General features: G+C 47.0%; 2 protein-coding genes across 2 annotated transcripts in view; both read right to left on the bottom strand.

Moving 5' to 3' along the window:
• KDSR (3-ketodihydrosphingosine reductase) overlaps nt 1-87539 on the bottom strand; it is a 281528-nt gene extending 193989 nt beyond the window's left edge. Inside the window, exons 1-3 of the mRNA XM_069219441.1 lie at nt 87283-87539; nt 62162-62251; nt 2636-2692 (exon numbers count right to left, since the gene is read on the bottom strand). Coding sequence (XP_069075542.1) covers nt 2636-2692; nt 62162-62251; nt 87283-87393 — 258 coding nt within the window. The 5' untranslated portion in view covers nt 87394-87539. The remainder of the gene's footprint in view (nt 1-2635; nt 2693-62161; nt 62252-87282) is intronic.
• Nucleotides 87540-287800: 200261 nt separating this feature from the next.
• On the bottom strand, nt 287801-530485 carry VPS4B (vacuolar protein sorting 4 homolog B). The gene is made up of 11 exons (XM_069219440.1): nt 530303-530485; nt 508600-508711; nt 500125-500281; nt 493862-493929; nt 460208-460327; nt 423825-423981; nt 410135-410283; nt 345474-345555; nt 330282-330501; nt 289799-289939; nt 287801-289454 (listed from the first exon to the last, which is right to left on the bottom strand). Exons 1-11 carry the CDS (start codon nt 530327-530329, stop codon nt 289353-289355), a joined length of 1335 nt encoding a protein of 444 aa, XP_069075541.1. The 5' UTR covers nt 530330-530485; the 3' UTR covers nt 287801-289352.
• Between the last annotated feature and the right edge of the window lie 46231 nt (nt 530486-576716).

Genomic DNA, 576716 nt, shown 5'->3' with positions numbered 1-576716 from the left:
GAGGACTTGTTTGTTTGGCCGGTTGTCTGAAGCTGGCCAAACACACATGGGCACTTAGGTTTCTCCAAACCAGCTGCATACACAGCCAGGCTGGAGAAACTGCACAAACCCCAGGCTTGTGTCCAAGGAGTAGTAAATGGCACTCAGACCAATCCTGACGCTGCTTACATGCTATGTATAGCATGGGCGCAGTGCCAGGATTGCTGTGGAGCCTGTGATGGTATCCCAGCAGTTTATGCTGGGACACCAGAAAAAGACTGAGGCGGCAGGTGGTTGTGGCAGCGATGGAAAGAAGTATTTTTTTTTTTTTATTCCTTCCCACCCATCTCCTCCCACCCCCTGGGATTTGCAGAAGCCGCTGCTGGAAGTAGTCTCCTTTTTCCGAGCAAAGGCACCAAGTATGAAGGAGCATATTATTTTGAGTCCCACATCGTCCTAAAAAAACTGTTGATCTCATTCACAATTCCCTGCACCGACCACGCAAGACTTTACTCTTTACGCCCTACTAAAGAAACCTACGGCTGACCCAAGCGACCTGAAGAACTTCCGCCCCATCTCGCTCCTCCCCTTCCCTGCCAAAGTCATAGAGAAGACCGTCAACAAGCAGCTTACCAACTTCCTTGATGACAACAACCTTCTCGACCCCTCACAATCCGGATTCCGAGCCAACCACAGCACTGAAACCACCCTCATCTCAGTCACAGACGACATCAGAACCCTGATGGACAACGGTGAAACAGTCGCCCTCATCCTCCTCGACCTCTCGGCTGCCTTCGACACCGTCTGTCACCGCACCCTAATAACCCGCCTCCGCTCCAGTGGGATCCAAGGCCAGGCCCTGGACTGGATCGCCTCCTTCCTCTCCAACCGCTCTTAAAGAGTCTACCTCCCACCTTTTCGCTCAGACCCCACCGAGATCATCTGCGGCGTCCCTCAAGGATCCTCGCTCAGCCCGACACTCTTCAATGTCTACATGAGCCCCCTCGCCGACATCGTACGCAAGCACAGCATCATCATCACCTCCTACGCCGACGACACTCAACTTATACTCTCCCTCACCAAGGACCCCGCCAGCGCAAAGACCAACCTGCAAGATGGTATGAAGGACGTCGCAGATTGGATGAGGCTCAGCCGCCTGAAACTGAACTCAGACAAAACGGAAGTCCTCATCCTCGGCAACACCCCGACCGCATGGGACGACTCCTGGTGGCCCACGGCCCTTGGCACCGCACCGACCCCCTCAGACCACGCTCGCAACCTCGGCTTAATCTTGGACCCTCTTCTCACCATTACCAAACAAGTCAACGCCGTGTCCTCCTCCTGCTTCCTCACCCTCCGCATGCTCCGTAAGATCTTCCGCTGGATCCCCGCCGACACCAGAAAGACCGTGACCCACGCCCTCGTCACTAGCCGCCTGGACTACGGCAACACCCTTTATGCTGGGACCACCGCAAAACTCCAGAAACGTCTGCAACGTATTCAAAACGCCTCCGCCTGCCTCATCCTCGACATACCCCGCAACAGCCACATCTCCGCCCACCTGAGACACCTGCATTGGCTCCCCGTCAGCAAAAGGATCACCTTCCGACTTCTCACCCACGCACACAAAGCCCTCCACAACAAGGGACCAGAATACCTCAACCGACGCCTCAGCTTCTACGCCCCTACCCATCTTCTCCGCTCCACCAGCCTCGCTCTCGCTGCCGTCCCTCGCATCCACCGCTCCACAGCGGGTGGGAGGTCCTTCTCCTACCTGGCGGCCAAGACTTGGAACACCCTCCCCACCTGCCTCAGGAACACCCAGGACCAATTCGTATTCCGGAGACTCCTCAAGACCTGGCTCTTCGAGCAGCAGTAACCCCTTCCCCCCTAGCGCCTTGAGACCCGCAAGGGTGAGTAGCGCGCTTTATAAATATTAATGATTTGATTTAAGAGAATCCACTGTCTCCAGCCCAGTCTGCCTAGCTTCTTTCCAGAGTCCACTCCATTTTAAATAGATCAGTGAACGCATCAGATGTTTATTCTGGGAGGCTGGAAGAGGCCAGGACCACTACCTCCCTTAATGAGCAGAAGCATTTAACCAGGAGGCAAGTTGCATAATATACTCTAAGAACTAGACGACCCGTTGAGACTAAGTCCTGTCTGTGCAGGGTTTGGAAAAACTGTGCCGCTCTGTCTTTTTTTTTTTTAACTAATGACCTCGACAATCAGGCGAGCCCACTCTAAGTGATCATTTTTTTGGTGATGCCATGGGGACCATTAAGGGTATCCAGTTTCTGAGTGAAAGTGGATTTCACTCTCGTTGCCAATGTTATGTGGTAACTGGAAGTGAAAGCTTGCAGGGAGCCTTCTTACGGTAAAGAGAAAGGGAACAAATTGTGCTGTATTCCGAAACATTTGCATCTTTGATTTTTTTTTTTCTTTTCAGTCTTAGGAGGCGGCGCATACGCTACACCACAAATATGGTACAGCTCTCCAGCTAGAGGACATGCATCCCTAAACTTTACAGTATCAGTAATTGTTTCAGAAGAACAACATTCTGGACAACGGCCACAAGATGGCAGCATTGGTAAAATGTGGGAGGATAACAGAAGAATTTAAGTGTGCCAACAATAAAATGCGGCGTTGTTCTTACCTGCTTGTCGTTAATGGCACATTTTTCTATTTCTTTCTTGGCCTGCAGCAGCTTATTCTGTGGTAACGGAGGCAGAATAGACAGGAAGCATTACTTTATAGGGTTTAATAAAACACTTCTCATCAGCAAGCCTTTTTATCTTACATGGAATCTGCACTTACAGTGGTAACCTCCCCTCCACTAGAGGGGAGTTCATCGCATAAAACAAACACATATCAAAGTCCAAAAAAACTGTATCAGAAACGAAGTTGCGCGATTGCCTTCACCACGCATTACTCAACTTTCAAGAGAAAGGCAACCAGGAGAAAGAGTTTTGTTTATGTGGCCAGTAAATTAACTGTCTACGTTCTGAGCATTTGGAATTATGTTGCACTGGAGGGCTAACTTACAAGTATGAGGACGGAAAAGTCCCTTGCATGGTGATGGGCGTGCACCCGTGCTCTGAGTGCCCCAATTGTAATTATGTCTGGATCCTCAATGCTGATTTTTGGTGTCATGGGCAAACACGGATCATGTGTGTGCACCATAATATAAACCCCATCTCAAGAATTGCTTTCTTTTCTCTTTCAGACCGGAGGGTTGCGCAGAAAGCCCTACCCTCATGGTGATGAAAGGTTACTGCCTTTGCCAGAGTGTGATCTGGTCAAGACCATCCTAGGTAGGAGGAGGCTGCTCTAGTGACCCAAGCGGGCCCAAGCTCCAACGGAGGACAGCCCCAGGTATGTTGCAACTTCCCCCTCAACTGTGAGAATCCCAAAAAACGTACTAGCATACGAGCAGTTGACCCACCCCTCGACCGCTACCTCCACAGGACTGCATGTGAAGATCTCGAGAACACCTGACCGCTGCTCATACCAAGTAGCATGTGCGCAACTTACCATTCACAGCCACTGCAGCTTCAGGACCCATGAAGGGGGCAGGTCACAGACTCTGGTCACTCAGATGGTGCAGGTAAGACTGTGGTACGGGTCAGACATCCCAGGGGACCTTTCCTGTCATAGCACAGGCACAGTAACGCTTTGACTATATTAAAGAGTCGGACTCCTGAGACTCGGACTACTAGTGGGGTTTAATCTGAATGATGCCTATAGTAAATGGGAAATAATCACTACCACTCAAGGGGGGGGTGAGATTTAGGGGATTCAGGGGCCCACCTATAAAACACTAGAGCCTGAATTCAGGGGACTGCCTGTGTCGTTTGTGAATGTCGTATTTTACTTTGTGCTCATATATAAACACTATTTTTTTCATAAGTGTTTATTTAACTGGACAGTCATTAAGTGCTGCTGCTAAACATGAGTTGTTATTCTTTTTCTGTCTAAAGTGCCCCATGCGCAGTGTCACTGGAACCAAGCTATCCCTGGCTGATGAGACCTAACTTGGGCAAAACAAGTCCTGAGTTGCTTGTGTATCGGTTCAGGGAGGACCTGGGACGGCAGTTCAGGCTAGGAGCTGGGCCAAGATTGGTTTGCATATGGCTGGATCCTAACTGAGGTGGCATTGTGTGCAAAATAACTTACCTAGGATGCGTCCCAATCATTTTACCAGAGCCCGACATTATTTAAGCATTCCATCCATCACTTTTTTGTGTATACAGTGTATGCGACAGTGATGCAGGAGGCTTTATTCAGGCTTGCATTTGGTGTTTATTTTTTATCAAGTTCTGGTTTGTGTGAATTCTGTAAGACCTGAAGTGCTCCTGAAGCAATAAACGTGTCAGAAGTCAGTGTGCTCTTCCCCTCTGACATTTGCCCTTCCTGATCACACAGACCCAAATAGTCAGTGTTTCACAAGACAGCTGAAATTTTAGGCAGTGACTCAAACGTCAAGCCACAGATATCACTATACATCTTATTTACAGAAGGTGAAATGAATAAAAAAAAATAGCTACTGCTTGCAAACGTTTCTAAGAGCTCTACAATGAATGTATACAAAAATGTTAAACATTGCTTTAAAAGTGAGGAGTTAACTGAAAATTATGTCAAGGCTTAGTCGTCATTTGTTAATGAAAACCCTCGGTAAAGAGCTGGGAAAGGTTTCTTCTCCTCTGAACACTGGCGTCTCAAATTCTCACACTTTTAAAAACTTATCTATGAAAGTAAGTACCAATTTATTAACAAGCCTCAAAAACTGAAGTTTCAATGTAAAAGGATACACAATTTAAATAAAATGTAATGAGTAATTGTGGCATATCTCATAAGAAGTCAGCAGTTTATCATCCAGAAACTAACGGTGCAGTTGAAAGATTTAACAAGTACATAAAGGAAAGCATTCAACTTGCAAAGGTGAATGCTCTGAATTGGCGTGCAGAACTTTTGAAAAGGATTACAGCCTATCGGTTCTCTCCACATTCAACTACTGGCAGATCACCTTTTGAACTGTTTAGGAAAAGGATACCTAATACCAAGCTGTCTCCTGGATGGATGGAGTGGATAAAAAATGGATATAATTTGGTCAACACGGAGTGGAGAGATAGAGAAGAAAGGCTCATGGAGAAAAGGAAGCAAGAATTTGATACAAGGAAGAGAGTATGTAAAAATAATATAGTTGTGGGTGATGTGGTGAAGGTGAAGGCACCAGTTGGATGTCTTGAGGGGTCAAAGTTCACTAGACCTCTTCATGTGATTAAACTTTTCAAGAATGCTGTAAAAATTTCAGATGGCAAGATATGGAACATGAACAGAGTGGTTCGGCTGAAAGGGGTGGTGGAAACGAGTGTTAGTACTGAAAGGTCCAGAGTATTCAGAGACAATGTTGGGTCAGGAACACAAAATAAGGGACGACATGGAACTGATTAATTTAATGTAATGAGGAGAAGTTGTAGGAGGAAAATAAGTCCTGGACATCTTAAAGACTATGTTCTCATCTGACAAAGGGGACGTTTATAGGGTTGTGTGTTAGCATGTTTTAAACTTATTTAAAGAATAGGTGGGTTTGATATGTTGTTTAATTTATAGGTTTGGTGTATACATAGTTTCTAGCTACTCATTTATTTGATGTCATGGTTATGTGGGAACATTATTTATGTATTAATTTGTTCATTGTATAAAAGGGAAATGTGTGATGTATTAGAACACGCGATCACCGCACGCGATCGCCGTCATTCGAGTGTGAATGACGGGGACGCGTGAAGACGGTTGAGGACGGTTTTGGAGATCGATGGCTGAGGGGATATAGAATAAACTTGGGACTGTGCCCATAAACCTGAATGTGGTAGTTTCTTACCTTTACATCTGGTGACGAGAGTTGGGAGTCGCCTCAACATCCAGGGATTTGTGAGTCTCCAGACCTTGGACGTTACTATAGACGTGCTGTCCTGGTGAGCGTATTTGCGCATTGGTAGAGAGGACGCAGCCGCTGCACAGTTCGTTTTGGGAGGATTTCAGGGACGGACCGCAGTGGAAGCATGCAGTTTCACAGAACCAGCGTATAAAGCAGCACAAATACAACGAGTGGTGAAGAGAGCTACGCACCGTGAACAACGTCTGTTTTGGGGGCGTGCCCATCAACACCGGTGTCCTTAAAGGGACGGTTATTTCATTGTCTTAAAGGGAAGTTGTTCTTTGCTACGATTGGTAAACAATAAAAGTGAACTGCATTGGAACGGCGACAGTCACACCCTAAACAAAAGAACAATTTTGTTTGCCTATCGTGTGGAACATACAGTGATAGGCACACCCAGACAAAACGGCGAAGCAAGAATTACTCATCTGTAAAAAAAAAAAGAAGATTTCAATGCTAGGACATGGAAGGTGTGGTGATTCACTGATTCAGTTACAAATTGGTTCAGTGGAGGTCTGACATTTAGTGTGTTGTTCTGTATGTTCGTCTAGTTTATCAGAATAATGCAGAACATAACACCACCACCATTTTTTTTAAGCAGTCCAGGTGATCCGATATATCCTTGGAACAAGTGGAAAAAGATATTTGCTCACTATGCTAGAGTGTGTGGACCGACATTGAGTGCAGAAAGAAAACATGCATTATTGTTGCACTGTCTAGGGGGAGAGGGACAGGAGGTTTTAGAAAATTTGCCTGATTTATGCACTGAAGAAAGTAGGAATTTGAATGAATATGAAGCATGTATTATGAAGTTAGACAAACATTACTTACCAAGGGTGAGCACAATAATGGAACAATATTATTTTGGAAAAAGGGAACAAGGTAAAGAAGAGTCAGTGGAAGATTTTGTATCTAGTTTGAGGAAGTTGGCGGTGTCTTGTAAATTTGGAGCACTGGTGGATGAGAGAATTAGAGATCAGTTCGTATTAAAGTGTTGTAGTGACAAAATTAGAGAAGAGCTATGGTTGAAGGATGAACCACCTTTGGAAGAAGTGATTATGGTGGCAAAAAGAGTAGAACACATGCTGAGGTGTGTTAAGGAATTAAGTGGAAACAAATTAATGAGTGGAGAATGTACAAAGGTGGAGGAGATAGTGTGTGAAGTGAAGAACAAAGGAAGTGGAGGTGAGAAGAAAAAGGAAGATATAGTGGAATTCAAAGTAGAATGCTATCGTTGTGGTAATAGTGGCCACAAAGCCAATGTGAGCAATTGCCCAGCATTGAATGCAGTATGTAATGGGTGAGGGAAGAGAGGTCACTTCTACAAATGTTGCCGTGGTAGAAAGAATAAATTTCATAATGACAATATGAGGAAAGAGATCAAGGAAGTATCTCAGGAGGTAGTGTTCCAAGTTGATGCTCAGGTTAAGTGTGGAGAGCATCCAAGTGAGGTGGTGAGAGTGGATGGTGTGGATCTACTAATGCGTTTTGATTCTTGTTCACAACTGACGATAATTTCAAAAACAAGTTTTGACAGGTTAATTCTGTAATCTAGAAAGTTAAAGAAGATGGATGTATCTCCTGGGGGATATGGTGGTCAGCCTATAAAAATGCTAGGGTACTTTGAAGGTCATATTGAGTTCAAAAGTAGACACCTGTTGGGGAAAGTTTGTGTGTCCAATCAAGGTGACAATCTCTTGAGTTGGGCGCATCAAAAGCTTTTAGGTGTCATTTTGAATCCAAACGCACAACCTCAAGTTCAAATTCAGAGTGTGGATGGTGTAGACAGTGAGTTTTTCAGACAATTTGGGATGTCTAAAAGGGTATAAACATAAAATTAGGTTAAAGGAAGGTGCTATTCCTATAGTAGCGAAAATGAGAAGAATACCGTTGGCTTTACAAGAACCGGTGAAAACTGAACTTAAAAGATAGAGTTGATGGGCATAATTGAGGAAGTAAAGGCAACCGAATGGTTGGCTCCCATAGTTGTGGCAAGGAAGGGGGATGGTGATATCACGCTTTGTGTGGACCTTAGGGCTCTAAATAGAGAGGTAGTGGTGGATAAATTTCCCCTTCCAAATATTGAAGAGATAGTATCTATGGTTGGCGGAGCAAAGTACTTTTCCACCTTAGATCTTAAATCAGCATATCATCAGGTAGAGTTGGAAGAGAATTCACAAGAATTGACTGCATTCATAACACCTTTTGGTGCGTTTAAATTCAAAAGAATGCCTTTTGGGCTTGTGTCTGCGGCTTCTGTGTTTCAACGCATTATGTATAAAATTTTGAAGGAGGTCAAAGGAGTGAAATGCTACCAAGATGATGTGTTAATTTATGCTGACACAGCGGTAGAACATTGGGAACGAGTGAGGTTGGTTTTCGGATGTCTAAGTAGTGCTGGTCTTACCTTGAAGAGAAAGAAATGTAATTTTGCTTTGACAGAAGTTGAGTACCTGGGACATTTGATTACAGGATATGGAGTAAAACCTAAACCAGATTTGGTTTTGACTATTAAGCGGTTAGTTTCTACTCGAACCAAGGAAGAAGTGAATTTGTTTTTAGGAACGGTAGAATACTATGGGAGGTACATTAGGAACTTGTCAGAAAAAACTGTTAACATGTGAGATTTACTGAAGAAAGGAAGAAAGTTCAAGTGGGATTCCTTGTGTGAAGATGAGTTCGAAAAAATTAAAGAAGAACTAGAATATGCTCCCTGCTTACAAGCTTTTAAACCGGGCAGGTCAACTGCCATTGTCACTGATGCAAGTGCAAAAGGTTTGGGTGCGGTTCTGATGCAAGAGGATGGAGGTATGAGAAGAATGATTGCTTGTGCGTCCAAATCTTTGAGCAGGACAGAGAAGAATTACTCTGTAATTGAAAAAGAGTCACTGGCCATATATTGGGCATTGAAAAATTTAGACATTTTGTGTGGGGCACTGAGTTTGTGGTCTTGTCTGATCACAAACCTTTAGTAGAAGTGTTTGGTAGTAAAGGTCTGAATTGCATTTCTTCAAGAATAAGAAGATGGATTATCGGGCTACAAGATTTTAAATTTAAAGTAGAGTATTTACCAGGTGCATTGAATGTTAGTGCGGATTGTCTTTCAAGATTAGTGGAAGAAAACAGGAAGGATGAAGAACAAAAAGATATAAAATTTTCAGGAGGAATTAGTGTGTGAAGTATGTTGTGATGTGTCTGAAGTTACATGTGGAATAATAACCGAACAAGAGTGGAAAGAGGCGTTGAAAGAAGATGTTGAGTTGAGTGGAGTGTGTGAGGTTTTAGAGACTGGTAAATTTGAGGTTCTAGGGAAAGTTTGGAGGTTGGTGAAAGATGAATTGGCGGTGGATAAAGGTATATTGTTGAGAGGAACAAGATTGATTCCACCAAAAGTACTAAGATTCAGGATAATGAATCAAGCCCATGAAGGTCATCTTGGGATTGTTAAAACAAAAGAACATTTACGAGCAAATTTTTGGTGGCCAGGTATGGATGTAGAAGTGGAGCGGGTGGTTAGAGAGTGTATACAATGTGCACGGAGTGACAAAATTTTAAAAACTCGTAATGCACCTATGCATTGTAGAAGTTTACCATGCAAACCCTGGGATGAGGTAGCAATAGATATTGTTGGTCCTTTACCGGGAGAAAATTCTATGCCATATCTAATTGTGTTATTAGATTTGTATTCCAGGTGGGTGGAAGTCAAAAATGTGCATGAAGTTTCATCTTCTAGTGTGATGATTTTCTTAGAAGACATTTTTAGGAAAGAGGGCTTTCCGAAGTCATTATTGTCAGATAATGGTCCACAATTTTGTTCGACAATTTTTGAAAATTTTATGAGTAATTGTGGCATATCTCATAAGAAGTTAGCAGTTTATCATCCAGAAACTAACGGTGCAGTTGAAAGATTTAACAAGTACATAAAGGAAAGCATTCAACTTGCAAAGGTGAATGCTCTGAATTGGCGTGCAGAACTTTTGAAAAGGATTACAGCCTATTGGTTCTCTCCACATTCAACTACTGGCAGATCACCTTTTGAACTGTTTAGGAAAAGGATACCCAATACCAAGTTGTCTCCTGGATGGATGGATTGGATAAAAAATGGATATAATTTGGTCAACACGGAGTGGAGAGATAGAGAAGAAAGGCTCATGGAGAAAAGGAAGCAAGAATTTGATACAAGGAAGAGAGTATGTAAAAATAATATAGTTGTGGGTGATGTGGTGAAGGTGAAGGCACCAGTTGGATGTCTTGAGGGGTCAAAGTTCACTAGACCTCTTCATGTGATTAAACTTTTCAAGAATGCTGTAAAAACTTCAGATGGCAAGATATGGAACATGAACAGAGTGGTTCGGCTGAAAGGGGTGGTGGAAACGAGTGTTAGTACTGAAAGGTGCAGAGGATTCAGAGACAATGTTGGGTCAGAAACACAAAATAAGGGACGACATGGAACTGATGAATTTAATGTAATGAGGAGAAGTTGTAGGAGGAAAATAAGTCCTGGACATCTTAAAGACTATGTTCTCATCTGACAAAGGGGACGTTTATAGGGTTGTGTGTTAGCATGTTTTAAACTTATTTAACGAATAGGTGGGTTTGATATGTTGTTTAATTTATAGGTTTGGTGTATACATAGTTTCTAGCTACTCATTTATTTGATGTCATGGTTATGTGGGAACACTATTTATGTATTAATTTGTTCATTGTATAAAAGGGAGATGTGTGATGTATTAGAACACGCAATCACCGCACGCGATCGCCGTCATTCGAGTGTGAATGACGGGGACGCGTGAAGACGGTTGAGGGCGGTTTTGGAGATCGATGGCTGAGGCGATATAGAATAAACTTGGGACTGTGCCCATAAACCTGAACGTGGTAGTTTCTTACCTTTACAATTAACAAGCCTCAAAAACTGAAGTTTCAATGTAAAAGGATACACAATTTAAATAAAATATCGCTGATCAACGAAGACTAACGGGACAAGACGGTGTTTCAAGGTACAATACAATGTACAAACAAGTGTGGTCACCTGGTTTCAGAAAGCCAGCACATGTGATCTCTGTTCTATATACAAATGGAAATATAATGTGTATAAAAAAACAAAAACTCCCACCAGAAAGCATAACTAATGGGAGTGGATGAGTTACTCATCCTGAGGTTGAAGAATATAACATTGCCAGATTGTGTATGGTGCTTAAACATCCAGCTGTGCTTTGAACTGAAACTTTCACTGTTCCAAAGAAATAAGTGCCTGAGCCAGAGGGTGCACAGTAAACTGACTCACACAGGACAACCAGACATCCCACCTTATGCTTTCCCATGTTATATGTGAATAGCTGCATTCTTGGGGTGCTGATGTCTATATAAGCCCAAAAGCACAGGTCTCTGAACACAAACTAAGTGTGGTCTCATCATTATACTACTTTTCTGCCTGCAATATAGGTACATAGAAATTTCACAAACAGCGGAAAAAGTGGCAATTCAGATGCTTCAGCAAATTTCCATCATCATCTAAACCACTGCCCCTACACAATCGTGCCAAAGTTATCTAGCACATTCTATTACAGATATTAGCGTGCCATTAAATAATTACCTATGTGATTAGACACAAGCCTCCAGGCATGGAGATTCTTATGGGAAGCAATAAAACATTACTCAAACACATCTAAAGACTGGTGAGCACAGTATCTTCTGCGCACACAAACTTGTGCATTCGCTTGACAGCCTTGCGATTCCTACAACTGGGGGTGGGGTTGTACATTTTGAATACTCTAGGTCTCGGTTACCGAGTTATTTACAAGAGCAAATGTACACAAGGTATCCTACTGAACACCACACGTTCACTGGTTAACTACACAGACTCGCGGCAAGAGAAAATGACGCACCCAATTCCAGAGTTCTTCCAAAATATTCTTGCTGCAACCCAAGTCTTGTTAGCGGAGGACAGGACTCAGAACTTTGGAGAGAGGCAGCACAGAGGCTGAAACTGCACAGCTGAAGATGCACGTGCATTCAAAACCTTTTCAATGCCGTTTGGCTAATGTGTGCCGGTCTAGAGCAGAGTTACTTGGGCTGTGGTCGCTCCAAATAACTTTTACCTAGAAAACTGCTACTTCTCAACATGTCGTAAACTAAAGAATCGATACAAACAGCAGTTGTTGGAACGACAGGACCTTAGTGTGACAATTTGCATATTTAGAAACCCATCAACTTATACATTCCACTTTGTGACCATGCACCCGCTCCAGCGATCTCTGTAACCGCCATGGCACTCTTGCGGTAAGTTTGCCTGATCTGGGACAGATGAAAGCCTGTGCAGTCTGCCCTGCAAGAACTGTTGTGCAAGGCATGGAAGACGAAAGCCACTATCTTCCGTCAGAGAGGGGAGGCTAGCTTTGCAACTGCCATGCTGGACCTGTTCTGCGAGGAAGAAAAGCTTGCACTGCTACTGCACAACCTGTCCCGTGTCCTGTGATGGCGGAAGCTTAAGCTGCCGCTGCCCTAGCTGCACCAGTCCTTCAAAGAGGGAAGCTTACACCGTTTCTGCCCAAGGTGTACCCACTCCAAGTTATCCCAGCTTATAAAAAAACTTAATTATATATTGAATGCACTTGCATAACAGGCCCTACGAACCAGGAACTGTTACGCAATATTTTGTGAGAGATACTTTTAGTACTAAGGAAGGTGCCCGATCCCGGGGGGGGGCAATACTGGAGCACCAAACATGCGGACAGAAGAGAAACAGGGTCCATTACTCTACTCTCATGTTTTTAATTTTGTGGTATGGAGAGGTCAGGAAAACACTGTGCTCATCGACATGCAATTTCAACATTTTAAAACATAGAAGACAAGTGACTGCATGTCAAGTACAACACTTTTGCCCAACTCCAGCATTTTAGCCAATAACACTTTGCATGCTGGTGTTTTCAGTCCATAATGAAAGTGTTGAAAGTAAAACTACAAGTCCCTCATTGCAACATGCTTTTGGATACACAGCCAGGAATGGCTGATGGCAACAAGTCTTAATGCTACTTGGCAGACTTTGTGAAATCTCAGTGGGTGGGAGGGCAGAGAGAGAGAGAGAGAATAGTTTAAAGGCAAATGCGAGCACTAACTTCTAATGGGCTAATGTAGGAAGTTGGCTCTGTATGTGCTATTTCAAAGTAAGGAATAGCATGCACAGAGTCCAAGGGTTCCCCTTAGAGGTAAAATAGTGGTAAAAAGAGATAATACTAATGCTCTATTTTGTGGTAGTGTGGTCGAGCAGTAGGCTTATCCAAGGAGTAGTGTTAAGCATTTGTTGTACATACACATAGACAATAAATGAGGTACACACACTCAGAGACAAATCCAGCCAATAGGTTTTGTTATAGAAAAATATCTTTTCTTAGTTTATTTTAAGAACCACAGGTTCAAATTTAACATGTAATATCTTGTTTGAAGGGTATTGCAAGTAAGTACATTAGGAACTTTGAATCATTTCAATTGCATGTATACTTTTCAAGTTATTCACAAATAGCTATTTTAAAAGTGGACACTTAGTGCAATTTTCACAGTTCCTGGGGGAGGTAAGTTTTTGTTAGTTTTACCAGGTAAGTAAGACACTTACAGGGTTCAGTTCTTGGTCCAAGGTAGCCCACCGTTGGGGGTTCAGAGCAACCCCACAGTTACCACACCAGCAGCTCAGGGCCGGTCAGGTGCAGAGTTCAAAGTGGTGCCTAAAACGCATAGGCTCCAATGGAGAGAAGGGGGTTCCCCGGTTCCAGTCTGCCAGCAGGTAAGTACCCGTGTCCTCGGGGGGCAGACCAGGGGGGTTTTGTAGGGCACCGGGGGGGACACAAGCCCACACAGAAATTTCACCCTCAGCGGCGCGGGGGCGGCCGGGTGCAGTGTTAGAACAAGCGTCGGGTTCGCAATGGAAGTCAATGAGAGATCAAGGGATCTCTTCAGCGCTGCAGGCAGGCAAGGGGGGGCTTCCTCGGGGAAACCTCCACTTGGGCAAGGGAGAGGGACTCCTGGGGGTCACTTCTGCAGTGAAAGTCCGGTCCTTCAGGTCCTGGGGGCTGCGGGTGCAGGGTCTTTTCCAGGCGTCGGGACTTAGGTTTCAGAGAGTCGCGTCAGGGGAAGCCTCGGGATTCCCTCTGCAGGCGGCGCTGTGGGGGCTCAGGGGGGACAGGTTTTGGTACTCACAGTCGTAGAGTAGTCCGGGGGTCCTCCCTGAGGTGTTGGTTCTCCACCAGCCGAGTCGGGGTCGCCGGGTGCAGTGTTGCAAGTCTCACGCTTCTTGCGGGGAGATTGCAGGGTTCTTTAAAGCTGCTCCTTTGGATAAAGTTGCAGTCTTTTTGGAGCAGGTCCGCTGTCCTCGGGAGTTTCTTGTCGTCGTCGAAGCAGGGCAGTCCTCAGAGGGTGCAGAGGTCGCTGGTCCCTTTGGAAGGCGTCGCTGGAGCAGAGTTCTTTGGAAGGCAGGAGACAGGCCGGTGAGTTTCTGGAGCCAAGGCAGTTGTTGTCTTCTGGTCTTCCTCTGCAGGGGTTTTCAGCTAGGCAGTCCTTCTTGTTGTTGCAGGAATCTAGTTTCTAGGTTCAGGGAGAGCCCTTAAATACTAAATTTAAGGGCGTGTTTAGGTCTGGGGGGTTAGTAGCCAATGGCTACTAGCCCTGAGGGTGAGTACACCCTCTTTGTGCCTCCTCCCAAGGGGAGGGGGTCACATCCCTATTCCTATTGGGGGAATCCTCCATCTGCAAGATGGAGGATTTCTAAAAGTCAGTCACCTCAGCTCAGGACACCTTAGGGGCTGTCCTGACTGGCCAGTGACTCCTCCTTGTTTTTCTCATTATTTCTCCTGGACTTGCCGCCAAAAGTGGGGGCTGGGTCCAGGGGGCGGGCATCTCCACTAGCTGGAGTGCCCTGGGGCATTGTAACACGAAGCTTGAGCCTTTGAAGCTCACTGCTAGGTGTTACAGTTCCTGCAGGGGGGAGGTGTGAAGCACCTCCACCCAGAGCAGGCTTTGTTTCTGTCCTCAGAGAGCACAAAGGCTCTCACCGCATGAGGTCAGAAACTCGTCTCAGCAGCAAGCTGGCACAGACCAGTCAGTCCTGCACTGAACAATTGGGTAAAATACAGGGTGCATCTCTAAGATGCACTCTGTGTGCATTTTTTAATAAATCCAACACTGGCATCAGTGTGGGTTTATTATTCTGAGAAGTTTGATACCAAACTTCCCAGTATTCAGTGTAGCCATTATGGAGCTGTGGAGTTCGTTTTTGACAGACTCCCAGCCCATATACTCTTATGGCTACCCTGCACTTACAATGTCTAAGGTTTTGCTTAGACACTGTAGGGGCATAGTGCTCATGCACATATGCCCTCACCTGTGGTATAGTGCACCCTGCCTTAGGGCTGTAAGGCCTGCTAGAGAGGTGACTTACCTATGCCACAGGCAGTGTGAGGTTGGCATGGCACCCTGAGGGGAGTGCCATGTCGACTTAGTCATTTTCTCCCCACCAGCACACACAAGCTGGCAAGCAGTGCGTCTGTGCTGAGTGAGGGGTCCCTAGGGTGGCATAAGACATGCTGCAGCCCTTAGAGACCTTCCCTGGCATCAGGGCCCTTGGTACCAGGGGTACCAGTTACAAGGGACTTACCTGGGTGCCAGGGTTGTGCCAATTGTGGAGACAATGGTACATTTTAGGTGAAAGAACACTGGTGCTGGGGCCTGGTTAGCAGGGTCCCAGCACACTTCTCAGTCAAGTCAGCATCAGTATCGGGCAAAAAGTGGGGGGTAACTGTAACAGGGAGCCATTTCTTTACACAAGCCCCCCCCAGCTCACAGGCCAGGAGACTCAGCCAAAGCTGGGAGAGTCTTCCTAGTCTGTCAGGCGAGGAAGAGTCGAGGAAATAGGCTGGTTTGTTGCAGGGCCTACTCTGCCTTACATCCTCCTGCTCAGGTCATTCCCCCTGGGGAACTGACCCACTTCCACAGTAATAGGACCTAGTCTGAATTGCCTCTTGTCTGTGTCTTTAATGTCTCCACCCATTCTCTCTATTTTGAGGTTAGAGGTATCCACCTCTGCTAATCTTATCTTAGCCAGGGTCACCCCTAGCTTACCCAAAGAGGTTACCCAGAGCTGGAGTAACCCCACCATGACCAACAGGGTCAGGGGGCCTAATTTGCTATTTGGCATGGGGTCAGACCACCATGCCAAGGATAGTGCAGCCATAAAGGCTAACACCCAGCAGAGGCCACTGACAGCTGTCAGTGCCCAGAACCACACCTTTAGCTCTTCACCTACAAGGGAAGGGGCTAAGTTACAGGCTTCTTTGGGTTCAGGGTGCCTGTCTGCTGTATTAGAGTGGGGGGTTACCACATCTTGTAGTAAACACCCTTCTTCCACTCTTTCTTCTGTTAGCTGAGGAGCCACACACTCAGGCTTAACAGTTGCCTGACTAGCCAGGACTTCTTGTGAGTAAGGTTGGACTGTACCAGTGCCACTTTTGGAGTTCTCCCCTACTGGAGCAGAATCTCCTTGGCTTGCTGGAACCTTGGCTAAAGGTTGCCCACCTTTCCTAGTCTGTTTTCTTTTCTTTTTCTTCTGGGGCCTACTTGCAGTTACTGCAGGGGCAGGACCTCCAGAATCCTTGGGAGAGGACTGGCACTGGACCAGTTCCTCTCTTGGGCTCTGACTAACCTCTGGGTAGTCATTTCCAAGGAGACAATCAAGGGGAGGTCTGTACTGACTACCACCCTTCTCCAGCTAAAAGTCCCACCCACTTCTATGGGCACAAAAGCCACAGGCCTATCAGTGACCCTGTCTGGGCTAACTCTTACTCTGGCCATCTCACCTGGGATGTACTGGTTTGAGAACACCAGCCTGTCATGCACAATAGTGTGACTGGCACAAGTGTCTCTCAGGGCAGTGGCTGGGATTCGATTCACCAGTAGGTGGTGGAAGTGTCTACTTCCCTCTGGAATCTCCAACTCACCTGTTGGGCCCATTTTCCAGTTGAAAGCTATGAAGACCTCCTCCTCTGAGGAGTCATCCCCAATGGCTACACTGGTTACCCCTGGGATTTTGCTAGGGGGTTTGTTTTTGGGACAAGAAGTGTCCTTGGTGTGGTGCCCTGTCTGTCTACAGTTATGGCACCATGCCTTAGTGGCATCCCAGTTCTTACCCTGGTACCCACCTTTGTTTTGGGTTGTGTCTTGGGACCCACCCACCTGTTCTGGTTTTTGGGGGCCTACAGAGGACTCTTTTTCTTTGTTTCTAGTGTCACCCACTTTCTCCTGGGGAGGTTTTGTAACCCCTTTCTTTTGGTCACCCCCAGTGGAAGTTTTGGTTACCCTAGTCTTGACCCAGTGGTCTGCCTTCTTTCCCAATTCTTGGGGAGAAATTGGACCTAGGTCTACCAGATACTGTTGCAACTTTTCATTGAAGAAGTTACTTAAAATGTGTTCTTTCATAAACAAATTATAAAGCCCAACATAGTCATGCACTTCATTTCCAGTTACCCAACCATCCAGTGTTTTCACTGAGTAGTCAACAAAATCAACCCAGGTCTGGCTCGAGGATTTTTGAGCCCCCCTGAATCTAATCCTATACTCCTCAGTGGAGAATCCAAAGCCCTCAATCAGGGTACCCTTCATGAGGTCATAAGATTCTGCATCTTTTTTAGAGAGTGTGAGGAGTCTATCCCTACACTTTCCTGTGAACATTTCCCAAAGGAGAGCACCCCAGTGAGATTTGTTCACTTTTCTGGTTTCACAAGCCCTCTCAAAAGCTGTGAACCATTTGGTGATGTCATCACCATCTTCAAATTTAGTTACAATCCCTTTGGGGATTTTCAACATGTCAGGAGAATCTCTGACCCTAGTTATGTTGCTGCCACCATTGATGGGTCCTAGGCCCATCTCTTTTCTTTCCCTTTCTATGGCTAGGATCTGTCTTTCCAAAGCCAATCTTTTGGCCATCCTGGCTAACTGGATGTCCTCTTCACTGGAGTTATCCTCAGTGATTTCAGAGGTGCTGGTCCCTCCTGTGAGGGAGCCAGCATCTCTGACTAGTATTTTTGGAGTCAGGGCTTGAGAGGCCCTGTCCTCCCTAGATAGGACTGGTAGGGGGGAATCTTCCTCCAATTCACTATCATCTTCCTCTGTGTTATCCACAGAGGGGTTGGCTCTATCATACTCTGCCAACAGCTCCTGGAGCTGTACTTTGGTAGGTCTGGAGCCCATTGTTATTTTTCTTATGGTACAGAGTGACCTTAGCTCTTTCATCTGTAGATGGAGGTAAGGTGTGGTGTCGAGTTCCACCACATTCATATCTGTACTAGACATTATACTTCTAAAAGTTGGAATGCTTTTTAAGAAACTAAAACTAGTTATAGAATCTAATTCAAACTTTTAACAAACTTTTAAACTCTAAAAGAAATGCTAACAGGGACTAACACAAGGCCCTAGCAGGACTTTCAAGAATTTAGAAAACTTTTCAAATTGCAAAAATCAATTTCTAATGACAATTTTGGAATTTGTCGTGTGATCAGGTATTGGCTGAGTAGTCCAGCAAATGCAAAGTCTTGTACCCCACCGCTGATCCACCAATGTAGGAAGTTGGCTCTGTATGTGCTATTTCAAAGTAAGGAATAGCATGCTCAGAGTCCAAGGGTTCCCCTTAGAGGTAAAATAGTGGTAAAAAGAGATAATACTAATGCTCTATTTTGTGGTAGTGTGGTCGAGCAGTAGGCTTATCCAAGGAGTAGTGTTAAGCATTTGTTGTACATACACATAGACAATAAATGAGGTACACACACTCAGAGACAAATCCAGCCAATAGGTTTTGTTATAGAAAAATATCTTTTCTTAGTTTATTTTAAGAATCACAGGTTCAAATTTAACATGTAATATCTTGTTTGAAAGGTATTGCAGGTAAGTACATTAGGAACTTTGAATCATTTCAATTGCATGTATACCTTTCAAGTTATTCACAAATAGCTATTTTAAAAGTGGACACAGTGCAATTTTCACAGTTCCTGGGGGAGGTAAGTTTTTGTTAGTTTTACCAGGTAAGTAAGACACTTACAGGGTTCAGTTCTTGGTCCAAGGTAGCCCACAGTTGGGGGTTCAGAGCAACCCCACAGTTACCACACCAGCAGCTCAGGGCCGGTCAAGTGCAGAGTTCAAAGTGGTGCCCAAAACGCATAGGCTCCAATGGAGAGAAGGGGGTGCCCCGGTTCCAGTCTGCCAGCAGGTAAGTACCCGCGTCCTCGGGGGGCAGACCAGGGGGGTTTTGTAGGGCACCGGGGGGGACACAAGCCCACACAGAAATTTCACCCTCAGCGGCGCGGGGGCGGCCGGGTGCAGTGTTAGAACAAGCGTCGGGTTCGCAATGGAAGTCAATGAGAGATCAAGGGATCTCTTCAGCGCTGCAGGCAGGCAAGGGGGGGCTTCCTCGGGGAAACCTCCACTTGGGCAAGGGAGAGGGACTCCTGGGGGTCACTTCTGCAGTGAAAGTCCGGTCCTTCAGGTCCTGGGGGCTGCGGGTGCAGGGTCTTTTCCAGGCGTCGGGACTTAGGTTTCAGAGAGTCGCGGTCAGGGGAAGCCTCGGGATTCCCTCTGCAGGCGGCGCTGTGGGGGCTCAGGGGGGACAGGTTTTGGTACTCACAGTCATAGAGTAGTCCGGGGGTCCTCCCTGAGGTGTTGGTTCTCCACCAGCCGAGTCGGGGTCGCCGGGTGCAGTGTTGCAAGTCTCACGCTTCTTGCGGGGAGATTGCAGGGTTCTTTAAAGCTGCTCCTTTGGATAAAGTTGCAGTCTTTTTGGAGCAGGTCCGCTGTCCTCGGGAGTTTCTTGTCGTCGTCGAAGCAGGGCAGTCCTCAGAGGGTGCAGAGGTCGCTGGTCCCTTTGGAAGGCGTCACTGGAGCAGAGTTCTTTGGAAGGCAGGAGACAGGCCGGTGAGTTTCTGGAGCCAAGGCAGTTGTTGTCTTCTGGTCTTCCTCTGCAGGGGTTTTCAGCTAGGCAGTCCTTTTTCTTGTTGTTGCAGGAATCTAGTTTCTAGGTTCAGGGAGAGCCCTTAAATACTAAATTTAAGGGCGTGTTTAGGTCTGGGGGGTTAGTAGCCAATGGCTACTAGCCCTGAGGGTGAGTACACCCTCTTTGTGCCTCCTCCCAAGGGGAGGGGGTCACATCCCTATTCCTATTGGGGGAATCCTCCATCTGCAAGATGGAGGATTTCTAAAAGTCAGAGTCACCTCAGCTCAGGACACCTTAGGGGCTGTCCTGACTGGCCAGTGACTCCTCCTTGTTTTTCTCATTATTTCTCCTGGACTTGCCGCCAAAAGTGGGGGCTGGGTCCAGGGGGCGGGCATCTCCACTAGCTAGAGTGCCCTGGGGCATTGTAACACGAAGCTTGAGCCTTTGAAGCTCACTGCTAGGTGTTACAGTTCCTGCAGGGGGAGGTGTGAAGCACCTCCACCCAGAGCAGGCTTTGTTTCTGTCCTCAGAGAGCACAAAGGCTCTCACCGCATGAGGTCAGAAACTCGTCTCAGCAGCAGGCTGGCACAGACCAGTCAGTCCTGCACTGAAAAATTGGGTAAAATACAGGGTGCATCTCTAAGATGCACTCTGTGTGCATTTTTTAATAAATCCAACACTGGCATCAGTGTGGGTGTATTATTCTGAGAAGTTTGATACCAAACTTCCCAGTATTCAGTGTAGCCATTATGGAGCTGTGGAGTTCGTTTTTGACAGACTCCCAGCCCATATACTCTTATGGCTACCCTGCACTTACAATGTCTAAGGTTTTGCTTAGACACTGTAGGGGCATAGTGCTCATGCACATATGCCCTCACCTGTGGTATAGTGCACCCTGCCTTAGGGCTGTAAGGCCTGCTAGAGGGGTGACTTACCTATGCCACAGGCAGTGTGAGGTTGGCATGGCACCCTGAGGGGAGTGCCATGTCGACTTAGTCATTTTCTCCCCACCAGCACACACAAGCTGGCAAGCAGTGTGTCTGTGCTGAGTGAGGGGTCCCTAGGGTGGCATAAGACATGCTGCAGCCCTTAGAGACCTTCCCTGGCATCAGGGCCCTTGGTACCAGGGCTACCAGTTACAAGGGACTTACCTGGGTGCCAGGGTTGTGCCAATTGTGGAGACAATGGTACATTTTAGGTGAAAGAACACTGGTGCTGGGGCCTGGTTAGCAGGGTCCCAGCACACTTCTCAGTCAAGTCAGCATCAGTATCAGGCAAAAAGTGGGGGGTAACTGCAACAGGGAGCCATTTCTTTACAGCTAACATCAATAATCACCTCCGTATGCTAGCACACACCCTATGGTCAGCCAAAGATCTGCAAGACTAAGCCCGAACTCTCCCTAAATGTGGAAAAAAAGCGTTCGACAGGATCGAGTGGTGGTACCTCTTCGAGACCCTATGACGCTTTAGTCTGGGAGACGACTTCATAGCCAAAGTCTGTTAGCTCTATGACTCAACTACAACCCAGGTAAACTACGGGGGATTCTTGTCAGACCCATTCCCTATAAAACGATGGACCCGACAAGGCTGCACATTGTCATCGCTGTTATTACTTTTGGCTACTAACCCACCCTCCCCCCTAATAACAACCCCTGCTCCCAAATCAGCCCCCTCACACAATCCCCCTGAAACCTCACAGTTGTCATAGATTACTCTACATAGTTTTTCCTTGGCAGTGATTGAGGCGCAAAAGGCTAGTCTCTGTTGGATGTTTTGATGTTGCTCAGATTGTTAGAAATGGAGTTGAGCCAGGGCGGACCCACCACTCTAGTCAGGTTAAGGGAGCTACACACCCAAGATTACTCCTGCTCATCCCCTTGGTAGCTTTGCCAGAGCAGTCAGGCTTATCCCAGAGGCAATGTGTAAAGTGTTTGCACAACACACACATTCCAGTAACACAATAAATACACCACAAAAGAGACTCCACATACTATTAGTACCTTTAAGGGAATTCCCAATGCTAGCCCATAAGATGAGTAGGCCTCACCGCAGTGAAAAACCAAAATAGACTGTTTGTCCCTACTAGGACATGTCATGCAATGAAGGCACATGTCCTACCTTTTACCTGCACAGCACCCTGCCCATAGGCCTACCTTAGGGGTGGTCTATGTGTAGAAAAAGGGGAGTTTAGCTGCACTGCAGGCCCGCTAGTAGTGTTTCATTTACAGGCCCTGGGTATATGGGCTACCAATGAACAAGGGGCTTATAGGTCATTTTTAAATATATTTTTATTGAACTTTAATTATACAACACAAAAGCTTCCACCACAGTATATGTCAGTAAGCAAATTTCCCTCAACCTCCATAATTTAACAAGGTGTGCCTCTACCAGTCTTTATTATTGTGTCTAGCTCTGTTCCTCAGGACTGAGGCACCGGCTAATCAATAGGCACGTTGTGAATGGGCCCTATATATCCTTCAATCTTGAGGCCATGGGAGCTCTTCCACATAGAGTTCCAATTGTTCTTGGCAACAGCAGATGTATTTTAACCAAGTTTCTGTCATTAGATCAGACCTGCTGCCTCAATGAATTGCCACTCTCCTCTTTGTCAACAGCAGGGCGATCGCTGCAAGTTTGGTTGTAAGGTTCTTACTATTCCCAGAAGACACATTTTAGGCATAAATTCTACCTCCTCCAATAACATGTCGGTAAGAATTTGTGTCGCTCATACCCAATAGTAATACATTTTCTTGCAGCCCCAGGCAGAAAATCTGCCCTCTCTGCCCCACACCGCAAACAACTGTCATCATTTCTCAATACATATTTGCATAGTTGCACAGGGGTATAAACTCGTTTGCTGTAAATATTTCAAGTGTATGATTCAAAGGTTACAATTAGATGCGAATATGCCAGTAACAGCACAACTGAAAACCCAGTTTCCTGTGCTCAGAGGGTCATTTAACACAGCTTTCCATTTTTGTGGCGCTGATGATTTGGACTCTGGAACATCTCGGAGCAAATATTATATAAAGCGTGTCACCAATTCCTTCGGGGAAGTATTTGTGAGTATGTATTGTAAAGCTTGAAGTGTGGGGGTGCTTCTGGGAAGGTCTGGTAGTAGTCCTTCATAGCCCATCGGAGCCGGCAATATATCAATATTAAAAGTGGTGAAAGCAGTTGATTTTGTGCAAAGTTCGCCATTTCTATAAAGTGTCCCCTGGAAGCACATCACCATTGAGTTTATACCCTGATATTTCAGTAGGTCAAGTGCCTGCTTTCGTGCGTTTTAGGAAGGTTTGGGTGGTATTGCAGCCGGAGCACAGGCGCATATAGCAGGAGTTTGCCCGCCCAAGCTCCGAGGGAGCAACAGGCTGCTGTTGTGCACTCAACCGTATTAATCTTGGTTGTGCGTTGCGGTTGTCTGCCAAGCGGAAATTGTGCCTCCAGTGATATAATGTGCCCAACATACCTTTCAACTGCTAGATTAGGCATATATGTCTGGGGGTATAGCCAGTAGTGAGCATATTACGCCTGGGCAATATGGGCAATTTCTGAAATGCCGGGCCTAAAAAAAAACCATATTGATAAAGCAAGGTGAGCGTTCCCCATCCTATCCTCAGCTGTTTCCCAGTCCAGACCAGTGTCAATATCTTTGAGCGCAAGGTTTTAAAGAATTTATGTGGCAACTGGATGGGTACACTGGAAAACAGGTCTAGGGAGCACTACCATTTTAAGAAGTGCCACCCTGTCGGCTAGGGATAATTGTAGCTGTCTCCATTTGGAGATCTGGTCGTCTAGTCGGGGTATGGCTGTGCCATAGTTATAGCATAGCACAAGCTTAGGGTCTCTATGCACCCAAATACCCAAGTACTTCAATGAATCATCGCTCCAAGGAGTAATCTAGATGATGTGGTATAGTGGTTCGAATCAGAGGCAATATAGTAGGTTGCCTCAACCCTGAATAATCGTGAATGACCTGTCCCAGGTATTTCTGGGGCTCATGGACTTACAGTACTATGTTGCCTGCATACAGCGATATGTCCAAGGGACGACTACTGAAGCGTAGCTGCTGCATGTCTTTACCTAACTATGCACACTAGCGGTTCCAAGGCCAATGCAAGTAATATGGGCGAGAGGGGGCAGCCCTGCCTAGGCCACTGGATATAGACAGTGGCTGGGTAGTAGGACCATTCATTCTCACCCGAGCGGTCGGACCAGCATATAGTAGTCAGATCCACTGTAAGAAGAGTGGCGGTACCCCCATGAAACCTAGCACTGAGAACATATGTCCATTCAAGGGAATCTGAGGCTTTAGCTGCATCTAACAGCATTGCCACTGCCTGCATGTCCGGATCTAGATGGAGGAGTGCAAAGATGGTGTGCAAGTTATGAAGCCGGATTGGTCCAGTAGGACCATAGCAGCGAGCAGAGGTGGCAGGCGAGTAGCAAGAATTCTAGCTAGTATCTTAGCATCAATACCTATTAATGACAATGGCCTGTATGATTCACATTAGGAGGTTTCTCTGGCTTAAGTAGGGTGATAATGAGATCCTCCCTAAGAGAGGGGGCAGTTGCCCCATTCTGTACGTTTCCCTTATAGACAGTGAGTAAATGTGGGGCTAGTATATCAGCAAATTCCTTGTGAAATTTGCTTGTAAAGCCACCTAGTCCTGGGGCCTTACCAGTTGGCAAGGTGCGAATGGCCTCCCTCACTTTCTCCACCGTCAGTGGCTGCACTAGATATTCCTGCTGCCCATCCAACAGACAAACCAGCGCAATATCCTCCAAATAGTCTGTTTCTGTGGTAGCACAACAGTTGCTGTATACACTGGAGTAGTAGCTCTTGAAGACATCTAAAACGGAGGGGGTATCATAGACTTTGGTATCATTCGGTGTGGTACCGCTGTGATGAATACCGGTGTGTCCTATGACCTCAGTGTAAGTGCCAAGTTCCTACCGGGTCACCCACCCTCTCCATATGTCCTCGCTACATGCCACTTTGAGAGGAGGCGCACCTCTCTCTCTGCCGCCTCTTCGTTTGTCGTGACATGCTCCCGTATCTCTGCAAGGATCTGTGGGTCTGGTGATTCCATGTATTGGTTCTCTAGTCCCTTACGTGTCTGTTCAATGTTCCGCTGCTGTGTATGGATATCTTGCTGGACAGAGGCAGCAAGATATCCTGCAGAGGCAGGCCTATACATATCCCCCCCCCAATATAAGCTTTAAAATCTTCCCATATTGTAAATACATTTTTTGACCGGTCCGACGTTATTCTTAAAACAGTCTTGTATCACTTCCCTCACCCCAGTCTTAAAAATTACATAATGGAGAGTGGAGGCGTGGAACTTCTACATGAAGGGGGATAGGCGTATGCGTGGACAGGGCCACCACTAATTTTACCGGGGGTGGTCGGACAGGGTTTTCAGTAAATGCTTCATTTCTGAGGTCCATGTGCTCATCTCTCTGGACACCAGCCAGTAGTCCAGCCGGGACAGTGTACAGAGGAGGTGAATGTGCCCTATCCAACAGCTGGATTTCTCAACTGCCTTAGATCCACCAGTCCGTGGGCATCCAATCTCTCTCGTATCACTTCAGCTGCCCGTTTACCCGGCCAGTCTCCAAGAGCTGATCTATCCAAACAGGGGTCTAGATAAGTTTTGAGATCACCCCCCAAAAAATAATAGCCGCTGGAGGTAGTTGCAGCAGCTGGCGCCATATCACTGTATAGAATTCTGGGTCATCTATATTTGGACCATATGTGGTGGTTATAGTAACCTGAGTACTGTGCAGCGCGCCCAACTCAGAGTGTGTTAGGGTGAATAAGACACACTTTTTTACCAAGATTAAAACCCCTCTAGAATATGAAGAGTATGAAGAGGCCACTTTAACACCAGCCCAGCGAGTGCTGATAGTCTAACCGGTGGTGCCAGCAAGATGGGCCTCCTGCATTACACCAATTTTTACATTGTATCTATCAGGGTAGGCCAACACTTGCCACATCTTGCGCAGATTGTTCAATCTTCGGACATTCCATGTTCACAATGTCACTGTCTGGGAGCCATGTCATCTTGTGTGCAGGAGCATCCGAGGTTACTCAACTCGTGGTGAGCAGTGGATGGAGGCATATTTTTGGTGCACAAACCTTCTGTGGTGATGTAAGACAAATGCCAACTTTTAATTCCCCTCCCACTTTAGCCGTTCCAACTTGCTAAAGCCATCCAGTAACACAAACTTTGCATTGCAACAGGTTGTACTCCGCCTGGTTAGGACAACAATGAATATCATCTTGTTGCTATAACAGTAAACTTGTCGGGGTGTACTCGCTATGGGGCTGCCCAGGACTCCTAACTGTACCCCGATACACTGGGATGACTGGAACCAGTGTATCTCGAGCTACCATGACATTAGTGCATTATGTTAAGTGCAAGATATTGTAAGCCAGGGTGCAGTTTGCTACGCCCCACGTGCATTTGGATCGATGGGTGTCAATATGTCCCATTTGCTAGTAAGGAACAGCTGTGAGTTCGGCATCATACCAGGTCCCCTCATCAGCGTCCATCTTTGTTGCAAGAACATCTGCGTCGGGGAGGTCCCTTGGCATCATTATGGTGCAGAGGAGATCCAGGGACCCAGATGCTGTGGGGATTAACTGACAGTCGGAGCAATATCAAGCCTCTGGGTCCTCTGGCTCTGAGGAGGTGCAGTCACTGATTCCGGTGACACTAATGTCTTTATATACGCCTGGGCTGCTTGTGGCGATGCCAGAATTTAGTTTTTACTGCGGTAGTCTATACTACCGTGGGCTGGATAGAGCATAGCACATGGTATGTCAAGATGCTGTAGCTTCTTTTTTGTCAGGGCAAATTCTTTTCTGGCTTGCTGTATTGCCACCATGAAATCATGAAAAAATGCAACTGCGCTTTCTTGGTATTGTATGGCACCCTTCTCTCTGGCCAGAATGAGTACGGCTTCTTGTTTACAGTAATTTAAGACACTAGCAATGATGCGACGAGGGGATGCTCCCAGTGACGAGTGGGTTGCCAGGGATCTGTGGGTTCTTTCAATTATCTGCCTGGTGGACAAGTTCTCTGCTCTGAAGAGGTCTTGAAACATATCTTCCACAAACTTCTCCATCAGGTCTGTGTTGGTGGACTCTGGCACACCAATTATACTCAAGTTGTTGTGGCATGAGCGTGTTTCCAGGTCTTCATTTTTGGCACTGATCACCTCCAGGAATTTTTAAATCTGGTGGCATTTACTGGACACCAACTATAAGCCATCCTCAGCGGACGATATCCGCTGCTCCACAGCTATTATTCGGGCTGATAGTTTGTACAGCATGGTCAAAGCATATGTTGAGAAGGTCAATCTTGGCATCAACTGAGCTTAGGCTTTGTTGAATGGCCACTAATGTAGTTTCGAGTGCAGTTCCAGGTTGAGACTGTTGGTCCATGTCTTCGAACGTCCAAGCGTCAGACAGGTTTTTGACAGCTTTGATTTAAAAGTGAGGCAGGATTGCCCTCTCTACACTTTCCCCATATCAAAACTGAAAGATAGATGCTCCAAGGGAGAAAGCGATCAAGAGATAACCTCACAGCACTACTTCTGTTGTTTGTGCCACAATAGTTCGTTATTGCTTGGGGTACAGTTGCTTTTGGGGCCCCATTGTGGGCAGCCGCAGATAATTCAGCACAAGACTATGACCATGTTTGTCCACCGCTGATATTACAAAAGCTACGAGGCTCGTACACCCAGTGGCTCACGCGCAAAGCATATCCTCGGTGCGCCATCCAGATTTCCCCATCCAGCAAGGTACAGTGTAAGGATAATTTCCAGGCCTCCAGCAAGACCAGCCAGCCAGCGGATGTCAGCAGCCCAAGCCCATAGAGTAGCACTTGCCCCAAGGTTACTGCATGCCACAGTTTGCTCATCTGTTCTGCTATAACTACCCCGGAGAGCCGTGTAATGTCCCTTTAATGGCGTGGGGGTGGACAGGGCTCAGAACCCCACCGTCTGTGGCAACCAGGACCGGCGACTCCTACCAGGCCCACACCTGTTGCATCCAGCAATCTGCCGGCTCCACCGCTTGACCCCTGCGGTCCATCAAGCACGCCCGAGTGGCACAGTCTCACTTTGCTGACCCTGCCCCATCATGCAGGTGCACCGCCAGCACAAGTAGCTAATCCATCCTCAGCCTTCACAATCTTCTTGCCAACCGACCCATACCTGGAGGCAATGCCATGTCCGTTTCTCACGTCCACGCGGCTTAGTCTCTGGGCTCACCATCTTAAGGCCTATGTTTTGAGCAGTCGTGGCAGCCGGGTTGCAATGTCTTTCCCCCAGAAAATAGTTACACTGCTGCAAATGTCTGGGACAAGGCAACTCAGTGTTTCTTCCTATACCACGTACAGCCCTTTGAGGTTGGTTGGCAGCTCCTTAGCAGGATATTTAATGAATGTCGAGTCCCGCCTACCACAGCAGCACTAATGTGTTGCCATCTTGCCTCGGGCTCTCTGGTGCCCACCCCCCCCCTTTTACAGGTAAATTAAATGTGGCAAACAGGTGTAAGCCAATCATACCAAGATTAAACGAGAGAGCACATGCACTTTAGCATTGATCAGCAGTGGTGAAGTGCCTAGAGACCTAACGCCAACAAAAAGAGGTACAGAAAAACAGGAGGAGGAAGGCAAAAGGTTTGGGGATAACCCTGCAAAAAGGGTCAGGTCCAACACAGATGATTCAGAATTACAGGAGGCAAAGCACTTTAAATCTATAGGAGAGGCACAGAAGACACTTTAAAGCCTGGTGTATGTCTAGACATATTCTGTCTTCTTCCTCAGGAAGGGATAAGATTCCCAAGTCAGATTCTTTTAAGCCTTGCAGTGTCTACATTATACAGCCAATGGGCAGTAAAGAAAGCCATTATGGGATCTTTAATTTCTGAATAGGACGGCCTTACAGCCGGTCTCCTAAAATGCTTATTGTTTTGCAAGAGGGCCTCTGTGTCAGTCTTCCTCCTGAAAGTCCAATTTCCCTTCCATCATGGAAAGAAATATTAATATTGCAAATAAAAATTGCAATGTGTTTGTATTTTTTTTACTTGAAAAACAGGGTGTGTAATTTTGGTCTTACCTTCATGGGTCACAGGGCAGCAAGTACTATGAGAGCCAGATCAGTAGGACTTAAATCAAAACTTTATTAAAATAGGTGAACTCTGCACCCAGTAGGGACAGAATCTTATACTGTAAGGACTGTGACAAGGAAGACCATGGCTGAGTAATGACGATTACTGGTAGGTAATTTGAGCATGTGCCAGAACTTTGTTAGCAGCAGCTGGATGTGTCTCTTAAGACAATAAAAAAGGAACAGCAATGTTCTGCACCCCTACTTCTGAACCCATCCCTGCTCTGTGTTAAGCACACCTGCAACACCACTGATGCACCCGACTTTGAAGAGGTGCAGCAAATGCTTCCTCATGAGCTACACCAATGTGTTATAGAGTAGAGTAGTGATCTGTGAGGATTTAATAATAAACAATTACTACAGGTAAACCAATAACCAGGATCTACACAATGCTAAGCATATGTACGAAATATTCTTCAGGAGCCCTATCAACTACACTGGCAGGTCAATAATTTTATAGAGAGTGTGAGAGAGTGAGTGAGAGTGAGAGTGAGTGAGAGTGAGAGTGAGAGTGAGAGAGTACACACACAAAAACAAAACCATTGGTGCCTGCTCATTTTAGATACATAGTACTTGGCCATGCACGTTGTGGTCAAGTTGGGTGCCAAGTAGTACCTCTTCATGCTTTAAAATGGCTACTAAGTACCTCTAAACTACTGCACCAGCAGTACAAACACCAATAACTTAGTTTTGTAACCTATGTTTTAAGGCATCAACAAAAAAGTGGCCAAAGGGCGATAAATTATGAGCAACACAACAGTGAGTAAAACAAAATCAGGAATGAGTGCACAGTTCCAAAGATAGAAAAAGCTATTTGACTAAAGTCATACAAGAGGGCTTTCGGATGTATATATACATTGCAGAATTAACTCATCTAGTCCTACATCAATCAAACTTGAACACGATATAGGAAGAACCAAAGTTGCAAATACTCGCAGGACTGCAAAACACAAGTGAGGAATGTAGTGGTGGAAAAATAAGCACAGTTAGATTATATCAGTGGTTGGGAATACCAAGAGGCACAAGATGTTGCCCAGATGGAGGTCGTTGGCTTCCAATGGCATTTCCACACACCCTCTATGTTCACATCCATAATGACACTCGCACTGTTGACAATATACATGCCCCTGGCCATGTGATCCGTTCTACCTATCCTTGCCTCTCAATGAAGCAACTTGTGCTGCAAGCAAGATTTTCTGTACAACAGCCATTTGTAATTGGGGACACGGACACTGTCATTGAAACTTTTCATAACAATTAACAATTACAACCTCAAAATATAAATGCCCATAATGAAAGTGAGTGGGCTGTCACACCATTAATGCACAGGAACCTTAAGCTGTGAAATCTACCTATGATCCCATGTGATCTAAATTTATTGTATATGCTCCAAGAACAAGCACTGACAAAGCCAGCAGAACTGGATTTAAAGTGACAATGCATGAAAACACAGGGATGCAGGACTGAGGATTCCATATAATAGCACATAAAAGAGACTTAATACCATTACCAAGGTCGGTTAGTAGTAGTGATGGTAGGAGGGCTGGCAGAGTGGCACGAGTGATGATTGTTTTAGTGCTATTGGTGCTTGTGGTAGTGCAATACTAGTGAGGATACTGGCAGCAGTTGTGATAATGGCATTGATACGGTGGTATGGTGCTGGCGGTTGTTGGGTTGTTGCCACTACTGATGGTATTGGCAATTGTGTCTGGCGATGGTAGTCTGAGGGGGTAATATTAGTGGTTGTGAGAAAGTAGCCTCTTTCTAGCCTTGTTACCCCCACTTTTGGCCTGTTTGTGAGTGTATGTCAGGGTGTTTTCACTGTCTCACTGGGATCCTGCTAGCCAGGGCCCAGTGCTCATAGTGAAAACCCTATGTTTTCAGTATGTTTGTTATGTGTCACTGGGACCCTGCTAGTCAGGACCCCAGTGCTCATAAGTTTGTGGACTATATGTATGTGTTACCTGTGTGGTGCCTAACTGTCTCACTGAGGCTCTGCTAACCAGAACCTCAGTGGTTATGCTCTCTCTGTACAAATTGTCACTAACAGGCTAGTGACCAATTTCACCAATTTACATTGGCATACTGGAACACCCTTATAATCCCCTAGTATATGGTACTGAGGTACCCAGGGTATTGGGGTTCCAGGAGATCCCTATGGGCTGCAGCATTTCTTTTGCCACCCATAGGGAGCTCTGACAATTCTTACACAGGCCTGCCACTGCAGCCCGAGTGAAATAATGCACACATTATTTCACAGCCATTTTCATTGCACTTAAGTAACTTATAAGTCACCTATATGTCTAACGTTTACCTAGTAAAGGCTGGGTGCGAAGTTACTTAGTGTGTGGGCACCCTGGCACTAGCCAACGTGCCCCCACATTGTTCAGGGCCAATTCCCCGGACTTTGTGAGTGCGGGGACACCATTACACGCGTGCACTACATATAGGTCACTACCTATGTGTAGCCTCACAATGGGTACTCCGAATATGGCCATGTAACATGTCTAAGATCATGGAATTGCCCCCTCTATGCCATCCTGGCATTGTTGGTATAATCCCATGATCCCACGGGTCTGTAGCACAGACCCAGGTACTGCCAAACTGCCTTTTCAGGGGTTTCACTGCAGCTGCTGCTGCTGCCAACCCCTCAGACAGGTTTCTGCCCTCCTGGGGTCCAGCCAGGCTTGGCCCAGGAAGGCAGAACAAAGGACTTCCTCAGAGAGAGGGTGTTACACCCTCTCCCTTTGGAAAATGGTGTGAAGGCAGGGGAGGAGTAGCCTCCCCCAGCCTCTGGAAATGCGTTCATGGGCACATATGGTGCCCATTTCTGCATAAGCCAGTCTACACCGGTTCAGGGACCCCTCTGCCCTGCTCTGGCACGAAACTGGACAAAGGAAAGGGGAGTGACCACTCCCCTGACCTGCACCTCCCCTGGGAGGTGCCCTGAGCTCCTCCAGTGTGCTCCAGATCTCTGCCATCTTGGAAACAGAGGTGCTTCTGGCACACTGGACTGCTCTGAGTGGCCAGGGCCAGAAGGTGACGTCAGAGACTCCTTCTGATAGGCTCCTTCAGGTGTTGCTAGCCTATCTTCTCTCCTAAGTAGCCAAACCCTCTTTTCTGGCTATTTAGGGTCTCTGCTTTGGGGATTTCCTTAGATAACGAATGCAAGAGCTCATCAGAGTTCCTCTGCATCTCTCTCTTCACCTTCTGCCAAGGAATCGACTGCTGACCGCGCTGGAAGCCTGCAAAACTGCAACAAAGTAGCGAAGACGACTACTGCAACTCTGTAACGCTGATCCTGCCACCTTCTCGACTGTTTTCCTGGTGGTGCATGTTGTGGGGGTAGTCTGCCTCCTCTCTGCACTAGAAGCTCCGAAGAAATCTCCCGTGGGTCGACGGAATCGTCCCCCTGCAACCGCAGGCACCAAAGAACTGCATCACCGGTACCCTGGGTCTCCTCTCAGCACGACGAGCGAGGTCCCTTGAATCCAGCAACTCTGTCCAAGTGACTCCCACAGTCCAGTGACTCTTCAGTCCAAGTTTGGTGGAGGTAAGTCCTTGCCTCCCCACGCCAGACTGCATTGCTGGGAACCGCAACTTTTGCAGCTACTCCGGCCTCTGTGCACTTCCGGTGGAAATCCTTTGTGCACAGCCAAGCCTGGGTCCACGGCACTCTAACCTGCATTGCACGACCTCCTAAGTTGTCCTCCGGCGACGTGGGACTCCTTTGTGCGACTTCGGGTGAGCACCGTTTCACTCCTCTTCGTAGTGCCTGTTTCGGCACTTCTGCGGGTGCTGCCTGCTTCTGAGAGGGCTCCTTGTCTTGCTGGGCGCCCCCTCTGTCCCCTGACGCAATTGGCGACATCCTGGTCCCTCCTGGGCCACAGAAGCATCCAAAAACGCTAACCGCACGACTTGCAGCTAGCAAGGCTTGTTTGCGGTCTTTCTTCAGGAAAACACTTGTGCACGACTCTCCACGGCGTGGGGCATCCATCCTCCAAAGGGGAAGTCTCTAGCCCTTGTCGTTCCTGCAGAATCTTCAGCTTCTACAGTCCAGTAGCAGCTTCTTTGGACCCACAGCTGGCATTTCCTGGGCATCTGCCCACCTCCGACTTGCTTGTGACTTTTGGACTTGGTCCCCTTGTTCCACAGGTACCCTCGTTTGGAAATCCATTGTTGTTGCATTGCTGATTTGTGTCTTTCCTGCAGAATTCCCCTATCACGACTTCTGTGCTCTTTGGGGAACTTTAGTGCACTTTGCACTCAATTTTCAGGGTCTTGGGGTAGGCTATTTTTCTAACCCTCACTGTTTTCTTACAGTCCCAGCGACCCTCTACAAGGTCACATAGGTTTGGGGTCCATTCGTGGTTCGCATTCCACTTTTGGAGTATATGGTTTGTGTTGCCCCTATCCCTATGTGTCCCCATTGCATCTTATTGTAACTATACATTGTTTGCACTGTTTTCTAATACTATACTGCATATTTTTGGTATTGTGTACATATATCTTGTGTATATTTGCTATCCTCATACTGAGGGTACTCACTGAGATACTTTTGGCATATTGTCATAAAAATAAAGTACCTATATTTTTAGTATATCTGTGTATTGTGTTTTCTTATGATATTGTGCATATGACACTAGTGGTACTGTAGGAGCTTCACTCGTCTCCTAGTTCAGCCTAAGCTGCTCTGCTAAGCTACCATTATCTATCAGCCTAAGCTGCTAGACACCCTATACACTAATAAGGGATAACTGGGCCTGGTGCAAGGTGTAAGTACCCCTTGGTACTCACTACAAGCCAGTCCAGCCTCCTACAGTGGTGCAATATTAGGTGGTATCGGTAGCGGTGGCGGCGGCATGTATTTATGTTTGTAGTATTGGTACAGGTGATAGTAGTGGTGGATGTACTAGTAGTAGTAGTGGTAGTGGTGTTTTAATTGAGTACCTAAATAAAGTGCACATCTTGCATACACACCTCCAAATTTCTATTTAACACATTCAATTGCAAATAAAAAAAGCTATTAGGAGACCATGTTGGGGGTAAAGCTCACACTCTAATAACGAAAAGTCTGTAGTCATTGTCTGTCCCTGGAAGGTACTTCACTACGAGATGTACCTGGTGATGAAATTCCCAATGCCAAATTTGCAGCGCTAGTGCCGAAGGTTGAGAAGAGTGTGTGCCGCCTTCGCATCTGCAGGTAAAATCTGGCGATCTAAACGTTCATCCGCACCAAGACTACTTTGTCCTCAATGTCTGAGGGCTAAGTTTATGGCTAAAGGTTCCAGATAGTTGGATTGTCAAGTTGTTTAGATGCCCCCCCCAAGCCCACTTAGCAAGTGATGCATCTGAGGTGACAGTCACTTGCGGAACTGGGTCTGCAAAGGACCTGGCCTGCAAAAGGCTTTTACTGTTCCACCACTAAAGAGAGCAATGGGTGCTGGCCCCTATCAGCACTACAACTTCCCACTGAACATTTGCTTGTGATCATTGTGCATACTATAGGCATTCTAACAGCGTACCCATTTGAAGCCTTGCAAGAGGGGCTATGGATGGCTACACACAAGGCCATCCTCTTCGGCGTAGAGCAAGCTTCCTTCACCAAAGATGTCTGGCATCTTGGACAGTGAGTGGTACATTTTGCTGTGGGCCCAGGACCTGTCTCTGCGGCCTAATGGTCTTCTTGCTCCTCAAGGCTGATCAGCAGTTGCAGCAAGCTTTGCCATACTCTGTAATTTTGTCCACCTCCCTAGACAGCGGTTTGGTCGGCCCACAGATAGAGTGGCACTGAGGATATTTCTAAAAGGGCGTTCGTTCTATCACCCTCTACGCCTATTCATTCTCTTGAGTCAATAAAAAAGGGCCTAGCCTTTGGAATGGTATCCGAAGCAGGTTCACAAAACACAAAAAAACACAAAAAAGAGGAAAAACAGAACAAATGCAAGAGCAGACCTTTCTTCATGATTGGAAGGAAGCAACAGGTGTTAAGACCACAATACGCTTCAAGACCAGGAGTAATGTCGACATGTCTGAACCCCAAAAACAATCTAACAATGAAGTCAGTGCCCATGTGGGTACACTACCAGAGGAGGAGTCCCCAATACTATGTGACTCCAAAAACTTCTTTGAAGAAAAATAATTTTCAACAGTCTGAGGGGAATCAAAACAGACAGCCAAAGGGGAAATACCCAATACAGAAAATACATGAAGATTATATCAATAACTTTCTTTAAACAAAAATACAGTGGTGCAACGAAACGTAAGGGGGGGACCTCTGCAAAGTACCTGTATGGGGCCCACTCACCCCTGGAACCAGTCAGGGGCCTGCTGCCCATGCACAGTGTACTGTGCCAAGGGGCCGCCTGGAGCTCGGGCCCACCCCCCCCAAACCGCAATGGCCTTTGTTATGCCACAGAGTCTGGGTCCAACACTAGCTGGCAGGAGTATGCACAGCATGTGTATCTAGAGAAATGCATTCCTCAAACAATGATTAGATAGATAGATGCTCCTAATTTGGTTAAAATTAATAACCATAAAAGATGCATACAAACAAAAACACAAAACATGCAAATCCATTCACATTATAATTAAGGCTCTCTGTTTTCAGTTTTTACTGATTTTTACAGATAAATACAGACAGAAAACTAAGTGTTTCATGTCTGTATTTATTTTTAAACCGTACAAAAAACAGAAAAATTTCTTTTGAGTGACTTTCCATACTGTTTTCAACAGTTCCAAGCCAAACGCTGGGCAGATAGATGGAATGGAGAGGTAAAAACAAGATGATATTTCCTTACAGTGCAACATATGTCAACATGCATTTGTAGTATAATGCTAACATTTACCTGCGGGTGGATTGTTATGTTAAATCTGGCTGCTTAATTTGCTAAAACACAACAGACATCAAAGTATAAGTGCACGTTTATTAGTTAAATAAATGCGGAAATATATCATTTTACATTTTCATTTATTCACAGAACACAAAATAAATATGGATAAATATGTATAAATACTGATAAGATGGTCAAAAATATATATGGATACAGACAAATATATGAGTGCGCTTTCACATGAGGACAACTTCGTTTTTGATAATTAACCGGCCTGTCCAGCCGGGAAGGCAGCACCACTGCACATCGAAGCAGGTCTGTGTGACTAAAAATGGATTGTCACGTAAGAGCAATCAGGTTGGGTTATTCACAGCAAATCTGACAATTTTACTTTGGATTCGCCTACAAAGGTTTTGCACTTTGGTTCATTATTTCGTTTGGCTCCAGCAACCCACTTGGGGCAAAATGAAAAAATTGCAGGACCACCACAACCAGCATGCACTGCTCACTTGAGAGGCCCACTGGGGAGGACTAGTATTTAAAGAGACTAATCAGGTGCCTGTAATTAGACAAGCTGAAGCCATGCCGGTCTTTTCAGTAAGAAAGAAATGCCTGGAACACCTCCAGCACTGGCTGCACCTACGAGGGTTAAACACTTATATATTTTTCTCTGCTGAAGAAAGGATTGACCTTGAAACACGTGTCCAGAGATGATTTTATAACTTAAGGCCTGGCATAATGAAACTGCTTAAAGAATTCACTGTGAGTTGCTGGCTTTTCTTTTTCTTCCCGTTTATATAACCTGTTGGGAGTGCGCTTTCACATGAGGACAACTTCGTTTTTGATATATATATATATATGGAAAATGTCACTTACCCAGTGTACATCTGTTCGTGGCATTAGTCGCTGCAGATTCACATGCTGTGCACATCCCGCCATCTGGTGTTGGGCTCGGAGTGTTACAAGTTGTTTTTCTTCGAAGAAGTCTTTTCGAGTCACGAGACCGAGGGACTCCTCCTATTTCGACTCCATTGTGCATGGGCGTCAACTCCATCTTAGATTGTTTTGCCCGCAGAGGGTGAGGTAGGAGTTGTGTATGCTAGTAATAGTGCCCATGCAATGGAGTGAATGCGTATGTACATAATAAAGTTTTAAGTAATATATTTACAAATGTACAAATGTTTAAGATCTACTTCTAAACGGCTACAGGCTCCCGGGGAGGCGGGTGGGCGCATGTGAATCTGCATCGACTAATGCCACGGACAGATGTACACTGGGTAAGTGACATTTTCCGTTCGATGGCATGTGTAGCTGTAGATACACATGCTGTACATAGACTAGTAAGCAGTTATCTCCCCAAAAGCGGTGGTTCAGCCTGTAGGAGTTGAAGTAGTTTTAAATAATGTTCTTAATACAGCTTGACCTACTGTTGCTTGTTGTGCAGTTAGCACATCTACACAGTAGTGCTTGGTAAATGTATGAGGCGTAGACCATGTTGCTGCTTTACATATTTCGTTCATTGGAATATTTCCTAGAAAGGCCAAGGTAGCACCTTTCTTTCTGGTTGAGTGTGCCTTTGGTGTAATAGGCAGTTCTCTTTTAGCTTTAAGATAGCAGGTTTGAATGCACTTAACTATCCATCTAGCAATGCCTTGTTTTGAAATTGGATTTCCTGTATGAGGTTTTTGAAAGGCGATAAATAGTTGTTTTGTCTTTCGAATTAGTTTTGTTCTGTCAATGTAGTACATTAGTGCTCTTTTGATGTCTAATGTATGTAGTGCTCTTTCAGCTACAAAATCTGGCTGTGGGAAGAACACTGGTAATTCTACCGTTTGATTTAAGTGGAACGGTGAGATTACTTTTGGTAAAAATTTAGGATTGGTCCGTAGAACAACTTTATTTTTGTGTATTTGAATAAATGGTTCTTGAATGGTAAATGCTTGAATTTCACTCACTCTTCTTAGTGATGGCAATTAAAAATGCAACTTTCCACGTTAAGTATTGCATTTCACAAGAGTGCATGGGCTCAAAAGGTGGACCCATGAGTCGTGTTAGGACAATGTTGAGGTTCCATGAAGGAACTGGTGGTGTTCTTGGTGGTATAATTCTCTTTAGGCCTTCCATAATCGCCTTTATGACTGGTATCCTAAACAATGAAATTGAGTGCGTAATTTGTAAGGTAAGCAGAAATTGCCGTAAGATGTATTTTAATAGAAGAGAAAGCTAGGTTAGATTTTTGCAAATGTAGTAAGTATCCTACTATTTCTTTTGCAGATGCCTGTAAAGGTTGAATTTGATTATTATGGCAGTAATAAACAAATCTTTTCCACTTATTTGCATAGCAGTGTCTAGTGGTAGGTTTTCTAGCTTGTTTTATGACCTCCATACATTCCTGTGTGAGGTCTAAGTGCCCGAATTCTAGGATTTCAGGAGCCAAATTGCTAGATTCAACAATGCTGGATTTGGATGTCTGACCTGTTGTTTTTGTTGTGTTAACAGATCTGGCCTGTTTGGCAGTTTGACATGAGGTACTACTGAAAGGTCTAGTAGTGTTGTGTACCAAGGTTGCCTTGCCCATGTTGGTGCTATTAGTAGGAGTTTGAGTTTGTTTTGACTCAACTTGTTTACTGGATATGGAAGAAGTGGGAGAGGGGGAAAAGCGTACGCAAATATCCCTGACCAGTTCATCCATAGTGCATTGCCCTGAGACTGATGTTGTGGGTTCCTGGATGCGAAGTTTTGGCATTTTGAGTTTTCTTTTGTTGCACATAGATCTATTTGTGGTATTCCCCACATTTGGAAGTAAGTGTTTAGTATTTGGGGGTGAATCTCCCATTTGTGGATCTGTTGGAGATCCCGAGAGAGATTGTCTGCTAACTGGTTCTGAATTCCTGGAATAAATTGTGCTATTAGGCGAATGTGGTTGTGAATCGCCCAATGCCATATTTTCTGTGTTAGGAGACACAACTGTGTTGAGTGTGTGCCTCCCTGTTTGTTTAAGTAATACATTGTTGTCATGTTGTCTGTTTTGACAAGAATGTGTTTGTGTCTTATTATGGGTTGAAATTCTTTGAGCGCTAGAAATACCGCTAACAGTTCTAGGTGATTTATGTGAAACTGTTTTTGCTGTATGTCCCATTGTCCTTGGATGCTGTGTTGATTGAGGTGTGCTCCCCACCCTATCATGGAAGCATCTGTTGTTATCACGTATTCTGGCACTGGGTCTTGGAAAGGGCGCCCTTGGTTTAAATTTATACTGTTCCACCATTGAAGCGAGATGTATGTTTGGCGGTCTATCAACACCAGATCTAGAAGCTGACCCTGTGCTTGTGACCATAGTGATGCTAGGCACTGTTGTAAGGGCCGCATGTGCAACCTTGCGTTTGGGACAATGGCTATGCATGAAGGCATCATGCCTAGTAGTTTCATCACCAGTTTGACTTGTATCTTTTGATTTGGATACATGGTCTGTATCACATTGTGAAATGTGTGAACTCTTTGTGGACTTGGAGTGGCAATCCCTTTTGATGTGTTGATTGTTGCTCCTAAGTATTGCTGTGTTTGACACAGCAGAAGGTGTGACTTTGTGTAATTGATTGAGAAACCTAGTTTGTGGAGGATTTCTATGACATATTTTGTATGTTGTGAACACCGTCTTAGCGTGTTGGTTTTGATTAACCAATCGTCTAGGTACGGGAACACATGTATTTGCTGCCTTCTGATATGTGCAGCTACTACTGCTAGGCATTTTGTAAAAACTCTTGGTGCAGTTGTTATTCCGAATGGCAACACTTTGAATTGGTAATGTATCCCTTGGAATACAAACCTTAGGTACTTTCCGTGTGAAGGATGTATTGGTATATGGAAATATGCATCCTTTAGGTCTAGTGTTGTCATGTAGTCTTGTTGTTTGAGCAGTGGGATTACGTCTTGTAATGTAACCATGTGAAAGTGATCTGATCTGATGTAGGTATTTAATGTTCTGAGATCTAGTATAGGTCTCAGACTCGTCTTTTTTGGGTATTAGAAAGTACAGGGAGTAAACTCCTGTATTTATTTGTTGTTTTGGTACTAACTCTATTGCTTCTTTTTGTAGCAATGCCTGAACTTCTAGTCCTAGAAGATCTATATGTTGTTTTGACATATTGTGTGTTTTCGGTGGAATGTTTGGAGGGAATTTGATAAATTCTATGCAATAACCATGCTGGATAATTGCTAAGACCCAAGTGTCTGTTGTTATTTTCTCCCAATGTTTGTAAAACTTGGTTAGTCTGCCCCCCCCACAGGTGTTATGTGTTGGGGATTTGTGACCTTGAAGTCACTGCTTGTTTGGAGGAGTTTTGGGACTTTGGAACTTTCCTCTGTTCCTTTAAAATTGTCCCCCTCTATATTGTCCCCGAAAACCTCCCTGCTGATACTGGCTCTGGTAAGTGGGCTTTGTTTGTGAGGTTGTGGCTTCTGTGGTTTGCCCTCGAAACCCCCCTCGAAACTGTGTCTTTCGAAATGTGCCTCTGCTCTGTGGGGAGTAGAGTGCACCCATGGCTTTGGCCGTGTCAGTGTCTTTTTTTTAAGTTTTTCGATCGCAGTGTCCACCTCCGGCCCAAACAACTGCTGTCCGTTGAATGGCATATTCAGCACAGCTTGCTGTATCTCTGGTTTAAATCCTGATGTACGCAGCCATGCATGTCTCCTTATTGTTATAGCTGTGTTGACAGTTCTAGCAGCTGTGTCTGCAGCATCCATTGCTGACCGTATCTGATTATTTGAGATACCCTGTCCTTCTTCTACTACTTGCTGCGCTCTTTTTTGGAACTCCTTGGGTAAATGTTCAATAAGGTGTTGCATCTCATCCCAAGGGGCCCCATCATATCTGGCTAGCAAAGCTTGCGAATTTGCAATACGCCACTGGTTTGCTGCCTGTGCCGCCACCCTTTTGCCTGCAGCATCAAATTTTCGACTTTCTTTATCTGGAGGTGGTGCATCTCCTGAAGTATGAGAGTTGGCTCTTTTGCGCGCTGCTGCCACTACAACAGAGTCTGGTGTTAGCTGTTGTGTAATGTACACTGGGTCTGTTGGTGGCGGTTTATATTTTTTATCTACTCTTGGAGTAATGGCTCTCCCTTTAACAGGCTCCTCAAACACTTGTTTGGAGTGTTTTAGCATTCCGGGTAGCATAGGAAGCCTCTGATATTGGCTGTGTGTGGACGACGGTGTATTAAAAAGAAAGTCGTCTTCAATGGGCTCTGAATGAAGGCTGACATTATGAAATGCAGCTGCTCTTGACACCACCTGTGCATAGCCTGTACTATCCTCTGGTGGCGATGGTTTAGCTGCATAGCATTCTGGACTATTATCTGACACTGGTGCGTCATAAAGGTGCCATGCGTCAGGGTCATCTTGACTCATTCCTGTATGAGTTGGGGATTGCATTATTGGTGGAGTGGCTACCGGTGATGGTTGCGGAGAGTGATGTGGGGATGGTGGCGGTGTTACTTGTTTAGCCACCTTTGCGTGTGGCTGTTTGTCTTTGTCTTGGAAGGCAAGCTTGCGTTTCATTTTGACTGGAGGAAGAGTGCTGATCTTCCCTGTATCTTTTTGAATAAAGAGCCGTCTTTGTGTGTGATCTGGCTCTATTGCCTGTAATTCCTGTCCAAATCTATGTGTATTTGTGTGGACAGTCCTTGTTCCTCAGTGTAGGAACTTGTTTTCGGTTCCGAGGCCGGATATTTTGGTACCGAAACCTTTTCGGCTGCTTTTTTCGGCTCCGACTAAACCTTTTTTACTTTCTGTGTCATGCTCTCTCGGTGCCGACCCGTTTCGGTGCCGCTGTCTCGGTGCCGACTCTTCTCTGAGCCACTATCTCGGGCCCGATATTGCTGTGTGCCGGTATCTGGACCGGAGTCGGATGACTTCGACACCAGCTCGCCCTTTTTCGGTGCCGATGAACAGTCACCTACTTTTCGGGTTAAGCCATGGCCTGTTGGCGGTGGCGTCCCCTGGGCTTTAGCGCTTTTCTCGTGAGTTCTTGTTTTCGACGTCTTACTCACGGTTTTCGGCGTTTCCTCGGGATCGATCTCCTCAGAGTCCGACTCCTGGGTGGAGAATGTTTCTTCCTCCTCCTCGAAACGCTCTTGTCCTGTCGGCGCCAACGCCATTTGCAGTCTTCTTGCTCTTCGGTCCCCGAGTGTCTTCCTGGACCGAAACGCTTGACAGGCCTCACAAGTATCCTCCTTGTGTTCTGGTGACAAACACAAGTTACAGACCAGATGTTGATCTGTATATGGATACTTGTTATGGCATTCTGGACAGAAGCGGAATGGGGTCCGTTCCATCAGCCTTGAAGAGACACGTGGCCGGGCCGACCAGGCCCCGACGGGGATGGAAGAAAACCCCGAAGGGCCACCGGGGCTCTTCTTAATTCGGTGTCGATCTGTTGTAACTAACCCAATACCGAACGCAAACAATACCGACGATTTTTCCGAGATTCTAACTAACTTTCCGACCCGAAACACGGAGCGAAAAAGAACACGTCCAAACCCGATGGCGGAAAAAAAACAATCTAAGATGGAGTCGACGCCCATGCGCAATGGAGTCGAAATGGGAGGAGTCCCTCGGTCTCGTGACTTGAAAAGACTTCTTCGAAAAAAAACAACTTGAACACTCCGAGCCCAACACCAGATGGCGGGATGTGCACAGCATGTGTATCTGCAGCTACACATGCCATCGAACATATATATATATACACACACACACACACACATACACCATAAAACCGGGAGCCCTAATTATAATTTAAGTACATGATACACAATACATAAGTCATAAATAGTGAAGCATGATCAATCGCCACATACACAGTTATAAAATGAAGCAAATGAGTAGAAAATGTCAAGGCAAACAGTAATATTCTAGACTTTAAGGCCAGGCCTCTTGGGTATTGACAATACTACTTAAGAAATGGCCCATGTTTACACAAGTATGAATCTCCCCAAACAAAAGGAAAAACAGCATTGCTGAAATTGAGCCACTCTTAAAATAGTTACTAGAAAAGCAAACAAGATAGTGTCATCAATACTTGCTAATAAGCAAAACAGAAAATATTGTAACATTTACACTATTTTAGGGTTTCTTAACATTGACATCTCCAACCTCTTCTTTGTTGTGGCTAACTATGCTGATCTTATCACCAAAAGGGCCTACTTTGAGGTGCCTAAATGGCATTTCTCACACCTACATATCTTCTCCTAGAATAACAGCAGCAGCATTCACTAAGGACGCTGCTGCTGTTACTGTCTCTCCACCACCAAGGCTGAGTTGTCCTCAGGTAGGGAGTTAAGTCTGCTGGAAGACTATGTACCTTATCTGTAACATTCAGCAAGGAAAGGTGCTTACACCCGTCTCTAATCTGCGCAATTTTCAGCCTGCTCTTCGTGGACTGAAGTTCCTCATGGTGTTACTCTGAAGATGATTGATTGTTGAGTAAACAATTAAGCTATTCTAGCCTTTAACCCCTTCCCCGCCACGGACGTAATGGTTACGTCCATGGCAGCGCCCGTGTGGCGCCATGGACGTAACCATTACGTCCGCAATGCTGCCCTCGGGAGAAGCGCTAGCGCTCCTCCCGAGGGCCGCCCCCCCCACCCCCCTAGGTCAGGGCTGACCGGGGAATCCCTTCCCCTTCAACCCCGACCCCCCCCCACCCCCCCTGTGACATCAGCGCGCGCTGACAATCACACAACCTCCCCCATCGCGCTGGAAGCAGAGCTTCCAGCGCGATCGAAAGAGAAATGCTCAGCATTTCTCTTTCGATCACGTGGGGGAGGCCCGGAGGGGCTTCAAAGGGAAGGAAATGTATTTCCTTCCCTTTGAAGTCTCTCCGAGGGTTTCAAAAGCCGGATTGCTTGCAATCCGGCTTTTGAAACCCCACTAGACACCAGGGATTTTTTTTTTTTTTAGATGAAATTGACAGAAGGGAGCGACCCCTTGGGCAAGGGTCGCTCCCAGGGGGTCATTTTTTTTTAAGGCCTTTTCTGCCCCCCCTGGGGGCAGATCGGCCTAATAATAGGCCGATCTGCCCCCAGGGGGGGCAGAAACCTCTAGACACCAGGGATACTTGTTTTTTTTTTTTTTTTTTTTATTTGTTTTCTTTTGTGTTTTAGGTGTGGGATGCGACCCCTTAGGCAAGGGTCGCTCCCATAGGGGGGAAATTATATTTAGGCCATTTCTGCCCCCTTTGGGGGCAGATTGGCTTATTTTTATGAGGCCAATCTGCCCCCAAGGGGGGCAGAAACCACTAGACACCAGGGAGTTTTTTTTGTTTGTTTGTTTTTCACGTAAGGGGAGCGACCCCTTAGGCAAGGGTCGTTCCCATGGGGGGCAAATTTATTTTAGGCCATTTCTGCCCCCCATGGGGGCAGATCAGCCTATTTTTATTAGGCCGATCTGCCCCCACGGGGGCAGAAACCACTAGGCACCAGGGATTTTTGTTGTTGTTGTGTTTTACAGATGGGGAGCGTCCCCTTAGGCAAGGGTCGCTCCCCTGGAGGGGCAAATTGTATTTAGGCCATTTCTGCCCGCTTTGGGGGCAGATCGGCCGATTTTAGGTCAATCTGCCCCCAAGGGGGGCAGAAACCACTAGGCACCAGGGATCTTTTTTTTGCGCCGTCACGCAAGGGGAGCGACCTTGTAGGCAAGGGTCGCTCCCCGGGGGGGGGGGTGAGGGGGGCAAATTTATTTTAGGCCATTTCTGCCCCCCAGGTATTAGTATTAGGCCGATCTGCCCACAGGGGGGGAAGAAACCTCTAGGCGCCTGGGCAAATAGTTTTCTTGTGTTTTTTTTTTGTTTGTTTGTTTTTTTAGAGATGGGGAGCGACGCATTAGGCAAGGGTCGCTCCCATGGGGGGCAAATTGTATTTCGACCATTTCTGCCCCCCTTGGAGGCAGATTGGCCGATTGTAGGTCAATCTGCTCCCAATGGGGGCAGAAACCACTAGGCACCAGGGGTCTTTTTTTTGCGCCGTCACGCAAGGGGAGCGACCTTGCAGGCAAGGGTCGCTCCCCGGGGGGGGGGGTGGGGGGGCAAATTTATTTTAGGCCATTTCTGCCCCCCTGGGGGCAGATCGGCCTATTGGTATTAGGCCGATCTGCCCCCGGGGGGGCAGAAACCTTTAGGCGCCAGGGCAAATTATTTTTTGTGTGGGTTTTGTTTTTGTTTGTTTGTTTTTTTAGAGATGGGGAGCGACGCATTAGGCAAGGGTCGCTCCCCTGGGGGCAAATTGTATTTAGACCATTTCTGCCCCCTTTGGGGGCAGATTGGCAGATTGTAGGTCAATCTGCCCCCAATGGGGGCAGAAACCACTAGGCACCAGGGATCTTTTTTTTGCGCCGTCACGCAAGGGGAGCGACCTTGCAGGCAAGGGTCGCTCCCCGGGGGGGTTGGGGAGGCAAATTTATTTTAGGCCATTTCTGCCCCCCCTGGGGGCAGATCGGCCTATTGGTATTAGGCCGATCTGCCCCCGGGGGGGCAGAAACCTCTAGGCGCCAGGGCAAATTGTTTTTTTTGTGTTTTTTTTTTGTTTGTTTGTTTGTTTTTGTAGAGATGGGGAGCGACCCATTAGGCAAGGGTCGCTCCCCTGGGGGGCAAATTGTATTTAGACCATTTTCTGCCCCCCTTGGGGGCAGATTGGCTGATTGTAGGTCAATCTGCCCCCAAGATGGGCAGAAACCACTAGGCACCGGGGATTTTTTTTTTGGCACCAATGTCACGCAAGGGGGGGGGGCGACCCCATAGGCAAGGGTCGCTCCCGGGGGGGCAGGGGGGTTGGGGGGTGGGGGACAAATTTATTTTAGGCCATTTCTGCCCCCCCTGGGCCCGGCTGAGCTAGAGGCCAAAATCCACAGGTAGGCACTGTTTTCTATGAAAAAATGTGATGTGTCCACGTTGTGTTTTGGGCCATTTCCTGTCGCGGGCGCTAGGCCTACCCACACCAGTGAGGTATCATTTTTATCGGGAGACTTGGGGGAACGCTAGGTGGAAGGAAATTTGTGGCTCCTCTCAGATTCCAGAACTTTCTGTCACTGAAATGTGAGGAAAACATGTTTTTTTAGCCAAAATTTGAGGTTTGCAAAGGATTCTGGGTAACAGAACCTGGTCAGAGCCCCACAATTCACCCCATCTTGGATTCCCCTGGGTTTCTAGTTTTCAAAAATGCGCTGGTTTGCTAGGTTTCCCCAGGTGCCGGCTGAGCTAGAGGCCAAAATCCACAGGTAGGCCCTGTTTTCTATGAAAAAATGTGATGTGTCCAGGTTGTGTTTTGGGCCATTTCCTGTCGCGGGCGCTAAGCCTACCCACACAAGTGAGGTATCATTTTTATCGGGAGACTTGGGGGAACGCTGGGTGGAAGGAAATTTGTGGCTCCTCTTAGATTCCAGAACTTTCTGTCACCGAAATGTGAGGAACATGTGTTTTATTAGCCAAATTTTGAGGTTTGCAAAGGATTCTGGGTAACAGAACCTGGTCCGAGCGCCGCAAGTCACCCCTCCTTGGATTCCCCTAGGTCTCTAGTTTTCAGAAATGCACAGGTTTGGTAGGTTTCCCTAGGTGCCGGCTGAGCTAGAGGCCAAAATCGACAGGTAGGCACTTCGCAAAAAACACCTCTGTTTTTTTCCAAAATTTAGGATGTGTCCACGTTGCGCTTTGGGGTGTTTCCTGTCGCCGGCGCTAGGCCTACCCACGCAAGTGAGGTATCATTTTTATCGGGAGACTTGGGGGAACGCTGGGTGGAAGGAAATTTGTAGCACCTCTCAGATTCCAGAACTTTCTGCCACAGAAATGTGAGGAACATGTGTTTTTTTAGCCAAATTTTGAGGTTTGCAAAGGATTCTGGGTAACAGAACCTGGTCCGAGCCCCGCAAGTCACCCCTCCTTGGATTCCCCCTAGGTCTCTAGTTTTCAGAAATGCACAGGTTTGGTAGGTTTCCCTAGGTGCCGGCTGAGCTAGAGGCCAAAATCTACAGGTAGGCACTTCGCAAAAAACACCTCTGTTTTTTTCCAAAATTTAGGATGTGTCCACGTTGCGCTTTGGGGTGTTTCCTGTCGCCGGCGCTAGGCCTACCCACGCAAGTGAGGTATCATTTTTATCGGGAGACTTGGGGGAACGCTGGGTGGAAGGAAATTTGTAGCTCCTCTCAGATTCCAGAACTTTCTGCCACAGAAATGTGAGGAACATGTGTTTTTTTAGCCAAATTTTGAGGTTTGCAAAGGATTCTGGGTAACAGAACCTGGTCCGAGCCCCGCAAGTCACCCCTATCTTGTGCCCTTTTTGGAAATACAAAGGTTTTCTTGATAGCAATTTTTTACTCTTTATATTTCAGCAAATGAATGGCTGTATACCCGTTATAGAATGAAAACGCACGTCAGGGTGCAGCTCATTTATTGGCTCTGGGTTCCTCGGGTTCTTGATGAACCTACAAGCCCTATATATCCCCGCAACCAGAGGAGTCCAGCAGACGTAACGGTATATTGCTTTCGATAATCTGACATTGCAGGGAAAAGTTACAGAGTAAAACGGAGAGAAACATTTATGTTTTTTTCACTAAAATTTCAATATTTTTCTTTTTCAGTTGTTATTTTCTGTAGGAAACCCTTGTAGGATCTACACAAATGACCCCTTGCTGAATTCAGAATTTTGTCTAGGATTCAGAAATGTTTAGGTTTCTGGGATCCAGCATTGGTTTCATGCCCATTTCTGTCACTGACTGGAAGGAGGCTGAAAGCACAAAAAATTGCAAAAATGGGGTATGTCCCAGAAAAATGCCAAAATTGTGTTGAAAAATTGGGTTTTCTGATTCAAGTCTGCCTGTTCCTGAAAGCTGGGAAGCTGCTGAGTTTAGCACCGCAAAACCCTTTGTTGATGCCATTTTCAGGGGAAAAACCACAAGCCTTCTTCTGCAGCCACTTTTTCCAATTTTTTTGAAAAAAACAAAATGTTCCCTGTATTTTGGCCAATTTCTTGGCCTCTTTCAGGGGAACCCACAAAGTCTGGGTACCTCCAGAATCCCTAGGATGTTGGAAAAAAAGGACGCAAATTTGGCTTGGTTAGCTTATGTGGACAAAAAGTTATGCGGGCCCAAGCGCGAACTGCCCCAAATAGGCAAAAAAAGGCCTGGCACAGGAGGGGGAAAAGGCCTGGCAGCGAAGTGGTTAACCTACTTGTATTCTGTGAAATGCTGTTTACTGTTGACAATATCTGAGAAAGCCAGATTTCAGATTCTATGATGTTGATATAGGGATATCAAGAAAATCAACATATCAAGCAATGACAATATATGCACTAAAATATTCAAGCAAGCTGAATTATCGCACTGCAATAAAATAAATAATTTAACTGTTGATAATAGTGAATTTGCATTTAAAATATACACTAAAACTAACATATATAATTCAAAGAGGAAAATACCCAACATAGAAAATACATTAAGATTATATCAATAACTCTTTAAAAAAAAAAATAAGAATATATATTTATTCATAAGAGGGGTGACTACAGCTGCAAATGTAGGGAACAGTGCAAAAGAAAACATATGCCTATCACCTTTCGGGGGTATGATATTACCCCAAATGGTATATAAAGCTAACTCCTTCTAAGAGTTTCAAACACTCCTTTGTTAAATGTTGGTCTAGAGGCTGGACTCGGATCTTTGCAATACATGTTTCAAGGTCCTTGTACACTAACAGTGCATTCTCTTAGTCAATGAAATCATACTCGCACCATATCTTCTCTTTTTCCTGTCAAACAAGATGGGTCATACCCATGGCTTTTTTAACCTGCTACTTAACCATTAACTAGCTCTACTACTACTTTTCTACAGAGAAATGATAAGGAGAATGGTTAGCATTAACATGGATTTTGGGAGAGGGGTCTAGCCGCCAAACATAGCAGACAGCATCTAGCCGAGCTCGAGCGGGTGGGTAGGGAAATCGATAAACATCCTGCCACCCCACAGTCAATCCCTCACCATTGGCACAGATTAGTGCCTACATAAGAGCAGGAGAGCAGCAGGGGCCATCTGCGGTCACAACACCACAGCATGAGCAGTTCAACACTCCGGGTGGGCCTGGTGTCGCAAACCTGTACACCAAACCCACACAGTCTGTACTCACCCCCCCCAGGCCCGCATGATTCAGTAGGCAAGACTGAGGCCCTCGCAGTGCCTGCGAAAGAACCCTGAACAAGCCCATTCGCTGCAGCTGAACAACTGACCGCATTGGCAGGGTGCCTTGGTACCTGCCACTATGTCGCAGGGGAGAAAGCAGGAGTTCTCCCGGGACTATTGGGCCTGAGTGGGCCTTTAGAGCTGAGGCCTGTGGCTGCGGTATTCTCACAATAGGAAGCAATCCCCCAGCCAAGGAGCCAATGATGACGAGGTGAGTGACTTTGGAAGCGAAAAGGGGCCCAGGTGGACTCAATCATGATGGGACCCCAGTCTTGATATCTTTGAGTTAAGGCCTGTTGGTTTCCTCAGTCCCAGTGCTTATGGCAGGCCTACCTGCCCCCACCCCTCAGCGAGGCTTGAGTTGCCTAAAACAGGTTCATGAGTTGGGGGAGGGAGGGTGGCAATGCAGTAAAAGGGGTGCCTTCCCCCGAATTCCCCTAGGCCTACGTGGGGTCCACTTGGCATAGGCGAGCCTTCGCATAGAAGGGGCAGGAGGAAGACAGTAAAGTCATCACAGCTGTCATGCCACCTTGGAGGTCCAGCCAAGGATATTGACCAGGAATTGGATGGCCTGGGCTAGAGGTACTTGAGGTGTCTCCTAACAATGGAACATGGGGATAGAGCAGCGTTGGCAAAGAGGTAAGTCAAAGGGTGCCTGCAGCTGCCTGTCCTGGACCTCGATAGTCCTGCAAGCACCTGTGAGGCCCCTGCTCTCGCCGATGTGTGGTAGAACCAGAACTTAAGACTACGTGGTCCACATAGGACTCTCTCCATCCTGCTTCTTGCCACCTGCTGCCTGGGAGCCCACACCTGGTAGGCAAGTGCCAGCTACACCTCTGCTGGCTAACATCCACCTCCCTACCATATTCCCCTGCCCAGGCGCTACTGCCCCCAACTCACGATGGGCTGCCAAAAGCAGGTGAGGGGACAATCCATACTGCCATCTACCACAACCATGTCCCTGGATAGGGCTGCATCAGGGCATATGCAGTTGGTCCAATTCCGGGAACCTTCTGACAAGCTGGACTCTTATCTTACACGCAAGAGGCATCTCGGTCCTCTGTAGAAATCAAGATAGCGGAACTCCGCACTGAACTTGGCCTGCTACATGACGACCAGCGGACACTAGCCTCCCCATAACAGATGCAGAGCGCTCCATAGGGCTCCAGATCATTTCTGCCCTGCTGCACAGTCTATTAACTGGTAATCACTTGTCCAGACTGCCAAATCCGTGGATTCCCTGCCCGTCACCTCCTCCTTTCATATTATGGTCACCTTTTCCCATCACCCCCAATTTACAGGCAGGTTGTCAAGAGACTGTCTGGGCAAATAGCCACCTCGACATACCTCTAGTTTATGGCACCCCATCTACAGACTAGGTTTTTAAGAATTTTCGATCGGGGTATGCACAACGTGCACCACCATTACTCCATCTACTCCTACATCAAGTGCCAAAATGCACATGTTAGCTCTCTTTAGGAGAGTAAACTAATCAGTGGTGAGCTTCAACGGCTCACCAAAGCAATAGAGGGACAATTCACACATAACATACTCTGCCTATGCATGTGGCGCGTTATTCTGGATTTGTGCAGGCACACCTTTCCAGTTGTCAACAAGGGCATATATGTCTTTACAGAAGGCCGCTTGGGGGGGCATTCAGGTGCTTTGGAGACGCAATTACTCCCCCCACCCCCCACCCTCCCCGTCCAGCAACAAATTCTGTCTCCCCCTGTTCAGGGTCTTAGCCCAGTGAGTGGACATCCCATGGGTGTTGAGTAGCTATTATAATAGTGTCCCCGATATTCACTTGGATAGATCTCACCCACTGCTCCCTCAGGAACTCAATCATCAACACTCACTGCAATTTGCCCAGTGGATCAAATAGTGGTCCTTTTTAGATGCCTGGAGAACACACAACCCACACATCAGGCACTATTCACGTTACTCAGCACCCCATGAAATAGATCTATCCACCTGGATGGTTTCCTCTGCTCCACTCCTATATTACCATAGCTGAAACATTCAGACTACCTTGGCAGTCTCATCTCAGACAATGCCACCTTCATATTAGACACGGACTGTAGCGCACCCCTCCCTCCAGTCCCTACATGGCATCTGCCTCAACAAGTCTTGGATGACCCAGTCTTCAGATGCACTCAACTTACCCATGCAAGTCATTATTTTACTGAATACCACTCCATGGCTAGCTTGCAGGCCACTGAGTGGGACTCCTTTAAGGTCGTCACCAGGGGCATGTGTATCCAGAACAGAATGGGCATCTGCAGAGAGGTGAACAGGGACCCAAGGGATACTAAGGAGTCTCTATCTAACTTCCATCAGAAGGCCCTCACGATGGCACGCTCCAGGCACTGGTGACAGCCAAGGTAGGCTACACTGCTCTCATATAGCGTCTCCGTTGCTAAAACTTTGCAGCATACATGGCCCAGATATACGCCACTGGGGACAAACATGGCAGTCTCCTGGCATGGCTTGTCCACCACGAGACCAACACACCCCTCTATTACTGAAACAGCCCTAGATATAGGCCCCATCTTTTGCGCTCATAGCAGACGATACAGCAGGATTTTAAGAACTACTACTTGGCACTGTATAGAGCACCGCCAGCCCCACCACCCTGTGTGGTTAGGCAGTTCATGGCCCCACGTCACTACCCACCATCAGCGCCATCAAGCGAGAAGAGCTCGACAACTTAATTACATTGGCAAAGGTAAAAAAAAAAAAAAAGGGTATTCATGACTAGGCTGACAAGTAAACGCCAGGACTGGATGACCTCCCTGTGGAATATTGTTGTTGTATAAATTCTTTTTTGGCTTAAAACCTTAAAAGTAAAAAAACAATAAATTATATAATAATTCATTAACATTTTCTATTACATGATAAATTCTCATACAATATTCATAGTTCGTTCCCGTTCATATTTACCATGCCCTCCTTACATAATTCAATAAATTATGCTAACCTAAAATGCTAACTTAATTTTCCTATTAAGTTCCCAAAGTGCAATATGCATGCTCACTTATCCCACTTATAATTCTAATGAACCATAGGTTCTTATAATTTCATAAAAGGCACATTTCTATGTAAAGTGCCACAGCATTTTACTCTGCACCTCACTATAACAAGGCAAATATCCTATGTTACAATAGATCAATATAATTTTAAAACAATCCATTTGTAGACTCTTCATTCAACTAAGAGAGAAAGTGCCATCTCTTATTCATCTTCACATCCATCGGCACCATCGCTGCCTCCCTGGTTGCGCTGCTCTTAGACTGCGATGCTCGAGGGGGAGAGAGGCTCGAGGGAGCAGGAGAGGGCTTCCCAGTATTGTGGACAAAGTTAAGTTCCACCCAGGGATGAAAGGCCTTTCTTTCTCGGCTTTATTCTGATTGATCAACATACCAGCATTATGTCTGTAATCTAATGTATTCTGCTCATTTATATCGGACTTCCTTGAATGTCTCAACGTGAATGTGATGCAGTAGCTGAATATGCATTTCATAGGCAGTCGATTAATGTAGTTTCGTATACTAAAGCTATATTTGGATTAATATATTGGTAAACTCTTTGCATACATATAGATAGATATTGTTATTGCTATTTTCATTCTACTGTGCTGGTGTGCCAATATATAAATATAATCATTCTATTAAAGCTAATCTGTGTACATTATTGGTGTGTGGTCCTTCATTGAGTGTCCTTATTGACTTATATTGATTAGATCAGGTGTCAATCACCAGGATAAGACAGCCCCCCACTGTAATTATCATGGGAGTTTACAAGGGACTCAAAGCGATTCCTCCGCTGTGAATCATTATACTCAGTAACTATAGTTACGCTTAATCTGCCCTTATTTCCATCCACACACATAATTTGGTTTTTATTACGTGCCAGGTTCACACTGCACTTGATTTGGGAGCAGGCCTGCATGACACCTAAGGGCTCTACTATTTCTTTCCTCTACTTCGGACTCACTTAATTTCACCAATCTTATACCATCCTTCATCAACTCCATCTCTGCTTGCAGTATCAATCGTCTAACACAATCAGAGTAGAAGAGTGCCTTAGTCACCGCCGCCCCGTCAGAGTTTAAAATAAATCCTATTTGCTTTATGTCCTCTGAAGCAATCTCACATAGGGTTGGACAAGGCCATAACTTCTAGAAGGTGCGCTCAATTCAAGGGCAGGGATGTGGAATTCCTATCGCCCGACGCCTGGGACATCTTGTTTGGGGTCAAGGGCAACAAGTTTTTATGTTTACTTTGTCCTTGGGACAAGTAGGCCCAACCCCCTGCAGCACAAACCCTTTGGCTGCCTGTTTACAGAGAGTTGAACTCTGCAGTTGAGGTAATGCGTTTCCTAAAGATAATGCTGTTCGAACTTGTATTTATGGTTCATTATTTGAAAGCCTTCATTATTAGGGTGCGTGCTGTAAATAAATGTTTTAAGGTCACACTTCACTACTGACGTTGGTTCCAGTACAAAACAAAAAAAACGTGTACACACATGTTTGAAAAGTTTAGGCTAAGAGGCTAAGTATAATGCTCCCAGAATGCTCTCTGATTATATGCAAATGAACTGTCATTTAGTAAAATGTGTTGATGCATGGTAGTATTTCCCAAAAATATTTCTAATGGAAAATCAGTGTAACCATTTTCAACACGATTATGGGAAGCATGAAAATAAACAAACACTGACAAAGCCAACTGATCTGACATATTTTTATAAGTCTTTTAGTTTCATCAATGCGTGTCTTGTTTTGACATGGCTTTTGTAACACTTTATTGTTGTGGGAGCTACCAGGCCCTCAACATTGTAACAAACATTGGCAAAACCCCCCCAAAAAGTTTTTGAACTCTTAAAGCACACGTTGCCACCAGCGGCATAACAAAGGCCCCGCAGCCGCCCTCCAGGGGGCCCCGTCAGCACAGCACCTGCCCTGAGTGAGTCTGGAGAGGGGGCTCCTCCATGTTCTTTTCAAAGGGGCACCCTCCAGTTTCGTTACGTCACTGATTGCCACTGTAGTTCCTGACACTGAACAAAACTACTTTGTGTGGCAATATGCTCCTTGTGGAAGAGCAGAATGCGATCACTCACAGTAAAGCCAGCCGAAAGAGAGAGAAATAGAAGTTTAATAAAAACAAAATGTCTTTGTTAACACCAGACCTAATTAGGGACCAAGACCCACATGTAGGTAGCTTTTTGTATGTCGCAAATAGCGACTTTCACTGTTTGCGACATGCAAAAAGCACATTGCGATGCACAAACCCAGTTTTGCGATTCAGTAACCTGGTTACCGAATCACAAAACGGGTTTGCGACTCGCAATTAGTAAGGGGTGTTCCCTTCCTAATTGCAACTCGCAGTGCAATGTAGGATTGTTTTGTGACCGCGAACGCGGGCGCAAACCAATCGCAGTTTGCACCCATTTCAAATGGGTGCTAACACTTTCGCAAAAGGGAAGGGATCCCCATGGGACCCCTTTCCCATTGTGAATGTCACTGTAAACATTTTTTCAGAGCAAGCAGTGGTCCTGTGGACCACTGCCTGCTCTGAAAAAATGAAACGAAAACGTTTCATTTTTCGTTTTTGTTATGCATTTCGTTTTCCTTTAAGGAAAACGGGCTGCATTACAAAAAAATAAAGCAGTCACAGACATGGTGGTCTGCTGTCTCCAGCAGGCCACCATTCGTGAGGGGGTCGCAAATTGCGACCCACCTCATGATTATTCATGATGTGGGCATTTGCGAAGCCCTTGCGAATCACAGATGGTGTCAAGGACACCATCCTACATTCGGATTTGCGACTCGCAATTTGCAGGTCACAAATCTGAACCTACCTACTTGTGGCCCCAAATTCTTAAAGAAAGTCACAAAAGTGCACCCATGGTATATGTCGTACCCCTATAAAATATTTGTGAACTGTATTTTAGCGTGGGTAAATACGATGTGTAGATTTGCTCATGTGAAAATCTATTGAGCATTTGCAAGTTCATTTTCCCTCCAGCCACTTTCTTCCCAACCCTGGAAGAAGTTCTAATTCTGCCATTGTCAGGAGTAAATGTCCAACCTTTCTTATTATGGGAAAATATTAGAGAGAAGCTGGTAAAAATCTTTAAAACATGCAGGTTAGTAGGTTTGCAGACTCAAAGGCATTCCAGCCCTGGAACTATTGCTTACTGCTTCCTCCAGCCCCAGTATGCAGATCTGCAGAAAGGTGGCAAAATAAGGAAATTGCTACAGTAGGGATTGAAACTCCAAGTATTCAAGCCCTACTATGGTAGTAGCCCTGGCATAATCAGAGAGGCTATTAATTGCTGCCATAATTTGTCGCCACACTACATGGCACCAAAGGGACAAGTAGATCTTTTTACAGGACAAGTAGATTTGAGAAGCAACCTGTCCCCTGGACAAGTAGATATTTTAATAAATTCCACACCCCTGAAGGGCTTTAACTTCCTCAGCCGTTTTCTCCCAATCTCCCTTCCCCAGGGCTCCAAATGTATCCACCTACACATACTTCCTCTAGGACTATCTGTCTTCCTCTCTTTCCTAGGGCCCTTCGGTGGAAAAAAAACCCTGGTCTTCGCCAGGCAAACTGAGTTATCTAACTCTCTGTTTCCCCCACTTCTTACTAATCTCTTAGCATTGTTCTCTTCCTCTAGTCCGCTATTTTACCTTCTTCCTTCCGTTACCACTCTTTGGATGCCCTTCTTTCTTTTTATTTGCTGACTATCTTTTCCATAAGGTTCACTGGGTACCTTTTGTAGCAAACGCCCCGATCTGGGGCTACTACTTCCCATATTTGTCCTTGGATTGTCCTAAATTTCTTGTCCTGAACTACCTTCCCCTCTCTCTCTACTGATGCTTTACTCCTAACGTTTCTTTGCTTACTACGTTGGGTCTATATCCCTTTCTCCCCCATTTTTGATTCTTTTTTATCACCAACATTGGTTGCATAGAAACATATACTGACGGTTGATTTGATGTCTGTATTATATCTCCTTCTCTATTTTGTTCTGGGGTACCCGTTTCTGTTTCTTTATCCCTTTTTTCCGGTACAGGTCGTATCAGTACTGGCATGCTGCTACTGATTTATTTCAACTCCTCCATTATCCCTTGTAATTTATTTTTATGTACTTTTTATGTACTTGCTGTCCGTACTTCTTAAATTGCCTGCAGAGTTTTTTGCATTAGGAACATAACATCTAGTAGTGATTCTGCAGGTACGACAGTGGTATCTAAAACAAATGCAGATTGTCTACCCAAGGGGGAAGACGGCAAGAGTGTATCCATTTTACTTTCTTCTCTGACACCTCCTCCCAATCCTCCTACGAGACCCTCCCTCTCCTCCTTTTCCTCAGAACCAGAACAAGACGGGAGTCTCTCTTCTAGTCTAATTCTATCCCTACTCGAGGTGGGAGGCATGAGGATGAAGATTGCCTTGGCTCCAAGGAAACCTTCCCCCTTCCCCAATCGCCTCCTCCAACCCCTCCCCTAGGAGCAAATCCTCTATCTGACACCTGTGACATGTAATAAATCTTTTTAAAATATCTCCCAACGAATTCTCTAATTGATGCTTCAAGTGGGGTTCCTGAGGGTTTTTCGCAGCGGTCTCCATGGTCTCTCTGGGTATCCTCTTGTTCCAACGACTGGAGTATATTCCATCCTCCTTCTTCTGGATTACTAAATGATACCCCTGTAGGCTGATGTACATCTATAGTCTCCTTTGCCTTCGAAAATGTCTTTGGTCCCTTTTTTACGCCATGTGATGGGGCTTTGTTGACCTGCATACTGTATACTATTTATTATATATCTCCCCCCTTACAGCAGTACTCCACGACAGTCCACGGTACTCCACACTCCAAACTCCACACTGTAGGGTTTTTTAGTTCATAAAAAAAAAAAAAAAAAAAACGGGGAGGACAAACCCCTGAGGGGAGCAAGCCGCACTGTTCTAGTACCAGCCGCCTCCGCACCACCACCAGGACCAGGAGCAACAGCTCTAAGCAGCTGGCTCTATTTTTACGCATCTCAGATTCCCAGGGCTCTCAGAGCTAAAGTATCCTGTGCTTAATTTATACTTTAAGCACACTTTAAGTATGATACCTATAATGGCATTTCCAGGATCCAGATAAAGCTCTCGGGGCTTGAGGTAAAGTGAGGTCAAGCAAGCCGCTCACCATAGTCAGACCTTCACCATGCTACCGCAACCCGCTCTACCTAAAGAAGTCACTAGAAAGGTCACAGAGTGGCACTAAGTACCTGGGCGGTAGATGCATGTTTTTCCTCCTTCTCTTTTTGACTTCGTGGCTACAGCTAGGTGATGTCAAGAAGCAACAATGTCTGGCAATATCCGGCAATGACAAAGGCCGGTAATGCAGGCAAGTGGGCGCAGGTGTGGATGCCATGGCTACTATGGCTGCTGTAATATGCCATAGTATGCCGTAATACGCAGCAGTACCTCAATCGCGGCATGTACAACTAGGCACTTACCACTGAAGTGCCTCGGCCTCCCTGCAGGAATCCCTTCTCATTTCCCTACTGAAGCCACACAGGGATCCAACCTTCCTGTCTTCTTATCTTACCATTGCTTTCCTGAGCATGGATTACAAAATTCTGGGAAAGATACTCGCTGACCATTTACTTCAATACTACCTAATATCATACATCCCAATAAAACGTATTTGTCTCGGACCACAGCACGCCAAATAACCGCAGGAGGCTGTTCCATGTGATGGATCAGGCTTCACTGTGATTTCCCCATATGGCATGCTTGATGCTCGATTTAGAGAAGGTGTTTGATATGTTATCCTGGGACTACCTCTTCCCGGTGCTGTGGGAGATTGGAATCAGTATGTGTTCCTAGTCAATACAAACGCTATTACATACCATGGCCTCCTTCCGTGTATGAATTGACCACTTCATCTCTGCTACATTCCTAGTGAGCCCCAGCGCCCGTCAGGGCTGCCCCTTACACCCTATACTCTTCGCCAGAGCCATGGAGCCTCTAGCTCTCAGCCTTATGTCGGAGGGTGTGTACTGGGGTATCGCTTTGGATGACACCATGCACGTGGTGTCATTACATGCTGATAATCTACTGCTCTATCTCTGGGTCGCCGCTGTAAGTACTGAGACGATATACACAGCCTTCCGGGATTTTGAGGCAACAGCAGGCCTGCAGGTAAAGAGGGCAAAATCAAATCCCTCCACTCCACCCTTGCCCATTACCCCTCCCCTCACCCCCAACCATCCCCCTCAGCCGTTCCACCCCCCTCCACATCCTCCCACCTGCGCTACACTTGGAATAAGCCTGTTGTCTCTGTAAATTACCCATTGTTGCGGTCTGGCACTCCATGCTTACCCACTTCTGGGAACTGACAAGTGAGGACATCCCTCCCTCATAAGCACCCTGATTCTATATTTTGCCCTACAGTAGGCTAGCAGCACCCATCCACACACCCAACATCTGCCATGAGTCAACCCCTCCCTGTTGTCCCACAAAAGATGGATCTGGATGACCGCATTGGCCCACGAGGTGTCCCGGTTCTAGTCAAGCTCTCACCTGCATATGGTCCCTCCCTAAGCTCATCCTTTCAGACCTGGTTCATACTACTGTTTAGTTGTCCCCCTCTCTCACCATTTTCCTCTAACCCTTTAGAGGTCTGCCCACTTTGCACATGAGCAGTAAGTACTCCCACACTCGGTGGCTCCACGCACCTGGCTATAATATATTGATATGTATCCTTAAATGATAAACCAGTTGCAATGTTCAGAATGGGACTAATGTCCCTACGAATAGCCCCTATTGTACGTTTAGTGTTTTGTTTTTTCTATTATGCCTTGGAATATTGATCAACTGTAACAAAAACCTCAAACAGATTGCAAAAAAACATAGATTCAGGGGGTTAACTTAGGTATCTCCTAGGATGACATGGAGTCACATTCCTTTTCACCTGGTGTCTAGTCAATAAGGCACTTCATCTATCAGGCACATCTTAGTGAAATGCAGGCAAAATTCCAATTTGAAGAAAAAAGACAAACACCAAGAACACTGCAAAGGAAGAAAAAGAATGTGTGAAAACTTCAGCACCCTCAACACTGTTGTTAATCTAAATCTTCTTTTTTGGGTCATGACTCACTGTGGTACCAGTACAGGGTGTATTAATTTGGAAGTAAATGTACAGTAACCAATTACTTTACTGTAGGATTATTCTCCCTGTGTCATATTCATTTCCTCACACTCACCCCCATATACTTGCTAAGCTCGATTGGAAGTGCCATTCCATTGTATTACAAGCCCCACTTAACTGGACTTTTCCTCAACAAACAAGCAACATCCCTTAACCATCATTAACAATATAAGCCACGCTAAAGGAATATATTCCTCCAACGGAAGACTTCTTTGTAGACAGGCCTTTCAACACCAACAATACGCTCCTGCAATTTCTGGACTATTACACAAACTTATTAATTTGCCTCTGGTCCATAATAATTCTCATTTCATGTGATGTTTATTGTTTACTCGCTATGACCAAGATTCTTATATAACGGATCCTACAACAAGTGTACCACAGTTTTGCTCCAAAATGGGGAAAAAAATGCAAATTACTTTACCAAACTATAAAATGTAGGTAAAGCATCTACATGAACAACCTTCTGCCTGAATTGCCATTCTGTTCAACATTCTACCAACAGAAGTCCTTGAAGTTTGCCTAAGCAGTGAAGGTATTGCCACCATACCTACGCTGGAGGGAGGAGACACTGAAGCGAGGATGATGAAGACAGGGCCTCCATCTGAAACTCCATTAGGACTTTTGCTATCAACGATCTGCCAGTTAACTTCATGAGCCCTTCCATTTGGATGATAGTAGGGGCACATGACAGTTAGGACTGCAGTTCTGGTTGTGTGAGTTGAGGAGGTTTCTAGATTAGTGCTTCCCAAACTATTTAGAACACAAGCCAATTTTTAGAATAATTACCTTTCACGACTCGCCTAGCTTTACAGGTATAATTGCTTGTGCCTCGTTTGAGATAAAGCCTAAATTCTGTTCCTTCGAGAGAGGATGCACGGATAATCCTAACCTTGACAAATGTGCAGCTTCTGTTTTCTGCTGATTAATAGTGTCAGCCTCAGTTTGGGACTGCAGTCTGTCCTGTCTGTCTTGACACTGGCACATGCCGCTCTTTAGGGCCAGAGTGAGATTGGGGCTTGGCTACACAGACAATTTATTGTAATTACTTGCAGGCCAGTAGTAGGGCTGGACAGAATCAGTCACATTTAAAGTATGTGCTGGATTTGTAACTCACTTGTCCACAGTCCTACTGAGGGGGGGGGGGGGGGGAGGGAGAAAGAGAGAAAGAGAGAAAGAGAGTTTCTCCATTCTATTTAAATGTTACAGCAGATTAACCACCAACATATTTCCTCATCTTCAGGGAGAACAATCTCTTGATAAGAATCATATTGTGGGAATGTTCTTGTCGAAAATGGACAGACATGAAGATGTGGAAATGTGTCAGTGGTTAATCTGCTGTAATAGGATAAAGCCTGGAGTTTCACCACCCACCATAAAATAAAAATATATATATATATATATATATAAATAAAAAATAAAAATCAGCTTGTGACCTTCAGTTTGGGAAAAACTGTTCTAGATCACTCCTGCACTTCTGTCTTTCCCAGATTGCTACTTCTGTTGGGATGAGAACAGCCAGGTTCAGAAACCTCACACCTTACTGTTCCTGTGTTGTGGGTATTACAGTTTAGTGACAGCCCTTGAGTTTCCTGCTACAAGCATTGCTATACATATGCTGGGCAATGAGCTAGGCATTTAAAGCTATTATGTCTGTTGGTTAATTAATGACTGCTGAGCTCAGGCACCCCACACTACCTCCCCGAGATGCCTGTGAATGCTCACCGTGCTACCTTGAGTGAATTAAAGGAAGGATTGTACTAGACCCAGATTACAGACCTGTAGTGTGACAGCCTTATGACACCAGATGAGGCCTAGATTCCCTAGTTTGCCCTGTGGTCACCTGAACGGTGTCTGACACAAATGATATTTTAAAATGTTATCCTCCTATGTAAAATAATTGCATAGACAAAACTGAGAATTGTTAATACCCACACTTAAAACTACTTAAACAAGCATTTGCAATGCAACAGGTCTCGCATCTGCTAGAGTTAGAGCTCTTAGCGCTGTAAACTCCTAGCTAGACTTTTCTTGCCACATAAATTGAAAGAAAAAGAAGGAGCACGATCGTGCTATGTAGAATCCAGCGTGATCGCTCTAAAACTGAAAACCAAAAAAAAACAACGTGATCGCGCTGCGTGGAAAATAGAGGGATAAAGTAGTGGAGAAACCAGAAAGAAAACATGGAGCCTCTTATGTTTTCAGTAGTTGGCTGGTGCGCTCGAGGAGGGCTAGACAGCGGAAAAGGCATGATGTATGCATGCCTTTCACTAATGATATCAAGCAGATTTTAAAAGGCAAGCCCACGATCCAATAAAAGTGACATGTGTGACATGAGCGTGGTTAAAAGCCCAAAGAGAGATTACAACAGGGACAGAGCACTTGTGCGCTTGACCCTAAAAATGAGTGTTTTTTGGGGGGGGGGGGGGGTGGGGGGAGTTAAATAATTTTGCAGCAAAACTTCTATTAGTTAGGTTATAGCCAGAATAAAATATACAATACTTAAAGTGGAGAGTATGAGGAATGAGAGACAAATTATAGACAAACTATTCAGTTTATGTGTAACAGTCCAGAACTCGCAAGTGAGTAATGTTGGTGTTCAACAGTCTGCCCAGGATGAAATGACCTTCCAACTGGAGGATAAATTCCTTTAAGGTGGCTTTGAGTGTTATGATGGTTATGAGAGAATTTTGGTTCATTGTTGAAAAGACCAGTAAAAAGTGGTTTGTATTACAATGGAAGCTATTTCCAATAACACTTGCACTTTCATGTGTCAAAAAACACAATTACCCAATGAAATAAGCCTAGGTGTAGCATTAACAAGTGTTTGTTTTTTACCTCGTCTCGAGCAACAAGAGTTATGAATGCACCTTGTTTATAGCATTCCATTGCTATACATTTCCCAATGCCACTGGAACCGCCAGTCACCTGCAGAAAACAAAATGTATTACTCAAACTGAAAGAAGAAAAATAAAAAACAAGCCTGAAAACTATTTTTTCTGGTCTAATAACATGTTAAATGCATCTCAAAACTCAAACAACAAGAACAATTGCAATGTACCTATTAAAACAGGGAAAGTGATTCAATAACACATGTTTGGAGTAAAGGTAAGGATAAGTCTATAGTACAATAATTCAAGTACATATTTTCTGGGCTGAACAGAAAAGATTTAAGAAAAGACAGTTCAGGGGTGTGGAATTTCTCCAGGCCAACACCCAGGAGAGATTGTTTGATGTCAAGGACAAACAGTTTTCATGTTTAATTTGTCCCTGGGACAAGTAGCCCCAACCCCTGCAGCACAAACACTTTGGCTGACAGTTTACAGTACCACATTATGGAGCGAGGAGAGAAACTGTGTGCAGCTGAGGTAATGTTTATAACCATATGTTAATGCTGTTTGAACTTGTACTTATGGTGCATTAATGCAAAACCTTTATTATTATTGTTAGTGCTCTAAGTAAACGTAAGCTTAGACTGCACTACTGACAGTGGTTCTAGTAAAAATAAAATGTGCACACATGTTTACAAGTTTAACAATATGAGGCTATGTATAATGCTTCCGGAATGCTCTCTCATTAGATATCTACAGAAGCTTGAAAACAAGAATAATGATTCTTTGCTTTCAAAAATAAAATGTTCAAGAAAAAAAAAAAGCAACTAGGAAAAAAAATGTTTTGCTAAATTAATTTGAAATTCTGGGTACCATTCTTTTGAAGCATAATTTAGTAAAACGTGTTGAGGCATGTTAGTATTTCCCCAAAAAAACAGTCATAATGTAAAAAAAGAAAAAAACAGTGTAAATAGTTTTAAGAAGATTATGGGAAACACGCAAATAAACAAGTATTGCCAAAGCCAATAGGTCCAACATTGGTGGCCAATCTCTTGGTTTTGTCAATGAATGTCTTGCTTGGATATGTCTTTTGTAAGACGTTATTGTTGTGGGAGATGCCGGGCCCTCACCATTATAATAAACATAGGCAAAAAGCAAACATTATGAGAATTTTAATAAAAACAAAAGGTCTTGGTTAACGCCAGACCTAATTGAGGGCACAGTTCTTAAAGAAAGTCACAAAAGTGAGGCTATGGTATATGTCTTTGCCATGGTGCAGATTTACGTATTTCATGTAGTCGCAAGAATTTACCGAAGTAGACCAGGAAATCATACTCCTTGAATATATTTATGAACTATATTTTAGAACAAGCAAATATGCATGTGTAGATTTGCTCATGCAAAATTCTGTTGAGTGTTTACAAATTCACTTTCTATAACAGCCACTTTTCCCCAGCACTGGAAGAAGTTTTACTTCTGTCCTTGTCAGGAATACAATTTCCAAACTTTAGTATTCAAGACCTACTTTAGTATTAGCACTAGCATAATCATAGAACCTACTATCAGAACTCATTGTAAAAGAGAGTGCTGCCAGAAGTTTTCGCTGCACCACATGGCGCCAAAAGGGACATTAAAAAAAAAAGAAAAATCTAAACAGGAGAAGTAGATTTATGAAGCAACCAGTCCCATGGACAAGTAGAAAGTTTATTACATTCCACACCCTTGAGAGTTTGAGGCCTTCCAACATTTCTGAATCTACAAAGAATGAATTGAGAATTTGGACATCCGTCTGTCAGTCTAAAGGGAATTGCCGAGTCTACAATCCTGAAGCATGTTGAGGATGATATCAAAGGATATAAAGCCCACATCCATATAGTGTGGCAGGCTCCAACGTGGGGCTCTTCTAACAACTGGAAAACCTCTGAAGAGGCACTACTCAATCACGGACTTCAATGTCAGTTTGGTCGCTAAAGGTTTCATTAATTGTTGGGGATGATACAGAGTCATTATTTTCCTCTTCCACCTCCTACACGGGCTGTAATACATTCGTAAAGGTCTTAATGAGGATGTTTGACTTAAGAATGCTCAGCAATGTTCCATAACTTTGCCATCTAACTTAAGAACCTGCTCTCCATCTGGAAAAACAGATTCTCTTCCACCATACACAGCAAAAAGGCATGGAAGGACACTTTGAAAGTAACCCATAAACAGAGGATCTTGACACCTTTTTGGACGGAGAATAAATATTTCTCTTGTTTACACAAAAGGGACTTGAATCATAAATACAGCACTGTAGAATGCACATGATTTAAATAACTGTCATTCAAACCTTAACCAGACTAGCTCCCTCCTAGCTTTAGAGAACCTGTGAAATTTCCTCAGGCCCACTATCAGCATAATTCCATCATCCAGGGCTTGTAAGGTCAGATGACCAATTCGGATGAACACCGAGAACAAGTCCTGAAAAACTGGCATGTTCCTTTATTCATTAAGAAATATTTGTCCGCTATCTTCCGTGCAGGCAAAACGTTTTCAGACTCTTAAATGGAGCTTCACCCTCATTGGTTAACGTCCAACAAAGAAATCTAATGCAACTGCAGTCACAACTGAAATGCCATAACCTTCCCAAAGACCTTGCTCTTGGTAGAACGTTATGCAATGGGCATGCAGTGCTAGGCTGTAATGGATCCAGGTAAGGTTTCATCTGAGGAGGGTTGTAAATGCATTTCTGAAAGCAAGTACTCCAGGTACAAGAGACTGGCATATATGCGGGACAAAAAACTATGGCCTATATGTATGAAGACATTTTTCAGTTCTTAATGGTGCGAATTGCTATTTTGGGTCACTAGGAAATGGAAAATGCCATTTTGGCATGTACAAAATTTTTATCTAGTAGAAATCACATTTTGAAAATCGTTAAATGGAAAGTCCCAAATAGGGATTTCCAAACAGCAGATTGCTAACACTAAGTACAAAGGATTTCCTAATTGAGAATGCGGTTTAGGAAATGCAAATAGCATATATCTGGAGCTGGTGGTAACCAGGTGCAATCTTAAATAAAAAAAAAATAAACAAAATTAAATCACCCAAAAGGCAACTGGCTCATACAGAACAGCAGCTCTGTGTATCTTGGCGAGGAGGAGGATTTTGGCTGGTGGGTTGAGAAGGAGGCCAGGATATTTAGGGTGAGGGTCATTAACAGAATGTGGAGGAGATATATGAGAAGCGCAGACTCAGTAGTGAGGTAATTTTGGAATTAATTGCTCAGTCACAACCTCAGCTACAGACCCAAACAGTCAGAAGCAATGGAATTCCGTCACATGTGCAGGTATAGTGTTGTCTACACCTTTTGGTTGGAGGCAGTCACCAGGGAGTCGTGGTAGGAGTGTTACAAAGTGTAATTCTAGGTCTTGTCACAGGCTTCTGGGGACCATGGCTAGCAAAGTAAACAAATGTTTACTAAATATGCCCTAATTTTTGCGACAGACCACAGTAATATTTTACCGGATAGCAGTTTCCCAATGTAATTGGCTTTGTTGAGAGCATACATAGTGCTATATGCCCCCATGTGAAAATTAATTCATATATAGAAATATGAAAAGCAGCTATTCGCACAATGTACAGATAGTGTGTGATGTCTCACAGATCACAACTGACCTTGTATGCAGATTTCCAGGCAGCACCCATCATTCCATGTTTCACCACAGTGGGATACATAACCAACTGTCTCAGGGTGAATTAGGCAATGGCTTATTACTTGGTAAGGGAATTGCTAGCTCAATGCATACATTGGCCAGAACTGTTTGTGTAATGTAACCTAATGGTTTATCCTTCTCATACTCTTTAAGGAGACAGTGCATATGCCTTGCGTCCTTGGATACTGACACCATACTTGACTTAAGAACCAGAAGTGAATGATTCAACAGGGCACATAGGACAAGACAGTCAAACACTGCAGTTATCGCTGCCTCCACAAAACTTTACAGAACTGAAACCACCTAATTTGGATGGGCAGAGTTAGAGGTCTATTTTCACTGTCCCCTCACTGCCAGCAAAACCCTAGCATGCAGGGGACAGTGACAACTGATAAATTCTACCCTCGCCATGGGAGAGAACTCTCATGGTGATTTTCAAACCGAAAATCCCAATTCTGGATTGTGTGTGTGAAAATAATAAAGAAAACAGATTTATGCCGGGCTCCGTCATGTTGATGGAGCCAAGCACCAAACTATAAGCAGCGTTGACAGAAACCGCTGCAATAGCAGTTCCGGAAAATGTTTATGAAATGACTGCCGGCTTGGCAGTAATTTCCAAATTTGATGGGTGGAATAGTCTCAACCTGGCTGACGTTAAGTCCTCCTCCAAGCCAACGGAGATTACTCCGTCCAACAACAATTAAATCGGGTCCTTGGACTAGTCATGCATTGCGGCTTGGTCAAGCACAACTATTCATCAACAAGCTTTGTATGCATGCTTGTGATGGATCGTAAGTACTAACGGGGATTAACCAATGAGAGGAAGTGGAATAGGTAGTGTCATAGTTGGTAACTTCCAGCCAACTACAGCTTGGAACTGGGGTGACTGGCAATGGCTCCAATGTGGCACGAGGCCAGCCTGGTAAGACATGCATGCCTCATGTTTTGCCCAGATTCCCCACATTATAGTGACACAGTTTGTCAGCCACTGCATAGCTACCAAGAAATCTTTTGCATGGTCTCGAAAATGCTTTGCCCATAACACAGGGGCACTATGATTTACTGCATCTAAAAAAACAATTTTTTTTTTTTTAAAAACTTACGCTGTCAAATACGATCACCTATTTTTGGCATTACACATGCTTAGCCACCTGTATCCGTAATGCCATGCGCCATAACAGTAGTCCAACCCGGGCTATGGAGAAGACCTTCATCATACTACCTAATGTAAACTATGAGCAATGCATGCAGTGCTCTTTCCAACGAAGTAGAGATAGAGCTGTGTTAGACAAAATGCTGTGACCCCAGGTATGAGGTCGTTGGATATATGTGCAGGAATACCATGTCACCAGCAAATACCATTTCCTGGCCGGTATCCTTTCACACAAATCAGTCTATTACAAATATTTTCCCCCAGAATGGGGATTATCATGTGGGCTCCAGTAGTACCAGATCCAAATACAGATGCGTTGTATCTATTTTGAGGACAAATCCACTTTGATTTGCCACATGGTAGTAAACTGAAGTGGGTGTAAGGCAGTGAAAGAAAAGCAGAGGAGGAATGCTGGCAAAAGGAAACATTCCGTGCTCCTCCGACATGGGAGGGTGCCAGGTGGGTGGCAGTGATAAAAGCATAGCTGCATTTGCAACCAAAACCTAAAGTAAAATGACTTTTCCATTAGGAAATCGCAATTTAGATATTTCCTAAACTGCAATTTCCTTATTGTGCTGCAAATCTGTAGAAAACCGCAATTAGAGGAATACTCTCCGATATACATTTCATGATGCGATTTCATAATCGAATGTCTACAAATTTGCTATTTGGAAATCGCTAAACCAAACTTTCAGACATATGGCCCAACGCACTAAGCTAATGTTGCTTAACAAATTTTACTCAAAATAACTGGGATTACACGGTTATGGAACAATGCATACATATGGGAGAAATGTTAAAGGAAGAAGTCCAGTTTGAGTAAATTAGCCTTTTTTTTTTTTTTTAAACACGAGCAGCATTTCAGATTTTTTACCTGACTGGACCAAACGAGGATTTTAAGAGTGTGAAACTGAAAATCCGAATGCCAGAGTTTTGAACTTCAGCAACAGCAAATCAACTCAAGATTACATTTTCAAACTGAATTTTTACCCGAAAGAACGGTTTGGTTAATTTTTTGATTAAGATGCATTTTGAACAATTATGTATAATTTTGCGGTAATTTCACATTATTATGCTACGGCCAATTATACTGGTTTCACACACCAAGGGCTACGCACTCACAGACATATTCATTGGGAATGTATGAATATGGGGGGAAAAAAAAACTAATTGTGTTTCTTTGTATCACAATGGCCAAAGGAGAAGTTGTCTCCCAGCACCCGCACCGGATAATGCACTTTACACAATACATGCTTATATAAATGTTACAAATCTGCACATTTCGGCTGCATGCATTCATAACAATAGCTGGAAAGGTCAGTATTAGTATGAGTGAAATGTACACCAAGGTCTGCTGCTTTCCAGGTACTAGTAGTTGTATAGACTTCGTTTAAATTCTTTCAGGGAGACAGTGAGGTGACATTTCCAGATAAAAGGGCTTTTCAAAGCAAACACTTACTTACGCTAAAGAGTTTCTAGTCAAAGAAAGGATCTGCTTCATGTTATGTGCTTCAGCAGCCTGGTATCTTTAATTTAGTTGTTACTAACCATTTGTGCGTCATGGCTTTTTGTAGCATTTTTAGCTCCTATCTTCAAAGCCCACCCAGACCAAACTTGACAAAGCCACAACTAGCCATGCTGCCATACGGGTGAAAACTAAAGACACTCATCCAAGCTCTCTATGTCAAACCCTCCACAAGTATCAAGATTACTGGGGAACTCTCAGGTCCCATCCCAATCACTAGAGACAGGCGCCAAGGCTGCCTGCCCCCTATCATCCCTAATGTTTGCACTCTCCATGGTGCCACTGGTTCAACACAACACACAACCCAGACATCAGGGGGATATTGGACCGGTCGCTTTAAGGTGGTCTTTCCCCAAACTTTTTGCCCGCTTTGCCTCACTTTTGCTGATCAGGTTTTGTTGGCTTTAGGACTCTAGCACTGGTAAGCAGTGGTAAAGTGCCCACAGTGCATGTGCTCACTCCCCTGACACGGTAAAATTGGTGTATCCACAAATGGCATATTTAATTTACTTATAAGTCCCTTGTCAATTGCACTATATGTGCCCAGGGCCTGTAAATGTTATGTTACTAGTGGGCCTGCAGCACAGATTGTGCCACTCACTTAAGTAGCCCTTTAAATACATCTCAGGCCTACCATTGCAGAACTGTGTGTGCAGTTTGACCGCCATGTCGACTTATTTCAAACCCTTTGCCAAGCTTTAAACTCCCCTTTTATTACATAAGCACCACCCCTACGGCAGGTAGCCATCAGAGGAGGGTGCTATGCAATTAAACACAGGGCGTATACTTTTAAGTCATACACATCAGGGTAGTGAAAAACTCCAAAGTTTGTTTTTCTCTATGAGACCTACCCCTTTCATAGATGAACAGTGAATTCCTTGCTACATTTTGTTAGAAATGGGATTCCTGGTTGGCTAGAGTAGGCACCTAAGCCAGGCAGAAACCACCAGTATAGTCAGGGTAAGGGAGCTACACAACCTGCTCACCCCCTTGGTAGCTTGGCCAGAGCAGTCAGGTTTATCTCAGAGGAAATGCATAAAGCATTTGCACAGCACACCCACACCAGTGACATAGTAAAAACACTACAAAAGAGACTTCATATCAGGTTATATAAAAATAAACTGTATTCCATATAAACCATGGACCAAAACGACATAAAATCACTAATTACTTTGCCAAACAGGCAACTGTTGAACCATAATAATGCTAATAAAAGAAGCAGTTCTACATTGCACAGGTCATCACCAGCGCTAGTGTTGAGCAGATATTGTTTGTTTGCCCTGACAAGGCAAAACATAAAACACCACATCACAATGAACACTGGGAGCATAAAAACGCAGTCGTACATAAATCAAGGAAACACTACTGTGCATGAACAATCAAATCAGATCTACTTAGGATATTAAAAAATGGGAGGGGGGGGGCGGGGTGCGCACAACACACCACTCCTGTCAGAAGGGAGACCTTGCCCAGCCCCCTGCAGGTAAATTAACCACGGGCATCTGCCGTGAACGCGGCAGTTGAGCCTTTGACGTCTGCCCTTATGTACAGGAGAATGCAGGGCGGGGAAGAGGGCGTCTCCTGAGACTATGCTCAGGCTGAGGGGCACATCTCGCTCACAGCCATAAGTACAGTGAAAGGACCACTTTCTAAAAGTGGCATTTCTACAACAGTAATTTAAAAAAATCCACCTACACCAACAAGTAGGATTTCTCACTACTATGCCTAACATAATAAACATGCCCCTGTTACTCTTCAGAGATCAGAAATTACCACTTAAGACACATATAAGGGAATTCCTAATGCAAACGAGAGGGGCAGCACTCACAGCAGTGAGAAACCACTATTAGGTTTTACCAGGACATGTCACACAATAAAGGCACATGTCCTACCTTTTACCTACACATAACCCTGTCCATAGGGCTACCTAGGGCATACCTTAGGGGTGACCTTTATGTAGAAAAAGTAGAGTTCCAGGCTTGGCAACTAATTTTAAATGCCAAGTCAATGTGGCAGTGAACTGCACACGCAGGTTTTACAGTGGAAGGCCCGAGACATATCTGAAAGGCAAGCTGTGCTGCAGGTCCGCTAGTAGCATTTAAAATTACAGGTCCTGGATATATGGGAATACCACTTTACAAGGGACTTAGAGGTAAATTAAATGTGCCAAACAGGTGTAAACCAATCATACCAAGTTTAAAGGAGAGAGCACATGTACTTCAGCAATGATCAGCAGTGGTAAAGTGCCCAAAGTACTAAAGCCAACAAAAGAGGGTCAGGAAAAGTGGAGAACGAAGGCAAAATGTTTGGGAAGGACCCTCCAAAAAGGGCCAGGTCCAACACATTTAATGAAGTGTACGTTCTGATTCAGAAGGAATAGATTGGTCATGTTTAGTACCTATGTAATTGTAATGATGAATCCTCCTTAATGGTAAAGTTGGATTTAATATTAAAATTTTGAAAATGCAGCTTTTGAAAAGTTGGCATTTTCCTGGTCTTAGCTCTGTGTGCCAGCAGCCTATCTCCAATACATGTCTGGGCTGAGGTGACAGCAGGCTTCCTGCATTCCCTCTAGACAGCCTCACACAAAGGAAGGGTAGGTGTGACTGAGTGGCAATCTGCATGTTGAAGGGTCATCCTGGGCAGGATGGGAGGGAGGAGCTGACCCCTACACTTGAATATGCAGCTTCCTGCTTCCACACAAAGAACTGCTTAACCCCCTGTAGTCAGTCTGGAACCAGGGCAGGAAGGGAGGACCTCTGTGCACTTTAAAGACTCTTCTTTGAAGTCACTGGACCTGTGCCACTACCAAATCAGTACACTTCACTTCTGGGCAAGTGGATACTCTGACAGGAAGGACTGCTGTGCTGCTACTCTGCTGGACCGCTGCTCTGGAAACCTGATGTGCTGACCTGCCTGCTTCCTGCTGCCTTCTCTGTCTGGGTGATAAGGACTGGACATACACAACTTAAACCTAGAGTGACTCCAAGACCTTGCCTGCTTGCCTCCTGTTCTGAGGTCTAAGGGGCATTAAAGACTTCCATTAACTCTACAATAACACCTGGATTCTGCCAACTGTGAATCTTCTCTGGCAATTGGTGCCAGTCGAGGCCTGGGCCCTTGGAATTGGGTTTGCCTTTGCTGAACCAGCAAAATCCACTCTTTGTACCAGTTGTAATCAGCTCATCTCCTTCAAAGCCATCGCATCGCTAATCAAAGACTTTGCATTGCCAAACGACTCACTGTTGATGCATCTCTACCTGTGTGGACCGGAACAGACTCATCACCTGCATCCAAAGGGATCATCATCAATGAGTCGCCTCCTCTGCTCCTCGCATCAGGTCCTCGATGACGCATTCTTCAACCAAAGGTACTTTTTCTGTGGAACAAGGTTGGTCCCTGTATCGAACCCGCACTCCATCGCGGTCAACTTGACTTTTCAGATCTGACCTGGTTTACTGCGACAAGTTAGTCCCGAATGGCATTTTAAGTTTCTAAGCACTATAGTTTCAGATATTCTTTAAAGATTAAATATCTTGACTTCAACTTACTGTCAGTTTGGTCTTGTTTTACTCATAAAAATAGAATCTATTTTTCTAACTTGGTATGGAGTCTTTGTCATGTTCACTGTTACTGTTTTAAGTACTTCACAAATACTTTACACATTGCCTCTTGAGTTAGGCCTGCCTACTCTGTGCCAATCTACCAGAGGGTGAGCACAGGTTAAATTATGGTGTTTAACTGACTTACCCTGACTAGGATTGGGGTCTTTACTTGGGACAGGGTGCATACTTCTGCCAACTGGTAACCCAATTTCTAACAGGGGACGTTTAGTAGTTTTAGTGAAACACAAAATTGTTATTATTTGAAGAATATATTTCAATGTTTCATTACAAACCCAGAATAACCTTTGCCTGCCCTGCCCTCTAGTAAGAATTCTCTAGGTTCTCAGCAGTCTTGGATTATATTATATATAAAAAAAAATGTGTGTATCTCAGAGAATGAGGGTGGCAACCCCCTGCAGAGGACCTAACAAAGGATACCAGTGGCTGACTTCGCCTGGATTGAGAACCCGGGGGAATTCATCCGACACCTAGGATCAGACATCTACAGTACCAATATTCTCCCAACTGCAGACCCTTTTTGAAAGACTTGGATCGCTGGGGAAAACTCAAAATGGCACATATGGGTCAAATTGTGAGCCTGAAAATGAACTCCCCTCCCCCTTGTTAGATGTGGCACAGACACCACCCTTACGATTCTCAGCTTTAATCCTATCTCAAATTCAAAACAAAATGGTAAGCTTTGTTTGGAAGGAGAAGTCGTCCAGATTTCCTAGAATCAACGCTAGCTCTGTCTATGACTGAAGGAGGCCTACTTTATATATGCTCTTGTGTCCATGTGGCCCAAATACATCCGGCATTAGATTTGAACTACAACGCAGATTCAGGTAGAGGAAAAATTGCATCTCGCCACCCAAACCATTTCCCTATCACTTATTCTTTGGCTCTTGTGGAAGCCCCATCTCAAACATATGCCCTTTCCTACTTTCCACAACTATTTTGCTAGACTATTGGTAACAGGTAATGTGTTACAAAGGCCCTATAGCATATCCTTCATATGACACCATTCATTTATAACCCCTAACTTCCCACCAGGACACATGGATCCCTCTTTTCGAACCAGGATAATTTCAAGCTCTGCCTAGACTTGGCAAACTCTTTGAAGATAGTGAAACGCTGACTCCAGAAGAAATTCGCCAGCGCTTCTACCTCATCGCTTCTGTCAACTTCAGAATCACTCAACTGAGGCACAGGGCCTCAAAAAGAGATATAAAAGTGAAACTCACTAGAGCACTTACCTCACTCAAATCTCTATTCATAAATCGGAATAGAGAAGAAAAAAAAACATTTCATGGCTCTGTAAAAGTCTAACAGTTCAAGACCCAAGACAAATATGTACTAGTATGAAGACATGAATTAAAGAAACAGATCCAAGAGGCCTCCTGATAGAGATTTGGCATTGAGCAATCAAAGCATCAGTCTGTGTGTTCAAAAATGAGAAAAAGCTAACAAAATAGAACCTTTCTTGTGCCTCCCACAGGAACGATTAAAAGCAATGTTTGGAATATAGGAGTGGAGTGGGGTGTCAAACGTGCACTTGAAAGACTGCAGGGTGAGAGGTGCACGTTATGTTTGGTGGGGTTTGTCAAATCATAACATTCCAAAGAGAGATCAGATCCCACATAAAAGTATGGAGTTAACTATGCCACTACAGCCCACGAGGTTTCTTCTAGGTGACAACGTTTCCAGTCCCACTTTACATCTAGGCAAACTTATCTCCAATTTCTCCTCCTCTTACTAATGGGGGGAGGGGAGCAGGATCTCATTTTCAAAATACATATTGTTTCTGCTATAGTCCATGACAGGGTGTATAGAGCTTATATAAAACATAGCTACCTTCACAACATACAATGAGTGATCACAGATACACAAAGACCGCACCTGCTTACTCAACAGCTATCCCGCTGCTGGGCCTGCCGACCTGTCTGGCAGAGATCTCTTCTAGCAATGTGGTCCAATGGAAGCCTGTTGGTTTGGCCTCATTGAAAGAGCTGTTCGAAGATGGCCTCATTTTGAACTTCACAACCTTGTCCGATCAATGCGGGTTACCCCCTGGTAAATCAATTACTTATGGGAGGATGTGGCTTGAGATTCAATAAACCTGGCAGCCTCAGGGACCCCCTACCCATCTCACACTATTGACACTCCACACAATAGGTTACAGGAAGAAGCGGATTGCTTTGCGGTGCAGAGGGTTTCAAGATCACACGGGTGCTTCCTTACAAACCCTTAAAAGTAGCTAGAAGGCAGAGCTCCAAACTGTTTTCAAACACAAGATGTGGCAGGCAATGTTGCAATATCCTTCTCACTCCCCACAATGCCAGAGTTAAATTTATACAACCTTGAGTCCTTCATGAGGCAAACTTTACACCTCTAAATCTTCCTGTGCTATTCCCTGGGGATGGTCCCAGTCTTCTCTAGATGCCATTCAGCACCAGCATACTTGACTATCATGCTCTAAGATTGTGCTAAGTTGCTGACTTTCTGGTCTACTCTCAACACTCCCAGAACTGACGGAGCGCTGATCCAAGATTCCCCTTCAGTTGTTCGGCTACTCCAACCTGAAGAAAGTAAACTCACTACCCGATTTCTGGATCTTGCTTTTCTCCTCATATGCCTAGCCATCACCCGAAGCAGGAAATCCTCATCAGCTCCTGTTCCCAATCACTGACCTAGAAGGCACCCTGGTACTGGCCCACAATGCTTTGGTTTCCAATGATGATCACCAATCTTGAACGAACACCCACAACTTATGTGGCATATCCAGTCCCTCCACCCATCCTCTTAGCTACTATACACACCCCCTCGTGGTGGACAGAAAAATGGATGTCTAGTGCTGTTGTAACACCCTACCCTGTGATATCCAGGGATGTGGAATTTCTATCGCCCGACGCACGGGACATCTTGTTTGGGGTCAAGGGCAACAAGTTTTTATGTTTACTTTGTCCTTGGGACAAGTAGGCCCAACCCTCTGCAGCACAAACCCTTTGGCTGCTTGTTTACAGAGAGTGGAACTCTCCGCAGTTGAGGTAATGTGTTTCCAAAAGATAATGCTGTTCGAAGCTGTACTTATGGTTCATTATTTGAAAGCCTTCATTAATAGGGTGAGTGCTTCAAATAAATGTTTTAAGGTCACACTTCACTACTGACGTTGGTTCCAGTACAAAAAATATAAAATGTGTATACACATGTTTGAAAAGTTTAGGCTATGAGGCTAAGTATAATGCTCCCAGAATGCTCTCTGATTAGATGCAAATGAAGTGTCATATAGTAAAATGTTTTGATGCATGCTAGTATTTCCCAAAAATATTTCTAATGGAAAATCAGTGTAACCATTTTCAACACGATTATGGGAAGCATGAAAATAAACAAACACTGACAAAGCCAACTGATCTGTCATAATTTTATAAGTCTTTTAGTTTTATCAATGCGTGTCTTGTTTTGACATGGCTTTTGTAACACTTTATTGCTGTGGGAGCTACCAGGCCCTCAACATTGTAACAAACACTGGCAAAAAAAAAAAACGTTTTTGAACTCTAAAAGCACACGTTGCCACCAGTGGCATAACAAAGGCCCTGCAGTCGCCCTCCAGGGGGCCCCTTCAGCACAGCACCTGCCCTGAGTGAGTCTGGAGAGGGGGCTCCTCCATGTTCTTTGCAAAGGGGCACCCTCCAGTTTCGTTACGTCACTGATTGCCACTGTAGTTCCTGACACTGAACAAAACTACTTTGTGTGCCAATATGCTCCTTGTGGAAGAGCAGAATGCGATCACTCACAGTAAAGCCAGCCGAAAGAGAGAGAAATAGAAGTTTAATAAAAACAAATGTCTTTGTTAACACCAGACCTAATTAGGGACCAAGACCCACATGTAGGTAGCTTTTTGCATGCCGCAAACAGCGACTTTCGCTGTTTGCGACGTGCAAAAAGCACATTGCGATGCACAAACCCAGTTTTGCGATTCGGTAACCTGGTTACCGAATCGCAAAACGGGTTTGCGACTCCCAATTAGGAAGGGGTGTTCCCTTCCTAATTGCGACTCGCAGTGCAATGTAGGATTGTTTTGCGAACGCAAACCAATCGCAGTTTGCACCCATTTCAAATGGGTGCTAACACTTTCGCAAAAGGGAAGGGGTCCCCATGGGACCCCTTCCCCATTGTGAATGTCACTGTAAAAAATTTTTCAGAGCAGGCAGTGGTCATGCGGACCACTGCCTGCTCTGAAAAAATGAAACGAAAACGTTTCATTTTTCGTTTTTGTAATGCATCTCATTTTCCTTTAAGGAAAACGGGCTGCATTACGAAAAAAAAAAAAAAAAAAACTGCTTTATTGAAAAGCAGTCACAGACATGGTGGTCTGCTGTCTCCAGCAGGCCACCATCCCTGTGAGGGCCGTAATTCGCAAGGGGGTCGCAAATTGCGACCACCCACCTCATGATTATTCATGAGGTGGACATTTGCGAAGCCCTTGCGAATCACAGATGGTGTCAGGGACACCATCCTACATTCAGATTTGCGACTCGCAATTTGCGGGTCGCTAATCTGAACCTACCTACATGTGGCCCCAAATTCTTAAAGAAAGTCACAAAAGTGCACCCATGGTATATGTCGTACCCCTATAAAATATTTGTGAACTGTATTTTAGCATGGGTAAATACGCATGTGTAGATTTGTTCATGTGAAAATCTATTGAGCATTTGCAAGTTCATTTTCCCTCCAGCCACTTTCTTCCCAACCCTGGAAGAAGTTCTAATTCTGCCATTGTCAGGAGTAAATGTCCAACCTTTCTTATTATGGGAAAATATTAAAGAGAGAAGCTGGTGAAAATCCTTAAAACATGCAGGTTAGTAGGTTTGCAGACTCAAAGGCATTCCAGCCCTGGAACTATTGCTTACTGCTTCCTCCAGCCCCTTTATGCAGATCTGCAGAAAGGTGGCAAAATAAGGTAATTGCTACAGTAGGGATTGAAACTGCAAGTATTCAATCCCTACTATGGTAGTAGCCCTGGCATAATCAGAGGGGCTATTATCAGAGCTCTTACATAATGAGATTGCTGCCATAATTTGGCGCCACACTACATGGCACAAAAGGGACAAGTAGATCTTTTTACAGGACAAGTAGATTTGAGAAGCAACCTGTCCCCTGGACAAGTAGATATTTTAATAAATGCCACACCCCTGGATATCTATCTTTGGCTACTTGCATTGGGACACCTTGCCCTGCCATGACCACACATCACTTCAGACCTCCCCTACACCCTTGCTGAGTTGTTATTATTTACTCATCTGTGAATGAGTTTGACTGCAATGCCATCTTTTCCTGTAATAACGCTGAAGTACTACTAAATGGACAGATAAGTGATACTCATGATGCAGTTTACTTTCTCTGTAAACACTAAAATCAATAAAAAAAGGTTTTGAAAAAAAATAAATAGGCAATCACAGGTCCTACGGAGCAATTAGGCAGTTGTGTCCAATGTTCTTAGGCATTGCCAAAGTTGTGACCTCTCCTTACTTCCAAGACAAGACTACAAGACTATGAACGGTTCTCATGAGATCATGTTACGGTGCAGTTGGTGCCCACACTCTCGAAAGCCACAAGCCAACAACATCAGTGTACAGAACGCCCGACATCAGTCTGTTGCAGCAGGGTCAAAGACTCTTTGAGGCCAACAATGACCCAGTCACTGTCCACGAGTGATAATGTTTATTTGTTTACATACTATGTTATCATTCCAGTATCCATGCAGTATGATATTCTAAAATGAAAATAAAGTTGTTTAAACAGAAACAATATTGGAGTATACAGACAATAGCAAAACAGCACTAAGAAAGGAAGCAATGTTGCACTGTTCAGCTGAAGCCGAAGATAGATTATATGTACATATAGGCTCAGTGAAGGGAGCCACGATGTAGTTATAAAGTTAGTTAGGTTAGAGTTTCAATATAGCCGATTTGAAGTAAAATTGGCAGTTTGCCGAATCTGCACGAAACCTCTCCCTCCCCTCCAGAAAAGTAATAAAAAGTGGAGTCATCCATTCCATCACTGATGCTTGTCCCTCTCAAATACTAGAATCCTGAAAGATAGGCTTCAAGATGCATGCCTACTCCTACCAAGCTGAGAAATTGTGGACTGCTTGTCTTGGTCAGTCAACATGTCCTATAGCGGCCTCCAGCCCTTGAAAGTGTCCTGTTGTGAGCTATTTGACACATAAAAAAAAAAAAATACAGTTATGGCAAAACAATTACAAAACTAAAAAGAAAAAAAAAAAAACAAGCATTTGCAATGCAACGGTCTCGCGTTTGCTCATGTTAGAGCGGATTGCGTTGTAAACTCCAAACCCAACTTTTCATCTATCGGCAAAAGTGCTTTTATGTATGTAACCGAAAAAGTTAAATTAACTGTGTAAAGAGCTCGACTTCTGCCAAGCGAAATCGCGCTAGGAAAATAGAGAAAAAGTAGTCCACGTTCCGACAGAAAACAGCGAGCCTCGCATGTTTTCTGTACTTGGTTGCTGCGCTGGAGGAGGGTTAGCCACCGGAAAAGGCATGACGTGTGCATGCCTTCCACTAATGAAAGCAAGCACATTTTACTAGGCAAGCCCCCGAACCAATCAAACACACTGACGTGACGTCGACAGGGCTCCTAGCCCTTTTCTAATAACTAAAGCGTCTAGCTGCGATACGCATGCGTGAGCGCATGCAACGCAGACTCGACCCTAAAAAGAAAAAAAGTTTGTCCACTTTGGCTCCTTCATGGAAAGTTTCACGCTGATCAATCAAGCGGGGGCCAAGAAAAGTTACACAAGACTGGACATTTAGTGCTAGATTACTACCCTGGCAGATGGGATACTCTGTCAGACATCCCTTCCGCCATATTAAAAGTTCCATTATATCCTATGGAACTTGTAAAGCGGTGAGCGGGATATCCGTCACGCTTATGATGGAGTATCCCATTCGCCAAGGTCATAATCAAGCCCTCAGTCCTGCGGTACAGTATAAAAATTCAAAACATACAGTGGCCCGAGTAGTCAAAGCAGCTTATATTCCCATTGGCCATTTCATTATTGTAGTACCGGGTCGCAGTCCTGCGGTACAGAAAATCTGATGGACTGGCTGAAACATATGAGAAAATGTTGTGGTCATCATTGCAGGCCTAGGGGACTGAGGGCCTGATTTAGAGTTTGGCAGAGGGGGGTTACTCCTTCACAAACATGACAGATATTCCATCCGCCGTATCACGATCCCATAACAGCCTATGGAGATCGGATAGCCATCAAGTCTGAGACAGAGTAACCCATCCGCCAAACTCTAAATCGGACCCTCATTCATGGAGTCCTGAAAAAGATTTGTAAAGGGCCCATCATTGGGTAGGGTGAGCACACCCTGAGGAGTGGTGGTGAAGGGGAGGCGTGAAAGAGCTGATAGGGACACCCAGTAATTAAAATGGAAGACAACCTGTTTTTGTTGCTGGTGCTAAAATGGTGTCATTGCAAATGCAGCATTGCCTGTTTAAGATCCCTTGAACTGAGTAAATGTTATAAATCACCACAACAGAGACTTTGGAGCTGCAGAAGTTAAAATCCTAGTATATGGCGACGCGCCTCCGATTCCTGGCTCCTCGCCCCACAAATCAGAACCTGCATTCCTGACCGAGAAACAGGCAATGGCGGATTTGTATTTTCTTACAATTACTTTTACAGGGATCGTATCCACTATCTTTTTCCCCACCTACGAAGGGGTGCTGGAGTTCTGGTGGGGAAACACTTAGGAAGGCATAAAAAAATTCAAAGGGGCCACTCCACTTTTGGTGGGAAGATACTTAGAGATACTGCAGCACCCGAGATTTTCCAGGGCTGTGAATAGATAGGAGTATCCACGATGGGGGAGGTAATGAATGAGACCCATACAGTCTCATTCGATCAGCTAAAGACCTTATTCCACCTACACAGTCAGTAAGTTTTACATTACCTCCAACTTAGCCATGCTCTACACTCAAATATCAAACAGATGACTGAGATCCACGATTTTAATCCCTACAAGCTTGACTAATAATGGCTGAGAGAGACTGCAAGCTAATATACTTGATTTTCCCAATAAACAAAAAAGAATTGCCGGCTTATCACATGCGAATCGACAATGTGCTATGATGGTCCCTAGAGTGATAGCCATCGCCATGCAATTTGGGCTAATAAAATTGCAGATACTACATACTGTCTACATTACCTAGTCCAAACTTTGGGCCTTTGGGAAGATTCCCACTCCTGACTGTCTTAGGTGTGGGAACAGAGAAATCGATTTATTTTCTATACTATGTGGACATAATCTGTACTTCGGAGCTTTTGGACAAGAGTGTTGACGATATTGGGAAAGGTGTCGGGAAGGTCCCCAAGTCCAGAGCCCAAACTTGTACTGCTTCATATTACTGAAAAATTTGACTGCAATCTATATAAAGGAGGCCAACCTTCATCTGGGGTTGCTGATAAAGAGTGAGATCATAAGCGAGGGGAAGTGTCACACTGAAGAAGGGGCCTACAGGATTAGATCACTGCATAGTTTTATAACCGCCTATTTATGAACCTAAAAGGCTACCTAAGCAAGCACGTTAAAGTCTGGACTGATTGGCAAGATTACAGGAATTACAATTGGAGAGGAGGAAATCTGGGAATTCAGGATGGTTTAATTGTTCCATTTCTGTCCCCATTTAGTTTTGGAGATGCAGACATCAATTTTGTTTTTTGTCACAGATGCAAAATGACATGTAACATAATTGAGAACCAGTGAGAGCTCTTGGATGCCTTAACTTTGCTCACACAATAATATTCCAATGGCTGGAAGTTACTTTTGTTTAGAAGTAATCGAAATGCGCATGCCTTAGCCTGTTACAACAGCACAGTGGGGCCCACTAATCCTCCTGTGTTTATTGTTTTGCCTTCATGATAAGATGTTCTTAGATGTACTCAAATATTGTCGTAACAAAAAGCCAGACCTACTAGATTTGGCAATGCTTGTTTTTTTTCTTCTATTATTTGAGGCAACCCTTCAGCTTAGTTACATTGTTGTTAATATTAATGGCGTGGAAAACCTGAGTATTTTCAACTTAGTGTACAATGGAGGTGTACTGTTTAGTTCACTGTATCAAAAGGAGACAAATCAAAACTACACTGCATGCATTACAAACACTTAAAAGTCTAGCTACACAAATCTCAGGCATACGGTCTAACAGCAATTAAAGGGGCAGAAGCTAAACTTGCTATCTTCGTGGTGATGTTGATTTAAGGCTGGAACATGGCTCCATGGCCTTTTTGTAATCTATGTAGCAGGGAAGGAACACGCGTTAGCAAGTACAGCTAGACCGCAAGAGCTGAAAAGCTGGAACGTCTAAGAGTCATGTGCTGTGAAACAGGGACTCCATCTGACCAAAATATGTGTAGCCTCATTTGAAGGCAAAGGTACTCAGAATAACCGAAATCCTTTGGTCTTAAAATTAAAACTGTGGAAACACTTCAATGATTATGCTCTTATAATTTGGCATAGTTCTGTATACAACCTTTGTGGTTTTATAAATGGGTGAATGTACAACGCTTCGACTTTCATCTGTGTACGATATCACAGGCCAAGGATCAGGAAAATCATGAAGCCAGGTTATATCTGTGCAACAAAGAAGTCCTCCAGGCTCCTGCTAGGATGGTGAGGAGGTAGGAGGGCACAAAGTGTGGCAGCACAAGATGCAGCCTAGGAGAACATGGGGAATTGGAGGTTGGAATATCATTAGGCATTAAAAGGTGCCATGCTGTTCTAGCCAAGATGGTGGTCATTATTATTCTACCTGGGATTGGGAATTCCGCTTTCAGACAGGCAACAGGAAGTGCAACTAAAAGATACTTCGGGGTAATTACTGGCAGAGACAATGCAAAAAAACACTGTGAACCTGCAGCCAGTGTCTGCAAAATTGCATGTTGGTGGGTTTCTCGCTTGCTATAGAGTTCTTGCCCCTGTACTTGTGCCTTATTTGTTTACTTGCACTCCCCGCATTTGCTTTTCTGCTGCTCCTGAATTAGACAGTCTGTGGTCGTCTTCCAAGCTGATTCCTTTATATTAGGAGTATTACAGAATCTGTTACAATCCATAATTACAGGCCATATGGAGGTATTTTATTGTGAAATAATTTGTCCTTAAAGTTTTGCTATAGTAAACATTCTTGGTGAAACTATCATATGCTGCTTTACGTTTCAAGATTGCATTTTTCTGAGGATGGTACAAAACATGAGGGGCATAATGGGACAGGGGTATCTACTGTTCAAGATGTCTTTACATGCAGTCTTCGGTAAAAAGTGGCCTGTGCACATTCTACTCTGTTCAAAGGAAATCGTTTTTGTGATATTCCGGCCGCTGGAAATTAGATCACATGGAGCTGCTTTTGCTTATTTGCACCAGTCGGGAATAGAAACCGTTATATATGCAGTTTTAAATTATATTTTAAGTGCCATGAATATAAGATCAAGATACTGAGATTTTTTCTTTATTTATATTTTATTTCTTTTTATGGTATTTTATTATTATTTTCTTGTATTTATGGACGTTTATGGCTCAAGTGACCCGAATAACGTATTGTGATGATGAAGTGGCCTGTTAAGAAATTGTAACTGTGCAGATCTTTAATAGCAAAACAACTGTCTTCCCACAATGTACCCTTTTGTTTTGTAATGTAACTTATGGTGAATATGTTATATGATAGTTAATAGTCTCACTCTTTCATGGTTAGGTCTTTTTAATTAACTGAAATAAATGTATATATTTTTATAATTAAGGTTCTCTTGGTTTTTTAAAAATATGCATTTGTCTTTGACACGGAAAAGGCTGCAACAAAAATAAGTTTTTACTATTTTGAGTAATGTGAATTATTGATTTATAATACTGAGTTTTTAAAAATAACTCCTGTGGGAGCGTCAATAGTATTAGCATATTTTTACATACCCTCGTGAGATGACAGAGTTCTCACTACACATGCAACAATCCCTTGTCACATCAAGCACACAAAAAAAAAAAGTCTAGTCATGAGGCTAAGTTCATCTCACCACAGACCACTAGAACCGTTCGTGTTTGCCTCTTTACAATGATATTTCTCCCTTATGTGGCAGTTTTATGCATCCCACAGTTAATCCGCCCCAAAACCTGACGTCAAAATGTTATCTCTTCAAAGTCCCTGAAGGAGTAATTGAAAATCTAATCAAGGGTCCACCGGCAAACCACATACTAAATATTCAAGTACATTTATCAATGTATTAACAGTAACTTGCACCTCCATCTGCTTATTTATGCTAAATGCCATCTCTGTGAAGGGCCCTACAATAAAACACTACCTGCTATGAAGCAGCTCTATGCAGGGCATGTAAATTAGGTCTCTAGGTATTAAATTTAAAGCATAACTGAACATTAGGTGTGTAAAAGTCCAATGAATTCCAAGTATCTTTATTAAGTATAAGCATCTCACATAAGAGCCGGCTACCCATCTTCAAAATGCTTCAAAGCCTCGCCAGATAGAAAGCGCTACTTGACTAAGCAAATAGGCCTTGCCTATGCAAGAGCATGGCTGCTGTTCGGCATGGTGTAAAGTTAGCGCAACGTAGAGGGGCATGGCGAAGAGTAGGTTGGCAGAAAGTGTTGTGTATTGGAATGGCATAGTGTGGAGTCGCACAGAGTGGCATACACTAGACTGGTGTAGAGTATAGTGGCAATGATGCAGAGGCATAGGATGCAGCTGCGTACAGCAGAGGGGCATAGGGTAATGCAGAGGGCAGCGGCGCAGAGTAGAGACAAATGGCATAGCGTCTAGAGTGCAGAGTAGAGTTGGGTGCCATAGAGTGCAGTGTGAAGTAGTGCACAGTAGAGTGCAATGGCAGAGTCAGAGGTGTGGTGTGGAATAGAGAGCAGTAGAAGAGCACAATGATGCAGAGTAGAGTGCTGAGGCATACGGTGCAGTGACAGAGTGCAGTTATGCAGAGTACAATGGCATAGAGTGGTTAAGTGTAGAGAGGCGTAGAGTGGAGTGGCACAGAGTGCAGTGTTACACAGTACATTAGAGTGGCATACAGTGGTAGAACGCAGGGGCATAGAGTTGAGTGTTAAAGAGTAAAGCGCACTGACAGAGTGAAAAGGCGTAGAGTGCAGTGTTGCAGATTGGCGTAGAGTTTAGTAGCATAGACTGGAGCTGTGCAGAGTAGACTGGTGTGGCCTGGAGTGTGGCCTGGAGTGTGGACTGGAGTGGTGTAGAGTGAAGCAGGGAAGAGTACAGTGGAGAAGAGTGCATTGCCAGAGAGTTGAATGGTACAGGGTAGAGTAGAAGGGTGTAACGTGAAATGGATTAGAGTGCAGTGGAGTGGAGCGAATGCAGAGAAGCTGTGATTTTTCCACTGCTATGCAGGCTGTGCATCGATTCCAGCAGGCTGGGTGTCGATTTTTCACAGCACAAGGAGTGCTTTGCAGAGATGAAATCTTTTTGGCCCTGAAACTTCAGAAAACAGGAGGCAAGCTCAATCCAAGCCCTTGGAGAGCACTTCTCAGCAGGGCCAGAGGGCAGCAAAGCAACAGCAAGGCAGCAGTCCTTTTCAGCAAAACAGTCAGGTGAATCCTTTGGGCAGCCAGGCAGCTTCTTTTGGCAGGTTGAAGGTTCTTCTTCAGAGTTTCTTCCCCAGTAGGTATCTTGTCCAGTAGTGTCTGAGTTAGTAAGGTCAGGGACCCAGTTTATATACCCAAATGTGCCCTTGAAGTGGGGAAGACTTCAAAGAGTGGCTTAGAGTTGCACAAAGTCCCCTTTCAGTACAATTCTGTCTGCCAGGGTCCCAGTAGGGGGTTGGCAGTCCATTGTGTGAGGGCAGGCCACTGTCGTTTCAAATGTAAGTGTCAGGCCCTCCACCCTTCTAGCCCAGGAAGACCCATTCAGTATGCAGATGTGTGCAGATGTGACTGTGCATCCTGCGTTTGTGATTGTCTGGGTGAAATGCACAAGGGACCTGTCAACCAGCCCAGCCAGACGTGGATTGGAGACAGGCTGTAAGAAACAGAGGGATTTGAGTGTAGAGAAATGCTCACTTTCTAGAATAGCCATATTAAATCAAACTTCACCAAAAAGCAGGATTTTTTATTACCATTCTGGCCATACTAAACATGACCTGGTTACCCCTTTCAGATCAGAATCTACCACTCAAACACTTTATGAGGATAGCCCTAATGTTATCCTATGAAAGGAGCAGGCCTCACAGTAGTAGAAAACGAATTTAGGAGTTTTACACTACCAGGACATATAAACTACACAGGTACATGTCCTGCCTTATACCTACATGGTACCCTGCCCTATGGGTTACCTAGGGTCTACCTTAGGGGTGACATATGTACAAAAAGGGGAGTTTAAGGCTTGGCAAGTACTTTTAAATGCCAAGTCAAAGTGGCACTGAAACAGCACACAGAGGCCTTGCAGTGGCAGGCCTGAGATATGGTTGAGGGCTACTTATGTGGGTGGTACAACCAGTGCTGCAGGCCCACTAGTAGTATTTAATTTACAGGCCCAGGGCACCTGTAGTGCACTTTGCTAGGGACTTACAAGTAAATTAAAAATGCCAACTGGGTATGAGCCTATGTCACAATGTTTTAAGGAGACAGCATATGCACTTTGGCACTGATTAGCAGTGGTAAAGGGCGCAAAGTCCTAAAGCCAGCAAAAATTAGGTCAGAAAAAGAGAAGGAGGAAGGCAAAAAGTTTAGGGGTGATCCTGCAGAAAGGCCATTTCTAACAGTTTCCAACACACTTCAGAAATAAAACAAGCATTTGCAAAGCAATGGGTCTCGCATTTGCTCAAGTTAGAGGTATTACCATTGTAAATGCCTAACAGAACTTTTCTTGCCACACAAAAAAAAAAAAAAACAGTTGACATAAGTCAGCCGATTCAAAGCACCGCTGAGATCGAGAAGAGAGAGACAAAAGGAAAAAGAAGTTTGATTGCAGTCAAGGTTATCGGCAAAAGGGCAATTATCCATGTAACAAGGTTGATGGCCAAGGCAGTAACAAAACTGCCCTATGGATGGACAAACGTAAAGCAGTTACCAACGAAAACAAAGGATTTCAGAAAGGCGAGCCTATGAATGAGTGATAGTGATGGGTGTGTATTGTTAAAATCCCAGATACATATCAACATGTTGGAAAAGCACTGCTTGCATGCTGCTATGCTCGACCTAAAAAACATGCGTTCATAATTCTGATGTATTCTGGCCTTCTTATGCAGTTCATTTAAATGTTGTTGTGTGCGAGAGAAAGACTTTCCTACCCCCTGTATCCAGTAAGATTGTCACATAAATCCTCTCCCACTAAAACCAGAGAAAGAAAAGTAAACAAGTGCCGTTGGAAAACAGCATCTGTCATTTGACCTCAGTCTCTGAATGCACAGCAAATGTGACGAGATAAGAACAAGATTTAAAGGCCTGTTAACAGAAAGCGAGTTTGTGGAAGGATATAGAAAACATGGTTTAGGCAAGGTGACAGACGAACTGAACCTGGAGAGCCTAAAGCAAATAAAGCCAGCAAATGGAAAGCCAGAAAGTGTGAGTTACAAACCACAAAGCCAATAGTGATCAACTAGCGGAATGCAGTCCTAGGCCAACCCTCTGAAAGTCCTCTTGATGTCCTTAGCAAATCAGACAACTGTGCTGTCTCGCAGGCTGCGATCTAAAATGCACAACCGTCATTATGTCACGGAATAAAGATTTTGAAAGGCGGGCACATTGCAGGTAAATAAATAAATAATTTATACTCGAGTGTTTCACAGGCTGACAGCGCTACAATATATTTCGAAAGTTTTTTGATCCACATTTTTTAGAACCGTACTGACTTTGAGTGGAGAGTTCGTTAAATCTGGTGTGAACACTCATCACAAAACGTGGTAAAAACAAGGCAATATCATGCGCAACACGGCATTAATGCTTTTCGGAGGAGTTCACGCCTCCACCACACACCCACTTCAGGGGTCCCAGTGACTTCAGAAACTGATGGGTAACAAGGGCAGTCCTAGGATCCCAATCCCTTAGGGTATAAAGAGAATCACCCCCACTCACTGCGAGGCTGCAGCGGACTCAAGACACTTACCACTACGTGCGCCCCGGCCAGCTTCAGCGGCTTGGGGCTGATGAGCGGGGACACCATGTAGAGCAGCAGCACGAAGGCCACGGTGAAGGCGGCGACCACCAGCAGCAGCATGGCGGGAGCAGGCACCTCCGGCGACGGGCAGGCAGACAGCGCGAGCGCCCGGGTGCTTACCTCCACCCCCTCGGCACAGACGCGCTCGGGCGAGTTCACCCGGTCTCCCGGGACGCCGCAGCCGCCGCACTCTTGTTTTTCCGGTGACTTTTGATGAGGTTTCCGCGTCGCTCTTCTGGCGGGAGGAGCCAAGGATCGGAGACCGCCCTCTACCTGTCAGAGGCAGAAACGCGGCCCCACACGCGCGAGCTGGACGGCGTAAGGCGAGAGGACCCTTACCCAGGGTTCTCGTATGTCTGGGCGATACATAGAAGAGACCGGGTGCTACATTCCTAAACGAAAACATATTTTACGACATATGTACTATTAAGAGTAAATAATTCGTGATGCACTTTCATAGTCAGTTTATCACAGTTACTAAGTTTTCATTGAGTTTATGTGTGATATTTCTATACTTTCTGTGAGATTGTGTGTGAAATTTCAATGACAGGTGCGACACTTTGAGCAGCGCTTTATCACGGGGAACGCAGACCAGTCCTCTCTTTATAAGTAAATGAATTTCACAAATGACTTCCTTTGGGCACTGTAATACTTCTCATCTGAAGTGCTTAGAAATAGCAGACTTCCACTTTGAAACCCTCTTTAAAAAAGATGAGTTATTTTAGTATGATTGTCATTTTTCACGTTAGATGGTAGTTCGGTCAGGCACCACATATGATAAAACACGTTATTCATTGATATATAGCGATGTATAAAAAGAGCATTGCGCTTTGAGCTTATGCTAACACTAGCTTGTGTTTACACTGACCTCCGTCTTGTCACTTGTTGATTCTGGTTCTAAATAAGACTCTACTAGTTTCATTTGTATAAGCAGAAAGTGTTCTCAGAGAAACTTTGCGTTACTGTGAATCAAGGACGGTTCTTGCTGTCACAGACTATTATAGTATTAACTCACCTGTGTAGCCATGTCTGTGAGAAAGGATGAATCTTAATGTTTCCTTACACTTGGGGAAATCTCTGAATGTATTCTATTGTAAAATGTTTTTTTCTGAAATGTTCCTCATTGGTTTAAGTCCAGAGAATTAAATAGTCCCACAGAATGTATGAACCCCTTTGTCTAAACTCCTATTTAAGAGTGTGGATTTGTTACCATAAAGATAGACCCCTATTGCCTATCCTAGAAAGCACATTTATGGTCAATTTCATTGACAGCTGTACAGAGTTCTTGTACTTATGATTTATATTCTTTGCTGCTTTTTTACTTATGGCACTCTATCAGTACTTACAATTTAATTCTTATGTAAAGCATGGAAAAGAGCCCTTTTGTCTATCATTCTTATGAGAATGCCCCAGCATCAATGCATGTGTTTAACAATCTACTAGTGAAGGTTGCAATCGGGCAGCACCAAGGTCTGTATCAGGACTACATCACTCCCAGTTCTTGATGTTGGCACATCCTATGGGAAAGTATTTGACATAGAGATTTGAGTGCTGACATTATTTTAATTTAACTTAATAACCACACGTTCGCCAGCGGTTGCTTGGCGCTATGGGGGGCATACTAAATTAAATTAAAAAGTACAAATAGAGTCAGAAATGTGCTTGTTTAAAAAGCCAAGTCTTTACCACTACCCTGAAGAAGACATAATTACCTTGAGACTGTGAACATAAAGGGAGAGAGTACCAAAGGGAGGGCGCAAGAAAAGAGAAGGTTCAGCATGCCTTTGACCACCGGCAACAGGAGAATTAAAAGGATAGCGTTAACTTACATGGAGGGCAGCGTAGTAGAAAAAGGAAATGGAAAACATAAGTTTACAAAAAGGCAATGACAAAAATAAAGCCACATTGAACCGAGTGCTCTACTTCGTGCGACAATTTAAGTCCAGAGGTTTCTTTGACATCCTCAATAGAGGGAACCTGCTGGAATGTTTTAAAGCAGTGGGTCCCAACCTTTTGACTTCTGTGGACCCCACCTTATCATTACTGGAACCTGGGGACCCCACTGAATCATAATTTAAATCCGGGGACCCCTCTCACTGAGTCATTACTGAAAGCTGGGGACCTAATCTGTTAATATTATTTAATTTTCTAAGCAGTCGTGGACCCCCTGAGGAGGCTTCGGGGATCCCCAGGGGTCCCCCGACCTCAGGTTGGGAACCATTGTTTTAAACCATTCCAGGATTAAGTCTTATATACTCAGATGATTTTGGCAAAGTTGGTGTCATACCTTCAACATCCAACAGAATTTACAAAACAGTTGTTACTTGGTGTAATCATGAGCACATTGACCTGATTTATTCAAATAAGGGCGACTTTGCAAATTGTGGTATGTTTGCTGAGAAGCCTCCAAATGTATTATACCCCATCCTTTTACCATCGAGTGACAAGTAGCAACTAAAATCTGGGTGTGGGCAGACCTCCCTTCTGAAATCAGTGTACTTTGCTTGTATACTCAATATATCCATATTAATGTGTTTATCGCCGCAAGACCATTCCATTTTCTATCCTTCCCCTGTTCATGTCCTGTCTTCCCCTCCTCATTCCTTTACTGCTGAGAGAGTGTAGATTTATATAACATATATTAGAGTAGTATATCTTTATTAATGTGTGATGATACTGCATAGAAAACTGTAATAATAGCAAACTCACTTAAACACGCATCTGATTTGTGACTACGGTAAATGGCCACCAATGTATTCACAAACTAATAATAATGTATAAAATGTTTATGTTAGATTCAATTAGACTTATATTAATGTTCGTATTAATGAAACTGTATTAAAATTCCTCATAGGCCTTAAGTTAACGTAAGCTACAGTGTAGTTGCTCAGCTCTCATATTAAATGCATTTTTTTCTGTTTTCCAGTGTGCTGACTCGCAAAGGGCCATGACCCTGCAAATGTTCTTTTTCTTCCAATTTGGAAGATGCATGTATCTTTGTAATTCCGTTCCCAACCGCATATTTGCCGCCTTAGTTTAAGTTTGTATACAAAATTGAAACAAGTGTAGATTAATGTTATGTACAAGGTCACTTAAACCGGTGAACGACGAAAACTGCTGACCAAAGAACGTGCCAAGAGATGCCAAAAGAGGAAGTAACCCCGGACTTGCCACCTCCGGAAACGTCAATTGTGAAGACCAATCAAAATGCCATGAATAATCGTGGGGTGACAATTGGGATTACCTAATGCTTAATTTGATAGGTTAAAGATATTGGGGTGTAGTAAATGACCAATAAAATTTTGGGGGACTGTACTATGAAAAAGGGATAAAAACCATGTCACAGAAGGGTCATTAGAATTAGGTAGGGAATGGTATTGATTTTATCCAGAAACTCTGTCACTCTGTTCGGCGACTTGAGAATTATTAAAAACCATCCTCATTCATAGACTGCCCAATTTTTGCACTTCTCCTCCTTATGAGGGAAGTGTCCCCTATGCCTTTAGTTAAGTCCTGTTTGATGGCGTTTGACCAATGTCTTGAAGACGAAGACTGATCCTGGGTGCTGACCTAATCTTTGGAGGGTAATTAGGACAATGCGATTTGTAATTTGTCTGTTTGCTTTTCCTTTATAGGTACCAACTGCTCATTTTGTTAGAGACCATAGTTAGATGTTTTTTCTCCAGATTGATGTTTTAATTTGTTTTGCATGAAGCCCAAGATGCTGATGCTAATCTGTGGTTAGGACAGAAGTTCACTTAGACTGACGCAAATTGACCAATGACTGACATTATGCTATGCTGATTTGACACGTAAATGACATTCTGCTGTAGTCTGATCTATGTTTACGCCGTGCTATGTTCTAATGTTTGTGATTCTCTCGTTAATGAAATCTTATCACAGTTTCCTTATTGTGACTATGCTATTATGTTTCCTGGTATTGAGATTGACTCTTTTGCTCGTAGATTGTAATCAATAGGGAATAAAATACATAAAATTCTAATATATGTGTGATTATTCATGACTGAAAGGTCATGGTTGCGTCACTAAATTCTGATTAATGACTTTGACCAAAGTGAAATGTATTGTGGTGATAAATATTGATGACATCATTGATATATTGATCAGCTGTCTCGTCCTACGGTGTCTCTCAACTGGGTCAAAAGATTCATTGGCCTAAAACGAGTCATAATGTGTAATAAATTAACATAAAAGGACGCTGTGACAGATCGAACAGTATAAAGGCAGCGGAGAGGCGTTAGTGTTGCTCAGGTAAGTGGTTTATTCAAATTAAATGGAAAAAATGTTTATAGTTTAGGTAGGGTAGGGTTCCCGAAATTATGGTCTTGTTCGTCTTCTTCCCTGACTGGTGGTTTCCTCTGTTTCTCTTGTTTTCTCTTTCAGGTGGTTGCTCGGCTGTTCTCTCGGATGGTTCCAGGGACGATACCGGAAACAGAAGGACAGAAAACGCTACGGTAAGTATGGTGGTCTATGACGTCTTTCTCTCTCTCTCTGCTATCACCGACTGGGGAAAAGGTAAGAAAAGGATGGGGTTTGTGCCAGTGAGGAGTTGGGGAATGACCTGACCCTAATCTAGGGTTGTGGGAAATAAAGTGTCTCACACGTGGTTGTCGCTGTGCCCCTTTTAAATTCCTCCCACGCCACCCCTCCTTTCCTCTATATCTCCTCCCCAGTCCCCTTTAGATTCGTGCCCCCTCTCTGAGTCCAAAAGGACCGTACCTTGTTTAGCCACGACCCTCCAGGGTCGTGGCTGGCGTTATGGCGGTCCTCCTGTCGATCTCTCCCTGCAGGGTTATCGGGTTCCGGTCCCTCGTTGCGCACAGGATCTCCTTGGCCTTCCGTTCTCGTCGGACCTTCTCTGTAGTTTGTCTCCTCCTTGGGTGTTTCCTCTCTTGTCTCCGCGCTCCTGGTCTCTCCTCTCTCCACCGGCTTCCCCTCCTGTTGCGGCGCGCCTCTCCTCTTCACTCTGCCGTACCGGAAAACCTCATTGGTTTCCCCGGCAACGCCATCTCGCCAGCCTCGCTCTGGTCGCGTTTCCCCAACAACGGGGAAACGCGGAAGTGATGTATCGGAGGGTTCCGATACGTCACACGTAGCACTCTGTGCCGGAGTGAACGGGAACACCCGGTCACACACCTCTCCCCATGAACGGTCCTGTTCGAGGACCGTGGTAGAGTCCGGGAACCGGGACAAATAATCAGCCGGGGCCTGCTGGGGTCCGGGTATGTGGCGGACCTGAAAGGAAAATGGTTGCAGTTCAAGGAACCATCTCAGAATCCGGGAATTTGTATCTTTATGAGCGGACAACCAAGTGAGGGGAGCATGATCCGTAAAAAGAATAAAAGGTCGACCTAAAAGGTAATACTGTAAAGTGTCCACGGCCCATTTTATGGCCAAACATTCCCTTTCGATGGTGGGATAGTGACGTTCCCGGGGAAACAGTTTCCTACTGACATATACTACCGGGTGATCCCTACCTTCCCCGTCGGGTTGGGCCAGAACCCCCCCAATCCTACGTCGGAGGCATCTGTATATAGATGGAAGGGTTTTGAGAACTCCGGGCACTGTAGTATGGGTTCTTTGGTCAGATAGGATTTCAGTTGCTCAAAGCTAGCCTTCTGGTGATCCGAAAAAGGTGCTAATCGGTTAGGGTGAGATTTAGACAAGAGATCCGTGAGGGGTGCGGCAAGGGTGGAATATTCAGGTATGAACCTTCAATAGTAGCCTATTAATCCCAGGAACGAGCGTAAATCTTTTTTTGTTTTAGGGTGAGGTGCGTTTAGAATGGCGTCTACTTTCTTAGTTTGTGGTTGTAGAGTCCCTTGACCAATTTTGTATCCTAGGTATGATATGTCGGGTTTTCCTATAACGCACTTTTTGGGGTTGGCAGTTAAACCCGCTTTTGCGAGAGTGTGGAATATCTGTTGTAAATGGATTAGATGATCATCCCAGGTTTCGCTAAAGATAACTACATCGTCTAGGTAGGCTGCTGCAAAAGTTTGAAATGGTTTTAAAAGCCTATCCATTAACCGTTGGAACGTAGCTGGTGCTCCATGAAGTCCAAATGGTAGCACGGTGAAATGATAAAGTCCCGACTGAGTGGCAAAAGCCGTTTTTTCTTTGTCCTCCGGGGCTAATGGAATCTGCCAATACCCTTTAGTCAAGTCTAATGTGGACATATATTTTGCCTTTCCAAGTTTTTCTAGGACGTCATCTACTCTAGGGATTGGATACGTGTCAAACATTGAACTTTCGTTAAGCTTCCGGAAGTCAATACAGAATCTAATAGTACCATCAGGTTTTGGCACCAGGACTACCGGGGAGCACCAGGGACTAGTCGAAGGTTCCACCACCCCTAGTTCTAGCATTTTCTGTATTTCGTCTTCCATAATCTGTTTCCTTGCCTCGGGGATACGATACGGACGTAATCTAACAATTTTACCTGGTGTAGTCCTTATTTTATGGTATATCAAGGTGGTTTTACCCGGCACTACTGAAAAGAAATTTCAGAAGTGCTCTAGTAAGCTATATCCCTGCCCTTTTTCTAGTGTCGTTAAGGCTTCATTGACTGCGGGTAGCCCTTCCCCATCGTTGTGTTCGGTGGGACAAAACTCAATCTGCAAGTTTTTACTAGGACATAGGAATCGACCCATTTCTCCGGAAGCGTCGGAGTTGTCTGGTTCTTCCCATTTTTTAAAGAGATTTATATGATAAATCTGGGTTTTCTTAGGATTGACCGAGATTTCAATCAGATAGGTGATAGGAGAAACGTCTCGCAGTACCCTATATGGACCCTGCCATCTTGCAATCAGTTTTTGCTCGGACGTGGGACGCATTATTAGTACCTGGTCTCCTGGTAGTAAAACCCTTAACTTACTCCCTCTGTCGTAATACTGTTTTTGGTTTTTTTGGGCTTGTTCCATATTTACTCTAACCGTTTCCCATAAACTTTGTAGTTGAGACCGTTAGTTGTGGGCATATTCTAATAATGGTCTTCCTCCTTCTTCCGCCTCCTCTTCCCATGTTTCAATGGCCATGTCTAAAAGGGAACGGGGCTGTCTGCCGAACACCAACTCAAAGGGGCTATGGCCGGTTGAGGCCTGTTCATGGGTTCGAATAGCGTATAATACTAATGGTAATTTCTGATCCCAGTCTCTCCCTGAGTCCTGCACTACTTTTCTCAATAGGGTTTTTATTGTTCGGTTGTACCGTTCCACCAATCCATCCGTCTGTGGATGGTACACCGAAGTTCTGATTTGGGAAATACCTAATGTCTTACACACCTGTTTCATGAGAGTAGACATGAAGGGGGTCCCCTGGTCAGTGAGTATTTCATGAGGAAACCCAACTCGAGAGAAAACATTTATCATTGCTTGGGCAACTGTTTTGGTAGTCATACTTTTCAGAGGAATAGCCTCGGGGTATCGGGTGGCATAATCAACCATAACTAGGATATATGTGTGACCTTTCATTGAGGGTACTACAGGTCCAATCAGATCCATCCCCATCCTACTAAAAGGGATGTTTATGATGGGTAGGGGCATTAGAGGGGCTTTCTTAGGTCTACCCGGTTCCGTAAGCTGGCACCTGGGACATTGAGAACAATATTTTCGTATGTGGGCGAAAACACCTGGCCAATAAAACCGCCTGAGGAGGTACTCTTCGTTTTTTTCCCTTCCATAATGACCCCCACCTGGTTGATTATGAGCCAGAGTTAGGACGTGATCTCTATAATGCTATGGTACCAATAATTGTTGTTTATGTTCCCCCGTACGAGTAGTGGTTATCCTGTATAAAAGGTTTTTCTTAATTAGGAAGTAAGGACCCACCTCCTCGGTTTCTTCTGATTTTGCGGACTTCCAAGCTTGTGCGAGAGAAGGATCTTCTCTCTGTTGAGGAAAACTGACAGGTGCCTCATGGGTTTCTGCTATAAGACCTTGGCCTTGTCCTGGCGCCTCTTGCTCCCGATAATACTCTTTTCCTGCCCGTTTTTCTCGACAACGTGATAATTTCCTACGGGTTATAGGGCATTCAATAGCACTGTCAGAAAAGGGGGCTTCCCTCCACCATTCCTGTGTCAGCTTGGGGTTTCTAACATGATCCAGGATCTCTTGAAAATGTTCATAATCTGTCCCGATGATACATTCCTCAATCAGTTCTGTCATTATCCCCATAGGCAGGACATCCCGGTAATTTCCCCACTCTACTGTTAGTCTCTGCAAAGGGTATTGTTCTTTGTCTCCGTGAATACAGCAAATATTCACCCACTGCTCTACTTCCTTGTCTGCTAGGTTTACTATGTCTTTCCTAACTACGGACTGGCTGCAACCTGAATCAATGAGAGCCCATACCGCCCGTCCATTGATGCTCAAGGTCTGTTTGAACTTCATGTTACCTCTTCCTGTACACAGAACCCTTCGCCGAGTTACTCCGATCTCCATCGGCTCACTGCTATCATGTTTCCTCTGACACATGCGGGCTATGTGTCCCCATTCTCCACAGTTATAACATTGGGGTCCTGGTACCGGTGGACTGTCGGTTAGTCTACGAGGAACTGGCTCGTCGGGAAGGATTCTGGGAGCGATTTTGGGGTTGGATACACCCGGTTTTATGCTAGGTCGGGGTGGTACACTCCTTACATCCACCGAGCGATGATAGGCACATGCTAAATCAATCGCCATATCGGTATTCACTTTTGGATGTTGGCGGATCCAGTTTTTGGTAGCAGTAGGTAAAGCATCTAAGTATTGTTCGAGGACGATCATTTGTATCACTTCCTCTCGGCTATTCCCGGAAGGGCCCAACCATTTCAAAGCCAAATCCTTTACACGATAATAAAAGGTTCGGGGGTCCTCATGCGGTCCCCATTTGATTTTCCGGAATTTGACCCTATAGTATTCGGTGTCATGTCCCGCCCGTTCTAAGATACTAGTCTTTATCTCTTGGTATGGGGTGGTTCCCCCCGGGTTGGCTGCTTGATAGGCTGCTTGTAATACCCCCGTAAGTAAGGGTGCAACATACTGACCCCATCTGTCCTCAGGCCATTGGGCTGACAAAGCCACTCTCTCAAAGTTAGTGAAAAAAGATTCTGGGTCTTCGCCTTCTTGATATTTCTGCAACACGGAACTTGGGACATTGGGGTGGACCTTATTGACGGCAATGGTCTCGGTTAATTTCTTCATGGCCGTCTCGTGGACCAGTTGATTGTTTGCGAGGATTGTCGCCTGGCTTTTTAAAGCCGACTGTAAGGCTTCCCTGTCCTCTTTTGCTTCTCGTTGATGTGCCTCCCACACCAACTGCAGATGTCGCTGGCCTTCTGCCAGTTGTTTTATCATGTCTTCCAACGAGGGGTTATCACTCATTATTTATACTGTTCGCTTGTCTGGGAGGATTCCCACAGAAATCCCACTTCTGACACCACTGTGACAGATCGAACAGTATAAAGGCAACGGAGAGGCGTTAGTGTTGCTCAGGTAAGTGGTTTATTCAAATTAAATGGATTTTTTTTTTATAGTTTAGGTAGGGTAGGGTTCCCGAAATTATGGTCTTGTTCGTCTTCTTCCCTGACTGGTGGTTTCCTCTGTTTCTCTTGTTTTCTCTTTCAGGTGGTTGCTCGGCTGTTCTCTCGGATGGTTCCAGGGGCGATACCGGAAACAGAAGGACAGAAAACGCTACGGTAAGTATGGTGGTCTATGACGTCTTTCTCTCTCTCTCTGCTATCACCGACTGGGGAAAAGGTAAGAAAAGGATGGGGTTTGTGCCAGTGAGGAGTTGGGGAATGACCTGACCCTAATCTAGGGTTGTGGGAAATAAAGTGTCTCACACGTGGTTGTCGCTGTGCCCCTTTTAAATTCCTCCCACGCCACCCCTCCTTTCCTCTATATCCCCTCCCCAGTCCCCTTTAGATTCGTGCCCCCTCTCTGAGTCCAAAAGGACCGTACCTTGTTTAGCCACGACCCTCCAGGGTCGTGGCTGGCGTTATGGCGGTCCTCCTGTCGATCTCTCCCTGCAGGGTTATCGGGTTCCGGTCCCTCGTTGCGCACAGGATCTCCTCGGCCTTCCGTTCTCGTCGGACCTTCTCTGTAGTTTGTCTCCTCCTTGGGTGTTTCCTCTCTTGTCTCCGCGCTCCTGGTCTCTCCTCTCTCCACCGGCTTCCCCTCCTGTTGCGGCGCGCCTCTCCTCTTCACTCTGCCGTACCGGAAAACCTCATTGGTTTCCCCGGCAACGGCATCTCGCCAGCCTCGCTCTGGTCGCGTTTCCCCGACAACGGGGAAACGCTGAAGTGACGTATCGGAGGGTTCCGATACGTCACCCGTAGCACTCTGTGCCGGAGTGAACGGGAACACCCGGTCACAGACGCGTTATCAGTTCTGGTAGCAGAGCAACGGTTTGGCCCTTTGGGGCCCTAGGACGGAGAATCATTGTTTAAGTTGTTTTTCTGTGACAGTGCAAATCGGAAGTATGATGGGTTTCTAAGTTCACCATGACTTTCCCGGGATCTCGGAGCCTGCCTAAGTGAGATGGGAATGTTCTCGGCATCATAATGTGTGTTGTAGGGTTATTGCGCTTGTTCAGCTTATGCCTTTTGCAGGTGAGTGTGAAATTTGTGCGTATCTAGGCCAGGTAAATGTTGTTTTAGTAGGAGTAGGCGTACTCCGCAGTATGAGAGTAGGGAAGTCGGCGTACTTCATATGAGTGTGGCGCTTGATGCTCAAAATTATCCACGTGGTTGGTTGTTTTATGTACGGACCTGTCGTGGTCTAAGACTCCGGAGTATATTGACAAGTGTAGGAGACACTTGGGTTTATGTTGTAATCTGTGCGGTTTAATAGGTCAATCAGGCGTGGTTGACAAGTCGAGATTGAGTCGAAATGTATGTGTGAAACCTTCGATGGAGATTTGGCAAGTTCTAAAGTGCTCTAGGACAAGCCATTGACAAGTCGAGAGTAGAATTTGTGGGTTGAATTCTGCTTGCGTATGCGGGGACGGAGAAAGAGAGAGTAGCGGCCAAGGCTTCAAGTGAAATCTCTGTAAAGTTCTGAAGCGAATGTGTTACCCTTCCTGTAGTAAACCGGCAGATTTGTGTTGTTGTTAAAGGTGCTTGAAGTAATTTTGCATTAGTTTGTGTGAATCCAGTGAGGGGCGGACGAGCCGCAAGACTTTGTCAGCTGCAGTGTGTGAGTGTGACGTCAGTAGTGCCGTGCTGAGATAGGTCAGTTGTCGAGAAGGGTCGCACACGGATTGGCTGCCGTCCGTGAGAGGCAATAGATTGAGAAAGGTGGGTGAAGAGTGTCTTGGGAACTAAGTCACTTTCTGATTAAATCCAAATAAAGGAAAAATCGCAAAATGAATTTTGTCAAAGCATTTAAGAGCGCTCTGAAAGGAGACGTATATATTGTAGCAACCGATGGGGAGCCTACACCACCCGAGGGTACTACAGCTTACCTGGTTATGGAGGAAAAGGGTGTCGCGCCTTGTTTATGGATGAAACAATGTCGCAAATTAACAGAAAAAGAGGGATGTCTAGCGTTCCCAGAACATGGGACATTCAATCCGAAGGTGCTAGAGAACTTAAGGTTTATGTTAAGTACACAAAAACCACCTCCGAGGCCAGCTCAATATGAGGCTTTAACGATTTGGGATTTAATGGCTCTTAAACATAGACAAGAAAGGTTTCAGAGAAGATTGAAAAGGGCAGAAAAATCCTATGCAGAAGCTAGGTGGGATAACGAGAACAAAATGTGGAGACGAGGGATCGTTGACGGGTTACAATTGTTCCCCGCCATAGCTCAAGGAGAAGGGTCACAGGGAAAGAAAGCCTCCTGTAAAACAGATAAAGATTCAAACAAATCTAAAGAGAATAAAAGACATTGGGAAGAGGAAGATGATTCAGATGATGAGAAATTCATGGACCGATTATTACATGATCGCCCGCCACCTTACGCGGTGAGTGACAATGTTCCAAGCACTAGCATGGATCCTGGGAACCAGACGCAGGAGAAGGGAGTTGCTGATACGGTACAGACTAGTGATACGGCTTTGATACAGAATGGTGTCAATGTACCCACTGCACCAGACATACCGATACAGTTGCAACCCCCACCGCAGATACAGAGAATCTACCCAGAATCTATCCAGTACTTGAGACTACGACAAATCTGATAGTGCCGCCAGACCCGGTATATACAAAATCAAAGTTAGTGCAAATTGAGTCAACTCCGAAATTGCTGTCCCAACCGCAACCACAACTGATACCAGGGTATAACCCAGTGGCTGGTCCTCCATTAGTGCCTGTCCCGGGTACTTTGGAACAGACCTATGGAGTTACTTCTCCACGGAGTTTGGGACCAGGTCAGACACCTGCTGCCATATCATTGCCAATTACTGTCGGTCCACCAGTGCCATTGTATGCTCAAGGCAAAACAGACGTATGTGACCACGGAGTAATGACCCATGATGGGATAAGAGGAGGGTCTATAGGAACCCCCCAGATAATGGCCCCGGGAGAACTCGCAGTTGGAAAGCCAAGGTCTTTAATAGACCTTAGTCCAGTGGGAGCACCCATGGAAGCAATGCGTCAAGCAGGGCTAGGGGTTTTAACTCCGCAAACGATGAGTACGAACGCTTCACAGTCACCAATGATACATGCAGAAAACATTTTGCTGCAAGGTTTTACAGTACAACAGCTAAATGAGTGGCTGGAAAAAACCTATGCTTCACAAAAGACTACAGTGACTACTATAGAACCGGAAAAGACAGGGCAAGATGACTACCTGAATTTTGTGAGACTGGGAGTGGAAGCTGCTGAATTAGTGGAAGGTACGATGGGAGTAAATAGATTGCAGTCATACACAGAAGCAGAATTGAGATACCTGTGCCCCAAAATTACTAAAGAAGTGGGCAAGGTGCACCAGAAATTAGCGAACCTGGCAGATAAATACAATATTGATATTGAAAACACTAAACATTGAAAAGAAGCTACAGATTAGACTTTGATTCAAAAGATTTTGAACACATGAGATCTGCGGAAATGAAGGCACATTTAAAAGAATTGTTGCAAAGTGCGCAAATCTGGGGTGCACTGGAAAAATGGGAAGGCAGATGGGCAAAGAAAAGGGATAAGGAAAAAGGTGACAGTCCAGGGTCAAATCAAGCCAAAGCCTCACCCAATGTGGAATCAGTAAAAATACTACGTATGAGAGAAACAGCTGGTGGTGTCTTAGTTCATGTACCATGGTCCAGGGGAGACTGGATCACTGCCTGGCAAACCAGGACTTTCTGGGAGGCACACCTACCCCCCACCAGGTCAGAGTTTAACCTCTGCACCTGACCATTCAACTCAGAGTCACCACCCTGAAGTTGAACAATTGCCTGGCACGCCAGGACTTCCTGGAGGGCACACTGACCCTCCACCAGGTCAGAGTTTAACCTCTGACTTTGGCCATCCAACTCAGAGTCACCACCCTGAAGTTGAACAATTACCTGGCACGCCAGGACTTCCTGGAGGGCACACTGACCCTCCACCAGGTCAGAGTTTAACCTCTGAACTTGGCCATCCAACTCAGAGTCACCACCCTGAAGTTGAACAATTGCCTGGCACGCCAGGACTTCCTGGAGGGCACACTGACCCTCCACCAGGTCAGAGTTTAACCTCTGAACCTGGTTCTCCAACCTAGGGTCACCACCCTTAGGTTGGGCAACTGCCTGGCACACCAGGACTTTCTGGGAGGCACACCTACCTCCCACCAGGTCAGAGGTGAACCTCTGAACCTGGTTCTCCAACCCAGGGTCACCACCCGGAGGTTGAACAATTGCCTGGCACGCCAGGACTTTCTGAGGGGCACACCTACCCCCCCACCAGGTCAGAGTTTAACCTCTGAACCTGGCCATCCAACCCAGAGTCAACACCCTGAGGTTGGACAATTGCCTGGCATATCAGGACTTCCTGGGAGGCACACCTACCTCCCACCAGGTCAGAGGTTAACCTCTGAACCTGGGTATCCAACCCAGAGTCACCACCCTGAGGTTGAACCATTGCCTGGCACAGCAGGACTTCTTGGGAGGCACACCTACCTCCCACCAGGTCAGAGTTTAACCTCTGAACCTGGGTATCCAACCCAGAGTCACCACCCTGAGGTTGAATCTTTGCCTGGCATGCCAGGACTTCCTGGGGGGCACTCTCACCCCCCACAAGGGACACACCGTCCCCAAGGGCCACACAAGAGTCTGGTTGGCGCAGGTTTCCCGACCTCTGCCCATCCGGCAGAGTCTGGGTTTCCCCCAAACCAGAAACAGTTTCACCTGGGTCATTCCTGGGGGGCTCTGCTCTCAGAGCTGACCCCTGACTCTCAAGGTCCTCCACTGGGGTCTGGAACCCCCTCTCAACCCTATGTCTGGACTTCTGCACCCCCTCACTAGGAGTGGTACTGCCAGACACCAGAACTGTTGGGATGCTGGCTACAGTCACCCCCCCAAGTTCTTCTGACACTGCGGGCTTCCCTCAAAAGGTGGCCCTACGGTACAGGCTAGGCTTCCCTCCTGGTGTTCCCTCATGGAACCCTCTAGGACCTGGGACCTACCTGGGACACTACAATCCTCTCCCACTTCACTTGGTTGGGAACCACCTAGACCACTCCCTTCAGGAGCACCCCCAAATGCCTCTTCAGACTCCCTGGTACTCACCCAGAAGTCTGCCTCCATTGTAAGCTCCCTGGGGTCAGAGAACTCACACTCCACCTGGTGTTGGCGTAGCTCTGGAAAATAAGGACCAGACATATGCTCTCCAGCAATTACATCACTCTGCCCTTCACATGTATTAACCACAGTACCCTTCACCCAACCATCCAGTAACTCAACCTTGAAAAAGCACTCTACATCACCCTTCTGAGACTGGTGAGACAGTATCTGACTGTCCCTGACACTCAACCCATACTCTTTTGGGATGTCTCTACACTCTATATCCAGGACGTCCACCAGGGGGGAACCCTTTTCTCTGTCACTCTCTGCTAGAGCCAGTAAAGTGTCCCTCCCCCCAGTAGGAATATGACTCCCTGTGCCAGTTCCCCACTCCTTCTCAGGGACCCTGTGCATAACGGGAACTACCTCATACCCTTGAACCACCTGGGGTGTGTCAACTCCCTTCTTCAAGTTGGGCACCACATCTCTGGGCTTGTGCCCTTCTTCAGCAATACTGGATGCAAGATTTTTGCTGCCACCATCTGAACTGGACTCAGCCCTTCCGGCCTCCAGTTTCAGCTCTTCACAGCTCAGCTCTTGAGCTGCAGTCCTTTCTTCTTCTAGGGCTAAGAGTCTTGCTGCCTCAGCCCTTTCAAGCTGCTCATCTAGCTCTTCCATACACCGCTCTAGAGCTAGGAGCCATTCATCTCTTACTGGTTCTCTTTCCTCATCTGAGTAGTCTTCCTCCTCATTTGAGCAGTCCCCCTCCTCATCTGAGGGGTACTTAGTCATTTGTTTTTTTTCTGCCTCTCTCTCTGCCCATCTTTCTTCCCCCCAGACTATGTAGACATGTAGCATTTCCATCTTAGTAGATTTCCTTGATGCAGGAAGGCCCCATTTTCTGCAAAGCCTCCTTAGGTCAGCCTTAGTGAGGTGGTCAGTAGGCACAAAGAGTGAGCAGGTAAGCAATCTCATTGCTGATGAAGTCTTACTGGCAAAAACCAAAATCCAAAGTCCAAAATATCAATAGTATATCCAGGAGGACATCAGAGAACCAAAGGCAAAAAAGATGAAAAATCAAGTTGACCTTCCACTGTGGGTAGGTAGTGAAATACTTAGCTACTGTATGTCACTGCACAAACACAAGTCCTATCCCACTGCTGCCACCAATGTTAGGAATGGGGTTTTTGGTTGGCAGTCAGGTTGCCCTCTGTCCAAGCAAGAACCCTCACTCTAGTCAGGGTAAGTCACACACAATCCAAAATCAGCCTGTGCCCACCCTCTGGTAGCTTGGCACGAGCAGTCAGGCTTAACTTAGAAGGCAATGTGTAAAGCATTTGTGCAATAAATCATACAGCACCATAGTATAACACCACAAAAATACACCACACAGTGTTTAGAAAAATATATAATATTTATCTGGGTATTTTCAGGTCAAAACGATCAAAGTTGCAATATGAATTTGTAAAGATATCACTGAAAAGTGATATAAAGTGTCTTAAGTCTTTAGAAAGCAAACAAAGTCTCTTTCAAACACAAGGTACCTGGTTTCTGGTGGAAAATCTCCTCAGAGGGCCACAGGAGAAGAGATACGTGGAAAACTGGTGTGTGCGTCGATTTCTCCTCAGCACACATGGACTTGCGTCGTTATTTTCCACGCGGGGAGTCGTGCGTCGTTTTCCGGCGCGCGGACAGTCTCTTTCTGTGGATCGCGGGGAGTACCAGATGTCCCGGGTCTGTGCGTGGATTTTCCTGCTTGTTTTCCGGCTGCGCGTCGTTCTGCAGGGCTGCGCGTCGAAGTTTCGATCTCACGGCAGGCGTCGTGTCGATTTCTCCTGGGGAGTCGGGCGGCTTTGTCCTTGCGAGGCCGTGCGTCAAAGTTTTGATCTCACGGCAGGCGTCGCGTCGATTTCTCCTTGGAAGTCAGGGCAGCGTTGTACTTGCGAGGCCGTGCGTCAAAGTTTTGATCTCACGGCAGGCGTCGCGTCTATTTCTCCTGGGAAGTCGGGCGGCGTTGTCCTTGCGAGGCTGTGCGTCAAAGTTTCGGTCGTCCCGAAGGCGTCGCGTCGATCAGCGTCGGTGTGTGGCGTTTTTCTTGCCGCGGAACAAGCTATGCGTCGAAAATTTCGGCGCACGGAGCGTCCAAGTGGAAGAGAGAAGTCTTTTTGGTCCTGAGACTTCCGGGAACAGGAGGCAAGCTCTATCCAAGCCCTTGGAGAGCACCTTTACAGCCAGACAAGAGTTCAGCAAGGCAGCAGGCCAACAGCAAGGCAGCAGTCCTTTGTAGAATAGCAGACAGGTGAGTCCTTTGAGCAGCCAGGCAGTTCTTCTTGGCAGGATGTAGTTTCTGGTTCAGGTTTCTTCTCCAGCAAGTGTCTGATGAGGTAGGGCAGAGGCCCTGTTTTATACTAAGTTGTGCCTTTGAAGTGGGGGTGACTTCAAAGAGTGTCTAAGAAATGCACCAAGCCCCCTTTCAGTTCAATCCTGTCTGCCAGAGTCCTAGTAGGGGGTGTGGTAGTCCTTTGTGTGAGGGCAGGCCCTCCACCCTCCCAGCCCAGGAAGACCCATTCAAAATGCAGATGTATGCAAGTGAGGCTGAGTACCCTGTGTTTGGGGTGTGTCTGAGTGAATGCACAAGGAGCTGTCAACTAAACCTAGCCAGACGTGGATTGAAGGGCACAACAAGATTTTAGTGCAAAGAAATGCTCACTTTCTAAAAGTGGCATTTCTAGAATAGTAATATTAAATCCGACTTCACCAGTCAGCAGGACTTTATATTACCATTCTGGCCATACTAAATATGACCTTCCTGCTCCTTTCAGATCAGCAGCTGCCACTTCAACAGTGTATGAGGGCAGCCCCAATGTTAGCCTATGAAGGGAGCAGGCCTCACAGTAGTGTAAAAACGAATTTAGAAGTTTTACACTACCAGGACATATAACTACACAGGTACATGTCCTGCCTTTTACCTACACAGCACCCTGCTCTAGGGGTTACCTAGGGCACACATTAGGGATGACTTATATGTAGAAAAAGGGGAGTTCTAGGCTTGGCAAGTACTTTTAAATGCCAAGTCGAAGTGGCAGTGAAACTGCACACACAGGCCTTGCAATGGCAGGCCTGAGACAGGGTTAAGGGGCTACTGAAGTGGGTGGCACAACCAGTGCTGCAGGCCCACTAGCAACATTTAATCTACAGGCCCTAGGCACATATAGTGCACTCTACTAGGGACTTATAAGTAAATTAAATAGCCAATCATGGATAAACCAATCAATAGTACCATTTACACAGAGAGCATATGCACTTTAGCACTGGTTAGCAGTGGTAAAGTGCCCAGAGGTCAAAAGCCAACAACAACAGGTCAGAAAAAATAGGAGGAAGGAGGCAAAAAGTTTGGGGATGACCCTGTCAAAAAGCCAGGTCCAACAGTGACTGATTGGCAGAAGATTGACCGGACCTCACAAGAGGTTAAGGAATCAATACATGCTTACTATGAGAGATTGTTAAAGGCATTCAAACACTACAGTGGTACTGAGACTATTGAGCCGAAGGACATGAATCATCTTGTGTTTAGATTCGTTGAAGGGCTAAGACCAGAGGTTAGCCAGATGATTAAGAATCATTTGATTTGTTGGCAAGCGAAACCGATTGATGAAGTATTACAGTATGCGAAATACTGTAGAGACGAAATTGAGCTAAAACAGAAAAAGCTGAAAGAGAAAGTGATGGTGAGGCAGATAAGGGCTGCACAGGCAGGAATACAGGGAAATGGAGTTCAACAGAGGATACAGCAGCAACTGCAAATGAATGGAGTGTTTCAGACACAACCGAGAGGTCGAGGCCGAGGGTTTGTGAATCGCGGTCCAGATTTGAATACTGTTGTGGTTCAAAATGACATACAAGGGACGAAAAAGATGTCACCATGTCACGCGTGCGGGGGCGTGAGGCACTGGAAACAAGAGTGTCCGAATGTGGTACAGGATGGTGTTGGTCAGCAAAGCACTAATGTCAGTACATTGCAAAATGTTAGAGGTCCAAAATTGAGACATCAATACCCGAATTTTCAAAATAACCTGGTACAGATGCAAGGGGTACAGCCCATGCAGCAGATGCAAATGCCGCGTTTTCAACCAGCACAAATGCAACCAGTACAACAGCAGGTTCCTATGGTACCTAGACAGCAAATACAATTACCAATGGCTCGAATGGGACAGCAACAGGTGATGCTTCCTCAACAGGTCACAGCTCAGGTAATTAGTCAAAATAATACGGTACAACAATTCCCATTGCGAGGTGAAAATGGCATGAATGAAGAGTGGTCAGATAATAGCTCAGATAGCGAAGAGTGCAGGCTTGCAGCATCTTTAGAGGTGGATCAGAGGGGTCCCTATGTGGAAGGAAAAGTGATGGGCTACAAAGTCTCGTTCCTGGTAGATACCGGAGCTACTCGCTCTACAGTCAGAAGTGGGGAGGTTCCAAAATTACCACTTTCAGGACGTACCATAAGGGTAGTCGGAGTAGCAAACCAATATCTGACAAACCTGATTACAGATCCAGTACAGGTTGAGATCGGCAACTTCCAGGGGCTACATAGGTTTGTAGTCTGCGATTCAAGTCCAGTATCCCTACTGGGAAGGGACTTACTGTGTAAGACAAAATGTTCGATTACCTGTTCCAACGATGGAATCGAAGTACAGACAAATAGTGACGATGAGGGAGATGAAAGTCATTTTTCAGAGGGGGAAACAGGAACGACTAATGAGGATTATCCTTTAATTACCCTGTTCCCAATGCTTACCATGATTGATCTACCTGTCGAATTACAGGGAACGGTAACAGAGAAAGTGTGGGACCTGACAGGAAAAGAAGTAGGACTGATAAAAGGCGTGGAACCAGTTAAGGTACAGGTAAAGCCAAATGCAGTGTTTCCCCAGGTTCCTCAATATCATATGGCACAAGATGTTCTCATTGAAGTCTCACAAATAATCGCAGATTTTTTTAGACAGGGAGTCCTGAAGGAAGTTTTGAGTAGTCTGTGCAATTCACCAATAATGGGACTGAAAAAGCCTTGTGGGAAAGTCCGAATTGTGCAGGATTTGAGAAAAATAAATGAGATTGTGGTCAAATGTTGCCCCATAGTGCCCAATCCAGTAGTAATCATGTTTCAGGTTCCATGTGATGCTGAGTGGTTCACCGTTATAGACCTGTCACAAGCTTTCTTTTCGGTACCTCTTCATGAGGACAGCCAATTTTTATTCAGCTTCAAATTCCTGGATAAGGTGTACAGTTGGTGCAGAATTCCTCCAGGGTTTTCTGAATCACCGTCTATCTTCAATCAGATATTGAAAAAGTACTTAGAATCCCTAGTGCTACCTTTCAATTCGACTCTAGTGCAGTACATTGATGACTTGCTGATCGCATCCAAAACAAGGGACAACTGTAAATACAATACCATTGCCTTACTGAATCATTTGGGGAAAAACGGACACAAGGTGTCACCCAAGAAGCTGCAATACTGTCAGAAACAGGTGAAATACCTAGGGCATCTGATTAAAAGAGGGTCCCGAAGAATATCGAAGGAAAGAATAACAGCCATTTTGCAAATGAACCCCCGACGACAAAAAGGGATGTCAGAATGTTCCTGGGAATGGTGGGCTACTGTCGCCAGTGGATACCCAACTTCTTGATTATCTCAAAACCTTTGATAAAACTGACAGGCAAGGAGATCAAGGATGAGCCATATACCATAGCTTTGTCAAAAGAAGAGTTTGAGTCATTTATGGAATTGAGAGAGTGCATGTGCAGGGCACCAGCGTTACGTATGCCTGATTACACGAAGCATTTTCTACTGTTTTGTCATGAACGTGATGCTTGTTCTTTGTCTGTCTTGACACAGGTCCATGGAGGTGCAAACCGCCCTGTAGCATATTTTTCAGCTACCTTGGACCCCGTCGCAGCAGCCTTACCGGGTTGTTTGCGCGCAGTTGCAGCAGTTGGTCAGAGCCTCACTCAGTGCGAAGGCATAGTCATGGGATATCCCCTAACAGTAATGGTTCCGCATTCAGTTGAAATTTTGTTGACTCAAACCAAAACTCAGCACATGACAAATGCTCGACTAACTAAGTATGAGACAATCATACTGGGGTCACCGAATGTTTCACTCAAACGATGTACTGTATTGAACCCGGCAACTTTACTTCCTGTTGAAAACACTGAAATGAACAATGAGGAAGAATTCGAACATGACTGTCTTGAGGTAACAGAATTATGTACCAAACCAAGACCAGATATTCAGGACACACAGTTAAAAGAAAATGATTGTATCATGTTTGTCGATGGGTCCTGTTTAAGAGATTCTGTTGGAACACTGAGAGCTGGTTATGCTGTATGTATCATAGCTGGTATGATTGAAGCTTCCTGGCTCGAGAGAGTGTTCTCTGCACAAGTGGCAGAATTGATTGCCCTTACTAAGGCATGCCACGCAGCTGTGAACTTGAAAGTCACTATCTATACTGACAGCAGGTATGGATTTGGAATTGTGCATGATTTTGGCCAACTATGGTCACAGAGAGGTTTCATGACCTCTTCTGGTTCTCCCGTGAAAAATGGTGAACAAATAAAGGATTTGTTACATGCAATTCAGTTACCTCTTGAAATTGCCGTGGTGAAATGCAATGCTCATGTTAAGTCACAAGACTTTGGGGGTCATTCTGACCTCGGCGGTAAAAGGCGCCTACCGCCGGTCAGAAATCCTCCATAATCCCGCCGCGGTCGCGGAAACCCGCCACGGTCATTCTGACCCGCAGAAGGCAAACCTCCGAAAATCCGACCGCCACAACAGACCGCCAGACCAGCGGTCGGCGGAAAGGTGGAGGTGACAAAACCTCCACCGTCACGCCAACAGAAATACGCCCATGCCATTACGACCCACGAATCCACGCGGCGGTCATTCAAACGCGGTATTCCATTGGCGGGACACACCGCCGCGGTCAGAATACACACAAACGAACAAAACTCAGCCACATTGGACGATTTGAATCCCACACACCTGATACACATACACACACCACTCCCACACACACAATACAATATAAAACACACACCCACATCACCCACAAACCCCTACGCTAAAAAATTCGTAAAGAAGGCAAGAGCGAGACACCAGCATCCAAAAAATAACAGCCACAGCCACTCAACACCATCACCCACACACTATCCACACACAAAACAACACACACCACCACACTCAGCTCACTTAAATACACATACTCCACCCCACACATCATACACACCACCCCATGGCACCCCAAAGACAACCCCGCTTCACAGACGAAGAACTCAGGGTTATGGTGGAGGAAATCGTTCGGGTAGAGCCCCAGCTGTTCGGCACACAGATACAATACACCAGCATTGCCCGGAGGACGGAGCTATGGCAGAGGATTGTCGACAGGGTGAACGCAGTGGGACAGCACCCCAGAAATCGGGAAGACATCAGGAAGCGATGGAACGACCTACGGGGGAAGGTGCGTTCCATGGTATCCAGGCACAACATCGCCGTGCAGAAGACTGGCGGAGGACCCCCACCTCAACCCCCACAATTCACATCATGGGAGGAGGAAGTCTTGAACATCCTGCATCCCGACGGCCTCGCAGGAGTCGGCGGAGGAATGGATACTGGTAAGTTGAAGCTTCAATACTGCTTCCCCCCCACCTGCATGCCAAATCAGACCCCAACCCTCACCCCCATCCTCGAACCCCACCCTCACCCCCACCCCCATCCTCACCCCCACCCTCACCCCCACCACCATCCTCACCCCCACCACCATCCTCACCCCCACCACCATCCTCACCCCCACCCCCAGCACACCTATTCCCCGCCAATGTCTCACCATCACAACCCACACACCCCAAAACCTAGGCCTGCATGCGTCCACTAAGCATGGACACCCATCACCAAAGCATGCCCAATGCATATACACATCCCCCCCACAAGCCACCCTCACCAAAGCCCCCACACACGAATGCCAGCACTTGGGGACACGAGAACCCACAGATACACCCATATGCCACTCATTGAAACTATAACCATACCTCTATACCCCTGCAGGACCCGACCGTCAACACACCGCGGCGGAGGGGCCAGAATTATCCACACCCCCCACCCAAGAGGCCGTCAGCGATGACAGCAGCTCTGTCGACCTGGACACCGATGACCAGCCCGGACCATCGGGGACCTCTGGACAGTCGGTTCCCCTCACACAGGCCCAGGCCACTACAGACCCTAACCCCTCTGGGAACACCAGCACAGCTCCCACCCAGCGGGCCCATGCCTCTGTCTCCAGGGCGCGTCAATCTGCGGTGTGTCTACCACTACAGGGCACCCAGGATAACCCACCACCCCAACAACAACAGGGACCTGGGGGCAGTGGTAGTGGGCACACCGGCCAGGGGGCAGAGGCCCAGGGAAACAGGGGAACTCGGAGGGCAGCTGTGCGACAGGGGGGGGAGGAGAGGCCCAGGGAACCCACTCTCCACGAGGTCCTCACCACCATCATGGGAGCATACAACCGCTCCCAGGAGACGATGGCGACGGTACTGGCCCGGTTCCAGGAGATCTAGGCACTGCAGGAGGAACACTATCGGGGGTACAGGGAGGACATCAGAGCCATCAACACCACCCTGGTTACCATGGTAGGGCTGCTGCAGGACCTCGTAAACACCAGGGCGGACACTGAACAACACCCAAGGGCCCCTGCCACTAGCCTGGACCAAGAACAGCCAACCACCTCCGCCGGCGCTAGTGGACAGGAGGCCCCCGCACAGCAGCAGCCCACCAGACCCCCACCTCCTGCAGGAGAAGAACCACCCCGAAAGAGGGCCCTGAGATCTCGCAAGAAGACAGAGTAGGATGTCAAGACCCCCGCCAGCAATGGATACCACCTGATGTCATCCCACTGTCCCACATTGTCACCCTGTCCATCCTTGAACTGCCCATGCTCCATCTCTCCACAGGCCTCTGGACAATGCACCTGTGTGACTGTTACTCTGGACTCTGCCATGGACATTCCTTCACCATAGCCCCCACCCACTTGAAACCACCCATCCCATTTTGAGCACTTCAATAAACACCTATTTTGCACCAAAATATCTGGAGTCTGGCTGTGATTTCAATAGATTGTAATTGACATGACAGTGCAAATATGTCCTTGTACATGGTGAAGTCAACAAACAGCTGCCACAAAGCTGTAGTCCATGGGGAAACGGAGCACAGGACTTGTAGTGGGGACCCCAGATCTGAAATAGGGAGGGAAAAGCCAAAACTCAGTCATCATACACTGGGGCAAATAGACAGGCAGCAGAGATGCTGGAGAGTAGTTAACATTTACTAAATTATCTTTGAAATGTTACCTGTGTCCTATTGGAAGTACTGTTCAATGATTCTGTCCCTGTTGTCTGTTTCAGCCCCGTCGTCTTCCTCCTCGTCACTCTCCTCAGGTTCCACCGCTGCCACAACACCACCGTCTCGACCATCCTCCTGCAGGAAAGGCACCTGGCGGCGCAAAGCCAGGTTGTGAAGCATGCAGCAGGCCACGATGATGTGACACACCTTCTTAGGTGAGTACATTAGGGATCCACCTGTCATATGCAGGCACCGAAACCTGGCCTTTAGGAGGCCAAAGGTGCGTTCGATCACCCTCCTAGTACGCCCATGGGCCTCATTGTACCGTTCCTCTGCCCTGGTCCGGGGATTCCTTACTGGGGTCAGTAGCCACGACAGGTTGGGGTACCCAGAGTCCCCCACTAGCCATACACGGTGTCTCTGTAGCTGTTCCATCACGTAAGGGATGCTGCTATTCCTTAGGATGTAGGCGTCATGCACTGACCCTGGGAATTTGGCATTTACATGCGAGATGTACTGGTCAGCCAAACACACCACCTGGATGTTCATTGAATGGTAATTTTTTCTGTTCCTGTACACCTGCTCCCTGTCTCTTGGGGGAACCAAAGCCACATGGGTCCCATCAATGGCACCAATTACGTTGGGAATATGTCCAAGGGTGTAGAAATCACCCTTCACTGTAGCCAATTCGCCCACCTCAGGGAAAATGATGTAGCTCCTCACGGATTTCATCAGGGCAGACAACACTCTGGATAACACCTTCGAAAACATGGGCTGAGACATCCCAGAAGCAATTCCCACGGTTGTCTGAAATGACCCACATGCCAAGAAATGGAGTACTGACATGACCTGCACCAGAGGGGGAATCCCTGTGGGTTGGCGGATGGGGGACATCAGGTCGGGCTCCAGCTGGGCACACAGTTCATGGATAGTGGCACGGTTAAGACGGTAGGTCAGGATAATGTGGCGTTCTTCCATTGTCGACAGGTCCACCAGCGGTCGGTACACGGGAGGATTCATCCGTCTCCTCGCCCAACCCAGCGGACGGTGCCTAGGAAGGACAACATGGAGCACACAGTCAAGCAACCCACAGGTACGTACTCACAGCTAGCACAGTATACGATTCTCTATGCAGTGAATGGCGTGTCTGAGTGGCTATGCAAGGCCTAGGCCTGTGTGACGCAGTTGAAATTGAGCCATGTGGGCCCTGGAAATGGCGGCTGCCTGACCTGTGAAGTGTGACAATGGGATGTGAGGTCAATGCGCTGGCGTGGCACACCGCGGCGGGCGGCGGGCGGCGGGCGAAGACCGCGGCGCAAAGCCGCATTGGTTAACATTGAAGCCTATGGGTTTCAGGAGCCAATGGCGAAGGGCGCCGGCGGTGGCGGGACGCACCGCCGCGGTACGCACCGCCGCGGACGTGACCGCCATTTTCTATCTACTTATCCACTTGCGACTTGAACTTTCACAGGAGAGGACCTATACTGCAAGTGTTGCTGTGACCTCGGTCTGGAAGGGACAATGGCTGCTGCACCTGGGGAAAGGGCCCCTGCCTTCACTGGAGAGGAGTTGGAGAAACTTGTGGATGGGGTCCTCCCCCAGTATGCGCTACTCTACGGTCCTCCAGACCAACAAGTGAGTTTAATTCAATCTGGATTTGGGGCCACTGGCTGGCTTGGGGGCCTGGCGGGGGGCCTGGCGGGGATGGGGGGCATGTTGGGCATGGCGGGGGGCATGGCGGGGGGCCTGGCAGGGATGGGGGGCATGTTGGGCCTGGCGGGGGGCCTGGCGGGGATGGGGGGCATGTTGGGCCTGGCGGGGGGCCTGGCGGGGATGAGGGGCATGTTGGGCCTGGCGGGGGGCATGGCGGGGGGCCTGGCGGGGATGGGGGGCATGTTGGGCCTGGCGGGGGGCCTGGCGGGGATGGGGGGCATGTTGGGCATGGCGGGGGGCATGGCGGGGGGCCTGGCGGGGATGGGGGGCATGTTGGGCATGGCGGGGGGCCTGGCGGGGATGGGGGGCATGTTGGGCATGGCGGGGGGCATGGCGGGGGGCCTGGCGGGGATGGGGGGCATGTTGGGCCTGGCGGGGGGCCTGGCGGGGATGGGGGGCATGTTGGGCCTGGCGGGGGGCATGGCGGGGGGCCTGGCGGGGATGGGGGGCATGTTGGGCCTGGCGGGGGGTCTGGCGGGGATGGGGGGCATGTTGGGTATGGCGGGGGGCATGGCAGGGGGCCTGGCGGGGATGGGGGGCGTTGGGCCACTGGAAAGGAAAATGCTGACAAACTTGAACGTGGTATTTCTCCCTCCCTGTACGTGTCACATAGGTCCGCGCCCATGATAAGATCGGGATTTGGCGTGCCATCGGCAAGGAAGTCCGGACCCTGGGGGTCCACCATCGACGGGGCACCCACTGCCGCAAGAGGTGGGAGGACATCCGCCGCGGGACCAAGAAGACCGCCGAGTCTCTGCTGGGGATGGCCTCCCAACGTAGGCGGGGTGCCTGCCGTCAACTGAGCCCCCTGATGTTCCGGATCCTGGCGGTGGCCTACCCTGAATTGGATGGGCGCGTGAGGGCAGCACAGCAGACACAAGGGGGTGAGTACAAGCATTATCTACTCTGTTGTCGCGCAGTGGAGGTGTCTGGTTGGGGGAGGAGGGCTGGGGGTCCCCCTAGGCCAGGGCGATATCTGTAGGCTGGGCACCCCCGTAAGCCCCTGTGTCCCCAGCCACCACCCTCAGTAGTTTGTCAGTACAGCCATCCCTGGGCCGTGTCATCCATGGGTGCAGTTGTCAACTCTAGGCGTGTAGGGCATGTTCCACGGAATGCGTAGCGGACCCCAAGTGCGCAACTTAGTGCAGGGGGCATCTGTGTCTGTCATGTCCGCTAACTGTACCGGAGATCCATGTACTCAATATCCCTTTATTTCTCTCTCCCCCCCCCTTTTTGTTTGTCTTTCTGTCCTTGTGTGCATCAGCATCATCAGGCGGAGGAGAAGTGGCATCGGGGCAGGAGGGAGCTGCATCTCACATGGCCCAGGAGGGCCATGCCACAGAGTCAGACTGGACCAGTGAGACGGAGGGCGAGGGGAGCTCCATGACGGGGACGACTGGAGCCTGCAGCGACACGGACACGTCCTCGGAAGGGGGCTCCCTTGCGGGGGTGGCACCATCCGTGCCCCCGCCATTACAGGTACAGCCGCCACCCAGCGCACCATCTCTGCCCTCCCAGCAGCCCCTCAGCGTTCGCCCCGTGCCCGCTCTGCCAGGAAGCCGGGCATCTCCTTCGCCCCAGGCACCTCAGGCCCTGCCCCTGTTACCCCCGCTGCCCTCAGTGAGGAGGTCATTGACCTCCTCCGAACGCTCATTGTTGGGCAGACTACCCTTTTGAATGCCATCCAGGGGGTGGAGAGGGAGGTTCATCGCAGCAATGTGTACCTGGAGGGCATTCATTCGGGTCAGGCTGCCCATCAGCGATCGTTCCAGGCTCTGGCCTCAGCACTGACGGCAGCCATTGTCCCTGTCTCCTGCCTGCCTCTACTAACTCCCTCCTCCCAGTCTCCTGTTCCTCTGCCTGTCCCACCCACACCATCAGACCAGCCTGCACACACCTCAACACCCAAGAGAAGCTCATCCAAACATAAGCACCACAGATCACGCAGACATTCACACACGCAACATTCCGATGCAGACATGCCAACAGTCACTACCACCTCTGTGACCCCCACCTCCTCGTCTCCCTCCTCCCTCCCTGTGACGTCTACACTCACACCTCCATTCACCTCACCATCAGCCAGTGTTTCCATCACCAGCACACCCTCCACTCCAGTCCGCACACGTGCAGTCACCACCCCCACTGCCATTTACATGTCCCCTGTGTCCTCTCCCACTGTGTCTGTCACCCCCTCTTCCACACCACACAAACGCAGCCACCCACCCACCCAACAGCCATCCACCTCACGACAGCCTATCCCTCCTGCACCTGCACCCAAAGACAGCAAATGTGACTCACCTACAACCACATCCTCTCCCTCCACTCCCATTCCCACTGTACCTACCACTCTCCATTGTCCCAAGAAGCTCTTCCTCGCCACTACTAACTTCTTTCCTGACCCTGAGCCCCCCCCTCCTTCTCGTCGGGGTAAGAAGAGCACCTCAGCCACCACCAGCCCTGCAGCCCCCTTGACAAGGGTGCAGGGGTATTGGAGCCCGCCAGCCCGCATGTCTGGATCTTCGCCCAGCAGCAAGGGGACAGCCAGCCCACCCCCTGGGAAGAGGAGCAGAAGGCGGAAGGGGCGCCGCAGGAGCCCGCCTTCTACATCCCCCCCGGACACCACCCAGAGACAGTCACCAGCCACAGCTCCAAAGGGAGGAAAGGGCCACAGGCCCACGACTAAGGAGGGCAAGGGCAGCAAGTCGGAGAGGTCAGGCAGCAGGCCTGCTGCCCAGGAGGAGCCCACAACCCCCATAGCCGCTGACCCGGGAGGAACCGGCACAGCTGCCCCGGGAGAGCCCACCACCCCCATAGCCGCTGCCCAGGGAGGACCCAGCCCAGCTGGCCAGGAGGGCCCCACCACCCACAGCCCAGGTGGGCAGTGAAGGAGCACCATCCCCGCTGCCCAGGAGGGCACCACCAGGCAATTAGCAGTTGGCCATAGACCGTCCGCCGTCTCAAGAACCGCTGAACTGGGCCCTTCAAGGCAAGGACCGCTGAACTGGGCCCCGCCGTCTCAGGAACCGCTGAACTGGGCCCTTCAGGGCAAGGACCGCTGAACTGGGCCCCGCCGTCTCAAGCACCGCTGAACTGGGCCCTTCAAGGCAAGGAGCGCTGAACTGGGCCCCGCCGTCTCAAGAACCGCTGAACTGGGCCCTTCAGGGCAAGGACCGCTGAACTGGGCCCCGCCGTCTCAAGCACCGCTGAACTGGGCCCTTCAAGGCAAGGAGCGCTGAACTGGGCCCCGCCGTCTCAAGAACCGCTGAACTGGGCCCTTCAGGGCAAGGACCGCTGAACTGGGCCCCGCCGTCTCAAGCACCGCTGAACTGGGCCCTTCAAGGCCAGGAGCGCTGAACTGGGCCCCGCCGTCTCAAGAACCGCTGAACTGGGCCCTTCAGGGCAAGGACCGCTGAACTGGGCCCCGCCGTCTCAAGCACCGCTGAACTGGGCCCCGCCGTCTCAAGAACCGCTCCGCTGGGCCCCGCCGTCTCAAGCACCGCTGAACTGGGCCCTTCAAGGCAAGGAGCGCTGAACTGGGCCCCGCCGTCTCAAGAACCGCTGAACTGGGCCCTTCAAGGCAAGGAGCGCTGAACTGGGCCCCGCCGTCTCAAGCACCGCTCCGCTGGGCCCCGCCGTCTCAAGAACCGCTCCGCTGGGCCCCGCCGTCTCAAGGAGCGCTGAACTGGGCCCCGCCGTCTCAAGCACCGCTCCGCTGGGCCCCGCCGTCTCAAGCACCGCTGAACTGGGCCCTTCAAGGCAAGGACCGCTGAACTGGGCCCCGCCGTCTCAAGAACCGCTCCGCTGGGCCTCGCCGTCTCACGCACCGCTCCGCTGGGCCCCGCCGTCTCAAGAACCGCTTAACTGGGCCCTTCAGGGCAAGGACCGCTGAACTGGGCCCCGCCGTCTCAGGAACCGCTGAACTGGGCCCTTCAAGGCAAGAACCGCTGGCCCTTTGGCAGACGTGGCAGGGCAGGATCTATCTCGGGCAGGGCTGCAGGATGTCCTCTGGCCAACTTGCCTCCTCCAGTGGCAGTGGGGTCTGTTATGGACTGTTTGGACTGTGGCTTTGCTCTCCCCAGGATGGCCCAGTGGGCAGGCCACCCACTGTATGGACTGTTTGGACTGTGGCTTTGCTCTCCCCAGGATGGGCCAGTGGGCAGGCCACCCACTGTATGGACTGTTTGGACTGTGGCTTTGCTCTCCCCAGGATGGCCCAGTGGGCAGGCCACCCACTGTATGGACTGTATGGACTGTGGCTTTGCTCTCCCCAGGATGGCCCAGTGGGCAGGCCACCCACTGTATGGACTGTTTGGACTGTGGCTTTGCTCTCCCCAGGATGGGCCAGTGGGCAGGCCACCCACTGTATGGACTGTTTGGACTGTGGCTTTGCTCTCCCCAGGATGGCCCAGTGGGCAGGCCACCCACTGTATGGACTGTATGGACTGTGGCTTTGCTCTCCCCAGGATGGCCCAGTGGGCAGGCCACCCACTGTATGGACTGTTTGGACTGTGGCTTTGCTCTCCCCAGGATGGGCCAGTGGTCATGGAGTCCCCTCGTGGATCTGGCGTCGTGTACTCAAGTGGCTGAGGTGCCCCCCCTTCCCTTCCCCCTGAGGTGCCTGTCCTATTTTCTTTCTGATGCCCCTGCAGTGTTCTCTCCGTGGAGTTCTTGTCGTGGGACTGGGCCTTGCCCCTTTGCACAGGACCCCTGTGATCCACGGACAGTGGTTGGACTACATTTAGTAGCTGTATATATTTTGTACATAGTTTATTTATTTATTGGGATTACTGGTGTCCATATTTCAATAAATCTGCCCGTTTATGATCTCTTCTTTTGGTCTTTGCATTATTTCGGAGGGGGGTGGTTTGTGGGTTGTGACAGTGATCTGTGGGAATGCATTGATGTGTGTGTTGTAGTGGGTGTGGGTGGGTGGGTGTGTGCCGGTAATCTTTTCCCTCCCCTGTGTCGTAGGTGCAGTACTCACCGATGTCTTCCGCGCCGCCGGGCGTGCTCCTTGTATATGAGCAGGAATAGGAGTGCGGGGATGACCTGCAACTCTGGTTCCATGCTGCCGGAATCTCGCGTGGAGTGCGTAGAGGTGAGCGTTTTCCCGTTCGTAGTCTGTTTCCGCCGTGTTCTTATCGGCGGTGCTCCCGCCCCGGAAAAGGTGGCAGATTGGTGGGTCGTAATAGGGTGGGCGGTACATTGTCTGCCGCCTGGCTGTTGGCGGGAACCGCCGCGCTGTTTGTTTGTACCGCTGTGGCGGGCGGAGTGTTAAGTTGGCGGGCTGTGTTGGCGGTTCCCGCCAGGGTCAGAATTGCATATTTTAGACCGCCGGCCTGTTGGCGGCTTGGCCGCCGCTTTATCACCGACCGCCAGGGTCAGAATGAGGGCCTTTGTGTCTATGGGAAACGGTTATGCAGATCAAGTCGCAAGGTTTTGTGCATTGAACTGTATATCGTTCAAGGAACAGTGGGAATTGTTACCGCAAACTGAAAATGACACATGTTTGAACCTTGCATTAAGGGTGGTTGATACTCTAGATGAGTTAAAAACATTACAAAGTCGTACAAGCAAGGAAGAAAAATGTTCCTGGCAGAGAATGCAATGTGTCCAGAGGGCTGATGATTTATGGGTCTCAGAGGAAGGGAAATTAGTCTTACCAAACAGCCTTCTATCTCAGTTTGCTCGGCTGTATCATGGACAGGCTCACCTTGGGAGAGATGCAATGATCAGGTCATTAAAAATTGACTGGTTCAACCCAAAATTCAGACATGCTGCTGAGGTTATCTGTCACAGGTCCATCATCTGCCAACAGATGAATGCTGGAAAGGGAACTGTGGTAACTTTGAGCCACATTGGAAGAGCTGGTGGTCCATTCAGCAAAATGCAAATGGACTTCATTGAAATGCCTGTGTGTGGAGGATTGAAGTACGCGTTGGTGATTGTGTGTGTTTTCAGTCACTGGATTGAAGCCTACCCCACACGTAGAAATGGCAGTCTCACAGTTGCAAAGCTGCTACTTAGAGAATTATTACCAAGGTTCGGGTTTCCGGTCTCTATAGAGTCAGATAGGGGCAGACACTTCAACAATGAGGTGATTAAACTCTTGTGTGCCGCTCTAGACATCGAACAAAAGCTGCATTGTAGCTACCGCCCTGAAGCATCAGGACTAGTAGAGCAAATGAATGGTACTCTGAAATCAAGAATGGCAAAAATGTGCGCAGCTACCAATATGAAATGGCCTGATGCATTGCCCTTAGTGCTGATGTCGATGAGAAACACCCCTGACAAGAAAACAGGACTGTCCCCCCATGAGATCCTCATGGGTAGAGCTATGAGGCTACCTGCAGTACCTGCAAATGCTCTAGTGAATAATGGCTGATGTGATTCACTCTTTCTCTCACCAGGTAGAAGCTAACACAATGCCACCGATTGGAGATCCAGGCCACACCCTACAAGCCGGTGACTGGGTGGTTGTCAAGAAGCACGTGAGAAAATCGTGTTTGGAGCCACGCTGGAAGGGGCCACATCAAGTAATCTTGACAACTACCACTGCTGTGAAGTGTGCAGGCATTCCAAATTGGATACATGCCAGTCACACAAAGAAGGTAACGTGCCCAACTGACGAGGAACTTGAATTTTCCGGCACAGCAGTTCCAGAAAGAGAAGTCTCAGGGCCAGAAAACAGTCAAGAAGGAACTGAGACTGCAAGAGGGCCCACTGAGAACAGCCTCATCCCTCAAACAGTGAATGAGTTTGAGAGAGGTGACAGAGTGCCTATCTCAGTAGAGGCAGCAGGAGAACTAAGTCAAGGAGAGGTTCTCCCAGAAGTAGACAGATACGGGTTAGAACTTGAACCCGGTACAGAGCCGGAAGAAGAAGAAGAAGAAGGAGAAATAATAGAAAGAGATCAGAGTGTGCCAGCATCCCCTAAGTCAGCCGCAGGTCCATCAAGTGAAAACACCATATCACAAGAGGAGGGTGCTGCCCAGCGTCCTGAAAAAGCACAACGGAAAAAGACGGATAAGGGTGATAACTGGCCAGAGAAAACAATCTTAAGGATAAGAAACATACCAAATGAAACAATAACAGAGGAAACTGATACATCTCGAGTGGAAGATCTAAGTGAAGGAGAACAGCAAGGTGAACGAAGGTTGAAAAGAAAAAGAATTGCAAACAGAAGATATACAGGTCCTGAATGGGCGTATGCTCCAACATCTGAATGGCAACAAGAATTCTTAGCATTCTGTTTTGATCGAGAAGTACCAGGCCAATACAACGATACCTGAACTGATTCAAAGGAAAACTTGGTTAAAAATCGAAATTGAAAACTGAGAAAAGAGACTTATAATTTACCGAATGTGACATTAAAACCGGATTTGACTTGAGAAACCTGATTACGACAAGCTGCTAACCTGATTTGACCAGAGGGATCCTGGTGCGAGTGAAAACGCTGTAAATACACGCAGCGAGCAAGAAAAAAAAAAAGAGAGTTCTGAGTCATCCTCTAGTTGATTGTTATTCTGCTATCTGATTCTATACAGACATGGCTTATAATAGAGGTAGTAACAAGGGTAGTAAGGTGTGTGGTTGGTTAAGCCTTAAAATAGGTATTGTGTGTGCAATAATAATTGTAGGAGTGATTGTGGGAATGCTGTGGTTAGAGAAAAAGACTATTAACGCTACTTCAAAACCTGAAACTACAACCCTAACACCGTGGGAAAGATTTGAGCAAGATGCAAGACACTTGCATGAGGGAACTAATTCAAAGGGGGAACTTTCTACTAATGTCTTCTGTCGCTTGCTAAATGAGTATGTGGAGACCATGGATGCGAAAGACTGTTATGTGTGCACTAAGATTCCCTCATCTGTGCAAGAAGGGGTTACCTATCATAGCCTTCCTTTAACATACTGGATTAGTTGTAGCCTGCTACTAACCAGATTCTATAATCAAGAGCATGTACAGTACTTTTAATCAAATCTGGATGTTGTGTTTTCTTTTGTGCCTGTGATTGAATTCCTGAATAAGCTAGCTAAGGAACATGATATAAAAATAGTTAGAGGATTCTTTGAGCCGACGCTTACATTTGGAACTGCTTATGCACATTGCAATAATCTGACTTGCTTACTATCACCTGTAGAGAAAAGCTTTTTAGATCACACCGATGATAGACGCAAAGCTTTGAAAGAAAGATTAGAAAAAGGGCTAGAGAAACGCATGTATGCAAATGATTATGCTTACACCTCAATCAAAACACAAGGCAAATTAGCTATAGATGCATTACATGTAGGCAGGCTTTGTATATATAGGCCAAAATCTGAGCAGGCCAATTTGTGGGAACGAGTGAATGTAGACATGTGTTTTTGTTTCAGAGTAAGTGGAAATTTATGCTGAATGGACAGGATCCTATTACATCTGTGGACTTAATGCTTATTACCGTCTCCCTAGGGCAGTGGTTCCCAATCTGTGCGCCGTGGCTCCCTGGTGCGCCGTCAAAACTAGCCAGGGGCGCTGCACACAGTTTGAGAACCACTCGGAGGTGCTTAGAATCGGTAGCTTTCATCATGGTATTGTAAATAGAACACCCCGCATTAATTACTGTGACCAGCGGAGGGCGCCAAAGTACCATTAATAATATCCCTATGACAAAAGAACAAAAATAGTTTCCAATAAATAATTTTCAGAAACCTGAACGAGAGAATAAAGAAGACAAACTGTAAATAGTGTAGGAACAGGTGAATAGAGACAGACATGAGACTCCAGAGCGCCCAGCCTCTGTGACAAATCTGAATGTGGGAACAATGAAACCAGAGTTCATTTCTCTGGCGCTGACAAAGCAAGACGGATACCAGAAAGACATAATGTATGAAGGTGTCTGAGAAAAAAAGAGAATATCCAAGAAAAACTGAAAAATAATAACTGACCTATTCTAGCACAGGAAGGAGATGTCAGAAGCAGCCGCCAGATGGGTTACATCCTTTCACCAGTTTTGTCAAAGGAGGAGATGTGGCCAACCAGTTAGAGCTGTTGACTTTAGAAATGGGGAACCAGGCTGGAGTCCTGGCGTCAGCTACCATCCTTTGATTCTGTGCAAATTACTTAATGTCATCAGTGCCTATTTAAAAATAAAGCCTGACCCTATGTAGTGTCATCTGGTGCTCTCCTAAAGCTCTCTAATGCCCTCATCAGTTTCATCCCAATTATTTTCCAGGCTAAAAATGGTAGTACTCCCGAGACTGGGATTACGTTCCCCCACCCGCCCAAAAAAAGTAACATAATGGAGAGCCGTGGCCAACACGGCCAATAGGTCAAAGGAGCCGAGGATCAAAAAAGTTTGGGAACCACTGCCCTAGGGGATAGTATGGGACATGTTATTTGGGGATAGTTTTCCCAAAGATTTACCAGATTGATGACTTAAAACAAATACCTAAAACGTCTGAATTACAACATGCTAGACAAATACGAGAATCAGTGGCGGCTGTCATTGGTGATATATTTGGGGCTATAATCCCTTCAGTGGGGGATATCTTGAATTCTATGAAGATCTAGAAGTTGTCTACTATTGTGGATAACATGCTGACAAATTTTACAGGGGCTATACTCCTGATGGATACTGAACTTGCTGCAGAAAGAGCTATGACTCTTCAAAATCGGCTTGCTTTAGACATTCTTTTAGCAAAGAGTGGAGGGGTCTGCAAGATGCTCAACGAGCGCCATTGCTGCTCGTTCATTCCGGACAATAGTAAAAAGATTAGAGTTATGCTTACTAACCTAACTAGAGATAGTGCAGATTTGAAGGATTTGAAGGAGCCCGAAGTTTGGGAGAAATTTGGAAATGGCATTGCCAGAGTAGGGAGCTGGTTTACCAACATTTGGAATGGGGTACTTGCTAAAATACTGATGGGTCTACTAATTGTTCTGGCCTGTCTATTAGGATTATGGGGGGCATGCAAAATTAATGATATAATTAAAAGAAATTGGACTAAAAGAACCAGAAGAAATGAAGAAAGTGAAAGAGAGAAAATGTTCAATGAAATCTGGTAAAGCTCACACAAGGGACAAGATGTTGAAATGCACATTATGCGCAAGGTGAAGAATTAAAGTGAGGGGTCAGGAGAAAAGTTTTGAGTGATGACGAGCGTCATCAAAGGATTGAGAGAGTGTAGATTTATATAACATATATTAGAGTAGTATATCTATATTAATGTGTAATGATACTGCGTAGAAAACTGTAATAATAGCAAACTCGCTTAAACACGCATCTGATATGTGACTACGGTAAATGGCCACCAATGTACACGCAAACTAATAATAATGAATAAAATGTTTATGTTAGTTTGAATTAAGCTTATATTAATGTTCGTATTAATGAAACTGTATTAAAATTCCTCATAGGCCTTAAGTTAACGTAAGCTACAGTTTAGTTGCTCAGCTCTCATATTAAATGCATTTTATTCTGTTTTCCAGTGTGCTGACTCGCAAAGGGCCATGACCCTGCAAATGTTCTTTTTCTTCCACTTTGGAAGATGCATGTATCTTTGTAATTCCGTTCCCATCCGCATATTTGCAGCCTTAGTTTAAGTTTGTATACAAAATTGAAACAAGTGTAGATTAATGTTATGTACAAGGTCACTTAAACCGGTGAACGACGAATACTGCTGACCAAAGAACGTGCCAAGAGATGCCAAAAGATGAAGTAACCCCGGACGTGCCACCTCCGGAGACGTCAATTGTGAAGACCAATCAAAATGCCATGAATAATCGTGGGGTGACAATTGGGATTACCTAATGCTTAATTTGATAGGTTAAAGATATTGGGGTATAGTAAATGACCAATAAGATTTTGGGGGACTGTACTATGAAAAAGGGATAAAAACCATGTCACAGAAGGGTCATTAGAATTAGGTAGGGAATGCTATTGATTTTATCCAGAAACTCTGTCACTCTGTTCGGCGACTTGAGAATTATTAAAACCATCCTCATTCATAGACTGCCCATTTTTTGCACTTCTCCTCCTTATGAGGGAAGTGTCCCCTATGCCTTTAGTTAAGTCCTGTTTGATGGCGTTTGATCAATGTCTTGAAGACGAAGACTGGTCCTGGGTGCTGACCTAATCTTTGGAGGGTAATTATGACAATGCGATTTGTAATTTGTCTGTTTGCTTTTCCTTTCTAGCTACCAACTGCTCATTTTGTTAGAGACCATAGTTAGATGTTTTTCTCCAAATTGATGTTTTAAATTGTTATGCATGAAGCCCAACATGCTGATGCTAATCTGTGGTTAGGACAGAAGTTCACTTAGACTGACGCAAATAGACCAATGACTGACATTATGCTATGCTGATTTGACACGTAAATGACATTCTGCTGTAGTCTGATCTATGTTTACGCCGTGCTATATTCTAATGTTTGTGATTCTCTCGTTAATGAAATCTTATCACAGTTTCCTTATTGTGACTATGCTATTATATTTCCTGGTATTGAGATTGACTCTTTTGCTCGTAGATTGTAATCAATAGGGAATAAAATACATAAAATTCTAATATAGGTGTGATTATTCATGACTGAAAGGTCATGGTTGCGTCACTAAATTGTGATTAATGACTTTGACCAAAGTGAAATGTATTGTGGTGATAAATATTGATGACATCATTGATATATTGATTGATATATTGATCAGCTGTCTCGTCCTACGGTGTCTCTCAACTGGGTCAAAAGATTCATTGGCCTAAAACGAGTCCTAATGTGTAATAAATTAACATAAAAGGACACGTTATCATTGCCATTTGGTAGGGCTTAAAATGTTGAAAAGGTTTTATGTGGGTTTCTGACCGTTAATTCCAGATAATGGTGTCAACCTCTGTGTGAAGGAATAAAGAAGTTCATCTTGTTCTTACCCTTAATTGTCTGCTCTCCGTGGCAACAAGGTGCGGGATGTCTCCTGTCTGCCACCAAGTGTTGAGGTTGGGCAGCAACAGCAGAGCTTGCGACAACGCACCTTCAGCTTTCAACGTCCTGTGAAGTACTTCACCCGGGGCATCACTGTCCTTCACCATGCCTTAGAGGTAGTCAGGCCCTCCGTTGTTACTCTGCCTTGTGTTCCCGCATCATTATTCTTTCCACCTCTGACATTTCTATCCACAAGGCTAACAACTCACCTGCCACGGTATTTCAAACCTCATTTCTGCAAGGGCTGCCATTTCAGAATTTATTAACTTCTGATTTTAATGTATTCCAGATGAGGAGAAACACTCCTTATCCTTTCACTTTCAGCTATTCACAGAAAAGGAAAACACCTTCCTTGCATTGCACAGTTGGTTTACCAAGTTAAAATGCCACTCACGTTTTTCCTTTGAAGCTTCTGGTTTTATGTGGAGGAACTGCCATTTCTTCATACCTGGTACATCGCCTCTTTTCAGATTGTTATATTGTATTATCTCACATCTGTTTGAACCACCCCTTTCACTCATCCCATGGGTCCTCTGATGAAAGATTATTTTATCGAGCACATGTTGAACCCATTTCCAAAGAAAAAATAATATTACTCACACACATACACACACAGAATTCATGCAGGTTGATCCTCCTAATTAGTTTTGCCAAAAAAAAAGCTTCTTATTTAGTGGAAAAACTGGAAGGAAGAATTCCTAATTTATTTGTCTGCAATAGATGCCAACAGAATTGCTGTGGATAGAAGAAAATGTTTTATTTTACAATGTCTTAGCTCAGAAGGGGAATAAATATTTAGATTTCTTTCCAAAATTGAATCTCCAACAGGAGAGGAAGACTATGATGAATTTGAGGAAGATACACAGAGATTGGAAGAACAGTTCAAACCTACTATCAGCAAAACAATTGAGAGGTTTCATTTCTACATCAGACTGCCAAAAGAGAATAAAAGCTTTGATGATTTCCTTACTGCACTTAGAACTTTCTCTTTGGTTTGATTTTGGGCCCACAATTGATGAGGTGATTCGTAACCAACACATAGTAAAAAAAAAAATAGCAAACATGTTAAAGAACACTTGTGGCTGATGAATTCTCCAACCTTGGGTGAAGTAATAAAGTCTGCTAAGGCCATAGAACAATCTATGTCATGGGTTAAAGAAGTCAATGAGGATAAAAAAACAAGATGCTTAGTGAAGTGTGGCTCACGAGCACAAGTCACACACAGGAGTTGTGGACAAACAAAGGAGAAGAGGAAGCAACTATGTTTGCTATAGATAGGGAAGTAAAACCCATGTAGCAAATTACAAAGGTTACCCATCTAGTAAGAAAGAGTGTAGTAGTTGCAAACATCAAGGACATTTCATTAAAATGTACAGAGCAATAAATAGAGTAGTAAAAACATACATGGCTCAAATAAAAAAAGACAACACTTATGATGAGTATTTCAATGAGAAAAGTGTGTCAGACAGTAACAATATGGTGCTCATGGTTGGTGAAGGATGTGTCAGGATACTTCAATTCGATTTCCTCAAAAGCAGAAGATAACTCCTCAGTCCCGACCCGAGCTACTCACAACGAATATTAATCCTTCGTGCTGAGTACCCCGGAGGGGGAAAGGGGAATGGGATGGTAGAGAGACTGCCACAGAGATGATGAACGCCAGTACTCAGTCTGCCTCTTCACATCTAAGATTGGATACAGCACCTGCAAGAGTCACAGTCGCAATTACTAGGGACATACAACATCAATTTTTCACTTTCTACTCTCAACACTTAATTCTCTTTAATTCTATTATTTCTTCACTCACCCTGAGTTCTCTGTAGCCTTGCTTCTCTCTATAAATGATAGCTCTTCTTAAAAAAATGCTTATTACTGATTCTAGAAGAACTTGTCAACCTTTGTTAGAGATTGGTTTTATGTTGCTATATATATATATATATATATATAGTTGGTGATAATGTGTTCTTCAAATCAGCTGATGTTATTTAATTTCTCCTGTCTTATTGTGACTTCTGTCAATACTTGTATTTGTAAATGCTTGTTTATTAAAGTTTGTTTCTCCTTTCTTACTTCGACATTTGTTAATAACTTGTATTTGTAAATGCTTGTTTATTACAGTTAGTTTCTCCTTCCTTACTTCGACATCTGTCGATAACTTGTAGTTGTAAATGCTTGTTTATTTAAGTTTGTTTCTCTTTTAAACTCTATTTTGGTTTATTACCATTGAATTTGTAAATGCTTATTTGTTAACAGTTCGTTTCTCCTTTAAACTTGGCCTTTGTTTATAACCTTGACATTTGTAGATACTTGATCTTTTAAAGTTCGTTTTTTCTTTTACTTTAATATCTTAAACAAGAACCTTGTAAACATAAGGTTAATTCATACATTAACTCTGTAGCCTTGCCGACTTCCACGGGAACGGTCTACTATCAAACTCTTCGAATAAACCTTGACAATATTTATCAGTTTTCTGTAATATAATCTTCAAATGTAATTTTACCTCACAGGAGTTTCTGTTCTGAAGCGCGCTCTCTCTCCACACAGCTGATTCCTGTCAGACCTCAGTTGAAGTGCAAGGCTTCCAGCTGGAGAGCTCGTAACCTAGCAACCAACCGATTGCAAGACTAGAACTGTAACTAACCTTCAGGACTCACAGCGGCCATCTTGGATCTTCTCTTCTTGATTCTTCCTTTGAAATAAGCGCAAGATTACTCTGCAAAGCTTCTTCCAGTTTGGGCTTTGCTGTCTCCACTGAGGATATCTCTTTGCTTTTCTCATGCACTTCTTTGATTTGACTTGGCAAGTTTGTGTGGTCATAACAGTACTCCCCCTCAAGGAACAGTTCTCCAATTTAGGTTTGCTTGGGTAGGTTCTATGAAAGTTTCTCACTAATCTTGAAGCATGTACATACTTGTGCGGCTCCCATGATCGTTCCTCTGGACCATAACCTTTCCAATCAATTAGATAATAAAGCTGGCCATTACGGATTTTGGAATCTAAGATTTGATTGACCTCATACTCTTCTGCAGAGCTAATCTGGATAGGAATTGGAGGGGAGTTTTGACGTAAATTTGGAGGACTGTTCTTTAACAAGGAGACATGGAAAACAGGATGTATCTTTAGATGAGCTGGCAACTGCAATTTAACTGCCACTGGATTGATCATCTTGTCAACTTTGAATGGGCCTATAAATCGTGGCTGAAATTTGCGATTTCCTTTGAGACGTAAATGACGAGTGGATAACCAAACTTTGTCTCCTTTCGAATAAATGGGGCTCTCTCTTCTTTTTCTATCAGCCTGAGTCTTATATGAGTCTTTTGCTTGAATGATGTTTTTTCTAGCCCTAACTAACGTGGTCTGCAAATCCCTCACCATCTCTTCTACTGCAGGCACTGAATCATCTTCTTTACCCAACATTACCTTAGGATGTCTACCATGGTTCAGATAAAAGGGGGTGAACCCAGTGGTGGAATGAACAGCATTATTGTAAGCAAATTCAGCTGCCCACATCAACTCGGGCCATTCCTTCTCTTTATCGAATAAATTGAGTCTTAAATACTGTTCTAACTCTTGATTCACTCTCTCTGTTTGCCCATCGGTTTCAGGATGGTAACTGGTAGAGTAACGAGAATCAATTCCTAATCTTTTACTAAAGGCCTTCCAAAAGCGAGAAACAAATTGGGACCCCCTGTCTGAAACTAGAATTTTTGGGATACCATGGGCGCGTACTATGTGTTGTGTAAACAACTGTGCAACCTGTGGGGCTCGAGGGATTTCTTTCAAAGGAATTAAATGTGCCATTTTAGTGAAAGTGTCTACAAAAACTAGGATAGTGTTAAAACCTTGGCTACTAGGGAGGTCCACTATAAGATCCATAGTAACAGTATGCCAGGCATGGGGTGCAGTGGGCAAAGGTCTTAACAGACCTTGTGAAACTGTTCTATTTGATTTCCCTCTTTGACATTTGTCACAAGTTGACACATATTGTCTTATCTGAGTTTTCATTTTTGGCCACCAAAATTCTCGTTGTATTAGATTTTGAGTCTTTTGAATTCCTTTGTGTCCAGCCAATTGATCGTCATGATAAGCCTGAAGAATTTTTTCTTGCAGCTCCACAGTCGGAACATACAGTGCACCTTTAAAGTATGGCAAACCTTTTTTGATTTCTCTTCCTTGGCCTTCTTTGGATCACTTCAGCATTCCTTCGAATGTTGAGTTTTCTTGAATTTCTTTGGTTAAATTTTCATACAATATGGCAGATATGAACTTCGCTTGTGGAATAATCAATTCTTTTTCTGGAGGCTCTTTAACTGCACCGGTATCAATTCGAGATAGAGCATCTGCCTTCCCATTTACTTTTCCTGGTCTGAAAGTGATAAAAAAATCAAAGTCTGCAAAATATAGGGACCAACGCAGTTGTCTAGCTGTTAGAGTTCGAGCTGATTTTAAAAACTGTAAATTTCGGTGGTCCGTGTAAACGGTCACTTTATGCTTAGCTCCCAAAATGTAATGCCTCCACTCACGAAAAGTTTCTTTGACTACCAATAGCTCCTTATCCGCAATTGAATAATTTATCTCTGGTGGTGTTAATTTTCGAGAGAAATAGGCCACTGGATGTAATTGACCTGTATCTTTATGACGCTGGGAGAGGATACCTCCTATGGCAACATCTGAAGCATCTGCCTCCACATAATATGGCTCATCTGGATTGGGGTGGAGCAAGATTGGAGCTGAGACGAAGGAATTCTTCAAAAAATTTAAAGCATTTTCAGCTTCTTTTGTCCACTCAAACTTCACTCCTTTCTTCAACAATCGAGTAATGGGTGTAACTGTTTGAGAAAAATTGGATATGAATCTTCGAAAAAAAATTAGCAAACCCCAAGAAACTCTGGATCTCTTTGACATTGCAAGGAGAAGGCCAATGTTGCACTGTCTTTATCTTGGCAGGATCCATACTAACTCCTTCTGGTGACAAAATGAATCCTAAGAACTCAACTCGTTCCACATGAAATGCACACTTCTCCAATTTTACATAGAGATGGTATTCTTGCAACCTTGTGAGGATTGATCGAACATGGGAAATGTGCTCCTGTAAATTGTCGGAAAAGATTAAAATGTCATCTATATAAACCACGGCAATCCGGTCGAGGAATTCTCGTAATATATCATTAACGAAATGCTGGAAGGCAGCGGGAGCATTGCATAACCCATAAGGTATCACTTGATATTCAAATAATCCGTATCGAGTCCGAAAAGCGGTTTTCCATTCATCCCCTGAAGCCGCTCGAATCAAATGATATGCTCCTCGCAGGTCCAATTTGGTGTAGATTCTAGCATTCTTTACTTGATCTAATAAAACTGACACTAAAGGCAGTGGGTATCGATTCTTGATGGTAACCTGATTGAGAGCTCGATAATCAATGGAAGTTCAAAGACTCCCATCCTTCTTTGGTATGAAAAATAGTGGGGATGACACTGGAGATTCAGAAGGACGAATAAAACCATTAGCAAGATATTGATCCAAATACTCCTTTAAATGTTGATTCTCTGCTTCGGTCAATGCGTATATTCTGCTACATGGCAATATCGCACCTGGCTCCAGTTCAATTTTGCAGTCGTAGGGTCGATGTGGTGGCAATTTCTCAGCCTCCTTTTCATCAAAAACGGCGACTAAATCCTCATATTCTTTTGGGATTTCTGCTGTCTTTAGTGCACAGATCACTGAAGAGTGTGATGATAAACAGGCCGCTTGGGACTTGGTGGACACTTCCACTCCATCATGAAAGCAATTCTCTTTGCAGTAAGAGGAATTCATCTTGATCGTTCTTTTGCTCCAATCAATTTGTGGATTATGTTCTGTAAGCCAGGGCAGATCCAAAATGAGTTGAAATTGTGGAGCATCTATCAAATTAAAGATTATCTGCTCCTGATGTCCACCAAAACCTTGCATCTGAATTGGTTCGGTCTCATGGGAAATGGGTCCTGAAGAAAGATTGGTTCCATCCACAGCTCTTACTACTTCCAAAGTAGATTTTTTAATAAATCGAATACCCATTTTACGAGCGTATTTGATATCACAGAAGTTGCCCGTAGCTCCAGAGTCTATCATAACTGAGATCCCTTGAATTTCCTTCTCAAGGGTCTTAACTGATACTGTTTGTACCAAATGTGGCGCTGCGGTTTGTAAGGTATTCGCCACTCGTTGATCTAAAGGAGTTGTCTTGGGTTCTGCTTTCATCAGGGCAACTCCCTCTACTGATGAAGCTGGCCTTTTCCCGACTGAAGAGCTTTGGGTTTCTTGGGACAGTTTTTAACAAAATGCCCAGATGCACCGCAATATAAGCATAGTTGATTCACTCTTCTTTTCTCTTCCTTAGATAAAGGACCTCGGATGGAACCAATTTGCATTGGTTCTTCTATCGTTATCCCTTCTCCGGCTCTCGTATGATCATTTCTTACACGATCAATTCTCAGGGGAAATGGTCGATACTCTCTTCTCTTTTCTGCTCACGGTTAACGGGTGGTCAATCTGTAACACAAGATCAATTAACTCCGAAATTTCGGTGGGTCTATTTGGAACTTGTGCTAAGGCATCTTTCAATTCATCTCTCAGTCCACAATAAAATATGGCGGCTCTTTTTGACTCCGGCCAGGCAGTCTCTACAATGAGTTTATTGAAATGAACCAGATAGGCTACTAGATCTGTATTACCTTGCCTGATTTCCAGTAGTTCATTGTCAGTGGCTTGAGCTGCAGTTCGCCGATCAAATATTCTTAAGAACTCTTCCTTGAAATTTTGGAAATTATATAAAACAGGATCATTTCTGGAAAATATTGGCATGGACCATGCAGCCGCATCTCCTGTCAAATAAGACAATATAAATGCCACTTTGGACTGGTCTTTGGAAAAAATGACTGGTCTACATAAGAAATGCAATGAGCATTGGGTCAGAAAAATCTGCGCCTTATTTGGATCCCCACCGAAGCGCTCGGGTTGAGCCAAAGGAATAATAGGGGAAACCGCATGAATTACTTGAGTGGATATACCTGCAGACTGTGAAGGGCTAGGGATTTGTGAAAACACAGATTCATTTGATTTAGCGGTGTTCCCTAACTCATTTATTCGCTGTTTTATTTGGACTGTTTCTTCTATGGTGTTATTTAATTGTTTCTGTAACCGTTCCAAAACGGTGGCTAATGCTTTTATATCAATTCCTTCTGCCATTCTGCTCAGGTGGAAATCTGTTTTTTCCCTAAAATTAGGGTGATGGCACTTCAATCTGTCAGGATACTTCAATTCGATTTCCTCAGAAGCAGAAGATAACTCCTCAGTCCCGACCCGAGCTACTCACAACGAATATTAATCCTTCGTGCTGAGTACCCCGGAGGGAGAAAGGGGAATGGGATGGTAGAGAGACTGCCACAGAGATGATGAACGCCAGTACTCAGTCTGCCTCTTCACATCTAAGATTGGATACAGCACCTGCAAGAGTCACAGTCGCAATTACTAGGGACATACAACATCAGTTTTTCACTTTCTACTCTCAACACTTAATTCTCTTTAATTCTATTATTTCTTCACTCACCCCGAGTTCTCTGTAGCCTTGCTTCTCTCTATAAATGATAGCTCTTCTTAAAAAAATGCTTATTACTGATTCTGGAAGAACTTCTCAACCTTTGTTAGAGATTGGTTTTATGTTGCTAAATATATATATATATATATAGTTGGTGATAATGCGTTCTTCAAATCAGCTGATGTTATTTAATTTCTCCTGTCTTATTGTGACTTCTGTCAATACTTGTATTTGTAAATGCTTGTTTATTAAAGTTTGTTTCTCCATTCTTACTTCGCCATTTGTTGATAACTTGTATTTGTAAATGCTTGTTTATTACAGTTAGTTTCTCCTTCCTTACTTCGACATCTGTCGATAACTTGTAGTTGTAAATGCTTGTTTATTTAAGTTCGTTTCTCTTTTAAACTCTATTTTGGTTTATTACCATTGAATTTGTAAATGCTTATTTGTTAACAGTTCGTTTCTCCTTTAAACTTGGCCTTTGTTTATAACCTTGACATTTGTAGATACTTGCTCTTTTAAAGTTCGTTTTTTCTTTTACTTTAATATCTTAAACAAGAACCTTGTAAACATAAGGTTAATTCATACATTAACTCTGTAGCCTTGCCGACTTCCACAGGAACGGTCTACTATCAAACTCTTCGAATAAACCTTGACAATATTTATCCGTTTTCTGTAATATAATCTTCAAATGTAATTTTACCTCACAGGAGTTTCTGTTCTGAAGCGCGCTCTCTCTCCACACAGCTGATTCCTGTCAGACCTCAGTTGAAGTGCAAGGCTTCCAGCTGGAGAGCTCGTAACCTAGCAACCAACCGATTGCAAGACTAGAACTGTAACTAACCTTCAGGACTCACAGCGGCCATCTTGGATCTTCTCTTCTTGATTCTTCCTTTGAAATAAGCGCAAGATTACTCTGCAAACCTTCTTCCAGTTTGGGCTTTGCTGTCTCCACTGAGGATATCTCTTTGCTTTTCTCATGCACTTCTTTGATTTGACTTGGCAAGTTTGTGTGGTCATGAGAGGATGCAAGTCTTCACCCAACAAACCAGCTAAATCACCTTTTTATATTGTGACAGTGATTGTTGTGAAAGTCATTTTTCTTGCAGATTCCAGTTCACCACTTATTTTTGAAACTCTGTTCTCCAGAAAGATTAAAGGACTTAAATAAACAGTTGTCAGAGCCATAGTATTTGATGGACATGTAATACACTTCTCTGATTGTTTCACAGCTACAGTGACCTTCAAATACTGGTCTGCCAAAATTAGGATCACTTGAAATAACGCTCAAGCCTTGTGCCTCAGATCTAGTAATGGCGGGTCCTGAAGTTAATCTGGATCAGAAGATCATGGATTTGTTCCCAGAAGTATTCAACAACGGAAGTAGTAAATTTAAGGGAATCTCCTATTGCATTATGTCAAAGAGATATGCAACACCAGTTAAATAGAAGTTAAGAAGCGTTCCTTTCAGTATCTGCAGAGAACTGAAGCAGCTTCTGGATAATCTTCAGAAGGAAGAGATCATCGAGGAAATGGAATCATCTGATTGGATTTCCCCAGTTGTCTTAAAAATGAAAAGCAGTGAACATTTGAGACAATGCATAGATCTCCACGCTCTGAAAACCAATATTACTATAGAAAATAACCCAATTCCTAGTATAAAATATCTCTACACCATGTTGGATTGTGCCACTGTTTTCTCCACATTAGGTCTCTGCAACACATATCATCAGGTGGAACTTGCTGAAGAATCTACACCACACAGGGCATTTATTACTCCTTTTGGGATATTTCAGTACAAGAGAATGCGGGTCAGTCTAGCCTCATCAGATTCCATTTTCCAGGGTGTGATGCATGACATCATTAAGAATAAGGAAGCCAATGTTTGTTGTTTCAAGATGATGTGTTGGACTTTATTTAGAGCATAAAGGACCACATCAAGATTTTAGTAAAGGTTTGCAGGAGATTGTCCAACATAGGTTAGGTACTGTTTCCACAGAAATGTAAGTTGATCAAGACACAGGTAGATTATTTTGGTCGCACCATCTTTGAAAAGGGAATTACTCCAAAGGAATTGTAATTTAATGCAATGAAAAAGGCACCCTCCCGTGGTTATAAAGAGAAATTGAAGTCTTTCAGTGGGCTGTGTAAGTACTATGGGACATTTGTTAAAAACATTACCACTCTTTTGGATCCACTCAGGAAGCTATTGCAAAAAGATATTGCATTCCCGTGGGAAAAATAACAAAAAAAAAGCATTTGAATGTATCAGTGATCAGATCATCAATGCACCATCTCTCCAACCATTTACACATGGTGTACATTGTATTATTACATTTGATGAAAGAGCTGTCCTGACTCAAAAGGTCAGTGGACTATTGTGTAAGCTCCAAAGACAATGAATGACACCGAAAAGCAGTATTCAGTCATTAAGTGTGAACTACTTCCATGTATGTGGGCAGTCAGCTATTTTAGACATTTTATTTGGGGACATGGATTTTCTGTTCATACTGACCACAAGCTTCTTATGCATATCCTCTCACCAGGAGAGGGAATGGACAGTACTGCCCACATTGCTAGTCTTTGCTCTAAACTCCAAGAGTATAATTCTGATATTATGCATGTTCCTGGTATTGCCAGTCAATTGTCTGTCCAGGCTGTTTAAGGTTGATGTGGAATTTAGGTGTTTTGATGATGACAATCTTGAAGTGGTCACTTGTGTGTGTGATGTGTGCGCTACTACAGGTTTGGGAGTAGATGAGGAAGTATGGTTCAGTTAGGACAAAAGGGATAAAGAGCTACCCAAAGTAAGGAAGTATGTATGTGTGTGATGGATGGGCAGATCTCAAAAGTTTGAACTGCTCACTGCACTCTTTGCTCAAGTAGCTCATGAACTTAGTGTTCAAGGTGAATTGGTTTTTCACAGTGGTAAGAGTGTTCTCCTTCGAGGTATAAGAGATACTATCATCAGTGAGAGTCATCAAGGACATATGGTAATGTCCTATCTAAAGAATTTGTTGAGAAGTTATTTCTGGTGGCCAAGTATGGATGCAGTAGCAGAACGCTTTGTGATAAATTGCACCATCTGTTTGTATGCTGACCAGTCAGACAAAAAAAGTGTGCCTCCAGTGCAGAATGGCCTTTTTTGTGTCTTGGAAGAAAGTTGGATTAGGCATCTCTAGTCTATTAAAAAATGTACCCTCTGATATGCGGTATGCTATTGTGTTGATAGATTACCATTCCAAATGGCCAAAGGTGATGTTTATCAGAGAAAGTTACCACAAACATAGTGTCAGACTTTGCTGTGGACATTTTCAGCTGTGAGGGTCACCTTGAGTGTCTTGGTACTGATAAGAGAGAACAATGTGCATTAGCAGAGATGGCAGAATTTCTCACCACACACCGGATTAAACACCTCAGCACTGCCCTTTATGATCCGCAATGTAGAGGGTTAGTAGAGAGATTTAAAAGCTTCCTTAAAGATAGTGTGCATTTTAGCTTCAGTTGAGAAAGTTCAATTTTCTGTGGCCTTCATGAAAAGACTATGGACATCTGTGTTGCTCTTGTTTAAACTAAGAGGAAACAGCCCCAAAGAATGCAGCACTCTTAATGTATTTATTAAGGCACTTCCAAGATATCAAATATTAGCACACAAATATATGAAAATAAGCATTTAACTTACATGAAGTAAAACATGCGTATACATAAGAAGAATCATAGCAGTTAAACAGTCACAGACAGAAATGTTCAATGCATCAACAGTGAATATATATATATATATATATAGATGATATATATACACACACATATGCTAAATAATTAAAAATTCAAATGCATCACCATGAGGGGTAAATCCGTCATCCTAGCCACTACCACGACCGGGGATCCCTCTGAGGGCCAAAGCAAGAGACCACACATGGGATTAAAATTCTCCCGGGCAGCGCGTTGGCTCTACAGGTGAGTTCCTGTCTTAGCATCAAGTCCCCTGTCCTTTATATCTTAAACAAGCTAGGAGAGCATTCTAGAACACCCTCCCCTCTGTTAGGAAATCAAGCGCTGGCTGTACTTGGTCTGTGTCAAAAACACGCAAAAGAACTGGCTGGGCCCCAATGTGCATTCCAAAGACAGAGCTGTACCTCTCTCTGATGAAAACATTGCATCCCCCATAATATGTTCCAACACTGTATGACCCTGTTCAGGTGAGAAAAGCAAAAACACGTTCTGTGTTGAAAAACCCAGCGCCGCCGCTGGGATGGCGACTGAAGCTGAGCACAAAATGGAGTCCATGGTCAAGATGGAGTCGGTGGTTAAATACACATAACATTACAACATATAGGAACTCCCCCAATTCAATCACTGGTAAATCTCCTTTCTTCCCATGGAGGGGCAGAGGATCCACATAATCTATACGTCCATGGTAGCTCAAGTCTAGAAACCCTAATTATAGTATTGTTAGCTCTAAAGGGGACCCCACTGAAGTGCAAGAAAGAGTTAGATGATACCTGGAAAGATCCAAGTCTTTAAAGAAGAAGGATGTGTAATATGCTTGTGTATTCTGTGAGAAAGTAGCCTCTTTCTAGCATGGTTACCCCCATTTTTGGCCTGTTTGTGAGTGTTTATCAGTGTGTTTTTACTGTCTCACTGGGATCCTGCTAGCCAGGACCTCAGTGCTCATAGTTTGTGGCCTATGTGTGTTGTCAGTATGCTTGACTGTGTCACTGAAGTTCTGCTAACCAGAACTACAGTGCTTATGCTCTCTCTACTTACCCAATTTGTCACTACAGTTTAGTGACTTCATATTCCACTTCTCCTTGGCACACTGAACCCCCCCCTTATAAGTCCCTAGTATATGGTACCTATGTACCCAGGGCATTGGGGTTTCAGGAGATCCTTATGAGCTGCAGCATTTCTTTTGCCACCCATAAGGAACTCATACAAACTTTTCTTCAGGACTGCCACTGCAGCCTGAGTGAAATAGTGCACGCACTATTTCACAGCCATTTTTCACTGCACTAAGTAACTTATAAGTCACCTATATGTCTAACCATCATTTACTGAGGTTGTAACTGTGTGTGAGGGCTCCCTTGCACTAGCAAAGGTGCCCCCCGTTGTCCAGGGCCAATTCCCAGACTTCCTGAGTGTGGGGACAACATTATAAGCACTACATATATGTCGAAATATATACATATAGATATAGCTTCACAATGGTAACTCCGAATATGGCCACGTGAGGGGTCTAAGATAATGGAATTGCCCCCACCAATCCAAACCTGTTATTGGGGGGCCAATACCATGCACCCTGGGGGCTCCACCATGGACCCCAAGTACTGCCAAACCAGCTCTCTGAGGTTTCCACTGCAGCCCCAGCTGCTGCCACCTCATAGACAGGTTTCTGCCTTCCTGAGGATTGAGCAGCTCAGTCACAGGAAGGCAGAACAAAGCATTTCCTTTAGTAGAGGGGTGTTACACCATCTCCCATTGGAAATAGGTGTTACAGGCATGGGAGCGATAGCTCCCAGGGCCTCTGGAAATGCTTTGGAGGGCACAAACGGTGCCCTCCTTGTTTAATCCAGTCTACACCAGTTCAGGGACCCCCCCCCCAGTCCCAGCTCTGGTACAAAACTGGACAAAGGAAAGGGGAGTGACCACTCCCCTGTCCATCACCAACCCAGGGTTGGTGCCCAGAGCTCCTCCGGAGTGTCCCTGGCGTTAGCCATCTTGGATTGCAAGGTGTTGGGACCCTCTGGAGACCTCTGAGTGGCCAGTGCCAACAGGTGACGTCAGAAACCCCTCCTGATAGGTGCATACCTGGGTTGGTAGCCAATCCCCCTCTCAGGGCTATTTAGGGTCTCTCCTCTGGGTGATTCCTCAGATTTGGTTTGCAAGATTCCTACAGGACTCTTCTGCATCCTCTCCTTCTGCTTCTGACCGTCGGATCAAGCACAGACTGCTCCAGGAACCGCTGTAACTGCAACAAAGTATCCAGGACGACTCCTGTGACCTGCAACTTCAGCTCCAGCCAGCTTTTGCAACAGTTTTCAAGGTGTGCACGCTCTGAGGTCTGCCTGTCTTCACCCTGCCCCAGAAGAACCAAAGGAATCTCCAGTAGAGTGACCCTTCTGTGATGACAACCGGTACTCTGGGACTCCTCGTGATGACGAGCGTGCTCCCTGGAACACAGGTGGTGGACCCAAGTGACTCAGTCTGTCCAAAGGTCCAGCTGAACAAATTTGGTGGAGGTAAGAGCTTGCCTCCCCTTGCTGCAACAGTACCCCTGTGCATTGTGTCTTCTGCAGCTCCTTGTGCTTCTGTGCACTTCTTCCAAGAATCCTTTGTGCACAGTGTAGCCCAGGTCACCAGCACTCCATCCTGTGATGCATAACTCCCTGAGCTGTTCTCTGGTGGAGTGGAACCTTCCAGTGTAGTGCTGCGATGACCGCACTTTGCATCTTCTTTGTCCCTGTATTCTGGGACTCCAGTGGGTGCTGCCTGGTCTTGTGAGGGCTCTCTGAAGTGCTGAGAGCCCCCTGTCTCCTCAGTCCAAGTTGAGACCCCCCGGTCCCTCCTGGGTCCAGGCAGCTCCTCTTTGACACAAACCGCATCGAACCAAGGCTTGTTGGCAGAATCCAGCGATGCAAACAGCATGCATTCAGCAACTCGACGTGGGACGTCTCGTGCACCAAGCAGGAACCCGCAGCCATCTTCTTTGGTGCTCTTCTGTACTTTTCTTCTGACCAGAGAAACCACTTTCGCATTTTCTTCTAGGTTGGCAGGGGCTCCTGTCCTTCCTGGACTCTTCGTCGACTTCTGGACTTGATCTCCTCTCTGCACAGGCCTTCAGGTCCAGGAATCCATCACTTGTGGCTTGCAGTCTTGCTTGGTTCTTGTAAAATCCTTCATCATGACTTGTAGTTTGTCCTGAGGAAACTTGCTGTACTTTACTCCTGCTTTCCTGGGCTCTGGGTTGGGGTACTTTACTTACCTTTGGTGTTTTCCTACACTCCCAGCACTCCTCTACACACTACACTTGCCTAGGGGTAAATTCGCGTTCCACTATTTTAGTATATGGTTTATGTTGCCTCTAGGCCCATTGCAATCTATTGTATTTTCTACTGGTTGCACTATTCTATGGCTGTTCACTTACCTGATTTTGGATACTATTGTATATATTGTGTATAATACTTACCTCCAGAAGGAGTATTGCCTCTAAGATATTTTTGGCCTTGTGTCACTAAAATAAAGTACTTTTATTTTTGGTAACACTGAGTATTGTCTTATATTGTGTATAAATACTGTGTAACTATGGTGGTATTGCAGGAGCTTTGCATGTCCCCTAGTTTAGCCTAAGCTGCTCTGCTACAGCTACCTCTAGTCAGCCTAAGCTGCTAGACCACTGTCTACATTTCACTAATAAGGGATAACTGGACCTGGTATAAGGTGTAAATACCTTAGGTACCCACTACAAACCAGGCCAGCCTCCTACATATTCCATATAACCATATGTATATGTGTTAATTGCTGCTGTACCTATTCTATTTCCTATTCATTCCCCTGTTCATTTCCCTTCTTCCCTTTCCCCCTCCTTTACTGCCACTTTTGAGGGAATAGAATGTTGAGAAGGTTTTATGAGAGTTTGTGACTGTTGGTTCCAGGTAACAGAGATGACCTCTGTGAGAAGAAATACAGAAGCTCATCTTGTTCTTACCTTCAATTGCCTGTTTCCATTCATTATGTCAATTAACAATAGGTGCAACAAATTACAGTGTGTCAGTGCTAAGTGACATACAAGTTCGCTGGAGTGCAGAATCACTGCAATCTTGCTAAATAACAGCTACATCCCGAGGAATCAAGGTAGGCAGCCAGATTGTGACTGTGACAGATAATTTCTTACCAATATTACCTTTTATCTTGTAAAATTGTATCTAGCAGGATGCAACCAAACTGGCACACCCAAGAAATAAAGACCCATTTAAAATCTTTAGCATTTGGCTCCTGGAATGTGGCTGGCCTGCTGCCAGGAAACTTGGGGGCATATTTATCAAGCTTTCACGCAGTGCAGCAAGCCACCTTGCTGTTCTGCGTGAAAGGACAGGAATATGGCCTATTTAGCATTACACAACGCTTTCCTACCCTTTTGTTGTGCTGACACCCTTTTGACTGCCGAGTGCCAGCGCAGGCACCCCTGGCCTTTGTTGCAAGGGTGCCTGTCTTGCAGGCAGAATTGTCTTTGTGCAGGAAATAAATACCTTCCTACACAAAAACAATCCTCCGAGGCTTTTCCCTCTTTCTATGTGTGCTGCAGAATGCAGCATACATAGAACAAGGAGAAATAAAGATATGTCTTCTTGTTACATATGTTAGCGCGTCTGACCTTATTTGGTTATTTATCATTAGTTTATAAGGGGATGTGTTAGAAGTTCGATGGACCTTTTGACTGCGCTTAGAGTAGTTCCCACCATAAACTCGGGTCAGGTACAAAGCAATAGCAATACCAATCAATAACATCATTAATCTTAGGAGTCCGAAATGTCCTGACACCTTGACCCCTGGGCCATGAATAACCACACCTTTATGTAAAAGTTAGAATGTTTATTTACCTATATTAACAATGCTAATATCACAAAACTTAGGTGGTCATTCCAACCTCGGCGGTAAAAGGCGCTTACCGCCGTTCAGAAGACCGCCATAACACCGCCGCGGCCGCGGTAAACCGCCACGGTCATTCTAACCCACAACAGGCAAACCGCCAAAATACAGACATCCACAAAAGTCCGCCACACCAAAGGCCAGCGAGAAACTGTCGATGACCAAACTTCCACCGTCACGCCAACAGAAATACGCCCACACTATCACAACACACAAATCCACGCGGCGGTCTTTCAACCGCGGTATTCCATTGGCGGTACACACCGCCGCGCTCGAAATACACACACTTGTACAAAACACTACCACATTGGACAATTCAAAATACACACACCTGATACACATACACACACCACTCCCACACACCCAATACAATATAAAATACACATCACCCACAAACCTCCACTCCTAGAGATTCGTGAACACGCACCGAGAAAAGACATCCGAGCACCCAGACGCCCAATTCACTGTCACCCAGCAATATTTGCACGCACTTCACACAACACAACAATACACATCACCACACTTAACACCACACAATCCACCCTACACATCACCCACACCACCCCATGGCACCGCAAAGACACCCCAGGTTCTCTGATGATGAACTCAGGGTCATAGTGGAGGAAATTGTACAAGTAGAGTCAGAGCTGTTCGGGACACAGGTGCAGCACACCACCATTGCCAGGAAGATGGAGCTATGGAGCAGAATAGTGGACAGGGTCAACGCTGTGGGACAGCACCCAAGAAATAGGGACGACATCAGGAAGAGGTGGAACGACCTACGGGGGAAGGTGAGTTCCATGGTATCCAGGCACAACATCGCGGTGCAGCGGACTGGCGGCGGACCCCCACCTCCTCCCCCAGAATTTACAACATGGGAGGAGCAGGTCTTGAACATCCTGCATCCTGAGGGCCTCGCAGGAGTAGCTGGAGGAATGGACTCTGGTAAGTCTCATCTTCACTACTTCATCCCCCCCACCCCACCTGCATGCCAACTCATACCCCCACCCTCACCCCCACCCCCATCACACCTACTCCTTGCAAATGTCTCACCATCACAACCCACCCATCCCAACACCTAGCCCTGCATGCGTTCACAAAGCATGGACACCCATCACCAAAGCATGCCCACTGCACATACACATACAATCCCCCCCCCCCCCCAAACCACCGTCACAACAGCCCCCACAAAGGAATGCCAGCACTGGGGTACACGGGCACCCACTCATTGCATGCTATGGCACACACAGATGCAATAACCATACTTTTATACCCCTGCAGGACCCGAACGCCAGGTCACCGCGCAGGAGGGTCCACAAATGTCCACTCCACCCCCAGAAGAGGCCCACAGTGAGGACAGCAGCTCTGTCTCCCTGAATCTAGATGACCAGCCCGGTCCATCGGGGACCTCAGGACAGTCGGTTCCCCTCAGACAGCCACAGGCCACAGCAGACCTTCCCCCCTCTGGGAACACCAGCACAGCACTCACACAGCGGGCCCATACCTCTGTCCCCAGGACACGTCAATCAGCGGTGTGTCCACCACTACAGGGAACCCAGGCTAACCCAACACCCCAACAACAAAAGGGACCTGGGGGCAGTGGTAGTGGGCACATGGTCCAGGGGACAGAGGTCCATGGAAACAGGGGAACTGGGAGGGCCTCTGTGCGACAGGGGGGGGACAGGCCCAGGGAACCCACTCTCCACGAGGCCTTCTCCTCCATCATGGGAGCATACCACCACTCCCAGGAGACGATGGCGACGGTCCTGGCCAGGTTTCAGGAGATCCAGCTTCTGCAGGAGCAACAGTATATGGGGTTCAGGGAGGAACTAAGAAACATCAGTTCCGCCATGGGTACCATCGTAGTGGCCCTGAATCAGGTAGTCACCACATTGCGGGACACTGTGGCACCTCAAAGGGCCCCTGACACTAGCATGGACCAAGAACTGCCTACCACCTCCGCCGGCGCTAGTGGACAGGAGGCCCCGACACAAGACCAACAGGCCACCAGAACCCCACCCCCTGCAGAAGGAGAACCACCCCGCAAGAGGGCCCTGTGATCCAGGAAGAAGACAGAGTAAGATGTCAAGACCCCTGCCAGCAAAGGATACCGCCCTGATTGTCATCCCACTGTCCTACATTGTCACCCTGTCCAACCTTAAACTGCCCCTGCTCCACTTTCCACAGGCATTTGGACAATGCACCTGTGATACTGATAGTCTGGACTCTGCCATGGACAATCCTCCACCATCACCCCTCACCGATTTGCAACCACCCATCCAATTTAGAGCACTTGAATAAACACACTTATTGCACAAAAGAATCTGGAGTCTGGCTGTGATTTAGAACAAATGTATTAGACATGACCGTGCCAAAATGTTCATACACATTGCGATGCCAACAAACCGCTGTCACACAGCTGTAGTCCATGGGGAAACAAAGCAGATGTCACGCAGTGGGGCCCACATCTCTGAAAACGGAAGGGAAAGTCACAACACAGTTACCATACACTGGGGGAAAAAGTCAGACAGTAGAGAGTTAGGAGTCTTTAAGTAAATGTAATATGCCGGTGTGTACTCTTACCTGTGTGTCATTGAAAATACTGCTGTATTACTGTGTTCCTGTTCTCTATGTCGTCCTCTTCGGCTTCCTCCTCTTCACTCTCCACAGGCTCCACAGCTGCTACAACACCACCATCTGGACCATCCTCCTGCAGAAAAGGCACCTGGCGTCGCAAAGCCAGGTTGTGAAGCATACAGCAGGCCACGATGATCTGGCACACCTTCTTTGGTGAGTACATTAGGGATCCACCTGTCATATGGAGGCACCTGAACCTGGCCTTCAGGAGGCCAAAGGTTCGCTCGATCACCCTCCTAGTCCGCCCATGGGCCTCATTGTACCGTTCCTCTGCCCTTGTCCTGGGATTCCTCACTGGGGTCAGTAGCCAGGACAGGTTGGGGTAACAAGAGTCCCCTAATAGCCACACCCGGTGCCTCTGGAGTTGACCCATCACATACGGGATGCTGCTATTCCGCAGGATGTAGCCGTCATGCACTGAGCCAGGGAACTTGGCATTAACATGGGAGATGTACTGGTCAGCCAAACACACCATCTGTACATTCATGGAATGATAACTCTTCCGGTTCCTGTACACCTGTTCACTCCTGCTGGGGGGGACCAAAGCAACATGTGTCCCATCAATGGCACCAATGATGTTGGGAATATGTCCAAGGGCATAGAAGTCTCCTTTCACTGTAACCAAATCCCCCACCTCAGGGAAAATGATGTAGCTCCGCATGTGTTTGAGCAGGGCAGACAACACTCTGGACAACACCTTGGAAAACATGGGCTGGGACATCCCTGATGATATGGCCACTGTTGTTTGAAAAGACCCACTTGCTAAGAAATGGAGTACTGACAGCACCTGCACTAGAGGGGGGATCCCTGTGGGTTGGCGGATGGGTGACATCAGGTCTGGCTCCAGCTGGGCACACAGTTCCTGTATAGTGGCTCGGTCAAGTCTGTATGTCAGTATGACATGTCGTTCCTCCATTGTCGACAGGTCCACCAGCGGTCTGTACACAGGAAGATTCCTCCATCTCCTCGCATGTCCCAGCGGACGGTGCCTATGAAGGACAACAGCGAGCACAGAGTCAATCAACCCACAGGTACGTAACCACAGCTTGCACATAACACGATTCCCAATGCATTGAAAGGTTTGTATGAGTGTTGATGCAAGGCCTAGGTATGTGTGACGCAGTAGAAATTAAGCCATGTGGGCCCTTGAAATGGCGGCTGCCTGACCTGTGAAGTGCGACAGTGGGATTTGAGGTCAATGCGCTGGCGTGGCACACCGTGGCGGTAGGCGGTCGAAGACCGCGGTGCAAAGCCGCATTGGTTAACATTGAACCCTATGGGTTTCAGGAGCCAATGACGATGTGCGCTGGCGGTCGCGGTACGCACCACCGCAGTACGCACCGCCGCGGGCGTGACCGCCATTTTCTATCTGCTTAATCACTCGATACCTGATCTTCCACAGGAGAGGACCTACATTGCAAGTGCTTCTGTGACCTCGGTCTGGAAGAGACAATGGCTCATGCGACTGGGGAAAGGGCCCCTGCCTTCACAGCGCAGGAGTTGGAGAAACTTGTGGATGGGGTCCTCCCCCAGTATGCGCTACTCTACGGTCCTCCAGACCAACAGGTAAGTACACAGGGACCATGCTTAGTGGGCAATGCCTGGGTTGAGTGGGGTGGATAAAAGATGGTGGGGAGGGGAGCCATTGAGGCATGCATCAAACGACAGATGAGAGCATGTGCCACATGGCAAGGGTGGGGATGGGGGGCCACTCACATCGAGCATGCAGAAGGTGATGACAATTTTTCTCTCCCTGTACATGTCACATAGGTCAGCGCCCACCAGAAAGTTGCAATTTGGCGTGCCATCGCCAAGGACGTCCGGACCCTGGGGGTCCACAACAGACGGGGCACCCACTGCTGGAAGAGGTGGGAGGACATCCGACGCTGGAGCAGGAAGACGGCGGAGGCTCAGCTGGGGATGGCCTCCCAACGTAGGAGGGGTGCCAGTCGTACTTTGACCTCCCTGATGTCCCGGATCCTGGCGGTGGCCTACCCCGATTTGGATGGGCGCGTGAGGACATCACAGCAGACACAAGGGGGTGAGTACAAACACATTCTGCTGACTTTGCGCGCAGTGGAGGTGTCTGGGTGGGGGAGGAGGGCTGTGGGTATCCCTAGGCCAGGGCGATTTCTGTAGGCTAGGCCCCTCCGTAAGGCATGGCCCTGTGCCCCCGCCCCCCACCTCTGTAGGGTGCCAAGTACAGGTATCCATGGCCCTGTGTCATCTATGTGTGCAGTTGTCGTCCATAGGCTTGTAGGCCATGTCCCACGGATTGCGTAGTGGATCCCAAGTGCGCGGCGTAGTGCAGGGGGCTTCTGTGTTTGTCCTCTCCGCCAACGGTGTCGCCAATGCATGCACTCAAAATGTCTTTATTTCTCCCCCCCCCTTTTTTGTGGTCTTCCTGTTCATGTGTGCATTAGCATCATCAGGCGGAGGAGAAGTGGCATCGGAGCACGAGGGAGCTGCATCCCACATGGCCCTGGAGGGCCATGCAACGGAGTCCGAATACACCAGTGGGACGGAGGGCGAGGGGAGCTCCACAGTGAGGACTCGTGCTGATGTCAGTGACAGCGACTCGTCCTCTGAAGGGAGCTCCCTTGTGGTGGCGGCAACATCCGTGCCCCCCGCAACAACAGGTACAGCCGCCACCCAGCGCACCAGCACCGCCCTCCCAGCAGCCCCTCAGCGTTTGCCCTGTGCCCGCTCACCCAGGAAGGTGGGCATCTCCTTCGCCCCAGGCACCTCAGGCCCGGCCCATGTCACCCCTGCTGCCCTCAGTGAGGAGGTCATTGACCTCCTGAGGACCATCATTGTTGAGCAGTCTACCCTTTTGAATGCCATCCAGGGTGTAGAAAGGGAGGTGCAACAGAGTAATGCATACCTGGAGGGCATTCATTCTGGTCAGGCTGCCCATCAGCGATCGTTCAACGCTCTGGCCTCAGCACTGACGGCAGCCATTGTCCCTGTCTCTAGCCTCCCCCCTCCAACTTCCTCCACCCAGACCCAATCCCCTGTACCTCTGCCTATCCCAGACACACCATCAGACCAGCCTGCACACACCTCAACACCCAAGGGAAGCTCATCCAGACATAAGCACCACACATCACACAAGCATTCACACAAGCAACATCCACATGCAGACATACCAACACCCACTGCCTCCACTGTGTCCCCCTCCTCCTCGTCTCCCTCCTCCCTCCCTGTGACGTCTCCACTCACATTTGCATGCACAACATCTTCAGCCACTACGACCATCACCAGCACACCCACCAGAACACTCCGCACACGTGCAGTCACCACCCCCATTACCATTTACACGTCCCCTGTGTCCTCTACCAGTGTGTCTGTCACCCCCTCTTCCAAACTACACAAACGCAGGCAGCCACCCACCCAACAGCCATCCACCTCACGACAGCCTCCAGCCCAAGCACCTGCACCCAAAGACACCAGACTTCACACTCCTACAACCACATCCTCTTCCTCCACTCCCATACCCACTACACCTACCCGTCCCTCTCTTTCGAAATTGCTTTTCTTTTCCAAAGTTGACCTCTTTCCAACAACTCCCCCACCCCGTCCATCTCATAAGACTCCAATCAGCACCTCAGCCACCACAAAACCGGGACCTGTAAAGACTGTTTGCCATGGACTGTGGAGTCCTCCACCCTCAAGGGCAGCCAGTTCAGCTAGGAGCCAAGGCACAGCCAGCCCACCCCCGGAAAAGCATCCGAAGATTGCCAGTGCCCGGCGCGAGAGACCAAAGACACCAGGGACCAAAATCACTACAATGACTCCGGCAGGACGTCGGATGCCACCTGGCACACCGCCAAAGGTGGGAAAGGGCCACAGGCGAACATGGAAGGGTGGGAAGGGCAGCACGCCCGACAAGTCCGGCAGCAGGTCAGCTGGCCAGGAGGGCCCCACCAACCCCATCCCAGGTGTGCAGGAGGACATCCACAGGCCCGGTACTGCAGCCTAGGAGGGCCCCGCAAGCCACGTCCCAGGTGGGCAGGAGGACACCCACAGGCCCGGTACTGCAGCCCAGGAGGGCCCCGCAAGCCACCAGACAGATGGGCAGGAAGGCCCCGCCAGCCACATGTCAGGTGGCGAGTGACATCCATGCCATGGCCGGACCCGCTGACCTGGACACTCATCTCAAGCACTGCTGAACAGGGCACTGCCGTTTCAAGCACCGCTGAACTGGGCCCTTCATCTCAAGCACCGCTGAACTGGGCCCTTCATCTCAAGCACCGCTGAGCAGGGCACCGCCGTCTCAAGCACCGCTGAACTGGGCCCTTCATCTCAAGCACCGCTAAACTGGGCCCTTCATCTCAAGCACCGCTGAACAGGGCACCGCCGTCTCGAGCACCGCTGAACAGGGCACCGCCGTCTCAAGCACCGCTGAACAGGGCACCGCCGTCTCGAGCACCGCTGAACTGGGCACCGCCGTCTCAAGCACCGCTGAACTGGGCACCGCCGTCTCAAGCACCACTGAACTGGGCCCTTCATCTCAAGCACCGCTGAACAGGGCACCGCCGTCTCAAGCACCGCTGAACTGGGCACCGCCGTCTCAAGCACCGCTGAACTGGGCCCTTCATCTCAAGCACCGCTGAACAGGGCACCGCCGTCTCAAGCACCGCTGAACTGGGCACCGCCGTCTCAATCACCGCTGAACTGGGCCCTTCATCTCAAGCACCGCTGAACAGGGCACCGCCATCTCAAGCACCGCTGAACTGGGCCCTTCATCTCAGGCACCGCTGAACTGGGCCCTTCATCTCAAGCACCGCTGAACTGTGCACCGCTGTCTCAAGCACCGCTGAACAGGGCACCGCCGTCTCAAGCACCGCTGAACAGGGCACCGCCGTCTCAAGCACCGCTGAACTGGGCACCGCCGTCTGAAGCACCGCTGAACAGGGCACCGCCGTTTCAAGCACCGCTGAACAGGGCACCGCCGTCTCAAGCACCGCTGAACTGGGCACCGCCGTCTCAAGCACCGCTGAACAGGGCACCGCCGTCTCAAGCACCGCTGAACTGGGCCCTTCATCTCAAGCACCGCTGAACTGTGCACCGCCGTCTCAAGCACCGCTGAACAGGGCACCGCCGTCTCAAGCACCGCTGAACTGTGCACCGCCTTCTCAAGCACCGCTGAACAGGGCACCGCCGTCTCAAGCACCGCTGAACTGTGCACCGCCGTCTCAAGCACCGCTGAACAGGGCACCGCCGTCTCAAGCACCGCTGAACAGGGCACCGCCGTCTCAAGCGCCGCTGAACTGGGCCCTTCATCTCAAGCACCGCTGAACTGGGCACCGCCGTCTCAAGCACCGCTGAACTGGGCACCGCCGTCTCAAGCACCGCTGAACAGGGCACCGCCGTCTCAAGCACCGCTGAACTGGGCCCTTCATCTCAAGCACCGCTGAACAGGGCACCGCCGTCTCAAGCACCGCTGAACTGGGCCCTTCATCTCAGGCACCGCTGAACTGGGCCCTTCATCTCAAGCACCGCTGAACTGTGCACCGCCGTCTCAAGCACCGCTGAACAGGGCACCGCCGTCTCAAGCACCGCTGAACAGGGCACTGCCGTCTCAAGCACCGCTGAACTGGGCACCGCCGTCTCAAGCACCGCTGAACTGGGCACCGCCGTCTCAAGCACCGCTGAACTGGGCACCGCCGTCTCAAGCACCGCTGAACTGGGCACCGCCGTCTTAAGCACGCTGAACTGGGCCCTTCGTCTCAAGCACCGCTGAACAGGGCACCGCCGTCTCAAGCACCGCTGAACTGGGCCCTTCATCTCAAGCACCGCTGAACAGGGCACCGCCGTCTCAAGCACCGCTGAACAGGGCACCGCCGTCTCAAGCACCGCTGAACAGGGCACCTCCGTCTCAAGCACCGCTGAACAGGGCACCGCCGTCTCAAGCACCGCTGAACTGTGCACCGCCGTCTCAAGCACCGCTGAACAGGGCACCGCCGTCTCAAGCACCGCTGAACTGGGCACCGCCGTCTCAAGCACCGCTGAACTGGGCCCTTCATCTCAAGCACCGCTGAACAGGGCACCGCCGTCTCAAGCACCGCTGAACAGGGCACCGCCGTCTCAAGAACCGCTGGCCCATTGGCAGATGGGGCAGGCCCTCATCTGTGTCGGGCAGAGCTGCACGAAGCACTCTGGGCACCAAGCCCCCTCCAGAACCAGTGGAGACTGTCATCCACTTGTGAGACTGTGGCTTTGCACTCCCCAGGATGGTAAAGTGGGCATACCACCCACTGCAGAGACTTGTGAGACTGTGGCTTTGCACTCCCCAGGATGGTCCAGTGGGCAAACCACCCACTGCAGAGACTTGTGAGACTCTGGCTTTGCACTCCCCAGGATGGTAAAGTGGGCAAACCACCCACTGCAGAGACTTGTGAGACTGTGGCTTTGCACTCCCCAGGATGGTCCAGTGGGCAAACCACCCACTGCAGAGACTTGTGAGACTGTGGCTTTGCACTCCCCAGGTTGGTAAAGTGGGCAAACCACCCACTGCAGTGACTTGTGAGACTGTGGCTTTGCACTCCCCAGGATGGTCCAGTGGGCAAACCACCCACTGCAGAGACTTGTGAGACTGTGGCTTTGCACTCCCCAGGATGGTAAAGTGGGCAAACCACCCACTGCAGAGACTTGTGAGACTGTGGCTTTGCACTCCCCAGGATGGTCCAGTGGGCAAACCACCCACTGCAGAGACTTGTGAGACTGTGGCTTTGCACTCCCCAGGATTGAACAGTGACCATGGAGGCCCCTCGTGGATCTGGCGTTGTGGACTCATCTGGCTGAGGTGCCCCCCCTTCCCTTCCCCCTGAGGTGCCTGTAGTTTTGCTATCTGATGCCCCTGCAATGTTCTCTCCGTTGGTGTCAGATATCCTGTGTGGGCTTTCCCCAAGTAATTTGGGCCCTGTGGTCCACGGACAATGCATGCAAAAATTATCAGACTTTTAATATTTTTGTATATAATAGTTTTAGATGTGTGATATATTTATAAGCCAGTGATACAATATATTCGACTGTTTATGATCATTTCCTTTTGTCTTTGCATTCTTCCGGGGGATTTGGGGGGTGTAACTGTGATGTATTGCTATGCATTGATGTGTGTGTTGTAGTGGGTGAGGGTGGGGGTGGGTGTGTCGCGTATGTGTGTCCCTGTAATTTTTTGCCTCCCCCCTCCCCTGTGTCGTAGGTGCAGTACTCACTGTTGTCTTCTGCGTCGGCGTTCGTGCTCCTGGTAGAGGAGCAGGAAGACAATAGCTGGGAGGATGTGGAGTTCGGGTTCCATGCTGTCCAGATTCCTCGTGGGGTGTATGGAGGTGAGCGTTTCCTGTTCGAAATGGCTGTTTCCGCCGTGTTTTTATCGGCGGGGCTACCGCCCCGGAAAAGGTGGCGGATTGGTGGGTTGTGATAGGGTGGGCGGTACATTGTCTCCCGCCTGTCTGTTGGCGGTGACCGCCGCGCTGTTTGTTTGTCCCGCCGTGGCGGTCGGAGTGTTGAAGTGGCGGTCTCTGTTGGCGGTTTCCGCCAGGGTCGGAATTCAATTTTTTTTACCGCCAGCCTGTTGGCGGGTTAGCCGCCGCTTTAACACCGACCGCCAGGGTTGGAATGACCCCCTTAGTCTCAAAATCAAATGATAAGCATACAGAAACAATACCGGTTGACTGATTCTTCTAAAGAATCTCAATTTAATCCAAGCTTGGATCACTACACATTCTAGATTTGCAGTAAAAAGTAATAGCAAGAATAACTGCGTAATAGAAATGACATACATTTAGATTTCATCAAAGAAAATACATCAACTGTTGTCAATATTTAACAGGAATCAATTAGTGAGTATCCTAACTAACCCCTTTCTGATTAGAATGGCATGTTTGGGCTTCATGCAAAAAAATTTAGTCAACACAAATTTGGAAAACATCTAACTAAGGCTCTTATCAAAATTAGAGGTTGGTACCTAAGGACAAAAGCAAATGGACACAGCAATCAGTATTCCTTGCCTCAGTATGGTTCAGCAAGCTGTAAATTTCTTCAATTGCTCATCTGTTCGGTCAGCAAAGCATCAGAATTCGGCAACAAAGTTCAAGATAGAAAAGTCTCTTCATGCAGTTCGGAAAAGATAGTGGCTAAAAGCGCATCTCCTCTTGGGATGGTTAGGAAGAAAATAGAGAATGGCCTCTCGCCTCTTGGTACAGTCTGGCTAAGTTAAGAGTCTCTTAAACTACTTTCTACATTGCTAGTGGTCAAAGAATCATACATTTATGTTTAGTCCAATGAAAGTAGAATCTCAAATCTAAGAATTTACGGAACCAGTGTTCACATGTCCATGATTGGCTCCTCTTCTATTCCCGTCGTTGGGCTCATCAGGTAACACATTTGTATCAGCTTATAATCCGGCCAGTGTATCCATTGTTAACTCCTGGGAACAATTCCTTTACACACACTAAGTTATGCAAAGTATCCTTAGCTGGTACAACATTTTCTAGCAAGCTGTTCTCATGGGAAAGAATTTCAGCTACTAGCATTTGGTTAATGCAATGGAATTGTTTTTTCTCTAAGCAGCCATTTTGTGATTCGTCTAAGCACTGCAACTTGACATGAGGCTGTGCAACTAGGCCCCAGACTTTGCTAAATTAAGGTCAATGATTAATAAAGCAAATACATAATACATAACCATTAATATGACATACTACCACATTAATCCAAACATAAGCTCAACAATTTACATTATTACGCTGTTAATAACTACACTTCGTGATTATTGATGGTCACTCAAGTAGGCACATTTTCAAATGTGTTTATTATTTTTCTATGTTCACTAATTTTCTATGCAGATTTAACATTCAGAATACATGAATATTCATTAGTAAAATTTCTGCGTTAACACACCATACCTGGGGACGCAGAGCATTTTGACACATTCGCAGGGCTTACAGTAATGGTAAATCTGGAAATGCAACAAAATCCATGGGTGGATGACTGGTAACACCCATGCTGTAACCCATGGAACGCCTCCCTGGGGCAGAGTAACGCAACAGTGATATGCACTGTGTTGCTTTACTCTAGATTTATCCTGCCACTGAAGACCACCCAAGGTGGCCCTACGTGACTTGATAAATCTGACTTAGTAGTTGCATCACCCTTGTGCCCCTTGTGGTGTGCAAGGGCCACACCTCTCAGTGGTAAATATGCCCTTTGGTCTACAGGCCCATTCTCAATCAATGGCTTTTAGTCAATTCCCCCATCTAGCTCAAGGAATAGAAAAAGCAGGATGCCAAACTGGTGACTTGGCCACCTTTATAGCAACATAGTTAGACTGTAAAGTAGCACTAATCTTAGTAGACCATCCACATTTACAAGCGACTCCTATTAGGTTTACAAAACAAGTTTCAGGGCATGCATCAGAGGTCACAACAAATATTTATGCCCAGACATAAAAAAAACAAGCACTATCAGAAATGAAAGACCACCTAGAAAAATTATATAAGACAAACATAGGAACAGAAATACCTGTAATTGGGGATTTTAACATGAATGTATTAGATGACAGTGCATGTAATAAAGAAATCGACACCAAAGTTTCAATCTACAGAATACCTGAGTGTATTTTCTTAAGCTAAAAACAAACAAAACAAAGAAGGAATTTTGTGACTTTTCTTCATAACATACATGTCAGAACCCCTTTTGGGGTGCCACAGGGCATACAAGGATTACTAGGCCAAACAGTGGTGGGGGAGGCCTTTAAGTCCTAATGTCCCAAGACCTGTCTTACTACTATTGATCCTGAGTAACTGCGCCAAGTACCCTGTCTGCACTTTATTTGAGGTGTAAACGTTAATACAGGATAGTGAACAGAATCCATAACTCAAAAAGCACACAGCAGTGCCAATAAGTCAATGTCCAGTTAAATGCTTACTTTTATAAGAGAAAGGAATTATATTATTTTTAATTCTATGAATACAAATCAATGTTATGACATATATAAAAAAATAACACATTTCCCTTTGAGGTCAGGGCGCTAGTGTTTCATTGACAAATCACTATCCCACCCGCTCTTTGTAATGTGGTACAGGTTATTCCCTATTCACTAGTGGATACATCCAAAGAATGCTCACTAGTATGTCTTAACTCAAGAGTCTACTCCAACTCTTCAGAAAATAGTCAAAAGTGTCTTGGTGCCCCAGCGCCCTAGCAGCAAATCCGCTGGAGACCGATAAGCCCATAACCAGTCTTACCCGCTCCAGCAGCAAGGAAGTGTGCAGCACCTCAGCAGGTACTCTATCCGTGGGCACTCGCAATGCTGTTTAAAGAGGCAGCTGCAGGTGGTAAGTTCAGCAGCATCCTGCACGTGGACTCTCCTCTAAGCTTATGCAGGCCGGCTCCAGCAGCGATCAGAGGTGTTCCAGTACTCCTCCTGCATGGTAAGTTCTACGCTTTCCTGCTTGGGAGGGAGTTGTTGGGTTCTGATGCTCCCAGTCAGGGTCTCAGTGATGTGGTGATGCACCCACAAGATCCTCCTCTCTTCACAGAGCAATTCAGGTACATTCCTTGATGCTTCCTTTTGACCCACAGGTCATGCGACTGCACAGTTCCCACAACAATCTGATATCGGCAGCCCCTCTTGGCATAAGGGGTTGATGAAATACTACCAACGAAGGCACCACCCCTCACTGCATGGTCCTTCCAGACAGGTATGTGTAGTGTTGCATTACCTGCCACAGTGGCCCCTCCTGGGGTACGGGTTTGCCGCTAGGCTCCACACAGGCTTCACTCCTCAGTATTTTTCAAGAGCTTCCACTATGGCCCCTCCTGACATATGGGGGGGTCGCCACAACCAGTCCTCTTCTGGCATACAAGGGGCAGCAGACTTGAATCTGCACACGGGCAACAACCCAATCGGTGCAGCAGCCGTCACCTCACACCTCGCACCAGGAGTCCACTCTGCTGGGCTCCCAACTGGACCTCGCTCCCTCCAGCGCTCTCCTCTTCATCACTGCACACACTAGTCTAGGCATGCAGGCAGGAGCTGGTGGTCCAGGCTCCAGAGCAAGTGGTCTTGGTCTCCCAGGGTGATCTCCCCTCACCTAGCAGAGAGATGAGCAGGTTTTGGCCCCTAGTCCTGGTCACAGGCAGAAGTCTTTCAGAGCTTCCCCTCCTCACACAGTCTGTCTGGCTGGTTGTTAGATGGCACATCTTTGGGATCTCCACCTTCTTTTCTTAAAGTCCTTTTCCTAGACACTGAATGTGATTTAGGGTCTGTGCCTTTCAAGTTTTATGTTGGGGTTCTGCTTCTGTTGAAGTACATACTTCCCCTTTCCCTCTTCCTCTTGAAAGGCCATCTGTGACAGCAGGAGAAACTCTGAAGCTGATAGTCCCACAACACAGGCCATGAGAGTGACTAGAGTTCACACCTGGATGTCATCCACAGTGCTATGTGCATCAACAGATTAATCAAGTACTCTTTATGATTCCCTTATCAACCCCATCACCTTTCCGAGATGTGTTCAGGCCCCTACCTTGTGCTCTCTCACTGAATAAAGGAGCACCCTTTAAGTGTGGAGGGGAGCCTTGTTCTCCCTCCTCCCTCCTCCAGTCTATCCCACCCAGCTCACAGGAATGCAATACTACAAAAATCTGTCTGATGGGATTCCTCTGCCTCCTCATGTATTTAGCAGGCAGGCCTGGGCATCTCAAAATGGAACTCAGTGTCCTCCAGATAATGTACCATTACTTGCACACTGAGCACACACATTTACTCCACACACTGCTCAGTAGTGTTGCCTTTCTGAATTGTGCCATAGTATACCACTTGCAAGCACACACACTTCTAGCTCACACATTCACTATACACAACACTTCACCCTTCATGTAATGTACTTCTTGCAGGTTCACTTACACCCAGTACATGCACTGCACAGCACTACAGCTCTCATGTAAGGTACTCCTTACAGGTATGCATGCACCCAATATGTGCACTCATCATGTACACCCTGACATCACTGCTCTATCCCTGTACTGTACCCTTCCCAGGCACACATACACATACATCCCGCACAGTCACCACTCCTGCGCAGAGCAGCACTTTACATGTAACTGATGTAGGCTAAGGGTGAGTTAAGTACACAGCAGAGGAACTTTAAAGAGGTGAGTGAGGTGCGTGGCTTCGGGCGTCAAGATGGCGGTCGCACTCTGATAGTGCTCCGGACCCCTCTGTCATCCACCATTAAAAAGCCCCGATATCCTGACCATGACACCCCATCTGCGGCAATCGTGCCCCCCCGTGGCATGGCCGGGGTGCGTGGTAACTGCAACAACTAAAGGACTTGGAAACCGCAGAAACACCGACCATGTGGTTAGGCTAACCGAGAAAGCCCTGGCGGAGCCGTAGAGTGAAACAGAGCACCTCGCCCATGCGAAGCCCGTCATGAGCAGAGCAGCAGAGGCAATGAAAGAACCTGGCGGGGCGATGGGCCGAAAAGTGAGCCCCCAGAAGGGGGTGGGGAAGAACCAACGAAGCTGAGGCCCGGGCCATGGGCCTCCCGGTCTGTGGTGAGCAAAGGTGCAGCTGCAGCCCAGGCAGAGCAGCAATAGTAATACGCCGGAGGACCGCAGAAACACCCGGCATGGCGGTTGAGATACTCGGGGGCCCAGACAAGGCCCAACAGTGTAGTGGGGCTCCTTGTGCATGTGATTCCGACCGTGCACTGGGCGACCCGAGCGATGGACAGACCTGGCAGGCTTGACAGGCCGGGCAGTGAGCCAGCCCAAGGTGAGCCCCTGCAGATACGACAACAGGCAAGACAGGGACCCAGGCCTTGGGCTCCTCCCGGCTCACAGTAAACGGAGGTGCAACTGGGGCCTGGGCGAAGCAGGGGGGTGGGTCAGGATCGCAGCGCACTCCGGAGGCTGACATCTTGACCAGAGTAGTGGTGCGGGCAGCCGTGGCCCTGACAAAGTTGAGCCCCCGGTGCCAGTGCAGGGGAGCCAGCTGAAGGCCGTGCCCAGCAGAGAACCAGACAGGGAAGACAGAGCCCCACCACGCAGAGAGACTGAAGGTTCTAGACACCACCCTTCAAGCGTTTCAGCCCTCACAACAAGCTGTTGAGACTAAAATTGGAGAAGTGTGCAAAGATGTGGGCCTGCTCCTGCAGGACCTAAGGACAGCAGTGGGACGCATAAAAGAAGCAGAGGATCACGTCTCAACAATTGGAGATGAGATAACTGACCTTAAGTCTAAGGTGGCCCAGCTGTTGATGCGTACTGGCGAACTCCACTACAGAGCAGAAGACGCAGAAAATAGCTCCTGCCCCAATAATTTGCGCTTTGTAGGATTCCCTGAAGATGTGAAGAAGAACCAGACTGCTGAGTTCCTGGAGCAGTGGCTCGAACATGGATGCCGGAGCAAGCGTGTAACCGGGCGTCCACGGCAGCTGGCCCCAGTACGGCTACAGAAACGGAATTCCCATACCCCCGGGGCACGAGCGGAAGCCTCGGAGGCGTGACGACAGCCGGAGGAGCAGTAATAACAGACGAAGGACAAGAGAAGAAAAACGCGGAGAAACCGGAAGAGAGGGTAGACGGAGAGCGAGCGACGAGAGAACAAACAGAGACGGAGTTTGAGCCGGGAACAAGAATAGACCTGCGAAGGACAGAGGAAGATCCCAGGGCGCCTCCCTACCCTGCCGAAACTAAATCGGGAGACTGAGAGAGAGCCGGCCGCGTCCCCGGAGGGGCGTGGCCCTTACAGGTACGTTCGTACCCGGCTTGGGGAGTTCTATCCCAGTGGTCACGGGGCATAGGGGCTGCAGGGAAGGGCAAAGGCAGGTCCTGCAAGGAAGGGGAGAACTTTTAAAGGAGGGACCCCTACGATAATCGCCCCCATAACCTCACGAACCACCAGAAAGGGGAAGAGAGAGAGAGAGGAAAGAAACACTCTCTCCAGGTAAGAGAGAACTATAGATACAACACGGGTAGGGTGATGCGCACCGAGTGATTGTGAAATACCTCACCCCAACCACCTATACCTACCCTCACTCCTACTAACCCGCTAAAAACCTACTTACCCTACACTTACCTATTTTCATTTGTCTTTACTTCTTGGGAGACCCCCTGCTACTTCCAGTCAAGAATCCCTTCCAATCAGGACGGAACACAGTGGGATTCCGAACTGAGCCTGAGAAAGAGAGAGGGATACTGGCGGACTGAATAGAAGGAAAAGGACAGGGACAAACGAAACCCGACCTTAAATAAATCATTCTTTCCCCACCAATTGCGTCAGTCGAATTATTCCAATATCTATCCTACGTGGAGGAAACGAACCCGCTACAGTGGTGTCAGAAGTGGGATATTGGAATAGTCGAAAAGATCGATAGAGACCATGGAGGGTACCCCTACAATAGCGGACATGATGCAACAATTAGCTGAGGGGCAACGACACCTGCAAATTGTGTGGGAGCAGCAACAGAAGGAAGCAAAAGTCGAACGAGGAGCCCTACAAACTGCCCTTAAAAGTCAGGCCACCATCATGGCCAACAATCAGTTGGTCCATGAAAATGCCTTGAAAAGTCTCACGGACACCATTGTGGCCACTCGCGTATACCCGATTGTACCCAGCTCAGTCTTACAGAGGTATCAGGAAGGCGAAGACCCGGATGCCTTCTTTACCAACTTTGAACGCGTTGCCACCTCCGCGACCTGGCCTCAGGAGCGATGGGGACAGTATATCGCCCCTTTACTCACGGGAACACTCCATGCCGCATATCAAGCAGTAAACCCATGGGGCACAACACCATATCAGGACATAAAAAAAAGTATCCTGGAGCGAGTGGGCTTTGATACTGAGCACTACCGGGTCAGGTTTAGGAAAGCCAAGTGGGCACACTCCGAGAACCCCACGGCATTATACTTTCGGATTAAAGATTTGGGTCTCAAATGGCTAGGACCTATTGGGAATAATAGAGAAGACATCATTGAGGTTGTTCTTTTAGAGCAATATCTAGACGCCCTTCCCACAAATACCCGAAATCAGATCAAACAACACCCGAACCCTGATACAAACGCTACCATTGAGCTGGCCTGTGCCTTCCACCGCTCCATCGAGTTCAAGACGTCCCTCCCCCGTACACCCCCTAATCTCATCCGACAGAACCCCGGACAAACCTCGTCTCTAGGACGAAGACCAGTAGAAGACCTAGGAAGAACTCGAACCATGGAGAGACCATACATACAACAACCTCAATGTTTTAGTTGTGGAGAGTGGGGACATATCGCCCGGGCTTGTCCTCTAAAGACGGAAAAAACGGAACCCATGGAGATAGGGGTTACCAGAGGAAGGGTCTTCTTCACAGGGGGGAAAGAAACCCAATACAAGAAAGAACTCTTAATCAATGGGAGGTTGACTATGGCCCTCATAGACTCGGGATGCAGTCAGTCCGTAATTAGAGCCGACTTAGTAAACAGTCATGCCTTCACTCAGGGACTCACTGTATCCATTTGTTGCATACATGGGGAAACAAGAGAATATCCCACTAATCTGGGCTAACCTTTCTTGGGAAGGAAAGGAGACCCCCATGCGGATGGGGGTGGTTGAACGCCTAGTTGAGGAGGCCATCATTGGAACGGATTTTAAGGACTTTTCGATACTTCTGGACAGTACTCGGAATAAAGAAGACATGAGTAACTGGTGGAAGAATGCTCCCTTCTTTAACCTACCAATTCAACCCCCTGTTGTACGATACAGACCCACGAAAAGAGAAAAGCGAGAAACCAGGAAATCCTATAACCAAGGGGTGTCGAACCATAATGGGGTAATTACACAGGTTCATGCCCTTACCGGTCTACCTCCTTTCCGTAGTTGTCAAAGGGACGATCCAAGTTTGACTAATGCATGGAAAAATGGCAGACCCCGAAGTCCTAACGATACCGGTCCTTCTTTTGTGATAGACAAAAATCTATTATATCGAATCGCTGGCCAAAAAGGGAAGGAAAAGAAACAGCTATTAGTACCCGAGCCTTATCGGATACCGGTACTACACCTGGCCCACGGTCAACCGGGGGGGGTCACTATGGGAGAGAAAAGACAGAAGAATACTTGTTAAGGAGGTTCTACTGGCCTGGGGTCTTCTCTCAGATTAGAAAATTCTGTCAACAATGACCTAAATGTCAATTGGTTGATCCTGGCCCAAAGAAAAGAGCTCAGTTACAGCCCCTTCCCATTATTGACGTACCCTTTTCCAGAATAGGAATGGACATTGTAGGTCCTCTTCTTCCTTCATCAAAAGGATACCGTTATATACTAGTATTGGTGGATTACGCCACAAGGTATCCCGAGGCCATTCCCCTCACCAGCATTAACACCAAAACTTTTGCTAATTCCATGATAGGATTTTTTTCCCGGGTAGGGTTTCCCCGAGAAATGCTAACCGACCAAGGGACCCAGTTCATGTCCAATTTAATGGCACAGGTTTGTCAATTGCTCGGGATTAAACAGTTGAGAACAGCGGTTTAACATCCGCAAACGGATGGTTTGGTCGAGAGATATAATCGCACTCTGAAATCTCTCCTAAAGAAATCCATTTCAGAATCAGGTAAAGATTGGGATAGGAAGCTCCCGTTAGTATTGTACGCCATTAGAACACATGAACAAGCATCGACGGGACACAGCCCGTTCGAATTAGTATTCGGGCGGCAACCAAGGACATTATTGGATATGGCCGCAGAACAGTGGGAAGAGGAAGAAGACGGGGAAAAAGCCCTTTTGGAATACACCCACGACTTAAAAGTCCAATTACAAACCATCTGGGAGAACGTTAGGGAACATATGGAAAGGGCTCAGGGTAAGCAAAAACGGTACTACGATAGGAACACACAATTGCGAACCTTTAAGGAAGGGGACAGAGTACTGGTACTGCTCCCCAGTTCGGATAACAAGCTGTTGGCAAAATGGCAAGGCCCCTATCAGGTGGTAGGAGTGGTAACTCCTGTTACCTACAATATCCAACTCTCGACCAATCCCAAAAGGTCACAGATTTTTCATATCTGCTAAAAAAATGGGAGGGACCTATAGTAGATCAAACCACGGGTTATTTAGTAAATACGGTTAAGGAACTAGAAATAGGATTGTGTCCCACTGACCGACCCTCTGAGTCTGAGGAACCCCATAGGAATAGCGAAATCACTTATCAACAGAACTCACAATTAACCCTACTCCTTAACGGTCATTCCCGCCTGTTTTCGCCGATCCCGGGGAAAACCACCCTAGTACAACACCAAATTATAACTAAACCAGGGAAGGTAGTTCGGTTGAGACCCTATCGTATTCCCGAAGCTAGAAAGATTTTGGTAGAGAAGGAAGTAGAATTTTTTTTAGATCTGGGCATTATCGAGCCTTCCCAAAGTCCCTGGTGTTCTCCAGTGGTGTTAGTACCGAAACCGGATGGGTCTATACGCTTTTGTATTGATTTTAGACGAGTCAATGCAGTATCACAGTTTGACACGTATCCCCTTCCAAGGGTAGATGAACTCCTAGAAAAATTAGGGAAGGCCAAATATATGTCTACCCTTGATCTGACTAAAGGTTACTGGCAGATTCCCTTAGCACCGGCCGATAAGGAAAAAACGGCCTTCTCTACCTCCTCCGGCCTCTATCATTTTAATGTTCTCCCTTTTGGGTTACATGGAGCGCCAGTCACCTTCCAGCGACTCATAGATACCATTTTAAGACCTCATACCGGATATGCAGCCGCCTATCTGGATGACATCGTCATTTATAGCGAAACATGGAGTGACCATTTGTTACATTTGGATAAAATATTTACAGCTCTACAAAAAGCGGGCCTAACCGCCAACCCATCCAAAAGCCGATTAGCATTCAATGAGATCTCCTATCTGGGATATCACATAGGGAGAGGGGTCCTCAAACCACAGATGAATAAAATAGAGGCCATTTTACGTATAGACACCCCCAGCACAAAAAAGGAGATCCGTTCGTTCCTAGGCCTCGTGGGGTACTATCGAAGATTTATACCACACTACTCCACTTTAGCAGCACCCCTGACTGACCTATTAAAAAAGGACAGCCGAAAAATATCCCACGCCTAAACCCCGTACAGTCCCGTAGTTATCATACCCTACAACGGTGTCTTACTACCCAACCTGTTTCAAAATGTCCCAAGTTTGATCTCCAGTTTCATCTACAAACCGATGCCTCGGATGTGGGACTGGGGGCTGTACTTTTCCAGAAAGATGAAGAAGGTATAAGTCATCCAGTAGTCTTTATTAGTAGAAAACTTTTTCCCCGAGAACAAAAGTATCCTATAATTGAACACGAGTGTCTCGCCATTAAGTGGGCGATTGAAAGCTTACAATACTACCTCTTAGGAAGATCTTTTATGTTGTATACGGACCACGCTCCTCTTACCTGCCTCTCGCGGTATAAAGATACCAACGTTCGAATCCTGAGATGGTTCATGGAGTTTCAACCTTTCTCCTTCCAGGTTTGTCATCTCCCGGGGGATCTCATGGGACAGGCTGATTATTTGTCCAGGTTCCCGGGTCCTCTGGGTCTCGAGCAGCCCCATTCAAGGGAGGGGATGTGTAACCGGGCGTCCACGGCAGCTGGCCCCAGTACGGCTACAGAAACGGAATGCCCATACCCCCGGGACACGAGCGGAAGCCTCGGAGGCGTGATGACAGCCAGAGGAGCAGTAATAACAGACGAAGGACAAGAGAAGAAAAACGCGGAGAAACCGGAAGACAGGGGAGACAGAGAGCGAGCGACGAGAGAGCAAACCGAGACGGAGTTTGAGCCGGGAACAAGAAGAGACCCGCGAAGGACGGAGGAAAATTCCAGGGCGCCTCCCTACCCTGCCGAAACTAAATCGGGAGACCGAGAGAGAGCCGGCCGCTTCCCCGGAGGGGCGTGGCCCTTACAGGTACATTCGTACCCGGCTTGGGGAGTTCTATCCCAGTGGTTACGGGGCATAGGGGCTGCAGGGAAGGGCAAAGGCAGGTCCTGCAAGGAAGGGGAGAACTTTTAAAGGAGGGACCTCTACGATAATCGCCCCCATAACCTCACGAACCACCAGAAAGGGGAAGAGAGAGAGAGAGGAAAGAAACACTCTCTCCAGGAAAGAGAGAACAATAGATGCAACACGGGCAGGGTGATGCGCACCGAGTGATTGTGAAATACCTCACCCCAACCACCTATACCTACCCTCACTCCTACTAACCCGCTAAAAACCTACTTACCCTACACTTACCTATTTTCATTTGTCTTTACTTTTTGGGAGACCCCCTGCTACTTCCAGTCAAGAATCCCTTCCAATCAGGACGGAACACAGTGGGATTCCGAACGGAGCCTGAGAAAGAGAGAGGGATACTGGCGGACTGAATAGCAGGAAAAGGACAGGGACAAACGAAACCCGACCTTAAATAAATCATTCTTTCCCCACCAATTGCGTCAGTCGAATTATTCCAATATCTATCCTACGTGGAGGAAACAAACCCGCTACATAGCGTCATCCCCATGGTTTGCAATAGAGGGGGCCCACAGATCGTTGGTGCCCAAGCCCCCATCAGGAGGGCAGAGGAGGCCAGGTTTCTGCACTTCAAAGACCAAAACGCCATCCTTAAGGAAGGGAGAGCTCAGAATGACCTCGGATGGGAAAACCACAAAATCCTAGTATTTCCAGACTACACACGAGAGGTGCAGACCAAACGCCGTTCATATGAAGCTGTCAAACAAAAACTTAGAGCGATGCGGCTGTCGTATATGCTGTTATTCCCTGCATGCCTCAAGGTCTTTCTAAATGGAAAATCCTTTTTCTTTGACACACCAAAAGCCGCCTGGGAGTGGCTCACTGAAGAACATTATGTTGTCAGACGGGGCCCGCTGATTATTCGAGGGGCTCCCCGACATCCAGAGATGATGAATCGATGGGTCTGAGGTGCAAGTGGGGGCGCACACGATCCCGCCGCTGGAAACAAAGTAAGGAGACCTGGGCATCTGAGACTGATTCAGTGGGACCCTTGGCTCTATGAGGGCCGGCTGCGACCACCCATTCGGAGGAGGGGCAAAATTTTAACGACCAAAGTAACTGACCGCCTTAGTAAATCTCCTTCCCTCATATGAAGTATAAAGTTAACACTGCTTCCCAGTGAGCCCTGGGGAAAAGAAAGAGAGACCTCATGATAAACAGTGGGACCGGGATAGGGGCTTTATTTCAGAAGTCCGACTATAGGGAGGGCTCCACCACTCCACACCAACTACAGACACTCTGGTTTGAGGGTTTCAGTTGTGTTTTTGGGTAACAGATGCTCCAAGGATGGAAGTATGGGGTGGGGGCAGCTGGGGGTTGGATGAAGTTTCAGTAGAAGTACTGCAGTCATGTTTCAGGCATGTTAACAATGTTTTCAATTTCAGATGGTCACGTCATTCCCTTAAATTTACTCTCTGTGCATGGCTCCCCCTAATGGGGCTTTTTACTTGTGAGCCCCCTGCAATGAGGACCTAAATGCACATACAGATCTAAATGCCTTTCAATGGTACTCTCACATGTACTTCAGCACCCCTTAGGGCAGTCATATCCTGGAACGTAAATGGACTCCTAGATAAAATCAAACGTTTTGCAGTTTTTGGCACTATCTGCAGCTTTGCCCCCTCTGTATTACTGCTCCAGGAAACACACCTGATGGGCTCTCGGTGCCCTATGTTATTGCTGGGTGGATACGACAAGGTCTACCATGCGAGCTTTACCAGAGGCTCTAGGGTAGTGGCAGTACTGCTACATCACTCAACACCCATGGTGACTTCTATGATTAAACTAGACCCACAAGGTTGATACGTTGTGGTGGCGGGAACGCTGAATGGCCAACCGATTAATCTTCTAAATGTGTATGACCCCCCCCCGGGTACACTGGAATGGTTCGTGGTGAACCTCCAGGAGATTCTAGCGCAACTTCCCTCAGGACTGACCATCTTAGGGGGCGACTTTAATGCTGTCATGTGCCTGGATGCTGACAGCACCGGTGCACCTGAACATCCGAGCGAAGCAGCACTGTCACTGGGCTGACGGTCTGGGCCTCTAATGCGTGGCAGATCTAGCACCCCAGAGTGAGGCAATACACGCACACATCAGCGGCACATCATACACACCTGAGAATAGACCTCCTTTTCATGCCAGCATCAGACATTAGCTGAGTTATAGGCACGCAGATACTCCCATATGGGATCTCCGATCACGCACCACTTCTGGTGCGGATGGACGATCCAGCTGGTTCCCAATGTCCCTTGTGGCAGTTAAATGCTTGGTACCTGCAGGATGACAAATATGTCTAAGCTTTGAAAAAAAGAGCTTGGCTACTACTTCCAGAATAATGTAGGCTCTGTGCTATCGGCAGGTACGGTATGGGACTCATGCAAGCCCGCCATCCAATGATTTGCTCAACACCTCTTCTGGGTGCGAGAGCGGGTGAAGAACCTACGGGTGACAAGCTTTGAGGCCCTGGCACTACACCCGGAGTGACACATTTTCCCCACTAACCATGCCACCACCACCAGACAACTGGGACTACTTAGGGAAGAAATCTAGCATTTCACCCTTGAATCAGCGAAACACATGTGGCATTCCTCTACTGCCCGAATTTATGGATGGGGGCATAAGAACAGGAAATTGCTTCACTGGCTGGCATCCCAACCTCTGGCTGGTAGAATTGTCCAAGAAATTATAGACAATTTGCGCAACTCCTGTACGACAGCCCAAGCGATCGCCCGGAGTTTCGCGACCTATTACACTGGGCTATAGGCAGAGCGTCCACAGCCCCAATCGGAGCGAGAAATGCTGCTACTGTGCGATATGTCCCTCCCTTGCCTTTCTGCCATGAAAAAAATGACCTAGATGAACCCATAACAATAGAGCAAATCAAGAAGGCCCTTTCAACGCTGGCCCCAAGTAAGACTAGGGTCAGATGGGTTGCCGGCAGAGCTTTACAGCAAGTGTGGAGACCTTTTAGACCCGCACCTTTTGAACCTGTATACTGAAGACCTCGACCAAGCCACAATTGTCGTAATTCCGAAGTCCCACCCACCCTCCACACAATGCTCTGCCTACCGTCCCATTTCCCTTTTAAACACTAAAATGAAAATCCTTTCTGCCAATCTTGATACCAGACTGAAAAGAGTACTTTCCACCCTGGTCCTCCCAGATCAGTGTTGGTTCATGCCAACCAGAAGCATTCAACACTGCCTTCGGCGTCTCCACACAGCGTGGGCTTGCCGTCACTATCTACCCCCACAGTTTGCACTACTACTTCTAGATTTCGAAAAAGCCATTGATACAGTCGAATGGTTGTATCTCTATCAAGTGCTTGCAAAAGCAGGGATTGGCCCTAGATACCAAAGGATGGTCCAGCTCCTCTGTTCCAACCCAACTGCCCAAGTACAGGTGAATGGAGTGATCTCAGAGCCTTTCCCCATTTGCCGAGGAACCTGCCAGGGATGCCCATTATCCCCACTCCTTTTCGCTCTAGCGATTTAACCGCTGGCGAAAATCATAGGGGAAGACCCTTTACTTAGCCGATGGGCTTTGCCCACAGGGCGAGGTGACCACATTGCCATGTATGCCGATGATGTACTTGTCTACCTAACAGACCCAGCCAATAGCGGGCGTCGGTGTCTGTAATTACTGACATTGTTCTCTGAAGCCTCTGGCCTAGTGCTGAACCCTGATAAATCTGTACTAGTCCTGTTACACCCCGGGAGGGATTGACATAATAGCTTCTGGTATCTGGGTATTACTGTTGCTTTAATGCCTGAGCTGGCATGGTCTCTTAACATCTCACCGCTCACCCAGAAGGTGAATGGGGTCCTTAGGAGGTGGCAAACCCTACCCCTAAATGTCCAGGGAAGAATTGCCCTATACAAGATGATGATACTGCCCGCTTCTTTTACCTTCTGCAGAATTTTCCCTATCAGCTCCCCAAGCGGCAGTTTAAGGAAATGGATTCCGTAGCATGGCAATTTATGTGGTATAACTCTCACCCACGACTTGCGCTGCACAAATGCCAGCCGGGAGTCCATGAAGGAGGGCTCGGAATATCTAACCTGTACCTTTACTATTTAGCTATGCAGCTGTTGGTAATTAATGACTGGTTGGGGGGGTGGGTGGTCAGAACCAACATACCAGCTCAAACTACTAACAATGGGCTTCCCGAAGCTCATTGGGTTACTATATGGAGCCCCCTGTCTAGAGAAATTCTTGAAGTGACATAGATGGTACTTGTGGGGTGGAGGGCGGTACAACGAGAAATAGGGTGGTGGACACGCCTTACCCAGCAAACTCCACTGTGGCATGGGACATGTCTTTGAGAGGTCTCTGCCCTGGAGGGGTTCAGCAACTGGGATACAATAGGTATCTCACTCTTGGGAGATGTCTGGGCAGGTACTAACATGCTCTCCTTTCAGGAAATACAACAACATTAATCACTCTCTAAGACCCAATTTCACAAATATCTACAGCTTCGACATGCATTGAACACCCATATCCAGGCTGACACTTTCCTCCCCAAGTTTAGCCCAGCAGAGGCAAAGGTTTTGATGGGTGGCTTGAGTAGTGGTGGGGTCTCCCAAATATATCAAACTTTGGTCAAAAACATGATGAAGCCGCTCATGAATCTCCGAGAGTGATGGGAGGGCTGGCTGGTGCAGATGGAGTAGGAGGACTGGCGGGACTCATTGATGGCCCCAAGGGGCCTGGCCATTGCCTCCTGCCTCCGCTTCGTACAGACATAATACCTGCATGCTGCATACCTCACCCTGATAAAATGCAGAGGGCAGGTCTTCAGCCACACTCTGCCTGCCCCCGTTGCTCACAGACTAATGCAGACTTTTATCACATGATGTAGACCTGTCCACAATAAGAGACCTACTGGCGGGCAGTGAATACCGAAATATCCGGAGTGTTGGGGACTGCGCTGGAGATAGCCCTGTTGCCAATCCTACTGGGTGTCCTGGGGGAAGTGGGGAACAGTAGGGCAGATCATATTTTCTGGGGATAGCATATCTAGTTGGAGATTGGAGGCAGTGCCCACAATTGTCCGGTGGAGGCAAGGGGTGGGCTGGCGTGCCAAGCAAGAAAAACTAGTCAATGAAATGAGGGGATGCCCAGCTAAATACCATAAAGTGTGGAGTAAATAAAGGTGGGTCCTGTGACATTCGTTGACAATGAATAACCTTAAGTATGGCATTGATTGCTCAGTGTCAAGGTCCATGGGGGATACAATGTGTTAAGATAATGTTTTATCAATACGCTGTCTGGGGTGAAGACAGTGAGAATATGCTAATGTGTAAACGTGACCTGTTATTAAGTAGTTCTAATAATAAATCAATAAAGATGTTTATAAAAAAAAAAGGGTGACTGAGCTGGTAGGCTGGTTAAAAATGACCTTTTCACTCCTATTGATCACTACATGGAATGCTGCCACCACCCCACTTGCGCTGCTTAGCTCCGGGTGAAGGCAGTAGCCTACCACCACTATTAAGGTATCACTTTGGGCACCCCTCCTGATCCAACAAGACCTCAGCCCACGAGATAGGCCTATGTCATGGTGCACATGCATGATCCTCGTTTGCCTATGACAAAAAAATCAACATTAGGGATCCAGATCACAGTACAGTTGGGTACTCAGGGCAGGGGTACATATCCATTATCATGCAGAGGAAATTCCTGTCCCAACAATAGATGTCAGGTGTGCAAATGGCTAAATGGTAGAGTTCCAAAATTCAAACCGCCCAACGCCATAACAATTACAGATCATAACACAAAAAGAATTGATCATAGTTTTGCAGGCCTGCAAGCTTTTGAGTATATAAAAGATGACAAAATTGTGAACATATTTGATATTCACCACATTGTACGGAGCATGGAAACAGCTTTTGACATAACTCTCCAAGACATTGATCTGAACCTAGAAGAATTGCAGTCTGCAGAAATAAAAAAGGCTAAAATGAGAAATTATCTGCCCCAAAAAAGGAAAAGAATGGGAAAATTTTACACAAATGAAGAACTGGCTAAACAGTATCACTTCAATGTTTTACAGGAATATGGTGAGGATACAAAAAAAAGAATGTACCAATCATGCAGCAAAATGGAGTAAGACAACAAGTATATTGGAACAGAACAGCTATAACTGGCTAAATCCCTCTGAGAATGGCAACCAAAAAACATGAAACGCTTGGTTCTCAGTCGAGCTGAAGAAAAAAGAAAAAGAAGAAAAAAACACAACACATTAAACATTCAAAATCAATTAATAAAAATAGGGTGTATGTGTATCTTTAAATAGATACCTCAAAGACACAAATCTACTGCAGGGTTTCAGAATGCAATATTCCCCCACTTTCAACAAAGCAGAGCCCTTCTCTTGGTGTGTGGAGTTCCCTAGCCTATCCTAGAGGTGTGACTACACAGGGGCTATGCACCCACTGAAAAAAACAGTTTGTCAGTAGCGTCTCCCTTTCTATTTGACATGCCAGCTTGTCTGTTAAAAGAAAAGAGCAGCCATTCTCATGTGTGACTACCATCTGCATTTCAAAGCCTTCCCCATTGAAACTCAACTTTTGGGCTCAACTAAACTTGTCATCTTGGCAGGAAGAGGTCACGCCTCTACCCTTGACAGATCCTTTGTGTTCCTTCCTGAGAGTTGTTCATACCTCCCTCCAGGAGGGCAGAAGACTGTCTTGAGGATAGCAGTCAAACAGCTTCTAGAAACTTCACGCACCAAAGTGGCAAAGTTTCTAAAGCTGCCATTTATGGAAAAGTTACATTACATTCAATTTGAGCAACAGGTTGGGTTTAATACAATGATTCTTTTGATACCTTGAAGTATAATATTTGGTAGATCTTGCAGAAGTTAGCACTGCTGAGTTGTCAGCATGTAACTCTGTTCTCACCAATGGGGCTACTAGGCGTTCCATGACAATGCAGCGTTTTACTGTCAGGAAAAGAAATGTGAACAACACACATGTCCCTATTTTTAATATAATGCACCGTGCCTTTAGGGATCAGTAGGCCTGCCTTAGGGGGTGACTTATATTCTAAAGGAATGTCTTGGTTTTGCCATTGGCTTTAATGGCAAAGTCAAGTTACCAGTGTAAAGCTGCTCTGCCAGCTGGCAATGAAGGGTTTTAATTATGCTTTACTTTGTTGCACTTATGACACAATAACTGTTGCAGTCCATGAGAGACACTTCACTTACAGGCCCTGGGTCCCCGTAGTACCATTTGCTAGGGACTTATAAGTAAGTTAGCTTATGCCAATTGTGGATGAGCCACATAGACATATATATTTTTAACGTTCAGAGCATTTCTTGGTCAAAAGTCAAGTTAACAGGTTTGAGTGCTAGCAAGAATGGGGAAGAGGTGAAGTCTGGGAACATGACGGCCGCGTAACTCCGCGGTCGTGAGCTTCCGGTTTCCGGCCTGGCGTGCGCGCGGAGAGAAACAGGAGAGCCGCGCTTGAGTGAGGGGATGCCTCTTCCTGCCTGATGAGCCTTCCTTACGGCCCTCGGTGCACGGCAGAGCGTGCAGCTGGGCGCAGCGCGGTGTCGAACGGGGGCCCGAGTTGCTGAGGGTCGGTGTTTCGCGTGTTTGGCCCTGGGCAGAGGCGGTCCAGGCTCTCCATCAGGGGAGACACGTTCTTGCACTGTGCCCCTTCCGGGGGCCATATGGTGCAGCGGCTTTTGGCGTCCTGAGGAGAGACGCAGAGAAGAGATCCTCAATTTACGCCAAGGCTGTCTCCCTTTCGCCCAGCACGGTAGGAGAAATCTTGTTTATGTCGCCAGTGCAGTTAAGGGCCCGGGGAGCTAGTAAAGGCCCTTCACTGGCACGGAAGCGGCAGCAGTTCTCTGGGGAGGGGGGTTCCATCGCAGCTGGTCAGGTGGGGTCTTGTAGTAATAAAGGACAAGGGAAGGGGGTTATAAAACCCAGGAAAGGGCTTTTTACTGTTTCTCAGCCTGGCGTTACACCATCAAGGAGCCATAGCAGTAAACAGGGTTGTTCCGGTCAGGTTCAGCTAGCGGATGCAGGTAGGTTGGTACCTCCTCTTATGCCCTTTTTGAGGAGAGCTACTTGCAGTCTTGGGATGCAGTCTTCTCCCCCCTCCCCGGCTTCCCCGGTTCTTCCCCCTGGGCAGGGTAAATCGGCCAGTGAGAAAGAGGCTACACATGCTCCACCTGCAGAGAATGGTGAATCACAGGACCCCCACTTAATGAAGAAAGCAGTTCTGGGTCTTTCCCACTCTCAAGACTCCACTGTGCAGTCTCTTGATATCATTAACAGAAGAGATTAGGGGTAAATTTGAGGTATCCGAGCACAATCAAGTTAAAATCAGAGAATCTTGTGCTGCACTAGAATCTAAACTCAATGCGCTGACGGAGAGGATGAGCAACTTGGAGCTGGTTGTTTCAGAGCAAGAGGCCCTAGTGCTCTCATTCTCGAGACATCTCCCTGCTGACATGCTAGGGCGCGGTGCTTCAGGAGAAGTTGGAATCTCTGTAGAATAACTTGCGGAGGAACAATGTCAGGTTACTGAATGTCCCCGAAGGGTTGGAAGGGGATAATATTAAGGCCTATGTAATGACGCTGTTCAAGAAATTCTTTTCCTCCATGGATCATGCAAAGTTGGAAGAAGATATTCAGAGAATCCATCTTAACCCCTTTAGAAGAAAGCCAGATAGGAAGACACCTCGGAGAATACTTCGCAATTTTGGTACTTATTCCATTAAAGAGAAAGTTTTGTCAGAAGCTCTCAAAGTGGGCACTTTTTTAATGGGCGACTGGTCTTTCAGGATACGCTCAGACCTTTCTAAAGCAACGCTCGACAGGCAGTGGGAGTTGGGGAAACACATTCAGGATCTCAGGTCTTTTGGAGCCACGGTTCAGATGAGGTTCCCTGCAATTTTGAAGATTATGTGGAATAATACTATGTTTAATATTAGAGATCCTGTAGAGGTTCAGGCCCTACTCGAAAAGATGAAGTACTCTCGTTGATGGTTTATTTCTTTTGTTTGTTTGGTAGCCGGCTGGATATAGAGCTCATTAGGGTGGTTATAGTCACCTAACTGGAAAGGAAGGGAGGGTTCCCAGGGGTGGTGGTGGGTTGGGGGTTTATTTGTTTTTTAGGTTGGTTGTTTTTTTTCACGGGGTATGTGTCATGGGTGGGCGAATGGGGGAATATGCATCTTTATGAAAATGTCCTCAATAGGCTGGTTCGTGCTATCAGGGGGGTCTTTTGTTATTTGTTATGCCTGTGGTACTTTTTCCATGGAGCTTTTGTTTTTTTTCAATGGCTTGTCGAATGCAGGTTTTGATGACATTTTTATCTTGGAATGTTACTGGTTTGCGGATTCCGGGGAGGAGGAGGAGGAGGAGAATTTTTGAGTTTTTAAAAGGGGTTGAGCTAGAATCAGATTGGAAACAGTATCTTAAACACCTGATCTGGGTGCACTTTTGTGCATGTACTAATCAATCTTGTGTGGTTAAGGGGGTGGCTATTCTTGTTAAGAAGTCAGTTTCTTTGAAAGTGGCGAAGGTTACAAGGAACCCTAAAGTCAGGTGGTTGATTGTGGAGGCTAGTTTACAAGTTGTTTGGCTCACCATTGTCGGGTATTATGGGCCTAATACAGATGACCCCTCCCCCTTTCAAGATCTTTATAGCCACTTACTGGCTGCCATGTATCCAATATTAGTTGGTGGGGATTTCAATATTTTATTGGACCTGACCTTAGATAAATCTACACTGAGACCTACAGTGAATTCACCTAAAACTCGGTCATGCATAAAACAAGGAATGCTAGATCTCGGTCTGATAGATATCTGGCGCCAGAAGGGTGAGGCAGGTCTTCAGTTCACCTTTAATAATAAAAAGTATGGCCATCATTCTAGGATTAATTTTTTCCTAATACAGCAACAGTTGAGGGATATGGTGAGAGCGGTGAGCCATGCTGCAGCACACCTCTCCGATCACTCAGCAGTGAGACTGCAGGTTTCCCTTGGTATTTCACCAGTTACTTCTAGGTGGACAGTTATTCAGGCCCTTTTTTTGGATGCGTTGCTTGTTGAGAGTTTGAGGAGGGATACAAGAGAGTTTTTTTTTATTTAACCACCGATCCACCACATTACAGATAATGTGGGATGCTTATAAAGTGTTCATGAGAGGCAGGCTGGTGGCTTTGGCCACCCATCTTTATAGGGAGGACAAGAATCGACTTAAGCAGCTTGAGTCTCAGGTTTCCACTTTGCAGGAGGCTACTTTAATGGCTGAAGAGAGACAGCTGGGCTCCTTGAACTTTCAGTTGGAATTGGCTAGATCGAAACTGGAGTTAAATCTTGAGAAGAAAATCAGACGGACATGGGATTGTAGCAGGTTTGCCCACTATGAATATGGGGAAGGTTGCAGGCAATTTTTAGCCTGGAGAGTTTAATCAGAGCGCTCCAAGAATTATATTTCTGCAATTCGATTAGAGACAACTGGTGCCCTATTTACTACCGAAGCTTAGTTAGAGGAAGCTTTTTTAGGCTTCGTTCACAATCTTAATACTGAAGACCTGCATTTTTCTGAATCATTGTCAAGTGCTTATTTGGATATTCTCCATCTCCCTCAGTTATCAGATGAGGACCAGAAACAACTGGTCAGGGAGATAGATTGTGAGGAGGTGGAGGCAGCAATTCGGAACTTAAAGAAGGGGAAGGCCCCTGGCCTAGATGGCCTGCCTAATGAACTATATTGTAATCTTCGCAAGGAGTTAGTGCCAATCCTGACAGATTTGTTTAATTTTCTTTTAAAGGAAGGGGATGCCATGCCAAGCTCTTGGGATGAGGCCATCATCAGTCCTCTTTTGAAACCTGGGAAAGATCCGGCCTCTTGTAGTTCATATAGGCCAATATCCTTGCTGAACTCGGATTATAAGGTATATACCCATATTTTGTCCAGAAGGCTTCAGGACGTGATTAGCAAGCTGATTCATGAGGATCAGAAAGGTTTCATCAGAGGTAGGCAACTGCACGAGTTGACTCATGATTTATTGGGCGCATTGGATTTGGCGGTGTCTGAAAAGGCCCTTCTGTCGGTTCTTACCTTTGATGCGGCCAAAGCTTTTGACCGTGTGAATTGGCACTTTTTGCAATCTGTTATGGAGGGTTTTAAGTTGGGCTCTAAATTTATTGGGGCAATCCAGGCTATATATAAAGACCCGTCTGCCTGCATTCTGATAAATGACAGGATTTCTTCTAGGTTTAGGATTGAGAGAGGGACCCGTCAAGGTTGCCCCTTGTCTCCTCTTCTTTTTTATCTATATATTGAGCCCTTGGCGCCAAAAATCAGGGCAGACAGTGAGATTCCCCCCTTTCAGTGCTTGGGTTGGGGAAAAAAAAGGTCGCCTTGTACGCTGATGACCTCATGATTTACACTGGTCATTTAACACATGTTTTTCCTAGAATTCTTCAACCCTTAAATGATTTTGGTGTAATGTCAGGCTATTCCGTTAATCCTGAGAAAACCGAAATTATGTGCTGGAACACCACCTATAATAGCCCTTTGGTTAAGAAGCAGATTAGGTATCTGGGGGTCCAAGTTATTCCAGACCTGAATGAATTAGCAAGGCTTAATTTTGAAAAGCGTTTTGCTGAAGACCTGGGCAGGGCTCCCTCTCTCTTTTATAGGAAGAGCCAATGTTTTAAAAATTATTATGCTTCCTAAATTCACTTTTCTTTAATGCTATCCCCCTGGAATTTAAAAAGAGATGGTTTAAAAAGATCCAAGCGGATTTGACCTCGTTTGTATGGCCCTCTAGAGGGGTCAGGATTGCTTGGCATAAATTGTGTAGACCCAAGGGAAAGGGGGGGATTGCTGCCCCAGACTTATACAAATACTACCTGGCTTTTCATTTGAAACATGTGCGGATTTTGCTTTGTGACAGTTCAGAATACACCTTTTTGTGGGGGGAAATGACTCAGGAGCTTCCGGCGGCCGGAAGTTTCTTTTTGTATAAGTTTGGTCATCCTAAATTTTTCAAAAAAATACGATTGAAGCTTCTCAAGGATGCAGCTAGAGTCTGGTGGCTGGCACGGCAAACACTAGGTATTCACTATTATAGTTTCAGGGCCCCGATTTGGGAGTCTCCTGGTACCCCCGAGCTTCTCAAGGATAAGTTGGCTCTTCCATTGAGGAGTGTGACTAGATGGGGACAAATTTTGGAGGAGTCTAAGTTGGTCTCTTGGTCTAGGCTTGGAGAACTTGTAGATTACAGGCTTTCCAGGTTTAAAAATGTGCAGTTACAGAGCTGGGGGCTTCCCTCCAAGAGAAGGGGGTGCCAGGAATTACTGGGAGGAGAGACTATTAACCGGTCTTGTTTCTAAAGAAATCACTGTTTGGTATCAGGCATTACTCAAAGCCTCAGATGTAGAGGACTTTCTCCCCGAGAAGAAATGGGGAAGTGCCCTGCCAGCCCTAGATATAGTACACATCTGGGAGTTTTCATGAGCAATGCTTTGGTCGGTAACTAAATCAGTTGCTTTGAAAAAGAATCATTTGTTCACAATCCACAGGGTCTATTGGTGTCCCCAGAAGTTATCCGCATTAGGGAAGACAGAAAGAAAGTGTCCACGTTGCGCTGAGCCTAATGCTAATGATGTACATATATTTTGGAGTTGCCCCAATCTCGGTTTTTTCTGGTCCTCGATTACTGGTTTCCTTAAAGAGGTCATAAGCACTGAGGTGGAAGTGACCCTTCCCTTAGTGGATTTTGTGGTCTCTCCGGGCTCTTTATGGGGCTTGAAGCTTTCTAGGCCACACAAGTGTTTGCTGTTTTTACTGATATTGCTGGCTAGGAGACAAATATGTTTGAAATGGATTAAGCCCACTCCTCCGAATTAATTTGACTGGCTTACATCTGTAAATTGTTTTGTTTAGAACAGATTGGCCCGTTGGGTAATAGAGATGAACTTTGGGCCATCTGGGACAACTTCCAGCAATATGGGCCCACTTCATTTAGAGTCCAATGATTATTATCACCTCTTTTTTGCCTCCCCCCTCCTTACCTCCAGGGGTCGGGTTGACATGCCTATGAGCAAAGGTTTTCCTCGGGAGAGGTGAATAGCTGTGTTCGTCTGGGTTTGATTCGTTTATATGGGATCACTTTTAATGGACGCAGGTTGATGACCCTTGTGCAATGAGGTGGGACTGCCTATGAGGACAAAACATTTTTTTTTTTTTTAAAAAAGCCAAGTTAACAGTGTAAAACTGCTGTGCCAGCAGGCAAAGGCGAGGTGGTAATCATGCGTTGCTTTGTCACACTGATGGTAGCACATTAACTACTGTAGTCCATGAGGGACCCTTTAACTGGTTACCCCTGGTATCTTATACTAGGGACTTATAAGTAAATTAGCTTATGCCAATTGCAGATGAGCCAATTAGACATATACCTTTTTAACGGTCAAAGCATTGGCACTGAGTTCTGCTTGGGAGGACTCAGTGTACTTTCACAGTTGAAAAACGAGCAACATCTGTCCAAAAACTTGGAGGTAAGCATGCAAAAGAGGCGTTTCCTTACAAGCTTGTATAAATATCTGAGCCTCTGCATTAACAACACTGGATCATTTACCAAACAAAAAGATGAACGGAACACTAAAGCGAGTAATCTTGCATACAAAATATTAAAAATCATATAAATCTCACTGGGCCATCACTGAAGCCTTTGCTTGATGTGATTAAAGCAAAATGTATGCCAGCTCTAAGATACTACTGCAAAACTGTCCCTGCTTCTTTTACTTGGATGTTAGAATAATGAGAGTGTAACCTTTTTAAATGTCTTCTCACTCATCACAAGCTTAAATCCATTTAGAATTTAATTTATTGAACTAGTCTTCTCATCAATCCAGCAGGATTTTAAAGTTTTCGGCACAATTGTAAATCAGTCCAAAAGAATACTCTCAGGGTGGCGATGTGGAGTGAAGTTCAGTCTTGCAATGAAATAAAGAAAACCTCCACAACAACATAAAGAAATCACTTTATCTTCTAAACATTTCAGGAATGTGGGGACTTAGCCTATCCAGTAGTCAATTATAGGCCATAGTAAAAAAAAAAAAAAAAAAATTCTATGTTCATTTGCTTCACAACAGTCTTAGTGTACTCTACGAAAGCACATTGCCAATTTATTGTCACTCTATACTCCAAATGAACTACAGACCTATCTGGGGGCCACAACACCGCTCATAACGAAAAAGGGAGTATCAAAGTTAATAATTGGTCTACTTGATGTGGAGGAGATTAGACAACAATGGATATATGTATGAAAATTGGCGATTATCTTAATGGTGGAAACAAATATTGGCTTATGTCATCTGCTGTTGCCACAACTTTTCTGCAGAACTGTGAAAATTTCTTGTACCATCCTTTAGACTTGTGAATTTAAGATCCTGATCATTGGCAATAAAGGAATGATTCAATCCAATAAATATGCATTCAGCAAGCAGCTTTTTAACATTATAACATCTGTGTTCTGGAGTTAAGTGCTAACCTGACATGCCACCAGTATGAAGCACAGACTTAAGAATACTAGTTTTGATATAGTATTTGTTTTATCTGGTCATGATAAATAACTGTCTTTTGACATGAGCTTTTATAAACTTTGAACTGGCCATCCAAAGGATAAAACTTGCCAGATAGCATTAGTCAAGCTGTTGATATAACCCAAGAGTGATCAAGGACACAAAACAATCAAATGAATTCTTGCGCTGGGATAAGAATTTAGGCCCACATTTATGGAGATTTGGTGTACAGCAGTGCAGTAAGTCACCTTGCTGCGCTGCCCTGCATCAAAGTGAAAGGGCGGGAATGCACTGTATTTATGGCATATGGCGCATCCCTGTCCTTATCCCCTGCGCTGGTGCCGTTTCCACAGCCTAGCGCCAATGCAGATACCCTTACACCATGGTGCAAGGGGGCCTGCGTTACATGCAGGAGTGTTTTTGCACAAAAAACAATCCTGGGAGAATGACTCCTCTTTCTGTATGTGCTGCTGAATGCAGCTCACATAGAAATAGGAAAAAGCAAGGAGAAAAGAAGATATTTCTCCTTGTTGCGCCTCCCTGCATAGACAGACTTTGACCATGGTGTTGAGGATGCTAACAGCATTGATGTCCTCATTGAGTTGGATCATCTCAGTTTCTAGGGCAAGGATATATTATATAGGTTAAGGGGTATACCCTTGAAATGTACCTCAGTAGAAGGGAAAGTTTAGTCATGACATGGATCAATTTAATGAACGCAAATCTATCTCAAACCATGAAAACATAATGGACTGTGCCAGTGGAACACAGTTCTTTTCTGAGTCTACGGCCACTGTGCAGATTGGGTTATCTGGCAACATTCACTTCAGAGATTTTATTGGTCTGGAGGCAGGTCTTGGAAAATGCATGTCTCATATATATAACTCTACTTTCACCACATTAACGAGCAGGGATTTAAATACTTGTGCGTTGAGGAAAGGACGTTTGTCTAGATATTGCAGTCTACATTTCGTGGGGTCTAGTGGAAGCTTTGATGAAGTTTGAGATTTATATATTTTTTAGTATGGGGATGATCAAGGTTTCTACAAAGAAACTCATTGGTGGCATTGGGTAGATGTTTTAAAGTATAGACACAGGAGTAATTGAGTGGTACTTATATGAAAGACCCAGTAGCATTAGACCGGGACTTCACTGGGGCCCAGTACTTTGACTCTCTGATAGACTTCAGCGTTTTAAAGATTTTCTTTTAATGGTCCTCACTACAGTGAACTTTAAGTAGATCCTGCTAGAATCTTTGTTCTGTAATTTCCAGAAGGATTTATTGCGATTGTGGGTCATAGATGTGTGTTTGCACCAGTGTAAGTCCTCATAGAATTTGACAAGGCTTCTTTATCTTTATATCATCTTTTGTCTTTGGTGGTTGAGATGTTGTTCTTCTCTTTTTTGGCTTTTATGTTGTTAGTACAGAGCTTTCCTGATTGACTGCTGCCTTCAAAGTATTTGGTTTTGATCTTTAGTAAGTGTGATGTACCTCTTCAATTTTGGCATGAATTTCAACATAGGCTTTCTTCAGTTTCTTGACCTTAGATAGAAGAGCGCTGGAGTTTTTGGCTGAAACAAAGAAGACGATTTCACCCTTACGCTTTGCTTTACAGCTGACCGAACCAAAATACATGCACTGAAAAGAGTCAAAAAGAATCTCTAAAATGTGCTTCTTAGTCTAAAGAAGACATTTGTTAAATTACTTTCCAAGGCTCGTGAAAGAAGGTCAGTACAACCAAAAGTGCACCTTTAAAATGTGCAACAATAAAGTGAGAACATGTACAAAGAATCTTCAATCTATAAATAGCAAATATATACATGCAAATATACAAATGCCTATTATTGACATATATATTCATACACAATGCAAAGCAAATAATTAATAAACATTCATCACCATGGGGCACAGTTGCTCCTTCATCTTTCTACTGCCAGCAAGTCGTTGACCCAGGTTCAACTGCAACGAGGAAGAGAGATCTACCCTCAAGGGAAATATCAGGCATTTGACGTCCCAACCCTGATTGAGGTCTCTGAATCCCCTTACTGTCGACCTGGGTCTCTTATATACCTTAACCAAACCAGGAAGTCGATTTCTAGAAAATGCCTCCCCTCCCGCTCCATGGAAAGTGTCCAAAAATGGTGGCTACTTCAGGTCAGTTTTGAAAGAAACACGTTGGAAATGGCCAAGTTCCCAAGGTGTCCCTCCCAAAACTAAACTGTTCCCTCCTGTACCATAAACATCATTCATAAAAAATAAAAGTGTGGAAAACCATTGACATAAACATATAAACGTTAGGGTACCCTTGTAGTTCCATGGTGAACCAGTGTTTCATTGGTGTAGGGGTGGCCCGGTCTATAGCAAGTGAGATCGAGTCTGGTGATGTATCAGAAATATTGATGTGTACCAGTATATACTACCAAATTCACTAGTTCCTTGTGGATAAAGACGTAATCAAGTCTGGTTTGGGACATGTTGGGGTGTAACGATAAATCACAATAGGTTCTCATTCCAGTGTCCTCAGCAGTACTGGCAGAAGCAGCTGCCTTCTACACCATGGACCCAGCAGAGCATGATGTGGTCAGTGGCCACTTTTGTCTCTGCTTACACTCACTATATCTGCAGCTCTGTCACAGAGACCGATGACCCCATTCTACTGTACTTTGCACCACTGTAGTCTTAACCACTGCAGTTTACGCCACTCCACTCTACACCACTCTACTATACACCACTCCACTCTTCACCACACTGTACCACTGCACTCCACTCTACACCATTGGATAACACTGCACACTAGGCCACTGCACTCTGCTCTGTACCACTTGACTCTACGCCAGTGCACTCTATGCCATCCAATTTACGCCGCTCTAATCTAATCTGTATCACTGCTTTCTAAGCCACAGCTCTCTATACCACTGCACTCTACCCTTCACCACTTTATTGTGCACCTTTCCAGCCTATGCCACTTCACTCTACCCTGAAACAATGTACTCTGTACCACCACGCTCTACTCTGTACCACTGCAATCTACGCTGCACCACTCCTCTGTGCACCACTCCTCTCTACCACTCTACTCTATGCCACTGCGCTCTACTCAAGCCACTGCACTCTATTACAATCTCCTCTACCCTACATTTCTCAAAAACAATGTACTCTCTGCCACTGCACTCTATGCCAATCTACTGTGTACCACTGTACGCCACTATACAACACTCAATGCCACTCCACTCTACACTATTGTACTCTGCACCACTGTACTCTATGCCACTGCTCTCTACGCCATTCTACTCTGCACCACTCTACTCCAGTGCACTTTATGCCACTTTACTATACAGCATTGCATGCTACAACAGTCGACTCTGCATTACTGCACTCTCTTTCACTGAAATCTACACCACTCTACGCCACTGCACTCTACTCTGCATCATTGTGTGCCAATGCACTCAACGCCACTACACTCTGCATGACTCCACTCTAGGCCACTACACTCTACCCTGCACCACTCCACTCTGTACCTCACTCTACGCCAATTTACTCTAGGGCACTCCAATCTACTCAGCACTACTGCGCTCTACGCCAGTTTACTGTAGGCCACTGCACTCTACATCACTTCACTCAACTATGAAGCAATCTACTCTATGTCACTGCACTCTACGCCACTCTATCCCACTCTGCACTGTTCCACTCTATGCCACTCCAGTGTACACCAATGTACTATTCACCACTGCACTCTACGTCACTTTATGCAAAACAATACACTCTACGCCCCTGCACTGTATGCCACTATACTCTACAACACTGTACCCTACATCACTGCACTCTGTGCCACTGCTGTCTACGCCACTTTACTCTGCACCACTCTGCTCTACACCACTCCTCTCTATGCCACTTTACTCTGCACCACTCTGCTCTGTAGCACTCTACACACTGCACTCTACATTAATGTACTCTACGCCACTGTACTTTACACTACTGCATCCTACAACACTCTACTCTGCAACACTGCACTCTCTGCCACTCTACTTCACACCACTCCACTCTATGCCACTATAATTTACCTTGCACCACTCTACTCTATGCCAATGCACTCTTACTTTAGTATGCACCATTGTACTCTTTGCCACTGCACTCTACACCACTTCAGTGTAGGTCACTCCACACAATTCTACTCTGCACGACTCCACTCTAAGCCAGTGCGTTCTATGCCACTACTCTGTGACTCCACCTCTCCACTCTACCCTGCATCACTCAACTCTACAGCACTGCACTCTACTATGGAATATACTTCGAAACAATCTACCCTACATTACTCCACTCCGTGCTGTGCCACTCTACTCAGCATGATTATACTCTACGCCACGGCACTCTACACCACTCTACTCTAAACCACTGCACTCTACACCACTTTACTTAAAACCAATGCACTCTAAACCACTGCTCTGCACCACTGCCCTCTACGTTACTACACTCTACTCCAACACTCTACGCCATTGCACGCTATGCCTCTCTACACCATTGTGCTCTACATCACTGCATTCTACTATGCCACTCTATTCTACTCTGCCCCACTGTACTGTACGCCACAGCTCTTTACAGCACACTACTCTGCAAAACTCTATGCCACTGCACTCTACACCACTGCAGACTAAGACACACTACTCTGCAAGACTGCACTCTCTGCCACTGGACTCTATGTTACTCTGCACCAATGCACCATATGCCAATGCACTCTACACAACTACACTAAAGAGCTAACCAGTATGAAGCACAGAATTAGGAATACTGGCTTTAATATAGTATTTGTTCTATCAGGTCATGATAAATAACTGTCTTTTCACAACTGCTTTTATAGACTTTGAACTGGTCAGCCGAAGAATAAAACTTGCCAGATAGCGTTAGTCATTCTATTGATGGAGCCCAAAAGTAATCATGGATGCAAAACAATCAAATTACCTCTTGCGCAGGGATCAGAATTCAGGCCCAGATTTATGGAGATTTGGCTGCCCTGCATCAAGGTGAAAGGGCAGGAATACACTGTATCTATGACATATGGTGCATCCCTGTCCTTTCCCCCTGTGCTGGGTCCTTTACCTCAGCATACCACCAATGCATACACCCTTCCACCATGGTGCAAGGGGGCCTGCGTTGCTTGCAGGATTGTTTTTGCGCAGGAAGGTATCCCTTCCTGCACAAAACAATCCTGAGAGGATTTATCCTCTCTATGCATGCTCCTGAATGCAGCACACATAGAAAGAAGACAAACAAGGAGAAATAAAGATATTTCTCCTAGTTTCACCTCCCCTGGGCGGCATTAGGTTTTGACGCATCCCCAGGTTTGCATGGCCTTGTAAATCTGGGGATGTGTCAAAATCCATGGGTGTTGCATGGGTAAGCCCATCACAATGCCCATTGACTGCCTCCCTAATGCAGAGTAATGCAGTGATTTGAGCTGCCTTGCCTTACTCCACATCAATGAGGCCATTCAAAGCCACGCAAAGTGGCTTTGCATGGACTCATAGGGAAGACTGAAAGTTTTGCTCTGCTACTGCGTCACAAAAAGTGATGCAACTGCGGCTCAAGGGGCTCATACATATGCTCCTCAGTCACTTTTTTTTGTTATGTATGGATTTTCTACAATGTGGTTTTGTAATGTTTTTTAAATAATTATACAGTAAATATATTTACTTATTTATTGTTAGACAAGAAAGGTTTCAGTCACCCATACTGAGTCTAGGAACAACCAACAAAAATGGAGGATGGAGAGCAAAGGAAAGCGCATGTTATTTATTTTTCTAGGAACTGGGGGGCCCTCACCTGAAATCTCTTTAAAGGTGAGTCAGAAAACTTTGAATTTGATTCTATGTTCCAAGAGCAGCGGAGGTCCCGAGACATAGAGATAGTGTGTGAATAGCTTGGCAGTCCATAAATCAGCCTTTTTTTTTGTCCTCATACACCTCTGGCATTTGAACAACTCCATAACGCCCTAGTAATGTTTACCCTACATGGAGATAACTGACACCAGGGAAAACAGAGCTCTCTCGTTGAGACTTCGACCGTAGTCATTGTCAATGGCACAAGAGTAACTGAGTTTGTCATCATAAGACACGGGTTATTAACACATATGCATAGTACATTATACTAAAGTGCCCTTCCACTCCCATAAACGTGATCATATCTTTATTTTCTTCTCCCTGTCCGATTTACTCGCTCCCATATCCAATTTTGAAGTTGCCGTCAAGGCATTAAGCCAGTCCATATACGAAGGGGGAGAGGCAGCCATCCATTTCCTACAAATCTCCCTCCTGGCCAAAAGTATTGCGCAGAAAATTATTGTATTAATTTCTCTGTTAGTTATTTCGTCCTCTTCCAATACCATAAAAATAACTAAAGATAGAGTTGGATAAATATTTTGCCGAATGATACCCGAAAGAGAAATACATACTTTTTGCCAGAAGCAGAGCACCCCTGGACAATCCAAAAACATATGGATATCCGAAGCACCTGACACGCCACACTTTGAACAAATCACTTCCTCTCCTCCCCTCATCTTGGAAGGCCTCTTAGGGGAGAAGAAAGCCATATGCAGCGTATAAAGATGATTCCTCCTCAATGAAACAGGTTTAACTATCTTAAACACCCTACGAATTGATAACTCCCACCATTTCTGCACTTGCCCTAAAGGGAACTCTTCACCCCCAAAGGGCAACCGGTAATCCAAAATCACCATCTAGGACATCCAACATTCCCCAATACCATTTGGAAACCTTTTGTAAATATGTATGAATTAAACTGTCCTCTAACTGATTCACAGACCCAAAAGTAATTGTAGAGTCACATGTCCAATTCTAAAATGAGCATACTTCAGTCTTGAGAGGGATCCCTCTGTTATTTCCATAAGCTCGTCCCAAGATAGCAAGGCCCCTCCACTAATCAGATCCCCCAAACTTCAATTCCTGCCCTATTCAGAGGCCGAGCCAGTACATCTGTTGAACATTCAGGTACCTGGAGAGTCCCAAACCGGAGCCCCCAAACTATAATATTCTATTTTTGCCACTCAGCGCACCTCTAATCACACCTTAGCAGCATCTTGTAGTATTTTCAATTTCACTTTCTTGAAAAACTTGGGATCAGCAAACTTATATAAAAAATACTTTGTTGCACCTTTTTCGGTGGCTAACATAGAATTAAACATTGTGCCCATTACTGACAGATCCAGAGAGGAAAACAACATCCTAATATTCTTAAAATGAAACGCCCACGCATAATATTGAATATCGGGGAGCGTCAGGCCACCCTTCTCTCTTATTCTACGCAATTTCTTCCAACCTATCCTAGGACCCTTGTGCGCCCAAATAAAATAATTTATTTTCTGTTGGAACAGAAACAATTATTTTTTATCCATATGTAAAGGAATAGAATTACAAAGATAATTCAACTTAGACAATATTATCATTTTGACCAAATTATCCCTCCCAATAATTATAAGCAGCAGATGTAGCCAGCCTAACATTAACTTACTACACTCAGTTATGACAGACCTAATATTACCACGGGATTTGTTTCAAATCATGAATGTTTGATAGTCCTAAAATATCTCATACAAGTTGTAGTACGCCAATTTGCACTCTTCAAATTCCAGACCATTATTTTGGTCTTATCCGGATTAATACAATAGCCTGAAATCTTCCCAAACTCCTCTGTAATATTTAACAGAATAGGCATTGTTGTCAGTAAGTCAGAGGTATAGATCAGAAGATCGCCAGCAAACAAGGCTACTTTCTTCACCCAACCCTTACTTCTAAAAGGAAGAACTCTCAAATCCTGCCTAATTCTCCTAGCCAAAGGCTCTATATACAAGTTGAACAACAAAGGAGAAAGAGAACAGCCCTGTCTGGTACCCCTAGTAATCTTAAACGAGTCCGTTAGCCTACCATTAACCAACAACCTAGCCACGGGTGCCTGATAGATGGATCGAATTACATGACAAAAGTTCTGCTCCAAGTTGCTACGATCAAGAACCCTATACAGATATTTCCAATTCACTCTATCCAAGGCTTTCATTGCATCAACAGCTATAACAGCCAAGGGGTCTTGATACGTAGTAGCTAAGTCGATAGCCCCTATTAAGCTAAATGTCTGCTCATATAAAAATCTATTCCGAATAAATTCTCTCTGGTCAGGGTGAACCAAATCACTCACTACAATACTTAAGCTGGTCGCCAATATCTTAGCGAACAGCTTATAATCGCTATTTAACAAGGAAATTGGTCTATAAGACTCACACTTTAATTAGGATTTTCCGGGTTTTAAAATGAGCAAAATAGTAGCATCCTGCCAGGAAGCCAGCAAGGAGACCCCACCCTCTAAGATCTCTGAAAACAATTGCCAAAAAAAAGGGACTATAGAATACCCCAATGCCTTGTAAAACTCAACCGGGATTCCATCCAGCCCTGGGGCCTTACCATTTTTACTTTCTCTTAACACCGCTCTTATTTCCCCCTCCGTAATAGGTCAAGACAAATATTTCTGTTTACTCTGCAACAGGCGGGGGCATATCCTTTTCCAACCATTCACCAATCGTGCCCTCGCTTACCTCCCTCTCCTCCATATAAAGTTCTGAAAAGAACTTATGAAAAGCCTCTCCTATAGCCTCCGGGGATGTAACACTCGCCCATGGCTGAGTGTCCACCAGTTTCTTAACCATATTGCGTGCCTGATCTTTTTTACACTTCCAAGCTAATAATTGTCCCATGCTTTCTCCGTATTCGAAGTGAATTTGCTCTCTTGCCTCCCATCGCTTTGCAATCCTAGCTTGTAGAATAGATTCCAACTGTAATCTTAGCTGGGAAATCCTATTCCTCAAATACACCTCATCTCTGCCCATATCATAATAAGTATTACTTAGCACAATTTGCTCTTCTAAATATTTCACTTCTTCCCTATATTTCTTGTTCTTATAGTTCACAAGGCTTGTGATTTTACCCCTTATTACTGCCTTAAAAGTATCCCACACTACCGTTCCTGAGGCTGATTCTTGATTCACTCAAAAAATAAAATCCTCAGTCTCCTTACGGAGAATACAAATGGCCTCATCCTCCTTTAAAAGGGTCCGATCAAAGGTCCATCTCACTCCGCCTACCTCATGGGGACAACTCAATCTTAACATCACTTCTTCGTGATCTGATAAATGGGCGGGTGAGTAAACTATAGGCTCTACCAAATCGCAAATAGTATAATCAACTACAAAAAATAATCAATCCGCGATGCATGGCTGTACTTGATTACGAAATGTGAATTCCTGCCTTTGCCCTACTCTCTGCCTCCACAAATCACATAATCTAAAGTCTTTCATCATTAACTTTAGATATTGCTGGGACTTTGGAGTGCCAACTGACCTAGATTTTGCTGACCTATTGAGCTTATTATCTAGAATCACATTAAAGTCACTCAATCAATCAATCAAAAAAATGTATAGAGCGCGCTACTCACCCGTGAGGTTCTCAAGGTGCTTGAGGGGTTAAGAGAGGGGCAGGGAGGGTCACTGTTCGAACAACCATGTCTTGAGGTTCTTTCTGAAGAGCAGGAGGTCTTTGGTTTTGCGGAGGTTGGTGGGGAAGGAGTTCCAGGTTTTGGGGGCGAGGTAGGAGAAGGACCTGCCTCCTGTGGTGGGGCATTGGATGCGGGGGACTGTGGCTAGGGCGAGGTCAGCTGATCGAAGGTTGCGGGTGGGAGTCGTTGAGTTAGGTTGGGCCGGTGTTGTGGAGGGATTTGTGTGCGTGGATGAGGATCCTGAATGTGATTCCCTTGTCTATGGGGAGCCAGTGAAGGGATTTGAGGTGTGGTGGGATTTGTTCGTGGCGGGGGAGGCCAAGGACGAGGAGTGCGGCTGTGTTCTGGATTCTCTGGAGTTTGCATTTGAGAGTTTGAGTGTGGTGCCAGCGTAGAGGGCGTTACCGTATTCTAGTCTGCTGCTGATGAGTGCATGGGTGACTGTCTTCCTGGTTTCTCGGGGAATCCATTTGAAGGATTTTGTTAGAGTGCGGAGTGTGTGGAAGCAGGAGGAGGTTAGATCATTGATTTGCTGTGTCGTGGAGAGGGAGGGGTCCAGGATGATGCTGAGGTTGCGTGCATGGTTTGCGGGGCCTAGGGCGGTGGGCCACCAGGAGTCGTCCCATATGGTTTTGTTGGGAACGAAGATAATGATCTCGGTTTTGTTGGAGTTAAGCTTGAGGTGGTTAGTTGTCATCCAGTTGGCGGTGTCGAGGAAAGCAGCGTGTAGGTTGGTTTTGTCGGTGTGGGGGTTGCGGGTCAGGGAGAGGATGAGTTGGGTGTCATCTGCGTAGGAGAGGATACTGATTCTGTGTGATCGGAGGATGTTGGCTAGTGGGAGCATGTAAATGTTGAAGAGTGTGGGGCAGAGGGAGGACCCTTGGGGGACTCCGCAGATGATCTTGGTAGCGGTGGAGTAGAAAGGTGGAAGGCGGACTCTCTGGGTCTGGTCGGTGAGGAAGGAGGTGAGCCAGTCTAACGCTTTGTGGCAAATTCCTATGTTGTGGAGGCGTGTGCGGACTGTGTGGTGGCAGACAGTGTCAAAGGCTGCGGAGAGGTCTAGGAGGATGAGTGCGACGGTCTCGCCTTTGTCGACTTTGGTCCTGATGTTGTCAGTGCATGCGATGAGGGCGGTTTCCGTGCTGTGGTTCTTGCGGAACCCGGATTGTGAGGGGTCAAGAGTGTTGTTTTCTTCGAGGAAGTGGGATAGGCAGGCGTTGACTAGTTTCTCGGCAACCTTGGTGGGGAAATGGAGGAGGGAGATGGGGCGATAGTTGGAGAGGGTCTCCGGGTCAGCTTTGTTTTTTTTTAGGAGAGCGCTGATTTCTGCGTACTTCCAGGGGTCTGGGTAGGTGGCGGAGGCGAAAGAAGAGTTGATTATGTCGTGGAGTATGGGGCCGATGGTTGGGCTGGCTTTGTTGTAGATGCGATGTGGACAGGGGTCGGAGGGGGGATCCGGAGTGGATGGAGTTCATGTTTTTTTCGGTTTCTTCGTGTGTGTTGGGGGCCCAGGTGGTGAGTGTGGTGGGGGGTCATGAGTGGGGGTTGAGTTGGGTGAGTGAGGGGTTTGTGTGGTATGAAGCTGTGGATGTCCAGGATTTTGTGGTGGAAGTGGTTGGAGAGGGCGTCACATAGGGGCTGTGTGTGTGAGGGGTCTATGCTGCTGGCTTTGGGTTTGGCTAGTTCATTAATGATGGTGAAGAGTTCTTTGCTGTTTTGAGAGTTGTTGTCAAGGTGTGTCTTGTAGTGATCTCTTTTGGTGGTGCGTACTAGTTGGTGATGGGTGCGAATGGTGGCTTTGAGGGTGGAGAAGTTGGTTGTGGAGGGTTCTTGTCGCCATATTTTCTCCGCTTGGCGGCATTTGCGCTTGGAGTCTTGGAGTTCGGGGGTGAACCATGGGGCGTTCTTGATGTTCTGGGTGACAATGTGTTTTCTGAGGGGGGCTAGTGTGTCTGCGCAGGTAGTGATCCATTTCGAGAGGTTGTGTGCTCCTGCGCTGGGGTCGTTGGTGTGGGGGGGGTTTGTGAGCCAGTTGGGAGTTCAGGCGTTCTGTGGGGATCTTGTCCCACATGCAGTAGGGTGTGGTGTGTTGATGGTGGTGTGTGGGGGGGTTTGGTGAAGGAGAAGTGGACGCAGTGGTGGTCAGTCCAGAGGAGTTCAGTGGTGTGGTGTAGACTATGTGTTGGCTTGAGGTGAAAATGACGTAGAGCGTGTGTCCTGCTGAGTGGGTGGGTGCGGTGACCAGTTGTTTGAGTCCGAGGTTGGTGAGGTTGTCTATGAGGGAGGTAGAGTTGTGGTCTTGTAGGTTCTATAAATGAAAGTTGAAATCACCGATGAGGATGTAGTCTGTGGAGGTGAGGGCATGCAAACTGATGGTGACGGCGATGGTGTCGCAGAAGGCGGGGCGTGGTCCTGGTGGTCTGTAGATTAACAACAACTCCACCCTCAGAGGTACACTAATGTGGATTAGGAAGTGCATGTGTTCTGTGTTGTCGATAGTGTCTTGGGAGCTGGTGGTGACTTTGATGGTGTCCCTGTGTAGGATGGCGATGCCACCACCTGGCCTGTTGAGGCAGTCTTTGAGTTGGAGTTTGTATCCCTTGGGGGTGGTGATGGCTATGTCGGGTTCCGAGGAGGGATTGGTCCAGGTTTCCGTGAAGAAGGCGATGTCAGGTGAGTGTGATGAGGTCCCAGAGTTCTATGGCATGTTTGTGAAGGGAGCGGGTGTTGAGGAGCAGGCAGTTGAGGGGGTGGTGGTGGGTGGTGTTGGTGTGGTTCATGAGGGTGTTGTTGTGGGGTGTGTTCTGGTTGTGGGGTGGTGTGCTGCGGGGCTGGTTGGTGGGGGTGGGGACAGAGCACGTGTGTGTTGCGTTGGGGGGGCTGTGTGTGTTGTCGGGGGGGTCGCTATGGTTGGTGTGTGGTGTGAGGGATGAGGAGCAGGAGAAATGACAGGTGAGGCAAGTGAATGGGCCATGAGTGTGTGTGGTGCTGGAAAGGGTGCAGGTGGGGCGAGGGCCTGGGTTGAGTGAGTGGAGGGTGAGGGGGGAGTAGGTTTGTCTGAGAGGGCCAGGGGGACTGGTGCTGGACGCAGTCTTGGTGCGGACGGGCGCAGACAGGCTTGCCTTTGGCACGCCAGCAGAGCATCCGCGCCGCGGCTGCCATAAATGGGGGGAGGGAGGGAGTGGCAGCTGGGAGGAGGGAAGGCTGGATGAATGGGAAGGCTGGGGAGGTGGGGACGCATCGGCTGGGGAATTTGGAAAAGAAAAGGAAACAGGCGGTGAGGAGGATGGGGGAGGTGGGAGGGGCCGCAGCGGCTGGGGAATATTCACAAAAACAAGGAAACGGACGGTGAGGAGGAGGGGGGAGGCAGGAGGGGCCGCAGGGGACGCAGCGGCATGGGAATATTCACAAAAACAAGGAAACGGGCGGTGAGGAGGAGGGGGTGGTGGGAGGGGCTGCAGGGGAGGCAGCAGCTGGGGAATTTGGAAAAGAAGAGAAAACGGACGGTGAGGAGGAGGGAGAGGCGGGAGGTGCCACAGGGGACGCATCGGCTGGGGAATATTCACAAAAACAAGGAAACGGATGGTGAGGAGGAGTGGGGAGGGGCCGCAGGGGACGCAGCAGCAGGGGAATATTCACAAAAACAAGGAAACGGACGGTGAGGGGGAGGCGGGAGTGGCCGCAGGGGCCACAGCGGATGGGGAATTCTCACAAAACAAGGAAACGGACCGTGGGGAGGTGGCGCTGGGTGGAGGAGCGGGGAGCGACCTGCCTGCAGAAGCAGGGTCGAGGGTTGCTCCTCGCTACCGCGTCGCGGCTGCCATAAATGGGGGGGAGGGAGTGGCAGCTGGGAGGAGGGAGGGCTGGACGAATGGGAAGGCTGGGGGGTGGGGCCGCAGGGGACGCATCGGCTGGGGAATTTGGAAAAGAAAAGGAAAAGGATGGTGAGGAGGAGTGGGGAGGCGGGATGGGCCGCAGGGGATGCAGCGGCTGGGGAATATTCACAAATACAAGGAAACGTAATAGCTGGATCTGAAAAACTCAAAAGATGAGAAAAAATGCTCTAAGAGGCTCTAAATCATCACAATTAGGACCGTAATATCCTACCAATGTGAATGTCCTACCACCGAGCTGCAATCTAAGTATAATCCATCTCCCTAATTTATCAGTTAACACCTTAGAAAGAATTACATTCAACTGTCACTTAACTAGGATTGCCACTCCCTTCATGTTAAAATTATGCTCAGTGGTGACACAGTCCCCTATCCATTGTTGTGTTCTAAACAGAGTTACGCTTTCATCTTTAGTTGAGTGTGTTTCCTGTCAAACTATAATATGAGCTGGGGAGTCTCTAAGAAACTGCAAAACTCCTCTCGCCCTAGCTCTCACATGCAACCCATTAACATGCCATTACATCAATTGTCCTAATCCTTTCCTGTCTCCCTGGATCTCCTAGTCATTATCCAGGTAAAAATAAATCCGAGATGTATGAGGTTATTTTTATTTTTCTTCCCACATGCCTCCCCCTTAGTGCACCCCAAGAACCCCCTGTCGTGCCCTTCCCCACCCTCCCCACGAGAACCCCCACCACTATTGATAGACCCATTGGCCCAGTTTAGAATGCCATGAGCTCCCCGGCTTCCTTAAACCATGTTCCCCTTCCTTATGGTTTATATAAGATCATCCGCTGCAGCTGGATCCCTGATGTTATACATTTTGTTATTGAACATCCTGTGCAAATTTGCTGGAAATTTTAGTCGAGCTACTGCACCCAAATGTTTTACATTTTTTCCAGATGTTTTCCTAGCTCCCATTGCCTATTCAGTGTTAATCTAGAGAGGTCGGACCTAATCTCAAATTTCATTTCACTGCTGTCAAGGGATCCGAGATCTAAAGCCTTTGTGAGAATCTTCTCTTTCGAAAGATAAGTTTGAAAGTTCACCAAAATCCTCGTGGAACACAGGAGGCAAACCAGAAGATAAATTAGGGGGTAAATCTGCTGAAGAAATAGGTGTGGATGCCCCCTCCCCAACCGTGTCTTGACTCATTGGTAAGTCGGGAGTAGTAGTTACTATATGGAGAGCTCTAAAGTATGCCCGTAGAGAAGGGGTAATCTTAGTAATAGTCGTAGCAGATTTCTGTTCTGATTTAGTTTTTTTAACATTAAAGTCCTCTTCCTTTTCTTGAAAACTTCTTTGTTTGTCCACCAATTTCTGTGCCCCCCCCTCCACTGTCCTGGTCCATAAGCAGCGTTTAACCATTTTTTATACCTCACGTGGGTCCAGCCGTAATAGTAAAATAATTTCTTACCGGTGGGGGAATTGAGGCGAGTGTCACAGCCTCCAAAATTGCCTTCCTTACCCCTCGTACCGGCTTCTGTGAAGTTAGTAGCCCCTGGGACGCTCCTCCTGCTCGTGTAGTTACAGGGCAGCCGGTGCTGCCTCTGCCAACATTGCCCCAGAGGGGAACGCGTGACGCTGCCCGACGACTCCTTCGGAGCTCCAGGGCGGCACGAACCCGATTTGCTGTCCCGGACTCCTCTTCCATCAACGAGCGTCTCCCTGCGCTCATACGCTTCCGCAATGACTGCAACAAGGATCCGGATCAAGGAGGGGAAAAAAAAAAAAAAAAACGAAGCTCTCAGCCAGGGAACTCAGGTAGACGTTTCAGCGCTCGACCGTATTGCCACCCGCCATGTTCTCCACATGCTCCAGCAGAGAAGACGTTTATCTCCCTGTAGTTCCCATAAATCAGCCTTGCTGCTTGATTCTAGATGGATTGCAAGCTGTGGATCATCATTTTTTGGAGGCCAATGTATAAAGAATAAAGAATAGGTATAGTATAGTTTAGATATAAATAATGACAGAATTATCATTTTTAGGGCATCTTGGGTGAGAAACATGGCATAAAAAAAATCTTTCTCAGTGTCAAAACGCAGGAAGAAGACTGTTCCAACTTGGGTTTTAGGAATAGATCGCCATCAATAATGACTCTGATGCTTTTTCCCATGGCACAATGGTTAGAGCGGCAGACCCTGAAGCAGAGATCTGGCTCAAGACCAGGGTTCAAGTCCCGCTTCGGCAGGTCTTGGGCTCAATTCCCTTGGACCAGATAATTCTCGCCTCGGTGCCTAATCTAATTAATGGGTCCCACTCTGCAACTCTGGGCAATAGCTTGCTTAATCTCCACAACGGCCCCAACAGCGCTTGGATGCCTGGCTTCACCCTGGGGGTGCCCAGGAGTGGGCACCTCACAGGGAAAAGCCAGGAGGGGTTCCATAGCGGTATGAGTACAGCGCCTTGAGACCCTAACGGGTGAGTAGTGCGCTATACAAGTGCAAAATTTACATTTAAAATTTACATTTTGCAATTCGTAGACACGTAGTCGTGGTTGTCCCATTGATAAATCAGGACGATAAATCCCAGAATTCACAACCTGGATTAAAGCAGTTAGTCACACATGGGCCTGGGAAACAAAACAGCTATGTCCATGCCTTTATCTCCACTAATGTAAAATGTGCCTTACCTCCTCCAGATCTGCCCCTCCTACTATAAAGCAACCCCCCCAGGCCTGCATGGTACTGGTACATTTTGAGACTGTTCCAAAATAAACGCCTGGGCTGAACTGGCTGCTGCTGCTGCCTGACTAGTTTCTGCCTTGGTGCTGAGGATTTCCCCACATAACTGGGGCTCTAGGCTTTGGATAAGAATTTTCAACACAGGGCCAAATATCATATATTTCCAAGTTATGACTTTGGCTCTGGAAGACAAACTTTATGTCCCAAAGGTACTATGTCACATTTGTCATTAATCCTCATGGATCACATGCTGACACCAGGTACTTTGAGCGATGTGTATAACCCTTATTGTATGTGTTTAATTTTTTTTTTAAAACACGTCAAATTGTACAAACTAAATCTAACGAGCCAGGCTGAAAAAGTGAGCGCAGTAAAGCCAAGGTAAAATGTCTCACATTGTGACCCTAGGTTAACTGTTGAAGAAAACTTGCATTTTTAAAACGTGAGCTTTACCTGCTCAATAAGGTCAATTTGACCAGCAGCATAACAGGTCCCATGTTACTACAGCCTTCTTTCTCATGCTTGGGTGGGAGGGTTTTTGCTCGAATGATCATCCAATCACACTGCGCTGTCAGTGTCATGTGGCAAGCCTCTGTAATTGGTTCTGCAGTCCTACATGAAACTCAACTTTGAAACTGAGGTCCAGTGAGGGGGCAAGGTAGGTTCTGCAGCACAAGTGGGCAGTAACATGTAAATTATAGTCCAAGGAGAAGGTCTGGAGAGGGCCAGCCCAACCGGACAACAAGAAACTGTAGACATTAATGGCAGAGAGCTAGCCTCTCAGCTGAGCCATAGGACATTACATATGTGAACGCTGAATTTATTACTAATGAATTTTTATTTACTATGGGTTGAGAATTTGAATAGAATTGGGCTATTCGAGAAAATAATGCGCAACTTGGAAAATGTGCCCACTTGAGTAGCCGCTATAAATCAGGTAATGCTTTAAGAGAAGGCAACTATAGTAGTGTGTTAAAATAATGATTTCATGTTATATATTTGCCTATTAACCGTAGGCCTTAAGTTAGTGAGGTTTGGGCCTAGTTTGCACAACCTCATATTAAGCTGCAATGTCTGAATAAAATTTGTGAGAATGTATGTCCAGACAAATAGTGATTTATTGTTCACACTGTGTTGACCAAATGTTTAGCAAGATGTCTTTAACTTTCTCATGAGCACTGCTTGCTAGAATGTCTTGTACTAGAAGTTGCAACTTTGTAAAGTTTGATGTGTGAGACAACGACGTTCCCTGGAGTACGGATTGCTACAAGAAAGTTCCCTGACGAGTCTGACGTTGGGAACAGGAGAAGAGAAGCTAATGATCGACGTGTGAAAGACAGTTTAGTTATATCTTAGATTTGGGGTTTAAATTCTTTTGGATTGACTATAAACGTGCGATTTCCAGAGCAATAGCAAAGTGGAAAGTTATTTAAGAGACTCTAACTTAGCCCGACTGCACAGAGGAGAAGACACACTTTTCTATCTTGATTTTCCTCCGTAGAGGTTCTGTTTTTGAGGAACTGAACATTTCCTGATGACTTTATTTCTAACTTTGACTTTAAAGTTTAATTGTTAATGGTTGATGCGGACCCCTTAGAGATTGCTTCTTAAATGGTTAAGATTGCTTAGAGTCCCCTATGTCTGGCCATTCCCTTTCATTGCCGTTTGCTGAAGCTGACCAGACGGATGTCCAACTGACGAAGAAAATCGCAGCTTGCCTATCCATATTGAGGAGAGTTATAACAAAATGCTATTGTCTTGGTTGTTGATTTTGTTCTTTGTTTTTAAGTACCAACTGCTATTTTGATAGAGTCAAAGTTAGATGATTTCCAAATTAACTTTGACTAAATAGTTTTGCATATAGCCCAAACATGCTATTCCAATCAGAAGGTTATTTAGGGAGACCCAGAAAATGTTAACAAATGGTTATTAACAAAGAGTTGATAGTGTTCATTTGCTGAATCTGGATGTATGTAATTTCTGTTTCAGTGCTATTAATTTGTACATTGACTCTCAAATGCTTAGTTATAAATTCTGTAGATAAATTGAGATAATTTGAAAGATTTGGTCAACCCGTGTTGTTCATGTATGTTTACCATTTGGTCTTGAGACTAATTTAGGTGATATTAGCATTGGTAATCTAGGGAAATAAGCATTTTAAACTTTGCTAAAAGGTGTGGTTATTCATAGCTGAATAGGTGTGTAAAGACTATTGATTCCAGATATATTTGAACATGTTTATTGATTATGATATTGGATTTGCATTGAATTTAGGACTTATGATGGAATCACTCTAAGCTTAGTCAAAAGGTCTATCAAACTTCTAACGCATGCCCTTATAAATTAATCTATAAAAGACCAATTAAGGACTGACGTGCAAACAGAAATGGTAGAAGAGTAGGATGTTTTGTCTCCTAAGATGCCATCATAAGGTCCTTTTTCTCCTTAGATCCTTAGAGTCGGATGGGAAGTCTCCTTAAGAGATCAGTATAATTCACAGATGCGGTAGAGAAGTTGGTAAAGGTTAAAATTCCAGATTCGATGATACAAGGTGAAAAGATTATGGCCCTCATTACAACCTTGGCGGTCGGTGATAAAGTGGCGGTATTACCACCAACAGGCTTGCGGTAATTACTGCCAAATTATGACCATGGCACAAAGAGCTAAGATAAACAGCCACTTTACCACACTGACCGCCAGGGCGGAAACAACAGGCACCAGGGCGGTAGCCGCCTACAGCCAAGCAGAAGTCAATGTTCCACCCACCGTATTTAGATCCTACAATCCGCCACCTTTATCAGGGCGGTACCAACAACATAAAAAACCTGGCGGAAACACTGCACAGAAGGGAAACAACACCTTTGGAGACACAGGGAACAACCACGCCGCCATGGAGCCCGAGCTGCAGATCTTCTCAATGACCTTCTACGTCCTGCTCCACCACGAACACCAATGACAGCAAAGACGACCATGATGAGTACAGCCGCCTAGCACACAGGGGGGGGGGAGGAAAAAGAGAGTGACACACACATGCACAACACACACCCCCACCCACACAATCAGATGCACAAGAAAACATATTTATCCCATATCCCTCAGGAGTAATGCAAGGACAACACCATGAGATGAAAGTGAGTGTAATAATATAAATACATCAAAAATACGTAAATCAAATCTAAATTTATATACATATGTACAAATCAAGGGGCACAGCCCAGTCCTCAATGTGCGGGGGCCACAGGGTCACATCACAAAGTCCAAGGCCCCACTTGTCGCCTGCAACAACACGGAGAGAACACTACAGGGGCATCAGTTTGAAAATAGGGGGGATGGGGAACGGGGGGGCACCTCATCCAGCAGATGGAACAACACCACTGGTCCTGGAGGGGGCTACATGCCCATTGCTCTTTGTCCTGGGGAGTGCAAGGAGACAGTCTCTCAAGTGGGTGACTTGCCCACTGGCTCTGGAGGGGGCAACATGCCATGGCTTGGTCCTGGGGAGTGCAAGGCCACAGTCTCTCAAGTGGGTGACTTGCCCACTGGCTCTGGAGGGGGCATCCTGCCCTGTGATATTCATCCTGGGGAGGATGGGGTGAGTGGGTGCCATACCCACTGGTTCTGGAGGGGGGTATCGTGCCCTGTGATCTTTATCCTGGGGAGGATGGGGTGAGTGGGTGCCATACTCACTGGTTCTGGAGGGGGCATAGTGCCCTGTGATCATCCTGGGGAGGATGGGGTGAGTGGGTGCCATACCCATTGGTTCTGGAGGGGGCATCGTGCCCTGTGCTTCTGATCCTGGGGAATGCAAGGTCACAGTCTCTCAGTTGGGTGTCATACCCACAGGATTTGCAGGGGGCAGGCCGCACAACAGCCCATGGATGCAGGTCTAATGAATGTCCGCAGGCAGTGATGGCTGCACAGTGGTGACAGTGGTGCTGCTGCTGGTGGTGGCAGTAGGGGGGGGGGAGCTCCAGGCCACGCCCTGCAGCCTCGGACGGCTGCTCAGTGGGGGCAGTGGTGCTGCTGATGATGCTGGTGGCGTTAGTGGGGGGGAAGCTCCAGCCCATCCCCTGCAGCTGGGCACGGCTGTCCACTGCTGGTGGTGCTGCTGATGGCAGTTGTGGGGGGAAGCCCCAGCCCATCCCCTGCAGCCTCGGATGGCTGCCCACTGCTGGTGGCGGTGCTGCTGGTGGTTATGGGGGAAGCTCCAGCCCATCCCCTGTAGCCTCGAACGGCTTCCCACTGCTGATGGCGGTGCTTCTGCTGGTGGTTATGAGGGGAAGCTCCAGACCATCCCCTCCAGCCTCGGACGGCTGCACAACCATGGTTGGTGGTGGGGGCTCCAACTGAGGCCCTGCACCAAGCCCCTTCTCTCCTTCCTGCCTGCTGGTGCAGGCCCCTTGCCCTTCCTGGCAGCAGCTGGGAATGGCTCCTTGCTCTTCAGGGCAGCAGCTGATGTAGGCCCCTTGCCCTTTCTGGCAGCAGCTGGTGATGGCTCCTTGCCCTTCATGGCAGCAGCTGGGGATAGCTCCTTGCCCTTCCTGGCAGCAGCTGGGGATGGCTCCATGCCCTTCCTGGCAGCATTTGAGGCAGGCACCCTTTCCGTGAGGCTGGCTGGTGGCCTGGGTCCTTTACCACCACGAGTTGCTGTGAACACTACTGGGCCCGTGGACTGGGTGGCTGAGGTGCTTGCCTGGGTTTTACACACCCTGGCCAGAAGGACGGGGGGTAAGGAAGAGGTTAATGGTGAAGACGAAAAGATTCTTAGGGACATTGGGGTGGGAAAAGGGAGAAGGTTTGGGAGTGGAGGAAGAGGGAGTGGTTGTGGGAGGTGTTTGTCGGCTGTGTTTGGGTGCAGGTGCATGGGCTGGATGCTGTTGTGAGGTGGATGGCTGTTGGGTTCCTGAGTGCTTGCGTTTATGTAGCTTGGGAGGGGGGACACAGACACAGTGGGAGAGAACACAGGGGACGTATGCATGGGTGTTGGGATGGTGTCTGCCAGTGAGGTGTGTGTTCTGATAGGTGTGCTGGTGATGGCGGTAATGGCTGAGGATGTAGTGCATGCAGGTGTGAGTGGAGACGCAACTGGGAGGGAGGTAGAGGAGGAGGGGGACACAGTGTAAGCAGTGGATGTTGGTATGTCTGCATTTGGATGGTGTTTGTGCAAGTGCCTGTGGGATGAAGTGTGGTGTTTGTGTTTGCCAGAACCACTCTTGTGTGTTGTCTTGAGTACATGCTGGTCTGCCTCTGTGCTTGGGATAGGTTAGGGGTGAAGGGAATGGGATGGGGTAGAGGAAGTTGGAGGGTGAAAGCAGGGACAATGGCTGCCATCAAAGAGGAGGCCAGAGCCTGGATTGATCTCTGTTGGGCCGCCAAGCCAGTGTGAATGCCCTCCAGAAATGCATTGGTTTGTTGCATTTGGGCTGCCAGCCCTGGATGTCACTCACAATGGTTGACTGCCCAAACAGAGATGGATCTCAGGAGGTCAATAGTCTCCTCATTCAGGGCAGAAGGGATAACTGGGGCATGGCCTGAAGTGCCTGGGGCGAAGGAGATGCCCACCCTCCTGGATGAGCGGGCACAGGCAACTCGCTGCGGGGCTGCTGGGGTGGGGCGGTGCTGGTATGGGGTGGCTGCTGTACCTGTAGCCGGAGTGGTCACAGAGGTGTCCACCACCAACAGGGAGATTCCATCCGAAGAGGTATCTGTGTCAGAACTGTCCCCTCCAGTCTCCGCCGTGGTGCTCCCCTCGCCTTCCATCCCACTGGTGCCTTGAGCGTTGGTGGACTCAGCCTCCTGGGTCTTGTGGGATGCAGCTCCCTCGTCGCCAGTGCCTCTGCTCCTCTGCCAGATGATGCTAATGCACATAAGGACAGGATGACAAAACAAAGAGGGGGGAGAGACAAAGGAAACACTTGGCCAATGGCTGCACCAACACCACCGTTGGCATACACAGCAACCTCACACACAGGGAACAGGCCTGCGCACTATGCAGTGCGCTAAAAGTAACAATGCTAGTCACCAGGGCATGGGGAGGGACACATACCACCAACTGCAGCATACCTGGGACCCTTACAGACCTGCCCAGTAGTGGATGCCTACTAGCTAGGTAGGAGGAATATCACTTCTGAACCCTGCCCAACATGGGACCTACTCTGCGATGTCAGGCCTGGCCTAGGGGAACCCACAGACACACATCCCCCACCCGGATACCACCCTACCATGCGTAAGTTGTAATGATTCGCACTGTACTCACCCCCTCAAGCGCCCATCCAGCTCCAGATAGGCCACCGCCAGAATGCGGGCCATCAGGGGGTCAGGGTTCGACGGGCACCCCTTCCTCATTGGGAGGCCATCCCCAGCTGGGCCTCTGCCGACTTCCAGCCCAGCGTCTTAGGTCCTCCCACCGTTTGCGACAGTGGTTGGTCTGCCTGCCATAGACCCCCAGGGTCTGCATGTCCTTGACAATGGCACGCCATATACCCTTCTTTTGATGGGTGCTGACCTGCAGAGAAAATACAGTCAGGGAAAGGTATTACTCAGACCGTCCTGCCTGTTACACTCATGGCCCACCATACCCCTTCCCATCCCCATTTGCACAGACATGGCCTAGCACACAAGCTGCACATCGCCGAGGGGACATACACCAACCCCCCCCACACGCGGCCTTCACAAACACCACTCCATGCATTCATGCCCCATGCATCGTGCTCACAGAGGACTCACCTATTGGTCTGTAGGCCCATACAGCAGTCCGTACTGGGGTAGAACCCAATCGACCAGTCACTACAACTCCACCGAGGTGAAGGCAGGGGCCCTTTCCCCAGTCACACGAGCCATGGTAGGTTCCAGACACAGGTCACAGCAGCACATGCAGTGTGGGTCCTCTCCTGTTGAAGGTTAGGTAGCAAGTAAGAGAACAGATAGAAAATGTCGGTCACGTCCACAGCGGTGCATGCCGTCACTGCTGGCGTACATCACCATTGGCCACTGTACCCCATAGGGGCCAATAATATCCAATGAGGCGTTGCACGGCGGTTCACATCCGCCTCCCCCAATGGCGCACAACATCAGCGGAATTACCTCACTTCCACCTGTCCATCCACACCTGACAGGCGGACGCCATTTCAGGTAGTGGGAGCAGGCCCTGGAGTACAACTGCGTCACAGTTCACAATTGTACAATCAGGACAAAAGCAACAAATACATTTCAAAATTACATCATGCATTGTACTGTTGTGGCTCCAATGTACAGTTTATGACCCGCGCCTCACTCTTTTGCCCTCTAGATTTCAACCACTGCAGGTGAATAGGAGATGGAGACATACACATAGATGTGTACGGACCCCCGGGTAGACTTGGCAACAATGGAAGACAGGCACATTATCCTCACCTACAGACTTGACAGGGCCACAATCACAGAGCTGTGTGCCCATCTGGAGCCTGACCTGATATCTGCTATCCGTCACCCCACTGGGATCCCACTGCCTGTCCAAGTCCTATCGGTGCTCCATTTTCTGGCAACTGGTTCTTTCCAAATGACAGTGGGGTGGCAGCAGGAATGTCACAGCCAATGTTCTCAATAGTGCTGACCAGAGTGTTGTCTGCCCTGATTAAACACATGTGCAGCTACATTGTTTTCCCCCAAATGGATGATTTGGCCACAGTGAAGGCTGACTTCTATGCAATGTGACATATCCCCAACATAACTGGGGCGATTGATGGAACACATGTTGCATTTGTCCCCACGCCTGGCAAAATGATCAGGTCTACAGAAATCAAAAAAGTTTTAATTCAATTAATGTGCAGATGGTGTGCCTGGCGTACCAGTATATCTCCCACGTCAATGTTAAATATCCTGGGTCTGTGCATGATGCCTTTACCCTGAGGAATAGCAGCATCCCAAATGTGATGGCCCAACTACAGAGGCACCGTGTGTGGCTAATAGGTGAGTCCTTGTTCCCACCCAGTGGATGTTGGTGTGTGGCCATGATGTGGGCCATAAGGGATAGTGTGTGGCTAAATGTTGTCCCTCAATATTTGCAGGTGACTTTGGTTACCCCAACCTATCATGGCTCCTAACACCTGTGAGAAATCCCAGGACAAGGGCAGAGGAACGTTACAATGAGGCACATGGGCAAACCTGAAGAATCATTGAAAGGACCTTTGGCCTCCTGAAGGGAAGGTTTTGGTGCCTCCATCTAACAGGTGTATCCCTGTGCTACTCACCCAAGAAGGCCTGCCAGATAATCTTTGCATGATTGATGTTGCATAACCTTACCTTGAGATGCTGTGTGCGTTTTCTGCAGAAGGAGGAGGCTGGAGATGCCCATGTGGCAGCAGTGGACCCTGTGGACAGTGAAGATGAGGAGACAGAGGACGAAGATGAGGACAACAGAACTGCAGTGATTCGCCAATATTTCCAATGACACATAGGTAAGACAGTGGTACTTCACATTTCATTGTAATTTTATTGTTTGTGATTGTCACTGGCAGGCTGTGATTTCCCACTTCTATGCCCACTCACTGTACCATTTAGTAACTCTTTTTGCAGATATTTGTTGCCCAACTATCGCTCCTGGTGTGTTCACTGCAGTCAACTACAGGTCTATCCTATCAATCAATCAAAGTATTTATAAAGCGCTCTACATACCAGTGAGGGTTTCAAGGCGCTGAGGGGGGAGGGGGTTGCTGCTACTGATCGAAGAACCAGGTCTTGAGGAGTTTTCTGAAGGTGAGTAGGTCTTGGGTCTGCCGTAGGTTGGTCGGGAGGGTGTTCCAGGTCGTGGCGGCGAGGTAGGAGAAAGATCTGCCGCTGGAGGTCTTTCATTGGATGCAGGGAACGACGGCGAGGGCAAGGTTTGCGGAGCGGAGCTGACGGGTGGGGGTGTAGAAGCCGAGTCTGTTGTTCAGGTAGGCTGGTCCGGTGTCGTGGAGTGCCTTGTGTGCGTGGGTGAGGAGCTTGAATGTGATCCTCTTGTCTACGAGGAGCCAGTGAAGGTCTCTCAGGTGGTGGGAGATGTGGCTGCGGCGGGGAACGTTGAGGATCAGCCGGACGGAGGCATTCTGGATGCGTTGGAGGCATCGCAGGTTTTTGGCCGGGATACCTGTGTAGAGTGCGTTGCTGTAGTCTAGCCTGCTGCTGACGAGGGCCTGAGTCACCGTTCTTCTTGTTTCTGTCGGGATCCACTTGTAGATCCTTCGGAGCATGCGGAGGGTGTTGTAGCAGGAGGAGGAGACTGCGTTGACCTGTTTTGACATGGAGAGGGAGGAGTCGAGGACAAAGCCCAGGTTGCGTGCGTGATCGGTCGGCGTCGGTGGGGTTCCCAGTGAGGTTGGCCACGACAAGTCGTCCCAGGCGGAGGGGGTGGGTCCGAGGATGAGGACCTCCGTCTTGTACGAGTTCAGTTTCAGACGACTGCTTCTCATCCATTCGGCGATGGCCTTCATTCCCTCGTGAAGGTTGGTTTTGGCGGTGAGCGGGTCCTTGATGAGGGAGAGGAAGAGCTGGGTGTCGTCGGCATAGGAGATGATGTTGAGGTCGTGTTGGTGGGCCACTTGTGCGAGGGGGGCCATGTAGATATTGAACAGCGTCGGGCTGAGGGAGGAGCCCTGGGGTATGCCGCAGAAGATGTTGGTGGCTTCGGAACGGAAGGGAGGGAGGCGGACTCTCTGGGTTCTGCCGGAGAGGAAGGAGGTGATCCAGTCGAGGGCTTTTTCTTGTATTCCGGTTTCATGTGGTGGCAGACCGTGTCGAAGGCGGCTGACAGGTCCAGGAGGATGAGGGCTGATGTTTTGCCGTTGTCCATTTGGCGTCTGATGTCGTCTGTGGCGGCGAGAAGGGCGGTCTCGGTGCTGTGGTTTCATCTGAAACCAGACTGGGAGGGGTCCAGGGTGTCGTTGTCTTCGAGGTGGCTGGTCAGCTGTGTGTTGACGATTTTCTCTATGACCTTCACCGGGAACGGTAATAGGGAGATGGGTCGGAAGTTCCTGAGGTCCTTGGGGTCCGTCTTTGGCTTCTTGAGGAGGGCGTTGATTTCGGCGTGTTTCCAGCTTTCCGGGAATGTCACTGTTTTGAAGGAGATGTTGATGACCTTCCGTAGTTGGGGTGCGATGACTGCGTCGGCTTTGTTGTATACATGGTGCGGGCATGGGTCTGACGGTGATCCTGAGTGGAGGGAGTTCATGGTCTTGCGTGTCTCGTCGTCGTTGACGTTGGTCCAGGAGGTCAGGCGGTTGGTGCGGGTGGTGTTAGCGGTTGAGGGGTCTGGCGTGGTCGGGGTGATCGAGGTGTTGAAGCTGTTGTGGATGTTGGTGATCTTCTGGTGGAAGAAGGTGGCCAGTGAGTTACAGAGTTCTTGTGATGGAGGGATGTCGTTGATGTTGGCGCTGGGTTTGGAGAGTTCTTTCACGATGTTGAAGAGCTCTCTGCTGTCGTATGGGTTGTTACCCAGGCGGTCTTTGAAGGAGGATCTCTTGGCTAGTTTGATGAGTTGGTGATGTCTGCGGGTGGCGTCCTTGTGGGCTGCGTGGCTGTCGGGTGTGCGATTGTGAAGCCATTTCTTCTTTAGTTTCCGGCAGTCGCGCTTGGAGGTTTGGAGCACGTCGGTGATCCAGGTGGCTTTCCTTGCTGGGCTGGTTGTTGGTGGTCCTCTTGAGTGGTGCGAGGGAGTGGCGCAGTCCTTGATCCACTGTCTGAGGTTGTGGGCGGTGGTGTCTGGAACGGTGGGGTCGGATGGTGGGTTCTGGGCAATTGTGCTGGTCAGCTGATCTTCAGAGAATTTGCTCCAGCAGCGGCGGGGTGGTTGTTGGGTGTGGTGGTGCTTGGTAGGTTTCTTAAAGGTGAAGTGAAAGTAGTGGTGGTCGGTCCAGTAGAGGCCGAGGTTGGCGAGGTTGTCGATCAGGGTGGTGCCCATTACTGTACAGTTGAATTGCAATGTTTGAACCTTGTTAGACGAATACATGCTTAAATCATTTAACATACTCCATACGTGTATTTTTTAAAAGTGTGTTTATTACAGTGCTACTAAGAAAAGGGGAAAGTGCAATGGGCTGCGGTGATGATGGAGGAAAGTCCAGGGTATAGTTCCAGTCTATTTGTAGCACAGATGCATTGTCCAAGAGGCCATAGGAAGGAGAGCAATGACAGTTCAAGGTGGATAGGGTGACAGAGTGGGACACAAGGGTGACAATCAGGAGAGTGTTATTTCCTGGTAGGGGTCTTAACAGTAGTCTCTGGCTTCTGCCTGGATCACAGGGAACGCTTGCGGGTGGTTCTCCTCCTGCAGGGGGAGGGGTGCTGGTGGCCTGTTAGTCCTGTGGCGGGGCCTCCTGTCCACTAGCGGCAGCGGAGGTGGAAGGTTGTTCAATTGTCTGGCTAGTGGCAGGAGCCCGCTGTTGTGAGGCTGCATCCGTCAATGTTTCCCATGTCTGCCAGCACCCCTGCAAAGGAGACCAGGGTGGTGTTAAGGGCCTGCAAGTCCTCCCTGATCCCCTGGTACTGTCCCTCCTGCAGCCACCGGTTCCCCTGCATGTTGGCCAGGATCTGGCACAGCGTATTCTGGGAATGTTGCTATGCTCCCAGGATCACAGTTAGTGACTCCTGGAGAGTCGGTTCCCTGGGCCTGTCCTCTCCCTGGTGCACAGCAGTTCTCCCAGTTTCCCTGTTGTCATGGGCCTCTGTCCCCTGAACCGTGTGCCCATTGCCACTGACCACAGGTCCCTGATTGTCTTGGGTATGGGGGTGTGCCCTAGGGTCCCTATATTTGTGGACACACTGCTGATTGATGTGTCCTGGGGCAGAGGTGTTGGGTACGCTGGATGGGTGCTGTGGTGGTGTTTCCCGATGGGGGAGGCTCTGTGGTGGTGTGTGAATGTGTCTGGGTAACAGACTGTCCGCAGGTCCCTGATGGGCCAGGTTGGTCATCCAGATCCAGGTGAGCCGAGTCGCTGTCATCACTGTGGGCCTCTTCTGTGGGGGGACTGGCTAGTGCTGGCACCTCTTCTCCAGTGACATTGGCTGGTATCCCTGTGGGGATGTAAATGCAGTGTTATTGTTGCTGTGTGTGACATTTTGTGCATGGGTGGGTTGCCCTCTTAGGTTATATTTGCCGTGGCAGCTTTAACTTGTGTGAGTTGATATATGGTGGGCTAGCTGATTCTCTCCCTTGTGCATGCTTTAGTGATAGGTGTCCATGCAGGTCTGTGAGTGGTGTCTATGCATTGGTGGTGCATGCAGGGCTTGGCATTGGGATGGGTGAGATGTGATGGTGGGGTGTGTGGATAGTGGTGGAGTGATGGGAGTGAGGGTGGGGGTATGTGATGGCATGTAGGTAGGGGGGTGATCGTAGTAAAGAATTGACTTACCAGAGTCCAATCCTCCTGCTACTCCTGCCAGGCCCTCAGGATGCATGATTGCGAAGATTTGCTCTTCCCATGTTGTTAGTTGTGGGGGAGGAGGTGGGTGTCCACCGCCAGTCCTCTGCACAGCTAGTTGGTGTCTTGCTACAATGGAACACACCTTCCCCCGTAGGTTGTTCCACCTCTTCCTGATGTCGTCCCTTGTTCTGGGGTGCTGTCCCACGGCATTGACCCTGTCCGCTGTCCTCCGCCATAGCTCCATCTTCCCTGCAATGGATATCTGCTGCACCTGTGCTCCAAATAGCCGTGGCTCTACCCAGATGATTTCCTTCACCATGACCCTCAGGTCCTCCTCAGAGAATCCGGGGTGTCGTTGTGGTGCCATGGGTATTGTGTGAGTAGTGTGGGTGAGGATGGGTAGGGTGATGTGTTGGGGTGTTGGTTGTGAGGTGCGTGGGTGGTGTATAAGTGATGGTGGCAAGTGGCTCTGGTTGTGTGAGTGGTCTTGCTGTCTCTCTCTGGATGCAATTATTTTTATTCGTAAAGGGATGTGGGTAATGTGTGTGTGTGTTTTATAGTGGTGTGGGTGTGTTGGTGTAGTGTGTGTATGGGTATCAGGTGTGTGTAGTTTGAATTGTCCAATGTGGTGTTATTTTGTATGTGTGTGTGTATTTTGAGCGCAGTGATATGTACCGCCAATGGTTTACTGCCGTTGAATGTCCGCCATGGTGATTCGTGGATCATAATGTGGTGGACGTAGTTCTGTTGGCATAACGGTGTGAGTTTTGATACCGCCAGTTTATCACTGACCTTTGCTGTGGCAGACTTGTGTGTGTGGCTGTATAGTGACAGATTGGTGTGTGTGTGTGTCATAATATGGTGAACAGATATCCGCCGCGGTGGCGGTATGTTGGCGGCAGTCAGCATGGCGGTAACTGGGATTTACCGCCAATGTCATAATGAGGGCCTATGTCTCCCTAAGAACCTACCATGAATTTCCCAAAACCTTGGGGTTTGCCAATGCTTGTTTGAGGATGTTCTCGGTGTTCTAGTCACAGTGTGAATGAAATCGTTTTTGCGCTTGCACAGGTTAAGCAAATCGCATGTGAATTGTGATGTTTGTGAGATAGAGAGTCTGCGTACTCCAAATGAAGTTGTTTAAGGAGTTTGCGTACTCCGAAGTGTGAGAGTAGGGAAGTCATGGAACTTCACATGTGTGTGGCGCGTTGTGCTAAAAAAATTGTCCACATGGTTGTTGGTATACAGAGCAAAAACAACAAGTGATGGACGGAATGCTGAACATTGTCAAACACTCACCCTTGACCAATCTTCAGCTGTCAATTGGTTCGGCAACACAGTATTCCATCGAGTTCTAACATTTTCAAATCCATTTACGGGGAATGTGTTTAAGACTTTGTACGTGTTTGTTATAACTTTGTTTTGGTTCTCGTATGATAGCATATGGTGTAACACTGGGGAAGTAATAGGTTCCTGGTCCCCAATGTCCACGCAGTCTTGACTAAATGGCAAATGGAATAATATGCTATAAATTGGCCTGTTCCTACTGAGGTGAGATCCCGCATAGATTCAAACGACATTAGCGTTCCTTCTTCAAAGCAGTTTCCCACCGTTAGTATGCCTGCCTCTGCCCAGGTTGCAGCAGAGTACATGCCAGCTATGTTCCCCTTTCCTGGGATTTGTCCCAGTGGGATGAGGGGGGAGTATGGGATCCCCTTTTGACCCTTTTGGACGTATCTTGTCCAGCATTCATGTGCGGCTATCATTAATAGGTTACCAGTTTTCCCTTTTGCCAAGGTATTGAACAGCCATGCAAGCAATGGTTTGCCATGTAGCTGCTTCATGATCCATGAAGTTTCAGCCGATTCGGGTCTGTGTATCCAGTTTAGGATCCACTGCAGCTGTGCAGAGGCAAAGCACAGTTCAAAGTTTGGGGCTCCCAGTCCACCCTCACTTAGCGGGCGCTGTAGTATGGCAATAGCCACTCGAGTCTTACCGCTCCCCCATATGAGTCTCAGTAGGGCTGTGTTTAATTCTCGGAAAAAGCTTTTAGGCACTATAACCGGCAATGCTGCAAAGAAGTATAGAAGTCGGGGGAGTAGCAACATATTCGCTATCGCCCCTCTGCCTAGTGGCAACAGTGGCAGTGCACACCAGAACCGTAGAGACCCCTTTATAGAGTTCAGTGCGTGTCCCAAGTTGCCATCCCTCAAGTCATCAGGCTTGTGGTATATATGAACTCCCAGGTACTTGAAGGTGTCGAAGCACCATCTCAAGCGCCCTTCTTGTACTGACTCCCTGTTCTCAGTAGGCCATTCGGTCAGTGGGACCACACACGACTTATCCCAATTCACCGTCAGTCCCGATATTTTTCCAAATTCCTCTAATAAGGATATCACCAACGGTATGGTTTCATTTCCCTTTCTCACATATATCAGGGCATCATCTGCATATAGCGAAACTATATGGCGAGTTCCTGCGCTGATCACTCCCCATCGCTCCCCCTCTATGCGCAACCTGGTTGCCAATGGTTCCATCGCTATGGCAAACAATAAAGGAGATAGTGGGCAACCCTGCCTGGTGCCCCCTTTCAATAGGAAAGCTGTCTGACATAATGCCTCCTGTCTTCACTCTGGCCCTGGGTTCTGTGTCTAGTATCTGCACCCAGACTATTTAGTTAGGCCTGAACCCCATATTTTGCATTGTTGCAAATAAGTAGTTCCACCCCAGTGTGTTGAATGCTTTCTCGATGTCCAATGACATTCCCACATTATCATATGCCTCTGGTGGAGTATCGGCTATTATACTCAGCAGTCTGCGAATATTCAAGAATGTGTTGCGTTTTGGAATAAAACCGTTCTGGTCTTCATGTACTAGGGTGTGTATTATGAGGGCTAATCTGTTCGCCAGGATTTGCCCAGTATTTTACAGTCTAGGTTTAGTAGCGAGAGTGGTCTGTATGACTTAACATCGGTGGGCTCGCGGCCTTTTTAGGCAAGACCACTTTTAATGCTTCTCGCTGCGAGCACAGGAGTAATTTATGTGACCATGCTTCTTCAAACACCTCCAGCAAATGTGATTTCAAATGTTTGGAGTACATAGTATAATATTCTATTGGCAAGCCATCTATTCCAGGCGGTTTGTTTCTAGACATCTGTGCCATGGCCGCCTCTAGTTCTGCTATTGTCAGGGGGGCCTCTTATGTCTCTTTATCTGCTTGTGACAGTTGTGTTAATTTCTCTCCCCTTAAAAAGGACCCAAGTTGCTGGACAGTGCATGGTTCCCGTCTCTTATATAAGCCTGTATAATACTTTTCAAACGCTTTGTTGATTGCTTCCTGGCTAGTGGCCATAATTCCATCTTCCTGTTGTATAGCCCCTATGGGAGCTTGCTGGCGATACTCTCGGAGTAACCACACCAGCAGTCTCCCTGATCTATGTCCTTCTGTCTGTAATCGCATTAGATAATAATTATAGTCGTGGCGACGGAGTCTCAAATCCGCCTCTTTATATTTTAAGCGTATGTTCCCTAATTCTCCCTGCGATGCCCCATTCTGTGCCACTGCAATTTCCAGCCTTCTCAGCTCCTTTTCCAATGTGGTGACTTTGACATGTAGTGAGCGCCTGACCCCCCCAGCTGGCAGTCAGACAATGCCCCCGAACAATGACTTTGTGTGCATCCCACTCTGTCGCTCTTGTATCTGTGGAGCCCTTGTTGATTTCCCAGTAATTTTTTATTGTTGTGTTTAATTCCTCCCTGAGAGCCTCCCCTTGCAGGCGCCACGTAGGTATTGCGGATCTTCTCCTTCCCCACTGCAGCGTTAACCGCAGCGGGAGTGATCAGATAACGTTTTAGCCAGGTATTCCACATCTTTGACTAGTGAGCATATTTCGTGGGTGCCCCACATAATGTCTATCCTAGTGTGCATTTTGTGGGGTATGGAATAAAACGAATATTCACGTTGTGTGGGGTGGCTCGTACGCCAGATATCGTGTAGTCTCAGATCCCCTGCCCATGTCAACAGTGTACCAGTAGCGTTTCTGTGTGGCAATCCTCTCGGGGGCGGGGTGAAGCGATCAAGTATCTTATCTGGTGTGCTATTAATATCCCCACCCCACACCGCTGGTGCCTCTATGTTGACTAGCAAGACCGGTGACAGGGTACGCAATAATTCAGGCAATGCACTATTAGGGTCATATATCCCTAGTAACGTGAGTTGTCTGCCATCCAACTGCCCCTCCAACACCACATATCTGCCCCCTTGATCTATTCTGTTTGTGTGTTGAACATACGGTACTCCCTGGGCTATCTATACAAGTACCCCCCTGGCGTAGGCAGAGTATGATGTTCCTATAATCTGTCCTCCCCAGCGCCCCCGTAATACTTTTAGATCAGCCTCTAGTAAGTGTGTCTCTTGCAGGATGTCAATGTATATCCCCTGGCGCTTAAGACGGGTGTGCACAAGATATCTTTTACCCTGTGACGCCATTCCCCGCACGTTCCACGTGATTATGTTGTATTCGTGCATGACGTGATTTTAAATCAGCCCGTGTGCTTTTGTACCATCTTTGCACATGTACCTCGGCCTGAGCCGCCAACACACCCTCCATTATTTTCCATTGCTCTGTGCTTGTAACATCAACTGCCGACTGCACCAAACTGTTTTGTTGTTTGGAAAGACCTGAGAAACTCAAATTCCTACAAACCCCTTCCCACCCCACCCCAACTAAACCCCCACAGCAATGCTGAACTTGAATAAACAACATATACATCGCACTTCTAATAAAAAAAAGGCTGTATCCATGCAGATACCTTTTGGGAAGGCATAATAGCAATTGGAGGTGACCTTTATAGGGGGTCTCCACCTTTGGCCAAGTTATAAATATCAGAAAATAGATTACAGATGTCGACGCCTCCGGTGCTCGCCGGCCCCAACAGCGCCTCGTATGCAGTGATATATCTTTTTCGTCTATCCCACTGGATGAGACAGCCCGCCGTCCCTTATATGCAAAGGCCGTGTCCCACTTGTGCTGTCCAGAACATCCGCACCAGTATTCGGTGATAGTCCCGCTGTGGCCGATGAGGGATAAGATGTCTTTAACCCATCCTTTTACTGCAATCACAGTGCGTCTGCTGATCTGGGAGTTACCTTCAGACCTCTAAGCGCCTCTAGTAGCGTTGAGTCAGAGCTCACTGAGTCTGAGTCTGTGTGGTCACTTGCATTGGTGCGCAGTGCTCTGAAGGAGTTTTGTGTGTGCAAGGACGTCTCCTGCAAAACCTTTGCCCTCTCGGCCTCCGCTTGTTTTAAGGAGGGTGGTTTTCCTTCGATTTGGTGGTGTGATCCATTCCTCGCTATCTCCCGTGCCCTCTCAGGGTTGTGCCAGCCCCTTGGCATGCAGCCATGTCCACGTCTCTTCCGGAGAGGAGAAAATATGTGTTTTATCCTCTGATATCACTTGTAGTTTAGCAGGGAACATTAGAGCATACTTGATGTTGTGTTCCCTAAGACGTTATTTAATCTTCAAAAAGGAGTTACGTTGTCTCAGTACTTGAGTAAAGTCCGGGTAAGCAGTGATAGATGAGCCCTCATACTGGATGGGGCCTTTATTGCGAAAGTGTTGCAGTATGGTGTCTCTGTCCCTGTAATTCAGAAATCTGGCTATTGGTGGCCTAGGCTGCATCCCCAGTGCTGGTTGTCTCCCCGGGACTCTGTGTGCTCTCTCCACTGAGAAAAACTTTGACGGGTTACCCAGCATTACTTAATTGATTAACCACTGTTCCAGAAATAGCTCTGAGTTTTGGCCTTCTGGTCTTTCGGGGAACCCCAAAAAGCGAGCATTACTGCGTTGGGATCTACCCTCCGCCTCTACCGTCCTGCGCCACATGACCTTCACTTTAGATTCCAAGCAACAAATCTTTTTTTGATTTTCTATTGCTAGCGGGTTGAGCACTAGAAAGTCTTTAACTTATGATGAACACTCAGATGATGACAAGTTCATTTTGCAGTGACTGGGAAATCGTCCCCCACCATATGCAGCACATGAGCAAGGTTCAAATATCAGTGGAGACCCTACAGCTCTGATACCAATTGAATCTACACAGGTTAGCCATAGTGTTCCAACTACTTCTGCAAATCAAATGTCTATGCCGCAGAATGACATACCCAGAATTTATACAGATGTACCTATTGTAGATACTGCAACAAACTTAGTAGTGCCAACAAGACAAGTTTATCAGAAGCAGACTTTGATCCAGGTAGAGTCCATACTGAATTTGATGTCCCCAATGCAAACACAGATAATCCCAAGATACTCCCCCATAACAGGATCACAGACAGAGATGTCTGCATTGATAAGTCAGAATACAGGGGGAATGTACTCAAGAGATTCAAATGCCCGATCAAATCCAGATGCAGTTTCAGTACTGGTTACCATAAGTCCAGTCATACCATTGTTTGCTCAGGGAAATAATAAGAACAGTAAGCAGAAAGTCCTGAATCCGAGTGTAGAAAGGGAGAGATTTACTGAAAACACTACAATGATGACACCCATGAGACTGACATTTGATGGAGCAGGTCCGTTAATTGATTTGGGTTCTTTTAGGACTCCTCTCAATAATCAGGGGAGCTTCGATATAGGTTCCAATCCAAGCATGACACCAGAGACCCCTAGCCTAATGTTACAGCAATTGCCCGGTGTTAGCAATAACAACATTTCATTACAAGGTTTAACAGCTCAGCAGTTAACTCAATGGTTGGAGAAGCTGAGGAGTAGCATCCAAGGTGATTCCAGTGGAGGAAGTGCCCTGAATTTGACCAGACTTAGACTAGAAGCAGAAGACTTAATAGAAGGAATGATGGGGTTTAGACAGAATTGACTCATTCTGGGAAGATGAGTTACGTTACTTGTGCAAACTGATTACTAAAAAAGCAGAAATAGTACATAAAAAACTAGCAGACTTGGCAGGAAAATATGATGTAGAAATTGAGAAAGCAAAGCACTTAAAGAGGAGTTACGGGTTAGAGTTTGACTCAAAGGACTTTGAGAACATGAGGATACCGGAAATGAAAATTCACGTTCGAGAACTAATTCAGAGCATTCAAACATGGGGAGCATAAGATAAGTGGGAAGGCATATGGGTGAAGAAGAGAGACAAGAAGAAAGGGGATTCTGGAAATCTTACTGCTAATGTGCAGCAGGCTGAAGACCTTGTGAAGATATTATCAATGAGAGAAATTCCTGGAGGAAATTTTGTCTATGTCCCTTGGAGCAGGAGTGACATATTGTCATTCACAAATGATTTGCCTAGCCTGATTGAGAAGCCAGTGAAATGGTACGAGCAAACAGATAGGTTGGTGAAACTCGCAAAATGCCTATGGGAAGATTTGAACACCCTGCTAGAAATAGTAGTTCCAGCAGACGTATGGGTCAGGTGCAAAAGAAGTGTAGATTGGCTGACAAGAGAACCTCAGAGAGATCCAGCTTCAGGTGCACCATCTCCTGACATATTACTATAAGGTAAGAATATCAACTGGCAGAGAATAGACAGGACAGCTCAGAAAGGGAAAGAGTCAATGAATGCGTACTATGAGCGATTGTTGCAGGCATTCAAACTTTGCAGTGGTACAGAAACAATTGAGCCAAAAGACATGATTCATTTTGTGTTCAGATTTGTTGAAGGATTGAGACCTGAAATTAGCCGGATGATTCTGATTTGTTGGCAAGCGAAGCCGATTGATGAAGTATTGCAGTATGCAAAGTACTGCAGTGATGAGATTGAGTTGAAACAGAGAAAGTTGAAGGAAAAGGCAATGGTGATGCAGAATAAAACAGGAATACAGGGAAGTTTTCCACAGCAACAGCAAGGAAATGTGGTTGCAGAACCAGGCGAAAGGTAGAGGAAGAGGTGGATTTGGAAATGTGAACCGTAGTCCTGACTTGAGTACAATCGTTGTTCAGAATGATTTGCAAGGAATGAAAAGAATGTTACCATGTCATGTTTGTGGTGGCCTCAGACATTGGAAACGGGAGTGTTCGATTTTAGGTCAGGAAGGTGTTGTTCAGCAGACAAACAAAATCAATTCTTTCCCAAATCTGAGAGGACCGAGAATGAGAGGTCAAAATCCAAATTTCCAAAATAATGTGAACCCCATGCAAAGTTTTCAGCCCATTTACTCATTGGATTGAAGCTTACCCTAGGCAAAGAAATGACAGGCTCACAGTAGCAAAGTTAATGCTTAGAGAACTGATACCTCGTTTTGGTTGAATGGTACCTTGAAGTCAAGAATTGCGAAAATGTGTGAGTCCACGAATCTGAAGTGGTCAGACGCACTGCTGTTAGTTCTGATGAGTATGAGGAACACACCTGACAGGAAAACTGGACTGTCGCCACATGAAATCCTCATGGGTATAGCAATGAGATTGCCAGTACGAATGCTTTTGTGAATGTAACAGATGACATGATGTTGGATTACTGCAAGAGTCTGGCTGATGTGGTTTGCTTTTTCTCTCGTCAGGTGGAAGCCATCACACTACAACCGTCTCAAGATCAAAGCCACAACCTGAGAGTGGAAGAATGGTTTGTGATCAGAAAATACATGAGGAAGACTTGCTTAGTGCCTCGGTGGAAAGGCCCATACCAAGTAGTACTGGTTACTACTACAGCTGTGAAGTGCACTTGAGTTCTGAATTGGATCCATGCCAGCCATACTTGAAAAGTACCTTGTTCTTTGAGAGTAACAACAACTTCTGGATCAACTCCAGAATCGAAGAAGGGAGCAGGAGAATCAAAGACTAAATCTGAGCAAACCAAATTTGTTAAAACACTCCTGTGAGAGACGAAGTGGAAGAAATACAGGAGAGTGACAGTGAACCAACCTCAACTGAGGTAGCAGGATAGTCTAGTCAGAGGAGGGCTCTACCAGAAGCAGGCGGTCTTGAAAGGCAAACAGAGCAAACGACAGACCCCAAGGGGGAAGGAGTTAAGGCAGATCAAAGCCAAAACGATCTGACTCCTCCTGAACCAGTCGCAGGTACTTCATGAGAATATCCTGCATAACAGAGAGAAGATACCAGTCCAACACTGAAAAGAGCATTAACAAGAGGTCCACTGAAAGGTGATAAGTGGCCGAAATCACAAGCAAAGGGGAAAGAAGCAATTAAAGTGACAACAATTGAAGATGAAATTGACATAACGAGAAAAGAAGACTTGAGTGATGGAAAATTAAATGGAGATCAAAGGTTGAAAAGAAAGCAAATTGCAAATAGAAGGTATGCAGGCCCTCAATGGGCGTATGCAATGGCAAGTGAATAGCAGAGTGAATTTTTGTCTTTTTGTTTTGATCGAGAAATCCCAGGCCAATATTTTCTCACATGAAGAAAATCAATGAATTTAACTTTTTAAAGTTGTGAAAAGAGAAAAGGAAAAGAGGCAATTGAAAGTAACCGGAAAAGCCTTTTGAAATAACCTGATTCAACATGCTACTAAACCGATTTTGACAAGCTACCTATTTTTACAAAGAGAGAACTGGAAGTAAGTCTGAAAGCTGTAAATAGCCGTTAAAGAAGATTGACATTTTTTGTTTTGCTTTCTGTTGTATAGCTACACATTTTGTTCTTCTACTTTCTGATTTTGTACAGATCATGAGTAACCACAACCAGCAGGTTAAGAAAAATAGGTGCTGTAAGTACATAGGTATTGGTTTGGCAATTGTGTGCATTGATAGGGTGTTTGGTACTGATTGTGAGTATGACTTTTCTTGACAAGATTGTGCCCAACCATACCTCTGCTTTAGAGACAACTATTACACTTACAGAATTAGATAATTTTAGGATAGATGAGAAATATTTGCAAGTAGACAGCAACCAAGGGGATTTTTCTTCAAATGTTTTCTATCGCTTATTGCGTGAGTGTGTTGAGGCGATGAATGCGAGGGAATGTTATGTGTGCACGCAGATTCCTTCATCAGTGGGGGAAGGAATCACTTACCATAGTTTGCCTCTTACTTATGGAATATGTTGTAGTCTTTTACTAACAAGATTCTATAATCAAGCATACATTCAGTATGTTTACTCAAACCATGACTTTGTGTTTTCGTTTGTTCCTATAATTAAGTACCTGAGTAAAGTAGCTAAGAAAAATGAGATAGAATTAATGAGAGGATTTTTTGAACCTACATTGACATTTGGCACCGCTTATGCTCACAGAAACAACCTCAGATGCTTGCTTACACCTATAGAAATGAGCTTCTTAGATCAGACTGATGACAGGAGAAAGGGATTAAAGGACAAGTTAAAGAAGGGCTTAGAGAAAAGGATATTTAGAAATGATTATGCATTTAGCGAAATAAAGATGCAAGGGAAAATAGCTTTAGATGCACAACACGTAGGGAAACTTCGTGTATATAGGCCTAAATCTAGAATTGACACATTGTTTGTGGGAACAAGTGAATGTAGACATGTGTTTTTGTTTCAGAGTAAACTGACTTTCATGCTAAATGGACAAGACCCAGCAATTTCAAGAGTTTATTATGTCTGTGGACCCAATGCGTATTACGTCTTCCAAGAGGACGTTATGGCAGATGTTACTTGGGGATAGTTTTCCACAAAGATTTTTCAGCTTGAGAACCTGAATAAAGTACCTAATATGACTGAATTACATAATGTTAGACAAAAGCGAGAATATTTTTCTGGCATAGTGGGAGCTATATTTGGAGCAATGATTCCTTCAGTGGGAGTTGTTCTGAATTCAGTGAAAATCCGAAAGTTGTCTACTATTGTGGATAACATGCTGACTAAATTTCCAGCAGTCATGATCCTAATGGATACTGAAATGGCTGCAGTAAGGTCTATTACTCTTCAGAACCGCTTTGCATTAGACATCCTTTTAGCAAAGCAGGGCGGAGTTTGTAAAATGCTGAACTTGTAACATTATTGCACATTTGTACCTAACAATAGTGAAGAAATTAGAGACAATTTGACTAATGATAGCACTGATCTGAAAGAGCTGAAAGAACCTGGAGTTTGAAAAAATTTTGGCGAACATTCTGCTTCTGTGGGAAATTGGCTTGGCAACCTAGAGAAGTGGATAATTGTGAAAATAATAAAGTTAATATTGATTATTGTGATTTGTGTAATTGGAGCATGGGGAATTTATAAATTGTATCATGTGATTAAGATGAAGAATTTTAAAAATGATCAGAGGAGGGAAGAAATTGAAATGTAAAAGTTCTTTAGGGAAAATTCAAAAAGGGATAGAAGAACTAAGTTATAGAGAAAGCACATTTTAGGTGAATAAAAATTTGTATGGAATGATGTAAAGTATGATGACATATTTAGTCATCAGAGGAGGGATTGTGAACACTGAATTTATTACTAATGAATGCGTATTTACAATGGGTTAAGAATTTGCATAGAATTAAGCTAATATAGAAAATAATGTGCGACTTGGAAAATGTGCATACTTGAGTGGCCGCTATAAATCACATAATGCTTTTAGAGAAGGCATATCATTATTATTCAAAGTGCATGTGTAGAGGGAACTATAGTAGTGTGTTACAGAAATGATTTAGGTGGTCATTACAACCCTGGTGGTCGGTGTTAAAGCGGCGGTAAACCGCCAACAGGCCGGCGGTAAAAAAAATTTAATCCCGACCGTGGAGGAAACCGCCAACAAAGACAGCCACTTTAACACTCCGACCGCCACGGCGGTACAAACAAACACTGCAGCGGTAACCGCCAACAGACAGGCGGAGGACAAAGTACCACCCACAGTATTACAACAGTCCAATCCGCCACCTTTTCCGGGGCGGATTCACAGCGAACAAAAACACGGCAGAAACAGGACTTGGAAGGGAAGACGCTCACCTCTACACAACCCACGAGGAACCAGGACGCCATGGAACCGGAACTCCAGATACTCCCTTGCCTTTGTCTTCCTGCTCCTCTACCAGGAGCACGAACACCGGCGGCGAAGACCATGGTGAGTACTGCACCTATGACACAGGGGAGGGGTGAGGGAAAAGAGAGCGACACACACACAGAACACAGAACACGCAACACCCCCACCCCCACCCTCACCCACGACAACACACACATAATAGATCATGATACATCAAAGTTACACCCCCCAGCCCCCCAGGAGAATGCAAAGACAAAAGGAAATGAGGTGAACGATTGTAATCTATTAAAATTCAGTATTCAAAAAATATATATACACTATTAACAAATATATGCACCAATAATATAAGTCCAAGGTATTCCACCATTAAAGTCCGTGGACCACTGGGCCCAAAATGCATGGGCGAGGCCCACACAAGATACTGATCAAAATGGAGAGAACACTGCTGGGGCATCAGATTGAAATACAACAGGCACCTCAGGGGGAAGTGAAGGGGGGGCACCTCAGCTGGATGAGTGCACGACGCCAGATCCACAAGGGGGCTCCATGCCCATTGATGTATCCTAGGGAGTGCAAAGCCACAGTCTCACAAGTCTCTCAAGTGGGTGGGTTGCCCACTGCTTTATCCTGGGGAGTGCAAAGCCACAGTCTCACAAGTCTCTCATGTGGGTGGATTGCCCACTGCTTTATCCTGGGAGTGCAAAGCCACAGTCTCTCAAGTGGATAACAGTCTCCACTGGTTCTGGAGGGGGCTTGGTGCCAGAGTGCTTCATCCTGCCAAGGACGGAGGTAGTGGATGTATCTCTCCACTGGTTCTGGAGGGGGCTTGGTGCCAGAGTGCTTCATCCTGCTCGTGGCGGCCCCAGTAGCGTCAGAGCTTTTGGCGTTCATTGGCCTGCGGTGCTGGTGGCGGCGGTGTCCTGTGAAGTAGTGCTTGTGGCGGCGGTGTCCTTAGCAGCAGTGCTTGTGGTGGCTGTGACCTTGGCAGCGGTGCTTGTGGCAGCAGTGTCCTGTGAAGTGGTGCTTCTGGCGGCGGTGTCCTCGGCAGCAGTGCTTGTGGCGGCGGTGTCCTTGGCAGCGGTGCTTGTGGCGGCGGTGTCCTGTGAAGTGGTGCTTGTGGCGGCGGTGTCCTTGGCAGCGGTGCTTGTGGTGGCGGTGTCCTTGGCAGCGGTGCTTGTGGTGGCGGTGTCCTTGGCAGCGGTGCTTGTGGAGGTCTTGTCCACCGTGCAGGTTTTCGGCGACTTGCCTGTCTTTCTGTGCCTCTTCCCCACCTTGGATGGTGGCGCAGCTGTCTTCCCACTCCCAACTCTACTCCTGGGAGAGGCTTTGGTGGTAGATGTTTTGCCTTTCTCCCGCATTGGTCTGTTGCAACTGCCTCTCTACACCCTGGATGGCATTCAAAAAGGTAGACTGCCCAACAGTGAGGGACCTGAGGAGGTCAATGGCCTCCTCACTGAGGGCAGCAGGGCTGACTGGGGCAGGGGATGAGGTGCCTGGGGCGATGGAGATACCCACCCTCCTGGGTGAGCGGCCACGGGGCACACGCTGAGAGGCTGCTGGGAGGGCGCTGGTAGGGAGGGTGGCGGCTGTACCTGTAGATGCGGTGGGCACAGAGCGGCCCGCCACCGCAAGGGAGCTCCCATCAGAGGAGGAGTCCGTGTCCCTGGTCTCAGCTCCTGTCTCCGCCGTGGAGCTCCCCTCGCCCTCCGTCCCACTGGTGTTTTCAGACTCCGTTGTCCCGCCCTCCAGGGCCATGTGGGATGCAGCTCCCTCCTGCTCCAATGGCACTACTCCTCTGCCTGATGATGCTAATGCACACAAGAACATGGAGACCACAAAAAGGGGGGGGGAAGGCAGAAGAAAGACATGTTGAGTGCATGCAATACCGCTATCGTTGGCGGACACTACAGACACAGAAGCTCCCTGCACTACGCCGTGCACCTTGAGTTCCCTAATTAATCACAGAGACATATGTTACAAGGCCTATGCCCGATTGCTGCACACATGGAAGTCACAGGAGCCTGACTATGTGTAGTTGGCTCTGAACACAGGTGGGGTGGGGTGCCACATGGCCTGCCTTATGACCGGACCTTGCCTACTAAACTTGCCCTGGCCTAGGGGAACTCACAGCCCACCTCCCCCACCCAGACACCTCCACTGCGCGCAGAATCAGCTGAATGTGACTGTACTCACCCTCTTGTGGCTGCTGTGATGCTCTCAAGTGCCCATCCCACTCCAGATACGCCACCACCAGGATCCGGAACATCAGGGGGGTCATGGTGCGACGGGCACCCCTCCCACATTGGGAGGCCATCCCCAGCTGGGCCTCTGCCGTCTTCTTGCTTCAGCGGCGAATGTCCTCCCATCTTTTACGGCAGTGGGTGCTCCGTCTGCGGTGGACCCACAGGGCCCGGACTTCCTTGGCGCTGGCACGCCAAATATCCTTCTTCTGGTGGGCGCTGACCTAAAGGAATAGTACAGGGGAAAAGGAGAAGATATAACCGCTCGCACCGTCACAGTCATTGGCCCGCATCCCTACCCTTGCCATGACGCACATGAACTCACCGTCGTTTCATGCACGCCTCATTCTCCCCCCCCCCTATCTTCCATCCACACCACTCCACACAGGCATTGCCCATTCGGCATGCTCACAGTGTACTTACCTGTTTGTCTGGAGGACCGTAGAGTAGCGTGTACTGGGGGAGGACCCCATCCACTAGTTTCTCCAACTCCTCCGTGCTGAAGGCAGGGGCCCTTTACCCAGACACATGAGCCATTGTCTCTTCCAGACTGAGGTCACAGCAGCACTTGCAGTGTAGGTCTTCTCCTGTCGAAGATCAGGTATCAAGTGATTGAACAGAGAGAAAATGGCAATCACGTCCGCGGCAGTGCATACCGTCACCGCCGGCGTACATCGTCATTGGCTCCTCGGACCCATAGGATCCAATGTTAACCAATGCAGGATTGCGCCGTGGTCTACGACCGCCTACTGCGACGGTGTACAACGCCAGCGCAGTTACCTCATAACCCCTTGTCCCACATTACAGGTCAGGCAGCCGCCATTTCAGGGGGCCACATGGCATTAATTTTAAATGTGTCACACATATCTAGGCCTTGCATACACACTAATACAGGCACATAGCGGTTTTAAAGAATTGAGGAATAAAGTTGTGTTAACATACCTCAGTGTTGGTTGACTCTCTGCTCGCTGTTCTCCTCCATGGAGCACGTCCGCAGGGGCAGATGAGGAGGTGGCGGCATCATCCGGTGTACAGACCACTGGTGGACCTGCCGACAATGGAGGAGCGACATGTAATTGTCACCTACAGACTTGATCGTACCACAATCCTGGAACTGTGTGCCCAGTTGGAGCCAGACCTGATGTCAGCTATCCGCCATCCCACAGGAATCCCCCCCTCTAGTGCAGGTGCTGTCAGTACTCCATTTCCTGGCAAGTGGGTCTTTTCAAACGACAGTGGCCATAGCATCAGGGATGTCCCAGCCTATGTTTTCCAACGTGTTGTCCAGAGTGTTGTCTGCCCTGCTGAAACACATGCGCAGCTACATAATTTTCCCTCAGGTGGAGGATTTGCCTACAGTGAAAGGTGACTTCTATGCCCTGGGACATATCCCCAACATCATAGGTGCCATTTATGGGACACATGTGGCATTGGCCCACCCCTCAGGAGTAAACAGGTGTACAGAAACCGGAAGAGTTACCATTCAATGAATGTGCAGATGGTGTGTTTGGCCGACCAGTACATCTCACATGTGAATGCCAAGTTTCCTGGATCAGTGCATGACGCTTACATTTTGAGGAATAGCAGCATCCTTTATGTGATGGTGCAACTCCAGAGGCACTGTGTGTGGCTATTAGGTGAGGACATGGGGCCTATACAGTGTGACTAGGTGTCTGGGGATGTCCCTAAGAGTTAGTGTGCTTCGAACAGATTTCCCTCGACATTTGCAGGTGACTCTGGCTACCCCAACCTGTCATGGCTACTGACCCCAGTGAGGAATCCCAGGACAAGGGCAGAGGACCGCTACAATGAGGCCCATGTGCGAACTAGGAGGGTTATAGAGAGGACCTTCGGCCTCCTGAAGGCCAGGTTCAGGTGCCTCCATCTGACAGGTGGTTCCCTATTCTACTCACTGAAGAAAGTGTGCCAGATCATCGTGGCCTGCTGTATGCTTCACAACTTGGCTTTGCGACTACAGGTGCCTTTTCTGCAGGAGGATGGTCCAAATGGAGGTGTTGTGGCAGCTGTGGAGCCTGTGGACAGTGAAGGAGAGGAAGCAGAAGAAGAGGACATTGACAACAGAAACACAGTGATTCATTAATATTTCCAGTGAGACACAGGTAAGAAGACATCACTGCCTGCTACGTCTGATATAATTGTTCGACCTCTCATCTGTCTGTCACCTTCACCCAGTGTATGGACCTTGAGTTGTCACTTTCCCATTCAATTTCACAGATGTGGGTCCCACTGTGTGACATCTGCTTTGTTTCCTCATGGACTAGAGCTGTGTGACATAGGTATGTTGACAATACAATGGCTATATCATTTTTACACAGTTATTGCAAATACACATTTTCGAAAGCACAGACTGACTCCAGATTGTTTTGTGTTTAAGGGTTTTTATTTAAGTGCTAAATATTGGATGGGGTTGTAAAATGGTCAGGGGTGATGGTGGAGGAATGTCCATGGCAGAGTCCAGTCTATTAGTCTCACAGGTGCATTGTCCAAAGGGGCATAGGAAGTGGAGCTAGGGCAGTTTAAGGATGGACAGGGTGACAAAGTGGGACAGAAGGATGACAATCAGGGTGGTCTCATCTCTTGGCGGGGGTCTTGGCATTGTTCTCTGTCTTTGTCCTGATCTCAGGGACCGCTTGCCGGGTGGTTCTCCATCTGCATGGGGTGGGGTGCTGGTGTTGTGGTCCTGTGGCGGTGCCTCCTGTCCACCAGCGCCGGCGGAGGTGGTGCGTAGTTCATTGTCCAGGCTAGTGTCAGGGGCCCCTTGTTGTGCCGCAGTGTCCCTCCTGGTGTTGACGAGTTCCTTCAGCACCACTACAATGGTGCCCAGACTGGTGTTGATGGATTTGAGTTCCTCCCTGAACCCCAAATACTGTTCCTCCTGCAGCTGCTGGGTCTCCTGAAACTTGGCCAGTACCATTGCCATCGTCTCCTGGGAATGGTGGTAGGCTCCCATGATGTTGGAGAGGGCCTCGTGGAGAGTGGGTTCCCTGGGCCTGTCCTTCCCCCTGTCGCACAGCAGCCCTCCCAGTTCCCCTGTGTTCCTGGGCCTCTGTCCCCTGAACTGTGTGCCCACTACCACTGCCCCCAGGTCCCTGGTGTTGTTGGGGTGGTGGGTTAGCCTGGTTTCCCTGTAGTGGTGGACACACTGCTGCTTGACATGTCCTGGGGACAGAGGTATGGTCCCGCTGGGTGGGTGCTGTGCTGGTGTTTCCAGAGGGGGGGAGGCTCTGTGGTGGCCTGTGCCAGTGTGAGGGGAACAGACTGTCCCGAGGTCCCAGATGGGCCGGGCTGGTCATCTAGATCCAGTTGGACCGAGCTGCATCACTGTGGGCCTCTTCTGTGGGTGGTGTGGACATGTCTGGACCCTCTTGTCCGGTGACGTTGGGTAGGGGTCCTGCAGGGGTGTAAAGGCATGATTATTGCATCTGTGTGTGGCATGGTGTGCAATGGGTGGGTGACCCTGTACCCCAGTGCTTGCATTCTTGTGTGGGACCTTGTGTGATAATTGTTTAGGGGTGTGTGTGGGTATGTGCAGTGGCCGTGTATTGGTGATGGGTGTCCATGCTTTGGTGTTGCATGCAGGGCTTGGTGTTGGGATGGGTGGTTTGTGACAGTGGGACAATGTTGAGGAGCTGGAGTGATGGGGGTGAGGGTGGGGGTATGTGATGGCATGCAGGTAGGGTGGGGGATGTAATAGTTAAGATTTGACTTACCAGAGTCCATTCCTCCAGCTACTCCTGCGAGGCCCTCAGGATGCAGTGTAGCCAAGACCTGCTCCTCCCATGTTGTTAGTTGTTGGGGAGGAGGTGGATACCACGGAACGTACCATCCCCCGTAGGTCGTTCCACCTCTTTCTGATGTCATCCAATGTTCTTGGGTGCTGTCCCACTGCGTTGACACTGTCCATGATTCTGCGCAATAGCTCCATCTTCCTAGCTATGGTGGTGTGCTGCACCTGTGATCCGAATAGCTGTGGCTCTACCCGGATAATTTCCTCCACCATGACCCTGAGCTCCTCCTCAGAGAACCTGGGGTGTCTTTGCGGTGCCATCGGGTGGTGTGGGTGATGTGTGAGGTGGTGTGTGTTGTGATGTGTGGGGTGATGTTTAGGGGTGTGGATGTTGTGTGAGTGATGGTGTTGATTGCCTGTGGATGCTAGTTTGTAAATGGTGGCGGCCCTCTCTGGCCTTCAGTCGCAATTGTGTTGTTGTAAGGGTGATGTGGGTGTGTGTTTTATATTGTATTGGATGTGTGGGACTGGTGTGTGTATGTTTATCAGGTGTGTGTATTTGGAATTGTCCAATGTGGTTGTGTTTTGTAAATGTGTGTGTATTTTGAGTGCAGTGGTGTGTACTGTCAATGGAATACCGCGGTTGAAAGACCACCACGTGGATTCGTGTGTCGTGATAGTGTGGGCGTATTCCTGTTGGCGTGACGGTGGAGGTTTTGTTATCACCAGTTTATCACTGACCTTTGGTGTGGCGGACTTGTGTGGGTGTCTAAATTTGTGTGGATTCCGAGCTATGGGTCCATAATGGCTGTGGCGGAATTCCGCGGAGGTGTGTTGGCGGTCTTCTGCACGGCAGTAAGCGGCATTTACCGCCAATGTTGTAATGACCCCTATAATGTTATGTATTTGCCTATTAACCGTAGGCCTTAAGTTAGCGAGGTAGGGCCTAGTTTGCACAAACTCATACTAAGCTGCAATGTCTGAATAAAATTTGTGGGAATGTATGTCTAGAGAAATAGTGATTTATTGTTCACACTGTGTTGACCAAACTTTAAGCAAGATGTCTTTAACTTTCTCATGAGAACTGCTTGCTAGACTGTCTTGTACTAGATGTTGCAGCTTTGTAAAGTTTGATGCGTGAGCCCAGGAACCAACAATGGATGCTCTGACTGGAGTACGGATTGCTACAAGAAAGTTACCTGATGAGTCTGACGATGGGAACAGGAGAAGAGAAGCCAATCATCGACGTGTGAAAGACAGTTTAGTTATAGCTTAGATTTGTGGTTTAAATACTATTGGATTGACTGTAACTGTAGAATTTCCTGACCAATAGCAAAGTGGGAAGTTCTTTAGGAGATTCTAACTTAGCCCGACTGCACAGAGGAGAAGACACACTTTTCTATCTTGATTTACCCTGTAGAAGTTCTGTTTCTGAGGAGCTGAACAGTTCTTTATTTCTAACTTTGACTTTAAAGTTTAATTGTTAATGGTTGATGCTGACCCCTTGAAGATTGCTTCTTAAATGGTTCAGATTGCTTAGGGTCCCCTGTGTCTGAGCCATTCCCTTTCATTGCCCTTTGCTGAAGCTGACCAAATGGGTGTCCACCTGATGAAGAAAATTGCAGCTTGCTTATTCATATTGAGGAGAGGTATAACAAAATGCTATTGCCTTGGTTGCTGGTTTAGTTCCTTGTTTCTAAGTACCAACCAATATTTTGATAGAACCAAAGTTAGATGTTTTCCAAATTAACTTTGACTAAATTTTTTTGCATGAAGACCAAACATGCTAACCTAATCAGAAGGTTAGGTAGAGAGACCCAGAAAATGTTAAGAAATGGTTATTAACGAAGAGTTGATATTGTTCATTTTCTGAATCTAGATGTATGTCATTTCTGTTTCGCAGTTATTTGTGCTATTATGTTGTACATTGACTCTTGAATGCTTAGCAATAAATGCTTCAGCTAAATTGAGATTTTTTAGAAGATGTGGTCATCCGGTGTTCATGTTTGTTTACCATTTTGTCTTAAGACTAATTTGTTTGGTATTAGCATTGTTAATCTAGGGAAATAAACATTTTAAACTTTACTGAAAGGTGTGGTTATTCATGGCCATATAGGTCATGGTATGTAAAGACCATTGATTCCAGATTTGATTATATTTATTGATTATGATGTTGGATTTGCATTGAATTTAGGACTTATAGTGTAATCACTCTAAGCGTAGTCAAAAGGTCTATCAAACCTCTAACGCGTCTCCTTATAAATTAATCTTTAAAAGACCAAATGAGGACTGATACGCAAACACATATCATGCTAGCTACACGGTCATCTCCCGTACACGTCTGTAGTAGGCTTTCTTCTACTACAAGGCCAGGATGTGCGCTTTGATTAAATTAATTTCCTAACCCTGATCAACCATGCCAGTGCCTCATTGCAGGAAAGTATCCCTGCAGGTATAGAAGAAAATTACTGGAATGCTTTCGTATTACGTGAGATGCATGGCACTTGGCAGCGCTGCTCCCGCAATTCCCATGTCCATGTGTGAATTAGGTCATCCAGTCCTGGTTAAATCTTTGCATCTGGGGACTTGTAGTCCTGAGTTAAGAGACCAAGGTGTTTCACACATTTGGAGGTAGGACTGAGATCCCACCTACACTGGCCTAAATGGCACACTTTGTACAATTCACTATGGCACGACTTCTGAATGTGGCTCTGTTGTTTGCAAAACAGTTTCTAGGAGTGGTATAGGTGGCAGAAAGCCCCCCCCCACCACCTCCACCACAGTGGCAGCACTTCATCAGACCCTTCAGTAGTTTGGAGAATCCAGATTAGGGATAACATGTATGGGACAATATACCCCCACCGTACATTTCTAAGGATTTTCCTAGTCGCAGAGGAGTTCTGTAACCATATAGAGGAATGAGGACCCACAAATGTGTGATGAAAACACCAAACATCTGACAGAAACAGAATAGCAGTAAGTCAGACTCTGCTCAAATTGAATATTACCAAATTTAGAAAGACTACCACTCTGAAACAATCTTTCCCTGGAAACGTGACAAAAATATAGAACACTGTCCAATATACATCAGACAGCCCACGTCACTCTTTGCTTTCAAGATGGACCCCACACAGCTCTTTTCTACAACTCTTACAACCACACCCTACTGAGCCTGAACCTGACTACACTGAGAGCTTTCTAAATGCCTCTCTAACTTGTATTAGCATACTGTACATACTGTAGAGCACATAAGCTTAATTTTCTATGTGCACTTTATTACTGTTCTAGTATACATATGTGTGTCAGCTATGAACCTTATCACTGGGGTTCTTGGTAGGAAATGTTGGCAGCGAAAATAGATGGGTGAGATATGTTTCAAGAATAATTGAAGCTGGGTTAAGAGGATCACATACATCGCATGACCAAGGGGATGCCTCTTCAGTTTAGAAGCTCATGGCAGCAGAGGCAGTCCTAGTGCTTAATTGGAGCAGGTGGTTGCCAGTGAGGGGGCAATGTCACTTATTTTTCTACATCAGGCAATTACTACGAGCAAAAGACACATATCGGAAAGATGAAGGAAGAGAAAGACGGAAAAAAGTCACAAAGGAAGACAGCTGCAAAAGTGAGTTGAAGGAGGAAGGAGTAGCTGTAAATGGATTAGAGAGCCCCGAGATGGCTTCAGGATCAACCTGTCTCAGTATTCTGTGCTCACATATTTAATTGCAGTAGCCACATGTTTTAGAGGAGAGCTTTGGGCACCTGGCACGTTTTTGTAAACAAATTAAGCACTTGTGTCCAGGCCACCTCCTTGCTGGCTTGGTCTTTGGAGTTGTAGAAGGGGCATTCAAGTGTGTTTTCCTGGCCATGTGAATTTTCTGAAGATACTTTGTACTAAAAACAATTTGAAACTAGGCTGGAAGGGACATCACTGAAATTATGCATTCTATATAATAATCTAGGTGATGTCTAGAAGTTCCTACCATGAGACATTATAGGAAGAATCTTTCAACCATGCTATGTCCAATGGATTTCAGCAAGAAAGCATGTTTTATGGTTAATGTGAAATGAATATATTTGGTGATAGTACGCGTATGTATGTACTTAAGCCAAATTTACTCTGTAACTGGTTAAAGGAATCTGCTGCTGTGTAAAAAATGGAGGTACATAATTTTCATATTATTAAGATTTAATTCGTAGGGACACGAACACATCAGGAGAACATGGCGGCTGCGTGCTTAGCAGCGCGCTGAAGTGCTCACCGGTCTCCTCGGTGGGCGCCAGCTTTCGGACGGCGTTGTTTTTGTTAACATTTCGGCTCCCGTGAATGGGAGCACCCTTGGAGCCCTGGGGGGCCGCTGGTGGAGCTTCCGATGCCCCCCTGCATTGTGCTCGTTCAGGGCAAGGTCGGAGCGCGGCCGTTCTAGACGACTTGTATCCCGACTCTTCTTCCGGGGCAAGACCGGCAGAGTCAGCACTGGTGACAGACTGCCGATTGAGGATGCAGGAGCTTCTGCCTTGAATTCGGTAGGAAGCTGTGGTGGTGGATGCCCGGTTACTTGCTCCCTGGTCAGTAAAGGAGCGCGGCGTGACAAGGTAGGAGGAGGAGGGAGTGGGGAGAGTCAGTTGGACTCTGTACACCCTATGTTGGGTTCTATTAGGCGCCATAATCCGCCTGATAGGCAAAGTTTGCCTTGCTCCAATCTAGGAAGTGGGGAAGGAAGTGAAAAGACATGATTAAAGACCCAAAGAAACATTAAGACCAGGAAAAAAATTGTGAGCTCTAAGTTGACCCCCTCAGTAAAATCTTTTCTTAAAGTTAAGTCTCCAGTTAAGTTGCCCAGTATGGAAGCAGGAAAGAATAACTGCGCATCCAAAATGCTAGATATGGAGGCGGAAGGTGATGGCGGCGAACAAGGAGGGAGACACCCTTAAGATTTGCGACAGTAGTCCTTAATGGTCCCCCATGGGACTTTTGTTTGTCGGGGAAAAAAATGGAGAGATGAAGGGTAGATAAGTGATAGTCCCGGATTCTGAATCCTCCTTGGTTGTGACACCATTAGGAAGTGGGGTATCAAACTCTCCCCCCTTGACCTCCATTTCCGGCCCGGTCTTGCCTGGTAGCACCCCAGTTTCTCCTATTGAAAAAGCGTTTTTGGCATTATCTAAGGATATTAAAAGCGGCTTTGCCATCTCAGAGAATAATCAGGGGGAAATAAGGGAGGCTTGTGGAGCTCTGGAAAAGAAACTAGGTGTTAAGAACTCAAGCATTAAAGGAAGCAGTGGAAGAAATGAAAGAAGAAATTGGAGATCATTAAAGAGAAATCAACATGTTAAAGGGAAATGAGCAGGTTCCGCAGAACAAGCTGGAGCAATTGGAAAATAGCTTTAGGAGGAATAACTTGAGAGTGTTGAACATTCCAGAAGGTGTGGAAGGTAAAAATTTAAAAACAAAATTGAGCTCTCTCCTTAAGGTCTTGCTTTCATTGGAAGAGACTCCGGAAGAAATAGCAAGGGATGTCCAGCGGATTCATAGGAACCCCTTTAAGAAAAAGCCAGATAGCCTTAAACCTAAGAAGATTTTGATACATTTCCAGACATATGCTTTGAAGGAAAAAATCTTGTCTTTGGCTCTTAGACAGAAATCATTAAAGGGAGAGCATTTCTCTTTTGAGGTGAGATCGGACATGTCCAGTCCAACTATAAATAGGCAGTGGGAGCTGGGGAGGCGGATGGAGGATTTCAGGAAACAGGGTGCTTCGGTTCAGATGAGATTCCCCGCGACTCTCAGGATTATGTATAATAACAAAATGTACAATATAAGAGAGGTGAAAGCAGCGGACGAGTTGCTGGAGTCTATCAAAAGTGGAGGTATTGAGAAATAATTTGTGTCTGCCGAGGAGGGACCGATGGGTCCTTCTAAATAGGATCATTGATCCATATGAAGAGAGGGTTCTGCAAGGGGAGGGAGGGGGGCACGATGTGGGGGGTGGGGGAAGCACTGGGTGCGGAGCAGATGGGAGAAAATAGGGGTAAAAAAAAGAAGTCCTGTACACCTCAGTATTTTAGACAAACTGTAAGGGATATATGAGGAGGGGGTAGCCCAAGGTGTTAGCTGTACTCAAAGCCTTCTGATATTGTCCTGGAAGGTGAATGGTTTGAGGGTGAGAGGTAGAAGAGATAGGATCTTACAGTATTTGAGGGACTCTTCTGCCAGGTTTTGATTTTGCAAGAAACGCACTTAACTGGGGAACAATGTAAGGCTCTGTTTAAAAGTCAGAATTGGGTCCGTTGCTGTGTAGGTACTGAACAGAACGTTAATACTAAAGGGGTTGCAATACTGTTTAAGCACCAGTGTGATGTAGTAATATTAAAGGTCAATACAGATAATACAGGTAGAGGGATAATAACTAAAGTAAGTTTATTTGGTAGACTTATCACACTGGTAGGGTATTATGGCCCCAATAGTGATGACATAGAACCTCTCAAGAAATTGTTTAGCCAGCTTTTGGATTTTTCGGACCCAGTGTTAATGGCAGGAGATTTCAAGATAATTCTAGATAGTAAACTGGATAGATCAACCAAAAGTAGATCTACAGTTAATTCAAAGTCTCAGCAGTTTTTGAGAAGGATGATGAAGGAAAGGGCATTGCATGATTGGTGGAGGGACAGAGCGGGTGGTCACCAGGCTTTTTCATATAATAACAAGAAATACTGTCATTCTTCGTGGATTGACTATTTTTTGGTTGATCAGGCATGGCGTGATGCGGTAGTAGATATAGTGTATCTTCCCCCTCACTTATCAGACCATGGAGCGGTAGTATTAAAAATGAATCTACTAAAGGGAAGGGAGGTGAGTCGGTGGACGTTAGATCGTGCTTTATTATTAGACGATGAAGTAAGAATTAAGTTGCGTGTAGAGACCGAGGAGTTTTTTTTAAAGAGAATTTAGGTACAGCCCCATTTCATGTGGTTTGGGATGCCTATAAGGCCGTGCTTCAAGGGATACTCATAAATATTGCTAGTTATAAAAATAAGCTCTATAGGTATTAATTAGAGTCTCTCGAGATAGGGATGAGGGGTACTAGAGAACAGATATTGAGGAGTACAGAGGAAGAGGAGAAGCGGACAGGGCAATAGAGGTTGGAAGCTTTTAAACAGAAATTCGAAGCCCTTTTGCAATCAAGGGTCGTAAAGTGATGGGAGGCAAGTAAGCTTGGGCATTTCAAATATGGGGAGAGCCCAAGGAAACTATTGGCGTGGGAAGTTAAAAGAGATCAAGTGAGGAATTGCATCAAGGAAGTTGAGGTAGTACAAGGACATAGGAGTAGTGAGAGTGGAAATATAAACAGGGCCTTTTTGCAATTCTTTTCCCAATTGTATACGGAGGAGACAAAGGTTACGGAATCAGCTGTTCAAACTTGGTTGGGGGAAGATACCCTCCCTTCTTTATCCCCAGAGCAACAGCGCTGGTTGAATAGACCCATTACTTCAGGTGAAATTATAGCTGTCATGAGGGGTTGCAAGGGGGGGAAGGCCCCAGGCCCAGATGGTCTCCCAGGGGAAGTGTATAAAGTTTTGGAGCAGGCTTTAGCGCCGTTTTTGTTAAAATTGTTTTCGGACATTTTTGCAAAGGACTCCCCTATTCCGCCTTCCTGGAATGAGGCAGTTATTTCCTTGATTCTGAAACCAGGGAAAACTCCGGTTAGGTGTGAGTCATATAGACCCATTTCGCTGTTAAACTCAGATTATAAGATATTTGCCAAGATTTTGGCAGAGAGATTAAATGCTGTGGTGCAAGACTTGATTAACATAGATCAGAAGGGCTTTGTCAAGGGCAGGTATTTACACGAGCTCACCCACACTCTTATTGGAGCAATTGACTTGGCAACCGTTTATAAAACCCCCTTGGGGGTCATAGCCTTGGATGCCTCGAAAGCTTTTGACAGGGTTAACTGGGGGTACTTAGCTGTGATTTTGAGGAACCACAATTTAGGGGATAACGTTTACGGGCTATAAAACGGATCTATCACAACCCCTCTGCTAAAATTGTAATTAATGGGAAACTTACAAATTCCTTCAGGATATCGAGAGGCACTAGGCAGGGCTGTCCATTATCTCCACTTCTGTTTGACTTGTATATGAAGCCTCTGGCAAGCAGAAGAAGACGGAATCCTGAAATAACTCCTTTTAAATGGGAGCAGTGGGAGAAGAAAGTTGCACTCTATGCAGATGATCTAATGGTATTTACTGCAGATGTGTTGACCGCCCTCCCAGTTTTACTTCGGCTAGCCGAGGATTTTGGCTCTGTTTCTGGCTATCAGGTTAATGCAGAAAAGACTGAAATAATGGCATGGAACCAAGAGGGGGAGGGCTGGCATGGGAAGGCTGAAATGCGGTATTTAGGTGTATTAATTACACAAGATATTGAGAAATTGGTGGGGAAAAACCAGGAAATGCTGTTAGAAGAGTGTATTCATTTAATGAAGGGTTGGGAACATCTCTCGCTGACAGTATTGGGAAGGGTGAACCTAGTTAAAATGATTCTCCTCCCAAACATTAATTTTATTCATAATACTATTCCGCTAGAAATGAACGGTAGATATCTTATCAAGCTCCAAAAGGCTATTATTCCATTTATTGGTTCATGCAAGGGTGCTAGAATCGCATGGAAAAAGCTGTGGAGGAGGAGAGAGAAGGGAGGCCTGTCATTGCCGGACTTGCAGTTGTATTCTTGGGCCTTTCAGTTGAGGAATTCGAGGCTCCTTTTTTCCTCTCTGGATGATACAGAAATGGGGGTTATATTTAAGGCCATGACACGGACTATTCAGGGGGCTGCAAATCACTTTCTGTTTAAATTTGGTGATCCAACTTTTTTTAAGAAAATAAGACTAAAAATATTGAGCAAGGTGTTGGCACCAGGTGAAATCCACTATTAAGATAGATTACTATAACCAACGAGCTCCGATCTGGGATTCCCCGGGTACGCCAGAATGTTTGAAAGATGCTTTGGCTAGACCAATAAGGGAAGCCGGTTTGGAATTTTGGGGTGATCTTTTACAGGAGGCGGTGTTACTCTCCTGGGAAGAATTGAGAGACAGAACGGGAGGAACCCTGTCCAGGTTTAAATACATTCAACTGGCAGCCTGGGCACAGTCTACTCGACGAACCCATCAGCGGGAAAATCCCTTAGCAGAAGCTTTTTAATGGTTCCCCAGACAGCGGTAAGGTGGCAAGGTGGTATTGGGAGATGCTGGAGTCGATCGATGGGGACTTTGAATTGCCGGAGCAGCTATGGCAAGGAACCATGATGAAAAAAACAGCGCAGTTAGGATGGCAAGAATCCATGAGAATGTGCTTTGAGGTAGTAAAAGCTGCCCCGTTCAGGAGAAATCATCTGTGTGTAATACATAGAGGGTATATCACCCCAGCAAAATTAACGAAAATAAAGAAAGGGGTAGTGGTGAACTGCGCTACATGTGGCGCTCCAAACGCCACGGATGTCCACGTGTTTATGGAGTGCCCAGAAGTTGCCCCTTTCTGGGCTGAGGTGGTCGGAATGCTGTCACAGATTACAGGGAAGGAAGTGATTGTAAATCTCCCTCTTATTATTTTTGGCAGTCCGAATGACTTAGTAGGATGGTGGAGGAATAGTAGGAGTCTGCTGTTTTTCGCTATTCTGTTAGCTAGAAGAGAGATTTGCTTGAAGTGAGTGATGGCTGCCCCCCGGTACACAGCTGCTGGCTTTATACACTTGTGAACACAGCTAGAATTGATTTGAAGGTGGGTGGCCCTGAACAGAGGTTGAGAAAAAGGAAGTTATGGGCCTCACTTCTGAAATGGGCCCCTGTACAAGGAAATATGGTCCTATGATTAAAAAACCCCTCTTTTCACTCGTGCCAGCTACCAGGGGGCAACCCCAGGAAGGCTGACCAGGTGATATGGGTGCCTCCTTGGGCGATGTGTCCACTTGGTTTCAGTTACAGAAGCAAGAACCTGGCAGAAATAAGGTGTGACAAATCTGTGAGGTGTATGAGGACTTAAAAAAAAAAAAAAAGATTGAATTCATAGCTGGATATGGCTGAATATGCCTGGGAAAGATGCAAACTCATGGGATAGAGGTAGAAGTTTTGGAAAGAATGGGGAATGTTATCTGCAATGGACAGACTTTGACCATGCAGTTGAGGATGCTGACTGCATTGATGTCCTCATTGAGTTGGAACATCTCGAGCAAGGTTTCTAGGGCAAGGATATATGATATAGGTTAAGGGGTATACCCTTAAAATGTACCTCAGTAGAAGGGAAAGGGTAGTCATGACTAAGAAATTTAATGAACGCAAATCTATCTTAAACCATGAAAACATAAATGACTGTGCCAGTGGAACACAGGCCTTTTCTGAGTCTACGGCCACTGTGCAGGTTGGGTTATTTGCAGCATTTACTTTAGAGATTTTATTGTTCTGGAGGCAGGTCTTGGAAGAAGCATGTCTCAAATACATAACTCTACTTTCTCCACATTAACTAACAGGGAATTAAATGCTTGTGCTTTGAAGAAATGATTTTTGTCTGGATATTGCAGTCTACATTACGTGGGGTCTAGTGGTAGCTCTGATTAAGTTTGAGATTTAAATATTTTTCAGTATGAGGATGATCAAGGCTCCTACAAAGAAACTCTTAGGCTGCACTGGGTAGACATTTGAAAGTACAGATACAGGAGTAATTGATTGGTACTAACATGAAAGTCCCAGTAGCATTAGACCGTGACTTCACTGGGGCCCAGTACTTTGCCTCTCTAATGGACTTCAGCGTTTTAAAGATTTTTTTATGGTCCTAACTGCAGTGAACTTAAAGTAGATCCTGCTAGAATCTTTGTTCTGTCATATCCAGAAGGATTTATTGCGGTTGTGTGTCATAGATGTGTTTTTGCACCAGTATGAGCCTCATGGAATTCGAAAAGCCTTCTTTATCTTTACATCATCTTTTGTCTTTGGTGGTAGAGATGTTGTTCTTCTCTTTTTTGTCTTTTATGTTGTTAGTACAGAGCTTTCCTGATTGACTGCTGCCTTCAAAGTATTTGGTTTAGATCTTTAGTAAGTGTAATGTACTGCTTCCATTTTTGCTTGAGTTTCAACATTGGCTTTCTTGAGTTTCTTGACCTTAGATAGAAGAGCACTGGAGTTTTTGGCTGAAACAAAGAAGACAATTTCCCCCCTACAAGTCACTTTGACAGATTCCAGTTGTTTTCAATAGAAGTGTCATAAAAGCTACTGACAGAGAGAAAAGTGTGTGTACTATAGTAGTCCTATGCTGAATCAGTGTTTCAATGGTGTAGCGGTGGCCCGGTCTATAGCAAGTGAGATCGGGTCTGGTGATGTTTTAGAAATGTTAATGTGAACCTGTATTTACTAACAAATTCACTAGTTCCTTGTGGATAAAGAAGTAATCAAATCTGGTTTGGGACGGGTTGGGGTGTAAGATTAAGTCATGATAGGTTCTCATCCAGTGGGCTCAGCAGTACTGGCAGAAGCAGCTGCTCTCCACACCATGGACCCCGCAGATCATGGTGTGGTTAGTGGCCACTTTTGTCTCTGCTCACACACTATGGCCCTTATTACAACCCTGGCGGTAAATCCCGCTTACCACCGTGCCGACGGCCGCCAACATACCGTGACCGCGGTGGTATTCTGCTACGGATATTATGACCCACACAGAGAAATCAGCCACTATACAGACCACACAAGTCCACCACACCAAAGGTCAGTGATAAACTAGCGATAGCAAAACCCACACCGTCACGCCAACAGGAATATGCCCACAGTATTACGAATCATTGTGGCGGTCTTACAACCGCGGTAAACCATTGGCGGTACACACTGCTGCGCTAAAAATACACACACACTTACAAAACTACACTACATTTGGCAATTCAAACTACACACACCTGACACACATACACACACCACACCCTCACCACTATAAAACACACAACCACATTACCCACAACCCTTTCAACAAACAAATTAGAACAAGCAGAGAGAGAAAACCAAAGACCACACCTTCACCCAGAGGCACATTATACCATCCCACATACACCACTCATGCACATCACATAATGCATCACATCACAGCACCCCACACATCACCTCACACATCACTCACACCACATCATGGCACCTCAAAGACACCTCAGGTTTTCTGAGGAGGAGCTAAGGGTCATGGTGGAGGAAATCATCCAGGTAGAGCCACAGCTATTCGGAACTTAGGTGCAGCAGACATCCATTGCAAGGAAGATGGAGCTATTGCGGAGAATCGTCGACAGGGTCAACGCCGTGGGACAGCATCCAAGAACCTGGGATGAAATCAGGAAGAGGTGGAACAACCTACGGGGGAAGGTGCGTTCTGTGGTTTCAAGACACCAGATTGCTGTGCAGAGGACTGGCGGTGGACGCCTACCTCCTCCCCTACAACTAACAACATGGGAGGAGCAAGTCTTGACGATCATGCATCCTGAGGGCCTCGCAGGAGTAGCAGGAGGACTGGACTCTGGTAAGTCAAATCTTTACTACTTTATCCCCCCACCCTACCTGCATGCCATCACAAACTCCTATCCCTACCCTCACCCCGTCACTCCAACACCTCACAAATACCCCACTATCACAACCCACCCATCCCAATACCAAGCCCTGCATGCAACACCAATGCATGGACCCCCATCACAGACCTGCATGGACACCCATCGCCACAGCATGCACACTAGATCGACCCACCCAGCCCACCTAATCAGCAATCACACAAGGCCAAGGCAACAGTGCAAGCACATTTATACAGGGAAACACACCCATTGCACAAGATGGCATACACAGGTACAATAACCATGCATTTGCACCCCAACAGGATCCCTACCCAACGTCACTGGACAGGAGGTGCCAGCTATATCCAGTCCCCCCACAGAAGAGGCCCACAGTGATGACCGCAGCTCTGCACGCCTGGATCAGGATGACCAGCCTGGCCCATCTGGGGCCTCTGGACAGTCAGTTCCCCTGCCACAGTCCCAAACCACCACAGAACCTCCCCCCCCCCCCAGGAAACACCTGCACAGCACCCACCCAGCGGGCCCCTGTCACTGTCCCTAGAACAAGTCAATCAGCAGTGTATCCACCACTACAGGGACCCCAGGCAACCCCACTAACCCAGGACGATCAGGGACCTGGAGGTCAGTGGCAGTGGGCACACGGTTCAGGGGACAGAGGCACAGGACAACAGGGAAGCTGGGAGGACTGCGGTGCGACAGGGGGAGGACAGGTCCCGGGAACCCACTCTCCATGAGGCACTCTCCAACATTATGGGAGCATACAACCATTCGCAGGAGACCATGGGCAAGGTACTGGCCAAGTTTCAGGAGACCCAGTGGCTGCAGGAGGGACAGTACATGGGGATCAGGGACGACCTCACCAAAATATACACCATCCTGGTCATCATAGCAGGGGTGCTGGCTGATATGGGCAAGACCATGAGGGAGGCAGTGGCTCAGCAAAGGGCCCCTGACACTAGCCAAACTGTGGAACAGCCTTCCACCTCCGCTAGTGGACAGGAAGCCCCGCCACAGGACCAACAGGCCACCAGCACCCTACCCCCTGCAGAAGGAGAAGCACCCCGCAAACGGTCCCTGCGATCCAGGCCGAAGACAGAGAACATTGCCAAGACCCCCGCCAGGAAATAGGACCCTCCTGATTCTCACCCTTCTGTCCCACTATGTCACCATGTCCACCTTGAACTTCCATTGCTCCCTTTCCTATGCCCCATTGGACAATGCACCTGTGATACCAGGATACTGGACTCTACCATGGACCTTTCTCCACCATCACCCCCAGCCCCTTGCACATACCCCTATACCCATTAGCACCTACATAAACACCCTTTAATTAAAAACCAATATGGAGTCAGTCTGATCTTTCACAAATGTATTATCACAACATTAGCAACAAATTGCAATGTAAATGTTAATTTACTCATACCAATGTTGTTGGGCAGCAATACACATAGCCGAAGGCAGAATGGGGTACCCAGATCTGCAAATAGGAAATCCAAAGGGAACAGTCAGTGTCCATAGACAGAGGTTAACAGTCTGCCATGTACAATGTCCTAAAGTATTTTGAAATGTGAAGAGGAGTTACAGTCTCTTACCTGTGTGTCACAGGAAGTACTGCATGATGATGTTCCTTCTATTGTCAATATCTTCTTCCTCTGCCTCCTCTTCCTCACTGTCCACAGGCTCCACCGCTGCCACGAGACCATCACAAGCCTCATCCTCCAGCAGAAAAGGCACCTGGCGTCTCAATGCCAGGTTGTGTAACATACATCATGCCACGATTATCTGGCACACCTTCTTCGGTGAGTAGTACAGGGAGCCACCTGTTAGATGTAGGCACCAGAATCTGGCCTTCAGGAGGCCGAACATCCTCTCAATAATACGCCTAGTTCACCATGTGCCTCATTGTAGCATTCCTCTGCCCTTGTCCTCGCATTCCTCACTGGGGTCAGTAGCCATGAGAGGTTGGGGTAACCAGAGTCACCTGCAAATTTCGAGGGACAACTGTTAGACACACACTAACCCTTAAGGACAACCCATACCCAGACACCTACTCAAACTGTGTGGGGACCTTGGGCTCACTTATTAGCCACACCCGGTGCCTCTGGAGTTGGCCCATTACATAAAGGATACTGCTATTCCTCAAGATATAGGTGTCATGCACAGAGCCAGGATACTTGGCATTCACATGGGAGATGTACTGGTCCGCCAAACACACCACTTGCACATTCATCGAGTGGTAGCTTTTTCTATTTCTGTAGACTTGTTCATTTCTGTGGGGTGGGGACAAATGCCACATGTGTACCATCAATGGCACCAATGATGTTGGGGATATGTCCCAGGGCATAGAAGTCAGCTTTCTCTATGGCCAAATCATCCACCTGGGGGAACACGATGTAGCTGCGCATGTGTTTCAGCAGGGCAGACAACACCCTGCTCAACACGTTAGAAAACATTGGCTGAGACATCCCAGATGCAATGGCCACTGTAGTTTGAAAGGAGCCACTTGCCAGGAAATGGAGCAATGACAGGTCCTGCTCTAGAGGGGGTATACCTGTGAGCTGACGGATAGCTGACATCAGGTCTGGCTCCAATTGGGCACACAGTTCTTGGATTGAGGCACGATCAAGTCTGTATGTGATTATGATGTATCTGTCTTCCATTGTCGACAGGTCCACCAGGGGTCTGTACACCGGAGGGTGCCGCCATCTCATCATCTGCCCTAGCGGTTGCAGCCTATGGAGGATAACGGTGAGCAGAGGGTCATTTACCACATAGGTTGCACAACTGTGTCTGAAGTAATGTTAGAGAATCCGTGTGTGTGATATCGTGGGTCCATATATGTGCCAATATGTGCTGTTACGCAGTTAGGTGCCATGCCATGTGCACCCCTGAAATGGAGGCTGCCTGACTTGTGAGGAGGGACAAGAGGAAATGAGGTAACTGCGCTTGCGTTGTGCAGCATCGTGGTAGGCGGTCGAAGACCGCTGCGGAACTCTGCATTGGTTATCATTGGGCCCGATGGGTTCCAGGAGCCAATGGCCATGTACGCGGTGGTGACGGTATGCACCGCAGCGGACGTCACCGCCATTTTCTATCTGTTCACCCACTTGATACCTGACCTTCAACAGTAGAGGACCTACACTGCAAGTGCTGCTGTGACCGGAGTCTGGAAGCGACAATGGCTCATGTGTCTGGGGAAAGGGCCCCTGCCTTCACTGCGGAAGAGTTGTACAAACTGGTGGATGGAGTCCTCCCCCAGTTCACGCAACTCTACGGTCCTCCAGACAAACAGGTGAGTACACTGTGAGCATGATGCATGGGCAATGCCTGTTTGGAGTGGTGTGGATGTAAGGCACATGTTGGGGGGTGGGCTGAGTGCTGCATGTGAGGATGGTCAGTGTATGTACGTCATGGCATGGGTGGGAACTGGTGGGCAATGAGTATGACGGTCCGGACGGGTGAGTAATTTCCTTTCCTCCTGTACTTGCCTCTAGGTCAACGCCCACCAGGGTATTTGGCATGGCATCGCCAAGGAAGTGCGGACCCAGGGGGTCTATCACAGACGGAGCAACCACTGCCGCAAGAGATGAGAGGACCTGTGCCGCTGGAGCAAGAAGATGGCGGAGGCCCAGCTAGGGCTGGCCTCCCAACATGGAAGGGGTGCCCGTCACACCATGACCCGCCTGATGTTCCGCATCCTGGCGGTGGCCTATCCGGAGTTGGATGGGTGGTTCAGGGCATCACAGCAGCCACAAGGGGGTGAGTACAGTGTCATAAAGCTGACTCTACGCGCTTTCGGAACTAGCTGGGTGGGGGATGTGGGCTGTGGGTGCACCTAGGCCAGGGCAGTCATGCCAGGGTATGTCCCTTGTTTGCAGGCTCAGAAGCACCCCCTACCCCAATGGTACAATTGGGCAGCTACTAGTGTGCAGGGTACTGTGGGTGTCAGGAGTGCATGTGCTGGCGTTAGGCATTGTACCCCGTGGGCTGGTGACTACCATAGTGACTGGATGGGCAAGGTCTAGTGCATAGGGCAGCTCAGTTTGTATTGTGCCCGCCAACAGTAGTGGTGTTGCTGGCATTGACCATGTGTGTCCTCTGTCTTTCCCAACCTTCTTGTTTTTTCACCCTGTCCTTGTGTGCAATAACATCATCTGGCGGAGGAGCAGAGGCACCGGCGACGGAGGGAGCTGCATCCCACATGGCCCATGAGGGTGAATCTACAGAGGGTGAAGGCACCGGTGGGACGAGAGTGAGGGGAGCTCCACGACGGGGACAGGAGGGGATATAAGCAAAAGTGACTCCTCCTCTGATGGCAGCTCCCTGGCGGTGGCGGACACCTCTGTGCCCACCCCAACTACAGGTACAGCCGCTACCCCCCTACCAGCACCGCCTTCCCAGCAGCCCCTAAGCGTATTTCCCGTGCCCGCTTACCCAGGAGGGTGGCCATCTCCTTCGCCCCAGGCACCTCAGGCCCTGCCCCAGTCAGCCCTGCTGCCATCAGTCAGAAGGCTACTGACCTCCTGAGATCCCTCACTGTTGGGCAGTCAACCATTCTGAAAGCCATCCAGAGTGTCAAGAGGCATTTGCAGCAAACAAATGCATACCTGGAGGGCATTCATTCTGGCGTGGCGGCCCAACAGAGAGCATTTCAGGCTCTGGCCTCAGCACTGATGGCAGCCATTGTCCCTGTGTCCAGCCTCCCCCCTCCAACTTCCACTACCCAGACCCAATCCCCTCTACCTCAGCCTATCCCAAGCACACCTTCAGACCAGCACGCACACACATCAACAGACAAAAGTGGCTCAGGAAAACATAAGCACCACACATCACACAGGCACTCACACAAGCACCATACCCATGCACACATACCAACATCCAATTCCTCCACTGTGTCCCCCTCCTCCACGTCCTCCACCTCCCTCCCAGTCTCGTCTACACTCACACCTGCATGCACTACATCATCAGCCACTGCCTCCATCACCAGCACGCCTATCACAATACACCACTCACGTGCAATCACAACCCCCACTACCATTCACTCGTCCCCTGTGTCCTCTCCCAGTGTGTCTGTGAGCCCTCATCCCAAAGTACACAAACGCAGGCACACCCCCACTCAACAGCCATCCACATCACAACAGCCTCCAGCCCATGCACCTTCACCCAAACCCAACAGACGTACACCTCCTACAACCACTACCTCTTCCTCCACTCCCACACCCCCTCCATCTTCCCATCCCAGTGTGTCTAAAAAAAGCTTTTCCTAGCTAACTTTAACCTCTTCCCTACACCTCCCCCCCGTCTGTCCTTTAGGGCCAGGAGGTCTAGATCCCAGCCCAGCACCTCAACCACCACATCTGCGTCTCCTGTGATCCGTGCAAGTCCGGGTGGATTGAAGGGGGCACCCGTCAGAGATGCCAGTGTGCCACCTACAGATTTGAAGGACCACCCGATTCCACCACCTGACAAGGTCAAAAAGGGGCCGGCTTCCAGCAGGGGAAAGTCTCACCACCCATCCAGCAAGACCTCACCCAAACACAGAGAGGACAGTGCCAAGGTCCCAGCAGCAACTGCCAAGGTGGGGAAGGGACACAAGACAAAGGGCAAGTCACCTCAGGGCATGATGCCTCCTGGTGAGGGGCTGGTGACCATCATTTCCTCTGGGATGCCAGCGACCTGTACCACAGTCACCACTGCTGCAACGACCGTCACCTGCACTGCCTCTGCCACACGTCAGTCTGCAGCATCCTCTCCAAGGATCAGCCATCCGAGGCTGCCGGAGACAGTATGGTGTCTCCCTCCACCACAACAGACACCAACAGCATCTCAGTCGCAGCCATCGCCGCAGCCACCGCCACCTACACCACCATCTGCACCGTCACGTGCCCAGCCAGTACCACTCTATCGGAAGTCAGCAGCATCACCAGTGGGCAGCTGTCCGAGGCTGCAGGTGGCATCCTGGACCCTGGACACGCCACTTGAGGCACCAGCACTGGCACGACCAGCAGTTGGCAGCCTAAGTGGCTGCAGGATGGAGTGTGGCTCTGCCTCCATGGAGTATCATGCCACCTGTTCCATGTACATCTTGTGGCTCAGACAGGAAGGTGGCTTCAGGTGACAGGAAGTAACTGCCACACCCCAGGTGCAGCATCACTGGGCGCAATGCCCCTTCCAGAACCAGTGGAGAGTTGCATCCACTCACCCTATCCTTGGCAGGATGGGCACAATGCCCCCTCCAGAACCAGTGGAACATGTCACCCACTTGAGAGACTGTGGCTCTGCACTCCCCAGAACCAAGCAGTGGGCAAACCACCCACTTGAGAGACTGGCTTTGCACTCCCCAGAACCAAACAGTGGGCAAACCACCCACTTGTGACTTGGCTTTGCACTCCCCAGGAGCAAGCAGTGGGCATGGAGGCCCCTCGAGGGGCAGTGGCGTCGTACCGTCTTCCGGCTGAGGTGCCCCCCCCTTCCCCCTGAGGTGCCTGTGTGTTTTTTCGACATGATGCTCCTGCAGTGTTCTCTCCGTTTTGAAGGTGTCATGTGTGGGCTTCGCCCATGCTTTTGGGACCAGTGGTCCACGGACAGTTACAAGGGACAGTGTACGGCCTTGTGTATATAATGTGACCTTTTGTATATGCTGATTATTTGGTTTTCTCTTGCTGCATCTGAATGTTCCAATATAACACTGGTTAGACTCATTTCCTTTTGTCCTTGCATTCTTCCAGGGGGTGATGGGGGTGTATCAGTATTGTTGTTGGATGTGTTTTTGCGTATGTTGTTGTGGGTGAAGGTGGGGGGTGAGGGTGTTGCATGCCACGTTTGTGTGTCACTCTCTTTTCCCTCCTCCCCTGTGTGCTAGGTGCAGTACTCACCGTCGTCACCGCCACCTTCTTTCTACTTCCTGGTGTATGAGAAGATACACCAACATGGGGAGGATCTGCAATTCGGGCTCCATGGCGTCCTGGTTCTTCGTGGAATGTCAAAAGGTGAGTGGTTCCCCTTCAATGTACTGTTTCTGCCATGCTTTTGATGTCGTTGGTACCGCCCCGGAAAAGCTGGCAGATTGGCCTCTCATAATAGTGTGGGCGGTATATTGTCTTCTGCCTGTCTGCTGGCGTTGACCGCCGCAGTGGTAGTTGCTACCGCCGTGGCGGTCGGAGTTTTAAAGTGGCTGTCTATGTTGGCGGTTTCCGCTGTGGTCGTGATCTCATTTCTTTTACCACCAGCCTGTTGGCAGAGTTACCGCCGCTTTAACACAGACTGGCAGGGTTGTAATGAGGGCCTATATCTGCAGCTTTGTCACAGAGACTGATGATCCCACTCTACTCTACTTTACACCACTGCAGCCTTAGCCACTGCAATTTACACCACTCCACTCTGCCACTCCACTCTACACAACTCTACTATACACCACTCCACTCTACACCACTCTGTACCACTGAACTCCACTCTACACGATTCGGCGCCACTGCACTCCACTCCACTCCACTCCACTCCACTCTGTGACTCTACTCCAGTGCACTCTATACCATCCACTTTACGCCACTCTAATCTCATCTGTATCACTGCTTTCTATGCCACTGCACTCTACCCTTCATCACTCCACTTTATCGTGCACCATTCCAGCCTACGTCACTTCACTCTACCCTGAAACAATATACTCTGTGCCACTCCACTCTACACCACTGCAATCTATGCTGCTCAACTCCACGCTGCACTACTCCTCTCTACTTTGTATCACTCTACTCTATGCCACTGCTCTCTACTCAAATCACTAGTCTAGGCCAATAAGCTCTTCCCTACTTTTCTCAAAAACAATGCACTCTATGCCACTGCACTGTATGCCCATCTACTCTGCACCACTGTGCTGTACTACACTGTACAACACTCTATGCCACTCCACTCTACACTATTGTACTCTGCACCACTGTACTCTATGCCACTGCTCTCTACACCATTCTACTCTGCACCACTCTACTCCACTGCACTCCATGCCAGTGCACTTTATGCCACTTGACTATTCAGCACTGCACGCTACAAGAGTCTAAACTGCATTACTGCACTCTATTCCACTGAATTCAACACCACTCTACTCTATGCCACTGTACTCTATTCCACTGCAGTCTAGTCAGTATCCCTCTATTATACACCACTGTGTGCCAATGCACTCAACGCTACTACACTCTTTGCCACTCTATTCTGCATGACTCCACTCTACGCCATACACTCTGCTTGGCACCAGTCCACTCTGTACCGCACTCTACGCCAACCCACTCTAGGGCACTCCAATCTACTCAGTACTACTGCACTCTACACCAGTTTACTATAGACCACTGCACGTTACATCACTTCACTCAACTGGGAAGTAATCTACTCTATGTTACTGCACTCTACACCACTCTATTCCACTCTGCACTATTCCACTCTGCCACTCCACTGTACGGCACTGTACTCTTCACCACTGCCCTCTATGTCACTTTACACACTGCACTATATGCCACTATACTCTGCAAAACTCTACTCTAGACCACTGCACCCTGTGCCACTGCTCTCAATGTCACTTTAATCTGAACCACTCTGCTCTACACCACTGTACTCTAAACCACTGTTCTTTATGCCACTTTACTCTGCACCACTCTGCTAGGCACCACCCTACTCTACAAACTACAGTCTACATTAATGTGCTCTATGCCACTCTACTCTACTGCACCTTACAACACTCTACTCTACAGCACTGCACTTTCTGCCACTCTACTCCACACCACTCCACTGTATGCCACTATAATCTACCTTGCACCACTGCACTCTACACCTCTGTACTCTACTCTGCACCACTCTATGCCAATGCAGTCTTCCTTACTATGCACCATTGCATTCTTTGCCACTGCACTCTACACCACCCACTTCAGTCTAGGTCACTCCACACTACTCTACTCTGCACCACTCCACTCTAGGCCAGTGCATTCAATGACACTAGTCTATGTGACTCCACCACTCCACTCTACCCTGCACCACTCCACTCTACAGCACTTCACTCTACTCTGACACAATCTACCCAACACTACTCTGCTCCATGCTGCACCACTCAACACCACTCTACTCAGCACCATTATACTCCACGTCACTCTACACCACTTCATTCTAAACCACTGCACTCAACACCACTTTACTTAAAACCAATGCACTCTATGCCACTACTCTGCACCACTGCACTCTACACTACTCTGCAACACTGTATGTCACTGCATGCTATGCCTCTACACTATTGCGCTCTGCATCACTGCACTCTACTATGCCACTCTATTCTATGCTGCATCACTTTACTGTACGCCACTGCTCTTTACAGCACTCTACTCTGCAACACTCTATGCCACTACACTCTACACCACTGCGCACTAAGACACTCTACTCTGCAAGACTGCACTCTCCGCCACTGGACTCTATGTTACTCTGCACCACTGCACCCTATGCCACTGAACTCTATGCCACTGCAGTCTACACGACTACTCTATGCCACTCGAATCTACTCTATAGCACTGTAGGTGACACCACTGCACTCTACTCTACACCTCTGCACTCTATCCTGCACCACTCCACTTCACCTTGCACCACCTCACTCTATTCTGAAACAAACTACTCTACGCCACTCCACCCTGTGCCACTCCAATATAGGCCATTGCACTATAGCCACTGCAATCTTCTGTCACTTCACTCTACTCTGCGCCACTCTATTCTATGCCAGTCTACTCTACATCACTGCACTCAACGCCAATACACTCTACACCACTTTACTCAAAACCAATGCACTGTAGGCCACTGCACTCTATGCCAATATACTCAGCACCACTGTACTTTACGCCATTTCACTCTAGGCCACTCTACAGCACTCTATGATGCTTTTCTCTGCTTCATGCTAGTCCACTCTACTCCATCTTTGCCACTGTACGACACTACTCCACTCTATGATGCTCTATGCAACTCCCTCTACGACATTCTAAACTAGTTTAGTCCACTCCACTGTGCAACACAGAACTCCATGCCACTCTGTGCCATTTCACTGTACTACACTACTACACTCTATGCCACTCCACTGTATGATAATCTACTCCAGTCTAGGCTATTGTACTCTACAACACTATACTCAACACTCTGTACGCCACTCCAATCTGTTCTACACCACTCCAAGCTACTTCACTCTATGACACTCTACTCCACGTTGACTCTCTACTCCACTCAACTCTACGACACTGTACTCTACTTCACACTCCTCAACTCTACACCACTACACGCCACTCCACGACTCTCTGCCCCACTCTATAACCCCCCCATTCTATTCCTCACCACTAACTTTTAGCCATGCTGGACAGTTGTCAAGCTGGTGTACGACATGGCTAAAACTTATTTTCACAACCAACAACTCTTGCCTAGGTGAGACATATTGGCTTTGCCAATTCTTGTTAGCTATGGTACTTGGTTCCAGACTTCATGCAAGGCGCTGTTGGCAGCCCTCTAACGTCGACCATTGTCTGCATGTTTTGAAATTTGCCTGCCCACATGTCCGTCCAATGCTGTGGAAGTAGGAACCAACACTGTTGTCTCCAATTCAACATCACAACACTGTGGAGATAAGTGTTGTTGAATTACAGTTATGAGTGGAGATATGGTGTCAGCTGCCAGGCCATGAAAATTAGGGTGACTACCTGTCCTTTATGTACATGGGCTGTGTAGGAGGCTGGCCCTCCATGTAGTGTGCGAAGCTAGGCACAATGTGCAGGGGGGTCCAGGCAACCACACGTTGGTTTACAGAGGTAAAAACTAGATCACCTAATGCTCCAATTTTTATGGTAGCTCAGTTGAGCAGTTAGTCCAGTCTTGGAGAGGCGCAGAGCATTTGTTGTACTCACAGTATCAATCATGCATCTCAAGCATTCAAAGCAATAACTCAAGACCGATTTATGAAAATACTTCAGATTTTTATATACATTTTAAGACCAAGAGTATCAAAATTGGTTGAGTACTTTTGGAGACATAGATTTTTGAAGTTTAAAGAAAATAGTCTTTCTGCGAGTACTTATGTACCATAGAAATTAATGGAAAGTCACCTTTAAAAATACATCTAAAATTGTACAATTGAGTTACCAAGTTCTCATGCAGGTTGGTTGAGGTCATCGGTGGGCACACCATGCTAGCTGGAGAAGTTCAGGCAGCTCCCAGTTCTGGCGGGTGCAGGGCCACTGCGGGGGACCACTTGGAAAAGCACTGCACAGGTACGTTTAGAAGTGGTTCTTTGGGATCCAGTTAGAGTGTTGTGGTCCCCTTGGAGTGTCAGTGCCCTAGGACACAGCAGGGTATTCGTCGCAGGACACAGGACAGACAGGTACAGAGTGAATTGGTGATCTAGGAGCTGTGCACAAAGATGCCCTTTGAATCTGGAAGTAAGTCTCTTTAAGTATTGCTTGCAGGACAGCAGGGGCACTTTGGTGGGGGGTCCAGGGTGTTCCTGAAGTCCCTTGACCGGGGCTGCCTTCTGGTCCTTTTCCAGCCCTGGGTGGGCTGGTTTTCCCTAGAGTCCGATGTCAGCTGGCCAGTAACCAGGGTTTTGGTACGGTTTGACCACTGGAGGGCGTAGTGTCACCAAACTTGCCACACTTACAGGGTTTGTCCTTGTGGTCATCAGTGGATCGTCAGGTCTGGCTGAAACTTCTGGTTCAGGAGTTGGTGACCAGTCAGTGAAGTGACCGTCATTGGGTTGTTGATTCCTTTGTTGTTGCAGAGTGGTACCTCCAATCTGGAGGGAGTTCTTGGGCAATTGGTGAAGTTTGGAGGTCTTCTGGGTTTCTTGAGGTCAGTCCAGTTGTCCAGCAGCTCCTCAGTGGTGATTGTCAGGTCCTGGGTGCAGCAGGCGGGGTTTGGCACCTTTTCTTTGTGCAGCAGGTCCACAGTTCTTGTGCCTTGGATCTTCTTTGTGCTGGTCTTCTTTGTGTCCTTCGAATCGGTTTTCTTTGTCCAGGATGCCCACTAAATACTGATTTTAGCGGGCGTTATAGGGGGTACCTGGTAGTGTCCAATTGGACCTTACCTTTGGGTGGCTACACTCACTGTAGTGACTACTTCCTGTGGAAGGGTAACTTCCCTAACCTTGATTGGCTATTTTCCTTCCATCTAAGATGGAGGAAAATGAAATGGAGTGTCCACCTTTCCCGCCTTTGCTCCTGCCAAAAATGGACGTTTGGAAAGAGGCTGACCATCTGCTGCTAGTAGCAGGCCTGGTGGTCGAGTTTCAAAGATGGTAAGCCCTTTGAAGCTCACTGCCAGGGCAATGCACATTCCTGGGGGAGGGGTGTTAGCTCCTCCACCCAGGAAGGGCATTGTTTAACAATGCAGAGGGACAGGTCTCTCCCTCAAGGTTTGTACTTTAGGTGTCTGGAGGTGGCAGCCTGGTTAGAACTAGTCAGCAATCATGTCAGGGTAGTTAACTTTTGCAGGGGGGACCTCTAAGGTGGCCCCTGGGTACATTTAGGGATAAATCTAATACTGGTACCAGTTTGGATTTATCATTCTGAGTTGTGTGATACCAAGCAACTCAGGGTTCGGAGTGGCCATCATGTAGCTGGGAAACGTGTGTTCACCAGTGTCCAGCACATGTATGAAAATGGCTGCTCTGTTCACTCACTATGCCCCAGGTTTGTCAAGGACACAGTGGGGGCGTATTGCTCATGCAGTTATGCCCTCACATACAGTATGGTGCGGTAAGACCCATAGTAAATGCAGTTTATGGTGAACAGGGCATGCAGGCAGTGTGCCATGTTGAGTTTGGGTTTTATGTTTGCATCAGGACACTCAGCCTGCAAGGGCAGTGCTGGGTCCATCTGGATGCATGGCCTTAGAGGGTGGCACAATCAGTTCAGCTGCCCTCAAGGGCCTACCTACAGTACCCCGTACCCTGAATACCTAAGTACCAATTTACTAGGGACTTATAGTGGTAGTTAAGGGTGTATCCAATTGCGCCAATGCATCACAAATATTTTAGGGAAAGAGCTCTGGCCCAGGGAACATGGTTAGCAGGGTCCCTGGGCAGTACAACTTCTAGGCTACATCAAACATCAGGCAAAAAGTGGGGGCTAACCATGTCAAAAAAGAGGCCTTTTTCTCACAGGCTGTTAAAGATTTCAGACGAATGCCCATTGTCCATGAATTGTCGTATTGAAGACCGTGTTTATCTATAATTTTGAAGCCGCTGAACTAAACTGAGAGCTGCTTGCTGACAGCGAGTCGTCAATGTAGGAAATGAGTGGGGCTCAGTCAGCCCCAGTGAAATGGTCAAAGCCATGGGCGCCAGGAGACCGCCAGTGCTGGTGGTCTCCCACCCGCCATATCACAGGTACTGCCGTATTTCTGCCTCACTTTGGGTGGAAATCCAGCAGTAGTCGTGCTGGCGGGCGATGGCTCCCTGGCGGTTCCACCCCCGGCCCCGCCCTGCTAGCAGGACACCACCAACCATATTATGGCCCATAATATGGCCTGGCTGTGCCCTGCTGGCGGTAGAAGTCCCCCATCCATTTCCGTGCCGGATGACCTTCTCCCCGGAACAGGTAAGGTGATCGTTCGACAGGGGAGGGGGGTGGGAGGGTGTTGTGTGTGCGTGTATGAGTGTGTGGTGTCTGCATGAATGTGTGTATGCGTGTGTGTATGCATGCCTGAATGTTGAAGTGAGTGTGTGTTTGCAAGTCAGTGTGTGTGCGTATAAAAGTGTGAGTGCTGTGGTGAATGTATGTTTGTCTGCATGTGAGTATGCGTGTTAGGATGGGTGTGATTATGTGTGCATGAATGCCTGTAGGAAAGGAGTTGTGAATGCGTATCTGAAAGGTGTTGTGAATGCGTGCATGGATTCGTTTAAGTGGATGCGTGTAGGTAAGTGTAGGTGAATGGGTGTGTGTGGATGTCACCAGTAGCCCTTCCGCCATGGTGTACGTGGTGGTACTACCGCCGTCGGAACCATGGTGGAGTTCCGGCTCCTAATAACGCCGGCAGTCTTCTGTGGACCACCAGGTCGGAGAAGATCATCTCCGGCCCAGCAGTTCCGACCGCCATGGCAGTATGATCGGAGATGTGGCGGGTTGGCAGAGTAAAATACACATGCAGTCCTTATGGAGGCTGCTTTTTAGTCAATGCATAGCAGATCTTAATGTAGAGCATGACCCAGCGGAATATGGTTCTCTTCTGCAGAGCCTTGCCATTATTTTGAGCAAACTGAGCAAAAAGCTGGTCATCTCCCTGATGTTCTTTGGTAGAATCTATGTAGAAGTCAAGTGCTCTCATGGGTCCAGCAATAGAGTCTCTCCTGCTCCTAGAAGTGTTAAGGCGGAGCATAGAATGCTGGCAAAGTGATATTTTGACTGATGTAAAATGGCATCACAACCTTAAGAAAGATGCCCGTCTTTCTGGGAATAAAGTGGTGAACAGGGGTTTAATCAAGGAACTTCAAGCTCATTCACACACTACTCTGATGTTATGGCAGTGTGAGGAACACAGGCATACAGGAGTCCAGAGTTCCACACGAGTTAGAATGCATCTCTGAGCAAGAGACACTTTGGAAACTTCAATGTGCAGAAGTGTTGACATTGATGTTCTCAGCAGTGGCGAACAGATCAAGCCAAGGTTCTCTCCATTTGCAGGAGAACCTTGTGCCACCTCTGAGTGGAATTGCCACTCATCATCCACATTCAACGATCCTGCCAGGTGGTTCACCAGCACAATTCTTTGGTCACCTGCCACTTCCAGAGGCAAAAGACCTCCTGGCACAGGGTCAATGACCTCACCTCATTTGTTTCAGTACCACAAGGCGTGGTTTTAACCGTCAGCAGCTGTACCAGCCTTCACTTAATGGATGGAAGGAAGGCTTTTGGTGCCAGGCTGATGGCCCTTAGTTCCAAAAAGTTGATATGGAGACAGGACTTCACCATAGACCAGAGCCCTCTGATCTTCACCTTTCCTAGGTGATTGTTTGAATCCAGAAGTGACGCATAGGTCACAACTATCAGCTCTGAGTGGGGAAGAGAGAAGAGTCTGCCGCTGACCCAACTGGGGTCCAGTAACCACTACTCCAGGTCTTTTGCAGTCTCCTCCGAGATCTAGATGTGGTTAAAGAGGTCCACTTAATGTTGGGCCCAATGAGAATTCACATCCCACTGCAGAGCCCACATATACCACTTGGGGAGCTTGACCAGATCAGGATACAGGAGGCCATCGATCCCAGTAGCCTTAGACTCTACCTCACTGAAACCAAGGACAGACGCTGAACGATCAAGATCACAGCCTGAATGTTCTGGGCTCTTTCCCGGGGGGATAGGCACAAAACCGAACAGTGTCCAGAATGGCTCCAATGTAGGGGAGCAACTTGGAAGTCAGGTATGACTTTGGCACATTGCTAGTGAACCTTAAGGATGACAAGAGGCTCACTGTAGTCTGGTGGTAGTTGACTGACTGGGGCGAGTTCACCTTCAAAAGCCAGTCATTGAGGTAAGGGAAGTCTACCACCACTGGCCTCCAAAGGTGTGCTTCTATGACCACCATCATTTTTTAGACCACCATCATTTTTTAGACCACCATCATTTTTTAGAACACCTGAGGGGACTTTTGAGAGCAAAGGGGAGCACAGTAAACTGAAAATGCTCCTGCCCCACTACAAAGTGCAGGTAGCACCAGCGGGCCGGAAGGACGATTATATAGAAATAGGCATTCTGTAGGTCCAGCGCCACCATTCAGTCTCCAGGGTTAAGGACAAATAAGATCTTGGTCAGATCGAGCATTCTGCATTTCTCCTTCCAGAGGAGAAGACGGGTCTAAAATAGAACAGAGGCTTCCAAGTAGAGGAAATTCCAATCTTGTCGTACTTCTGGCATTCACATGCTCTCAGCCACTTTGGCCAAAAGGGCTTGTACGTCCTGCTGCAAAATGAAGAGATAGTCCTCAGGTGCGGCGGAGAGGAAGGGTAAGGCATGTCCCCTGCAAACGACCGCAGAACCCACCGGTCTGAGGTTACTTGCCACTTAAGAAGAATTGTTAGATCCTGCCTCCATCTGGGTGGCTGTGCTCCCCTATGAGGATGCTAAAAGGATTTTGTAGGTGGAGCTGCATGGGGGGGGGAGAAGGAGGGAAGCCATGGGGGTTGACTGGGTGACCCGATGATGGTGGGAGTGACTGTGAAACCGCTGGGTTCCTTGCGGAGGTTGAACAGGCTGATATTATGAGACATCTTTACCAAACCGGTGAAATGAGTGCTAAGGTTAGTACAGATAAGCCCAAACAGCATGCAGTAGCTCTGCTATCTTAAATTGATGTAAAGCAGAATCAGCCTTGTCCTCAACCAGTCGAGTCCCGTCGAAGGGCATGACCATAAGATACATTGTCGGAGAACCCAGCTGATCACAGCCAAGCATGGCAGTGAATGGTGACACTGGTGTCAATGGCTCACCTGATGGAATTGGTGGTGTCCAAACCACATTGAATTGTACATTTGGCTACAAAACAACCATCTTGGATTGCCCAAGCAAAGACATGCTGGAGATCTTCAAGGCCCCCAAGGAGCACTTGAGCCACTGAGTCCCAAATGGTGTAGGAGCAGTGTCCCAGGAGACAGTTGGCATCTACTCACAGGAGAGCCAGACAGGTAGAAGAGAAGACTAGCTTCCCAAACATCCACACCCGTTTTTCCTGCCTATAGGGGGTAGTGATCAAAAAAGTGTTGGGGTTAAGTCTGTTTGTGGATACTTTCACCACAAAACTTTCAGGAAAAGGATGCTGAGACAGGAATGCAGGGTTGTAGGAGGCAGGCCTGGCTTATAGTGGGTACCCTGTGGTACTTACACCATGGACAGGTCCAGTTATCCCTTATTAGTAGAATAGAGGTGTTTCTAGCAGCTTAGGTTGATAGAAGGTAGCTATGGCAAAACAGCTTAGGCTGAACTAAGAGACATGCAAAGCTCCTACTATACCACTTACATCATATGCACAATATCATAAGAAAACACAATACACAGAGTTACTAAAAATAAAGGTACTTTATTTTTATGACAATATGCCACAAGTATCTCAGTGAGTACCCTCAGTAAGAAGGTAAGTAATATACACAAGTTATATTTACACAAACCCAAAACAGGTAAGTAAGAGTCAGAAAGTAATGCAAACTGTCAGAGTCACCAGATCCTCGGGGTCTGTGCACGTTCCCAACACGTCCACCACTGAACAGCTCCAAGACTCTGATAGATAAATCACAGAGACAGAAAGTTCAAGAGGGGAAGAGGGGATTAGGAAAGGAACGGCTGGGAAGGAGACGTGTAGTAAGAAAAAGGTTAGAACACACAATATGAAAATTATATCTCCTGAAATCAATACTAAACTATGATTCTAAGCCTAGTCACTCTGAATTCATGAACAATTTAAGAGTTAAGTTTAAAATAACTAAGTTTCAAGATGGCCGGATACCTGTAGGGGAATCAAGATAAATTAAATTAAACCAGTCATATAAACCCTGTTTTGAGAATGTATACTTGGACCATACAATATTGCATCTAGAAACTATGGCCTTCTGTGTACTCTTAAAATGTTTCAACACAAATTGTGAATATTGCAGATATATATATATACATAGTAAACACCATTAAAAGGATTGTGCACCATGAATTCACACAATATGGATTCAGGAAACAAATCACATAACTTGTTAACTCAAATATTACATAATAAATATCTTAGAATAGTGGCATACAATAAACAACATGAATTAAACTCGAGGAGAGAATCGTACGTCTTGCCAATTCGAGTGTTACCATGTAAAATACCAAGAAATGGTAACATGCAATGAATATCAAAGTCAAATCTTCATTATTTGAATCGCGCGTCTTGCCGATTCGTAAAACACGATATAAATGTCAAGGATTAACAGCTCACAATAAATAACAAGATCAAAGTACAATGAAACACATTGCGCTTCTTTTGCTGATTCTTAAGCCACCATGTAAATGTCAAGAAGTGGTAGCACGCAAAGAACAACAAAGTTAAATGCTCATAAAACGAGTTGCGCGTCTTGCCAACTCGTAAAACATCATGTAAATGTCAAGAAATATCAGCGCGCAATGTACCACAATGTCCAAACACCATAATACGAATTGCGCGTCTTGCCGATTCTTAAGCCACCACGTAGTTGTCAAGAAATGGCAGCGCGTAATGAATAACAAAGTCAAACTTTTATGAAATAAATTGCGCGTCCTGCCTATTTGCAAACCACCATATAAATGTAAAAAAATGGCAGCGCGCAAGTAATCTGTTCTTCATTTAAGAATTAAAACCAAGAATATGAAAATTCTCAATAACGGTGTTGGGAAATGTCCAACCACCGTCTTACCGCCTGGAACAATGATCACCAATGAAGGATGAGGGCAGAAGACTGGAAGATCCAAATAGGCCGCCGGGACAGGAGCTCAGGAAGAAGCTGCTGCTCTGCACCGGGACCTCTGAATAGTGAGCACTAGGAGTTGGGCTGACTCTCTTTTATAGAGTCTTGGCCCAGCCCAGAACCACGCCCAGGCATGTTGCAGGGAAAGTCTCTGGAAGGCCCTGGAAAGGGGCCACACCCTAACACACTCTGAAAATATGCAGCAATACATTGCAAAGGAACATTATTTATAAACATATTAAAAATAAGTTGTCAGGATGGAACTCTGCAATGCAAAAGGTTAAACCACAACATATCAGCACAATGCATAAATTACGTTGTTTTGAGAGTGCTGGGTTTTTGCATTTTTGTCGCCAATAGAGCGCGTACTGCTCTGGTGTTGACACAAACAGTGTAGAATTACAATAGGTTGCAATAGGCAAACATAGGTCTAGGGGCAACACAAACCATATCCTCCAAAAGTGGAATGCCAATCACAAATGGACCCCAGACCTATGGGAGCTTGTAGAGGGTCGCTGGGACTGTAAGAAAACAGTCAGGGTGTCCAAGATACCCCACCCCAAGACCCTGAAAAGTAGGAGTTAAGTACACCTACTACCCCAAAAGAGCACAATAGTCATGATAGGGGGATTCTGCAAGAACAACAAACACCAGCAAGGCACTGAAGGTGGATTCCTGGACCTGAGGGCCTGCAAGGCAAGGGGGCCAAGTCGAAGAGTCGCGATAGTGTCCGGGGAGGGGGGGGGGGACTGGAGCCCAGAAAACCCCGAATGAAAGTGCAAAGAATCTGCCTCTGGGGGAAGAAGCTTGTAGTTCTGCCATAACGAAGAGGACTAGGAACTTCTCCTTTGGATGGAAGATGTCCCACATCGCGATGAAGGTTGCAGAAGTGTTCCGACGCCAAAATACTGCAAACAAGCCTTGCTAGCTACAAGGGTCATGGTAGAGGTTTTTGGGTGCTGCTGGGGACCTGGAAGGACCAGGATGTCGCCCCTTGGAGGAGGAGACAGAGGGGGCGCTCAGCAACTCAGAAAGCCCTCACAGAAGCAGGCAGTACCCGCAGAAGTACCCGAACAGGCACTTAGAAGATTTGTGAACCGGAGCTGGCTCAGAGTCACAAAGGAGGGTCCCATGACGCCAGAGGCCAACTCAGAGGGTTGAGCACTGCAGGACGGAGTGCTGGGGACCCAGGCTAGGGTGTGCATGAAGGAAATCCTTGGAGGAGTGCACGGGAGCCGGAGCAGCCGCAAATCATGCAGTACATAGGTTTGCAGTCTAGTGCGGGGAGGCAAGGACTTACCTCCACCAAACTTGGACTGAAGGATCACTGGACTGTGGGAGTCACTTGGATAGAGTTCCTGTGTTCCAGGGACCACGCTCGTCAGGATGAGAGGGGGCCCAGAGGACCGGTGATGCAGTCTTTTGGTGCCTGCGTTAGCAGGGGGAAGATTCCGTCGACCCACGGGAGATTTCTTCTTAGCTTCCAGTGCAGGGTAAAGGCAGGTGACCCCCAGAGCATGCACCACCAGGAAACAGTCGAGAAAGCCGGCAGGATGAGGCGCTACAATGTTGCTGGTAGTCGTCTTGCCACTTTGTTGAGGTTTTGCAGGTGTCCTGGAGCAGTCAGCGGTCGATCCTTGGTAGAAGTCGAAGAGGGAGATGCAGAGAAACTCTGGTGAGCTCTTACATTCGTTATCTGAAGAATTCCCCAGAGGAGAGACCCTAAATAGCCAGAAAAGGAGGTTCGGCTATCAAGAAAGGAGGATTGGCTACCAAGAGAGGTAAGAGCCTATCAGAGGGGGTCTCTGACGTCACCTGCTGGCACTGGCCACTCAGAGTAGTCCAGTGTACCCCCAACACCTCTGTTTCCAAGATGGCAGAGGTATAGGACACACTGGAGGAGCTCTGGGCACCTCCCCTGGGAGGTACTGGTCAGGGGAGTGGTCACTCCCCTTTCCTTTGTCCAGTTTTGCGCCAGAGCAGCGCTGGGGGATCCCTGAACCGGTGTAGACTGGCTTATGCAGAGATGTGGCACCATCTGTGCCCATCAAAGCATTTCCAGAGGCTGGGGGAGGCTACTCCTCCCCAGCCCTTCACACCTATTTCCAAAGGGAGATGGTGTAACACCCTCTCTCAGAGGAAATCCTTTGTTCTGCCTTACTGGGCCAGGGCTGCCTCGACCCCAGGAGGGCAGAAACCTGTCTGAGGGGTTGGCAGCAGCAGCAGCAGCTGCAGTGAAAACCCCAGAAAGGCAGTTTGGCAGTACCCGGGTTCTGTGCTAGAGATCCGGGGGATCATGGAATTGTCCCCCCCAATACAAGAATGGTATTGGGGTGACAATTCCATGATCTTAGACATGTTACATGGCCATGTTCGGAGTTATTGTGACGCTATACATAGGTAGTGACCTATGTATATTGCACGCGTGTAATGGTGTCCCTGCACTCACAAAGTCCAGGGAATTTGCCCTGAACGATGTGGGGGTTGGCTTGGCTAGTGCAAGGGTGCCCACACACTAAAGTAACTTGGCACCCAACCTTCACCAGGTGAAGGTTAGACATATAGGTGACTTATAAGTTACTTATGTGCAGTGAAAAATGGCTGTGAGATAACGTGGACGTTATTTCACTCAGGCTGCAGTGGCAGGCCTGTGTAAGAATTGTCTGAGCTCCCTATGGGTGGCAAAAGAAAGGCTGCAGCACATAGGGATCACCTGGAACCCCAATACCCTGGGTACCTAAGTCAAGAATAGACTGGATCTTGGCTGGAGTGGCTGAACTTGGCCTCCACCTACAAGGTGTCCGAAGTAAACCACAGTTCTCTGCCCTATCAGAAATTTGGATGCATTGATAGAGAGGCCTGCTGCTTGCAGCGCCTTCAAAACCTTCTTCAGGTGGACCAGGTGATCCTGCCATCTGGAGCTAAAGACATATCGTCAAGATAAGCTGCACTAAAGGACTCCAAGCCAGCAAGGACTTGATTCACCACCTTTGGAAGGTGGCAGGGGCATTCTTTAAGCCAAAGGGCATCACAGTAAACTGATAATGCCCATTGGGTGTGGAGAATGCTGTCTTTTCTTTTGCTCCTGGCGCCATTTTGATTTGCCCGACCCTGCTGTCAAGTCAAAGGTACTTAAGTATCTGGCAGCACCTAGTTTGTCAATTAACTCTTCTGCCCTTGGAATGGGATGGGCATCTGTCTTGGTGACAGAATTAAGTCCTCTGTAGGCCACACAAACCCTCATCTCTCTCTTACCATCCTTTGTGTGAGGTTTGGGGACTAAAACCACTGGGCTAGCCCAGGGGCTGTCAGAGTGCTCAATGAATCCCAATTCCAGCATCTTGTGGACTTTCACTTTGATGCTTTCCTTAACTTGGTCAGACTGTATGAATTTTTGTTTTTGGACAGCCATGTTGTCTCCTGTGTCCACATCATGGGTACACAGGTGTGTCTGACCAGGGGTTAGGGAAAAGAGCTCCGCAAACTGTTGTAAGACTTTCCTACAATCAGATTGCTGTTGGCCAGAGAGGGTGTCTGAATAGATCACTCCATCTACTGAGCCATCTTTAGGGTCAGTGGAGAGAGGATCAGGGAGAGGTTCACTCTCAGCTTCCTGGTCCTCATCTGTCACCATCAACAGATTCACATCTGCCCTGTCATGAAAGAGTTTGAAGCGGTTCACATGAATCACCCTTTTGGGGGTCCTGCTAGTGCCTAGGTCTACCAGGTAGGTGACCTGACTCTTTCTTTCTAGCACTGGGTAAGGGCCACTCCATCTGTCCTGAAGTGCCCTGAGAGCCACAGGCTCCAGAACCCAGACTTTCTGCCCTGGCTGAAATTCAACTATAGCAGCCTTTCGGTCATACCACATCTTCTGGAGTTGTTGGCTGGCCTCAAGGTTTTTGCTTGCCTTTTCCATGTACTTTGCCATCCTGGAACGTAGGCCTAGTACATAGTCCACTATATTTTGTTTAGGCTCATGAAGAGGATCTCCCAGCCTTCTTTCTTTTACAAGAGCTAGTGGTTCCCCTTACAGGATGGCCAAACAGAAGTTCAAAGGGGGAAAACCCTACTCCCTTTTGAGGCACCTCCCTGTAGGCGAAAAGCAGACATGGCAAGAGGACATCCCATCTCGTTTTTAGTTTTTCAGGGAGCCCCATGATCATGCCCTTCAATGTCTTGTTGAATCTTTCCACAAGACCATTGGTTTGTGGATGGTATGGTGTGGTGAATTTGTAAGTCACCCCACACTCATTCCACATGTGCTTCAGGTATGCTGACATGAAGTTGGTACCCCTGTCAGACACCACCTCCTTAGGAAATCACACTCTGGTAAAGATACCAATGAGTGCTTTAGCTACTGCAGGGGCAGTAGTGGACCTAAAGGGAATTGCTTCAGGGTGTCTAGTAGCATGATCCACTACTACTAGTATGTATTGGTTCCCTGAGGCTGTGGGAGGTTCAAGTGGACCCACTATGTCCACACCCACTCTTTCAAAGCGGACCCCCACCACTGGAAGTGGAATGAGGAGGGCCTTTGGATGGCCACCTGTCTTACCAGTGGCTTGACAGGTGGCACGGGAGACACACAACTCTTTTACTTTCTGGGACATGTTGGGCCAATAGAAATGGTTGACTAACCTCTCCCAAGTCTTGGTTTGTCCCAAATGCCCAGCAAGTGAAATATCATGAGCTAAGGTCAGAATGAACTTCCTGAACCCCTGAGGCACTACCACTCTCCTAGTGGCACCAGGTTTGGGATCTCTTGCCTCAGTGTAGAGGAGTCCATCTTCCCAATAGACTCTATGTGTTCCAGTGATTTTTCCTTTGGTTTCTTCAGCAGCTTGCTGCCTAAGGCCTTCAAGAGAGGGACAGGTTTCTTGCCCCTTACACAACTGCTCCCTTGTGGGTCCCCCTGGGCCTAGGAGCTCAACCTGATAAGGTTCTAACTCCATGGGCTCAGTTCCCTCAGAGGGCAGAACTTCTTCCTGGGAAGAGAGGTTCTTTTTGTTTTTTTGTGTTGTTAAAGCTGGTTCCCCAGTCTTGATTCCTTTCCTCTTGGAGGGTTGGGCCATTATTCCAGGCTCCAACACCACTTTTTCACCCTGAGCCTTGCACTGTGCCCTTGCCTTGACACACACCAGTTCAGGGATACCCAGCATGGCTGCATGGGTTTTGAGTTCTACCTCAGCCCATGCTGAGGACTCCAGGTCATTTCCAAGCAAACAGTCTACTGGGATATTTGAGGAGACTACTACCTGTTTCAGGCCATTGACCCCTCCCCATTCTAAAGTTACCATAGCCATGGGATGTACTTTAGTCTGATTGTCAGCGTTGGTGACTGGATAAGTTTGTCCAGTCCGGTATTGTCCTGGGGAAACCAGTTTCTCTGTCACCAAGGTGACACTGGCACCCGTATCCCTCAGGCCTTCTACACTAGTCCCATTAAGAGTTGCTGCCTGTATTTTTGCATATTAGGGGGCCAGGCAGCCAGTGTGGCTAAGTCCACCCCACCCTCAGAAACTAATGTAGCTTCAGTGTGAACCCTGATTTGCTCTGGGCACACTGTTGATCCCACTGGAGACTAGCTATTCCAGTGCTAACTGGAGTAGAGTTTGAAGTGGAACCTTTCTTGGGACAGGCCTTGTCTCCAGTTTGGTGTCCCTGCTGATTACAGCTACGACACCAGGCCTTTTTGGGATCAAAGTTTTTACCCTTGTACCCAAAATTGGATTGTGAAGAGGCTTTGGACCCTCCCTCCTGAGCAGGTTTTTGTGGCCCTGTAGAAGACTTTTTACTTTTACCCTTGGATGACGCAACACCCTTCCCCTGGGGAGTCTTTGTGACCCCTTTCTTTTGGTCACCCCCTGTGGAAGTCTTGGTCACCCTAGTCTTGACCCAATGGTCCGTCTTCTTTCCCAATTCTTGGGGATAAATTGGTCCTAGGTCTACCAGATGTTGATGCAGTTTATAATTGAAACAATTACTTAAAAGGTGTTCTTTCATAAACAGATTGCACAGCCCATCATAATCATTTACACCACTGCCATTAATCCAACCATCCAGTGTTTTGACTGAGAAGTCAACAAAATCAACCCAGGTCTGGCTCGAGGATTTTTGAGCCCCCCTGAACCTAATCCTGTACTTCTCAGTTGAGAATCCAAAGCCCTCAATCAGGGTAGCCTTCATGAGGTCATAGGATTCTGCATCTTTTCCAGAGAGTGTGAGGAGTCTATCCCTACACTTTCCAGGGAACATTTCCCAAAGAAGAGCACCCCAGTGAGATCTGTTTACTTTTCTGGTAGCACAAGCCCTCTCAAAAGCTGTGAACCATTTGGTGATGTCATCACCATCTTCATATTTAGTTACAATCCCTTTGGGGAGTTTTAGAAGGTCAGGAGAATCTCTGACCCTATTTAAATTGCTGCCACCATTGATGGGACCTAAGCCCATCTCTTGTCTTTCCCTTTCTATGGCTATGTCTTTCCAAAGCTAATCTTTTGGCCATCCTGGCTAGCAGAAGGTCATCTTCATTGAGACTGCTCTCAATGCTTCCAGAGCTGTTGGACTCTCCTGTGAGAGAAACAGCATCTCTGACTATCACTTGTGGAGTCAGGGTTTGAGAAACCTTGGTCTCCCTATCTAGGACTGGAGGTGGGAGTTCCTACAAATCACTAGTGTCCCCCTCTGTGAGGCCATCATCAGAGGGGTTGTTTTTGGCAAACTCTGCCAAAAGCTCCTGGAGCTGTACTTTGGTAGGGTTTGAACCAGTCTTTATCTTTTTGATTTTGCAGAGAGACTTAACTCTGGCATCCTAAGATGCAGGTAAGGGGTGAGGTTGAGTTCCATCACAATCTCTCCTGCAGCAGACATTTTGTTTCTAAAAGTTAGAATACTTTTTAGGAATCTAAAACTATCTCTAGAACTTAATTCAAACTTTTACAAAACTTTTAAACTCTAAAAGAAATGCTAACAGGGACTAACACAAGGCCCTAGCAGGACTTAAAATATTTTAGAAAAATAGCTCAAATTTCAAAAATCAGTTTCTAATGACAATTTGTGGAATTTAGTCGTGTGATCAGGTATTGGCTGAGTAGTCCAGCAAATGCAAAGTCTTGTGTATCCCACCGCTGCCACCAATGTAGGAAGTTGGCTCTGTATGTACTATTTCAAAGTAAGAAATAGCATGCACAGAGTCCAAGGGTTCCCCTTAGAGGTAAGATAGTGGCAAAAAGAGATAATTCTAATGCTCTATTTTGTGGTAGTGTGGTCGAGCAGTAGGCTTATCAAAGGAGTAGTGTTAAGCATTTGTTGTACACACACAGGCAATAAATAAGGAACACACACTCAAAGACAATTCCAGGCCAATAGGTTTTTATGTAGAAAAATATATTTTCTTAGTTTATTTTAAGAACCACAGGTTCAAGATTTACAAACAATACTTTAAATGAAAGGTATTTCACTCAGGTATCTTAGGAACTTTGAATCATCACAATAGCATGTACAGTTTAGGCAAAAATGGCAATAAGCTATTTTAAAATTGGACATAGTGCAAAATTCAACAGTTCCTGGGCGAGGTAAGTATTGGTTAGTTTTGCAGGTAAGTAAAGCACTTACAGGGTTCAAAGTTGGGTCCAAAGTAGCCCACTGTTGGGGGTTCAGGGCAACCCCAAGTTACCACACCAGCAGCTCAGGGCCGGTCAGGTGCAGAGGTCAAAGTGGTGCCCAAAACGCATAGGCTCCAATGGAGATAGGGGTGCCCCGGTTCTAGTCTGCCAGCAGGTAGGGACCCGCGACTTCGGAGGGCAGACCACGGGGGTTTTGTAGGGCACTGGGGAGGGGTACACAAGTCAGCACAGAAAGTACACCCTCAGCGGCACAGGGGCGGCCGGGTGCAGAGTGCAAACAGGCGTCAGGTTTGCAATAGGTTTCAATGGGAGACCCAGGGGTCTCTTCAGCGATGCAGGCAGGAAAGGGGGGGAGGGCTCCTCAGGGAAGCCACCACCTGGGCTCGGAAGAGGGCCGCCTGGGGGTCGCTCCTACACTGGAGGTCGGATCCTTTAGGTCCTGGGGGCTGCGGGTGCAGTCGGTTTACTAGGCGTCTGGTTCTTTGAAGCAGGCAGTTGCGGTCAGGGGGAGCCTCTGGATTCCCTCTGCAGGCGTTACTGTGGGGGCTAAGGGGGGTCAACTCTGGCTACTCACGGGCTCACAGTCACCAGGGAGTCCTCCCTGTAGTGTTGGTTTTCCACAGGTCGAGCCGGGGGCGTCGGGTGCAGAGTGGAAAGTCTCACGCTTCCAGCGGGAAACGTGTGGTCTTTAAAAGTTGTTTCTTTGTGGCAAGTTTTCAGTCTTTGTGGAATAGGGCCGCTGTCCTCGGGAGTTCTTGGTCCTTTTAGATGCAGGGTAGTCCTCTGAGGCTTCAGAGGTCGCTGGACCCTGGGGGACGCGTCGCTGTTGCAGTTTTTCTCAAAGTGGGGAGACAGGCCGGTAGGGCTGGGGCCAAAGCAGTTGGTGTCTCCGTCTTCTCTGCAGGGCTTCAGGTCAGCAGTCCTTCTTCGTCTTCAGGTTGCAGGAATGTATCTTCCTTGATTCTGGGGGCCCCTAAATACTCAATTTAGGGGTGTGTTTAGGTCTGGGAGGTTAGTAGCCAATGGCTACTAGCCCTGAGGGTGGCTACACCCACTTTGTGCCTCCTCCCAGTGGGGAGGGGGTCACATCCCTAATCCTATTGGGGAATCAAGGATTTCTAAAAGTCAGAGTCACCTCAGCTCAGGACACCTTAGGGGTTGTCCTGACTGGCCAGTGACGACTCCTTGTTTTTCTCATTATCTCCTCCGGCCTTGCTGCCAAAAGTGGGGCCGTGGCCGGAGGGGGCGGGCATCACCACTAGCTGGGATGCCCTGTGGCGCTGTAACAAAGGGGGTGAGCCTTTGAGGCTCACCGCCAGGTGTTACAGTTCCTGCAGGGGGAGGTGAGAAGCACCTCCACCCAGTACAGGCTTTGTTCCTGGCCACAGAGTGACAAAGGCACTCTCCCCATGTGGCCAGCAAAATGTCTTGTGTGTGGCAGTCTGGTAAAACTAGTCAGCCTACACTGGAAGTCGGGTATGTTTTCAGGGGGCATCTCTAAGATGCCCTCTGGGTGTATTTCACAATAAAATGTACACTGGCATCAGTGTGCATTTATTGTGCTGAGAAGTTTGATACCAAACTTTCCAGTTTTCAGTGTAGCCATTATGGTGCTGTGGAGTTCGTGTTTGACAGACTCCCAGACCATATAGTCTTATGGCACCCTGCACTTACAATGTCTAAGGTTTTGTTCAGACACTGTAGGGACATAGTACTCATGCACCTATGCCCTCACCTATAGTATAGTGCACCCTGCCTTAGGGCTGTTAGGCCTGCTAGAGGGGTGACTTATCTATGCCATAGGCAGTGTGAGGTTAGCATGGCACCCTGAGGGGAGTGCCATGTCGACTTAGTCATTTTCTCCCCACCAGCACACACAAGCTGGCAAGCAGTGTGTCTGTGCTGAGTGAGGGGTCCCTAGGGTGGCATAAGACATGCTGCAGCCCTTAGAGACCTTCCCTGGCATCAGGGCCCTTGATACCAGGGGTACCAGTTACAAGGGACTTACCTGGATGCCAGGGTGTGACAATTGTGGAGACAAAGGTACAGGTTAGGGAAAGAACACTGGTGCTGGGGCCTGGTTAGCAGGCCTCAGCACACTTTCAAATCATAACTTGGCATCAGCAAAGGCAAAAAGTCAGGGAGTAACCATGCAAAGGAGGCATTTCCTTACACAAGGGAATTATATGGGTGTACCACTGTGCCAATGAGAATTGGTAAATTTAGTCACTAGCCTGCAGTGACAAATTTAGAAAGCGGAGAGAGCATAAACACTGAGGTTCTGGTTAGCAGAGCCTCAGTAATACAGTTAGGCACCACACAGGGAATACATACAGGGCACATACTATGAGTACTGGGGTCCTGCCTAGCAGGATCCCAGTGACACAGGGGCTAAAACATACATACATACAGAGAAAATGGGGGTAACATGCCAGGCAAGATGGTACTTTCCTACAAGGGTCACCCAGGGTGAGGTGATGTTGTTTCACTATTTGTCTTTGCTTGGGGAATAGAGCAGGTTTTGGCTCAGGCTCTCAGCAAGGTATGGGTTGATGCCTCATTGAATGGCAGAAGGGGTTCAAGACTATGTTTGCCCCAGCTGGAGGACTTCCTTTGGCACTACAGTTCCAAGGTGGGGAGCTGGAGGTAAAGGAGTTTAGCTAAACTACGCATGACTAAGGCGTAGGAAGAGGATTCTTTGGTGGCTGGGCCAGGAGGTGAGAGAAGACCCGATTCCTGGGAGGTTTGTAGGCAACAGGTATTCTGAAAGTCATTGTACCTATTGTCTTCATGATAGGGATAAGCAAACTAATCAGCTACTTCATAATCTTTGTCTGAGTCTGTGCTGAATAAGGTATGTAAGTGGCAGATTATGTGGGGGAAGCAGTGCCACTACAGTGGTGAAGAGTGGCCTCAGTCAAGGGCGGACCAGTGTCTACTCTGTGTTGGAGAGTAATATAGGTATCTGCTTATCTGAAATCAATGGATTTGGCATTGAGGTTCCAGGAACTGGCTTGGATCATGGCGCAGGTAGCTCTGGGACTAGCTCAGAAGGTCCAGCCAGCGCTAAGGGCGAACATGCAGGTGGTATCTCAGGTGGAAACCCCATCTTATGGGGCACTAAGGCACGCTAGAGTCAGCAAAGTTTTAAAGAGTTAGAGCATGGCCTTGCCAAACTCTGATTTGTTTTGGAGTCGCAGGCGGCCCTGGAAAAACTGGTTGTGCTGGAATCAGTTGTGGTACTGGCTCTGAAGTTGACACAAATGGGAGCAAGATTGTGCCGCCCGGTGGCTTCTCAGGTGACCGTGATAAGGGGGCCGAGTCCTGCTTCAATTTTTTATGCTCCTTGTACTTACCAAATGATTTAGATCTCAACAAAGACCACCCTAAGGAAAAGCTCTGACGATTCCGGAAGTCGAAACTGGACAGAGCCTTCGGCTTGGACTGCGGCGTAGCCTGGTCTTGTTGTAGGGTCTTCTTGTTATTTGACAATGTAAAGTTTCACCTTGGGTCGAGATGGCCTTCGTGGTTCATCAATGCAGTCACTCTAGGCCTTAGTCATGACAGGATATTAGGCATACCCGTTGGGGATTTCTCTCAGACATTTGTTTACAACAGTCCCTCCAGGGCTTAAAACCTGTAGTTTCTGGTTCTGACATTTCCTTGCACACTGTGAAATGTAGATGAAATTTCTGAGGTGTCTCTATGAGGCGAGTAAGGGAGCTCTATATGCACAGGGAGGGTGGCCACTCATGGGGGGTTTGATGCAAGACCCGGCCGGCCGTGCTGAGCAGGGTGTTAGCCATCCTCTGGGGCTGGAGTGGTGGTCAGGTGGTTGTCACAAGGCCAGACCCTGTGGCTAACGCAGCGCATGGCCAAAGGACGTTCTGTAACATTTAAAAAAAAAAAAAAACTCTGAAATTACCAGTTATAGTTACATATAAATAGAACTCGCGACCTTGCCAGGTACTGCTTATGACTCACCTATTTTAACACCAATGACGTGCTATCACATCATTGATAACAACTGAAATTGCATCACTGATGACAACAGTGTACATGGCGGGTGCCTGATTTGGTGTAAATCTGCTCAGTAGTTTGGAGCAATTAAGGTTAAAAAGTAGAGAGATATTGACAGTCTGCCCCTCTGAAATTCTTTGGGAGTCCTGCAGGAGCGGGAAGAAATAAGTTACTTACCTGTAACTGTAGTTCTCCAGTATTGGACACTTTCATAGATTCACATGCTTGAATCCTTCCCAGTCGTCGAGATGGGAGTCCCCGGTGTAATACAGAAGCTGTGCTCAAGGGCATATACAGATTATGGCCCACACTACAACTTTGGCGGTCTTGGCCAAAGTCTACCGAAGCAGCGGGCGCCAGAATACCGCCAGTGCTGGTGGTATGTCTGGCTCCCAATTTGGACTTTTCCACTGGGCCAGCAGACTGTAACAGTGTTACCGTCCGCTGGCCCATCGGAAAAGTCACAGCAACATTGCAGGCGGCTTGTAATAGAGCCAGCAGCAATGCTGATGTGCAGCGGGTGCAGAAGCACCGGTCGCGCATTTCACTGCCCGAAATTCGGCACATGAAATGCACGATGGGGCTGTGCCTGGGGGGCCCCTGCACTGCCCATACCAAGTGCATGGGCAGTGCAGGGGCCCCCAGGGGCACCCCAAGTCTCCCTTACCACCAGCCTTTCCATGGCGGTGTTTACCTCAGTGGAAAGGCTGGCGGTTGGGGATTATGACGCCAAGCGGAAGCCTGGTGGTATAGTGGAGGGGCCGGCGGTATGGCCGTGGCTATTGTGCCACGGTCATAATAGCTGGTGGAACACCGCCAGCCTGTTGGCGGTGTTACCGCCAGCCACCAGGGTCGTAATGAGGCCCCAAGTGTATTAGGCCTTAACATTAGAAACATTTCACCGTTGTTTTGTAAAAAAAAAGGACCAAACACTAATGTCAACCAATCAGATCACACCACCCTCTAGAACCCTCCTGTGAGGAGCTGACTTCCCTCAGATTTTCCAAGCACTAGTGCTGTAATATCGATAATACTGAGAGAATGAAGGTGAGCTCCTCAGGGGAGGTGGGTGGGTCGCATGTGAATCTATGAAAGTGTCCAATACTGGAGAACTACAGTTACAGATAAGTAACTTATTTCTTACTCCAGTATTGGAAGTTTCATAGATTCACATGCTTGAATCAGAATAGAAAGCAGTGAGTAACACATTTTCTACATGTTCAGTATCAACATAGTATTATATATGTGACAGAGCGTGACAAAATTCTCAGAAGTTTTTCCTTGCGGTCCAGAGTCTGGAGAGCATGAAGGTATTACTTTTATAGAAAATGTGACATAATACAAAACAAGCTGATGGAGGGAATAAAAAATGGCTCACCTTCATTGGAATAGATTTCTAAGGACTTCTTGTCCAACTGCTGCATCTTGAAGTGACTCTGTATCCAGGAAATCGTGTCGCGTGAAAGTATGTGCTGTCTTCCATGTTGCAGCACGTCAGATGTCCTGTATTGATACACCTGCAAACAGTGCACAGGATGTGAATATTGGTCTGGTGGAATGTGCTCACTCACTCATATGCAATGGTCTACCTGCCGTCTGATGGCAGAAAAAGATTGTGTCCTTAATCCATCGAGAACTAGTCTGTTTAGTTACAAGGTGACCTTTTCTAGAGATACTGAAGGCTATGAATAGCTGGTTAGTCTTCCTAGAGGACTTCGTTCTGTCCAAATAAAATTTGATGCATCTTTTAAGATTGAGCAGGGTTCTTTACACAGCAGTTTGGGGGTTTGGGAAGAATAACTTTAGTACTATTGGCTCCTTAATATGAAAATCTGAAGGCACCTTAGGGATGAATTTAGGATTGGTGCGCAGAATAACTATCATTTTGGAATTGCAAGAAAGGCTCCTGTATCGTGAAAGCCTGGATTTCGTTGACCCTTTGTGTCTAAGTGAGGGTGAGGGGGAGAGCCACGTTCTATGTGAGGTACTTGATGTCTGCCATGTAAATGGGTTCAAAGGGCTCGTTCATGAGCTGGGGGAGGACGATGTTAATTTGCCATGTTGGAGGCAGGGCTTTTACCAGAGGAAAGGATCTGAAGAGACCCTTCAAGAATTGCTTTATTAACCTCTGAGAACATAAGGATGGTTTGCCTGGTATTCTCCTATATAGGGAGATAGCTGCTAGATGGACTCTGATGGACGCATGGGCAAGCCCTGAGCGTGCTAGCTGTAAGAAGTATGGTAAAACTCTTTCCGGGGCAGAGGAGAGAGGGTGTATATTCATGGCTGCGCACCACAAACAAAATCGGTTCCACTTCAGGCAGTACGTTTTATTTATGCTATCTGCCCGTGCTTTAGCTAGTATGTCCTTGCAATCACTTGGTATGCCTGAGTGGCCGAATTAGTTGAATTCAGGATCCATGCCAATATGCTCAGAGACTTGGGATTCAGGTGTCTTACTTGTCCCTGGTTGATGGTGAGCAGCTCCGGAATTGGTTTAATTCTGATGAGTGGACAAGAGGATAGTAGAAGTAACTCAGTGTACCAAGGTTGACGTGGCTCACTGGAGGTATCAGAACTATCTAAATGCACCCCCCCCCCCCACGATCCTTGTTGGTGATGCCAACTTGCGTAATATTGGCATTTGGCATTCTGGGAAGTTGCAAACAGATCCAGATTCAGTTTTCTCCACTGGTCGAATATTCCATCCAGTGTCCGCTGGTCTAACTTCCACTCGTGAGGAGATGTTGTCAACCTGCTCAACAAATCCACAATGGTATTTTGTAGGCCTGGGACATGCTCCACTGTTATGTGCACTGAGTGTTGGATACACCAACTCCAAATGGTCTGCGCTTCTCAAGATAGTATATGGGAATGCGTTCCTCCTTGCTTGTTGAGATTGCAGTAGTATTGTCTGTTCTGACAAGCACCGTCGATCCTTGAATTCTCGGGAGGAAGACTTGCAAAGCATAATAAGCTGCTCTCAGCTCGAGAAGGTTGATGTGAAAGAGATGGTGAGAGGGGGACCATTTGCAGCTCACTCGATGATCCTGCAGGCATGCACCCCATCTGGTCAGTGATGCGTCCGTCGTTATGGTCAGTGGAGGAATCTGTGGTTAGAAGTGCAGACTTCGTGAAATGTTTTCTGGATCTGTCCACCAATCGAGAGAAGCTATCATGAGCGGCGTGATGTGGATCGTGTCCTCAAAGGATCCTTGTGCTTGCTTCCATTGTTTGTCCACCTCCTCTTGAATTGGACGCATGTGAAATCGACAGTGGAGAATGAGGCTTATACAAGAGGACACCATCCCTAGTAAGGATTTGAACTGAAAAACTTTTTTCTTTGGATTCGCTTTGCTAAGGAGAAGAGCTTGTTCTGCCTGTCCAGGGTTGGGTAGGCTTTGGTTTGTTGCATATCCAATATAGCGCGTAGGAAGGCTAACCGATTCAAAGGTTGGAGCAATGATTTTTCCCGGTTTAGAGCAAGGCCCAAGTCCTTGATAAGGCATAGGGCCGCCTTGACGGACTTTCACGCTGACCGGACGTCGGGAGCTTTCACTAGCCAGTCATCTAGATAAGGAAAAATCTGGTGCTTCTTTCTTCTCAGGTAGGCTGCGACTGGAGCCAAACATTTGGTGAAGATTTGTGGTGCTGATCGTTGCCCAAAGGGAAGGACCTTGAATTGGAAGTGTTAGGAACTTCCTGTGTAGTGGGTGAATGAGAATATGGAAGTCCATGTCTTGAAGGTCCAAGGACGCCATATAGCCTGCTCTGTTTCGAAGTTGTAGGACGTCTTGTAGGGTGACCATCCAGAATGTTTGTTTTTTGTGATATCTGTTTAGCTCCTGCAAGTCTAGGATTGGTCTCCATAAGCAAGATTGTTTCCGAATGAGAAAAAAGCAGGAGTAGAAACCTTTTCCTCTCTGGGAATATGGTAAAACTTCTATGGCTCCTTTGCTCAGCATGGTTTCCACTTCTAAGCTGAGCAGACAAAGATGTATTTGTTGAACATGGGGTGGAGGAATTAATGGGGGAATCTGAATTAACTCTAAGAGGTGTCCAAATTGAATTACATCTAGCACCCATTTGTTTTTGGTTATTTGCCACCAGTGCTGGATATAATGTTTTAATATTCCGTGAACGCCTGTAGGGGAAGAGTGGGGGAGAAATGACTGGAGGCAGTCATTGTCTACGGGCAGTTTCTTTATATTGTCGTCCAGGCTTACTTTTGTGATAGGCTCTGGTGTAAGCTGCTGGGGGCGGCTGTCTCTGCTGATACTTGGGTCTAGAAGCCTGGAAAGTGGTGGAGTACGATGGATATCTATAGTGTTGATATCCTCCATGAAATGAAGGTTGTACTCTGACCCTGGCTCCACGAAAAGGCACTTTCCTATACTGCAGGGTGCCTAACGATCTGGCTGTTTCTGTGTCTGACTTTATAGCCTGGAGCGCGTCATCGACGTGCTTCCCAAAAAGCGCCTCTCTGTCGAAGGGAAGATCTAAAATGTTTGTCTGAACTCCGGGATGAAAATTAGAAGCTTTGAGCCAGCCTTGACGTCTTAAAACAGCCGTTCCAGCAAGCAGCCTAAAGCCCATGGCGGTGATGTCAAGTGTGCAGTCGATGATTTCACCTGGGGAACGTTGTCCCTCCATGAGCACCTTTTTTGCCTCCATCTTGGAGGTGGGGTGCTGGTGCAGTGGTCCTCTGGTGGTGCCTCCTGTCCACTAGCGCCGGCGGAGGTGGTGGGCAGTTCATCGTCCATGCTAGTGTCAGGGGCCCCTTGTAGTGCCACAGTGTCCCTCCTGGTGTTGGTTACTTCCTTCAACACCCCTAAGATAGTGCCCAGGGTGGAGCTGATGGTTCTGAGTTCCTCCCTAAACCCCAAATACCGTTCCTCCTGCATCCGCTGGGTCTCCTGAAAATTAGCCAGTACTGTTGCCATCGTCTCCTGGGAGTGGTGGTAGGCTCCCATGATGGAGGAGAGGGCCTCGTGGAGAGTGGGTTCCCTTGGCCTGTCCGCCCCCTGTCGCACAGCAGCCCTCCCAGTTCCCCTGTGTTCCTGGGCCTCCGTCCCCTGGACCGTGTGCCCACTGCCACTGCCCCCAGGTCCCTGTTGTTGTTGGGGTGGTGGGTTCTCCTGGGTTCCCTGTAGTGGTGGACACACAGCTGATTGACGTGTCCTGGCGACGGAGGTGTGGGCCCGCTGGGTGGGTGCTGTGTTGGTGTTTTCTGAGGGGGGAAGGTATGTGGTGGCCTGTTCCTGTGTGAGGGGAACCAACTGTACCGAGGTCCCCGATGGTCCGGGCTGGTCATCTAGATCCAGGTGGACAGAGGTGCTGTCATCACTGTGGGCCTCTTCTGTGGGTGGAGTGGACATGTCTGGACCCTCCTGTCTGGTGACGTTGGGTAGTGGTCCTGCAGGGGTGGAAAGGCATGATTATTGCATCTGTGTGTGTCATGGTGTGCAATGGGTGGGTGACCGTGTACCCCAGTGCTGGCATTCCTGTGTGTGAGCTTGTGTGATGATGGTTTAGGGGGGTGTATGGGGTATGTGCAGTGGGCATGCTTTAGTGATGGGTGTCCATGCGTTGTTGTTGCATGCAGGGCTTGGTGTTGGGATGAGTGGTTTGTGATATTGGGACATACGTGAGGAGTTGGAGTGATAGGGGTGAGGGCGAGGGTGGGGGTATGTGATGGCATGCAGGTAGTGTGGGGGTTGTAATAGTTAAGATGTGACTTACCAGAGTCCATTCCTCCACCGACTCCTGCGAGCCCCTCAGGATGCAGAATCACCAAGACCTGCTCCTCCCATGTTGATAGTTGTGGGGGAGGAGGTGGGGGTCTGCCGCCAGTCCGCTGAACCGCCTGGTGATGTCTTGAGACCACGGAACGCACTTTCCCCTGTAGGTCATTCCACCTTTTCCTGATGTCCTCATGATTTCTTGGGTGTTGTCCCACTGCGTTGACCCTGTCGACTATTCTTCGCCATAGCTCCATCTTCCTTGCAATTGAGGTGTGCTGCACCTGGGATCCAAATAGCTGTGGCTCTACCCGGATGATTTCCTCCACCATGACCCTGAGCTCCTCCTCTGAGAACGTGGGGTGTCTTTGCCGTGCCATGGGGTGTGTAGGTGATGTGTGGGGTGGTGTGTGTGGTGATATGTAGTGGTGTGTTGTGTGAGGTGCGTGTAAGTTGTGTGGGTGATGGTGTTGTGTGCCTGTGGATGCTAGTTTGTTGATGGTGGTGCCTCTGTCTGGCCTTCGGTCGTGAATTGTGGTCCTAGGGGTTTGTGGGTGATGTGGGTGTGTGTTTTATATTGTATTTGGTGTTTGGGAGTGGTGTGTGTATGTGTATCAGGTGTGTGTATTTGGAATTGTCCAATGTGGGGATGTTTTGTAAGAGTGTGTGTATTTTGAGCGCGTCGGTGTGTACCACCAATGGAATACCGCGGTTGAAAGACCGCCGCGTGGATTCGTGTGTCGTGATAGTGTGGGCGTATTTCTGTTGGCGTGACGGTGGAAGTTTTGTTATCGCCAGTTTATCACTGGCCTTTGGTGGTTCGGACTTGTGTGGGTGTCTGAATTTTGGCGGATTCCGAGATGTGGGTCATAATAGCTGTGGTGGAATTCCGTGGCCGCGGCGGTGTGGTGGCGGTTAGCGCCTTTTACCGCCAATGTTGTAATGACCCCCTATATCTCAAAACTTACTTGACCAATTCTGATGGCCTTGGTCTTAAAATCTGTATAAAAATCTGAAGTATTTATATAAATTAGTCTCAAGGTATTCCTTTTCATATGTGAGTGGCAAAATTGGAGCTGTGAGTACAACAAATGCATTGCACTTCTCCTAGATTGGTCTAACTGCTCGACCAAGCTGCCATAAATATTAGAGCATTAGGTGGTCTAGCTTTTACGCCTGTAAACGAACGTGTGGTTACCTGCCCTCCCTGCACAGTGTGCCTAGCTTTGCACACCACATAGAGAGCCAGCCCCCTACACTGAGTCACTCCTACAACAAAACGCAGCTGTCGGCCCTACCCTCCTGGCCAAGCAGTACGTCACCAAAAACCCAAAAAGTAAAAAGTGATTTTTTATAGCCTTACAGATAGATTCTAGATTGCGACATCTTAGGAGACTTGTGGCAGAACAGACATTGCTCTGATCGGCCCACTCTCTCACTACGTCTATCTGGTGTGTCCTGAAAAGAACAAGAGGTATGTGAATCAGTATATCTGTCAGAAGCTTTTAATGTTTCTCTATTTCTGAGATTATATCTCCTTTCGGAGCTCTCAGGAAGTGGAGAGTCTGCTCTCTAACTTTGTATGTCTGTATTTTGTTTTTGTTTATCCCAGCATTTTTAGAATCCTCTTGTGCTTGTTTAGTACCGTCCTTTGGGTGGTACTCTGAATTTCAGGCTTTTTCAGCTTGACTCCCAAACTATACTAGTATACATGTCGAAAAAGTTTTTTGGTAGTTAACGCTTCTGTTCTAACTGTGGAATCTACCGGAGATGCTGGCATATAGCCAACACTATCGCTTCCCCTTTAATGGTGAGGAGACTGTGTCAAAGTTATGCATCAGTTTCATCCCCAAATCCAGTGCTGGAGCAGCCCTGTGCTCATTTTGAATTTCTTTAACACTTCAAGTAAATTGACACGTGTCAGGGTAACATGCATGGTAGTGTAAATTGCAGTGAAGACTGTGCCCCAGTGGTGCAGTCATCCACTGAGAGAACAATTCCGAATGGGCAAGCACATTGTATGAATTCTATGGTTATCCTGGGGTCCAATAAGGGGAAACACTGCTTCCAGCTGGTTAGTTTTTTGTGCTATCCAGAACAGGATCTTCTCACATTCTCTGGGTGCTTTGCCCATGATAGAATGTACTTCTTGTGGCTTAATTCCAGTAAAGGCCAATTGGTGACCAGTTTGTGCAGCCCGTGCTGGGACAGTGTTCAACTTTCACATAGCAAATTGTACTAATCATCTATAAAGTTGCATTAGCTTATTACAAAGTGTGTGTATGTCAGCTATAGGCATAGCAAGTACGCCAGGATGTGGTGTGTCTGTGCCAAACATAGGCCACGTTGGTCCGTCATTAATGAAGGGGCCTAGGGCCAGATGTATGAAGCAGTTTTCAAGTCGCAAACGGCGAATTGGCCCGTTTGCAGCTTGAAAAATGCTATTTGGGATGTACAAAGCCCAAACTGCGATTCAGTAACTGAATCGCAGTTTGAGTTTTGCGATTCGGTATTAAGAAGGGGTGTGACAAGAGCATCCCTTCCTAATACCGAATCCAGATGGTATGTATGATTGTTTTGTGACTGCAAATACGGTCGCAAAACAATCGTAGTCAGCACCAGTTTCAAACTGGTGCTAACCCATTCGTAAAGAGGAAGGGGTCCCCATGGGACCTCTTCCCCTTTGTGAATGGTAGCGAAAATATTTTTTCAGAGCAGGTTGTGGTCCCACAGACCACTGCCTGCTCTGAAAAAATTAAAAGAAAACTTTTCATTTTTGATTTTGAAATGCATCCTGTTTTCCTTTGCGGAAAATGGGTTGCATCTCAAAAAGAAAAACACTGCTTTATTTAACACCATCCCTGTGAGGGTGGCTATTCCCAATGGGGTCACAATTTGCGACCTACCTCATGAATATTCATGAGGTATATCATTTGCGACCCCATTGGGAATCGGAAACAGTGTCATTGACACTGTTGTACATGTGGTTTTGTGACTCGGAAATTGTGAGTTGCAAAACCTGATTTTTGTACATTTGGCCCTAAATCTCACTGGTTGTATTACATGTGGTAGGGTGACATTAAACCAATTGTGATGTTCTTGATAGGAGAGCGGTATTTTTAAATACCGGTAAGCTTGGTACCGCTGCAGTACGTTTGCTACTTTACATTTGTGAAATGTGTGTGTTCTGTCAATACAGATCTTGTAGGACCCCTGACACAGTTATGTTCCCAAACAATTGATAAGAAGGCAGACTTTTGGCAGCAGTTATGTAAACAGTCCCAAACAAGTGTACATTATGTTCCTGTCGTAAGTGAGCAAGGTACATGACGTGACCGCCATTTTCTATCTGTTCAATCACTTGATACCTGATCTTCGACAGGAGAGGACCTACACTGCAAGTGCTGCTGTGACCTCAGTCTGGAAAAGACAATGGCTCGTGTGTCTGGGGAAAGGGCCCCTGCCTTCAGCACGGAGGAGTTGGAGAAACTCGTGGATGGAGTCCTCCCCCAGTACCCGCTACTCTACAGTCCTCCAGACAAACTGGTAAGTACACTGTGAGCATGCTGTATGGGCAATGCCTGTGTGGAGTTGGGTGGATGAAAGATGGGGGGGCTGAGAATGAGGCGTGCATGAAACGACGGTGAGTGCATGTGCGTCATGGCAAGGGTAGGGATGGAGGCCAATGACTGTGATGGTGCAGATGGTAATTACTTCTCTTTTTCCCCTGTACAATTCCTGTAGGTCAGCGCCCACCAGAAGAAGGACATTTGCCATGCCATCGCCAAGGAAGTCTGGACCCTGGGGGTCTACCACAGACGGAGCACCCACTGCCGCAAAAGATGGGAGGCCATTCGCTGCTGAAGCAAGAAGATGGCGGAGGCCCAGCTGGGGATGGCCTCCCAACGTGGGGGGGTGCCTGTCGCACCATGACCCCCCTGATGTTCAGGAACCTGGCGGTGGCGTATGGATGGGAGCTTGAGGACATCACCGCAGACACAAGGGGGTGAGTACACTCTCATTCTGCTGAATCAGCGTGCATTGTAGGTGTCTGGGTGGGGGAGGTGGGCTGTGGGTTCCCCTAGGCCAAGGCGTGTTTAGCTGGTCCTGGCGTGGAGACGGCAGAAACACCTTTTGACATAAATGAACGTGTCACTGTCTTACAGGAAGTGGCGGTGGGCAGTTCATCGTCCATGCTAGTGTCAGGGGCCCCTTGTAGTGCCACATTGTCCCTCCTGGTGTTGAGTACTTCCTTCAGCACTCCTACAATGGTGCCCAGGGTGGAGCGGATGGTTCTGAGTTCCTCCCTGAAGCCCATATACTGTTCCTCCTGCATGCGCTGGGTGTCCTGAAACTTAGCCAGTACCGTTGCAATCGTCTCCTGGGAGTGGTGGTATGCTCCCATGATGGAGGAGAGGGCCTTGTGGAGAGTGGATTCCCTTGGCCTGTCCGCCCCCTGTTGCACGGCAGCCCTCCCAGTTCCCCTGTGTTCCAGTGCCTCCGTCCCCTGGACCGTGTGCCCACTACCACTGCCACCAGGTCCCTGTTGTTGTTGGGGTGGTGGGTTATCCTGGGTTCCCTGTAGTGGTGAACACACAGCTGATTGACGTGTCCTGGGGACGGAGGTATGGGCCCGCTGAGTAGGTGCTGTGCTGGTGTTTCCAGAGGGGGGGGGAAGGTCTGTGGTGGCCTGGGCCTGTGTGAGGGGAACCGACTGTCCAGAGGTCCCCGATGTTCCGGGCTGGTCATCTAGATCCAGTTGGACAGAGGTGCTGTCATCACTGTGGGCCTCTTCTGTTGGTGGTGTGGACCCTCCTGTCCGGTGACGTTGGGTAGGGGTCCTGCAGGGGTATAAAAGGATGTTTGTTAAATCTGTGTGTGTAATGGTGTGCAATGGGTGGGTGACCGTGTACCCCAGTGCTAGCATTCCTGTGTGGGAGCTTGTGTGATGATGGTTTAGGGGGTGTATGGGTATGTTTGGTGATGGGTGTCCATGCTTTGTAGATGCATGCAGGGATTGGTGTTGGGATGTGTGGTTTGTGATGTTGGGACATTTGTGAGGAGTTGGGGTGCTGGGGGGTGAGGGTGAGGGTGGGGGTATGTGATAGCATGCAGGTAGGGTGGGGGATGTAATAGTAAAGGTTTGCCTTACCAGAGTCCATTCCTCCACCTACTCCTGCGAGGCCCTCAGGATGCAGAATCGCCAAGACCTGCTCCTCCCATGTTGTTAGTTGTGGGGGAGGAAGTGGGGGTCCGCCGACAGTACGCTGAACCGCCAGGTGGTATCTTGAGACCACGGAACGCACCTTCCCCCGTAGGTCGTTCCACCTCTTCCTGATGTCCTCCCGATTTCTTGGGTGTTGTCCCACTGCGTTGACCCTGTCCACTATTCTGCGCCATAGCTCCATCTTCCTAGCTATGGAGGTGTGCTGCACCTGTACTCCGAATAGCTGTGGCTCTACCCGGACGATTTACTCCACCATGACCCTGAGCTCCTCCTCCGAAAACCTGGGGTGTCTTTGCCGTGCCATGGGGTGGTGTAGGTGATGTGTGGAGTGTGTGGTGATAGGTGTGGTGATATGTAGTGGTGTGTTGTGTGAGGTGCGTGGAAGTTGTGTGGGTGATGGTGTTGTGTGGCTGTGGATGCTGCTGTTCTTGCTGGTGGTGTCTCTCTCTCTGGCCTTCTTTCTGAATTTTTGGTCGTGGGGGTTTGTGGGTGATGTGGGTGTGTGTTTTATATTATAATGGGTGTGTGGGAGTGGTGTGTGCATGTGTCTCAGGTGTGTGTATTTTGAATTGTCCAATGTGGGGATGTTTTGTAAGAGTGTGGGTATTTTGAGCACTGTAGTGTGTACCGCCAATGGAATACCGCGGATGAAAGACCGCCGCGTGGATTCGTGTGTCGTGATAGTGTGGGCGTATTTCTGTTGGTGTGACGGTGGAGGTTGTTTTCGCCAGTTTATCACTGACCTTTGGTGTGGCGGACTTGTGTGGGTGTCTGACTTTTGGCGGATTCCGAGATGTGGGTCATAATAGCTGTGGCGGAATTCCGCAGCGGTGTGTTGGCGGTCTTCTGCACGGCAGTAAGCGGCTTTTACCGCCAATGTTGTAATGATGGCCCAAGTTTCAAGATGGCCGGTTACCTGTAAGGGAATCAAGATTAATGGAAACTTTCAAATTCAAGTACTTTCCTTTACATGAGAATGAGGAAAACATTCTGAATAAGTTCTAAACCAGTCATATGAATCCTTTTTTGAGAATGCATACTAGGACCATGTAATATTACATCTAGAAACTCTGGTCTTCTGTGTTCTCTTGAAATGTTTCAACACGAATTGCGCACATTGCAGATTTTCATATATATAGTAAACACCATAAAAGGATTGTGCACCATGAATAACACAATATGGATTCAGGAAACAAATCACACAACTTGTCAACTCGAATATTACCTAATAAATGTCTTAGAATAAATGGCATACAATGAACAACATGAATTAAGCTCGAAGAGAGAATCGTGCGTCTTGCTGATTCGAGTACTACCATGCAAAATGTCAAGAAATGGTAGCACGCAATGAATATCAAGGTTAAATCACCATTAAACGAATTGCGCGTCTTGCCGATTTGTACGCCACAATGTAAATGCCAAAAAATAACAGCGCGCAATGAATAACAAGATTAAAGCACCATGAAACGAATCGCGCGTCTTTTGCCGATTCTTAAGCCACCATGTAAATGTTAAGAAATGGTAGCACGCAATGAATAACAAAGTCAAATCATTATGAAACGGATCGCGCGTTTTGCCGATTTGCAAGCCACCATACAAATGTCAAGAAATGGTAGCGCGCAAAGTAATCTGTTAATCATTAAAGAATTAGGCCAAGAATATGAAAGTTCTCGATAACGGCGTCGGGAGGTCAGCCCAACCACTGTCTTACCGCCCAGAACAAGGATCACCAATGAAGAATGAAGTGCAGAGGCCTGGAAGATCAAATAGGCCACCTGGACAGGAGCTCAGGAAGTAGCTGCTGCTCTGCACCGGGACCTCTGAATAGTGAGCACTTGGAGCTGGGCTGGCTCCCTTTTATAGAGTCTTGGCCCAGCCCACAACCACACCCAGGCATGCTGCAGGGAAAGTCTCTGGAAGGCCCTGGAAAGGGACGTCACCCTAACACACCCTGAAAGCCTGCAGCAATACATTGCAAATGAACAGTATTTGTAAACACATTAAAAATAAGGCTTCAGGATTAAACTCTGCAATGCAAAAGGTTAAACAACAACATATCAGCACAATGCATAAATTACGTTGTTTTGAGAGTGCTGGGTTTTTGCATTCTAGTCGCCAATAGAGCGTGCACTGCCCTGGTGTTGACACTAATACACATAGGCCCTCATTACAACCGTGGCAGTAAGTGCCACCTACCGCCGTGCTGACGGCCGCCAACATATCATGCCCGCAGAAGTATTCTTCTACGGGTATTATGACCCACACAGAATTTCGCCACTATAAAGACACCCACACAAGTCCGCCAGCCCAAAGGTCAGTGATAAACTGGTGACAGCAAAACCCACACCGTTACGCCAAGAGGAATACACCCACAGTATCAGGACCCATGAATCACTGCAGCGGTTTTTCAAACGCAGTAAACCATCGGCGGTACATACCGCCGCGCTCAAAATACACACACATGTACAAAACACCACCACATTGGACAATTCAAACTACACACACCTGACACATATACACACACCACACCCACACCACTATAAAACACACACCCACATTACCCACAACGCTTTCAACGAAAAACAAGATTGCTAACACAGAGAGACACAAGCCAGGAGCATCCACTCAATCTGAGCCACAGAACACCATCACCCATACACCATCCACGCACATCACAGCATACACCCCAACACATCACCCCACACATATCACTCACACCACATCCATGGCACCCCAAAGACACCCAAGGTTTTCAGAGAGAGAGGTAAGGGTCATGGTGCAGGAAATCATCCGGGTAGAGCCACATCTATTCGGTTCATAGGTGTATCAGACGTCCATTGCTAGGAAGATAGAGCTATGGCGGAGAATCGTGGACAGGATCAATGCTGTGGGACAGCACACCAGAACAAGGGATGACATCAGGAAGAGGTGGAACGACCTACGGGGGAAGGTGCGTTCCGTGGTTGCAAGACACCAGGTAGCAGTACAGATTACTGGAGGTGGACCCCCACCTCCTCCCCCACAACTAACAACATGGGAGGAGCAAGTCTTGGCTATAATGCATCCTGAGGGCCTCGCAGGAGTAGGAGGAGGACTGGACTCTAGTAAGTCAATTTTTTACTACTTTATCCCCCCCCACCCTACCTGCATGCCATCACAAACTCCTACCCCTACCCACACCCCCATCACCCCACCACCTCACACATACCCCACCATCACAACCCACCCATCCCAATACCAAGCCCTGCATGCACCAGCAATGCATGGACACCACTCAAAGACCTGCATGGACACCCATCACCACAACATGCCCAGTAGAGAGACTCACCCAGCCCACAAAATCACCACTCACACAAGGCCAAGCTGACAGGGAAATCACAATCATACAGGGAAAAGCCACCCATGCACAATAGGGCACACGCAGATACAATAACTTTGCATCCCCACAGTACCCATACTACACGTCACCAGAGAGGAAGTGCCAGCTACATCCAGTCCCCCCTGAAAAGGCCCCCAGTGACGACAGCAGCTCTGCAAGCCTGGATCAGGATGACCAACCTGGCCCATCCGGGACCTCTGGGCAGTCAGTTCCCCTGCCACAGTCCCAACCTAACACAGAGCCTCCCCCTCAGGAAAACACCAGCATAGCACCCATCCAGCCGGCCCATGCCACTGTCCCCAGGACACGTCAATCAACAGTGTGTCCACCACCACTACTGGGGCCCCAGGCACCCCCACAAACCCAGGACAATCAGGGACCTGGGGTCAGTGGCAGTGGGCACACGGTTCAGGGGACAGAGGCACAGGACAACAGGGAAGCTGGGAGGACTGCTGTGCAACAGGGGGAGGACATGCCCAGGGAATCCACTCTCCATGAGGCACTCTCCAACATCCTGGGAGCATACCACCATTCCCAGGAGACAATGGGCCAGATACTGGCCAAGTTACAGGAGACCCAGCAGCTGCAGGAGGGACAGTACCAGGGGATCTGGGATGATGTAAAAAAACATCTACACCATCCTGGTCACCATTGCAGGGGTGCTGGCTGACATGGGCAAAACCATGAGGGAGGCAGTGGCACAACAACGGGTGTCTGATACTAGCCAAACCAATGAACAGCCTTCCACCTCCGCCGGCGCTAGCAGACAGGAGGCCCCACCACAGGAACAACAGGCCACCAGCACCCTACCCCCTGCAGAAGGAGAACCACCCCGCAAACGGTCCCTGCAATCCAGGCAGAAGCCAGGGAACATTGCCCAGACACCCGCCAGGAAATAAGACTTTCCTGATTGTCACCCTTCTGTCCCACTCTGTCACCTTGAACTGCCATTACTCCCCTTCCTATGCCCCATTGGACTATGCACCTGTGATACCAAGAGACTGGACTCTACCCTGGACTTTCCTCCACCATCACCCCAGCCCATTGCACATCCTCCTCTACTTATGAGCACTTAAATAAACACCCTTGGAACAAATACAAATCTTGAGTCTGTCAAATTATTCAAATATGTATTAGTACAACATTATCAAAGCATTGCAAGTCAAATGTACAGTGAAATATGCTTTGGTGGGCAGCAGTACACATAGCAGGAGCCAGAGTGGGGCACAGAGATCTGAAAATAGAGATGCCAAGGGTACAGTCAGTGGCCATAGACATAGGGAGCACAGGCTGCCATGTACAATGTTCAACAGAAAACTGAAATGTAAAGTGAACTTAGTGTCTTACCTATGTGTCACTAGAAGCACTGCTGAATTATATTGCTTCTGTTGTCAACATCATCTTCCTCTGCCTCCTCTTCCTCGCTGTCCACAGGCTCCACCGCTGCCACAAGACCATCTCCAGGCACATCCTCCTGCAGAAAAGGCACAGGGTGTCTCAAGGCCAGGTTGTGCAACATGCAACAATGATCTGGCACACCTTCTTGGGTGAGTAGTACAAGGAGCCACCTGTCAGATGGAGGCACCGGAAACTGGCCTTCAGGAGGCAGAAGGTCCTTTCAATAATCCTCCTTGTAAGCCCATGTGCCTCATTGTAACGTTCCTCTGCCCTTGTCCTGGCATCCCTCACTGGGGTCAGTAGCCATGAGAGGTTGGGGTAACCAGAGTCACCAGAAAACATCGAGGGACAACTGTTAGACACACACTAACCCTTAGGGAAAACCCCATACCCAGACACATACTCATACTGTGTGGGGACCTTGGGCTCACCTATTAGCCACACCTGGTGCCTCTGGAGTTGGCCCATCACATGTGGGATGCTGCTATTCCTCAAGATAAAGGCGTCATGCACAGAGCCAGGATATTTGGCATTCACATGGGAGATGTACTGGTCCGCCAAACACACCATCTGCACATTCAGAGTGATTGCTTTTTCTATTCCTAAAACTTGTTCATTTCTCTGAGGGGGTGGGAGGGGATAAATGCCACATGTGTACCATCAATGGCACCAATGATGTTGGGGATATGTCCCAGGGCATAAAAGTCAGCTTTCACTGTGGCCAAATCCTCCACCTTGGGGGAACACGACGTAGATGCACATGTGTTTCAGCAGGGCTGACAACACTCTAGTCAACACGTTGGAGAACATTGGCTGTGACATCCCGGATGCCATGGCCACTGTTGTTTGGAAGGATCCACTAGCCAGGAAATGGAGCACTGACAGGACCTGCACTAGAGGGGGGATACCTGTGGGCTGGCGGATAGCTGACATCAGGTCTGGCTCCAATTGGGCACACAGTTCTTGGACTGTGGCACGATCAAGTCTGTAGGTAATGATAATGTGTCCGTCCTCCATTGTTGCAAAGTCCATCAGGAGTCTGTTCATGGGAGGATGCCGCCATCTCATATTCAGCCTCAGCGGTTGAAGCCTATCGAAGAAAATGGTGAGCAGAGGGTCATATTCCCACATCTACTGCAATGATGATGATTTGTTTACTTTACAGAAACAAGATGTGAATCCGACAATCAGTTGCTGTGCCAATGTCTGCTGTGACACAGTTAGATGCCATGCTCTGTGCCCCCCTGAAATGGCGGCTCTCTGACCTGTGAGGAGGGACAAGTGAAAATGAGGTAATTGCGCGCCGTCGCAGTAGGCAGTCGAAGACCACCGCACAACTTCACATTGGTTATCATTGGGCCCTACGGGTTTCAGGAGCAAATGGCGATGTACGCCGGCAGCGACGATTCGCACTGCCGCGGACGTCACCGCCATTTTCTATCTGTTCACTCACTTGCAACCTGACCTTCAACAGGAGAGGACCTACACTGCAAGTGCTGCTGTGACCTGTGTCTGGAAGCGACAATGGCTCATGTGTCTGGGGAAAGGGCCCCTGCCTTCATTGCGGAGGAGTTGGAGAAACTGGTGGATGTGGTCCTACCCCAATACACGTTACTCTGCAGTCCTCCAGACAAACAGGTGAGTACACTGTGAGCATGATGAGTGGGCCATGAATGTGTGGAGTGCTGTGTATGTGAGCCACATGATGTGGGGGGGTGGGAGGGCAGCGGCGTCCTGGCCAGAGTGCAGAATATAAGGCGGTCAATGTATGTGCGTCAGGGGATGGGAGGGATATGGTGGGCCATGACAGTCCGGAAGGTTGACTAATTCCCTTTTGTGCTGTCTTTTCCATGCAGGTCAGCGCCCACCAGAAAAAGGGTATTTGGCGTGCCATCGCTGAGGAGGTGCGGACCCTGGGGGTCTTTGACAGGCGGAGCACCTACTGCCGCAAGAGGTGGGAGGACCTGCGCCGCTGGGCAAAGAAGACGGCGGAGGCCCAGCTGGGGCTGGCCTCCCAATGAGGAAGGGATGCCCGTCGCACTATGACCCCCCTGATGTTCCAAATCCTGGCGGTCATCTATCCAGAGTTGGATAAGCGCTTGAAGACATCACAGCAGCCACAAGGGGGTGAGTACAGAATCTGAATCATAACTTTGCGCGTGTTAAGAGGTACCTGGGTGGAGGATGTGGGCTATGGGTGCCCCTAGGACAGGGCGAAGATGGCAGGGAAGGTCCCTTGTTGGGCAGGCTCTGAAGCACTCCTACCCCAATAGTGTTAGTGGGCATCTACTACTGGGCAGGGTCCTGTGGGTTTCAGGTGTGCAGCTAATGGCGTTAGGCATTGTACCCCCATGGACTGGTGAATATCTTAGTAAATGGTTGGGCATGGCCTAGTGCATAGGGCTGCTCCCTGTGTGTTGGGTATGCCAACGGTAGTGGTGTTGCTGGCATTGACCAAGTGTATCCTCTGTCTCTCCTCCCCTTCCTTTTTGCTGTGTCACCCTGTCCTTGTGTGCATTAGCATCATCTGGCGGAGGAGCAGAGGCACCGGCGACGGAGGGTGCTACATCCTACATGGGCCTGGAGGCTGAATCCACTGATGGTGAGGGTACCAGTGGGACAGAGGGCGAGGGGAGCACCACGACAGGGACAGGAGGGGAGACCACAGACAGCGACTCCTCCTCCGATGGAAGCTCCCTGGCGGTGGCCACCCCCAACAACAGGTACAGCCGCCACCCCCCCAGGGTGTCCAGAACCCAGGCCAGCACCTCAGCCACCAAGTCGGCATCCGCTGTGGTACCTGCAACTCAGAGGCTCAAAGGGGCAACCATCAGCCCAGCCAGTGTGCCACCAACCCCTACAAAGGACATAACCATTCAGCCACCTGCCAAGGTGAAGAAGGGGACAGCATCCAGTAAGGGCAAGAAGCATGACCCACCCAGCAAGGCCTCCTTCAAAACTTCAGATGCCAGAGCCAAGGTCACAACAGCATCTGCCAAGGTGAGGAAGGGGCAGAAAACCCAAGGCAAGGCACTTCAGTCGTCGGAGGCTGCAGGTGAGCGCCTGGTGCCCACCAGCACAATCACCAGCCCTGCCACCTGCACCACAGGCAGCACCGCCGCTAGCACCACTACTGTCAGCAGCAGCATCCCCAGTGGCAGCCGTCCGAGGCTGCAGGAGAAGGGCTGGAGCTTCCCTCTCCCACTGGCAGCGCCGGCACCTGCACCACAGGCAGCAGCCTCGCCGCAAGCACTGCCACCTGTGCTGCTGACAGTAGGACCACTACCAGCAGCAGCAGCCCCAGTGGGCAGCCGTCCGAGGCTGCAGGAGACAGGCTGGAGCCTCCCACCACCACTGGCAAAATCCCCCCCAGACCCGGCACTACCACCAGTTTGCAGCCTTAGCCGCCACAGGATGGAGTCTAGCCCTGCCTCCAAGGACTATCATGCAACCTGGTCCCTGCAAATCTCGTGCCTCAGACACCCAGGTGAGGGAATGTGAATTGCCACACCCCAAGTGCTGCATCACTGGGCACTAGGCACCCTCCAGAACCAGTGGATATATGCATCCACTCACCCCCTCCTTGGCAGGATGAAGCACACTGGGCACAAGGCCCACTCCAGAACCAGTGGAGATATGCATCCACTCACGCCCACCTTGGTAGGATGAATCACAGTGGGCACAAGGCCCCCTCCAGACCCAGTGGAGATATGCATCCACTCACCCCCTCATTGGCAGGATGAAGCACACTGGGCACAAGGCCAGAACCAGTGAAGAAGCCACCCACTAGCGAGACTGTGGCTTTGCACTTCCCAGGACCAAGCAGTGGGCACACCACCCAGTAGAGAGACTGTGGCTTTGCACTCCCCAGGACATCGCTATAGGCATGGAGCCCCCTCCAGGAGCAGTGGCGTTATCCCATCTTCCGCCTGAGGTTCTCCCCCCTTCCACGTCCCGAGGTGCCTGTGTGTTTTCGACCTGATGCTCCTGCAGTGTTCTCTCCGTGTTGAGGCAGGAGTCAAGTATGGGCTTGGCCCATGATTTTTGGCCCAGTAGCCCACGGACATTTGGGAAGGACAATGTATGGCCTTATGTACATATTGTATATTTTTGTAAATACTGTTTTTCTATTTGTTACGTATATCTTCCTATTTCTAATATATCACTGATTTGACTCACTTCATATTGTCCTTGCGTTCTTCCAGGGGGTTACGGGGTGTAAATGTAATGTTGTTGCAGGTGTTTGTTTGTATGGTGTTGTGGGTGGGGGTGTGGGGTGTTGCATGTGTGTGTCACTCTCTTTCCACCCCCTTCCTGTGTACTAGGTGCAGTACTCACCGTGGTCATCAACACCGCCTTTGGTATTCCTGGTAGATGAGGACGTAGACCAGCATGGGCAGGACCTGTAACTCGAGCTCCATGGTGTCCTGTTTTTTTGTTGAGTGTTGAGAGGTGAGTGGTTTCCCTTCCAAGTCTTGTTTCTGCCGTGCTTTTGATGACATTGGTACCGGCCCAGAAAAGCTGGCAGATAGGCGGGTTGTGATGGGGTGGGCTGTACATTGTCTTCCGCCTGTCTGTTGGCGGTTACCGCTGCGGTCTTTGTTGCTACTGCTGTGGCGGTCGGAGTGTTAAAGTGGCTGTCTGTGTTTGCGGTTTTCGCCATGGGGTGATCCCATTTTTTTTTTACCGCCAACTGCTGGCAGTATTACTGCCGCTTTAACACCGACCGCCAGGGTTGTAATGAGGGCCTTAGTCTGTATATGCCCTTGAGCATAGCTTCTGTATTAACACCGAGCACTCCCATCTCGACGACGGGGAAGGATTCAAGCTTGTGGATCTCTGAAAGTTCCAATACTGGAGTAATTAGAAAAATAAAGCATTGTTATAGGCTGAGCCGATGTTTTCTCCTGACGGTCATTTCACTCCCATAGGGGTAGGCTCTGACTGGTGGGCTGGGACATCATAAGAAATGGTGCAGCCACAATTACAGGACCCAGGGTCTCTACACAGGTGTCCTGTAAACATTTAAAAAATACCATACAAGGGGGCAGGTTATGGATACCTCCACGCTCTGTTTATGACCTCACAGATTGCCTCACTCTTAAATTGTTTAATGCCATCATTGATAATACCTCAAACAAACTCATTGATGGAAACATTGGGCATGGCAGGGGCACAATTTGAAAGTAGTTTAGTAAATTAGAACTGGTGAATTTCAGCGCTGTTTTAACATTTAAAATGCTACATTTTCACCTAACTATGACGTCACTTTAACCATTGTTTTTTTTTTAAAGTAAAAAAATACACACGCACCGCTGTAGAGAAAGAATGAAGTATTTATAAAGTAAAAATCCTGCTCTTCTTTTCTAAATAAGTCTGACAGAGGGAAATAAAAACTCTGCAAAGTTTATGTTGCACCAGCACACTTTACTAAATGGAAGTACAACTTTTTTCAGTTCTGTGATTTTATAGAAAGGACATAAAATATATACACACAAAAAACAAACTCACTGATAGCCATATAGTACAGTCCAAGGGGAATTTTTCATGATTTTGTTTCCTAGATGCAGGTGATCCTCTCAAAGCCTTTGTAGGGTTATGTTAAGTAGCAGCACAATGCATTACATTTTGGATACATTACTGGGTTGCCTCTGCTACTGATGCAAACTTAGAAGGCACAAACTCGACATTGACCATCTAAGGGTTTATTTGTACATTCAAATACACTAGAACGTGTCAAAGTGTGGTATTGTGTTTAAAACATATGCAACTTAAGATGATGATGAGCTCAAATTCTTTAAAAAAAAAAAAGCCTCTCAGATCTTTAAGAAACTCAAAATCACCAAATCTTGGCTATGCTTTCATACTCCCATACAAAGAACATACTACCAGTCCTTGGGCATATTAGTTCAATTGGTTTAATTAAGAACAGGCCCTCTAGCCCTAATACAAAAGAAAAAAGGTCTTTTTAGTATGTTTTCAAGTTTAGACCCCACAATTGGTAGCAGATGTCTTGGATGTACAACCCGTATTTATAAGAAAACATACTCCATTTCATTAAAGAGGGGAAAAACAACTCAAGATCGTAAACCGTTCTCACAAAACAGAAAAATGAAAATATGTTAATGAACAACTTGGAAAGGAGTTTCTTAAAGAAAACTGTCCTAAAATATTGCAGATGCTATCTAGTCGAGTTAAAGAAAAAGCTTGCTGCACTTTAAGGCAATAAATGATACAGTGGCAAAACAACCCATTACTACTGTACCAGATGTTACAAACTGGCTCATAAGACCTACTTTATCTTTTTTTTTTTATACTCGCGAGTCTAGGTGCTACTACTAGGTTTCAACAGATTTGCTATTCTTGGAACATTTACTTGCCAACGAAGAAAAAAAAACAAAAAAAAAAAAACAAATACAACCCAATTATATGCCAAACTCAAAAGGGCACTCACAATGTGGGCCCTGACAAACGATACATAACAGTCAAAACAGATTTTCATTATGGTGAATTTTTGTAAATCATCCTTGAAGATTCCCATAAGTTATTGGATACAAATAACAAAATAAATAAAGAAATCACAGCAGGATTTGCTGCATATTTTCTTGAAAGCTATATTGAATGTAGTAGTGGAAAGGTCTGCTAAGCATGTAAAGGCGTTCCTTTAGTTCTATGATAACCATATATTTACATGTTCCCAAGGATTCAAGGCTTTTAAACATGTTACTACATTAGCATTTTTATATTCTGAATACCCTTTATAGAGGACACTAGACATTTTAATATCATACAAAAATTCAAGGGGCTTGCAGAAAGATGTTCACTTCCTCAAGCAACGATGTGGGGGAATGGAAATATTTATTATTGGCAATCATTTGTAATGCCAGCAATACAGGCAAGAATACCTAAGAAATAGAATGGAAAGTACATTGGAAATTGTTTGATAACTGTCTTTGGTTTAGCCCTCTTGACCAAAGTCTTCTGTAAACTTCTTCAGTTTTTCTAAATCCTTCTCATTCACTGTTGGTTTTGTGCTGCTTAGTGACCTTCTCATGTCAGCCTGCAGGGGAAAAATATCAAAACATTCAATTCATCCTGTTTGTATTGCATATTCCTATAATACGCTTTTAAGCAAACCATTTACAAAACCATGCCAGTTCTTAAAATGCAGGTTCAATGGTATACAACAGAAGTAAATGAAACATATGAAGTTGAGATTTCTACTATTTGTTGTCAGATAGATTAAATATCAGCTATAAGCCATAAATGGGTTTAAGATATTTCAACAAAGATTATATTGTTGATACCATTAAACAAATGGCTAATTATTTCTGATACATATTTAATTACCTGACTTGTTTTGTGAAATGTACATTCAAATAAACCATTTACAAAAATACTAACCATGCAGACAACTGGTTCATGTAACTTTTCGCTTGGGACATCCATCCATGTCATCTCAATTGCATTTGGATCCCCCGGAGAGCAAGGAGTGAGCATATCCTCTATAATAACATTGTGATCAATAGGCGATGATGCTCGTACCTTAAATGTGAAGAACAAATAATATCACTGTTTGGAAATATATAAGACTTCACTAGCCATCATAATTTGACACAAACATATGTCAGAGCCTGAAAAACCTTAATGCCTATAAACATCTTCTTTACAAGTCGTTTTTAAAAAATCTTGTAGGAAAGTGCATTATTATTTGGTATCGACAAGTGTCCACTTCAAAGGGTAACATCACCGCCTACTAGATGTCTCACATATTGAATGACATATACATGAGCTCAATCCTTGGTAAAAAGACATGAAGCAATCAGGCTTAAATCAACGGCAATGTGCAAATTATTTAAGCAGTGTGTATATAGTAGAAAAGATTGCACAAAACACAATAAAATTCCACAACAAAATTTTAAAACAAAGAAGAAAGATTTTAGGAGTGAAATCAGTCTAAAAAAAATAAAAAAAAGACAACAAAATCCAATAAGGGGAACCAGAGAGAGAATTTTCAAAGATTTAAGTGAATATAACACTAAGCACTAATAATAGTGTGTGTAATTTGTAGACCAGGACCATTGTGTGTTTTTGGCCAACTTCCATGGAGCCCTAATCTGATAAAACTAGTGGATTAATCTCGCTGAAATTTTGGAAGTGAAAAGTTCTAAAGCAGAAAGAGACAACATTTTTAAGAAGAAAAATACTCCTTGCGAGCCCCGCCACTGTGGAAGAAAAGGCTGGATCCTTGAAGGAGGCTGGTTCAGATTGAGCTCTGGAAATTTCTCACTGAATATTTTCGAAGTCCCAATGCAAAATGGGACCTACACTTTCGTATCCCTGGAGAAGCTGGGAACCTTGATGGGGTTGAAGCTGAAATGAAATCGATAAAGTGTAACTGCCAGTCAGAACCTTGGTCTGGTGCCCCAACAACCAAAGGACTACACTTCTAAGGCCCCTAGGACCTCAGGGAAGGGCACTTATAGAGTACCAGGGTGTCAGGCAGGCAAAAAGTTACAGCAAAGTCTAGTCTGGGTCAAGTTGTCAGTAGCCAGCTGGGTACCTCCAAGAAATGGCCCATTGCAGCTTGTTCTGTCCCTGTAGCCACCTGGCCACTGGGGCATACTTCTTTGCCCTGGGTACAAAAAGGAAGCAGGTGCTGTCCTTCAGGGCTCCTCTCGGATCACAGACAGTAAGTCCAAACATCTTACTATCTTCTGCAGAACTGTTTCAAAGAAGGCTGGATTCTGTTCCAGAATTGTAGGGTTCACCAGCCTGTGTGTGGAGGACACCGTAAGACACTTTTAGTCCCCCTATGATCAATGGAGTAATTTTCCAAGGCCCTAGCCTACCTACATTTTCAGTAGTTCCTATTTGCCTAACAGCAAACAGTCCCAAGATGCTTGCGCCAGGGCGTCTTCAAGATGGTGAAGGGCTTCTGCAACACTAAACTTGGGCTCTGAGGGTTGTGAGTATGCAGGGGAGTTAACTAAGGTAATCACTAGTGTCCTCACACATGTAACACACAAGTATGGTTGGTCAGAAACAGTGTCTTGCAGCTGCCAGACAGGAGATACACAAGAATTGCCCTGCCATCCTGTTTGCTCCTTTCTAGTGTGCCAAAGTTTTATGGGGCTCAGAATGCCCCGTAAGGCAGGATTTGACACTGTTGTTCCAACACGATGGCAGCCCCACCCTTCTGCTGACGTCAGATAGGCCATTTTGCCCCATTAAGGAATTATAGTGACTTATTGTGTGGTTCCTGGGAGGAAATTTCACATCTCATTAAGGACTAAAAACATGCTAGGAGTTCTAAGAGGATAGTGCTAACTGGCATCCTGAAAGCCTAGACAGGCAAAGAATAACTTTCTAAAAGTTTAATTTCCCATATATCTAAAAAGAAATCAGAGTTTCAATTATATTGGATTTTTATTAAATATAAAAATAATACTTTAAATGGAGTCTGAGCTGGTGCACGTCAAAAGTTATAGATAAAAGTGTATAATCTATACTTTGACTTTTCTAATGTGCCAGTTACAGCCTGACAGCAAGTGTACTTTTGGGCCTAGTCTCACCATTTTCATGTCATACACGTGCCACTCTTAAATATTAGGCAACATATCTTTGGGGAAGGAAGCTATGCTTGGGTTGACTTTTGAATATTTAAAATCAGTTTTTTCTCTCTCTTAAAATAGTGATTTGACAAGTCTGTGCATCATGGCTCAAGCTTCTGATGTCAGGCTTCAAATGGTAGGCCTGAAGGCATGCTTTCACTGCCACTATAGTGGATGGCACAAGTGGTGCTGCAGTACACAAATCCACATTTAACTTTCCATACCAGGGTAGTATTTCTGCACAATATAATCCGGCCTTATAGAACAGGACATGTGCCAATCAGGTTCTAAGCTAATATTGACGTTTTAGGAGTCACTGCATATACGCTGGCACTGAATAGCAGTCTTTCAGTTATTGAGGTCAAGATTATCAGCAAGTGAGAACCAAAATAAAAATGGAAAACTAGGGTTGACCATTCAAAAAAAGGGTCACTTTGTAACAAATTGCTATGTTCTGAATAAATTTGTGTTTTTTAAACTGTTTTCATTAAGTTTTGAGAAGTGCTAACCAGCAGAAACATACAGTACAGTGCAGGTTACAGCAAGACAGTACATCTTCATTACATAAGAGTACCAGAGGGCATATACACAAGAGTTCAAGTCAAGAGAGAGTCGTAAGCACCATACAGATCTAATCCTCCATCCCACCTTCCCAACCCATAGCCTTATTAGACCATGCTTTAAACAACTTATGCATATAGGAGCATATCGAAACCACAGTTGGTAGCCTCCCGTTCCTAGGACGAAGTGTGTATCCTCCACCCACCTCATCCTCCTACCTGCTTACAGAGCTTATGTCCTCCCCACCAGTAAACCGTTCAAATAATGTACCCCAAGTACTGCCACATCAGCGCGTGCCCTCTTATCTCTACGTGTCAAGTGCATACGCTGCTCCTCAGCCGCCCCCCCCCCCACTCCAGTAAATCTCCCTGTCAGCTGGAGATCATCGGGTTCTGGGCGCTCATCCAACCAACTGCTACACTACGCTTGGGTAGTACCACCACTAGCTGTGCCAGTTTACATGAAATGCCCCTACCTCGCGGCTTCTGCACCACTCCCAAGACACAGGTCGTCGGCGTTGCCTCTAACCCCAATCCTGTGACCTCACTCACTGCCACCACTTCCTGCCAAAAGATATATACTGCTCTGCAAGTCCAGGCCAGGTGTAGGAAGGAGGCACCAAACGCACCACACCTAGGGGAGTACACTCTACATTTCAGGTCGATCCTGTTTAGTCGACGGGGTGGGAGATACGTTCTGTGTACAAAGTTAAAATGCAACAGCTTGAACCTGTGGTTACACGACACCGTACGCCCCAAAGCCAAAGCCAAATCCCAATCCCAATCGGCATCTGCTATGGGCTCCCCCAGATCAAATTCCCATGCCCTGCGTCCCACACTTATCACACCTGGCTGGTCCTCCCCTCACCCCAATTAATCAAACCGTTCAGTACCGAGGAAGCCCTAGGAGCGACCGGAAAACCACTCTAAATCTCATGTGCTACTCTCTTGATTTTCGCATATTGCAAAAAATTGACCAGGACCCAGATCAAACAGATTCTGAGCGTCAGTAAAGGATAGAAACTCACCATTAGGCTAAAGATCCCCAGCCACCTCACATCCTCCCAGTCTCCAGGCCTCTGCCGACATTGATCTATACATATCCCGAAATGGGGCTAAATACCATATCATCAGCTCCTTATCAAAAGGGGCTTGTCGGAGTACATGTTTAACTACCTGCTTCCAGATCCCAGCAGTGATCCTGGGTCAGGTAGGGCGCAGTGGGTTCAGATCTAACCCCCCCCGACATCAGTATATGCACCAATGACCGCCCACACCAGCATACAACCTCTTCTCCCAGTTATCAGCATCCATCATCCACATGGCATCATATTGCAAATGTGCTGCATAATGAAAATGTCACTTACCCAGTGTACATCTGTTCGTGGCATCAGTCGCAGTAGATTCGCATGTTCTGCAATAGCTCGCCATCTGGTGTTGGGCCGGAGTGTTACAAGTTGTTTTTCTTCGAAGAAGTCTTTCGAGTCACGGGACCGAGTGACTCCTCCTTTTGTCTCCATTGCGCATGGGCGTCGACTCCATCCTCGATTGTTTTTCCCCGCAGAGGGTGAGGTAGGAGTTGAATTGTAGTAATAGTGCCCATGCAATGGAGTGACTAAGTATGCACTTATTTAAGGTTGAGATGATACATATATAAATAATTGAAGGTAACTTCCAAACTGCTACAGGCTCCCGGGGAGGCGGGTGGGCACATGCGAATCTACTGCGACTGATGCCACGAACAGATGTACACTGGGTAAGTGACATTTTCAGTTCGATGGCATCTGTCGCTGTAGATACGCATGTTCTGCAATAGACTAGTAAGCAGTTATTTCCCCAAAAGCGGTGGATCAGCCTGTAGGAGTGGAAGTAGTCTGAAATAATGTCCTTAATACAGCTTGACCTACTGTGGCTTGTTGTGCGGATAACACGTCTACACAGTAGTGCTTGGTGAATGTGTGAGGCGTAGACCATGTGGCTGCCTTACATATTTCTTGCATTGGGATGTTTCCTAGAAAGGCCATGGTAGCACCTTTCTTTCTGGTTGAGTGTGCCCTTGGTGTAATGGGCAGCTGTCGTTTAGCTTTAAGGTAGCAGATTTGGATGCATTTAACTATCCATCTGGCTATACCTTGTTTTGAAATTGGGTTTCCTGCATGAGGTTTTTGAAATGCAATAAAGAGTTGTTTAGTCTTTCTGATGTTCTTTGTTCTGTCAATGTAATACATTAATGCTCTTTTGACATCTAACGTATGTAGTGCCCTTTCAGCTACGGTATCTGGCTGTGGAAAGAACACCGGAAGTTCCACTGTTTGATTTAGATGGAACGGTGAAATAACCTTTGGCAAAAATTTAGGATTGGTCCTTAGGACGACTTTATTTTTGTGTAGTTGTATAAAAGGTTCCTGTATAGTAAACGCCTGAATCTCGCTTACTCTTCTCAGGGAAGTAATGGCGATGAGAAATGCCACCTTCCAGGTTAGGAACTGTATGTCGCAGGAGTGCATGGGTTCAAAAGGTGGACCCATAAGTCTAGTTAGGACAACATTTAGGTTCCATGAAGGAACAGGTAGTGTTCTTGGTGGTATAATTCTCCTAAGGCCCTCCATGAATGCTTTAATGACTGGTATTTTATATAGGGAAGTTGAATAGGTAGTCTGCAGGTATGCAGATATTGCTGCAAGGTGAATCTTAATGGAAGAGAAAGCTAGGTTAGATTTTTGTAAGTGAAGCAAGTAACCCACTACATGTTCTGGAGTTGTGTGTAATGGTTGTATTTGATTAATATGGCAGTAGCAAACAAACCTCTTCCATTTACTTGCATAGCAGTGCCTGGTGGATGGCCTTCTTGCTTGTTTTATGACTTCCATACATTCTTGGGTAAGTTGTAAGTGCCCGAATTCTAGGATTTCAGGAGCCAGATTGCTAGATTCAGCGATGCTGGATCTGGGTGTCTGATCTTTTGGTTGTGCTGTGTCAACAGATCTGGCCTGTTGGGCAATTTGATGCAGGGTACCACTGATAGGTCTAGCAGCGTTGTGTACCAGGGTTGCCTTGCCCAAGTTGGTGCTATCAATATGAGTTTGAGTTTGCTTTGACTGAGTTTGTTTACCAGGTAGGGAAGGAGAGGGAGAGGAGGAAAAGCGTAAGCAAATATCCCTGACCAGTTCATCCATAGGGCATTGCCTTGGGATTGTTTGTGTGGGTATCTGGATGCGAAGTTTTGGCATTTTGCGTTCTCCCTTGTCGCAAACAAGTCTATCTGAGGTGTTCCCCAGAGTTTGAAATAAGTGTTCAGTATTTGGGGGTGAATTTCCCATTCGTGGACCTGTTGGTGATCTCGAGAGAGATTGTCTGCGAGTTGATTTTGTATCCCTGGTATAAACTGTGCAATTAGGCGAATTTGGTTGTGAATTGCCCAATGCCAAATTTTTTGTGCTAACATGCTTAACTGCGTGGAGTGCGTCCCTCCCTGCTTGTTTAGATAATACATTGTTGTCATGTTGTCTGTTTTGACGAGAATGTATTTGTGAACTATTATTGGTTGGAAAGCTTTTAGTGCTTGAAAAACTGCAAGAAGTTCTAGGTGATTGATATGCAGTTTTGTTTGATGTACGTTCCATTGTCCTTGTATGCTGTGTTGATCGAGGTGTGCTCCCCACCCTGTCATGGAAGCATCTGTTGTTATTACGTATTGTGGCACTGGGTCTTGAAAAGGCCGCCCCTTGTTTAAATTTATGTTGTTCCACCACAGAAGCGAGAGGTAAGTTTGGCGGTCTATTAACACCAGATCTAGAAGGTGACCCTGTGCTTGAGACCACTGTGATGCTAGGCATTGTTGTAAGGGCCTCATGTGCAGTCTTGCGTTTGGGACAATGGCTATGCATGATGACATCATGCCTAGGAGTTGTAATACCATCTTTGCTTGTATCTTTTGTGTTGGATACATGCGTTGTATGATGGTGTTGAAATTTTGAATTCTTTGTGGACTTGGAGTGGCTACTCCTTTTGATGTGTCTATTATGGCTCCCAGGTATTGTTGTACCTTGCGTGGCCGAATCTTGGATTTTGTGAAATTGACGGTGAACCCTAGTTTGAAGAGGGTTTGTATGATATGATTTGTGTGATTTGAGCACTCTATAAACGAATGGGCCTTGATTAGCCAGTCGTCTAGATATGGGAACACATGTATTTGCTGCCTTCTGATGTGTGCAGCGACTACCGCTAGACATTTGGTAAAGACTCTTGGTGCGGTTGTTAATCCGAAAGGCAGTACCTTGAATTGGTAATGTATTCCTTTGAATACAAACCTTAGGTATTTCCTGTGCGATGGGTGAATTGGTATATGGAAATAAGCATCCTTGAGGTCTAAAGTTGCCATGTAGTCGTGCAGCTTTAGCAATGGCAATACTTCTTGTAGTGTGACCATGTGGAAGTGGTCTGATTTGATGAAAGTGTTGACTACTCTGAGGTCTAGGATTGGTCTCAGTGTTTTGTCCTTCTTTGGTATCAGAAAGTACAGTGAGTAAACTCCTGTGTTTATTTGTGTGTTTGGCACTAATTCGATTGCATTCTTTTGCAATAGTGCCTGCACTTCTATCTCTAGGAGATTGGAATGGTGTGTTGTTAAATTTTGTGCTTTTGGTGGTATGTTTGGAGGGAACTGTAGAAATTCTATGCAGTAACCATGTTGGATAATTGCTAGAACCCAAGTGTCTGTAGTGATTTTCTCCCATGCTCTGTAATAATGACCTATTCGTCCCCCCACTGGTGTTGTGTGGAGGGGGTGAGTGACATGTGAGTCACTGTTTAGTAGTAGGGGTTTTGGGGCTTTGGAATCTTCCTCTATTTCTAGGGAATTGCCCTCCTCTATATTGTCCCCGAAAACCTCCTCTATACTGTCCTTGGTAACTGGACGGTGTGGCTTGTGAGGTGCTGGCTTGTGTGCTTTGACCCCGAAACCCCCCTCGAAAGGGCGTTTTACGGAATGAGCTGTAATTCCCTCTGCTCTGCGGGGAGTAGAGTGCGCCCATGGCTTTGGCAGTGTCCGTATCTTTTTTGAGTTTCTCAATCGCTGTGTCCACTTCTGGACCGAACAGTTCTTTTTCATTAAAAGGCATATTGAGAACTGCTTGTTGAATCTCTGGTTTAAATCCAGACGTTCGGAGCCATGCATGCCTTCTGATAGTTACAGATGTATTAATTGTCCGTGCAGCTGTATCTGCAGCGTCCATGGAGGAGCGGATCTGGTTGTTGGAGATGGCCTGTCCCTCCTCAACCACTTGTTTTGCCCTATTTTGGAAGTCTTTGGGCAGATGTTCAATGAGATGTTGCATCTCGTCCCAGTGGGCTCTGTCATAGCGCGCAAGTAGTGCCTGGGAGTTCGCGATGCGCCACTGGTTTGCAGCTTGTGCTGCGACTCTTTTACCAGCTGCATCAAACTTGCGGCTTTCTTTATCTGGGGGTGGTGCATCTCCAGATGTGTGAGAGTTGGCCCTTTTCCTAGCTGCTCCTACAACAACAGAGTCTGGTGGCAGCTGTGTTGTGATGAAAGCCGGGTCTGTAGGAGGCGGCTTATACTTTTTTTCCACCCTTGGTGTGATTGCCCTACTTTTGACCGGGTCCTTAAATATGTCTTTTGCGTGCCGGAGCATACCAGGGAGCATAGGCAGGCTTTGGTAGGAGCTGTGGGTGGAGGAGAGTGTGTTGAACAGGAAATCATCCTCGACCTGTTCTGAGTGGAGGCTTACGTTGTGAAATTGTGCTGCTCTAGCCACCACCTGAGAGTACGCGGTGCTGTCTTCTGGTGGAGATGGTTTTGTAGGGTATGCCTCTGGGCTGTTATCTGACACTGGGGCGTCGTATAGGTCCCATGCGTCCTGGTCTTGGTCACCCTGGCTCATGGTGGTGTGAGCTGGGGAGTGTGATGGCGTTTGTGCTGGTGAAACGTTAATCACGGGCGGAGGAGAGGGTGGTGGTGTAACTCTTTTCACCACTTTTGGTTGTGGTGCTTGTTCCGTCTGGAACTCCAACCTTCTCTTTCTCCTAATGGGGGGAAGGGTGCTTATTTTTCCTGTCCCCTGCTGAATGAAGATACGCTTTTGCGTATGGTCAGCATCAGTTGCTTGTAGCTCTTCCTCAAACCTATGCTTCTGCATTTGGGAGGTTAGCGAGTGCTCTTCTGTATAAGAGCCTGAAGCTGGGTCGCTTGCAGTTTGTTTCGGCGTCGAAACTGTGTCTGCGTGTTTTTTCGGCTCCGAGGTGACTTTTTTCCTTTTCGGGGCCGAAACCTCTCGGCGTCGATCTGTTTCGGTGCCGCTGTCTCGGCGTCGAGCCGTGTCCACACCGGCATCTCGGTGTCGAGGCTTGTCTCCAGCACTTTCTCGGTCCCGAGAAGGCTGCGTGCCGGTGTCTCGACCGGAGTCGGACGATCTCGGCACTGTTTGGGCCTTTTTCGGTGCCGACGGTCGGTCACCGATTTTATGGGTTGAGCCATGGCCTGGTGGCAGTGGCGTCCCCTGGGCCTTGTAAATGTTTCTTTGTGTGGTTTTCGACGTCTTACTCACGGTTTGTGTATCGTCGAATCCTTCGGAGTCTGAGTCTTGGATCGAGAAGGTACCTTCCTCTTCCTGTTCCTCGAACTCCCGTCGGGCTGTCGGTGCGGACGCCATTTGAAGTCTTCTGGCTCGACGGTCTCGGAGTGTTTTTCGGGACCGGAACGCACGACAGGCCTCGCAGGTGTCTTCGCTGTGCTCAGGTGACAGGCACAGGTTGCAGACCAAGTGTTGGTCTGTGTAGGGGTATTTATTGTGGCATTTGGGGCAGAAACGGAACGGGGTCCGTTCCATCGGCGTTCTTCAGCACGCGGTCGGGCCGACCAGGCCCCGACGGAGGATCGAAAAATTACCCCGAAGGGCACCGGAGCTCTTCGATCTTCGATGCGGTGTTGAATGTAAGTATGCCGATCCCGAACGCAACAATACCGACGAAAATCTTCCGAAATTAACTATTTTTTCTGTTCCGAAACTCGGAGCGACAGGAACACGTCCGAACCCGATGGCGGAAAAAAAACAATCGAGGATGGAGTCGACGCCCATGCGCAATGGAGACAAAAGGAGGAGTCACTCGGTCCCGTGACTCGAAAGACTTCTTCGAAGAAAAACAACTTGTAACACTCCGGCCCAACACCAGATGGCGAGCTATTGCAGAACATGCGTATCTACAGCGACAGATGCCATCAAACTAGTAATATCTGATGTTGGGAATCACCAGTCCACCCCCCTCAAGATCCCCCTGCAGCAGCGACAGTGCCACCCTGCTTCGTCGACCAGCCCACACCACAGAAATCAGGAGACAGTCCAAACGACGAAAGAGCTGTGCTGCCAATGGATACAAACAGCTCTGTACCAAGTATAAACACTGAGGCAAGAACACCATCTTTGCCACCGCAGCCCGACCCATCACTGAGAGAGGCAACCTATTCCAGACTGAGCATTCCAGGCCCGCCACTACTCGCGCAACATTGTGCTTATCATGCACAGCCACAGAATTAGTGACCCATATACCCAAGGACCGGAAACTCTCAACCTCCCACCGAAGTCCCACTTAAGGTAGCCTATCCCGTGGAACCCCACAGAGAACAGGAGTGACTTCTTCCTGTTGATCCTAAGACCAGGGACAGCCCTGAAGCAGCATCAGCACCGAAACGCAGGGATCCCGTACATAAACCAATACATCATAGGCATACATGGAAATTACATGTGTGGACTGTCCCACCAGAATCCCCCACTGTACCAGCTACTCTCGAAGCCAGATCGCTAGAGGCTTCACCGCCAGAGCAAACAGAAGAGGTGAGAGCGGGCATCCCTTCCATGTAGGCATTCGAGAGCTCTCCCCCCACTTGTACTTGTGCAGTTGGAGCATTATTACAGTAACCAAACCCAAGCACAGAAACCGGGACCAAACCCCATGTCCTGCAAGACCTCTAAAAGATATCCCCAATCAACTGTGTCAAAAGGATAAGTTACTTACCTGTAAATCCTAGTTCTCTTCCAGGGGTATCCTCATCAAAGTCATAAACATTGAATATTCCCGCCCTTGTGCGGGGACCCCGGAGCATATATATATAAAATACATACATATTATCATGTGTAAAACAGCAATGCAGGCTATAATCATAAATAGGCTAAAATGCTTTATTTCTATGCAAGTTTTTTTTTTTTTTTTTCATATTATAAAATCACAATAGATCATAAATATCTACCTAAGCCCCAAAAACTGGACTTAGGGAAGTAAACAGCAGTAAATAGCAGAGAAAAATAGAAAAAAACACATTGAAAAACAATGAAGCATTCTTAGCCAATAGGCTGCATGCAGGTTAACACAGGAGAACCATAAAAACTTTGGCACCGTGCCTTTAAGACCCTGAGCACCTCCAGTATCCCACCATGCCTCAGGGGTGAAGGGAAGGTGACAGTTGGTTCACAGTTAGGTCAGTACTTTTTTACGGTGACAATCTGTGTAACTGATCAGAAAGATAATCTGTCCTGCACTTCTAGGAGACTTGAGTCCGGGGAGGAGGGTGGGTTGTTTATGACTTTGATGAGGATACCCCTGGAAGAGAACTAGGATTTACAGGTAAGTAACTTATCCTTCTCTTCCAGGGGATCCTCATCAATAGTCATAAACATTGAATAGATTAGCAAGCCCATCCCTAGACTCTGCGGACTGTCTGAAAGAAGTGCAGGAAAGAATACATATTCATGCAAATAGATTTCTAAGAGAGGCCTGCCCCACCTGGGCATCCGCTCTTGCATCCGAGTCTAAACAGTAATGCTTAGTAAAGGTATGCACAGACTTCCATGTAGCAGCCTTACAAATCTCGGAAATTGGTACATTGTTAAGGAGGGCAGCAGTAGCCGCTTTTCCCCTTGTGGAATGCGCTTTTGGCCTAGCCAGTAATTGCTTATTAGCCAGCTGGTAAGTGTTAACAATACAAGACACAATCCATCTTGATATCGTTCGTTTAGACGCTGCCTCTCCTGTTCTTAAATGACCATAATTCAGAAACAAATGGTTAGAATGTCTAATCGGTTTTGTTTTGTCCAAATAGAATTTCAGCACTCTTTTCAAGTCTAAAGAATGCAATGCTTTCTCAGCCGGAGTCTCCGGATTGGGAAAGAAAGTCGGTAAAGATATAGTCTGATTGATATGGAATTCTGACACCACCTTCGGAAGGAAAGATGGATGAGTTCGCAGAACCACTCGATTATCGTGAAAAACCGTGTACGGTTCTCTGCATGACAGAGCCTGAATTTCGCTGACCCTCCTCGCTGAAGTAATGGCCACCAAAAAAGCCGTCTTCCACGTAAGGTGCTGTAAAGAGGCCTTGTGGATAGGTTTAAAGGGAGGGCCCATAAGTTTTGACAGGACTACATTCAGTTCCCATGGAGGAGAAGATCTCCGAATGGGAGGAAAAACCTTTTTCAAGCCTTCTAAGAAATCCTTGACTACAGGTATCGTAAAGAAGGATTCCTGAGAAGGCGACTTACGATAAGCTGTAATTGCCGACAAATGTACCTTAATAGATGATACCTGCAGACCAGACTTCGCCAGATGAAGCAAATAGGACAGTATGACATCCTCCTGAGCTCGTATGGGGTTTATACCTTGTTGAGAGCACCAGATGTAAAATCTCTTCCACTTAAAAGCGTAAGAACGCCGCGTGGAAGGTCGTTTTGACTCTTTCAAGATGTTCATGCACTCCTGTGAGAGCCCTAGGTGCCCATACTGCAGGAATTCAGGAGCCATGCTGTCAAGCTCAGAGAGGGAAGGTTGGGATGTAGGATTCTGCCTTCCATTCTGCTCAGGAGATCCGGTCTGCACGGCAACCTCCTGTGAGGTTTTTCCGATAAGTTGAGTAGATCCGTGTACCAGAATTGGCGGGGCCATTGTGGCGCTATCAGAATCATTCTGGTTCTGGAGTTGTAAAGTTTGTTGATTACTGCCGGTATGAGGGGAATCAGTGGAAAGGCGTAGAGAAATATCCCTGACCAGTTGATCAACAGGGCATTCCCTTGAGATCCCGGACGGCAGAACCTGGATGCGAAGTCTGGGCATTTTTTGTTTACTTCGTCTGCAAAGAGATCCAACTGGGGTCAACCCCATTGACCGAAGATGTCCTCGGCGACTTCGTCGTGTAGGACCCAGTCGTGCGCGTCTTCTAGATGTCTGCTCAGGAAATCTGCCTCTACGTTTTGCTGACCTGGCAGGTGTACCGCTGTGATAGACATTCCCCTGGCCAGGAGCCAATGCCATATCGTTTGGGACTCTCGAGATAGAGGTAGTGATCTTGTTCCCCCCTGTTTGTTCAGATAATACGTTGTGGTTGTATTGTCTGTCTGAATTAGGAGAGATTTCCCCTGAACCAATGGAGAGAAAGATTTGAGAGCCAGATGGACCGCTCTGAGCTCCAGTAGATTTATGTGATAGTTCTTTTCCTTGTCGGACCACAGACCCTGAGCTTGGAAGGAACCCAGATGAGCACCCCAACCCTGAAGAGACGCATCCGTTACCAGAGTGTCGGCTGGAATTGTCTGGTGAAACGGAGAACCTATCGACAGGTGAGGTCTGTGCATCCACCATTGTAGTGATTGAAAAGCCGCTGCTGGTAGTCGTACTCTGTCGTCCCAGCGACCAGTCTTTTGGCTCCAGTTGTTCTCTAATGCCTCCTGAAGGGGCCTCATGTGTAGCCTGGCGTTCGGGACAATGAAGATGCATGAAGCCATGGAGCCCAGAAGCGATGTCACCTGACGAGCAGTAGGTGCATCGGCTTTTAATAGTTGTTGACACTTCCTGTGGATCGATAAAAGTCGTCCCTCCGAAGGATACACTCTTTGGAGCTCTGTGTTTAGTATAGCTCCCAGGTAGTGGAGGTTTTGTGTTGGAATCAAGGTTGACTTGTTGTGGTTGATTTGAAGACCTAGAGACTCGAAAGTTCTTAGTACAATGTCTCGATGTTTTCTCGCCTGATCCGGAGAGGAAGCCTTCAATAACCAGTCGTCCAGGTAGGGGTAGACGAATATTTTTTGTCTTCGAAGATGTGCCGCTACCACTGCTACACATTTTGAAAAGACTCGGGGTGCAGACTTCAGGCCGAATGGTAGGACTCTGAATTGGTAGTGCTGTGACGCTATTTGGAAACGTAAGAATTTCCGATGTTTGGATGCTATTGGGATGTGAAAATATGCATCCTGTAGGTCGATGGAGCACATCCAGTCTCCCTGATGCAGTTGCGGAACAATCTGGTGAAGGGCTAGCATCCTGAACTTCTGTTTTCTTATGTACTTGTTCAGGAGCCGTAAGTCCAGAATTGGCCTGAAGATGCCCTGTTGACCCTTTTTCGCCACCAGAAAGTAACGGGAGTACACCCCTTTTCCTCTTTGTGCCGGTGGAACCTTTTCTACAGCTTTCTTTTGTAGGAGTGCAAGAACTTCCTTGCGTAGCAGGCTGAGATGAGAAGGAAAACATCTTGCTGGTGGCAAGTGTGGAGGAGGTTTTTTGAAAAGAAGAGAATAGCCATGTTCGACAATATTGAGCACCCATTTGTCTTTTGTGATGGAGTGCCACTCGTGAAGATGATGCGTAATACTTCCCCCCACCGGAGTGGTGCACAGTGCTGAGGGAAGCAATGCTTCATTGCTTTGTTGGTGTCTTTGCTGTAGACTGTTGAGGTCTACTTGCCCCTCGGTCTCTTGTGGGTCTACGCGCCTGAAACAGGGGACGCCCCTGTCGTTGCTGTGGCCTCTGAGACCAGTGAGGGGTTTGAACCCTCTGCTGGAATGGGCGTCTGTCGTACGGCCTGTACCTCCGCCTGAAGTCTTTCTTACGTTCCAGGCCCACTGCCCTCATAGTGTCCACCTCTGTTTTCATTCGGGCCATCTCTTCATCCGCGTGGGTACCGAACAACGAATTCCCGCTGAATGGGAGGTTTAAAATCCGTTGTTGTGCTTCCTGTTTCAGACCAGTGAGCCGTAGCCAGGAAGACCTCCTAGCGCAGATTCCGTGCGCATACCCATGCGCAGCCAAATCCGCCCCGTCCGCCGCCGCGCTGATGACCTGGTTAGATACTAGGCCCCCTTCCTGCAAGATTTCCTGGAAGTCCTGTCTATCTTCCCTGGGCAACTTCTCTGTAAATCTGTGGAGTGAGTCCCACAGAGAGCGGTCATATCTGCCCAGAAGTGCTGAGGCGCTGGAGACCTTCATAGCAGATGCCGCCGTACCGCACATCTTTCTCCCCAGGGAGTCTAGGTGTCTGCTCTCCTTATCCGGGGGGACTGTGGAAGATGATGCCACAGAGTGTGTTTTTCTGGCTGCGGCTAAGATAACAGAGTCCGGTGGCGGATCCTTCCGCAGGAATAAAGGATCTTGCTCCGGAGCTTTGTACTTCTTTTGAATCCTAGCCGGGGCAGACTTGAGAGTGGCTGGAGTCAGAAAGGTGTCCATAGTAGGTTGCAGCAAACCCGGTACTAGTGGCAGCAGTTTTCTCGAGACTGATCTGTGTTGTAGAGTCTCAAAGATAACTGAGGATGAGGTGGCCGGCTCCGGTACCTCAATATTTAGTTTCTGCGCTCCCCTTAAAAGAACCTCATTAAAAGTGGTGATATCATCCACCGGTGAGATCCTAGCAGGCGGAGAATCTGTCAGTGTGGGGGAGTAGCGCATAACAGACGATCCTGAAGAAGACCAAGAGGGTGATCTTCTGTGTGGTGTTCGCGACCTGGTTCTCCTTCGGGAACAAGACCTGCTACGAGAAGCTGTAGCAGAGTGTGCAGGTCTTGTGGTCGGCTGACGAGGAGCAGAACGAGCCCGTCCTGCTCTAGCTGTAGGCGATGGCGTTCTAGGTAATGAGGCAGTAGGAGAATACATCCTAGAGTATTGGGAATCCGGGGATGCTGCCGGTCTATTCAGGCTCTCTAACCATCTAGGTGATAGAGTGATGGGAGAAACATGCCCCGATGAGCCCGCTCTGGAATGGGATGATGCACTCCGTATAGAGACCACCGGTGAGGGAGCTTTATCCGCTGGCTCTACTGCCTGTGACACAGCTGAAGGTTGTGTCGACGTCGATTGCATCCTCGACGTCGAAAGATGCGATGGCTGGGCTGTTCCCGACGTCGAAGGTCTTGATGTCGAAAGCCTTGACGTTGAATGTCTCGACGCCGAGCGTCGATCGCGGGATCTGGACCTACTCGCCGTCGTGTGCCTCGGCGTTGAGTGGCGAGTGGTCGACGGCGGATGTTCATGCCGTCGTGGCGATTTTGACGTCTTGTCCTTCGACGTCAAGGGGCGAGACGTTCTCGACGGCGAACGGGAGCGCCGGAGATGGCTCGACGCCGAACGGCGGCCTGCCGTCGACGGAGATGTACCCCTGTGCTGTCCATGCTTCGACGCTTTGTCCCTCGACGTCGGTCTGGACACCGTCGACGGCGATCTATGCCGGTGAGACGGAGGCAACGATGACGTCGATGGAGAACAAACAGGCACAATCCTACCTGTCGACGTCGATCTGGCCATTCCTTCTGTTGGAGGCCTGGGAAGTGAAGAGGATGTTGACTTTTTCCTCTCCTGAAGCCCATGAAGCCTGATTTTCTCTCTGTCTTTGAGAGTCCTCCTTGACATCTTCTTACAATACTTGCAGGTGTCAGGACAGTGACTCTGTGGCAGGCAGACAATACACAGAGAGTGTGGGTCTGACTGGGCTTTCTTCTTCCCACAAGAAGGACATTTTACAAAAAGAGATGGCATTTTCTGTCAGAAAAGACTGCCAAACTCAGACAAAAGATGTTATCTGTCGAGTAAACAGGAAAAACACTATTTTTAGGGATTTTTCTGAAGAAAAACTCAGAAAAACTGAGAGCTCAATGCTCCAGGATCCTCTCAGAAGAAGCCGGAAAAAAGAACTGACCTAACTGTGAACCAACTGTCACCTTCCCTTCACCCCTGAGGCATGGTGGGATACTGGAGGTGCTCAGGGTCTTAAAGGCACGGTGCCAAAGTTTTTATGGTTCTCCTGTGTTAACCTGCATGCAGCCTATTGGCTAAGAATGCTTCATTGTTTTTCAATGTGGTTTTTTCTATTTTTCTCTGCTATTTACTGCTGTTTACTTCCCTAAGTCCAGTTTTTGGGGCTTAGGTAGATATTTATGATCTATTGTGATTTTATAATATGAAAAAAAAAAAAAAAAACTTGCATAGAAATAAAGCATTTTAGCCTATTTATGATTATAGCCTGCATTGCTGTTTTACACATGATAATATGTATGTATTTTATATATATATGCTCCGGGGTCCCCGCACAAGGGCGGGAATATTCAATGTTTATGACTATTGATGAGGATCCCCTCGAAGAGAAGCTTTTTTCCATTTGAGAGACACCAACACCAATTCTGTCTCCACATCTTTGGTCTTATGCAGAATATGTGCCAATCGATACAAATTATAGGACGTACTACGACCAGGGATAAACCCACACTGGTCCTCGTGCACTAGAACCTGGATCACCCCACGACACTGGGTGGGTATCTTGACATTTCTGTTTAGCATGGTAAGCAGGCGATACGAGGAGGGGTCACCTGGGCCCCGCCTCACCCCGGCTTAAGCATCAAACATACATTACCCTGATGCATGCGGTCTGGCAACATACCACACACTCAAGCTTCCTCAAAGACCTCCAGGAGCTTCTCCCGTAACAACAAGGAAAACGCTTGATACAACTCAACAGGTAAATCCGTCACCCACTCACCTCTTCTTCAGTAATCGCAGTCTCAAGAGCGTCCCTACTCTACAGACCCAAGCGCGGAAGCTGCATCTGCTGCAGAACCCCCCCCCATGCCTTCCTCAGATAGCACAGCACCAGCCCTCGATACCCTTTGGAGGTGCGCAGCCGATTCCCGTAGAACGTTCGTGCGCCTCGTGAACGTTTCACCTTCAGCGTTCCTAATATGCGTTCCTAATCCCGTTTCAAGATCCACGCTAAAAGCTTGCCAGATTCATCTCCCTCTCGATGCCTATACCCTCTGAGTGTTATCCGGCTTAGCGTATCCCAACAACTATTAACCTCTTTGTAGAACCTGAGCTCCTTCCGCCCAGCCATTCTCGCATCCGGTGACTGCTGCTACAATTCCCCCAATTTCACCTCCAGGTCTGCAAGATCCCGCTCCAATTGTCTGCGTACCCCACAAACCGGCATACTGGCAGCATTTCCAGCAACCCCAGATGAATTTTCTTTGTTCTCTACTGATGAAGGGCTGAACCCAGAAACACGTGTCTAGATATACAGCAATAGCGGCATCAACTTTGGTGAAAAACTACAGATAATTTCCAAGTAAGCGCTAACTGTGAACTGCATTTACCAGGATCCAAAGGGGCGAACTGTGCTAGGATGTGAGGCAGTGTGCTCCCAACCTACCTTCCTGTTTAAAAGGCTCCCTTGAGCCAGTGAGCTGACGAGCTTTGGAGATGCACCTGTGTGCCAGTGAGTGGTGCTTGACCTGAGAGGATTTTGGCAGCATTTCCAGCAACCCCAGATTAATTTTCTTTGGTCTCTACTCTCTACTGATGAAGGCCTAAACCCAGAAACACATGTCTAGAGATATACAGAAATGTCTGCACCAACTTTGGTGAAAAACTACAGATAATTTCCAAGTAAGCACTAACTGTGAACTGCATTTACCAGGATGCAAAGGGGTGAACTGTGCTGAGATGTGAGGCAGTGTGCTCCCAACCCCCCTTCCTACCCCCACAATACTATGCCTATGCACTCTCCCCTTATGACTGCCTTCATAGACTCCCACTCCAGGCCCCTAGACACAGTCGTGTTCAAATTCAATTCCATACACTGTTTTATGACCTCACCCACCTTTTCCGGACACCCCGCACAAGTAAGTATATCCCCAGGCATATGCCAACCACGCGCTGTCCAGGTGGCCGCTGAACCCCATTACAACAGTAATCGCACTGGCGCATGATTGGACAAGAACCTACCTATATGCGTGACATCCAGCACTTGCGAACCACTGAGAACACCCAGCAGAAACCTGTCCAGTCGGGTATGAGTATTATGTGTTCTGGAGTGGCAAGTGTATTCCCTGCCCTCAGGATGCAGTTCCCTCCAACTATCCCATAGCCTTAAATGTGTCATCACTTCCGTGAGAGATTTCACCATCAGGGACTTAGTTCCCAGCTTCGGCGGAAGGCGGTCCAGATCCCCATGCAACACACAATTGTCACAATTGCCCAGAGCAGAGGCCCATCCACACTGTCCCCCAAAATCTCAGGTATTCTGGTGTAAAAGGAGTGATCATCAGTGTTAGGGGCATATGTGTTAAGGATAACAATGGGTGAACCATCCAACATGCCCTCTACCAGAACATATCGGTCCTCAACATCTACTTCACTGTATACATGGGTAAAGGGAAACCCCGGAGCTACCCACACAGACACCCCCCGAGCATTGGAAGAGAAGGAGGATGAAAACATTTGTCCTCGCCACTTCTTAGACAGTTTGTGCGCTTCCTCATCAGTAATGTGTGTTTTCTGGAGATAGGCAATATGAACCTTATGCCTCCTAAGGAATGAGTGTACCCTATAGCGTTTGGTGTAACTCTTCAACCCCCTGACATTCCATGTTAACATGTTAATATGACGACCCATAGTGATAGTGTTGTCCCCCTCCCCGCTGAACACCTCCCCGTGTGCCACACCCCCGTGATAAGAAAAGCAAAAGACATATTGCACATCTCGCCCTGATACCCGCACTGTTGAATGAACTTCAAACAATGACGAACTTGACCCATCAAACCCCCCCATACCCACCACCCCGACCCCGGAAAATACAGTAAACCAACCAGAACAGACCATACTGTAAGTCCATTTCGTAAATGCTGCCAGGACAACAGCCTAAACCCCAACTTGCCATGTCGAAAGTCGAGTACCAGCCCTGCCTGAGTTCCCCAAGTGTCAGCGGCACCCACCCCTAAAGGGCCAATGGAGTTCGATTCTTAAGTAAGACCCTATCAGGACCTGAACCAGATAGCGCCGCAGCTCTCCACCAGAGAAATACTTTCTTCATTGTCACCAACCCTGCAAAAAAGGAGGAAGAAAGGAGGTACACTGGCACCCTGAATCATGAAGATCATAGTCCGACTAACACAAGATCCCCCCCCAGCTCCACAACCGTACCCTCGGCCAGCTCAGTAGACACCACCGCCATTGTTCCGTCCTGCTGTATCTCAACTCTGTGATGGGAGTCCACAGCTGACCCGCCGGTCCCTGCATCCACCAGTCGACCAGTGTCACGTTACCTCCAATCCGGACTCTCAGCTCCAGAGGCTCGATGAGTGACGCCTCCAGTTCCCTCCTTCCTCCCAGGGCTACCTTGTCCCACATCTCCAACCATCACCACACCTCCTCTGGACGGTCGGAAAAATGTGATCTCCCGTCTGAGAGAACTTTTAAGCGTGCCGGATACAAAAGCATATATCTAATGTTCATGGCTCGAAGTTTTGCCTTGACCTCCATGAAACCTTTACGAGAACTCTCCACCTTATCTGTGTAATCAGGATAAATGGATATCTTGCAGTTCTCGTATATTGCCTTATCGGACTCATGTGTGGCCCGCAACATACAGTCCTGATCCTTATAGTTCAGAAGGCGGGCAATAATAGCCCTGGGTGGCGCACGCCGGGCCAAGGGGACACAGCAAGGGCCCTATGCGCAGGCTCCACCACGAAAACTTTAGATAGCCCAGTTGGCTGCAGCACATCTCTGATCCAGGTCTCAATAAAAAATTCCGTATCGGACCCCCCCACACACTCCGGGAAGCCCAGCAACCTGACATTGTTCTGCCAGGACCTCCCCTCCGTGTCCTCCAACCTCGCCTCCAGCCGTCCAACCGTGGAGTTGGCCTGCATCATTTGTTTCTGCAGGGCCCCAACCTCTGTAGCTTCACAATAGAGTCCTCCGCCACCTTAACCTTGATGGATACCTTCTGGAGGTCCGCCCGAAGCAGATTGACCTCCACCGCCACAGTCTCTATCTTACTCTCCAGTACCACCCTAGAGCCCTGGATGGCTGCAAGCAGCTCAGCGCATGAAGGTTCCTCGGGATTCATTGGCACCCTCATATCGTTTCTACTCACTTCTGATCTGACCGTTACCCTGTGATACATCTGTCCGCTTGTGTCGCCCCATCCTGTCCCTTACACGGACCCGTGCTAGGACTCAGTCCCAATTGTAGCAGGTAGACATCAATAAGATCTTGAACACAAAGTGCCACAGAAACAGTGTCCGCTGTTCTCCGAACCGTCGGGCACCACTGTCCACCACTGTCTCACCAGGTGGCCAGAGCAGAGGCCTCAGATATCTCCATTAGCAAAGGACCTCTCTCGAGGCAGTCACAGGTATTAGCCAACAAGATCAAAAATGAAAAAGAAGAGAGAGAAAAAAGAAATAAAATGTGGGTCCAGGGGCCACTGCCGCTCACACGCGCTCTGGTGTGTGCCAACCAGCCACCGCAGTCCTGCAGGCCCCATCGTGATCCCCTGGGTTCCAGCCAGCCACCCCAGCTCCCCCACAAGACGGCGCCGCTCACCTCCAAGCCTGGGTGGACATCACTGCGGGCTAGGGTCCGCGTATCCAACAGGCCCACCCGGGTCAGCAGCGCGGGAGGAGCCGTCTGCCCTCCCGGGCCACACCCGGCAATAGGACCAGCAGCCGATCCGCACAGTCTAAATGAGGCCCTCGCTCACTGCCTCTGCACTAGATAGGCCTCGCGCCGCCCTCCGGGGCCCTGCTGACTCAGCCGGAGCCCCAACAAGAATAGCCGCCTGCCCCAGATGTAACAGTGGGATGGTGAAGCATGGCACACTCGTGCATTGTAGGTAAATTAGTATCACCTCTAACATATTTATTCACATGGCACACGTCATTGATATCGTAACCGATCACAGGTAAGTATCCTATATGTTCTGGACCCTGGAGGAAAATAAGGCAATAATAAATCCTCTTCAATCTGCTAAATTGTCTGATCATTTGTCAGCATCTAATAACCATTTCTCAACTGTAAGTCTTCTTTTACCTGGTGATTTAACAGCAGTGAGTTTTTTTTGACAACAGTAACATTTGCAATCGAAGTCTAGGTTTCATTTTGCCACCTTTTGGTTTAAGTTCAAAACCCTGCAGACAAGCACTAGGTGTTTTCAGAATTACTATTACTTTTTGAAACAATATCTATTATTTTACATTACAAATGGATCATTTAACAAATAAAGCCAATAATAAGGTGAACATTATGCATCCCAGAGTGAATCCTCTATGCGAGTGATTCCCAACCTGTGGTCCGGGGACCCCACAGGGTCAGCGAAGCATCCACAGGGGGTCCGCGACTACTTAGAAAATGAAATCACCCTAACAGATTAGGTCCCCAGCTTTCAGTAATTATTCACTGGGGGGTCCCCAGATTCCAATAATGATTCAGTGGGGGGACCCAGGATCCAGTAATGATGAAGTGGGGGTCCACAAAAATCAAACGTTTGGGAACCACTGCTCTATGCTTCATGGACATTTATCACTAATTCTATGAATTTTGTGACAGGGGACAGTGAGGGTTACAGACAGGGAAGAAACAAAACACAGCCTACAAGGTACTAACTAGACATTCTTAGCCAGAAGAACATAGGCAACACTTGGGCACTTTATTTAACCTATGCCATAATACAGATACCAATGGTCCCAGACATTAACTTAATTTTAGGGTTCTCAGACTCTCAAGCACTGCTTTTTCAGCCAACATGCACAGTAACAATTTATGCATCTAACATGGGACAGAGATGACTACACCAACGTTAACTGCTTCAATTTTAACTTAGTATTGAAGGACAACTTTTTACAGTAGAGAGAGATTTTAATCCATTCTTGAACAATAAACTCTACTATCTTGTTCACACTTCCTTTTACCCTCAAGCTCAGTAACAAATACTCTGAGTGGCCTAAACGATGTGGACACATTTACAACATCTGTTTTTAGTCCCAGCATGCTTTCTAATTTCTTAGTAGCCATCAGTTTGTCTGAGGAATAGCATCACGTCTTAACTGTTTTTCATATCCGCTGATAGTCCAAAAACGGGTCAAATGTAATAGCAATCATGTAACTTGCTTCATCAAAGTCAGGGATATTCCACTCTCAAAGGCATTGTTCACCTCTTTGCAGTTTCCATTCCATCATGTTGACTTGTCCATGTTCAGAAATGCTTGCAGCAAACTGCCAGGACCCATAAACAGACTTTGGTGAATAAAGGAGTGTCAATATTGCTTGTCATTCGCTTCTGACAGTGCTGTCCAAATCATATCAAATAGGGGAGAGTGAAACCATTATCACTAGTTATAGAACAGTTTGTCCAGTGGTCTACTAATGGTGTACACTCCAGTAGTATCTGGTCAGTAATCATCTCTTTCTACAAACAGTTCATCACATACTGGGGCTGGGCTGATAATTAGTAGCGTTGACAGTGTGCTAACCTGCCTAATCTACATGATTCCTAACTCACCATTACTTATTTTCACTCAGTTCTCAGAACCCATTTATACCAGTTTACCTAGTAAAATGTCCAGTTTATTACAAATTGCTGTACATTAGGCAGAAATGCAACACAAAAATGGAGACGCATGAACAAATTAGTATTTGTCTTTCAGCCGATCACCAAGTTGCAGAATGATAAAAAATGTACATAATTTTCTACTCTTCTTGTAATTCTAAGATTTAGTTAACAGTTTTTTTTGGCCTTGAGACAATCTCTATACCCAGATAGTTCTACGTTGCTAACAGTTTACAAGTGGTTCCATGACAAGGGCAAACAGTAGGGGGGAGAGGAGGCATTTAAGTCTGGTGGCCATAAAACTGTCCCGGTTCTGCATGTACAGCAGCTCCAACCAACCAATTAACATATGCACAGATTCATATATTGTAATGTCTTTAATAAATTGTCATGCAATCCTTTTGAAGACATTCTCGCTCTCAAGATCCCACTGTGCATTCACTCATGTTAGCCGTATCTGTTTGAGTCCCCTTAAACATTTTGACCATGTTCCTAAAAGGCATGACTCCTTTAGGGTTAGTGTACAACTGAGTCATAATACTTTTGTAATAGTTGATACTAGTTATTGTCATTAATAATTATATGTTTAAAAAAAATAGCCCGTTAAGGTGTGGGAAATGTGAAAGCTTCCTGTAAGGGAACTTAGGTAATACAGAGACATCCAAATAAAATGTTGCATGTTTAATGTGTTTCAATATATCAAATGCCTTTACCATAATACCAAATGATCATGTATATATGTCACAAGGAAAAAGTTATGCTGTAACCCAGCTTATACTGCTGTAGATTCACATGCTCTAAATACTTCTGCAATCTAATGTTGGGTGCAGATGTTTTCAAGTTATTCTTGTTCAAAGAACTCTTTTATCTCAAGCTATCTTGTGTCTACTCCCTTATGACAAAATGAACCAGGACAAAAACTCCACCTCATATTTGTTTTTCATCCAGTGGGTAAGTTATGTAGGTAGAGTGGAATGAAGTAAAGAAAGACCGAATGTATGCACTGTGCATTATGAATTCTAATAAACAATTGTGAAAACAGTCTGAATCATTGTTTTATTCTGGGGAGGTGGGAGAACACGTGAATCTACAGCACAACCAGCTACAAAGAGATGGGTACAGAGTAAGTAATAATTTCCATTAGAGGAATGTATTGCTGTAGTTACACATGCTCTGGATAGACCAAGCTTTTGCTAGCGAGTGGATGATGAAGATGTTTGAACCGTGTTCTTAAGACAGTGTGAGGATTGTGGTGCATGGTATGTTTGTGCGACCTAACCATGTACTACACTTGCAAATCTCTCTTGGGGCCGGTCTGGCTCATTTGTAAAATCTTTAGTTCAACCCTGGGTTGCTGTGGCTTCAAGGACCAAGGCTTACATAAAGGAACTAGTGTAAAACATTTAGAAGAACCAACTAACAAAATACAAAAGTGTCACACCATAAAAGAAATCCTGAGCTATAGATTTTTAAGTAAAACATAAATATCAGCTTTTTAGACCAAAGCATTAACTAGCATCGGTAAACCATAAAGTTTAGAAAAGTTTGAAAGAGTTGGGTTCAGCTACTCAGCACAGGTGTGGTAGCCAATTCTGGCAGGGAGATGGTGAAGGGGGGCCACAAAGGAGTATTTAGTTAGTTACCTGGTCACCAAAGCATTCTCAGGTTCAGTTCCACACTCTACATCAAGACCACCATAAACTTAATTGGGGTGGTCCTAATGATGGAGATGGAGGACGCAAAGGATGCTCAAAGATTCTCTGGGTCCTATGCAGTTGACAGGTATGTCCTTGTTCTTGCGGTTATGCCTCGGTTCACCGGTAAGGTAACTTTGGCCACAGGGATCGCTGTCCCGCAAGCTCCTCTGAGCCAATAGGCCAGCTGCGACTGGGCTACTGGCCCCTGTACACAGCATGTCTAGTGGTATCCTTTGCTTAAGGCTGGTGTCCCGCTTTATTGCTTAATATGGACTCACATGACACTTCCGGGTCCTGCAAACTCTAGAGCAAATTTTGGCCATTGAGGATTGGTCTCTTGGGTTGACCAGCGGCAGTCAATGGAAATTCGAATAATGTGTCTACTGACTTGTCAGAATGGCATTTCCTTACACTTTGGAAAAACAAATCCTCTTGAAAAGCTTGAATACCCACATAGTAAGCATAGCGGCTATCTAACATGTGGCATGTGTCCTCAGCACTGTATGTAGTGCATGCTTAGCTTTAGCATAGTATGTCTGAAAATATCTGATGATCCATTGGACTTAAATCACATCTAGAAATGGGGTTTTGCAAAAAGCACAAACAGTTGCTTAACTTTGCAGGAGGATTGTGTCCTGTCAATATAATACATTAAGTCCCTTTAGACATCTAGTGTATGTAATGCTCTTTCTGCCACATACTCTGGCTCTGGGAAGAAAATGCGTAACTCTACTGCCTGATTTACATGAAAATGGGAAACCTCATTTAGGAGAAACTTGGGTCTGTTCATAGAATCACTCTATTCTTGTTCACCGGATAAAAGGTTCCTCCAGTGTTAATGCCTCCAATTTACTTGCCCATTTTAGTGAGGTTAAGGCCAAAAGAAAGGACACCTCTTAAGACAAAAACTGCATTACACAAGAGTGTAGTGGGGCTCCAGATTGAGGCCCAATAAGTCATGTTAATACCACATTTTGGTCCCTGGCAAAAGATGGAAAGGTCTTGGTAGAATTGCTTTTTTAAGTCCCTCCATAAAGGCCTTGGCGGCAGGACATATAAACTGGGACAAACAAGCATTTGCCTGTATTGTTTGTAAACTGGTACTGCAGGTAAATGATAACAAACAGAAGTGAAATAGAAGCGTTTGCTAATCCTTCCTTTTGAACATACAACATGTGGCAGAAGATACCGTCAACTTATGATCAAAGTGGTTCTATGTGTTTTCCTAAGTAGCAATTGACAAACACTTTTCACTTTGCTGTTTAACAGATTGCATGAGGTTTGTGTGCCTCATGCAGGAGTTGTACACATTACCCTGAAATTTGAGATAACCAAACTCTAAGACCTAATTCGCCAGATGGCTATATTAATCACTCTGATGTTTGAATGTCTGAGCTGCCCCTGTTGCTCTATTAGGAGATCTGGTCTCAGTTGCAGTTTTTCACACGGATGGACGGACATAGAAACATCAAGCACCATGATTTTTCTAACTGAATCCTATATGACATGATTCCCAAACAGGATGCAACTCTGCAGGCTGTCTTAAACCTGAAACCACTGAAACGGTACATCCTGTCCGAAAACTACTGAATGACTGCCCTGCAAGATCTCAAGGACTCATTTCAAAATCTCCATCCATCCGATGCATCACTGCTACATGCGCTTTATAGCAAGTGAACAAAACTACCAGTTCAGAGTTCCCAATTCGGGGTCACGATGACAGTGGCATCCACAGGCGCCAACCATGCATGCATGCATGGCTTAACCCTTTTTTTTATGCCCTAAGCCATGTCACTGACAATAATTGAGGTGAACAGGTAATGAGCAAAATCTAACTTAGGACCTTCTTAACTTCTGAATGCTGACACAACAGAATGGGGAGTTAGGTAGGTTGTGAGGAATGTGTGCGTAGACAAGGGTATCCCACAATTGGAACATTACCAAAGGTAAGTACGGAAAAATATACTTATGCTGTACCCCTCTCGTCATTGTGTGTAGTACTGTAGATGCACATGCAGATGCATACTCTTGCCATCTACTAATGGGCCAAGATGTTTCGAAGTTGTTTTAGAGACACAATTTCTGTTATGAATCACCCTTTGCATAGAAGTTAGCAGGATAATGACTCCACCGCATATTGTTTTCTGTTCAGCAGATGAGTAGCGTAGAAGATGTATTAGAAAGTACTGTGCACTGTGAAATCTGAAACTGTTGACAGTATCTGTAACCAATGTTGGTTTCTGGAGAGGTAGGTGGGCGCATGTGAATCTACAGCACTACATGCTATGAAAAAATGGTTAGAGGGTAATTAACATTTTCTTTTCATAGGATATCTATGTGTAGATACATATGCCATGAACAGACTGTAAAGCAGTTTCCCCCTTAAGCAGTGGCTAGCGAACAGGACAATTAAAGCCTGTGTGTGGGCTTAGATAGCCACACAGTAGTGTTTGGTGAACATGTGTGGTGTTGACCATGTAAGCAGATTTACACATACTTGCTAAATTAATATTTCCGAAGAAAGCCATAGTAGCTCCTTTTTAGGGTCGAGCCTGCGAGTGCATGCACTTGCGGCTCGTATGCGAGATGCTGTTGTGTTCAGTAAAGGGCTTGGAGGCCCACTTGTCGATCACCATTTGGTAGTTTGAGTGCATTCTTCTTTACAGTCTCGTAATTTCTCAAGGCATGTCTGGGATCATTTCCTTTCCTCTGTGTGGAGCAAGGATCAAGCACCAATTGATTTCAACTTAACTAGTGACCGTCCACTGCTCCCAACATGAACAAGGTACTATTTTGTTCTTACTTACAGTGCCCTGCAAACAGAAGGCTTGTGACTGGCAAACCGTGGCCAGAATGACAAACAAAATTGCAAAGTTTTATTTTTTTAAAGCAAACTTTATTTTGTTAAATCGTCTTTTCTCGGTTTCCACTCTTCTTTTGTTTTTGCTTGTGGGCCGTGTTGTCAAAAGATAACAATGAACTTGTTCGACATATGCGAGACCTACTGCATTGCAAATGCTTGTTTACATGTGAAATGCACTCTGAGCGGCAGAAGCAGTTTATGTTTGGCCATAGCATAACACGTTTTCATACATTTCACAACCCATCTGGCAATGCCTGCTTTGAAATAGGATTTGCTACACGTGGCTTAGCAAAAGCTACAGCTGTTTTTTTCTTTAGGATGGGTCTGGATTTATCAATGTCTTAACATCTAATGTATGTAATGCCCTTTCTGCTACAAAGTCTAGATGCGCAAAGAAAATGGACAACTCAATAGTTTAGTTGAAATGGAATGGGGAAACCAGGTTCGGTAGGAATTTGAGGTTAGTTCGCTGGACTACCCTATCTCTAGGAACCTGGATGAAAGGCTCTTCTGTAGTCAACTTACTTATCCACCTCAGAGAAGTAATGACTACCTAAAAGATACGTTTTCATGCCAAAAACTGCATGTCACAGAAGTATGATTCAGAAAAATCCAAAACGAAGGCCTATAAGCCTTGAGAGGACTACATCAAAACACCAAACAGGTGATGGAGGTTTGGCAGAGCATGATGGTGGATGAGTCTTTCTAAGGCTGCTGTCGCACTCAACCTCAAATTCCACCCAAATTCTGAACGACTGTCCTTCAACAGTTTTCTGCATTGCAGACACACAGCTGCCATCCCAGGGAGTCAAGATAACCCTCTAAACTTGAGAGTCAGCATCTGCTAACACCTGGAGCAATGCAGGAATCTGGCCAGGCACAGGAAAAGGAGGTGGTCCTTTAGCCTGATGGATCGAAGGGTGAATGTGCCATGGTCTGCAGTGGTGGTGAATGTTTTCCAGGGCTGTAGAATCGCAGAGGATGATGGTGCCCGGTTGCTGTGTGCAGTCTGAGTGTTTTGTACGTGGAGCTCATTGACCCGCTGCTAGCCTTGGTCAGTGGGATGAGTGGCACCGGCCCTTCAGCAGAGCAGACGACAATCAGAAGGTGGTGGGGCTGAAGGGAGTCGAGCTGTGGGAGTGGGTCCCCATAGATGTTTGTGCAGCCCCCTGTATCTCCTGGTAAACCATTAATGGGACAGATGGTGAACACCAGCCTCCCTTTTTATCTCACCCTTAAATTACAGCTGGCCTTGGATGCACCTTTGCCACACTCTGTCGACTGCAATATCCTCCGTGTGCTCTGCCTCCAGGGGCCGGAGCACAGGGCCTTTCCCACTGTGTACACTTACGATGCAACATTAATGCAATGGGCCTGTGGCAAGCAACATGAATGTTTTCAACGAGTATCACAGGTACAGTTATTTCTACAACCAATTGCAGCAGTACTAATAACATGTGCAAATCTCATCCCCGACTTAGTTCTTGCTGGTTTCTTTTAACCAAGTCTCTTACACCCACTTTAATTAGTTGACCTGTTCCCTGTCTCAGTTGTACCCTTCCTACCTCTAAGCATATGGGATGACAGATGTTTCCTTATTAAAAGTATAGGGAGGAGGGGTGTTGGAAATTTGGGGTGATGGTTGTTTGATTTTTTTTGCTTTTCATTTGTTGAGGCAGCTCAGGCATTTGGACATTCACACACATATTCTACTATGGCCATAGACCCTACCATTGAATTCCTAAAGGGTTACCAGGCAATGTTGTGGAACATCAATAGATTCAATGATACATTCAAGAGAGGTATTGTTATGCTGTACATTAATTGACATCGCTCGGCTGTGCTTAGGCTCAAGGAAACACACTGGAAGGAAGTGCACCTTTCTTGGCAGGCATGGACATAATAGAGAATCATTAGGGTTACACCCAGGGTTCCACAGGGGTTGCATTTCTTTTACGATAATCCTTTCTGCTTACTGCGCACAGCATCTTTCATGATCCCCTTGGAAAATACATAAATATCAGAGGGCTCTTGGATAGATGTTTGTGGACACCTGTGAGTGTCTATACTTCCCCCACCCCTTTTTTAGATTCCACTCTAGAAGCTCTTACACAGCTGTGAAGGAAATCCCCATCAGGAATAACAATTATAGGCAGGGACTTTAACGCCATTACGGAGGCCCTACATGACACCTATTTCCCCTCTACTGCACACACACACACACACACACACATCCACATGATTGTTCAACTGGGTTGATGTGACCAGTCGTGTAGATATTTGGCATTTGCACCACAAAGCTACACCTATTACTCCCCTCTCCATGGTGTACCCTCCATATCTGATTAATTTGTTCCCACTACAAATATTTCTGATATTACATGTTTGCCTATATTCCTGAAACTTGTCTCAGACCATTCCATCATAGAATTCAAAGTGTACTACCTTAGGGGTGAGGAGACAGGAATTCTACATCTAAATGCCTGCTGGCTCCAAGATGCCCCTTCAACTACTATCTTCGACATATCATCACAGAATATTTTACATTTAATAACGTCTCTTTTTGTGGGGAAACATTTAAAACGGTCATTAAGGTAATGTCGTGCCCTGAATCAAGGGTCAAACCAAAGACAACGAGGAGAGGTGCTATGATTAATAAGAGAACTCATGAATGTGAAACATGGGGACAGCACTGTCCCCAAAAGTGATATCAACTGTAGCGTGGACTTAGAGTTATGCTCAAATAGAAACTCCTTGATACTGCTCGATTAGGGTGGTTTTACACTCAGGGTAGGGTTTAGGAAATAAGAGCGAAAGTAGGGAAAGTGATCTATTGGCTTGCGAACAGTGACTACATAGCCAGGAGAGGCCCTCAAATGTGCACCCGGGGTGGGTGGAATGGCCCATACCAAAGTAGACATAGTTGCTGAGTTCGATAGATTTACCCATTACGGATGATGACATACAAAAGGCTATTATAAAAATGCCCTTGGGTAAGATAAAAGGACTTAACGGTTTCCTGCTCTAATTTTAAAAAAAGCATTCCCTGCTCCTCATTCCATGTTTGAAAGCATCCTATGATGATGCCAATTATTGCTATATGATCTGAGAGGCGTAGCATTAGCAGGTATTTTCAAGCCAGGTAAACCCTCTGAACATTGCTTTTCTTATCAACCTATTTATTTAATTAGTATCAAGTCTAAAATACTTGCCAAAGTTATCGCTACTCGATTGGCCAAGATTAGTCGTACTCTGGTACATGAAAACGAAAATGGCTTTATGACCAACAGAGTTAACCAACACTGTCTGCAATGCCTTCACTTTGCACTTGCCTGTAAAAATAAATGGAATGGAGATACCATCCTCCTCCTGCTATATGTGGAGCATGCTTTCGACTGCCAGTACTATATATGATGCAGTTTGGCCCCCAATTTCTTAGGCTTGTTAAAATGTTTTACACTGAAACATTGGGCCCAAATCAGGGTCAATGGTGTACTATCTCCTCCATTCCCATTCAAATGTGTCAAGCAGCAGGGCTATCGGTCCTCGCCCCTTGTGTTTGAGCCTCTGTCGGAGCTGATCAGACTTGTTACTTGTTGGGACAGAAAAGTCCTCTGCATGACAACGGATGTGCACCCCTGCCCCGAGCGCCAAACTGTACTGATGTCTGGATCACTAATGCTGATTTATGGTGTGACCGGCAAACCCAGAATATATGTGTAGTCATGACGTAAAGCCTTTCTCATGGAATGTTGTCTTTTGGACTGGGAGATCTGCTACACTCATACTGGTGAGAAAGTTCTGCCTTCACCAGGAGTTAATCAGCATGAAATTGGTGGGAAGTCCTAAGCCGCGCAGAGGTGGTGTTTCTGTGCTGGTTGGAGGGTGTGCCTGGAAAGGGTACAATACAGAGATAATGCAGTACTGAGCAGTGTGTGCATGCCTGTGATGGATGTACATCTACCTATGAGTGGTACAATAAAGTATTGAGTGCTGGGCCTTGCATGCATGTTAAATGCAAGTGCTGGATGTATGTGTGCCCATGAGTGGTACAGTACATGAAGGGTACAGTACTGTGCAGTGCACGTATGCTGTACACATGCACTGAATGTATGTGTCCAAGTGGATGGTAGATTATATAGAAGTCATTGGGTTCCATTTTAGGAGACCCAGGCCTGCCTTAAGAAACATGGAGAGGAAGTAGAGATCCCCCAGAAGATTTGTATATAGCTGCAGTCCTGTAAGCTGGGTGGGACACACTAGGAAGGGGAGAGTTAGAGTTCCCTTGTACACTTCTAAGGGCGCTCTTTGATTCAGAGAGAGGTCACCACGAAGGGTACTGGGTACATCTTAGTAATCAATGGGGCTGATAAGAGAATCAAAGAGTAGAGCTTGGGTCCCTGGGCTAACCATCACTGCAGCTGACATCTAGGTGTGAACTCCAGTCACTCCCATGGCCTGTGTTGCGAAACTATCAGCTTTGGAGACACTCCTGATGTCACAGACTGCTTTTCAAGAGTGTAAGGAAATGCCTCCTTGGCATGGTTACCCCCTGACCTTTTGCCTTTGCTGATGCTAAGTTTTGATTTGAAAGTGTGCTGAGGCCTGCTAACCAGGCCCCAGCACCAGTGTTCTTTCCCTAACCTGTACTTTTTTTTCCACAATTGGCACACCCTGCCATCCAGGTAAGTCCCTTGTAACGAGTACCCCTGGTACCAAGGGCCCTGATGCCAGGGAAGGTCTCTAAGGGATGCAGCATGTCTTATGCCACCCTGGGGACCCCTCACTCAGCACAGACACACTGCTTGCCAGCTTGTGTGTGCTGGTGGGGACAAAACGAGTAAGTCGACATGGCACTCCCCTCAGGGTGCCATACCAACCTCACACTGCCTATGCAGTATAGATAAGTCACCCCTCTAACAGGCCTTACAGCCCTAAGGCAGGGTGCACTATACCATATGTGAGGGCACCAGTGCATGAGCACTGTGCCCCTACAGTGACTAAGCAAAACTTTAGACATTGTAAGTGCAGGGTAGCCATAAGAGTATATGGTCTGGGAGTCTGTCATGCACGAACTCCACAGCACCATAATGGCTACACTGAAAACTTCTCAGCACAATAAATACTGATGCCAGTGTACATTTTATTGTAACATACACCCCAGAGGGCACCTTAGAGGTGCCCCCTGAAACCTTAACCAACTACCCGTGTAGGCTGACAGGTTTGAGCAGCCTGCCACACTCGAGACATGTTGCTGGCCCCATTGGGAGAGTGCCTTTGTCACTCTGTGGCTAGTAACAAAGCCTGTACTGGGTAGAGATGCTTATCACCTCCCCCTTTCAGGAACTGTAATACCTGGCGGTGAGCCTCAAAGGCTCACCCCCTTTGTTACAGCACCCCAGGGCATTCCAGCTAGTGGAGTTGCCCGCCCCCTCCGGCCACGGCCCCACTTTTAGCGGCAAGGCCGGAGGAGATAATGAGAAAAACAAGGAGGAGTCACTGGCCAGTCAGGACAGCCCCTAAGGCAACCTGAGCTGAGGTGACTCTGACTTTTAGAAATCCTCCATCTTGCAGATGGGGGATAGGAATGTGACCCCCTCCCCTTGGGAGGAGGCACAAAGAGGGTGTAGCCACCCTCAGGGCTAGTAGCCATTGGCTACTGCCCTCCCAGACCTAAACACACCCCTAAATTCTGTATTTAGGGGCTCCCCAGAACCTAGGAACTCAGATTCCTGCAACCTAAGAAGAAGAGGACTGCTAAGCTGAAAAACCCTGCAGAGAAGACGGAGACACCAACTGCTTTGGCCCCAGCTCTACCGGCCTGTCTCCCCACCCTTCTAAAGACACTGCTCCAGCGACGCTTTCCCCAGGGACCAGCGACCTCTGAATCCTCAGAGGACTGCCCTGCTATAGAAGGACCAAGAACTCCTGAGAACAGCGGCTCTGTTCACCCAAGACTGCAACTTTGTTACAAAGGAGCAACTTTAAAACAACTTGCATTTCCTGCCGGAAGCGTGAGACTTGCTACTCTGCACCCAACGCCCCCGGCTCGACTTGTGGAGAACAAACACTTCAGGGAGGACTCCCCGGCGACTGCGAGACCGTGAGTAGCCAGAGTTGCCCCCCCTGAGCCCCCACAGCGACGTCTGCAGAGGGAATCCAGAGGCTCCCCCTGACCGCAACTGCCTGCTTCCCAGATCCTGACGCCTGGTAAAGACTCTGCACCCGCAGCCCCCAGGACCTGAAAGATCGGGACTCCAGTGCAGGAGTGACCCCCAGGAGGCCCTCCACCTTGCCCAGGTGGTGGCTACCCAGAGGAGCCCCCCCCTTGCCTGCCTGCATCGCTGAAGAGACCCCTTGGTCTCCCATTGATTCCTATTGCTAACCCAACGCTTGTTTGCACACTGCACCCGGCCGCCCCGTGCTGCGGAGGGTGTACTTTCTGTGCTGACTAGTGTCCCCCCCGGTGCCCTACAAAACCCCCCTGGTCTGCCCTCCAAAGACGCGGGTACTTACCTGCTGGCAGACTGGAACCGGGGCACCCCCTTCTCCATTGAAGCCTATGCGTTTTGGGCACCACTTTGACCTCTGCACCTGACCGGCCCTGAGCTGCTGGTGTGGTAACTTTGGGGTTGCTCTGAACCCCCAACGGTGGGCTACCTTGGACCCAAACTTGAACCCCGAAGGTGGTTACTTACCTGCAAAAACTAACAAACTCTTACTCCCCCCAGGAACTGTTGAAAATTGCACTGTGTCTAGTTTTAAAATAGCTATATGTGATTTATGTGAAAACTGTATATGCTATTTTGATTATTCAAAGTTCCTAAAGTACCTACCTGCAATACCTTTCATTTAAAGTATTACATGTAAAATTTGAACCTGTGGTTCTTAAAATAAACTAAGAAAATATATTTTTCTATACAAAAACCTATTGGCCTGGAATTGTCTTTGACTGTGTGTTCCTCATTTATTGCTTGTGTGTGTACAACAAATGCTTAACACTACTCCTTTGATAAGCCTACTGCTCGACCACACTACCACAAAATCGAGCATTAGTATTATCCCTTTTTGCCACTATCTTACCTCTAAGGGGAACCCTTGGACTCTGCATACTATTCCTTACTTTGAAATAGTGCATACAGAGCCAACTTCCTACAAAGAGGAAGAGGGAGCAAAGACGTGCACACTTAAAAAAAAAGAAGAAAAGGAACCATCACAACATCAAAATTCAAAGATTCAGACCCTAAGTCACATTTGGTATTTGGAAATGGACAATAAGAAGGGAAATTTGAGACCCCGAAAACGGTCATCGACCAAGCAGCCAGATGGGCTTTTGTGGGAAAGTGAAGCTCTGCAACTCTGCCCGTGACCACGACTTGAGTGTCAGGGCCAGCTAGCCTTCTTGGTGAGGGGATATCACTCAAGGAATCCAAGACCACCTGTCCTGGACCACCAGGACTTGCCTCTTTACCAACACCAGTGTGCCCTGTGAAGAAGAGGAAAGCATTGGAGAGACCAAGACTCAGTGGGGAGCCCTGTTGAATGGACTCCCTAAACGAGGTGTGAGGAAACTGCTGCTGCACCAATAGGGTCACTGCTCGTGTGCAGGACAGAGTTGGTGATTACAGTATGTTAGAAGAAGGCCAAAGTAAAGTTAGCTGTGTGTTGTACTCATTGCGCTGGAGCCGTGCGTAGTAGCAAGGTGGCGGCCCTAATTCCAGGAAAGACTGTTGTGGAAAGGACTGCCGTGGGTTAAGGATATTTGAACACCTGCAGTAGTATGGCAGTGATTCCATGTCCCAGAAGGGGCCACAGTGGGAAAGACTGCTATGCAGTAAGAATAGTAGCCCTGTGTGATAGCAAGGGAGTGACCCCATATGCCGGGAGGGACCACTGTGGAGAATAACACTGTGCTGATCAGGCTGGAGCCCGAGGACTGAAAGTTGCGGTGACCCTGTATGACACAGGGTGTCACCAGAAGAAACAAGGACTGCAATTTTTTCTGTCCCACATTGGAGAAGTGAGAATGCTTTGGGAGCATCTGCGCACCATTACAAAGGCGAGGGACCCCCCACACAGGATCAAGAGACCAAAGGAACACTTTCCCGTCACAAGGAATAGCAGAGAGCCTCTGGTCATTTCAGGAGCGCAATCGTGAGTGAGAGACTTTGGATCCGCTGAATGCTGCCGCTGGAGCCATGTTTGGCCAACTCAGGAGATCAGAACGCTTCACATCTGCTAGTGTAGATAAGAGTGTTTCTGGGCCTGACAGCCCCAGGGGACTTGCTGCTAAAGTCAGTACTGAAGCACTGGAACGAAATGGTTACTTACCAGCAGGAGAATTTTTGCAGTATGAAGGGCTTTCTGAATTCACATGCTTTCCATTATTCTGACACCTAGTGACTGGGTCAGGAATAGTCTTTTCTTTTCCTTTTTTCTCCAGTTGTCTTCGACCCCCATTTGGTGGTATGGCCGTCCCATGTATGACGTCCGACGGCACCCAGGATGCTCCTATGTGTAGTCGCCATATTTGTATTCTTTTTTCTATATTTTGGAATTCTTCCTACTTGTTGTTTTGTGTCTATTGTTCTTGCCTGGTTGCATTATCTCCCATTTCTGGTGAGGCGGGTGGGTCACATGTGAATCCACAAAACTCTTCAGGCTGCAATACTACTCCTACTAGGAAGTAATCATTTTGCTTTTCAGCATGAATGCTTTTCTGTATTCATATTCCTTGCATTAGATTATGTAGTGGTATCCAGTCCCTTGTGTTGGTTGGAATGAAATGTAGGAGAGTCTGCAAACAGGTGCTGCAGTAGTTTTTGTCTCACCTGTGCTTTCCTGTTCATTTGAACAAACACACAGTAATGTTTCCAAATGTGTGTGGGGATGCCCATGTTGCTGCTGGGCAGATTAAGTCTATAGGTAAGTTTGCAAGGAACGCTAACAATTATGCTTTTCTTTCTTGCCGACTGTGCCTTTGGGTGTGTGGGTAGTATTACCCCTTCCCCTTTTGTACTGTTTCTACCATCCATCTTGAGATTGTTCCCTTTGTTATTGTCAACCCTTTGCGACAGATAAAAAGACCTGGTTTCCCTTACAAAACCCTTGTTTCTTGCAGATAGTATAACAAAGCTTTCCTAACATCCAAGGTGTGCAGGGCTCTTTCTACTTCTGTTTGTGGTTCCTTGAAGAACACTGGTAGCTGTATGCTTCGGTAGACATGAAAATGGCTTACTACCTTAGGTAGGAACTGTGGATTTGTCCTGAGAAGCACCTTATCTTTGTTTATTTGGAGGTACGGCTCCGGTATTGTTAGTGCTTACAGTTCGATCAGTCTCTGCAGTGAAATGACAGCAATTAGGAACCCAGTTTTGAGTGACTGATTTGAGATCTGCATTGTGCATAGGCTCAAATGGCTTTGTCATTAATTCTGTTAATATTGTGTTTTATTTCCACACTGGTGCTGGCACTGCTCTTGGTGGATCTTTTTGATCCCTTTAAAAACCTCTCCACTACTGGTAAAGTGACAAAATGTCACATGAGGTGCCCCTCATGTAGGCTACTATTGGTGCCAAGTGTACTTTTAATGATGAAACGGATAAGCTGCTATCCAGCAGGTGGTTAGGGTATGTTAGTACAGTTTCCAGTTCTGTATTTGTTTCCATTCTCCCGTTATTTATGCACCAATGGATGTATCTTTTTGCTGCATAGCATTTTCTTGTGATAGGTTTTCTTGCTTCCTTAAGGATTTCTATTGTCCTGGGCATCAGTATCAGACGCCCGAACTCTATGTATTCAGGAGTCATGCCACTTGGCTGAGTGTTGCAGGTTCCGGGTAGTACACTCTCCCCCCTTCTGTATTGTTAGCAGGTCCTGATCTGCTTTGACTGTGATAATTTGTCTCCTGGAGATCTCTAGTAGATGAGAGTACCAGATATGTCTGACCCATTGAGGGGCTATGCAGATAAAGTAAGCCCCTGGTTGTCTGGCTGTTTCCAGCACCTCGTGTCTAAGGAGGATCGGTGGAAATGTGTAAGTAAATCTCTCACCAGTTTAGTGACAGGGCATCCTCTTGTCACTGGTGGTGTTGAAGCCTGGAGGTGAAGTTTTGGCATTTTGTGTTTTCTGCTGTTGCAAATAGATCTATTGTCGGCCTTCCTCAGGCCCTGAAGATCCTCTCCAGTGTTACTTGTTCTAGCTCCCAATCGTGTGAGCTGCTTTCTGGTCTGCTTAGTCTACGTTTTTTCGTTGTCTGGTAGGTGGATGGTGTAGAGTGGTGATCTTTGAAACTGCCCATTGCCATATTGTGCCTTCCTGTTTGCTCAGGTAAAACATGGTTGCTGTGTTGTCTGATTTAGCACAGATCTTCCTGTGATGTGCGCTTGGAAGGCTCTCAGGGCCAGAAACAGGGTCTTCTTTTCCAGGAAGTTGATGTGCTTCAGAGCATCTGTGTTGTTCCATTGTCTCCGTACTTTTATGTTCCCTGTGTGTGCTTTCCAACCCTTATGAGATACATCTTTTGTGATGGTCACTGTTGGAGTTGGTGTCCTGAATGGTCTTCCTAAGGTCACCTGTCTTGAATTCCACCATTGTATCTCCTTTTGTATCTTTGCTGTGACAACCACTACATCCTCCCAACTCCCGGTGGCTTGTAATTATTTGTTGCAGATCCCTTCTTGGAAAGGTTGCATGTGTAGTCTTGCCTGTGTTATGAGTGGTATGCATGATGCCATCATACCTATTAGTTTCATGACTGTCCTTTGAGACTGCCCCTTCTGGTATTGGTGAACTTGCTGTGGCATTGACTTTATCCTCTTTGAGATAGGGTATACTCATGCTGTCTTTGAGTTTAGGGTTGCTCTCAGGAATACTTTTTTCTGTTCCGGTTGTGGCAACAATTTCTTGTGGTTTATGGCAAAATCCAGACGTCCTAAAGTTATGATTACTGTCTCTTTGGAGTTTATGTTTTGATTTTGCCTTTACTAGCCAATTGTCTAGGTATGGATATACATGTGTTCCTTTCCTTCTTAGGTAAGCTGCAACTGCAGCAAGGCGCTTTGTAAAGACATGTGAGGCTGACTTTATGTCAAATGATAGTACTGTGAACTGGTAGTGTACTCTGTCTAGTACAACTCTCAGGTACTTCTTGTGTCGCTATTCAAAGGTAAGCTTCCATCTCTTGACTATATGCGATGTATGTGCTGAGTCCTGCGGGAGCGGTTGAGCTAAATTTTCCCAGGGAAGAGGTGAATGAAAATCTTTTGCTGCCTAACATAAGGCACCTCAGGAAGCTTGAGGGTGAATGAGGCCTCACTAGAGTCCGATTTCGGCATAGAGACATGTGAGGATCTTAATCATGGAATGGGCTTCAGAGTAAGCTCTGAGACATACTTTGGCTCCAAGGGTGACTTTTCTGAGGCTCAGGGTAAAGCCTGCATGGTGGATGGTGAGATTTGGTGCTCTTTTACCGGAGGCTTTTCCAGAGCTGAGGGTGTCTTTTGGGGTAGAGAGGTCTCGGAGGTTGAAGTCATACCCGAAGGTAGGTGTCTGTTGTGGTTTGCGTCAGGGATCAATGCCTGACTCTGGAGGGATACTCTGACTCGATGTGAGGATGCTTACAAATCCAATTCCCTTAGGGATTAATACACAGTGAACATGGTGGTTTGAAGGCTTTAACAGTAACTATTGTCCTGAGGCCTGTGCTCTGGTGCAAAGGAGATTCCACCACCTCTACTTCCGAACTGTAAGGGTACAAAGCATTTCAAACTTGCCCCTCCCGCGCCAACTGAGTACCTGAAAGTGCAAGCTCTTCTTGTTCTGTGCCCATGATGACCTGTGAGTGTAGACACTGCATCTTGTGATGTGCCCAGGGGCATTTGCGTCATAAGAGATAATGCACTTTTTGCACTTGCACACTTTATATGCCAAGTAGGTTGAATCCTCATGCTCTGTAGACAAGCTAAGGCTACAGATATGATGCTGGTCAGACCAGTGAAATCTTGAGTTACGTTTAGGAGAAAATTGGATAACAAAAAAAAAATCCCTCCTCTTAACGATCACTATCAATACGACCAGAGTCACCTTGAGGAAGCAGCATTGGTGTAGGATACCACACGGTCACTAATCCACATGGGTATCACAGAAGGTCATGGCCAAGATGTAATTGGTCCTGGAGCTGGAACAGGAATGTCTAAACGAGATGGTGGAAATCTTTTCTCTGGTATATTGTGGGCTAATGTAGGAATCAGTAGGTATCTTGTGAAAGAACATATTTCCCCTCCCCCCCCAAAAAAACCATTGCAAACATCTATGCCCAAAAGTAGATGGCAGGAGTATGCACAGCACACGTTTAAAGCAACACATGCTATAAACACAACATTTTCCGAGGATACTAAATGCTCAGGTGGATTATTTGGTAGGATTCAAAAACACCTAAATAAAAAAAGTGATTAGAGTTACACTCACTATATAGTTCATTAAAACTTTAAAATACGTACCTTTTTAAAGTGAGTAGCTGATTGAACTTTTCTTACTGGCTGCATCAGAGCATCACGTACAATAATGCTTATGTCGGCACCTGAATAGCCTTCTGTTAGCTGACCAAGCGTTTGATAGTCAGATTCCTGCAAGGAGTTTGGTGTTGACCCAAGGTGAAGTTTGAACATAGCAGCACGAGCATGTGCTTCAGGCAAGGGGATGTAAATACGCTTCTCAAACCTTTAAAAGATAGCAAAGCAATATTTAAAAGACAAACAATTTTCACAACATTTAATTCAAGACAAAATTAAAAAATCATGCTTTATTCTAATAATTGTACCACTTCTCTTTTCAGAAAAGATGAAAAAATAATTGTCATTGCACTAAGAAAAAGCAAGAAAGGAGTTCAGTACGAAAATGCTACTTACCTTTGGTAATAATCTCTCTGGTGGACACTATCTACCTGCAAATTACTCACCTTTGAATATCCAGGTGCCAGACTGGATCTGTAAACTTCTGAATTAGTTATCCAGTGCTATTAGGGGTCATTGGCTCAGAATGGCAAGCATCATTTAGTGAGTACAATGCCAGGCTGGCTGCCGAAAAAGTTATTTCCACACCTTCCAACTTTTTGGGGGGTGAGTAGGGAACGCTCCTGGGTCAATTTAGTAGTGGAGAAGACTTGGGCCACCAAACTCTCTGAAGAAACATGAAGGGATACGAATGCAAGGTTTTCAGGAGCAGGCCTGTAGTTTTGTGCTATTGTCCGGTTTACCACCAGAAATGATGATAGCTTAGACCCTGTTTTTTTTCACTGTCTCATTAAGACCATTAAAGGGAAGCTGGAGCTCCACAGTGGTGGCATTTGACTACAGGACAATAGTCAAGATGTTTGGCCTATATTCCACCAAAAGTAGGGGGGAGGTTCAGCTCTTCAGCTGTTTCCTTAAGCACTCCATGGAAACAAGTCATATCTGCAGGTGCTGAACCAGAGACTGGATCAATCTCAATGTCGGGTAACATAGCCAGTCCACTGAAATTCTGAAGGACCATCAGATCTCAAGCATCAGAGGAGTGTAAAGGGTCACTGTCATCTGTGGTCCCTGGGCCGCCTGGGGAAAGCTGGTCAGAGTTTGACCCGCAGAGATTATGTTTAGTGTACCAATATTGCATATAGCACAGCTCCTTCTCCCGGAAACCGTATCTCCTCTTAGAGGAAGTCAAGCCTCTCTTCTACATCTCATTCTCTTCACAAGGGTGTAAGAGTGGGCCATGAAGATTTTGGAGGGGGTATGTGTGTGTGTGTGTGTGTGTGTGTGGGGCGGGGGGGGTTGGGAGGTACTGGAGATAATGGTGGAGGACCTCGGGGTGCTGAAGACGGCAGCAGTGTAGGCAGCTCTGACAAGGAGCCTGGGAAGGGGCTGCAGCCAGGTGGCACTGGGAGGAACACGTACAGCGTTAAAGTCTGGACTCTGAGGGAGGCACCAAAGGGTTCCCTGGGACAGACGGGCACACCAGAGGGGACTGTCACTCTCCTTAACAGGTCCAACTTCACCCGGAGGAAGAAGGATGGCTCTGTATCGAGGACCATAAACCCTGGATACTCCTGTATCTGTATCACCCTCTGTACTAGAGGCAGCAGCACCTAGTCAGGTAGTGCTGACAAAGCCAGAGGGCACAACACCACTAATTCCAACGGCAATGTCAGAGGAGGTGACTTATCCTTGAGTTTGCGCCTCCAGGGTGAAGTGTTTTTTCTTGTTTTTGTAAGACATTCAAAAGGTGATTGATGCAACTAGTCTAACCACTGACAATCGTTATGGTTTGCTTTTCAAACTACTCTTTTTTTACCCACGGTGCCTGACTTATACAAATCAGTACTGACCATGCTCAAGGTTACAGTCTGTACCAAACTGCTAGGCAAGGCACCCTCCACAACGAATTACAACCCCAGACCAATTTCAACCTTATGTTTCATCAGTGAGGTAGAGCCTGTGGCACAGCGAGTAGGGGACCCACTTCAGGAAATACTCTTAGACACTTAGATTGCTACACAATGCACACAAAGGTGATGGGAGGAATGCTTGCAACAGTCCAAACACTAGCAATCACTCAGGGTAGCATTCAAACCCATCATTTTTAAACTCATTGGGCTACTCTAAGCAAAGGGATGGTTTATGCAAATCACTACTGCCCCTGCTCTTAATAGCAACAGTCCATCTTGTTATGCTATCTCCACATCTCAAAGACTTGGAAGACAGGGAGGAAGGATAATATGAACTGGGTCTTGTTCTGGCTCTTAGCTTAACCACGAACGTCTACAACCCCCCTACAGTCTCATGGGCCAGAGAGATCATGGCTTCCCTCTTTGATGGTTTTGGTATTCATGCTGAGGCAGAGCTCAAATAACCATGAATGGTGAGGTGGGTGTCTGCATGCTCCCTCCCCAAACCATAACTGCACCAACCCCACCTCAGTCCTGGTCCACTGGTGCAGGCGTATTTTGTTTTAAATTTATAGCTTTTTTTTTTCCCCCTCTGGCGCCGGAGGAGGAGGGTGGGGGGGGCAAGGGGGGTAATGGGAGTCATGTATTCATACCTTGTCCCCAATGTCTTACTCTTTCTTTATTTTTTACTATGTGTCAGGCAGGGGACTGAGTCCCAGAGTCCTAAAATGGCTGCTACCACATCTTTGTTGTTGGGGTGGCAGTCACTCAGATCTTATCTCAATCTCTGTGCCTCTGCAGATCCTCCATGAGGCAAAATATACATGAATTCAGGACCTTAATTTCTCCAAAACTATTGAAACTAAATCATAAAAAGCACACTTTCTGAACAAAGATCTAGCTTTCTGCCAAACTTGAAGTAATTCCATTCAGCCACTTTGTTTGAAGCTGTGTCTAATTTTCCTATGGAAAATTGCACAGAGAAAAAAAATCTAGAACTACCTGAACTATAACGACTGTCACTGGGTAATGAAAATGTCACTTACCCAGTGTACATCTGTTCGTGGCATCAGTCGCAGTAGATTCGCATGTTCTGCAATAGCTCGCCATCTGGTGTTGGGCCGGAGTGTTACAAGTTGTTTTTCTTCGAAGAAGTCTTTCGAGTCACGGGACCGAGTGACTCCTCCTTTTGTCTCCATTGCGCATGGGCGTCGACTCCATCTTCGATTGTTTTTCCCCGCAGAGGGTGAGGTAGGAGTTGAATTGTAGTAATAATGCCCATGCAATGGAGTGACTAAGTATGCACCTATTTAAGGTTGAGATGACACATATATAAATAATTGAAGGTAACTTCCAAACTGCTACAGGCTCCCGGGGAGGCGGGTGGGCACATGCGAATCTACTGCGACTGATGCCACGAACAGATGTACACTGGGTAAGTGACATTTTCAGTTCGATGGCATCTGTCGCTGTAGATACGCATGTTCTGCATAGACTAGTAAGCAGTTATTTCCCCAAAAGCGGTGGATCAGCCTGTAGGAGTGGAAGTAGTCTGAAATAATGTTCTTAATACAGCTTGACCTACTGTGGCTTGTTGTGCGGATAACACGTCTACACAGTAGTGCTTGGTGAATGTGTGAGGCGTAGACCATGTGGCTGCCTTACATATTTCTTGCATTGGGATGTTTCCTAGAAAGGCCATGGTAGCACCTTTCTTTTTGGTTGAGTGTGCCCTTGGTGTAATGGGCAGCTGTCGTTTAGCTTTAAGGTAGCAGATTTGGATGCATTTAACTATCCATCTGGCTATACCTTGTTTTGAAATTGGGTTTCCTGCATGAGGTTTTTGAAATGCAATAAAGAGTTGTTTAGTCTTTCTGATGTTTTTTGTTCTGTCAATGTAATACATCAATGCTCTTTTGACATCTAATGTATGTAGTGCCCTTTCAGCTACGGTATCTGGCTGTGGAAAGAACACTGGAAGTTCCACTGTTTGATTTAGATGGAACGGTGAAATAACCTTTGGCAAAAATTTAGGATTGGTCCTTAGGACGACTTTATTTTTGTGTAGTTGTATAAAAGGTTCCTGTATTGTAAACGCCTGAATCTCGCTTACTCTTCTTAGGGAAGTAATGGCGATGAGAAATGCCACCTTCCAGGTTAGGAACTGTATGTCGCAGGAGTGCATGGGTTCAAAAGGTGGACCCATAAGTCTAGTTAGGACAACATTTAGGTTCCATGAAGGAACAGGTAGTGTTCTTGGTGGTATAATTCTCCTAAGGCCCTCCATGAATGCTTTAATGACTGGTATCTTATATAGGGAAGTTGAATAGGTAGTCTGCAGGTATGCAGATATTGCTGCAAGGTGTATTTTAATGGAAGAGAAAGCTAGGTTAGATTTTTGTAAGTGAAGCAAGTAACCCACTACATGTTCTGGAGTTGTGTGTAATGGTTGTATTTGATTAATATGGCAGTAGCAAACAAACCTCTTCCATTTACTTGCATAGCAGTGCCTGGTGGATGGCCTTCTGGCTTGTTTTATGACTTCCATACATTCTTGGGTAAGTTGTAAGTGCCCGAATTCTAGGATTTCAGGAGCCAGATTGCTAGATTCAGCGATGCTGGATCTGGGTGTCTGATCTTTTGGTTGTGCTGTGTCAACAGATCTGGCCAGTTGGGCAATTTGATGCAGGGTACCACTGATAGGTCTAGCAGCGTTGTGTACCAGGGTTGCCTTGCCCAAGTTGGTGCTATCAATATGAGTTTGAGTTTGCTTTGACTGAGTTTGTTTACCAGGTAAGGAAGGAGAGGGAGAGGAGGAAAAGCGTAAGCAAATATCCCTGACCAGTTCATCCATAGGGCATTGCCTTGGGATTGTTTGTGTGGGTATCTGGATGCGAAGTTTTGGCATTTTGCGTTCTCCTTTGTCGCAAACAAGTCTATCTGAGGTGTTCCCCAGAGTTTGAAATAAGTGTTCAGAATTTGGGGGTGAATTTCCCATTCGTGGACCTGTTGATGATCTCGAGAGAGATTGTCTGCGAGTTGATTTTGGATCCCTGGTATAAACTGTGCTATTAGGCGAATTTGGTTGTGAATTGCCCAATGCCAAATTTTTTGTGCTAGCAGGCTTAACTGCGTGGAGTGCGTCCCCCCCTGCTTGTTTAGATAATACATTGTTGTCATGTTGTCTGTTTTGACGAGAATGTATTTGTGAACTATTATTGGTTGGAAAGCTTTTAGTGCTTGAAAAACTGCTAGAAGTTCTAGGTGATTGATATGCAGTTTTATTTGATGTACGTTCCATTGTCCTTGTATGCTGTGTTGATCGAGGTGTGCTCCCCACCCTGTCATGGAAGCATCTGTTGTTATTACGTATTGTGGCACTGGGTCTTGGAAAGGCCGCCCCTTGTTTAAATTTATGTTGTTCCACCACAGAAGCGAGAGGTAAGTTTGGCGGTCTATTAACACCAGATCTAGAAGGTGACCCTGTGTTTGAGACCACTGTGATGCTAGGCATTGTTGTAAGGGCCTCATGTGCAGTCTTGCGTTTGGGACAATGGCTATGCATGAAGACATCATGCCTAGGAGTTGTAATACCATCTTTGACTGTATCTTTTGTGTTGGATACATGCGTTGTATGATGGTGTTGAAATTTAGAATTCTTTGTGGACTTGGAGTGGCTACTCCCTTTGATGTGTCTATTATGGCTCCTAGGTATTGTTGTACCTTGCGCGGCAGAATGTTGGATTTTGTAAAGTTGACGGTGAACCCGAGTTTGAAGAGGGTTTGTATGATCTGATTTGTGTGATTTGAGCACTGTATGAACGAATGGGCCTTGATTAGCCAGTCGTCCAAATATGGGAACACATGTATTTGCTGCCTTCTTATGTGTGCAGTGACTACCGCTAGACATTTGGTAAAGACTCTTGGTGCGGTTGTTAATCCGAAAGGCAGTACCTTGAATTGGTAATGTATTCCTTTGAATACAAACCTTAGGTATTTCCTGTGCGATGGGTGTATTGGTATATGGAAATAAGCATCCTTGAGGTCTAAAGTTGCCATGTAGTCGTGTAGTTTTAGCAATGGCAATACTTCTTGTAGTGTGACCATGTGGAAGTGGTCTGATTTGATGAAAGTGTTCACTACTCTGAGGTCTAGGATTGGTCTCAGTGTTTTGTCCTTTTTTGGTATCAGAAAGTACAGGGAGTAAACTCCTGTGTTTATTTGTGTGTTTGGCACTAATTCGATTGCATTCTTTTGCAATAGTGCCTGCACTTCTATCTCCAGGAGATTGGAATGGTGTGTTGTTAAATTTTGTGCTTTTGGTGGTATGTTTGGAGGGAATTGTAGAAATTCTATGCAATAACCATGTTGGATAATTGCTAGAACCCAAGTGTCTGTAGTGATTTTCTCCCATGCTTTGTAATAATGACCTATTCTTCCCCCCACTGGTGTTGTGTGGAGGGGGTGAGTGACATGTGAGTCACTGTTTAGTAGTAGGGGTTTTGGGGCTTTGAAATCTTCCTCTATTTCTAGGGAATTGCCCTCCTCTATATTGTCCCCGAAAACCTCCTCTATACTGTCCCTGGTAACTGGACGGTGTGGCTTGTGAGGTGCTGGCTTGTGTGCTTTGACCCCGAAACCCCCCTCGAAAGGGCGTTTTACGGAATGTGCTGTAATACCCTCTGCTCTGCGGGGAGTAGAGTGCGCCCATGGCTTTGGCAGTGTCCGTATCTTTTTTGAGTTTCTCAATCGCTGTGTCCACTTCTGGACCGAACAGTTCTTTTTCATTAAAAGGCATATTGAGAACTGCTTGTTGAATCTCTGGTTTAAATCCAGACGTTCGGAGCTATGCATGCCTTCTGATAGTTACAGATGTATTAATTGTCCGTGCAGCTGTATCTGCAGCGTCCATGGAGGAGCGTATCTGGTTGTTGGAGATGGTCTGTCCCTCCTCAACCACTTGTTTTGCCCTATTTTGTAAGTCCTTGGGCAGATGTTCAATGAGATGTTGCATCTCGTCCCAGTGGGCTCTGTCATAGCGCGCAAGTAGTGCCTGGGAGTTCGCGATGCGCCACTGGTTTGCAGCTTGTGCTGCGACTCTTTTACCAGCTGCATCGAACTTGCGGCTTTCTTTATCTGGGGGTGGTGCATCTCCAGATGTGTGAGAGTTGGCCCTTTTCCTAGCTGCTCCTACAACGACAGAGTCTGGTGGCAGCTGTGTAGTGATAAAAACCGGGTCCGTAGGAGGCGCCTTATACTTTTTTTCCACCCTTGGTGTGATTGCCCTACTTTTGACCGGCTCCTTAAAGATGTCTTTTGCGTGCCGGAGCATACCAGGGAGCATAGGCAGGCTTTGGTATGAGCTGTGGGTGGAGGAGAGTGTGTTGAATAAGAAATCATCCTCGACCTGTTCTGAGTGGAGGCTTACGTTGTGAAATTGTGCTGCTCTAGCCACCACTTGAGAGTACGCGGTGCTGTCTTCTGGTGGAGATGGCTTTGTAGGGTATGCCTCCGGACTGTTATCTGACACTGGGGCGTCGTATAGGTCCCATGCGTCCTGATCTTGGTCACCCTGGCTCATGGTGGTGTGAGCTGGGGAGTGTGATGGAGTTTGTGCTGGTGAAACGTTAATCACGGGCGGAGGAGAGGGTGGTGGGGTAACTCTTTTCACCACTTTTGGTTGTGGTGTTTGTTCCGTCTGGAACTCCAACCTTCTCTTTCTCCTAATGGGGGGAAGGGTGCTTATTTTTCCTGTCCCCTGCTGAATGAAGATACGCTTTTGCGTATGGTCCACATCAGTTGCTTGTAGCTCTTCCTCAAACCTATGCTTCTGCATTTGGGAGGTTAGCGAGTGCTCTTCTGTATAAGAGCCTGAAGCTGGGTCGCTTGCAGTTTGTTTCGGCATCGAAACTTTGTCTGCGTGTTTTTTCGGCTCCGAGGTGACTTTTTTCCTTTTCGGGGCCGAAACCTCTTGGCGTCGATCTGTTTCGGTGCCGCTGTCTCGGCGTCGAGCCGTGTCCACACCGGCATCTCGGTGTCGAGGCTTGTCTCCAGCACTTTCTCGGTCCCGAGAAGGCTGCGTGCCGGTGTCTCGACCGGAGTCGGACGATCTCGGCACTGTTTGGGCCTTTTTCGGTGCCGACGGTCGGTCACCGATTTTATGGGTCGAGCCATGGCCTGGTGGCAGTGGCGTCCCCTGGGCCTTGTAAATGTTCCTCTGAGTGGATTTCGACGTCTTACTCACGGTTTGTGTATCGTCGAATCCTTCGGAGTCTGAGTCTTGGATCGAGAAGGTACCTTCCTCTTCCTCGAACTCCCGTTGGGCTGTCGGTGCGGACGCCATCTGAAGTCTTCTGGCTCGACGGTCTCGGAGTGTTTTTCGGGACCGGAACGCACGACAGGCCTCGCAGGTGTCTTCGCTGTGCTCAGGTGACAGGCACAGGTTGCAGACCAAGTGTTGGTCTGTGTAGGGGTATTTATTGTGGCATTTGGGGCAGAAACGGAACGGGGTCCGTTCCATCGGCGTTCTTCAGCACGCGGTCGGGCCGACCAGGCCCCGACGGAGGATCGAAAAACTACCCCGAAGGGCACCGGAGCTCTTCGATCTTCGATGCGGTGTGGAATCTAAGTACGCCGATCCCGAACGCAACAATACCGACGAAAATCTTCCGAAATTAGCTAATTTTCCGTTCCGAAACTCGGAGCGACAGGAACACGTCCGAACCCGATGGCGGAAAAAAAACAATCGAAGATGGAGTCGACGCCCATGCGCAATGGAGACAAAAGGAGGAGTCACTCGGTCCCGTGACTCGAAAGACTTCTTCGAAGAAAAACAACTTGTAACACTCCGGCCCAACACCAGATGGCGAGCTATTGCAGAACATGCGTATCTACAGCGACAGATGCCATCGAACTTTATTTTTCAGACAGACCGATTATATGGTACAAAATGTACCCAGGGCCCAGAAGGTAAATGTCTCAAGTGCACAGCAGCACCCATTGTGCCATGCACTACAGTGACAGTGCAAAAGCGGACTTCAGGCTGACTGTAACCGGACTGTGTCAGTTTAAATGCTACAATTTAACCTGTCAAAATAAACCCCTTTTGACAGGTCCAAACCTTCCTTTTAAATATTTATAAATCACCCCTATGCACGGTGCCTGTATTTAAAAATAGAGCATGCAGAAATGTAATGTTTAAAGCCTCTTTACAGTGATTAGAACCTATGTAGAAAACTAGAGCACAGATTAAAATCTTAATAATGCATCTTGGGAATTGAACGAGCTAGAAAAATAATCAAACAATAGTTATTAAAAATATAAGTCAATTTTGAGGTTGTATTTTGAATGACTTTTAGAGCACTGTGACTTTTAGAAAGTTAACGTTTTCTTGTCTGAAATTACTGGAGGATAAATTTGCATATGCTCTCCCACTTCTACAAGGCAGTATTAAGCAGCTGAATATGTATGAAAAATACTTCCTAGTAGTAAACAACAAGCTGACCTGAAGCTCCTCAGACCCACAAATATGCAGGGTGAGGGCTGAGAGCATATTTTTTCACATTACAGCGTCAAATCCTGCATGACTGGTCTGTTGAGTTTTTATATATATCACTGGGGCAAACTTGAAAGGAAACAGTAAATGCACAAGAATTGTTTTGGCTCCCAGTGTTAACTGTAAAAATCTAAAGACAAAAGTCTTGTGCGACAAAGGAGGTCCTTCAGCAACGAGGCAGAGGATGCACAAGAATTGTTTTGGCATCCTGTCTGGTTGCTAGACTTCCACCAGACGTCTGCCTCTGGGACTACTGAGGCTACCGGCAGCTGGTTCACACTGGATTTTGGTGTGAGATGTGGTAGGACACTAAAATTACCATAGTATATTCACACACACCCCTAGCCACCAAAGCCCAATCTTAGAGTGGCCAAAGACTTTTGCCGTCTTGAAAATGGCCAAAATAGGTGGGGTTGGCCCTGGGATCTTACCACACCAACCTATTAACTTGTGCGAGCCATAAAAGAGGCATCTCCAGGCACCCACTTCAGAACACTCCGAAATCTGAGGAAGAACAGAAGAAGACTGCACCTGCAGCCTGTGATATGTGAGGAGCCCTGAACAATTGGACCTGCTCCTTCTTGTACCACCGACAAAGAAGTGACTCCAAGAGTCATAAGACTGACCTCTTGTTCAAGCTACAGGGATACAAGCTAGAAAAGGCCTAGTTTTGCAACTGCCCAGATGACCAGTGGAAACCGGATCTGGACTGGAGCCAGCTGTCGGCCTCTGACACCCTGTGAGTCTTTGAGGCCTCCCCAGAGTCCTAGGGGGCTTTAGAAGTGTACCCCTGTGGTGGATTGGAAATTAAAGGACTAAATTAGAGGTAAAATCTTTGACTACAACAAACCTGGTTGGTGTATTCGACCTGTGCTCGACAGCTACCCACCTCAAAATGTGCCTCAGTAGAGGTCTACTGCGAACATAGACTATAATTCGCAATTTGTGTTTTATGGTGCTATATCTAGTTAAAGCTTTAAAAATGTATATCTCCAGTTCGCCTTATTGGATGTTTAGCTTTTTATGTCATTTTGTTTATTAAGTTTTACTCTTTTTCAAACTCTGTTTGTGATTTTATTTGTTTGTATTCCATTTCATTTCTATGTTATTACAGTTTCGGTACTACATAAATACTTTACACAGTGCCCCAAACCTGTCTGATGTGTGCCATAGCTACCAGAGAGTGAGCTCAGGTTAATTTACTGAATTTAAGGGCTCAACTTGGAGGAGATGCAAACATGCTGTGGCAGCTGCAAGAGACATAGTGCACAGGGTTTCTGTCCTGTTTGGGAAGGCAAAGGCTTACCTCCACCAAAGTTGGACAGCTGGCAGAGAGGAGCAAGAGGACGACTCCGGACCACCACCCGTGATGTAGGATCCAAGCTGCTCAGCAGGAGAGGCGATCCACGCAGCCAATCGCCACTTGTTGTAGGTGCCTGTGGTTGCAGGGAAGAGACTCTTTCACTCCAAGGGAGATTCTTCTTCTTGTGCAGGCGGAAGAGTTGTAGTCTTCTGAGGATGCACGGTGAGTAAATTGTTGCAACATTGGCAGGAGCCCTGGAAATAATGTTGCTGAAGAGTCCTTTCTATTTGGAAGCATCTGGTCAGGTCCTGGAGTTTCCAGTCGCAGTTCTAAAGGCCAGAAGTAGAGGTTGCAGAGGAGTCCTGCTGGAATCTTGCAAGCCGAATCTGAGAGCCCACCCAAGAGAGAGATCTTAAATAGCCCTCAAAGGGGGATTGGTAACCTAATCAGTTAAGCACCTATAAGGAGGGGGCTCTGACATCACCGGTCTGGCCTGGCCACTTAGATGCTCCCAGAGTTCCCTGCCAACCTTAGAATCAAGATGGCAGAACCCAGGGCACCCCTGGAGTACACCTGGGGTGGTGATGGACAGGGGAGTGGTCACTCCTATTTCCATTGTCCAGTTTCACACTGCAGCTGGGACTGGGGGTCCCAGAACCGGTGTGGACTGGTTTATGCACGGAGGACAACAAATGTGCCCTTCAAAGCAAACCAGTGGCTTGGGGAGGTTATCCCTCCCAAGCCAGTCTCACCTATTTCCAAAGGGAGGCTGTTACCTCCCTCTCCCAAAGGAAATCCTTTGTTCTGCCTTCCTGGGCTTGATCAAGCAGCAGGAGGGTAGAAACCTGTCTGAGGGGTGACAGCAGCTGGGCTGCCCGGAAAACCCAGTAAGACTGGTGGTAGCAATGCTCCTCTAAGGAGCCCCCAGAGTTCATGGAATCATACTTCCAATACTTGCAAAAAGTATTGGGGTATGATTCAGACATGTTTGATACCGAACATGCCCATGTTCGGAGTGACCATTATGTAGCTGGACATAGGTAGTGACCTATGTCCAGTACATAGATAAAATGGCGTCCCCACGCTCATGAAGTCCAGTAAAATGGGGCTTGAGTTCTTGGGTGCACCTCTGCTAGTGCAGGGGTGCCCCCACATACAGGTACCTGCACCTTGCCCTCTGGGATGAGAGGGCCTGCCATAGGGGTGATTTACAGTGACCTGGTGCAGTGACCTGTATTGAAACCGGGTGCATGCACCCGATTCACACAGACTGCAATGGCACGCCTGCAGAACCCTTTGCATGGGTTCCCCATGGGTGGCAGAATAAATGATGCAGACCATAGGAATCCCCTGGAACCCCAATGCTCAGGGTACCGAAGTACCATATACCAGAGACTTACATGGGGGGGACCAGTATGCCAATTGTGGGAAGAAAAGGGTACAATTTAGAGGAGAGCAAAACTACTGTGGTCCTGGTTAGCAGGAATCCAGTAGACACAGTCAAACAGTTAAACATAATGACAACAGGCAGAAAATGGAGGTAACCATGCCAAGGAAGAGGGCACCTTCCTACAACCTTGTGTTAAGCCATTATGACATCTAGGTGAACTTTGATAGGAGTTAAGATTTAACTATGCCAAATGAAACAGGTAAGGAAGAAAAACAGTTTCCTGGCATGAGACTGAATATTGGTAAGGCACCAAATAAAAAAATCTTTCCCACTTAAAGAATAGAAGCTCCTGGTAGATTGTCTCTTTGGTTCCTTAAGAGTCAGTAAATTCACTATTTTATGGCATTAGGGGACACGCAACCAGATTCAAGGATTGTACGTTGGGGTTGAAGATCTTCCCTCCTATACTGGAAAGGTAGATTGTGGCTGCCTCTGGTGGGGCATGAGAGAAGTGAAGAAGCTCTAGAAACCACTGTTGACTCAGCTACTCCTTCATGATGTCTGATGGCATTAGTGGTATCAGCGGAAAAGCATACAGAAGTCTACTGGACAAAGTCATCAAAAGAGCATTGCCCATTGAATGTCGGTCCCACGTTCTGGGTCCGTAGACTGGCCATTATATTGGGCATTTTGTTCTGTAGCAAATAAGTCTTTTTCTGGGAAAACCTAATCTTGAAAGACTGAGAACTAGACGTCACTAAGTTTCCATTAGTGATTTTCTTGGAAGCATCTGCTTCATGGTCTTGGAGAAGTGGCACTTAAACTCCTTAAAGAGTTATGTTCCACATCAGCAGCCTATGCCAAAGTGCCTGGGCTTCAACCAAAATGGTTCTTGACTTGCACCTCCCTATTTTTCAAGTAATACATTGTGGTGGTATTGTCCATCTGTACTAGAACTGTTTATGTGTGCAGCAATGGCTGGAAACCACAATCTTAAACACAGATGTGGTAAAATAGTTGTTGTGGTGACCACTGAACATGAACTGACAGATCATCCAGATGTGCTCCCTTCCCAGTAGCAAAACATCTGGACCTTTGTACAATACTCTGCTGCCTTTAACTGATGTTCACAAAACCTTGAAAAAATTGAGTGTATAGTTTGGTAGAAAAAAACTATAAAGAATGTTAGGAAAATGCCACTTTCTGTAGAACTTAGGGTGTACAAATCCCACAGAGTTCTACAGGCTGGTTTAACTAGTTTCATGATAATCAGAACAAAAGGGTAATAAATCTGTCTGTGAGTTAACGTTTAAATATGAAACAAAATATTCCTTAAAAAAAGAGGTCATATAACAGATTTCCACATGCCTAAATTAGGTGGGGTCTCTAAAAGATATTTGTAAATGATTTGGCCTAAAATTACATTTTTTTTAAAGTTCCCTTCACAAAGGTAACTGGCAAATGCTTTTACTTCATTTAGGACAGCTCACTAATCTAGGAGTTGGAGGTCCAGGTTATAAATCCTTGGAGTCACCCTTGAATAAACAGCTAACTCATTAGAAACATCCGGAGCTCCATCAGCCTTACAGCAAACAGGATGGTGTCTTAAAATAAGAGATCTATTCGAGAAGATGTTTTTGGTAGAAATGCTAACGTACTTTGTATGCCAAGTCCTGAAAACTTATCTGCACTTGGGATCCTCATCCCATGTTTGAAGAAAGCTCTTTTTTTTTTAGAGGTAAAATATATTCTACAAGGCAAATGCAAGAACACTGCGACCCCTGGCTTGCCCTTTGTGACCCCCATCCCACGTTTGGAATATTTAGTGCCAAAAACAGTTGTCATGCATTAGTCAGCGTCCAGCCTCCTTTCTATGCTCATTTTATAGTACAATAATAGTTATTAATAACCCATCTTTCACTATTAATGTAATAAAAAAGGTGGAGCAGCAGTATCTGCACTCTTAGGTAAGTAAATTAAAATGCTTTTCAGTTTATGTTGTGTGCGTGCATTTGTGAGAAAAGAATAGGAGTGTGAGAGAGAATGAGTGATAGAGCAGGAGTATGAGTGAGCATGTGGGTTAGTATGTGGGACAGAGTGTGTGTGAACGTGAGTAAGTATTGGTGAGTGAGACTAAGAGTGAGTAATAGAGTGCAAATGAGTGAGTCGGGGTGCATGTACTGTGATGTCATGAGGGTTAGGGTCATGACAGTACTTCCTGTGACATCATTAAGGTTAAAGGGAGTATGATGTCACTTCTGCTACCCCTTGCATTTTGGTGATTCTACGACCACGGGCAAATGGGACTGAAAATGGTCCAGAGATACAAAAAATAACTTTTGTATGGAATGATCTTCACTAAAATAGCCTGAGCAAGTTGCTTGTAGCATACTGATCATTTTCGTTGTTCTTACAATGGCTTTTACCATTCCTTTCTTTTTTAAACCCTAGCATTGCATCTGTACGAAAAGGTCAAAAATCATAAATTATATTTGTTCAAACGATGTTGAATGAATGGATCTGATGGCTATGACCCTAATGCTGTGTCCTAGGTTACCTCAGGCAAAGAGCTCTGAAGCAGACATGTTTCCCAGCCGACACTAGACTTCTGATTCACATATGCTACGATATAGTGTACTGAGAACCTATGAGCAAGGGAAAATTTACTTTAAAACTTGTAAAATAAATAGACAGAAATGACCCCCAACTGTCATTTAGAACAATCATAACATCAATTTACTTATCTATGTGGAAGAAAACTGACCCCTCTGATGACGTCAAGTTAGCAGATGGAAAAGGTTGTGAAGGCCAGCTTGTTCAGCATGGCTTTTTTATGGAAGACTAATATCCCATGTACAAAAAGGAAAGCGAATGGGTACTACTAATATCTACAATAAAATAATACCGATATGTAATTTTACTGTTGAAGAAAAAAACTGAACACAACTTTGTACAATTAATAATGCACTCTGTGTTGAAAGAAAATCCGAAATATAATTACACTTAATGTCCTCTATACCTTCTTCGTATGGCAGAATCTAGAACCCAAGGAATGTTTGTTGCTCCCAAGACTAAAATGCCTTCGTTGTCCACTCCAACTCCTACAGGATCACAAATAAACAAATCATTTACTATTTGAAACATTTGTGACACCCAACATTCCCTGTAGACCATTTCAGAGCAAACCTACCTTACGACAGTCATAAAACAGCAATCAATAATATGTTTTTTATTTGTATTAGAGTTAAAATGGAAAAGAGAAAATTGTTATGCTGGTTTTGAGGTTCTAGATTAAAAACTGACTTCAATATGCATGACTTCTGTAGCTTACTATTTTTTAAAGAAGAATCCTGTTAGTTTAGAAACTGCACTACAACAATGTGATGAAAGAAATAAGGCAGAAAGCTTTGAATCATACAGGCTGATGTCTGGCATAGCAATTAACACATAAGGCAATTAATGTTAATAGTGTGAGTTCTGCAGGCTCACTAGACAGGGTACAAGAACATGTACATCATAACACTACCCAAACGGGGTGAGTGGCATAGTAGTTAGAGTAGTATTTGGAGGAATTTCAGGGCTTTTTTTTCTAGAAGTTGGTAACTGACAATAACAAGCCCAAACTTCCAAAACTTAAGCAGATTCTTGAGTATCTTTATTTAGTGCAGCCGAAAAAATTGTGCAAAACAGAAGTAATTTGCAAACACCACGTTTTTGAGCTTTTCATTTTAATTCCATCTCCGTCCCCTTCCATCCTAAAAGCAAGCATTTGCAAAGCCAATAGATTTTGCATATGGGAAATGTTTTGCTGCAAGCACTGAGTGCACTGTGTTCCGTGTACCGGGGAGGAGAAACAGAATAAAATGATTAATATCTATATTGTTCTATTCCTGGGATCTCAGTGTCTGCTTGGTTCTTTTGGCGCTTTTTTCTGAGAATATTTCTGCAATACAGGCTCCTCGCAATGACCATATGATGCCAGCAGGTGTGAGAGTGAGGTGCTCAGGGCACAGTGAGCCCTGGTTGTGGCTGAGCCATCCTATGCATGGCTGAGTGCTAGGGGTTTCAAGGAAGTGGCACAGCAGGGCATCATCTGCTTGCATTTTCTGAAAGGATGGGAGCTATGAAAAGCGTGGGTATGCATAAGGATAGGGGTCCCAGATGTGCAAAGGTGAGTGGGATGTATTAAACTCTTACAATACTCAATGTGGTGGGCAGAGTTCATCTTTATTTCCTGTTTTTTCATCTGTCTTGAGGTTGGGATCACATAAAAACGAATGAAGACAACAAAGACTAGGAACGTAGGAATAATGACATTTACCTCATTAGAACAGTAAGAATTAATAACAAAAAAAACAGTGATAAAGGAGTAAGAATGTGGGGAAAGCAAGTCAGTTGACCTGGATTGTGGAAATGAAGCATTAACTGTCAATGAAAACTTATTTAGTGCATCATGATACACTGAGTTAAACTGTTCAGTTAACTTTTCTTACATTAACGGCTTTACTATTCAAATGAAAGGTGCCAGTGACGAGACAGCCGGAGACCCTGCAGCTTCCATTAGTGGTATTAGCCTGCTTGTGCTGCCGCTAATGCACTTCCTGGAGCTTTAGCTCTTCACACATTGTCGAGCGCATAAGTAATATCCAATGAAGCACAGCTTTGTTGACCGTTACCATTTTACAATCAGGTAAATGTAAATTATTTTATCAACATAAACCAAGTATTGCTGTACTCCCAGAAACGATTAAACTGTAAAGATAAAAAAAATGCCTGGCTCGGACTAGTCTGCCACAGCCCAGCAAAGCATTTTGGGAGATAGTTGCTCAGCAAGTCAGTGGTTCCGTGAAGGTTTGGTATCTAGTCATATCCAGGTTATTTAGTGATCCCGGGTGACAGCAGTAAACAAGCAGTATGCTCAATATCCGAAATATCTACCACGCTGCAGAGACCACAAATTTGTAACACTCACAGTTCAATGCTCGCGTACACAATGAAAAAAGACTAACAGGATCCTTTGCACCACCCATACACCTTTCCAAACGTCTGCAAGAAACACAAACTTAAGCACAATCTTTAAACTAAGTTCCTGTGTGGGTAGCACAACAAGTTGTACCAATGAACCTGCAAACCTTTTGTACCAACCCTAAATGTTCACCCTTTACTCGAGACCTGGCATTAAGGCCAGAGTTGTGGACTTTGGCACTGGGGAACCAGAATGGGATATCAGCTAACAGCCTGTTTTTGTAGGCCAATTGAAAAAAAAAAAAAAAGTACCTGCAAAATGACGAGTAACTAGCAGAAGGACACTGGACAGTAGCCACAGGCAGTGACCAGAAACTGTACTTCGTCCAGGCTCCACACAACAGCATGGGCGGCAAAGCAGAGCAGGAAGTCAAAGCAGAGGACGTGCTGTCCAATCAGAAGCAAGTATATTAGAGTGACGTTTAAGTAAGCCAATGGTAAGTAATAAGTAAGGGGCAGGTTCTAAGCCCCTTTTAAGAATGTTTTTAATTAAGAAAAGACTTTGCAAATGCACACCATGCAGGCAAAACAAAATGGACCTTACCTGTAGAAGTAGTTTGGCAGTTTGGAGAGTTTCCTGGATTCACATGCTGTGCATTATTCCACCATGTAGTGATTGGGTCTGGAAAGCTGGGTGCTAGTTTTTTTTTCTTTGGGCGTCAACCACCACCATTTGGTGCTTAGTCTGTCCCGTGTGTGACATCAGACGCATCCCGGAAGTTTCTGTGCGTGCCCTCCATCTTCAGATTCTTTTTTCTTTTTCTTTTCTTCTTTTTGGTCACCTCACTTGTATGCCTTGTCCCATTTCTGGAGAGGTGCGTGGGTTGCATGTGAATCCAGAAAACTCTTCAAGCTGCACAACTTCTCTTACAGGTAAGAAAACATTTTGTTTTGCAGCATGAATGCTTTTCACGATTCACATGCTGTGCATTAGATTATACAGAAGTATCCATTCTGTGGGCTGGCTGTGGTGAAATGTGGATGAGTTGACAAATATGTGTTGCAGTACCTTCTGTCCTGCTTTCGCTTCCTTGTTCATTTGATTGTCCATACATCAGTGTTTTGCAAAGTTGTGTGGCGATGCCCATGATGCTGCAGCGCAGATTTCCTTGATAGGTAGGTTTGCCAGATACACCAGTGTGGCGCCCTTCTTCCTGGTTGAGTGGGCCATGGGTCACGGGGCTAGATGTTTCCCAGCTTTTGTGAAGCTAATTTGGATGGTGGCAAAAATCCATCTGTCAATAGTTGCCTTGGATACTGGCGATCCCTTGTTTGCTTTGGCAAATGGCACCAAAAACTGGTTTCCCTTGTGAAATGCTTTGGTCTCCTGTAGGTAGTACATTAAAGCCCTTCAAACGTCCAGAGTATGGAGGGCCCTTTCTGCTTGTGTTTTTGGCTCCTAGAAGAATGCTGGTAGTAGTATACTTTGATTGAGGTGGAATTGCGTTTCTACCTTTGGTAAGAACTGAGGATTAGTTCTAAGGACCACCTTGTCCTTGTGTATTTGTAAGTTTTGTAATGTGGGTGCTTGCAATACGCTAACCTTGAGTAGCAATGTGATTGCTGTCAGAAAGGCTGTCTTTATGGTGAGTGACTTTAGATCTGATTTGTGCATGGGTTTGAATAGTTCTGTCATCAGTTGTGTTTACACCCTATTCAGGTTCCACAAAGGTGTTTGAGCTGATCTTGTTGGTGCCACTCTCTTTGATCCCTCTAGGAGTTTCTTTACTACTGTGGATGTAAAAAGGCTTGATCCTGATGTGCCCCTAGTGTATGCCACTACTGCCACCAGGTGTACCTTTATTGATCCATTAGTGAGGCCACTGTCTAGCAGGTGGGTGAGGTATATTAGTACGGTGTCCAGGTGTGTCCTTGAGTCCATCTTATTGTTGTTTGTGCACCGATGAATGTATCTTTTCCATTTAAGTGTGCAGAATTTCTGTGTGCTTGGTTTCCTTGCTTCCCTCAGCATTTCCATCATCCTGGAGGGAGCTGTAGGTGGTCGAATTCCACGTATTCAGGATCCAAGCTGCTAGGTTGAGTGCAGCTGGCTCTGGGTGATACACTTATCTGTGTTGGATTGTCAGTAGATCCTTCACTGGTTTCAGTGTGATCATCTGTCCCCTGGACATCTCCTGTAGGTCTGAATACCAGGTCTGCCTTGCGCATTGTGGGGCTATGAGAATGATTTTGGTCATTGAGTGTCTGATCTTCTCCAGCACCCTGTGGATTAGGGAAAATGGAGGAAAAGCATATGCAAATTTCCCTGACCAATTTATTGACAGGGCATTCCCCTTTCACCAGGGGTTGTGGAAACCTGGAGGCGAAGTGGTGGCATTTTGCATTTGTTGCTGTGGCAAACAAGTCTTTACTTGGTGTGCCCCACGTGTTGAAAATCCTTTGAATGACTTCTTACTTTATTTCCCTCTCAAGTGAGCTGTTCTCCTTAGCTTGTCTGCTTGTGTTTGCTTCTCCTGGTAGGTGGACTGTCTGGAGAGTTATTTGGTGCTGTATTGCCCAGTGCCAAATGCCTTGGGATAGCTTTGATAGGGTAAAGGATTTTGTTCTCCCTTGTTTGTTCAAGTAGAACATGGTGATTGTATTGTTCATTTGTATCAGAACTGTTCTGCCTGTCAAGAGTGCTTGGAAGGCTTTTAGGGCTAGGAAGACTGTTTTGAGTTCTAGCTTAGTTTATGTGTTTCACTGCATCCGAGTCGTTCCATAGGCCCTGTACCTTTGGAGGGCCGATGTGAGCTTCCCAGCCCTTGTATGATGTGTCAGTTTTATGGTCACAGTTGGAGCTGGTGTCTTGAAAGCTCTCCCTATGCTTATGGTTGTTGTGTTCCTCCTTTAGTACTTTTGTTGTGACAACCACTAGGATCCTCCAAGCTCCCTGTGGCTTGGGACCATTTGCTGCAGATCCATTCCTGGATGGGTCACATGCGTGAGGGATCAGTGGTATGAATGATTTCCATGAGCTTCATGACAGTCCTCCATGTCAGAGACTGACCTCCCTGGGTGAGTTTGTTTCGCAATGGCTTCTACCCTCTTTTGGACTAGGTACACCCTTGCCCTCTTGGAGTCTAGTGTGGCTCCTAGGAACACTTTTACCTGTTACAGTCAAGGTGATGACTTTGTGTTTATTGTGAACCCCAGGCACTGTACCGTGTACATAATTGTTTGTACGTCCCTCTTGCATTTGCTCCTTGACTGTGGCTTTCTTAGCCAGTCATCCAAGTAAGGGTAAACATGGTACACATCCTTTAACTCTAGGGTAGCCATGTAATCTCCCTCTTGCAGTAGCATGATTACCTCCTGTAGGGTTGAAATCTTGGAAGTGTTGTGTTTATAAGAATTTGTTTATAAACCTGAGGGCCAGGATAGGCCTTAAGGTCAGATCTTGTTTTGGGACAAGAAAACATGGCGAGTTGTTGCTGGGCTTCTTGCTGCTCTCCATTACAAAGGAGCTCTGCCTGTGGGTCTTCTGTTGGGGTGCCCCTTTTATTTTTTTCCATAAATCTGTTTATTGTTATTTTTGGTTAGTTTACATTTACCATCTTATCTCAGTTAGTGTTTAATACAGTACAGTATAATGCATTTTTATTATACATATTCGTTGCATATTTTTGTTATCACATTTTCTTATTTGTGCGACGTTTGTTATGTTGTATCTTTGCAGTAGTTTTGTTGGTAATCACATCTGCAATTCTTGTTTAGGGGACAGTATTTAGTTCGGGACGTCACATTGCAGCATTTAATTGAGAAAAGTATGTAGGGCAGTCATTGTGTTTTTCGTATGGATTAACTTTAAAGTGAGTTCAAATGAAAGAACAAAAAAACTTACATAACAATTACTTTAACTTTAGCCGATGCCCATATCTATGTGGTTGGTTAAAATTTCACTGTTTTCGTGTCAGGTTGGGAATTTCTAGTGATGATTCAGTTTGTAGGTGAGGAGGTTGTGGTGTATAGTGGGATTCGTTACTTATACTCTTCTAGGTTCTTAGTGTCCCAGTTTGTTCAGTTACGCTGTGTGTTTTATTCTCTTACGTGGTGTGGTCTTCTCGCTTGTGATTTTTAAGTTAGCGGGTGTGATTCGGTGTTATGTAGTTGGGTTAGGAGGGCTTCCCAGTCGACAGATATCAGGTACTGACGTAGCCCTAGGGGTTCTTCGCGTTTGAGTGCTAGGTGCTCTGCTCCCGCCCATACCCTGAGTGAGCGTCTCCAGGCCTGTATCGGTGGGGGGTCTGTGGACTTCCATCTTTGGGTCACCAGTCGTTTCGCGACTATTAGTCCCAGATCTACGAAGCGTGTTTCTGCTCTGTGCTGCTTGCCTCTTGGGAATAGTCCCAGGATGCATGCCTCCCACATGAAGGGTATTTGTTGTGTAATGCATGTGGCTAGGTTGTCAGTCACCTCTTTCCAGTAGGTGCCTAGGTTAGGGCAGGACCATATCATGTGTAGCATATCTACTCCGATTTCACGGCATCTAGGGCAGGCTGCATCTTGGCGGTTAAAATATTTATTTACGCGTGCAGGCGTGAGGTAGGCTCTGTTTACTATATAATACTGGATTAGTTTAAATCGCGAGTTGCGTAGTATGTTAAGGTGGCCTGAGGTGGCAGTTCTCCATTTTGTTATCGCGATGGATTCGCCCAAGTCTGTTTCCCATGCCATACGTAGTGTGTCGCTTTCAGCGGCAGTTTGGATTCTCAAGGCGTCCGCTAACCAGCTGACCTGATGTTGGCCGCAGCCCACCACTTGCAGATATTGAATCAGCAGGTGGGTGGAAGTGTTGTGATGTCTCCCCACTTGGAACTCAAAGATCCCACCAGTGAGCAGTATAGGAGGAATTGGCCGGGCGGACGCCCCATTTCTTGGAGCTTGGCAAACGATAATAGTTGGTTGTCTTCGTATATGTCGCCCAGTGTGTGTAATTCTAGCTCATGCCATGTACGCAGTTCTGTGTCTGATGTGACCCTAGTGCCCCTTGGTGTGCCCGCTAGTGCTGGTGCGAATGGGATCAACAGCTTCGTAAGACGAAGTGATCTGTGATAGCATTTATGTGCTGTTTTAAGGAACATTTGTGGAGGGGTTCGCGGGTGTGTGATCGGGTGGAATAAGTGCTGTATTTGTTGGAGCGAGTATGGTCCTGTCTCTGTTGCTGTATCGGTCAGTTGTTTACCAGGCAGCCATCTGGATATCCATTGAAGTTGAGCTGCTAGGTAATAGTGTTCCAGGTTGGGGACCGCGAGCCCACCCTTGTCAGTCGGTAGGTACAATTTTTTAAGGGCTACTCTACAGTGACCAATATTCCATATAAATTCTCTCAGTCCTGTTTCCAGTGTCTTGAAGAAGGCGGGGGAGACATAATGTGGTAGGTTAGAAAATAAATATAAGAGTCGCGGGAGCACCACCATTTTTAGGAGTGCTATCCTACCCGCCACTGATAGTGGTAGTGTTCTCCAGAAGGTCATTTGGGATCTGACTGAGGATGTTGCTTTTACTAGATTACCCTCAAATATATCTTCTTCTCTATGGTAGATCCTAATGCCCAAGTATCTAAAGGTGTTTGGCTGCCAGAGAACTGGGCTTTCGGCTAGGGTGAGTCTTGGGTTTGATAGGCCTGGGTCAAATGGAAAGAGGCTCGACTTAGATCAATTGACCCTAAGTCCTGATAACTGCGCAAATTGCCGCAAGAGTGTGCCAATCCTCTGCGGGATATGCGTGATGTCTCTAAAGTATAGCAGGAGGTCGTCAGCATATAGCGACACTATGTGTAAGCCATCTCCCAGAGGTATTCCCCAGTTGGATCCCTCTTCGCGTAGGGTGGCCGCTAGAGGCTCCATTGCAAGTGAGAATAGTAACGGTGAAAGGGGGCAGCCCTGTCTCGTGCCTCTGCCTACCCGGATTGGTTCTGATATCTCAGGGCCCAGACCCACCCTTATCGTTGGTCTGGTGTATAGTAGTTTAGTTAGGCGGGAAAAGTATGGTCCCATGTCGTATTTTTGTAGCACTTTGAACAAATAAGGCCATTCCAGAGAATCGAAGACTTTCTCTAGGTCGAGGACCAGGCAGCCCGCCCGCGGCCAGGTCTGTCTGGCATATTCCATTACCCGGAACAATCTTCTGATATTTTGGGAAGTGTCTCTGGCTGGCACAAATCCATTCTGGTCAGGATGTATCAGTTCTGGGAAGCTTGGTGCCAGTCTTGTTGCTATTATCTTGGCTAGTATTTTATAGTCAGTGTTTAGCATTGCTAGCGGTCTGTATGAGCCCATATCTATTGGATCTCTTCCAGGTTTAGGAAGAGAGACAAGTAATGCCTCCCTTTGTCTATCCGATAGGTAACCCTTTTGCTCGGCTGTTTCGTATACCCGAAGTAATTTAGGCGCCAGATGTATGGTAAATGCCTTATAAAAGTCTGCTGGTAGCCCATCTGGGCCTGGTGTCTTGCCTGGATTGAGATCCTTGATACTGGCTTTGATTTCCTCCAAGTCAAGAGGTGCCTCAAGTGTTTCAATCTGGTCGCTTTTTAGTTTTGGGAGTTTCACTTTGGCAAGGAATTCCACATTGGGGTTTTCTCCAGGGGTCATCCTTGTGGTGTAGAGGGTGGTATAGTGTCTAGTAAATTCGGTTTGTATCTCTGCAGGTGTGTGTACTATTTCCCCTGTGTGCGAGCGGATTTCCATTATTGGCTTTCTCTCACAGTCCCGTTGTATCAGCCAGGCGAGCAATTTACCTGCCTTATCCGCTGATGCATGGGTTCTCGCGGAGTGTGCGGTGTAGTTTAGGCATCTCAGACGCTCTAGTAGTGTCTGGTGATCTGTGTGCAGTGCTGCTAGTCTCGCCTTTTCAGTTTGGTTATTAGTAGTTAGTTTCATCTTCTGATTGTGGTAAAACCCGCTCTATTTGGGCCAAATCGCGTTCAATGGTTTTGCGCATGTTGCATTGGTTTCCTAGGCAGTGCCCTCGGATAAAGACTTTAAATGCATCCCATTCAATTAGCCCAGAGGTGGCCTTCATTTTGTTCAAAATATTCTAGAATTGCAGTGCTTAATGATGCTCTGAAATCAGCATCTTCTAGGAGTTCTGGCCTTAGTTTCCAGGTGGGGATAGGTGGGCGAGAAGTTCCCCAGCGCAGCCGCGCTGTTAAGGGGTTATGGTCCGAGTGTGTGCGCCCCATGTACAACGGGTTTTCTATTACTGGGTCAAGGTTCGCGGTGCAGAATATGTAGTCTAATCGTACGTGTAAGGAATGCAGTGCGGAATAGAAGGAGTAGGTTCTATCCTTTCTGTGCTTTTGTCTCCATACATCTATTAATTGCCATTGTTGAGTCCAGTTTACCAGGCCTCGTGAGGCAGCTACCACTGGGGAGGTTGGCAGTGGTGGGAAGGAGCAGTCTAGCTCTATGTCTTGCACGCTGTTGAAGTCTCCCCCAAGTATCCACGGGAGTGTGCTTCAGTGTGCCAGATGGCGTGTTAGGGTGTGTAGAAAGGTAGTTTGTTCTGTATTTGGGGCGTATATGGAGCCCAATACGATTGTGCGTCCTGCCAGTTTCCCTCTGACGAGTACATATCTACCCTGTGGATCTATGATTTGTTCTTCCTTCGCAAAGGGGATGCCTGCCCTTATCCAGATAAGTGTACCCCTGGCATAAGCAGAGTATCCTGTCGCGTATAATTGCCCTCTCCAGCGCTGGTGTAGTCGGGGAACCTCCTGGTCTGTTAGATTTGTCTCTTGTAGGAGTGCTATTTGAACTGTGTGTCTTTTAAGGTAGGAGTAGATGGCATATCGCCGTTTGGGGGTGTGTATACCTCTTACGTTCCAGGTAATTGTTGTGTATGTAGCCATATGTAAAATGTTAGATCTTTTTTTCTCCTTACCCACCTGCGTTTCCTACGCTGTACTATTTTGTTAACCTTTTTAAAATCCAACCGGGAATGGAAAGTTATGTGTGAACATCGGCAAAAACAAAACTCGGTTAATACTATCAGAACAGTTAAACAAAGGGTCACCGCCCAAACATTGCAACAAAGACAAGGACGTGCAGAAGCATGTCTATGCATTTCCGGACTCCACTGGTAGGAGTGTAGAGGTAGGCCAGGTATGCCGGGAGATGGTGTAGTCTTTGGCTTTTTAGTCCGGCTAGGACGGATAACTAAAATGATCGGTGATCGGTGGGGGCGCAGGAGGGACCCCCAATATATATGTACATCAGGGAGAAGAACCGATAATGCGAAAAAAAGAAAAAAAAAGGGAAAGGAGGAGGGGGAAGGAGGGGGGTGGTTGCACGACCAAAGCCCGTTACTGTCATCATATGCGCGTTTATAGTTTCTCTTGGGTTGACTTGGGTGCCTCTTTGCTGTGTTGGCTGCTTGCACGCCCATCGGAGCGCCCTGTGCGTGTGTCTCAGGTTGAGTGTTTTTTATTAGATAGTGTGATTTTACATTACGCAAGAGTTTTCAGAAGATTTCGTCCGCAGTGGCCGGTGTCACAGAGGGTCCCTCGATAGGGCCCGATTCCGATAAACAGTCCGGTGTGGGGGGATGGTCGCTGAATGTTTGTGAAATCTCTGTGTCTGAGCCAGAGTTCAGAGGGGATGTGGCCATTGCTGTCGCAGTGTGTATCGCTTCTCTTCTTTCTCGGATTAGTTGTTCCAGGTCTAGGGCACATTTGGTTGGTTCCTTACGGGTTGTATTTCTATTTCGGTCCCGTTTGTTTCGGCCGCGCCTGACCTGGGGTGCTTGTTCGACTGTTGACAGTCCTGTCGATTCGAGCTATTCCCATGTTGCTTCGGGGGTGGAGAAAAAGTGCGTTTTGTCCTTAGCTACTACACGAAGTTTGGCTGGAAATAGTAGTGAGTAGTTTAGGCCCAGTGATCTCAGCTTACGTTTCACAGGGAGATAAGAGGCCGGATCCCTCTGCACTGTTAGGGTGTAGTCTGGGAACAATAGTATTTGCACGCCGTCTATTTTGGGTGGCGGAGCTGCTCTTACAGTTCGTAGTATGATGTCTCTGTCCGCGTAGTGGAGGAGGCGTATTGTAAATGGGCGCGGAGCGCTCCCCGGTGGTCTGGCACGGGTCGGGACCCGATGAGCACGCTCTACAGAAAAAAAAGGAGGTGAGCGTTCCATCTGGTACCAACTCTCGTAGCCAAGTCTCCGAATAGGACATCGGATCTCGCCCTTCCGTACCCTCTGGTAGATTTACCACTCGTATATTGTTCCTTCTGGACCGGCCCTCCGCGTCCTCTGCTCGCCGCTCCAGTTCTGTCACTCTGGCTCGTATGTCTTCCATTCCTGTTTTCAGCTGGGTGGTCGCAGGCGTTAGTTCCTGTATTGTGGTTTCGATCTCCTTGGTTCTGTCTGACAGTTTGCGATGGTCCGCGTGTAGGAGAGTGAGATCACTTGCTACACTGTCTATCTTGGCTTCCTGGGACGTGCAAGCGCGCTCCAGGGAGTCTCCGATGCGCTCTACCGCAGCCAGTACCGCATCTAATTTTTGGTTATCTTGAGTGGAGAGGTCCTGTATTTTTCCAGATCCAGCTCCAGAGCGGAGTCATCCAGCTTCGGCCATGGCTTAGTTTGTTGGGGGATTAGTTTAGTTTCTGGCCGTCCCCCCACACTCAGATCGCTGACTATATGTTGCGGACTAATGTTCGTTGGCAAGTTGTTGAGGGGTTATGCTGTGTGTTATTAGTTTCCGGCTGTTTGGAGACGGCTTTCTGTATTATTAGACTTTTCTGGGTCTTTGGCTTGGATTCCTGTTTTTAGGTAGGCCTGTGAGAGATTACTGTTGGCGGAGACGTCTCAGTAGTGTTTCGTTTGTCTTTCAAGTGTAGTGGGTTGCGTGACTTCAGTGCTGTAATTTCCTCGCTGGAGTCTTGTGTTTGATTCAAGGGAGGACGGCCCGCTTGTCGGGGTGTTGAGACCGTGTCCCCACAACAGCACGTGCAGCCCTGTTAGTTAACGCCTCCTCTTGAATTTCCTTCACAGAGGGGACTTCGCGTCGTCTCAGGTCCACCTCTATGTACACGTTTGGGCTTTTCAGTGGGTGGCTACCAGGTTCGGCTTTCTGAGTCCAGCTGCAAAGGGGTGTCTCTTGGCGTGGTATACAATAGCTTTCTTAATGGGCCTGTGTTCGTTTTCCTTTTGTTTTTTTTCTCCCTCCTCCTCTCGCCATTCCCCACCCACCCCCCCACACGAGGTTGGTGTCCAGGAGGGGCCTCCCAGCCTCTGCACGCCCCCGCAGTAGGGCCCTTCGTTCCTCCCCACCTGTCTGTCGTTTCATTCAGGGCCCCGTTGGTGTCCCCAGGGGCCGGCCGCAACAGATCACGTGGAGAGGAGGGGAGGCCTCGAGTATCGCTCTCAGTCAAGTTACCGCCTCGGCTGGACGCCCCGCTGTCCTTTATTTTGTGCTAGAAAGGGGGGGGGGGGAATGCCCCACTCACCGTTTGTGTTGAGGAGTGCACGGCGGGGAGACCAGCCGCAGTTCGGTCTCCGTATGCGGCTCCGCCGCGCCCGTCGCTTCTCTTCGTTCGCGCTCTCTTTCTCACTGCTCCGGCCCACGGTGTGGCCCGCGGGAGCTTCCAGGGGTCTGGTCTGCCGGGAGATCGGCCCAGGGAGCTCCGATACCTCCCCTGAGACCAGGCGATCAGCGCAGGGGGTCGCATTCCCCCGCGCCCCCACTTAGATGTTCTTTTCGCCGGTTGCGGCACGGAGCTCTTCTAGCTCGCGCCCGCCATGTTAGGTGGCTTGGCCACGCCCCCCGGGGGTGCCCCTTTTATGCATGTCCCTGAACTGTAGAGCCTTCCACTGCTCTAGCTGTCTCTTTGTCTTTCCTTATTTGTTGCAGGGTGTCATCCACTGCCTGTCCGAATAGGGTGTCCCCTGTGAAGAGCATGTTTATTATTGATGCTTGTACTGTTGGCTTGAAACCTGAGATCCTGAGCCAGGGGTTTCTTCTTATGGTGGTACCTGTGCATACCTGTCTGTTGGCTGTATCTGCTGCATCTAGCGCTGACTTTAGGCATGTACATGTGATGTCATTCACTTTCTGAATGATCGCCTTGGCTCGCTTCTTATATTCCTCTGGGAGGTGCTGCATGAGGTCTTCGATTTCCTGCCATTGCTGGTGTCCGTAGCGGTTCATGAAGGCATTGGAGTTGGCTATTCTCTGTTGCAGGCTGCCCCCCCTTTTCCACTTTTCTTCCCACCATGTACAGGCTCTTACTTTTCTTTTTGGATGGTGGACTCGGGGAGGTGGGTGTGTTTCTTTTCCTTGAAGTGGTCACAATGATGAAGTCTCTCAGACAATGGTCTTAATATATTTGAGGTCCTGCGTCTAATGTTCTCTTCCACTCTTGGCATGACTGCCGTTGCGTTGGCTGGTTTCCCTAAAAGGCACTTACCCTGTTCCAGGATGTTGGGCAGCCTGGGCAAGTAAAGGTTCCCTTTTTGGGGTGGTAATAGTGTCTCTAAAAGGAAGCCTTCTCCGCTTCTTCCAGCTGTAATCCCACAGATGTCTGCAGCCCTTTTCATGAGGCTGTTGTGCATGGCAAGGTCATCCGGTGGAGATGGCCTCGATGGGCAGTTGTCTATATCCTCTTCTGGATAGTCAATATTGAGATCCTGCCAAGTGTCCTCAAAATGGCTGGAATCTTTAAAGCTCTGGGGGTACTCACTGTGTCTGCTTCGAAGAACTTCCTGTTCTTCCTCGTGTGGTTCCAGGGTCGCTGTTGCATCCAGCCCCAATTTGGCCACCGCCGCCTCCTCCTCCTCCCCGAAGTTATCAACGTTTTCGCTGGGAAGTGGAATTTTTTCAAGGAATCATCAAATTCCTTTTTCCTCTAGATGAGAGCGCCCATTTCTGTTTCGAGCTAAATTTTTTTTTTGGTGCTCTTGTGCAAATAGGTCTACTTCGTCTGATGTCAAAGCTTTCCTTTTGGGGGTTGCGTGCTCTGGCATCTTTAACGCTCTCGGCCTTCTCCTTTGCGTTCACAGGCTTTAGTTGATTTTTTTCAACGATGGCTTCTGGCCTACGGTATCCTTTGGTCGGAACCTGTTTGGCTCTTTCGGTCTTTGCTGACCTTCGTCAGCCTTAGTCTTCGGTACAGAGGCTGCTCTTGATGGTTTGCCTGAAGACGTAGGGTCCTAGCCTTTTGGCAGCTTTTTTTTCTTGGCGTCCCTCGAACCCGTCTTTTGCGGCTGGACCCTTTCCATTTGGGACTTGAAGATTTTAACGTCTAAGTCTCCCCCTCTCCTGCTGTTTTGGCCTCCTCCACGTTCTCCTCTTTGTCGCTCAAGAGGCTTAGGTGCCGGAGTGACTCTTGCTTCTGGGACATGGTGAAGTATTCAAATTTTTGGCTACGTCGTATCTTTAGTGTTTTTGGCACACATTTTGCGCAGGCCTCATAAATCCTCGTCCTTGTGGTCTTTGGGCAAGCAAAGGTTGCAGACCTCGTTTGGGGGAGGAGGGGTCCCTTTTCGCAAACGTGTGGTGGCAATTTGAGCAAAATTTAAATACAGTATTTTCCATGGCCCTTACTTGCCCTCTTTCTCTTCATTCTCCGTCAGTGGTGGGTCTGCTTTCTTGACCCCGATGGGGTGCACAGTTGTCTTTCTGAAGAGTCCTCCGATGGGGTACAAGTCTTTTTAAAATGTTTTGGGAGCTCCTCCATCGTGCTCACAGACCCAACGACAAAAAAAAAAATCTGAATATGGAGGCCATACACAGTAACATCTGGGGTGCTGTCTGACGTCACACAGAGGACAGGCTAAGCACCAAATGGTGGTCGAGGATGCCACAACGGAAAAAAAAAAAAAAAAACAATATAGAAAACTGGAAGCCTTTCCGGACCTAACCACTAGATGGCAAAGTAATGCACAGCATGTGAATCCAGAAAAGGATTCATGCTGCAAACCCTAATTATTCTCTGTCTCCATTATCCTCAATAACAGATTCAATTAAAATATACCATCACTAATTTCAACTCCCATACTGTTCTCAGCAGTTCTATTTTCTGTAAAACAACCAACAGACTGGACACTTTTACTAACTACAGAAACTGCTGTTTAAAAATTCAGAGAGAAAACAAACGACAAAAGGAAAATGTTACTTACCCAGGAGACATCTGTTTGTGGCATGTAGTGCTGTGGATTCACATGCTTTGCATAAGCCTGCCATCTAGTGTTGGGTCTGGATTGTTACAAGTTGTTTTTGTTTGAAGAAATCTTTTCGAGTCATGCGGTCGAGTGACTCCTCTTCTCGGTGATAATGCACATGGGCATCAAGCCCTTTGTCAGATTGATTTCCCACAGGTGGGTGAGCAAGAAGTGTATAGAGAGTAAAAAGAAAGATGTCCATGCAATCTATTTACATTTGTACAATAGTTATATGTTAATGCAACTACAACAGCTACAGGTGTCCACTGGGCAAGCAACATTTTTTGTATGGCATGTGTGTCTGTAGATACACATCCTTTGCATAGTCTGTAAAGCAATCCCTCCATATAAGCGGTGGCTGGTCTGAAGGAGTTCCAGTTGACTGAAAACGTGTTTTAAGCACTGCCTGGCCAACACAGTCCTTAGTAAATGTACGTGGTGTAGACCACGTAGCAGCTTTACATGCATCTGTTATGGGGATATTACCTAGAAAAGCCACCAAAGCATCTCTCTTTCTAGTGCAGTGTGCCTTGGGGGTATTAGGTAACTGCCTTTTGGCTTTAGCAAAGCAAGTTTGAATATGTTTGAATATCAGTCTGGCTCTACAATTTTTTGGTATTTGGTTACCCATATGAGGTATTGAAAATGCTACAAAAAGTTGTTTTGGAGTACCTAAACTCTTTTGTTCTGTCAATATAATACATAGGAGCCCTTTAACATCTAATGCGTGAAGAGATCTTTCTGCTACAGAGTCTGGTTTTGGAAAGAAGACTGGTAATTCAATAGAATAGTTGATATGGAACTGTGAGGCAAGTTTTGGAAGGAATTAAGGGTTTGTTAGAAGAACTACTCTATCCCTGTGTATTTGGAAGAATGATTCTTCTAAAGCTAAAGCCTGGAGCTCACTTACATGTCTTAGTGAAGTGATAACCACTAGGAAAGTCACATTAAAGGATCTGTCACTGACATGAATGCACTGGTTCGAAAGGTGGACCCAGGAGCCTAGAAAGAACAACATTAAGATTCCAGAATGGTGCTGGAGGAATCCTGATTGGAATTACTCTTAAGGCCTTCCATGAATGCCTTAATAACTGGTATTCTGAATAAAGAGGGGTGTTGTCGGTTTTGGAGATATACAGCTATAGCTGCTAAATGGAGACAAATACATGAAGATGCTAATTTTGCTTTCTGCAAATGTAGCAAATAACAATGTCTTGAACAGAAGCTTTGAGTGGGTCAGTGTGTTTAGGTTGACAGTAGCATACAAAAAGTTTCCATTCTGCAGCATAACACTGTCTGGTTGTAGGCTTACATGTTTCTTTCAGAATGTCCATACATTTTGGCTATAGTTTTAAGTAACCAAACTCTTAAGATTTTAGGAGCCATATCGCAAGGTTGGGAGATTTGGGGTCTGGATGCCTTATCTGTCCTTGATTCTAAGTAATAAGGTCCGGCCTGTTGGGAAGCTTCTCGTGTGGAACTAGTGAGACATAGAAAAGTGTCATGAACAAAGGTTGACATGCCCATGTGGGAGCTACAAGGATCCTAGTGAGAGAGGTTTGCCTCATTATGCAAACTACAGATGGGATGGGTAGGAGAGGTGAAAAAGCATAAGGAACTATCCCTCACCAATTCACCCATAGAGCATTGCCCTTGGACTGAGGATGTGGGTATCTGGATGCAAAGTTTGGCCATTTTGTATTTTCTGAGTTGGCGAAAAGGCCTATGTGGGGTATTCCCCACTTTAGGAAGTACTGTTGAGCCATTAGTCCTAACAGTCGCATCACAGTTTTCACTGTGAAAGTGTAGCCTTCCAGTAATTGGGAAATCAAGGTTTGAAAAGTTTGAATCTGTGCTGGACTGGGATATGTTAACCCTAACTGTGCATTTAGCACTGCTCCTAGATAAGGCTGTATCTACAAACGTTGGAGATGGGATTTTTGGAAGTTGATCCCCCCAACCAGTCTGATGAGTCTGTAGTCAGAATGATTTGAGGCACAAAGTGTAAAAAGGGCCGCCCCTTGGAGCGGTTGGTGGATTTCCACTACTGCAGACAGCAATGAGTCTGGTGGTCCAATAACAGTTGATCTTCCAGATGACCCAGTGACTGAGACCACTGACGAGACAGACACTGCTGTAGGGGGATGTATGTGCAGTCTGGCATAAGGTACGATGGCAATGCAAGAAGCCATTAGTCCTAACAGTCGCATCACAGTTTTCACTGTGAAAGTGTAGCCTTCCAGTAATTGGGAAATCAAGGTTTGAAAAGTTTGAATCTGTGCTGGACTGGGATATGCTAACCCTAACTGTGCATTTAGCACTGCTCCTAGATAAGGCTGTATCTGCAAACGTTGGAGATGGGATTTTTGGAAGTTGATCATGAATCCCAGACCGTGAAGGAGATCCACCATTAGCAGAGTGTGTAGCTGACAGTGTTGTAACATACTAGCTTTGATGAGCCAATCACCCAAGTAAGGAAAGACATGAATGTGTTGACGTCTGAGATATGCGGCAACTACTGCTAGGCACTGAAGACCCTGGGAGCGATAGTGGCCCCAGAAAGGTAAAAACCTTGAACTAGTATTGCTTTCCTGCAATTATGAATCAGAGATATTTGCAGTGTGATGGGTGAATTGGAATACGAAAGTAAGCATCCTTTAGATCAAATGCTGTCATAAAGTCGCCTTGCTGTAGCCTCTTGGAGGGTGACCATATGGACATGCTCTGAAAGAATGAAGAGATTTAATGGTCTGAGATCTAGGATTGGCCTGAGTGATTTGGGTAGTATAGGGAGTATACTCCTGATCTTTGATGAGACAAGAGGACTGGTTCTATGGCCCTTTTGAGAAGGAGGGATTGAACCTCTTCTTTGAGAAGTGCGGGTGTTCTTGTGAGAATTTGGGAGGGGGAATGTTTGGTGGACTGGAAGTGAGCTCCAGATAATAACCATGTTGGATAATTGAAAGGACCCACTGGTCTGTGGTGATATTGGACCATTGTGGGTAAAGGTCTTCTAGTCTTTCCTCTACCGGATAGGGGTGAGGTGGTGGAAGGTGTAAGTAGTCACTGACTTGGTTGGTTTGGGAGTTGGAAGCCTCCCCTGAATGGTGGCCGACGGAAATTACCACATTGTGTAGTGTTTAGTAGTGCCCCCATTGCTTTAGCTGTCTCAGGGTCTTTAAGTTTTTCAAGTGTGGTATACACATTGTCCAAATAGGTGTTCCTAATCAAATGGCATTTGGAGTACTGCCTGGTGTACTTCCAGCTTGAAGCCTGAACACCAAAGCAAAGCACGTCTGCGTATGATGCTTGTGTTAATACCACGTGCTGCTGTATCTGTGGCATCTATCGGACAACAAATGGAATTGATGGTGATAGTGTGACCTTCTGACACTATTTCTTGTGCTGTTTTGCGATGTTCCTCTGGGGGGGTACGGAATGAGATCCTCCATTGTGTCCCATTAGGCCTTATCGTACTGTGCTAACAGTACTTGCGAACTGGCGATACACCAATGATTGGCAGCCTTTGCTGCTACTCATTTTCCTGCTGCATCTATTTTCTTACTTTCTTTGTCAGGAGGGGGTGAATCTCCTGCAGACTGACAATTAGCTCGGTTTATGCAGTGCTAACCACAACGGAATCAGGAGCAATTTGAGTCGGTATAAACAGAGGGTCTTTAGGTGCTGCTTTGTATTTTATTTTATTAAATCAACCCTAGGGGTGATAACTCTGGACCTTTCGGGTTCTTTAAAAATGTAATTAGCATGATGAAGCAGGACCGGTAGAGAGGAATCGACTTTCTTTGTGTGCAGCTGTAACCGTGTCAAAGAGGAAATCCTGTTCAATAGGGTCAGTGTGTAACTAGACATTGTGGAATGCCTCTGCCCTTGCTATCACCTACATATATGATGTAGAATCTTCAGGTGGTGATGGTCGTGCAGGTTATTGATCTAGATCATTTGGTAATATGGGATCTCGATTAAATGAATCCCATGGGTCTAGATCATGAGATGTGTCAACTAAGTTGTCGCCCTGAGGTGAGGGTGAACTTTGTGATGAAAACTCTCTGGTATAAGAAGAGGTGTAGGAGAATTTGGAGGTTTTCAAAGAGGAATTGAAGAATGAGGAGGAGGAGGAGAAGGCCGAGGCCGAATTGGAGCCTTGTCCCTGGAGGTCTTTTTTGGGAGAGGAGAAATGTCCAAAGCCTCTTCGAAGGTTAACTTCATCTTAAATTGAATGATTCTTTCTGTTCCTTTTTCAATGTGGAGCTGGCACTGACTAGCGTCCATGACCTCTAAAATTGGTTCCACTGGTGAAGGAGTGCCAGAAGAGTAATGAAAATGTCACTTACCCAGTGTACATCTGTTCGTGGCATCAGTCGCTGGAGATTCACATGTTCTGCATAGCTCGCCATCTGGTGTTGGGTCGGAGTGTTACAAGTTGTTTTTCTTCGAAGAAGTCTTTCGAGTCACGGGACCGAGTGACTCCTCCTTCTGTCTCCATTGCGCATGGGCGTCGACTCCATCTTCGATTGTTTTCCCCGCAGATGGTGAGGTAGGAGTTGTGTTGTAGTAATTGTGCCCATGCAATGGAGTGACTAAGTATGTACCTATTTAAGGCTAAAATAATATATATACAAATATACAAAGTTGAAGCTAACTTCCGAATTGCTACAGGCTCCCGGGGAGGTGGGTGGGCACATGTGAATCTCCAGCGACTGATGCCACGAACAGATGTACACTGGGTAAGTGACATTTTCAGTTCGATGGCATCCGTCGCTGTAGATACACATGTTCTGCATAGACTAGTAAGCAGTTATCTCCACAAAAGCGGTGGTTCAGCCTGTAGGAATGGAAGTGGTTTGAAATAACGTTCTTAACACGGCTTGACCTACTGTGGCTTGCTGTGCGGATAGCACGTCTACACAGTAGTGCTTGGTGAACGTGTGTGGCGTAGACCATGTGGCTGCCTTACATATTTCTTGCATTGGGATGTTTCCTAGAAAGGCCATGGTAGCACCTTTTTTTCTGGTTGAGTGTGCCCTTGGTGTAATGGGCAGTTGTCGTTTTGCTTTAAGGTAGCAGATTTGGATGCATTTAACTATCCATCTGGCTATACCTTGTTTTGATATTGGGTTTCCTGCATGAGGTTTTTGGAATGCAATAAATAGTTGTTTAGTCTTTCTGATGTTTTTCGTTCTGTCAATGTAGTACATTAATGCTCTTTTGACATCTAATGTATGTAGTGCCCTCTCAGCTACGGAATCTGGCTGTGGGAAGAACACTGGTAGTTCCACTGTTTGATTTAGGTGGAACGGTGAAATAACCTTTGGTAAAAATTTAGGATTAGTCCTTAGGACGACTTTATTTTTGTGTAGTTGTATAAAAGGTTCTTGTATTGTAAACGCCTGAATTTCGCTTACTCTTCTTAGAGATGTAATGGCGATGAGAAATGCAACCTTCCAGGTTAGGAACTGTATTTCGCAAGAGTGCATGGGTTCAAAAGGTGGACCCATGAGTCTTGTTAAGACAACATTTAAGTTCCATGAAGGAACAGGTGGTGTTCTTGGTGGTATAATTCTTTTAAGCCCTTCCATGAATGCTTTAATGAATGGTATCCTATATAGGGAAGTTGAATAGGTAGTCTGCAGGTATGCAGATATTGCCGCAAGGTGTATTTTAATGGAAGAGAAGGCTAGGCTAGATTTTTGTAAGTGAAGCAAGTAACCCACTACATCCTTTGGAGTTGCGTGTATAGGTTGAATCTGATTATGATGGCAGTAGCAGACAAACCTCTTCCATTTACTTGCATAGCAGTGCCTAGTGGACGGCCTTCTGGCTTGCTTTATGACTTCCATACATTCTTGGGTAAGTTGTAAGTGTCCGAATTCTAGGATTTCAGGAGCCAGATTGCTAGATTCAGCGATGCTGGATCTGGATGTCTGATCTGTTGGTTGTGTTGTGTTAACAGATCCGGCCTGTTGGGCAATTTGATGTGGGGTACTACTGATAGGTCTAGCAGTGTTGTGTACCAGGGTTGCCTTGCCCAAGTTGGTGCTATTAAAATGAGTTTGAGTTTGTTTTGACTCAATTTGTTTACCAGATAAGGAAGGAGAGGGAGAGGAGAAAAAGCGTAGGCAAATATCCCTGACCAGTTCATCCATAGGGCATTGCCTTGGGACTGCCTGTGTGGGTATCTGGATGCGAAGTTTTGGCATTTTGCGTTCTCTCTTGTTGCAAACAAGTCTATTTGAGGTGTTCCCCAGAGTCTGAAGTAAGTGTTTAGAACTTGGGGGTGAATTTCCCATTCGTGGACCTGTTGGTGATCTCGAGAGAGATTGTCTGCAAGTTGATTCTGGATCCCTGGAATAAACTGCGCTATTAGGCGAATGTGGTTGTGAATTGCCCATCGCCATATTTTCTGTGCTAGAAGACTCAACTGCGTTGAGTCTGTCCCCCCCTGTTTGTTTAGATAATACATAGTTGTCATGTTGTCTGTTTTGACAAGAATGTATTTGTGAGTTATAATTGGTTGGAAAGCCTGTAATGCGTGAAAAACTGCTAGCATTTCTAGGTGATTTATATGCAGTTTTGTTTGATGTACGTTCCATTGTCCTTGTATGCTGTGTTGATCGAGGTGTGCTCCCCACCCTGTCATGGAAGCATCTGTTGTTATTACGTATTGGGGCACTGGGTCTTGGAATGGCCGCCCTTTGTTTAAATTTATACTGTTCCACCATAGAAGCGAGAGGTAAGTTTGGCGGTCTATCAACACCAGATCTAGAAGGTGACCCTGTGCTTGTGACCATTGTGATGCTAGGCACTGTTGTAAGGGCCTCATGTGTAGTCTTGCGTTCGGGACAATGGCTATGCATGAAGACATCATGCCTAGGAGTTGTAATATCATCTTTGCTTGTATTGTTTGTGTTGGATACATGCGTTGTATGATCTTGTTGAAATTTTGAATTCTTTGTGGATTTGGAGTGGCTACTCCTTTTGTTGTGTCTATTATGGCTCCCAGGTATTGTTGTACTTTGCACGGCAAAATGTTGGATTTTGCAAAGTTGACGGTGAAACCTAGTTTGTAGAGGGTTTGTATGATTTGATTTGTGTGTTGTAAGCACTTTGTTAGTGAATTGGTTTTGATTAGCCAATCGTCTAGATACGGGAATACATGTATTTGCTGCCTTCTGATGTGTGCAGCCACTACTGCTAGACATTTTGTAAAGACTCTTGGTGCGGTTGTTAAACCAAAAGGCAATACTTTGAATTGGTAATGTATTCCTTTGAATACGAACCGTAGGTATTTTCTGTGAGATGGATGTATTGGTATATGGAAATACGCGTCTTTGAGGTCTAAGGTTGTCATGTAGTACTGTAGTTTTAGCAATGGTAACACCTCTTGTAGCGTGACCATGTGAAAGTGGTCTGATTTGATGTAGGTGTTTAGTATTCTGAGGTCTAGGATTGGTCTCAGTGTTTTGTCCTTTTTTGGTATTAAGAAGTACAGTGAATAGACTCCTGTGTTTGTTTGTGTGTTTGGTACTAATTCGACTGCATTCTTTTGCAATAGTGCTTGAACTTCTATTTCCAGAAGGTCGGAATGTTGTTTTGACAATTTCTGTGCTTTTGGTGGTATGTCTGGAGGGAATTGTAGGAATTCTATGCAATAACCATGTTGGATAATTGCTAGGAACCAAGTGTCTGTAGTTATTTCCTCCCATGCTTTGTAATAATGACCTATTCTTCCCCCCCACTGGTGTTGTGTGGAGGGGGTGAGTGACATCTGAGTCACTGCTTGGTTGTAGGGGTTTTGGGGCTTTGAAATTTTCCTCTATTCCTAGGGAATTGCCCTCCTCTGTATTGGCCCCGAAAGCCTCCCCTGTACTGTCCCTGGTAGCTGGACGGTGTTGCCTGGGAGGTGCTGGCTTGTGTGGCCTGACCCCGAAACCCCCCTCTAAAGGGTGTCTTGCGGAAGGTGCTGTAGGTTCCTCTTGCTCTGCGGGGAGTAGAGTGCTCCCATGGCTTTAGCAGTGTCAGTGTCTTTTTTAAGTTTTTCGATTGCCGTGTCCACTTCTGGTCCGAACAGTTGTTTTTCGTTGAATGGCATATTGAGCACTGCCTGCTGTATCTCTGGTTTGAACCCAGACGTTCTTAGCCATGCGTGCCTTCTAATGGTCACAGATGTATTAATTGTTCTTGCAGCTGTGTCTGCTGCGTCCATAGAAGATCATATCTGGTTATTTGATATGTTCTGTCCTTCCTCAACCACCTGCTTTGCCCTTTTTTGAAGTTCCTTGGGTAGATGCTCGATGAGGTGTTGCATCTCATCCCAATGGGCTCTGTCATAGCGCGCAAGTAGTGCTTGAGAGTTAGCGATGTGCCACTGGTTTGCAGCTTGTACTGCGACTCTTTTCCCAGCTGCATCGAACTTGCGGCTCTCTTTATCTGGGGGTGGTACGTCCCCAGATGTGTGGGAGTTGGCTCTTTTCCGAGCTGCTCCCACTACGACGGAATCTGGTGGCAGCTGTGTGGTGATGAAAACAGGGTCTGTAGGAGGTGCTTTATATTTCTTTTCCACCCTTGGCGTTATTGCCCTACTTTTGACCGGCTCCTTGAAGATTTCCTTTGCGTGCCAAAGCATACCTGGCAGCATAGGCAGGCTTTGGTAGGAGCTGTGGGTGGAGGAGAGGGTGTTGAATAAAAAGTCATCTTCGACTTGTTCCGAGTGGAGGTTTACGTTGTGGAATTGTGCTGCTCTAGCCACCACTTGAGAATATGCTGTGCTGTCTTCAGGTGGTGAGGGCTTTGTTGGATATGCCTCCGGACTGTTGTCCGACACTGGGGCGTCATATAAGTCCCAAGCGTCTTGATCCTGGTCACCTTGGCTCATGGTGGTGTGAGCCGGGGAATGTGACGGAGTTTGCGTCGGTGAGACGTCAATTACAGGTGGAGGAGAGGGTGGCGGAGTCACCTTTTTCACCATCTTTGTTTGTGGCGCCTGGTCTGTTTGAAACTCCAGTCTCCATTTTCTCCTAATAGGGGGAAGGGTACTTATTTTTCCTGTTCCCTGCTGTATGAAAATACGTTTTTGCGTATGGTCCACTTCGGTGGATTGCAGCTCTTCCTCAAACCTATGCTTTCGCATCTGAGAGGACAGTGATTGCTCCTCTGTATAAGAGCCTGGACCTGGGTCGGTTACGGGTTGTTTCGGCACCGAAACCCTGCCTGTATCTTTTTTCGGCTCCGAGGTGGCTTTTTTCTTTTTTAGAGTCGAAACCTCTCGGCGTCGATCTTCGTCGGTGCCGCTGTCTCGGCGTCGAGCCGTTTCTACACCGCTATCTCGGTGTTGTTGCTTCTCTCCAGCACTTTCTCGATCCCGAGAAGGCTGCGTGCCGGTGTCTCGACCGGAGTCGGACGATCTCGGCACTGTTTGGGCCTTTTTCGGTGCCGATGGTCGGTCACCGAATTTATGGGTGGAGCCATGGCCTGGTGGCAGTGGCGTCCCCTGGGCCTTGTCACTTTTCTTATGTGTTGTTTTCGACGTCTTACTCACGGTTCTTTGATCGTCGAATTCCTCGGAGTCCGATTCGTGGATCGAAAAGGTTTCTTCTTCCTCTTGTTCCTCGAACTCTCGGTGCGCTGTCGGCGTGGACGCCATCTGAAGTCTCCTGGCTCGACGGTCACGGAGTGTCTTTCGGGACCGGAACGCGCGACAGGCTTCGCAAGTCTCCTCACTGTGCTCAGGTGACAGGCACAGGTTACAGACCAAATGTTGGTCTGTATACGGGTATTTGTTGTGGCATTTGGGACAAAAACGGAACGGGGTCCGTTCCATCGGTGGTGTTGGACACGCGGTCGGGCCGACCAGGCCCCGACGGGGGATCGAAAAGTACCCCGAAGGGCACCGGAGCGCGTCGATCTTCGATGCGGTGTTGAATCTAACTACGCCGATCCCGAACGCAACAATACCGACGAAAATCTTCCGAAATCTACTAACTTTCCGTTCCGAAACTCGGAGCGACAGGAACACGTCTGAACCCGATGGTGGAAAGAAAACAATCGAAGATGGAGTCGACGCCCATGCGCAATGGAGACAGGAGGAGGAGTCACTCGGTCCCGTGACTCGAAAGACTTCTTCGAAGAAAAACAACTTGTAACACTCCGACCCAACACCAGATGGCGAGCTATGCAGAACATGTGTATCTACAGCGACAGATGCCATCGAACACAGTGTTCTTATGAGGCACAGCCTTGTGTTCCGAACTTTTCAGTACCAAAGACTTTGATACATGCGAAGGGGTTGGCTCCAAAGCAGATGTGGAGGCTTTCTTGGTTGGTGATGAAGCGTTCAGGTCGATGGATCTGCTCAATCCTGAAGCTATATGTGAACCAACAGGACTGGAGGTCGATGCTGACTTTATCCTGGCTACCTTTGGTACAGGGCCAGGAGGAGGGCATCCGAAAGCGATTTTTCGATCAGACTATGGCCCGAAGGCAGGGACGGTCTGGTGACCTCTTTGAGGGGCTTTTTCAAAGTCTTTGTTTGAGGAGTAGGAGTTATTCTACTCACAGGTTGCGCCAACGTCACCAGTTGACTTTCAATGTCGGATTGTCTACCTAACTCAAGACTCCTCGATGAAGAAGGCCTCCTCTTGGTGTGGTTCTTCCCCGAAGATATCAGGTGTGTTGCCTAGACTTTTGGATGCCTTTTCCAACCGGCAAGCTCTTCTGTCCCGGAGCATCTTTTTCGAGGGAAAAGAATGTCAGGCTTCACAATTCTGTTTGTTGTTGTCTGGGAAGAGGCACAAATGACAAATTACACACTGTAGGAGGCTGGCCTGGCTTATAGTGCATACCTGATGGTACTTACACCTTGTGCCAGGTCCAGTTATCCCTTATTAGTAGATGAGTAGTGTTCTAGCAGCTTAGGCTGATAGAGGTAGCTATAGCAGAGCAGCTTAGGCTGAACTAGGAGACATGCAAAGCTCCTACTATACCACTTATATCATATAGCACTATATCATAAGAAACACAATACTCAGAGTTACTAAAAATAAAGGTACTTTATTTTAGTGACAATGTGCCAAAAATATCTCAGAGGACATACTCCCTTAGGAGGTAAGTAAAATACACAAAATATACACACAAACCAAAATCAGGTAAGTAAACAGAAAAGTAGTGCAAACACTGTAGAATACAATAGGCCTAGGGGCAACACAAACCATATACTCAAAAAGTGGAATGCGAACCACAAATGGACCCCAGGCCTAGTGTAGTGTGTAGAGGGTCACTGGGAGTGTAATAAAACACTAAGGGTGTCCAAGATACCCCACCTCAAGACAAACAACTGACTGCAAAGCACTGAAGACTGATTCATGGACTGGAGGACCTGTAAAGGAAGGGACCCAGTCCAAGAGTCACGGGGGGAGCCCACTAAACCCCAGATGAAGGTGCAAAAGGGCTGCCTCCGGGTGGAAAAAGCTGAAGTTTCTGCAACAACGGAAGATGCCAGGAACTTCTCCTTTGCACACAAGATGTCCCATGGCGTGCTAGAGGATGCAGAGTTGTTTCCACGCAGAAAGACTGCAAACAAGCCTTGCTAGCTGCAAGAGTCGCAGTTGAAGAAAATGGGTCAGGACCAGGAGGTCGCCCCTTGGAGGAGGAGACAGATGGGGGGCGCTCAGCAGCACAGAGAGCCCATGCAGAAGCAGGCAGCACCCGCAGAAGCACTTGAACAGGTGTTCAAGAAATCTGAGCACAGCGGTCGTCTCAACACTACAAAGGAGGGTCCCATGAAGTCGGTGGTCAACTCAGCGAGTTGAGCAATGCAGGACGGAGGGAGACCACAGAGGCTGTTTTAGTCTCTGAACTGTGCACAAAGGATTCCTTGCAAAAATACACAGAAGCCCTAGCAGCTGCAGTTCACGCAGTACACAGGATTACTGTCTGGGGTGGGGAGGCAAGAACTTACCTCCACCAAATTTGGACAGAACGACCACTGGACTGTCGGGGTCACTTGGATCCAGCTCCTGTGTTCCAGGGACCACGCTCGTCGAGATGAGAGGGGACCCAGAGAACCGGTGAAGCAGAAGTTTGGTGCCTGCGTTAGCAGGGGAAGATTCCTTCGACCCACTGGAGATTTCGGCTCTGCTTCCAGTGCAGGGTGAAGGCAGACAGCCCTCAGAGCATGCACCACCAGGAAACAGTTGAGAAAGCCGTCAGGATTAGGTGCTACAATGTTGCTGGTAGTCGTCTTGCTACTTTGTTGCAGTTTTGCAGTCGTCCTGGAGCAGTCAGCGGTCGATCCTTGGCAGAAGTCGAAGAGGGAGATGCAGAGGAACTCTGGTGAGCTCTTGCATTCTTTATCTGACGAGAAGCCCACAGGAAAGACCCTAAATAGCCCTCAGAGGAGGATTGGCCACCTAACCAGGTAAGCACCTATCAGGAGGGGTCTCTGACGTCACCTGCTGGCATTGGCCACTCAGAGGCCTCCATTGTGCCCTCACACCTCTGCATTCAAGATGGCAGAGATCTGGGACACACTGGAGGAGCTCTGGGCACCACCCCTGGGGTGGTGATGGGCAGGGGAGTGGTCACTCCCCTTTCCTTTGTACAGTTTTGTTGCAGAGCAGGGGCTGGGGGATCCCTGAACCGGTGTGGACTGGCTTACGCAAGGAGGGCACCATCTGTGCCCTTCAAAACTTTTCCAGAGGCTGGGGGAGGCTACTCCTCCCCAGCCATTAACACCTATTTCCAAAGGGAGAGGGTGTAACACCCTCTCTCAGAGGAAATCCTTTGTTCTGCCTTCCTGGGACTGGGACTGGGCTGTCCAGACCCAAGGAGGGCAGAAGCCTGTCTGTGAAAACCCCAGAGAGCTAGTTTGGCAGTACCCGGGGTCGATGCTGGAGCCCCGGGGATGCATGGGATTGGCACCCCAATACCAGATTTGGCATGGGGGGACAATTCCATGATCTTAGACATGTTACATGGCCATGTTCCAAGTTACCATTGTGAAGCTACATATAGGTATTGACCTATATATAGTGCACGCGTGTAATGGTGTCCCCGCACTCAAAGTCGCGGACAAATTGCCTTGAACAATGTGTGGGCACCTTGGCTAGTGCCAGGGTGCCCTCACACTTAGTAACTTTGCACCTAACCTTCACTAAGTGAGGGTTAGACATATAGGTGACTTATAAGTTACTTAAGTGCAGTGTAAAATGGCTGTGAAGTAATGTGGACGTTATTTCACTCAGGCTGCAGTGGCAGTCCTGTGTAAGAATTGCCTGAGCTCCCTATGGGTGGCAAAAGAAATGCTGCAGCCCATAGGGATCTCCTGGAGCCCCAATACCCTGGGTACCTAGGTACCATATACTAGGGAATTATAAGGGTGTTCCAGTGTGCCAATCAGAATTGGTAAAAACGGTCAATAGTCTGCAGTGACAATTTTAAAAGCAGAGAGAGAATAAACACTGAGGTTCTGGTTAGCAGAGCCTCAGTGATAAAGTTAGGCACCACACAGGGAACACATATAGGCCACAAACTATGAACACTGGGGTCCTGGCTAGCAGGATCCCAGTGACACAGGCAAAAACAAACTGACACACAAGTAAAAATGGGGGTAACATGCCAGGCAAGATGGTACTTTCCTACACACAATAGATGTTGGTTAATGTGGGAACATTTAGAGTGGCATCGAGGGCAAAACTGAAATGGAGTATGTTCCATTAGCCCTACATAGTCCAACTGCATGTAGAGTAGGCCGAGATAGGCAAGGATGCCTGAAGGGCAGTGAGTCAGCTCCTGGAGCTGAAATTCAGACAGACGAAGCAATAGAGAGAAAACGCAATCTATGTACACTAGATGGTGGTCTTATGCAAAGCATGGATATCTACAGCCACACATGCCATCAAACTTATAGTTCCAGGTAATTACCTTTTCTTCATAATGTGATTCCCTCAGATATACACAAGTGGTAGAATAGATTACCAAGCTTATCCACACTTCTAAAGAGTGGTAGTGTAAATACGAAGCCCCGATTTAGCAAAATGAAGATATGGTATTAATGTTACTTCTTCAGATTCTCAGGGCCCATTTCTTCTCCAGACAGGATGTATTACTTCAAGGCACAAAGTAATTATGTGGAAGAGTGTTCTGGTTCCATCAGCACAGCAATGCAATCAAATATAAGATTCATGTGCAATTGTTGCAAGTACCATAGTGCCAAGTCTTCAAGTTCAGTAACAGTAAGCAGGGGTGAGGTATCATGCCTAAAATCCTGAAGAGAAGGTTTGGCCTTCACAAAAGCTCCCTGTGTGGTAGTGTCTAGATCTTCTCCAGATTTCATTACAATCAGTGATTATGTTGCTCAGGAGAAATACAATCAAATATGCTTCAAACTGCACATCACACACCTGCAGTGGATGGATCCAAATAACTAGCCAGTCAACATGTGATAAAACATACATGGTCCTATAAGAAGAACTAACAAGGATGCATGATAAGTCAATTATAAGGAAGTGAGATAGAGAATAAAGCTATCCAATCACATGCCAGGGGGTGACCCACAGCTCACTTTAAGTGTATATTGAAGTATTGGTTACTGTAGGAAGTTGGCTCTGTATGCACTATTTCAAAGTAAGGAATAGTATGCACAGAGTCCAAGGGTTGCCCTTAGAGGTAAGATAGTGGCAAAAAGAGATAATACTAATGCTCTATTTTGTGGTAGTGTGGTCGAGCAGTAGGCTTACCAAAGGAGTAGTGTTAAGCATTTGTTGTACATACACACAGGCAATAAATGAGGAACACACACTCAGAGACAAATCCAGCCAATAGGTTTTGTTATAGAAAAATATATTTTCTTAGTTTATTTTAAGAACCACAGGTTCAAATTCTACATGTAATATCTCATTTGAAAGGTATTGCAGGTAAGTACTTTAGGAACTTTGAATAATTACAGTAGCATATATACGTTTCACATAAAACACAAATAGCTGTTTTAAAAGTGGACACTTAGTGCAATTTTCAAAGTTCCTGGGGGAGGTAAGTTATTGTTAGTTTTAGCAGGTAAGTAAATCACTTACAAGTCTCAGGTTTGGGTCCAAGGTAGCCCACCGTTGGGGGTTCAGAGCAACCCCAAAGTTACCACACCAGCAGCTCAGGGCCGGTCAGGTGCAGAGGTCAAAGAGGTGCCCAAAACACATAGGCTTCAATGGAGAGAAGGGGGTGCCCCGGTTCCGGTCTGCCAGCAGGTAAGTACCCGCGTCTTCGGAGGGCAGACCATGGGGGTTTTGTAGGGCACCGGGGGGGACACAAGTCAGCACAAAAAGTACACCCTCAGCAGCGCGGGGGCGGCCGGGTGCAGTGTGAAAACAAGCGTCGGGTTCTCTGTAGGTTTCAATGGGAGACCAAGGGGTCTCTTCAGCGGTGCAGGCAGGCAAGGGGGGGGGGGCTCCTCGGGGTAGCCACCACCTGGGCAAGGGAGAGGGCCTCCTGGGGGTCACTCCTGCACAGAAGTTCCGTTCCTTCAGGTGCTGGGGGCTGCGGGTGCAGGGTCTTTTCCAGCCGTCGGGACTTTAGGTTCAGGCAGTCGCGGTCAGGGGGAGCCTCGGGATTCCCTCTGCAGGCGTCGCTGTGGGGGTTCAGGGGGGACAACTTTGGTTACTCACGGTCTCGGAGTCACCGGAGGGTCCTCCCTGAGGTGTTGGTTCTCCACCAGTCGAGTCGGGGTCGCCGGGTGCAGAGTGGCAAGTCTCACGCTTCTTGCGGGGATTTGCAGGGGTCTTTAAATCTGCTCCTCTGTAACAAAGTTGCAGTTCTTTTGGAGCAGTGTCGCTGTCCTCAGGAGTTTCTGGTCTTTCTTGAAGCAGGGCAGTCCTCTGAGGATTCAGAGGTCGCTGGTCCTTGGGAAAGCGTCGCTGGAGCAGGTTTCTTTGGAAGGCAGGAGACAGGCCGGTAGGTCTGGGGCCAAAGCAGTTGGTGTCTTCTTTTCTTCCTCTGCAGGGGTCTTTCAGCTCAGCAGTTTTCAGTGTAGCCATTATGGTGCTGTGGAGTCCGTGTTTGACAGACTCCCAGACCATATACTGTTATGGCTACCCTGCACTTACAATGTCTAAGGTTTGGCTTAGACACTGTAGGGGCACAGTGCTCATGCACTGGTGCCCTCACCTATGGTATAGTGCACCCTGCCTTAGGGCTGTAAGGCCTACTAGAGGGGTGACTTATCTATACTGCATAGGCAGTGTGAGGTTGGCATGGCACCCTGAGGGGAGTGCCATGTCGACTTACTCGGTTTGTTCTCACCAGCACACACAAGCTGGCAAGCAGTGTGTTTGTGCTGAGTGAGGGGTCCCCAGGGTGGCATAAGATATGCTGCAGCCCTTAGAGACCTTCCCTGGCATCAGGGCCCTTGGTACCAGGGGTACCAGTTACAAGGGACTTACCTGGATGCCAGGGTGTGCCAATTGTGGAATCAAAAGTACAGGTTAGGGAAAGAACACTGGTGCTGGGGCCTGGTTAGCAGGCCTCAGCACACTTTCAATTCAAAACATAGCATCAGCAAAGGCAAAAAGTCAGGGGGTAACCATGCCAAGGAGGCATTTCCTTACAGTTACAATCCTGAAAGCAACAGCCAGGTACAGTTGTCTGTAGAGAGATTACAAACTATGTATTAGTCCCATGAAATGGGGTGCTGGGTATTATCTCCAATTACAATTGTCTTCTGTGGTGAATAGGTTTAGGGCTGGTAAATGCCAGGACGAAACAATCTGGCTCAGAGTCTACTTGTATAGTACTCATTCTTGCCACTTTATCAGAGGTCCTCTGAGTTCTAGATACCACTGCTGTGATTTGGAAGCTCAACAAAAGGAGCCAAATGCAACATTGTTTTTGAATCTCTCAATAAGGCACTGAATCACATACCTTCGTTTCTTTCAGCAAGTCACAGAAGAAGTCTTATTCGCCTGTAACCAGATGCAGCTGAAACGAAAGACTTCACAGTGAAGTGGACTGCTCTGAAGTCTAGGTAAATGTCCTGCTTCCAGGCTGAGCAATTCCCTTGCATCATTAGCTCGTCCATACCAGGGCCCCTGAAAGGGGCCCAATACGACAGCACATGAAACAGAATAATTTGCAACATGTTCTTTTTCTGACACAACCTTGAAATGTCCAAGAGAAGGGGGGATTGGGAGGGATAAAGGTCCAGTGTATATCCTCCAATGTAAGCTAAATAATAACGTGATACACTGTTCCTAAGAAAGACCAGGGGACTATAGGATGAATGCTCTAGAGTCTCATAACTCAGGAGCATGAGTCCTCACACACCCAGATGGGTGTCATGCTTCATCATCGGACAAGCTCCTCGTCAGACTGGCGCTGCAATGTCTGACGGGCACCACCCAATGGGGGGCTCTTTGCCGGAGATCTTCTTGATGATGCCGCTCTCGCCCTCAGATAGATAAAGGGGAAAGACACCGCGGAGGGTTTAGAAAAAGAAAGAATCTAAAATTGGCTCTGAACCCTGACTCGTTTTGACTTTATTCTATTAATGTTGGGTAGAGGCCAAGATTAAAAAACTCAACAAAAGAGTGAAACAGAGGTAATGCTCAACCACTCTCTAACTGTATATGTCATGGTGGTGGGTCAAGAAACTACAGGACCCTATCTCTGTATTGGGTCGACATGTTTCGCGTCTTAGTGGTCCATATGGATCCAGTGACGCTTCCTCAGGACCTAGTATGAATCAAACTCCTCCAACTATGAGCTGAATTAGCTAATTATAAATCAGAACTGACAGTCAAGACAGTAGATAACGTCAGTCACTTACAATCATTCATTGTAGCCATAGGTTCAGTTCCTATTCGTCGCCCCTCCCATTTAGAGTAGGGGCATCCTGGGATCACGCGGACCTACAACCAGATGTGTATACCAAATTGAAGGTATCTGGTTGTGGGTGGAAAGACCTACCCTTCGGGAGCGCGACGAGGGTAGGTCTTTCCACCCACAACCAGATACCTTCAATTTGGTATACACATCTGGTTGTAGGTCCGCGTGATCCCAGGATGCCCCTACTCTAAATGGGAGGGGCGACGAATAGGAACTGAACCTATGGCTACAATGAATGATTGTAAGTGACTGACGTTATCTACTGTCTTGACTGTCAGTTCTGATTTATAATTAGCTAATTCAGCTCATAGTTGGAGGAGTTTGATTCATACTAGGTCCTGAGGAAGCGTCACTGGATCCATATGGACCACTAAGACGCGAAACATGTCGACCCAATACAGAGATAGGGTCCTGTAGTTTCTTGACCCACCACCATGACATATACAGTTAGAGAGTGGTTGAGCATTACCTCTGTTTCACTCTTTTGTTGAGTTTTTTAATCTTGGCCTCTACCCAACATTAATAGAATAAAGTCAAAACGAGTCAGGGTTCAGAGCCAATTTTAGATTCTTTCTTTTTCTAAACCCTCCGCGGTGTCTTTCCCCTTTATCTATCTGAGGGCGAGAGCGGCATCATCAAGAAGATCTCCGGCAAAGAGCCCCCCATTGGGTGGTGCCCGTCAGACATTGCAGCGCCAGTCTGACGAGGAGCTTGTCCGATGATGAAGCATGACACCCATCTGGGTGTGTGAGGACTCATGCTCCTGAGTTATGAGACTCTAGAGCATTCATCCTATAGTCCCCTGGTCTTTCTTAGGAACAGTGTATCACGTTATTATTTAACAACCTTGAAATGAACAGAGGGATGAATCCTCTTAACCCAATAAGAGCAATGATCTTGCAGGCATTCTTGGAGAGGTCTCAAACAATCTAGCGTTTTGCACAGGAATGTGCAAGACTGAAGAGGTGATGGTAATTCATTCCAGCACACCAGTTATTAGGGTTACCCATAACGGACAGTGAATAATTTACTAGGAGGCACATGCTGTTGGAACAAGACTGCAATCAACATGTTTTTTGCTCCCTCTCACTCAAAAACGTTGCTGAAAAATGTCCTACGTAGTAGTTTTACTATGGTTGTAAAAAACAAATTACTTACCTTCAGTAAAGCCTATTGGTAGAGACTCTCAAGCAGCAGATTCCGTACCTTAGAATATTCCACAGACGTCAGACTGGATCTGAAAATTTGTGAACAGTACACCTCCGCACCTGTAAATGGGACTGTTCGACATCAGTGCTAATTGCCTCAAAAAGGGTAACACCACAAAATAAAATGATGGATGGAGTGTTAAAACGTTTCAAACACTCACTCCCAGTCACATATCAGGGTTTAATCCATCGCTCTTTTGCTCACCACGCCACCCCAGTTCGGACCCAGTTGTATGCAAATCAGTCTTGCCCCTGCCCCCCACGGGAAAAATCAAGCCTGAACTCCCAAGCCTGGTCCTTCCTGGCCCGGAAAGAAACATCCTGGGACCAGTTTAGGGATATCACCCTCATCAGCCAGGCTAGCTGACTTCAAGTGGCACAGTGAGCAAGGGACCCACATCTAGGTATCCTCTAGCCACTTAGGGGACACACAGCAACACCACAATATAAAATGATGGACGGAGAGTTGAAACTTTTCCCAGAAACCCAGCAAGTGGGTCAGTATTCTGGATGAACACCATGTCACAAACTTGTCCCAATAGCAGGCATATACTGTCTTGGTAGAGGGACACCTGGCTGTCAAGATAACACTTAATCGCCATGCATGAAGACAGATTGCGCCTCAGGTTAGATTAACATTGCTACAACTGTTTCAAGGATGCAGCTTAACCAGTCTGTGCTTTTTTTCTGTATGTTTTTTGGTTTCCTCCCTTAAGTGTGCTCTTTTTCTCTTCTCTGAGGATTGTTCCTTTATCCTTATCTATCACTTACCCCAGGTTCCACTGTACCTGCCACCAACAGCTGCTCCCTGCCTTGTCACCTATTCTCAAATGCATAGCAGTCCTCCCTTAGCTCCTGGGAACACACTAGGAGAAGAAAACAAGTTACTTACCTGTAACTACAGTTATCCAGTATTGGTATCTTTCATAAATTCACATGCTTGAATAATCCCAGTTGTCGAAGTGGGAGTCACACGGTACATAATTATGGACTATTTGCATATCAAACAGTTTCTACACAACCAAGGAAAGGTATCACCTTAATGATAGAGATGACGTAGAACAGCTTGTCCAACTAGAGAGTCAGTTCTCTGCGAGGACTCCAAACAATAGTGCTGCGTAAAGGAGTGCACAGTCTTCCATTTCGCAGCTTGGCATGTCTTATACAGGGCAATACCCTGAAACAAAGCAAGCGATGTGGAGACTGCTCTCATGGAGTGGGCTCTCGGCGCCTAGTCAACGGTTTTCCTGCTTTGGTGTTACAGAACTGAATTGTAGAGGAAATCCACAGGGCTACAGTGGCCTTGGTGACCCCTGTTCCTTGTCGTCCAAGAGAATAAGAGACCAAGAGCTGATCTGAGTTCCTGATTTGTTTGGTACTTTGAAGGTAAAATTTGAGGCATCTTTTGATGTCCAAAGAATGCAGAGTTTTTTCTGCGATTTTTGTTGGGTTTGGAAAAAAAGGTTCGTAGTATCACGGGCTCATTGAGATGAAATGAAGATGGCACCTTGGTAATGTATCTGCGGTTGGTCCTGTGCATAACAAAATCATCCGAAAAGACCAGAAAAGGTTATTTAATAGTAAAAGCCTGTATATCACTGACTCTCCTGGTGGAAGTGAGAGCAAGCAGGGTTGCCATGTGATGTACTTGAGTTCCGCCCTGTGAATAGGTTCGAAATGAGCTTTCATGAGCTGGGACAGGACTATATTGAGATGCCACTCTGGCGGAGGTAGACGCACTGGGGAAGGGGGGGGGGGGTTCAGGGATGGGGGGGGGAGTGCGGAAGAGGCCTTTCATGAACTGCTTAATGATTCTGGATGAGCCGATTGAGAGCATCTCAGCAGAGTGCCTATAAGAGGCTATAGCTGCTAGGTGAATCTTGATGGATGCATGGCAAAGACCAGCCTTTGAGAGTGTGAGAAGGTACGAAAGAATTTGTCCATGCTTAATTTGTAACGGGTGGAAATTGTTCTGAGAGCACCAAACACAAAATCTCTTCCACTTGAGTTTGTACGTCTTATTTGTGCTCTCTGCTTGTGCCCTAGATAAAATCAGTCTGCATTCCTGATCGATGTTCATACCCTGAAACTCTCGGAACTCAGGAGCCAAGCATGCAACTGAAGAGAAGTTGGATCGGGATGAAGAATTTGACCCTGATTCTTCGTGAGAAGGTCGTGGTTGCAGGGAAGGCAGACTGGATTGGCCACTGACCAGAGTAGGAGCTCCGTGTACCAGTACTGTCTGGGCCATCTGGGCGCTATGAGAATGATCCTGCAGCATTCGGACTTCATTTTCCTGAGGAGTCTGGGGATCAACGGGATGGGGAGAAAAGCATAGGCAAAGATCCCGGACCATCTCATCAAAAGAGCATTCCCCCACAACCCCGGGAGTGGGTATCGACTGGCGTAGAACTGGCATTTGGCGTTCAGGTTGGTGGCAAACAAGTCTAGGATCAGTTGACCCCAGCGTTGGAAGATGCCGTTGAGTATCTTCTGATTGAGTTCCCACTCGTGGCAGTTGTCGTCCATCCTGCTGAGAGAGTCCGCTAGGGCGTTGTTGGCTCCTGGCAGGTGCTCCACCCTGAGGCGAATATTGTGCAGTGTGAGCCGATTGCAAAGAGACTGAGCTTCCCTTGAGAGGGAGAGAGATCTTGTTCCTCCCTGCTTGTTGATGTAAAACATACTTGTTGTGTTGTCATTCCTGACCAACACTGAGGACCCTGCGATGCATGGAAGAAAAGCCTTGAGCGTGAGGTGGATCGGCTTCAATTCCAACAGGTTTATGTGCATTCCTTTCTGAAGATTCGACCATCTTCCCTGAATGCGCATGTCTTGTAAATGGCCTCCCCAGCCTTCCAAGGAAGCGTCTGTGGTGATGATAAAGTCTGTCAATGATGTTAGAAATTAAAGACCTTGGGAGAGATGGTTGGTCTGAGACCACCACTTCAACGCCTGGCGAATTCTTGGCGTGACAGTTATTAAGTCATCGAAGGACCCTTGCGACTGGGTCCACTGGAGCTGTAATTCTTCTTGTAACGGTCTCATTCTCAGCCTTGCCAGTCGAACTAGGATGATGGCTGAGGAAATCATGCCCAGAAGCGACCTGAACAGTCGCACTGAAACAAACTCTTTTGTGGAAATTCTGACAGCTAAGTTGATTCGTTTCTGCTGCCGTGCAGGAGTGAGGTATGCTTTGTTCTTGATGGTGTCTAATTCTGCACACAGGAAGACTCTTTTGCATGAGGGAAGTATGACCGACTTCTGTAGATTTACTGTTAGCCCCAAACTGCGGAATAACTTCAAGCAAGCGTTTGTAGCCCTGGAGGCTAGTAGTGGAGAAGGAGCTTTTATGAGTCAGTCGTCCAAGTATGGAAACACCTGGAAACCCCTGCAAACCCCTGCTGCGGAGAAAACCTGCGACTGGGGCAAGGCATTTTGTGAAGATTCGTGGAACTGACCTCAGACCAAATGGGAGAACTTTGAACTGATAATGGGCAACGGCTACAGTAAAGCGGAGATATTTGCGATGTTTCGGATGTATTGGTATGTGGAAATAAGCATCCTGGAGATCCAATGTTGTCATAAAGTCTCCAGGATTGAGAAGGTGCAGGATATCAAACAGCGTGATCATCTGAAAAGGATCGTTTCCGAAGGAACTTGCTGAGTTTCTTGAGATCTAGTATCGGTCTCCATTTCCCTGACTTCTTCTTTAATCAAGAGGAAATGGGAATAGAATCCAAGACCTCTTTGCTGAACTGGAACTTTTTCTATAGCTCCCTTGGCAAGCATAAGGAATACTTCCTGCTGAAGAAGACGAAGATGGAACGGTCTGGATGTTCTTGGTGGATGATGCTGTGGTTTCTGTATGATTTCCAGGGTATGACCTCTTATCACTATATCCAGCACCCATTTGTCTGATGTTATGTTCTTCCACTCCTGGATGTAGTTGGAGGTTTGCTCCTGTTTGTTGATAGTGTCAACATTGGGGACGCATAGCCGGTGCCTGGTGAAGATCATTGCTTTCTGGGTTGATCTCCGTTTTGTGAACCCCGTCTTCTCTTTCCTCCCTGTTTTTTATATGAGGCCTTGGATGGTTGCCTATGCTGTTGTTGATAGGACAGCCTATATTGGGGTTGCTGGTACTGCCTGTGAAAGGAACCTCGAAAAGAGGTAAATCCTCTTCCTCTTGCACCCCGAAAGGGCTGTTTCCGGTACTGCAGGGTACCTAGGGACTTGGCAGTGTCTGTGTCGGTCTTGATGGCCTGCAGCGCGTCATCTACGTGCTTGCCAAAGAGAGATTCCCCATCGTAAGGCATGTTGAGAATTCTGGACTGCACTTCCGGTCTGAAAGATGTGGCCTTGAGCCAACCTTGGCGGCGTAACACCGCGGCACCAGCCAGCTGACGAAAGCCGGTGGAAGCTATATCTAGAGCGCAGTCGATTATCTCCTCCGACGTACGCTCACCTTCTTGGAGGATCTTCCGTGCCTCTGCTTGCTTGCTTTCAGGGATGAGATCAATGAAAGGTTGCATATCCGATCACATTTGCCGGTCATAACGACCCAGGATTGCCAAGGAATTTGCTGCTCTAACAGTAATTGCTGACATGGAGGAGAATCTTTTGCCCACATTATCTAATCTCCTTCCTTCTCTGTCTGGAGGAGTAGAGATAGGCATCAACGGGTTCTTAGAAGCCTTTGAGCGGCTTGCGAAATAACAGAGTCAGGCTTTGGGTAACCAGTGAGACATGCCGGAGAGTCCGGAGTTTCCTTGTATTTCTTGTCCAACTTTTGTGGCACTGGTGGGACTGTTGCCGGGTTGCGCATGATCTTGGTACCCTCGCTCCATATAAAGTCAATAATGGGAATGGACCTTACAGACTTCCTTGACTGTTCCTTAAAATCACAAAGGAAGCATTCCGACTGAGAGACAGATGTTGGAAGGTGGAAGCGTGCAGCAGCCCTGTCCATTAGATTGTGGAAACCACCTATATCCTCGGGTGGAGAATCTGAAGGGCGAGGAGGTGGTGGAGAAGGAGTGGGGGGCTAAGTAGTCATCCCATTCCTCAGTGGGATGCTGCGGGGTAGGTATCTCTCCTTCTTCCTCTTCTTCCCCTGAAGTGGAACCTTCATCTCCGGGGGGCAGCTAAAACAGAATGAGGTGTCATCCTGGGACTAGCTGGAGGTGGAGGGGCTTTTCTTAGTGTAACAGGAGAAGCTGGCGGTGGTGGTTGATCTTCTGCTGTAACTGGGAACCTCCTCCTATATCCTGTAACATTGATTGTAAGTCCTGGATTAAGGAGACAGGCATCTGTATAGAGTCTCTTGGCTGAGGTGGTTGGTAATAGCGTTCTTGATGTGAGTAATATGGTTGGTTTTGATCATACTCATCATCGTCGTCCTCTTCCTGGTATTTAACGTGTAACTGTGATGGGCTGTGCGCATCTCCAAATGGACCCTCATCCGATTCCTCACAGTCCAGTAGATGACTGGGTAATAAACATGACACTTTGCTTGGTGACGTGTCTGTAGGATAAATCTCCGATCTGGGCAGAGATGTGATCTTGACCATGGCCCGAAGATCAGGAGACCTGGAAGAGGTAGGAATAGCCTCTATCTGTCTCACAGGCACCAATTGTAGGAAAGTACCATCTTGCCTGGCATGTTACCCCCATTTTTCACTGTATATATGTTGTTTTAGTTGTATGTGTCACTGGGACCCTGCTAGTCAGGGCCCCAGTGCTAATAAGTGTGCCTGAATGTGTTACCTGTGTTATGACTAACTGTCTCACTGAGGCTCTGCTAATCAGAACCTCAGTGGTTATGCTCTCTCATTTCTTTCAAATTGTCACTAACAGGCTAGTGACCAATTTTACCAATTAACATTGGCTTACTGGAACACCCTTATAATTTCCTAGTATATGGTACTGAGGTACCCAGGGTATTGGGGTTCCAGGAGATCCCTATGGGCTGCAGCATTTCTTTTGCCACCCATAGGGAGCTCTGACAATTCTTACACAGGCCTGCCACTGCAGCCTGAGTGAAATAACATCCACGTTATTTCACAGCCATTTTTCACTGCACTTAAGTAACTTATAAGTCACCTATATGTCTAACCTTTACCTGGTAAAGGTTAGGTGCAAAGTTACTTAGTGTGAGGGCACCCTGGCACTAGCCAAGGTGCCCCCACATTGTTCAGGGCCCCGGACTTTGTGAGTGCGGGGACACCATTACACGCGTGCACTACATATAGGTCACTACCTATATGTAGCTTCACAATGGTAACTCCGAATATGGCCATGTAACATGTCTATGATCATGGAATTGCCCCCTCTATACCATCCTGGCATAGTTGGCACAATCCCATGATCCCAGTGGTCTGTAGCACAGACCCTGGTACTGCCAAACTGCCTTTCCCGGGGTTTCACTGCAGCTGCTGCTGCTGCCAACCCCTCAGACAGGCTTCTGCCCTCCTGGGGTCCAGCCAGGCCTGGCCCAGAATGGCAGAACAAAGGACTTCCTCTGAGAGAGGGTGTTACACCCTCTCCCTTTGGAAAATGGTGTGAAGGCAGGGGAGGAGTAGCCTCCCCCAGCCTCTGGAAATGCTTTCATGGGCACACATGGTGCCCATTTCTGCATAAGCCAGTCTACACCGGTTCAGGGACCCCTTAGCCCCGCTCTGGCGCGAAACTGGACAAAGGAAAGGGGAGTGACCACTCCCCTGACCTGTACCTCCCCTGGGAGGTGCCCAGAGCTCCTCCAGTGTGCTCCAGACCTCTGCCATCTTGGAAACAGAGGTGCTGCTGGCACACTGGACTGCTCTGAGTGGCCAGTGCCAGCAGGTGACGTCAGAGACTCCTTCTGATAGGCTCCTTCAGGTGTTGCTAGCCTATCTTCTCTCCTAAGTAGCCAAACCCTCTTTTCTAGCTATTTAGGGTTTCTGTCTTTGGGGATTCTTTAGATAACGAATGCAAGAGCTCATCCGAGTTCCTCTGCATCTCTCTCTTCACCTTCTGCCAAGGAATCGACTGCTGACCGCGCTGGAAGCCTGCAAAACTGCAACAAAGTAGCAAAGACGACTACTGCAACTCTGTAACGCTGATCCAGCCGCCTTCTCGACTGCTTTCCTGGTGGTGCATGCTGTGGGGGTAGTCTGCCTCCTCTCTGCATTAGAAGCTCCAAAGAAATCTCCCGTGGGTCGACGGAATCGTCCCCCTGCAACCGCAGGCACCAAAGAACTGCATCACTGGTACCCTGGGTCTCCTCTCAGCACGACGAGCGAGGTCCCTTGAATCCAGCAACTCTGTCCAAGTGACTCCCACAGTCCAGTGACTCTTCAGTCCAAGTTTGGTGGAGGTGAGTCCTTGCCTCCCCACGCCAGACTGCATTGCTGGGAACCGCGACTTTTGCAGCTACTCCGGCCTCCGTGCACTTCCGGCGGAAATCCTTTGTGCATAGTCCAGCCTGGGTCCACGGCACTCTAACCTGCATTGCACGACCTCCTAAGTTGTTCTCCGGCGACGTGGGACTCCTTTGTGTGACGTCGGGTGAGCACCGTTTCACGCATCCTCATAGTTCCTGTTTCTGGCACTTCTGCGGGTGCTGCCTGCTGCTGAGAGGGCTCCTTGTCTTGCTCGACGCCCCCTCTGTCCCCAGACGCAATTGGCGACATCCTGGTCCCTCCTGGGCCACAGCAGCATACAAAAACACTAACCGCACGATTTGCAGCTAGCAAGGCTTGTTGGCGGTCTTTCGGCGGGAAAACACTTCTGCATGACTCTCCACGGCGTGAGGGGTCCGTCCTCCAAAGGGGAAGTCTCTAGCCCTTGTCGTTCCTGCAGAAACCTAAGCTTCTACTGTCCAGTAGCAGCTTCTTTGCACCCACAGCTGGCATTTCCTGGGCATCTGCCTATTTCTGACTTGCTTGTGACTTTTGGACTTGGTCCCCTTGTTCCACAGGTACCCTCGACTGGAAATCCATTGTTGTTGCATTGTTGGTTTGTGTCTTTCCTGCAGAATTCCCCTATCACGACTTCTATGTCCTTTGGGGAACTTTAGTGCACTTTGCACTCACTTTTCAGGGTCTTGGGGTGGGCTATTTTTCTAACCCTTACTATTTTCTAATAGTCCCAGCGACCCTCTACAAGGTCACATAGGTTTGGGGTCCATTCGTGGTTCGCATTCCACTTTTGGAGTATATGGTTTGTGTTGCCCCTATCCCTATGTGTCCCCATTGCATGCTATTGTAACTATACATTGTTTGCACTGTTTTCTAATACTATTACTGCATATTTTGGTATTGTGTACATATATCTTGTGTATATTTGCTATCCTCATACTGAGGGTACTCACTGAGATACTTTTGGCATATTGTCATAAAAATAAAGTACCTTTATTTTTAGTATATCTGTGTATTGTGTTTTCTTGTGATATTGTGCATATGACACTAGTGGTACTGTAGGAGCTTCACTCGTCTCCTAGTTCAGCCTAAGCTGCTCTGCTAAGCTACCATTATCTATCAGCCTATGCTGCTAGACACCCTATACACTAATAAGGGATAACTGGGCCTGGTGCAAGGTGCAAGTACCCCTAGGTACTCACTACAAGCCAGTCCAGCCTCCTACACCAATGGCATAGTAGATGGTGTCAATGATAATGGTGCCGTCAACGGTATTGTAATCGGGGATGATGTTTCCATCGACGACTGTCTCGACGACAGTGGTCTTGTCGACGATGGTTTCGTCGACGGGGAGACAGCCGACGATGCTGTCGTTGGTGGTGTTGTAGTCGACAGGGCTTTCGTTGACGGTGTTATCAACAACGATGTTGTCGTAGACGAAGGAGTCAATGTTGTTAACGACGCACTCCGTTCTGGAATCCTTGTCGACGGAGGTTTGATAGAGGAAATTGGAGCCCTTACCGTTGACGTCAAGGTAGTCGTCGCTGACGATGGTCTCGTCGGCGAGGTGGTGGAGACGGCAGATGTAAACACCGTCGTCACGTCGTTGACGGTGGTGTCGTCGTCGACTTAATTTTAAAGGTTACCTTTCTAGAGGTAGAAGGCTCAGAGGAAGGAGAAAGACGGTACGACTCCTTCTTTTGAAGAGGAGAGGATGGCTCAGAGGAAATTGTAGTCTGTAAGCCTTTTCCATGATGTAATTTCTGCCTCTTTCTAGATTTTTCTGCCTGGCCCAGGTCCTCAGATTTGGACCTTTTGTGTGGCCTTTCTGACCCACTCTCCTCACCTGAAGTACAGGATTTTGCCTGTAACCATGTCAGAAGTCTACCCTCACGGTCTCTGAGGGTTTTTGTGGAGAAAGACGACATATCTTGCAGTCCTTCACCTGGTGTTGTGGGTAGAGGCAATACAAGCAGTCCTTATGTGGATCATCCACATGGAGCCTTTTCTTTCCACATGTCTTGCAAGGGCGGAAAAGGCCTTTTCTAGAAGAATCCGAAATTTTTTGAGTTCTCGGAGAGAAAATGCTTCTGAAGAAGTAGAAAAACTGAGCAGAGCTCAGGGAGACTCCTGTCACACCACGTGCAGTAGAAAATCGGAGGGAAGGAGCTTCTCTGGAGAGTGTTCTAGAGGGTGCTGGTGCCTGATTGGCCAGCATGCAGGTTTGGGTCCTTTTCACAAAAGGACTTGGATAGATTATATGAGTGGCTGATATTTCCATTATAGCCTATAGGAAGAAAAAAAACAAATTGTTAATTATTGCTATTTTATGTACCGTGGGACTCCCACTTCGACGACGGGGATGATTCAAGCATGTGAATTTATGAAAGATCCAATACTGGATAACTTGTGTCTCTGCCGACACACTGGAAAAATGGGTAGGGGTACCTCTAGGAACCTTTTCCCCATTGCTTAGGGATGGCTCAGGAGTGACCCTCACCACAGGCTAGTGCCAGGCATAAATGTGGCACCCCTGGGCATACTTTTCAGAACACTACTGGACCTGTGGAAGACAGAACTTTTGCACCTGCTGTTGAGACCTGTGAGGAGAGTTGAAAGGCTCGATCTACCCTCATTAATACATGGACAAAAAAACAGACTTTAAGGGTCGGTTAGATGATCTCCTGTTAACATACTGAGGCAAACCAAGCTTCTAGAAGCCATTTCCTGAAAAGCCCAATTGACCATTTCAACCTGTAAATGCCCTGGACTCTGCAAGTGGTTTATGAGGGAGAGAGTTTTGTGTTTGTGAGAAAGTAGCCTCTTTCTAGCATGGTTACCCCACTTTTAGCCTGTTTGTGTGTGTCAGTGTGTTTTTACTGTTTCACTGGGATCCTGCTAACCAGGAGCCCAATGCTCATAGTTTGTGGCCTATGTGTGTGTTGTCAGTAGTGCTTAACTGTGTCACTGAAGTTCTGCTAACATTAGTGCTTATGCTCTCTCTGCTTCCAAATTAGTCACTATAGTTTAGTGACTTAATATTCTAATTCCAATTGGCACACTGGACCCCCCTTATAAGTCCCTAGTATATGGGCTGCAGCATTTCTTTTGCCACCCATTAGAAGATCAGACAAACCTTTCTTCAGGACTGCCATTGCAGCCTGCATGAAATAGTGCACACACTATTTCACAGCCACTGCACTTAAGTAACTTATAAGTCACCTATATGTCTAACCTTCATTAAATGAAGGCTAGGTGCAAAGTCACTAAGTGTGAGGGCACCCTTGCACTAGCAAAGGTGCCCCCATGCTGTCCAGGGCCAATTCCCCAGACTTCGTGAGTGTAGGGATACCATTAAACGGGTGCACTACAAGTAGGTCAATACCTATATGTAGCTTCACAATGGTAACTCCGAATATGGCTATGTAAGGTGTCTAAGATCATGGAAATTTCCCCAATTCTAAATCTGGTATGGGGGGCAATCCCATGCATCTTGGGGGCTCCACCATGGAACCCCACTACTGCCAAACCATCTCTCTGAGACTTGCACTGCGGCTACAGCTGCTGCCACCTCACAGACAGGGTTCTGCCCTCCTGGGGTCTGAGCAGATCAGTCCCAGGAAGGCAGAACAAAGCATTTCTTTTGGGAGAAGGGTGTTACACCCTCGCCCTTTGAAAATAGGTGTTACAAGCTTTGGAGGGGTAACCTCCTCATAGCCTCTAGAAATGCTTTGAAGGGCACAGAGGGTGCCCTTCTTGCATAAGCCAGTCTCCACCGGTTCAGGGACCCCCAGTCCCTGCTCAGGCACGAAACTGGACAAAGGAAAGGGGAGTAACCACTCCGCTGTCTATCACCACCCCAGGGGTGCTACCCAGAGCTCCTCCACTCTGGAGATCTCGGAGTGGCCAGTGCCAGCAGGTGACGTCAGCGACCCCTCCGGATAGGTGCATACCTGGGTAGGCAGCCAAAGCCCTTCTCAGGGCTATTTAGGATCTCTTCTGTGGGCTTCTCTTCAGATTCAGCTTGCAAGTTTCCTCCAGGAATCCTCTGCAACCTCTGCTTCAGCTTCTGACCATCAGATCAACTGTAGAAAGTGCTCTAGGAACCGCTGTAACAGCAACAAAGTATCCAGAAAGGTTACTGTGACCCTGCAACTTCAGCTCCAGCCAGCAACTGCAACAGTTTCCAAGGTGTGCACGATCTGAGGACTCCCTGCCTTCACCATGCACCAGAAGAACTGAAAGAATCTCCTGTGGAATGACAGAGTCACTTTCCTGCTCCTGCAGGCACCTTGCAAGATGACGACCGATTCCCTGGGGCTCCTCTCATGGCGACAAGCATGCACCCTGGAACACAGGTGGTGGACCCCTTCGGCCCAGACTGTCCTAAGGTCCAGCTGTCCAAATTTGGCAGAGGTAAGAGCTTGCCTTCCCGGTTTGCGACAGTACCCTTGTGCACTGCATCATCTCTAGCTCCTGGGGCCTCTGTACACTTTTTGCACGAATCCTTCGAGTACAGTATGGCCCAGGTCCCCAGCACTCTATCCTGCGACGCACAACTCGCTGAGTTGTCCTACAGCGGTGTGGGACCTTCTTTTGTTGTGCTGCACCAACCACAATCTGCACCTTCTTTGACCCCGTATCCTGGGACTCCCGTGGGTGCTGCCTGGTCATCTGTGGGCTCTCTCCAGTGTTGGGAGCCCCCTCTGGCTCCTTGGTCCACGTTGAGGCCCCCACGTTACTCCGGAATCCAGTCAGCACCATTTTGAAGCAAAACAAGACCTTGCTTGAAACCAAGACTTGTTGGACGAATCCAGCGCCACAAACTGCCTGCATCCAACATCTCGATGTGGGACATCTCCTGCACCACGCAGGAACCTGCAGCCATCTTTCTTGGTGCTCTCCTGCAGACTTCTAACCGGAGAGTCCTCTTTTGCACCATCTTCTAGGTTGGCAGGGTATTGCAGGAGCTTTGCATATCTCCTAGTTCAGCCTGAGCTGCTCTGCTACAGCTACCTCTAGACAGCCTAACCTGCTAGAACATTGACTACATTTCACTAATAAGGGATTACTGGACCTGGTATAAGGTATAAGTACCTAGGGTACCCACTACAAACCAGGCCAGCCTCCTACAAGTTTCGATCCCCAAGTGCTGTTTCTTAGATCCTGGGACCCTTAGCTACGTCAAAGTGTACTCCAAACATCCTAAAAAAACACCAGGGCCTTGGAAACGTTTTGGCTCCGAAGTCCTCCGGAGGACCAGAACAAGCCTGCCAAGTCACTCCGATGAAGGTACGTACCAGCTGGGCCAAAGATTCAGGTTGCTCCTGCTCTGAGCTTATTTGTAGCAGGAAATCCGTTTCAGATGGACGTCAAGTTATTCTTTATTTTTATAACTGGAGTGAGATTTGTATTGTGTTTTTGTTTTACTTTTGGGTTGTTTTGGCACTTAAATGCTTCACACATTTTCTTAAGTTAAGCTTGTCTGCTCAGGGTTTGAGCTCAGGTTTAAATTATTGAAACCTTCGCTGGACTTAATAAGATTAATAACATTATTACTTGTGGTGGACTACCATGCAACCCGACTGATAATCCACTTTCTCACAGTTTCCTATTGCAACCTCTTTTTCTCTCTCTTTATATCTACAAAAAGTGTTGTGCGAAAGTGTGTTTTGAGGACTATGTGGCTACCCTACAGGTGGCCTGCAGAGAGATGTTGGCCATAAATATTTATGTGGGCCCTTTCTTCCAGGTAGAATGCACTCCAGGCCTACCTTCTAGTGTTCAGTTGGCTAACAGATAACACAGTTCAATGGCTATACTATTCAGATGGTGATGGTTTTCTTGTCTACTGCGGTGCCGAGTCTGAGATGAATATCCTAAAAAGAAATGCTTATTTTTTCTAATATTTTGTGTAACCTGCGTACAGGACGGCCCTCCTTACATTCAAGGTATGCAAAGCCCTCTCTGCTGTATTGGATAGCTTTTGGAAAAACGCTGGTAGAGTTATGCATTGGCTGATGTGGAAAGCTGACACTGTCTTTGGCAGGAATCTGGTGTGTCCTTATGGCCACTTTATCCTTACATATGGTCATGTATGGTATCTGCAATTAAGAGCCTGCAGTTCACTCACTCTTCTTAGTGATGCAATTACCACTAAAATGGCTGCTTTCAGTGTGAAACGCTAAAGTGAGTCTTTATGCTTGGCTGCGAACTGGGGTTTCATTAGACTGGATAGTGCTAATGTGAGATTTCACTGTTGAGCTGACACTGTGTATGTGGCAGGAATCTCTTAGCTGTCTCCACAAGTCTTTTAATGAACATGATTGAAAAGACTTGTTTGGGATGTAATCCTTTAATGTAGGTTGTGCTAACTGAAAGTGAACCCTTAAGAAGCATAAGACTACTTGCAGTCACATTGAGAATATACCCAACTAGGGCTGTGTCCTTATGCATATACTCCTGAACCTGGTTAGCTTGACACCTTATCAATTATTACCTCCCTTTTAAGGCAAAAGACTTCCTATTGTGTGTGGTCTAAGTGCTTTTTTTTTTACTACGTTAAGCGTTTTCTCTGACAGCTCCAGAGGTGACTCAATTCAGCTATCTCAGAAACCAAGCTATAAATTGCAATACCCCAGAGTTTGGATTAAACAATTTTACTCCTTGCCTCATGAAGGTATCCCTATGTGGAGCTATTGTAAGACATACTTGTCTCATCAGCTGTATCAGATGGAAGAACCAGGGCTGTTGTGCTCACCTGAGAGCTATCAGTAATAAGGTTGTGCTGGATGTCCTAAACTAATCCAGAACTTCAGGAATTAACAGCACTGAAGGAAAAGCATTCGCAAATATTCCATACCACCTTACTGACAGAGCATTCCTGAATAACTGTGGATGGTAGTGTCTAGAGGAAAAGGACCAACATTAAGCGTTTCTGCTACTGCAAAGGGTATTCCCCAATGGTAAAAACGTTTTTGTCAACTATGGATTGCTTAAGCTCCCATTCATAAAAGCGCCTTCTCCTACATTGCCCATTTATAGGTTTGCTCTTGATCCCCAGAACGTTATAGGCCACCAAATGAACATTTGTTTTAAAAAGGGGCACCTGCAAATGATCTGTGCCAGGTTTGACAGAGGGTAAGACACAATTCTCCTTTGTTTTTTTAAAAGAACACTGCAGTTGTATTGTTTGTCAGTATCTGTATTCTTGTACTGAAATACATTCAGTGCTAAGTAAATAGTTTTCAGAGGCAAAAAAAAACAAAAAAACTGATGGGTCTGGTTGCTTCCTTACCTTTGGAGTGCCCATGTGTACTTCCAAGCCCACATCTGATATCTGTTAATTGTGATAGTCTGCAAAAGGGGTGTACTAAATGATCTACCAGTCAACATATTCCATGTGTTTGATATTTTATTTTATTTCCTTTCTGATCTTCTCTGTTACAACCACTAGACCTTCCCAATTCATCATTCTTTGCAACCACTGCTTGCTCAACCTCTCCTGAATAGGTCTCAATTGCAAAATTGGGTTTGGAATCAGGTGAATGCAAGAGGGTATCATATTCGCCATTAGAGACCTATGTCTGACAGAGGGGAACTTGGTTCAGCATTGCCTGCACTTTCTTTGAGGTCACTCAGGCTATTGCTGTGGCTGTGTTCAAATCCAGTTCCAGGATTTTTTTCTTGGTCTGAGGATATTCCCCATTTCAGAGATGTGTAAAACAGTTGCCACCATCTGTGTGCTGCACTGGAACTGTTGGAGTGTGTTCATCTGTATAAGCCAGTTGGTCTAGGCAGGGTTAACATGTATGATTTGTCTACTTAGGTATGCCGCCACCACTGCTAGTGTCTCGGTAAAGACCATAGGTGCAGACATTAGACCAAAAGATAATACTGTAAATTGATAATGAACTTCCATTACTACAACACCGAAGAATCTCCTGTAAGCAGGATGTATTGGATGTTAAAGTAGGCATCTTTCAAATCTACCGTCTTGATGTAGTCCTCATTTTCTAGTAATGATATGACCCTCTTGCATGGTTATACTCTGGGACCGTTTATGGACCTGTTTAAGAACGTCCGATCTAGAATAGGCTGCATGGCCACGTCCAGCTCAGAGACCAGAAAGTGAACAGAGTACACCCCTATGTTTCTCTAATTTAGAGGAACTGTCACTATTGCATCTTTCTCCAGCAGTCCTTATAGTGCTATCTGCAGTTCTTATAATTGTTCATTCCTGTATTGTTAGTGTTTGTACAAATTCTATATAATACCTACGTTTTATCAATTGTACCATCCATTTGTCTGTTACAAAGTACTCCCAGGTGCTTAGGAAGTCCTTTATACTCCCCCCACCCCCCTAATAGTTGCTGCTTGTGTAGGGGTAGGGGCAACCAGCGAGCCACATAGATAAGGCTGGGGCAGATCATTTTGAGTTACTACCTTTTGTCTTTCCTCTGCCTCAACTGAAAAGGTCTTCTTCGGCTGTTGTTGCTGCTACTATTGTGTAGGCCGGGGGGAACTGACTGCCTACTGTGTGTGTCTGAAGTCTGTAGAGTGACCTCCCTTGGCCTCTCCTTTCAGATATCGTCTCTCTTTTCACTGAGAGCTTGAAGACCTGGCTTTGGCTGTATCATTCACTTTTTAAATTGCATCTAAAGAGTGATCCCCCTCTGGGACAAACAGATTGTTTCCTGCACGAGATACCTCCACTTTATTTACCTTTACTTCCGGCTTAAATCCACAGATACACAGCCTGAGATGTTTGCTGTGAGCAAAGGAGCTCAGGCAAGAGTTTGCTATGTTTCCACCCTTTTCTAAGACTGCCACTTAGGCACCAGGGATTGGTGTGTGTGTATGTGTGTGTTTTGTTTGAGGGGGAAGCCTCTTGGGCAGGAGTCGCTCCCCATGCGGGCACATAACTGTTTTTTTTTTTTTTAAAAGAGGGTGGAGGTATGGCCATATCCCCCCACCCCAATTAAATGGGGCCAAAGTTGCTCTGCCCAGCGGTGAGCAGATGGGGCAATTACCCCCAATCCAGTCCCAGGGAGCGGGGGGACGAGGGGAAGAAAGCCCACTAGATGCCAGGGAATTAAAAAATTAAAATAAAAAGAATTGTGGGGTGGTGGCTACCAACCATTATGGGCATGGTTATGTCCCCACCACAACTGAAGGGGGTAACAGTCTTTCAGCTCTCCCCTGCACACTAAAACATCTTTTACCAGGGCAAGCAAGAGGACATTTGATTATTTTGGATTTTGGTTTTACATTTGGGCCATGAGAGCTTGTCTAACTCTCAAAATCCTCTCACTTCGAATGGTGAGGGCTGCACTTTTTGGACTTTGGGACACTGCCATGTAGAAAAATCCACAAGACCTAGACACATCTCAAAACTAAACATCTGGGTGAGTCCAGGGTGGTGTGATCCACATGCACCCTGCACCATTTTCTTACCCACAATGCCCTGCAAACCTCCAACTTTGCTAGAAATCACACATTTTTCCCCACATTTTTGTGATGGAACCTTCTGGAATCTGCAGGAATCCACAAAATTCCTCCCACCCAGCATTGTCGCATCTAAACCGATAAAGATTCTGCCCCACTTGTCAGCCTAAAAATGTTTTTTTTTTTCATTCAAACTGCCCTTTTGGACCTGCTTTGGTTCCCCCTCAATTTCAAAATGTTTTTGTCTCTTCCCTGTCACAAGCACTGGGCCCACCTACACAAGTGAGGTATATTTTTTACCGGGAGACTGAGGGGAATGTTGGGTGGTAGGAAATGTGTCCCCCGGTGCAGTGATTCTACACAGAACATTGGAAAAATGTGATTGGTTAGCTAAATGTGAGGTTTGCAGAGGATCCTTGGTAAGAAAACACTGGGGGACCCACGCAAGTCACACCTCCCTGGATTCCCTCGAGTGTGTCGTTTTCAGAAATGTTTGGGTTAGGTAGGTTTCCATATATGGCTGCTGAGCCCAGGACCAAAAAATGCAGGCCCCCCGCAAAAACAGGTAGTTTTGTATTTGATCACTTTGATGTGTCCACATAGTGTTTTGGGACATTTCCTCTCATTGGCACTAGGCCTACCCACACAAGTGAGGTACCATTTATATCAGGAGACTTGAGGGAACACTGGGTGGAAGGAAATGTGTGGCTCCTCTTGGATTCCAGAACTTTCTATCACGGAAATGTGAGCAAAATGTGTTTTATTTCTCTCTAAATTTTGAGGCTTGTAAAGGATTCTGGGTAACAGAACCTAGTGAGAGCCCAACATGGCACCCCATTCTGGATTCCCCTACGTGTCAAGTTTTAAAAAATACACAGGTTTGGTAGGTTTCTCTAGGTGCCGGCTGAGCTAGAGGTCAAAAGCCACATCTAGGTACTTTGCAAAAAACAGCTCTGTTTTCTTTGGGAAAAATGTGATGTGTCCACGTTGTGTTTTGGGGCACTTCCTGTCGCGGGCACTAGGCCTACCCAAACAAGTGAGGTACCATTTTTATCGGGAGACTTGGGGAGGGGACGGTAGGTGGAAGGAAATTTGTGGCTCCTCTCAGATTCCAGAACTTTGTGTCACCGAAATGTGAGGAAAAAGTGTTTTTTTGTCCAAATTTTAGGTTTGCAAAGGATTCTGGATAACAGGACCTGGTGAGAGCCCCACAAGTCACCCCATCCTGGATTCGCCTAGGTGTCTAGTTTTAAAAAATGCACAGGTTTGGTAGGTTTTCCTAGGTGCCGGCTGAGCTAGAGATCAAAATCCACAGCTAGGCACTTTCCAAAAAAAATGTCAGTTTTCAATATAAAAATGTGATGTGCCCGTGTTGCGTTTCCTGTCGCAGGCATTAGGCCTACCCATGCAAGTGAGGTACCATTTTTTGGGGAGAGTTGGGGAAACACAGACTAGCAGGACAAGTGTTATTGCCCCTTGTCTTTCTCTACATTTTTTCCTTCCAGATTTAAGACAGTGTGTAAAAAAGACCACTATTTGAGAAATGCCCTGTAATTCACATGCTGGTATGGGGACACCTGAATTCAGAGATGTGCAAATAACTACTGCTTCTTAACACCTTAGCTTGTGCTCATTTTGGAAATACAAAGGTTTCCTTGATACCTATTTTTCGCTCTTTATATTTTGCCAAATGAATTGCTGTATACCAGGTATTCAAGGAAAACCTATTACAAGGTGCAGCTCCGAGCTCTCGGAACCTACGGTTCTTGTTGAACCTGACAAGCCCTATATATCCCCGCACCCAGAATAGTCCAGCAGATATAAGTGTATATATATTGCTTTCACAAATCTTACATGGCAGGAAAAAGTTACAGAGTAAAACGTGGAGAAAAATGGCTGGGTTTTTTCAGCTCAATTTCATTTTTTATTTTTATTTCAGCTGTTATTTTCTGTAGGTAAACCTTGTAGGATCTACACAAAGGATCTCTTGCTGAATTCAGAATTATGTCTACTTTTCTGAAATGTTTAGCTCTCTGGGATCCAGCATTGGTTTCATACCCATTTCAGACACTAACTGGACGGAGGCTAAAAGCACACAAAAATAGTAAAAATGGGGTATGTCCCAGTAAAATGCCAAAACTGTTTTGAAAATGTGGTTTTCTGATTCAAGTCTCCCTGTTCCTAAAAGCTGGAAAGATGGTGATTTTAGCATGCAAACCCTTTGTTGATGCAGTTTTCAGGGAAAAAAAAATAAAAAAAACCACAAACCTCCTTCTGCAGCCCTTTTTCCTCCATTTAAAAAAAAAAAAAAAGCAACGAAATGTTAGCTTTATTTTGGCTAATTTCTTGGTCTCCTTCAGGGGAACCCACAAACTTTGGGTACCTCTATAATCCCTAAGCTGTTGGAAAAAACGGACGCAAATTTGCCCCAAATAGCCAAAAAAAGGCCTGGCACCTGAGGCGAACAATGGTGCCACGATACATTGATATACCTTCTAGAGGGGAATGCCTTGAGGGATACATATCTATTTTTCCTTGGCATTGTGTGTGTGTGTGTGTGGGGGGGGGGGGGGGGGGGGGGGGGGGGAGGAGACACGGAATCTGCCTTTATATGTTCTCACAATGTATCATTGTGTGTGTTGAAATCTAGTGCATAAGTGTCCGGGTGTGTGTAGACCTTTGGCCGTAGGCATTTTCAGTGGCAAGGGCTAAAGTTTGTGTGGCTCGACCTTCTCACTCGAACACTTGGGCATTTTAGGCAGCTACCTGCACAAAAATATGCCTAAGTGTCCCTCTTTAGAGGTGTGTGAAGCGTTGTATGAATAATACAATACACCTCATAGTCAGACTCTATTTTGACCAGTCATCTTTCCTTAAAATTCTCTATCCTGTACAATTACTTTTAGATACCCATATTCCCATATTTCTACATTGTTACATTTAGCAGAGCTGTAATTTTGCCATGCTCAGCATCAATAAATTAGCACCTGTTCCCATCAAACAATTTACTCCAGTACCTCTCCCGTTTTGCTCGTCAAGCTCCACAGATGAGTACAGATATCTGCGCTTTAAATTCCAATGAACTGTTGCACACGAATACCTGCATATTATATGGCAACAGGATTCTTCATGCCATACTGACGATGTGTTTCTCATTTTCAAACTAGACCCCAACAACTTGTGGCCACACTTGCCATCACTAACAGCTGTAGTTTGCAGATTAGTGCTTAATAACAATGTTCTTGTATCACGTCTACTTATTGAGTAATTATATACCTCACTTTCTTCAATTTTGGGCTCTGGTGCCTTTGTAGGCCACCTCAGGCTCTCTCGACACTCTCACCCTTATTTAAATCCCTATCCTTTGTGGTCATATGTTTTCCACATATAACAATTGTGGCTGGCATTCAGCCTCAATGCGAACACCAGAATTAGTATGGCTGTCAGTTTCCCTGTCACCTGAATGCATATCATCTCTATATCACTCAGCTCTTTCTCTGCAAGCTATTCTTTAAAAAAAAAAAAAAAGTATTGATCATTTTATAAATACATCCAGAAGAATACTGGCAATAAACAATACAATATGAAACATAACAGCTCAGTGTTCACTTACTGGCCACATCGATAACCCAAAACAACAATTCACATCTGGTCTCCTCCCACCCCGTTAGTGGAGTATTACAATGTGGATCCGTACCCTAAACCTGTGAATGTATTAGGGTTGTTGGCCCACATCACACACTCCCCACAACCGTGGCCCACATATACCTATGTCCTAGCCACTCATCCGTTTCCTTCATTCATCCACTGTTCGCTCTCCAGCAGGCCAGGTGTATTCTTAGAGGGCATGTGTGATTGCAAGTGTATACTATGTTGCTTCCTCCTCCCCAATCGTGTCCTGAAGCCCTGTCAGCAGCGCATCCCAGGATTCAAGAAACTCCTGCAATTTCTCTTGTCCGCTAGATTTCATATGCACTTCCTCAGCAATTGCCCACTCTCTCACATCCTTGCACCACAGTGCAACCAAAGGCACTCTATCCCCCAACAAGCCAACTGCAACTTGAAGGACGCTGGCCTGGCTTACAGTGGGTACCTGATGGTACTTACACCTTGTGCCAGGTCCAGTTATCCCTTATTAGTAGATTAGTAGTGTTCTAGCAGCTTAGGCTGATAGAGGTAGCCATAGCAGAGCAGCTTAGTCTGAACTAGGAGACACGCAAAGCTCCTACTATACCACTTATATCATATAGCACTACATCATAAGAATCACAATACTCAGAGTTACTAACAAATAAAGGTACTTTATTTTAGTGACAATGTGCAGCTTAGGCTGATAGAGGTAGCTATAGCAGAGTAGTTTAGGCTGAACTAGGAGACACGCAAAGCTCCTACTATACCACTTATATCATATAGCACTAAATCATAAGAATCACACTACTCAGAGTTAGTAACAAATAAAGGTACTTTATTTTAGTGGCAATGTGCCAAAAATATCTCAGAGGATATACTCCCTTAGGAGGTAAGCAAAATACACACAATATACACACAAACCAAAATCAGGTAAGTAAACAGTTAGAAACGTAGTGCAAACATGTAGGATACAATAGGATACAATAGGCCTAGGGGCAACACAAACCATATACTAAGAAAGTGGAATGCGAACCACTTAGGGACCCCTGGCCTAGGGTAGTGTGTAGAGGGTCGCTGGGAGTGTAAGAAAACACTAAGGGTGTCCAAGATACCCCACCCTAAGACCATGAAAAGTAGGAGTAAAGTGACCCTACTACCCCAGAAACACACTAAAAGTCGTGATAGAAGATTCTGCAAAGACCAAAACTGACTGCAAAGCACTGAAGACGGATTCCTGGATCTGAGGACCTGTAAAGGAAGGGGACTAGGTCCAAGAGTCTCGAAAGTGTCCGGAGGGGGGGGGGCGCACCAGATGAAGGTGCAAAATGGCTGCCTCCGGGTGGAAGAAGCTGAAGATTCTGCAGCAACAGAAGGTGCCAGGAACTTCTCCTTTGCACAGAAGATGTCTCATGGAATGCTGGAGGATGCAGAGTTGTTTCCTTGCAGAAAGACCGCAAACAACCCTTGTTAGCTGCAAAGGTCGTGGTTGAAGAAAATGGGTGCTGCCCAGGCCCAGGAAGGACCAGGAGGTCGCCACTTGGGAGATGAGACAGAGGGGGCCCTCAGCAACACAGAGAGCCAATGCAGAAGAAGGCAGCACCCACAGAAGTACTTGAACACGGGTTCAAGAAAACTGAGCTTGGCGGTTGTCTCCACACTACAAAGGAGGGTCCCACGAAGCCAGTGGTCAACTCAGCGAGTTGAGCAATGCAGGACGGAGTGCTGGGGACCTGGGCTGTGCTGTGCACGAAGGATTCCTTGCAAAAGTGCACGGATGCCCTAGCAGCTGCAGTTCATGCAGTACAAAGGATTACTGTCTGGCAAAGGGAGGCAATGACTTATCTTCGCCAAATTTGGACAGATGGACCACTGGACTGTCGGGGTCACTTGGATCCAGCACCTGTGTTACAGGGCCCACGCCCGTCACGATGAGAGGGGACCCAGAGGACCAGTGAAGCTGAAGTTTGGTGCGTGCGTTAGCAGGGGGAAGATTCCGTCGACCCACGGGAGATTTCTTCTTGGTTTCCAGTGCCGGGTGAAGGCAGAGAGCCCCCAGAGCATGCACCACCAGGAAACAGTTGAGAAAGCCAGCAGGATTAGGCGCTACAATGTCACTGGTAGTCTTCTTGCTACTTTGTTGCAGTTTTGCAGGCGTCCTGGAGCAGTCAGCGGTCGATCCTTGGCAGAAGACGAAGAGGGAGATGCAGGGAGATGCAGAGGAACTCTGGTGAGCTCTTGCATTCGTTATCCGAGGAAAAGCCCACAGGAGAGACCCTAATAGCCCTCAGAGGAGGATTGGCCACCTAGTCAGATAAGCACCTATCAGGAGGGGTCTCTGACATCCCCTGCTGGCACTGGCCACTCAGAGGCCTCCATTGTGCCCTCACACCTCTGAATTCAAGATGGCAGAGGTCTGGGACACACTAGAGGAGCTCTGGGCACCACCCCTGCAGTGGTGATGGACAGGGGAGAGGTCACTCCCCTTTCCTTTGTCCAGTTTCGCGCCAGAGCAGGGCTGGGGGTTCCCTGAAACAGTGTAGACTGGTTTATACAAGGAGGGCACCATCTGTGCCCTTCAAAGCATTTCCAGAGGCCAGGAGAGGCTACTCCCCTCAGGCCCTTAACACCGGTTTCCAAAAAGAGAGGGTGTAACACCCTCTCTCAGAGGAAATCCTTTGTTCTGCCTTCCTGGGGTCTGGGCTGCCCAGACCCCAGGAGGGCAGAAGCCGGTCTGTGGGTTTGCAGCAGCGGTAGCTGCAGTGAAAACCCCAGACAGCTGGTTTGGCATTACCCGGGGTCCATGCTGGAGCCCCGGGGATGCATGGGATTGGCACCCCAACACCAGATTTAGCATGGGGGGACAATTCCATTTTCTTAGACATGGTACATGGCCATATTTGGAGTTACCATTGTGAAGCTACACATAGGTATTGACCTATATGTAGTGCACTGGTGTAATGGTGTCCAGCGCTCACAAAGTCCAGGGATATTGCCAGGGTGCTCCCACACTTAGTAACTTTGCACCTAACCTTCACTAAGTGAGGGTTAGACATATAGGTGACTTATAAGTTACTTACGTGCAGTGTAAAGCGGCTGTGAGATAACGTGGACTATTTTCACTCAGGCTGCAGTGGCAGTCCTGTGTAAGAATTGTTTGAGCTCCCTATGCGAGGCAAAAGAAATGCTGCAGCCCATAGGGATCTCCTGGAACCCCAATATCCTGGGCACCTAGGCACCATATACTAGGAAATTATAAGGGTGTTCCAGTGTGCCAAATAGAATTGGTAAAAATGGTCACTAGCCTACAGTGACAATTTTAAAGACAGAGAGAGCATAAGCACTGAAGTTCTGATTAGCAGAGCCTCAGTGACACAGTTAGTCACTACACAAGGACACACATCCAGGCCACAAACTATGAGCACTGGGGTCCTGGCTGGCAGGATTCCGGTCAGTGAGACAGGCAAAAACATACTGACATACAAGTAAAAATGGGGGTAACATGCCTGGCAAGATGGTACTTTACTACACAACTCCCCTCTTTGCCAGTACCAATGCCAACTGTAGAAACTTCCAGGGCATTTTCCCTCCTCTTAATGGTTTTACGACCCTTAGGAGACAGGGTAATGGTTCTGCTTTTATTGTGTCACTGCACACAGTGGTTGGACCACTGCCAACCAAAAGGTATGCACTACTAAACATGTCTAGGTCAAATGCAAATCTGCCCCTGTACATCCTGCGCAGCTCAACAGGTGTCAAATACGTGCAGCGAACATAATTAAAGTGTGTCAGTTTGAACCTGCCATTACATGAGACCTGCTTCAGTAGCATACAAGCCATGAGCCACTCGTCATATGTGAGGGGAGCTTCAAGGCCCTTCCACAGGCCCTTCTTGCTTTGGGTGCAATCCTCACTCTGTCAATCTTAAGGGCGGTATGAAACAATGGAATCAGGTGCGTCACCATCCTAGCTGTCAACATCACCTGCAACACCGCTGTCTGTTGTGGTCTCTAGGGGAAGTTCGTTCATATTTCCTGCGCAGAGTTGGCTATCATAGCATATTGGGGAAAGGGACTGCCTCCCACAGAGAAAGGTTCCCGAGCCTCAGCAAAGGTATTGAATCTCTCCCCTAGGTATAAGTATCCGAGCGCCTCGCATCACCCCATGCTCCACCTCGCAACTGACATGCTCACACTTAAAAGAGTAGACAGCATAAGAATCCACACCACAAACTCTTGAGCAAAAAGGATTTTCACCCTACAGAGCACCCTCCCCAATAGTATTGCGACTTGATGGATCATATACGGAACAACCCTCTCAGGAGTAAATCCATCAATGAAAGTGTACCATATGTGCAGCACAGCAACTGCTTTTCCGGGTTATCTTTTACAGATGTCCAATACGCTGCATGTTGCAGCTTGTTTGCGTAATAGTAAAGCTCGAGGTCAGGGTGCCCGATGCCACCTTCATGTAGGCCTAATTTAAAGTCTGGGAGTGCCACCCTATTTCTCTTCCCAACCCAGAGCAGTGAAATCAGGAGACCATCCAGTGTCTTAAAGTCCTGGGGCAGCATATAGGGGAGTTTAAATTATATGCAAGCATCGGGCAGAAACACAGTTTTTGCCACAGCTAACCTCTCAAGTGCAACGGCAGTGTGTACCAAAACTGGGACAACATAGTCAGCCCTTGCAGCCACAGGCCTGTACTTCAACAGCGCTGTCAGTCTAATGTGTGGGCTACCAGGATGCCCAAATACCAGAACATCACATTGTCTCCCGACGCAGCCCCAGATCCGGTAGGTTACTGTCAGTAGTATCTAGTAGCGACCTCAGCAAGGATAGCAGTGATTTATGCAGATTTATCTGCAACCCTGCCACTTCTCTGAATTCGTGCAGTTGACAGCAGCAGTGGTACCCTGTCCGCAGGCCGCTGCAAATAAAAGAGCACATTATCCACATACAGCGATACAAGATGCGCTGAGTCTCATGCTGTGACACCGAAGGCACCCATGTCTCTGTGGAACCTCGCCACCAAAGGTTCAACCTGCAAGACAAACAATAATGGGGACAGTGGGCAACTTTGATGGGTTCTTCGTTTTACCTCCCATTTCTCGGACACTATTTCACCGTTCCACACCCTGGCCTGAGGGACAGTATAGAGGCAACACACCCAGCCACAAGAACTGGGCCCAATCGCCATTCACCGCAATACCCTCATCAGATCGATATGCTGGACTAGGACTAACTCCTTAGTAATGTCAACCGACATCAGCACCAATTCCTCTTGACAGGGCTGCACTCATTGTAGGACATACGCTCATCCTCTCAGGTTCATGGCACTGCTGCAGCCAGGCATGAAGCTACAATGGTCCTCGTGCACCAGTTGTCCCACTACACCATGAAGACGTTCCGCTAACAGCTTGCATAGTACTTTTGCATCTACATGTAACATTATGAGTAGTGTATACAGGGACATCACCTCTCGGTTTAGATGCCAAACAAATCTCTCTGTCTTATAGGGTGGGGGGCAGCAGCCCTGCTCCTTGCACCTCCCTGAATACTTACAACAGCAGTTTTCCAAACTGTGCTGCAAAGGTTTGGTATATTCAACTGAGAAGCTGTCACTTCCCGGCGCACTACTTCGGGCCATCTTTGCTAGTCCATCCTTCGGTTTCTCCAGTGTCAGTTCATCTTCCAGTTTCTCTCTAAGCGGGATGACAGTACAGGTTTGTTGATTTGATCCAGGTACCGCTCGACAACATTTGGGTCTGCGCAGATTCCACCCTTTGGTAGCCCCCCTTAAGTGATCCCAAAGGGTGTCATTAATGGACTGTTGGGACTTAGAAACTGCCCCGGTCAGGCATTTAAGTGCCATGATAGGGGCCCGTCTGTTTTGCATTTAAGTAGCCAAGCAAGCAGCTAACCATGCATTTCAACCTCTTGGTACAGTCTCTGCCTATACTCCCGAAGTGCAAGTCTGTCCACCCTATCCCAAGTGTATCCCAGTTTCTGCTTGAGATCCGCCAAGGTCCCCCCCTGACCCCACCCCCCGCACCCCACCCCAACTGCCTCCAGCAATTCTGTTTCCAGTCTCAGAGCATCTGAGATCTTCCCCTCAAGGACTTCCAACTCACCCTGAAATTGTTTCCGTAGACCATTCATTATTCATTCATATAACAGGTTTGGCAGAAGGTCTAGGGGGCTATCTATCCATGTAATCATCCAAAGTACAGTTAAAGTCCCCAACCCATAACATTTGCACTGCCATACAGTCTGTCAAAAGCATCTGCATCTAGAATTTTTTTGTTGGCCATATTCTCCTGGCCATCAAGCGTCTCTTGCCCACGGACATACCGTCCACTGCAGTCAGTCTCTGAGTAGATCAAGGCAAACAGGACTCCCAGTGCCACCTAGATCGCCACACTCCTGGCATAACTAGAGTAGGTAGATGTAAGGAAATGCCTCCTTGGCATGGTTGCCCCCTGACTTTTTGCCTTTGCTGATGCTATGTTTACAATTGAAAGTGTGCTGAGGCCTGCTAACCAGGCCCCAGCACCAGTGTTCTTTCCCTAACCTGTACTTTTGTATCCACAATTGGCAGACCCTGGCATCCAGATAAGTCCCTTGTAACTGGTACTTCTAGTACCAAGGGCCCTGATGCCAAGGAAGGTCTCTAAGGGCTGCAGCATGTCTTATGCCACCCTGGAGACCTCTCACTCAGCACAGACACACTGCTTGCCAGCTTGTGTGTGCTAGTGAGGACAAAACGAGTAAGTCGACATGGCACTCCCCTCAGGGTGCCATGCCAGCCTCTCACTGCCTATGCAGTATAGGTAAGACACCCCTCTAGCAGGCCTTACAGCCCTAAGGCAGGGTGCACTATACCATAGGTGAGGGTACCAGTGCATGAGCATGGTACCCCTACAGTGTCTAAACAAAACCTTAGACATTGTAAGTGCAGGGTAGCCATAAGAGTATATGGTCTGGGAGTCTGTCAAACACGAACTCCACAGCACCATAATGGCTACACTGAAAACTGGGAAGTTTGGTATCAAACTTCTCAGCCCAATAAATGCACACTGATGCCAGTGTACATTTTATTGTAAAATACACCACAGAGGGCACCTTAGAGGTGCCCCCTGAAACTTAACCGACTATCTGTGTAGGCTGACTAGTTCCAGCAGCCTGCCACACTAGAGACATGTTGCTGGCCCCATGGGGAGAGTGCCTTTGTCACTCTGAGGCCAGTAACAAAGCCTGCACTGGGTGGAGATGCTAACACCTCCCCCAGGCAGGAGCTGTAACACCTGGCGGTGAGCCTCAAAGGCTCACCCCTTTGTCACAGCACCGCAGGACACTCCAGCTAGTGGAGTTGCCCGCCCCCTCCGGCCCGGCCCCCACTTTTGGCGGCAAGGCCGGAGAAAATAATGAGAATAACAAGGAGGAGTCACTGGCCAGTCAGGACAGCCCCTAAGGTGTCCTGAGCTGAGGTGACTCTAACTTTTAGAAATCCTCCATCTTACAGATGGAGGATTCCCCCAATAGGGTTAGGATTGTGACCCCCTCCCCTTGGGAGGAGGCACAAAGAGGGTGTACCCACCCTCAGGGCTAGTAGCCATTGGCTACTAACCCCCCAGACCTAAACACGCCCTTAAATTTAGTATTTAAGGGCTACCCTGAACCCTAGAAAATTAGATTCCTGCAAACTACAAGAAGAAGGACTGCCTAGCTGAAAACCCCTGCAGAGGAAGACCAGAAGACGACAACTGCCTTGGCTCCAGAAACTCACCGGCCTGTCTCCTGCCTTCCAAAGAACTCTGCTCCAGCGACGCCTTCCAAGGGACCAGCGACCTCTGAATCCTCTGAGGACTGCCCTGCTTCGAAAAAGACAAGAAACTCCCGAGGACAGCGGACCTGCTCCAAAAAGACTGCCACTTTATCCAAAGGAGCAGCTTTAAAGAACCCTGCAACTCCCCGCAAGAAGCGTGAGACTTGCAACACTGCACCCGGCGACCCCGACTCGGCTGGTGGAGAACCAACACCTCAGGGAGGACCCCCGGACTACTCTACGACTGTGAGTACCAAAACCTGTCCCCCCCTGAGCCCCCACAGCGCCGCCTGCAGAGGGAATCCCGAGGCTTCCCCTGACCGCGACTCTTTGAAACCTAAGTCCCGACGCCTGGAAAAGACCCTGCACCCGCAGCCCCCAGGACCTGAAGGACCGGACTTTCACTGCAGAAGTGACCCCCAGGAGTCCCTCTCCCTTGCCCAAGTGGAGGTTTCCCCGAGGAAGCCCCCCCTTGCCTGCCTGCAGCGCTGAAGAGATCCCTTGATCTCTCATTGACTTACATTGCGAACCCGACGCTTGTTCTAACACTGCACCCGGCCGCCCCCGCGCCGCTGAGGGTGAAATTTCTGTGTGGGCTTGTGTCCCCCCCGGTGCCCTACAAAACCCCCCTGGTCTGCCCTCCGAAGACGCGGGTACTTACCTGCAAGCAGACCGGAACCGGGGCACCCCCTTCTCTCCATTCTAGCCTATGCGTTTTGGGCACCACTTGGAACTCTGCACCTGACCGGCCCTGAGCTGCTGGTGTGGTGACTTTGGGGTTGCTCTGAACCCCCAACGGTGGGCTACCTTGGACCAAGAACTGAACCCTGTAAGTGTCTTACTTACCTGGTAAAACTAACAACAACTTACCTCCCCCAGGAACTGTGAAAATTGCACTAAGTGTCCACTTTTAAAATAGCTATTTGTGAATAACTTGAAAAGTATACATGCAATTGAAATGATTCAAAGTTCCTAATGTACTTACCTGCAATACCTTTCAAACAAGATATTACATGTTAAATTTGAACCTGTGGTTCTTAAAATAAACTAAGAAAAGATATTTTTCTATAACAAAACCTATTGGCTGGATTTGTCTCTGAGTGTGTGTACCTCATTTATTGTCTATGTGTATGTACAACAAATGCTTAACACTACTCCTTGGATAAGCCTACTGCTCGACCACACTACCACAAAATAGAGCATTAGTATTATCTCTTTTTACCACTATTTTACCTCTAAGGGGAACCCTTGGACTCTGTGCATGCTATTCCTTACTTTGAAATAGCACATACAGAGCCAACTTCCTACAGTAGAGGTAGAGAGCAATTGGCCCTTCCATTTTTTCTGCAATTTGTGGGACTCCTCATCTATAAGGTGCTTTTCCCGAGGCACACAATGCTAACCTTAAGGCGCCTCAGTTATGACAAAACTCTGCCTTTTCACCTACCCACAGCCTCCTTAAATTACACATTCTGACATTACAGGTTTGCATCTTTGCAACTCATAAACCATCCAACCCTTGCAGCCAAGTCCATCCGCACCCCAGGCAGGAGGACCCTCTCCCCTCCAATTTGACCAGCTTTTACACCATTGTCAGTAGTGAAGAGTCTGAGCATACAACTAAACTGCTGATAAGCACACAAAAATAAAACCCTTTAAACAACCAATCGAAGTACTGATACCCATCCCATCCTACCCGGGTGGGCATTAACCCTAAACAACATAACTTTGTGCTTGTTGCATATTGAGCATCACAGCTAATGCAATGCCCACATCCCCCCCACTACAACCAACTGTGATAACTACGCTCCCAAACCTTGGGCCTCAGAGCCACACAAAAAAAGAAACACCCGCACTAAACTAAGCTCTGCTATGTGCTGGAGTGAACTATACCAGTGCGGCCTATGTCCCAATGGAGTTGAAGCTGCTATTTACTCTGAACTGCACACTAGGCAACGATAGGTGGGAACCTCCTCTTCCTTACAAAAAAGTTAGAAGTGATTTTAATGCTCCAGAAAAAGCTACTTTGAGGTGGGAGATATGAGAAACTTCAAACATATGTAAATTGCATTTGGATTTCTAGGCAGACATCTTACCTTGCATTTGAACTAGAAACTCAGTTTTGATTCGTCTAGCAGCTTCACTTTCATTTTCACTTCGTGAGCCACACAGAGAATCAATCTCATCAATGAAGATAATTGAGGGCTTCTGTTCTCTGGCCAGCTGAAATAGGTTCTTTACTAATCTACAATCGAACAAAAACAGGATCTTTAAGACATGCAGTAAATTTCAGCCATACACTAAGTTTAATGTAGAAACAGGTCACTCCCACTTATCTTGCACTGCAAATCAATTGAACACTGTGGGAAGGGATGGGGAGAGGGCTTCAGGGTGACCATAATTTAACTCATGCTTAACAAAATAATGTATACACTTAACTTTCAATTATATTGCCATTACAATTAGCAACAACCTTTTTTTAATCTTTGTCAAATACACATTTTATATGTTAGGTATTTTTTATTTGGAATTAAAGAACAAATTACTTACCTTCAGTAATGCCTTTTCTGGAAGACTCCATCTAAGTCAGATTTGTCACCTTGTGAATTTCCCCAAGCACCAGACTGGATCCAGAAGCTTCTTGTAGCAATTCGGTGCGCTGACAGGTAGGGCCGTGCAGCTCCGTGCCAGGTCCATCCTGACCTAGATGTGACACTGGAGCACTTGCATATGTGCTTCGTCCCCATGCTAACATCAGTTTCTTTCCGATCTCTGTCTAGGCCGAAAAACTGTGATTCCCTGAAATAGGAATCTGGCAGTGTTCAAATTTTCTGATTGGGATCTTTTTAATGGACTGCATCAGCCAATTTCACAGAACGGGGAGGAAGGTTGGTCTCTGTGGCATCTGCGGTTAGTCTCAACCAAAAAAGGCGTTAAAGAACGTAAATTATTTCTGCTTCTGACAGGGACATCTAACTGCAAATTTCTCAACTTGTGAATAGATAGCAAAACAGTCCCCCACCCTAGGGGTTGGGTCTGTGGAACGGCTCAGATCAGGAAAACCATCAGGACCGTTTGGACAAAGTGCCCGTCCCACTTGATCTGGCTCTCTAAGCTATAGTGCTTCATCAACTTGTGGAAGGATACCTGACATGTCCAGAACTTGAACTGCTTGTGCCAGCGTCACTGTAGCAGTCTTTGCTCTGGTGGAACTAGCATGTAAACCTTTTAGGGGATGCTTCTTGGCTAGCCAACAGCAAACCTTGATACACAACACATCCATGGTGAGATGGTTCTCTTCTGCATCACTTTACCCTTTTTTTAATCCAGAAAAACTGATGAAAAGTTGGTAATTCTGTTGTTGCTCCCTGGCTCAATCAACATAAAAGCTTAGTACTCTTGTAGGGTCAAGGTAGTGGAGCAATTCTTCGTCTTTGGAGGGGTGAGGCAGTGCCTGGAAAGCCAGCAAGGTGATGAATTGCCCTATGTTGAAGAGCGTGACTACCTTGGGTAGGAATGCTACTTTTGTGCAGAGGACTAGATTGTCCAGCAAAAGCAAAGTGTATAGTGGTAGCACAGACAATGCCTGGAGTTCATTCATTCGTCTGGCTGATGTCATGGCAATGAGGAATGCAGTTTTGATAGGTAACAGGCAAAGGGGACAACTGTGCATCTGTTCGAAAGGTGTGCACCTCAGGTAGGTAAGAACCAAATTAAAGTCTCACTGTGGCATCACAAAAGGTGATGGTAGGAACATGTAGGTCTGCCCCTCCAAAGAATGCATAACCTGCATAGGTATGATTGATCCAGAAAGCATAAGAAGGCAGAAAGATAACCTGTAACTTAAGTCACAGCGAGACAAACAAATCAGAAGAACATCAGATAATTGTGTGTTCAGAGATGGAATGTCAAGGGTAGGAAACAAGAGAAAATTCTTAGCGTCCTGTATAAACTGATTTGGTAGGCCTATACCTGAATGCCATGACATCACCTACCACTTTGACAAGAAGACTGAAAGCCCTAAACTGTCTCCACAGCGGGAAGTGCAGCTTGTACAGGCTCTGGTGCAAAATTCAGCCCTACTGCTGTGACAGGAGTTCTTCCCATAGAGGCAGCTGAAGCATAGGACATGAGCTCATGGCCAGAAGTACTGGGTATTGCACTCTTCTTGCCCAGTCCAGAGCCGCTAGGGTGATTTAGGCCTGGACTTTATTAATCTTTTTTTAGCACTCTAGGCATCTGAGGGAGAGATGGAAAGGCATACAAGAGACCCAATGCTGATGCAAGGTGTCGCAGGAGGAGTGCCCTGGGAACTCCAATGTACAAAAGGTTTTGAGGCTACACTTTCTCTGTGGAGGTGAACACACTGATCCAGAGTTCTCCCTATTGGTGGAAGATTCCCAGAGCCACCTCCAAGTGTAACCACCACTCATAACCCGCTAGGAAACCACAGATGAGTTGTTAAAGATCCCGGTAGGTGCTAGGCGACAGGCGACCAGGGAGATGCCCTGGGAATTCATCCACTTCCAGAGACAATCTCCTGGCACGGGGCCCATAGCCACACACTACCCTATTTTTTGCAGTAACACATGACAATTGTGTTTCTCTGTGAGAACCTGTACCCATTTGCCTTTTATGGTCAGGAGGAATGCTTGCAGTGCTGTCATTCCAGCAAGCTTATGTGGAAGCAAGCTTCTGGAAGACCAAGAATTCTCTGATCTCCAGCTCTCCCAGATCAATCAATCAAGATTTATAAAGCGCAGCTAATCACACGATAGGGTATCCAGGAGCTTGCATGTCCTGGATGATGATTCAAACAGCCAGGTCTTGAGGGCCATTCAGAATTCCAGAAGTGAGGTGATGGTCTGGAGGTGTGTGGGGAGGCTGTTTTTTGCTGCAATGTGAGAAGCAATATCCGCCACTTCTGCTGCAGTAGATGCAGGGATTATGGGCAAGTGAAAGGGAGGCAAAGCATAGTCTTCTCGATGGTTGGTGGAAGTTCAGGCAGTGATGAATGTACGGGAGTCCTTGGTTGTGTAGAGATGTATGTGCATGCATCAGCAGCTTCAATTGGCATATCTTCTGTACGGAAGGGGGGGGGGGGGCAAGGAGCCAGTGGAGTAGCCCAGGTTGGGGTATGGTGTGGGTTCATCAGGGAAGGCAGAGAATGAGACTGGCTGTGGCATTCTGTATGGTCTGAAGCCTCTGTAGAAGGTGTGCAGCAATTCCTACGTAGCCCACGTTGCCATAGTCCAGTCAGCTTGTGATGAGGGCCTATGTCACAGTGCGTCTTGTGTGTAGGGGTAGCCACTTGTAGATCTTACTTAACATGCGCGAAGTAAGGAAGCAGGCGGAGAAGACTACATTAATCTGTGATCTCATGGTGAGCTTGCTGTCTGTGATGATTCTGAGGTTGCTGGTCTGGTCGGAGGGAGTGGGTGTGGGTTCTTGGTCTGATGGCCACCAGGAGTCGTTCCATGTGTAACTGAGTTTGCCAAAGATCAGTACTTCTGTCTTGTCTGTGTTCAATTGCAGTCAGTTGTTCTTCATCCAGTGAGCGACCCTTGTCATGCAACTGTGGAAGTTGGTTCTGGTGATGTAGAGGTCGCTGGTGAGTGAGAGGATGAGTTGGGTGTCTTTGTGTAGGAAATTATGTTGAGACCATGGGATCCGACAATGTTGGCCTGCGGGGTCATATATGCGTTGATGAGCGTGGGGCTGAGTGATGAGCCCTGGGAGACATCACAGGTGATCTTCTTGGGTTCGGAGGTGAAAGGTGCAGCCTCTTGGGCTCTTCCGGTGAGGAAGGAGGTGATCCATCTGAGCGTGTCCCTTGGATGCCGATGTGGTGTAGCCTATTGAGCAGCATGTGGTGGGATATGGTGTTGAAGGCTGCTGGGAGGTCGAGGAAGATCAAGCTTCTGTTTCTCCTCGGTCAAGGAGGGCTCAGATGTCGGCAGCGGTAATCATGGCAGGTACAGTGCTCTGATTGCTGCAGAAGCCAGGTTGGGAGGCATCGTGTAGCTAGTTCTGCTCCAGGTATGTCATGAATTGCTTGTTGATGACCTTCTCCAGTACTTTCGCTGGGAAAGGGAGCAGAGAGATTGGCCTTTAGTTTTTGGGATAACTGACGTTGGCAGAGGGTTTTTTTTGAGTAGTGGTCCGATTTTAACATGTTTCCTGACATTGGAAATGTTGTGGGGGTGATAGAAGTGCTGAGCAGGGTGATGAGTTCCTGGCCAATCCTTTGGTTTCCAAGGTTGAAGATGTGGAGCGGGTCTGTAAGGGCTCCCGAGTGGATGGATTTTAAGGTGAAGGTGATGTTCCAGTTGGTCAGTGTGTAGTTTGTGTTGGTTACGGTGGTGGCGTATCTGTCGAGAAAGTCTGCAGGTGTGGGTTGGGATTCAAAGTTTCTGCATATGGTTGCAATCTTGTTGTTGAAGAAGTGGGTGAGGTTGTCGCACAGCTCCTGTGAGGGTGTGATGTTTTAGCTGGCAGCAGGGTTGGAAAAGTCCTTAACGATGTTGAAAAGTTCCTTGGTGTTGTTGCCACTGGTTTCGAATAGTGCAGCAAGGGCGGTCTTCTTCGTTGCCCTCAGCAGACAGTGCAATAGGTTGAGGCAAGTCTTCAAGGCTGCTGTGTCGGAGGCGTCCTTGCTGGCATGCCATCTCCTCTCCAGCCGTTTGCGGTCTTGTTTCGCTGTTCTGAGTACATGAGTGTACCAGCTGGCCTTTTTGAAGGATTTTCACTGAATGTTGCTCTTGATGGGGATGATGCTGTTGGCGCAATTGGTGATCTAGGCGTAGAGCTTTTTCACTCCCTGTTCGAGGTTGGTAGCAGTAGCGGGGTAGGAGGTGTGGGGGACATCCGCCCAGCTGGACTCTGAGATGATGTTCCACCTCTGGTGGTGGCCACTGGTCACCATGGTGTTGGAGGTTCAGGGTCTGGAGCTGCTGAAATGAAGGAGTGATTGGTCCATGTGAGTTCTGTGACATGGACGTATTTGACGCAGTTGCTGGAGTTGAAAATGGGGTCCAGCGGGTGTCCTTCGGTGAGTGTAGGTTCAAGGACGAGCTTGGTCAATCCGAGGCTGCTCATACTGTTGAGGAGGTGTGCACTGTTGTTGTTGGGGTTGTCGATGTGGAAATTTAGGTGGCAGAGGAAGATGCAGTCCTTGCAGTCTAAGGCTATGGGTGCAACAGAGTCTGTGATGGTGCTGCAGAAGTTGGAGTGCAGGCATGCAGGTCAGTATGCCAGGGTGTCTCCGATGGTTCTTTTGTCGTCTGTGTGGAGCTCGAAGTGGAGATGTTCCATGGGGGTGGTGGTGTTGTCGATGATGGTGGTGCACTGTATTGTCTACTTGCGGATGACGGCTGTTCCTCCTCCTAGCTTGTTGGTGGGGTCCTGGTGAGTGATGTTATATCTGTCAGGGATCGCTGTGGCAATGTCTGGGGGTGGATGTGGGTTTGAGCCAGGTATTGGTGAGGAAGACTATGTCAGGTGCGAGGGTGGCGATGAGGTCCCATAATTCAATGGAATGCTTACATAGTGATCATGTGTTGAGAAGGGCGCATGTGAGTGGGTGTTTTTTGTTCAGGTGCCGTCTGTGGTGTGTTCGTGGTTGGCTGTTCGGTGGGCTGGTGTGTGTGTTGTGGCAGGAGAAGTGGCAGTGGGTGCAGGTGAAAGGTCCTAAAGTAGGGAGTGGGCTGGCGCAGTGACAGTGCTTGTTGCAGCACCCAGGGTGGAGGCTATAGAGCTCAGCGATGGTTTATCATTAGGGGAGAGAGAACATGGGATCATGGCGCTCGGCACGGTTCAGGCGTGAACGGGTGCAGATGGGGCTTGCCTTTGGCACGCCAACAGCGCTTCCTCTGCTAGCGTCTGCTGCATTGTCGCGCTGCAGCCTGCATTATGTGGGTCCTGGGTTGGGCTTCTGTTGGCAGAAAGAAAGGTGAGTGGGAAAACCTGGTCTGGAAAACCCAGGCAGCTGCAGTGTCTCTGGATTAGTCTGGGACAAGCAGGAACTGGAAGCCACAGGCAAGTGGCAGGCTATGTATTCAGATGACCTCCTCAGCCCAGCAACAATGCATCTGTCATGATCATGAGTTCTGGATGGGGTAAAGAGGGACCTACTGCCGGTCTAACTGTGGTTGTGCAGTCACACTGCTGATCTTTTACAGTCCACCTTTGACACCTGTATGGGCTCAGGTAAGTGCCCCTGGTATTGAGAACACAGACTTAAGATCCCACTACAGTGCCTGTATGTGCCACCTGGTGTGGTCTACAGCAGGAGGCCAAGAGAGGCCCAGAAGCCTCAAACCACTCTCAATGAGGTCCCGGTCAATGGTAGAAACATCTTGGATAATAGCCAGAACGTCCCCGACTCATTGAGGCAGAAGAAAGTTTCGGAAAAGCACTGAATCCAGAATGGCTTAAATGAAGATGAGCTGTTGTGAAGGATAAAGCCAAACAGGAGAACAGAGACCTAAAAATGATTCTAGTCTACCTGAAACTGCAGTTAAAATCTGTGGGACTACAGGACAGGAATGTGAAAATATGCATCCTTCAAGCACTTTGCTATGATCCAGATTCTGGGATTCAGGACAGACATAACTTGGACCAGGTTGAGCAACTTGAACTTGTTCTTACGGAGGAAGAATTTCAAAAGGCGCAAAGAGAGGATAGGACAACGGCCTTTGTCTGTTTTTCAGCACTAGGCGAATAATTGGAAGAGCAACCAGTCCCAGTCGTTGGAGTTGGCATCTTCTCTATTGCTCACTTGGCCACAAGAGCTTGAACTTCTCCACTGAGAATTGGCAACTGACCCTCAGGGAGGAGTTGTGGAGCTGTGGAATGTCATGGGGTTAGGAGAAAAAAAATAGAAGGTAGCCATTTTGCACAATCTGGAGCACCCATTAATCGGATGTGATGCTCCTCCAGCAAGGGAGGTGGAAGGTGATGTGACCTTAGCAAGTGATCACAAGCCGACAAAGTAAGGTGGTTTTGCAGTAGTTAGGGGTGGGAGGTTTTGGTAGCTTGTTCTTCCTGGACATCGGTCAGGGTCTCAAGAGGAGCAGTTTTTCTTGGTTGGATTGTGCTTGGTTAAGGACTTCTGTAGGCATTTTGATTTTGACCACTTAAGTCAGTAGAGTAAGGTCACGTATCTCAGCCGCTCTCCCCATTACTGCTGCGAAGGAGACAGACTTCACAGTAGCCACAGTGGGATAAGAGAAAGAAAGGTCTGGTGGGATTTCCGGACCGATGGCAAGCTGGACGTCAACAAAAATATTGCCATCATCATATTAGTCATTGCTGCCGTTTGGCCTAATATACAGTGGAGCATAGTCAAGTCAGTGGGCATAATATCTAGGGCTGGTCGTTGGAACATGGGTCTCAGAGATGAAGAAACTATTTGCTTTTTTCTGGCATTGGCTGTAGGAAGCTGGCTTTGTATATGCTGTATCAATATGAGATATAGTGTACACAGAGTCCAGGGGTTGTCCAGAGGCTCAATAGAGGCTAAAGTAGATAATACTAATGCTCTCTTTTGAGATAGTGTGGTCAAGCAGTTAGGCTTATAACAGAGTAGTGCAAAGCATTTGTTGTACACACACAGTCGATAAATGAGGCACACACTCAATGACTAACTCAAGGCCAATTGTTATGCCACAAAAATATATTTTGTTACTTTATTACTATAATCAGAAGAACTTTCTTGCAGGTAGGTACAGTTTTAAGAAGGTATAAAGCATATGTATCAAATGTTCTTTGTTTGGTTTTAGCAGATAAAGCAGTTTACAGTAAGTAGCATTTTTCTATTTCAAAAGTTGACAGTGCAATTTTCCACAGGAGCCCATAGAGTGCTGTCGGTGGGGGTGGAGCTGGGAGTGTGTGGGTTGAGAGAAGTGTAAGCACAGAAAACAGGTAAGCCACACTGTACGATTCCAGTCTTCAGGTTTTAAGATGTCCACAGGTAAAGTTTAGGCTGACTCCAAAAGTGCACCACCAGCAACACAAGGTCGGCCGGGTGCAGAGGTCAAAGCTGGCGTTGGGTTTGCAGTGGAATCCTATGAGGACTGGGGAGGGTGGACTTAGTGGAGAAGAGATTGCAAGTAAGTATCTGTGATGTCAGGACATGAGCCTGGGAAGTTAAGACCCGCACCAAACAAGCACCCTCAGCAGTACAGGGGCAGCCAGGTTCAGGGTGCAAACAGTGCCGGGTGCCCAATGCTTTACAAAGGGGGGAACCCCGGGGGCCACAAAAAGGCTCCAGGCTGGGTCCATGGGGTCGGGTTCCAGAAAACCAAAGGCTGGACAGGAAGGAGAGGCGCCTGTTGGACATTGCTGGACCGTCAGTCGGATTCCCCAAGGCAAGAGAGCTCTAGGTGCAGGGGTCGGAAATCTTCATCAGATTCGGTCGCAGTCAGGGGAGCCTCTGGATTCACGCTGCAGGCATCGTTTTGTTGGCCAGGAAGGGTCAACCCAGGGTGGACACAAGGGCAGAATCGCTGGGGACCTACTCTGGACCGGTGGTCACCTGGACACGGGCCGTGGGCATCGGGTGCTGAGTGAGCACGACTCGTGGATCTGGGGGAGTTCTGGAGTCCTTGTTGGAATTTCTTGTGCACAGGACTGCTGCCCTCAGGAGTTCTTGGTCCTCTTCTGGGCAGGCCGTCCTCTGGGGGTTTGTAGAAGTCGCCGGTCCTGCAGGATGCGTTGCCTTTTTGTAGCAGGGCTTCTGAAGCTGCAGACAGGCTGTAGGGCTGGGTTAAGTCAGTTGGTGCCTGGAGTCTTCTCTGCTGGGTCCAGATTAGAAGCCCTTCTTTCTTCCTTCTTTTCCTCTTGAGGTCACCAGGAATCTGGTGAGCTAGGTTCAGGGGTGCTCTTACATCCTAGATTTAGAGACGTTACAGGGATCAGAGGGTAGGAGCCAATGGCAACTGTCCATAAAGGTGGCTACGCCCTTCCTGTGCCCACTGGCTTTTGGGGCGAGTCCCTGTACTCCAAACCAAGATGGAGGATTCTGAAGGGAGGGCGTCACTTCAGCTCAGGACACCCTAGGGGTGGTCCTAGCTGGAGTGGTCATTCCTCCATGTTTTACGTAATTTTAACCCCAGAATTGCTGCCAGAAGTGTGGGTTTGTCCAGGGGGCGGGCATCTCCACTCGCTGGAGTGCCCTGAGACACTAACAGGAGGCATGAGGCTTTGAGGCTCAACGCCAAGTGTTGCAGTTCCTGCAGGGGAGGTGTAAAGCACCTCCACCCAGAGCAGGCTTTGTTTCTGACTCCAGACAGCACGAAGGCTCTCACCCCATGGGGTCAGAAACTTGTCTTTTAATGTCTGGCTGGCACAGAATGGGCAGTCTTACACTAAAGGGTTGGGTAAAATATAGGGGGCATCTCTAAGAGGCCCTCTGGGTGTATTGTACAATAAATCAAACACTAGCATCAGTATCGGTTTATTGTGGCGAGAAGTTTGATACCAAACTTCCCAGCCTTCAGTGAAGCCATCATGGAGCAGTGGAGTTCGTAATGACAAACTCCCAGCTCATGTACTTAATATGGCCACACTGCACTTACACTGTAGGGGCATATTGTTCCTGCAGCTATCCCCTCACCCTGCCTTAGGGCTGTAAGGCCTCCTATAGGGATGACTTACCTATGCCACAGGCAGTGGTTTGCAAGGGCCCTGAGAGAGATGCCATGTCGACGCTACCTTTTTCTCCCCACCAGCACACACAATCTGCAATGGCAGTGTGCATGTGCCTGGTGAAGGGTACCTGAGCGTGGCACAATACATGCTGCAGCCCTTAAGGACCCTCCCAGGTCACCGAGCCCCTGGTACCACTGGTACATATTGGAAGGGACTTCTGTATGCCACAGGTGTGCCAATTGTGGGAACAATGGTACAGTTTAGGGAAAGATCACTGGTGCTGGGGCCCGGTAAGCATGATCCCAAGCACACTCTCAGTCAAGTCAGCATAAATATCAGGCAAAAAGTGTGTGTGTGTGTGTGTGTGGGGGGGGGGGTAACCATGCCAAAAGGGGCACTTTCCTACATCGGTGACATTCGTATTGGTGCGGACACTTCAGCAAGTGGCGTTGACTGTGGCCCTGAAGGTAGGAGTCAAGCGTGGCACTGATGGTGGAATCGCAGACCGAGCCGAAGCAGAGGAAGGGGTAGGCCTCTGAGTCAAGTGGTACAGTCCGGATCACGGATGGATCCAACTTGAGGCCCGCTCGGATTCATTGGTTCTGAAGACACTCCAGAGGGATTCGGTGTGGCACCGAAATTTTGGGCTATGGCTCCCCTTAGCTGTTGCATTGTTGCTGTCCATTCAGGGTAAGGCAGAAACAGGACTACCACAATCTGTTCCATGGTGAGAGAATGAGACTGTTTTGGTGTATAGAGTGGAGTGTTGCACGACTCAAAATACCGGGGGTTGTAGGACACCGAAGACCCATACTTGGTTTCTTATATTTTTTGTGGGGTATCTGTGACTTACCTGAGCCCCGTGACCTCGATAAAGAACAGTCATGGGAGAAACAGGAGCCTAAACTTCGACCTTGAGCACTCTTTCAACATATGGAGCTTTGTCTTGCAGTCGTGGATGGCTTTCTTGTTCATCTTAGCACAGGATTGACGTAACAGAGTCCTGTTTGGAGCAGAGGCACCACATACAGATGTAGCCAGTGTCTGTAACCAACAACTGCTATATACAGTGACAACACAGTTTAAACCCTGTAGTCTTAGAAGATGACAAGGTCTGCACACTAGTTGATAATCCTGGGAAAATCTCTCTCAAAGGTGACAACATTTGAGAAGCACTAGATCACGGAACTTAAGTCAGCACGAAGGTGGCACATATATAAGGGCCCCAACGTCACAGCTGGGGCAGACTGGACCAGGCGTCGAGATGCACGATACACCTATCAACACATAAGTGAATTGCAACAAAAAGTTTCCCGATCCAGTCTGATGCCTAGGAAACTTCACAAGGTTAGGAGTCTGTGGTTACAAGCCTATTAGAAGCAAGATTTCTGGAGAGTAGAGTGGACAGGTTTATGTTTATAGCCCGTATAGAAACAGTCACTTTGTGTAGTCCACAATCCTGCAACAGGTACACTATATGCCAAGGTTGTATGTAGTATTTAGTCAGGACCCAATCTCTTCTGGCACAGAAAATTGAAGAGCCCTTGCAAACGCACAAATGCCAACCTCACACAAGAAACATACACATGTATCTAGCCCGAGGATGTAGCATTTCCCAAACCAAGACGTATGGAATGCTCAAATGAGTTATTCAATGGTAATGATAACCAACGGATTTTCTTTTTGTTAATCCTTCAAACCTTAGAGTTCCTCACTACATCATTCTTTTTAGAAGAGGGTACTACTATCAAAAGGCATGTTTAAAATGGCAGCCTAAAGAACAAGATACTAACCTTCAGTAACAATCTTTCTGGTATAGACTATCTAGTCACAGATTCCTCCCCTACTGACTCTGGAAACATTTCAGCAGTACTTCTTTGCCCCAGCAGGTGCCATGCAGCTCCAGAAATTACATGCTAAACCTATATAGTCACCACACCCACACGCAAACGTCTGATGCTTTAAGACTCTCAGTGCCCCCAGACGCAGAGCCCCAAATGTAAATTGGTGTGACCCCTGAGCAGATTCCTAGACTTGGAATCTTGTTAATGGATTTAGGCCAACCACAGAAGGTCCTGCAGGACTGAGCATGAAAAAAATGCCCCTCTTAGCGTACCCGACTATCCAGACAATAGTGCTTTGTGAACCTATGAAGGGACACTCACGTAGCCTCATGACAAATGCCTAGGACAGGGACTCTCTGTGCTAACCCAGAAGTAGCATCTTTGGTCCTGGTAGAATGGGCATGCAGTCCTTCCAGAGGCTGCTTCATTGCCAATGGGCTGCTGATCTTAATACAGAGGAGGATCCAGCAGGAGAAAGTTGACCTCTACACAGTTTTGCATTTATTTTTGTTTTGCCCCAGAGACCCATAAAACCTTCCATAAAACCTCAGCACTCTTTTGGGGTCCTAGCAATTCTCCTTAGAGGGGTGAGGATGAGCAAAAAGCACCAGCAAGATGATGGTTTGACAGATGTGAAATGGCCTAACAATCTTAGAAAAAGAAGAGGCTTATGACTGCAAAATCAGAGTGTCTGAGAAGGTGGTGGTGTACGGCAGGTTAACACACAGAGATAGGAGCTCACTCATGTTGCGCTGAAGATATAATGAGGATGAACAGGAACTTGAAGGTTAGGATCCACAAGGAACAGCTATGAAACTCCTCAAACGGACTGCACATCAGAAATGCGAGCACCAAGTTAAAGTTCTATTGTGGCACGCAAAAGGGGAGGGAGGAAACAAATGCTGTAAACCTTGCAAAAAGCTCAGAACGACTCGAGACTTAAAGAGATACCCTGGCAAGTGCAAGAAAGCCAAATGCTAATCTTTAACTGTGCTTGCCTTCCCTGGCTGAGGAAAAACAATAAAATATCAGATAATGCTGCCTAGAGGGGTTCTCTCTGCCCAGGACCGCACCGAGCCACAAATCGGTTCTAATAACAGAGGTATACAATTTTCATCAATGGGCGCCCTGTTGTCAAGATGACATCAACCACCTCCAAATGAAGGTCGAAGGTGTTTGGCCATCGCTGCTCAATCTCTAAATATGAAGGAAGAGATTGCAAGGGTCTGGGTGCAGAACCCTGCCCTGTTGCTGTGACAGCAGATTCTCCTAGAGGGGCAGTGTGATTGGAAGACAGATGCTCAAGCCCAGAAGTTCGGGATACCATACACAGTGTGTCCAATCCATAGCCATTAGGATGACTTGGGTCCAAACATAAACAGAGACCATCTCCTTCTCAGGATACATGGCGTGTTGCTAATCAGGCTGAAGTATAGTGCTAGATGGGAAAGGGAAGAATTCCAGGCCCATGCCTGGGTATGTGAGAGGCTATCTTCTGATTCTTTTACACATATTATGCTCTTAATGTCACAGCTACCTGCATGGACAGCTTAGCGACAGCATACAGAACTGATTAAAACATCCTTTTTATATTTTCATACACACAGACAGGTAAACTTTTTTTTGAGTGTTGTATTATTTTTGACCAGCGCAGTAAGTTCATTAATACCAAAACAAGAGAAGCAGTATTTTGGTGAAGAATGTAGTATTAAGCCAGCCCGTGATGAATCCAGTACATCTCTACAACACACCACACTAGGATATTGCAAAGCAATTTGTTCTGCATTATATAGGGAAAAATTTACAACAAAAAAAAAAACATTTCTGCCTACTACTTCTAGTCTTGAGGATTGTTTGGTGTCTATATACATGTTATTAAATTATTTTAACAAATGTGGATCTTTAAATGTCTTTAATTATTATTTTATTTTGGAAACATCTGAATAGATCCATTCTTGTACAAAAGGAGTGGAAAAGATTGCTGCCCAGCACTGGATTAGCAAATATGGAAGGCATAGTTTCATACCAGCAGCGTGCAAAAAATTCCACACCTAAACAAGCTCATCTTTTGATTGTCACAAATTAAATTGTAATGTTAATTTACTTTAAAAAGCTATGGTTCTCTGGCATGCTACTAAACAAAAGCTGTGTGCCATTAACCAAAGTGGCACATAGATTGTGCAGGCTAGCACTCTGAGCACTCTGAGCACTGGAAAGCCAACTGTACCTAGCCAACTACAATCAAAGTACTTAGCTAATGACAAATGAATACACATATTGAGCCCCTTACTTTTCACTTTCTCCAAGCCACTTTGAGACGAGATCTGAGGAGGATATAGAAAAAAATGTAGAGTTGTTGGCCTCTGTTGCAACAGCTTTGGCCAAGTATGATTTTCCAGTTCCTGGTGGGCCAAATAGAAGAATTCCTCTCCAGGGAGTTCTTTTGCCTGGATGTGAGAAAATAAAAGGAGTTGGATTAAGTTAAGAAACCACTACACTTGAGCTACAGCAAATTTCAGCTATATTATTCATAGTGAGAAAATAGTTAAATACAACATCAGAGTGCATTACAGAAATTACATAGTTTGGTAGAGAAGAAACCTGTGTAAGAGCACAGTATAATACAGTGTGACTGATCAAAAAGACAAATATATGAAAAAACATCTATATCAGGGGGTGCATTTCTTGAATGTGAGATATATAAGTGAAAGGCATTTGTCTAAAGAGAAGAAGATATACAATGATGAAGAAGATTATTTAAGGAGTTATGCAATGTACATTAAGTTAAGATATCCACACCTGGAGTCAAATAGATTATGTAATGAAGAGTTAGTTCAGAGGTTATTCTTTTTTAAAAAGAGGACACAGATTTAGAAAGGGAGAGCAAGTCTAATCTCTCTGGATATACTGAAACCTGAAAAGGAATGCAACAAGGTGGATTTTTTTTTATTGCTTCAGCGACGTGAGAGGTTTCTTTGCGAAGTGTATTTGTGCTAGATACCACTCGCAATACACCAAGATTTACTAGCCTCTTAAGGTAATTTGACATACTGAGTTCACATGTAGATCTGAGGAAGGTGCTTGCTTAGAGAGGTAAACCATGTGTGTGATTTTATAGCCCATGTCAGATGATCACATTTATCTGGTTTAGACAGAAATCTGGCTATAGCATGTAGGAGTGTTTTGATGAGAGCTACATGGATTGCAGGTAGGTGGAAAGAAATGGATGCAGTATAATTTGATATGACCAGGGTTTGTTCTAACTGCTTCAGATCATCTTTAGATAAAATGGCCTGATGGAGCCAAATGGTGTCTATTGGAAATAGAGTTCTTGCCACAGCTTTTATGTGTAGGTTCTATATTAAGATTTTATCCAGGATGAATTAGACAAGTCTAGAAATTCATGATATCCAAGTGAAGATTGGAATTTTTAAGGTTATCAAACCCTACTAACATTATGTCACCAGAGGGCTTAGAGCTAATGATGAGGAACTCAGTTTTTTTTGCTTTTGTAATAGGAGTTCCTAAAAGGACATACAATCTTGTGTTCAGATTAGGTTGTGTTTGAGGTTTTTTTGGTATATTTCGGTTTATTGCAAGTGCAAATTTTATTTTCATAGCGCCTACAACCCCTGATGGGGTGTTAAAGTGATTTGTCGCAAGTAGCACGCTACTCTTAAGCCAAACATAAGAGGTTAATAAGTAATAGATTAGTGTTTTTTCCATTTTCTATGAGTGATAGTTGTATTTAGTTTGTGCTCTAGATTTCTTGTGTTTAGTAGAGTTTAGAGTGTGATAGATTGATTGCAGCAATTGTAAATTGTTAATATATTGCGCTTATTACTCCTGACGAGGCGTTGAACCCTTTGCGGCGAGTAGCACTCCACTCTGGTGCCAAAAATAAGAGGTTATAAATTGATAGATTAGTGTTTTTTTCTTTTTCTATGAGTGTTAGTTGTATGAGGTTTGCGCTCTTGATTTCTTGTGTGTTTAATACAGTTTCAAGTGGGATAGATTGATGAGAGTGGATTTTAAAGAGGAAAAAGTAGGTTGTTTCTGTAAGTAGAGGTCGTGTGTGCCTTTTAGTTGGTGAGAAGGGTAAAAAGGAAGGGAAAGTTTGAGAAGGATGTTTTGTAGTTTACAGCAGATGGAAAGGTTTGGAATGAGATAAGGAACAACGTTGTAAAGGAGTGACCCCAAGGGACCCTTGGCTACTACCCTACACACCACTAAATTCAGTATTTAGGGGAGCCCCTGTCACTAGAGAAACAGATCCTGACGACCTAAACAGACCAAGGACACAGATGAGCCGCAAAAGCAGAAGAGGAGAAAAGAAGCAGCTGACCTTATATCAACCTTGCTGGCCTTATTGCAATCCTTGACAAAACTTGCACCAAAGTCGACTTGTCCTGCAGTTGTGATTCCAGAAACCCAGGAGGACTACCTGCCTTTGAAAAAGATTCAAGCTCTCCCGTCAACAGCAGACCTACTCTCCAGCAAACAACAAAAGAAGGGATTCTGAAGCCTCTGGAACCACCAAAACCCGACACCTGAAGTCACCACTACACCCGCCATCTCAAACCAGAGTTGAAGTGGACCACCAGTGCCAACAAAGTCACCCAGCCATTCAGAGTCAGAGTCCATTGTGGTTTCACTCCTCCTGGACTTCCGGATGATGCCTGCAGCCTCGGCACGGAGACCCCCTCTACCACGACCGCTCCAGTCATACAATCCCGACAACTCAGCAACCATCGCCCCTGAGCCATGGAGAAGAGGACGAAAGGTGCCCACCTGAGCCCCGCTGTTGGTTCAGCCTGACTGGCCTCCTCGCCAGAGCCTGCAGCTTCTTTCTGCAGTGACATATCCCCATAGGAACACATTTGGCACCTGACACTATTTTTTACACTGCACCCAGCTGCCCCTGTGCCACTGAGTGTACTGTGGCTGCTGCCTCAGACCTTGCCCACTAATCACCTTAACTCCTGGAGATTGGTCTCGTAAGTCACTGTACTCTACCTGTTTGCAGAACTTGTTTTTTCTCCAATAGGATAACATTGCAGAACTCAGAAACTGCAAGAAAATAATTCCTATTTAAAAAAGTACTTACCTGAACAATTTTTTTCTGATGCCTAAACATATTTGACTATTGGGTGTATTTGTAGATGTCATGAACTCCTCGGTGTTAAGTATAAGGCTGCTCGACCACACTACCCCTAAATAGAGCACTTTTTGATTCCATAGCAAAACCTGTCCACTCACTGGGGAACCCCTGGACTCTTTACACGGTATTCACATATGACATAAAGGGTCACCTTCCTACATTACCTTCGACATATACGAAGGCACATGGCAAGGTTGTATTGGCTAGAGAAAAGTGCTCTATATAGATACCCATATGTGCACAGAAGTAGGTTTGTTTTACATGGTCTGATGTAAACAGTTATCTTGTGGTGAAGTATGCAAATTGTGCACTACATTTGTACCAGGCATAAACTCTTCTACATATGTACCCATATGAAAGGAGAAGCAGCAATTATGACATTTTCTGATAAGAAAGTCTCTTGTGCTGCAATACACCATTTTGTCTATGTACAATTGCATATGCTTATAATGAGAAGCATAGTTTAGATGCATGTATCTGTATCACCTAAGTACTAGTGGTACAAAATGCCCAAAAAGCTTTAAAGACCGCCAAGGGGTTTAAAACCAAGACTGAATAAGATTGAAGCACAAAAAAGCTCTGGAGTCCTGCCAAAGATTTGAGTAGTGGCAGATGTGGCTGACTTGGAGCATGTCAGGTCACTAGGATAAGTATGATCTGTAACATTCAACTGTGCCTCCAATTATCAATCTGAAGGATACGGGTCGAGAGGTTTACTGTGGTCAACGGCATGAATGCGTCTGAGAGGCCTTAGAGAATCGTCACACATCATCATTGACCTGAAATGAAGCATTCCCGTTGTTGTGTCTTTTAAGTCTAATTATGACCTGGAATCTTGGTGGGTAATCGCTATGTGAAGTGTTTCATTAAGAGGGTTTCTCCTCAATGGTATTGCGGAAGGAGGGAAGGGAATGATTAGGTTTGTGAGCCATAGCTTTCACAGGGGTAATGAGGATTGTATAACTGTTTAGGAGGCATGTCTAACTGTGGCTTGCAATGTGTAGATCTGTTCATATGGTGGACTTCTGTGTAATGACTGTGGGGCTTTGGGAAGCTGGAGTGAGGGGTTTATGAGTTGCTTGAAGGCTAAAGCTATTATCAAACTGATATGTTGTAAGTGAGTAAAGATAATGGAGGAGATCAGAGATCTGTGTGGAGTTGTTTTAGTAGGAATAAAAGGAGAATCTGAAATTTGGTTCTCTGGTTTTGTAGTCTGGGAGATGTAAGTGTGGGATGATCCTGCACGTTGTTATGCTCCCGAACACTACTCAATATCCTGACAATTTTTTTGTATAGAAAAATGGATGTGAGATAACAGGTTCTGAGGGGGCATAGCAGTGTCAGAGTTAGAGGAAGCATGACTAGCAGCTTGTTCATGGGTTTGCTTAGAATCTGCTGCAGTCATACCACGTCTGCGGGGAAAGACTTTTAACAGAATGGGGTGATAGCATGCCTGAATTGTAAGAGTTCAGTAATGTGTGCACATTTAACATCACAATTGGGTATGCGGGGCCAGTTGTAGTAATGGAGATTACTGAAAGAGGGAGAGATGTATCCAGTCACAGTGGGGATCCTTGTTCTGCTATGAAACTTTTGAGCATTTCAGAGATAGACGTAGATGCAGAGCTGTATTTTGACAAGAGGTTGTTTTTGTTAACAACTGTAATCAGTGTACTGGGGGTCATGTCTGAATGTACAATTACATTGCTATTGGATTAAAATGCTGAAATGGAGTAGCCATTTCTGGAAGTTATACCCTGTAGAAATTTAGTTGTCACAAATTGGGTTATTAATTTGGGAGCGAGTGATCCCCACAACAGGACTAGTAAAATCCACTCGCATTGGTGAGTATTATTTGATCAGGTCGAGCTATTTTTAATACTTACTTGTCCGAGTTGAAACTGAACAGATTTTCAGTTCAGTTGAAAAGTGGAGGGGTAAAAAAAGATGCCTTTAAACCTGTCTTTATGTCACATTTGCTCTTTGTTCACAGTCAGAGGTCAAAAGTTAGTTTTTCTTACAATAAATTTTCCTTCTGACTGCAGAGTTCCAGAACTCTGTAAGGTGAACTGTGTGACCAGCTGCTTAGAACGTAAAATAAAAGGATATTGGGTGTCAGGTTTTTTGTAACACACAACATTTAAAAGACTAAGTCAACTGTGCAAACATTTCAAAATATATTTCAGTAGTTGTGAAAGCTCTTTTTAATATGTCAGTGTGATGAAAAAATATTTTCATAGAATGAAAACAATTCAGAATACTTTACATGTTGATGTGCAAATGATATGTTTTCTGAAACCCAATTGTCACAGATTGTTAATACACTATATCGTTTTATCAGTAAACCTGCAAGATAGTGGAGAGGTTTTTTGGACATTTCTTGGAAAGATACTTTGTGTAGATGACAATATGTTACCACATCATGGTTTAGTAATACAGTTATTAAAATTGAGTGTTTAAACAAACTGTAGGAAGTTGGCTCTGTATGTGCTATTTCAAAGTAAGGAATAGCATGCACAGAGTCCAAGGGTTCCCCTTAGAGGTAAAATAGTGGTAAAAATAGATAATACTAATGCTCTATTTTGTGGTAGTGTGGTCGAGCAGTAGGCTTATCCAAGGAGTAGTGTTAAGCATTTGTTGTACATACACATAGACAATAAATGAGGTACACACACTCAGAGACAAATCCAGCCAATAGGTTTTTGTATAGAAAAAAATATCTTTTCTTAGTTTATTTTAAGAACCACAGGTTCAAATTCTACATGTAATATCTCATTCGAAAGGTATTGCAGGTAAGTACTTTAAGAACTTCAAATCATCAAAATTGCATGTATACTTTTCAAGTTATTCACAAATAGCTGTTTTAAAAGTGGACACTTAGTGCAATTTTCACAGTTCCTAGGGGAGGTAAGTATTTGTTAGGTTAACCAGGTAAGTAAGACACTTACAGGGCTTAGTTCTTGGTCCAAGGTAGCCCACCGTTGGGGGTTCAGAGCAACCCCAAAGTCACCACACCAGCAGCTCAGGGCCGGTCAGGTGCAGAGTTCAAAGTGGTGCCCAAAAACACATAGGCTAGAATGGAGAGAAGGGGGTGCCCCGGTTCCGGTCTGCTTGCAGGTAAGTACCCGCGTCTTCGGAGGGCAGACCAGGGGGGTTTTGTAGGGCACCGGGGGGGACACAAGCCCACACAGAAATTTCACCCTCAGCAGCGCGGGGGCGGCCGGGTGCAGTGTAGAAACAAGCGTCGGGTTTGTAATGGAAGTCAATGGGAGATCTAGGGATCTCTTCAGCGCTGCAGGCAGGCAAGGGGGGGGTTCCTCGGGGAAACCTCCACTTGGGCAAGGGAGAGGGACTCCTGGGGGTCACTTCTCCAGTGGAAGTCCGGTCCTTCAGGTCCTGGGGGCTGCGGGTGCAGGGTCTCTCCCAGGTGTCGGGACTTAGGTTTCAAAGAGTCGCGGTCAGGGGAAGCCTCGGGATTCCCTCTGCAGGCGGCGCTGTGGGGGCTCAGGGGGGACAGGTTTTTGTACTCACAGTCTTAGAGTAGTCCTGGGGTCCCTCCTGAGGTGTTGGATCGCCACCAGCCGAGTCGGGGTCGCCGGGTGCAGTGTTGCAAGTCTCACGATTCTTGCGGGGAGCTTGCAGGGTTTTTTTAAAGCTGCTGGAAACAAAGTTGCAGCTTTTCTTGGAGCAGGTCCGCTGTCCTCGGGAGTTTCTTGTCTTTTCGAAGCAGGGGCAGTCCTCAGAGGATGTCGAGGTCGCTGGTCCCTTTGGAAGGCGTCGCTGGAGCAGGATCTTTGGAAGGCAGGAGACAGGCCGGTGAGTTTCTGGAGCCAAGGCAGTTGTCGTCTTCTGGTCTTCCTCTGCAGGGGGTTTTCAGCTAGGCAGTCCTTCTTCTTGTAGTTGCAGGAATCTAATTTTCTAGGGTTCAGGGTAGCCCTTAAATACTAAATTTAAGGGCGTGTTTAGGTCTGGGGGGTTAGTAGCCAATGGCTACTAGCCCTGAGGGTGGGTACACCCTCTTTGTGCCTCCTCCCAAGGGGAGGGGGTCACAATCCTAACCCTATTGGGGGAATCCTCCATCTGCAAGATGGAGGATTTCTAAAAGTCAGAGTCACCTCAGCTCAGGACACCTTAGGGGCTGTCCTGACTGGCCAGTGACTCCTCCTTGTTTCTTTCTTTGTTCCCTCCAGCCTTGCCGCCAAAAGTGGGGGCCGTGGCCGGAGGGGGCGGGCAACTCCACTAAGCTGGAGTGCCCTGCTGGGCTGTGACAAAGGGGTGAGCCTTTGAGGCTCACCGCCAGGTGTTACAGCTCCTGCCGGGGGGAGGTGTTAGCATCTCCACCCAGTGCAGGCTTTGTTACTGGCCTCAGAGTGACAAAGGCACTCTCCCCATGGGGCCAGCAACATGTCCCTAGTGTGGCAGGCTGCTGGAACCAGTCAGCCTACACAGATAGTTGGTTAAGTTTCAGGGGGCACCTCTAAGGTGCCCTCTGTGGTGTATTTTACAATAAAATGTACACTGGCATCAGTGTGCATTTATTGTGCTGAGAAGTTTGATACCAAACTTCCCAGTTTTCAGTGTAGCCATTATGGTGCTGTGGAGTTCGTGTAAAACAGACTCCCAGACCATATACTCTTATGGCTACCCTGCACTTACAATGTCTAAGGTTTTGCTTAGACCCTGTAGGGGCACAGTGCTCATGCACTGGTACCCTCACCTATGGTATAGTGCACCCTGCCTTAGGGCTGTAAGGCCTGCTAGAGGGGTGTCTTATCTATACTGCATAGGCAGTGAGAGGCTGGCATGGCACCCTGAGGGGAGTGCCATGTCGACTTACTCATTTTGTTCTCACTAGCACACACAGGCTTGTAAGCAGTGTGGCTGTGCTGAGTGAGGGGTCTCTAGGGTGGCATAATGCATGCTGCAGCCCTTAGAGACCTTCCCTGGCATCAGGGCCCTTGGTACCAGAGGTACCAGTTACAAGGGACTTATCTGGATGCCAGGGTGTGCCAATTGTGGGATCAATGGTACATTTTAGGTGAAAGAACACTGGTGCTGGGGCCTGGTTAGCAGGGTCCCAGCACACTTCTCAGTCAAGTCAGCATCAGTATCAGGCAAAAAGTGGGGGGTAACTGCAACAGGGAGCCATTTCTTTACACAAGCCCCCCCCAGCCCACAGGCCAGGAGACTCAGCCCAAGCTGGGAGAGTCTTCCTAGTCTGTCAGGCGAGGAAGAGTAGGAGAAATAGGCTGGTTAGTTGCAGGGCCTACTCTGCCTTACATCCTTCTGTTCAGGTCATTCCCTTTGGGGAACTGACCTACATCCACAGTGATAGGACCTAGTCTGAATTGCCTCTTGTCTGCCTCTTCAATGTCTCCACCCATTCTTTCTATTTTGGTCTTAGAGGTATCCACCTCTGCTAACCTTATCTTGGCCAGGGTTACCCCTAGCTTACCCAGAGAGGTTACCCAGAGCTGGAGTAACCCCACCATGACCAATAGGGTCAGGGGGCCTAACTTGCTATTTGGCATGGGGTCAGACCACCATGCTAAGGATAGTGCAGCCATAAAGGCTAACACCCAGCAGAGGCCACTGACAGCTGTCAGTGCCCAGAACCACACCTTTAGCTCTTCACCTAAAAGGGAAGGGGCTAAGTTACAGGCCTCTTTGGGTTCAGGTTGCCTGTCTGCTGTATTAGAGTGGGGGGTTACCACATCTTGTAGTAAACACCCTTCTTCCACTCTTTCTTCTGTTAGCTGAGGAGCCACCCACTCAGGTTTAACAGTTGCCTGACTAACCAGGACTTCTTGTGGGTCAGGTTGGACTTTATCAGGGCCATTTTTGGAGTTCTCCCCTACTGGAGCAGAATCTCCTTGGCTTGCTGTAACCTTGGCTAAAGGTTGTCCACCCTTCCTACTCTGTTTTCTTTTCTTCTTCTTCTGGGGCCTGCTGGCATTTACTGCAGAGGCAGGACTTCCAGAATCCTTGGGAGAGGACTGGCACTGGACCAGTTCCTCTCTTGGGCTCTGACTAACCTCTGGGTAGTCATTTCCAAGGAGACAATCAAGGGGGAGGTCTGTACTGACTACTACCCTTCTCCAGCTAAGAGTGCCACCCACTTCTATGGGTACTAAAGCCACAGGCCTCTTAGTGACCCTGTCTAGGCTAACTCTTACCCTGGCAGTCTCACCTGGGATGTACTGGTTTGAGAGCACCAGCCTGTCATGCACAATAGTGTGACTGGCACAAGTGTCTCTCAGGGCAGTGGTTGGGATTCCATTCACCAGTAGGTGGTGGAAGTGTCTACTTCCCTCTGGAATCTCCAACTCACCTGTTGGGCCCTGTTTCCAGTTGAAGGCTATGAAGACCTCCTCATCTGAGGAGTCATCTCCCATGGCTACACTGGTTACCCCTGGAATCTTGTTCTGGGGTTTGTTTTTGGGACAAGAAGTGTCCTTGGTGTGGTGCCCAGACTGTTTACAGTTGTGGCACCATGCCTTAGTGGCATCCCAGTTCTTACCCTGGTACCCACCTTTGTTTTGGGTTGTGTCTTGGGGCCCACCCACCTGTTCTGGTTTTTGGGGGCCTACAGAGGACTCTTTTTCTTTGTTTCTAGTGCCACCCACTTTCTCCTGGGGAGTTTTTGTAACCCCTTTCTTTTGGTCACCCCCAGTGGAAGTTTTGGTTACCCTAGTCTTGACCCAGTGGTCTGCCTTCTTTCCCAATTCTTGGGGAGAAATTGGACCTAGGTCTACCAGATACTGATGCAACTTTTCATTGAAGCAGTTACTTAAAATGTGTTCTTTCATAAACAAATTATAAAGCCCAACATAGTCACACACTTCATTTCCAGTTAACCAACCATCTAGTGTTTTTACTGAGTAGTCTACAAAATCAACCCAGGTCTGGCTCGAGGATTTTTGAGCCCCCCTGAATCTAATTCTATACTCCTCAGTGGAGAATCCAAAGCCCTCAATCAGGGTACCCTTCATGAGGTCATAAGATTCTGCATCTTTTCCAGAGAGTGTGAGGAGTCTATCCCTACACTTTCCAGTGAACATTTCCCAAAGGAGAGCACCCCAGTGAGATCTGTTTACTTTTCTGGTTACACAAGCCCTCTCAAAAGCTGTGAACCATTTGGTGATGTCATCACCATCTTCATATTTTGTTACAATCCCTTTGGGGATTTTTAGGATGTCAGGAGAATCTCTGACCCTATTTAAGTTGCTGCCACCATCGATGGGACCTAGGCCCATCTCTTTTCTTTCCCTTTCTATGGCTAGGATCTGTCTTTCCAAAGCCAATCTTTTGGCCATCCTGGCTAACTGGATGTCCTCTTCACTGGGGTTATCCTCAGTGATTTCAGAGGTGTTGGTCTCTCCTGTGAGGGAACCAGCATCTCTGACTATTATTTTTGGAGTCAGGGTTTGAGGGACCCTGTTCTCCCTAGATAGGACTGGTAGGGGGGAATTTTCCTCCAAGTCACTATCTTCTTCCTCTGAGTTGCCACCCTCAGAGGGGTTGGCCTTTTCAAACTCTGCCAAAAGCTCCTGGAGCTGTATTTTGGTAGGTTTGGGGCCCATTGTTATTTTCTTTATTTTACAGAGTGACCTTAGCTCCCTCATCTTAAGATGGAGGTAAGGTGTGGTGTCGAGTTCCACCACAGTCACATCTGTGCTAGACATTTTGCTTCTAAAAGTTGGAATACTTTTTAAGAATCTACAACTGGTTCTAGAATCTAATTCAAACTTTTACAAACTTTTAAACTCTAAAAGAAATGCTAAACAGGATCTAACACAAGGCCCTAGCAGGTCTTTTAAGAATTTAGAAAACTTTTCAAATTGCAAAAATCAATTTCTAATGACAATTTTGGAATTTGTCGTGTGATCAGGTATTGGCTGAGTAGTCCAGCAAATGCAAAGTCTTGTACCCCACCGCTGATCCACCAATGTAGGAAGTTGGCTCTGTATGTGCTATTTCAAAGTAAGGAATAGCATGCACAGAGTCCAAGGGTTCCCCTTAGAGGTAAAATAGTGGTAAAAATAGATAATACTAATGCTCTATTTTGTGGTAGTGTGGTCGAGCAGTAGGCTTATCCAAGGAGTAGTGTTAAGCATTTGTTGTACATACACATAGACAATAAATGAGGTACACACACTCAGAGACAAATCCAGCCAATAGGTTTTTGTATAGAAAAAAATATCTTTTCTTAGTTTATTTTAAGAACCACAGGTTCAAATTCTACATGTAATATCTCATTCGAAAGGTATTGCAGGTAAGTACTTTAAGAACTTCAAATCATCAAAATTGCATGTATACTTTTCAAGTTATTCACAAATAGCTGTTTTAAAAGTGGACACAGTGCAATTTTCACAGTTCCTAGGGGAGGTAAGTATTTGTTAGGTTAACCAGGTAAGTAAGACACTTACAGGGCTTAGTTCTTGGTCCAAGGTAGCCCACCGTTGGGGGTTCAGAGCAACCCCAAAGTCACCACACCAGCAGCTCAGGGCCGGTCAGGTGCAGAGTTCAAAGTGGTGCCCAAAAACACATAGGCTAGAATGGAGAGAAGGGGGTGCCCCGGTTCCGGTCTGCTTGCAGGTAAGTACCCGCGTCTTCGGAGGGCAGACCAGGGGGGGTTTTGTAGGGCACCGGGGGGGACACAAGCCCACACAGAAATTTCACCCTCAGCAGCGCGAGGGCGGCCGGGTGCAGTGTAGAAACAAGCGTCGGGTTTGTAATGGAAGTCAATGGGAGATCTAGGGATCTCTTCAGCGCTGCAGGCAGGCAAGGGGGGGGTTCCTCGGGGAAACCTCCACTTGGGCAAGGGAGAGGGACTCCTGGGGGTCACTTCTCCAGTGAAAGTCCGGTCCTTCAGGTCCTGGGGGCTGCGGGTGCAGGGTCTCTCCCAGGTGTCGGGACTTAGGTTTCAAAGAGTCGCGGTCAGGGGAAGCCTCGGGATTCCCTCTGCAGGCGGCGCTGTGGGGGCTCAGGGGGGACAGGTTTTTGTACTCACAGTCTTAGAGTAGTCCTGGGGTCCCTCCTGAGGTGTTGGATCGCCACCAGCCGAGTCGGGGTCGCCGGGTGCAGTGTTGCAAGTCTCACGATTCTTGCGGGGAGCTTGCAGGGTTTTTTTCAAGGCTGCTGGAAACAAAGTTGCAGCCTTTCTTGGAGCAGGTCCGCTGTCCTCGGGAGTTTCTTGTCTTTTCGAAGCAGGGGCAGTCCTCAGAGGATGTCGAGGTCGCTGGTCCCTTTGGAAGGCGTCGCTGGAGCAGGATCTTTGGAAGGCAGGAGACAGGCCGGTGAGTTTCTGGAGCCAAGGCAGTTGTCGTCTTCTGGTCTTCCTCTGCAGGGGGTTTTCAGCTAGGCAGTCCTTCTTCTTGTAGTTGCAGGAATCTAATTTTCTAGGGTTCAGGGTAGCCCTTAAATACTAAATTTAAGGGCGTGTTTAGGTCTGGGGGGTTAGTAGCCAATGGCTACTAGCCCTGAGGGTGGGTACACCCTCTTTGTGCCTCCTCCCAAGGGGAGGGGGTCACAATCCTAACCCTATTGGGGGAATCCTCCATCTGCAAGATGGAGGATTTCTAAAAGTCAGAGTCACCTCAGCTCAGGACACCTTAGGGGCTGTCCTGACTGGCCCGTGACTCCTCCTTGTTTCTTTCTTTGTTCCCTCCAGCCTTGCCGCCAAAAGTGGGGGCCGTGGCCGGAGGGGGCGGGCAACTCCACTAAGCTGGAGTGCCCTGCTGGGCTGTGACAAAGGGGTGAGCCTTTGAGGCTCACCGCCAGGTGTTACAGCTCCTGCCGGGGGGAGGTGTTAGCATCTCCACCCAGTGCAGGCTTTGTTACTGGCCTCAGAGTGACAAAGGCACTCTCCCCATGGGGCCAGCAACATGTCCCTAGTGTGGCAGGCTGCTGGAACCAGTCAGCCTACACAGATAGTTGGTTAAGTTTCAGGGGGCACCTCTAAGGTGCCCTCTGTGGTGTATTTTACAATAAAATGTACACTGGCATCAGTGTGCATTTATTGTGCTGAGAAGTTTGATACCAAACTTCCCAGTTTTCAGTGTAGCCATTATGGTGCTGTGGAGTTCGTGTAAAACAGACTCCCAGACCATATACTCTTATGGCTACCCTGCACTTACAATGTCTAAGGTTTTGCTTAGACCCTGTAGGGGCACAGTGCTCATGCACTGGTACCCTCACCTATGGTATAGTGCACCCTGCCTTAGGGCTGTAAGGCCTGCTAGAGGGGTGTCTTATCTATACTGCATAGGCAGTGAGAGGCTGGCATGGCACCCTGAGGGGAGTGCCATGTCGACTTACTCATTTTGTTCTCACTAGCACACACAGGCTTGTAAGCAGTGTGGCTGTGCTGAGTGAGGGGTCTCTAGGGTGGCATAATGCATGCTGCAGCCCTTAGAGACCTTCCCTGGCATCAGGGCCCTTGGTACCAGAGGTACCAGTTACAAGGGACTTATCTGGATGCCAGGGTGTGCCAATTGTGGGATCAATGGTACATTTTAGGTGAAAGAACACTGGTGCTGGGGCCTGGTTAGCAGGGTCCCAGCACACTTCTCAGTCAAGTCAGCATCAGTATCAGGCAAAAAGTGGGGGGTAACTGCAACAGGGAGCCATTTCTTTACACAAACTGAGAAACACTCCTGCCCTGATGGCACTGTTGTTAGTAAACTAAAAGAAGTCCTAGGTTATGTGGGCTAGATCTCATGGGTATGTGGGCTAGATTCTTGTGATGCATGCAGCAAACGTTAGTTTACGTAATCAAACAAAAGAGTTTTTTTTGTACTGCAGAAATGCTGAGGTAACATTTGAAGGTGCAATCATATGTGAGAATTAAGAAAAAGGAGACTCTGTAAACTATTTGCCTAGGATCACACAATTTGAGAACCGTTTACGGGTCAAGTACATTACAGTTGGGTCGAGTAGCTTATTTAAATTACTTGACCTGCAGGTCTAGTAACATTTTTATGATTTATCGAGCCCTATACAAATTCAATATACATTTTGATTAGGCCAAACAGTTCTCAGAGAATCCCAGGTCAACTGCTGGTAATTCACACACAAGCAGCAGAAAAATCCCAAAATAAGTGTGTGTTAGGTTCGAGCAGGACCAATAATTTCGAAGTAAAGAACACCAAGTAAAATTTCCAAAACTGATTGAGAAAATTAGTGAAAAATAAAGTACAAAAATACACCAATATAAAAAAAAATAGGCATAATGCACTTGGAGAAAGTAAAGCGCTACTGAAAAACAGTTTGCGGTTGACTGGGACAAGGGTGCAATTTCAGGAAAACTGCAGTGAGTAGAGATCACATACACAAAGTGTTTCAACTCAGTCAAAGGTTTTACTTTCTAATATAGTTTCCCAAATGGATGTCCAATTATCCAGCGGACTAAGGTCCTAGTCGAATATACTGCTGTTGTGCTCCTGATGAAGCCATTGGTTTTGGAACCTAAAGCTCAGAGTAAGGTAAAGTTTAATTTTGTGGCCGCTGAGAGTGCTTCGCTAGTAGGATGGATATGTATCCTTTCCCCAGTGAAATGTTTAACCTTCTGACTTAGTCACTTTTTGGTTCTCAAAATCCTCCAGCAAGGTAAGGGTGAAAGCTCTAACCAAGGCATGACTCTAAGAGGCCAAATACTTTTAACCACGAGTTCCCACTGAACCCTTTTCAGCACGTCAAAATCCTCCAAGCACAATGAGCCTGAATTTTTTTTTAGCCACCTTGTGTGCAACCTTCCTGAGTAATCCTCTGTCCTTTATCCCGGTCCTCTTGCGGTTTTAACAATAAATAAATGACTCATTAGCACTTTTCTACAACTGCTGGGAAGGAAAATGTTACTTACACAGTAAGCATTTGTTCACGGCATGTAGTGCTGTAAATTCAAGTGCTATGCATACTCCTATCTAGTTTTGGGTCTGGAGTGGTGCAAGTTGTTTTTCTTCGAAGAAGCGTTTTGAGTCACAGGATCAAATGACTCCTCTTTTGGGTGATGGTGAACATGGGCATCAACTCCTTTGTTAGACTGTTTTCCCACAGGCGGGTGAGAAAAGGAGTGTATAGAGAAGAAGTATAGAGAAAGATGTCCATGCAAATGTAACTATATATGTACAAATGTATACAAATATATTGTATCTGGAACAGCCACAAGTGTCCGGGGAGGAGGGAGGGCTCATGTGAGTCTACAGCACTACATATCATGAACAAATGCTTACTGGGCAAATAACATTTTCCGTTCAATGGCATGTGTGGCTGTAGATACACATGCTCTGCACAGAATGTAACCCAGTCCCTCCCATAAAAGAGGTGGCTAGCATGTGGGAGTTGAAGTCGACTGAAAAAATGTTCGTAGCACAGCCTGACCTGCATTGGCTTGCTGACGTGCTAGTACACCCACACAGTAATGTTTTGAGAATGTATGTGATGTAGACCACGTCCCTGCCTTACAAATATCAGCTACAGGGATGTTTCCAAGGAAAGCCACAGTGGTGCCTCTAGCAGTAACAGGTAACCATCTCTTTGCTTTAGCATACAAGTCTGTATACACCTCTATATCCATCTAGCTATACCACTTTTGGATATTGGACTGCCCTTGTGAGGTAGTGAAAATGCTACAAAGAGCTGTTTAGTTTTCCCAAAGTCTTTGGTTCTGTCAATGTAAAACATGAGTGCTCTTTTAACATCAGAGTGTGGATGGCACTTTCCACAACAGTCAGGCTGCGGAAAGAAGACTGGTAGCTCAATGGATTGGTTTATATGAAATTGTGAAATCACTTTAGGAAGGAACTTCGGGTTTGTGCGAAGGACCACCTTGTCTCTGAGTTTGGACGAAAGATTCTTCCAAGGTTAGGGCCTGGAGCTCACGGACACTCCTGAGTGATGAGATGGCAACTAAGAAGGCCACCTTCAAAGAAAGGTATTGAAGAAGACATGAATTAAGTGGCTCAAATGGAGGGCCCATGAGCCTGGGAAGCACAATATTGAGGTTCCAGGATGGTGCAGGAGGCACCAAGGGTGGAATCACCCTTTAAAGGCCTTCCACAAAAGCATTCATGACTGGGATTCTGAACAAAGAACTATGTTGCATATTCTATAGATATGCAGCTATAGCTGCGAAATGTAGGTAAATGGAAGTGTAAATTAAAGTTGCTTTTTGTGAATGGAGCAAATAACATACAATGATTTTAACAGCAGCTTTGATGGGGCTAATACGTTTACGTTGGCAGTAGCAAACAAAATATTTCTATTTTGCAGCATAACATCTTCTAGTTGTGGGTCTATCAGCTTCCCTGAGACTGTCAATGCATTCCGCTGGCAATCCTAGGTAACCAGACTATGACTTCAGGAGCCATATCGCAATAGTTGGGTGACCTGGGGACTGGATGTCTGATCTGTCCTTGTTTTTGAGCGGAAAAGCCCAGACTGTTGGGAAGCTTCTTGTGGGGAACTACTGATGGGCCCAGAAGTGTGGGAGCTACAAGGAACATGGTGAGAGACATTTACCTGATCCTCCACACCACAAATGGAATGAGAGGGAGAGATGGAAAAGCGTAAGCAAATATCTCTGACCAGTTCATCCATAGAGCGTTTCCCTTAAATAGAGGATATGGATACCTGGAGGCAAAGCTTTGGCATTAGGCATTTTCTGCTGTGGCAAAAAGGTCTATGAAGAGTTCCCCACTTAGTGAAGCATGTTTTAAGGACTTGTGGGTGCAGTGCCTATTCGTGGACTTGTTGCATCCTGCTGAGCAGGTCTGCAAAACTCGCTGTCCGTCCCTGTGAGATTCTCTGCCACCAGGTTAATGTGGTGGTGCAGAGCCCACTTTCATATTGTCTGAGAAAGTTGGCACAATTGGGACAACAGTGCCTCTCCCCCACTGTTTCTGTAAATATGGCTGTCATGTTGTCCATGCGCACTAAGACAACCTTGTGAGACAGTGATGAAGAAATGCTTCCAGGGCTAGAAATACTGCCTGATTCTCAATGTAACTGATATGTAGGGATTGGCGACTGAGATCCCCAAGGCCCAGTACTGTGAGGGCTTGAACCAAACTCGTCAGTGATGCATCTGTGGTTAGAATGACCTGAGGCACAGGGTGCAGGAAAGGCCACCCTTTCAACAGATTGGTGGTGTTCCACTATTGTACAAAGCGGGGAGTATGGCAGTCTAACAATATTAGATCTTCTTGGTGACCCTGTGACTGAGACCACTGAGACAGACACTGCTGTAAGGGATGCATGTGGAGTGTGGCATGGAGAACAATGGCAATACAGGACTCGATCATCCCTAACAGGCGCATAATAGTCCTTACTGTGTGTGTGCGATTCTCCTGAAACTGGGGGAGAAGAGACTGAAAACTAAGAACGCGGGCTGGGTTGAGGTATGCTAGCCCCAACTCTGCACTGAGAATAGCTCCTATAGTGGGCTGTATCTGAAGGCTTTGGAGGTGGGATTTGGAAAAGTTGAGTGTGAAGCTCAGAGTGTGAAGGAGATCTACAGTCAACTGAGTGTGGTATTGGCACTGTTATAAGGTCCTGGCTTTGATGAGCCAGTCACCTAAGTAAGGGAGCACATGGATGTTCTATCTTCTGAGGTGTGAGGCAACTATTGTTAAACACTTTTTGAAAACTCTAGGAGCATTTGTGACCCCGAAAGGCAGGACTTTGAACTGGTAATGTTTGCCTGCACTAATAAACCATAAGGATTTTCGGTGTGCAGGGTGGATGGGAATATGAAATTAGCTGCCTTTAGCTCTATAGCGATCAAAAGGTTGTCTTGTTGCAGAAGTGGAATAGCATCTTGAAGAGTAACCATGTGAAAGTGTTCTGTCAGAATGTACTGGTTTAATGGTCTGAGGTCCAGAATAGGCCTGAGAGCGCTGTCCTTTTGGGGAATGAGGAAGCATAGAGAGTATACCCCTGATCCCTGGTGTTGCAAGAGAACAGGCTTGATGGCCCCTTTGAAAAGAAGAGATTGAACCTCTTGTTTGAGAAAGGTGAGGTGCTTGTGGGATAGCTTATGTGTGCTAGGGGGAATATTTGGAGGAGTGACCCACTGGTCTGTGACGATGTTGACAGCATTCTGAATGAAAATTTTGGAGCCATCCTCTGACAGGTGTGGAGTGAGCAGGGGGAAGGCGGAGGCAGTCACTACTTTGCAGTGGAGGAAGAGCATCGGGAGGTGGTACTCTTATCTCTGCCCTTATAGCTGTTGCCTCTGTAGGATCTCCTATAGAAACCCCTAGAAAGGGGGTGGGGGTTAAGGCTGTCTGGTTTGGGAAGCAGATGCCTCAGAGGATGTGGATCTGTAGGCAGCGCTGAAAGTGGGCCAATTAAAAGCTCCCCTTTGTGTGGGGGACTGTAAAGCACCCATGGCCTTTGCTGTGTCTTTTTTTTTAAATTTTTTTTTTAAGCTTCTCAAGGGTAGTTTCCACTTGAGGACAAAAAAGATGCTTCTTATTAAAAGGCATTTTAAGGACACCTTGCTGTAATTATGGTTTGAAATCAGAGCAGTGGAGTCATGTGTGACTTCTTATTAGGCCACTCGTATTGATGCTGTGTGCAGCTATATCTGCAGCATCCATGGCACAACGGATGGAATTATTAGATACTGTTTGCCCTTCAGCAACAATTTGTTGCCCTCTCTTGCGCTGCTCATCTGGGAGAAATTGAAGGAGCTGAACCATTTCATCCCAGTGAGCCAGTCATATCTAGCCAGTAATGCCTGTGAATTGGTGTAGGAAGGTAGCCTCTTTCTAGCCTTGTTACCCCCACTTTTGGCCTGTTTGTGAGTATATGTCAGGATGTTTTCACGGTCTCACTGGGATCCTGCTAGCCAGGGCCCAGTGCTCATAGTGAAAACACTATGTTATCAGTGTGTTTATTATGTGTCACTGGGATCCTGCTAGCCAGGACCTCAGTGCTCATAGGTTTGTGGCCTATATGTGTTCCCTGTGTGGTGCGTAACTGTATCACTGAGGCTCTACTAACCAGAACCTCAGTGTTTATGCTCTCTCTGCTTTCTAAATTTGTCACTGCAGGCTAGTGACTAAATTTACCAATTGTCATTGGCACACTGGTACACCCATATAATTCCCTTGTATATGGTACTTAGGTATCCAGGGTATTGGGGTTCCAGGAGATCCCTATGGGCTGCAGCATTTCTTTTGCCATCCATAGGGAGCTCAGGCAATTCTTACACAGGCCTGCCACTGCACCCTGAGTGAAATAACGTCCACGTTATTTCACAGCCATTTTACACTGCACATAAGTAACTTATAAGTCACCTATTTGTATAACCCTCACTTGGTGAAAGTTGGGTGCCAAGTTACTTAGTGTGTGGGCACCCTGGCACTAGCCAAAGTGCCCCCACATCGTTCAGGGCCAATTCCCCGGACTTTGTGAGTGCGGGGACACCATTACATGTGCGCACTATACATAGGTCACTACCTATGTATAGCATCACAATGGTAACTCCGAACATGGCCATGTAACATGTCTAAAATCATGGAATTGTCACCCCAATATCATTCTGGTATTGGGGAGACAATTCCATGATCCCCCGGGTCTCTAGCACAGAACCCGGGTACTGCCAAACCGCCTTTCAGGGGTTTCCACTGCAGCTGCTGCCGCCAACCCCTCAGACAGCATTCTGCCCTCCTGGGGTCTGGGCAGACCTGGACCAGGAAGGCAGAACAAAGGATTTCCTCTGAGAGAGGGTGTTACACCCTCTCCCTTTGGAAATAGGTGTGAAGGGCTTGGGAGGAGTAGCCTCCTCCAGCCTCTGGAAATGCTTTGATGGGCACAGATGGTGCCCATCTCTGCATAAGCCAGTCTACACCGGTTCAGGGATCCCCCAGCCCTGCTCTGGCGCGAAAATGGACAAAGGAAAGGGGAGTGACCACTCCCCTGACCATTACCTCCCAGGGGAGGTGCTCAGAGCTCCTCCAGTGCGTCCCAGACCTCTGCCATCTTGGAAACAGAGGTGTTCGGGGGACACTGGACTACTCTGAGTGGCCAGTGCCAGCAGGTGACGTCAGAGACCCCCTCTGATAGGCTCTTACCTTTCTTGGTAGCTAATCCTCCTTTCTTGGTAGCCAAACCTCCTTTTCTGGCTATTTAGGGTCTCTCCTCTGGGGAATTCTTCAGATAATGCATGCAAGAGCTGACTAGAGTTCCTATGCACTGACCTCTTTGACTTCTGCCAAGGATCGACCGGTCACTGCTCCAGGACTCCTGCAAAACCGCAACAAAGTAGGAAGACGACTACCAGCAACATTGTAGTGCCTAATCCTGCTGGCTTTCTCGACTGTTTCTTGGTGGTGCATGCTCTGGGGGGTCACCTGCCTTCACCCTGCACTGGAAGCCAATAAGAAATCTCCTGTGGGTCGACGGAATCTTCCCCCTGCTAACGCAGGCACCAAAAGACTGCATCACCGGTCCTCTGGGTCCCCTCTCATCCTGACAAGCGTGGTCCATGGAACACAGGAACTCCATCCAAGTGACTCCCACAGTCCAAGTTTGGTGGAGGTAAGTCCTTGCCTTGCCACGCTAGACTGCAAACCTGTGTACTGCGTGATTTCCAGATGCTCCGGCTTCTGTGTACTCCTCCACGGATTCCTTCGTGATTGCAGAAATAATGCCACACAATTAAACTATTTTCTTGCAGTCCCTCCACTTCCTTTTTGTTCTTTAAAACAAAGTTTATTAGTTTTGAAAATATATCAGCATTGCAATACAGACTTTCTGCACTGTTAGTAAGACAATGGCTCTAATATGTTGGTCATATCAATACGTTGGTAATGGAAACGTTCGGTCAAAGATTCAGGAGGAGAAATAGATTATACAGTTCAATTTTGCTGTGGACACATGGACTTTTGTCTGTCGTATTTAGCAACAAACACCGTAAACACTCCCCGCCCAAAATACAATTAGATTTTGCTGTGGCCACATGGATTTTTGCCTGTGGTATTTACCATCGAACACCGTAACACCACCTCCCACCACCAAAACAGGACATCTTCCCTACAAATTCTCAGTGAAACATGCAGCTATGTAACCTGGTAATATTCGACATAACCATCAATGTCCCGGGATGTCATGTTGCATTAGAAGCCTGTCAATATCCTGTGGCCCTGAGATCTGTACACCCTTAAGAGTCCGGGTCAATCTACCCATGCTGGTGTGGTATTGGCTGCATCAGGGAGACACCAAGACAATATTGAGCCCATGATCTTCTGCCCTACATAAGTTTAAATATTTTCATTGTCAGTAATTTCTAGGAATCTAAAGGGTTCCAATAATGTATCACACTCCATTGGAATTGGTTTCTTCTGCCGACCCTGTACTCCTCTCTGCGTAGGGATGTGATTTCTGGCAGTCCCCACCTCTCCATCTCCTCCTGCCACTGTATTATAGTAGGTACTGTTGCAGACTTGCACCGTCTAGTCAACAAGCATTTAGCCAGCAGCAACAACAAGTCAACAAATCGCAACATCACTTTTGTTCCCTTAGGTAGGAGAAGCAGCCCTAATATGCAGGATTCAAACGTATGACCAAAATCACTCTCCGAGAGGTCCACCAGTATGTCTCGAATCAGAGTCCAATAGAAGGATAAAGCAGGCCAACTCCAAAGCAAATGTATTAATAATGTTGCATCTGCAGCATTACACCTAGGACATGCAGAGGTGACCACGGATACATTATGTGTAGCCTATGTGGTATAAGGTATGCTCAATGGAATACTGTATGAATTTAAATCTAGAATTACAAGATATTGTTTTGGTGTATGCAAGCAGGAAAACCCATTCCTTGTCCGGGATCTCTCATCCCAAATCTTCCTCCCATTTAGTTCTCATGTGTTTTAGGGATATCAGTAAATGCTCCAGGACGCCTCTATATAGCCAACATATCAAGTGTCTGCCATGTCCCATGGTGTGTATTGCTTTTACTAACTCATGTGTAGGAGGTTCTATGCCATCTGGAGCCCAGTATTGCTTGATAGAACAAGTTATATTAGCATATGTCAGAAACAAGTAATTTGGTATGTTCTGCTAGTTTATGAAATCGGTGTGGTTAAATAGTGTGTGGTCCCCAAGCAACGCTCCTACTGTTGTCACCCCACCCTGCTCCCAAGAGTGCAGCCTAGGATGCGAAAGAACTCCAGCAGCCGTGGGAAGTCCCAACAAAGGTATAGTTGGAGTGCATGGTAATGTTGAGGCTGTATAATGCGTAGCCAGCTTCCAATACACAAGAACATGAACATTCTGTTAACAATAGAGGAAATTATTTTGGGGGGTTGAGGGGGGGAATCCAGGGCAAATAAAAAAATTGAGCCTGCCTTTAACCAATAAATTCAGCGAGAAGCCTATCTCTTGAAGGTTACGTCCTGCCAGTCAGTAGGAAAGCCATTGCAGATGTCCTGCTATACAGTAGGCCTTAAAATCTGGGGTTCCAATTCCCCACCCTCTGAAAGCAGCTGCAATTTTGCTAGAGTCACCTGTCGTCTACCAGTACCCCACACTAGATCTAGAAGTAGCTTATTCAATGTCTTATATAAACGGGCTGTGATCACTACCAGCAAATTCACAAAATAAAGAATATGTGGCAGCATCACCACTTTGGTGTGCGCTAAGCAACCCCCACAGATAATGGTAGCATGATCTAGAAGTGAATTTGGAAGGTGTAGGTGCTACAGGTATTTCCACTTCTCCAAAGGGTAATGTCTCTCTTGTACCAATTCCCTCAAATGAGAAGGCATAGAACTTATGAGTATTTAATCGAAGACCTGTCAAGTGCGCAAAGTCAGTGAAAAGTTGGGCTGCCTCAGATTCCGACAGAGATCTTTTGCTTACAGGAGTATTCATATGCATATACTAAAATTGAATCAGTCGCTGTCTCTATTGGTTATTCCCCAGTCCTCAGCCTCCTGTCTAATATGCTTTTCCAGTGGTGCCAAAGCGTCCCTTGGCCTCCTTTTGCAGCACTTCCTCTATGAATTACTGCAAAATTACCCAGGAGTCCCAGTTTCAAGATGGCCGGAGGCTTCTTCCACCATGAAGCCCAGCTTTCACCACATTAGCCAATTCCTGATCCAGGTGAGATCTCCCACCTGACAAGTTCCAAACTGGTTCTCTCCCCTGTTGTGATTTCAGGCTAGTCATTTAGGGGGGTCCTGGAAATCAACAGAAGCCCTCCATGACATATCCAAGTCAAAAGAAGTAGTCTTAAAGCTGTTCTTTGTTTCTGCCAATTGTTCCTGTTCACGCTCAGTTTGCTAGTCCATGCTAAGTTGTCAGCAGTTAACACCACCCTGTCCTGCCTGGGTTCAGAAGCAGGTTACTGCCTCCTAAGCCAGGACCATTAACTTTATCAGCCAAGGATAAGTATTCCAGTGCTAGAGCTTAATGAGTATTTTATTTAATGTAACAACTACACAGTGAAACACTGTTTAGGCATTCTTATGAGAGCACACAATTGAAACAGAGTGTACCACTCTCTATATATATATTAGGCACCCCGCCTTGTGGGCTTACAAGATACACTTTAGGAGTGACCTCTTTATATATAAAAATAAATTCTTAGACAGCAAAGGCACTTTTCTTTGCCATGTGTTACTGCAGAGCCTTTCAACTGCAGCCCTGCACACGGTGCTCTTGGCAGACATATACTTTATCATATGTGGGTGATGTAAATATAAACTGCATTTTAGGCACCATCTAGAATGGACAAAAAGGAAAGATAAATAAGCTAATGAATGGGTTTTAATACACTGCACTGGTTTTGGAGGGGAGCCTAGGCCCATTAACATTTAGCAGTGGTGTAGGAAGTGCCTCTTTTAGACATGTTCACCCCCACTTTTTGCCTGGTATTTGATGCCATATTGAATGATAGTGCACTGGGTCCCGGCTAACGAGTTCTACAGTGATATTTCTTTCCCTAAAACAGTACAATTGTTTCCCAATTGGCCACGCCTTTGGCCCCCATGTAAGTCCCTAGTAAATGGTACCCCTGGTAACTAGGGCATGGGCACAAACAGGGTCCCAAAGGGCTGCTGCATGTATTGTGCCACCCTTGGGGATCCCTTAGCTAGCACTTGCGGCCTGCCATTGCAGGTTGCATGTCTTGGTGCAGCTAAAAGTTAAAACACAACATGGTACATAGCCTGTGTGCCATGTCCCCCAACACGGCATGCAATATATGTAAGTCACCCCTACAGCAGGCCTTACAGCCCTAAGGCAGGGAGCATTATATTACATGGGAGGACATATGGGCATGAGCAGATATGCCCCTGCTATGTCTTGTTGATTCTTAGACATAGCAAATGAACAGGGAAGCCATTTTGAGAACATGTGCTGGACACTAATCACTGCGAGTTTCCCAGCTACATGATGACTTCCCTGAAAACAGCATTTGTTGTACACACAAAGGCAATAAATGAGGAACACACACTCAGAGACAATTCCAGGCCAATAGGTTTTTGTATAGAAAAATATATTTTCTTAATTTATTTTAAGAACCACAGGTTCAAGATTTACATGTAATACTTCAAATGAAAGGTATTGCAGGTAGGTACTTTAGGAACTTTGAATTAGCAAAATAGCTTATACAGTTTTCACATAAATCACATATAGCTATTTTAAAACTAGACACTTTGTGCAATTTTCAACAGTTCCTGGGGGGAGTAATGTTGGTTAGTTTTTGCAGGTAAGTAAACCACCTACGGGGTTCAAGTTTGGGTCCAAGGTAGCCCACAGTTGGGGATTCAGAGCAACCCCAAAGTTACCACACCAGCAGCTCAGGGCCGGTCAGGTGCAGAGGTCAAAGTAGTGCCCAAAACGCATAGGCTTCAATGGAGAAGGGGGTGCCCCGGTTCCAGTCTGCCAGCAGGTAAGTACCCGCGTCTTCGGAGGGCAGACCAGGGTTTTTTTTTTAGGGCACCGGGGGGGACACAAGTCCACATAGAAAGTACACCCTCAGCAGCACGGGGCGGCCGGTTGCAGTGTGCAAACACTCGTCGGATTTTCAATAGGTTTCAATGGGAGACCAAGGGGTCTCTTCAGCGATGCAGGCAGGCAAGGGGGGGGGGGGGGGGCTCCTCGGTGTATCCACCACCTGGGCAAGGGAGAGGGCCACCTGGGGATCACTCCTGCACTGGAGTTCGGATCCTTCAGGTCCTGGAGGCTGCGGGTGCAGAGTCTTTACCAGGCGTCGGATCTTAGAAGCAGGCAGTCACGGTCAGGGGGAGCCTCGGGATTCCCTCTGCAGGCGTCGCTGTGGGGGCTCGGGGGCAACTCTGGCTACTCACGGGCTCGCAGTGTAAGGAAATGCCTCCTTGGCATGGTTGCCCCCTGACTTTTTGCCTTTGCTGATGCTATGTTTACAATTGAAAGTGTGCTGAGGCCTGCTAACCAGGCCCCAGCACCAGTGTTCTTTCCCTAACCTGTACTTTTGTATCCACAATTGGCAGACCCTGGCATCCAGATAAGTCCCTTGTAACTGGTACTTCTAGTACCAAGGGCCCTGATGCCAAGGAAGGTCTCTAAGGGCTGCAGCATGTCTTATGCCACCCTGGAGACCTCTCACTCAGCACAGACACACTGCTTGCCAGCTTGTGTGTGCTAGTGAGGACAAAACGAGTAAGTCGACATGGCACTCCCCTCAGGGTGCCATGCCAGCCTCTCACTGCCTATGCAGTATAGGTAAGACACCCCTCTAGCAGGCCTTACAGCCCTAAGGCAGGGTGCACTATACCATAGGTGAGGGTACCAGTGCATGAGCATGGTACCCCTACAGTGTCTAAACAAAACCTTAGACATTGTAAGTGCAGGGTAGCCATAAGAGTATATGGTCTGGGAGTTTGTCAAACACGAACTCCACAGCACCATAATGGCTACACTGAAAACTGGGAAGTTTGGTATCAAACTTCTCAGCACAATAAATGCACACTGATGCCAGTGTACATTTTATTGTAAAATACACCCCAGAGGGCACCTTAGAGGTGCCCCCTGAAACTTAACCGACTATCTGTGTAGGCTGACTAGTTTTAGCAGCCTGCCACAAACCGAGACATGTTGCTGGCCCCATGGGGAGAGTGCCTTTGTCACTCTGAGGCCAGTAACAAAGCCTGCACTGGGTGGAGATGCTAACACCTCCCCCAGGCAGGAATTGTCACACCTGGCGGTGAGCCTCAAAGGCTCGCCTCCTTTGTGCCAACCCAGCAGGACACTCCAGCTAGTGGAGTTGCCCGCCCCCTCCGGCCAGGCCCCACTTTTGGGGGCAAGGCCGGAGAAGATAATGAGAAAAACAAGGAGTCGCCGCTGGCCAGTCAGGACAGCCCCTAAGGTGTCCTGAGCTGAAGTGACTCTAACTTTTAGAAATCCTCCATCTTGCAGATGGAGGATTCCCCCAATAGGGTTAGGATTGTGACCCCCTCCCCTTGGGAGGAGGCACAAAGAGGGTGTACCCACCCTCAGGGCTAGTAGCCATTGGCTACTAACCCCCCAGACCTAAACACGCCCTTAAATTTAGTATTTAAGGGCTACCCTGAACCCTAGAAAATTAGATTCCTGCAACTACAAGAAGAAGGACTGCCTAGCTGAAAAACCCCTGCAGAGGAAGACCAGAAGACGACAACTGCCTTGGCTCCAGAAACTCACCGGCCTGTCTCCTGCCTTCCAAAGATCCTGCTCCAGCGACGCCTTCCAAAGGGACCAGCGACCTCGACATCCTCTGAGGACTGCCCCTGCTTCGAAAAGACAAGAAACTCCCGAGGACAGCGGACCTGCTCCAAGAAAAGCTGCAACTTTGTTTCCAGCAGCTTTAAAGATCCCTGCAAGCTCCCCGCAAGAAGCGTGAGACTTGCAACACTGCACCCGGCGACCCCGACTCGGCTGGTGGAGATCCGACACCTCAGGAGGGACCCCAGGACTACTCTGATACTGTGAGTACCAAAACCTGTCCCCCCTGAGCCCCCACAGCGCCGCCTGCAGAGGGAATCCCGAGGCTTCCCCTGACCGCGACTCTTTGAACCTAAAGTCCCGACGCCTGGGAGAGACCCTGCACCCGCAGCCCCCAGGACCTGAAGGACCGGACTTTCACTGGAGAAGTGACCCCCAGGAGTCCCTCTCCCTTGCCCAAGTGGAGGTTTCCCCGAGGAATCCCCCCCTTGCCTGCCTGCAGCGCTGAAGAGATCCCGAGATCTCTCATAGACTAACATTGAAAACCCGACGCTTGTTTCTACACTGCACCCGGACGCCCCCGCGCCGCTGAGGGTGAAATTTCTGTGTGGACTTGTGTCCCCCCCGGTGCCCTACAAAACCCCCCTGGTCTGCCCTCCGAAGACGCGGGTACTTACCTGCAAGCAGACCGGAACCGGGGCACCCCCTTCTCTCCATTCTAGCCTATGTGTTTTGGGCACCACTTTGAACTCTGCACCTGACCGGCCCTGAACTGCTGGTGTGGTGACTTTGGGGTTGCTCTGAACCCCCAACGGTGGGCTACCTTGGACCAAGAACTAAGCCCTGTAAGTGCCTTACTTACCTGGTTAACCTAACAAATACTTACCTCCCCTAGGAACTGTGAAAATTGCACTAAGTGTCCACTTTTAAAACAGCTATTTATGAATAACTTGAAAAGTATACATGCAATTTTGATGATTTGAAGTTCCTAAAGTACTTACCTGCAATACCTTTCGAATGAGATATTACATGTAGAATTTGAACCTGTGGTTCTTAAAATAAACTAAGAAAAGATATTTTTCTATATAAAAACCTATTGGCTGGATTTGTCTCTGAGTGTGTGTACCTCATTTATTGTCTATGTGTATGTACAACAAATGCTTAACACTACTCCTTGGATAAGCCTACTGCTCGACCACACTACCACAAAATAGAGCATTAGTATTATCTATTTTTACCACTATTTTACCTCTAAGGGGAACCCTTGGACTCTGTGCATGCTATTCCTTACTTTGAAATAGCACATACAGAGCCAACTTCCTACAAACACATAGGCTAGAATGGAGAGAAGGGGGTGCCCCGGTTCCGGTCTGCTTGCAGGTAAGTACCCGCGTCTTCGGAGGGCAGACCAGGGGGGTTTTGTAGGGCACCGGGGGGGACACAAGTCCACACAGAAATTTCACCCTCAGCGGCGCGGGGGCGGCCGGGTGCAGTGTAGAAACAAGCGTCGGGTTTTCAATGTTAGTCTATGAGAGATCTCGGGATCTCTTCAGCGCTGCAGGCAGGCAAGGGGGGGATTCCTCGGGGAAACCTCCACTTGGGCAAGGGAGAGGGACTCCTGGGGGTCACTTCTCCAGTGAAAGTCCGGTCCTTCAGGTCCTGGGGGCTGCGGGTGCAGGGTCTCTCCCAGGCGTCGGGACTTTAGGTTCAAAGAGTCGCGGTCAGGGGAAGCCTCGGGATTCCCTCTGCAGGCGGCGCTGTGGGGGCTCAGGGGGGACAGGTTTTGGTACTCACAGTATCAGAGTAGTCCTGGGGTCCCTCCTGAGGTGTCGGATCTCCACCAGCCGAGTCGGGGTCGCCGGGTGCAGTGTTGCAAGTCTCACGCTTCTTGCGGGGAGCTTGCAGGGATCTTTAAAGCTGCTGGAAACAAAGTTGCAGCTTTTCTTGGAGCAGGTCCGCTGTCCTCGGGAGTTTCTTGTCTTTTCGAAGCAGGGGCAGTCCTCAGAGGATGTCGAGGTCGCTGGTCCCTTTGGAAGGCGTCGCTGGAGCAGGATCTTTGGAAGGCAGGAGACAGGCCGGTGAGTTTCTGGAGCCAAGGCAGTTGTCGTCTTCTGGTCTTCCTCTGCAGGGGTTTTTCAGCTAGGCAGTCCTTCTTCTTGTAGTTGCAGGAATCTAATTTTCTAGGGTTCAGGGTAGCCCTTAAATACTAAATTTAAGGGCGTGTTTAGGTCTGGGGGGTTAGTAGCCAATGGCTACTAGCCCTGAGGGTGGGTACACCCTCTTTGTGCCTCCTCCCAAGGGGAGGGGGTCACAATCCTAACCCTATTGGGGGAATCCTCCATCTGCAAGATGGAGGATTTCTAAAAGTTAGAGTCACTTCAGCTCAGGACACCTTAGGGGCTGTCCTGACTGGCCAGCGACTCCTCCTTGTTTTTCTCATTATCTTCTCCGGCCTTGCCCCCAAAAGTGGGGCCTGGCCGGAGGGGGCGGGCAACTCCACTAGCTGGAGTGTCCTGCTGGGTTGGCACAAAGGAGGCGAGCCTTTGAGGCTCACCGCCAGGTGTGACAATTCCTGCCTGGGGGAGGTGTTAGCATCTCCACCCAGTGCAGGCTTTGTTACTGGCCTCAGAGTGACAAAGGCACTCTCCCCATGGGGCCAGCAACATGTCTCGGTTTGTGGCAGGCTGCTAAAACTAGTCAGCCTACACAGATAGTCGGTTAAGTTTCAGGGGGCACCTCTAAGGTGCCCTCTGGGGTGTATTTTGCAATAAAATGTACACTGGCATCAGTGTGCATTTATTGTGCTGAGAAGTTTGATACCAAACTTCCCAGTTTTCAGTGTAGCCATTATGGTGCTGTGGAGTTCGTGTTTGACAAACTCCCAGACCATATACTCTTATGGCTACCCTGCACTTACAATGTCTAAGGTTTTGTTTAGACACTGTAGGGGTACCATGCTCATGCACTGGTACCCTCACCTATGGTATAGTGCACCCTGCCTTAGGGCTGTAAGGCCTGCTAGAGGGGTGTCTTACCTATACTGCATAGGCAGTGAGAGGCTGGCATGGCACCCTGAGGGGAGTGCCATGTCGACTTACTCGTTTTGTCCTCACTAGCACACACAAGCTGGCAAGCAGTGTGTCTGTGCTGAGTGAGAGGTCTCCAGGGTGGCATAAGACATGCTGCAGCCCTTAGAGACCTTCCTTGGCATCAGGGCCCTTGGTACTAGAAGTACCAGTTACAAGGGACTTATCTGGATGCCAGGGTCTGCCAATTGTGGATACAAAAGTACAGGTTAGGGAAAGAACACTGGTGCTGGGGCCTGGTTAGCAGGCCTCAGCACACTTTCAATTGTAAACATAGCATCAGCAAAGGCAAAAAGTCAGGGGGCAACCATGCCAAGGAGGCATTTCCTTACACAACCCCCCCCCAAACGAAAGAGGATGAGACTAACCTTTCCCAAGAGAGTCTTCATTTTCTAAGTGGAAGAACCTGGAAAGGCCATCTGCATTGGCATGGGCAGTCCCAGGTCTGTGTTCCACTATAAAGTCCATTCCCTGTAGGGAGATGGACCACCTCAACAGTTTAGGATTTTCACCTTTCATTTGCATCAGCCATTTGAGAGGTCTGTGGTCAGTTTGAACTAGGAAGTGAGTCCCAAAGAGGTATGGTCTCAGCTTCTTCAGGGACCAAACCACAGCAAAGGCCTCCCTCTCAATGGCACTCCAACGCTGCTCCCTGGGGAGTAACCTCCTGCTAATGAAAGCAACAGGCTGGTCAAGGCCATCATCATTTGTTTGGGACAAAACTGCCCCTATCCCATGTTCAGAGGCATCAGTCTGCACAATGAACTGCTTAGAATAATCTGGAGCTTTTAGAACTGGTGCTGAGCACATTGCCTGTTTCAGGGTGTCAAAGGCCTGTTGGCATTCCACAGTCCAGTTCACTTTCTTGGGCATTTTCTTGGAGGTGAGTTCAGTGAGGGCTGTCACAATGGATCCATATCCCTTCACAAACCTCCTGTAATACCCAGTCAAGCCAAGGAATGCCCTGACTTGAGTCTGGGTTTTTGGAGCTACCCAGTCCAGAATAGTCTGGATCTTGGGTTGGAGTGGCTGAACTTGGCCTCCACCTACAAGGTGTCCCAAGTAAACCACAGTTCCCTGCCCTATCTGGCATTTGGATGCCTTGATAGAGAGGCCTGCAGATTGCAGAGCCTTCAAAACCTTCTTCAGGTGGACCAGGTGATCCTGCCAGGTGGAGCTAAAGACAGCAATATCATCAAGATAAGCTGTGCTAAAGGACTCCAAGCCAGCAAGGACTTGATTCACCAACCTTTGGAAGGTGGCAGGGGCATTCTTTAAACCAAAGGGCATAACAGTAAACTGATAATGCCCATCAGGTGTGGAGAATGCTGTTTTCTCTTTTGCTCCAGGTGCCATTTTTATTTGCCAGTACCCTGCTGTCAAGTCAAAGGTACTTAAGAATTTGGCAGCACCTAATTTGTCTATGAGCTCATCAGCTCTTGGAATTGGATGAGCATCTGTCTTGGTGACAGAATTGAGTCCTCTGTAGTCCACACAAAACCTCATCTCTTTCTTTCCATCTTTGGTGTGAGGTTTGGGGACTAAGACCACTGGGCTAGCCCAGGGGCTGTCAGAGCGCTCAATTACTCCCAATTCCAGCATCTTGTGGACTTCCACCTTGATGCTTTCCTTAACATGGTCAGATTGTCTAAAGATTTTGTTCTTGACAGGCATGCTGTCTCCTGTGTCCACATCATGGGTACACAGGTGTGTCTGACCAGGGGTTAAGGAGAAGAGTTCAGGAAACTGTTGTAGGACTCTCCTACAATCAGCTTGCTGTTGGCCAGAGAGGGTGTCTGAGTAGATCACTCCATCTACTGTGCCATCTTTTGGGTCTGATGACAGAAGATCAGGGAGAGGTTCACTCTCTGCCTCCTGATCCTCATCTGTTACCATCAACAGATTGACATCAGCCCTGTCGTGGAAGAGCTTAAGGCGGTTTACATGGATCACCCTCTTGGGGCTCCTGCTTGTGCCCAGGTCCACCAGGTAGGTGACCTGACTCTTCCTTTCTAGTACTGGGTAAGGGCCACTCCATTTGTCCTGGAGTGCCCTGGGAGCCACAGGCTCCGGGTTCAAGTTTGGGTCCAAGGTAGCCCACAGTTGGGGATTCAGAGCAACCCCAAAGTTACCACACCAGCAGCTCAGGGCCGGTCAGGTGCAGAGGTCAAAGTAGTGCCCAAAACGCATAGGCTTCAATGGAGAAGGGGGTGCCCCGGTTCCAGTCTGCCAGCAGGTAAGTACCCGCGTCTTCGGAGGGCAGACCAGGGTTTTTTTTTTAGGGCACCGGGGGGGACACAAGTCCACATAGAAAGTACACCCTCAGCAGCACGGGGGCGGCCGGTTGCAGTGTGCAAACACTCGTCGGATTTTCAATAGGTTTCAATGGGAGACCAAGGGGTCTCTTCAGCGATGCAGGCAGGCAAGGGGGGGGGGGGGGGGGGGGGGGGGCTCCTCGGTGTATCCACCACCTGGGCAAGGGAGAGGGCCACCTGGGGATCACTCCTGCACTGGAGTTCGGATCCTTCAGGTCCTGGAGGCTGCGGGTGCAGAGTCTTTACCAGGCGTCGGATCTTAGAAGCAGGCAGTCACGGTCAGGGGGAGCCTCGGGATTCCCTCTGCAGGCGTCGCTGTGGGGGCTCGGGGGCAACTCTGGCTACTCACGGGCTCGCAGTCGTCGGGGAGTCCACCCTGAAGTGATTGTTCTCCACAAGTCGAGTCGGGGTCGCCGGGTGCAGTGTTGCAAGTCTCACGCTTCTTGCGGGGAGTTGCAGGGGTCTTTAAATCTGCTCCTTTGAAACAAAGTTGCAGTCTTTTTGGAGCAGGTCCGCTGTCCTCGGGAGTTTCTTGTCTTTCTTGAAGCAGGACAGTCCTCTGAGGATTCAGAGGTCGCTGGTCCTTTGGAAAGCGTCGCTGGAGCAGGTTTCTTTGGAAGGCAGGAGACAGGCCGGTAGGACTGGGCCCAAAGCAGTTGGTGTCTTCTGTCCTTCTTCTGCAGGGGTTTTTCAGCTCAGCAGTCCTCTTCTTCTTGCAGTTTCAGGAATCTAAATTCTTAGGTTCAGGGGAGCCCTTAAATACTAAATTTAAGGGCGTGTTTAGGTCTGGGGGGTTAGTAGCCAATGGCTACTAGCCCTGAGGGTGGGTACACCCTCTTTGTGCCTCCTCCCAAGGGGAGGGGGGCACATCCCTATTCCTATTGGGGGAATCCTCCTTCTACAAGATGGAGGATTTCTAAAAGTCAGAGTCACCTCAGCTCAGGACACCTTAGGGGCTGTCCTGACTGGCCAGTGACTCCTCCTTGTTTTTCTCATTATCTCTCCTGGACTTGCCGCCAAAAGTGGGGGCTGGGTCCAGGGGGCGGGCATCTCCACTAGCTGGAGTGCCCTGGGGCACTGTAACACGAAGCTTGAGCCTTTGAAGCTCACTGCTAGGTGTTAGAGTTCCTGCAGGGGGGAGGTGTGAAGCAGCTCCACCCAGAGCAGGCTTTGTTTCTGTCCTCAGAGAGCACAAAGGCTCTCACCGCATGGGGTTAGAAACTCGTCTCTCAGCAGCAGGCTGGCAGAGACCAGTCAGTCCTGCACTGAACAATTGGGTAAAATACAGGGGGTATCTCTAAGATGCCCTCTGTGTGCATTTTTTAATAAATCCAACACTGGCATCAGTGTAGGTTTATTATTCTGAGAAGTTTGATACTAAACTTCCCAGTATTCAGTGTAGCCATTATGGAGCTGTGGAGTTCGTTTTTGACAGACTCCCAGACCATATACTCTTATGGCTACCCTGCACTTACAATGTCTAAGGTTTTGCTTAGACACTGTAGGGGCATAGTGCTCATGCACATATGCCCTCACCTGTGGTATAGTGCACCCTGCCTTATGGCTGTAAGGCCTACTAGAGGAGTGACTTACCTATGCCACAGGCAGTGGGAGGTTGGCATGGCACCCTGAGGGGAGTGCCATGTCGACTTAGTCATTTTCTCCCCACCAGCACACACAAGCTGGCAAGCAGTGTGTCTGTGCTGAGTGAGGGGTCCCTAGGGTGGCATAAGACATGCTGCAGCCCTTAGATACCTTCCCTGGCATCAGGGCCCTTGGTACCAGGGGTACCAGTTACAAGGGACTTACCTAGGTGCCAGGGTTGTGCAAATTGTGGAAACAATGGTACATTTTAGGTGAAAGAACACTGGTGCTGGGGCCTGGTTAGCAGTGTCCCAGCACACTTCTCAGTCAAGTCAGCATCAGTATCAGGCAAAAAGTGGGGGGTAACTGCAACAGGGAGCCATTTCTTTACAGTCCTCAATCTCATGGTCAGAGACAGAAGTTTCCTCAGGGAAGCCTTGTCATCTGCAGTTTATGGCTGTGGATGATGCTCTCTCTCGCTGCCCTTGGGACCAAAAATGTCCAGGGTGCGGTCGCTGCCCTAACCTCACATCTTGAGTCAACGAGCACAACAGTTGCAGAGCCTTCTTGGAGTGGAAAGAGGACAAGCATCAAAAGTGGCTTCATGTTCAGACGACAGGCACTGACTGCTGACCTGATGGAGATCGTTCTGAGGATATTTTGCGTATAAGCATGGACTATACTGGAATAGCGTCTGTTCCATCACTGTCGAGGCACAGTATAGAGACATGACGAAGAGAGGGGTGAAGGCACTGAAGAGGCCCAACAGGGCAACAGTCAACCCGGACAGCTGCTCAAACTAAGTAATCAAACGTCAGGTCGAGATGGAAAGTAAGGGAGATGCGAATGAAGTCCAATACCGACGGAGGGAAGGCATATTGTGAACCGAAAAGAGAAGCGCAAAGGTGTCGACCCGGAGCACAAGTCCCAACCAGACAGCAGAAAGAAAACAATCTGACATGGAGTTGATGGTCATGAGCATTATTACCAAAAGGAGCCATCACAGTACTTCGGGACTTGAAAGACTTCTTTGAACAACTTGCACACAACCGGGCCCAACACTAAAAGACAGGAGTGTGCGCAACAAGCGTGCCTACTGCTACAAATGCCTTGAACATAGGTCTATAGAATTCACCCTTAACTTTAAAAGGTGCCTGGCAGAGGGGTGTGTAGAACCCTCTTCAGTGAAGGGGTTAATAGCCACACATGCTGCAAAGCTGTGGTCATTACGTTTGGGACCAACCCTGGTAACAGCAGCTCAAGCTTAAGTAGGAATAGGATGAAAGAGATAAACAAATTTAACTACACGATTTTCTCCCTGACCAGATGGGAGCGGGGGCTGCATTAGGCACATACTACCTTGTACTGAATGCTAACTGCACAGGTACAAATGTCACACTAGACCACCACTAGCGAAAACAAATGTTTAGAAGTAAAGTTGCTTTTACGGTGCTGAAGTATGGGAGTGAAACATCCCAAAAAGCAATGCAGGACTTGGGCTAAGCTCAGAAGTAAGCTTTGACCCTTACCGCTGTACTTACGGCCTAATATCCCATACAGAGCAAGCTGGGTCTTTGGAGTTCAAGGCTAAAAACCTGCCATTATGAGCAACAACTCCCTATGGTATCAGGTACTTTTGGAAAAGCACGGCTGCTTAAAAAAAAAAAAAAAGAAAAAAAATGTTCTTACTGTTACGCCCTTATTTAACATATGTATTCTAGTGGAAAGCCTGCTCAACATCGATTAAGATCCTGTTCCATATTAGTTTCGACTTTCTTTAATAACCAAAAATTGAAATGAAAATAAGATGCCCATCAAAAGGGATCAACGAGTTATTTCAACTGTCTGCATAAGATTATTTTTTGGCCCAACATGCATCTGCACAGAATTAGGCGTACTTTAACCGGCATTGGGTTTTTCAGTTTGAGGCACTTTTATGGAACACATTACGCTGAAATAGATCAGAGTCAACTGGAGCAGGAAAACAAATAAGAGGGAAGGTACTGCGCCCATGTCGAAAAAATATAGTAGAAATTGTTTGTCACATACTGCTCACTTCCTCCTTGTAGAGGGCCAAACATGAACATGTTTTACAAGTGGGAGCCAAGCAGGGTAACTGGGTGTGCTTTTTCAATGGGAACCTTACTGAGACTGATTGCAACGAGGACAACTGGAATTATGTGGTTGGAAGGATCAAATTATGTGGCGAGAAGAGGGAAATTATGTAGCGTAGTATGTCAGTTTGTGACAATATTACCTAATTCAATACATTAATCAGCAACTAAAACATGACCAGTTAAGTTTCGTAATGGGAATTTAACTGCCTGCAGCACACGTTAGCATATTTAATAACTTTTGATTCCCCTGAGATATAAATAAAATATTTGGTTAAAATCCACAAATTACACTGTGGGTGATGGATTGTGAGGTAAGTGCCACAAATCCATAGTTGTGTGGAAAATGCTATGGGTGCAGAATCACATAATTCCAGGGACATGATTGTAACTCATTTGTCAAGTGCGCTTCTAAAGGTCTGTGTAAGATGTGAAGAAATTATGTTTTAATGGCTGCTATTCTTTTACAGTTTGTATGACAGCTGAATTCTTATGCACATTTTTTTTACTTTTGCTATTGATGTTGTGCAAAAAAATAAACATGTTGAAAAATCCTTTGAATGCTTCCTTTTTATTAAAGATAGCTAGACTAGCCTGCTGGTTGACATCATGTATATAGAAACAACAAGTTAATAAGCATAAGCATGATATAAAAGTAAAACCTCTGCCCAAATTAGTCTTAATCTAAAAATAGTTTGAAAAATTGAGATAACTTACCAGTAAACAGATGGGGAAACTTAATAGGCAGAATCACAGCCTCTTTAAGTGCTTCCTTGGCCCCCTCAAGACCTGCAACATCATTCCACTTTATATTTGGTTTCTCTATAACAATGGCACCTAGAATGAGAAACCAATTTAATAGGTGCATAAAAATAATGTTTGCTTCTCTTTACAAAGCAATGTTTTGCTATATTGCATTTCATCCCTTTACCTTTGACAGTAATTTTGGAAGACGAACTACCAGAATCCAACTTTAACCGGCTTAGCTTAAAATGCTACAACAGGTTTACAATTAATCTAAAGGGTGTTGGACGGATCAGTAAGATGCTGCTGAGTACCCAAAGGTAGAAAAGTATTGAAGTGATGGAGTCAACAATGACATATTTTTCACCTCACAAATTATGGATAGTGTCAGGAGTTTTTTTTTAAATTTACATATTGTTTTCACATTGTAAAATGTTAAAACCTGCATACGTACTGGCAGATTTTGGTCTGCCAGTACATATACATTATTTTTACAAATTAAAAATTAACTGACGAGAAGAAATGCTATATTAAAGCCTTTGGGTGGGGTTAAGTAAGTACAAGAAGAAAGACTTAAACAAAGCTATGAACCCAGACTTTCAAATGAAAACACTGCTGGACAGTGCAAGTAATTCTGGTTGTGTGAAGGGAGCTTAGAAGACATTCTTTAATAGATGAAAGGTTTTCTTAAACACACTATGCCACACCACAGCATCATCTTTACAGATGAAGCTCTTAACAGAAGCAGTCCAACATTACTAGAGAATCTTGAAGTTACTTTTCTGGACCAGGCAGAGAATTCATTGACAGATAAGGACAGTCTCTAGGTCTGACCTGTCAGTAAACTTTGAAAGCTGTTAGTATTTACTAACAATTGTACAGAAATAAAGCCTTAAACGGACTTAAGACTGCTGAAAAAATAATAGCTTCCCTCTTTTCAACTTCTGAATAATACGCATTCTGAACTACTGAAACATCTCACACCCAAAATTAGAATCAGTATCTCACAGCTCTGTTACTAGCAAGTCTTACCAAACCAAAATAATAGGCTTTGCCACACATTTTATTAAAATTATATACATTGTTTATTAGCTAAAACTGATTAAGTGGAAACCAGGAGATCCGAGTTGTAGTTGGGCCTTCTGCACTTAATAAAACATGCAGAAGTTCAGTGAGAATCACCATCCCTCTAGGCCTGAACTGAAGAAACATTTTCTTAATAATAAACACCCTATATTACACCACGGTACCAGAGGAAGCCCTCAACAGAAACAATCCAAAGTTACCAGGTAATCTTGAAGTCATTTTTTGGACTAGGCAGAGAACGCATTAACAGAAATGAACAGTCTCTGGGTCTGACCTGCCAGTAAACTTGGGGAGCTGTTATTACATGCTCTGAATTATATAAAACGCACAACAAGGATCGGAAATATAACCTTTGTTGGGCTCGGGACGGATGCAAAAAATAAAATTAGGATCAATCTCTAAATATCTCACAGCTCCGGTAGTAGAAATTCTTACCAAAGCAAAACGCTGATATTCTGTAATACATTTATAGATATCTACATCCATTGTTTAAAAGCTAAATTGCTAAACTAGGAATCTAGAGATCTAGGCTATAAAAGGGCCTTCTACACAATGAAAAATGAAGAAGTTAAGGGCGAATTACCACCCTGGTGCTTAAAAATTGACCTAGGCACAATGTGATGAAAATATGAGTAAATGTCCAAGGTAAACGTAAGTAAGAATCTATCTATTGCTCTCTCAATTACAACTCCTCGCCCTCTTTCTCCATATCACATCCTGCTTTCTGCACCAGACGCTTACACAATAATGATTTGTCTACTGTACCTCATGTGTGAGGTGCTCTGGCGACACTACAAATGTATACCCAAAACCTGAAGTAGCATTTTTTTTTAAAGTATTTTCAGGGTAATGTACCCCGTGTTCCATCTAGTCTAATAGGTAATCCTAAAGAGAAAATTAATTAGAATTATCAGTGCATCGTTTTTAGCATAATTGGCGAGCAAGAGAAAATGCTGGTAAAAGAAATGAAAATGTCACTTACCCAGTGTACATCTGTTCGTGGCATCAGTCGCTGTAGATTCGCATGTTTTGCATAGCTCGCCATCTGGTGTTGGGCCGGAGTGTTACAAGTTGTTTTTCTTCGAAGAAGTCTTTCGAGTCACGGGACCGAGTGACTCCTCCTTTTGTCTCCATTGCGCATGGGCGTCGACTCCATCTTCGATTGTTTTTCCCCGCAGAGGGTGAGGTAGGAGTTGAATTGTAGTAATAGTGCCCATGCAATGGATTGACTAAGTATGTACCTATTTAAGGTTGAGATGATATATATACAAATAGTTGAAGGTAACTTCCGAACTGCTACAGGCTCCCGGGGAGGCGGGTGGGCACATGCGAATCTACAGCGACTGATGCCACGAACAGATGTACACTGGGTAAGTGACATTTTCAGTTCGATGGCATCTGTCGCTGTAGATACGCATGTTTTGCATAGACTAGTAAGCAGTTATCTCCCCAAAAGCGGTGGCTCAGCCTGTAGGAGTGGAAGTAGTTTGAAATAATGTTCTTAATACGGCTTGACCTACTGTGGCTTGTTGTGCGGATAACACGTCTACACAGTAGTGCTTGGTGAATGTGTGAGGCGTAGACCATGTGGCTGCCTTACATATTTCTTGCATTGGGATGTTTCCTAGAAAGGCCATGGTAGCACCTTTCTTTCTGGTTGAGTGTGCCCTTGGTGTAATGGGCAGCTGTCGTTTAGCTTTAAGGTAGCAGATTTGGATGCATTTAACTATCCATCTGGCTATACCTTGTTTTGATATTGGGTTTCCTGCATGAGGTTTTTGAAATGCAATAAATAGTTGTTTAGTCTTTCTGATGTTCTTTGTTCTGTCAATGTAATACATCAATGCTCTTTTGACATCTAATGTATGTAGTGCCCTTTCAGCTACGGTATCTGGCTGTGGAAAGAACACTGGAAGTTCCACTGTTTGATTTAGATGGAACGGTGAAATAACCTTTGGCAAAAATTTAGGATTAGTCCTTAGGACGACCTTATTCTTGTGTAGTTGTATAAAAGGTTCTTGTATTGTAAACGCCTGAATCTCGCTTACTCTTCTTAGGGAATTAATGGCGATGAGAAATGCAACTTTCCAGGTTAGGAACTGTATTTCGCAGGAGTGCATGGGTTCAAAAGGTGGACCCATAAGTCTAGTTAGGACAACATTTAGGTTCCATGAAGGAACAGGTGGTGTTCTTGGTGGTATAATTCTCCTAAGGCCCTCCATGAATGCTTTAATGACTGGTATCTTATATAGGGAAGTTGAATAGGTAGTCTGCAGGTATGCAGATATTGCTGCAAGGTGTATTTTAATGGAAGAGAAAGCCAGGTTAGATTTTTGTAAGTGAAGCAAGTAACCCACTACATGTTCTGGAGTTGTGCGTAATGGTTGTATTTGATTAATATGGCAGTAGCAAACAAACCTCTTCCATTTACTTGCATAGCAGTGCCTGGTGGATGGCCTTCTGGCTTGCTTTATGACTTCCATACATTCTTGGGTAAGTTGTAAGTGCCCGAATTCTAGGATTTCAGGAGCCAGATTGCTAGATTCAGCGATGCTGGATCTGGGTGTCTGATCTTTTGGTGGTGTTGTGTCAACAGATCTGGCCTGTTGGGCAATTTGATGTGGGGTACTACTGATAGGTCTAGCAGCGTTGTGTACCAGGGTTGCCTTGCCCAAGTTGGTGCTATTAATATGAGTTTGAGTTTGTTTTGACTGAGTTTGTTTACCAGGTAAGGAAGGAGAGGAGGAAAAGCGTAAGCAAATATCCCGGACCAGTTCATCCATAGGGCATTGCCTTGGGACTGTTTGTGTGGGTATCTGGATGCGAAGTTTTGGCATTTTGCGTTCTCCTTCGTCGCAAACAAGTCTATTTGAGGTGTTCCCCAGAGTTTGAAATAGGTGTTCAGAATTTGGGGGTGAATTTCCCATTCGTGGACCTGTTGGTGATCTCGAGAGAGATTGTCTGCAAGTTGATTTTGGATCCCTGGTATAAATTGTGCTATTAGGCGAATTTGGTTGTGAATTGCCCAACGCCAAATTTTTTGTGCTAGCAGGCTTAACTGCGTGGAGTGCGTCCCCCCTTGCTTGTTTAGATAATACATTGTTGTCATGTTGTCTGTCTTGACGAGAATGTATTTGTGAACTATTATTGGTTGGAAAGCTTTTAGTGCTTGAAAAACTGCTAGAAGTTCTAGGTGATTTATATGCAGTCTTGTTTGATGTACGTTCCATTGTCCTTGTATGCTGTGGTGATCGAGGTGTGCTCCCCACCCTGTCATGGAAGCATCTGTTGTTATTACGTATTGTGGCACTGGGTCTTGGAAAGGCCGCCCTTTGTTTAAATTTATGTTGTTCCACCACAGAAGCAAGAGGTAAGTTTGGCGGTCTATTAACACCAGATCTAGAAGATGACCCTGTGCTTGAGACCACTGTGATGCTAGGCACTGTTGTAAGGGCCTCATGTGCAGTCTTGCGTTTGGGACAATGGCTATGCATGAAGACATCATGCCTAGGAGTTGTAATACCATCTTTGCTTGTATCTTTTGTGTTGGATACATGCGTTGTATGATGGTGTTGAAATTTTGAATTCTTTGGGGACTTGGAGTGGCTACTCCTTTTGTTGTGTCTATTATGGCTCCTAGGTATTGTTGTACCTTGCACGGCAGAATGTTGGATTTTGTGAAGTTGACGGTGAACCCTAGTTTGAAGAGGGTTTGTATGATCTGATTTGTGTGATTTGAGCACTCTATTAACGAATGGGCCTTGATTAGCCAGTCGTCTAGATATGGGAACACATGTATTTGCTGCCTTCTGATGTGTGCAGCGACTACCGCTAGACATTTGGTAAAGACTCTTGGTGCGGTTGTTAATCCGAAAGGCAGTACCTTGAATTGGTAATGTATTCCTTTGAATACAAACCTTAGGTATTTCCTGTGCGATGGGTGTATTGGTATATGGAAATACGCGTCCTTGAGGTCTAAAGTTGACATGTAGTCGTGTAGTTTTAGCAATGGTAATACTTCTTGTAGTGTGACCATGTGAAAATGGTCTGATTTGATGAATGTGTTCATTATTCTGAGGTCTAGGATTGGTCTCAGCGTTTTGTCCTTCTTTGGTATCAGAAAGTACAGTGAGTAAACCCCTGTGTTTATTTGTGTGTTTGGCACTAATTTGATTGCATTCTTTTGCAATAGTGCCTGCACTTCTATCTCCAGGAGATTGGAATTATGTTTTGTCAAATTTTGTGCTTTTGGTGGTATGTTTGGAGGGAATTGTAGAAATTCTATGCAATAACCATGTTGGATAATTGCTAGAACCCAAGTGTCTGTAGTGATTTCCTCCCATGCTTTGTAATAATGACTTATTCTTCCCCCCACTGGTGTTGTGTGGAGGGGATGAGTGACATGTGAGTCACTGCTTAGTAGTAGGGGTTTTGGGGCTTTGAAATTTTCCTCTATTCCTAGGGAATTGCCCTCCTCTATATTGTCCCCGAAAACCTCCTCTGTACTGTCCCTGGTAACTGGACGGTGTTGCCTGTGAGGTGCTGGCTTGTGTGCTCTGACCCCGAAACCCCCCTCTAAAGGGTGTTTTACGGAATGTGCTGTAATTCCCTCTGCTCTGCGGGGAGTAGAGTGCGCCCATGGCTTTAGCAGTGTCCGTGTCTTTTTTGAGCTTCTCAATCGCTGTGTCCACTTCTGGACCGAACAGTTCTTTTTCGTTAAAAGGCATATTGAGAACTGCTTGCTGAATCTCTGGTTTAAATCCAGACGTTCGGAGCCATGCATGCCTTCTGAAAGTTACAGATGTATTAATTGTCCGTGCAGCTGTATCTGCAGCGTCCATGGAGGAGCGGATTTGGTTGTTGGAAATGGTCTGTCCCTCCTCAACCACTTGTTTTGCCCTATTTTGTAGGTCCTTGGGCAGATGGTCAATGAGATGTTGCATCTCATCCCAATGGGCTCTGTCATAGCGCGCAAGTAGTGCCTGGGAGTTAGCGATGCGCCACTGGTTTGCAGCTTGTGCTGCGACTCTCTTACCAGCTGCATCGAACTTGCGGCTTTCTTTATCTGGGGGTGGTGCATCTCCAGATGTGTGGGAGTTGGCCCTTTTCCTAGCTGCTCCTACAACGACAGAGTCTGGTGGCAGCTGTGTAGTGATGAAAGCCGGGTCTGTAGGAGGCGCCTTATACTTTTTTTCCACTCTTGGTGTGATTGCCCTGCTTTTGACCGGCTCCTTAAAGATTTCTTTTGCGTGCCGGAGCATACCAGGGAGCATAGGCAGGCTTTGGTAGGAGCTGTGGGTGGAGGAGAGTGTGTTGAATAAAAAGTCATCCTCGACCTGTTCTGAGTGGAGGCTTACATTGTGAAATTGTGCTGCTCTAGCCACCACTTGAGAATACGCAGTGCTGTCCTCTGGTGGAGATGGCTTCGTAGGGTATGCCTCCGGACTGTTATCTGACACTGGGGCGTCGTATAAGTCCCATGCGTCTTGATCTTGGTCACCCTGGCTCATGGTGGTGTGAGCTGGGGAATGTGATGGAGTTTGTGCTGGTGAGACGTTAATCACAGGTGGAGGAGAGGGTGGTGGGGTAACTTTTTTCACCACTTTTGTTTGTGGTGTCTGTTCAGTTTAGTTTAGAACTCCAATCTTCTCTTTCTTCTAATAGGGGGAAGGGTGCTTATTTTTCCTGTCCCCTGCTGTATGAAAATACGCTTTTGCGTATGGTCTACATCAGTTGAGTGTAGCTCTTCCTCAAACCTATGCTTTTGCATTTGGGAGGTTAGCGAGTGCTCTTCTGTATAAGAGCCTGAAACTGGGTCGGTTGCAGTTTGTTTTGGCACCGAAACCCTGTCTGCATCTTTTTTCGGCTCCGAGGTGACTTTTTTGTTTTTCGGGGCCGAAACCTCTCGGCGTCGATCTTCTTCGGTGCCGCTGTCTCGGCGTCGAGCCGTGTCTACACCGGTATCTCAGTGTCGATGCTTGTCTCCAGCACTTTCTCGGTCCCGAGAAGGCTGCGTGCCGGTGTCTCGACCGGAGTCGGACGATCTCGGCACTGTTTGGGCCTTTTTCGGTGCCGACGGTCGGTCACCGAATTTATGGGTCGAGCCATGGCCTGGTGGCAGTGGCGTCCCCTGGGCCTTGTAAATCTTCTTCTGAGTGGCTTTCGACGTCTTACTCACGGTTTGTGTATCGTCGAATCCTTCGGAGTCCGATTCTTGGATCGAAAAGGTTCCCTCCTCTTCTTGTTCCTCGAACTCCCGGTGGGCTGTCGGCGCGGACGCCATCTGAAGTCTTCTGGCTCGACGGTCTCGGAGTGTTTTTCGGGACCGGAACGCACGACAGGCCTCGCAAGTGTCTTCACTGTGCTCAGGTGACAGGCACAGGTTACAGACCAAGTGTTGGTCTGTATAGGGGTATTTATTGTGGCATTTGGGACAGAAACGGAACGGGGTCCGTTCCATAGGCGTTCTTCTGCACGCGGTCGGGCCGACCAGGCCCCGACAGGGGATCGAAAAACGACCCCGAAGGGCACCGGAGCTCTTCGATCTTCGATGCGGTGTTGAATCTAACTACGCCGATCCCGAACGCAACAATACCGACGAAAATCTTCCGAAATTAGCAATCTTTCCGTTCCGAAACTCGGAGCGACAGGAACACGTCCGAACCCGATGGCGGAAAAAAAACAATCGAAGATGGAGTCGACGCCCATGCGCAATGGAGACAAAAGGAGGAGTCACTCGGTCCCGTGACTCGAAAGACTTCTTCGAAGAAAAACAACTTGTAACACTCCGGCCCAACACCAGATGGCGAGCTATGCAAAACATGCGTATCTACAGCGACAGATGCCATCGAACAATATATTTCTTTGTATTTAGGATATTCCACAGGGTTTAACTACATGGACTGCAAAGGCCTTGATAATTGGAAGAAAAAAAAAATCTAAAAAGGATCACATGGCTGGTGACCAGAAATTATTCATTTACCAGCCAAGGAAAACTGTCTTAGAAAATAAAAGACTACTTTGTTCATTTGTACACCAATTTGGAAAACACTGTACAGTTATATTTTGACCACTAAAGTACAAGGGAAGAAAAATATTAATTACATGCAACAATCGGTTTGCAGCTCATATTGCTGCAGCTTCACATGTTTTGCACACTCCTGCCACCTAGTCTTGGAAGTGAATGTTGAAAGCTGTTGGTCTTCAAATTAAAGGTTTGCGGGGGTCTCTAAACTTCTTAGTTGAACCCCACAAGACACCCCGACATAGACCACATCAGACTGCATTTTCTCATAGAGGTGACAATAAGGAAGCATAGTGCGATGTGAAGCTAAACAGTCAATCTCTGCTGATGTAGTTTAAAGATAGTGTCTTTAAGAGTTAAATAATATCAAAAATGGCATACACTGAGCTAGCAACTGTAGAGGTGGGATGGCGCACGTGAACCTAAAGCACTACAAGCTGCAAACCAACTCATACAGTTTGCTGCATGTGTTGATGTTTTGATCGAATGCTTTGCATATATGGAAAAGCAGTGCCCGTCGCCCGCAAGCCATAGCAGAAGACATTTGTGAATAAAGACCGATTTACAGTTTGGTTGACAAAGTACTCCATCGCAAACACCCGTGTCCTGTCCATCAAACTCTTTATCCACCTGCCTCATTTAGAGATGGGCAGAAACTAAGCTTTCAATTGACCGACACCTTGCTTTGATTGCCCAAAGCAGTGGAGGCTGTTTGAAGGGCATTTGACAGTCGCCCTGGGTTGTTAAAAGTTTGGTACACATCCTTCAAAACCAACAGCAGCCACACACCACATTTTTTTATATCTTAAAGAGAACTTCTGTGACGGCAGCTCTTATCAAAGTAGCCAGAGGACAACTGGGTTGGCAGTTGTCTTTAAATTTGGGGAACAATAGTCCATCAGGGGGGCAGGAAGTAATGTACTCCACCACCCTGACAGATTGTACTCCGTCCAAAGCCTAAATTAGGCCCAAAGTTAAGGATATTTTGCTTGAGTTTGATGGACAACACTAGCCACACAATAATGCTTGGTAAAAGTGCAGATTGGGAGATTATGATGCAGCTTTACATAAATCTGCAAGTGACATATTATATAGGAGATAGTGGCTGCCTTTTCATGAGTGGAATGTGCCCTAGGTTAAAACGCAGAGTGTACTGTGCATTCAGTTTAGGTATAAAATACTTGAATGCACTTGACAATTCATCTAACAAGGCCTGCTTGGAGGGAAAAGGTTAAATACTCTGGGACCATCTGTTGCTTGTAGTTTCACATATATTTCACAACCCACCATAAGATGCAGACTTCTGCAGCAGTTTTTCTTTGTGGAATTCTTTTTGCCCTGATGATATATCAATGCCTTTCGGGAGAAAGTTTAGGTTCCTTTGCAAAAGTACCTAAAGCCCTAATGGAATTGGATAAAAGGGTCCTCCACTGCTCGTGTCTGCAACTCACTAACTATTCTCAGACCGGTAATGACGATCAAGAAGGCCAACTTCCAACAGAAGAACTGTAGGTCATGGAGCTTCATAAAACTTTAAGACTACTCCGAGAATCCAGATTGGGGTTGAGGAAGTCCTTGGATAAATGACTCTTTTAAAGACTTCCTTGAAGACCTTGACCACAGGAAACCTAAACAGGTTCAAACTGCTCTCCGTTTTGTAAGTAAACTGCCACTGTGGTGCAATGAAGTTTAACGGAAATGTATGTCAACCCTGGCTTTCAAAGATGCAGCAAATAGCACAGAATATCCTACAATGATGCAGTAAGTGGTGCCATGTTTTCCTAAACAGTAGTTGGCAAACCTTTTTACCCTGGCTCAAGAACAAGCATATTGGAGGATCTGTATGCCTTACACAGGAGTTGCACACACTTTTCTGGACATTGGAGGTGCCCAAAGTCTATGCCCATCACTCTGAGATTTGGGTGTCCGAGCAGCCCCGATGCTGCTTCAGAAGGTCTGATTTCATAAGCAGATTTTCATATAGCTGAATCAACATCTCCAAAAGCAACACATACCATGGTTCTCTAGCTCAAGTTGGGGTACCCAAAATGAGGGTTGTGGATGTTGCCTAATTTTTCTCAATAATCGGAGGAAGTGATGAAAAAGCATATATAAGGATCTTTGACTATTTCAAATATATAGGATGACCCTTGACCGTTGCTAACTGGAGGTGAAATTTAGCAATGTTCGATGGTGGCAAACAGATCTATTGTGAGTGTGCCCCATTTTTGGAAGTACTTGCAAAGTACTTGGGGGATTCATCTCCTATTCATGAACTTTTTCATGTGTCGTGCTCAGCAGGTGCATAAAGTTGCTAGCCCCCAAGAAAGGTGTCCTGCTAACCAAATGGGACTGTGAATGATCGGATGGGAAAATGGGCTTCTGAGCCACCGCAACAGCTGGGTCAAATGGATCCTGCCTTGTTGCTGGATAGAGTACACGTGTGTCATGTTGTCAGTCTTTAGAAGTACTGCTTTTTCCAGAACAAGGGTGTCTGAATGCCAATTGGATTGCTGTCAGTTCGAGACTGTTGATCTGGCAACCCTGATGATCAAGCGTCCAAGTACTTGAATTGTCATGTAGTTGTGGTACGCCCCTCAACCTATGAGAAAAGTGACCTTGATAGCCCTCAGCTGCAGATGACTAGGAAATGGTCTGCCCGGTAACACATTTTTCTGGTTGTACCACTTTAGACAGCATAACACTGGAATCCAGCAATACTAGATCTTCCCATTGGCCCTTTGCTGGTGACCATTGCCTCGCCAGACACTTCTGTAGTGGACATATGTCTAATTTTGCACGAGACACAATTACTATGCATCAAGTCATCATCCTTAACAGTTTAATTACCATCCTGACAGTAATGGGATGTGAAGTCTCAAAAAAAGAGGCAGCAATCATGCCATCCCCTTCCCTTGTTTTGGGTAGGCTTTCCCTGGCACACTATTTAGCACAGCATCTAGAAAGGGTTGGGTATGGAAGAGTTGGAGATGCTAAAATTTGTTGTCGATACAGAACCCTAGTCCGTACACAAGACACTGCGTGTTGAGTATGTGCTGGGCATTGCTTCAGACTGCTGATTTTTAACAGCCTGCCTTCTATGTATGTGTAAAGAAATGGCTCCCTGTTGCACTTACCCCCCACTTTTTGCCTGATACTGATGCTGACTTCACTGAGAAGTGTGCTGGGATCCTGCTAACCAGGCCCCAGCACCAGTGTTCTTTCACCTAAAATGTATCATTGTCTCCACAATTGGCACAACCCTGGCACCCAGGTAAGTCCCTTGTAACTGGTACCCCTGGTACCAAGGGCCCTGATGCCAGGGAAGGTCTCTAAGGGCTGCAGCATGTCTTATGCCACCCTAGTGACCCCTCACTCAGCACAGACACACTGCTTGCCAGCTTGTGTGTGCTGGTGGGGAGAAAATGACTAAGTCGACATGGCACTCCCCTCAGGGTGCCATGCCAACCTCACACTGCCTATGGCATAGGTAGGTCACCCCTCTAGCAGGCCTTACAGCCCTAAGGCAGGGTGCACTATACCACAGGTGAGGGCATAGGTGCATGAGCACTATGCCCCTACAGCAGAGGTCTCCAAACTATTTAATGCCGCGCCCCCCCCAGTTGAAAAATAAAAATCATTGGGCCCCCCTCAGAATTTTTCACAATTATTTTATAAACATGGCAATGTTTAAATATGTCTAAGCCTATTTAAACATTGCAGTTAGGTACGGTTACCTTTTTAAAACTGCAATAACATCCTCCTGCTTAAAATAAAGGCCTGTTATCTGTATAATATTTATTTTGGCCAGAATCTGGGGCCCCCCCTGGGATCACTTCAGGCCCCCCCTAGGGGTGCCCGCCCCCCAGTTTGAAGACCTCTGCCCTACAGTGTCTAAGCAAAACCTTAGACATTGTAAGTGCAGGGTAGCCATAAGAGTAAATGGCCTGGGAGTCTGTCAAAAACGAACTCCACAGCTCCATAATGGCTACACTGAATACTGGGAAGTTTGGTATCAAACTTCTCAGAATAATAAACCCACACTGATGCCAGTGTTGGATTTATTAAAAAATGCACAAAGAGGGCATCTTAGAGATGCCCCCTGTATTTTACCCAATTGTTCAGTGCAGGACTGACTAGTCTGTGCCAGCCTGCTGCTGAGAGACGAGTTTCTGACCCCATGTGGTGAGGGCCTTTGTGCTCTCTGAGGACAGAAACAAAAGCCTGCTCTGGGTGGAGGTGCTTCACACCTCCCCCCTGCAGGAACTCTAACACCTAGCAGTGAGCCTCAAAGGCTCAGGCTTCGTGTTACAATGCCCCAGGGCGCTCCAGCTAGTGGAGATGCCCGCCCTCTGGACACAGCCCCCACTTTTGGTGGCAAGTCCAGGAGAAATAAGGAGACAAAAAAGGAGGAGTCACTGGCCAGTCAGGACAGCCCCTAAGGTGTCCTGAGCTGAGGTGACTCTGACTTTTAGAAATCCTCCATCTTGCAGATGGAGGATTCCCCCAATAGGATTAGGGATGTGCCCCCCTCCCCTCAGGGAGGAGGCACAATGAGGGTGTACCCACCCCCAGGGCTAGTAGCCATTGGCTACTAACCCCCCAGACCTAAACACATCTCTAAATTCTGTATTTAGGGGCTCCCCAGAACCTAGGAACTCAGATTCCTGCAACCTAAGAAGAAGAGGACTGCTAAGCTGAAAAACCCTGCAGGGAAGACGGAGACACCCACTGCTTGGCCCCAGCTCTACCGGCCTGTCTCCCCCCTTCTAAAGACACTGCTCCAGCGACGCTTTCCCCAGGGACCAGCGACCTCTGAATCCTCAGAGGACTGCCCTGCTCTAGAAGGACCAAGAACTCCCGAGGACATCGGCTCTGTTCACCCAAGACTGCAACTTTGTAACGAAGGAGCAACTTTAAAACAACTTGCGTTTCCCGCCGGAAGCGTGAGACTTGCTACTCTGCACCCGACGCCCCCGGCTCGACTTGTGGAGAACAAACACTTCAGGGAGGACTCCCGGCGACTGCGAGACCATGAGTAGCCAGAGTTGCCCCCCCTGATCTCCCACAGCGACGCCTGCAGAGGGAATCCCGAGGCTCCCCCTGACCGCGACTGCCTGCTCCTCAGATCCCGACGCCTGGTAAAGACTCTGCACCCGCAGCCCCCAGGACCTGAAGGATCCGAACTCCAGTGCAGGAGTGACCCCCAGGAGGACCTCTCCCTTGCCCAGGGGGTGGCTACCCAGAGGAGCCCCCCCCCTTGCTTCCATCGCTGAAGAGACCCCTTGATCTCCCATTGAAACCTATTACAAACCCGACGCTTGTTTGCACACTGCACCCGGCCGCCCCGTGCTGCTGAGGGTGTACTTTCTGTGTGGACTTGTGACCCCCCCGGTGCCCTACAAAACCCCCCTGGTCTGCCCTCCGAAGATGGGGGTACTTACCTGCTGGCAGACTGGAACCGGGGCACCCCCTTCTCCATTGAAGCCTATGCGTTTTGGGCACCACTTTGACCTCTGCACCTGCCCGGCCCCGAGCTGCTGGTGTGGTAACTTTGGGGTTGCTCTGTACCCCCAACGGTGGGCTACCTTGGACCCAAACTTGAACTCTGTAGGTGGTTTACTTACGTGCAAAAACTAACAAACTCTTACTCCCCCCAGGAACTGTTGAAAATTGCACTGTCTAGTTTTAAAATAGCTATATGTGATTTATGTGAAAAGTGTATATGCTACCTGCAATACCTTTCATTTGAAGTATTACATGTAAATCTTGAACCTGTGGTTCTTAAAATAAACTAAGAAAATATATTTTTCTATACAAAAACCTATTGGCCTGGAATTGTCTTTGAGTGTATGTTCCTCATTTATTGCCTGTGTGTGTACAACAAATGCTTACCACTACTCCTTTGATAAGCCTACTGCTCGACCACACTACCACAAAATAGAGCATTAGTATTATCTCTTTTTGCCACTATCTTACCTCTAAGGGGAACCCTTGGACTCTGCACTATTTCAAAGTAAGGAATAGTATGCCCATACAGAGCCAACTTCCTACAGTATGCACATTCAAAGAAATTAGATTGCTGGTTAACTGGGGTGTGAGCCCTGGTCAAGCAGTGACCACAATCCTTGTCAGAGTGAGGCACAAGGCAGCCCTACATTAACCAGTCCTCAACACTGTGGTAGTGTGGCACAGAGCAGTCAGGCTTAACCTAGAAGCAATGTATAAAGTATTTGTGCAACAACATTTTAAACAGTAATAAAGTGAAAACCACCACACAAAAAACATCCCACACCAGGTTAGAAAAATAGAGTACTTTTTATTAAATGAAACAAGACCAAAATGACAAAAATTGAATCAGTACAACTGGAGATATGCAATTTGACTGGACATCTTTCAGTTATCTTTTGTTGTAATTGGGTGTTAAGATGGTACTATTAGGGTGAAATATTTAATCAGACTATGTTAACATCTGCACACAAAAAAACAAAATATATATAATAATAATAATAATAATATTATCATAAATTGTGCTGCATTACACCACATAATTCGCTCTTTCTTGAGGCACAATTTAGTCAACCCAGTCACATATGTTTGTCTTCCCCTGCCGCACAATTCCAGTGGCCCTGGGTATGCGTCATCTGGATCATAGGGACTCCCTTAATCGGAGTCTGTGAAGTCAAAAAGGGCAGACTGCTGAGGTGATGTGGCAGGGTTTGTGGCCATGGCATAGTCTGGGGAAGAACAGGAAGAAATTGAGGTAACAGACTAGTGGCCTCGTTGCTACTTTTTGGAAAACTGATAGAAGCAGTCCCTTCGACTCCGAAGCAAACGCTGAGGCCCACTCTGAATAAACCTTCTTAGCACCGAGATCGGAGTCACATGAAACACCGTGAGCACTGGGTTCCCGGAGGTCCCTCATGCTGGGCAGCAGAGCATAGTCATGAACCCCTCCATGAGACAACATCTTGCTCTGCCAGTCGCCACAGCCAACAGCAGGGAGGAAGGGGAAGCTCAGTTTTTAAATGCACCAATATCAGAAAGACTTAAGGATGCTGCCTCAAAGTACTTCGGGATAAGACCTTCAATACCCTGATCTTGGATACTGGTTTGGGTGTGCCTCAAATCCCTGGCGGTCTCCTTTTTTATTTTTCCATCATCAAGTCCATCTGAAAACTGAAAAGGTGCTATCAACAAGTATACTGAGGTGTTGTTGCTGGATTTCTGATCGAAATCCCGAGAGCCTCAACCAAGCAAGCCATCTGAGAAAGCTGATGTAGGTTTCTCCCGAAGCAGTGTCAGCAACATCCAGAGCACATCTGATGTTAGCAGTATGTAAGGAAATACCTCCTTGGCATGGTTACCCCCTGACTTTTTGCCTTTGCTGATGCTAAGTTTTGATTTGAAAGTGTGCTGAGGCCTGCCAACCAGGCCCCAGCACCAGTGTTCTTTCCCTAACCTGTACTTTTGTTTCCACAATTGGCACACCCTGGCATCCAGGTAAGTCCCTTGTAACTGGTACCCCTGGTACCAAGGGCCCTGATGCCAGGGAAGGTCTCTAAGGGCTGCAGCATGTCTTATGCCACCCTGGGGACCCCTCACTCAGCACAGACACACTGCTTGCCAGCTTGCGTGTGCTAGTGAGGACAAAACGACTAAGTCGACATGGCACTCCCCTCAGGGTGCCATGCCAACCTCACACTGCCTATGAAGTATAGATAAGTCACCCATCTAGCAGGCCGTACAGCCCTAAGGCAGGGTGCACTATACCATAGGCGAGGGCACAAGTGCATGAGCACTGTGCCCCTACAGTGTCTAAGCAAAACCTTAGACATTGTAAGTGCAGGGTAGCCATAAGAGTATATGGTCTGGGAGTCTGTCATGCACGAACTCCACAGCACCATAATGGCTACACTGAAAACTGTGAAGTTTGGTATCAAACTTCTCAGCACAATAAATGCACACTGATGCCAGGTTACATTTTATTGTAACATACACCCCAGAGGGCACCTTAGAGGTGCCCCCTGAAACCTTAACCGACTATCCGTGTAGGCCGACTAGTTTTAGCAGCCTGCCACACACCAGACAGGTTGCTGGCCACACGGGGAGAGTGCCTCTGTCACTCTGTGGCTAGTAACAAAGCCTGTACTGGGTGGATGTGCTTCACACCTCCCCCTGCAGGAGCTGTAACACCTGGCGGTGAGCCTCAAAGGCTCACCCCCTTTGTTACAGCACCACAGGGCACTCCAGCTAGTGGAGTTGCCCGCCCCCTCCGGCCACGGCCCCACTTTTGGCGGCAAGGCCAGAGGAGATAATAAGAAAAACAAGGAGGAGTTACTGGCCAGTCAGGACAGCCCCTAAGGTGTCCTGAGCTGAGGTGACTAACTTTTAGAAATCCTCCATCTTGCAGATGGAGGATTCCCCCAATAGGATTATGGATGTGCCCCTCTCCCCTCAGGGAGGAGGCACAAAGAGGGTGTACCCACCCTCAGGGCTAGTAGCCATTGGCTACTAAACCCCCAGACCTAAACACGCCCTTAAATTTAGTATTTAAAGGATCCCCAGAACCTAGGAACTCAGATTCCTGCAACCTAAGATGAAGAGGACTGCTAAGCTGAAAGACCCTGCAGAGAAGACGGAGACACCAACTGCTTTGGCCCCAGCTCTACCGGCCTGTCTCCCCACTTCTAAAGACACTGCTCCAGCGACGCTTTCCACAGGGACCAGCGACCTCTGAAGCCTCAGAGGACTGCCCTGCATCTAGAAGGACCAAGAACTCCTGAGGACAGCGGCTCTGCTCTGTTCACCCAAGACTGAGACTTTGCTACAAAGAAGCAACTTTGAAACAACTTGTGTTTCCCGCCGGAAGCGTGAGACTTGTCACTCTGCACCCGACGCTCCCGGCTCGACTTGTGGAGAACAATCACTTCAGGGAGGACTCCCCGGCGACTGCGAGACCGTGAGTAGCCAGAGTTGCCCCCCCTGAGCCCCCACAGCGACACCTGCAGAGGGAATCCCGAGGCTTCCCCTGACCGCGACTGCCTGCTTCCAAGATCCGACGCCTGGTAAAGACTCTGCACCCGCAGCCCCCAGGGCCTGAAGCATCCGACCTCCAGGGCAGGAGCGACCCCCAGGTTGCCCTCTCCCTTGCCCAGGTGGTGGCTACCCCGAGGAGCCCCCCCCCCCTTGCCTGCATCGCTGAAGAGACCCCCTTGGTCTCCCATTGATTTCTATTGAAAACCCGACACGTGTTTGCACACTGCACCCGGCCGCCCCCGTGCTGCTGAGGGTGTACTTTCTGTGTGGATTTGTGTCCCCCCCGGTGCCCTACAAAACCCCCTGGTCTGCCCTCCGAAGACGCAGGTACTTACCTGCTGGCAGACTGGAACCGGGGCACCCCCTTCTCCATTGAAGCCTATGCGGTTTTGGCACCACTTTGACCTCTGCACCTGACCGGCCCTGAGCTGCTGGTGTGGTAACTTTGGGGTTGCTCTGAACCCCCAACTGTGGGCTACCTTGGACCCAAACTTGAACCCCGTAGGTAGTTTACTTACGTGCAAAAACTAACAAAAACTTACCTCCCCCAGGAACTGTTGAAAATTGCACTGTGTCTAGTTTTGAAATAGCTATATGTCATTTATGTGAAAACTGTATAAGCTATATTGCTAATACAAAGTTCCTAAAGTACCTACCTTCAATACCTTTCATTTGAAGTATTACATGTAAATCTTGAACCTGTGGTTCTTAAAATAAACTAAGAAAATATATTTTTCTATACAAAAACCTATTGGCTTGGAATTGTCTGAGTGTGTGTTCCTCATTTATTGCTTGTGTGTGTACAAAAAATGCTTAACACTACTCCTTTGATAAGCCTACTGTTCGACCACACTACCACAAAATAGAGCATTAGAATTATCTCTTTTTGCCACTATCTTACCTCTAAGGGGAATGTAGGAAGTTGGCTCTGTATGTGCTATTTCAAAGTAAGGAATAGCATGCACAGAGTCCAAGGGTTCCCCTTAGAGGTAAAATAGTGGTAAAAATAGATAATACTAATGCTCTATTTTGTGGTAGTGTGGTCGAGCAGTAGGCTTATCCAAGGAGTAGTGTTAAGCATTTGTTGTACATACACATAGACAATAAATGAGGTACACACACTCAGAGACAAATCCAGCCAATAGGTTTTTGTATAGAAAAATATATTTTCTTAGTTTATTTTAAGAACCACAGGTTCAAATTTAACATGTAATATCTTGTTCGAAAGGTATTGCAGGTAAGTACTTTAGGAACTTCAAATCATCAAAATTGCATGTATACTTTTCAAGTTATTCACAAATAGCCGTTTTAAAAGTGGACACTTAGTGCAATTTTCACAGTTCCTAGGGGAGGTAAGTATTTGTTAGGTTAACCAGGTAAGTAAGACACTTACAGGGCTTAGTTCTTGGTCCAAGGTAGCCCACCGTTGGGGGTTCAGAGCAACCCCAAAGTCACCACACCAGCAGCTCAGGGCCGGTCAGGTGCAGAGTTCAAAGTGGTGCCCAAAACACATAGGCTAGAACGGAGAGAAGGGGGTGCCCCGGTTCCGGTCTGCTGGCAGGTATGTACCCGCGTCTTCGGAGGGCAGACCAGAGGGGTTTTGTAGGGCACCGGGGGGGACACAAGCCCACACAGAAATCTCACCCTCAGCAGCACGGGGGCGGCCGGGTGCAGTGTAGAAACAAGCGTCGGGTTCGCAATGTTAGTCTATGAGAGATCTCGGGATCTCTTCACCGCTGCAGGCAGGCAAGGGGGGGATTCCTCGGGGAAACCTCCACTTGGGCAAGGGAGAGGGACTCCTGGGGGTCACTTCTCCAGTGAAAGTCCGGTCCTTCAGGTCCTGGGGGCTGCGGGTGCAGGGTCTCTCCCAGGCGGCAGGACTTTGGATTCAAAGAGTCGCGGTCAGGGGAAGCCTCGGGATTCCCTCTGCAGGCGGCGCTGTGGGGGCTCAGGGGGGACAGGTTTTGGTACTCACAGTATCAGAGTAGTCCTGGGGTCCCTCCTGAGGTGTTGGATCTCCACCAGCCGAGTCGGGGTCGCCGGGTGCAGTGTTGCAAGTCTCACGCTTCTTGCGGGGAGCTTGCAGGGTTCTTTCAAGGCTGCTGGAAACAAAGTTGCAGCCTTTCTTGGAGCAGGTCCGCTGTCCTCAGGAGTTTCTTGTCTTTTCGAAGCAGGGGCAGTCCTCAGAGGATGTCGAGGTCGCTGGTCCCTTTGGAAGGCGTCGCTGGAGCAGGATCTTTGGAAGGCAGGAGACAGGCCGGTGAGTTTCTGGAGCCAAGGCAGTTGTCGTCTTCTGGTCTTCCTCTGCAGGGGTTTTCAGCTAGGCAGTCCTTCTTCTTGTAGTTGCAGGAATCTAATTTTCTAGGGTTCAGGGTAGCCCTTAAATACTAAATTTAAGGGCGTGTTTAGGTCTGGGGGGTTAGTAGCCAATGGCTACTAGCCCTGAGGGTGGGTACACCCTCTTTGTGCCTCCTCCCAAGGGGAGGGGGTCACAATCCTAACCCTATTGGGGGAATCCTCCATCTGCAAGATGGAGGATCTCTAAAAGTCAGAGTCACCTCAGCTCAGGACACCTTAGGGGCTGTCCTGACTGGCCAGTGACTCCTCCTTGTTTTTCTCATTATTTTCTCCGGCCTTGCCGCCAAAAGTGGGGCCTGGCCGGAGGGGGCGGGCAACTCCACTAGCTGGAGTGTCCTGCTGGGTTGGCACAAAGGAGGTGAGCCTTTGAGGCTCACCGCCAGGTGTGACAATTCCTGCCTGGGGGAGGTGTTAGCATCTCCACCCAGTGCAGGCTTTGTTACTGGCCTCAGAGTGACAAAGGCACTCTCCCCATGGGGCCAGCAACATGTCTCGGTTTGTGGCAGGCTGCTAAAACTAGTCAGCCTACACAGATAGTCGGTTAAGTTTCAGGGGGCACCTCTAAGGTGCCCTCTGGGGTGTATTTTACAATAAAATGTACACTGGCATCAGTGTGCATTTATTGTGCTGAGAAGTTTGATACCAAACTTCCCAGTTTTCAGTGTAGCCATTATGGTGCTGTGGAGTTCGTGCTTGACAAACTCCCAGACCATATACTCTTATGGCTACCCTGCACTTACAATGTCTAAGGTTTTGTTTAGACACTGTAGGGGTACCATGCTCATGCACTGGTACCCTCACCTATGGTATAGTGCACCCTGCCTTAGGGCTGTAAGGCCTGCTAGAGGGGTGTCTTACCTATACTGCATAGGCAGTGAGAGGCTGGCATGGCACCCTGAGGGGAGTGCCATGTCGACTTACTCGTTTTGTCCTCACTAGCACACACAAGCTGGCAAGCAGTGTGTCTGTGCTGAGTGAGAGGTCTCCAGGGTGGCATAAGACATGCTGCAGCCCTTAGAGACCTTCCTTGGCATCAGGGCCCTTGGTACTAGAAGTACCAGTTACAAGGGACTTATCTGGATGCCAGGGTCTGCCAATTGTGGATACAAAAGTACAGGTTAGGGAAAGAACACTGGTGCTGGGGCCTGGTTAGCAGGCCTCAGCACACTTTCAATTGTAAACATAGCATCAGCAAAGGCAAAAAGTCAGGGGGCAATCATGCCAAGGAGGCATTTCCTTACACAACCCCCCCCCAAACGAAAGAGGATGAGACTAACCTTTCCCAAGAAAGTCTTCATTTTCTAAGTGGAAGAACCTGGAAAGGCCATCTGCATTGGCATGGGCAGTCCCAGGTCTGTGTTCCACTATAAAGTCCATTCCCTGTAGGGAGATGGACCACCTCAACAGTTTAGGATTTTCACCTTTCATTTGCATCAGCCATTTGAGAGGTCTGTGGTCAGTTTGAACTAGGAAGTGAGTCCCAAAGAGGTATGGTCTCAGCTTCTTCAGGGACCAAACCACAGCAAAGGCCTCCCTCTCAATGGCACTCCAACGCTGCTCCCTGGGGAGTAACCTCCTGCTAATGAAAGCAACAGGCTGGTCAAGGCCATCATCATTTGTTTGGGACAAAACTGCCCCTATCCCATGTTCAGAGGCATCAGTCTGCACAATGAACTGCTTAGAATAATCTGGAGCTTTTAGAACTGGTGCTGAGCACATTGCTTGTTTCAGGGTGTCAAAGGCCTGTTGGCATTCCACAGTCCAGTTCACTTTCTTGGGCATTTTCTTGGAGGTGAGTTCAGTGAGGGCTGTCACAATGGATCCATATCCCTTCACAAACCTCCTGTAATACCCAGTCAAGCCAAGGAATGCCCTGACTTGAGTCTGGGTTTTTGGAGCTACCCAGTCCAGAATAGTCTGGATCTTGGGTTGGAGTGGCTGAACTTGGCCTCCACCTACAAGGTGGCCCAAGTAAACCACAGTTCCCTGCCCTATCTGGCATTTGGATGCCTTGATAGAGAGGCCTGCAGATTGCAGAGCCTTCAAAACCTTCTTCAGGTGGACCAGGTGATCCTGCCAGGTGGAGCTAAAGACAGCAATATCATCAAGATAAGCTGTGCTAAAGGACTCCAAGCCAGCAAGGACTTGATTCACCAACCTTTGGAAGGTGGCAGGGGCATTCTTTAAACCAAAGGGCATAACAGTAAACTGATAATGCCCATCAGGTGTGGAGAATGCTGTTTTCTCTTTTGCTCCAGGTGCCATTTTTATTTGCCAGTACCCTGCTGTCAAGTCAAAGGTACTTAAGAATTTGGCAGCACCTAATTTATCTATGAGCTCATCAGCTCTTGGAATTGGATGAGCATCTGTCTTGGTGACAGAATTGAGCCCTCTGTAGTCCACACAAAACCTCATCTCTTTCTTTCCATCTTTGGTGTGAGGTTTGGGGACTAAGACCACTGGGCTAGCCCAGGGGCTGTCAGAGCGCTCAATCACTCCCAATTCCAGCATCTTGTGGACTTCCACCTTGATGCTTTCCTTAACATGGTCAGACTGTCTAAAGATTTTGTTCTTGACAGGCATGCTGTCTCCTGTGTCCACATCATGGGTACACAGGTGTGTCTGACCAGGGGTTAAGGAGAAGAGTTCAGGAAACTGTTGTAGGACTCTCCTACAATCAGCTTGCTGTTGGCCAGAGAGGGTGTCTGAGTAGATCACTCCATCTACTGAGCCATCTTTTGGGTCTGATGATAGAAGATCAGGGAGAGGTTCACTCTCTGCCTCCTGATCCTCATCTGTTACCATCAACAGATTTACATCAGCCCTGTCGTGGAAGAGCTTAAGGCGGTTCACATGGATCACCCTCTTGGGGCTCCTGCTTGTGCCCAGGTCCACCAGGTAGGTGACCTGACTCTTCCTTTCTAGCACTGGGTAAGGGCCACTCCATTTGTCCTGGAGTGCCCTGGGAGCCACAGGCTCCAGAACCCAGACTTTCTGCCCTGGTTGGAACTCAACCAGTGCAGCCTTTTGGTCATACCAAAACTTCTGGAGCTGTTGGCTGGCCTCAAGGTTTTTGGTTGCCTTTTCCATGTACTCTGCCATTCTAGAGCGAAGGCCAAGTACATAGTCCACTATGTCCTGTTTAGGCTCATGGAGAGGTCTCTCCCAGCCTTCTTTAACAAGGGCAAGTGGTCCCCTTACAGGATGACCAAACAGAAGTTCAAAGGGTGAGAATCCTACTCCCTTCTGTGGCACCTCTCTGTAAGCGAAAAGCAGACATGGCAAGAGGACATCCCATCTCCTTTTGAGTTTTTCTGGGAGCCCCATGATCATGCCCTTTAATGTCTTGTTGAATCTCTCAACTAAGCCATTAGTTTGTGGATGGTATGGTGTAGTGAATTTATAAGTCACCCCACACTCATTCCACATGTGCTTTAGGTATGCTGACATGAAGTTGGTACCTCTGTCAGACACCACCTCCTTAGGGAAACCCACTCTGGTAAAGATACCAATGAGGGCCTTGGCTACTGCAGGGGCAGTAGTCGACCTAAGGGGAATAGCTTCAGGATACCTGGTAGCATGATCCACTACTACCAGGATATACATATTTCCTGAGGCTGTGGGAGGTTCCAGTGGACCAACTATGTCCACACCCACTCTTTCAAAGGGAACCCCCACCACTGGAAGTGGAATGAGGGGGGCCTTTGGATGCCCACCTGTCTTACCACTGGCTTGACAGGTGGGGCAGGAGAGGCAAAACTCCTTAACCATGTTGGACATATTGGGCCAGTAGAAGTGGTTGACTAACCTCTCCCACGTCTTGGTTTGTCCCAAATGTCCAGCAAGGGGAATGTCATGGGCCAATGTTAGGATGAACTTCCTGAACAGCTGAGGCACTACCACTCTCCTAGTGGCACCAGGTTTGGGGTCTCTGGCCTCAGTGTACAGGAGTCCATCTTCCCAATAGACCCTATGTGTTCCATTTTTCTTGCCTTTGGACTCTTCAGCAGCTTGCTGCCTAAGGCCTTCAAGAGAGGGACAGGTTTCTTGTCCCTTACACAGCTCCTCCCTTGAGGGTCCCCCTGGGCCTAAGAGCTCAACCTGGTAAGGTTCAAGCTCCAAAGGCTCAGTTCCCTCAGAGGGCAGAACTTCTTCCTGAGAAGAGAGGTTCCCTTTCTTTTGCTGTGTTGCAGTTGGTTTCCCAACTGACTTTCCTGTTCTCTTGGTAGGCTGGGCCATTTTTCCAGACTCCAGCTCTACTTTTTCACCCTGTGCCTTGCATTGTGCTCTTGTTTTCACACACACCAGTTCAGGGATACCCAGCATTGCTGCATGGGTTTTTAGTTCTACCTCAGCCCATGCTGAGGACTCCAGGTCATTTCCAAGCAGACAGTCCACTGGGATATTTGAGGAGACCACCACCTGTTTCAGGCCATTGACCCCTCCCCATTCTAAAGTAACCATTGCCATGGGATGTACTTTTCTCTGATTGTCAGCGTTGGTGACTGTGTAAGTTTTTCCAGTCAGGTATTGGCCAGGGGAAACCAGTTTCTCTGTCACCATGGTGACACTGGCACCTGTATCCCTCAGGCCCTCTATTCTAGTCCCATTAATTAAGAGTTGCTGTCTGTATTTTTGCATGTTAGGCGGCCAGACAGCTAGTGTGGCTAAATCCACCCCACCCTCAGAAACTAGAGTAGCTTCAGTGTGGACCCTGATTTGCTCTGGGCACACTGTTGATCCCACTTGGAGACTAGCCATACCAGTGTTACCTGGATGGGAGTTTGGAGTGGAACCTTTCTTGGGACAGGCCTTGTCTCCAGTTTGGTGTCCATGCTGTTTACAGCTATGACACCAGGCCTTTTTGGGATCAAAGTTTTTACCCTTGTACCCATTGTTTTGTGAAGAGGCTCTGGGCCCACCCTCCTGTGCAGGTTTTTGGGGGCCTGTAGAAGACTCTTTACTATTTTTAGTTTTGGTTGTCTCATCACCCTTCCCCTGGGGAGTCTTTGTGACCCCTTTCTTTTGGTCACCCCCTGTTGAAGTCTTGGACACCCTTGTCTTGACCCAATGGTCCGCCTTCTTTCCCAATTCTTGGGGAGAAATTGGTCCTAGGTCTACCAGATGCTGATGCAGTTTATCATTGAAACAATTACTTAACAGGTGTTCTTTCACAAATAAATTGTACAGCCCATCATAATTACTTACACCACTGCCTTGAATCCAACCATCTAGTGTTTTCACTGAGTAGTCTACAAAGTCAACCCAGGTCTGGCTCGAGGATTTTTGAGCCCCCCTGAATCTAATCCTATACTCCTCAGTGGAGAATCCAAAGCCCTCAATCAGGGTACCCTTCATGAGGTCATAAGATTCTGCATCTTGTCCAGAGAGTGTGAGGAGTCTATCCCTACACTTTCTTGTGAACATTTCCCAAAGGAGAGCACCCCAGTGAGATCTGTTCACTTTTCTGGTTACACAAGCCCTCTCAAAAGCTGTGAACCATTTGGTGATGTCATCACCATCTTCATATTTAGTTACAATCCCTTTAGGGATTTTCAACATGTCAGGAGAATCTCTGACCCTATTTATGTTGCTGCCACCATTGATGGGTCCTAGGCCCATCTCTTGTCTTTCCCTCTCTATGGCTAGGATCTGTCTTTCCAAAGCCAATCTTTTGGCCATCCTGGCTAACTGGATGTCCTCTTCACTGGGGCTATCCTCAGTGATTTCAGAGGTGTTGGTCTCTCCTGTGAGGGAACCAGCATCTCTGACTATTATTTTAGGAGTCAGGGTTTGAGGGACCCTGTCCTCCCTAGATAGGACTGGTAGGGGGGAATTTTCCTCCAAGTCACTATCCTCTTCCTCTGAGTTGCCACCCTCAGAGGGGTTGGCCTTTTCAAACTCTGCCAAAAGCTCCTGGAGCTGTATTTTGGTAGGTTTGGGGCCCATTGTTATTTTCTTTATTTTACAGAGTGACCTTAGCTCCCTCATCTTAAGATGGAGGTAAGGTGTGGTGTCGAGTTCCACCACAGTCACATCTGTGCTAGACATTTTGCTTCTAAAAGTTGGAATACTTTTTAAGAATCTACAACTGGTTCTAGAATCTAATTCAAACTTTTACAAACTTTTAAACTCTAAAAGAAATGCTAAACAGGATCTAACACAAGGCCCTAGCAGGTCTTTTAAGAATTTAGAAGACTTTTCAAATTGCAAAAATCAATTTCTAATGACAATTTTGGAATTTGTCGTGTGATCAGGTATTGGCTGAGTAGTCCAGCAAATGCAAAGTCTTGTACCCCACCGCTGATCCACCAATGTAGGAAGTTGGCTCTGTATGTGCTATTTCAAAGTAAGGAATAGCATGCACAGAGTCCAAGGGTTGCCCTTAGAGGTAAAATAGTGGTAAAAATAGATAATACTAATGCTCTATTTTGTGGTAGTGTGGTCGAGCAGTAGGCTTATCCAAGGAGTAGTGTTAAGCATTTGTTGTACATACACATAGACAATAAATGAGGTACACACACTCAGAGACAAATCCAGCCAATAGGTTTTTGTATAGAAAAATATCTTTTCTTAGTTTATTTTAAGAACCACAGGTTCAAATTTAACATGTAATATCTTGTTCGAAAGGTATTGCAGGTAAGTACTTTAGGAACTTCAAATCATCAAAATTGCATGTATACTTTTCAAGTTATTCACAAATAGCTGTTTTAAAAGTGGACACTTAGTGCAATTTTCACAGTTCCTAGGGGAGGTAAGTATTTGTTAGGTTAACCAGGTAAGTAAGACACTTACAGGGCTTAGTTCTTGGTCCAAGGTAGCCCACCGTTGGGGGTTCAGAGCAACCCCAAAGTCACCACACCAGCAGCTCAGGGCCGGTCAGGTGCAGAGTTCAAAGTGGTGCCCAAAACACATAGGCTAGAACGGAGAGAAGGGGGTGCCCCGGTTCCGGTCTGCTGGCAGGTATGTACCCGCGTCTTCGGAGGGCAGACCAGAGGGGTTTTGTAGGGCACCGGGGGGGACACAAGCCCACACAGAAATCTCACCCTCAGCAGCACGGGGGCGGCCGGGTGCAGTGTAGAAACAAGCGTCGGGTTCGCAATGTTAGTCTATGAGAGATCTCGGGATCTCTTCACCGCTGCAGGCAGGCAAGGGGGTATTCCTCGGGGAAACCTCCACTTGGGCAAGGGAGAGGGACTCCTGGGGGTCACTTCTCCAGTGAAAGTCCGGTCCTTCAGGTCCTGGGGGCTGCGGGTGCAGGGTCTCTCCCAGGCGTCGGGACTTTGGATTCAAAGAGTCGCGGTCAGGGGAAGCCTCGGGATTCCCTCTGCAGGCGGCGCTGTGGGGGCTCAGGGGGGACAGGTTTTGGTACTCACAGTATCAGAGTAGTCCTGGGGTCCCTCCTGAGGTGTTGGATCTCCACCAGCCGAGTCGGGGTCGCCGGGTGCAGTGTTGCAAGTCTCACGCTTCTTGCGGGGAGCTTGCAGGGTTCTTTCAAGGCTGCTGGAAACAAAGTTGCAGCCTTTCTTGGAGCAGGTCCGCTGTCCTCGGGAGTTTCTTGTCTTTTCGAAGCAGGGGCAGTCCTCAGAGGATGTCGAGGTCGCTGGTCCCTTTGGAAGGCGTCGCTGGAGCAGGATCTTTGGAAGGCAGGAGACAGGCCGGTGAGTTTCTGGAGCCAAGGCAGTTGTCGTCTTCTGGTCTTCCTCTGCAGGGGTTTTCAGCTAGGCAGTCCTTCTTCTTGTAGTTGCAGGAATCTAATTTTCTAGGGTTCAGGGTAGCCCTTAAATACTAAATTTAAGGGCGTGTTTAGGTCTGGGGGGTTAGTAGCCAATGGCTACTAGCCCTGAGGGTGGGTACACCCTCTTTGTGCCTCCTCCCAAGGGGAGGGGGTCACAATCCTAACCCTATTGGGGGAATCCTCCATCTGCAAGATGGAGGATCTCTAAAAGTCAGAGTCACCTCAGCTCAGGACACCTTAGGGGCTGTCCTGACTGGCCAGTGACTCCTCCTTGTTTTTCTCATTATTTTCTCCGGCCTTGCCGCCAAAAGTGGGGCCTGGCCGGAGGGGGCGGGCAACTCCACTAGCTGGAGTGTCCTGCTGGGTTGGCACAAAGGAGGTGAGCCTTTGAGGCTCACCGCCAGGTGTGACAATTCCTGCCTGGGGGAGGTGTTAGCATCTCCACCCAGTGCAGGCTTTGTTACTGGCCTCAGAGTGACAAAGGCACTCTCCCCATGGGGCCAGCAACATGTCTCGGTTTGTGGCAGGCTGCTAAAACTAGTCAGCCTACACAGATAGTCGGTTAAGTTTCAGGGGGCACCTCTAAGGTGCCCTCTGGGGTGTATTTTACAATAAAATGTACACTGGCATCAGTGTGCATTTATTGTGCTGAGAAGTTTGATACCAAACTTCCCAGTTTTCAGTGTAGCCATTATGGTGCTGTGGAGTTCGTGCTTGACAAACTCCCAGACCATATACTCTTATGGCTACCCTGCACTTACAATGTCTAAGGTTTTGTTTAGACACTGTAGGGGTACCATGCTCATGCACTGGTACCCTCACCTATGGTATAGTGCACCCTGCCTTAGGGCTGTAAGGCCTGCTAGAGGGGTGTCTTACCTATACTGCATAGGCAGTGAGAGGCTGGCATGGCACCCTGAGGGGAGTGCCATGTCGACTTACTCGTTTTGTCCTCACTAGCACACACAAGCTGGCAAGCAGTGTGTCTGTGCTGAGTGAGAGGTCTCCAGGGTGGCATAAGACATGCTGCAGCCCTTAGAGACCTTCCTTGGCATCAGGGCCCTTGGTACTAGAAGTACCAGTTACAAGGGACTTATCTGGATGCCAGGGTCTGCCAATTGTGGATACAAAAGTACAGGTTAGGGAAAGAACACTGGTGCTGGGGCCTGGTTAGCAGGCCTCAGCACACTTTCAATTGTAAACATAGCATCAGCAAAGGCAAAAAGTCAGGGGGCAACCATGCCAAGGAGGCATTTCCTTACAGGGAACCCTTGGACTCTGTGCATACTATTCCTTACTTTGAAATAGTGCATACAGAGCCAACTTCCTACACAGTAGAAATGATTTTTCCCTCTTAGATGAGCTCCTTTCCACGGTTCATGTAAGCCTCCGGAAGGTGTTTTACTATCTGCTCCACCTCATTCCAGTTGTATCTATGATAGCGTGACATTAACCACTGCACCATGGAGTAGCAGTACCCACAGCTGTCTTTCTGCCAGCAGCATTGATGCACTTGGTCTCCTCATCAGGCACGCTTTCACAAGTGGTGTGGGGACTACAAATGATTTGTGTGACACATGGCCTCTGATGTAAACAGGGTCGTCTGGTGTCATTTTGTAATTACTTTTTCAGGCTTTAGTATGACCATCTTGGTCTTGACAGGGTATTTAAAGTTTTCACAGGGGCATTTCAACATGCTATTTATCTGAGTATTAGCAGGCACTGTACAGATCAGTCCATCTTGTAAAGTGTCTCAATGCAGAAGTCCTCCTCTTACTTCACCACATGAACTTTGACTTTTTAATGGCCTGCAGCACACCGTAAAACTGCACAATAGGGGGTGGCAGTATCACATCAAGGTGGCTTGAATAGACCCAGGACGAAGGAAGAGTCCACTCTAGAATCTATTTTGTAATCATGCTAAGGTTCATCTCGCAGTCTGTTGGCTCCATATAGGGGTCTATAAGATCCACAGCCGGATCAATGTCTGTGTGTACTGTGTGTGAAGGGGACTGCACTGGTGGTGGGTTTCGGCACCCACACAGTGAGTTCCTCAGAGACTACATCTTCCAATATAAGCTGCTGCTTCTTGGTGTGGGGTTGGCCTTGTGACGTAGGTTGTGGCAGACAAGCTAAAATGTGCCCTGTTCCACGAACTATGTAGATTCTCTTCTGGTCCATGATAGGCTGCTCGCCCCGGTCTTCTGGATGTGTGGGGGCACTCTGTGCTGAGGCTTGCATTGACTTCAAGGCAGTCTTTGGTTTTGATGTGGTAGCCAATGCTCTAGAAGCCTAAAGCTTGTATCATAACCCTCTCAAGGTTGTTACTTGCTCTTGCGTTAAGGCTTAGTTTGAGCTTGAACACTGGAGGGAGTTTTTTTCTGTGAAAACCAAGTAGTAGCTTTTGCATTGGGACTGGGCTTTACAGAGGCCCTGGAGAATAAATGTCTCAGAAGCTGGGAGTAATTCAATGACACATGCTTTGGGCTTTTCTCCCCCTGCACCACCAGTGTACCAAAGGGTCAACACCTTTCTCCAGTACAGTAGGTGCCTTTGACATCTTAAGTGGAGGCACTGCACCCTATAGTGTGCTTACTACGATTCTTTTCAATACTGTGTGGTCTTCTTATGCCTGAAGGCCTGGCAGATTCCTTGTGATACCTTGGCGGACAGAGGTTACAAACCCCAAGTTTATCTAAACACGTCAATTTGCGGATGCTATAAGAACTGAAGTGAAAAAGGTGTATTGTACATAACCCACCCTCCATGAGTCATTCTCTTATGACCCCCTCCTCGAACTTTTCTGTTCAATCCCATTCTGAGGCAGACGTGGTAGTACAATGTTTGTACAGACTTTCTGGTCAGTTGATGTTGAGCATTTCTCTTCCACAGCACTACAGTGCCAGAGCTTGAAGTTATGCCCAAACCCCATGGCAGAAAAAAAAATTGAGGTGAGTCTATGTAGTGGTGCATTGTGGGTTTCAAGGGAGGGATCACGAGTCACCTCAAAATCTAGCCGGCTGACGAGTCATGATTTGGCAGATACCAGCGTGACCTCATTGAAAGCTCCTACGCCTAGTGCGGGTGGTGCTTCATGGTCCGTGTAGAGGTTACGGGCTTACTTGCAGATTCCATTCCCCCCTATATTCCCCTCTATCGATTTACTGGGCCTCCCTTGCGGGCCAGTGATCTCTCCACATGAGCACTTTGTGCTTGGGACCAACCTGTTGACTCTCGGACATCTGTTCAACAACGGTCAACTTGTTTTGTTTAAAGAACTTGTGGAACAAAATAGACTCCACCAATGCCAGTTCCTAACCTAAGGCCTTCTCTGTTATTTTCTGAGAGACTGAGAGCAGGCTGATACTTCTGAACCACCCAAGAATGCCCTAGTGAATAGCTTACATATTTTAGGTAATGGGAGGAGACTAATAACTTGGCTCACGAAAGCTATGATCTCACATACACAGCTCCCCTTGCAATCCCTCGAAGACACTTGGTACTCAGAATTCAATCGGCCCTACGTGACAGGGAATAGCTAAAAGTATTAGCATACCCACATAACGTTTCCTGCAACGCCAGACTACAACTGATTAAATTCTACATACTACATATGACATACCGTTCAACAAAGCGACTTTACCATATCTTCCTGTCAGTCTCAGACATATGTGCCAGATGTCAGACTCCAGCGGCAGATCTTGGGACATCTTGCCAATACTGAGAAAGGGCCAGGCAATCCCGCAAAACAGGTCTATCTGCCATCTCCTCAACTACAGGCCGCCTTCTTCTTGACACCTGGGAGTCGGGTGCATTAGGCATCCCACATACCAGAAATATAAGACAGAAACCCACTTAAATGACCTCCAAACCTAGGGACTCCCGGACTGGTCCGGACATGCCTGGGCCTCCCCAGCTGGATCTGACAGGTGAGGAGTACCTACTGCAGATTGTGAACCTCTCTAATGAACTCTTTATCTATAGTATTCAGCTCCTGCTGACAGGGGAACACTCCAGCAGCTTGCAACAAAGTATTGGTCAAGGAGCAGAGGTTGCCGCCAAGTCACAAAGCCAAAGCGGAAACAGTGCAATAGGGGCAGATAAGAGTACTTCATCAAGATTCTCTAGATGAACTGCTGAAGATGACCCCCTCCTACTCTGCACCGGTACGCCTCCAGAACTCCCTGAACCAGCGGCTGATTACAGCACCATTGCTCCCTTGCCTAGACCATCAGAAAGCACCAACCGCTGCTCCCACTCCACTCCTCCAGAGACCATCCCGATACCAAAACCGGCAATCAGCCTGCTCTTCACGGCACTCAGCTTCCGGGGTGTTGTATAAATGAATGTGCTTCTCCCAACGCGTCACCCCCCCTGCCAACCCACCCCCCTGCCACCCCCCCCCCCCCCCCGAAACTCCTTCCCGAACTTCCTCCAATCTTGCTCTGACCACTAAGCTCCCTTGTTAAAGGATCTTGGCTATAGGGTTCTATGCACCTCTTGTTTTACCTCTGCTCAGAGGGGTGTTGCATTATTGGTAGGAACTGTAAACCTGGGGTCTTGAAGCAAAGGGTCGACTCATGGGGCCAGCAACATCTCACAACTATCCAGAAGGACAGTAAGTGCGTTACCATCTGTTTAGTCTATTAGTCGAATAATGATGTCCCGACGATTTTAGAATTATTGTTGGCTGATCTCCAACTCTGGTGATCGCTCCTGATCGTTTGTGGGGATTTTAATGCGACACTAAGCTCTATAAAGATTCTAAGTTACAGGCCCAGGGCCAGTAGGGCCCAGCCTTCGTGGGGGAAGCATGGCTTGTGAGGGCTCTGAAACAACTCACCTCTTTGTTTGCACTGGTTGATCTTTGGTGTTCTGGGGCAATGTTGCAGGAGATTGAGGAAGTCAAACATTTAATATTTTAGAGACCAATTTGGGATGCAGTGTAACTGTTATGGATAGGCCTTTGATCAACCATTCCACATCAGATTCGATCCTTCTTCAGGCCTCTCTAAGGAAGTGAATATGGGATCAGGCAGTCAAAAGGTGTTGTGGCAGGTAAATGTTAAGTTTCGAACAGTGAAGAGATGGGGTGGTTGCTCTCCTTCAGAGTGAAAGACAGTTCCAGCCTCAAAACAATCCAGCAGATTAGGAATGAAAAAGGTGAGCCTGTTGTAGATTTTGCTGGTATTAGGGAAGTCTTCAGCAGTTTTATCAGGACCTATGCCCGAGGCTGTTTATCAATTTGTTGGGCGGTACTTCCATCACAAGTTGAGTCACGTCCACCAGGCTAATCTAGAAGCACCCTTAACTCTTTCTGAGATTGAAGCTGCCATTAGTTCTCTAGCCAAAGGTAAGGCTTCTAAGTCCAGACCAGATCCATTTGGAATTTTATGCTTCCCTTTTGCACATTCTGGCCTTGGTTCTTTGGGATGTGTTTAATTCCTTCAATGCGTCTGGTCAGGTTCCCAGGTCCTGGGGTGAGACCAATACGGTCATCCCCCCCCTCCAAAAAAAGGGAAAGACCCTACTTTTTGTGGCTCCTATCGTCCAATTTCTCTAATCAATGCCAACTCGAAGATCAGTACACTTATTCTGGCCAACTGGTTATCAGCTGTCATCACAGGGTTGGTAGATTCAAAACAGCATGGCTTTATTCTGTAACGCGATACAACCTTACACCTCAATACAGCTATAACCACCCTCAAGGCTGCCTCTGCTGCGGAGAGCTCAGTTGGTATGATCATGCTAGTCTCGGAGAAAGCTTTCAACAGGGTCTCATGGCCTCCTGGTGGGTATTCCTGAACAGCTGCTTGTTGGAAATGTCTTTGCTAGATAATGATGTACAGAGATGCAGATTGAGCATGATATGGTACCCAGATAGGCTCTGGATGAATGAAATGCTTGCTGGCCAAGACATAGGGGTTTAGTGCTGATTTAGCACCATAATGCTCCTCTCTAATCAGAATTCGGATAGTGATTGTTTTGTTGATTTCCCGTTATAGCTACTCTGCCTAAAAAATGTTTAGTGTGTACTCTATACAGTACCCACAAATGCTATTTAATGAACAAATCAATAAAGCAAATGGCAGTTCACTTTCTTCATTCCTAACTAAAAGACATCAACAACACTGTAAATAATTAATGCTGTTATTTTTCACACTGTCAGTCTGATTAGTTAAATACTTGCATCAAAGTTTCAGAAATACAGCTCGGTGGTCACTTTAGAAATCACACCAACCCGTAACACACCAGCCCACATTCAAAGCTGGCTTGCCAATGTAAACACAAAACCGACACCTTTAATACACATGAATGTAGTACATAGATGCACAAAAAAAATCAGTTGTTTTGCCTGGAAAGAAAAATGAAAGGTGGCTACCTTGAAGTTGATTCTTTAATTTCTTCTTTTCAGGGTCACCAGACTCTCCTTCTCCATCACTTTCATTTCTAATTAAACAGGGACACAAGTTATAATATGATTTACACAACAAGTATTATGGAGTCTGTGCCCCACAACGTCATGTATCAAAGAGAAATTACTACTGCTTAATTTACAATTGTTTGGTTAATTACCAACTTGAGAGTTCCTTCCTTCAAAGGTCAATTCATTGTTTAGATCCAAGTCAGGTTAACATAAAAAGAGAAAGGCCCCACTGAGTGTCACATCTTGCACTCAGCTGTTGAATGCAATGACACCGGAAATTTGCATTCCTACATTACAATCATCAACAAAGCACAATTCTTGAAATTGTGCAAGCACATGCCACTCACTGTTCTACAATTAAAAATGTAGGGCCTTAAAAAAAAAAAAAAAACAGGACAAAAAGTGAAAACCAATGAACCCAGAAACACATTAATGAACAAGACATTGGTCTGGTTCAGGGGAAAACTGAGCCCAGGCATGGTCTAATGTCTGAATTGAGGATGCTGAAAAGGTTCTGAATGGGGTCTCAACAAAAGAAATTGCTACATGCTTCTTTCTTCTTTTTTGGCACCCTGCAATATACATGGCTTGATTTTATCTAAACTTTGTGACTAATGGTCAGACACTGGCAAGTACACAAAGAACCTTTTCAATTTACACATCACCAATAAAAAGGAAACTAGATCTACCCTAAAGTCGCCGAAGATGACTTAACTATAGGATCTGTACCTCAACCCTTGAAAATTAACTTCAGGGTTATTCCTTATGCTACAATAAAAAGTTTATCAAGCCAACCTATTCTAATTTGTCAGTCAACTATGATCGATTTTTCACTCTTGTATCTACAGCCATGTGGCGTACCAGATGAGCCTTGAAATTTGTTACATTTTGGTGTACGCTCTGTTGAGATATGTGCAGATATATTCTGGTTTAAAGTACAAATGCCAACCACATGTGACAAAGGGCAACTGAGGTGATATATCCATCTAAGCTTCCTGTGACTTCATGAACCACAAACAGATATTAGCATAAGCTAACTGTCTACAAAAATGCAAAGCTCTTCCATGTTGGTTTCCTACTTTTCATTTCCCATTTTTGTACCCCAATCCATTCTCATATGAACTTTGCAGAGATTTAACTTTTCTTGTTTATAGCCAAAACTCCACAGCGTTCATCTTTTGGTGTTATATTTTACTTTCTTTATAGAAAGGGTTTGATATTGGTTTTTCTCATGCACTGAAGGCTTTTGCAGCAAGGGCATGTTTTAAACAAACATTAAAACGTTCTTCTACCACAACATGGGTAGCATAATTCATCTTCTAACTCCTTAGATGGAGTGTTTGCTTAACTTTGGATAATATGTCCGTATTTATTTAACCCCTCGGGTGCTCTGGACGAGCGGGTCTCTCTCTCGACCAAAGGGTGCAGAAACCACTAGACACCAGGGATTTTTTCCCCCCATAAATTTCACGCAAGGGGAGCGAGTGACACCTTAGAAAGGGGTCCCTCCCCTGGGGGGCACATTTATTTTAGGCCAGATCAGCCTATTTTAATCAGGCCGTTCTGCTCCTGTTAGCCATTTCTTGAGGGCAGATCGCCCTATTTTTGTAAGGCCCATCCACCTCCAAGGGGGGCAGAAAGCCCACTAGACACCAGGCAAGAGTTATTTAAAAACAAAAACAAAAAAAAGGTTGTGGGTATGGTCATACCCTCACCACAAATGAATGGGGGCAAAGTTGTTCTGCCTACTGGTGGGCAGATGGGGCAATTACCCCGAATCCACTCCTAGGAGTAGTAGGGGGGAGGGGAGGGAGCGAAGGAGACAGAAAGCCTACTAGATGCCAGGGAATTAAAACAAAAAATAAATAAAAATAACAGCAATAGTGGGGTGGTGGATACCAACCACTATGGGCATGGTTATGCCCTCATCCCAACTGAAGGGGGTAACAGTCTTTCAGCTATTCCCCCCCCCCCCAACACACTAAAACATCTTATCAAAATAGCAAACAAGAGGACATTTGATTGCTTTGGGTTTTGGTTTTACATTTGGGCCACAAGAGCTTGTCTAACTCTTGAAATTGTCCCACTTGGAATGGAGAGGGCTGCACTTTTTGGACTTGGGTACGCTGCCATGTAGAAAAATCTACGAGACCTAGACAGATCTGAAACCTAAATATCCGGGTGAGTCCAGGGTGGTGTGCTTCACATGCACCAAACACCATTTTCTTAACCACAATGCCCAGAAAACCTCCAACTTTGCTTGAAATCCCACAATTTTCCCACATTTTTGTGATGGAACCTTACGGGAATCTGCAGGAATCCACAAAATTCCTACCACCCAGCATTGTCGCATCTACACGGATAAAGTTTCTGCCCCACTTGTCAGCCTAAAAACACTATTTTTTAAAACCGCCCTTTTGGACCCACTTTGGTTCCCCCTCAATTTCGTCATGTTTTTGGCTCTTCCCTGTCACAGGTACTTGGCCCATCTACAAAAGTAAGGTATCATTTTTATCGGGAAACTGAGGTAACATTGGGTGGTAGGAAATTCGTGCTGGTGCATTGATCCCACACAGAAATGTGGAGAAAAAGTTATTTGTATCTAAATTTGAGGTTTGCGGAGGAAAATACTGGGGGATCCATGCAAGTCACACCTCTCTGGACTCCCTCGAGTTTCTAGTTTTCAGAAATGTCTGGGTTTTGGTCGGTTTCCCTAGATTGCTGCTGAGTCCAGGACCAAAAACTCAGGTGCCCCCCAGCCGGCAAAAACATGTAGTTTTGTATTTGATCATTTTGATGTGTTCACGTAGTGCTTTTGGGCATTTCCTGTCGCAAGCTCTAGCCCTACCCACACAAATGATGCACAATTTTTTAATCAGGAGACGTGGGCGGAATGCTGGGTGCAAGGAAGTTTGTGGCTCCTCTCAGATTCCAGAACTTTGCAGCAGCAAAATGTGAGGAAAACGTTTTTTTTGTCAAGCTTTGAGGTTAACAAAGGATTCTGAGTAACAGAAGCTGGTGAGAACCCCACAAGCCATTCCACTCAGATTTCCCCTAGGTGTCTAGTTTTCAAATATGTGTAGGTTTGCTTGGTTTGCCTAGGTGCCGGCTGAGCTAGAGGCCAAAATCCACAGCTAGGCACTTTCCAAAAAACAGGTCAGTTTTCTTTGGGAAAATGTGATGCGTCCATGTTGTGTTTTGGGGCATTTCCTGTTGCGGGCACTAGGCCTAGCCCCATAAGTGAGGTACCATTTATGTCGGGAGACTTGGGCGAGTGCTGGGTGGAACAAAATTTGTGGTTCCTCTCAGATTCCAGAACTGCCTGTCACTGAAAAGTGAGAAAAAAGTGTTTTTTTGCCAAATGTTGAGGTTTGCAAAGGATTTTGGGAAACAGAACCTGGTGAGATCCCCACAAGTCACCCTATCCTGGATTCCCCTAGGTGTCTAGTTTTTAAAGAATGCACAGGTTTGGTAGGTTTCCCTAGGTGCCATAATCCACAGCTAGGCACTTTCCAAAAAACATGTCAGATTTCAATGTAAAAATGTAATGTGTCCATTATGTGTTTCCTGTTGTGGGCATTACAAGTGAGGTACAATTTTTAGCTGGAGACTTGGGGGGAAACACAGAATAGAAGATCAAGTGTTATTGCCCCTTGTCTTTCTCTATATGTTTTCCTTCCAAATGTGAGACAGTATGTAAAAAAAAAAAAAAGACATCTACTTGAGAAATGCCATGTAATTCACATGCTAGTATGGGACACTGGAATTCAGAGACGTGCAAATGAGCACTGCTTCTCAACACCTTATCTTGCGCCCATTTTGGAAATACAAAGGTTCCTTGATACCTATTTTTCACCTACACATCCTATATATCCCCGCAACCAGAAGAGTCCAGCAGACATAATGGAATATTGCTTTATAAAATCTGCCATAGCTGGACAAAGTTATAGAAGAAAACGTGGACAGAAATGCCGTGTCATCTCGATTCCAATTTTTTATTTTATTTTAGCGGTTACTTTCTGTAGGAAAACATTAAATGATCTACACACAATACCCCTTGCTGAATTCAGCATTTTGTCTCCTTTTCAGAAATGCTGAGCTGTCTGGGATCCAGCATAGGTTTCAGACTCATTTCTGTCACTAACTGGAAGGAGGCTGAAAGCACAAACAATAGTAAAAATGGGGTATGTCCCAGTAAAATGCCAAATTGTGTTGAAAAATGTGGTTTTCTGATTCAAGTCTGGCTGTTCCTGAAAGCTGGGAAGATGATGATTTTAGCACCACAAACCTTTTGTTGATGCAATTTTCAGGGAAAAAACACAAGCTTTCTTCTGCTGCCCTTTTTCCCATGTTTTTTTTTTTTAAACAAAATTTTTGCTGTATTTTGGCTAATTTCTTGGTCTCCTCCAGGGGAACCGACAAACTCTGTGTACCTCTAGAATCCCTGGTATGTTGGAAAAAAAAGGACGCCAATTTGGCGTGGGTAGCTTATGTGGACAAAACGTTATGAGGGCCTAAGCGCGAACTGCCCCAAATAACCAAAAAAAGGCTCAGCACCTGAGGGGTGGTGAAGGGATTAAACAGTTAAAAATAAGCTATGGCTTATTTTTAAAAACTCAAAAATTCACTGGAAAAGTAAACAGTTAAAGTGAAGCCAAGGGCCTGATTTAGAGCTCGGCGGATGGTTTACTCCATTGCAAAAGTGACAGATCTTCTGTCCGCCATGTTACTAGTGCCATTGGATGTAATACATGCATAATACATTGGTTGCAATATTCATCATGTTAGCAACAGAGTAACCCATCCATCAAAATCTACATTATGCCTTTGGTTTCCACTGCAAAATTTTAAAACAAAACCTAAAAGTCACTATTTGTAGTATGCTGTAGAATTAATTACATGCACAACCACCATTTTTAGAAAGTGCGCTGTCAGTTTCCAAGATGTTTATTACTATTATGTCTTAGCCATTTGCAATATTCTGGCAGTGTACTAATTCCCCAACATCTCACAGGTGAACCACCTTAAAAACACGCACAGCTCACCCCACCCACCAAGATGAGCCCAGCTGCACTCATTGTAGCCAAGCCACCTTCTCTCAAAGATCCTACTCCTAGCGATGTGCAGGTAAAGGATGACCATGACCCACACTAACCCAAGAGCTGTGGTCAGCTGGCACGTTGAACTAAGAATTCTGGCTGAAGTATTAATAGTGCAGTTGTGGCATGCAACTGGCCTCACAATCTGTTACTGTGTTCCGATTTGTGCCAGAATTTTTCTGTTTCATGTATTTGTTTATAAGCTCTTTTGTTTTTGTATTTTTGCTAGTTCTCACTCCTTTGTTTTGGGCCCACCACTTTACTCTGCCCTCTTCTCCCAACTGCTCTTTTAAGACCTGTGACAAATTCACACAAAAAAAACTATTGCAAGTTTTCTTGCAGGGCCAGCCCGTAATACCAATTACTCTTATAAAATTCACTTTCAAATAACTCTTCAATCCATTCTTTCTGTATTTTATTCCATCCTGCTTATTTCCACTGCATTGTTCTGTCTGTCTTTATCTATGTACCACCAAAGCAAGACGCACACACACTTCTTGAGCCCACTTCCTGTGCAGTCTTTTTACACCAAACACCCATGGCCTGAGTGCCTGGCCCTTCTCTATTCCATCCATGTGGCCAACGCTGGTTAGCACTGCGTCTGGTTGTGTACAGGTGTGGTTGGCCACACTGCCTGACCTGCCGATAGGGCTGCACCTAATTGCCAGTACATCCAATCCCAGCTGTGCATAGTCTTCAGCCGGGCCCGCTGCGTAGATGTCCATATGTCCCATACTCACTGGATCCACATTGAAATACAAGCTTTTCATCAACCAATCATGTCTCAAAACATTGAAACCTTATTGACGAATACATGAGCCAGACAAACTAAGCACTCCCCCCTCACTCTCTCTGATATTCCTTTTCTCACATTTTCCTTCTCCTTCTGTACCTCCCTTGACACATTCTCTCACTTAGCCTCCTTCAGATCACATTCTCCCTCTGTGCCTACTTCAGCTCACATTGTCTCTGCCCATTCTCTTGACAGGTCACTCTTGTGTCCCAATGGAGAGGCGGTGGTGCATCAAGCTATGGCTCATCAACTGCACCACACAACTAAAAACAGGGCAAAGATGTAAGGGCCATGGAAAATTCTCCTATTCCATAGAGGATACAAACCCTTTATCTTCTGTTGAAGCTGGTGGTCCTTCTTTTATTGGCTTTGATTGGTTCTTGTCTTGTTTTTTCAGGTATTCTTTAAGTTTTTCGGCTCTATCCAGGTATTCTGTACATTTGCTCCTGATACTGTGTTTTGCTTTATCACCTTGTGCTTCATCTAAAGAAGGAAAACAAGAACACATACACATGAAAGATAATTAGAATTGCTCAACAACAAACATAAAAGGACAACAATGATTTTCACAGATATTTTTCTGTGAATATGTTAGGCTTTTCAACCCTCGTGGGTTTAGACTGAATAGTTTACTTTGAGCATCAGTCACTACAGAGAACAGTAATATTATTACAACACTCCAATGCTCAAAAGAAGTCAACCCTCTTTAAAAGTTTAAAGTTTAGAAAGCATTCATCCAACTATTATATTTGCCAAAGCTCCAACTAAGGAAGCAATGCTGAAGGTACCAATTTGATAGCTCCAGTTGCTCAAAGAGCAGAAGGCAGCAATAACTTTTTTTTACATTTTCTTCACTATTTTTATTTTGAGCTTTTAAATACACACATACTTCTACACGCTGCAATCGCCCTTACACAATGACTAAGTAAGGCAAACGTTAGTTACTCTGTATGCATCTGTTTGCAGCATGCACTAGATACACATGCTATGCATACTCCTGCCATTTAGTGTTGGGCTCAGACTTTTGCAAGTTGCCTTTCACCAAAGAAAGGCTTGCAACTCACAGGATACATTGACTCACCCTTCGTGTCCATGCACATTGCCAGCTGACTCATTAGACTATTTTGAGCAGTGAGAATGTGTATGAAGTTGAACAAGTGGCTGTCCTATATGTCATCTAGCAGGATATTGCTGAGAAAGGTCATGGTTGCTGCTTTTTTGCGTGTACAGTGTGCCCTCGGGGTAACAGGCATTTCTCTTTTTGGCTTTGTGATAGCAAGTCTAGATGCCGGATTTAGAAATAGGCTGGCTGTTGTGGGGTTTTGCAAAGACTACAAACAATTGGTCAGCCTTGCTGAAGGGCTTGGTCCAATCAATAAGTATATGAGAGCCCGTTTGACATCTAGGGTGTGAAGGGACCTCCTTTCAGCTATAAAGTCTGGTTGAGGATAGAAATCTTGGAGCTCCATGGGATTGTTGAGGTAGGATTTGGGGGCATTTACTGTAAATCAGAGGCAGTGGAGGAGGGAGATGGAAGCATGAGTGTGGCCTAGCCATTGTTGCTTGCCTGCACACCAGCTGATCTTCGAGGTAGAGGAAAATGTAGATGTCCTTCCTCCTTAGGTGTGCAGCTACCAATGCTAGACACTTTATCGGGACCCCTAGGAGCAGTGGCGAGCCTGAAGGGAAGTACTTCGAATTGATAAGGGTGGCTACTTACCGCGAAGCAGAGGTAACACCGGTGAATGGGATGGATGGGTGTAAGAAACTGGATAACATCAGTAGAACAGGAGAAATGCAATTTCAAAGATTTAAGATAAGCATGTTCTTAAAAGTACAAAGCCCACTCGCAGTTATCTGGTTGTGCGTGATTTAGTTAAAGTGACAAGTTCAGGCTGACAGTGATGGACTGTGGATCAGCTACAGGATCAGGGTAGCCTGGATGAAAAAGTTATCTTCTAAAGTCTAGCAAGAAGAGTCGCGTGCGCGGAGGCCACGAGAAGCAGGAGAGCACTGCAGATGGTCAACACCGTAACATCCTGTTGGGTGATACGTACGGTTATTGCTGGAGCTTTGCTTTGGCAGTCACCATGGACTTTCAAAGCTGCAACGTGAAGTGCAGATTTTGCGTTGCTGGTCTGAAGAGTTGGGCTCACTGTTGTAAGGAGCCCAAAACTTCAGGATTTCCTTTTCTTCCAGGAGGAGTTCAACTGATGCAACACCAAGGGTCAAGGCCCTGGGAGGCACCTCTTGGGGATCAAGAACTCACACCAGCAGAGGCCAGAAGGGCTTAGGCAGGTTCAGTGCATCAGGTCAGCTGCAGGGAGATGTCTGGTGCTTGTTAAGTCGCTGTTGCTCAGAAAAGGTCAATCAGCTGATCCCTGGAGTCACTTCAGCCTGGGATGAAGGGTGCAGGTCCAGTCTTCCTATCAGACAGAAGGGCAGCCCTTTGGCAGTAGGACCATCCTTCTTCTGTAGCATCCACAGGTCCATAAGCGCCCTGAAGAGTGGTTCTGAGGGTCTCCTTTTTTACCTGGTGCCCACTGTGAAGTGGAAGAAGTCAGTGCTTGAAATCGAAAAATTTAAGTGCATGTACTCTGTGCCAGAGTACCTGCTTGTTTCCGAGAAGTGCTGGTACTCTCCAAATAAAAGTATTACATGTTTCTTGAGATGTGCCGGTACTCTCCCTCTCAACATAAAAAAGTGCCGGTACTCAATACCGGACATTACCGGCCCATTTAAAGCACCGGAGGAAGTGGAAGAAACGTCTGGAGCCTTCCCCCCTACTGAGTGTCAGGAATTTTCTGTCTCCCTGTACTGGTCTCAGTCTGTTTGCAGGAACAATAGACTAGTGTGAAGTCATTTGTGTGTGAGCTGAGGAAAGTCCTCTGAAGTGCAAGAGTGGTGACCCACCTGTCAACACCCAGACCCTCTATAGATTGTCTTGGAAGAATACACAAAGGCCACAAACTACCAACTACACCTAGTCACGTGACCCAGGAAATAGGCTGCAGACATCAAATGACGAGGACAAGAAAATGCTAACTTTTGAAAGGTTGCATTTTCAGAATTGTGACTGAAATGTATAATTTAAGATAACAGGCCCTACTTTTTAAGTATCATACACTTTGTCCTATGAGCCTTTAAAGTCTCCCCTAGGGGTGACCTATCAGTATTAAAAAGGAGGTTTAGACCTGGCAAACAAGTTACTTACCTTTGCTAACGCTTTAACTTGTAGAGACTATATTTAGCTATTTACCTAAGAATTGTGCCAGGCGTCAGACTGGATCTGGAAGATTTTTTGTGAGCAGTACCCCTGTGTGCCAACAGGTAGTGTCAATTGACTCTGTGCGCATTGCAGGAGTTATCGGCGCTGGAAATTATGTCTGCACTACCTATGTAGGTGCCACCTATTTTCCTTTCACACCAGAAGCGCAGAGCCATGAAGTAAAAGAACACTGACCACTGGAGTGGAAAACTAGGGCCCTGAAAGAGATACAGCCCAGTCCCAAGAAATCTGTTGAGGGGGATGGATGGGCCAGTAAGGAAATAAACTAGCTATAACTCTACCAGATAAGGCATTATCATAGATAAGTAACTTGTTCATCTTACTTCAGAATAGATACCCAAGCAATACTATCCCCGGAGGTTTGCCTGCAGAGCACTTTCAGACGCGGAAGTCCTGCAGGGCCGAAAAGGCAAAATGTCAATCACGACTGACCAGACTGTCCAGGCAATAATGTTCAGTAAACGTGTGCAGGGAAGCCACATTGCTGCCTGGCAGATATCCAGGACCAGAACTTTGTGTGCTAACGCAATGGTCGCAGCTTTGGATCTAGTAGAATGAACACATAAGGCCTCTGGGGGTTGTTTCCTGGCCAGTGCATACCAGATTGTATTGCAGAGCACAACGCATCTGTAAATTGTTCTTTTCTGCACATCACAACCCTTTTTAGCTTTGACATACCCTACAAGGAGTTGATCGTCCACCCAGAATTCCTGTGTGCAGTCAAGGAAGAACGACAATGCTCGTTTGGGGTTCAGAAGATGAGATGCGCCTCATCCCTCTAAGGGTGAGGTGGAGCACAGAAAGTAGGCAAGGTGTTGGACTGACTTTCATGAAAGGGCGTGGCCACATTTGGAAGAAAGAAGGCCCGTATGCGAAGCACCACTTTGTCAGAATGAATAGATAAATAGGGTGGCTTAGATGATGAGGCCTGTAGCTCACTAACTCGTCAGGCAGATGTTATAGCAACAATGAAAGCCATTTTGATGGTGAGCAACCAAAGGGGACAATTGAGAAGGGGCTCAAAGGGAGCGCACATCAAGAAAATGAGAACCAGATTCAAGTCCATTTGATGCATGATAAAAAAAAAGAATGGGGTGGGAGGAGAAAGATGAACCTTCAAGAATCTATGTACAGTAGGAGATCTGAAAAGAGAGGGTTGATCAGGCAATCTTAAAAAACGCAGAGACAGCAGAAAGGCAACCCTTAAGAGTGCCCAGAGCAGAGCCCTGCTGGGCAAGATACAGAAAGAAGAGAAGAACCAGAGAAAGGGGGGGTGGAAAGAGGATCGACATTTCTGTCAGAACATCAAGCCACAAATGTTTTCCAACGGCAGGCATATACCGTCTAGGTGGAGGAACGTCTAGCTGCTAAGATAACATCACAGACTTCGGAAGGCGGGTAAAATGCTGTTAATTGTCGCTGCTCAAACTCCACGCAAGAAGACAGAGACTGGACAGGTTTGGTTGGAGAATCCTCCCATGCTGCTGTGACAGAAGATCCTCCTGAAGGGGCTGCCCGATTGACTCCCTATCCAAATCAGGGATCAAAATGGGGATGACACTGGCGTTGGCATCCGGACTGGTGCGTGGGTAGGTGGTGGCCAGAGGTGCTGGTGCTGACCACAAGGGGCTCCTGCCTACCCTGCAGGGCCTGAAGGAGCACCGAAGAGGTCCGTCCACCCGAATATGAGGCACTTGACATCATAGAACTCCTTAAGTTGGGCAGGGGTCACTCCGGCTTGAGCAAACATGGACCTCGATCGGTGCGGTGTCGCACGACGAGCTGCCATCAGCTTGAGAGACTGCTCCCTCAAAGTCATGGGTTTCATGGAGTTGCAGTCAGTGCATGACTTTGGGTCATGGTCCTGCTCGAGGTGCCATAGGAAAACAGGTTGAGGGTCCATCACCAACATCGGCCGATGACAGGCACTGCATGGCTTGAAGCCGACCTTTTTGGATAACATCCTGAAATACCAAGAGAAAAACCTCAAAAAGCCTTGACCAAAGCCGAAAAAGGTCAGTCAAGGTGGTGCCTATATAGGTGCTATGGATGTCACTTCCGGCGTGGACGATGCCAATGACTGGCGCAGAGCCGATTGATACCACCTACTGGTACGCAGCGGTACTGCTCACAAAAAATATTTCAGATCCAGTCTGAAGCCTGGGATAATTAAGTTTATCGGATAACAGGTTTATTTTGCCAGGTCGAAATGGTAGTTTTAAATCTGCATGCATACTACAATGCCAGGTCTGAGAAATGTTCTACTGTGCTAGTTCAGAAGGTGGCATAATGAGTGCTGCAGCCACTAGTAGTATTCAACTTACAAGCCCCCTGTACATGCTGTACCACATATTAGGGACAAATAAGTAAATAAAATGTACCAGTAAGAAGAATACCAATTTCACCATGTTTGGGATGTAGAGCAGAGGCACATCACAAATGGTTAGCAGGAATAAAGTGTGTAGAGTCCTTAAACCAACAAAAAAGTGTCAGGTAGAAAAAAGGGTAGTCAAGGCAAAAATCAGGGGGTGGGAGGATACCATGCAAAACTGATGGTCAGATCCAACATAGGGGATATTGAAATAGGCATCCTTGAGGTTTAACCCAGAATGATGACATCCTGCAGGGTTACCATATGAAAATGTTCGAAGCGGATGTAGTTATTGAGGGGCCAGAGGTCCAAAATCGGCCTGAGGGAGCTGTCCTTCTTGGGGGAAGAGGAAGTAGATTAAACTACTGTGCCCCGATGGTGGGCTGGCACTAGGTCTTGGGCCCCTTTTTTGAAGGAGCACTTTTATCTCTTCTTGTAGAAGGTTGACATATTCTTTGTTGAGGGTGTGGCTGCACAGTGGGATGTTGGGGAGGGGGTTCTGAGAAGTTGTAGTCTCCCCACAACGGGTGCCTTGTGAATGGGTTTGGGGGTGGTGCGGGGTTGATGTGGAAAGGGTAGTGGTGAGGTAGGGCGAGTCTGTTTAGAGGTAGAGGCTCCTTTGCTGGATCTGCTCTAACCCTGCCCTTGTTGTTGGTCTATGTATGCACTCCTCGTGGACGCTCTTGCTGCCTGTAGGTGTTAAGAGTGTTATTGCCTCTGGTGTGAGGGAGGCAGGATCTGGGGAGGCAGCTTGGAACCTCCTCTGGTCTGCTGCATCCGAAAGGAGCCTACCAAGGCATGGGTCTGAGAGGTACACATGAATTTGACAATGCTGGTGCCCTTCTTTATTTTCTCCAGTATCTCGTCAAATGGTGGCTCAAAAGAGATGTCCTCCATCGACGGGAAGGTTGATAAGTTGCTATTGTACCTACAGCTTAAAGCTCTAAATGCAGAGCCAGTCAAAACAAGGACACTCGTGCTGATCCCCTGTGAAGCTGTTTCTATGGCATTTAGGGCGTAGCTGATGGTGGCTTTGGATACAGTCTTTCTGACACTATTTCCTTCCCCCTCTTTCAGAATGTCTTCACGTAATGTCTGATTATCTGCTGCATCTCATCTGCCTGGGGCCTGTTATAGTGGGAGCGTTGGCTATCCCAGGTGGGCAGTTGCCTCTACCACTAATCTTTCGTCTGTAGCATCTAGCTTCTTGCTCTTCTTGTTAGGTGGGGGAGCGGCACCAGTGGTTTGGGTGGAAGCTTGCTTGCGGACAGTGTGGACTACCAGTGAGTTGGGTCGGACATGTCCTCTGATATAAACTGGGTCGTTGGGAGAGGCCTTGTCTTTTTCGACCCGACTTTGGCTGGCTCTTTAAAGGTGTCAGGGGCAGACTTTTAGATGTTGTTTTAGCATGGGCAAAAACTGGACTGTTCTTTCCGACTCAGTGTTTCTATGAAGAATTTCATGGAGGTAATGCTTATCCACCTTAAGGAAGGTGGCCACTCCTTGGATCACCTTGTGGTAAGCCTCAGTGTCATCTGGGTGAGATGTATTAACAGGATAGTGGTTGAGATTCTGGTTTGATTCTGTGCAGAAACTTTGCCGCCTCCGAGGCCTCTGGTCAAGTACGAGTGGAGCATGAAAGTGGCAAAGACCCTGAAGGCTACAGGGACTGATGTAGGGCTTGATACAAACCCCTCCTAGGACAGTGCTCCGTCTCCATGTGAGGCCTCTTTAGGCTAGCTTGAATCCAGTGGCACAATGAGCAAGGGACCCACATCAGGGCATACCCTTCCCACTTAGGGCAACTTTAGCAACACAAAAGGATGATGGGCGGAGTGCTGAACAATGCAAACACTCAGCCCCAGTCACAGATCTGGGTTTAATCCATTGTTCTTTTGCTCACCATGCCATCCCAGTTTGGACCCAGCCATATGCTGGGTCCAACAGGGTCAAGACTGATTTGCATATGGCTGGGTCCAAACTGGAATGGCACGGTGAGCAAAAAAACTGATGGATTAAACCGAGATCTGTGACCGGGGGTGAATGTTTGATTTGTTCTGCATTCTGTCCATCAACTGTTCTTTTTGCATTTGTTGCCCCAAGTGGGAAGGGTATGCCCAGACATGGGTCCCGTGCTCACTATGCCACCAGATTCAAGCTAGCCTGGCTGAAGAGGGGTGATACCCTGAAACTGGTCCCAGGATTCTTCTTTCTGGTCCAGGGAAGACCTGGCCTGGCAGTTCGGACTGGACTGTTCCCATGGGGAACAGGTCCAAGACTGATTTGCATATGGCTGGGTCCAAACTGGAATGGCAATGGGGATGCACCATTGGAGCAACTCCCAGCACCAACACTGGCGGTACTCCAAGTGTGGCGGAACTCCCTTAGAGCCCTTGGGTGGAGGGGATAAATGACACAAGAAACTCCATTATGGTACAGGACTCAACTACCACAATCTGTGGCCCTAGAAGATTTCAGGTCATGGGATCTTATGTGAATCTTAAAACTGGAAGACGTCACGTCAGAGTACTGTATGAAATCATTTTGGGATCTACAGGTGGCCTATGATATTTATCCTCTGTGCACATATGACTCATAGCTAGTGCTTTATAAGATTATGTTAGAGGGTTGGAGTAGTGTGCAGGAAGGAGGGGCTAGGGTGCTGGAGGAGACAAGGCAAGGAAAGGAAAGGAAAGCAAGAGGAGGCCAGGGGTGAAGCTAGAGGTTGACAGGAGAGGAAGCTAGATGACAAAAGGAGAGAGCAAAAAAAAAAAAAAAAAAAAAAAAAAAAAAAAAAAGAAGGCTGAGAAAGTGGAGTAGTGAAAGCTACTTAAGCTTAAGTTTAAACTTTTAAGTAGTGAAAGCTGTTTAAGTTAGTCTGAAATTCATCTGCCCAGACTACAAATATTAACAAAGGCGAATATATGTCTTGTGATGTGTAAGACTGGTCTTATTTGTTTTTTTTAAGAAAGAAGACGGTTCCCTTTTTATCTGTTCAGTTATTGCTTTTAATTGTCTTTTGTCTGAAATTGGTGGCCTCTTCATATTTGGACAACATTTAACAATTTTTAGCGTTCGAGCCCAGGAGTTTAACAGTACCATAAAAATAAAAAAACACAATATGGTAGAAGTATTGCTTACATTTGACCACGTGTAGAAAATACTGCACTGCGTGTTGATACAAACGTAGGGCTTCTTCGTAATTTTTTGCTTTATCTTCTTGCGCTGCCTTGTTAGCGAGGTCTATTGCTTTCTGTAATAACAAGAAAAGGAAAATAACGTTCAGGGAAGAGCATCTGCAACCATTAAGTGATTAATTCTTTGGGTTAAGAGCAAAACTGAAGATTACACATGGGTACATTAGTGCAAAAAAAATACTCCTTTTAAAAGGAAAAAAAATGGGCCTATAATTTTTATTACGAACGTTTTCTCAAGTTTCGAAAAATACACAGAGAACTACTACATCATAGTACAGTTTTCCCTCAACCACACAGAAGGTACAGGACAGGCAGCAACAGCAGTCCAAGCTTCACCCACCACAAGCATATCAGATGTAGTATGCACCACAGAAGTTTAAATCTCTTTCCACACTCAGTACAGTTATTACCAGTACAAGCTTCACTGTACCACAGGTGAAGTACAGCATTTAATTCTCTGGACAGTAAGTTAACTAGCCAAAAATGACAAGTCACACTTCAGGTGGGCATCTGGTCTCTAGCCAAAAGCATGCAGGGATAGCCACATTCACAGCCTCCTTCATCTAAAGCCTATTTGACAGTGCGGTTGGCAACATGCACAGAAATGCTTGTTCTAGTGTGGTCTACCTCCAAAGCTCCGACCAGTTACCCATTTCTGACTTGTAAACCGCACATACAACAGGACCTACAGGCACAATACATCAAGGCACTTGCCCTTACCACAACACAATCATTGGACCATTCAATGATTAATTGCCCCTAACTATCAAAAAACTATGCCAGTTTCTCTTCACTCAACCTGTTTAGCACCTCCTGCAGCAATGATGAATATCTATACATTCTGCATGTACTATGGGGACTGCTTACATCCACTGCTTTACCGGATTTGCTCACTTCTTATAATATAATCCACCCTTTGTGCCACAGACTCAGGTCACCACTATCCATCTTGAATGACCTCAGACCCAGCTGCATATTTGTCTGAAGATCCTGCTTCTTCTATGAGCTGTTTCTACACTGGGCAGTGAGGTTAAGGGCATTTTTCTGTGGTACCTTCCCTGTTTGGGTATGGGTCTTGGGCCATCTACTTTTGGTCACCTGGTAGATCCCATTAGCTGCATTTCTGCCACTTCTAGGTGGATCTTAGCGACACATGCATTGAAGGGATTGCTGATTTCCTTTATGGTATAATTTATACATTGCACAACATGGTACCATAAATGGGTCTCCAGGTCTCCATCGCGCATGGGCAGATGCCATACAAAATATCCTGATTTGTCAGCTGCACCCCACTGAGGTTAGACAACTCCGACATGGATGACATAGAATTACTCTGGTTGTTAAACAACCTCTCCATTGTTAAGCCACTGTCGCGCCTGAGTACAATCTGTAAAGTATTCCCCTGGGTGATTAACAAGGCCTTTAGTGGGGTTAAATCTGTGTCTAATCTGAGTAGAAACAGTAGGGCATACATCCAGGCAGACTTTGATGATCCACTCCATGCTGTTTTCTATTTATGATTGAGACTACTCCTGAAAAGGATAAGTACCTTAACGCTTAGCTCTGTGTGTCAGATTTCCGAACACCCCCCATACAGAACAAACAGCATCAAACATTTCAACCAGGCCCCTGAAAGGGAGTCTTGGAACCAGAATCAAATCCAAAAGCTTTATAGTCTTGTTAGAGAAAGGAATTACTGTGCAAATATAAAAATACAATACCTCTAATGAAGTGCGTCCAGTATGTTCTATAGGAGGGGGAAAGCTGCAAGGAAGCACAGTAAAACTGTGACTCCGCAGAATATGAAAGGAGGACGGGTTACACACTACAGGCAAATTGGGACTGCAGAGCAAACCAAAAATAGGAGGCTGCATTATGTGAATTAGATCAAAATCTGCAACGTGCTGTCCTCCCTGACAATGAAGCCTTGGTTCTATGGTCTGCAGAGCCACATATCAATACTCCATAACGCTAAAACTACTAGCTTGTGGGCTCCTTGGTCTGTGAAATCCCAGGTCATTGAAGCCCCAAGGTAATTTTTGTTCTGACCTCTATTTCATTAAGGTTAAATACTGCAGTTCTTATTTTTATGGTTGGAGTAGAGGCATATACTACACTTCTCAATTTAATTCACTACTGAAAGTATCACAGAAAGTAAAATAAAAACACAAATTAGAAGTCAAATGGCTCAAGGTGCAAGAGTCCAAGGCAGTCTCAGGGAACTAATGTTAGCCATTAATAATGTTTATCAGTAGTCTCCTAGGGTCACAACAGAGCTGTAACTGGATCACTTCTAGTACTTGACGCTGACACACATCAAACTACTGGTAACAGTTTTAATGTTTAGCCAGTTTATATCTTTCTGAAGAAATGGCTTTACTTTCAGGTAAAGAAAATATACTGTTTTAAAAAATACACACTGAAGATCAGAAGTAACTAACAACCTCTGGTCCAGTGTCCATACCACAAAATTACTTACATATACAGAGCACAAATTTACATATTTGGTTTAATATTTTGACCCCTAACCTATGTAAACATATAGGGAAACACTTGATGTTGACCTAGGTCCTTGTAGTAGGTTTTGGACAATAATTAGAGTCTGTAATTTCAAAGTCTTAACTTGCCTTTCTTCAAATGAAAAAGTAACAATCCTTGGTGTTTTGGTTTCTATGATACTATGGAATGTACTCCAGTATATGCCCTGGGCACTGGCCACAAAACCCAAGATGTCTCAAAGAAGTCCAGTAAACTCACCAGTCAAATAACTGGCAAGGCCATCAATAGACAGAGTAGCCACTGACCTAGCTGGTGTGGACTGTGGTTGGTTAGAGAGAAAGTTCACCCCTATCGTTACCCAAGGCTAACTTATGGTGCAGGTGTGTCTGACCAGTATCTCAATGTTTGGGCTTCCCATATAATTTTTCTGTTGTCTGAGGTACAAGGAGTCCCTGACCATGACTTTAATCAGCGATATTTCTTGAATTTTAAGGGCTAAAGGAGAAATCCAATGGTTCTAGAATCAGGGTGACACCTCCATCCAGGGTTGAAGTAAAGATTTCTCAAGACGTTACCTGGTTGCTGGAGTGACAAATACAGGCAAGCACACAGAGTGCATGTGATGGAAAAAGACTCTTTTTGATGGTTGAACGGGACTGACCAATTAATATAGCTTCCCCCCAGCAGCTGGTTGGGAGGTACCTCTCATCTACAAGGCTGGTCAGCAGACTGCCTGGGCTGTCCCTCGAAGGTTCTTCTAGTAGACGGCCTCTGGTAGGCTGTAAAGCAGTTCAACCCTCCAGGCAAAGGAAGTACAGCTTTTCAGCTGTCAGATATTGATTCTTCACCATCTCAAGCACATCCGCTCAATGAATGCTTAGCAAAGTTAGGCACAGAATGGAGGGGTAGTATCAACACCGCAACACCATCCCAGATGCACTTATTCAGGCAATCAACATGCAGGTCTCCGACTTCGTGGAAGTAATGGAACTTGAAATGGTAGACCCCAAGATTTTAAATTAAAAGTCTGTCCTCTACCGTAGATAAAGGTGTCACCAGTGCTAGTCTCTTGACCTAGCCGGAGAGGGCCATAGTCACCCTCTCTAAAAGGGAATGCATTTTCAGTACACATTTGACACCGGAGCGCACCTCTGATCTCTCACATCAGCTCCGTGGAGGGAAGAAAAAAAAATCAGTGCAAGCCGAACGACATATAAGGTAAAACAGTGGCAATGCCCCCCCCCCCCCAAACCCAGATACACACACTGGTATGTTCAACCATTTCAATTTGTCGATGTCAAGGCCTGTCTCGCACCAATGTACATAGATATATAGTTGGTGCAGACCTCCAATGATGTGGGGATCCTAAAAAGGTATAGAACATTTCTCAGCTATTTGCAATTTCCTTGAAAGACATAACCCTTTTATAGGTTACTACTGGCACACTACCCAACAATGTGTTTTAGGACAAAAATGAAGAGACTGGCTTTGTTCTTACTTTCAGGTACAATTTGAAATTAAAACTGGACCATTCATTGCAAGCTGAAATAAGAGGTGTCATCTGTCAAAGAGCAGATATTTAACATTTTGGCGGATGTACAACTCCAGTTTCGTCTTCTATGGACCCACTCAAGAGACATTCCGGGACACGGTGGCTAGAGAAACTAAAAACCAAAGATGAGGGTTAGGAGACTTTCAATCAACACAATCTAGTACGTTGGCAAAAGGAAACTTATCTATATTGGTAAGCTAGGCAAGGCTTCTCCCCCCCGACCCCCAAGAAGTTCCACACTTTCTCAGAGTCTCTCTGGCCAGGAGGAAGATTTAACTATTTTAAAGTCATCGTTTTTTTACTACTCTTCCTATAAGGATCATGAACAAATTGATGGACTCAACTAGATGCTGGACAAGTCAGCATTCCTGTTTAGAATTCCAACTTCCTGAATTGTTCTGTTGTAGACTGGACCTCTTATATATAACAAGGAATGCATTTCTTCAGGTGTGGAACACTGAGACCAGTTATGTTTTTCCAACAGTTGCGATGATTTCACAGATAATTGCACAAGTCAGGAGCCAGAAGGCCTCGATCATGTAGTTTACTCAAATGATAACTTTACAAGTGTGGTTTCCACCAGTGCAGAAACATTTCTGACATGGTGTGATCCTACTTTTCCAGGGGTCAGACATTTTGAAAATTCCAGAAGACTGTCTTCATTCCGCTGCTGGAGGAAAGGACTTTGAGGTGGGCAAGATGGGAGATTCCAGTTCAAGGCGGGACTTGCCACGTGTTTTGGGAAAAAACAGTCTTCTTCTGCCATGAATCCAGGAGCCTACCGACAAGAAGAAGAAACAAGTTGGCATGGCAAATTTGATCTCAGTCTGAAGAGGGACCAAGATCTGGTTTCAGCCAGAATGGTCATTGTAAGGAAATGCCTCCTTGGCATGGTTACCCCCTGACTTTTTGCCTTTGCTGATGCTATGTTTTGATTTGAAAGTGTGCTGAGGCCTGCTAACCAGGCCCCAGCACCAGTGTTCTTTCCCTAACCTGTACTTTTGATTCCACAATTGGCACACCCTGGCATCCAGGTAAGTCCCTTGTAACTGGTACCCCTGGTACCAAGGGCCCTGATGCCAGGCAAGGTCTCTAAGGGCTGCAGCATATCTTATGCCACCCTGGGGACCCCTCACTCAGCACAGACACACTGCTTGCCAGCTTGTGTGTGCTGGTGAGAACAAAACGAGTAAGTCGACATGGCACTCCCCTCAGGGTGCCATGCCAACCTCACACTGCCTATGCAGTATAGATAAGTCACCCCTCTAGTAGGCCTTACAGCCCTAAGGCAGGGTGCACTATACCATAGGTGAGGGCACAAGTACATGAGTACTGTGCCCCTACAGTGTCTAAGCCAAACCTTAGACATTGTAAGTGCAGGGTAGCCATAAGAGTATATGGTCTGGGAGTCTGTCAAACACGGACTCCACAGCACCATAATGGCTACATTGAAAACTGGGAAGTTTGGTATCAAACTTCTCAGCACAATAAATGCACACTGATGCCAGTGTACATTTTATTGTGAAATACACCCCAGAGGGCACCTTAGAGGTGCCCCCTGAAACCTTAACCGACTATCTGTGTAGGCTGACTGGTTCCAGCAGCCTGCCACAACCGAGACATGTTGCTGGCCCCATTGGGAGAGTGCCTTTGTCACTCTGAGGCCAGTAACAAAGCCTGCACTGGGTGGAGATGCTATCACCTCCCCCAGGCAGGAGCTGTAACACCTGGCGGTGAGCCTCAAAGGCTTACCCCCTTTGTTCCAGCACCGCAGGGCACTCCAGCTAGTGGAGTTGCCCGCCCCCTCCGGCCACGGCCCCACTTTTGGCGGCAAGGCCGGAGGGGATAATGAGAATAACAAGGAGGAGTCACTGGCCAGTCAGGACAGCCCCTAAGGTGTCCTGAGCTGAAGTGACTCTAACTTTTAGAAATCCTCCATCTTGCAGATGGAGGATTCCCCCAATAGGGATAGGAATGTGACCCCCTCCCCTTGGGAGGAGGCACAAAGAGGGTGTACCCACCCTCAGGGCTAGTAGCCATTGGCTATTAACCCCCCAGACCTAAACACGCCCTTAAATTTAGTATTTAAGGGCTTCCCTGAACCTAAGAATTTAGATTCCTGAAACTACAAGAAGAGGACTGCTGAGCTGAAAAACCCCTGCAGAAGAAGAACAGAAGACACCAACTGCTTTGGCCCCAGTCCTACCGGCCTGTCTCCTGCCTTCCAAAGAAACCTGCTCCAGCGACGCTTTCCAAAGGACCAGCGACCTCTGAATCCTCAGAGGACTGCCCTGCTTCAAGAAAGACAAGAAACTCCAGAGGACAGCGGCCCTGCTCCAAAAAGACTGCAACTTTGTTTCAAAGGAGCAGATTTAAAGACCCCTGCAACTCCCCGCAAGAAGCGTGAGACTTGCAACACTGCATCCGGCGACCCCGACTCGACTGGTGGAGAACCAACACCTCAGGGAGGACCCTCCGGCGACTCCAAGACCGTGAGTAACCAAAGTTGTCCCCCCTGAGCCCCCACAGCGACGCCTGCAGAGGGAATCCCCAGGCTCCCCCTGACCGCGACTGCCTGACTCTGAAATCCCGACGGCTGGAAAAGACCCTGCACCCGCAGCCCCCAGCACCTGAAGGAACGGAACTTCAGTGCAGGAGTGACCCCCAGGAGGCCCTCCCCCTTGCCCAGGTGGTGGCTACCCCGAGGAGCCCCCCCCCTTGCCTGCCTGCACCGCTGAAAAGATCCCTTGGTCTCTCATTGAAAACCATTGAAAAACCGGCACGTGTTTGCACACTGCACCCGGCCGCCCCCGCGCTGCTGAGGGTGTACTTTCTGTGTGGACTTGTGTCCCCCCCGGTGCCCTACAAAACCCCCCTGGTCTGCCCTCCGAAGACGCGGGTACTTACCTGCTGGCAGACTGGAACCGGGGCACCCCCTTCTCTCCATTGAAGCCTATGTGTTTTGGGCACCACTTTGAACTCTGCACCTGACCGACCCTGAGCTGCTGGTGTGGTAACTTTGGGGTTGCTCTGAACCCCCAACGGTGGGCTACCTTGGACCCAAACCTGAGACTTGTAAGTGATTTACTTACCTGCTAAAACTAACAATAACTTACCTCCCCCAGGAACTGTGAAAATTGCAGTGTGTCCACTTTTAAAACAGCTATTTGTGTTTTATGTGAAAAGTATATATGCTACTGTAATTATTCAAAGTTCCTAAAGTACTTACCTGCAATACCTTTCAAATGAGATATTACATGTAGAATTTGAACCTGTGGTTCTTAAAATAAACTAAGAAAATATATTTTTCTATAACAAAACCTATTGGCTGGATTTGTCTCTGAGTGTGTGTTCCTCATTTATTGCCTGTGTGTATGTACAACAAATGCTTAACACTACTCCTTTGATAAGCCTACTGCTCGACCACACTACCACAAAATAGAGCATTAGTATTATCTCTTTTTGCCACTATCTTACCTCTAAGGGGAACCCTTGGACTCTGTGCATACTATTCCTTACTTTGAAATAGTGCATACAGAGCCAACTTCCTAAATTGGTGGATCAGCGGTGGGGTACAAGACTTTGCATTAGCTGGACTACTCAGCCAATACCTGATCACACGACAAATTCCAAAAATTGTCATTAGAAATTGATTTTTGCAATTTGAACTATTTTTCTAAAATTCTTAAAAGACCTGCTAGGGCCTTGTGTTAGATCCTGTTTAGCATTTCTTTTAGAGTTTAAAAGTTTGGTAAAACTTTGAATAAGATTCTAGAACTAGTTTTTAGATTCTTAAAAAGTATTCCAACTTTTAGAAGCATAATGTCTAGTACAGATGTGAATGTGGTGGAACTCGACACCACACCTTACCTCCATCTTAAGATGAGGGAGCTAAGGTCACTCTGTAAAATAAAGAAAATAACAATGGGCCCCAGACCTTCCAAACTACAGCTCCAGGAGCTGTTGGCAGAGATTGAAAAGGCCAACCCCTCTGAGGATGGCAACACAGAGGATGAAGATAGTGACTTGGAGGAAAATTCCCCCCTACCAGTCCTATTTAGGGAGAACAGGGCCTCTCAAGCCCTGACTCCAAACATAATAGTCAGAGATGCTGGCCCCCTCACAGGAGGGACCAACCTCTCTGAAATCACGGAGGATAACTCCAGTGAAGAGGACATCCAGTTAGCCAGGATGGCCAAAAGATTGGCTTTGGAAAGACAGATCCTAGCCATAGAAAGGGAAAGACAAGAGATGGGCCTAGGACCCATCAATGGTGGCAGCAACTTAAATAGGGTCAGAGATTCTCCTGACATGTTGAAAATCCCTAAAGGGATTGTAACTAAATATGAAGATGGTGATGACATCACCAAATGGTTCACAGCTTTTGAGAGGGCTTGTGTAACCAGAAAGGTGAACAAATCTCACTGGGGTGCTCTCCTTTGGGAAATGTTCACAGGAAAGTGTAGGGATAGACTCTTCACACTCTCTGGAAAAGATGCAGAATCTTATGACCTTATGAAGGGTACCCTGATTGAGGGCTTTGGATTCTCCACTGAGGAGTATAGGATTAGATTCAGGGGGGCTCAAAAATCCTCGAGCCAGACCTGGGTTGACTTTGTAGACTACTCAGTAAAAACACTAGATGGTTGGATTCAAGGCAGTGGTGTAAGTAATTATGATGGGCTGTACAATTTATTTGTGAAAGAACACCTATTAAGTAATTGTTTCAATGATAAACTGCATCAGCATCTGGTAGACCTAGGACCAATTTCTCCCCAAGAATTGGGAAAGAAGGCGGACCATTGGGTCAAGACTAGGGTGTCCAAAACTTCCACAGGGGGTGACCAAAAGAAAGGGGTCACAAAACCTCCCCAGGGGAAGGGTGGTGAGACAACCAAAAACAAAAATAGTAAAGAGTCTTCAACAGGCCCCCAAAAACCTGCACAGGAGGGTGGGCCCAGAGCCTCTTCACAAAACAATTTTGGGTACAAGGGTAAAAACTTTGATCCCAAAAAGGCCTGGTGTCGTAGCTGTAATCAGCCTGGACACCAAACTGGAGACAAGGCCTGTTCCCAGAAAAATACCACTTCTAACTCCACTCCAGCTAAAACTGGAATGGCCAGTCTCCAAGTGGGATCAACAGTGTGCCCAGAGCAAATCAGGTGTCACACTGAAGCTACATTAGTCTCTGAGGGTGGGGTGGATTTAGCCACACTGGCTGCCTGGCCCCCTAACATGCAAAAATACAGGCAGCAGCTCTTAATTAATGGGACAAGTGTAGAAGGCCTGAGGGATACAGGTGCCAGTGTCACCATGGTGACAGAGAAACTGGTTTCCCCTGGTCAATACCTGGCTGGACAAACTTATCCAGTCACCAACGCTGACCATCAGACTAAAGTACATCCCATGGCTATGGTAACTTTAGAGTGGGGAGGGGTCAATGGCCTGAAACAGGTGGTGGTCTCCTCAAATATCCCAGTAGACTGTTTGCTTGGAAATGACCTGGAGTCCTCAGCATGGGCTGAGGTAGAACTGAAAACCCATGCATCCATGCTGGGTATCCTTGTACTGGTGTGTGTCAAGACAAGGGCACAGTGCAAGGCTCAGGGTGAAAAAGTAGAGCTGGAGTCTGGAAAAAGGGCCCAGCCTACCAAGAGACAAGGAAAGTCAGCTGGGAAACCAACTGCAACACAACACCAAAAAGAGAACCTCTCTTCTCAGGAAGAAGTTCTGCCCTCTGAGGGAACTGAGCCTATGGAGCTGGAACCTTATCAGGTTGAGCTCTTGGGCCCAGGGGGACCCTCAAGGGAAGAGTTGTGTAAGGGACAAGAAACCTGTCCCTCTCTTGAAGGCCTTAGGCAGCAAGCTGCTGAAGAGTCCAATGGCAAGAAAACTGGAACACATAGGGTCTATTGGGAAGATGGACTCCTGTACACTGAGGCAACAGATCCCAAACCTGGTGCCACTAGGAGAGTGGTAGTGCCTCAGGGGTTCAGAGAGTTTATTCTGACCTTAGCCCATGATATTCCCCTTGCTGGGCATTTGGGACAAACCAAGACGTGGGAGAGGTTAGTCAACCACTTCTACTGGCCCAACATGTCCCAGAAAGTTAAGGAGTTTTGTGTCTCCTGTACCACCTGTCAAGCCAGTGGTAAGACAGGTGGACATCCAAAGGCCCCCCTCATTCCACTTCCAGTGGTGGGGGTCCCCTTTGAAAGAGTGGGTGTGGACATAGTGGGTCCACTTGAACCTCCCACAGCCTCAGGAAATATGTACATCCTAGTAGTAGTGGATCATGCTACTAGGTATCCTGAAGCTATTCCCCTTAGGTCGACTACTGCCCCTGCAGTAGCCAAGGCCCTCATTGGTATCTTTACCAGGGTGGGTTTCCCTAAGGAGGTGGTGTCTGACAGAGGTACCAACTTCATGTCAGCATACCTGAAACACAAGTGGAATGAGTGTGGAGTGACTTATAAATTCACTACACCCTATCATCCACAAACTAATGGCCTTGTTGAGAGATTCAACAAGACATTAAAGGGCATGATCATGGGGCTCCCAGAAAAACTCAAAAGGAGATGGGATGTCCTCTTGCCATGTCTGCTTTTCGCTTACAGAGAGGTGCCTCAGAAGGGAGTAGGATTCTCACCCTTTGAACTTCTGTTTGGCCACCCTGTAAGGGGACCACTAGCTCTTGTGAAAGAAGGCTGGGAGAGACCTCTTCATGAGCCTAAACAAGACATAGTGGACTATGTACTTGGCCTTCGCTCAAGGATGGCAGAGTACATGGAAAAGGCAAGTAAAAACCTTGAGGCCAGCCAACAGCTCCAGAAGTTTTGGTATGACCACAAGGCTGCACTAGTTGAATTTCAACCAGGGCAGAAAGTCTGGGTTTTGGAGCCTGTGGCTCCCAGGGCACTTCAGGACAAATGGAGTGGCCCTTACCCAGTGCTAGAGAGGAAGAGTCAGGTCACCTACCTGGTGGACCTGGGCACAAGCAGGAGCCCCAAGAGGGTGATCCATGTGAACCGCCTTAAGCTCTTCCACGACAGGGCTGATGTAAATCTGTTAATGGTAACAGATGAGGATCAGGAAGCTGAGAGTGAGCCTCTCCCTGATCTTCTGTCATCAAACCCTAATGATGGCTCAGTAGATGGAGTGATCTATTCAGACACCCTCTCTAGCCAACAGCAATCTGACTGTAGGAAGGTCCTGCAACAGTTTGCTGAGCTCTTTTCCCTAACCCCTGGTCAGACACACCTGTGTACCCATGATGTGGACACCGGAGACAGCATGCCTGTCAAAAACAAAATATTCAGACAGTCTGACCAAGTTAAGGAAAGCATCAAGGTGGAAGTCCACAAGATGCTGGAATTGGGAGTAATTGAGCACTCGGACAGCCCCTGGGCTAGCCCAGTGGTCTTAGTCCCCAAACCTCACACCAAAGATGGAAAGAGAGAGATGAGGTTTTGTGTGGACTACAGAGGACTTAATTCTGTCACCAAGACAGATGCCCATCCCATTCCTAGAGCTGATGAGCTGATTGATAAATTAGGGACTGCCAAATTCTTAAGTACCTTTGACTTAACAGCAGGGTACTGGCAAATCAAAATGGCCCCTGGAGCAAAAGAAAAGACAGCATTCTCCACACCTGATGGGCATTATCAGTTCACTGTTATGCCCTTTGGTTTAAAGAATGCCCCTGCCACCTTCCAAAGGTTGGTGAATCAAGTCCTTGCTGGCTTGCAGTCCTTCAGTGCAGCTTATCTTGACGATATTGCTGTCTTTAGCTCCAACTGGCAGGATCACCTGGTCCACCTGAAGAAGGTTTTGAAGGCTCTGCAATCAGCAGGCCTCTCTATCAAGGCATCCAAATGCCAGATAGGGCAGGGAACTGTGGTTTACTTGGGACACCTTGTAGGTGGAGGCCAAGTTCAGCCACTCCAGCCTAAGATCCAGACTATTCTGGACTGGGCAGCTCCAAAAACCCAGACTCAAGTCAGGGCATTCCTTGGCTTGACTGGGTACTATAGGAGGTTTGTGAAGGGATATGGATCCATTGTGACAGCCCTCACAGAACTCACCTCCAAGAAAATGCCCAAGAAAGTAAACTGGACTGTAGAATGCCAACATGCCTTTGACACCCTGAAATAAGCAATGTGCACAGCACCAGTTCTAAAAGCTCCAGATTACTCCAAGCAGTTCATTGTGCAGACAGATGCCTCTGAACATGGGATAGGGGCAGTTTTGTCCCAAACAAATGATGATGGCCTTGACCAGCCTGTTGCTTTCATTAGCAGGAGGTTACTCCCCAGGGAGCAACGTTGGAGTGCCATTGAGAGGGAGGCCTTTGCTGTGGTTTGGTCCCTGAAGAAGCTGAGACCATACCTCTTTGGTACTCACTTCCTAGTTCAGACTGACCACAGACCTCTCAGATGGCTGATGCAAATGAAAGGTGAAAATCCAAAACTGTTGAGGTGGTCCATCTCCCTACAGGGAATGGACTTTATAGTGGAACACAGACCTGGGACTGCCCATGCCAATGCAGATGGCCTTTCCAGGTTCTTCCACTTAGAAAATGAAGACTCTCTTGGGAAAGGTTAGTCTCATCCTCTTTCGTTTGGGGGGGGGGGGGTTGTATAAGGAAGTGCCTCCTTGGCATGGTTACCCTCCTTACTTTTCTTTCATCCCTTGCCAAAAAGGTCAGGGCTTACAAGTCTGAAATCCTTTAGGACCCGTATTTCAGCAGAATGAGTGCATAGGTAGTTCAGAGTTTCATGTGCAGACTACTAAGAGTGATAAGAAGTCAACTTATAAAAGATGTATTTGTTTTAAAATGTGGGGCATTAACAAAATTTTGTATTATTAAAAACCTGGCCGGATAACACTGATTAGACGAAAAAAAATGTTTTCCTTTAGCCTCATCTTCTGCAGAAGATAGTATATGAATTCTAACCCACTTGGAAGAATTTCTGTATTCTAATATGGACGAAGGAGAGAAAACGTAACAATTAGTTATATTCCACAGAAAGGTGTTAAAAGATATCTAAACAGAAATAAAAAGCTGTCTGCTATTATTTTATGTTACTGTTTTACAGTTCATGAGAGACACTATAAATGCCCACCTATTTTACCTAATTTGCCATTTTTCTAGATGTGTAGAAGCAAATCTAAGAGTTGCAAGAAATGTCAAAATGGATATTTGCCAGGCTACCTGTGACAAAAGAGGTTGAAAGAGTTGGGGATTGGCCAAGTGAAAGATGGAGTGAGTCAGACTCCTGCGCAGCATTTATCAGTGCCACAGAATTCAGCCAATATCCTGCTTTTAAAAGGGCTGATTGGCTAGCCGTTTTGCCCTGGCAGAGGAGCAGGGCTAGTGTGGTGCTGGCCCACAGAGGACCAGGCTGCACTGCCACAGACAAGTAGAGCAGACTGCAGCCTAAAAGAAAGATGGAGGTGATACTGAGGGCAACAGAGCATGCCACTAAGACAACAGGGACGGCTTGTGGAGAATGCTGGCAACAGTGAGCAAGACCTGTAGGACTGATTAGGGGCCACTTCCTTGCCCGGTAAAACAGAGAGGAAAATGGAGTACATTCAGGGACATCTTCGAGGCCTTCTGGCTTGTATTAGCTGGAAGCACAAACTGCAGCAACAAGGGAAGCCGTGGAGCACCAGAATGGTCAGCCTGACTACACATGTGCAGAGATCGAACCCGGAAAAAAGTGAATGGGCACACATGGCAATGGTGGGTTCAGACTGACCCCCCTTAATAGAGTGTTGCAGACTACCTAGGGGCAAGAAGAGACGGCCCAAGACCCGAGAAGACATTGGCTGATGTCCAGAAGTGGAAAGTTGCACAGGGACTAGAACAGAAAAGAGAAAGCTCTGGCTGACAGCGAAAGTGGAGCCACACAGCAAACAGATGGGATCTGGTGAAAAGTGACTGGGGTGCCGGGCATGGTGTGTTTTGCTCACGTACCTAAGGAACTGTCACTCAAGTGCTGCCCCCCCACCTCCTTGAAGTACTAGACCACGGGCACTGTAAGATCCTTGGTAACCGAAGGCTCCAAGAGACATAGTGCTCCAAATAGATGCCTCGACTGAGCATTTATAAGAAGATAAGGAATGATCAGGATACTTATAATGTTCTGGCCTTTCCGGGTTTGGGAAAATCCACCAAACGCTTAAGAGTGCTATCGTACCTGATGAATACGCATGGCCTTTTTACAATAGTCCCACAAGGCAGTACACAAAAAATTAAAGAGGAGCTTGCTGGGTGTGTCATATTCAACGTACTCACCAGTTTGAGGGGGGGGGGGGGGCGTCCTACCAGGTATACCAAACCTTGCAAAGAAGAGGGGGAGATATATAAAAAATTAAGTGAAGTATGCCCTCAATGCAAATCAGGTTCAATTTCTGAGCCCTTTCGACAGGAAGCTGGCTGATATGATTGACAGGGCATGTCTGCTAGGTGGGGATAATAATATGGTGTTGATTTTAAAGAAGGGTTTCTGTAGTGATTTCCAAGCAAGACAATTTCTAGGCAGTTCATTTCCTGGATTAAACACTAGCGGTTGGTGGTGGCCATGATGGTACAGAGTAGGTCTCCTTCTTCAACGAGCATAAGATCAATACTAGATTAGATATGTTTTTAATCAGATATGGGACAGTGATTAAGTCACAACACGTAAGGGCCTCTTGGCCAAGATACTGAATCCTATTATCGCCCTGTACTCAAACAATTGGATACAAAAACTAAGCAGTGATGACACTCTCTCTAATAAGGTGTACATGAACAAAGGCCTAATGTGGGGTTTCTGCTGGCTCCAGTTCCTTTTAACGTATTCATGGCCAACATGGAACTAGCAGTGAAAAAACAAAAGGCCTGTTCACCGAATTTCAATGGTCTGGAATTAGTCCCAGTATACAAGGGGTGAGCTAAGGTGGCACATCCCACCCGGTTGCATGCTTTATTTGGGACAGTACCTTCAGCCAGTATGATTTAACAACTGTACAGTGTCATTCAGTGCTCCGCAGCAGGGACAACACTGACCCCTAGCAGGAGAAACAGAATGCAATCTCTTAGGCAATAGGTAGACCATAAGTATGATATTATACTGAATCTATCTGAACCAAGCGCATATTAACACCTTACGAACCCTGGCATAAATTTTGAGCCAGGCTTTGGGAGTAATTGGCTTGTCACTAATTTGCTGCCAAGCCTCTGTTACGCGGAGCAGTGCTAGCTGCTGGTCTGTGCAAAGCACCTGATATAAGTATGTTATGAGCCTACATCCCTCTGCCATAGATAGCAAAGTCATCAGTGTGTGTGAGGACTGAGGAAATGTGGGCCACAGCTGTTGTCCCATGGCTGTGATTTCAGCATTCAGGGGGAACTGCCCCTCTCCCAGGCTGAACGTCTCCATCACCTCCTGCATAGTGACCAAGGAGCCCCTTCAATAAAGGTCTGATAACATTATGCAACCACTCTCCTGTAATTTTATAAAGAACCATAAGTTCTGTTATCTGAGAAAACGAGTGCATTATCTGGCTGTCTAAGTCTGGGGCATATGGAGTTCGTCCGATTACCAGTTGCACCATCCTGTCGTCTGCCCTTTAGTCGGATCAAGTGTGATAAGCTGTCCGAGATGGTATGCTCCCACATTAGCAGCCCCCTGAGCTGGTGTCTGCGCCCTTGAACAAGATCTCTCCCAGTTAGGATTGCCCTCTAACCAGTGTATGGCATGTTGCAGATGTGCTGCTAGATAATATAGCTCCAAGTCAGGGACGTCCATGCCTCCTTTGCCTCACTCTCAAGAGTATTGAGGCCTACTCTGCATCTCTTACCAGCCCAGAGGAGCTCCACCAACAGGGAGTTAAGCTCCAGAAATATCCCCGAGGGATCTTGTACATATCACCCTGTAGGACTAACAAGCATTGAGGTAAGACCACCATTTTTATTATCGCAACCTTGCCCATTAAGATCAGTTTTAGGGTCTTCCAGAAAGTGATTGGCGACGCAGGCTGCAGAGCATTCTGCCCAAGTTTAATTCATATGTCCTCTGCACTGCATCTGCAATATGTATGCCAAGGTATTTAACACTACCTTCCAGGGCAGGCCTGACTCCGGGGGCTGGCCGTGGGTACGCCCTTCTGGTGATCCAGCAGGAACACGGTGGACTTAGAACTCAGTAACCACAAATATTCCCAGAACTCTTGAATAATATTAAGCAGTATCGGATCAGAGCTATCTGGTTGTTGGAGGTAAATCACGGCATTGCCTGCATACAGTGATACTGTATGCTCCATGTTGCCTATCTGCATATCCCATCCATGCAGGGCCTGCCTAAGTCTACAGGCCAACGGCTTCATCACAATAACGAAAATCAGTGGGAACCAGAGGCATCCTTGTTGGGTGTCCCTTTGTATTTCAATTGCCTCTGAAACACATCTCCCCATTCTCAACCTTAATTTTGGGGACTTAAAGCAACTGAACCCAGTTAATATAATTGTGCCTCGGTCCCAATCTGTCCAGCACCCACCAGATATATCCCCAGCATTCCAAGTCAAAGGCCTGCTCGATATCAAGAAAGGTAAGCGCATATGGGTTGTCCTTTAGATCTGGAGCATGGGGTACATGTGCAAGGCGACCCAAGTTGCATAGTGTTCCTCTGTGGGACAAAGTCCGACAGATCAGCATGGATTACACGGGAGAGAGATGGAGGAGAGTATTGCTGCAGCAGTACGCGAGTTCAGGTGTTGCATGTGTCAGACATCGAGAAGAGTCAAGGTTGTTAGGGTCTGCATAAGGGCCAAGGCCATATAGGGCTTAGTGTCATGTTGAGGGGGACACCTGTTCATTTGGCCATCCAGCACGCACAAAGTCGACAGCTAGAATCAACCTCTGTTGCGAGGGTGGAAAGCCTGAGCGGTGGCCATCATCTGTGTTGAGCACATCATAAATATTAATCGAGCGGAGTTCATGAGCATCCAGTGAACCCTCCAATATAACATACCTTCCATCCCCATCTAGGGACACTTGCATGTGCTTAAATAGAAACTCCTGCACCACTGATATTAGGGCCCATTTGGCGTAGCAAGAACAGGACTTTGCATAGATATATCCCCTTCACCTTTTCTTTAAACATTTGATACAATCTCTCAATAGGTGTGTCTCTTGGAGAAACTCTATTGATATACCATGTCTTCAGAGATACGCATGCACTCTATTTTGCTTCATAAGACTGTTCAAACACCGCACATTCCAGGTCAGCAGTTTATACTTGGTCTCCATGGCCATGATATGTAATAGCATTTAATGTGAATAACACACCCTTTGGAAGATTTGTGCTGAGTTCCTATTGGCGGCTGAGCCTATGATACCAGGAAGCCCTCCTTCCCCACTTATTGAACAAAGTCAACACATTAGTGAACAAGTGATCAATAAACCCCTTCCACTAGTACGCACTCATGTGCAATTTTAACAAGTTGCTCCAGCACAATCAACAGACACGAGGTAGCAAGGCCTGCCCCAAAAGCCATTTACTAAATTCCAGTATTATAATCCAGGATGGAGTTAACAGGCAGTCCCACAAAAAACGGATGCCGTTCTGCTTAAATTAACAGCAACGACCAAAGGAGCTGCGGAAACTTGAAAATGAGTTCTGAAAAACTGGTGTGATGTCACATTTAAATGGAAACCCAGAAAGAATGCCAACAACTTTGACTTTCTGTTCAAAAGCCATTATTACCAATCAGAATAGATGGTGAGGTCCAACAGGCATGACCAATAACAATTCCAAGTAAAGCGTTACCAGCGTTTCTAGGGTATTAACTTTGCAATAGGTAGCTCTTAAAGAAACAGAGAAGATATCTCGGGTACCGCCATCAAATAGACCAGTCTCACCAATATTAGCTCAAACGTTAAGTCCACAATGTCTACACAGATGCACAAACGGTTAGAGGGAAACAATAAAAAGCAGTGGCCACAATACAGAGGCATGCATGTTTTTTTAACAATGCATTTGTGTAGCGATAACTGCTGATCCTTCTGGAGGACAGTACGATTCCATGTGTCAAAAGTAACTGACAGTACCATCATCATCATCTTAAGTGGAATACTTTTTCACTGGAGGGCATGAACAATCACCCAAAAGAGATTTAAGGTGATTGCAGTCAGGTGTTGGCAGCAGAGACCTTATCAGTCAGATCATATTAGAACCAATTATTTCTACAGCAATAACAGATCCTAACCATGGGTGACAGCGAATTCCCTATTAATTTTAACACAGCTAGTGGCTTTCTAGCAAATGAGAACTGAGTTACTCCGATACCTGAAGATGTTCCCGTATACCGAAGACTAGTAAGTCTGCTTTCAGGGCTGGGTCGGTAGCCACTCAGTTACGAATTGCAACCCTGCAAAATAAGTTGTTCCCTCTAACTACACCTATCCATCTGCCGCCATCAGATTCCAACATAATTAGAGCTTCATTCAGGGTAAACAGCATTGCCGTATAAAGATATCCAATGTCTTGACAGAATGGAAATTGAGACTGGAACACTGGAAGATTTATCAATACTGTAGGCTGTCATACTCCATTCTTCCCGCAGTTTCTCGTGCTCTGCTGTAATGTGTGTGTTTTAAAAGAGGTCACTCTGATTTGACTGTCACTTTACTTGTACTCAAGCAGACAAGGAGTTGGGAAAGGAGGAGAGAAGAGAAAACGGAAAATATGTTAAATGTGGACAGGGCAGACGAGTGACAAAGAATGACATCTGGGTAAGAGTAAGATAACAGTAGCAAAAAGTACAGCTAGGTGAGAATAAGTTAACAGCAGGAAAATAGAAAGGGTAATAAAATAGAGAAGAACGGACCCAGATAATGGGGACAAAATGGGAGAGAATAAGAAAGCATCATAAAGAACGAAAATAGCAAAAAACACACATGGTTGGGAGGCGAAAACTAACAAAAAAAGCAGAGCACGGGGCATGCATAGACAAGCGAGAGAAAATAATACAAGTGAAAAGACCAAAAAAAGCAAAAACTCGGCATAAATCCAAGCAGGCATTGACAGAGATAATAAGCCAGGGTTTAATGTGCTAACACATGCAACATAAGCACACTAGAGTGAGACACTTGAGAAGGATCCAGTAGTGACAGGCAGAGAATGATTGTTGTAAAGTAGCACCTAATACAATTCAATGCACGGACTGAAGATGGAAGGATACACCCAAACAGCCAATTGCATTAGGGGAAATATGAATTCTCTACTGAGTTTTGCTAAGATGGTATTTTTAGGAAAAACAGGTGTCCAGTCAATGAATGAAAAACGCTACATCGAAGGAAGCTAAAGGTTGTAAGAGGCAGGCTCAAAACCCACACTGTGTATTGCCAGTAAAATGGCTATTTGAAAGCTGTCCTGTCAAAATCCAGACCTAAACATTGTAAATTAGATGAAAGGAGAGAATGCAAGAAAAAGGAAACTAGAGAAGAACAGAGATGATCAAAAATAAAAATAAAACTACCCAAAGTGCAGCCTGGATCTGCATATTGCCAGCAAAGATGTGAGTGAAATACCACAAGAGAATAAATTACTATTGCAGAGTTCTACGTAGTATTCCGCTTCCAATCATTGTGAGATTGCACAGAGGATAAATGTACCGACTGCAGACGTCTAATCCCAGTAAAATTGGGCATGCATGTACCTGTTGCATATAACACTGTTTATTCTGGAGGCCGGACTGTAATTCCATTAAAAACGGTCAGTGGATAAAGAAAGCTGTAGCAAAAAAATTACGTTTGAGAGTATAGGTTCCGGTCATAATGGGCTAAATCAGTAAGTTAATGCACTTATTGAAGGGAGCTTTATATAACTTGTATGCCACAGATTCAATCCAGTGAGATGGCTCTCTCCAGTGATCGCGCCAACTGTGTGTGTTCTATCCCACGCAAATCCAATGATCAAAAAGGCAAAACTTGAAAGACAATGAAACTGAAATATGTACTCTTAAAAATCACAAGTGATGAACCAAATGTCAGCTCAACGCCATAAACTCAGCTAATATTCCATGCTCAAGCACAAGGGTATGTTGATATTCTTTAGCAGTAGACAGAAACGAGCAGTTTTGCAGGGACACTATAATTTTCTCTACACTGCATGCATTGAAATTGCAGAATATGCCGCACTGTGCAGCGGAGGACCTGAAAAATGCTGTGTGTGTTTTTGATAATCTAATCCCACTACAGACCTTTACGTATAGCCCGGGGGGGGGGGGGGGGGGGGGCGGCTCTAGTTCCTTGAGAATATATATCATAATGGGGTACAGATTAACAGGAGAAAAAAGGAAATGTGTATGTATCCGCTCGAAAACGAAATAATCTTCCGGTCCAAAAGACAATCTATCTCACCAGGAACAGACACATACGTATGCTAGGACACAATGGATACTGGCATATGTATGGATACTGGCATATGTATGGTTGTTTTATACCGGGGGTTTGTAGATCGTTGCATGGGTTTATTAGTGACATGACTTGGGGGGGAGGGGTTATATACTAATACACCGCGGAGTCCCGTCGATACTTAACTAAGCATTTCGCTTTCAATACTGGACAGTGAATACTGGCCTAGGGAACGTGCATTACAAATTGAGGTGTTGAAGATACTGACATACAAAAAACGCTGTTGGGAGTTGTGGATACCTGCTTGAGGTGGTACATTATTTAATAGGACACTGTAGAAACTGTCTCGACCAAGCTGCTGCTTTCGATGGTTTAACAAGTGTGCCACAGAATATGTCAGACGTTTTTGGATCTGTTATCGGTTTTGAATGTATTGCTTTACAGTCAATATATTTAATATATATCCTATTGTAAAATACAATTTGTGCCACACTTTTATGAGGTAAAGAGTATAAAATTGCGCTAGACTGACAAAACCAGACACTAATATGTATGGCATAATTTTTTGTAATCTTAGTATCCTTGCCTTAAAAGGGTGTCTTGACACTTCCAATACCACATCTAACTTTTACATTAAGGGAAATAAAGAGGTACACTCTATCACGTGGGTGCTTTCGATGTAGCGTGCAGAATGGGACACAACATTTAACAATGGGATTCAGTGCAAGATAAACTTACTTTTCAACGCACATACAACGAAATGTCACTGCGTAGGGCTGTTTTTTTAAAGCTGAGAAAAACGACAGGACGATTAACATTATGAAACGGACTCCATGGTGAGGGACTTCACTGTGATCGGAAGCACTCGATCTCTTTAACCACTCCCATACATAGGTCAGTCAGAAACCAGGTAATACACGCACCCCGCCTCCCCCAAAACAAATGTCCGGTGTATGTTTACTGTTCAACGTCAAACACGAAGTTACTAGAAAGAGCACAGTCAAGAGAAAGGCCACTGTAACCATGTAATCATAGTTTCAGAACATGTTCGAACAGAGACCGAACTAGATAAATAAAAAAAAGGCAGTAACATTTAACCCTCACAATAAATACTGGTTTACTGAAATATTCTGTTTGTGGAAAAAGGAACACACTTTCTCACCAGACGACTAGCTGGAGGACAAGTAATACCTGCAGGTTGGTGCCGTTAGCTGCCATGGCTGGTGTTCAAAGTTCGCCGGTGAGTACTGAACAGGGACACGAATATCGTTTCACAGGTGCCCCAAATAGTCGCCGTTCCTTCTAAAAAACTTCAGCACAGGCCTGCACTTCAGTGCTTACTTCCGCATTGATCGAAACCACCCAGGGCTGCGCACTTCCGTCTACGTCACCGCGCAAACGCACACCCCAGTCTGGCTCGTGACCACCGCCATGACGTAATCGCACTTGCGTGTCGCGAGCTACTTTCTGTGAGAGGCTGGGTGAGTTTCTGAAGAACTGGGTTCGCGACTGGTCAACGCATGCATGTGTTATCATCGTGAAAAACACGACTTATTTCTTGTGGTATAATTTTCGAGAACTTTTTTTATGAAGCACATTTTACGAAAATAAAAATCCGGACGCGTTCATACTGAAACGTTAACCCTACTAAGTGCCCTTTGTTGCTAGTTACTCCAATACATTTCAATGTTGTGCCTGCACTTAAATATGATGGGACGCCAGTTACAGTCCTGGCCCCTTGACATTCTGCCCTAAAAAAAAATTCTGTCTAGAGATTTTTATTTTTGATAATTGTGTTTTTGTAGCATTAGATACATAATTTAGCTTGGTTAGACATTGCTAATCTGAGCTGATTTTTTTCTGGACAACATTTTTCAAAATGGCAGATGTGTTGCAGTGATGATGTAATGTTTCAGGAACCGCAAGACCTATATACTTCATTTTGGTGTCAAAACATAGGTTTTGGGGGTCAAGTAGTCTTATAGAGACAGACAATAACTCCTTAGAGCATCCCTTCTGCCATTTTCCAAAATAGCGGCAATATAATGATGTGTGCAGCTATCATATTGGTACTTTATTTTAATATTGTTTTTGTTTCAGGTTTTCCAATTCGTAAACATGAGTGAAGCAGGTGGTAGTAGAGGATTTTTACCTTCCGACAGAGTGTTGCTAACTACAAAATCTGAGGACTACGTCTGGACAGAAGAGAGTTCAAGATGCTGCAGAAACACCGCAAGACAAAGTTCATAAAATATTGAAACTGATGGGTGAAGAGGATCAAATATTTTATCACAGTAACAACATGTTCTACAAGTTGTATACAATGGAAAAAAACCTGGAAAAAATCATAAAAAAATAGGAGAAACCGGTGAATCACACCAAGAATCCGAATCTTCTGAGAAAGCTGTGGAGTCGTCACTGGACTCTAGTAATTGCTGTGCATTCCGCACTGAAATAATTACACAGAGGCCTGTGTGAGTTTTATGGATGGCCACCGGCAGGGTATTTAGATCACTCTATCTCCCACTACTGCCCCGCCTGCTTGCATATCCCTATTTATTGCCTCTCCACATCAAAGCCTGGACTAGCTCACATGTCCAGGGCGAGGGAGGGGGAAACCGGGCTGTGGGGACAAACACCCATTTGTTGCCAGGTCCAGGTGGTCGCACCTGCGCTCCAGTTAACGTCACTGGGCGCAACATTACATACATCCCAAAAAATCAAAAACACAACAAAAAACAAAAAGGGATCCCGTCATCCTGGGGTTGAGATGGTTCAGCCTCAGCTACCTGGCGATGGGACGCCAGAGTAGGCACTTGATTCGGGAGTGTCCTCTGGAATGACAGAAAGGTTGTTGTCTGTGAGGGCATCTGACGGCTCACGTAACAGTGATATACTCTCGGAGGCTGGCTCCGGTGACTGGGCAGTGGGATTTAAAGGTTTGAAAACAGAGGTGTTGCGGGTGAGTTCTTTGGTCCCTCGGCGGGCGACTACCAGGACGCCCTGATGACGTACAACGGTCCAGGGGTGAGGGTCAAACGGTAGCCTGAACTTGCTCCCAGGTTTTCGGTCTACCACTAGTACCTTGTCACCTGCTTGAAGGTCCGAGGTCTTGGCACCTCAGTGACGACTTGCTCGATCATTCGTGACTCTTCGCCTCTCATAGGTCTGGTCATCATCAATGGAGCCGGGTGCCCAGCCTGGATGATGTGGAATAGAGTCTCGTACCACTTGCCCCATGGAAAGGTGGGCCGGAGAACACCTCGTTGTGGCATGTGGAGTCAGGCGATAGTTCTGTAGGAATTAATAGATAGCCAGTTCAGAGGGTTGATGGAATGCACTGGCAATCCTGACGACTTTGTTGAGGGTCCTAATGAACCACTCAACTTCGTTGTTCGCTTGGGGCCAGCAGGGCGTTATCTTCTTGTGGAGGATTCCCATGGACGGCAGGTATGATACAATCTGTCTCCCCTGAAATGGTAGTCCGTTGTCGGTTCATAACTCCTTTATGAGGCCGTGAATGGCTATAGTCTTTTCTATTTTAGGGATCACTTCGGTGGCTGTTAAGGACTGGAGGATCTCTACTTCTGGGTACTCTAGGTAGTCAACTGTTAGTACTAACGTGTTTCGGCCATCTGGCAGACTTCCGAAGTCAAGACTCGCTGCTTCCCACAGCCGTTGAGGTCCTCATTCTGTGGTGATGGGGCTGGATGACTGGGACTCCCTGCTGCCTGGCACCACTCAAACAATCAGATAAGAGTTTCCACCTTTTCATCCATTAGGGGGAACCACACCTTGACCCTTTATCTGTTCTTTGTTTTCACCCTGTCCTGATGACCTGCATGGGCTAAGTGGACGGCTTGGTCGGCTAGACTGGAGGTGATAATGAGACGATGTCCTCGGAAGAGGTGCCCTTCAGGGTCCGCAGTGAGTTCTTCTCGAATATGATGTAAGCTTTCGATGATGCATCTGGAGTGCGTCGAGAGTTGGGACCACTGCTGTTTGAGGACGAGCCACTGGCGGCTTCGGACGGCAGCTAGTACTTTTTGGAAACACTTGTGTTGTAGAGTGGCTTGGTGGAGTTCTTTGTTAGAAATGGGTCGAGGGCGAGATCGTTCTACAACATATCTCACATACACATCTGTCTCCTGTGCTTCTTTCTCTTCTTATTCAGTAGCTGGTCTCTGGTAGTGCGAGAGGTAATCTGCTAAATTGTTAGAGTCTGACCAATTTTCTATTTGCCAGTTGTAGGCCTGGAGTTGGAGCATCCACTTCTCGATTTGAGAAGGTGGTTTAGACAATATTCCTTTGAAGAGGGAGAGCAAGGGCTTGTGGTCTGTCATAACCATGAATAGGTGTCCGTACAAATAGAGTTGGAAGTGTCTACAGCCCCAATGTATCGCAATAACCTCTTTTTCTATTTGTGAGTATCTCTGTTCAGTCGGGGTGATGGAACGACTGGCATAAGCAACTAGGGACCAGTCTTCTTGATCTTTCCTTTGCAGCAATTCTGCTCCTAGCTATGGCTATGGTGGTGTCTGAGGATGTTGTCAGCAGACAGTGCAATTTTTGGTAGCCTGGAAAGCGGTGGCTTGTGAGGGCCCCCAATCCCATGGTGTTGTTGATTTGGTGAGCTCGTGTGGTGGCTGTGTTAGAAGGGTGAGGTCTTTGATGAAACGGCCACAATAGTTACCCATTCCTAGGAAGCTGCGCATCTCTGTTACTGTTGTCGGAGGAGGGGCGTCCTTGATCAGGAGCAACACCTTCCAAGGAGGAGACATAGCCAAAGAATTGTAATTTCTTCTTGAGAAATTCACAATTGCTGTGATGGAGCGTCAGGCATGACTCCTGGATCCTTTGGAGGACTTTCCTTAGGCAAGCCTGGTGTTCAGATAGGGTGTAGGCGTGCACAAGAATGTCATCACTGATGTTTAAGACACCAGGGAGGTCGGCTAAGAGTTAGTGTATTGTATTTTGGAACTCCTCTGCAGCGCTGAAGATTCCAAAATTAGTCCGGCAATATCGACGAAGCCCTACTTGCGTCAAAAAAGTTGTTATGTACCAGAACTCTTTGGCAAGAACCAACTGGTGGTATCCCGACCTCAAATCCAGTTTCGAGAACCAGCAGGCTCCGCTGAGTTCGCTGATCAGGTCGTCTATGGTGGGGGTGAGGTGTTGTTCTCTCCTGATGGCTGCATTGGGCGGCCTCATATCAACACAGATCCTCACCTCTCCAAGCTGCTTGGGTTTCCTGGCGACCACGATTGGGGACACCCATGGTGTGGTGCCATTTATCTTTTTGATGATGCCTGCCGCTTCAAGGTTGTCCAGTTCTCTTTCGACTTGTGGCCTTAGGAGAAATGCGATGTGGCGATGGCGAAGGACCACTGGATGGATGGTTTTGTCGATGTGCAGCTTGATTTCTTTACTTTTCAGGCTGCCAATACCATCAAAGAAATCTTTCAAAATCTCTTTGATAGACTCTTCATAGACTTCAAATGTGAAAGACACTATGCCCAGGGCTTTGGCGGCCCCACACCCTAGCAGCATGCCATGGCCATCTTTTGCCACATATACATGTCGTTTGATCGAGCAGGGCCTGTATGTAAGTGTTGTTGTGAATTTCCCTCTCATGGCGAGTGGGGAAGACTGGCCATATGCGATCACCAGGATGGTTGCCGGAGTCAGGCATGGGGGTGGACTCTTCTCTTCATACGTGTTGGAGGACATGATGTTAATTGATGCAACAGTGACCACTACCGCTGGGGTTGAGTGACCTCTGACTTGTATGCTGCATCTGGGCAGTTGTTGCACAGTACGGAACACTGAGTCGATCGTGAAGATGGAGTGAATAGCATGTTCTCCATCATCATCATCGTCCATGTTACTGTTCTGGCTTCGTATGTTGAAAGCGGCGTTGGCCGCGGGGTTTAGGGCCTTCCCTTTGGTTGATCTGCACACCTTCAGAAAATAGTTCATCTTACCACATCCTGCATATTTCTTTTCCCTGGCAGGGCACTCTTACGAGTGGTGAGAGGGTCCCCCACAATAACCGCATGTTCCTGGTGGGGCGTAGTGCTGTTTGGGCTTCAGCTTGCCGGGTGTCACTGTGACTGTGTTCACATGTTCTTCCTTTACATGTCTGTGTAGCTCTGCTTCCATGTGTGATGCTTTCGTTTTGGACAGCTCTTTTGTCCTCCCCATGGTGAGTATGTCGGCCAGAGATCTCACGGATTCTTCAAGGATTCTTTCTCGTAGTTTTCAGGACTCACACCCTGGTATTATCTGTCCTCTGATTTCCTCGTTTTCGTTTGTGACTTGGCATCTGCTGGCTAATTCTTTTAGACGCATGTGGAAGGAGTCTATAGATTCTTCTGCCAGCTGTCGTGCTTGACGAAACACGAAACGTTCGTAGTCCTTGTTGGTCATCGGCTCGAAGTGGGCATTGAGGGCAGCAGTTAGCATGAGGTGTGTCTTTGGGGAGGCTCACTTAATAGTTCTGGAAATTCGGTGTATGTCCTTTCCTCCAAGGTGGAGGAACATTGCTTCTTTCTGGGGGTTCTCCACTTTGGTTGCTTCAAACAAAAGGAGGCCTCTTTCCACCCAGTCCTTCCACCTCAAGGCTTGAGCTGACGGTGCGCCCTAAATGACAAATGGTTCAACTGCTAGTATGGTGGCCATATTGTGTGATGTGAGCCGTGTGTGAAGTTGGTTGTCTCACCTCCCTGCGGTTCAAGGACATTATGCGCGTTCTGTGATGTCCAGGTGATCCACCCTCCACTATTGTAACAGACAGTGTGCTTGTGGTCTCTGACAATGTGCCAGCTAGTGTCCAATATTTAATCAGAATTATTTTTATTTCTTCTTCTTATTTTTTTTTACCATGGCATGCTGTGGGGCATCAGACTGTCAGGTTCATGAAGCTGAGACTCCTGTTTTACTTATTTGCTGCACGATCTGCCTACAGTCTCTTGGGACAGTGTTACATGAGGCAGGCAGCATATGGCACCTGGGGGCCTCCTTAAGGCAGGCAGCTTCACGAGGCAGGAAACGGATTGTAACTATGCAATGCTTTCAATGGGGATCACCAGGGTTGGCCAGTCATTGCGACATCCCTGGATCGCTCAGGCAGGGACCACTGGAGGTTGCTGGCATGCCTCAGGTGTTTCTCCTGCTGTAGGCGGGGTCTGGGGACCATCTCTCATTGCCAGTGTGGAGTCCTTGATGGACTCTGGTAATTGCTGCACACGCCGCAGTGAAATAATTACACAGAGGCCTACGTGAGTTTTATGGATGGCTGCCGGCAGGGTATTTAGATCACTTTATCACCCAACACTGCACTGCCTGCTCGCACATCCCTATTTATTTCCTCTCCACATCAAAGCCTAGACTCGCTCAAGTGTCCAGGGCGAGGGAGGGGGAAACTGGGCTGTGGGGAGAAATACCCCTCTGTTGCCAGGTGGTTGCACCTGCACTCCAGTTAACGTCACTGGGCGCGACATTACAAAAGCGGCAACAACCAAACCCAGTGCCCATTTACTTAGAAGAATGATGGCTACCCCTCGTCCACCTCCAACAACTGATCAGAAAGCAGAGGATCTTTAATGTGTTATCTTTAGTTTAGCCAGAACATGGGCCAAAGGGATTGACGAAAGGACAACGTACAGAGTATGTGAGTCCTAACGGGCAAATATGTTTTTATCTGCAGCTAGTTTATTCCAAGACTAAGTTTTCAGCTGAGTAGCTCCTCTAACCAGGGAGTTGTATGTACTAGCTGCGGATTTGTATGCCCACCCGAGCTGCATGCAGGCATATATTCAAAACTATGAATGTACAGTGAGCTCCAAGCAGCAACGTAACCACCAGCATTCAGTAAAATATGAACTCTTTGAAAAAGCAAATTAAGTTTTAAAGCCATTCTTGAGTGCTGGCAAGGTGTTCACATTCAATGAGATCAAAAAAATAATGGTCAACATTGATGAAACTGAATTGATCCATAATAATGAAATTAAGATTTCTGTGGTGAGAATGTACAACCACTTACAGTGTTCTCAGCTGATTTGACTCCTGAAGTTCTTGCTGCCAAAATAAGATCAGAGGTTTGCAGTAAAATCAGCAGGAGCCATTTTAATAAACATCCTGAAAGATGTAAATGTTTACTTCATTGTTTAATATCAGCAAAGCAAGACTGTTACAAACTAAAGTTCTTGGGTTCGGAACAGAAGCCGACAACATTGATGGTGATGGCTTTAAAGATATAAGCAAATAAGTGGCAGACAATCTCATGAACCAATAGGCTTATGCTATACAAATGTAGTGCCTTTTTCAAATCTTATTTTATGAAATACATCAAGGCAAAAAGAAAACTCCGCTACACATGATGACTTCCCTCGCAATCTATGGCAAGTGCAAAAGTAGAGATCTAATCACTTCAATGAATAGGATTGGTGTATCAACAAGTTGTAATGACATAGCGTGGTGCAGGAACTTGTTTGCAGCCCATGCTGTAATATCTTGTGAATCCAACAGCACATCACATCCAAGCCACTTTACCAGGAAAATATTTACAATTGCTGCTTTTGATAATTTAGATTTTGAAGACAGCTCTTCTTTGTCTGGAACATCCAGCACACGTGGTACTGCCATGTAGCTTTTTCAAGACTGTACCAATGAAGTAGCCTTTGGAAAACAAGATGTGTCAGCTGTAGGTATAAACAAATGAAGCTGCAAACTCATAACCCCGCTGAATTGCTAACATGTGCAAAATCACTATAAGCCACCAACACATTCCAGTCTACCAGACAATTTAAAGTGGCTGAGGACATGGATCTTCTTCTACCTGATGCTGCGGCCCAGAAAGCTGATTAAACTGAATTTATCATATCACTTATTCAGTACGGATTGAAGGATGAAGAAAAGCCAGTTCCTAAGTGGGCTGGAATTCATGCTCTGATCTCCCAGAATACCGTCCCACTGAAGAAGGTTGCTATTTTACCAGTAATACCAGCTCCAGTCACAAACTATGCAATAGTATACACAGCTTTAAACAATTTTCAAAATGTGCATGCTCAGCTTGAAGACCAGCCTATCCTGCCAATTGCCTGCTATGAAGGTGTTTTCTGAACTGTAGCTGACTTTTGTATGAGCAATCCTGTAGAAGTTGATGATCTTTATCTAATGATGGGTGTTTTCCACATGACAAAGGTTGCGTTGCAGTGTGCAGGAAGTTATCTCAGTGGAGGTGGCACAGACAATGCACTTATTGAGGCTGAAATCTTTGGAAGCAAAACTGTCTTGTCAGTATTGAGCGGAACTCATTATGTTTGTTCTTAACAAGGTATGCTCATTATATCTGAGGCTATAGAAACATTTTGTTGGAATGCTAATACCCCTTTTCTGGTGGGTGCTGACATGCAGGGAAAAGACAGCATAAAAGGGAATTATTCACCCGTTCGGACCATCATACTCATTGCCCACCAGATCCCACACATCCCCTGATGCACATATATTGACCACCTTACATGGTGCACTCTGGCCAGGACCCCTCTGCCTCCCCTACATGTGGCTTACAGACACAGCAGTCCATACATTCATGGCCCATGCATCATGCTCACAGTGTACTCACCTGTTTGTCTGGAGGACCGTAGAGTAAAGTGTACTGGGGTAGGACCCCATCCACCAGTTTCTCCAACTCCCCCGCAGTGAAGGCAGGGGCCCTTTCCCCAGACATATGAGCCATTGTAGCTTCCAGACACAGGTCACAGCAGCACTTGCAGTGTAGGTCCTCTCCTGTTTAAGGCCAGGTAGCACATGAGTGATTAGATAGTAAAAATGGCGGTGACGTCTGCGACGGTGCGGACCGTCACCGCCGGCGTACATCGCCATTGGCTCCTGGAACCCATAGGACCCAATGATAACCAATGCAAATTTGCGCGGCGGTCATCGACTGCCTACGGCAACAGCGCCGTTTCCACTTGTCCCTCCTCACTGGTCAGGCAGCTGCCATTTCAGGGGGGCACAGGGCATGGCACCTAACTGCGTCACAGCAGACATTGGCACATCAACAGACTCTTGAGTTCACATACTGTTTCTGTAAAGTCAACAATTTATCATTAGTGCAATATAAGTGTGAATGTGACCCTCTGCTCACCGTTCTCTTCCATAGGCTTCAACTGCTGAGGCAGATTATGAGATGGCGGCATCCTCCGGTGTACAGACCCCTGGTGGACCTAGCAACAATGGAGGACAGACACATTATCATTACTTACAGACTTGAACGTGCCACAGTCCAAGAACTGTGTGCCCAATTGGAGCCAGACCTGATGTCTGCTATCCGCCAACCCACTGGTATCTCCTCTCTAATGCAGGTCCTGTCAGTGCTCCATTTCCTGACAAGTGGTTCCTTCCAAACAACAGTGGCCATGGCATCAGGGATGTCTCAGCCAATGTTCCCTTAATGTGTTGACCAGAGTGTTGTCTGCCCTGCTGAAACACATGCGCAGCTACATCGTGCTCCCCCAGGTGGTGGATTTGGCCACAGTGAAAGCTAACTTTTATGCTCTGGGACATATCCCCAACATCATTGGTGCCATTGATGGCACAAATGTGGCATTTGTCCCCCCCGGAGAAATGAACAGGTTTACAGGAATAGAAAAAGCTATCACTCAATGAATGTGAAGATGGTGTTTTTGTGGACCAGTACATCTCCCATGTGAATGCCAAATTTCCTGGCTCTGTGCATGGCGCCTATATCTTGAGGAATAGCAGCATCCCATATGTGATGGGCCAACTCCAGAGGCATCCGGTGTGGCAAATAGGTGAGCCAAAGGCCCCACACAGTATGAGTAGGTATCTGGGTATGAGTTTGTCCCTAAGGGTTAGTGTGTGTGTGTAACAGTTGTCCCTCGATATTTGCAGGTGACTCTGGTTACCCCAACCTCTCATGGCTACTGACCCCTGTGAGGAATGCCAGGACAAGGGCCGAGGAAAGTTACAATGAGGCACATGAGCGTACAAAGAGGATCACTGAAAGGACCTCCGGCCTCCTGAAGGCCAGGTTTCGGTGCCTTCATCTGACAGGTGGATCCCTGTACTACTCACCCAAGAAGGTGTGCCAGATCATCATTGCATGTTGCACAACCTGGCCTTGAGACGCCAGGTGCCTTTTCTGCAGGAGGATGAGCCTGGAGATGGTCTTGTGGCAGCAGTGGAGACTGTGGACGGTGGGGAAGAGGAGGCAGAGGAAGAAGGTGTTGACAACCGAACCAATATTATTCGGCAGTACTTCCAGTGACACACAGGTAAGACATTGTAACTTCACTTAACATTTCAGTTATCTGTTGGACATTGTACAAGGCAGCCTGTTTCCCTATGTCTATGGCCACTGACTATACTCTTTACCATCTCCATTTTTAGATCTCTGTGCCCCACTCTGGCTCCTGCTATGTGTACTGATGCCCACCAGAGGTCATCCTAAAGTATATTTCACTCTACTTTTGATATGCAATGCTTTGATAATGTTGTATTAATACATATTTGAATCATTTGACAGACTCCAGATTGGTATTTGTTCCAAGGGTGTTTATTTAGGTGCTCGTAAGTAGAGGGGGTGGTGCAAAGGGCTGGGCTGATGGTGGAAGGAAGTTCAGGTTAGAGTCCAGTCTCTTGGTATCACAGGTGCATTGTCCAATGGGGCATAGGAAGGGGAGTAATGGCAGTTCAAGGTGGACAGGGTGACAGGGTGGGACACAAGGGTGACAATCAGGAGAGTCTTATTTCCTGGTGGGGGTCTTGGCAATGTTCTCTGTCTTCGGCCTGAATTGCAGGGACTGTTTGCGGGGTGGTTCTCCTTCTGCAGGGGGTGGGGTGCTGGTGGCCTCTTGGTCCTGTGGCAGGGCCTCCTGTCCACTAGCGCCGGCAGAGGTGGAAGGCTGTTCCTCAGTTTGGCTAGTGTCAAGCGCCCGTTGTTTATTCCTTGCTCATGGTCTTGCCCATGTCTGCCAGCACCCCTGCAATGGTGACCAGGATGGTGTATATTTTTGTTAGGTCCTCCCTGATCCCCAGGTAATGTCCCTCCTGCAGCCGCTGGGTCTCCTGCAGCTTGGGCAATATCTGGCCCACCGTGTCCTGGGCATAGTGGTATGCTCCCAGGATGTTGGACAGTGCGTCGTGGAGAGTGGGTTCCCTGGGCCTGTCCTCCCCCTGTCGCACAGCAGTCCTCCCAGCTTCTCTGTTGTCCGGTGCCTCTGTCCCCTGAACCGTATGCCCACTGCCACTGACCCCAGGTCCATGGTCATCCTGGGTTTGTGGGGTTGCCTGGGGTCCCTGTAGTGGTGGACACACTGCTGATTGATGTGTCCTGGGGACAGTGGCATGGGCACGCTGGGTGGGTGCTGTGGTGGTGTTTCCTGTGGGAGGAGGGTCTCTGGTGGGTTGGGACTGTGCGTGGGTACCCGACTGTCCAGAGGCCCCAGATGGGCCAGGTTGGTCATCGAGATGCAGGCGTGCAGAGGTGCTGTCGTCACTGTGGGCCTCTTCTGTGGGGGGACTGGATGTAGCTGGCACCTCCTCTCCGGTGACGTTGACTATGGGACCTGTGGGGACGCAAATGCAGTGCTAGTGTATCTGCGTGGCCCATATTGTGCATGGGTGTGTTTCCCTCTATGATTGTGATTTCCCTGTCAGCTTGGCCTTGTGTGTGTGGTGATTTACTAGGCATGCTCAAGTGATGGGTGTCCATGCAGGTCTGTGATGGGTGTCCATGCATTGGTCTTGCAAGCAGTGCTTGGTATTGGGATGGGTGGGTTGTGATAGTGGGGTATATGTGAGGTGATGGAGTGCCGGGAGTGAGGGTAAGGATGGGGGTATGTGATGGCATGCAGGTAGGGTGGGGTATATAATAGTAAAGATATGACTACCAGAGTCCAGTCCTCCTGCTACTCCTGCGAGGCCTTCAGGATGCATTATCGCCAAGACTTGCTCCTCCCATGTTGTTAGTTGTGGGGGGAGAGGTGGGGGTCCACCGCCAGTCCTCTGTACGACCACCTTGGGTGCTGTTCCATGGCGTTGACCCTGTCCACTATTCTCTGCCATAGCTCCATCTTCCTAGCTACGGATGTCTGCTGCACCTGTGATCCAAAAATCTGTGTCTCTACCCGGATGATTTCCTCCACCATGACCCTTAGCTCCTCCTCTGAGAACCTGGGGTGTCTTTGGGTGCCATGGAGGTAGTGTGCGTGAAATGTGTGAAGATGTGTGGGGTGATGTCTGGGGTGATGTGTTGTGGTGTATGCTGTGATGTGCATGGATGATGTATGGGTGATGGTGTTCTGTGCCTCTGATTGAGTAGGTGCTCCTGCCTTGTCTCTCTCTGTGTGCTATTGTTTTTTTCGCTGTAAAGGGTTGTGGGTAATGTGGGTGTGTGTTTTATAGTGGTGTGAGTGTGTGGGTGTGGTGTGTGTATGTGTGTCAGGTGTGTGTAGTTTGAATTGTCCAATGTGGTGGTGTTTTGTAATTGTGTGTGTATTTTGAGCACAGCAGTGTGTACCGCCAATGGTTTACTGTGTTTGAAAGACCGCTGCAGTGATTCGTGGGTCGTGATAATGTGGGCGTATTCCTGTTGGCGTAACGGTGTGGGTTTTGCTATCCCCAGTTTATCACTGACCTTTGGTGTGGCGGACTTGTGTGGGTGTCTGTATTGTGGAGGATTTCTCAGTGTGGGTCACAATACCCATAGCGGAATACAGCCGCGGTCACGGTATGTTGGCGGCCTTCAGCACGGCAGTAGGTGGCATTTACTGCCAGGGTTGTAATGAGGGCCTTAATCCCACTTCATATTCTGTACAAGAAACTTGATCCAAAGATGCCCTGTGTACTTATCAAATTTTAGGAACCGGTAACACGCATGCACACTACTCGCGAGGCAGCATTTTTAGCACCACAGCAGCTGAAGGAAGTACATGGGAATATCTACATCTTTGTTCTAGGACTAATAAGAAAAAACAACATTTTGGCACCAGGAAAGGGTAAAAAAGTACAGGTTTTTAATCTCTCCATTGGTCTTGAAGAGGCCAAAAAAGGAAAAGGTCGAAACACGTCGACCTCGGTTTTTGTAGAGGGGTTTCAAAGAAAAGAAAGTTGACCTATAAGAACTTTGAAAAGGCATCTCGGTATTATTAAGGTTAACAAACAAAAATGTGACAGCAGCCATCTCTTTAATGTGGATCTATTTAATTTACAATGAAGTTGACCACAATAGATATAATTGAGGAGATGAGAAAAAAAAACTTGTGCATACAGTGATTTTCATACGTTGGTGGTTATTTTATAAAATTCGGTGTAAAATAAAGCAGTAATTTGTTTTTGTATTAGATATAAATGTATTTGATGTGTCTTGGAGTTGGTTAAGTAAATATGAATGAAGTCATGGTGTCATTAAATTACATGTCCAATGATTGATTGATGGTGTCATTGTTGTTAAATAAGCTTTAGATTATTTCCTACTATTTGACCAAGCTTTATTTTCGCAGTGTACTTATCAAGGCACATATTCTTACAGGTGATACCACTATCAGCAAAATTGGAACAAAGCTTGGAGCTTTAACTGCTGAACCTGTGAAGTTTCTAAAAGGATTTGCTGTGACAGAAGAAGAATGTGACTTTAAAGATGTAGAAAAATAGTTTGTGCATATGTGGAAAACAAGTTCTGACTATAACACATTTGGCAATCTTCGGTTCAGTGAGTTCAATAGATCAGTCCCACTAAGTGACCTTCCACTGATGTCATATGAAAAGATCATTCTACTTGATCAGAAGGTGTGTAAATGTTTTCGAGCATGCATATGTAGAGCAATATCCATGTGAATTTGGTTTGGAAGATATTGATGGGGTGTCAAAAGCTACGTAATTTCTAAACCCTCTACCCAGAAAACTTACACATACATGTACTTGCACAACCTGTGCTACAAAAAGATGCCCCAGTCGATATGCTGTTCTCAAATGTTCAACATTCTGCCACGGTACCACAAGTGATTGCCGAAACAAATAAAATGAATTATGAAATGTGTCTAAAACAGAAGTGATAAACATTTTTTTTCATATTCAGATCATTAATATTGGTGTAAACATAAAAGGGTTAAAAAATACTATTATTTTCTTTTGTTTCTATATATGTCTCTTCTTCCTCTATTGTAGCCGCCATTTTAGAAAATGGCAAAAGGGTTCGTCTGAAGAGTTATTTTCTGTCTCTATAAGAATACTAGACCCCCAAAAGCTATGTTTTTACACCAAAATGAAGTATATAGGTCTCATGGTTCCTGAAATATTACATAATCACTGCAACTCATCCACCATTTTTAAAAATGGCGTTCAGAAAAATTCAGCCCGGATCAGCTCTGTGTATCCAAGCTAAAGTACCTCTCTAATGATCCAGAAACACAAATCAAAAATAAAAATCTCTGGACAAATATTTTTTACAGAGGTATATCAGGGGGCCGGGATTATTAGTTTTCTTGCCTGAACTGCTCAAGGCACTTACCCCGTGTGTAGGAAAATGGCTCCCTGTTGCAGTTACCCCCCCACTTTTTGCCTGATATTGATGCTGACTTGACTAAGAAGTGTGCTGGGACCCTGCTAACCAACCCCCAGCACCAGTGTTCTTTCACAAAAAATGTACCATTGTTTCCACAGTTGGCACACCCCTGGCATACAGAAAAGTCCCTTGTAAAAGGTACCAGTGGTACCAAGGGCCCTGTGACCAGGGAAGGTCCCTAAGGACTGCAGCAGGTGTTGTGCCACCTTAAGGGACCCCTCACCTAACACATGTACACTGCCATTGCAGATTGTGTGTTGGTGGGGAGAAAAAGGCAAAGCCGACATGGCATCCCCCTCAGGATGCCATGCACACAAAATACTGCCTGTGACATAGGTAAGTCACACATGCCTTAAAGCCCTAAGGCAGGGCGACCCATACCACATGGGTGAGGGCATAGCTGCAAGAGCAATGTGCCCGTGCAGTGTCTAAGTCTATTCTTAGACATTGTAATTACAGGGTGGCCATATTAAGTATATGGTCTGGGAGTTTGTCAAAACACACTCCACAGTTCCATAATGGCTACACTGAACACTGGGAAGTTTGGTATCAAACTTCTCAGAATTAATAAACCCACACTGATGCCAGTGCTGGATTTATTAAAAAACGCACACAGAGGGCAACTTAGAGATGTACCCTGTATTTTACCCAATCCTTTAGTGCAGGACTGACTGGTCTGTGCCAGCTTGCCACTGAAACGAGTTTCTGACCCCTTGGGTTGAGAGCCTTTGTGCTCTCTGGAGCCAGAAACAAAGCCTGCACTGGGTGGCAGTGTTTCACACCTCCACCCTGCAGGAACCGTAACACCTAGCAGTGAACTTTAAAGGCTCAGACTTCGTGTTACAATGCCCCAGGGCACTCCAGCTAGTGGAGATGCCCGCTCCCCGGACACAGGCCCCACTTTTGGCAGCAAGTCAGGGGAGATAATGAGAAAAACAAGGAGGGGTCACCCCTCAGCCAGGTCCACCGCTAAGGTGACCAGACCTAAAGTGACCCCCTCGTTAGAAAATCCTCCATCTTGTTTTGGAGGATTCCCCCCAATAGGATTAGGGATGTGCCCCCCTCCCTACAGGGAGGAGGCACAAAGAGGGTGTAGCCACCCTTAAGGACAGTAGCCATTGGCTACTACCCCCCAGACCTAAACACGCCTAAGTTGACTATTTAGGAGCGACCCTGAACCCAGGAACCCAGATTCCTGACGACCTACAACAAGAAGAAGGACTGCTGGCCTGAAAGCCCCGCAGAGACGACGGAGACAACAACTGACTTGGCCCCAGCCCTACCGGCCCGTCTCCAAATTCAAAGAATCTGCACAGCGATGCATTCAGTGGGACCAGTGATCTCTGAGGATTCAGAGGACTGCCCTGCAACCAAAGGTCCAAGAAACTCCTGTGGACAGCGGCTCTGTCCAAGAAACCAAGAAACAACCACCTTTAAAGGGAATCCAGCCTCACTCCGGAAGCGTGAGTCCCCAACACTCTGCACCCGACGCCCCCGGCTCGTGTCCAGAAGAACCAACACTGCAGAGAGGACCCCAGGCGACTCCCACGACTTGGACACCCTGAGACGACCTCCGTGCACCCCCACAGTGACGCCTGCAGAGAGAATCCGAAGGCTCACCCTGATCGCAACTTTGCGGTAACAAAGGAACCCGACGCCTGGAAGAAGCACTGCACCCACAGCCCCCAGGCCAGAGAGAAACCAACTACTGGTGCAGGAGTGACCAGCAGGTGGCCATCATCCTTGCCCAGTCAGTGGCTGGCCAGAGAAGCCCCCCCTGTGCCCTGCCTGCATCACCAGAGTGACCCCCGGGTCTCTCCATTTATTTCTAGCTACAACCCGACACCTACTTTGCACACTGCACCCGGCCGCCCCTGTGCCGCTGAGGGTGTATATTGTGTGCCTGTTTGTGTCCCCCCCCTCCAGTGCTCTACAAAACCCCCCTGGTCTGCTCCCCGAGGACGCAGTTACTTACCTGCTAGCAGACTGGAACCCAAGCACCCCTATTCTCCATACGCACCTATGCTATTTGGGCCCTACTTTGACCTCTGCACCTGACCGGCCCTGTGTTGCTGGTGCTGGGTGTTTGGGGTTAACTTCAATCCCCAACGGTGGGCTGCCTATGCCCTAGAGACTGAACTTGTAAGTGCTTTACTTACCTGAAACACTAACCAATACTTGCCTGTAGGAAGTTGGCTCTGTATGCACTATTTCAAAGTAAGGAATAGTATGCACAGAGTCCAAGGGTTCCTCTTAGAGGTAAGATAGTGGCAAAAAGAGATAATACTAATGCTCTATTTTGTGGTAGTGTGGTCGAGCAGTAGGCTTATCAAAGGAGTAGTGTTAAGCATTTGTTGTACATACACAAGCAATAAATGAGGAACACACACTCAAAGACAATTCCAGGCCAATAGGTTTTTGTATAGAAAAATATATTTTCTTAGTTTATTTTAAGAACCACAGGTTCAAGATTTACATGTAATACTTTAAATGAAAGGTATTGCAGTTAGGTACTTTAGGAACTTTGAATTAGCAAAATAGCATATACAGTTTTCACATAAATCACATATAGCTATTTTAAAACTAGACACAGTGCAATTTTCAACAGTTCCTGGGGGGAGTAAGAGTTTGTTAGTTTTTGCAGGTAAGTAAACCACCTACGTGGTTCAAGTTTGGGTCCAAGGTAGCCCACCGTTGGGGGTTCAGAGCAACCCCAATGTTACCACACCAGCAGCTCAGGGCCGGTGAGGTGCAGAGGTCAAAGCGGTGCCCAAAACGCATAGGCTTCAATGGAGAAGGGGGTGCCCCGATTCCAGTCTGCCAGCAGGTAAGTACCCGCGTCTTCGGAGGGCAGACCAGGGTTTTTTTTTAGGGCACCGGGGGGGACACAAGTCCACACAGAAAGTACACCCTCAGCAGCGCGGGGGCGGCCGGGAGCAGTGTGCAAACGCGTGTCAGGTTCTGAATAGGTTTCAATGGGAGACAAAGGGGTCTCTTCAGCGATGCAGGCAGGCAAGGGGGGGCTCCTCGGGGTAGCCACCACCTGGGCAAGGGAGAGGGCCACCTGGGGGTCGCACCTGCACTGGAGGTCAGATCCTTCAGGCCCTGGGGGCTGCGGGTGCAGAGTCTTTACCAGGCGTCGGATCTTAGAAGCAGGCAGTCGCGGTCAGGGGGAGCCTCGGGATTCCCTCTGCAGGCGTCGCTGTGGGGGCTCCGGGGGGCGCAACTCTGGCTACTCAGGGTCTCGCAGTCGCCGGGGAGTCCTCCCTGAAGTGATTGTTCTCCACAAGTCGAGCCGGGGGCGTCAGGTGCAGAGTGTCAAGTCTCACGCTTCCGGTGGGAAACGCAAGTTGTTTCAAAGTTGCTTCTTTGTAGCAAAGTCGCAGTCTTGGGTGAACAGAGCCGCTGTCCTCTGGAGTTCTTGGTCCTTCTAGATGCAGGGCAGTCCTCTGAGGTTTCAGAGGTCTCTGGTCCCTGAGGAAAGCGTCGCTGGAGCAGTGTCTTTAGAAGTGGGGAGACAGGCTGGTAGAGCTGGGGCCAAAGCAGTTGGTGTCTCCGTCTTCTCCGCAGGGTTTTTCAGCTTAGCAGTCCTCTTCTTCTTAGGTTGCAGGAATCTGAGTTCCTAGGTTCTGGGGAGCCCTTAAATACTAAAATTAAGGTCGTGTTTAGGTCTGGTGGGTTAGTAGCCAATGGCTATTAGCCCTGAGGGTGGGTACACCCTCTTTGTGCCTCCTCCCGAGGGGGGGGGGCACATTCCTATCCCTATTGGGGGAATCCTCCATCTGCAAGATGGAGGATTTCTAAAAGTCAGAGTCACCTCAGCTCAGGACACCTTAGGGGCTGTCCTGACTGGCCAGTGACTCCTCCTTGTTTTTCTCATTATCTCCTCCGGCCTTGCCGCTAAAAGTGGGGCCGTGGCCGGAGGGGGCGGGCAACTCCACTAGCTGGAGTGCCCTGTGGTGCTGTAACAAAGGGGGTGAGCCTTTGAGGCTCACTGCCAGGTGTTACAGTTCCTGCAGGGGGAGGTGTGAAGCACCTCCACCCAGTACAGGCTTTGTTACTAGCCACAGAGTGACAAAGGCACTCTCCCCATGTGGCCAGCAACATGTCTGGTGTGTGGCAGGCTGCTAGAACTAGTCAGCCTACACGGATCGTCGGCTAAGGTTTCAGGGGGCACCTCTAAGGTGCCCTCTGGGGTGTATGTTACAATAAAATGTACACTGGCATCAGTGTGCATTTATTGTGTTGAGAAATTTGATACCAAACTTCACAGTTTTCAGTGTAGCCATTATGGTGCTGTGGAGTTCCTGCATGGCAGACTCCCAGACCATATACTCTTATGGCTACCCTGCACTTACAATGTCTAAGGTTTTGCTTAGACACTGTAGGGGCATAGTGCTCATGCACTTATGCCCTCACCTGTGGTATAGTGCACCCTGCCTTAGGGCTGTAAGGCCTGCTAGAGGGGTGACTTATCTATACTGCATAGGCAGTGTGAGGTTGGCATGGCACCCTGAGGAGAATGCCATGTCGACTTACTCGTTTTGTCCTGACTAGCACACACAAGCTGGCAAGCAGTGTGTCTGTGCTGGGTGAGGGGTCCCCAGGGTGGCATAAGACTTGCTGCATCCCTTAGAGACCTTCCCTGGCACCAGGGCCCATGGTACCAGGGGTACCAGTTACAAGGGACTTACCTGGATGCCAGGGTGTGCCAATTGTGGAAACAAAAGTACAGGTTAGGGAAAGAACACTGGTGCTGGGGCCTGGTTAGCAGGCCTCAGCACACTTTCAAATCAAAACGTAGCATCAGCAAAGGCAAAAAGTCAGGGGGTAACCATGCCAAGGAGGCATTTCCTTACATTGCCTCTCGCAGGAACTGTTGATTTTTGCAGTGTCCACTTTTAAAATAGCTTATTGCCATTTTGGCCAACACAGTGTACATTTCTATTTTAATTCAAAGTTCCACATTTACCTATGCCAAGTACCTTACAATTTATGTACGTACTTGAATTCTGAATCTTGTGGTTCTAAAATAAATTAAGAAAATATTATTTTTCTATATAAAAACCTATTGGCCTGGAGCTAAGTCTTTGAGTGTGTGTTCTCATTTATTGTCTGTGTGTGTGTGTACAACAAATGCTTAACACTACCCTCTGATACGCCTACTGCTCGACCACACTACCACAAAATAGAGCATTAGTATTTTCTAATTTTGCCACTATTAACCTCTAAGGGGAACCCTTGGACACTGTGCATACTATCTTTCACTTTGAGATACTATATACAGAGCCAACTTCCTACATTTGCTGGACTACTCAGCCAATACCTGATCACACGACTAAAATTCCCAAAATTGTCATTAGAAATTGATTTTTGCAATCTGACTATTTTTCTAAATTTTTAAAAGTCCTGCTTGGGCCTTGTGTAAGTCCCTGTTAGCATTTCTTTTCGAGTTTAGACGTTTGTAAAAGTTAGGATTTAAGTACTAGAAGTAGTTTTTAGTTTCTTCAAAAGTAATCCCAACTTTTAGAGTCATAATGAGTCAAACAGACAAGATGGTGATGGAACTCAACCTCACTCCTTACCTGCATCTAGGGATGTCAGAGTTAAAGTCTCTCTGTAAAATAAAACAGATAATAACTGGGTACAACCCTACCAAGGCAAAGCGCCAGGAGCTCTTGGCAGAGTTCACAAGGGTCCACCCCTCCGATATGGAGGATCCTCCCTCAGATGGGGAAATTAGTGAACAGGAGGATGAACTCACCCCTCCTGTCTTAAATAGGGAACACAGGGCTCCTAGAACCCTGTACCCACAAATCATAGTCAGAGAGTCTTCCACAGGGGAGACCAGTACCTCTGTAAGCATTGAGGGCAGCCTCAACGAAATGGACATCCTTTTAGCAAGGGTGGCCAAGAGATTGGCTTTGGAGAAGCAGCTCCTAGCTATAGAAGGGGAAATAAAAGAAATGAGTTTAACTCCCATAAATGGTGGCAGCAACTTAAATAGGGTCAGAGAGAATACTGGCATCCTAAAAATCCCCAAAGGTATTGTAACTAAATATGAAGAAGGTGATGACATCACCAAATGGTTCACAGCTTTTGAGAGGGCTTGTGCAACCAGAAAAGTAAGCAGACCTCACTGGGGAGCTCTCCTTAGGGAAATGTTCACTAGAAAGTGTAGGGATAGACTCCTCACACTCTCTGGTAAGGATGCAGAATCCTATGACCTCATGAAGGCTACCCTGATTGAGGGCTTTGGATTCTCAACTGAGGAGTACAGAATTAGGTTCAGGGGGGCTCACAAAACCTCGAGCCAGACCTGGGCTGATTTTGTAGACTACTCAGTGAAAACACTGGATGGTTGGGTAACTGGAAATGAAGTGCCGGACTATGATGGGCTTTATAATTTGTTTATGGAAGAACACATTTTAAGTAACTGCTTCCATGAAAAGTTGCATCAATATCTGGTAGACCTAGGTCCAATTTCTTCCCAAGAATTGGGAAAGAAGGCAGACCACTGGGTCAAGATTAGGGTTACCAAAACATCCTCTGGGGTGACCAGAAGAAAGGGGTTACAAAGCCTCCCCAGGAGAAAGAAATAATGAAAATGAGTCCTCTGTAGGCCCCAAAAACCTGTCCAGGTGGGTGAGCCCCAAAACACATCCCAAAACAAAAGTGGGTACCAGGGTAAGAACTGGGATGCCACTAAGGCATGGTGCCACAACTGTAGACAGACAGAGTACCACACCAAGGACACTTCTTGTCCCGAAAACAAAACCCCTAGCAAAATCCCAGGGGCGAGCAGTGTAGCCATATGGGAGGACCCCACAGATGAGGAGGTCCTCATAGCCTTCAACTGGAGAAAGGGCCCAACAGGTGAGTTGGAGGTTCCAGAGGGAAGTAGACACTTCGACCACCTACTGGTGAATGGAATCCCAGCCACTGCCCTGAGAGACACTTGTACCGGTCACACTATTATGTATGACAGGCTGGTGCTCTCAAACCAGTACATCCCAGGTGAGACTGCCAGAGTAAGGGTTAGCCCAGACAAGGTCACTAATAGGCCTGTGGCTTTAGTGCCCCTGGAAGTGGGTGGGACATTTAGCTGGAGAATGGTGGTAGTCAGTGCAGACCTCCCCCTTGACTGTCTCCTTGGAAATGACCACCCAGAGGTTGGTCAGAGCCAAAGAGAGGAACTCGTCCAATGCCAGTCCTCTCCCCAGGATTCTGGAGGTACTGCCCCTGCAGTAACTGCAAGTATGCCCCAGACGAAAAAGAAAATAAAACAGTGCAGGAAAGGTGGACAACCTTTAGCCAAGGTTCCAGCAAGCCCAGGAGATTCTGCTCCTGGCACTGGTGCAGTCCAACCTGACCCACAAGAAGTCCTAATTAGTCAGGCAACTGTTAAGCATGAGTGGGTGGCTCCTCAGCTAACAGAAGAAAGAGTGGAAGGAGGGTGTTTACAACAAGATGTAGCAACCCCCACGCTACCACAGCAGAAAGGCACCCTGAACGTAAAGAAGCCTGTAACTTAGCTCTTTCCCTTGTTGGTTAAGAGCTAAACGTGTGGTTCTGGGCACTGATAGCTGTCAGTGGCCTCTGCTGGGTGTTAGCCTGAATGGCTGCACTGTACCTGAAGTGGTGGTCTGACCCCATGCCAAATAGCAAGTTAGGCCCCCTGACCCTGTTGGTCATGGTGGGTGTAGGTGGCTGGCCTGGCTTATAGTAGGTACCTGATAGTACTTACACCTTGTGCCAGGTCCAGGTATCCCTTATTAGTAGATTAGTAGTATTCTAGCAGCTTAGGCTGATAGAGGTAGCTATAGCAGAGCAGCTTAGGCTGAACTAGGAGACATGCAAAGCTCCTACTATACCACTTATATCATATAGGTACTATATCATAAGAAACACAATACTCAGAGTTACTAAAAATAAAGGTACTTTATTTTAGTGACTATGTGCCAAAAATATCTCAGAGGATATACTCCCTTAGGAGGTAAGTAAAATACACAAAATATACACACAAACCAAATTCAGGTAAGTAAAACGGCCAGCAAGGAGTGCAAACACTGTAGAATACACTAGGATGCAATAGGCCTAGGGGCAATACAAACCAAGATACCCCACCCCAAGACCCTGAAAAGTAAGAGTAAAGTGCTACTACTTCCCCAGAAACACACTAAACTTGTGATAGAGGATTCTGCAAAGACCACAACAGACTGCAAAGCACTGAAGACGGATTCCTGGACCTGAGGACCTGTAAAGGAAGGGGACCAAGTCCAAGAGTCACTAAAGTGTCCAGGGGGGGCAGGAGCCCACTAAACCCCGGATGAAGGTACAAAATGGCTGCCTCCGGATGGAAGAAGCTGAAGATTCTGCAACGACGAAAGGTGCTAGGAACTTCTCCTTTGTGCAGTAGATGTCCCACGGAGTGCTGGAGGATGCAGCGTTGTTTCCTTGGAGAAGGACCGCAAACAAGCCTTGCTAGCTGCAAAGGTTGCGGTTGAAGAAAAAGGGTGCTGCCCGGGCCCAGGAAGGACCAGGATATCGCCACTTGGGAGAGGAGACATAGGGGGCCCTCAGCAACACCGAGAACCCATGCACAAGAAGGCAGCACCCGCAGAAGTCCTTGAACATGGGTTCAAGAAGACTGAGCACGGCGGTCATCTCAACATTACAAAAGAGGGTCCCAAGAAGCCGGAGGTCAACTCAGCGAGTTGAGCAATGCAGGACGGAGTGCTGGGGACCTGGGCTAGGATGTGCACGAAGGATTCCTTGCAAAAGTGCACAGAAGCCCTGGCAGCTGCCGTTCACGTGGTGCACAAGATTACTGTCTGGATGAGGGGTGGCAAGGACCTGCCTCCTCCTAATTTGGACAGTTGGACCACTGGACAGTCTGGGTCAATTGGGTCCACCACCTGTGTTCCAGGGGCCACGCTCGTCAGGATGAGAGGGGTCCCAGAGTACCAGTGACGCTGAAGTTTGGTGCCTGCTGAAGCAGGGGGAAGATTCCGTCGACCCATGGGAGATTTCTTCGTGGCTTCCAGTGCAGGATGAAGGCAGACAGCCCTCAGAGCATGCACCACCAGGAAACAGTTGCGAAAGCCAGCAAGATTAGGCGCTACAATGTCACTGGTAGTCCTCTTGCGACTTTTGCAGTTTTGCAAGCGTCCTGGAGCAGTCAGAGGTCAATCCTTGGCAGAAGTCGAAGAGATAGGTGCAGAGGAACTCCGGTGAATTCTTGCAAGTCGTTATCTGAGGTAAAGCCCACAGGAGAGACCCTAAATAGCCCTCAGAGGAGGATTGGCCACCTAGTGAGGTAAGCACCTATCAGGAGGGGTCTCTGACATCACCTGCTGGCACTGGCCACTCAGAGGTCTCCATTGTGTCCTCACAACTCTGGACTCAAGATGGCAGAGGTCTGGGACACACTGGAGGAGCTCTGGGCACCACCCCAGGGATGGTGATGGACAGGTGAGTGGTCACTCCCCTTTCCTTTGTCCAGTTTTGTTCCAGAGCAGGGCCTGGGTGTTCCCTGAACCAGTGTAGACTGGCGTATGCAAGGAGGGCACCATCTGTGCCCTTCAAAGCATTTCCAGAGGCTGGGGAGGCTACTCCTACCCAGCACTTAACCCCTATTTCCAAAAGAAGAGGGTGCAACACCCTCTCTCAGAGGAAATCCTTTGTCCTGCCTTCTTGGGACTGGGCTGCCCAGACCCCAGGAGGGCAGAACCCTGCCTGTGGGGTGGCAGGAGCGGTAGCTGCAGAGAAAACCCAAGAGAGCTGGCTTGGCAGTACCCGAGGTCCATAGTGGAGCCCTGGGGATGCATGGGATTGGTACCCCAATACCAGATTTGGCATGGGGGGACAATTCCATGATCTTAAACATGCTACATGGCCATATTCGGAGTTAACATCGTGAAGCTACATATAGGTATTGACCTATATGCAGTGCACACGTGTAATAGCGTCCCCGCACTCACAAAGTCCGGGGAAATTGCCCTGAACTATGTTGGGGCACCTTTGCTAGTGGAAGGGTGCCCTCACACTTAGGCCCTAATTACAACCCTGGAGGTCCGTGATAAAGCGGCGGTAATACCGCCAACAGGCTGGTGGTAAACATTTTGGGATCATGACCACGGCGGCACCTGCCAACACAGACAGCCACTTTAACACTCCGACCTCCACGGCGGTAGCAACAAACACCGCGGCGGTCACCGCCAACAGACAGGTGGAAAACAATGTACCGCCCACTCTATTACAAGGCACCAATCCGCCAGCTTTTCCGGGGCGGTACCAACGTCATCAAAAGCACGGCGGAAACAGTACACTGAAGGGGAACCACTTACCTTTCAACACTCAACGAAGAACCAGGACGCCATGGAGCCCGAACTACAGGTCCTGCTGATGCTGTTGTATACGCTAATACACCAGGAATATAAAAAAAGGTGGCGGCGGCAGCAACCACGGTGAGTACTGCACCTAACACACAGGGGAGGGAGGGAGGAAAAAGAGAGTGACACACACAGGCAACACGCAACATCCCCACTCCCACCCTCACCCACAACACCATACATACAAAAACATGCATCAACATTACATGTATACCCCGTAACACCCTGGAAGAATGCAAGGACAAAACGAATGGAGTGAAATAAGTGATATTTCGAAAATGCAGATAAAGTTAACGATTGTAAACAACAGTGTAGGAAGTTGGCTCTGTATGTGCTATTTCAAAGCAAGGAATAGCATGCACAGAGTCCAAGGGTTCCCCTTAGAGGTAAAATAGTGGTAAAAATAGATAATACTAATGCTCTATTTTGTGGTAGTGTGGTCGAGCAGTAGGCTTATCCAAGGAGTAGTGTTAAGCATTTGTTGTACATACACATAGACAATAAATGAGGTACACACACTCAGAGACAAATCCAGCCAATAGGTTTTTGTATAGAAAAATATCTTTTCTTAGTTTATTTTAAGAACCACAGGTTCAAATTCTACATGTAATATCTCATTCGAAAGGTATTGCAGGTAAGTACTTTAGGAACTTCAAATCATAAAAATTGCATGTATACTTTTCAAGTTATTGACAAATAGCTGTTTTAAAAGTGGACACAGTGCAATTTTCACAGTTCCTGGGGGAGGTAAGTTTTTGTTAGTTTTACCAGGTAAGTAAGACACTTACAGGGTTCAGTTCTTGGTCCAAGGTAGCCCACCGTTGGGGGTTCAGAGCAACCCCAAAGTTACCACACCAGCAGCTCAGGGCCGGTCAGGTGCAGAGTTCAAAGTGGTGCCCAAAACGCATAGGCTAGAATGGAGAGAAGGGGGGTGCCCCGGTTCCGGTCTGCTTGCAGGTAAGTACCCGCGTCTTCGGAGGGCAGACCAGAGGGGTTTTGTAGGGCACCGGGGGGGACACAAGCCCACACAGAAATTTCACCCTCAGCAGCGCGGGGGCGGCCGGGTGCAGTGTAGAAACAAGCGTCGGGTTCGCAATGTTAGTCTATGAGGGATCTCGGGATCTCTTCAGCGCTGCAGGCAGGCAAGGGGGGGGTTCCTCGGGGAAACCTCCACTTGGGCAGGGGAGAGGGACTCCTGGGGGTCACTTCTCCAGTGAAAGTCCGGTCCTTCAGGTCCTGGGGGCTACGGGTGCAGGGTCTCTCCCAGGCGTCGGGACTTTGGATTCAAAGAGTCGCGGTCAGGGGAAGCCTCGGGATTCCCTCTGCAGGCGGCGCTGTGGGGGCTCAGGGGGGACAGGTTTTGGTACTCACAGTATCAGAGTAGTCCTGGGGTCCCTCCTGAGGTGTTGGATCTCCACCAGCCGAGTCGGGGTCGCCGGGTGCAGTGTTGCAAGTCTCACGCTTCTTGCGGGGAGCTTGCAGGGTTCTTTCAAGGCTGCTGGAAACAAAGTTGCAGCCTTTCTTGGAGCAGGTCCGCTGTCCTCGGGAGTTTCTTGTCTTTTCGAAGCAGGGGCAGTCCTCAGAGGATGTCGAGGTCGCTGGTCCCTTTGGAAGGCGTCGCTGGAGCAGGATCTTTGGAAGGCAGGAGACAGGCCGGTGAGTTTCTGGAGCCAAGGCAGTTGTCGTCTTCTGGTCTTCCTCTGCAGGGGTTTTCAGCTAGGCAGTCCTTCTTCTTGTAGTTGCAGGAATCTAATTTTCTAGGGTTCAGGGTAGCCCTTAAATACTAAATTTAAGGGCGTGTTTAGGTCTGGGGGGTTAGTAGCCAATGGCTACTAGCCCTGAGGGTGGGTACACCCTCTTTGTGCCTCCTCCCAAGGGGAGGGGGTCACAATCCTAACCCTATTGGGGGAATCCTCCATCTGCAAGATGGAGGATTTCTAAAAGTTAGAGTCACCTCAGCTCAGGACACCTTAGGGGCTGCCCTGACTGGCCAGTGACTCCTCCTTGTTGCTTTCTTTGTTCCCTCCAGCCTTGCCGCCAAAAGTGGGGGCCGTGGCCGGAGGGGGCGGGCAACTCCACTAAGCTGGAGTGCCCTGCTGGGCTGTGACAAAGGGGTGAGCCTTTGAGGCTCACCGCCAGGTGTCACAGCTCCTGCCTGGGGGAGGTGTTAGCATCTCCACCCAGTGCAGGCTTTGTTACTGGCCTCAGAGTGACAAAGGCACTCTCCCCATGGGGCCAGCAACATGTCTCTAGTGTGGCAGGCTGCTGGAACTAGTCAGCCTACACAGACAGTCGGTTAAGTTTCAGGGGGCACCTCTAAGGTGCCCTCTGTGGTGTATTTTACAATAAAATGTACACTGGCATCAGTGTGCATTTATTGTGCTGAGAAGTTTGATACCAAACTTCCCAGTTTTCAGTGTAGCCATTATGGTGCTGTGGAGTTCGTGTTTGACAGACTCCCAGACCATATACTCTTATGGCTACCCTGCACTTACAATGTCTAAGGTTTTGTTTAGACACTGTAGGGGTACCATGCTCATGCACTGGTACCCTCACCTATGGTATAGTGCACCCTGCCTTAGGGCTGTAAGGCCTGCTAGAGGGGTGTCTTACCTATACTGCATAGGCAGTGAGAGGCTGGCATGGCACCCTGAGGGGAGTGCCATGTCGACTTACTCATTTTGTTCTCACTAGCACACACAGGCTTGTAAGCAGTGTGTCTGTGCGGAGTGAGGGGTCTCTAGGGTGGCATAAGACATGCTGCAGCCCTTAGAGACCTTCCTTGGCATCAGGGACCTTGGTACTAGAAGTACCAGTTACAAGGTACTTATCTGAATGCCAGGGTGTGCCAATTGTGGATACAATGGTACATTTTAGGTGAAGGAACACTGGTGCTGGGGCCTGGTTAGCAGGGTCCCAGCACTCTTCTCAGTCAAGTCAGCATCAGTATCAGGCAAAAAGTGGGGGGTAACTGCAACAGGGAGCCATTTCTTTACACAAGCCCCCCCCCAGCCCACAGGCCAGGAGACTCAGCCCAAGCTGGGAGAGTCTTCCTAGTCTGTCAGGCGAGGAAGAGTAGGAGAAATAGGCTGGTTAGTTGCAGGGCCTACTCTGCCTTACATCCTTCTGTTCAGGTCATTCCCTTTGGGGAACTGACCTACTTCCACAGTGATAGGACCTAGTCTGAATTGCCTCTTGTCTGCCTCTTCAATGTCTCCACCCATTCTTTCTATTTTGGTCTTAGAGGTATCCACCTCTGCTAACCTTATCTTGGCCAGGGTTACCCCTAGCTTACCCAGAGAGGTTACCCAGAGCTGGAGTAACCCCACCATGACCAATAGGGTCAGGGGGCCTAACTTGCTATTTGGCATGGGGTCAGACCACCATGCTAAGGATAGTGTAGCCATAAAGGCTAACACCCAGCAGAGGCCACTGACAGCTGTCAGTGCCCAGAACCACACCTTTAGCTCTTCACCTAAAAGGGAAGGGGCTAAGTTACAGGCCTCTTTGGGTTCAGGTTGCCTGTCTGCTGTATTAGAGTGGGGGGTTACCACATCTTGTAGTAAACACCCTTCTTCCACTCTTTCTTCTGTTAGCTGAGGAGCCACCCACTCAGGTTTAACAGTTGCCTGACTAGCCAGGACTTCTTGTGGGTCAGGTTGGACTTTATCAGGGCCATTTTTGGAGTTCTCCCCTACTGGAGCAGAATCTCCTTGGCTTGCTGTAACCTTGGCTAAAGGTTGTCCACTCTTCCTACTCTGTTTTCTTTTCTTCTTCTTCTGGGGCCTGCTTGCATTTACTGCAGAGGCAGGACTTCCAGAATCCTTGGGAGAGGACTGGCACTGGACCAGTTCCTCTCTTGGGCTCTGACTAACCTCTGGGTAGTCATTTCCAAGGAGACAATCAAGGGGGAGGTCTGTACTGACTACTACCCTTCTCCAGCTAAGAGTGCCACCCACTTCTATGGGTACTAAAGCCACAGGCCTCTTAGTGACCCTGTCTAGGCTAACTCTTACCCTGGCAGTCTCACCTGGGATGTACTGGTTTGAGAGCACCAGCCTGTCATGCACAATAGTGTGACTGGCACAAGTGTCTCTCAGGGCAGTGGTTGGGATTCCATTCACCAGTAGGTGGTGGAAGTGTCTACTTCCCTCTGGAATCTCCAACTCACCTGTTGGGCCCTGTTTCCAGTTGAAGGCTATGAAGACCTCCTCATCTGAGGAGTCATCTCCCATGGCTACACTGGTTACCCCTGGAATTTTGTTCTGGGGTTTGTTTTTGGGACAAGAAGTGTCCTTGGTGTGGTGCCCAGACTGTTTACAGTTGTGGCACCATGCCTTAGTGGCATCCCAGTTCTTACCCTGGTACCCACCTTTGTTTTGGGTTGTGTCTTGGGGCCCACCCACCTGTTCTGGTTTTTGGGGGCCTACAGAGGACTCTTTTTCTTTGTTTCTAGTGTCACCCACTTTCTCCTGGGGAGTTTTTGTAACCCCTTTCTTTTGGTCACCCCCAGTGGAAGTTTTGGTTACCCTAGTCTTGACCCAGTGGTCTGCCTTCTTTCCCAATTCTTGGGGAGAAATTGGACCTAGGTCTACCAGATACTGATGCAACTTTTCATTGAAGCAGTTACTTAAAATGTGTTCTTTCATAAACAAATTATAAAGCCCAACATAGTCACACACTTCATTTCCAGTTAACCAACCATCTAGTGTTTTTACTGAGTAGTCTACAAAATCAACCCAGGTCTGGCTCGAGGATTTTTGAGCCCCCCTGAATCTAATTCTATACTCCTCAGTGGAGAATCCAAAGCCCTCATTCAGGGTACCCTTCATGAGGTCATAAGATTCTGCATCTTTTCCAGAGAGTGTGAGGAGTCTATCCCTACACTTTCCAGTGAACATTTCCCAAAGGAGAGCACCCCAGTGAGATCTGTTTACTTTTCTGGTTACACAAGCCCTCTCAAAAGCTGTGAACCATTTGGTGATGTCATCACCATCTTCATATTTTGTTACAATCCCTTTGGGGATTTTTAGGATGTCAGGAGAATCTCTGACCCTATTTAAGTTGCTGCCACCATCGATGGGACCTAGGCCCATCTCTTTTCTTTCCCTTTCTATGGCTAGGAGCTGCTTTTCCAAAGCCAATCTTTTGACCATCCTGGCTAACAGGGTGTCCTCTTCACTGGGGCTATCCTCAGTGATTTCAGAGGTGTTGGTCTCTCCTGTGAGGGAACCAACATCTCTGACTATTATTTTTGGAGTCAGGGTTTGAGGGACCCTGTTCTCCCTAGATAGGATTGGTAGGGGGGAATTTTCCTCCAAGTCACTATCCTCTTCCTCTGAGTTGCCACCCTCAGAGGGGTTGGCCTTTTCAAACTCTTCCAAAAGCTCCTGGAGCTGTATTTTGGTAGGTTTGGGGCCCATTGTTATTTTCTTTATTTTACAGAGTGACCTTAGCTCCCTCATCTTAAGATGGAGGTAAGGTGTGGTGTCGAGTTCCACCACAGTCACATCTGTGCTAGACATTTTGCTTCTAAAAGTTGGAATACTTTTTAAGAATCTACAACTGGTTCTAGAATCTAATTCAAACTTTTACAAACTTTTAAACTCTAAAAGAAATGCTAAACAGGATCTAACACAAGGCCCTAGCAGGTCTTTTTAAGAATTTAGAAAACTTTTCAAATTGCAAAAATCAATTTCTAATGACAATTTTGGAATTTGTCGTGTGATCAGGTATTGGCTGAGTAGTCCAGCAAATGCAAAGTCTTGTATCCCACCGCTGCCACCAATGTAGGAAGTTGGCTCTGTATGTGCTATTTCAAAGCAAGGAATAGCATGCACAGAGTCCAAGGGTTCCCCTTAGAGGTAAAATAGTGGTAAAAATAGATAATACTAATGCTCTATTTTGTGGTAGTGTGGTCGAGCAGTAGGCTTATCCAAGGAGTAGTGTTAAGCATTTGTTGTACATACACATAGACAATAAATGAGGTACACACACTCAGAGACAAATCCAGCCAATAGGTTTTTGTATAGAAAAATATCTTTTCTTAGTTTATTTTAAGAACCACAGGTTCAAATTCTACATGTAATATCTCATTCGAAAGGTATTGCAGGTAAGTACTTTAGGAACTTCAAATCATAAAAATTGCATGTATACTTTTCAAGTTATTGACAAATAGCTGTTTTAAAAGTGGACACAGTGCAATTTTCACAGTTCCTGGGGGAGGTAAGTTTTTGTTAGTTTTACCAGGTAAGTAAGACACTTACAGGGTTCAGTTCTTGGTCCAAGGTAGCCCACCGTTGGGGGTTCAGAGCAACCCCAAAGTTACCACACCAGCAGCTCAGGGCCGGTCAGGTGCAGAGTTCAAAGTGGTGCCCAAAACGCATAGGCTAGAATGGAGAGAAGGGGGGTGCCCCGGTTCCGGTCTGCTTGCAGGTAAGTACCCGCGTCTTCGGAGGGCAGACCAGAGGGGTTTTGTAGGGCACCGGGGGGGACACAAGCCCACACAGAAATTTCACCCTCAGCAGCGCGGGGGCGGCCGGGTGCAGTGTAGAAACAAGCGTCGGGTTCGCAATGTTAGTCTATGAGGGATCTCGGGATCTCTTCAGCGCTGCAGGCAGGCAAGGGGGGGGGTTCCTCGGGGAAACCTCCACTTGGGCAGGGGAGAGGGACTCCTGGGGGTCACTTCTCCAGTGAAAGTCCGGTCCTTCAGGTCCTGGGGGCTGCGGGTGCAGGGTCTCTCCCAGGCGTCGGGACTTTGGATTCAGAGTCGCGGTCAGGGGAAGCCTCGGGATTCCCTCTGCAGGCGGCGCTGTGGGGGCTCAGGGGGGACAGGTTTTGGTACTCACAGTATCAGAGTAGTCCTGGGGTCCCTCCTGAGGTGTTGGATCTCCACCAGCCGAGTCGGGGTCGCCGGGTGCAGTGTTGCAAGTCTCACGCTTCTTGCGGGGAGCTTGCAGGGTTCTTTCAAGGCTGCTGGAAACAAAGTTGCAGCCTTTCTTGGAGCAGGTCCGCTGTCCTCGGGAGTTTCTTGTCTTTTCGAAGCAGGGGCAGTCCTCAGAGGATGTCGAGGTCGCTGGTCCCTTTGGAAGGCGTCGCTGGAGCAGGATCTTTGGAAGGCAGGAGACAGGCCGGTGAGTTTCTGGAGCCAAGGCAGTTGTCGTCTTCTGGTCTTCCTCTGCAGGGGTTTTCAGCTAGGCAGTCCTTCTTCTTGTAGTTGCAGGAATCTAATTTTCTAGGGTTCAGGGTAGCCCTTAAATACTAAATTTAAGGGCGTGTTTAGGTCTGGGGGGTTAGTAGCCAATGGCTACTAGCCCTGAGGGTGGGTACACCCTCTTTGTGCCTCCTCCCAAGGGGAGGGGGTCACAATCCTAACCCTATTGGGGGAATCCTCCATCTGCAAGATGGAGGATTTCTAAAAGTTAGAGTCACCTCAGCTCAGGACACCTTAGGGGCTGTCCTGACTGGCCAGTGACTCCTCCTTGTTGCTTTCTTTGTTCCCTCCAGCCTTGCCGCCAAAAGTGGGGGCCGTGGCCGGAGGGGGCGGGCAACTCCACTAAGCTGGAGTGCCCTGCTGGGCTGTGACAAAGGGGTGAGCCTTTGAGGCTCACCGCCAGGTGTCACAGCTCCTGCCTGGGGGAGGTGTTAGCATCTCCACCCAGTGCAGGCTTTGTTACTGGCCTCAGAGTGACAAAGGCACTCTCCCCATGGGGCCAGCAACATGTCTCTAGTGTGGCAGGCTGCTGGAACTAGTCAGCCTACACAGACAGTCGGTTAAGTTTCAGGGGGCACCTCTAAGGTGCCCTCTGTGGTGTATTTTACAATAAAATGTACACTGGCATCAGTGTGCATTTATTGTGCTGAGAAGTTTGATACCAAACTTCCCAGTTTTCAGTGTAGCCATTATGGTGCTGTGGAGTTCGTGTTTGACAGACTCCCAGACCATATACTCTTATGGCTACCCTGCACTTACAATGTCTAAGGTTTTGTTTAGACACTGTAGGGGTACCATGCTCATGCACTGGTACCCTCACCTATGGTATAGTGCACCCTGCCTTAGGGCTGTAAGGCCTGCTAGAGGGGTGTCTTACCTATACTGCATAGGCAGTGAGAGGCTGGCATGGCACCCTGAGGGGAGTGCAATGTCGACTTACTCATTTTGTTCTCACTAGCACACACAGGCTTGTAAGCAGTGTGTCTGTGCGGAGTGAGGGGTCTCTAGGGTGGCATAAGACATGCTGCAGCCCTTAGAGACCTTCCTTGGCATCAGGGCCCTTGGTACTAGAAGTACCAGTTACAAGGGACTTATCTGAATGCCAGGGTGTGCCAATTGTGGATACAATGGTACATTTTAGGTGAAGGAACACTGGTGCTGGGGCCTGGTTAGCAGGGTCCCAGCACTCTTCTCAGTCAAGTCAGCATCAGTATCAGGCAAAAAGTGGGGGGTAACTGCAACAGGGAGCCATTTCTTTACAAACAGTATATACAAATATATTCAATATGTACAGAGTGCCGTACACTGTCCATTGCAAAAACATGGACGAAGCCCACACTTGACTCCTGCCTCAAAACGGAGAGAACACTGCAGAGGCATCAGGTCGAAAACACACAGGCACCTCAGGGGGAAGGGGAGGTGGGGCACCCCAGCCGAAAGATGATACTACTCCACTGCTCCTGGAGGGGGCAACATGCCCACAGCGATGTCCTGGGGAGTGCAAAGCCACAGTCTCTCAAGAGGGTGGGTTGCCCACTGCTTGGACCTGGGGAGTGCAAAGCCACAGTCTCTCAAGTGGGTGGGTTGCCACTGCTTGGTCCTGGGGAGTGCAAAGCCACAATCTCTCAAGTCTCTCAAGTGGGTGGGTTGCCCACTGCTTGGTCCTGGGGAGTGCAAAGCCACAGTCTCTCAAGTGGGTGACATGTTCCACTGGTTCTGGAGGGGGCCTTGTGCCCAGTCTGCTTCATCCTGCCAAGGATAGGGTGAGTGGATGCATATCTCCACTGGTTCTGGAGGGGGCTTTGTGCCCAGTCTGCTTCATCCTGCCAAGGATAGGGTGAGTGGATGCATATCTCCACTGGTTCTGGAGGGGGCATTGTGCCCAGTGATGCTGCACCTGGGGTGTGGCAGGTCCCATTCCCTCACCTGGGTGTCTGAGGCACGAGATGTGCAGGGAACAGGTAGCATGATACTCCATGGAGGCAGAGCCAGACTCCATCCTGCGGCTGCAAACTGCTGGTAGTGCGGGTGCTGTTGGTGGTGCTTCAAGTGGTGTGTGGAGGGTCCAGGCCGTCTCCTGCAGCCTCAGACGGCTGCCCACTTGGGATGCTGCTGATGACAGATGTAGTGGCACCGGCTGGGCATGTGGCGGTGCATATGGCGGTGAAGGTGGGAGTGCCTGCGGCAGAGATGCTGCCACTGCTGTCCGTGGTGCAGGTGCTGGTAGTAGTGTAGGGAGACACCAGGCCATCTCCAGCAGCCTTGGATGGCTGCCCACTGAGGATGATGCTGCTGACTGTTGTGGTGGCAGTGGTGGTACAGGTCGGTGCAGGTGGCGGTCCTTGCGATGGTGCTTTCCGCAGTACAGGTTGCTGGGCTGTCAGGACTAATGGTGGTCACCAGTCCCTCACATGGAGGCTCCGAGGCCTGAAGTGCCTTGCCTTTGATTTTCTTGTCCTTCCCCACCTTGGCAGGCGCTGCTGGGACCTTGGCACTGGCAGATGCAGTTTTGGAGGAGGCCTTGATGGGTGGGTCGTGCGTCTTGGCCATGCTGCATGCTGGCCCCTTCTTCACCTTGGCAGGTGGCAGCATCGGTTGTTATTTTGCATTGGTCGGTGGCACACTGCCAGTCCTGATGGGTGCCCCCTTTGATCCCCTGGGACTTGCAGGTACCACAGCGGACGCCGAGTTGGTGGCTGAGGTGCTGGCCTGGGATCTTGACACCCTGCGCCTAGGGGAAGGACGGGGGGGGAAGGTGTAGGGAGGATGTCAGTGTTAGCCAGGAAAAGTTTTTTTTACACACTGGGATGGGAAGATGGAGGGGGTTTGGGAGTGGAGGAAGAGGGAGTGGTTGTAGGAGGTGTACGTCTGCTGAGTTTGGGTGAAGGTGCATGGGCTGGATGCTGTTGTGAGATGGATGGCTGTTGAGTGGGTGTGTGCCTGCGTTTGTGTACTTTGGGAGGAGGGCTCATTGACACACTGGGAGAGGACACAGGGGACGTGTGCATGGTTGTGGGGGTGGTTATTGGCCGTGAGGGGTGTGTAGTGATGGGCGTGCTGGTGATGGAGGCTGATGGTGGTGGATGATGATGTAGTGCAGCAGGTGTGAGTGGAGACGCTACTGGGAGGGAGGTGGTGAAGAAGAGGAGGGGGACACAGTGGAGGCAGTTGGTGTTGGTATGTTTGTATGGGTATGGTGCTTGTGTGAGTGCCTGTGAGATGATGTGTGGTGCTTATGTTTTCCTGAGCCACTTTTGTGTTTTGATTTGTGTGCATGTTGGTCTGAAGGTGTGCTTGGGATAGGGTGAGGTAGAGGGGATTGGGTCTGGGTAGTGTAAGTTGGAGGGGGAGGCTGGACACAGGGACTATGGCTGCCATCAGTGCTGAGGCCAGAGCCTGAAATGCTCTCTGTTGGGCCGCCACGCCAGAATGAATGCCCTCCAGGTATGCATTTTCTTATTGCAAATGCCTCTCGACACCCTGGATAGCATTCAGAATGGTTGACTGCCCAACAGAGAGGGCTCTCAGGAGGTCAATAGCCTCCTCACTGAGGGCAGCAGGGCTGACTGGGGCAGGGCCTGAGGTGCCTGGGGCGAAGGAGATGCCCACCCTCCTGGGTGAGCGGGCACGGAAAACATGCTGAAGGGCTGCTGGGAAGACGGTGCTGGTAGTGGGGATGGCGGCTGTACCTGTTGTTGGGGTGGGCACAGAGGTGTCCGCCACCGCCAAGGAGCTTCCATCGGAGGAGGAATCGCTGTCAGTGCTCGACCCTCCTGTCACCGTCATAGGGCTCCCCTCGCCCTCCGTCCCACTGGTGCCTTCACCCTCGGTGGATTCGGCCTTCAGGCCCATGTGGGATGCAGCTCCATCCATCGCCGTTGCCTCTGCTCCTCCTCCAGATGATGCTAATGCACACAAGGACAGGGTGACTAAACAAAAAGGGGGGGGGGAGAGACAGAGGATACACTTGGTCAATGCCTGCAGCAACACTACTGTTGGCGGACACAACACACAGGGAGCAGCCCTATGCACTAGGCCATGGCCAACCAGCCACTAAGGTAGTCACCAGCCCGTGGGGTACAATGTTTAATGCCAGCATCTGCACTCCTGACACCTACAGGACCCTGCCCAGTAGTATTTGGCCACTTGTACCAATGCGGTAGGAGTGCTTCAGAGCCTGCCACAAGGGACCTACCCTGCCATGATCGCCCTGGCCTAGGGGCACCCACCGCCCCCATCCCCACCCTGCTAGCTCCTAAAGCGCGCAACGTCAGCTTTCAGAATCTGTACTCACCTCTTTGTGGCTGCTGTGATGCCCTCAAGTGCCTATCGAACTCCGGATAGGCCACCGCCAGGATGCGGAACATCAGAGGGGTCATGGTGCGACGGGCACCCCTTCCACGTTGGGAGGCCAGCCCCAGCTGGGCCTCTGCCGTTTTCTTCGTCCAGTGGCACAGGTCCTCCCATCTCTTGCGGCAGTGGGTGCTCTGCCTGTGATAGACCCCCAGGGTCCACACCTCCTTGGCGACGGCACGCCAAATACCCTTTTTCTGGTGGGCGCTGACCTAGAGGGAAAAGACAGCGGAAAAAGAAATTACTCACCCGTACAGACTGTCATACTCATTGCCCACCAGTTCCCACCCATGCCCTGACGCACATACACTGACCACCTCTTATGCAGCACTCAGGCCAGGACGCCTTAGTACCCCTCAACATGTGGCCCACATCCACACCACTCCAAACATGTATTGCCCACACATCATGCTCACAGTGTACTCACCTGTTTGTCTGGAGGACCGTAGAGTAACATGTACTGGGGTAGGACCAATCCACCAGTTTCTCCAACTCCTCCGCAGTGAAGGCAGGGGCCCTTTCCCCAGACACTCTAGCCATTGTCGCTTCCAGACTCAGGTCACAGCAGCACATGCAGTGTAGGTCCTCTCCTGTTGATGGTCCGGTAGCAAGTGAGGGAATAGCTAGAAAATGGCGGTGACGTCCGCGGCGGTGCGTACCGCCATCGCTGGTGTACATCGCCATTGACTCCTGGGACCCATAGGGCCCAATGATAACCAATGCGAAGTTGCGCAGCGGTCATCGACCGCCTACCACGAGGCAGCACAACGCCAGCGCACTTACCTCATTTCCCCTTGTCCCTCCTCACAGGTCAGGCAGCCGCCATTTCAGGGGGGCACATGGCATGGCACCTAGCTGCGTCACAGCAGATATTGGCAAATCTACTGACTCTCAACTTCACACACTGCTTCTGTGAAGTAAATTCAAAAACAGTTGTGCCATCAATGTGGAAATATGACCTTCTACTCTCCGTTCTCCTCCATTGGCTACAACCACTGAGGCAAATGATGAGATGGCGGCATCCTCCGGTGTACAGACCCCTGGTGGACCTGCCAACAATGGAGGACAGACACATCATCATCACATACAGACTTGATCGTGCCACAATCCAAGAACTGTGTGCCCAATTGGAGCCAGACCTGATGTCAGCTATCCGTCAGCCCACAGGAATACCCCCTCTAGTGCAGGTTCTATCAGAGCTCCATTTTCTGGCAAGTGGTTCCTTTCAAACTACAGTGGCCATGGCATCAGGGATGTCTCAGCGAATGTTCTCCAACGTGTTAACCAGAGTGTTGTCTGCCCTGCTGAAACACATGCGCAGCTACATCGTTTTCCCCCAGGTGGATGATTTGGCTACAGTGAAAGCTGACTTCTATGCCCTGGGACATATCCCCAACATTATTGGTGCCATTGATGGTACACATGTGGCATTTGTCCCCCTGAAGAAATTAACAGGTCTACAGGAATAGAAAAAGCTATCACTTGATGAATGTGCAAATGGTGTGTTTGGCGGACCAGTACATCTCCCATGTGAATGCAAAATATCCTGTCTCAGTGCATAATGCCTATATCTTGAGAAATAGCAGCATCCCTTATGTGATGGGGCAACTCCAGAGGCACCGGGTGTGGCTAATAGGTGAGCCCAAGGTCGCCACACAGTATAAGTTGGGGTCTGAGTATAGGGTTGTCCCTAAGGGATAGTGTGTGTCTAACAGTTTTCCCTCGATATTTACAGGTGACTCTGGTTACCCCAACCTCTCATGGCTACTGACCCCAGTGAGGAATCCCAGGACAAGGGCAGAGGAACGTTACAATGAGGCACATGCGCGTACAAGGAGGATTATTGAGAGAACCTTCGGCCTCCTGAAGGCCAGGTTCCGGTGCCTCCATCTGACAGGTGGATCCCTGTACTACTCACCCAAGAAGGTGTGCCAGGTCATTGTGGCATGCTGTATGTTGCACAGCTTGGCCTTGAGACACCAGGTGCCTTTTCTGCAGGAGGATGAGCCTGGAGTTGGTCTTGTGGCAGCGGTGGAGCCTGTGGACGGTGAGGAAGAGGAGGCAGATGAAGAAGATGTGGACAACAGAACAACAATTATACAGCAGTACTTCAAGTGACACACAGGTAAGAGACTATAACTCAGATTTACATAACAGTACACTTTTGGACATTGTACATGGCAGGCTCTTACCCTCTGTCTATGGCCACTGACTGTTCCTTTTGGATTCTCTATTTTCAGATCTGTGTACCCCTATAGCTCCTGCAATATGTACTGCTGCCCACCAAAGGTCATCCTGTAGTATATTTCACTGTACATAGACGTTGCAATGCTTTGATAATGTTGTAATAATACATCTTTCTAATCATTACTCTGACTCCAGTATGGTTTATGTTTCAAGGGTATTTATTTTTGTGCAAATTAGTATGGGGGTAAGTGCAAGGGGCTGGGGCGATGGTGGAGGAATGTCCAGTTATTGGTATCACAGGTGCATTGTCCAAGGGGGCTTTGGAAGGGGAGCAATGGCATTTCAAGGTGGAAAAGGTGACATGGTGGGACAGATGGGTGACAATCAGGAGAGTCTTATTTCCTGGCGGGGATATTGGCAATTTTCTCTGTCTCCTGCCTGGATTGCAGGGTCCATTTGCTGGATAGTTCTCCTTCTGCAGAGGGTGGGCTGCTGGTGGCCTGTTGGTCCTGTGGTGGGGCCTCTTGTCCACTAGCGCCGGCGGAGGGGGAAGGATGTTCCTTGGTTTGGCTAGTGTCAGGGGCCCTTTGTTGTGCCACTGCGTCCCTCATGGTCTTGCCCATGTCAGCCAGCAGCCCTGCAGTGGTGACCAGGATGGTGTATATATTTTAGTTAGGTCCTCCCTGATCCCCAGGTACTGTCCCTCCTACAGCCGCTGGGTCTCCTGTAACTTAGTCAGTACCTGGCCCATGGTCTCCTGGGAATGGTGGTATGCTCCCATGATGTTTGAGAGTGCCTCGTGGAGGGTCGGTTCCCTGGGCCTGTCCTCCCCCTGTCGCACAGCAGTCCTCCCAGCTTCCCTGATCGTCCTGGGATTGTGGGGTTGCTTGGGATCCCTGTAGTGGTGCACACACTGCTGATTGATGTGTCCTGGGAACAGAGGTATGGGCCCGCTGGATGGGTGCTGTGGTGTGGTTTCCTGAGGGGGGAGGCTCTGTGGTGGTTTGAGAGTGTGGCAGGGGAACCGGCTGTCCAGAGGTCCCTGATGGGCCAGGTTGGTCATCATGATCCAGGCGTGCAGAGCTGCTGTCATCACTGTGGACCTATTCTGGGGGGGGGCTGGATGTTGCTGGCACCTCCTCTCCGGTGACGTTGGTTAGGGGTCCTGTTGGGATGCAAATGCACTGTTAATGTATCTGTGTGTGCAATCTTGTGCAATGGGTCTGTTTCTCTGTATGATTGTGCTTTCCCTGTCGGCTTGGCCTTGTGTGAGTGGTGATTTTGTGGGCTGGGTGAGTCTCTCTATTGGGCATGCTGGGGTGATGGGTGTCCATGCAGGTCTGTGATGGGGGTCCAAGCATTGTTGTTGCATGCAGGGCTTGGTATTGGGATGTTGTGGGGTGTGATGGGGTATATGTGAGGTGATGGAGTGATGGGAGTGTGGGTAAGGGTGGGGGCATGTGATGGCATGCAGGTAGGGTGGGGGATATAGTAGTAAAGGTATGACTTACCAGAGTCCAGTCCTCCTGCTACTCCTGCGAGGCCCTCAGGATGCATGATTGCCAAGACTTGCTCCTCCCATGTTGTTAGTTGTAGGGGAGGAGGTGGGGGTCCACTGCCAGTGCTCTGTACAGCAATCTGGTGTCTTGAAACCACGGAATGTACCTTCCCCCGTAGGTCGATCCACCTCTTCCTAATGTCATCCCTTGTTCTTGGGTGCTGTCCCACGGCGTTGACCCTGTCCACGATTCTCCGCCATAGCTCCATCTTCCTTGCAATGGACGCCTGCTGCACCTGTGATCCGAATAGCTGTGGCTCTACCTGGATGATTTCCTCCACCATGACCTTTAGCTCCTCCTTTGAAAACCTGGGGTGTCTTTGGGTTGCCATGGATGTGGTGTGAGGATGTGCGAGGTGATGTGTGGGCTGATGTGTTGGGGTGTATACTGTGATGTGCGTGGATGGTGTATGGCTGATGGGGTTCTATGCCTCTGATTGAGTGGGTGCTCTTTGCTTTGCTCTCTGTGCTTGGTCTCTTTTTTTTCATTGTAATGGGTTGTGGGTGTGTGTTTTATAGTGGTATGAGTGTGTGGGTGTGGTGTGTGTATGTGTGTCAGGTGTGTGTATTTTGAATTGTCCAATGTGGTGGGGTTTTGTGTGTGTGGGTGCATTTTGAGCGTGGCGGTGTGTACCGCCAATGATTTACCGTGGCTGAATGACCGCTGCGTTGATTTGTGGTTTGTGATACTGTGGGCTTATTCCTGTTGGCGTAACGGTGTGGGTTTTGCTATCACCAGTTTATCACTGACCTTTGGTGTGGCGGCCTTGTGTGGGTATCTGTATTGTGCCGGGATTCACTGTGTGGGTCATAATACCTGTGGCGGATTACCGCCACGGTATCTTGGCGGCCGTCGGCACGGCGGTAAGCAGCATTTCCTGCCAGGGTTGTAATGAGGGCCTTAGTAACTTTGCACCTAACCTTCACTAAGTGAAGGTTAGACATATAGGTGACTTATAAGTTACTTAGGTGCAGTGTAAAATGCCTGTGAAATAACGTGTGCGTTATTTCACTCAGGCTGCAGTGGCAGTCCTGTGTAAGATTTGTCTGAGCTCCCTATGGGTGGCAAAAGAAATGCTGCAGCCCATAGGGATCTCCTGGAACCCCAAAACCCTGGGTACCTAGGTACCATATAGTAGGGAATTATGAGGGTGTTCCAGTGTGCTAATTAGAATTGGTGAAAATGGTCACTAGCCTATAGTGACAATTTTAAAGGCAGAGAGAGCATAAGCACTGAGGTTCTGATGAGCAGTGCCTCAGTGACACAGTTAGTCACAACACAGGTACACACATTCAGGCCACAAACTATGAGCACTGGGGTCCTGGCTAGCAGGATCGCAGTGAGACAGGCAAAAACGAACTGACATACATGTAAAAATGGGGGTAACATGCCAGGCAAGATGGTACTTTCCTACAGTGGGCTTACTCCAGCTATGGGTAACCTCTTTGGGTAAGCTAGGGGTGACCCTGGATAAGATTAGCAGAGGTGGATACCTCTAACCCCAAAATAGAGAGAGTGGGTGAAGACACTAAAAACATAGGGCCTCATTTTTTGACCCATTTTGATCAGAAGACCACAGATGCCATTCTGGCTTTCCCGCTGGGCCGGTGGGCGAACGCCAAAAGAGCGCCCGCCGGCCCAGTGGGAAAGGCCCTGCAACAAGGAAGCCGGCTCCGAATGGAGCCGGCGGAGCTGCAGGGGTGCGACGGGTGCAGTTGCACCCGTCGCAATTTTCACTGTCTGCTAAGCAGACAGTGAAAATCCTTATGGGGCCCTGTTAGGGGGCCCCTGCATTGCCCATGCCAGTGGCATGGGCAGTGCAGGGGCCCCCAGGGGCCCCACGACACCCGTTCCCACCATCCTGTTTCTGGCGGTGAAAACCGCCAGAAACAGGCTGGCGGGAAGGGGGTCGGAATCCTCAGGATTCCCCCAGCCGGGGGGAATCCGGCGGAAAACCGCCGGACCCAGCTGTGCGACCGCGGCTTCACAGCCGCGGTCGGAATTCACAATGAAGCACCGCCAGCCTGTTGGCGGTGCTTCAGCCGGCCTCCACCCTGGCGGTCATAGACCGCCAGGGTCAGAATGAGGCCCATAGACAAGAAACAATTCAGACTAGGTCCTATCACTGTGGAAGTAGGTCAGTTCCCCAGAAGGAATGACCTGAACAGGAAGATGTAAAGCAGAGTAGGCCCTGCAACAAACCAGCCTGTTTTCCCTACTCTTCCTTGCCTGACAGACTAGGGAGACTCTCCCAGCTTTGGCTGAGTCTCCTGGCCTGTGGGCTGGGGGGGGGGGGGCATGTGTAGGAAAGTGGCTCCCTTTTGCAGTTATCCCCCAAATTTTGTCTGATATTGATGCATACTTGACCAAGAAGTGTGTTGGGACCCTACAAACCAGGCCCCAGCACCAGTGTTCTTTCACTTAAAATGTAACATTGTTTTCACAGTTGGCACATCCCAGGCACACAGATATGTCCCTTGTAATAGGTACCAGTGGTACCAAGGGCCCTGTGACCAGGGAAGGTCCCTAAAGGCTGCATCATGTGTTGTGCCACCTTATGGGAACCCTCACCTAGCACATGCACACTGCCATTGCAGATTATGTGTGTTGGTGGGGAGAAAAAGGCAAAGTCGACATGGCATGCCCCTCAGGATGCAATGCACACAAAATACTGCCTGTGGCATAGATAAGTCACCTCTCTAGCAGGCCTTAAAGCCGTAAGGCAGGGTGCACTATACCCCAGGTGAGGGCATAGCTGTGTGAGCAATATGCCCCTGCAGTGTAAGTCTATTCTTAGACATTGTAAGTACAGTGTGGTCATATTAAGTATATAGTCTGGGAGTTTGTCAAAACTAACCCCACAGTTCCATAATGGCTACACTGAACACTGGAAAGTTTGGTATCAAACTTCTCAGAATAATAAACCCACACTGATGCCAGTGCTGGATTTATTAAAAAATGTACACAGAGGGCAACCCCCTGTATTTTACCCAATCCTTTAGTGCAGGTCTGACTGGTCTGTGCCAGCTTGCCTCTGGGACGAGTTTCGGACCCCCTGGGGTGAGAGCCTTTGTGCTCTCTGGAGCCAGAAACAAAGCCTGCACTGGGTGGAGGTGCTTCATACCTCCCTCTGCAGGAACTGTAACACCTAGCAGTGAACCTCAAAGGCTCAGGCTTCGTGTTACAATGCCTCAGGGCACTCCAGCTAGTGGACACAGCCCCCACTTTTGGCAATAAGTCTGGGGAGATAATGAGAAAAACAAGGAGAAGTCACCCCCTTAGCCAGGTCCATCCCTAAGGTGACCAGAGCTGAAGTGACCCCCTCCTTGCAAAATCCTCCATCTTGTTTTGGAGGATTCCCCCAATCGGATTATGGATGTGTCCCTCTCCCCAAAGGTAGGAGGCACAAAGAGGGTGTAGCCACCCTCAAGGACAGTAGCCATTGTCTACTGCCCCCCAGTCCTAAACACCCCCCTAAATTGAGTATTTAGGGGCGACCCTGAATCCAGGAAACCAGATTCCTGATGACCTACAACAAGAAGAAGGACTGCTGACCTGAAAGCTTGCAGAGACGACGGAGACGACAACTGATTTGGCCCCAGCCCTACCGGCCTGCCTCCAGACTCAAAGAACCTGCAGAGCGATGCATCCAGTGGGACCAGCGACCTCTGAGGACTCAGAGGACTGACCTGCTACCAAAGGACCAAGAAACTCCAGTGGACAGCGGCTCTGTCCAAGAAACCAAGAAACAACCATCTTTAAAGTGACTCCAGCCTCACTCCAGAAGTGTGAGTCCCCAACACTCTGCACCCGACGTCCCTGGCTCGTGTCCAGAAGAAGCAACACTGCAGGGAGGACCCCCAGGTGACTCCCATGGTGTGGACACCCTGAGACGACCTCCCTGCACCCCCACAGCGACGCCTGCAGAGAGACTCCAAAGGCTCCACCTGTCCAGGACTGCCCGGCAACAAAGGAACCCGATGCCTGGAAGAAGCACTGCACCCGCAGCCCCCAGGCCAGAGAGAAACCAACTACCGGTGCAGGAGTGACCAGCAGGCAGCCTTCATCCTTGCCCAGTCAGTGACTGGCCCGAAAAGCCCCCCTGTGCCCTGCCTGCATCGCCAGAGTGACTCCATTGATTTCTATTTACAACCCGACACCTACTTTGCACACTGCACCCCGCCGCCCCTGTGCCACTGAGGGTGTATTTTGTGTGCCTGTTTGTGACCACCCCAGTGCTCTACAAACCCCACCCTGGTCTGCTCCCCAAGGACGCAGACACTTACATGCTAGCAGACTGGAACCAGAGCACCGCTATTCTCCATAGGCGCACATGCTATTTGGGCCCTACTTTGACGTCTGCACCTGACCGGCCCTGTGTTGCTGGTGCTAGGTATTTGGGGTTAACTTGAACCCCCCAAAGGTGGGCTGCCTATGCCCTGGAGACTGAACTTGTAAGTGCTTTACTTAACTGAAAAACTAACTAACACTTACCTCCCCCAGGAACTGTTGATTTTTGTAGTGTCCACTTCTAAAATAGCTTATTGCCATTTTTGCCAAAACTGTGTACATTTCTGTCTTAATTGAACGTTCCTTATTTACCTTTGCCAAGTACCTTACAATTTATGTACTTACTTGAATTCTGAATCTTGTGGTTCTAAAATAAATTAAGAAACTAATATGTTTCTATATAAAAACGTATTGGCCTGGAGTTAAGTCTTTGAGTGTGTATACTCATTTATTGCCTGTGTGTGTACAACAAATGCTTAACACTACCCTCTGATAAGCCTGCTGCTGGACCACACTACCACAAAATAAAGCATTAGTATTATCTAATTTTGCCACTATCAACCTCTAAGGGGAACCCTTGAACTCTGTGCACACTGTCTCTCACTTTGAGATAATATATACAGAGCCAACTTCCTACATCCCCTGGTAGTGAGAAAGTATAAGTGAACTGTCTTTCACCCTGCTTCTAGGTGCTCAGGTGAGCAAAGGGTCCAGTGGATAGGGATATCAAATATATGCTGCTAACAATTGGAAGAGTGAAAGAACATCTATTCTAACTTTGTGAAAATAGAAAAAAAATTATTTTTAAACTAAAGTTGGGAGACTCTATTTTATTAACTGACTTTCATTGAATCAGAGGCAGTTGCAAGAAGACGACTGCCAAATAAAAGTCCTTTTGGCTTAGAAATCAGGAGTTTCTCGCCAGATTCAGATCTATTTGTATGTAAGGAATTAAAACAATAAATACATTATTTTTTCATTTTTTTACATGCATTTAAATGGAGTAATTTGAAGTCAAAGAAAGCCAGTATAAAGCTGTTTTTGGCAATCATATTGGGAAAAATGTGTCTTCTTCAAATAAGGTCAGATATGAGGTGAGGCAGTTTGACCTTGTCCGAGGGCTGGAGTCCGACTAAGAAGGTGGAGAGGGAAAGAAGAACTGCTGCTGTTTAATAAACTTTGGTGTAGTACTGACTCTAACCACTTGTATTTTAGTTACTGCGGTGCTACACATGTCTGAAAGATGATTCTGGTAGATATGTAAAGCAAGTTAGTGCTCTTCCATAAGCACTTTAGGAGTATTGCACTGTTTTAAGACTATCCTAAATGTACATTACTTGTAACTACAAATCCACCTTGGAAAAAAAGCTGAATGTTCAGGGCCTAGAAACCCAGCTTACCTCCAACACAGATCTAGACACAATAAATTCAGTTCAAAATATCTATACATGGTTCCAAGAAGCTTTTGATATATTAATATTACTAAAAACATATAAAATTTGACAAAAGAACGCACGACCCTTCAATGAACGTGGAATTAAAAAAATAAAACAACTAATTGCTAATCTTTAACACACCTGCTCAAAACAACCGTCAAGACAAATTATGCACACAGTCATAATAATGCACACATGAACAATCAAAAAAGTTAAAGAAACAGCTACTATTGACAAACATCTACAATTCAAACTGTGCCAACAAAGAATTCTATGATATATTCACAGAATTTCAAAAAACAAAATGTACAGGAGGCACCCTTCCCATTTCTCAAGATTTTTCTGAGAAGCTAGCAAATCATTATGTAAGGAAAGCAGTTTATTATATGGTGTGGTTGTGTGACCTCACGTGTAATAAACACACAAACCTGTCTTGAGTCCAATCAGGCTTGTTTGTAAAACCTTAGCTAAACTTTGGGTAGCCGTGGCTTCGAACAGTCAGTCTTTAACAAAGAAACAAGTGTAAAGCGTTCAGAAGTACCAAAACAGCTGAATAAGAAACAAACACAAGACAAAGGAAATCC

The sequence above is a fragment of the Pleurodeles waltl genome, chromosome 2_2, assembly GCF_031143425.1.
Source record: "Pleurodeles waltl isolate 20211129_DDA chromosome 2_2, aPleWal1.hap1.20221129, whole genome shotgun sequence".
Taxonomy (NCBI): domain Eukaryota; kingdom Metazoa; phylum Chordata; class Amphibia; order Caudata; family Salamandridae; genus Pleurodeles; species Pleurodeles waltl.
Note: the sequence above shows the minus strand (reverse complement) of the source record. Positions and strands in the feature narration are given on the sequence as shown.

What these genes read in the sequence shown, in the direction of transcription:
- VPS4B (XM_069219440.1), bottom strand. Translation starts at nt 530,329, where the DNA reads ATGGCAGCTAACGGCACCAACCTGCAG. An exon ending in CTAACGGCACCAACCTGCAG is followed by an intron (nt 508,712 to 530,302) that starts GTATTACTTGTC and finishes TTGTTATTACAG; the next exon opens with AAAGCAATAGACCTCGCTAA. An exon ending in TTTTCTACACGTGGTCAAAT is followed by an intron (nt 500,282 to 508,599) that starts GTAAGCAATACT and finishes TTCCTTCTTTAG; the next exon opens with ATGAAGCACAAGGTGATAAA.